The following is a 576,716-nucleotide window of genomic DNA, read 5'->3' on the forward strand; positions in this document are numbered from 1 at the left end:
ACCCTTGAGCTGCAGCCCACTACTGGGCCATGGGCTATTTGCAACTGGGCTGTACAAGCGACAGGTCAGCGCACACGCAAGCCACTCACGCAGCCTGGTTCCCCTCTCCCCTCTCCCCATTGGGCCACCAAGCCACGAAGGATGGGGACCATTGATATAATCTACAAACTACAGTGATCACAGTTTGGAAGGGGCTGGACTGAAGCTGGTTGCTGAGATCAGGACATAAATAACTAGGCTATTGAGACAGTTGACTGATGAAGGTAAGAAAGTAATAAAGAATTTACAAGGTCACAAAATATTTGAATGGCAACTCTTGTGAAAACAGCCCAAAGAAACTCCAAGACACTCAGAAGAGTTGAACATTTGATTTTAAGACTTGGCCTGCCAGATGGAGGACATGAGGATAAAAAGGAGGACACAACTTCCTTATGCTGGATATCTGGTAATCTTATTTCAGGCTCCCAATTCACTTCTGGAACTAGTGCAGTGTACTGGTATTTTCCTGTTTAGTTCTTCATGACTTGGGAAGGAACATTATCAGAAGGAACATAGTTCTTTCCATGTGTTCCTGCCTGAACCTCATCTTCAGAAGCTGCTCCTGAATGCCCTCCCATGAAGAGACAGTGTACTGTAGCTGTTCTGAAGTGCACTCCTGGTGTGGAAGGACCCCTGGGCCTGCCCTGCCTGTCATTTCAATGCCAGGCAAAAGTAGTTCCTTTTCCTTTTAATCTCTTCTGCTGCTGATTTTTCACATTTTCACATTCCCAGTCACTTAGAAACATTTTATTCAGGCTGATGCTTTGATGGCTTTAACATGGTCAGTCTGAACTATTGCGTGTGGAGTGTTTGTTTTAACTGTTTTAGAAAGCTGTGTAATTTTAAGCCACTCTGAATGCTATGGCACCCTGGGTTTGAAAGGTGGCATCTGCCTGTTAAGAAATAAGACAATTTTTTTATGTTTGCCCAGGGAAGCAAAAGAAATTGCGTTTCCTTGCAGGAAATGCTGAGTGATGTCTGGCATGGGAGAGTAACTTCTTTTTCCAGCTCCATCTTAGTGACATCCCCTCAATTCTACTTGTTGAATAATAGAACAGTTAAAAGAAAATTGCAGAGCAAATACTGAACTAGGAAAGAAGGCACCAATGAATATCCAATGTGCCTCTATTTGTGGAACAGACTAACGCACTGGGAGGTTGCCAATGTCTGAGCAATCCAAAGCAAGAGAAACGAGTTAATGTTAATTCAATGTAAATTCACTTCAATCAATTAAACACAGCTAATATGATCATTCCCTCGAGATTTAACTTGTCACATTAAAACTTACAATTCAACACAACTGTTAGATGGTATTTGGACCCTGTGCTAAGACTTCCGGTTGTCTCAAGTTGTAGACTTTGGAAAATTTCTGTCATTTTCAAACCATCTTAAAGAGTGGTTAATCCTTATGTAGTTTGGCAAGGGGCGGGAAGCACTTTTCTGAAGCAATGGCAATTTGCTGGATAACTAGTTTATACAATAAGAAAATGCCAAAGAGGCACTTTGAAAAGAGCAATGCATGATATATATCAAAGTATGCATATTGCCAACAAAAGTGGAAAAATACAAGTGCACTGAATAATAAATCAATACTTATCTAAGAAGAAAGAAATCAGACAATGGTAAAATCTTCTTTGTACGGAGTTGACTCTGGGTGACTTAATGGTGATGACCATATAGTTGGCTGGGTAATATGGATGTGAAAATGGCTCGTCTTCTCGCTGCCTGAACTGATAGATTACTGATCAATTGATTTAAATCTCTGAATTTTTCTAAAACATTTCCCAATCTAAGCTACAGCCCTGAAATTTCTGTCATTATATATACAAAAAAAATAAATGATGAGAATGTATAGCCAAAAATATAGGAGCGCTAATAAAAATCATAAAAGAGTATACAGAATAATAAATAAATGAATGATAATCGTAGAAACCGAAAAATTATCCCTAAAATGTTAGTACAGAACTAGCTTCATCTTTTAACATATCACTAAAAATGGCCACATAGATAGTCTATTGCACCATCTTCTCAGTTTGGGCAGAATATGTTATTTCAATGCAATGCTATTTATGTAATACACTTAGTTTCTTAATATTCTATTATTTTGGTGCTTTAGAATATTAATATAGATAAAAGAGAAGAAAGGAGTTGCTGGGAGTTGGGAGGCATATATAGTTAAATTTATTATTGTTATTTAAAACCTGGATATTCTATCAATATTACAGCTTCCAATGTTCAGGTGAGAAGTATTGTGTAGTCCAGCCGGTGTGTGAGTTCAGCTCTTTATTGGAAGGGGAAGTGAACTGAGGAATGAGGGCTACTGGGCCTCCTTATATACCTGGCCAGGTAAGCTAACAGCCAATGGGGTTGGCCCTAGGTTTCCCGCCGAAACTGTCCAGGCCAACGCCCCCTGAGGGCTGTTGCTATGCAGATGCCTGCATACATAACACCCCTCCCCCCTTAGAGAAGACCCACATAACAACAACAACATGCAACTACTATAACTATGAGTATATGCAGTATATGAAAAAAACAGTGGTGTCCTTGTGTGAGGATCACTTGCACACATAGTCCGACAGGTAGGCTGGTGTCCTGTGTGGACGGGTGGATCGTCTGGGTGTGCTTGGCCCCTGGGCTTGGACCGTGGGTTCCTGAGGCCTTTGTGCAGGGCTGCAAGGAGCTGGCATCAGGAAGTCCTCCTCCTCTGGTCCCTGCCCTGTGACATCCTCAGCTGGGTTGACCCCTCCTGGAGTGTGGTCCTCCTGTTGATCGTGTGCGTTGAGTTCAGGGACGTGTGTGACGCGCTCAGGGGCGTGTGTGACGTGCTCAGGGACTCTTCCTCTGAGCTGATCGATGTGTCGCCTTATGCGTCTGTCCCCCTCCACCCCTACAATGTACGAAAGGGGTCCTGTTTTCCCGACCACTGTCCCCGGAACCCAAGGATGTCCAGCCCCATAGTTCCTTGCCCAGACCAGGTCCCCCAGGTTGAGGACCCTGTGTGTGGATGATGATGGCAATGGTGATGGTAGTGATGCTGGTGGTGATGGTGATGATGGTGATGATGGTGATGTTGCCCTACCGGTTTCGGCTGCTACCCTGTCTGGGTGTAGGCGGTCCAGCTTGGTGATGAGGCGCCGTCCCCATCGCAGTTCTGCTGGGCTCTTGCCGGTAGCCACGCATGGTGTTGTGTGTTGGGCTAGTAAAAATTTGGCCAGTCTGTGCTGCCAGTCCCCGCTGATGATGCACCGGAGTGCGTCTTTGGTCGTCCTTACCATCCGTTCGGCCTGCCCGTTGGTAGATGGATGGAAAGGCGCAGAGGTGGCGTGTTGTGACTCAGGGCCAGCCTGTGGGTCCGACAGCCGGCTCTGATGTATCGGATGACTCTGAGGGGGAGGAGGGAAACGAACCGGCTGATGATGGTTTGGAGGAGGGAAACGAACCGGCTGATGATGGTTTGGAGGCTTTGCAGAGTCCTCAGCCGGGGACCTCTTCTCAGCTGCGTGAGCCCGAGAGTGCGGAGGAAGATGACCCACAGCTGGCCCTGTTCAAGGACGCCCGACGCAGGAGGCAGTCAAGCAGGAACAAACAAAGAAAGGCTGCAGGACTCCTCGGGAGGAGGCACAGGGAGACCACGCCCTGAGCTCTCTATAAAAAGAGTGTTTGGGGAGGGGCTGGTTGCTGAAAGCAACTTTTCCGCTTGAGAAGACAAGCTCTAGTGTTTTTGTTAGCTGCGTAATTAAATCTTGGCAGAAGCCTTTTAGCCTTGGACGCTTTCCAGTCTCTTCTTTTTGAATAGGGGTTGCGAGAAGAGGGCTGGTTCAGAACAGTTTGCTTTCAGCCACCCACCCCTTATTACTTCGATGGAGCAGCTTCTTGCCGAGAATGTCCAGCTTAACCAGCAACTCACCTTGCTGGCCACTCAGGTGGCACAACTGCAGGCTCAGGTACATGCTGCCCCCCCACCCAGGAGGAAATGTCAGATAGCTATGCCGGATAAATTTGCTGGTAAACCAGAACTGTTTCCTGCCTTCCTGGGACAATGCCAGCTTTATATCAGCGTGAGAGCAGCTGATTTCCCCACTGACCGAGATAAGGTGGGATTCGTGTTGAGCCTTCTGTCGGGAGATGCAGCTCGTTGGGGCACGCCTCTGTTGGCACAGCCTAGCCCTTTGTTGGATAACTTTGGGGGGTTTTGTGACCATATGCGCCTCATGTACGAGGACCCGATTAAGGCGCAGACTGCCACCCGACGCCTGAAAGCTTTGAGGCAGGGTCAGCGCCCTCTACAGGCCTATATCAGCGATTTCCGGCTGCTTAGCCAGGATTCCGCCTGGAATGAGGCTGCGCTCGTGGATGCCTTCCAGGATGGCTTGTCAGAGGAGATGTTGGATGAGCTGGCCCGCGTGGACATTCCCTCAGACCTGAATGGGCTGATCCATCTTTGTCTGCGGATCGATGCCCGGCTGCAGCAGCGTAAGAGTCGCCGTGCCACCCCACAGACCCCTGCCGCCCCTGTTGTGCGTGAGCCCCCAGTCCAGAGGGAGGAGCCAATGGAGCTGGGTGCCGCCAGGTCCCGTCTATCGGTGACGGAAATGGACAGACGACGGTCGGAGGGGTTGTGTTTTTACTGTGGGGACCCTGGACATTTGGCTGCTTCTTGCCCGAAGAAGCGTCAGCGGGCGTCAGTGACCAAGCCGGCCCTGAGAAAGTCCCCTGCTTTGCTGTCGGGAAACGGCCCGAGCCCGATCTAGACGGTGTGAAAGATCGGGCGAACCACAACGGCCACGCCGAGCGACGCCGTTCCGACGGTGCCTGTGAACCTCCACGGCATTTGATTTTGGAGGCACGACTGATCCTTCCTGGCAAGCCAGAGGGGATTCCGGTCCATGCCTTAATTGACTCTGGGGCTACCACTAACTTTATGGATTCGGCCTTTGTGGCCAAATGGGCTGTTCCCCAGTGTCCAGTGGATCCGCCCATGCTTGTGGAGACCATCGATGGTCGAGTGCTCCTGTCCGGGCCTATTACGGCCGCCACGCAACCCGTGTGTATGGCCATCAGTACCCATGTGGAGGCCATTCAGTTCTACGTCACTTCGGAACTGCACTTCCCCGTGGTCTTGGGACTGGCGTGGCTCCGGGCGCATGATCCACAGATCTATTGGTCTCAGAACTTGGTCACCTTCCCAAGTTTGCAGTGCGTGGACCACACCCGCCATATCTGTGCCGGCCAGGTGGAGGGTTCCCCAGGGGTTTCCTTGCCTCCCGAACTGTCCGACTTTGCTGACGTGTTCAGTGAGTCAGAGGCGGACCAATTACCCCCGCACAGGCCCTACGACTGCTCCATTGACCTAGTCCCTGATGCGCCTCTCCCAGTGGGGCGTTTGTACTCCATGTCGGAGCCCGAGTTGGCTGCATTGCGGGACTTCCTGACAAAGAACTTGGCTCGTGGTTTCATCCGGCCCTCGTCCTCGCCAGTGTCTGCGCCCGTGCTCTTCGTCAAAAAGAAGTCGGGTGAGTTACGACTTTGCTGTGACTACCGGAAACTCAATGCCATCACGGTGCGTAACCGCTACCCGCTGCCCCTCATCCCCGAGCTCTTGGACCGACTCCGGGAGGCTAAGATCTTCACGAAACTGGACCTGCGTGGAGCTTACAACCTCGTCAGGGTTCGGCCGGGTGATGAGTGGAAGACGGCGTTTGGTACTCGCTATGGACATTTCGAGTACACGGTGATGCCGTTTGGCCTGACCAACGCCCCCGCTGTGTTTCAGCATTTTATGAACGACATCTTTCGGGATCTGTTGGACCAGTTTGTTGTGATTTACCTGGACGACATCCTGATTTACTCCCCGTCGCGTGAAGCGCATCATCAGCATCTCCGTCAGGTCCTGCAGCGCCTCCGGAAACATCGGCTGTTTGCCAAGTTGGAGAAGTGCCAGTTCTACCAGGTGACCATTGATTTCTTGGGCCACCGCATTTCTCCTGAGGGCATCGCCATGGAACCGAGTAAAGTTGAGTCGTTGCAGAGTTGGCAACCCCCGCGTCGCGTGAAGGATGTTCAGCGACTTCTTGGATTTGCCAACTACTATCGGACATTCATCCCTGGCTTTGCTGCCTTGACAGCCCCCCTCACCCGGCTCCTGCAGAAGAAGACTCGGTTCCAGTGGAACGCCCCCGAACAACAGGCGTTCCAAGCTTTGAAGGACGCCTTCATGAAGGAGCCCATCTTGAAGCATCCTGACCCGCAACGGCCGTTTGTTGTGGAGGCGGACGCCTCCGACATTGCCATTGGGGCCGTGTTACTCCAGGCAGCGACGCCCAACGGTACCCTTTTCCCTTGCGCGTATCACTCTCGGAAATTGAACCCCTCGGAGCGCAACTATACCATCTGGGAGAAGGAGCTGCTGGCCATCAAGGCAGCGTTCGAGGCTTGGAGGCATCATCTGGAGGGGGCGCGGCATCAGATCGAGGTCCGGACGGACCACAAGAATCTGGAAAGCCTGCAGACCGCTCGGAATTTGAACCAACGCCAGATCCGGTGGTCCCTCTTCTTTGCGAGGTTTGACTTCCGGGTGCGGTACATACCAAGCGGGCACAACCAGAGAGCGGATGCTCTGTCCAGGAAGCCCGAGTACACCCGAGTGGAAGACAAGCTTCCGCCCAGGACAGTGATCCCCGTCGAGTCTTTTGCTGCGGTGCGGGAGCCGGTGGATATACGGGCTCGGATCCGGGAGGCGCAGCAGCAGGAGGCGTGGGTGGCTCAGCGGAAGGAAGAGGTGGGGCCAGATTCGCCTTGGTCGGTCACGGATGGACTCCTGTATTATCGTGACCGGCTCTATGTTCCAGGAGGGCCACTCAGGGGACTCGTCCTCAGCCAATGTCATGATAACCCGGCTGCGGGGCATTTTGGCCTGTTCAAGACTCTGAACCTGGTCTCCCGTACCTTCTGGTGGCCCCGAGTCCGACATGATGTCCAGTCTTATGTCACCTCCTGCGTCCCATGCAGGCAGGCCAAGTCAGCGACAGGGGCCCCGCCTGGTTTACTGCAGCCTTTGCCAACGCCCAAGAGACCCTGGGGGGCTGTGTCCATGGACTTTCTGACGGATCTACCCCCATCCTCCGGCTTCACGACAGTGTTTGTGGTGGTGGACATGTTGACCAAGATGGCGCACTTCATCCCCTGTCGCGGCTTACCGTCAGCTCGCGCCACTAGTCGCATGTTCATCCAACAGGTGTTCCGGCTGCACGGCCTTCCCGATAGAGTCGTCTCCGATAGGGGGGCCCAGTTTACAGCCCGCTTCTGGCAGGAGTTGATGCGGGCGTTGGACATTAAGGTTTGCCTCTCGTCCGCGCATCATCCTCAGACCGACGGGGGTACCGAGAATGTCATCGGCATCTTAGAGCAGTATCTGCGCTGCTACGTTAACCTGCAGCAGGACAATTGGGTGGACTATTTGGCCATAGCCGAGTTTGCCTTTAACAACTCGCAGCACACCTCCACGCAGATGACACCGTTCTTGGCCAACGTGGGTTATCACCCCCGGTTTTTCCCCCTTTCTCCCGTGGACTCACCGGAGCCGGCAGCGAACGAATTCATGGCGGAGTTACAGGCAATCCATCGGTTGGTGCGACGGCAGCTGGAGAAGGCCAAGGCCGACTACAAGAGGTTCGCCGATCGGTCGAGAAGGGATACGCCTCCACTATCGGTGGGGGATCGGGTCTGGCTGTCCACCAGGAACCTGCCATCCACTCGGCCGGCGAGGAAGCTGGACCACCGTTACCTTGGACCGTTCCCAGTCGAGGCCGTCATCAACCCGGTCGCCTATCGTTTAACTCTGCCACGTTCCCTGCGCGTGCACCCCGTCTTCCATCGGTCCTTGCTGGTCCCCGAACAACCGGCCTGTCCACTTCGCCAGGCGGAACCTCCACCATCAGGAACTCGTGATGGAGGCAGCACCCCCGAGTACGAGGTCGCCAGCATCAGGGATTCCCGCTGGCTGAAAGGTCGCTTCCAGTACCTGATTGAGTGGAAAGGGTACGGGCCGGAGGACTTCACATGGGAAGACGCGACCGCCGTTCATGCCCCTGCATTGGTGACTGCTTTTCACGAACAGTTTCCATCCCGACCGCATCCGGATCGGCAGACCCGGGGGAAGGGCCCTGCGGTGCGGGATAGTGTTGTGACTCAGGGCCAGCCTGTGGGTCCGACAGCCGGCTCTGATGTATCGGATGACTCTGACGGGGAGGAGGGAAACGAACCGGCTGATGATGGTTTGGAGGAGGGAAACGAACCGGCTGATGATGGTTTGGAGGCTTTGCAGAGTCCTCAGCCGGGGACCTCTTCTCAGCTGCGTGAGCCCGAGAGTGCGGAGGAAGATGACCCACAGCTGGCCCTGTTCAAGGACGCCCGACGCAAGAGGCAGTCGAGCAGGAACAAACAAAGAAAGACTGCGGGACTCCTCGGGAGGAGGCACAGGGAGACCACGCCCTGAGCTCTCTATAAAAAGAGTGTTTGGGGAGGGGCTGGTTGCTGAAAGCAACTTTTCCGCTTGAGAAGACAAGCTCTAGTGTTTTTGTTAGCTGCGTAATTAAATCTTGGCAGAAGCCTTTTAGCCTTGGACGCTTTCCAGTCTCTTCTTTTTGAATAGGGGTTGCGAGAAGAGGGCTGGTTCAGAACATGGCGTGCCTAATCCAGTTCGCCTTCAAGAACGCCTGGAAATCAGCAGCAGTAAACTGAGGCCCATTATCAGACACAATTACGTCGGGGAGGCCGTGTGTGGCAAAGAGAGCTCTGAGCACCTGGATTGTCCTCCCCGAGGTCATGTTGGGGACAGGGACTACCTCTAACCACTTGGAGTGACTGTCCACCACTACTAAAAATAGTTGACCCTGGAATGGCCCCGCATAGTCAATGTGAATGCGGGACCATGGCATGTGTGTGGCCTCCCACCGGTGTACTGGTGCATGTGGCACTTCTGGCCTGGATCTCTGGCACGTATAACAGGCCTTGACCCGATCCTCAACCTCCTTGTCCAACCCGGGCCACCAGAGGTAGCTCCTAGCCAGTGCCTTCATCCTGACTACCCCCGAGTGACCTTCGTGTAAGGAGTCCAATACCCTGGCGCGTAGTGCGGGTGGAATGATGACCCTGCTACCCCAAAGGAGGCACCCTTTGTGTGTGGAGATTTCATCGCGTCTAATGAAATAGGCCTGAAACTCTGGTCCCGGGGATTTGTCCTGCCACCCTGTGCAAACCCATGAGTGCACCCTGCCCATGATGTTGTCTGTGGCTGTGTGGCTGGCAATGTCCTTGGCAAGAACTGGGCACTCGGGTAGTTCCTGCAGGGCTAGGATCTGTGTGGCTGGTGCTGGGTCCGGGTCGTGTGTGTCTAGGGGGAGCCTACTTAGACCGTCTGCGTGGCCCATCTCCTTCCCTGGCTTGTGTACCAGCTTGCAATTGTATGCTGCAAGGAAGATGGACCACCGGAGCATCCTGGGGGACAGAATCTGGGGGGTTTGCCTGTCTGTGGTGAACAGGCCCAGGAGTGGTTTGTGGTCCGTGAAGACAGTGAACTCCCTGCCATATAAGTAATCGTGGAATTTCTTGATTCCTGCCACGATTGCCAGGGCTTCTTTGTCTATTTGGGCATAGTTTCTTTCTGCTCCAGACAGTGTCCTAGAATAGTATGCTATGGGGACTTGTGCCCCGTTGGGCTCAAGGTGGCTTAGGACAGCGCCCACACCATAAGGGGATGCATCGCAGGCGATACAAATGGGCTTGGACTCGATGAAATGGGTTACTGTGGACTTGTCCGACAGCAATGCCTTCAGGGCCTTGAAGCTCTGATCATGGGTGGCCGTCCAGGCCCATGTTGCCTGTTTGTCTAGCAGCCTGTGGAGCGGTTCAGCGATGGCTGCCTTGTGTGGGAGGAATGTATGGTAGAAATTCAGCAGACCCAGGAATGCCTGAAGCTCTGCTTTGTTCTTGGGTGTGGGTGCTAGTTTGATGGCCCTCACCTTGGATTCTGTGGGGTGGATTCCCCTGGCGTCTACTCTGAACCCCAAAAATTCTGTGGAAGGAACGCCTATGCTGCATTTTTCCTTTTTGAGTTTGAGGCCAGCTGTGCGCAGCCTTGCCAGCACTTCCCTAAGCCTCCCTGCCAGTTCCTCTGCTGATGCTCCTGCGATCAGGATGTCATCAAAATAGGGGCAGACTCCTGGAATGCCCTTGAGTGTCTTTTCCATAACCTCCTGGAAAATGCCGGGAGCAACGCTGACTCCAAACTGCAGCCTGTTCACCCGGAACGCCCCCCTATGGGTTACTATGGTTTGGATGTCAGCTGTTTCCCTAGTGACCGTGAGTTGCTGGTACAAGATCGAGCCTTGCAAAAATGGCGCCGCCTTGGAGGGAAGCGAGAACGTGGCTGACCGCGGGAACCGGGTAAGCGTGCGGGTTTAGGGCGCGGTTCACCGAGCACTTATAGTCGGCGCAGATCCTTATTTCCCCGTTGGGCCTGAGGGGGGTCACAATGGGGGTTTCCCACTCCCCTCCATCTACAGGCTCTAAGATTCCCTGGGCCACCAACTTGTCTAGTTCGCGCTCGATTTTGTGTTTGAGCGCAAACGGGACTCGCCGTGGCCGGACCCTAACGGGGGAGACGTTCGAGTTAAGCTTGAACGATATGGGGGCCCCGGTGTACTTGCCTAATGACCCGTCGAAGACGTCAGCGAACTCCCGGCAAACGGCCTCAACGGAGTCCCCCTGGATCCGATGGATCCCGGATACTGAGATTCCCAGGGCCTCAAACCAGTCCAGCCCGACCAGGCTGGCTCTGCGGCCCTCTACCACTACAACATCCAGGTGCCCTTCGCGACCCTTAAAGCCCACTGAAATGGTGGCCTCCCCCTTCACCTTGACCGGCGAATTCTGAAAATCGGTCAGGGTTAATTTAGTAGGCCGTAATTTAATCCGTTGCTTGCTCCGACTAATTATGTGGTTAAGGGTCTCGTCCGAAATAATCGAGACCGCTGATCCGGAGTCAAGCTCCATGCTGCAAGGGACACCTTGCAAACGGATTGTTAATCTAATTTTGGGTTTGAGCAGCCGGCGGCTACCCGTATGGTTAATGGCCAGCCGGCTCTCGACATAGCCAATTTTTGTTTTGGTGGGGGCCCCAGTACCTTCGAACGGCGGTTCCTCCGGCTGCAGCTCGTGGATCTCCTCTCGGGGGCGGCGGCTACGGCAGACGGCGGCTATGTGGCCTGTTTTCTTGCAGGCCCGGCACGTGGCGGACCGGAACTTGCAGAGGCTGCGCACTTGGTTCCCACCACACCCTGCGCACCTCTGGGGAACGGCGGTGTTGCTGGGAGGCCTGGTCCTGTCTGGGTGTCTGGCTCGCTGGTCGGGGGTCGACTTCCGCTGGAGGAGGTCGATGCTCAGGTCGTCCTCTTCTGTGGCCCCTTGCCGGTGGACGCTGGTTGCCGGGCCTCCTGGCAGGCTTGGACGGCCCCGCAGGCCGCTTCGTGGGCTAGGATGGCGTCCTCGGCTTCCTGGAGAGAGACCTCCTCTCTTTCGAACAGGCGCTCCTGCAACCACCTGTCGCGTAGGCCGCAAATCAGCCGGTCCCGTAGTCGCTCTTCCAAATTTGTGAACCTGCAAGCGACGGCAGCTTCCCGCAGGGCGGCGAGGAAGTCGGCACCGGTCTCGTCGGGGCGCTGGTCCCTTTTCTCGAATTGTGACCGTGCGGCCACCTTGGAGCGCCGGGGCTTGAAATGTGCGTTGAGCCTGGCCACGAGGTCTCGGTACGTGACGTTGTTGATGGCCTCCTGGGGGAACAGGTTCACGGCGACTTCCAGCAGCGCTGGTCCCCCAAGGCAGAGCAGGGCGGCCGCCTTTGCACCGTCCTCCGATATCTGATTGAACCGCATGTACAGTTCAACGTGAGCCAGGTAACGGGTCCAGGTTTCGGGGCGGCGGGTCTCGAATTCGCGGGGTTGTCCGGCTCTAGCCATGGCGGCAGTTGGTCGTGGATGTGGCGCTTGGCGTTGCCGGTTCGGCTGGCGGTCGTGGGGGGGAAAAAGGAAAAATGCCTTTCCCTTCAGCTCGCGGAGCGTTTCCCCAGTGACTTCAGCTCTTGGTCGGCAGCAATCCCACCTTCGTCGCCACTATTGTGTAGTGGGTCCGACGCAAGAGAGACGCCAGCCGGTGTTTGAGTTCAGCTCTTTATTGGAAGGGGAAGTGAACTGACGAATGAGGGCTACCTGGCCTCCTTATATACCTGGCCAGGTAATCTAACAGCCAATGGAGTTGGCCCTAGGTTTCCCGCCGAAACTGTCCAGGCCAACGCCCCCTGAGGGCTGTTGCTATGCAGATGCCTGCATACATAACAAGAAGAATTATAATTTCCTGACTTTTCTTCAAACTTAAATATAATGAATCCTACAACCTGACCGGAGGACTGCAAGGAATGTCTCCTTCCATCCTCCACCATTCAGTCAGAAGTGAAGAAGCTTCTTGAATCACAAGTGAAATGTCTTCAAGGAAAAACAAAGAAAGTCCAATTGCCTTTTGAAAAAACACCCTTGGGAAAACCATGATCTGGATGACCGAGAATCTCCGTTGACCATGAACTCTACAATTTCTTGGTTGTCTCCTATATAAACATTACCCAAGTTTGACTTGGCTTATTTTATTTATTTTGAAGGTCAGAGGAAATCACTTAAAACTGTCAATAGGAAAATCTCCTTACTTCCCACTAGCTCTCCTGGTCATTTTCAAAGAAACACCACAACCTCTAGCTAAAATGGACAGCATCTTGATTTAGCAACGGACTGGATAAAGCACAGTTTTGATGGGTTCTTATTGGAAGGTGAATATTTATTTCAATTTATTGACCACCCATCTCCAGTTGACTCTTATTTTGATGGCTACCGAGATTTTTTTTTTTGGTACTGGTTAAGATAGTCTTCTCTTGATCTGCAGCCTGGTGCTTGTTTGTGAATGATTGTTTTTGTACCCAGTTGGTTTTGCTTCTTTTTGTTTCACAGTAACTGTCATAAAATCAGAGTTGGGAGGCACCTTTCTCTCAACACAGGAGATGTACTGCAAGATGCAATTAAGTTCTCACCTTTTAAAGCTACACAACTTGAATGTATTACTGGGCCAAAATTTAATGCTGCTAACATTTTGTAGCATGGATTAAACTGGAAAAATAATGCATATAAAACATGCACTGAAAGAAAAGCAGGTGGATAACTGTGGAGGCATATCTATATATCAAGGGAAAGAAACCGTACAAATGCATGATGTTCTAGAAAATTGTCCTCCCCATCAAGTATGTACATTCTCTCTCTCTCTCTCTCTCTCTCACACACACACACACACACACACACACACACACACAGATACAGAGAGACACATACACACAAAGATATTTCAACTTGCATGAAAACACATACTGATTTCCATTTCTTTTTTTTTTGTCGAATGTGCATGCTGATATAGAAACTTGCTGAAATCAGAAACAATAAGAATCAGAAAAATAAGAAACCGAGTCAAACTACAGATGACAAACTCGCCTCACTGCCATTAATTTTTACCAAGGGGAACTTTTTCAAACTGCTGAACTGAAATTGACTTCCTGACAATTTCTACTGATTGGTTTCTGATCCACTTCTGCAGCAGTTCAGAACAAATCTGTTTCTTATTCTACATAATCTCCCTGCCTTTAATCTCAGCACAACACTCAACATAGAATACGGTTTCACTATTTCTCAGATTTGGCTTCCTGGTTACCTGCTTCTGAAAAACCCAGGTTGACGGGTGAGCTTCTTAAAATCTGATATCCAGAAGTATAGACAATATTCTAGATGTACTGCATTTTTTGGTTAGCTTGTATAAAGATCTGCTGAAAATAGGAATCTGCAAATCCTTCAAGTAAAATAAATAATGGCCGACCATCCATAGCAAACAATGTCATCCCTCTGCAGTTTTATTAGGAACAAAAGCTAATATTGATGACTTTGTCCAATATTTTATATTGGAGAAATTTTGCATTTCCAGGCAATTACTTAAAAATGGGTCCACTAGGTAATGCACCAAGCAAAACAGAAAAAACCCTAACAAGCTTAATTTCTCCCAGCAATTCTGACCTAGTCAGCTTCTTTGTTCTTGAGGTAGACTTTTTCCAGGATTTCCATCCAGAGGCATATTTTACCTCAAAAAAGCAGTGCCCATATAAAGGTAGTCCTCGAGTTATGACCGCAATTGAGCCCAAAATTTATGTAGCTAAGTGAAACATCTGTTAAGTGAGTTTTGCCCCATTTTACCACTTTTCTTGCCACAGTTGTTAAGTAAAGCATTGCATTTGTTAAGTTAGTTGTCAGCGCTGCTAACTTCGGATGTTTTTGCATTGACAACAGATGGAAAGGTAGCCATTTTTTCCCTTTCGCTTTTAGTGTTAGATGATCCTGGGGTGGGGAGGATGTGAAGGAGAGTCCAGCTAGACATAACAAAGCTGAACCTAGCGTGAGAATCAAGGTTGTTGAAATCAGATAAAGAATTGGTGGGTTGGAGAGCTGTAGAGGAAGCCCGCGCTTCAAGCTAATTGGGGAATGTGATTTATGACTGTAAATTGGAGGAGGGAATTGTGCTTTGATACTATGTGCCCAGGGGAGGGGAATTCAGTTTTTGGCTTCGATTATGTAAGTGCTGATATTATGCTACTCGAATAAAGATCCTTTAAGATAAACAATGCCTTGAAGTTCTTTGAAGAGTTTCATCTGTCGGAACCGTGACAGATGTGGTTGACAAGTGAATCTGGATTCCCCATTGATTTTACTTGTCAGAAAGTTGCAAAAGCTGATCACATGACCCTGGGACACTGCTACTGTCATAAACACGAGTCAGTTGCCAAGCATCTGAATATTGATCATATGACCGTGGGAATGCTCCAACAGTCATAAGTGCAAAAAAATGGTCATAGGTCACTTTTTTCACGGCCACTGTAACTTTGAATGGTCACTAAACGAACTGTTGTAAGTCAAGGACTACCTGTAACAGTTTTGCCCATATTTAATAACCATGTTTACTCCATGGAAATAAAGATTCCAGTTCCTAAAAGAAATGAACCTCTTACATTACATAAAGTTGTAATCTGATTGGCTAATGTGTGGTTCAGGATCTCAACTGAGCACAGTCAAATTTCTTCATCTATGGCTAGCGTCAGTGATCAAACAATGCTGTTGTCACTTTCAGGGTTTCAGAACTGTAGCTTGGATATTTTATAAAATCTAGGCATAATTCAACAGAAAATTGTGGACCTCATCTTTGGGTGTCATGAAGTCTCTCCTTTCTTTTATGAATGAAAGATTTTCACAAACAAGATAAAATTGTCCTGGGTCTTCACCTAGGTTCATGGTTCATTAGCCGGTTATCTTAGTTTTGAGTTTCTAATGCTAATGTAATCCTGCAAGATATGTAAAAGAAGATATCACACCCTGAAATAACAGGTCTAATAATCTCCTATCAGCAAAGCCAGAAAAAAAAGATAGTCCTTTGAAGATAATCTTTTCACCTTGCCCTATTCTTCACTCTTTTTATAGCAATCTTTTTTTTGTAGCATTGTCCTCTATGTCTCAGGAGACATTGGAACAGATGGGAAGATGGAAAAAAAATTACTAGAGGAATAGGAAAGAAAACAAAATGGGGGGTGAGTTCTGTCTCAAAGTGTTACAAGTTCTGAAAAAATAACATAAACTCTTATAAGAATTCAGTATTTCCATTTTACCATGGTATCTATATTAAGATCTTCGTAAGATAGAACAAAATCTACAGCCTATTCATAATCGTTCATATCTAACCATGTGATAATATACTTGTAAAAAGGAAGACATATTGATCTCCGGGACAGAAAGTATATTTCATACTGAGCTTTCGTTAGCCGCTGCTAACATTGTCAAAGAGTAAGCCAACATTAGAGAGACATTGTTTTTATAGCCCCTTTAACTGTCAATAGTTTAGCCATCGAACCTGATAGGTCTGTTGGTTTGCCGCCCGCATGGAATTGGATATGTCACCTCCAACTCAGCTGTGTTGGTTAATGTATTCATAGCCCTCATCGCCCCGCCCCCTGCTGCCTGCTTCCTAGGCTGTGTGCGCCTGTCCCGGCATGTCAAACTGTCAGGCATTATCCCACAATCGCTCTCCCTATTGTGGTCCAGTGTGCTACTGCCACTTTGTGCAGCCGGTCTGGCTGGTGGCCTCACGGTCAAGTTTGCAGCGTCAGTCGTGCTAGTTCACTTTGATCTCATAGACAGTCCGATCCGTCCCTCTGTATCACTAATTGTCATAGCCCCCAGTTGTTTGGTTATGTCAGTCAATCCATGACAAGTATCCACTGTCATCTCTGTGTGGTTTATCAGGCTGTCCTGAGTATCCACGAGGGAGCGGGGAGGGTGGTCATTGTCAATTCTCATGTTCTGGCCTCTTATGCAATTTTCCGTGGTGTTGTAGTGCCTGATATGCGGGCAGCAGATCAATGTGTTAGTTAATAGAGTTCTGATTGGATAGCCAGGCTTCCTTCCATAGGCGGCTGCTCTCAGTGGAATCCTGGGCAATAATCACGGGGTGATGAGGGCTATGCATATATTAAGCAACACAGCTGAGTCGGAGATGACATCCAATTATATGCGGGTAGTGAACCGACGGACCTATCACACGCTCGATGGCTAAACTATTGACAGTTAAAGGGCTATAAAAACAATGTTTCTCTAATGTTGGCTTACTCTTTGACAATGTTAGCAGCGGCTAACGAAAGCTCAGTACGAAATTTACGTTCTGTCCTGGAGATCAATATGTCTCCCTTTTTACAAGTGAATATACCTGGGACTCAGATTTTTAAGACGGTTATATGTATAGATGTGTGTGCGTTTTTTATATAAATGTTCTATTAAAATGTTTAAAAATATGTGAAGGAAAAAAACATGTATATTTCAAGATAGAAAATCGTTAAAGAAAACTTGGAGGACAAATTTTTATAATCTTTTTTCATAATCTTTAATTTTTTTATAATCTTTAAATTTTAGTTGAAATTTATTTCAACTTTTCATGCAGATCTCTTGTTTAAATACTAGAAGGTTAATGTGAAATTTGGATGGACTAGAAGCTACCCAAGATAAAGTTCACATGGACCGGAAACAGACTGAGATATCTGTCCTTAAAAAGAACAGAGAAGGGTGTATTTTGTGCAGAAATTCTCATCGTCATATTTCATAATTGCTAGGGGAGATAGGAGAAGAGAACCTTTTCACCTTAAATTTTACAAAAAGACTTACTCTACAGAACACAATGAAATCTAGCCTTTCTATGGACTTAATTTCCCCTGGCTTTGCATCAGAAACAGTCACTGAGTTGTTCTTCACAAAATATTTGACATTTGTGGCCAGCCAATACCTCTCATCATGCATTTATTCCTGTATGAAAATGGAGAAAATTATTGTACAGTTATGAGATTGCTTTCAGGTCTACAGTGCTAGAATTTATAGAATTCTGGATAGTGCTATTTTGACTAACTAGAACTTCAGCTAAGAGGATCACATTCTAAAAGTTTGAATTTATGTTTACGGTATAGATATATAGAGTAGATGCACCAAGTACTGCTTGCTGCAGGTAAGGGGGAAATCAAAATATGGTTTCCCCACTTTTTGGAGTCTGAAATGATGTTTTAATATAAAACAAACAAACAAGCAAAAGTCTATTGTCCCACTGACTTTTTTCCTCTGTATCCATCCCATCGCATTCATCCCATCCCATCCCATTCTTGTCCAGATATACAGCCTTTCCTGCTGTTGACTGCAAAATCAGTTTTTTAAGGCGATATTAAAATATTAGTTCTCTTCCATCAACATGAGATCCAAATCACTAAAATCTGGTTTGAAGAAGTGACCTTTTGCAAGCTAAATTTCAATTTATTTCCCTTTCTGCAGCTTGAAATTTAAAGAAATCACCAGATTTTTTTTTCAGATGAAAAGATAGGCAGCTACGGACATTAGCCTCATTGTCATTCAAATGATCTTTAAGCAGAACAAAGTGCTGGGCAAAGCATTAAAAAACAACCCTAAACATTCAGCCTTTCACACGAAGGTGGCAGAATATAATGTTTACTTTGACAGTTTTGAAAAAAAAAAAAGAATAGTTCCTGTTGCAGATAAAAGACTCAGTGCTTCATATGCACATAAACATGACATTCAAATAAAAGAAAGATTATTAAAATTATAGGTGGCCATATAAATGCAGAACAGGGAATTTTTTAAAAAAAAATGTGAAACATTGCTCAGAAAATATTATTTCCAAAGGATGTGGTTGTTATAATTTTAGTGCCATAAAAGAGTTTTCTTATGACTGAAAGCTCATGCTGATTTGCTCAGTTCGTTGTTAATAGATTAACAATGCATGCAACACCTGCAAGTAATTTTGCTGGCTGTAAGAATCTTGATTCTGATTCAAGAGAAATCTTTTGATTTTGCTTCAAATTTCACTTCATTTGAATGCCAACTAAGGAAGAATGGCATAGTCCATTTCCATCCCACGTCATTTACCAGTGGTGGAATCTCTAGTTAGAGTGGGGGAAGGAATGAAAAGATTGGAGAGATTGGAATCCGTTCAAGGAAGGAAGAGACAGAGGCCAGATGCCGTCCCCAGCCTCCCAAGAATTCCTGAAGAGTTTATCTCCATCAACAGTTAGTCAAGCAAGTTTCTTGTAAGTAGGCAGCAACAATAAAAAAGCAATTCTGATCAGCTCACTGTGTTGTTGTGATTCCTTGAGTCTGACATCATATTATATTATTTTAAAAACTGCTCTGTCCAGAGGCATCCATTGACAGGATGGAGGGTGGTGGTGGGGGAGGAAAGACCAAGGTGACAGATACATCAGTAAGTAAATATAAATAAATATACTTATACAATACACACACACAAACACACACACTATAAAACATGTTAATTATCTTTTTCTGTACTGGAGATGTGATCACTTTGAAGACCCATTAACACTCATAATTTGCTCATGCTTTTTGGTTGTTCCATTTTAAATTACACTCAATAAATGTAAATTTATCTGAGAAGTATTTTCTATCTACTGTACTTGAATTGTTTTTTAAAAAGATGGTTGTTATGTTCTTGGAAAGAGATTGCTGTGTCTGATACCACAGACTAGTTTTATATCTATCTATCTGTCTGTCTGTCTGTCGTCTATCAGCTATCAGCTATCGTCTATCAGGTTTATATGGTGATCTATCTTATGAAATGTAACTCTTGTGGCTCATCATAATTTTAGAAAAAGGAAAAAAAATAGAAAAGTAAAAACAATTTCCTCCTCCTCCTCCTCCTCCTCCTCCTCCTCCTCCTCCTCCTCCTCCTCCTCCTCCTCCTCTTCTTCTTCTTCTTCTTCTTCTTCTTCTTCTTCTTCTTCTTCTTCTTCTTCTTCTCCTTCTCCTTCTCCTTCTCCTTCTCCTTCTCCTTCTCCTTCTCCTTCTCCTTCTCCTTCTCCTTCTCCTTCTCCTTCTTCTTCTTCTTCTTCTTCTTCTTCTTCTTCTTCTTCTTCTTCTTCTTCTTCTTCTTCTTTTTCTTCTTCTTCTTCTTCTTCCCCTTCTCCTTCTCCTTCTCCTCCTCCTCCTCCTCCTCCTCCTCCTCCTCCTCCTCCTCCTCCTCCTCCTCCTCCTCCCACTATCATCAGGCTCCAACCTCATCCTATCTCAACTTGAGTGAAGAATCATGTTACATCTCTAGAGATTTACCTCTTTATCTACAGAAGGACAGAACAATATGATTCCATATCTTTCCATGATTCCATGATTAAGAATCAATTTGTTGTGTAAAAATTGAATTGAACTACACTTTTAAACATTTATCTTGATTTCTTTTTCTGTTCTATTAGAACAGTATTTTTAAATGATTTCATAAGTTATTGGTTATAATTAAACACATTCTTTGAAATGTCCTTTTGGGTATTAGTGCCTCTCCATTCCACAATTATAATTTCCACTTCAACAATTTCAAATTCTCCTTGCTCGTGCCTCTTCCACATAAATGTATATAGTTTTTACTAGATTGCATTTCATTCATTTTTTCTTTTTTATCTTGCAAAGTCATGTTTGGTAGGCACAAACAAGACCCACATGTGAAGACTTCAAATTAGCTACTTTATTGCTTGATGCCTATTTCACACCAATCTTCCCAAATCGGCAGTTTGCACTTGGGCCAGACTAGAAAAAGTTCAACAGAATTCAAGGAAGGGTATGCCTTGCCCTTTTGTGCCTATGCAATGATTCCAGACTAATTCCTTGCTTGACTCTCCCCCCCTAGCTTGGCCAGTCTCTCTCCGACAGTTTTGAGTGTTCTTGTGCTACTAAGAGACACATAAATAATTTGTAGTGGGGTACAAGTGAGCCTGACCCATAAAAATTAAACACGTTCCAGAAATGTAGTTGCTGGGGAATGAGTCAACCCTTAAAGGTTGGTATTTATTTTGTCTGTATACCCCTGATTTCTCTCCCCTTTTCCCCTTGTGCTGGCCTTCCTCAAAACACCTTAGGTATTTTGTCTGATTTTAAATCTTCAAATATCCCTTAATGAGGAATTTGACAGCAATGTAGGAATTTATAATTTTTTTCTGTAGAATGTAGCTAGTCATACTAAAGTATTACAATTATGTTCCTCAAATGTTTTGGCATTCCAGGAATCCTAAATATATAATGAATTTGCTTTGAGTGAAATATATTGCAAAATATTATTATTAAATGTATTTCAGAAAAGACTTTTCCTAATACCTCAGTCAGTTGTATTTGCATATTTTTAAAAGAATCTAATTTATTTTTTTTATGTCATTGCTCACCCAAACTAAAAAAATCATCAACACTTTTTTCTTTCTGTGAAAATATCATTCTCCTCTCAGAAAGCCAAAAACCAATTAATATTATTCAAAAGGCAATTATACAGGATTGTATATGCTTGACAATTGTTATCGAAAGTATGAAAAGGTACTGAAAAATGAAATAATGGGAATGTTAGTGTTGCTATTACAGTTGCTGTTTTATTCCATAGATTTATATCACCATCTTTCTACCTGTAGGTCACCCATGGAAGCTACAAACAATAATAATACTGACTTATAATAATGAGTTCAAACTCAGAAGCCATTAAAAAACAACAACTATGTAAAACCACGGATAAAATTATGTCAGTGAAAGAGCTAGTAGTTATATTTTCTAAAATTTATTTAAAACAAAAACTAGTTTGAAAATAAGATATCATGAGTGAAAAACAGCAATAACAATAGCACTTAGATTTATATACTGCCCCATAGTGCTTTACAGTCATCTCTAAGCAGTTTTACAGAGTCAGCATATTGCTCCCAACAATCTAGGACCTAGGTCCTCATTTTACCAACCTTGGAAGGATGGAAGGCTGAGTCAACCTTGAGCCGGTCAGAATTGAACACCAGACTATGGGCAGAGTAAGCCTGCAATACTGCTTTCTAACCACTGTGCTACCACAACTCTATAAATAGCAGTATTTTTTAAAGAAAATATGGGGAAAACATTGTTCCAAATTCCCTAAACTTTCTTTTGCATCGACTTTCCAGAAAATTAATCCAGGAATTCTTGAGAATTCCTAATTAGAGGAATGTGAAAATTAAACTCTGCCAGAAGTGTGATGCTCACAGTTTAGAAGATCATATAGGAGCTGTGACCAGGGGGGCTTTTGCCCAGGTTCGCCTGGTGCACCAGTTGCGGCCCTATTTGGACCGAGATGCCCTATGTACAGTCACTCATGTGCTCGTGACCTCTCGGATTGACTACTGCAATGCTCTCTACATGGTGCTGCCCTTGAGGACCACTCGGAGGCTCCAATTGGTGCAGAATGCGGCTGCACGAGTGGTGATGGGGGTCTCCCAATACTCCCATATAACTCCTCTGCTCCGCGAGCTGCATTGGCTTCCAGTTGCCCTCCGGGTGAGATTCAAGGTTCTGGTGATGACCTATAAAGCCCTAAATGTCATGGGTCTGGATTATTTACGGGAGCACCTTCTGCCAGCTTTCACTTCCCATCGTCCTGTGCGCTCCCACAGAGAGGGCCTCCTCAGGGTGCTGTCGGCCAGGGAATGCCGACTGGCGGCCCCCAGGGGGAGACCATTCTCTGTGGGCGCGCCTGTCCTCTGGAACCAGCTCCCTGTTGAGCTCCGGACGGCTTCCGACCTTCGCTCCTTTCACCGCGACCTGAAAACTTGGTTATTTGAGCTTGCCGGCCTGGACTGAGGGATTGGAATTTTAAATTTTTAGAATGTGATTTATTTGTTGGGGCTAATTTAATTTAATTTATTTTTAACTTGTTATATTGTGTTTTAACTGCCCTGTACACCGCCCCGAGTCCTTCGGGAGAAGGGCGGTATATAAATCCAATAAAATAAATAAATGAATGAATAAATTTCTTTTCAAGTAGTTTTTGAGCACCCTCAGTCTTGTATAGAAGACTGGCATCATAATAACTCGGTGTGTCTATTATGCTGGAAGATTCCTGTTTGGCTAGCAACAGTTATGATATAGAGAACTGTTCCATGTAACCTCTGCCCTCCCCAAGTATTGTGTACTTGCATGCTGTACACATAATGTAAACACTACATGGTGCTCTTTGTCCTTTTCCCTTCATTTTCTAGTCAATAGTATAGGCAACTGTACTTCTTGCTATTTGTTATTCTTCTGCAAACCTCTCAAGAGAGAAGAGATGAAGGGCGACGAAGGGGCAAGAAGAAGACACCTCTGGAAGTTATCTATCCATCAGTCTGCCCATCCATCCATCCTCCCTCCCTCCCTCTCCCCTAATGGTGCTACTCTCTGGAATATTACTGTTTACAGCGTCTTATCCCCTTTCCCCTCCTTTTGACTCTTTAGAGAAAACATTAGCTGAGTTTCTCTAACTTGGAAATCCTGCTCAGTTCCATAGGCTAGTGGTGCATTTGTTCTTTAATCAGCCTCAAAGGAAAACAGTGGGAGTCCCAAACTGAAGTTTGAAATGCTGCAATGTACTGAATGCAATGTACTGAATATTTATATATGTGTGCATGTTCAGTTATGACAATAGTACAAGTAAACTATTTCCTGGGAGATGTTGCAGTGAACTAGGATCTCCACCAGAAGTGGAGGAAAACTAAGGTGCTTTAATGACAAAAAATGTAAGAACATATTAAGTGGCTAAAAAAACATTCAAATACAGCGAGTCATCGACTTACAACAGTTTGTTTAGTGACCATTTGAAGTTACAAGGGCACGGAAAAAAGTGACTTCTGACTGTTTTTCACACTTAATGACCATTGAAGCACCTCTATGGTCACATGACCCAAATTCAGATGCTTGGGAACAATGGGGGGAAGCCAGATTCAATCAATAACTGTGTTACTAATTTAACAACTGCTGTGATTCACTTAACAACTGCATGGAGAAGATATTTATGCTTTTATTTCATATGAGTAGATATATCAGTGCCAAATTTACAGTGTGACATAAATGGGATTAGGTGAGCATTAAACTCACCATAGTTTAGTTCAGCAAAATGAGCCTCAGGTGATAGATTTTGACAGGAGATATGAAGTGGAGGGAAATACATGGCACTATGACAAAATTTAGGAAATAATAATAATAATTGTTCTTGTAGTTTACTTGAACATAAAAATTGTACATGCATTATCTGGGGAGTTAGCAACGAAAACGGTGTTACCATCTATCAGGAGCTGCTTGTGTCAGTCAGCTGCAGTGAAGAATCACTCTGGATACTAATGAGAAGAATCTGTCTGGATACTGGCTAGCAAGGCCTGCAGTCTGTAATCAAAAGCTGCAGCCAATCATTGGGTAGCTTAGAAAAATGCCAAATTGGGTGATGCAGGAACAGAAGTACAGTAGCAAAAAGGGGAAGACATCATCCTAGTGGCGTGCTACAGTGCAATGCTACTGGATGTTTAACAGTATATTAAAACATTTAAAAATCTTAATTCTTTTCTTAGAATCTGGATCGACAGATTTTTTTCAAAAAAAATTCAACCAATATGGAATAACCATATTCTTGTTTAAATTAAGATAGGTAATTTCTCCTAAGTACTAGTTTACAAAATGCCAGTCTACTAGGTCCTTTTTCTTATCCACTGTGTCAGGCTATGAAATCTACTGCCTTTGGGACCACTGTAATTCTTCTTGCTTGCCAACAGAATGGGGGCAGGGTTTGAGAGAGTTGGGTCTATAGGTGCCTCCTATCACCAAGAGAGCTGAGAGCCATTGAGGAACTGAAAGTTCTTCTCATAACAATTAACAGAAGATGTATTGGACAATGTGACCTGAACTATCAGAAAGGGGAGGGAGGATTTTACTCTTTTAATTATTTGCTTCCCGCCATTTCCTCAGCGCTAGCTAGAGAATTAACACTTACGCCTGTTTGATTCCTGTCCAATAAAAGTTTATATTAGAGAACGCAATGATTCTGGTGTTTTGCTTGATTGGGCTTTTTCAGCTGGGACTTGACACTCTGATCCACTGATAAGTGTCCACTTACAGTAAAACCTATCCAAGTATCGCAATGCAACTTTCTGATTGGAAAGAGATTCACTGAATGAGTTCTTACATGTAATCTTTTACAGTTTAAATGTACTTTAGAAGCCAGGAAGGCTGCAAATTACTAGAGAAATTATGGCACAATGAAAAACAAGCTATGAAACCACCAGGTAATCAAACCAAGAACCGGATTCCCTACCCATCCATTATGGATAAAGAGGAGGAATCCATGAAATCTGCTTGAACGGAGGTGTGTTGCTCAGGCTTCCCAATTTGTTTTCATTGCAGGATTTTAACTGAAGGGATCAAATTCAGGCAGGACTCTTCATGGCCTACAGGAATCTATATTCGATAAATTAGGATCATTATTCACATCAAGATGTATGCATCAAAAAAGAGGCAAAGACATTACAATCGCCGTAGTTAGGATATTCCAAGAAATCCCACAATTTGTAGGCCATGGTTCTGCCTTTTGCTATCAATCTCCGGAATGTATCACTGTTCTGGGCATAGATTTTTTTTCTTTTTCACATATTGCTCTCACAGAAGGTAAGTGGCAAAAGTCCAATCTACTATGCTGATAAAAGGGGGGGGGGAACATCAAAGTTTCATGCACAAGGGGAATGGGATAGCACCTCTGCCATGGAACAATGTTGAATGGTACAATATTGTTTTTAGTGCCAAATGGTTTCTGGCCATGTAAACGTCATCTGGCGGTCAATGCATTTTTTTGTGTGTGTTACCATGTGATGGTGTCACACAGCAGATATGAAATAACACCTTGCCTTGAAGGTTTCAATAACTAGGAGCTAGGTGGAGTAAACTAAGTAGAAATAAAAATCAAAACGGCAGTGGGTGGGAGGCAAATGCATAGCATAATTTTCCTCAAGTTTTCTTACTAGCATCAATATTCATGGTTAAGCTGAATTTCAAGGGGCAAAATGCCTCTATAAAAATCAGATTCAGCTTACCCAGGGATGGGCTTATCAAAGAGTATATATGGCAACACGTTTTAAAAGTACCCATATTCCATATATAATCCCCTCTGCAGATAAACAGGCTCTCCAAATTTCAACCAGAATACCATGAGAAATATGGGTCAGCTTATCCTTGAGTGGCACATTTTTCATGGCATTTTGGTTTTAATCGTGCCCGTGTTACTTGGTCGCTGAATAACAGAGGTTAGCAACTAAACATAGATCTACATTATGTCTTCTATTATTCGGCCTTACTACCATAATGAGTGTGTGCATGTATACCTGCACACATACACCGCGCAGCATTAATAAAAATGCTTGTATTGGGTATCCTGATATCAAAAAATATACTTTATTCTCAAGAATTTGGGGAGGGGTTTTTTCATATGTAGGAAGACCCCCCTCCCCAGATTAAAATATTTTTTTTATTCTTAATATTAAAAAGAGGCAGAATATTATATTTCCCCAAAGGAGAAATGGAGAAAAAAAAATCTTAACAAAGACAGAAAGCTGCGCCAATCTTCCTGCTACAGGAAACCTGAAGAGCTTGAAGTCTTTAAAATTGGAGAGTTTGTTTCTATTCAGAAAGATTGGGTCACTCTATTCATAAGCAAAGAGCAAACAGAGACTCCTGATAAACCACACAATTAGGCAAGTCAAAAGTTGACAAGATTAGCTCAGACAAACATTTGCATTTCCCCTTTTGCTTATAGAGCAAGCCATGACCCCTACATGACCGGATAGGAATCTGCCAACAGCCAGAATATTAAAGAATCTGTTCTTGCACAGGAACAGGCATCTCAAATACAAAGCCACAAAGAACGTAGGAAAACCCACCTACTCTCAACTCCATTTTGTCAGCTGTCCCAGAACTTACATGCTGTTGTTGGTTCTGCTCATCAATAAACAGAAACCTTTTTTTCCTAAGCCGGCTCCATTTTATTTCCAGCATCCTAGCCTCCATTTTATTTCCAGTGTCTTGCACCCGGCTTGGAACTGGATCTGATTTTTCCTTCAACACATTACAGTATTAGTTGATTTCCTGATCTACAGAATCTTCCTCTTGTCTAGATTATTATTATTTTTTGTTACTACGTTCATTCAAAAATACCTACTGGGAGCAATCTCATAGCATCCCCAGGAGCAGCAGCTGGGAAAACGAGCAGTTGGAAAAAAGAGGTGGAGCTAAGTGATCTCTGAATAATTATAATAATGTACTTACACCTCTGTATGGCTTTTCTCAAAAGAGTTTTGCCTAGATTTTAAATTACAGTGATGGAACTTTGTGGTGCCATGCAGACTAAAGGCCAGAGTTCTCTCTTCAGCACTTTGTCCTACAGACTGGCTAGAAAATGCTGGGGATATTCTGACACTACTAATTCATTTCTCAGCTCCCTTTCAAAACCATACACTATAACCCTAAATCCAATCCAGCTAGGCAAGCTAAAAAGATGCTATGATAAAAATTGATAGCACCATCAAAAGCTGAAGAATGATTGAGGACAACACAGTTATGCACACACTGTCTATTTTCCAGCTAATATCATTCATCAGGGTGATCAATGCTGTTCCTGTTCTAAAACCAGGGCTGGACCCAAAGCGGAAATAAACTCTGACTACCTAGAATTGAAAGGCAACTCCCTCCTCTAAACTTTTCCTCCAAAATAAAAGTTGAAGAATAGAAGTAAGGTTTTTACAAATGAAAGAAAAAGTGAGTGAGAGAGAGAGAGAGAAAGAGAGAGAGAGAGAGAGAGAGAAAGAGAAAGAAAGGAAGGAAGGAAGAAAGGAAGGAAGGAAGGAAGGAAGGAAGGAACGAAGGAAGAAAGGAAGGAAGGAAGGAAGGAAGCAAGAAAGAAAGAAAGAAAGAAAGAAAGAAAGAAAGAAAGAAAGAAAGAAAGAAAGGAAGGAAGGAAGGAAGGAAGGAAGAAAGAGAAAGAGAAAGAAAGAAAGAAAGAAAGAAAGAAAGAAAGAAAGAAAGAAAGAAAGAAAGAAAGAAAGAAAGAAAGAAAGAAAGAAAGAAAGAAAGAAAGAAAGAATGACAACCTGGAAAATTCTCTGTTGTGCTCAGAATTGTTCCTCAGAGTATGAGGTTTTTTAAAAAAGTTTTATTAATTTTTAGGAATTACAATCTTAGAGCTTAGTAAACAACACATTGTCTGGGTTCACATATTTAACATTAACTTCTTCAATATAAGTCTATTCAGTACTGCACAATACAGTATTTTTTCCATGATCCTCCTTTCTTCCCCATAGTTTTTCCATTTTCTCCTCATTACACAATTACAATTCTTGGTACTATTGATGTATACAGAGTTAGATATAAACATCATCATATTTTACTAATAAAAGGGACGCGGTGGCTCAGTGGGTTAGGACGCTGAGCTTGTTGATCAGATGGTCGGCAGTTTGGTGGGTCGAATCCCGAGTGCCGCGTAACAGAGTGAGAGCCTGTTACTCGTCCCAGCTTCTGCCAACCTAGCAGTTCGAAAGCACATAAAAATGCAAGTAGAAAAATAGGGACCACTACAGTGGGAAGGTAACAGCGTTCCGGGCGCCTTTGGCATCTAGTCATGCCGGCCACATGACCATGGAGACATCCTCGGCTTTGAAACGGAGATGAGCACCGGCCCCTAGAGTCAGAAACGACTAGCACGCATGTGCGGGGGAACCTTTACCTTTACCTTTATTTTACTAATATTATACAAATAACAATAATATCAATTCATTAATCAATATCCTGTTTTTCGTGTTCTTGTTATGGTTTAATTTCCCATTAATATTTAAAGTATCTTTGTCAGTTATGATTTTCTCAATGTTAATTACATTTGTATAGCTAAAATTTTTATACATACCAATCCTCTTATTTTCATATTTCCCATATCAAAAGAAAAGAAAAAAATGCTATTTTAATTCTAAATCATATATTTCATTATAAAAGTCTAAATATATCTAAGGATCATCCGTACTTAAACATATGATGCTCCTTCTAATTGGTCAAATCTTCTATTGTTTAAATCTATTTCTCGCTTTCTTTCTTTGTCAAGCTTTCCAAGCCAAGGCAATTAAATCACCCTGGAATTTTCTTTCTATTTTTATGAAGGTTGCTTGGCATGAGGAAGACAATTTAGGTAGGGTATTTTTGAGGGGGAATTCCGCCCATTTATGTTCCTTAAACAACTCTCAATTTCCTTCCCCCTCAATTTCTCCCCTCATCTTTTGCTCCCAAATTGTAACATTTCCCCTGACAGCTCTATGTTCCATCCCCCAAAATCTTCTTCCTTGTCATCAGGTGCATCTTGCAAGCTTAAAGGGTAAAGGGTCTTTTGCAATATCATTGTTATGGGTAGATCTTGCAGTATTTTATTTTTGTATGGTAGTTTATATTTCCCTTCTTTCATGTCTTCCATCTCTAAGTCCATTTCTTCTGCTTCATCTTCTGATCACTGGTTTATTTGTTCATACTTTGTAGTCATTGTCTGGGAACTTTCTTTTTCATTTTTTTATTAAAGAGTTTTACAAAAGAGTTTTACAATACATCTCAAAATCCCACCCACCCCAAACCACCCCCCTTCCCCCCACTTCCCAGAGCTAAATACAGGGTATAGTTATAATAATCATATTCTAGCTAAAGATTATCCATAATATAAAATTAACCAAATTCATAATGTGCTTTAACTCCCCTTTAACATAAATACATACAAAGTACTAACACTAAAATTAATAACAATATCCCTCTAAAATCTACTCATAAGCTAAATGGAACTTTTTAGTCCCATATTTATTCTGAATATAATCTATCCATCTCCTCCAAACTGAAATATATCTTTCTTGTGAATGATCCTTCAAATAAGCAGAAATCTTAGACATTTCTGCAAGATTCGAAACTTTAAACACCCATTCTTCTATTGTAGGCAAACTATCCTTCTTCCAATATTGTCCCACCAGTAACCGTGCTGCTGTTATTAAATTCAACATCAAATTGGTTTCTTTAACATCACAATCTAGAACAATACCCAATAGAAACAATTGTGGAGAGAACTTTATCTTTCTCTTAAAAATCTTTTGAATGTTCCACCAAATTTTAACCCAAAAAGCTTTTATATTTCTGCAAGTCCACCACATATGAAAATAGGTGGCTTCTAAACTACCACATCTCCAACATTTAGACTGTAAGTTAGGATACATGTTAGACAACTTTTTGGGATCCAGATGCCATCTATAAAACATTTTATAAAAATTTTCTCTTAAATTTTGAGCCTGAGTAAATTTAACATTTCTAACCCAAATTACCTCCCAAGTATCCAGCGAAATTGGTTCCTGAATATTTTGTGCCCACTTTATCATACAATCTTTAACTAATTCCGTTTCCGAGTCCAGTTCATTAAAACATTATATATCCTCTTTATATGTGCATGATTTAAATCTCTAATTTGTTTTACTAAATTTTCATCTGTAATTGTGTTGCCAACCTTCTGATCCAACTTCCACCTAGCTTTCAATTGAGTATATTGAAACCAAGAGTAACTTATGTTTTCTTGTCTTAACTCCTCTAATGATTTAAGTTGCCAATCATTCCCTTCCAATCTAAGTAATTCCTTATAGGAAAACATATCCAAACTCACTCCCATAGATACACCTTCTATCGCGTGTCCAGGAATTCCCCAAATCGGTATTTTATAATTTAACTTATAATAATACTTTTTCCAGACACGCAACAAGGCACTTCTAAGAATATGAGATTTAAAAGCCCTATCCACCTTCTTATCATAAAGCAAATATGTATGCCACCCATATACCAAATCCCAACCCTCAAGGTGAAGTATTCTCTTATTAGTTAAATTAAGCCAATCGCTAACCCATGTCAAGGCCACCGCATCATAATACAGTTTCAAATTCAGTGCCTTGAGTCCCCCTCTTTCCCTAGCATCTTGTAAAATCTTAAATTTAACTCTTGGTTTTTTCCCCGCCCAAATAAATTTATTAATACCCTTCTGCCATTCATCAAGGTTGGCATCCTTTTTCAATATAGGTATCATTTGAAACAAAAAGAGAAACTTTGGCAGAACATTCATTTTAACAACTGCGATTCTTCCCAATAAAGATAATTGTAATTTTTTCCAATTATTTAAATCCCTTTGTACCTTCAACCATAATGTTTCATAATTATTCTTATATAATTTTACATTTGAAGCTGCAATATACACTCCTAAATACTTAACCTTTTTTACTATTTCAAAACCTGTTAGTTTAATTAACATTTCCCTTTCACTCATAGATATATTCTTAGATAATATCTTAGTCTTATTACTATTCATCTTAAACCCAGAAACCTTACCATACTGAGTTATAATTTCCATCAAATCTATAACCGACTATATCGGTTGAGATACTGTCACAACCAAGTCATCAGCAAAAGCTCTCAATCTATAATCATTCTGTTTTATTTTAATTCCCTTTATCATAGAGGACTCTCGAATTTTAATTAATAAAATCTCTAAAGTTAGAACAAACAATAATGGTGATAGGGGGCATCCCTGTCTTGTACCTTTTTCAATTTTAAACGTCTCTGTTAGCACCCCATTAATTATAATTTGTGCAGTTTGTTGTTGGTATATAGCTTTAATAGAATGTAGAAATCCTTCTCCAAAATTCATCTCCTCAACAACTCTCAATAAGAATTGCCAATTCAATTGATCAAAAGCTTTCTCTGCATCCAAAAATATCAATGCTGCAGGGACTTGGTTGTTCTTATCCAAATATTCAAGCAAATTTACAATTTGTCTTACATTATATTTCATATACCTTCCTGATATGAATCCCGATTGATCACTATGAATCAATTGTTTCAAAACTTGCATTAATCTATTAGCCAATACTTTAGCAAAAATCTTATAATCTGTATTCAAAAGCGATATAGGTCTATAATTTTTAGGTTGAGTAAGGTCTTGATCCTCCTTTGGAATCAATGATACAAAAGCTGTCCTCCAAGATGGAGGAACTGCTCCTCCAGTCTGAATTTCATTAAACAAGATCTTTAAAGGTTCAATCATTTCAACCAACAACCTTTTATAATAAATTGCTGTTAATCCATCTGTTCCCGGGGCCTTGCCCACTTTCAACTGTTTAATAGCTAAAGAGATTTCCTCTGATGTTATTAGGCGATTCATCTCAAGTTGTTGTTCTTTTGAAAGTCTCGGAAAATGAGCTTCCTGTAAATACTTATCTATATCTAAAACTTGTATATTTTCTCTAGAATATAATTTCGAATAAAAATCTAAAAAACTCCTCTTAATCAGCTTTTGTTGATAGACTTCTCTTCCATTATATTCTATTCTATCTACAGTACGTGACTTCTGTTTTTTTCTTAATTGGTAAGCCAACCACCTACCAGGCTTATTAGCATTACAAAAAGTGTTATGTCTAGCATAACGCAAACTAGTTGCTACTTGGTCAGCCAATAGCATACTAAATTGTTCTTTCAATAAATGTATCAAAATCCTTAAATTATTATCCAATGGATTCAAAATAAAATCTTTCGCTTTAGATTTAATCTCTTCCTCAAGATCTATAAGTTTTTGCCTGGGAACTTTCTAGTTGTAGATTTAATTTGGAGATTTGCTCATTTATATTATCTAAATTATTTTTAGGATTGTTGTATTTTCTCTTTTGTCCTCTTTGTATGCAACAATTATTTGGTGAATTAGTTGTAGTGTAGAGTATATTTCCTTCTGAAAGATATTTGTTTTTTCATGAGGTATCATTCCTGGAGATCCTCTAATATCATCAATCTCAGCAAGAGTAAAACAAATTTTCCTCTAACTTTCTGGTCTTTATAAGCAGCCTTTATAATACAATAGATTTTAGAATACAGGTCCAGTCCCAAAAGCAATATTTTATAATCATTCTTTGTCTCAGGCATCCAAAAATTTTCAGTCAGGCAACGTTATAATCCACAATAATCAAAGTGTTCAAAGTGTTTAACCTCCCTGAAAACAGCTCAAAAGTTTCTCCCAGCCAGATGTAATCAAAGGTACAGTTTTTCTTTCTCTTCCACTAGCTCTTAAATTAAAAGACCAAGCTCAGTGGGTATTTATAGTCCAACAAGGTCAGGGTGATGAGTATGCCAAAATATTTTCTTTCATTGCCAGCTGTTCTCCCTTAGGCTAGGAATCACCAAGCAGGCAGGAAGCTAGCTATAGTGCTGTACTCAGATCCACCATTAGATGTCATTCAAAATCCATTTTCCATTCTTAAAACAAAGGATTCATTTCTTATGTTTCACCTCAATGTTTTTCCCCAGAGAGAAAATCTTAACAATTATCTCAGTTCTCAAATTTCAAAATTGTAGCTTTATGTTACTTCCATATCAATATTGTATATTTTTGTCCCCCATAAAAATTAAAATGCTCTTCTGTTCACATTTGGAGGTTTTTATCTTCTTGGGAGCCTTTCCCAGGAAATTCAGTTGTAAAATAGTAAAGAAAGGATCAATATTCTCACCCAGTTCCAAACATGCTATTTATGATATAATAACTTGTGCTTTTTCTTCTTTGGTTGTCAGCAGCTAATGGCTGGCCATAGGAATGTAGCCAGTCTTTCCCCTGCAGGTATGGAGGTCTTTTCTTGGATCGAACGAAAAGACTGCTGTCTCTCCGGGATCACCGAGACACCCCTCCTTCTTCATCGCCTCTTTGGGGCGACTTTAGGCACCATTTTATGCCCTCCAGCAGAGCGAAATTGGACACGGAAGGCAGAGCACTACCTTTCGGCATCCATCTCGCCATGACACAAAACCCCAGAGTATGAGTTTTCTGACCAGAACTAAAGAAGGCCTACTATAGTTATTTTCTCTATAGAACTGCCTTATTGAAAGTATATATTCACTCATTTTGTTCATAACTATCCAAATTCTATGGTGATTCACATATATTTTTATAGTAACAGACACCATTGGTAGCCAGATTTTGGAGTTTAAGTTTGCAATGTCATTGTTTTTGTGGATCACAGAGGCCCCGTCTGCCATTTTACTGATTTTTTCCCCTGCCATTTTGTTTCTCTCGCAAAGGCCATAATAAATAATTATTTTTACTGTTTTTAATATTAGAACAAATATTAGATATAAATATTAAAAGAAATAAACTTTGTTCACAATCTTGCCCAACTTAACCCCCTACCTTCAGATGCCACTGCTCTTCTTAAAACAATATTTTGTTCCAATGTCCAAACAAAGGTCTTGAAAATGTTTTGTTTTGAGCTTGGAGGAAGAAACAGAAGGAAATGAAAGTTTTGGCTAGGAATTGCAAGTTTACTCTCACCTGCAGATATCCACTGCGTGATTTTGGACCAGTTATTTTCTCTCAGCCCAGCCTACCTCACAAGGTTGCTGTGAAGGTAGAATAAAGGTAATCCCTATATAAAGCACACGGAATTTCAGATGAAAAGATGCACTATAATATCTAATTAATAAAATAAAAGATATTCAATTAGCTTTGCGGCTGGCACATTTTTGCACAGAAAGATTTTGCACGTGACTGATATATATATCAGGGTCATACTGCAACAAACCAGACCCCTATCATACCTAATAAATGCGGGCTCCGAAGGCCATCTACGACGCCATGTGGACCAACTCAGAGCACGAAGACCAGAAAACACCTCCCTGTCACCGGCTGAACACCGAGACCAAACACCGACAACCAACCCCACACCAGATAACTCAACCCCACCCGACGGGGACGGAATGCCACTACTTCAGCAAGAGGAAAGGGAGCCTGGCAATGAAACACCCCCACGATGTTCCAACCGAACCAAGAGAGCACCTGCCTACCTCCAGGATTATGAATGGGCGGGCAGCAACAGAGAACAACAGGGGGGAGGAAACAATCCAGGGTAAGGGTAAGGGGTGTATTATATGTAAACTAATCCAGGGGAAGGGTAAGGGGTGTATTATATGTAATTCGTTATCATTACAAGTTAAACTGTATATTTAGTTATGAGGTAAAGCTCCATGACAGCCGAACATGTGGGAGTTTTGACAGCTGTCAAAACTCCCCAGTGAAGGCGCAGGCGCAGCCAGTTGACAGCTCTCGGCTGTCAACACAACGTGGAGCCACCCAGCCACACGGCAAAGGAGCTGTCAAAATAGCCGACAGCGGATTGGTCCAGGAATCCCGGCGGGAGAAGATCAGCCGCTGATTGGACTAGCCGGCCGGCAGCCGGCTATAAAAGCTCGAACTCCTAACACCTTTTTGTCCAACTCCAAATAAACTTGTTAATGTTAGCCAGCTGTCTCAGAGTGACACAACGCGGAGCCGCCCAGCCACACGGCAAAGGAGCTGTCAAAATAGCCGACAGCGGATTGGTCCAGGAATCCCAGCGGGAGAAGATCAGCCGCTGATTGGACTAGCCGGCCGGCAGCCGGCTATAAAAGCTCGAACTCCTAACACCTTTTTGTCCGACTCCAAATAAACTTGTTAATGTTAGCCAGCTGTCTCAGAGTGGTCTGTCAGCCACTTCAGATCTACACACACACACACACACACACACACACACATATATACATACACATACACATACACATACACACACACACACACACACACATATATATATACATATACATACACATACACATACACACATATATATATACATTGCTCAATATATATATTGATAAGACATCCTACTATTAAATACAGTACATTGTGTTGTTTTAGTGTTCCCTTTATTTTTTTGAGCAGTATATATATACACAATATATACGGTATATATATATATATATATATATATATATATATATATATATATATATATATATATATATATATATACACAACATGAATCGGTCATCAAGACACCTTTTCCTGATTTCTCAACACCGATGCACAGAGCATAATACTGGCAAGAAGCAGTAGAAATTATTTTAGACAAAGCTACAATAAGCGTGGCATTCCTAAAATATTTTACGTTTTCAAATCTGGGGCTCAGATGGTTAACATAATAATGAGCAAGCAGACAAAGACTGTTTAGAAAGAAAGTTTGAAAAATCATATCCAATGAATTATGTGAATCATATCAAAGTGCCCTTGTTATTACTCAGAATTAATCAGGTTTTAATTAAAAGCAAAGGAAAGACAATAACTCTGCACACTACTGAATTATACTTTTCCACAACTCTAATTAACCCACACTATGAAGGATGCTGGGAGATGTAGTTTAGTCTTATCTCTATTGGCATAAATATGCCATGCCTAAATCAAAAGGAACCTGTAGTTCAGCTATGCCTGATTGCTCCCCTTCAAATATTTTGGACTACAAGTCCCACATCTCCAATGTTATTAATTACTCAAATTATTCTTAATTTAAGAGTATGCTGTCTTTCTGAATGCTGATATTAAAAACACCGTGACACACGTCAAATGAAAAACAGAAACTTGGCTTAAAGCACAGTTGTATACCACTTTCCTTCCTCACCTTTATACAAATAATAATAATAATAATAATAATAATAATAATAATAATAATAATAATAATAATAATAATAATAATAATAATAATAATAATAATAATAATAATAATAATAATAATAATTTAAAATTAAAATTAAAGCATTTCTAACCATATTAACTTTATCCATGAAAGCCATGGGGTGACCTTGGGCCAGTTTATTCTCTCTCAGCCCATACTCGCCCTCACAGGGTTATTGTGTTGTGGAGAAAATTGGAAGAGGAAGGTGTGTCGGATATGTTTACTGCCTTGTGTTATTTGTAAAAAATAAAGGAGGAATATAAATAAATAAATAAATTTAAAAACCCTAATATTTCAACCTGTACAATATTGATGAAGCCAGATTACCTCACTGGATCTGCCTTGTGCCAGCTACAGTACATTCCCAGGACTCACACTCTGGCCCAAGAAAGCCACAAACGCTCAGCACATATGTTACCATTCCAAACGTGACAGCATTAGAAAAAGTTAACTAGATGACCAGAGAACAAAAATGTCAACTCATCTCATTTTAATTCAGTTTTAGCATGAACAAAATGAAACCCAGCGTGGCCTTGTCTAGGCCCCACCTGCTAAATAGGAGAGTGCAGTTCAGACAGAGCTTTAAGGCTTAAAAGGCTTCAAGCAGTCCTCGGGCCAAGCAAAGAAATGCAGGAATAAACTTTTGTGACATATAAAGCTAAACAGATCTCTGTTCCACAAAGCCAACTGCAGGTTTCTTCTCAAGCCTCTGATAAGCATTGATTGGACAATCTTCTTCCCAGCTTCATCTCCTCTCCTAGATGCTTTCTCATTTCTTGTGGAAGGAAGGAACGATTGCAAAGTCTCCTTGTAAAACTACATGCACTCTCAACATTTGATATTGCTTAACCACAGTTCTACCTTCTATATAGGGGCCATAGGTTTGATAAGTCTTCTTGTGATGGAGCAGAATAGAGAAAGACAAAGGAAATGCTGAGTCATTTAAATACATTTTCCTCAGTTTGAAGGCCCCTGGTTCAGGCAATTAGACCTTTTGGATTGGTCTCTAATTCAAGGATCTGGAGCCAGTTCTGTCAATCTCAGCTTCCTTGAATAGTTTCTCGGGCAGAATATAAGACTCATAGAGTCACCCCTGTCCCCTTTAAGCTCTCAGGGACAGATAAATACCGTCTTCTTTGAAGCTTCAGTTTATCAAATTGCTAAATCAAATTATAACATCCAGGGCTTTTTTTCTCATAGAACGCTCAGAATGGAGTTCCGGCACCTTTTTTGGATGGAACCTTGTAGGGTAGGCAAGGAGGGTTGTATGACATGTGTGAGTTCCGGTACCTTTTTCTTTTACAAAAAAAGCACGGGTGGTTACTCATTATAACTCATTATGCTTGGTCAGCATATCAATTGCTATCTGTTCTGTAGGACAACATTGAACCCTGACGTTGTCCTTGTTCTCTTATAGAGAACAATTAGGAACAGAGCTTTTGTTGTTGTTATCAAAGGCCAGGGCTTTTTTTGTCATAGAACGCTCAGAACGGAGTTCCGGCACCTTTTTTGGATGGAACCTTGTAGGGTAGGCAAGGCGGGTTGTATGACATGTGTGAGTTCCGGCACCTATTTCTTTTACAAAAAAAGCACTGGATAAAACACTCTGGAAACATCAAAGGAAGTCAAATATTCCAGGGTAGTAGTGATTTTGATACTGATTGAATTGATTTAAGGTAAAAACAAAATGGAAAACTTATTCGCTTTGTCCAATACTTTATGTTCCACTATTGTATTACAAACCCCATCACCCCTACAAGATCTTTTGGGGTTGATGATTGACTTATGTTAGTGAGCTTCTAAAGATAGTTGTGGTTTCCTCTAGGGGAAAATCAGGGAATCAAAGACCAGTTTATATAGCAAATGGAGACCAAGTGGGGGCAGCCAATGGAACCAAGACAGAAAGCAAGAAAATGGTTCAGGGCAGGAGTGTCAAACTGCCGGGCTGCGGGCTGGATGCATCATCTGAAAGCCGCGCCCACCCAATTGCCGGCAATGGCAAAACAGTCCCAATACATCTCCCGACATTGTGAGTTTGACATGTCTGGTTTAGGGAAAACATTTTTTTTTGGAGTATATTCAGACTTGGTAGCTTACGAATTGTGAAGGAAAAATTTGGAAGGAAGGAAGGAAGGAAGGAAGGAAGGAAGGAAGGAAGGAAGGAAGGAAGGAAGGAAGGAAGGAAGGAAGGAGCGAGAGAGATCTGGAAGCAGATGATAGAGTGAATGAAATTGGATTTAACTGTTAACTGTTTAGGTTTGTAAAATCCTCGTAAGCCTTTAAATTAGCCTGGCCTTGAAATGGCTCACTTCCTTAAGCAAAAACTAAAAAGACTGTTTAAATGTCCACAGCTGAGGTTAATACTCCAGATGTACTGTTGGGGAGGGGAATATCAACTTCTACAACTAAATAACTTATCTGTTTACATGTCTTATTCTCAGCAACTTTAAGGTATGTGGACTTCAACTCCCAGAATTCACCAGCCAAGATGGGAGTTGAAGTGCATGCATGCAAAAATTGCTGAGACTGAGAAACACTGCTTTTTGAAATGTATTTCCTTATTAATTTATATAGCCCATGTTCCCCAACAGTATATCTAAAATGTACAAAACTAAAAAGAATAAATATATAAAACCACTTACTAATCATAAAAAACTAAAAAAAAGAACAAGCATGCTTTAGATTATATTTATATCTCCTATTTCGAAACAGCCCATCTCCCTCAGAGATAGATGTTATCAGTGCTTTTTTTGTGAAAGAAAAAGGTGCCGGAACTCACACATGTCATACAACCTGCCTTGCCTACCCTACAAGGTTCCATCCAAAAAAGGTGCCGGAACTCTGTTCTGAGCGTTCTATGACAAAAAAAAGCCCTGGCCTTTGATAACAACAACAAAAGCTCTGTTCCTAATTGTTCTCTATAAGAGAACAAGGACAACGTCAGGGTTCAATGTTGTCCTACAGAACAGATAGCAATTGATATGCTGACCAAGCATAATGAGTTATAATGAGTAACCACCCGTGCTTTTTTTGTAAAAGAAAAAGGTACCGGAACTCACACATGTCATACAACCCTCCTTGCCTACCCTACAAGGTTCCATCCAAAAAAGGTGCCGGAACTCCGTTCTGACCGTTCTATGAGAAAAAAAGCCCTGGTTTTATCAAAAAGGAATCTTCAGTTTAATGTCTACTGATGTTTGGTGGCAACTCAGACATCATCCAATATCTTTTTCTGTCAAAAGTTGATTCTAGCTACCTATCAAAATTTTCAACCTCAAGTCAAATTGCCGCCTCTTTTGCAGCTGGAAGTGACAGCTGTTTTTTGTGAGTTACTATGGGGGAAGAAAAAAGCTGAAAATCTGTTCTCTCAACTGCATACAACTGCTGTGAATGGAACTTGTAGATTTACAACTAAAAATCAAAACACCAGATGGCCTCATAATTGGATCTTCCAATTTCCCCTAAGAGTGTGGATGAAAAAGATGGATGTTATAAATAGATCCATACTTATTGGCAGTCACTCCTATTACCTGAGTAAAACTGCCTTATCTGTTTGGGAGAATAATCTCAAATTAGCTTGCCAACTGACCTAAATTCTCTCTGTATGTTGAAAGGAGAACACTTTAAAAAAAACACAACAACCTGTAATTGTGTTCAGTGAATACAGTGAATACTGCTAAAAAAATTTCACTATGTGCAATTGTTTCTTAAATGAAGACTCATCTCTTGCAATATCAGAAGTTACAAAGTTGTATTACTATTAGTAATAGAAGTTACTAATAGTTCATACACAAGTAAGGATACTGGAGATTTTTTTCTGTTCAAGTTTTTATATCTCATTTCCATTTCCTGAATCAGAATACTGTTGTAATCCTGTTGATACATTACAGCGTAACAGGCGGAAATAAATTCAAAAATGTGTATTTTATGGGTGATGCATATAGAATGAGTTTTTTTAAAGGGAGAAATGCATATCAAACAGGTACTTAAGGGAAATGTTTTAAATTAAGTGCAATTTTCCACATTTTCCTTTTAATTGCAGGAAATGGGACAGAATGAATTTATGACTGAATGCATGTAAAACTGACACAGAACAACAATAAAGTTATCCATATCTTTGCTTATTCAGAAGTTGCTCCATTTCTATTTCATGCTGCTTATGCATGAAAAAAATGAAAGGGGGGGGCGGTTCCTGAATATATTCTGGATGCACTGCAGGAGTTAAATAGATGGTTTAACAAGAAGCTGCATTTCTGCCCCTTTCGGAGGGAAATGTGCTCCTATTACAAAATTCCTATTTTAGACTGTCAAAAATTCCTCTGTTGTCTTTATTTCTTCTTATCACAGTTAATTGCATAGCAGGACGGGAATGTTCTGTTAACATCACTAACTGCAAAATTAACCAATAACATTTCCATCCCTCAGGGAGGTGGGATACTTGAAGAGATTCCCAAAGCAATTTGTAGCTAACATCCAATAGCCACGATTCTCCAAATGCTCTTTGCAATGATGTACAGGTAGTCCTCTACTTAGCACAGTTCATTTGAGGTTATGGTGGAAACTGAAAACAGTGAGTTATGTCAGTTTTTCACACTTACGACTATTGCAGATTAACTCTTCTGTTAAAAGAGATCAGGGGCTTACCAAGATCACCGACAATCTGGTCAAGTATCCTTTGATTCATTAAGGCCTAGAATAAATCCAACACCAAGTTGATTAGCTGCCATCTGAGAGCTTATACAGGATGGGAAAACAGATTTTCTTCAACTAATAAATACTGTGCTTAATTGGATAAACAGCCTAGATATTAATAAATAGAACACATGCTCTATTCTTATGAATCAGTGTGTTTCCAAATATAACCTATAACTTATATATAACTTCTTGAATTGCTCATACGTTACAAAATTAACTACGTATTTCCACCCTACATGCATCATAGTATTATGTACATCCTTTTATTTATATATTTTACTACTATGCCATACGTTAAATAAATAAACCACAGGTCTATAGAAGTGCTTTAGTTCCTGTACCCTGTGGTGGAGAAATTTTTGTAGATAGCTTCATTCTTGCCTGCCAAACTAAGTCATGTCTGAGAGCCTTTTGCCAAATAAGCTAATTCCTGAATAAATAATTACATTTTGGGGAATGTTAAGCTTGCAGCTGAGCCTAGTATGAAGCCTGATGCACAGTATCAATCAAAGTGGTGCCTCTGCACATGTGCATTTAGTCCCATGTTTAAAATAGTCTAGCAGCACTATTGCTCTTATAAGTTGAGTCCTAGGTATTAATTTAATTTAATTTAATTATGGGACTTATATGTCGCCCTATCTCCCGTAGGACTCAGGGCGGCTAACAACAATAAAAACAACAATAAAAACAATGAATGCAAATATTAAAAGAAATTAAATTTTACAAAGCCCCACTAAAACCTGTAAAAATTAAAACATGATTAAAACCCCAACATCAGTCTAGGTCGGCCAGTTGGAAAAGGTATGTCTTTAGGCCGCGACGAAAGGACCGGAGATCTGGGGCCATCCGAAGTTCTTGGGGGAGCTGATTCCAAAGGTCAGGCACCCCAACAGAGAAGGCCCTCCCCCTGGGGGTCGCCAGCCGACATTGTCTGGCCGACGGTACCCTGAGGAGACCCTCTCTGTGTGAGCGCACAGGGCGATGGGAAGTCGTTCCTGGCAGCAGACGGCCCTGCAAATATCCTGGACCTAAGCCATGCCAGGTAATTGCTCACCATATTTTATATTGTGTTCCTTCAGTTGTAAATATTACTGTTCCTTGTTTCATTATAAGAAATGTGACAGAAGTATGATTTCTAGCTTTATTTTTCCCAAGAAGATGTCCATCTTGTTTGTTAAATTTTTATCCTTCCTCTATTACTTTGTAAGTAATTCAAAGCAAAGAATATATCTTATATTGATTCTTCTCCTTATCTTCTTCACAACAACCTTGTGAGTTGGCTGGGCTGAGAGAGAGTGACTAGCCCAAAATCACTCAGTCAGCTTTCATATCTAAGGCAGGACTAGAACTCACAGTCTCCTGGTTTCTTCATCCGTCTTCTTTACCGGTCTACTATAGAGAGCGTCCTCTCGTACTGTATTGTGGTTTGGTATGCTGGTCTGACAGCCGCGGATAGGAAAGTATTACAGAGGGTGGTAAGCACAGCACAAGACATTGTGGGCTGTCCCCTGACACCACTGGATGACATTGCCAGGGCTCGCTGCCTTGGAAGAGTGAGGAAAATTCTCAGGGATGACTCACACCCTGGATGGAACCTCTTTACTCTCCTACCATCGGTAGGAGATACAGGATTATAGCCAGTCGTACCAACAGGCTGAAGAACAGCATTTATCCATGGGCTCTTAGACTTTTGAACGGGAAATAGTTTTATAATTTTATGTGTGACTGACTTGCGAGGCCGGTGTGTTGTGCAATTAGCTCACATGGTGTAATAAGATGGAGGGTTTGTGTCACTGTGAGTTGAGGGGGTGGGGGCACGAAGGGAGGCTCAGCCAATCTCAATGTATACATGGTTGTACTTTGACAACAAAGGTTCATTCATTCATATGCACTGACTCTTCTGAAAACTTTTGCTAATAGAACTAAGTTTTTTCTTCACTGCTAATTTTTCAAGGACTTAAGAAGTTGCTTTTCAACATCCAGGTAACTCACTTTCCTGGAATATAGCTGAATTTTATTAAAACTGTAGATGTTCTGCGGTGTTTCTTGTCGTATGACCGTGGTATCATCTTAATGGCATGGCGGTGACAATATATCAAATAGAAGGGTAAATATTGCATGGAAGCAGCTCTGGAATTGCACAGCAAATATACAGTAGCAGAGAACTAAATGAATGGACTGGTAGTACTTAAGGAGCTGTGTCTAACAGACAACTAAAAAGAGCATTAATCAAAATCTATCAGCATCAGTGCTCTTAATGAAAGATGGCCGTTATTTTACAAAGCCTCTGAGGCAACTAGGGCAACTTATCTGAATCTGTAAAGAACATTGTTAGTGTTTATTTCTGTAAGATTTGTGTACTTTCCGGAATTCATTATGATAGAAGATCTACCTGAGCTATTTAAGGACGTGAAAGAAGAGACATTTTGTCTGGGAGCATACACTTCCCCCTGCTAAACAGATATTTCTTCTTTGGCTTACTTGCTATAGGAGAGAGTTTCATATAACGTTTATTTATTAAATGCATATGCTGCCCATCTCATTATCACATGATTCTGTCTTGGGTGATGTCTTTTGTACTACAAAATTGTTTGACTATTCTAATATTTGCCAAATTTCTTTTTAAATGTATTTTTTTGTACAATATATACTGTTGCTTTTTTTTTAAAAAAAACTAATTTTTAGGATGAATTGTCAATGAAGAAGCCAGGAAAAGGAAACTCAGTGGTTAGAGTTTTGGACTCTAGAAGTTAGAGAATGAAGTTGGTCAGAATCTATCCTTCCCTCCCCCACCATCCAATCAGAACTCATGAAGCTTCTTCGATGAGAAGTGAAATGTCTTCTTCTTCTTCAAGAAGAAAAAATCTAGTTGCCTTTTCAAAAAACACCTTTGAGACCACTATGACCTGGATGTCTGAGAATTTCCATAGACATGAATTTAGAGAGCTTACTATTCTGAATCTTGGTGCAAATTTAACTCAAGAAACAACTTATCAAATAGATCAAGCAATCATGGCTGGAAGTATTGATTATCACAAATAAAAACAGTTAAATTTATTTATTCACTCATTAATTTAATTTCAGCTTTCAGGTTGCGGCCCCTATTCAAAATGAAAATATTTTTTTTTTTAAAAAAATACTTAGCTTATGTTTTTTTTGCAGTGTTATTCAATTAGCTGAGCTAAAATGCACACCTGAGTCAGGAGCAATGATTTGCAATCATCTGTGTAATATATTAAGCACTTTTTTTAATTGCTGCTTCCTAAAAAGAAAAAAAGAAGAAGAAGAAAATACAGAAAAGAAACATATTCAATATGTTTTGGCAGCTGTCAAAACTAAATGTCAAAACATCAGCCGTAAATAGGTTGGAAAATAATTCAGTCTCCATTAGAGTAAATCTAGACAGGAGATTTAATATATTATTTTCTCAAGATGTTCTGTACAGCGTAGGAAGCTTTGATTATATGAATATCCACTGAGCAAATAAAAGATGCCATGTAGACTTGGGAAAAATATCAAGGTTCTTAAATTAGACTTGCCCACCAGTGCAGAAAACTCTCTTGGTGTGTTGTTGATACAAGGCAAAGCTATAGGATTTTTTTTTTTAAATCCTGGAAGTGAATCATGTGCCACACTTAAAAAATGAAAAGGGGCATGACTGGAATAAATACTAAAGCAATTTTTTTAAAAAGGTAAATGTGATGTTTTGAAATATAGTTAGTATGGTTATTCCCCATGACTTTGATAGGTTTTTTTTCCCCTTTCTGACTCATTCAAAAAATACACATTTAGCTTTGGTTTCAGGCATTTTTTTTCCTTAATCCTACTCGAAGACACTAGGCATTGGTGTAAAGACTTTTTTTACATGCCAAGCAGATAACCTCTTGCTGAGCCTCAGTCTATGCAGATAAACATTTCATGAAGGTAAAGAAATTACTTAGTTTTAAGTGTTATAGAAAGTTTGAAAAATGAATTGAACTTCTGAGATACTGACATGCTTGTGTGAGATGTTGAAGGATTTCAGCATTTTCTAAAACGTTGCGATCTTATGTAATATGGCCAAATTTTGCCGCACTTTAAAATGGTTATTTGATTTTATTTTGAAGGAGATTTGGGTGTTTCCTGAGGGGCCTGTCAGCCATGACACTCATATATGATAAGTTGATGGCTCTTGACAGGAGAAATAAATGATTATGATGTAGCACTCTATTAGTCTAGAACAGGGGTGTCAAACTCAATTTCATTGAGGGCCACATCAGCACTGCGGTTGCCCTCGGGGGGGCGGGGGTGTGTGGCCAGGGTAGGCGTGGCCTCCTGGGTGGGCATGGCTGGAGTGCATGTGGCCTCCTGGGTGGGCATGGCCAGCTCTACATCGTTCACGTCTATAGGGGTAGGAGCAGGAGTGGGACAGATCTGAGGGTCTCTGGAAGAAGGGGGTGGACCAGGGCAAGTGCCAAGGCACGGTCCACTGGAGGAGCCTCATTGTTCCTCTCAGGCCATGCGGGGGGGGGCTGGACAGTGGTGTGGGGTGCCTGGAGCCCTGGGCAGCAGAGGTCAAACGCCCAGCCCTCAAGGACCCGTGGCACTAAGCCCAGCCCCACTTCCTCAAGGGGGTGCCCAGCTGCACTTACCTCCTCCTCAAGGCTGCTGCTGCTGTGCTTGCTCTCCTTAGCCAGGTTGCTCATGATGGGTACAAGGGCAAGTCAGAGGGAGGCCCACTTCTTCTCCATGTGAGGAGACCTGGCTTTGTATCCAAAGCTTCCTTAGCAATAGGATGGGAGACCCCCAGGATAGGCCAGGAGGAGGGGGCAAGGGGATGGTGAAAGGGCAGCAGGGCAGGACTAAGGCAGGACTTCCCTCAGACCCTCCCTCTCTTTTCTTCCTTCCTTCCTTCCTTCCTTCCTTCCTTCCTTCCTTCCTTCCTTCCTTCCTTCCTTCCTTCCTTCCTTCCTTCCTTCCTTCCTTCCTTCCATTGAGATGAAGGAGGGAGAAAAACAGGCAAGAAACGCAGCTGGGGAGGTGTCACCCTTTGTGAGGAATGAAGAAATGCACCATGGCCCTCACCTACTTCACATATCTGGCTTGGTGGGCTCTGGGGGAGGGAATGCCATGAGCAGTGTGAGAGTCGACGTTACCTGCACAATGCTGCCCAGCCTCCAGCCTGCCAAGTTTTCGCAGGCAGTGGGTCGCTCTCTGCACAGCGCCAAGAGGGTGAGCCAGGCAGTGCAAATCCAAAGAGAAGCGTGATGCCACCCAGCCTCCAGCCTGCTCAGTTTCGGCAGGCAGTCAGGCACTCTTCTCACAGTGCCAAGAGGCTGAGTCAGGTGGTGCAAAGCACAAGCCGCCCACCCCCCAGCCTGCCTGGTTTTGGCAGGCAGTGAGGCGCTCTCCTCACAGCACCGAGAGGCTGAGGCAGGCGGTGCAAATCTAAAGAGAAGCACGATGCTGCCCAGCCCCCAGCCTGCCTGGTTTTGGCAGGCAGTGAGGTGCTCTCCTCACAGTGCCAAGAGGCTGAGGCAGGCGGTGCAAATCCAAAGAGAACCGTGATGCCGCCCAGCCCCCAGCCTGCCCAGTTTTGTAAAGCAGCAGGGCACTCTCCTCACAGCGCCAAGAGGCTGAGCTGGGTGGCACGAATCTAAAGAGAAGTGCAATGCTGCCCAGCCCCTAGCCTGCCCAAAGTTGGCAGGGCCATGTGCTGGCCACTTCAAGGTGATGGTGCATCTCGTCATTCCTCACAAAGGGTGATACCTCCCCAGCGTGAGCCCAGGGGGCGGGATTGACGTGGCAGGGGTTGGTCCCTTGCTGTTTCCAGATGGTCTTGTGGAGCTAAGATTGAATGTATTTCAGCATAGATGACCACAACAAAATTGTACATTGGTTCCTGGACAGCCTGGGCTGGAGCCAAGGCAGCATGGGCCGTTCCCTCACTGTTTCCAGGATGGCTTCACAGGTCACATGAAACCACTTTGTGGGCCGGATCTGGCCCCAGGGCCTTGTGTTTGACATGTCTGCTCTAGAATGTGTGGTTTCACAGTCAATTTGCACAGATAAGATTCCTCAAAATCTCTTCACATTGTGTTTTTATGTGCACTTTCTGCACATTCCTTTCCATCAGTTGAAACTGTCTTTCTACATATTTGGAATGACATGAGATTATTAATATGAGCAGGTCAGTCCCAATGTGTCATTATCCTGCTTAGATTTATTCATGACCTGATTGGATTCCTAGATACAGGCAAGGTTCTATTTATCCAACTTTATTCCTAATCAACTTTCAGACATGAGAGCTATAGGTAATCAACACTCTTAAATTCCTTTAAGAAAGGAGGCATCCTATATTAAATTTACATGTCTTCTGTGCTTCTATACACCTATATTAAGCAGGTCTCTATCTGTCTGTCTGTCTGTCTGTCTGTCTGTCTATCTATCTATCTATCTATCTTAAGCTTCGGGCTTAAGCTTCGGGCGCTCTTTGAGGGCCCCAAAGGAATTTACTCCGGGAAGCCCTAGGTATGTGGAGGCGATTCTGGGGGTGGGGGATCTAAAAACAGCTGCTACGCGCTGTTTTTGTGGCGCTGAGCCCCCCCCTTCGAACTAGCAGCGTTTGACATCTGCCGTCTGCCGACCTGCCGGCCTCATGATGGCGCCGAGCGCAGCTATACCGTGAATCCTGGACGTCTGCCTTGCTTTCATCTGCTGCTGGCTGAGCTGATTTCATGCTGTTGCTGGCCGAGGCGACTTTGGGGATTGGGGGTTTTCAAAACAGCTGCTGGGCGCTGCTTTTCGTGGCGCTGAGCCCCCCCCCTCCGGAATAGCGGCTTGTTGATTCAACCGAGCGGCGCTGAGAACTGAGAACTGCCTGCCGACCTGCTGAGCTCTATTATGGCGCCGAGCGCTGCTTCGCTGTGAAGCTCGGGACGTCTGCCTGTTTTTATCTGCTTGCGGGCTGAGGCAACTTTGGGGATTGGGGGATCTTTGAAACGGCTCCTGGGCGCTACTTTTCGTGACGCTGAGCCTCCCCCCCCGAGCTAGCGGCCTGTTGATCTGAATGAGCAGCGCTGACAATCCCTGCTGACCTGTTGAGCTCTGTTATGGCGTCAAGCACCGCTACAGCGCCGTGAAGCCCAGGACGCTTCACCTGCCTTCTTTCCTCTGCCTGTTCGCCGTGGATACCCTCTGCTTGTCGGAGGGGCAGCGGCGACGACCCCACCGGACGGAGATCCTTTTACGACCATCTGCTGGCTGACACCGTTTTTTTTGGCGGTGAGGAGCCTCCTTCTTCTTCCGGATGGTGGTTGCAGATTGTGGGCCTGGTCATCGGCCTCGGCGGACATGTTAGTGAATTCCCGGACTCAACATAGCTGCTGGGATCACCTCTCTCCGCCGTTGAAGGATGGTTTGGACTGGTGGATGGACATTGGGGAGAGAATGTTTTGTTCTCCCCCCCCCAGACTGGCGGTGCGGGCTGGCGGTGTGAGGATCGACAGAGGCCTGGCCTGCCTGTTCCTTACTTCTTTTGTTGACAGGCAGGCACTACGGCTAGCTCCATACCTGATGGGAATTAAGATCTCCCTATGGATAATCCAGTGTGGACGGGACCGAACCGTGGTGGGAGGACGGTTTTGGACTGGTCAGCGACCACCTCACTGGTGTGGGAGACCAGTTGGGGTGGGCCTGGCTTAGGACTCCCCTTTTCTCTCTCTGCTCCAGTTAGACTCCTCAGCCGGAGTGAGAGGACGGCCGAGGTTGTCCCTTGGAATTCCATCTCAGGTGAGAGCTGAGATGGCTTTGCAGATTGAGAGTTATGCCCACTGGACCTCTTTTTTTTCCATCTTTGTACCATCAACGAACAATCCTTTGGCCATATTTACAACATCGGCCCTAAGAGACTATTCGAGCGCAATATGATCCATCGTTATTCCGAAGCGGACTTGTATGCCCTTAGGGCGGTTCCTGCCTCATGGGCGCGACCTGTCGCCTGTTTCCATACTCCCCTTAATGACGGGCCCAAGCTTTGGGACTCCGAGAGGTGGTTGGGCTTGGATAGGGGCCTCGAGTTAAGACGTGCTAAGAGGCCCCTGATCAGATTTTTAGCCGGTTATTTTAAGAGGTTAGGGAGGGGGAGGGAGGGGGGGTGGGGAGGGAACCTGTAACCGGCACTCAGTCTGGACCTGTTAGAGGTCCTGACGGGACGGGGTCGGGGGAGGTGGCTGCTGGCGCTGGGAATGTGGGGGTAGGGCATCGAATCCCCACGGCGATAGGGTATGGCAGCAGGTGTTTGCGCAGAGGGTCATATCAACATCTGGGATCGCGCCCCCGCTATCTTCGAGCGGTGGCACGCTCTGACCCTCCGGTTAGCACCCTCTTACCCGGGGATGAGGGTGATCAGGCCCCTGAGCTCAGGCTGGTCTATTTTAACGCTAGATCCGTAGTTAATAAAGCTCCCCTCATCCGTGATCTGATCGAGGAGGAATGTGCGGATCTAGCGTGCATCACGGAAACTTGGCTGGGCTCGGAGGGAGGGGTGCCTCTCACCGAGTTATGCCCGCCGGGTTTCCGGGTGCTGCACCAGCCACGGGCTCAGGGCAGGGGTGGTGGGGTGGCAGTGGTTATTCGGGAGACTTTGTGTCCCCGGGAGGCCACCATTGTCCAGATGGCCGGGAGTGAATCCCTCCTCTTGAGGTGTGGTCCTCGGGTTCAGTTGGGCTTGTTGCTTACATACCTGGCGCCCAGCTGTGTGGCAACAGCCCTGCCCGAGCTGCTCGACACCCTCTCAGGGTTGGCGGTGGAGTTCCCCAGGCTTATAGTCCTGGGTGACTTCAACCTGCCATCACTGGGAGGGTCGTCGGAGTTAGCTCGGGAGTTCATGGCTTCCATGACAGCCATGGGCCTGACCCAGGTTATTGAGGGCCCGACTCATGAGGGGGATCACACTCTCGACCTGGTGTTCCTGTCTGGACAGTGGTTGGATGATCTGGGAGGGGGTTCTCCATCTATCACCCCTCTGTCATGGTCAGATCATCACCTCCTGAGGCTGGTTTTCCGTCATGCCATCCCCCGCCGCTGGGCGGCGGAGCCGACCAGGTGGTTCCGCCCCAGGCGCCTAATGGACCCAGATCAGTTCCAGAGGGCGCTTGGGCCTATACCTATCAACCTTACCCACAGCCCAGTCGATGCCCTGGTGGAGGCCTGGGAAACGGCAGCCACCAGGGCACTCGACTGCGTTGTACCCATGCGACCTCTGACCCGTCGCAGATCCCGCTGGGCCCCATGGTTCTCTGTGGAGCTCCGGGAGATGAAGCGTCGGAGACGAGGTCTAGAGAGCGGTTGGAGATCCAGCCGATCCGAATCCGACCGATTGCAGTTAAGAACCTTTATAAGGTCTTATCTTGCGGCGATAAGGACGGCGAAGTCTAACTACTTTGCCGCCCTTATCGCGTCCGCAGATAATCGCCCGGCCGCCCTGTTTAGGGTGACTCGCTCCCTCCTTAATCAGGAGGTGAGAGAGGATCCCTTGCAGGGACGAGCCGAGGAGTTTAGTCATCATCTGGCGGACAAAATCGCTCGGATCCGGGCCGGCTTGGACTCTGACTGGGCAGAGTCTAATGTGGAGGAATCAGGCGGTCTTGAGCACGTTATCTGGAATGAGTTCGACCCTGTTTCCCCTGATGATGTGGACAGGATCATGGGGAGACTGAGCACCACCACCTGTTTGTTGGATCCGTGCCCCTCCTGGCTACCTTATGCGGCTCGGGAAGGAACACGAGGCTGGTTCCATGCAGTAATAACTGCTTCCTTGAAGGAGGGTGTCTTTCCTGCCGCCTTGAAGGAGGCGGTGGTGAGACCCCTTCTCAAGAAGCCTGCTTTGGACCCGGCTGTTTTAAACAACTACCGTCCAGTCTCCAACCTTCACTTTCTGGCGAAGGTTGTTGAGAGCGTGGTGGCGCATCAGCTCCCTCTGTTCCTGGAGGAAACTGATTATCTGGACCCGTACCAATCGGGTTTCAGACCCGGACACAGCACGGAGACGGCATTGGTCGCGCTGGTGAATGATCTCTGGAGGGCTAGGGACAGGGGTTGCTCCTCTGTCCTGGTCCTATTAGATCTCTCAGCGGCGTTCGATACCATCGACCATGGTATCCTACTGCGGCGTCTCAGGGGGCTGGGAGTGGGAGGCACCGTTCTACGGTGGTTCTCCTCCTACCTCCAGGGCCGCTCGCAGTCGGTGTTGACAGGAGGGCAGAGATCCGCCCCGAGGTCTCTCATTTGTGGAGTTCCTCAGGGGTCGGTTCTCTTGCCTCTCCTGTTCAACATCTATATGAAGCCGCTGGGCGAGATCATTCGTGGTTTTGGGGTGGGGTATCATCAGTACGCTGATGATACCCAACTTTTTCTTTCCACCCCGAACCAACCCAGTGATGCCCTCTCCGTGATGTCCCGGTGCCTGGAGGCGGTTCAGGTCTGGATGGGGAGAAACAGGCTTCGTCTCAATCCCGCCAAGACTGAGTGGCTGTGCATATCGGCATCTCGGGTTAACCAAGTTATTCCATCCTTAATGATGGGGGGTGAGGTGTTACCCCCCCGTCGATAGGGCTCGCAACTTGGGCGTCCTCCTGGATTCAATTTCGAAGACCATATAGGAGCCGTGACCAGGGGGGCTTTTGCTCAGGTTCGCCTGGTGCGCCAGTTGCGTCCCTATCTGGACCGAGACGCCCTACGCACAGTTACTCACGCGCTTGTGACCTCCCGTTTGGACTACTGTAACGCTCTCTACATGGGTCTGCCCTTGAAGACCACTCGGAGGCTTCAATTGGTGCAGAATGCGGCCGTGCGAGTTGTAATGGGGGTTTCCCGATACTCCCATGTAACACCTCTACTCCGTGAGCTGCATTGGCTTCCGGTTGCCCTCCGGGTGAAATTCAAGGTGCTGGTTATCACCTATAAAGCCCTACATGGCCTGGGTCCGGGGTATTTGAGGGAACACCTGCTGCCGGCATCAAACGCCCTTCGCCCAGTGCGCTCCCACAGGGAGGGTCTGCTCAGGGTCCCGCCGGTAAGAGATTGCCGGCGGGTGACACCCAGGGATAGGGCCTTCTCGGTGGGAGCGCCTGCCCTCTGGAACCAGCTGCCGGTGGAACTGAGAACTGCCCCCGACCTCCGATCATTCCGCCGGGGCCTGAAGACCTGGCTCTTCGAGCTCTCGGGCCCAGACTGAGGAGGAATTTTTAATTGGGATTCTTTTTAATTGAGTACATGGTCAATTTAATATTTTTTAATTTGGTTCTTAACTTTTGTATGTTGGATTTTTAATTCCCTGTAAACCGCCCTGAGTCCTCAGGGAATAGGGCGGTATATAAATGTAACTAACTAACTAACTAACTAAATAAATCTATCTATCTATCTATCTATCTATCTATCTATCTATCTATCTATCTATCTATCTATCTATCTATCTATCTATCTATCTATTATCTAGCTAGCTACAGTATCCATCAATAAATCTTTATCTATCTACCATCTACTATTTTTTTGCTGGAAAGGAAATACTCAATGTACATCCCACTTTATTTTTTTCCATTTCTAACACTGTTTTGAAAAAGTAACAAGTAAGATTTCCAGATTTGGTTCGCCATGGATCATCTCATTCTAAGTGTCCCTTGGTTGGAATGAACAAAGTTAATCTACTTAATGCCACATTTTAACTGAATAAAGAACTGAGAAGTGAATTAACCATCCCTCCTCAAATTTCTGTCTTATCGAGTCAGGAAAATAACGCTGTATGTTAGTATATAAAGTTGGTTGCAGCCTTGGAATGTTTTACACAATTTTTGTCTACTTCATCAGAAAACATAAAACACACATGAACTGAGCCACAACCTTGGCAGTTAATGACTGAAGGTGGGAAATTGCCTTCAAGTCAATGTTTATAATGTCCCCTTTTTCCTTGTAAACATAGATATTGCTAGGGTGATTTAAGAATTGCAAAATATATCTTTGGCCAAGTGAGATGATGAATGAGCTGCCATATGAAAAGAGAATACTATAAGAACTTGATTTTTTTCTTTCTTCCTTAATATTATAAAGGCCTTTAAAAAAACAACAACACCAATACGATCTCCGTAGAAATCAAGATGCCTGTTTGAAAGTTTTTCTGATCGTGGCACCAAAATTGGTTTAGCTTGCACCATGGTAATGTTTTGTTGAAATGTTGGCTTATTGTAAAACTCTTCCTATGTGAGACTTATGGCCTGGCTATAATAAGTGAAATGCAGATGTAGGGATATAACAATACAATCAAAGTCTACAAACTGGCATATGTTAATAATGAATCAGAATAACTAGACATAGCAGATGATATAACATAACATAATATAAAATATAATAATAATATAATATAATTAATATAATATAATATAATATAATATAATTAATATAATATAATATAATATAATATAATATAATATAATATAATATAATATAATATAATATAATATAATATAATATAATATAATATAATATAATATAATATAATATAATATAATATAATATAATATAATATAATATAATATAATATAATATAATATAATATAATATAATATAATATAAGGGACGTGGTGGCTCAGTGGGTTAGGACGCTGAGCTTGTCGATCAGAAGGTCGGCAGTTTGGCGGGTCGAATCCCGAGTGCCGCGTAACAGAGTGAGCGCCTGTTACTCGTCCCAGCTTCTGCCAACCTAGCAGTTCGAAAGCATGTAAAAATGCAAGTAGAAAAATAGGGACCACTCCGGTGGGAAGGTAACAGCATTCCGTGCACCTTTGGTGTCAAGTCATGCCGGCCACATGACCACGGAGTTGTCCTCGGACAAGCGCTGGCTCTTTGGCTTTGAAACGGAGATGAGCACCGGCCCCTAGAGTTGGAAACGACTAGCACGCATGTGCGGGGCAACCTTTACCTTTTAATATAATATAATATAATATAATATAATATAATATAATATAATATAATATAATATAATATAATATAATATAATATAATATAATATAATATAATATAATATAATATAATATAATATAATGTAATGTAATGTAATGTAATGTAATGTAATGTAATGTAATGTAATGTAATGTAATATAATATAATATAATGTAATGTAATGTAATGTAATATAATAATAATATAATAATATAATATAATATAATATAATATAATATAATATAATATAATATAATATAATATAATATAATATAATATAATATAATATAATATAATATAATATAATATAATATAATATAATATAATATAATATAATATAATATAATATAATATAATATAATATAATATAATATAATATAATATAATATAATATAATATAATAATATAGACATAACAGATGATACAACAGTAGTGGGCCTTATTCATGATCACAATGTGGAAGCTTATCACAAGGAGGTTGAGGGGTTGGTGAACTGGTGTAAAGAAAACAGCCTAGTTTTAAATACCAGTAAAACCAAAGAAATCATTGTCGATTTCAGAAAAGGCACTTCTCTGTTCATTAATGATTCACCTGTGAAGATGGTTACCAGCATCAAATTTCTGGGTCTGCAGCTAACGAGTAGGCTGGTTTGGTCGCTCAACAGTGAGAAACTGGTGAAGCGGGCACAGCAGCGACTGCACTTTCTGCATCACATGAGAAAAGCTCATCTTCCTTCCCCTGTCCTGACCACTTTCTACAGGGAGACGATCGAGAGCATCCCGTCATATAGCATCACAGTCTGGTTTGGAAGCATCCCTGCTTCAGACAGGAAGGCAGTGCAGAGAGTGGTGAGGCTGGCCGAAAAAAAATATTTGCAGTTCCCTCCCTCCCATCCAGGACATAATACAGAAGCGTTGCTTGAGCAGGGTCCGTAAGATTGTCTGGGACATTACACATCCTCTTCACAATCTGTTTTCCTTGTTACCTTCTGGGAGGAGGCTGTGGTATCCGTACCAGATTCAGCCATAGTTTCATTCCATACAGCATTAACCATGTGAACTCTCAGGCTTCCTCCTTCCGTTATATATTCAAGATGGACAGTATTTAACATTTTATTGTTATGTATATGTAGGGGTGTGGGTCTATACATATGTTGTATGTAGTATGTTTTAGGTGTGTGTCATGTATGTGTCTCACTTTGAGAGCGGGCAACTAAATTTCATTTTTGATGTGCGCCATTGTGCCCACAGTAAAAAATGACAATAAAGATTATCTTATCTTATCTTATCTTATCTTATCTTATCTTATCTTATCTTATCTTATCTTATCTTATCTTATCTTATCTTATCTTATCTTATCTTATCTTATCTTATCTTATCTTATCTTATCTTATCTTGATTATTGTCAGAGGGAAAGAGAGGAAGAGCCGTTCACCCTTATGCCATTCTATATGAGAAAATAAAATTTGAACAATGTACTCTTAATGTACTTCATAAGTACTGTGATGCCATTCATCACTGGGTAGCCCCAGGAATGAATGAATCATAGGAAAGATATGAAAAAGTATCTTGCTCAGCTGCTGATCCAAGTTAGTTATATGGTACATAAATTAAAGCCCTCTTGAGATTCTGCAGTAGTATATCTGGATAGGGGATACAAAGTTTGTTCTGAACTGATCCTTTTTTGATTGAAATTTTACGCAGGGGGCTTTTCCTAAATCTTGGTGCAGATAGGTGACTGGTTGTGTAATAGACTTGTTCATGAATTGTGGAATTTCACACAGAGTGGAAGATTGTTCAAATAGTTTCCCTTCCTCCTACCTATCAACTTGACTTATTACTCACCCAAGGAATTGTAAAGGTGCTGCCCTAATATAATTAGAGACTTATAGAGAGCTAAAGCAGAGTTTGGAATGGATGAATCTGACCAGGTTTATTTTTCAAAACTATTTTTTTTTTCTTCCTAGGGTTGTGAAATATATAGACAATTTGTCATATCACTGGTGGGGTGCTGAATATTCCTGTTTATCTGCTTTTTTTAAAAAAAGACAAATATTGTAGTGCTGGATATTCACATCTTGCTGTTTTCTATCAGGGAGGGTGCTTAAAGATTGTCCAATGTTGGCAATCATTATGAAATTCTGAATTCTTACTTTTGAAACCCAATTAAGCAAAACACCAGAAGGAAGTTTGAAAAAGGATTGGTAAGCTTCCCCAAAACAAAACTGAACTTTTTTTTTTAAATCCCTTGCACTTTATCGCTTAAGTTGTCATCATCTAGCACTGAAAAGAAAATTGCTTGCACGATTTCTCCAGCGCTTATGGGGAAGGACGGCACTTTCTTTCAAAAAGGGTTAGAAACATTGATATCTTCCCGAATGACATGTTCTAGCTTAGGGATAAGCAACTGGGATAGCCAGATGATTTATATTACAACTGCTGTAATCCCTGACAAATTGCCCATTGAGTGGGATGAGTATCAGCATGTGTCTTCGGTACATCTAGGCATTTGCTGAGAAATATGAGTGGTTGAGGGAAGGAATGAAAATAGCAAATAGAAAATTAAAGGCTGAGCACTTTCTGAGAATTTAAAGGCAGGTCATTTTATGGATCTCCATGAGGCAGCAAATAGCTCCTGCTAACTTTCAGCATACAGAAGGGAGCTTTGTTGGTCCTAGATCCTTACCAAACCCACACAATGCTAAACATTTTTATAAAGCCCAAATCCCTGGTGTGACAAACGCCCCCAGTGATTTGGATAGCATGGAGACTGCTGGATTGATCATGGAGAAGTATAAACAGGGACAAGTTAGTAGAAAAGGAGAGCAGGTAGACAATACTTTACCACCTTTTGTGACAAGGAAAAGCATTTCCTGAAGTTTTACTTCGAGGTTCAACTCAAAGTCTGAGTCTTACTGATTTTGACACATGGTGGTTTTGTGTAATAGAAAGGCAGAAAATGCTTTTTTCATGCTCTGTTCTGGGATACTTCAATAAATCATAAGTGTTCTGCTGAAGTATTTTATGCCGTACATTAATGAAGCAACTGTGCCTCTACAAATTCTAAATGTCCATCTATACCTGAGGTTATTTTCAGTGTCTCTGTATGATTTATTGTTCTTCCCTTCTCTCTTCAATTAGCTTCTGCTCCGTAAGAAGAATTCTGCTATGGCTGTAACTGGCATGACTGAATTCTTCAAGGCATCCATGTCACACAGAACATTGCTGCGTGATTAGCTTTCTTTAAAAAAAAAAACAGTGGGATGGTGAGAGAAATATTGGGATTTTTTTTAAAAAAAATAAATACGAAAAGAAATTAAAGAAGACTTTAGGGATATAAGGCTGATTAATGAGTGCTGTCTACACTGTTAAGAGCGGGGTAATAATAAATTTTTCAAGCTTTGTGTGTGACTGCTTATCAGAGAATGAGCAAACAATTAAGCAATGGTGGGACACCATCCCTTTCCTTGATGTAATTGCTATTTACCATAAACAATTTTAAAAAGTAATAATTCTAATAGGATTTGCCATTTTAACTTTCACTTGGATGCAAATGTTTGTCAAAGTTTATTCTTACTAGCGTAATATATACAAAAATGAAAAAAAACCAAAACATTTGTAGGTAGACCAGACTAAGAAGCCAATGTCATGCATACTAATACTACTGTCAGGTTATCTCCTACAACTATTTTTTTTTATTATAAGGCTATAGAATCAGAATCCTGCAAGTCTGAATGTGCTTCTTCTCTTCTGCCCTTTATCTTCATGTGAACTAAGGAGGAGTTGGTCTGAGGCTCTTACTTGGGTTACAGTTCTAGCCAGGACTTGGATTTCTTTTATCTGACTGTTGTCTTGGTTATGGCTTTTCCTTCTGCTCCTCAAGGTTATTCTTTCTGTCCATTACATAAAAGAGAAATATCACCTTCAGGGAAAAAAATGTCATTTGCTTCTCTGCATGAATCATTGCTCTGAGTTTTCTGCTTCTAATAAAGAGGTTGTCCCTTCAATTTATTGCTAAGCACATTGATTTGTGCTTCTTAGATTGTAAGCCGCCCTGAGTCTTCGGAGAAGGGAGGGATATAAATGGGATTAAAAAAAAATATTCACAGAACATGGACTTCTCTTCCATATAAGCTCTTCCTATTACAAAGGGTTAGCTTATTTTTTTTTTCATTTCAAAAAATCCTCTCCTAAATCATTTTACACTGCTTTTTCAAATAGCAATGTTTTGAAGCTTGCTTTGCAAAATGATATTGTTTAAAATTAAATAAAATGTTTATTCATTATAATGGTTTAACCCTGATTGTTTGTCACATATAGATGGATGTCAAATACAATTTCTATCATACTGTGATAAGCAGACAAACTAATGAGGGAAAAAGAAGTGATATGAAATTCTTCTAGTATCACTACAGTATATAAATGAAGATCATCAAGAAGTAGGTATTATATCTTTGAAAATAATTAGGACTAGGTAGAAGATCTAATGTATGAAATACTGCAACTCGCTAAAAATCCATAAAAAGAAGAATAGGAATTTGCTAGCAACCCAAACCAATAGCTCAGAGTTTTGATATACTGACTCATAACAGTCCCTAGAACTTAAAGATGGAAATTTTTCCAAATCTTCCTTTTGAAAAGGTCAAGGATTGGGCTTGGAAATAACTTCATCGCACTGAGCTGCAATTCTATCATCTGTCTGTCTATTATCTATGTATCTATGTATCTATGAATCAATGTATGTATGCATGTATCTGTCTATCTATCTATCTATCTATCTATCTATCTATCTATCTATCTATCTATCTATCTATCTATCTATCTATCTATCATTGTATATCTACTTATCATCTCTCTCTCTCTCTCTTTACACACACACACACACACACACACACACACACACACACACACACACACACAAACACAGAGCTTTAGGACTTCTAGGAACTGGGGAGAAATGGTTTACCACTGCCTTCTTCCAGATTTTAGCCTGATGTCTTAACCATTACTCCAGCTTTCTCAGTGGTGTTTCAAAAGATAATGTCCTTCAAGAAAGGACTTAAATATATAAACACAGCTATTCAGGCAGTTTTTCTATTAGGATTCTCCTTGGATTGGCCTGTGACATTTTTCATTTTTTAAAAATAGTTGGGCACCATAACATTGACCATGTTGGTAGAACAATAACATCTAAGCAGTTTTGTAAACTAGACTCAATTTTTACTATGATATCCTTCTGGCTGGTTGTTGACTTAATTAATTTTATAATTTTAAAACATTATTTACTGCTTCCTATTACAATAAACCTCCCCCCCCCTCTGCAATTCTATACTCATTTACAAGGGAATAAGCCCATTGAACTAAACATAACTTAAATCTGTTTGTAGCGATATATGTAGTTAATGTAGTTTTAAAGCTGTTAAAATGTAGTGTTAACAGCAGTGGGCATCATTTTGCTAGATTTTTAAACTGCTTTTTAAAAAAATTTGTAAGTTTGTGTTTACAATACTAGTGATAGTATCTAGCCGTCTTTAATTGTTTCTCAAACTTTTCTGTAATTTTATTTTCGAACCTCCTTTATGAATATGTACTCAGGTGGGGAGACTGGATATAGAAAAAAGACAGTAGGTTAAACTGGTAAGTTAAAATAACACTTCTGGGGAAAAGTAACATCAGGTAACTTTACATAGTTCGATTGGTAATAGAGTCACGAGAAGGAGTTGGAACCCATAAAAAACTGAAAGGCTGGAATGCTTGCATTAACTTGTATTAACATTATCCAATTTAAGGGTAACTCTAAATCTTTAGAAGGGCAAGTAAAAAGAAGAAGACATTTCCTTTTAAATAAATATTCTTGCTAGCACTTTTGGGAATCCTTGGCATGAAGTACAACTTGCGGTGAGGCATAGGACACAAGGGACGCGGTGGCTCAGTGGGTTAGGACGCTGAGCTTGTCGATCAGAAGGTCGGCAGTTTGGCGGGTCAAATCCCGAGTGCCGCGTAGCAGAGTGAGCGCCTGTTACTCGTCCCAGCTTCTGCCAACCTAGCAGTTCGAAAGCACGTAAATATGCAAGTAGAAAAATAGGGACCACTCCGGTGGGAAGGTAACAGCGTTCCGTGCGCCTTTGGCGTCTAGTCATGCCAGCCACATGACCACGGAGACGTCCTCGGACAAGCGCTGGCTCTTCGGCTTTGAAACGGAGATGAGCACCGGCCCCTAGAGTTGGAAACGACTAGCACGCATGTGCGGGGGAACCTTTACCTTTACCTTTATAGGACACATCTCCAATCAGATGTGAACATCTACTCCCCCTACCCTATTGGATTGCCTCCCAGAGGAAGAATTTATATATCTCCCTCCTGATGCTTGCAATAATTAATAATGGAAAATTCCAAATTAGCAAGCAGCACATTTTAAAATCCCCTTTTTGCCAAAGCATCCATTGTAAAGAGATCACTAGAGTATTATTTGTGTGTGTGTGTGTATGTGTGTACCACATCATTTTGTGCCAAGGAAAAGCAAGCAAATAAGGTAGACAAGAAAGCAGGATATTTAAAGGATTTTTTGTAACATGATTTATATTTTCACTTTGGACACTATTTCATTCTTTTCAGTAAATCTGGAGCATTACAGCAAACTGATTGAATGCTTTGGATTACCAAAAAGCATAGGTCTCTTCCTATCTTGGCAATCCAGGAGGATATTATAAAACAGAGATTAAGTGCTGCAGAAAAAGGTCTCATCAGAAAAAAAACCCGATTTGCACCCTTACTTTGTTTTAGGTGGTTGAGAGAAAAGGGAACAAGAAGTGCTTTTATTTTATGCATGTGTTCCTCTTTTTCTTCTATGATCATATGAAGAAAGTTGTTAATATCAATGTCTAAGAACTGGTCAATCATGGAAGGATTTTCTTTATATTCAGTTCTCAATGCAAGATGAGCAGCAGTTGAATGTGTGAAATTACTTTACTGAAAAACAATTCAGGTTCAAGATATATCAATTTTTCAGTGAATGATAGTTTATTTATACTTAATGTCCTAGTACAATCATATAGAATTTTTGTTGTACCACTTCTACATAAATATGGATGTGAGGATTTTATTTTCATCAACTATTTTTGATCATCTAGATCACAGGTCTGCAACCCGCGGCTCCGGAGCCGCATGCGGCTCTTTCAGCCATCTCCTGTGGCTCCCAGTCCTCTGCCATGTGCAGTCCAAAAAAAAAAAAAGTGGGACTAAAAAAGTTCAACCAATCAATTCAAATATGCAGGGTAGGTGCATATCTCGCCTTGGCTCCACTCTTCAGTCAAACCCTGTTCTGCGCATGCGCGCATGTACGTGCATGTGCACACATTTTTTGCGGCTCCCAGTTTTTCCTTTTGTGAGGGAACCGGTTCTGAGTGGCTCTTTCACTGTTTCAGGTTGCTGACCCCTGATCTAGATACTAATAAAACTCTCACTGTCATGACTTTTAACTGGGTGAAGAGGTAGATTGTAGGGCAACTTTTTTTTTAACCACAAGGTACCTCAAATGGGTTATTGTAAAGAACGCTCCCGAAATCCAGGATCCAAATTCACCTTTGAGGGAATGAAATTTGGGGGAAATGGGGGCTTCTGGTAACATGTGACCTTCATTTTCAACCTTAAGGTAAAGGTAAAGGTGTGCTAGTCGTTTCCGACTCTAGGGGCCGGTGCTCATCTCTGTTTCAAAGCCGAACAGCCAGCGCTTATCCAAAGACGTCTTTGTGGTCATGTGGCTGGCATGACTAGATGCCAAAGGTGCATGGAACGCTGTTACCTTCCCACCGTAGTGGTCCCTATTTTTTTACTTGCATTTTTACATGCTTTTGAACTGCTAGGTTGGCAGAAGCTGGGACGAGTAACAGGCGCTCACTCTGTCACGCAGTACTCGGGTTTCGACCCGCCAAACTGCCGACCTTCTGATCGACAAGCTCAGCGTCCCAACCCACTGAGCCACCGTGTCCCTTCTTTTCAACCTTATGTGACAGTTTTCCAGCCAGTTTTAAAACCCTTCCCTCCCTCCTTCATCGAGCAGCGTCCATTTATCTGCCTGTTGGAAAGAGAAGAGAAGGGAAGGGGAAGAAGGGAAGAAGGGATGGAGGGAGAGAGGGAAGAAGGCACCCTAGCACACATTTTCCAAGCCATGCTAGCTCCCGTGTACTCCCCATTCTCTGTTACCCTCCCACGGCTTCCGTGACTTGTACCACCCCTGCATGTCCTCCCAGACCCATGCAACACCTATTGGGCACCCCTATGCACCAGCCCCAATTTGGACCTTTCCCATGCTCCTTCCCCAACCCATGCAACACCTCACAGGGGAGCCTCCACACAATCCCTGAACTGTAAGCTGCCCCTAATCGGCACTCCCAAGCAACCCATGCTATCTGTTAGGCCTCAACAAAGACACCGTGAATCTTCCAAGCATATTTCTTTACTGTTCCACAACCATACACAAAATCTTATCTATATCAATCATCTACTCCGAGAACTATGAGGAGAAGTGTCTTCACCCTGTTTCTTTCATACGAACTATGCCTTGCCTCTTGCTTCTCTGGAATGCACCCCTTTTCTCTTGGGAATTTGGCCTACTCCGGGGGTAGGCAACCTTGGCTTTTTTATGACTCATGGACTTCAACTCCCAGAATTCCTGAGCCAGCCATGCTGGCTCAGGAATTCTGGGAGTTGAAGTCCATGAGTCATAAAAGAGCCAAGGTTGCCTACCCCTGGCCTACTCTATTCCATCACACTGTATGGGCCATGGACCATCCACAACCTCACATATCCTTGCAACCCCCATGCATGCTTCTTGACCAGTGCCTACTTCTGAGCCCCCTTCTTGACACTCACTGCTCTCTGTGTGCCCTAGCTGATCCTTGCAATACATCTTGTGCACCCTCAGGCACCCCTCTAGGCCTACATTGGCCACACGCATGTCCTTCCCAACTCACATAGCATCATACTACACTTCAGTGGGCTACGTCTAGGCACATCCACATACATTTCCCAACCCACATGATACCTCTCATAGATACCCACATACCACTCCTCATCTGCAATCCTGTTCCCTCTATGCCCAGCCTGCCGATCTTGGACTTGCAACTTCCTACTAGCTTCCCACTGACTTTCTCATTACAAACTTCCAACAAGCAAAGTAAATGGGGAATGTTTATATTAAGGTTTACAAGGCTGCCAAGCTGTACAATAATTCTCAGAGGATGTATTGCCAGGAATTCTTGTTTGTATTAAAGAGATCCATTGGTTTGGTTCACACATTGTAGTAAAATGTAATATGTTTTTTTTAAAAAAACGATTATATGAATTTTCATTTGTGGCTTTGTGATTTGGACCTTCTTGGTCAATAGTAGTTTATGTATCCAATTTTATACGTACTGGAGATCATTGTGGAGTGGGAACATTTTTCTTTTTTCTTTCTTTCTTTTTGTTCATTTAGATAAAACAAGCATTAAAAAAAATATCCCAAAAGCAAAACCAAAACCAAAACAAAGAAAGAGGAAAGGAACACACACACACACACACACACACACACACACACACACACACACACACACACAGGAAACTCCCCTAGAGTGAAGTGAAAGTACAATAATTCTTTAAAAAGGCAAAACAAATAAGAAAAAAAAAATCCATAGAAAAATGCATTATAATAGCTTCCTGCCCTTTCTTTTCTTTTTCCCAGCTGCTAATTGCTATTAAATTATTTTTATACTAACCTTTGAACATTGCAGATTACTGCTTATTTCTACTTGGATTGTTTTAATTATTTTTCGATAGTTTTTGTTTTCTTCAAAAAAAACCATTCTAAGCATCTTTCGTTGCCTTGCTGTGTAATACATTGAACCATTCCTGCTCAGCTATAGTTCGCCTTCTGCTATTTCTCCTTGCCATGAATCCTTTTAGTTGAAAGGTAATCTTTGACTGACAACCATTTGTTTTGCGACTGCTCAAATTATGACAATGCTGAATGGACACAATGTACAACCTGTACTTGAAGTTATGGCCACTGCAACACCTCCTCCAGTCCCAGGATGAAAATTTAGGCACTTGACAATCCATCCACCCACCCTTACAACTGACTGTAGGGATGCTGCCCCATCTGTCTATCTTCCCACATCCTGCCCCACTGGGTCCCAGAGGCCTTGGGCCTTCCCTCTGCACCATCATACCTTGTTCCAAAGATCTAGATCACTTTTCTAAAAGAGCTCCCAGCCAATCCCACCTTGGGCCTTCCTACAGAACCACTCCACACTATCCTGGAAGTAAGGGGAGCATTATGAAAGTTAACATCATTCTTGCGATATCTCAGAATGACACAATTTTCAAAACTGCAATGTTGCAAAGGGCCCAAAACAGAGTGGGGTCCAGGCCTGGGCCTGCACTAGGTTTCCCTGGGTCTCGCCCACCCCCTGAGGTCACTTAACGACCTGTAACCATTGCTAAACAATTGGAATGCGGAGATGTGAGATTGTGGTTGTTGAGCGAGACAGTCACATGGGTGCCTCGTTTAATGACTGCAATGACTTACAACCATAATTCAGTTGTGGTCATAAGTTGAGGACTACCCATAGTCCACCCATTTTGTATTGCTGTCAAAGTTTCTCTTTTCCAGTGTTGTGCCAGATTGATTCTTGCCACTGTCAGCATTTACCTTAATCATAGTAATGCTGAATGAAAGCATTTTTTTTCAATCAGCATTGAATGAGATACTTTCACTTGCCTTAATGTTAACAATTGTTATGGATTTCCTATCTGTTCAAATTGCAAATTTGAAACCGGCATATGGACTCGTATATAAGGAAACTACATTAGTCGTTGATCATATCAGTAGTAGATCATACATGCAAATAATTTCAAATCTAATCCCTTGCCATCTCCACATAAAGATGAAAATTCCTTTTTGGGAATTTGTTAAAAATATATGTTGACCTGATAAACAAGGCTGGGTCTCCTTGGCCCAGATTGCTCGGACTTCCTTCAAATCATAATTTTTAATGAGGCATGGCAGGAAGTGATTAAATCATTGTGAACTAATTTTGCAAAGAGCAAGAAACAAACATTTGCATTCTTTTATTTTTGGTTCAGTAAAAGTTGATCTTTTTTTTTGCAATTAAATCAAATGCACATTTTGTTCTGGGTTGCCAACATCCTTGTCCTAGCTCTATCCACTGCCACGTATAGCCCTATATGTCTTCTAAATCTGATACAAATAATATTGGACCCATGTGAAGGGCGGGTATAAGACAGCTTCTTAAAACAGGGAGCTGTGTATGTTCTCTGGATCACCTCTTGAGGTACCTGATGAAAGAGACGAGTAGCTGGATAGTCTCAAATGAAAGCTGTCACACCCTGATAAGTATCTTCATCCATGTGGTTCATCCTCCAAATAACTGTGAAAAACACATCCAAAGGATTCAGGAAATATTTGAGTTTGTCAGTCACCCAAGCAAACAAAAAGATATACAGTAATTACAGCCCAATCCTGGTCAAATTGAATAACCTTATGGCTTTACGTTTCCCGGAATTTAATTATTAGAATAATTGGACAATAATGCTTCTATTGTGATGACTAAGAGTGGCAAGCTTGGGTAGCATATGCGTGCTGTTATCTACTTCAAACTAATTTGTTGCCATAAGGATTTTAAGTGAATTTTTATTGGTAAAATGACTTCCAAAGCCTCTGGAAAAAGTCAGTCTAACACAGAATTGTTCAGAGCAAAAGCAACAATGGATAAGAATGTGCAAAGTCCTTGCTTTGAGATTTGCTTTCGCTATATACACTGAATTATTCTTCCACCATAGCAACAGTGCCTACAGCAAATAGAAAAGATGCCAAAATGACAATACACATCATCATACAAATGCTTGACATTGATCCGAGTACATTAATTGTGGCACTTGTGTGATGCTGTTGTCGCACAACATTTATCATTTGCCCCATTAGTACCCCTATGCACTCTGCCTAAACACTCCACCTACACAGACTTTGGCAAAGCAGACTCAGATTTTTAACGTTGGGACCAGAGCAAACCTAACAGCAAAACTGCAGAAGATGCCAAGGGTCAGGACTAAGGGGCAATCTAGTTTTGACAGCAAGTCAGGAGTAGCAAATAAGCAAGGAAGAACAACTTTAAAAATTACATACATATTTGTGTCATACTCAGCTGTTACATGAAATTCGTAGTCCTTCTAATTGCTGACATGGATAGCCAGTGTCAGTCTAGCTCTGGAAAGCTGCCACCAGTTTAACAGCTTTGCCACAAGGCAGTAGTTGTACTCCCTGACATTTCAATCACAGCATGCTTCACCTACGTGCTTCACCTCAGGTAGGCAGTAGTCTACAATTTCTGATGTGTACATTTTTTTAAAAATGGCAAAACAGCTCTGTGATTTTCCATTTGTTTCAGTATTTCATGAACAAGTTACAGTGTTCTACCATTTCACATTAAGGTGTCCTTCCTTCCTTCCTTCCTTCCTTCCTTCCTTCCTTCCTTCCTTCCTTCCTTCCTTCCTTCCTTCCTTCCTTCCTTCCTCCCTCCCTCCCTCCCTCCCTCCGTCCTAGGAGTTGAGTATAGGGACAGAGTTCCTCTTTCTGTTCTTTGCTGTTGCCATATCCATAAAATGGTATCCATATCCACCATGCCAAAAAAACAAAACAAAAATCAAAAACAGAAAAAGAAAAGAATAGTCAGCCAGCTAAATATATCAAATTGGGCTTTAGTCAATCCTAACAAGATCTCATACAAAACAGTCCCATTTCAAATTCTGCCTTTCTGGGACACTTGATGTATAGAGGTTTTTTTTTCTTCGGCCTTCTCTCATATATATATATATATATATATATATATATATATATATATATATATATATATATATATATATATATATATATATATATATATATATATATATATAATATATATATATATATAATGAATATATATATATAATGAATATATATATATATAATGAATATATATATATATATAATGAGTTCTGCTTCCAAGAATGTTAATACTTCTAATACATGGGATAGATTCATCCTGTCAGTTTTTTTAAAAAACAACAACAACAACAACAACCTTGTCTTTTGAATTATTGATCTTGTTTACCAAAAGCAACATATTACAAAAACAGGGAAATACCAACTCGAATGCATAATATAACAGTAAGAGAGATAAATGAAAAGCAAACATTTTGTAAGGGAAGAAATGTCTTTAAATAATCGAGTCTATATATTATTAATTTAATATGATAAAAGTGAATATTTCATCGTGAAACAGAGAACCTCTGAGGAAAGCTGTTGGAAAGAAAGGAGCCAAATCTACCTCTTTATTTGTGGGCTACCAGCTCATGCCAACCAGTAGTTAAAATTTAAAATTGGCAAGATTCTCTCTCTGTTTGTTTGTTTGTGGGTGGGTGTGTATTTGTGTGTAAACGGATCAGATGCCATTTTTATTTATAAGCCTTGAGAGCGAAGAGAGCAAGTTAACTATTCCAAGTCAAAGAGCATTTAACTAGCGACTGGATTGTTGCCATCTGGAGAAATTGACACGTTTATACAAAAGCGACCCATAACTATCTTTTCTTCACCACACAAGAAGAGTATCTAGATCTGCTGCATACTTAATTGTTCTTGACTTTAAATAAGCTGAAGCTGAAGTAGTTGCAAACCAAGCAAATGCAGTTTTAAGCTTCATCAATAGGACTCAAATTCCTGAACTGTAATTTGTTCTTATGTCAAATATTTTATCCGATTTTGGGCAGAAGAAAAGAATGAGGACACTCAAGAAATAGCAACTAAGCTCTGGGAGAAAGACTGCTTTAGCCTTGAGAAAAGATGCCATAAAGGATGCCACAATGAATATCAAGATGTTTTATTTTAGAATACAGGATAGGAAATGGAAGTTAGAAAGAAAACTTCCTAGCAATAAAAGCAGTTATAAGATGGAGCATATTCTACACATGAATGGTACGTTCCTTGGATGTCTTCAACCAGGGGATATAGATGTATGTATCTGGATCCCTGCATTGAACAGGGGGTTGGAGTCAATGATTTAAAACCCTTTTTCTGTCTCTGTCATTCCATGATTCCTGGACACAATGATTAGAATGCAGGATTGCAGGCTACCTCTGCCCACAGCCAGGAGCTCGATCCCGGTTCAAGGTTGACTCAGCCTTCCAATCTGAGGACCCCAGATTGTTGCATACAATATGCTGACATTGTAAATCACTCTGGAGTGGCATATAAGTCTAAGTGCTATTGCTGTTGTTTTCTAGATCCAATTGACTTTACTTTGTATTTACCAGATTTGTTTTTTCTTTGGTCCATTGATGGCAGGATCTTTAATCAAACATCCTAACTAAATGTGCTGGTTCATTTAGAAATGATGGGGATTAGGGACATCGCTTTCTTTCAAAGCTTTGTAAGGTAGCTCGTATTCTTTGTTTTTATATTTCCATCAAAGCTAAAAGCCTTACCCTCCTATACAAAGCAGACACTTGGGTCATAAAACTCAGTGCTTGGTGGAGACCACCTGGATACAAAATGATAGTTGTAACTGCAGATGTACTTTGAAGGAGAGCCAGTCTTTAAGGACATCTTCACACTCTTGCATGAGTATATAAGTATATGAAGAGAATAAAATTCTCTTCATCTTTCTGCCTCTCTGAAAAAGGGTGAGCTGAGCAATAGCTGGGCTTCATTTCTACTAGCGTTTTCCCCACCAGGGATCTCTTGGGAATTAAAGATAAGGTATTCTGGGTTTATTTATATCTCTGTTACAGAATGCTCCAATAGGGAGTTTTCTTGCTGCCTGGATATGTCCTAAATATCACAGAGACCTTATCCAATGGTGCGCCTTCTTATTGGAGAATGCCATCTGGGGTGGGAGGGAGGCAGTCATGCACAAATTTGGCACCAATTTTAATTTTAGCATATAAGAAGGTTTATATTTATTTTATTTATTTAATTTCTGTAGCTGCCCATCTTAGTAAACAACTCTGGCCTCCTCATAATTTAAATTTAGGTAATGCTTAGGGCTTGAGGAAGTGCCAAAATATTAATTAAATATATCATTTGCATCCAACATAAAGATTTGAAATACTTTGGGAACTTAATACAAGTCATAAAATTAAAAATAATGAGAGTAATTTATTATAATGATAATAATAAAGAGTAACTTATTATAATGATAATAATATTGAACAGTCGTTATTCTTCTGCCAGGAGTAATAGTCGCCTGTTTTGTATAAACACACAAAAGATTTAGAATATTTGTTTGACGGGGTTTTACGGAATATAGTCCTGCTCTTTCCATTGCCTGCATTGCTGCCTAAAGAGGGTTAATTATATCAAACTGATGTAATAGAATAAATCACAAAATTGGAGTCGCGGTGGCTGATATTTCCTTGGAACAGTTCTGTAGGGAAGTAATCATACTCAAATTAGTCTTGTATGTTTAGGGTTCTTTAAAATTAAGGGTGAGTTTTGCCAAGGTTAACATAGTAGACAGAGTCTTAGTAGAAAAGTAGACAAAGAGTAAATATGGCCCAGAAGAAACATGTTAACAATGTTACTCTTAGTCATACTTAGAGTAAATCGATAGAAATCAGCAACATTTTAATTCTGGCAGACATATGTTCTATTATTTTAGTAGGTCTGCTGTAAGACGAATTAATTCTGGATTCAGCATTTTTTATTTTATTTTATAATATGTATATACAATCTGTGCAGTCTGTGCAGTCAGATACGCTGAACCACAATTACAAGCTTAGCTAATTTTAGGCATGCTGGGGGTTGTAGTTCAGCTGCATTTATGGTGCCATAAATTACAGGTAGTCCTTGACTTATAACCATTCATTTAGTGACTGTTTGAAGTTACAACAGCACTGAAAAAATTGGCTTATGACCATTGCAGCATTCCAGCGGTCACGTGATCGAAATTCAGATGTTTGTAACTGGGATAGTTGTAGTGTTGTGGGGTCATGTGATCACCTGTTGCGACCTTCTGACAAGCAAAGTCATTGGGGAACCCAGTAACCCATGTTACTAAGTTAATTGCAGTGATTTAGTTAACAACTGTGACAGTTAAAAAACGGGGCAAAAGTCACTTAACAGCTGTCTTGCTTAGCAAAGGAAATTTGGGGCTTAATTGTGATGAGAAGTCAAGGACTACCTGTATGAACCACTGTTCTAGGAAGTTAAGCTTGGTTGGAACTTGTTCAGTACTCTGGATAGATAAAGAATAGCATATGATCTTGGGGGCAGAATGCAAATTACCAGCTAGGAACCAGACCGACTCTCATTTCATGATGCTAAAAAGAATACGGTGGTGGAATTCAATACATATACTGTCAGCTGAACAGGGATTTTTATAGCAGCTCTGATGCCAGGGAACAGAAACAATATCTTCACTTTTGTGAAGCAGAGAAAGACACAAGCTTTAGTATTTATCTTCAGTATGTAGTAATACTATCACAGCTGGAGAAAAAAAAAGAATTCTTAACTGGCTATAGAAAATCCATTCCCCAAAAATGATTTCCAAAAAAATAAATAAAAAAAATGGAAAGGAAATACCAAGCCAGTATTTCCATGTAAGCAGAAATAAATTATTGGGATTATTTGGAAGAGAATAAATGAATGAATGAACCTTTATTGTCAAAGTACAACCATGTATACATTGAGATTGGCTGAGCCTCCCTTCATGCCCCCACCCCCAACTTACAGTGACACAAACCCTCCATCTTATTACACCATCTGAGCTAATTGCACAACACACCGGCCTCGCAAGTCAATCATACATAAAATTATAAAATTATTTCCCATTCAAGAGCCTGACAGCCCATGGATAAAAGCTGTTCTTCAGCCTGTTGGTGCGGATGGCTATACTCCTATATCTCCTACCCAATGGTAGGAGAGTAAAGAGATACCGTCCAGGGTGTGAGTCATCCCTGAGAATTTTCCTCACTCTTCCAAGGCAGCGAGCCCTGGTGATGTCATCCAGTGGTGTCAGGGGACAGCCCACAATGTCTTGTGTGCTGCCACCACATGGCTGTGTGGAGAAATCACAATGTGGGCAGTCAGACCCTCCTACCCTATGATGTATTTCCTTTCCCCTCCCCTTTCTGGGATGGACTTCCTCCTCCTTTTTCCCTAGAAAGCCATGCTTCATTAGCAGAAAACATGGGGTCCCAATATGCAGACCCTGGGAGCATTATCATCTTCTAACCTTGGAGACACCTCGGGAATATCTTGGAAATGCTGTACAACGTCATCTGAATTGCAATAAAGGTATTTCTATATAAAAGGTGTTTCTACGAGTTCAAACTATCTGGAGAGACCTGTTAAGGTTAATTATATCTGCTTACATAGACCATAGAAGTCTTACAAGAGATTAATTATAGCACAACAGCTTCGATCCAGAATATCTTGTGCTGTGCTCACCACCCTCTGTAATACTTTCCTAACCGCGGCTGTCAGGCCAGCATTCCAAACCACAATGCCATACGAGAGGATGCTCTCTATAGTAGACTGGTAAAAGAGGGGCATAAGCCGTTGTTCTACCCTGTTCTTCCACAAGATCCTGAGGAAGTGAAGTCTCTGTTGGGCCTTTCTGGCCATCTGGGTTGTATTAACTTTCCAGGTCAGATCTTCACAGAGGTAGACTCCCAGAAATTTAAAGAAGGAAACTCTCTCCACACAGTCCTCCCCGATGTAAAGTGGGGCAGGTTCCTCCTTTCTCCTCCAGAAGTCTAGCACCATCTCTTTTGTCTTGCCGATGTTCAGGTGCAAGTTGTTGTTACAACACCATATGGATAGTTTTTGAACCTCTGCCCTGTATACTGTCTCATCCCCACCTGTAAATAAGACCCACCACAGTAGTATCGTCTGTGAACTTAATTATCGCAGTAGATGGGTCGGATGATACACAGTCATATGTGTACAAAGAGTACAGGTAGGGGCTAAGCACACAGCCCTGTGGCGAGCCGGTGCAAAGCTTCAGAGGGGTGGACAAAGCAGACCCGACCCTCACTGTTTGTAACCAATGCAGCTGTTTGTAATGAAGGAGTTGAGGACAGGATGGATTCTGTACCACCTTAATAGTGTGTAGTTATTTTCCCGTTACCTCCCTTACGCTCTTTTTAACACATAAAACCTTATGAGCATGGTATGTTCAGACACCTTATTCGAAGAACTGGCCATCTGGAAAAGGCTCCAAAGCTGGAAAAGGTGGAAGAAAAGAGAAGAAGAGGATGACCAGCAACAAGGTGGATGGACACAGGTACAATGACAATGGTGATGACTGCAACCAGTGAGGGACTTGGAAAAAAAACAACAACAGGTTAGGGATAGGTCATCATAGAGAAAATGTATCTATGTGGTTGCTGAACTGGCACATGAGCAATCAATGTCACCATGAGACAGATTTGCATTATGTTACAGATGGTGTGACGATGCTGAATGCAAACCGAGGATCTGGGTGAGGACAAGTTCCAAATTGAACCAATGAGATACCCAATTGCTGTTCAGTGCCGTATCAGAATCAGATGTTGTACCCCACGCCTTATCAGTCATTTATGAAGTTAGTCCTTTGTTACCGTCTGTGTCTAGCATTCCATTTAAAAAGCATAAAGGTGAAAACAGGCCGGCTGAAATGAAATATGACAAAGTAGAATGTAATCATAATAAAATGAGACCAACAGGCTTGTTAATTATTTATACAACCTGGAAGTTTAGTTAACAAAGGGGTTATGAAATCTAACCATGCAATGTTCACCACCATCATCATCATCAGGCCCTGTGCAGATCACATTGGGCAGGAAGTGTTTTTCAGCGGCTTCCATCATTCATCTTTGACACCGTTAGAGGGATGTATGGGGGAGAAGTGTGGATTCACAAGGGATGTGACTCACACTCATATTTACAGATTGCATTCTTTATTCCCCATCCCACTCCTTGTCCCCAATGCAACATGCTTCATATTTGCAGTTGCTGAAACAGCAGGGAAAGCTGTAGCAGAGAATCTTTTTTTCCTTCCTTCCTTCCTTCCTTCCTTCCTTCCTTCCTTCCTTCCTTCCTTCCTTCCTTCCTTCCTCCCTCCCTCCCTCCCTCCCTCCCTCCCTCTTTCTTTCTTTCTTTCTTTCTTTCTTTCTTTCTTTCTTTCTTTCTTTCTTTCTTTCTTTCTTTCTTTCTTTCTTTCTTTCTTTCTTTCTTTCTTTCTTTTTTCTTCCTTCCTTCCTTCCTTCCTTCCTTCCTTCCTCTTTCTTTCTTTCTTTCTTTCTTTCTTTCTTTCTTTCTTTCTTTCTTTCTTTCACATTTGCCTCTTTCTTTCACATTTGCCTCTTTCTAAAGAAAAAAGCTGAGAAAGCACAAACACAGCTCTATGCTTTACTGAGGAAGGAGGAAAGAGGGAAGAGGAAAGAAGGAAGGAAGAAGAAGGAAAGAAGGAAAAGTAGTAGTAGTAGTAGTAGTAGTAGTAGTAGTAGTAGTAGTAGTAGTAGTAGTAGTAGTAGAAGACTTGAAAGGAACAAAATGATAAAGGACAAAGCCTGTTTGCTAGATGTGTGTCATAGAGCTTAGAGTGTCAAATCCAAAAGTTTTATTTAAATTGACTGAAGCAGTTTCTTCAGGCAGCCAATTGTTAGTGTAATGAATAGACAATACAGTTGTTAATATGTTCAGGGTTTTTTAATTTATTTACTTATTGCTAGGGAGAAAAAAAAATATAAGTGGGATTTTCTCCCTGAGGTACAAAAATTACAGCTCTACATTTGAGTAAGGTTGCTCCTGACTTGAAACGTTGAGGGACCCTCATTTTCTCCTCTTCCCCCAACATGACATGGCGGAGTGATCCTTGAGTCCCTCAATTCTCCTTCTGTTAAACCCAACTCTCAGGAATAAGACCGTGAATGATAGCATGATGTTGTCAGTGAAAGGGCAGCAGAGAAGGGTGAATTTTGGGACAGGAGACAAGCAAATGGCCTCGCTCCCCCCCCATCTGCTTACGATCCATAGCATCCAAATCTGGCCTGGTGATTTTGTGACTGGAAACAGAAAATCCTACAACATACTCGGTTGCAAATGCCCTGAATGCACACAGTTATGGAGGAGACAAGATTATCATCAGCTCTGTTCACCTTTCTCACAAAAGTGCTATCCAGGGAGCAAGAAACAGCTTCAATTCTTCTTCCCCTTCCAAGAAATATATATATACACACACACACACACACACACACACACACACATATATATATATATATATATATATATATATATATATATATATATATATATATATATATATAGCAAAAAATAAGTTTGGCATTCTGGTTAATTAGTTTACTTTTACTCTTTATACTTGTTTTTTTTAATCAAGCACGATTCGGAAGCAAATAATTTCCACTGTCATCCAAAATGGGAATGATGCGAGGTCTGCACTTTCCCTGTGAAAACAAACTGAAACTTAGATGCATTATCATCTTTAAAAAAAAGAGAGAGAGACATCTAGTAATAGGAATCTCTTTCCCTCCTTTTACAGCCCTTCAGGGAAGGGATTATTCATTATTGTTACTTGGCACACAGCAAGCTTCACCATTCCCAATTAAGGGCTTTTCCATTTCTTTAGCAGCTTTGCAGCCACTTCTCAGAACATGTGAAATGAAATGAAGCTGTTTGTTGTCAACAGCTCCTTTACAAATTTGAGCATCAGTGCAAACTACCAAAGTCAATGTTCTTTTGTCCCCAGTGCATGAAATGGTGCTGGAAGTTTTAATTAGCTTCGGAGAGACGGTACAATCTGAGAAAATAACTACCGGTAAGTCAGGAACTAACGGTCTCAGGGCCCAATCTGCCACTCCTAACAGTAGCATTTTCTTATTTTTTAAAAAAGTAATATTTTAAAAATTACAAATAATGGTAAAAAAACCTAACATTAAGTAAGAAAGTAATATTAAGCAAGAAAAAGAAAAGGTATACATAAAGAACCAACTTCTCCCCCCCATCAGAACAAATATAAACAATTTTAGTAATTTATCACCTTCTCTTAAAACACAACAAATAAATTATCTTCAAGTAAGATGGGCAGTCTATAAACTTTAGAAATAAAATAAATAAATGAATAAATATTCTTTTATCCCATAACCCATCTCTTACCTATAAACAAATCCTTAAAAATTCCAGCATTTCAGTCCCAATCAGCAAAAATCCATTAAGGATTACCAGATATAATAGCAGATCTATTTTAACCTTGATCAAATAAACCAACTTTATAGTCCTTCCTTTTACTTTTAACAATCTTGATCTTTAGTCCCTTCAAATGATGTCCTAAAAGTTTATTTCTTTTCATTTTTTTTTCTTTGCCCTTCTAACAACATTCTTCAAAACTCTTTTGTAAATCCAATATGTGAAGATTATGCGGGTCACTCTCTTGGTATATTCCTTTTAATTATTAAGATATCAGTTGATTGCTTTTGTATGTTCAGTGTAGCGGCTTTTTCCATATCATTCTTGTAGCCTGTCATTTTTAAATCTACTTTCAGATCAGTCTCAGTCTTGACCAATAAACAGGTTCCTCTTCCATAATATATTTTAAATCCATTCTATCTATAGAGGCAGATGTTAATAAAATTAATGCCTAGGACCATTGTTCACAAATATTTGACATAATGAAGAATAGTTCTTGTCTTGGAGCAATTGTAAGGAGCATCTCCAGGCAATCTCAGATATTTTCTTTATGCGGAGAGGGACTAGGAAGACTTAGTCTATTTGCTGGCTCTTCATTCTGTCATGGCTGTCGCTGAAAACAAAGCCATCTTTAGTTTGCCATTTCTTCCTTAGAAAGCAGTAATGCATTTTCTTCATGATTATTTCAATAGCAAGCACCAATCTCAAGGGAACTGTGGATGAGCAGCATTTGTGTTGATGAGGTAAATTTGGAAAGCCTTGGCCTGAGTCTTTTGGGAAGTGTATTGGAAATGGATCGATAAAATACAGCCTCTCAATAAGTTTGTACAAAAGAGCACACATTTCTTTAATTTTCTTCTTATTCTTGTCATAATGTCAACCTTCTAGTTCTATAACTCATAGACAATATAATGCATATTGTTTGAATTCTGAAGACAGAATCTGAGTTGGAAGAATGTATGGGGATCCTCAGTTTTAATGCTGTTGTTGTCTATACTATGTTGCCCGTGTATTACATACTCAAGCTTGGCTATTATGAGACTTTTTGCCATTTCTCCTGGGCATATCACCTGAACTGGATCTTTCTTTAGTCCTTCAGCTTTCCGTTCCCCTTCAGCAATGTTCTTTGGTGCTCTTTCACAAGTACTAATGATTATGAAACTGATACCTTTTATCAGTTCGAACTTCTCCAGTTCATTAACATTCTTCATTCGGGGTGCTTCAATGAATATTAAAAAGCAATTGTATTTCCACAAATGTCTTCAATTCTCCCAAGCCATTAGATGGATAAAATGTTTGGAGGATAGAAATGATTTTCACAGTCTCTAAATATATGTGGCACAGCAACTTTTGAAAGTGATTAAACACCCTAGCTTAAAAAAAATGTATGTTCCATTACTTTCCCGGCTACTTTTCAGTTATGTTAGCGTAACTAATATTTCACCTATCCTGAGACTCTTCAGGGTAGAAAAAAAAGTATAAAAGGAGCTCAGAAATGATCAGTTTTGAATCTTTAGTTTCAGAAGGGTTTAGTTTACCAGTGTGGCTACTACTAATACATTCAGGTCGGGTTGAAAGGATTAATCAGTGACATCACCATTGCCCAGGGATGCCCCAGTTGAGAGCTGCTTTCATGTCCTGTTAAGTTGCCCACCCAAGTGGTATCCATCTACTGCAGACATGTCAAACTCACGATGTCACGTGATGTCGCGCAACGTATCGGTACGGTTTTGCCATTGCTGGCAATGGGGTGGGAGCAGCTTCTGGATGACACGTCTGGCCCACGGGCCGGCAGTTTGACATCCTTGATCTACTGTATCTCCTCATGGTTGCCTACTTTCAACCATGGGTTGGCAGGAGCTAGAGCATATGACAGCAACTCTTGGCATCAACAGGATCTCAAACACGAGCCTGCTGATCATTAGTCCCAGCATTCTAATCACATGAGTCACCATTAGCTATTTTTTCAAAAACAGATATTATTCCCATACCAGCAATCTTATGACTGGATCAACTCACTTGCACTGATAATCTCCTTTATCCCAAACTGGAATTACATCTGCTGGTCCCACCAGAACTGAGAGGGTGAGCACAAAACCAGTCAAACAAAATCACCTTGTTGTGCCCAGAAGGAATTGGGCTTTCTCTGTGAAAGCATCTTTCCTGTCGGACAGCACATCTCTGGAAATCCAAATAGTCCTGATCCTGCAAATTTTTATGCAAGGCACTGAAGATCTGGCTAGTCCCTTGTGCATTTGGGTTGCCAGGTTAAGCAAACTGGTTGGTTGATTGGATTTATTGCTGCTTTATTTCTTCGTAAATAGGGAACGATTTTTCCTCCAACCTCAGACATTTGTTATATGTATTGTTGGTTTATTTTTATTCTAAGGAGGAGGGGTTAGGTTGATTCAACTCTTTCTTTGCAGTCCACAGTCATTGCTATGAGATGGGCAGCCATATAAAATAGATACCATTTACCATTGCAGCATTTACACAAAATGAATGTCAAGAAAACTTATGGTGTGTCATGAATATTTTTATAACTTTTCCTGACCCCCTGGGATTTTTGTGTTTGTGTGTATACAGAGAAAATCCATTTCTCTTAGTATACAGGTGGATAAAATTCGGCTTGCAGGCCACACAAAAATCTCATACCCTTGTGTCGATAAGTCTTTTCAGGATTATACCATTAACATTGGGTGGAAAACTGGTAGCTTTCAGTGCTGAGTTTATTAACTTATTTGTAAAATTTATTAGCCCCCACCCCCCCACCTCCAATCTTTCCACATGGTAATTCTGGGCAGCTTACAATATTAAAAGATAAAGCTGTGAAAGACCTAATGATACAAATACAATACTATAAAAACCAACCAAGCTGAAAAGATGGTGAGGAAGGGAGCATGATGAGAAGGGGAGGGGTGAGGTTTAATGGACAGATTAAACCCAAATATATGTACATGGTCTCCTGCAAGGCTTAACATCTCCAAAAATGAAGCAGAAAAGACCATAATACTGTACTCAGAGCCCAAAAATAATATCTACAATTGGCTGGGTTATTTGAGGGAATGCATCTCTTAAATTAAATCTTCTCATCCCATCAGATCCGACAGAAGAGGCAGGCTATGGATACCTTCTATAAGGTACACTTGGGAAGACAGAGGGGATGGGTCCTCTCTGCCATAGTGCCTGCCTTTGGAACATTCTCCCACTTGGAATGAGGTCAGCTCTATCCCTCCTTATTTCCCAGAAGTCCCTCAAGACCTGGCTTCGTCATGAGGGTTTTTTTGGGAGGGTGGGGGTGGAGGCAGGGGACCAGCAAGGTCTTAAGGTGGCTCCATTGCTGATCAATTTTTTTATTTTATTTTATTTTAATTCCATTTGTATCCCGCCCTTCTCCGAAGACTCAGGGCGGCTTACAAGCTGAGCAGTAGCCTTCATTCTATGTATATGCCTGCTTGTTAGGGCTTTTGGGGCCCCCTCAGCGGCATTATTACAAAGTCAGCTTAATTGCCCCCAACAATCTGGGTCCTCATTTTACCTACCTCGGAAGGATGGAAGGCTGAGTCGACCTTGAGCCTGGTGGGACTCGAACCTGCACTAATGGCAGGCAGCTGGTGTTACTTAAGGAGGCATTAGCCCACTGCTCCACCAAGGCTCAATTCTCTTGTGTGTGTTTGTGTGTCTGTATGTTTTTAATATGGCATGTGTTTGACACATTTATCGTTTGTTTTTTTTTGCTGTATGCTGCCCAGAGAAATTTCTTGTGAGGTGGGCCATATAAATTTGATAGAATAAATAAGTACTAGAATAAATAAATTTATCTGTAGCTCCCAGATGGGAAAAAAATAGACCCATCCCTGCCTTAGGATGTTTAAATGATTGCAAAAGCCATCTTAGTTTTTCAGTCCAGAGTTACGTATTTTGTGCACATCTCTTCTTCTTTTTTTAAATACATACTTTATTCCATATTTCTCTTAAAAATCTTCAGAGTGGCTTAGATAGGCTTTTGGTAATCAGTTTCCATCTACACAGCAGTGTGACTGAAGCTCCTTAGGTCATTTAACAATATAATAATATCATCAATCTTTATTCTATTCTTTGTGGAGTTAATTCAGTTGCCATCACAAGACTAATGCTGCTGTCCTTAAAGAGATGGAGCGCCAAGTAATACAGGACTGAACTGGATATATCAACTGTATAGTGTCACACTAAAGCTTTACCATTATGCCAAAACTGGGAAACAATTACAAATGTTGAAGATCTCAGTGGGCAAAAAAAAAGACCAAGTCTCAGCACTTTTTAGAGAAGAGTGCTTCCTTGAATTGTATATTTTATTCCATTACAGTAAGAAGACATAGCCTTTTATATATAGGGAAAAAAATATTATTTTGTCCTTTCAGCATTTCAATCTTTCCATAATGGAGAGAAAATGGTTCTAATGCGGTCAAAAGTGCACTAACAATATATAAGAGGGAAGGATTTGCAACACATAAAAGAGATATAGGTTGGAAAAAAAATATTTGCCCATTCTCACTGTTAACACTTCACGAGACAAGACATTTTCTAGAAAACTGTCCCCATGTAAGTGCTGCAGAAGTAGAGTCTACGCCCTGACAAATCAAATAATTATTGATACAAATTCAGGGGATTTAAGTTGTTATAAATTTAACTGTCTTGCTTTATTTTCCTCATGGAATTTATCCATACTCCATTTAGGAAAAATATTCTGAAGTGTGAAAAAACAAACACTCTGCTTTGTTTGCAAATTCAGAAAAATAGACTGATGGAATATTTGAGAATAAGGCTAGGAAAACCTGAAAACCTGAGTTTTAGTATCATCCGATGTGACTTTTGCTGGCAATTTTGGATCTGTTGTTACTGCTCGGTGTAGTTTTCCTCACAGTTTCCAAAACTTGCTTTTCTTCCTCTGTTGAAACTAAAGAATGGAAGAGTTGTGTGATATTTTAAATAAGGATTTGATGAGAGATGAAGATTGGCTTCAGTTTCATTTCCTTGGTGATCTCACAACTGAGCTACAACCCTATGCTGACCACTAGATGGCGGGAAGAATTTTGCTGCCATCTAGTGATCACCTGGAGTTTTGCAGTCAAAATGTGATAGTTGTGGACAACTCCCCATCCCTGCTCACAAAACTCCATGTATTGTTTTCATTTAAATCAGGCATGTCAAACTTGTAACATCACGTGATGTGATACAACGTATTGCGACTTTTTCCACATTGCCGGCAATGGGGTGGGCACGGTTTTGGCGTGACGCATCCGGCCTGTGTGCCGGCAGTTTAACATGCCTGATTTCAATGGTCATTTGTGGACTGCCTTGTATCTTGAAAGCTGGAATGACATACTGCAGTTGTTATTGTTATTACTATTATTACAGGCACAATTTTGTTATGGCATAAGTGCTTTGAAAACCATAAGCTGCTATAAAAAGTTCATAAGTCCCTTGATAACGTCTAATCCATGAAAGCGTCTATTGTAATGAATGGATTGGCTTTCAATACCACAAGGCTTGTATCTCACTGAATTGTTACGAAAATTCAACGAGTCTTTGCTCAAGTAGCCAATATTGGGAACTGGTGAAAAGCTGAGAAATTATGAACTGAATGGTTGAAACAACAACTATGGAACTTCATTTCTAGAATTCAGGCCAATAAGACCCATCTATACACTGACACATAATTGATTACTTGCCAGTTTTGTTGACTTTTACACTGAATTACATAAACCTGAGCCCTCTGCAAATGAACAATGTATTCTAAGTTTGGGGGGAAGATAATGAAATGGAATAAATTTCTGAACAATATAAAAGCAATAGATTAACTTGCAGAACACATCAGTCTTTTAAAACTCAGGGGTGGAATAAGCACATGTTTCTATCAGTAGATCTAAAAGATGGCAAAAACAAGGCTAAGACATACATGCAACAGTGCACACGGTGGCAATCAACTTTTTTTTCATAACTCATTCTTCATAAATACATTATTTACAGCATTTCAGATGTGCTGGACTAAAGCTCTCCTAAATTCCAATCAGTGTCACTTTTTTCTATCTTACTTCTTCTTCCCTCTCTTCGTCCTCCTATGAATTAGAATAGTTGCATTATTTGTATGGCTCCTATAGAATGCATAGGATGTCTATATGCTACCGTAACAACAACCCACTGCAGATGCGGGCAACCCGGGCCTGTGATAGTCCTTGGTGCTACCTGAGAGTTGTTTTGCTTGAGAGGTTTCATTAGCTAACATTATCTATGTGAATTAAGTGTGGTTTGGCTCTCTGTTTATATAAAGTAGCCAGTCCTGCCCATTTTGGTGGAGCTGTAGTTTTGTCCTTGCTGGTTTCTTAATTGGGGTACTGTTTTCTGCTTGATTGCTTGCCAGGTGTTAAAACAATGAAGCCAAAAAACAAAACAATCAGTCACACTCTGAGGAGGTTTTCAGCTGAACTCAGAGAAGCAGCAAGAACTCCATAATTTAGCTCTGAGCTACATATATAACAGAATAACAGAGTTGGAAGGGATGTTGGAGATCTTCTAGGCCAGGAGTAGGCAACCTTGGCTCTTTTATGACTCCTGGACTTCAACTCCCAGAGTTCCTGAGGCAGCATGGCTCAGCATGGGAACCTCTCCCTTCCCCTCAGCATGGCTGCCTCAGGAATTCTGGGAGTTGAAGTCCACCAGTCATAAAAGAGCCAAGGTTGCCTACCCCTGTTCGAGACCAACTCCCTTCTTAAGCAAAGACCCTATGCAATTTTAGACAAGCGACTGTCCACAGTCTCTTCTTTAAAGCCTCCAGGGATGGAGTATCAACAATTTCTGAAGGCAAGCTGTTCCACTGGTTAATTGTCCTCACTGCTAAGAAATGTCTTCACGGTTCTACATTACTTCTTTCCTCAGAGAAGAGATAGCCTTTATATCTTTTCTGGTATTGGAACCCCGTGCCTGGCATGGACCTTGCTCAGAGTTTTAAAATGTTGAATGAAGGATTCTTAACAGAAATGTTTTCCAGGCCAAAAATTACACTGAGTTGCAGGCAAAGTGTTTGAAATGCAGCTGTATCTCATTGCACAGTTTTCATTCCCCCTCTCTCTCTTTAGAAAATTCCAGGTAAGTCTAAGTAGATACCATTAGAGTAGCTTTTAAACTTTTTTTTAATGGAACTTCTGTGTAGATTCAGCTATGTAACAACAGATAGCACTTAGCAAAAAATAACAGCAAGGTACTATTCTTTTGTGGCTCACATAAATACTTTTTAAGAGTGTGTGTGTGTGTGAGGGGGGGGGAAGCCATATACCTAACACTTAATTACTAGTTCAGTGGGGAAAAAGCCATTTATCCTTGTTCATGCAAACCAAAAGCATGTAGTCAATGTAAGCCTTGAAACACAGGAATAAAAGTATTAAATAAAAGGGTAATTTGTGTGGGGTAAAAGCATGGCAATAGAGGTGAAATAATATGCAACCTAGTTTTATATAGAAATATTTGTTTCCCAAAGGATCTGCTTTCCCTTTTTTCGCTGTATGTCAAGATGCATCTGGGAAGTTTTCTACATCAAGGTAAGCCTGGTGTGACAGATTTCTCTTCTGTGTCAACTTCTTAAAATATAGATGAGTAAAGATCGTCAAAAAATTCAGACAGATTTCCCCCCTCCCCATTTTTGCTCAGAGAGATTTGGATACTCTGGGAGATGTTTTGTGAAGATCTCTGTTTATATTATGGGAGTCAGTGAGGAGTAGTGGTTAAGGCACCAGCTAGAAAGCAGGAGACCATGAGTTCTAGTTCTGCCCCAGCCGTGGAAGCTCTCTCTCAGCCCAATTCAACTCACAGGTCTGGGGAATATAGGTAGAGGAAGGTGTGTTTCACCACCTTGAGTTATTTGTAAAAATAATAAAGGTGGGATATAAATTAAATAAATAAATGGTAATAAATATATGACGTATGAGTACAGTGCAATAACAACCAGTTTTTGAAAATCAAGGACACATTATTAAAAAGGCTTGTAAGGCACAAGGGAGAATGTGAGGGAGAATTTTGTTTCACTCATCATTTCTCTGCTAGAACTGTTCTGTCTAGAACTGTATACATATAAGGACATACTGTATGTACTATATACATATACATATAAGGAACGGTTGCTGGAATTGGGTATGTCTAGTCTAATGAAGAGAAAGACAAGGGGTTACATGATAGCAGTCTTCCAATATCTCAGGGCCTGCCACAAAGAAGAGGGAGTCAAGCTATTCTCCAAAGCACCTGAAAACAGGACAAGAAGCAACTGATGGAAACTAACAAAGGAGAGAAGCAACCTAGAACTAAGGAGAAACTTCCTGACAGTTAGAACAATTAACCAGTGGAACAACCTGCCTCCAGAAGTGGTGAATGCTCCAAAACTGGTAGTTTTTAAGAAGAGACAGGACAGCCATTTGTCTGAAATGGTATAGGGTTTCCTGCTTGAGCAGGAGGTTGGACTAGAAGACCTTCAAGGTCCCTTCCAACTTTTTTTTTTTTATTATTATTATTATTATTATTATTATTATTATTATTATTATTATTATTATTATTATTATTATTATTACTTTTTTCTAAAAAAAAGGTGTCGGAACTCAAAGGTGCTGTCACTGGGAGTGATGCTGGTGTCTTGCTACAGCGTCGCCACCCATCCTTTGCATCCCCGCCCCTGCGGCTAAGAGCCACATGCCGCGGGGATTCCCCTCCCCACAGCCGCTGTGGAGATTCCCCTCCCTGCAGTTGCCATGCCATGGCCCATGCTGAGCCCCCACCTGGAGCTGCTCCGAACCCCGACCTAGAGCTGTGTTCCTCATGGCAGTGGTCTCCGGTGCCAAATAGCTGATGGCCTCTGGCACCGGCACTCATTCACTTACTGCCCCATCGCTTCCAAATGCAGTAAGTGACTGAGCGAGCAAGTGGCGTTTGGAAGCGTTTGGAAGCGATGGGGCAGTAAGTGAGTGAGTGAATGAGCAAATGGCATTTGGAAGCAATGGGGCAGTAAGTGAGCGAGCGTGCAAGAGGCCTTTGAAAGAGACAGAGTGAGTGGGGGAGAGACTGAACGAGGTGCCTTTGAAAGAGACGGAGGAGTGAATGAGAGCGACTGGAGGCTGTTGTGAGCAAAGTGTGAGTGAGTGGGGGGGGCTTTTGCGAGTGAAGGGTGAGAGAAAAAGGGAAAAGTGAGGGGGAGAAGGGAAAAAGAAAAGGCACTGACTTCTGACTTCCTCTGTTACAGGAGTAGAAGGAAGCATTAACATTGAACCTCAACTTTTTGCTTTTCTATAATATTATAAACTAGCCATTTCTATAACAATAAATGAATCTAACCAATGAAACCCAAAATACTCCCCCTTTTTTAGTCATATAGTTTTTGACACCTTGTTAAACACTGGTGGTGCTTGAATATTGTCATGTCCTAAAAGTGGTACAATTTCTGAAAAGGTTGAAAAGCCCTGATGTAAATACAGCCTAAATTGTTTATTGCCATCCTATTTGCAAATAATATCTTACTTACCTAGCTGAGATGGTGTAGATGGGCAGCAGGAAGAGGTGCAAAGTTCCTGCCTTTGCTGCAGACAACTTGCCTATGCAACATTTGCCGGCCGAGTCCTTTGGCGTGCTCAGCAGCAATTCCTATTGGCTTTCAAAAGTCAATAGGCCAGGTGTAGGCAACCTTGGCTCTTTTATAACTCGTGGACTTCAACTCCCAGAAGATGTTACATAACATAACATCAACTGGAAGATGTTAAACTGTCCTTCTGTTTCTTTCCTTCCCAAAAATTGTGTTAATGAGTCCTTTCTAAGCTCTGCTGATCAGCTTGTCCTGGATTGTTTTGCCAAAAAATGGAATGGTTTGCAAGTGGCAGTTGAGACAGCCCATCTCATTTTATATATATCACATATAATTGAAAATTGTAATTAGTTGCGTGTGCATGTTCAGCAAGTGTGATGTATTTGTGCTGGCATTTCTAGGCTTCTTTCCAACCACATCCAGAAAAATTTGTAACAAACATTGGAATTCTCAAGGCCATGTTTGGTATTTCCCAGCAATCTGTTACTGGAAGGAAAAAACAATCCCTGCTACGTTACTGATCCCAGAGAAGCATTTGCATGTATGCTGGTATCCTTAGGGTGCCATAGTTATGGATGAGAAATATTGGTTGCAAAGTTGGCATTTCTAGATGTAATACAGATATTTTGGACTTATTTTTGTTTCTTTGCATGTTTGATATTTTTAAAAAGGCATATGCTACTGACTACGCTTATGCACATATGTAACATCTTTTGCTAGGATACATGACCACTGCTTGTCCAGAATGTGAAAAGTGAAAGATTGTGACGAAACAAAATTTTAATGTACAGATAATACCACCAGAAATTATTTTAGCCTTTTTAATAAATGTTGTTATTGATGTTAAGCTCACCATGGAAAACAACATATATTGTTATGTATATACTAGGTTAATTATTTAAAGACTAAAGTGCAACATAACTAGATTCTAAATAATCTATTTTTCAAAACACAACAATCCAAACAGTAAAAGTAAAGTCCAAATTAAGAATATTTCATTCTTAAGAATTGTTTAATTTAAAGTGGTTTAGTTGTAATAGATGGTTATAGATTCAAAATAGTTTTCAAGAGTATTTACAAGATACTATTTTTTTCTAGCATCAGCTAAATTAGACATATTATATTGAGAAAAATGTTTCTCATTTCTTTCCTGTTACCTTTATTGATTTCATTGCAGAGATGTTAACATAGGAAATAGATTATTTTATTATCTAATTTTACCTTCCAAAAGACAGAAGCAGATGAAAAATGTGAGGTTCTTTCCTGTTGGCTTTTTTGAATTAGCTGTTTTAGATTTTAAAAGTTTAGTTCCTAAAGAAGTAACCTTGTAAATAATTTTAATGTCCTCCTCTAGTGCAGGGTAGGCAACCTTGGCTCTTTTATGACTCAAGGACTTCAACTCCCAGAATTCCTGAGCCAGCATGGCTCAGCTTGGAAACCTCTCTCTTTCCCCTCAGTGTGGCTGGCTCAGGATTTCTGGGAGTTGAAGTCCACAAGTCATAAAAAAGAGCCAAGATTGCCTATCCTTGCAATAGGCTTTTGAAAGCCAATAGAGGGAGCTTTTTTTTGCAAAAAAAAAGGTGCCGGAATGCCGTTCTGAACGTTCTATGAGAAAAAAGCCATTATTATTATTATTATTATTATTATTATTATTATTATTATTATTATTATTATTATTATTATTATTATTATTATTATTATTATTATTATTATTATTATTATTATTATTATTATTATTTCCATATTTATCATCTATTTAGCAAGATCAGTTGTGTATATATTGTTCGTTAGAAGAAACTGCATGCACACATACATTCTAATTCGTGTACATATTTTAACAATGGTGGTTGATGCATAATATATTTGTCAAACCATAGGACTAAGACACATATCACTAAGTATAATCAATAAATACATCATTAGTATGAGGTAGGGATCAAAAGTAGCAAAGGGTTTTTGTTCTAGAGCGTCTTTCCCCAAAGCCTAAAAACTAGTAGAGCTGATACTATTATTATTACTATTTCTTTTATTCATTAAACATGAACCTCAGTCAACTGAATATTCAAATTGACTGGTGCTAATGGTTGCTGCCAGCATCCTAGGTATCAACCAGGTACCTCCTTAAAATGTAAGATGTTCCAAGTAGCACAGTTTTTTGTAGCATTGCTAGAGTTATTGCAGGAAGCTGCAGTTTCTTGATGTATTTTGCAAAGTTTTTGGACATAGTTCCCAGTGCCCCGATGACAATGGGTATCACTGTTACACATTTCATCCATAATCACACAGTTTTGATGGCCAGGTCACAATATTTTGTAATTTTTTCCCAGTTCTTTTTCTTCAACTCTGGTACAGTGATATCAATCAGCTGTACGCTTTGGTTCTCTACAACTGCGATATCTGGCATGTTGTGTTCCAAATGGCGATCTGTCTGGATTCAGAAGTCCCACAAGATCTTCACCCTCTCATTCTCGACAACTTTTCCACCCTATGTTTCCACGACTTTTCGGACACAGGCAAGTCGTATTTTTTACACAATGCCCAGTGGATTAGTTTAGCAACTTGGTCATGTCTAGCTTTGTAATCAGTTTGTGCGATTTTGCTGCACTTACATATTAAATGTGAAACAGTTACAACTTTGTTGTTGCAAAGTCGGAAATTTGGATTGTCAGTGGATTTTTGTATCTTCGCTTTCATGACATTAGTTTGTAGTGCTTGTTCTTGAGAAGCCAGTATTAAGCCTTCTGTCTCTTTCTTGATGGTTCCCATCTATATTATTATTATTATTATTATTATTATTATTATTATTATTATTATTATTATTATTATTATTATTATTATTATTATTAATCATTCAAGTCAGCATTGATCCCGGTAATTGTGGGAAAGTCCCTGCAGTTTTCTTGGCAAAGTTCAATTTGCCATTGCCTACTTCGTAGAGTAGAAGGAGAGAGACTGCCCCAAGGTCACCCGGCTGGCTTTGTGCTTAAAGCACAGCTGGATTTCACAGGTCTCTTGGTTTCTAGACTGGCACCTTAACTGTTAAGTCCGGAATGACGAGCGTAGACAGCGAGGTTGAACAAGAGAACATTTATTGAATGCACATGGGTCAACTGGCTAACAGCCGTTGAGCCCTATCTTATATACTAAGGTGCCTTTAAACATAACCAATCCCCGGCCCAGAATCTCCCGCCGAGAATGTAACAACCAATAACTGCACCCGGTTTTCCCGCCATGGGAAACCACTCCCATTAACTATGGACACAACACCCCTTCCCCCCCAGATAAATGTTAATTACTTAACATAGTCTTTTAGGTAACTTGGTGGCTTATGATTCCTGGCTGGGTATCTGCCAGCTGTGCCGACAACTGGGGTGTCTACTGTTCTGCTGTTAGACTCTGCTTCAGGCCCTGTGGTTTGTGGCACTGACTCTGGCAAGGCCGCGCTTATGGGTTGTTGGGGTACACTGGGCCGTTCAAGGGTCTCTGTTGGGCTGCCCTGGGAACGTGGTTCAGTTTCTGCCGTGCTACTAAGGGGGTTTGCTTCAGCTGCACTGATTTGTATTCCCATTCCCTCACCCCCTGATGTTGCCCTTAAATGGACATGACTGAATGCATTGTCTTGTGTAGTGATGCTCCAGTCATTGTTGGTCTGTACAATTTCAGGGGACCTTTTTCTTAACTGATCGATGTGTCTCCTGATCAGCTGATTCCCTTCCCCCTCAATTAAGTACGATAACGGTCCAGATTTGTCAATGACTACCCCTTGTGACCATTTGTCCCCCTGCCCATAGTTCCTCACCCAGACTGTGTCCCCAATATTTAACGACCGGGTCGGAATGTCTCTTTGAGGTTCCGCTGGAAGCCTGTCAGGGTGTAATCTGTCCAATTTGGTTGTTAGACGTCTGCCCCACCTCATTTCAGCTGGGCTTTTCCCTGTGGCCATGCAAGGTGTCGTGTGTTGGGCCAACAGGAACTGAGCCAGTCTCTGATGCCAATTTCCCTGGATGATTCTTCTTAAGGCGTCTTTGGTTGTCCTGACGTTCCGTTCAGCCAATCCGTTGGAGGAGGGGTGGAAGGGTGCCGATGTCGCGTGCCTAATCCAGTTGGCCTTGAGGAAGTCCTGAAATTCATTGGATGTGAATTGGGGCCCATTGTCAGAAACAATCACGTCAGGTAACCCATGGGTGGCAAAGAGTCCCCGCAAGACCTGTATGGTTTTGGCTGAAGTCATGGACTTAACAGGCACGACCTCCAACCACCGGGAGTAGCTATCCACGACAACTAGGAATGTGAGGCCTTGGAATGGGCCTGCAAAATCAATATGAATGCGAGACCAAGGGTTCCTAGCCACTTCCCACTTATGTACAGGTGTGTGTGCTTGTTCTGGCCTAGACCGTTGACACTGATAGCACCCGGCTACTCTGTCCTCGATTGCTGTGTCTAACCCAGGCCACCATAAATGACTCCTTGCCAGGGCTTTCATTCGGACAATCCCTGGATGTCCCTCATGCAATTCCCCCATCACTGTGTTCCTATGGCCCTCTGGAATGACAACCCTATTTCCCCACAGAATACATCCCAGGTGTGGAGATAATTCATCCTTCCTTCTAAAATATGGCGTGAATTTGGGGTCCGGATTCTTGTTAGGCCACCCCCCCTGTACCCACGCTGCTATTCTGCTAAGGATGTGGTCTTTTCTGGTAGCTGCTGCAATGTATTTGGCTGTCAGGGGGCATTCTGAGAGTTCCTGTAGCGACATGATTTGGCCCACAGGTGCTGGGTCAGTGCCAGTGTCTGCTAGTGGCAATCTGCTAAGGGCATCTGCGTGCCCCATCTCTTTGCCAGGCCTGTGTTTAATAGAGAATGTGTAAGCTGAAAGGAAAATTGACCATCTCAGCATCCTTGGGGACATGATTTGGGGTGTCTATTTATCTGTGGTGAATAGCCCTAGTGTTCTGTACCAGCCTGCTACCGGCCTTGCAGAAAGGCAACCCCTGTACAAACGGCAGAGGCTGGAGAGCGTCTGAGGCTGGAAGGCGTCTGCCAAGTTTAATTCACAAGCAAAACAACAGAACAAGAAACAAAACACCGGAACTGTGATCCTCAAACGGAGCGGTTGCTTTCAGCAACCAGCCCTTCCCCAAACACTCCCTTTATTAGAGTTCAGGGCGTGGCCTCCCTGTGCCTCCTTCCGAGGAGTCCCACAGCCTTTCTCTGCTTGTTCCTGCTTGACTGCCTCCTGCGTCGGGCGTCCTTGAACAGGGCCAGCTGTGGGTCATCATCATCCGCACTGTCGGGCTCGCGCAGCTGAGAAGAGGGCCCTGGCTGGGGGCTCTGCGAAGCCTCCAAGCCATCATCAGCAAGTTCGTCTTCAACACCCTCCTCCTCCCCCTCGTCTGAGTCATCCGAGACATCCGAGCCGGCTGCCGGACCCACAGGCTGGCCCTGAATCACAACACTTAGGAGGGGTTTATGGTCTGTGTAAATTGTAAAGTTCCTACCATACAGGTAATCGTGGAACTTTTTTACGCCGGCCACGATGGCCAAGGCTTCCCTGTCAATTTGTGCGTAATTCCGTTCTGCTCTAGTCAAAGTCCTGGAATAGTACGCAATAGGCCTCTGTTGACCCTGGTCGTCCATGTGGCTTATGACTGCCCCTACTCCATAAGGAGAGGCGTCGCATGCTAGGAAGATTGGTTTGTTTTCAATGAAGTGAGTGACTGTGGAGTTACTGGACAAGATGTCCTTTAATGTTTGGAAACTGATTCTGTGCTTGTCCTGCCACTGCCAAGGTGTCTGCCTATCTAACAACCTGTGTAAAGGTTCAGCAATGGCTGCTTTGTGAGGCAAAAAGGTGTGGTAGAAATTTATTTATTTATTTTATTTATTTAGTTACATTTATATACCGCCCTATTCCCTGAGGACTCAGGGCGGTTTACAGGAAATTAAAAAATCCACCATACAAAAGTTAAAAAACCAAATTAAAAAATATTAAATTGACCCTGTATACTTAAAACCCCAATTAAAAATTTCTCCTCAGCCTGGGCCTGAGAGCTCAAAGAGCCAGGTCTTCAGGCCCCGGCGGAATGATCGGAGGTCGGGGGCAGTCCTCAGCTCCACCGGCAGCTGGTTCCAGAGGGCAGGCGCTCCCACTGAGAAGGCCCTATCCCTGGGTGTCACCCGCCGGCAATCTCTCACCGGCGGCACCCTGTGGGAGCGCACTGGGCGAAGGGCGTTTGATGCCGGCAGCAGGTGTTCCCTCAAATAGCCCGGACCCAGGCCATGTAGGGCTTTATAGGTAATAACCAGCACCTTGAATTTCACCCGGAGGGCAACCGGAAGCCAATGCAGCTCGCGGAGTAGAGGTGTTACATGGGAGTATCGGGAGACCCCCATTACAACTCGCGCGGCCGCATTCTGCACCAGTTGAAGCCTCCGAGTGGTCTTCAAGGGCAGCCCCATGTAGAGAGCGTTACAGTAGTCCAAACGGGAGGTCACAAGCGCATGAGTAACTGTGCGTAGGGCGTCTCGGTCCAGATAGGGACGCAACTGGCGCACCAGGCGAACCTGTGCAAAAGCCCCCCTGGTCACGGCTCCTATGTGGTCTTCAAAATTGAGCCGTGAGTCCAGGAGGACGCCCAGGTTGCGAGCCCTATAAACGGGGGGTAACACCTCACCCCCCATCGTTAGAGGTGGAATAAGTTGGTTAACCCGAGATGCCGATATGCACAGCCACTCAGTCTTGGCGGGATTGAGACGAAGCCTGTTTCTCCCCATCCAGACCTGAACCGCCTCCAGGCACCGGGACATCACGGAGAGGGCATCGCTGGGTTGGTTCGGGGTGGAAAGAAAAAGTTGGGTATCATCAGCGTACTGGTGATACCCCACCCCGAAACCACGAATGATCTCGCCCAGCGGCTTCATATAGATGTTGAACAGGAGAGGCGAGAGGACCGACCCCTGAGGAACTCCACAAATGAGAGACCTCGGGGCGGATCTCTGCCCTCCTGTCAACACCGACTGCGAGCGGCCCTGGAGGTAGGAGGAGAACCACCGTAGAACGGTGCCTCCCACTCCCAACCCCCTGAGACGCCGCAGCAGGATACCATGGTCGATGGTATCGAAAGCCGCTGAGAGATCTAATAGGACCAGGACAGAGGAGCAACCCCTGTCCCTAGCCCTCCAGAGATCATTCACCAGCGCGACCAATGCCGTCTCCGTGCTGTGTCCGGGCCTGAAGCCCGATTGGTACGGGTCCAGATAATCAGTTTCCTCCAGGAACAGAGGGAGCTGATGCGCCACCACACTCTCAACAACCTTCGCCAGAAAGCGAAGGTTGGAGACTGGACGATAGTTGTTTAAAACAGCCGGGTCCAAAGCAGGCTTCTTGAGAAGGGGCCTCACCACCGCCTCCTTCAAGGCGGCAGGGAAGACACCCTCCTTCAAAGAAGCAGTTATTACTGCATGGAACCAGCCTCGTGTTCCCTCCCGAGCCGCATAAGCTAGCCAGGAGGGGCACGGATCCAACAAACAGGTGGTGGTGCTCAGTCTCCCCATGATCCTGTCCACATCATCAGGGGAAACAGGGTCGAACTCAGTCCAGATAACATGCTCAAGACCGCCTGATTCCTCCACGTCAGACTCTGCCCAGTCAGAGTCCAGACCGGTCCGGATCCGAGCGATTTTGTCCGCCAGATGATGACTAAACTCCTCGGCTCGTCCCTGCAAGGGATCCTCTCTCACCTCCTGGTTAAGGAGGGAGCGAGTCACCCTAAACAGGGCGGCCGGGCGATTATCTGCGGACGCGATAAGGGCAGCAAAGTAGTTAGACTTCGCCGTCCTTATCGCCGCAAGATAAGACCTTATAAAGGTTCTTAACTGCAATCGGTCGGATTCGGATCGGCTGGATCTCCAATCGCTCTCTAGACCTCGTCTCCGACGCTTCATCTCCCGGAGCTCCACAGAGAACCATGGGGCCCAACGGGATCTGCGCCGGGTCAGAGGTCGCATGGGTACAACGCAGTCAAGTGCCCTGGTGGCAGCCGTTTCCCAGGCCTCCACCAGAGCATCGACTGGGCTGTGGGTAAGGGTGATAGGTATAGGCCCAAGCGCCCTCTGGAACCGATCCGGGTCCATTAGGCGCCTGGGGCGGAACCACCTGGTCGGTTCCGCCGCCCAGCGGCGGGGGGTGGCATGACGGAAAACCAGCCTCAGGAGGTGGTGATCTGACCATGACAGAGGGGTGATGGACGGGGAACCCCCTCCCAGATCGTCCAACCACTGTCCAGACAGGAACACCAGGTCGAGAGTATGATCCCCCTCATGAGTCGGGCCCTCAATAACCTGGGTCAGGCCCATGGCTGTCATGGAAGCCATGAACTCCCGAGCCAACTCCGACGACCCTCCCAGTGACGGCAGGTTGAAGTCACCCAGGACTATAAGCCTGGGGAACTCCACCGCCAACCCTGAGAGGGCGTCGAGCAGCTCAGGCAGGGCTGTTGCCACACAGCTGGGCGCCAGGTATGTAAGCAACAAGCCCAACTGAACCCGAGGACCACATCTCAAGAGGAGGGATTCACTCCCGGCCATCTGGACAATGGTGGCCTCCCGGGGACACAAAGTCTCCCGAATAACCACTGCCACTCCACCACCCCTGCCCTGAGCCCGCGGCTGGTGCAGCACCCGGAAACCCGGCGGGCATAACTCGGTGAGAGGCACCCCTCCCTCCGAGCCCAGCCAAGTTTCCGTGATGCACGCTAGATCCGCACATTCCTCCTCGATCAGGTCACGGATAAGGGGAGCTTTGTTGACTACAGATCTAGCGTTAAAATAGACCAACCTGAGCTCAGGGGCCTGATCACCCTCATCCCCGGGTAAGAGGGTGCTAACCGGAGGGTCGGAGCGCGCCACCGCTCGGAGATAGCGGGGGCGCAATCCCAGGTGTTGATATGGCCCTCCGCGCAAACACCTGCTGCCTTTTCCTATCGCCGTGGGGATTTGAAGCCCCACCCCCACATTCCCAGAACCAGCAGCCACCTCCTCCGACCCCGTCCCGTCGGGACCTCTAACAGGTCCAGACTGAGTGCCGGTTAAAGATTCCCTCCCTCCCCTCCCCTCCCTCCCCCTCCCTAACCTTTTAAAATAACCGGCTAAAAATTTTATCAGGGGCCTCTTAGTACGTCTCCACTCGAGGCCCCTAGTTAAGCCCAGCCACCTCTCGGAGCCCCAGCAATTGGGTCCGTCATCAAGGGGAATGTTAGAAAAGAAGGCTGGTCGTATCCAAGAGGGAGAAACCCCTCTGAGGGCGCACAAGTCCGAACCAGAGTATTGTAAACGAGCCATGAGATGGAACTGTCTATATGAGCCATTGTTCACAAATGGGGTCAGAAGTTATTAAGCTGATGGGATGTTAGTTCAGATGTAAAGAACATTAAGTCCGGAACGTGTCTTCATCCAGCAGTCTGCCAATCCGGCTCTGCTCTCACCTGAGCCGGTCCAGACAAGAGCTCATGACTGTCCTCTCACCTAGCCATGAAATCCAGCCTGGGATGGATAGGGGCAGCGTTGCTGGGGAAGCAAAAGTCCACCTTGCTAGTCTCTCACACCAGCAGGGGATTCATAGCCAGTCCAGAGCCGCCCTCTCACCACGGCCTGTCCAAGACTCCTTCCGGAACATCATAGGGAGGTCACGGGAACAGGAGAAAAAAATGTCCCAAGTCCTGTTCCAGCATCCAGTCCATCTTAGAAAGTAGCAAGCAGACCATCCAGCACACAAATCCATTTCTAGGGCTGCAGGGAGCTCAGTTATAAATGTCAGATGCTCAGGTTCAAGCAGCCAAATCTCTATCATCCTCTGAAAAAAAGGAGACAGAAAAGTCTCTCCCATAGCCTCCACGCCGAAACGGGAATCCGCAGCCATTTTATAAGCGGAAAGGCCAGGAGCAACAGACAGGAGCAGAGAGATCCACACGGCTGCAGACGGCGCCCTCCAACCGAGTTCAGGCGCCTGATGATCCATCCAGAGGTCCGCAGCAGGATCCTAGGCTGCCGAGGTCATCTCAATCTGAAAAGCTTCCACAACGCCCGAGGAAGGGAGAGCGAGCAATCAGCACAGCGCCTAACAGCTGATCCTGAGCACCAGCTGATCGTCGGCAAGCTACAGGCCGCCCGGCTGCTGCCGCTGCCGCTTCTACTTCTCTGGGGGGGGGGAAAGGCTCCACACCGCGAAACGGTGCTAGCCTGTTGTTCTTGCACCCCCCCTCCGAATATGTCCTACGGCTGGGCTTTCGTGAACCTCACCAGTCCCCATTGTGTAGGCTCACCGCAGAGCTCAACGAACGCTGCCCGTGGTCGCCGCCATCTTAGGCAAAAAAAAAAAAAATTGATTAAACCTAGGAAGGCTTGTAGTTCCGCCTTATTTTTGGGTTCAGGTGCCAATTTGATTGCCTTAATTTTTCCCTCAGTAGGATGAATACCCTGGGCATCAATTCTGAATCCTAGGAATTCAGTTGATTTTACCCCTATACAACACTTGTCTTTTTTTAGTTTAAGCCCTGCATTCCTGAATTTCCCCAGTACCTGTTCCAGCCTGTCTGCTAAGATGTCTTCAGTTTTTCCAGCGATTAGGACATCATCGAAGTAAGGGCATACACCTGGTATGCCCTTTAAGGTTTTCTCCATCACCTCCTGGAAGATGCCTGGAGCTGCTGCTATTCCGAATTGAAGTCTGTGTACGCGGAACGCCCCCTTGTGGGTAACTATCGTTTGAGCCTTGGCGGCTTCCTTAGACACAGTGAGTTGCAAATACGCCTGCGCCAAGTCGAGCTTGGCGAAAATGGCACCGTCCTGGATCGTCGCGAGGACCTGCTTCACCGTCGGGACCGGGTAAGCATGTTTTTTCATTGCTAAGTTCAGGGTGGCTTTATAGTCGGCACAAATCCTCACATCCCCGTTCGGTTTAAGGGGTGTGACGATTGGTGTCTCCCAGAGGCCTCCCTCTACGGGTTCTAGGACGCCCTGGCCTACTAGCTTATCTAGTTCGGCCTCGATTTTTTGTTTAAGGGCGAAAGGCACCCAGCGGGGTCTAAATTAAATGTAATGGGGGGTCCCTTGTACCTCCCTAATGACCCATCGAACACGTCTGCGAAGTTATCGCAGACAGTCTTGAGGGTCTTGCTGGTAATTGTATTAATTCCCCCTACCCAAATCCCCAGGGCCGGGAACCAAGTGAGGCCTACTAGGCTGGTTCTCTGGCCCTCAGTGACTAAGAGGTCTAAAAATCCATCAAACCCCTTATATTTTACTTTAATCGTGGCCTCGCCCTTTAATTCAATGGGGTTTTTTTGGAAGTCGGCTAACTGTAGTTTAGTGGGTTTTAGGGGAATTCTACGGCCACTTTTCCTCTCGATGTGTTTAAGGGTGTCGCTAGAAATTATAGATACTGAGGCCCCGGAGTCCACTTCCATCTTGCAGGGAATGCCCTGCAGTTGGACTCCAATTTTTAATTTAGGCCTCAGAATGTGATTAATCCTAGGGGTTCCCACGTGGTTGACCCCCACCCCCAGCCCAGGGTTGGAAGTGCGTGCCTTAGGTCTTGGGGTCTCTCCGCCGCTCCCTTCGGGGGTTACCTCACCTGTGGCCCATGCATCGAGCTCGTGGAGGCGGTTGTCGCGCGGTCAGCTTCTGCAAATGGCCTGGATGTGGCCCGTTTTTCCGCACCCTCGGCATTTCGCGTTTCGGAACCTGCAAGTTGCTCGAAGGTCGTTTCCACCGCAGCTGCCGCACCTCGCTTCGGGGTCGCGAGGCCTGGGTTGGTTGTCCCTCTGGGGTCATTGTGGTGCTGGTGTCTGCTGTCTTCTTCCTTGGTTGGGTCCGTCGTAGCGTGGCGGTCGCGGCGCCATTTTTCCAAACCTTCGGGCGATCTCTGCAACGTAGGCTTCCCACTGGTAGTCCACCTCCCCACCGTCCACATGGCTCTCGAGGTTTATTTCAGCTGAGGCAGCCATGCTGTTGTAGGGGGGGTCGCGTCTGCCTGTAGACTCGTACATGAGTAGCTCGTCTAAGACTTCTTGTAGTGTGCCTGTGGGCTTTGCGATTATCCGGTTTTGCAAGTGTTCGTCTCGCAGTCCCAAAACTACTCAGTCCCTGATGCGAATCTCGAGGTTGTCGTATTTGCAATGCAGGGCCGCTTCTCTGACTGCTGCCACAAACTGTGTGATGGATTCGCCCGGCCGTTGGTTCCGTTTTTCAAATATCCTTCGCCAAAACAGTTCGGACCTTTTTGGAGTAAAGTGGACCTTTAGCTTGGCCAACAGGTCGGCGTACGACATGCTGGAGACCGGCAAGGGCTGGCACAGGCCAACGGCAACCCGGTAAACCGGTGTGCCGCTATTGGTGAGAAGAGCCACCGCTTTCTTTCGGTCCTCCGTTATTCCGTTGACCAGCATGAACCCCTCGACTTGTCCGACGTACTCCTCCCAGTCTTCGGGGTAGTTCGGGTCGAACTCCTTCAGGGATCCGACTTGCGCCATTCTGTGAGTTAGATGCGGCAGTAGTTCGGTTGACTGCGATTCAAATTTCCCACTTTTCGCTCAGCTGGCTTCCGCGGCTCCTTCGCTGTTCCGCCGTCGATCCCACCTTCGTCGCCACTGTTAAGTCCGGAATGACGAGCGTAGACAGCGAGGTTGAACAAGAGAACGTTTATTGAATGCACATGGGTCAACTGGCTAACAGCCGTTGAGCCCTATCTTATATACTAAGGTGCCTTTAAACATAACCAATCCCCGGCCCAGAATCTCCCGCCGAGAACGTAACAACCAATAACTGCACCCGGTTTTCCCGCCATGGGAAACCACTCCCATTAACTATGGACACAACATTAACCATTGCATCAAACTGGCTCTCAGCTGAATGTTAGGATATCTTAAATGAACCAACTCAATTCTTTATTTGAATCTAAATATCTTCCTCCCCTCCCCTGCTCTCCTCTCCTCTCCCCTCCCCTCCCCACCTCTCCTCTCCCCTCCCCTCCCCTCTTGTCCTCTCCTCTCTCCTCTCTCCTCCCCTCCCCTCCTCTCCCCTCCTCTCCCCTCCTCTCCCCTCCTCTCCTCTCCCCTCTCCTCCCCTCCCCTCCTTTTCTCTCCCCCTCCCCTCCTGTGCTCTGCTCTGCTCTCCCCTCCCCTCCCCTCCTCCCCTCCCCTCTCCTCCTCTCCTCTCCCCTCCCCTCCCCTCCTCTCCTCTCCTCTCCCCTCCCCTCCTCTCAATCCACATCTATGGCTTAATCAATCGATGGACGAATCAGTTAATTTTCTTTCTACACATATCTGTTAGACTGATCAATAAGGCAGCTAGGCAAATGTAACCCTCCAATCTGAAAACTTTTAAATCTGGAATAACCAATTCAAATATTTTCCTGCAAAATCCAGAAAAAAGATCTGGAGGTTGTTTTTCCCCCCTAAGCCTGGAATAAAATGGGGGCATTTTGATCCACTTTGTTTCTTGTGTTCTATTGAAAAAAGAAAAAAAACAACGTGTAGTCGTGGGGAATGTATAGACCAGGGGTAGGCAACCTTGGCTCTTTTATGACTTCTGGGAGTTGAAGTCCATGAGTCATAAAAGAGTCAAGGTTGCCTATCCCTGGTATAGACCTTGTTAGTCAGTAAAAAAGCATAGGTTCAATCCCTCTCATCACAAGTAGGCTTTAGCAAAGGAAAATATAGGATAGAGATGATGCAGAGTCAATTAAATATATCTCTTATTCAGAACCATTATATATGGTTTTAAAAGAGACTTGCTAAGATAAATTTACCTACCTTACCACTACTTTCACATTTTTTTTGTTATGAAAAAAATAGAATTCATGTACAGTATTCTAATATAATAGCTGGTTCTCGTTTAACTCAACAATTGCATTCCCAGAAGCTCTCGTGCCATGCAAAATAACAGAATATGAATAACAGGGGTTATGAGAAAAATAGGGTTAGGGAGAGGCAATTAAAGAATAGAAACACACTTGTAACAAAACATTACCAAACACAATAATCCTAATAAATACTGGCACAGTTAAAGGGAGTATTTGTCAGGACTTTTTTTTCCCAGAGGTCTTCATATATCGCTAAAGCTTTTGTCTCTTATTGTGAGATAGGTGCCCCTAATCATTTCTTCATCTTCAGTTCAAATACTTAACAGATGCTCCAGTCTCTTCAGTTCCAATTCTTTATGTCTTGTATTAATGGACATTCCGGCACTTTATCTTGTCCTTGCCAAAATACCTGATTTGAAAGAATAGCAGAGTTGGAAGGGACCTTAGAGGTCTTTTAGTCTGACCCCCTTCTCAGGCAGGAAATCCTATACCATTTCAGACAAACGGTTGTCTAATGTCTTCTTTCACAACTTTTGGAGGCAAATTGTTCCACTGATTAATAGTTCTGTCAGGAAATTTCTCCTTAGTTCTAGGTTGCTTCTCTCCTTGGTTAGTTTCCATCTGTTGTTTCTTGTCTTGCTTTCAGGTGCCTTCAAGAACAGATTGACCCCTTCTTCTTAAATCTTGGAACACGTCTGTCATGTCACTTACTCCTTCTTTTCTCAGCATTTCTACTGATTGTCCTTAATGTGGCCTTATTGGGACCACTGTCATGCACTAGTCATGTGTTCTTTCATTTCTTTCAAATCTTTGATAATTCCTTCTCTTCTGAAATTTGATCACCAGTACACTTCATGGGCACATTGGTTTTCTTCTTTTTTCAATTGGTTTTCTCATGGAAGAGTGACATAATAGACATTAACAACCTAGTGCACATGTTGCAAGTGACTTGGAAAGCCAGTTTAGTGTAGCTATTAAGGCATCATAGCCATAGCAATAGCACTTATATACCACTTCCCAGTGCTTTATAGCCCTCTCTAAGTGGTTCACAGAGTCAGCATATTGCCCCCAGCAATCTGGGTCCTCATTTTACCGACCTCGGAAAGATGGAAGGCTGCGTCAACCTTCAGCCAGTCAGGATTGAACTCGAAGCTGTGGGCAGAGTTAGCCTGCAATACTGCATTCTAACCACTGTGCTACCACGGCTCTGTAAATAGCAGTATTTTTTAGTGCACATGTTGCAAGTGACTTGGAAAGCCAGTTTAGTGTAGCTATTAAGGCATCATAGTCATAGCAATAGCACTTATATACCACTTCCCAGTGCTTTATAGCCCTCTCTAAGCGGTTCACAGAGTCAGCATATTGCCCCCAGCAATCTGGGTCCTCATTTTACCGACCTCAGAAGGATGGAAGGCTGCGTCAACCTTCAGCCAGCCAGGATTAAACTCCAAGCTGTGGGCAGAGTTAGCCTGCAATACTGCATTCTAACCACTGTGCTACCACGGCTCTGTAAATAGCAGTATTTTTTAAAGACAATATGAAGAGAATGTTGAACTGCCAAACTACAGGTGGCCGGCAGTCAACAGACGTAGCCTGCAGTACTGCATTCTAACCACTGTTCCACCAGGGCTCATGCTAGATCCAGGAGACCATGAGTTCCAGTCTGCCTGAGGCACAAAGCGAGCAGGCAAGTCACTTTCTTTCAGACCTCGGAAAGAAGCAATGACAAACCGCTTGTCAAGAAAACTGCAGGGATTTGTCCTTGCTGAAAATCCTTTTTTCTCCCAGATGTGTTTTCCCCCCCTCTCCAAATGTTTTCATTAAGGATTATAAATGAAAAGAATAAAAGCTAATACCAGCTGCACAAAATATAAACAGAAAAGTACAAAAGAAAAAAAAGTACAAGAAAGACAAAAGAAAAGAACAAGAAAAAGTAACTTCTCCCTTCAACCCAACAAGCAAAAACAATTTTATTAGTCTATCACAGTCTCTGAATGCAACATAATCTCTCTTCACCCCATAGTGTAATTAAAGAAAAATTAAAGTGCTACACCAATCATTCCTTCTTAGCAAATGTTCAGTAAGGGCAACCAAATATAACTATATAATTCCATTTAGCTTGGTCAAATGGATCAACCTTGCATTCTTTCCCTGAATTTTTAGAAATATTCTTTAACCCCTTTAAAAAAAGGACCCCAAAGCTAGCTTGCTGTTCATCTGTGTTTCAATGCAATATATTTTCAAAGCTTTACAGAATTTCTTTTGTAAGTATGTAAAGTTTACCCTTTGCTTATAAATTCCCATAAGGTCTTTCAAACAAGTCTTAACAGAGCTCAATAAAAATAAGTTGTACAGATTAGTTTGCTGATTTAATATCTGTATATCTCCTGTAGGGAATGAGTCATCTATTTGTTCCATTTGTGTTATATTTCATAGAATCAGAGGGTTGGAAGGGACAATGGAGGTCCTGTAGTCCAACCCCCTGGCCAGAAGTCCTTATTCTCTCCCGGACAAAGAGTTATCCACTCTTTTCTTGAAAATCTTCAGCGATGGAGCATCCATAACTCCTGGAGTTATCAATTGTTCTCACTATCAGGAAATTTCTCCTTAGTCCCAGATTACCTTCCCCTTTGATGAGCTTCTACCCATTGCTTCTTGCCTTCAGGGGCTTTGGAGAATAAATAATTCCCCTCTTTCCTGTGGCATCCTTCCAAGTTTCCAAAGATGCTTTTTCACCAGGCAACTGGTCTTTCTTGTTTTTCTTTGAAGATGTTTCGCTTCTCATCCAAGATGAGAAGCAAAACATCTTCAAAGAAAAACAAGGAAGACCAGTTGCCTCATGAAAAAGCATCTTTGGGATAACTGTCATGTCATCCTTAAGCCTTCTCTTTATTAAGCTTAACATACCAAGTTCCCTTAGCCATACATCATATGGTTTAGCCTCCAGATCACTTATCATTGTTGCTCTTCTCTGCACTCTTTCTAGAACCTCAATATCTTTTTTTGTATTGTGATCAGAACTGGATACAATATTCTGAGTATGGCCTCACTAGTGCAGTATAGAAGCAGTACTGTCACTATGTACTATGATCTTGGTGCTGCCCCTAAAGTGGTGGTCCACTAGGACAGTTATATTCCTCTCACAATTACTACTGTTGAGCCTATTCTGTAACTGCACATTTGTTTTTTTTCTGCCTTACTACAAGACCTTGCTTTTCACCTCTGAATTGTACCTTGTGGGATATTTAGGTCCCTCTTCAAAGTGGTTTCACAAAATCCAATGTAACTTGTTTTTCTGTCCGATCTGCTCTCTCCATTTGTCAATGTGTTCAACCATTTTGTCAAGCAGCTTATTGGGGGAAAAAACTTGCAATAAAGATTTCTGCTCCATTTGTTCTTATCCTTAGACTTTGGCTCCCTCTACTCTTCAAACTTCAAGGTCTCCTTATCATGAAAATACGAAGATAAACACCATTTTCCCATGAGGCAATTTCTTAATGAACACGACAGCATAATTCGAAATCCCTCTGGTACCTTAATCTGTTGTTAACTTTCTAAAATCCATATACCAAGTACACTTTTGCTTCATAGTTCAAAAAGCATATATTTTCAAAACTTTTAAAATCAAATTTACACCTTTCAGAAAAAGAGAACTCACCAATGAATATACTAAAACTTTCTTGGTGGGAAGGGTTTTCATCTTTTCCATATGCAAGAAAAAAATACAAAAAAAGTGATTAAGAAATGGGCTTTGTTGAGCTTAGTACAGGTAGTCCTCAACTTATGACCACAATTGAGCCCAACATTTCTGTTGCTTTCTGTTGAGACAGTTAAGTGAGTTTTGCCCTATTTTATGACCTTTCTTTCCACAGTTGTTAAGTGAATCACTGCGGTTGTTAAGTAAGTTACAAGGTTGTGAAGTGAATCTGTCTTCCCCATTGACTTGGCTTGTCAGAAGGTTGCAAAAGGTGATCACATGACTTCCCGGGACACTGCGACCATCATAAATATATGTCAGTTGCCAAGTGTCTGAATTTTGCTCATGCATGGGGATGCTGCAATGGTTGTAAGTGTGAAAAACAGTTATAAGTCACTTATTTCAGGGCTGTTTTCACTTCAAATGGTCACTAAACCAGGGGTCTTCAAACGTGGCCCTTTTATGACTTGTGGACTTCAACTTCCAGAATTCCTCAGCCAGGCATGCTGGCTGAGGAATTCTGGGAGTTGAAGACCACAAGTCATAAAAGGGCCAAGTTTGAAGACCCATGCACTAAACGAACTATTATAAGTCAAACACTACCTGTATCCATAAAAGGCTGCTTTGCAATTATGAGCTTGATGAAATCCTGACTCTCAGCCACTCCATTCATAAGCCAACCACAAAATGGTGGTTTCTATAAGGAGTGGCTCTCTGAAGTCAAATGAACAATCTCTATGATATTTCCTTCTTCCAGAGAGGTTTTACTGATTTGAAATCACAGTACCCAGCTGTGATTTCCTTGCAACTTCTGTCCTGCTAATGAGCAGGTCACCAGCTCACCATGGCCATTACAGGAAGTGTTTCCTCCCAGACATGTTTCAAGTGAAGATATCACAAGATCGAAGCAGGCAGAACAGCAAAATAATAGTAATAAAAATAATAATAATAGTAACAACAACAATAATAGCAATAGTAATAGCAATAATAATGATGATGATGATGATGATGATGATGATAATGATGAAGAAGAAGAAGAAGAAGAAGAAGAAGAAGAAGAAGAAGAAGAAGAAGAAGAAGAAGAAGAAGAAGAAGAAGAAGAAGAAGAAGAAGAAGAAGAAGAAGAAGGACAAGAAGAAGAAGGAGAAGGAGAAGAAGAAGAAGACAGCATGCAAATACATGGAAAAGCTAAATACACAGTAAATTATCAGGTTTGAGACACTTAAGTATAGTATCTCTGTATTTGTTTCAACATGATTGTCTTTTTATTTAGTTTTGGATTTTTTTTAAAAAAAGGTCAACACTTTTTATGCATTGCATTACATCTATTTCTTAACTGGGGTAATGGACCCACAATTACTATAATATTCTGAATATGGTTGTCAGTTCCATTTCAGCTCATCTGCAACCACTTAATGCAATATCGGATTTTCAGTAGAAGATCACATTTCCGTCCTGTTTGACAAAAGCCCTTATAAAAGAGAGATTATGCTGAGCAAAAAAGAGGGCACCTGAATAATTTAACAGTTACATATAGGCCCATGAAATATTTAAAGGCCAGTAGTGTACTATAGGGAGTTTTGTGAAGCTGCTATCTTGACATTGGTCTCCTTATGCTTTTTATGCAGTTGAGGATAAATAGCCACCGACAGGGAAATCAGAAAAAGAAATCAGAAAAAGAAATAATCAGATGTAGCTGAGAGAGAAAGAAACTCTCATAAACATTAGTGAATAATCATTCAGTAATAATGGGGACCGTTAGTTTATTAAATGCATAGATCATCTTAATCAGAAAGGATTTTAACTCTGAAAGGATGAGTTTACCATTTTCCGTCTAGTTAAATTCAAATGTTTAACTCCCAAAGATGACTCGCGCCATGTCTGCGGTGCATTAGTACGTCACTCATCAAGGATATTTTCCTTCTTTTTTTTCTCTCTCTCTCTTTTTAAAAGAAGATTGTAAAGTGGCAGTACCGTAGCAATAATTTAAAACTTTAGCACTGAAATATAAAAAAAAAATCGAGGGTTCTGCATTTATTTTCCCCTTTTTAAAAAGTATGTAACTGGATTATCCAACATTATAAAGCAGATGCTAGAGAAGAAGACAATATTTGAAACCGTTATAATTGTTTTATTTTATTCATGAGATTTCTATGCCAGCATTCAAAATGCAAATATCTTTTCCATGGAATTGCATACATGAATTACATTTGTACTCACATTTTAAAGAGACACATTCTAAAAAAAATTCACAGTGAGAATTTATCCCCCTCTATAAGTCATGTAACAACTCTGGGCCATTTAGTACATTAGAATTTAAGGACTGCCCAGCATAGTGGGGTTCATACTGCATATTGGGGTTCATCTTTAACAAGAATTTGATGTCAAGGCTCATCAATCTCACATTTTGTCTACTGCTAATACAGCTACAGTGGCCCTCTGATCTTTTTCTGAAAAATTCTAAATTCTGAAAGATAATTAAAAATATGAAAGAAACACTGGATAAATAGAGGATTAAATAAAAATAGGCACCAAAATAATGTGATCTGTCAGTAAAATATGACTGCATATTCCACACAATTCTACACTGAACTGATAATATGGAAGAAGCAACTTAATTATATCGTGGTAAGAAAGCTAAATTATTTCATAAGCTGTTATGAAAACCGTATAGTCATGTGTCATGAACAGAAGACATGTTTCATTGGCAGAGTGAATTAGCATCCAGTATTCTGCTAAAGGAGACTGGAAATTTTTTCTACTGATTTTCCCTCCAATAAATCTTGTTCTTTGGAAAGCCTCAAGGAACAAGCAGATATCAAATGATACATGGGGGCTATAGAGAACATGTTTCTACCGTCCCACTTCAAGGATTTTGACTAAATGCATGCCGTCAAGTCAGGCTGCTGATTTATTTAAAAGATTTGTATGATTGTAATTCTGGGGAATTACAATTTATTATTGTAATTCACATCAATAATAAAACTACAAAATCATAAAAGAGAAGCCCCAAACCCACGCTTCAAATCATTCACGCAGGATGCCCCAACCACTGCCTACAATTTCCATACATGCCTGGTTTTGATGGCCTTCCAGAAGGCTAAAAGGTTGGGGCCTGTGGATCACCAGGGGGATTGTATTTCACATGGTAGAAAAAATATACAAGGTAAGATTCAGAGGTCCTGCTAGATGGCAATATCTCAAGGAAGGGACGTGGGGTTTGATTTAGTGCAGAAGTCTCCAAACTTGGCAACTTTAAGATTTGTGGATTTCAACTCCCAGAATTCCCCCGCCAGCTGAGTGGGGAATTCTGGGAATTGAACTCCACAGGTTTTAAAGTTGCCAAGTTTGGAGTCTCCTGATCTAGTTGAATGATATCCTCAGAGAGAAGTAGTCTCATAGAGTCATGCTCATTGATAAAATGGCAAGTATCTTTTTAAAAAAATAATAGGAGCCATGGTGGCACAGCGGTTAGAATGGAGTATTGCAGGCTAATTCTGCTGACTGTAACTGGCTCAAGGTTAACTCAGCTTTCCATCCTTATGAGGTTGGTAAAATGAGGACCCAGATTGTTGGGGGCAATATGCTGGCTCTATAAACTGCTTAGAGAGAAGCACTGAGAAGTGGTAAATACTGTAAGTCTAAGTGCTATTGCTATTGCTAAAAAAATCTTTCAACCTCATAAATGCTATTCCTATTTCTTGAAGCTTATAATCTATACATGGAACAAGATTCATTTCTAACAGTTTTTTGCTCCCTCCCTAGATGTGTCTTTAACTCATGACAAGGTTAATACTTTAGCCATATATAATTAAATGATAGATTGCACGGTTTGCGGACTGTGGTCTAGACTTTAAAATATTCTTGTTTCCTGATAATTACAAACCAATAAAACAATAATTGAAAAGTTGCTATGAAAAGAAGCCATTTGTGTGGTATCTTGAGAAGGCTTGTCGGTTGATGCCAGATGAATGAGTTATTGAAGGCGTTTTTTCACCAAAAAAAACCCCAAAAACCTTTTTCTTTATATCAGGAAGATTTCAAAACAGGCAAATGCAGTTCTGATTTAAAGGAAATAAAACAGTAACAGTTTAAGATCTGAACCAGGAAAAATGGTTGGAAGTATTATTAACAGAATATAAGCAAACGCACAGAGAATTGAGCTTTGATGAAAAGGAGTAAGACTGCCTTCTGTCTTAAGAGCGCCTAGTCTCTCTTAACATCTAGACCAAGGGGTCAGTAACCTGAAACAGTGAAAGAGCCACTCGGAACCGGTTCCCTCACAAAAGGAAAAACTGGGAGCCGCAAAAAATATGTGCGCATGCACGTATATGCGCACATGCGCAGAACAGGGTTTGACTGAAGAGTGGAGCCAAGGCAAGATATGCACCTACCCTGCATATTTGAATTGATTGGTTGAACTTTTTTAGTTCCACTTTTTTTTTTTTTGGACAGCACATGGCAGAGGACCGGGAGCCGCAGGAGACGGCTGAAAAAGCCGCATGCGCCTCCGGAGCCGCGGGTTGCAGACCTGTGATCTAGACCTTTTTTGGGGTTGTCAGCCCACAGAAAGACAAATTTACAGCTGTCAAATTTGGGCTGCCAAAGTCTTGGCAATCATTTGATGGTAGCAAACATCAAGAGTTATTTTTCTTGAATTCCTTCACTGTCATGTAATGATCAACTGGACTTTTGTAGCCCAAATATTATATACAGTAAATATCAGTCAATCAAATCACGAGCTGTGGTGGCTGCAGTATTGCAGGCAAACTCTGCCCACAGGTAGGACTTTGATCCTGAATGGCTTAAGGTTAACTCAGCCTTCCATCTTTGCAAGCTCAGTAAAATGAAGACCCAGATTGTTGGAGGCAATATGCTGACATTCTTAAACCACTCATAGAGTGCTGTGAAGCACTGTGGCATGGTATATAAGTCTAAATGCTATTGCCTTGAGGCCAGACAGCATTACAATAAAATTACGTAAACTATAATTATTAATAAAGCTAAAAACATAGCTTACATAGAATAGAATAGAATAGAATAGAATAGAATAGAATAGAATAGAATAGAATAGAATAGAATAGAATAGAATAGAATAGAATAGAATAGAATAGAATAACATACAAATGCAACATACAAATACAGAAAAATAAATTGATATAGTAACAATAATACAGATAAGAGTGGCAGCTAATTTGTGCTAATTTTCCATTGTGGGTAGAATGGATGGAAGAGTGACACAAAATCAAGCAACCTGGAGAGCTATGACAGGTTCTGACCAAGTAGAAGTGACAGATAGGCAGTATAGTTCTTCAAAATGGAAGAGATGCATGTCTCCATAGGTGCCTTATAAAGAGAGTAACAAAGGAGCAGGTGCCTTAGAGATTCCACAGAACCATCACACATGGACATAAACACTGCTGAAGAGGAATGTTTTTTACAGGTAGTTCTCAGCTTCTGCAACTATCCTCCCCAGTCCAGGAATTCACTAATAAATCCAAAATCTACTTTCTTGTAATTGAAACCGATTGTTTCATATCTTGCCTTTTAAAACAATTCTGAACATTTTTGCTCATGGTAGACCTTCAGATACCTGAGGAGAGCTACTCTTCATGGGGGTTTTCGTTAACCTTTTGGTTGCTTTTCTCTGGACCTGCTCTAGTTTGTTGATGTCTTTCATAGAATTCAGTGCTCAGGGTTGGATGCAGGATTCTGATAGATGTTTGATGTCTTGATATGGCCCAGAATGACATTTGCTTCCTTCACTCAATGTTCCAGCTTGCCAAGATCCCCCTGAATCTTGATACTATCGTCTAAGGCATTTGCTATTTCCCCACAGCTATGTCATCGGAAGATTTGATAATTATTTTTAAGTCATTGACCCACAAAGAGCATACACTGAGCAAATGATGTAAGCCATATTCATCTATATGGCAACTTATGGGACACAGAATGCTGAACCAAATGGGCCTAACCCTGTTCCAGGAGAACCATTTTCATGTTCCTGTAAGCAGAGGGCTTTCCCCCCCCCAAAGTATATTCAGTTGAACAGAAATATGCTAAAGAGAAGAACACAAAAATATTTTCATATCTCTGTGCAAATAATTACTTAAGCTGCATCCGAGTTATACAAACAGAAATGTTTGAACCTCTTGCTTTGTTTGACTCATGGGAGCCTTCTGCAATGTTACTGTTATATGTCCTCTTTTCAACTCTTTACATAATATTCATCCCTCAAAGTTTTTAAAGCCTCAGTGGCTTATGCAATCAGTGAAAGGAAAAGGATTTTCAGCTTTGATATATTAAAGCCATAGAATCACTAAACTTACCAATGCTGAAAAATCAGGCTGGGTGCTTCAGGCCCCTGTAAAAAAAAAAAAAGGGGGGGGGTTCAGGTACAGAGTTGAGTAGAAATGGTGCCTCTTTTCAAAACAGATGAGGCTACCTGAACTTCCAGCCCAGAAGTTGGGAAGTGTGGCCCCTATATGACTTGTGGTCTTCAACTCCCAGAATTTCTGAGCTAGCCATGAATGCTGGCTCAGGAATTCTGGGAATTGAAGTCCACAAGTCATAAAGAGGCCATAGTTTCCCATCTCGATTCTAGACCTAAAGCTCAGAAGCACAACTAGACATTTTAATATTTCATTCTTCTTTCATAAAGGTAAAGGTAAAGGTTCCCCCGCACACACGGGCTAGTCGTTTCCGACTCTAGGGGCCGGTGCTCATCTCCGTTTCAAAGCTGAAGAGCCAGCGCTTGTCTGAGGACGTCTCCGTGGTCATGTGGCCGGCGTGACTAGATGCCAAAGGTGCACGGAATGCTGTTACCTTCCCATCGTAGTGGTCCCTATTTTTCTACTTGCATTTTTACGTGCTTTCGAACTGCTAGGTTGGCAGAAGCTGGGACGAGTAACAGGCGCTCACTCTGTTACGTGGCACTCGGGATTTGACCCGCCAAACTGTCAACCTTCTGATCGACAAGCTCAGCGTCCTAACCCACTGAGCCACCGCGTCTTTCATATTTATAGTCTAAACTCTAATTGATTTTAATTAGAAGTCTTTGACATGTTTTGAATGACTCATCTGTGGGAGATGACCAGGTTGAACCTGAGGATGGGGTCAAATGCATCATCAGTTTGGAATCGCTACACCCCGTAGGACAGAGTTTTTCAACCAGTGGTACGGGTACCACCTGTGGTACATTGGCACCTGGCAGGTGGTATGCAACCATCCTAGAAAAGTGGTAGTGGGGGAGGGGAATGAGCTGAACCAGTGGCAGCACCGCACAAGCCTGAGTGAGAGACGGATGGAACTGCAGGGCTGACAGGGCTCAGAGGAAGTGCCAGGATCAGCACCAGGCTCCAGCTGGAGCTCGGCACTGATCCCTGCACATCTGCTGAGACTAGAAGAAGCGCCAATCATCTGGAATGTTGCAGCATCTCCAGGGTCTTGTGATTTACATTCAGATGCTTGGCAACTGATTCATATTTATGTTGGTCACAGTGTCCCAGCATCATGTGAAGTGACCAAAACCTGCCGCAACCACCCAGCAGACGGGGGCGGGGGATAAAAACCAAGCACCTCCCGCCCCACCCCCACTGCCAATCCTCAACAGAAATGCTCACAACAATGAAAACCTCGGGCAGGAGGAAGAGCACTGCCGGCCAGGCAGGCAGGTGTCTTGCTCGGCTGTGGCTTGGGGGGCACTTTTTCAGTGCCATTGTAACTTTGAACAGTCACTAAGTGAACTGTTGTATGTCGAGGACTACCTGTACTTCATCACATTTTTCCTTTTTTTTTTTGGTCATCAAGTTTTTGACACCTTGCTAGGCGACTGGTGGTACTCGGAAATTGCCATATCCTAAATGCAAGTAGAAAAATAGGGACCACTACGGTGGGAAGGTAACAGCGTTCTGTGCGCCTTTGGCGTCTAGTCATGCTGGCCACATGACCACGGAGAGATACTCGGACAAGCGCTGGCTCTTCGGCTTTGAAACAGAGATGTGCACCGGCCCCTAGAGTTGGAAATGACTAGTACGCATGTGCGGGGGAACCTTTACCTTTACCTTTAAAAGTGGTACAATGGGTGAAAAGGTTGAAAAGCCTTGCATTAGTAGACAATATTCTGACCTCTCAGTCTACAGTTGAAAGGATAGGACCAGCCCACCTTATCCAGCTGCTTTTGTGCCTAAGGGAGGATTGTAATCAGCATCTCACTCCCAAGCTTGTACCTTTCTAACTGTGACACACTGGCTTTCAAAATACTGTAAATATGATAACGAAAGCATTTATTTTCATGATCTTAAGTATGACGTTTAATTGGTGATCTTTGGAGACACTTTGCAAGGCAGGGAGAGGGGAGAATAAAACTCAAGGGTTTCCAACAATCTGACTATAGGAGCCCTCCCATGTACCCTTGCCAGGAATCTTGACCAGATGAACAGATTCTACTTTACAAGTAGTCCTTGATCCACAACCATTTGTTTTCTGACTGTTCAAAGTTATATTGGCACTGGAAAAAAAGTGACTTACAACAAGTTTTTGCACATAACCATTGTAGCATCCCCGTGGTCACATGATCAAAATTCAAGCACTTGGCAACTGGCAAGTATCTATGCCAGTTGCACCATCCCGGGGTCATTTGATCACCATTTGCGAACTTCCCAGCCAGTTTCTAACAAGCTAAGCCAATGGGGGTGTCAACGCTGCCAACATCGGATGTTCTGGCTTTGACAACAGATGGAAATGCAACCATTTTTCCTCTATTGCTTTTAGAGTTAGTTGATGCTGGGAGGGGGAATGTGGATGAGAGTCCAGCTAGTTATAACAATAATAACTCAGCCTTGGGAACCCAAAGTCATTGGGCCCAGAGCTGATAGTGTTTTGGCAGGCTGGAGAACTGGGGAGGAAGCCCATGCTTCAAGCTAATTGGGGAATGTGATTTATGACAGTTTATTGGAGGAGGGAATTGTACTTTGTTACTTTGTATCCAGGGGAGGGTAATTTAGTTTTTGGTTTCCACTATGTAGTGCCGATACTTAGTTTCTTGAATAAAAGATTCTTTAAGGTAAACAATGCCTCGAAGTTCTTTTAAAGAGATTCATGTATCGGAACCATGATGGGGGGGAAGCCAGATTTACTTAATGACTGCATAATTCTCATAGCAACTGCAGTGATTTGCTTAACAATGGTGGCAAAAAAGTAATAAAATGGGGCCTTGCTTAGCAACAGAAACTTTGGGCTCAATTATGGCCTTAAGACGAGGGTACCTGTATTGTAAGGCTACTTTATCTTTGAAGTTCAGAAGTATAAATATCCTGCTGCATTTTGTTTAAGTGATTGATCCATTTGGGTGGATCTTCCTAAGTTTTTTTTTAAATCATTATGTCACTACTTCTTTTGTCATTTTTTCCCCTAGGAAGCATCTCTGTCCACTCCCCAATACCTCAAGATCATCCACATATTATATTATAGACCATTTCTCTAATTTAAGTGAAAATGCCAGAGGCTAAGTCCAGATGGTGTCCCTGAATACCCTGCCCTTATTTTCAAAACTCTAGACTTTTGCCTCTTTTGTCAAATTCTCTTGAGTCACATCCTCTTCCAAATGACTTAGTCCACACCTTTTTCTAGCCGTGTGTTTTATTGATCATCTACCTTCCCTATCTCAAAGACAGAAATGTTACTATATGCTTCTTTGAGTCATCAAGCTCCTTTTGAGAAATGAGGAGCAGAGATAATGACAGCTGTTCGGGAAATCATGTAGTGATCTGAGCTGTGGTGGTGCAGTGGTTAAAATGCAGTATTGCAGCCTAATTCTGCCGACTGCCTGCAGTTCGATCCTGACAGGGTTCAAGGTTGACTCAGCCTTCCATCCTTCTGAGGTCGGTAAAATGAGGACCCAGATTATTGGGGCCAATATGCTGGCATTTGTAAACCACTTAAAGAGGGCTGTAAAGCACTGTGAAGCAGTATGTAAGTCTAAGTGCGGTTACTATTTCTCTAAGGAAATACAGCCGATTCTACCTGTTAATGTGCCCCTGATCAGTGATCAGTACCACATCTCTGTATCCTAAGATACTGGGTACTTGTACAGGATTGGAAGCAGAAGCAAATTAAATCTTAGCTTATACCCTGCTCCAGAGAAAATGCTGCAAAAACATTATTTTTTTCACAGCTATAGTTCAAGAATTATGGGCTGAGCAGTTTCACCTCAGTAGATTTGGGGTTTCTGTATTCCCTCCTACAGGTAAAGCAACATGGTATTTTCTTCTCAGACTTCTGACCTTCTTAGCTGCTCCAGCCACTGTTCTTCTTCACTGTGAAAAGCAAAGCATCCTCGACTTATAACCAGAGCTGAGTCCAAAATTTCTGTTGTTAAGTGGGAAATTTGTTAACTGAGTCTTGGCCCATTTTATGACCTTTCTTTGCCACAGTTGCTAAGTGAATCGCTGCAGTTCATAAGTTAGTAACACACTTTTAAGTGAATCTGCCTTCCTCATTGACTTGGTTTGTCAGAAGGTCGCAAAAGGGGATGCCGCGAACTTGGGACACAGAAACTGCATTAATGTCATGGATGAGAGAATGGATTTTACTGAGGAATACTAGATTATTGACATTAGAGGGACATGATTTACAGTTGGGATGGCATGCATTCATATGGTATGGGAAAAATAGAATACACAGCTATTTCCAGAGACATTATATCAGGAATTCTTTATTGATGGTTTGGGAGAAAATAAAGAGGAAGCATTACTTGAGGATTCCAGATTGGCTCTCAACGATGGAAGTGTTAATACACCCCAATATGTTTAACATAGGAAACATTATAAGATATAAAGACCTACTAACAGATACGGGGAAGCTGAAAACCAAACAACAATTAGAGGAACAAGGAATAAAGATGGATTGGTACATGAGAACGCAAATAAAATCTAGATATGAAAAAGATGCTAAAATAGATGGTTTTAATTTGGGGAGAACAGAGTTAGATGAAATACTTATGGGAACTGAAGAAAAATGGTTTAAAAAAAATGTATAGCTACTTATTATATAGGGAATTAGAGGAGGAGCAGGTTAAGGAGTCAATGATAAAATGGTCAAGAAATTTTGGATATACAATTGAATTAGATAGATGGCAGCAATTGTTGGAAAGAAACTATAAACTGACAATGGTGACAGCATATAAAGAAAATATGTACAAGATGTTCTACCAATGGCATATGTCTTCAGAAAGACTAGCTAAAATGTTTAAGGACAGATCTATGAAATGTTGGAAATGCCATCAAATACCAGGCTCTTTCTATCATATGTGGTGGACGTGTGCAGAAGCTAAAACCTATTGGAACATAATCAGATCATGGATAGAAAAGATGATACAACAACGTATAGAATTAAGACCAAAAATATTCCTGTTGGGTATTTTACCAGAGAAATATAGCAAAGAGATCACATATTTGATTATTCATATAACCACTGCAGCTAGGATTGTGTTTGCACAAAACTGGAAGGCACCGAAAGCTCCTCCAGAAGAAGAGGTGATCGGGAAAATAATGGAATGTGCGGAAATGAATAGATTAACAATGATAATTAAAGATAAGACAGAGTTAGAGTATTATGAAATTTGGGGAAAATTTAATGAGTGGGTGAAAAAGAGAATATGCTTAAAAGACAGCTAACACTAATTTAGATGGAAGAAAAATGAGGAGATAAAGACATTATCATACCCAATATAGACATTGAAAATCCAAGGAGAGGAGCTGCTCGGACATCACCCCTGAATTGTATCGGAAGAGGAATGGGAGGGACGAAAGGAGAGGAGAGAGGGAAGAGAGTAGAGGACGGGGAAGGAAGTAGAAAGGTTGGAGGGAAAGAGGAGAAGTGGGGAGAAACGGGAGGGGAGTGGTGAGTGGTGAGGGAAAGAGGAAAGGAGAGGAAGAAGAGGGAAGTAGGAAAGAAAGGAGAAAGGGAGAAAGAAAGTAGAGAAGAGGGGAAAAAAGAGAGAAGGAGGGTGGATACAGTGAAAGGGGAAATGGATGAGCAGCACCCAAACTTATGTGTATGTATTTATGTATGGCGATATATAATACCTACAGCATTACTGATATAACAAATGTTAAATACTTGAAAAAATGTTTATATTTCATTGTTTGGTTTGTGGTATATTAAAGGAACTGTGAAAAAAGAAAGAAAAAAGAAATGGTCATAAATATCAACCAATTGCCAAGCATCTGAATTTTGATCACATGATCATGGGCATGCTGCAAAGGTCGTAACTGTGAAAAACGGTCATAAGTCACATTTCTTGTAACTTTGAATGGTCACTAAACAAACTGTTGTTAAGTAGAGGACTATCAGTGCCGGGAGGAAGAAATGAGGGCTGCCATCCTCTGTGTCTTTGCGCCGTCTAACTGGAAGATGATTCATTGGGACCCTCAAAGTGTTGCAGAGGGTTAGAGGAACAAGGAGAGGGGCTGGGTGAAAATGTCCTTAGTTCTTGGGTTCCTTAAATGTTGGCTTATATAATGCTAGGAAACTGATCCTTGTTTAGGTTGCTTGTTGAAACTGTCAGGTAAAGAATGAAACCTTAATGCATTCCTCTTCTGTGGGACATTAATTATTACCTAGCCAGCCCACAGTGTTTTATCCCTTTCAATAACTTTAAAATTTGCTTCTTCCCTTGCACTTTTCTATCCTCTTTTTAAAAAGCATTTACTTGTCGTGAAACCTCTTAGATGGATGATTTGTTAAAGGAAGCTATATTTTTCCACTTGAGAGCTTTGAAATGTCCTCTGTCAAAGGCACTTTCTGAGTCTTTGGCATTGACTCCATGTACCTGCCAAGATGCCATTGTGTTTTTCATTTTCTTTTTTGTGATGTTTAACGTCACAGAGTAAACGGTATGAAAAGACCCCAAGCAGACTCACGGTTTTTACGTTATCTATTTAGATCCTTGGTAATCTGTGGTGTGCTTGCTTTGGATTGAAGACAGCCAAATATTAAAAATCTGTCATTAACAAGCAATGCTCTTATTGCATGGGGCATAACCCAAACCCTGTTCTTTCCTGCACTGACTGTTTTTTATGACCTGCATGAGGACTAAAGCATTACACCAGTATAGGAAATGATACAGAAATATATATCATATGCAGTCCATACATTCATATTTGATCAGCTCTGTAAGTTGGCATTCATCTTCATTTAGCATAGTACGAACGAAATGATTCTAGTCACTTAAGAACTTGACTAATTTGGCTTAAATGAGAAGCAAAACAGGCTCAAGAGAACTGAGAGAATAGCCGAGGTTCTACTGTTGTTTTCCAAATAACATCCTAAATGGACCACATCAGGATAGCTTGAACCTAACCATGTAACTAGCAATATAGTACACAGCATGAAATGTTCCAAGAAGAAGCCCAGCAAATCTGGGTTCACCATCTAACAGCATAACACTTACAATGCAGACTGTTAATTCTCTCTTTTTGAATGGTGATATCGGTTACTGTAGGGACGCAGTGGCTCAGTGGGTTAGGATGCTGAGCTTGTTGATCAGAAGATCGGCAGTTTGGCGGGTCGAATCCCAAGTGCCGCATAGCAGAGTGAGCGCCTGTTACTCGTCCCAGCTTCTGCCAACCTAGCAGTTCAAAAGCACCTAAAAATGCAAGTAGAAAAATAGGGACCACTACGGTGGGAAGGTAACAGCGTTCCATGCGCCTTTGGCGTCTAGTCATGCCAGCCACATGACCACGGAGACGTCCTCGGACAAGCTCTGGCTCTTCGGCTTTGAAACGGAGATGAGCACCGGCCCCTAGAGTTGGAAACGACTAGCACGCATGTGCAGGGGAACCTTTACTTTACCTTTATCGGTTACTGTATTTTTGTTTGATTCTCAAAGGATTTATTAGTCCTTAGTTTGGCTCTCCTTGTTGCAATCTCCTGGTATCATTATACCAATATTTCCTATCACTTAAAACCTCTTTTCCTCACGAACACATTGGATTCTTGTTCTTTTAGATTTATATAAGGGGTCCTTGGTGCTCTCTGAGCTTCCTTGTTTTCTTGCAGACCTTTCGTTACCCAAACTAGGTAACATCACCAGTGCTAATGAGGAGTGAGGGTGAGGTTTATTCTCTGAGCTTGTGGGTTGGTTTCCAAATGTTTTGTTACCAGGCCAGGTAACATCTTCAGTGGCATTTAGGGGATGTCTGTGTCAGTGCTTTTCTATTTACAAGGGCTTCAGGTGTGGACGGGTCAAGTGAGGGTGTTGTGATGGGTCAGGTGTGACTCATCAGAGAGAGGCTTGTGATGGGTCTTGTGATGGGGAGGTTACTTCAGGTCAGGGTCATTGGGAGGTGAACTGCTGGTAGGAGGGGGAGGGGGGCTTGTGTGGGTTGATTGAGGGTCTGTGCTGCCTCTGGTTGGCTTTGGGGTTGATTTGGATTCTGAGGGGTTCATAGGCAGGTTGTAGGTCAATGTGACTATAGATGGAATTGCTTGTAGAGTGCCAGCCTTCGATGAACTCACGAGCATGGTGGGTAGTAGCATGGCCGATTATTTTAGTGTTGCTCCAATCAAACTGGTGCTGTTTGGTGTCGATATGGGATTAAGGATTTGGGATCATGGCATTTGACTGCCAGCCAGTGTTTGTGGATCTTGGTTTTTAATTGTCATGATGTTTGTCCCACATAGAACTGGTTGCAATCGTTACAGTTGATTTTGAAGATTACGTTGTTTCTTTCATCCTTCTGTATCTGGTCTTTGGTTCTGGATAATTCCTGGCGGAGTGTGGCTGTGGGTTTGTGGGCTATTGCTATTCCTAGAGGTTGGAGAATTCTGGCTGTCATTCACCACTACCGCAAACCTAGTTAGGAGTGCTGTTTGCTGTCAGTTTGTATTCTGCTGGCTTGCCTGTCAGTGTTGGTGGGGGTGGTCTTAGAGATTCTTTGGTTGGATTGTTTACTTTTGGCTCTTTGGCAGTTTCTTGACTGGGGTATTGTTTACTTGATTGTTGGTTTGAAGTTAACCTTGGAGTTAATCTATGCTGATCTGGGTGCTGATTGATGGTGGAGAAGTGCTTAGGTCTTTTTGTTCCCTTTTGGGCTGGTTGATTGTCTCTTTTCCTTGTTTATAGATGTTATTAATGTCCATGTGTCTATTGATGGCTTATTTGTCAGACTGCCAGGCTTCTAGAAATTCCCTGGCATTTTTGGACTTGGCCTGGTAGATTTATATAAAATCTAACTCTCTTCCGTATTCTCTCCCAATATGGAGCAAAAAGCCTACAACTTCTTCAACACTGAAGGATAAGCTCGAAGGCTAAAGCTTTGGTGTTGGTTGATGGATGGATAGATTCACACTGATAGATTGAACAAATAACATTGTAGTCTGTATCAACCCTATTTTTTTTTCTGTGTGACCTCCACAGCCACTGAAGAGAAAGTGACAAATCTTCAAAACTCAATAGCACAATTTTCCACCATCTTCTGATTTACAATAAAACTAAAATATCTTTCGACCAATGCAGTATCTGAAACAACCAAAACTAAAAACAAAAAGAGCAGAAACCTTCCCCAACTACCCTTATTGTTCCTGATTGCCAAAAGCAACTTTCTTAGAAAATGCACCATTGTTGACTCCAAAGAAGCAACCTTACTAAGAAGGCTTTAACCATTTGACCTCTCCATAGGAAAATATTCCTGCCACAATCTTGGCTACATAAATTATGTATCGAGTGGCAAATATTTTACAGATGCTTTGTACTCATGGGAGAATGAGATGAAGTGCTTGAACCCTTTTGTTTTGCTAGATCTATCACCATGAGTAGAATAAAGATATGCCATGAGTTTTCTATAACCATGTTCCTCCCTCCCCTACCATTTGATTGAAACCTATTCCAGATCAAACAGGACATGAAGAGACACACACCACTGTTTCTAAGTGAAACATCTCTGTTTTTGGTACATTGGCTATTCAGTACAAGTTCTCACTAGAACCAATCGTATGTCCTTTTAATAAAGAAATAGCTCCTATTGTTTCATTATTCAGGGAGTACACTGTTGTACGTCTTCGCTCCCCTGCTGCCACTTAGATTGACTTTCATCTGAGGATTGAACTTGACAGCAATTTCGAAGACCACTATGGTAGAAACAGAAGGAAGTCACCCACTGACATCTCACAAAGGCCAATTGTCACCCTCTAGTAGGTGGGGTTTTTTTGAGGAGGGGATACCTGCAAGAAAGATTTAGGTCATGTTCAGAAAGAGGAAATCACCAGCACGCTTACATTTTCCATTTCTATGTTCTTCCAGAAAATATTAAAGCTTAATGCAAAGAAAGAAAGAAAGAAAGAAAGAAAGAAAGGAAGGAAGGAAGGAAGGAAGGAAGGAAGGAAGGAAGGAAGGAAGGAAGGAAGGAAGGAAGGAAGGAAGGAAGGAATCTCTGTTATGTAGTTGGGCCAGGATGCCTACTACCCACATGGTGGATAAAGGTGAAACTGCTGATGAACATACAGTATTTTACATTTTTATTATCTTATCTGTCTCACTTAATTTGGGTGTCATGTGGGGGGAATTCACTGGAAAAAGCAATTATTCTTGGAAGAGTTAGTGGTAAAAAGAAACCAGGCCATCAAAGAACATGGTAGCTGGATTCCACCAAAGCTGACACCAGTCAAAGCATAGAAAAACTCAAAGAACTAGTATACGATTGAAAGATGTGGAGAGACCTGGCCTATAGAATCACCAAGACTGAATGGATAACACCATCGTCATTATCTTATCTTATCTTATCTTATCTTATCTTATCTTATCTTATCTTATCTTATCTTATCTTATCTTATCTATCTATCTATCTATCTATCTATCTATCTATCTATCTATCTATCTATCTATCTATCTATCTATCTATCTATCTATCTATCTATCTATCTATCTATCTATCTATTGTATTTATAGTTCATCTTTTTCCTGAGGTAAAATGCCTTAGGCCAGGGATATGCAACCTTGGCTCTTTTATGACTCATGGACTTCAACTCCTAGAATTCCTGAGCCAGCATGGCTAAGCATGGAAACTCTCCATTTTTCCTCAGCATGACTGGCTCAAGAATTCTGGGAGTTGACGTCCACGAGTCATAAAAGAGCCAAAGTTGCCTACCCCTGCCTTAGGCCTTCTCTAATTTTATCAGCAGTTGCAACACAATAATCCCATAGTTTGGGATGATAGTAACTGACCCCAAAATCTCAGAACAAGCTTTCATGGCCAAAGCTGGATTTGAAACTTCATGACTCTGATTCTTCTGTTCAGGCTTCCCAGGTACCTGTATAATTGTGATGGTCTAAAAGTGATCAAAAAGATGAGAGGATATTTTGTGTTGTGTTTACCATTTTGAGCCAGTTGGCTATGTTTGCACAATAAACTGACTGCAGTGGCTTGTTTTCTGACACCAGAAATGACCCTCTAAGGCAGGGCTTTTCAACCTTTTCACCCAATGTACCACTTTTAGGATATGGCAACATCCGAGTACCACCAAGCAAGGGGTCAAAAACTTGACGACCAAAAAAAAAGTAAAAAAAAGTGATGAAGTACATGTAGTCCTCGACTTACAACAGTTTGCTTAGTGACTGTTCGAAGTTACAGTCGAGCAAGACACCTGCCTGCCCGCCCAGCAGCACTCTTCCTCCTGTCTGAGGTTTTCATTGTTGTGAGCATTTCTGTTGAGGATTGACAGCGGGGGTGGGGTGGGAGGTGGGGGTGTTTGGTTTTTATTCCCCCCCTCGTCTGCTGGGTGGTTGCAGCAGGTTTTGGTCACTTCCCATGACCCTAGGACACTGTGACCATCATAAATATGAATCAGTTGCCAAGCATCTGAATGTAAATCACAAGACCCTGGGGATGCTGCAACATTCCAGCTGATCGGCACTTCTTCTGGGCTTAGCAGAAGCGCTGGAAGCAGCACCGAGCTCCAGCTGGAGCCTGGCACTGATTCTGGTCCTTCCACTGAGCGAGCCCTGACAGCCCTGCAGCTCCAGCCATCTCTTGCTCAGGCTTGTGCGGTGCTGCCACCGGTTCAGCTCATTCCCCTTCCCCGCTACCACTTTTCTAGGATGGTCGTGTACCACCTGCCAGGTGCCAATGTACCATAGGTGGTACCCGTACCACTGGTTGAAAAGCCCTGCTCTAAGGCCATAGTAGAATATGTTTCTATTGAAAAATTTAGAGGTGAGTTAAATCAAATGTTCATTAAATAGGTCTCTTCTAAAATGGTGGCTTTGGGTTTTATGGTACCATTGAGAATGTGTGAAAAGGCCCCAAGCACAAGAAAGGCATAGTACAAAACAAAGCAAAAAACAAAAGGATATTGTGTCAGAAGGTCCATCCAGACAGCTAAATTGGAGTATAATAATAATAATTTAATTTCTATACCGCCCTTCTCCCGAAGGACTCAGGGCGGTGTACAGGGCAATAAATACAATAAAATACAAGTACAAACGTTAAAAAAGAATTAAATAAGTAGCCCAATTACAATAAAAATTAATAAAATTAATATTAAAATACCCCAAACCCATCAGACCAGGCCGGTATGATGCACCAGGGTTAATTTCCCTCCAATTAAATGTCACCCATGCGGGGGGGGGGGAGAAAAAACACCGATCATAGTGAGGTAAGTTGCCTAACTGACAAGTGACAGACCCTTAAGGTACGTGGGAGGAGAGGTTATTGGGAAGCAGCTTGGCTTCTTTATAAAATGGCCAAAGAGACACAACTATACTTAAAACAAGGATGGGGGAGAAAGCAGTAAGATTTCCCCGCCCCCTTTCTCTGTGGGGTTGTGACACAGGAATTGTTATTACTCCAGGAACTGCTATAGCACAGGGCATAGGGCAATGATAGAATTATAATTTTGAACAAGTAAATGGAGCGTCGTTGGGCGATGGCCTTTATTGTAGTTCTCAAAGATCAATGGCCAATGCAAGCAGCTTCAAAAATGTTGATGCGCCTGAGAGTGGAAACAGTGTTGTGCTGAAGTATCTTAACTCTTTTATATGCTCCCTCTGGGCTTTTCTTCGCGGTCCCCTCTTTTTCCAGGCCTTTTTATAAATTAGTTTCATGTTTCACCACTAAAAGAAAGAAAAAAATCTTGTTTGCAGTTTGTTTGTTTGTTTTTTAATCTAGCATTGTTAGGCTCTTTTCCTGTTTATGAGAAGTCTACAGGGTCTTCCTTACGCATGCCTGCTCAGAAATAAAAGCTGGTGAGCTCTATAAAGATTTCTCCCAGGAAAGGATTGAAGCTTTAATTAGTATTAATGCAACCTTAGATCATATAATTGGATTCATCATTGATGCAGGAAACAAAGAAGCCATGACTTCTAGCTATTTTCCTTTCAGTAATTTTCTCCATTAATCTCTTAAAATTGCTATGAAAATGGGAGGATTCTATCAAGTTGCACAACAGATAGCAAAAAGGGTGAGGCTAATAGGAGAAAGAGAAGATAGTTATCTGGTCTCCATTTCACAGAAGATATACTGAGATATGGGACTGGGTTCACAGGACATGCTACTTTTAAGTTGTGGTTGGCTATTTGGACAACATAGTCTAAATGTACAAACGTAGCCAGGCGATCACTGGATGGTTCACTGAATTGTGCAATCCCAGTTTTATAGTGTGAACCCTACAGCATGGTGTGCAGTCTCCAGGCAAATAGGATAGTTTAGTAAACCATAATTATGTAGGCCATGTGCAGTGGAAACACAGCTGCAGTACTGTTTTTATTGTAATTTTTTCATTACCATGTGGATGTACTTCATGGGGGTTATTGCATTCTGTGTCAAAACGCTAATGTGAAGAAGTATTATTAAGGTATGCAGAAAATGTATTAATGCCAAATTATAATCAAACTGTCAATACTTTTGAAGGATTGCTATTTCAAAAGTACACAAGCGCACACACACACACACACTTATGGATTCTGATTCATTCAGAGAGTTATCATTCTAAAATACGTTCTTGCATTTTATAGACCGAAAATACAATTGTGCAATTTAAAGATACACAAATATGAGTAGAATGAATAGATTATGCAGGCCATTCAACAAATTGGCTGTGAATTATAGGAACTGTAGTCGATCATATTTGGGAATTGAGGAAGTGTGTGCTAGTTTGCCCTCTAAAATTATTGTACAGATGGTTTGTCCTCAGACCTTGAGTTCTCTTGCATTTCCTGGAAAAAATGTTTAGAAAGAGTCATTAACAGAACTGAACAAGAACATTGCTAAGTGAAAAATCTAAAGTACCTCTTCACATAAAAGATGATGTACTGAGATTTCTATCCACAATGGGTTTTTTTGTTTGTCATGAATAATCTGAACCAGGTATAGAACCCAACAAGCAAAATATGTTCTAAAATAATATTTTCACACCCGAAGCAAAGGTTGACAGAATGGTTGCCAAAGAGACCTCAGAGGAACTTTATGGGTCTCTGCATGCACTGGACTCCAGGGAACAGTCAGAAGAATATCATTTCCCCCCCCCCCCCCCAAAAGAAGTAGCGCATGGTAAATTCAAGTAAATTATAGTTTTCATTATATTTTGACCATTCTGGAGAATGATACAGGAAAAAAAATATATGGAATTACATGGAGTGGTGCTCCAGTTGTCCAGAAGACAAGTCCAGCATCTAATAACTCATTCATACATGCCATCATTTCTCAGTTAGGTTTAACTCAAACAAGAGGAACTCCAAAAGATTTGGGTTCATGATTAATTTTGGAATGCAGGGGAAATTACATGTTGATGAATATATGGATACAAATACAGATACAGAGCCATGGTGGAGCAGTTGTTAGAATGTAGTATTGCAACTGATTCTGCCCACAGCCTGGAGTTCGATCCTGATCGGCTCAAGGTTGACCCAAGCTTTCACCCATCTGAGGTTGGTAAAATGAGAGCCATAATTGTTGGGGACAATATGGTGACTCTGTAAACTGCTTAAAGAGTGGGCACACACACACACACAGAGAGAGAGAGAGAGAGAGAGAGAGGGAGAGAGAGAGAAAGAGAGAGAGAGAGGGAATTAAAGTATAGATTTCAGATTAAGAAGCTTTATAGGGTATAGGAGTGGGCCAGGTTCACACAATGCAATTTATCAAAACAATGTGGGTCCAGCTTTTTGAATGAACTAACACAATCTGTATTGGAATAGGAAAGAGGCAGTTTTACACCAAACAATACTAGAACAATTGTGACTCAACCAGCTTGCCTGATCAGTTGTGCTGTATGAATGTGAAAATGTCATGGAATAAGGAGATTCCTATATTGCCTAGACAATGGCAGCGTGTCTTAACTTCTATAGTAAGTGTATCTACAGACCTTAAACTTTGAGAATCTATTTAGAATTTATTGGGTTCCATTAAGCCTGCATAGAAGACAATTGTCTTGGTCTCTAGGACAACATTTTTTTGGAAAAGTAAGGATGACAACATTTCCTTAAAACACACGTTTTTACAATATCTAGCTGTACTTATTACATTTTGGGAAAACATAGCAGACTAAATGTGTCTATGCAACAAAAGCTAAATTTTCAGAGGATAATATTCTCTTGAATTACATACCTAGTGCTTGGAACTTGACAACTGGATAACGTAATGGATTCTCTGTTCCCTTACTATAGCTAAAAGACTGATACTGCAACACTGGAAAAATAAATGTACAGTATGACTCCATTTACTGAATGAATTCAAGACATGATTTCTCTTGCTACTTGAGCGGATTGTATGTAGATGTAAACTTTCTATAGAAGAATACAATGAAATATGGGACTTATTTATACAAAAAACAGTATTTATGCAAAAAAGCATGACAGTTATATGTGTATTAGAAATGAATATATATACCTGCAATTAGTGCAGGTTCGCATCCCACCAGGCTCAAGGTTGACTCAGCCTTCCATCCTTCCGAGGTAGGTAAAATGAGGACCCAGATTGTTAGGGGCAATAAGCTGACTTTGTAAAAATGTCGCTTGGGGGCCCCCGAAAGCCCTAATTAGCAGGTATATACATAGAATGAAGGCTATTGCTAAGCACATTGTGCTTTAGATTGTAAGCCGCCGAGTCTTCGGAGAAGGGCGGGATATAAATGGGATTAAAAATAAAAATAAAAAGTTTGCTTTAGATAATTATATATAGAATTGTAGCTGTTTACCATAACAACCTATTATATTTTATTTGTTTCTGTTGTATTTTTTCGCTTACTCTTTTAAGCACTTATTCTGTATTTTTAAATAGTTATGCATTTTGGGGATTTTCTATCTTTTGTTGTTGCTGTTTCTGTAATTATTTCAAAAAGCAATAAAATTTATTTAAAAAACATGAATGTAAAAATCTAGTCAGTTGTGTTATAGAATCCAAGTGTTATGAGTTTTGTATGGAAATGAAACAAGAGTTGAAATGCAAGTAGCTCCAGTTCAATTCTCAACATCAAGGCCTAGCTGACTCAGGAATTCTGGGAGTTGAAGTGCACAGGCCTAGCAGCTACAGAACATGCTGCCCATCCGCTAATTAGTTGCAGCATCCAAACTGTGCCTAGTGCTTCTTACTTGACCAGCAAACACTCCAGGCAGGATTGGGTGAAGTGGAGAAGAATCCTGATTCCCTCAAATTGGAATTTGCATGAATTGAATTGAATTGCATTGAACTGAACTGAATACTTCATTAGGCCAAGTGTGATTAGGCACACACAAGGAATTCCTTGTCGATCAGAAGGTCGGCAGTTTGGCGGGTCGAATCCCGAGTGCCGCGTAACAGAGTGAGCGCCTGTTACTCGTCCCAGCTTCTGCCAACCTAGCAGTTCGAAAGCACGTAAAAATGCAAGTAGAAAAATAGGGACCACTCCGGTGGGAAGGTAACAGCGTTCCGTGCACCTTTGGCGTCTAGTCATGCCGGCCACATGACCACGGAGACGCCCTCGGACAAGCGCTGGCTCTTCGGCTTTGAAACAGAGATGAGCACCGGCCCCTAGAGTTGGAAACTACTAGCACGCATGTGCGGGGGAACCTTTACCTTTACCTTTAGGTTAAATATGTTGTGTAAAACTGGCCCTCCAGTTTGGTGTAATCAGAAGGAAAGTGCTTATTAGGAAGAAAGAAAAAGGCAAGTCATGCTCTGTTTGATCAACTACCTTTGTAATTCAAATACTGTTGGGCTTCTTTTCAGTGAATATTTCTTAAGTGGGAGGATTGCTTGTTCTTTCAGTTGCTTGCTGAGTTTTGGTCAAAGAAATTCAAAGTGAATTGGTTGGTTAATAGCAATAGCAGTTAGACTTATATACCACTTCACAGTGCTTTACAGCCCTCTAAGTGGTTTACAGAGTCAGCATATGGCCCCCAATAATCTGGGTCCTCATTTTACTGACCTGGGAAGGATGGAAGGCTGAGTCAACCTTGAGGCAGTGGAAATGCAGGGCATTTTTTTCTCATCGAACGCTCAGAACGGAGTTCCGGCACCTTTTTTGGATGGAACCTTGTAGGGTAGGCAAGGCGGGTTGTATGACATGTGTGAGTTCCGGCACCTTTTTCTTTTACAAAAAAAGCACTGGTGGAAATCAAACTGTAATTTACATTGACCAGGTATGCAAGACATAAGCCTAAGTTTCAATCTTAGTATCTACTCAGCTCTTAGTTTACTAGCTGTGTTCACACAGAATACCCAGCCACAAATTAGTTCAAAGACAATCTCTGTCCCTGTCTTGTAATATTTGGTGTGTCTTGCTAAGGAAAAAACCTGAGTCAAATAAACTAAGGAGATCAGTTAACAAAGTGTTGTCTGAACACAACCAATTGTGCATATCATTTGCAAAAGTAGTTGGAGATACGTGCTTTTCTGACTTCCACAGATAATGGAAAGATAAATTGTACAAGAGACTAAGAAAGAATTCTTAAAAGAAAAAAAAAACACACAAATGCATCATTTCATCTATGGATTAATTGTATATTTCATGGCAACTGCTGAGAATGTCTAATTACAATGGGAAGGAATAGAGTTCAATCTTGTGGAATCTTTTTTTTTTTAAATTTGAAAAGGTTTGCTCTTGCTGATTGCAAAACAGCAAAAGACTAGAAATGTGATACCTCCATGATTCTGAGGTTTAAAAGTTGAGCAAAAGCTCTTGACCTTAATAAACTTATCAGCCACGAGAAGAAAGAAAATGAAAATGAGAAAATAGAACTGAACAGAGAATGAGCCTCTCCATGCTTGTGAAATCCAGTGCAGCCGCAGGCTAACATTAACAAAATAATAACACAGTTTTCAATGACAGGTTTGTAACAGGTGATACTGTATGTCTTCTGTCAAACCAAGAATGAACATTTATCTGGCACTTGGGAGGCGCACATCTTAATTCGTAATTAATGCAAAAACGCATCTTTGAAGTCTACCCAAGGCAGCCAGAAAGCTCTTGGTTCCCTTCATTCCTGCTGCTGGTTCTTGGTTCCCTTGGTTCCTGCTGCCAGCATCAACTTCCCTCCGCCCTGTGTGCTCCCACAGAGAGGGCCTCCTCAGGGTGCCACCGGTCAGAGAATGTCGTCCGGTGGCCCCCAGCGGGAGGTCCTTCTCTGTGGGCACGCCGGATTTGTGGAACCGTTTACCGGTTGAGCTCCGGATGGCGCCCGACCTTCGCTCCTTCCGACGCGATCTAAAGACCTACTTGTTTGAACAAGCCGGCCTGGCCTGATGGGTGATGGGTTTGGGTTTTATTGTTGTTTAATGTATTTTAACTTACTGTTGTAAGCTTTTGGGCACTCTGTTTAATCTCTTTTTAATTTTTGTATTCTTGTCTTTTAGTATGCATTGCCCTGTTCACCGCCCTGAGTCCTTCGGGAGAAGGGCGGTATACAAATAAAACTATTATTATTATTATTATTATTATTATTATTATTATTATTATTATTATTATTATTATTATTATTATTATTATTATTATTATTATTATTGTTGTTGTTGTTGTTGTTGTTGTTGTTGTTATTATTATTATTATTATTATTATTATTATTATTATTATTATTATTATTATTATTATTTTGGTCCTTTTCCCCCCCCTCTTAATTTGTATCGTCTTCCCATGAAAGGATGGCACTACATCAGCCTAACTGTGGGAGATCCCCAAAGTTCAAAGCAATCCTTCTGCTTCTTTCATCTCCCAGATTTTTCACATTTTTTTATTCCTGTCTCCCTTTATGCTTATATGGCACCTGCTTGGTCCTTTCATCCTGCAGGTAGGAAAGTTAATATTTTAGAAATTGCTTCGTATGCGGTGGATAGCTTAGGGCTAATTATCTGGTTTGTCCTCTTCTGGTTTGTTAACATCTCCCTCTTCCCCACTCAGTCTTTGCAGGGCATGTGTAAATGTAACAATATGGCTCTAGGACAACTCACCACGACCAGGGTGGCATGCTGGCTGGGTGGACCTGTCTGGGTTGGTATAGATGAGTGAGTGTGGCTGGTTGGCATGGATGACTTAGTGCGGATGTCTCGGCACAGCCAGATTGGGGTAGATGGGTAGGCATGGATGGGTGGGCATGGAGAGGTTGGCATGGATGGGTGGGGGGTGGATGGGTGAGTACAGCCAGGTTGGCATGTATCACTCGGCATGGACAGGTTGTGGCAGACAGGTGGACGGTCAGCACGCAAGAAGTTGCCCTTGCCAACTGGACATGGGGACAGCTTGGTGCCCCACCAGAAGGAACATCATCCCCTAATGTGTGCTAAAGCCGGCAGTAGTTGATCCACCCAAGAACAACTTCCCCTTTCTTCATTTGATTTCCTTCTCCTTTATTTTCTTTCTTTTCCCCTTTTTTTCCCCAGGAGACTGGCAGAGAGATCTGCAGCAGGATGGTGGGCAAGAGTGGCACCGTCCCCCAGACCTGCACACTGGAGAAGTACCCCAGGTGAGCAGTGGGTGGTCTGGTGGATTGAGCTAATGGGGCCCTCTAGACGGCTGTGGGGGCAGCCTTACTTGATGCATCCTCAGAAAGCAGGGAAGGAAAAGCGAAAGGGAAGGACCTCAGTCCTTTCTTACTGGATTTCAAATGTTAGTAGAGCAAGGTGATTGATTGTACTTTTGCAAGTTGTAGATTGGACCGGCCACTGCCGTGCTCCGGGAAGCCTTATGGATTTCTCACCTTTTGAAGCTGGGGCGATGGGGGGAGGACAGCGGGAGTGAGGTTCCCCCTTCCAAGAGCCGTTGTTTTTGCTGCTCCTTGCTACCCCACCCAAAACTGCCAGCAGCCAAGAGTGGAGCCAGGAGCCATTTGTCCCCCAGTCTTGAAAGGTGAGAAACCCACAAGGCTTCCTGGATCTCAGTGGTATCTGATCTCATCCATAACTTACATCTGGTCTTAGACTATTAGGAGCCTGGGAAGGAAACATCAGGGTGGGAACATCATTGTAATACATATACAAATCTCACTCTTTGGTTCTTTTTTCCAACCATTTATAAAGTAAATTCCAGCTTTCATAATATTCTGTTTCTTCTTTGTCTTTTAGTCTCATAGTTAGTCTGTCCATCTCTACTCATTCCAATATCTTCTTTATTAGCTCTTCTTCTGATGGTATTTGTTCATTTTTCCAGCATTGTGCATAGCTTATTCTTGCTGCGGTTGTGATATGTAGAACCAAGTACCGTATATACTTGAGTATAAGCCGAATTTTTCAGCCCACTTTTTGGGCTGAAAAATTCCACTTCGGCTTATACTCCAGTCAACAAAAAAAACTTACCGAGGACTTGTGCGCGGCCGAGGCTTTGGTGCTTCCGGGATCGCCCGCACCTCTCCCAAGCCACCGCCGTCCGAGACCTGCCGAAGTTTGGGGAGGTTTGGGGAGGTGCGCGCGCACCTCCCCAAACTCCGCGCCTTGCCTGCCTGCTTCTTTCCGCAGCGGAAAGAAGCAGGCAGGCAGGGCGCGGAGGAACGGAGACTTGCCGACGTTTGGGGAGGTTTGGGCGCCTCCCCAAACCTCGGCAGGTCTCCGTTCCTCCGCGCAGACCTGCCGACGTTTGGGGAGGTTTGGGCGCCTCCCCAAACCTCCCCAAACGTCGGCAGGTCTCCGTTCCTCCTGCCGACCTTTGGGGAGGTTTGGGCGCCTCCCCAAACCTCCCCAAACCTCGGCAGGTCTCCGTTCCTCCTGCCGACCTTTGGGGAGGTTTGGGCGCCTCCCCAAACCTCGGCAGGTCTCCGTTCCTCCTGCCGACCTTTGGGGAGGTTTGGGCGCCTCCCCAAACCTCGGCAGGTCTCCGTTCCTCCTGCCGACCTTTGGGGAGGTTTGGGCGCCTCCCCAAACCTCGGCAGGTCTCCGTTCCTCCTGCCGACCTTTGGGGAGGTTTGGGCGCCTCCCCAAACCTCCCCAGGTCTCCGTTCCTCCTGCCGACCTTTGGGGAGGTTTGGGCGCCTCCCCAAACCTCGGCAGGTCTCCGTTCCTCCTGCCGACCTTTGGGGAGGTTTGGGCGCCTCCCCAAACCTCGGCAGGTCTCCGTTCCTGTTTGGGGAGGTTTGGGCGCCTCCCCAAACCTCCCCAAACCTCGGCAGGTCTCCGTTCCTCCGCGCAGACCTGCCGACCTTTGGGGAGGTTTGGGCGCCTCCCCAAACGTCCCCAAACCTCGGCAGGTCTCCGTTCCTGTTTGGGGAGGTTTGGGCGCCTCCCCAAACCTCCCCAAACCTCGGCAGGTCTCCGTTCCTCCGCGCAGACCTGCCGACCTTTGGGGAGGTTTGGGCGCCTCCCCAAACGTCCCCAAACCTCGGCAGGTCTCCGTTCCTGTTTGGGGAGGTTTGGGCGCCTCCCCAAACCTCCCCAAACCTCGGCAGGTCTCCGTTCCTCCGCGCAGACCTGCCGACCTTTGGGGAGGTTTGGGCGCCTCCCCAAACCTCGGCAGGTCTCCGTTCCTGTTTGGGGAGGTTTGGGCGCCTCCCCAAACCTCGGCAGGTCTCCGTTCCTCCGCGCAGACCTGCCGACCTTTGGGGAGGTTTGGGCGCCTCCCCAAACGTCCCCAAACCTCGGCAGGTCTCCGTTCCTGTTTGGGGAGGTTTGGGCGCCTCCCCAAACCTCCCCAAACCTCGGCAGGTCTCCGTTCCTCCGCGCAGACCTGCCGACCTTTGGGGAGGTTTGGGCGCCTCCCCAAACCTCGGCAGGTCTCCGTTCCTGTTTGGGGAGGTTTGGGCGCCTCCCCAAACCTCGGCAGGTCTCCGTTCCTCCGCGCAGACCTGCCGACCTTTGGGGAGGTTTGGGCGCCTCCCCAAACGTCCCCAAACCTCGGCAGGTCTCCGTTCCTGTTTGGGGAGGTTTGGGCGCCTCCCCAAACCTCCCCAAACCTCGGCAGGTCTCCGTTCCTCCGCGCAGACCTGCCGACCTTTGGGGAGGTTTGGGCGCCTCCCCAAACGTCCCCAAACCTCGGCAGGTCTCCGTTCCTGTTTGGGGAGGTTTGGGCGCCTCCCCAAACCTCCCCAAACCTCGGCAGGTCTCCGTTCCTCCGCGCAGACCTGCCGACCTTTGGGGAGGTTTGGGCGCCTCCCCAAACCTCCCCAAACGTCGGCAGGTCTGCGCGGAGGAACGGAGACCTGCCGAGGTTTGGGGAGGTTTGGGGAGGCGCCCAAACCTCCCCAAACAGGAACGGAGACCTGCCGAGGTTTGGGGAGGTTTGGGGAGGCGCCCAAACCTCCCCAAAGGTCGGCAGGTCTGCGCGGAGGAACGGAGACCTGCCGAGGTTTGGGGAGGTTTGGGGAGGCGCCCAAACCTCCCCAAACAGGAACGGAGACCTGCCGAGGTTTGGGGACGTTTGGGGAGGCGCCCAAACCTCCCCAAAGGTCGGCAGGTCTGCGCGGAGGAACGGAGACCTGCCGAGGTTTGGGGAGGTTTGGGGAGGCGCCCAAACCTCCCCAAACAGGAACGGAGACCTGCCGAGGTTTGGGGACGTTTGGGGAGGCGCCCAAACCTCCCCAAAGGTCGGCAGGTCTGCGCGGAGGAACGGAGACCTGCCGAGGTTTGGGGAGGCGCCCAAACCTCCCCAAACAGGAACGGAGACCTGCCGAGGTTTGGGGACGTTTGGGGAGGCGCCCAAACCTCCCCAAAGGTCGGCAGGTCTGCGCAGAGGAACGGAGACCTGCCGAGGTTTGGGGAGGTTTGGGGAGGCGCCCAAACCTCCCCAAACAGGAACGGAGACCTGCCGAGGTTTGGGGACGTTTGGGGAGGCGCCCAAACCTCCCCAAAGGTCGGCAGGTCTGCGCGGAGGAACGGAGACCTGCCGAGGTTTGGGGAGGTTTGGGGAGGCGCCCAAACCTCCCCAAACAGGAACGGAGACCTGCCGAGGTTTGGGGAGGTTTGGGGAGGCGCCCAAACCTCCCCAAACGTCGGCAGGTCTGCGCGGAGGAACGGAGACCTGCCGAGGTTTGGGGAGGTTTGGGGAGGCGCCCAAACCTCCCCAAACAGGAACGGAGACCTGCCGAGGTTTGGGGACGTTTGGGGAGGCGCCCAAACCTCCCCAAAGGTCGGCAGGTCTGCGCGGAGGAACGGAGACCTGCCGAGGTTTGGGGAGGCGCCCAAACCTCCCCAAAGGTCGGCAGGAGGAACGGAGACTTGCCGAGGTTTGGGGAGGTTTGGGGAGGCGCCCAAACCTCCCCAAAGGTCGGCAGGAGGAACGGAGACCTGCCGAGGTTTGGGGAGGTTTGGGGAGGCGCCCAAACCTCCCCAAAGGTCGGCAGGAGGAACGGAGACCTGCCGACGAGCCGCGGCCACACAGGGTATTCCTGTGTATTCAGGCTTGCAGAACGGCGGATCGGCTTATACTCGAGTCAATAACTTTTTCCAGTTTTGGGGGGTGAAATTGGGGGTCTCGGCTTATACTCGAGTCGGCTTATACTCAAGTATATACGGTATGTATTTTGTTTATCAGTCTTTTCTGGTAATATACCTAATAAAAATAATTCGGGATTAAATGCTACATGTTCTCCTAATATATTTTCTAGCCAAACATGTATTTTTCTCCAATAGGCTTTTACTTTATCACATGTCCACCAAATATGGTAATATGTACCTATATTATGTTTACATTTCCAACATTTGCCTGATACATTTTTAAACATTTTTGCTAATCTAGCTGGAGGTAAATGCCCTCTATAAAACATTTTATACAGATTTTCTTTATATGCAGTTGACATTGTCCCTTTAATTTGTTCACTTTCCATCTCTAAAGTTAACAAAAAGTTATACAATTTTTTAATTAATTTCTCATCAGACGTTAATAATATCTTATCAAACACATTTTGTTCTTTATAAAATCCATGCATTTTCATATCTTTTTCATATCTATTTTGTATTTGTAAACGTACCCACCATGTCATCATCATCATCATCATATTCATTATACAGAGAACTACTGTATTATGGAATGTTTCGAAATGTGATAACATTTCAAGAACTTGAACTACAATCATGGCCTTTTGATCTGAGTGTGAATAGTCTACCGGCGACAATTTGTTTCAAAGTTGTATCTTCTTTACAAGTACCATATCTCTAACTCTGCAAGATGCAAGTGCAATTCAACTCTTTTTTTTTTCCTGCAGGCTCTTTCATTACCGACTTTGCCCGATTGTTATACAGTGAATTTTTTGATTGGGGCCATTCAACTGAAGCAGTTGAGTTCTGATTTGCCTGCCTGCAAACTGAGAAAATTCCTGATTTTGAAAAGATGGTCCCTTGCCACTTTTTTTGGGGTGGGGTGGGGGGGAGGGGGAAAGCAGGTGAAAGCAGAGACAATTTTATCTAGCTTTGGAGTTCTTCCTTATCAGACATGGGATATGCACTTCCTCCACAGGATACTGATCATAATTGTCGATAATGATTTACAATGGTTGCCATAAGAAATCTATATTGACCTTAGTCCATGGCGATTGTGGGAAAAATGAAATATGAAAGGCAGCTAGTGGATAAATCTACCACTTACCAAGCAAACATTTTGATTCACTATTCACAAGTGTATCTGTACTAAGAATCGAAACCATTACTCTTGGAGTGTTAGATCTTTATTACACTTTGATGGCCTTCACAGGCCAATTCAGCAGCACAATGACAGACAGCTTGAGGAATGACCAAATTAGTGTCACAAAAGAGATGTGCCTTAGTAGACCATGACCACTCTTATGACTGTTTATAAGCACAAAACCTGCTATATCACAGTCTTTTATTTGTGAAAGAGATACATCTTTTGAAAATTATTTGAAGCTAAAATAACTTTACATGCTCTCAGGTGAAGCTTAAAGAATAATGATTGTATCTGGAAAGATAATCAGGTGGATCTGGGTTTGAGAGGCAAATTGATTAATTTATTAATTTAATTTCTATACCGCCCTTCTCCCGAAGGACTCAGGGCGGTGTACAGGGCAATATAACTACAATAAAAATACAATATACAAAAGTTAAAAATAAGATTAAATAGAACTAGCCCATTACAATAAATAATTACAAATTACAAATTAAAATACCCCAAACCCATTAGACCAGGCCGGCTTGTTCAAATAGGTAAGTTTTCAGATCACGGCGGAAAGAGCGAAGGTCAGGAGCCATCCGGAGCTCAACCGGTAATTGATTCCAAAGAGCTGGCGTGCCCACAGAGAATGCTCTCCCCCTGGGGGCCACCAGCCGGCACTCTCTGACCGACGGCACCCTGAGGAGGCCCTCTCTTTGGAAGCGCACAGGACGAAGGGAAGCAGGTGCTCCCATAAGTAATCCGGACCCATGCCATTTAGGGCTTTATAGGTAATCACCAGCACCTTGAATCTCACCCGGAGGGCAACTGGAAGCCAATGCAGCTTGCGGAGTAGAGGTGTTACATGGGAGTATCAGGAGACCCCCATCACAACTCGCGCGGCTGCATTCTGCACCAGTTGAAGCCTCCGAGTGGTCCTCAAGGGCAGCCCCATGTACAGAGCATTGCAGTAGTCTATACGAGAGGTCATGAGCGCATGAGTGACTGTACGCAGGGCATCCCGGTCCAGATAGGGTCGCAACTGGTGCACCAGGCGAACCTGGGCAAAAGCCCCCCTGGTCACAGCTCCTATATGATCTTCCAGACTGAGCTGTGAATCCAGGAGGACACTTTGTAGTCATATCCTTCCAGTTTGACCATCCAACTTTTAGTGCACAAAGGATATTGATAAGAAGGTTAGTTAAAAATTGATTCAAAAGGCTTGTGATCAGTCCAATTGGGACTCTAAAGGAAGAGCCATACAGGTACGAGGGGATGCAAGAACATCCTCAAATTTGAGAGTACTTTTCTTCCAGAGGTGCAACAACTTTGGTGGCATACACCATAGTATAGACAGGGGTAGGCAACCTTGGCTCTTTTATGACTCATGGACTTCAACTCCCAGAATTCCTGAGCCAGGAAGTCCACGAGTCATCAAAGAGCCAAGGTTGCCTACCCCTGACATAGACCAAGAGTTATTCAGTTTGTTTTCCCTGTTCAAGATACAACACAGTAACATTGGTGTCAAGAGTATACTGTAGTTCTTTGTATAACTAGTAGATTTTGCCCAATTGTCATATATGACTAGGGGAATTCAACTGAAGCAGCTCAGTTCTGATTTGCCTGCCTGCAAACTGGAAAAAATCCTGATTCTGAAAAGATGGTCCATCGAGGTTGACCTTGATGGATATATGACTAAACCATTACATAGGCAAAAGGAGGAGGAATGTTGTTGTTTTTTAAAGCCTAGAATGAGACAACATTTCAGAAGTGGCTTAGACAAATGCCTCCCTCATTCTCTGTAATATAAGAAGGAGGAAATAGGGCACGATCAAACGTTCAATGTCTATGGAAATTCTCAGTCATCCAGGTCATGGTTATCTCAAGGATGTTTTCCAAAGGCAACTTCCCCCCCCCCCTCTTGAGTAAGAAGATGTTTCACTTCTCATCCAAGAAGCTTCATCAGTTCTGGATGGATGGATGGATGGAGTGGTGGTGGTGGTGGTGTGTGTGTGTGTGTGTGTGTAAAAAGAGGTGTAAAAGAGCCTATCTATATTAGAATTGAACAGTCCTCTCTCAACAGAGGGGGAGAAATATGACACCACCTATCTCTGATTCAAGGGACCAGAAGGCACAGATAAACCTGAGGTGGCCTCAAGGGCTCTTAGAGAGAGTGATAATGACCAGATGACTGCAAAGAAATATACTTCTTGCACCACCATCACCCCCAACATCCTGCCAGAACTAATTCTTCCATCCCCCCCACCCCCATCCAGGCAGAACTGATGAAGCTTCTTGGATGTGAAGCAAAATGTCTTCTTCCTCAGGGGGAAAAAAAAAACATACTCCTGTTGTCTATGGAAAAGCACTTTTGAGACAATCAAAATTTCAATATTCTACTATTTTATTTATTTTATTTTAATTTTTATTCCATTTATATCCCGCCCTTCTCCGAAGACTCAGGGCGGCTTACAAGCTTAGCAGTAGCCTTCATTCTATGTATATGCCTGCTTATTAGGGCTTTCACACACACCCCAAGCGGCATTATTACAAAGTCAGCTTAATTGCCCCCAACAATCTGGGTCCTCATTTTACCTACCTCGGAAGGATGGAAGGCTGAGTCAACCTTGAGCCTGGTGGGATGCGAACCTGCACTAATTGCAGGCAGCTGGTGTTACTTAAGGAGGCATTAGCCCACTGCTCCACCAAGGCTCTATGATAGTCATTCTATGATAGTCATTCTCCATTCAAGTAGTTTTAGTCTTCATGGAGTTGATGCCTTGGTTTTCTCTATCCAGTGGGGCTGATGTTCTTCAAAAGAAGCATAGTTGGACATCCAGCCACTTGTATAAATTATTTTAAAAAATATTTCTTTGAGAAGCTGAAATAAGGTTGTAAGTTGAGGAATGAATCAGCCACAGTTATTTCCCAATAACTGCAGAGGGTGAATTTCGGTGGAAATAGTTAACACACCGCTTTTTTAATGGCTAGTGTCTTAGAGGATGAGAAGAGCCCTCTGACCAGAATTCCTAAGCAATGATCTTTTAATGCAAGTCAAATTCCCACTTGTCCCAATTAAGCACTGTCAGGCAAGTGTTACAGATACGTAGCAAGGGAGAGTAACGATCACATAAAGTGGCACAAAATTTGAAGATGCCATCACAAACATGAAGAATTCCTTGTAATCCAGTGAATACTTCCCAAATTATGTTCTAGAATATTTGAGCAGCTGGTGAGATGCCAGAACTGAGATAATCCCAGCAGTAAAGACCCATATGCAATTATATATCAGGAATACATATCAAGGTAACTAGTGCTAAAATCAAATCTGCTAAAGAATATGGAATTGTTTATATTTAAAAAATGTGTCTTCCATTGTAGGAGTCATGTGTTTTTCATACTTGATAACTTTGCCAGGAATTGTCATACTCTCACAAATCCATTTTTTTATTTAATTATTTAGATTTCAGTGATACTCATGGAGTTTGGCCAGCCACTTGCTTAATTAGATCAAATTCCTTCAACTATCATCATCCTTCTTATTCTTCTGATTGTTGGAAATGAAATGGAATGAATATGTATTTTTTTTTTTAAAAAAACAGAACTGTTTTTAAGTCAGAAAATTGATGTCATCATATTTTTCTTTTCTTCAAATTACTAGTTTAATTCTAACTTGTAGGAAGTTTTCATTTTAGTTTAAGTACTTGTGGTTATTTTTTTCCTAATGGAAATCACCGGAAAACTGATCTGTCACAGTCAATGTAACATTTATTTTTGAAAAAAGAAAACAAAACCAAACATGGTAAGTAGACCAAAGATAAGTTGCCATAGCATTTCCAGAATCAAATATCTAGCTGAGAGAATACTGAAAGTGAATCAAAGTATAGCTTGGCAATAAGAATATTAAATTAACCTATAGTTACTACAAATTAGGGCAATTTCTCCAGAGCCAATTACCATAGCAACTAAGCAGTTCCCCAGCCAATTAGAATCTCACAGTGAGGGAATACCTTTGGGCCTGTTACAAACACCACCATGCTATAAAAATCTTAATCATTCCCCCCCACCCCATTTTCTCTGAATTATATTTATATTAGATAGGGGACTTCTATCTCGTGACACATTAATTTATGCTGTTTCTCTCCAGGCCATAAAGCCTGATTATTACTGAATCATCCAGCTGAATTACACTCATCATTTATAGGTTTATATTGTTTCAAACAGAAGATACTTGAGTCATATGAATGGAAATTCATTTTCTTTTTAATGTTAAGATTGGGCAAAATATGAGCATTCGACTGCTCTACCCCGGCTTTCCTCACTCAAACATCTGAACATTGTGGCAATGTGTTCTAAATAGAGATGGGTTAAGCAAACTGAAATCACATACAGTATATCTAATCATAGCAAGAGAATTATAGAATTGAGGCAATTGAAAATTCTCCCCCCAGGGGAGAATTCTGATAGCCCCCCTCCTCCTTCCACCCTTCAAAAACAAAAGTTAAGTTTCAGAATTTTCTCAAATTATTTCACACCAATTTTTAACAATGGATGCCTTCCCCCCCCCCCTCATTCGGGCATTTGTCAGGTTTTTTTAAAAAATGTTCTCTTATTTTAAAGCAGGGGGTCTTCAAACTTAGCCCTTTTATGACTTGTGGACTTCAACTCCCAGAATTCCTCAGCCAGCGTGCCTGGCTGAGGAATTCTGGGAGTTGAAGTCCACAAGTCATAAAAGGGCCAAGTTTGAAGACCCCTGTTTTAAAGTGACACTAATGGTTGAGGTGGGATGCTTAAATACCTCCTGAAATCACCACTTGGTTTTCTTGTTATGACATGAAGGTGTATCTATCCAAATGGAGTCTCAAAGGAATTGCAAAGCAGCTAAACATCTATTACTTGTACATTTTTTAAAAAAGTCAAAATTTGATACATACAAGAAAAAAAGAAGAGTATCTTCTCCAACTACTGACTCCATTAATATTCTGACCTGCTAACATGCTTTGCGCTTAACCATAGTTTATGATGGTTTACAATGTAGTGACAGATTTTATTTTCCTGGGCTCCAAGATCACTGCAGACGGGGACTGTAGCCAAGAAATTAAAAGACGCTTGCTCCTCAGGAGGAAAGCAATGGCAAACCTAGACAGCACACTAAAAAGCAGAGACATCACCCTTTCATCAAAAGTGTGTATAGTCAAGGCTATGGTCTTCCCAGTTGCAATGTATGGCAGTGAAAGTTGGACCATAAGAAAGGCTGAGCGCCACAGAATTGAGGCCTTTGAACTATGGTGCTGGAGAAGACTCCTGTGAGTCCCTTGGACTGCAAGGCGATCAAACCGATCAGTCCTAGAGGAGATCAACCCTGACTGCTCTTTAGAAGGCCAGATCCTGAAGTTGAAACTCAAATACTTTGGCCACCTAATGAGAAGGAAGGACTCACTGGAGAAGAGCCTAATGTTGGGAAAGTTTGAGGGCAAGAGAAGAATGGGATGACACAGAAGGAGGTGGCTGGATGGAGTCACTGAAGCAGTAGGCGTGAGCTTAAATGGACTCCAGAAGATGGTAGAGGAGAGAAAAGCCTGGAGGAACATTGTCCATGGGGTTGCGATGGGTAAGACATGACCGCAGCTAACAACAACATGGTTTATGAAATAAACTACAATGCATTATAAGAAAGTTATTTACAGTTGACTATAACTATGCTGACAGTAATTCATCATATTAACCTTCTAAGTCTTCCGAGTCTGAAACATGACAAGTCACAATGCTAGTTACACAAATCTCTCAAACTTGGTAATGCCGTCACACACACACACACACACACACACACACACACACACCAGATTAACTTTTATCATCATCTTGCTATCATAATTTTCAGCACTAACTCTAACTTACATTGTTACTTACTCTAAGTTACACTGATATGCAATGGTTTGGGAATGTAACTATCATCAGAAAAATGCAGTATTGCAGGCTGACTCACCACTCACTGTCAGGAGTTTGATTCTCACCAGCTCAAGGTTGATTCAGCTTTGCATCCTTCCAAGGTCAGTAAAATGAGGACCCAGATTGTTGGGGTCAATATGCTGATTCTGTAAACCACTTTGGTAAAGGTAAATGTTCCCCTGCACATGCGTGCTAGTCGTTTCCGACTCTAGGGGCCAGTGCTCATCTCCGTTTCAAAGCTGAAGAGCCAGCGTTTGTCTGAAGACGTCTCCGTGGTCATGTGGCCGGCATGATTAGACGCCAAAGGCACACGGAACGCTGTTACCGCTTAGAGAGGGCTGTAAAGCACTCTGAAGCGTTATATAAGTCTAAGTGCTATTGTTATAGCTGTTAAGAATTCCATTTAGACCGGGTGGCTTTTTTCCATAATAAAAGGTTAAAAAATGTGGATCTGAGAAGCTGAAGATAATAAAAGACAGCAGGATAGTATGTTTGAGTATGAATGATTAAAAAAAATGTCTTTTTCTTATTTAACTCTAATATTGCTGATCTGGCACACATATAATTGAAACAAATTTAAAGGCTTTCCTATTTAGGAGGCATCATTTCTCTGGCCATACTTCTGCTTAGAACTGACTTGACGTAACACCATTTTATGCACAGATACTTACCAAATTAAATAGTTATGCATAACAATTTGGGGAAAAAAATTCATCCATAAAGAGCAACTATGCAAATCAAATTCTATTAAAAAGGAATAAATATAAGTTAAATTCTTTGTTAGGTGCTTAAGCTCCAGCATATTGAACATATAATCAGAGCTAAACATAAACTCATATTTCTCTCACCCTGTCTGGATCGGCTGTCTGTTCAGAAATCTGGACAATGATCCTGTCAGGGCTGTGGCTTTCTCAGTGCATGCAAAACCAGATGCTTATTAAGCATTCTCTGAGTTTTCCTTCCCATTTTCCCTGGATCTGAACAGGCCAAGTGTGGGTTCACTGACTGGCTTGGCAAAAGCATTCTAGATTCATTTATTTCTTAAATTTTTATCAGCATTCTAGATTCATTTATTTCTTAATTTTTTATCAGCATTCTAGATTCAATTATTTCTTAAATTTTTATCCTGCTTTTATTGGCTTTCATAAGTAATTCAAGGCAGAAAATACAATATTCTTTCTTTCTCCTACTTTCCCTACAACAACCTTGTGAGGTGGGTTGGGCTGACTGAGAGTGACTGGCCCCAAATCATCCAGTTGGCTTTCATGCCTAAGGAAGGACTATAGAAGACCAAATCTAATATTCCTTCCTATTGTAATTCCTGGCTCCTCTTTTGTTTTCTTACATTCAATTTGATAGAGAGTACAAGCAATTAGGATTAGATGATTAGGGATTAGGATTAGGGAAGATTAGGATTAGAGGATAAAAAGGGAAGCCAATCTTGCATCTGTTGCCCAACAACAGCAACTAGGACACCTTCATTTCCTTCTCTGTGGAATTTTTCAACAGACTAGATTCCAGACTGATATACATGTCTTTTTCACATACTCTTAAGAAATGAGTAGCTACAGAGTGATGGTGGTCAAAATTAGCAAAATGAAGAGGGGACATTGAGGAGGAACAGCATGTTCTGATGGACACAGCTCCACTTCTTTTCAACATGAACACAGAAGAGGGCTATGGCTTTCACCGCAGTGCTTATTTTATTTTATTTATTATTTTTTTATGTCACCCATCTCCCCTTCAATGCTCTATCCATCATCTTGCCAATTCTGCCCCTAAGGATGCTGCAGATAATGTCTGCCAATACAATGGTCATTGACTATATAAACATATGGGTTTTGGCGTGGGTCAGTACATAGGTTTCTGTTTGCATCCATTAAAAAGGTAAAGGTAAAGGTTCCCCTGCACATGCGTGCTAGTCGTTTCCAACTCTAGGGGCCGGTGCTCATCTCCGTTTCAAAGCCGAAGAGCCAGCGCTTGTCCGAGGACGTCTTCATGGTCATGTGGCTGGCATGACTAGATGCCAAAGGTGCACAGAACGCTGTTACCTTCCCACCGTGGTGGTCCCTATTTTTCTACTTGCATTTTTATGTGCTTTCGAACTGCTAGGTTGGCAGAAGCTGGGACGAGTAACAGGCGCTCACTCTGTTACGCGGCACTCAGGATTCGACCCGATAAACTGCCGACCTTCTGATTGACAAGCTCAGCATCCTAACCCACTGAACCACCGCGTCCCTATTTTGCATCCATTACCAGCACCCAAGATGGCCTTCTGAAAGAGCCATTCAAGAATGGGACATGGCGCTTGATACTATCTGATTCTTCTTATGACTGGATTGGTTGAATGTCACATCTAAATTTAGAGGTTTTCAGGCATTTCCTACAGTCTTTTGGAAGTCTCCCAGAATCACTCTGGATATTGAGCATGTTGAGGAAGTTAATTTAGCTAGAATGGGTTGGCTTCCTCTGTTTTTGGCTGGTATGGAGGTATCATTCTTCCCATCAGGTTGGACTTCATATATGGATAGGGGCTGCTTTGCCAAGGATGCTGTTTTTGTTGTGGACACCAACATAGTACTTTACAAATATTTATTTCTGCTCTATTTCTTCTGTCTTAGGCTTAGCATGCATTAGGTAATGAGACAGGCATTCCAGTAGCATGGATTTCAGCACAGCTGCCATATAGAATTGCTTTGCCATTTTAAAAGCATAATTAAAATGTATAAAGCTACACATTTCCTACTAAATAAAAGACAGTCAGTTTTGACATCCCCCCCCCAGAGCATAGCATATATTTATTTAGCTATCCATAATGGTTTATACATTTATTCCATAAATATCCTGCAAGACAAGGGTAAATATAGATAGCCTCCTCTGAGGACACAGCATGACGTGAATATCAAGGCTTCTATATTCTTTCTTTCTGTAATAAGCCAGGAGTTGGTATGGTAACAATGATTGTTTTATTGATTTAAGATTTAACTCACTTAATGCATACAAGCAAATCATCTGTGCTTTTTTAAACAGCAAAATAAAGAACATTTATTTGGATAGAAATATACCGAGTGTACAAAAATGCACTTGTTCATGCGCACATATACTTACTTAAAATAAGTGCGTATCTGCAAGAGAAAGAGGCTCCATGTAAAAACTATTGTCAAACAAAGTGAAATTGTTTCTGAAAAGTGATTTTGTTTCTGGCAATTTCTGGTATGAAAGACAGATGGATTGAGAAGCAAAATGTACACAGTAGTAAATAATGTTTCTTGTCTGTCAACATGGATGTCCTGATTTGAGGTGTGAAACTTCAAAGGATTTGAAGGATTGGTTCGAAGGAGTTCCAACTGAATTGAACATCTGAATCAAAATCCTCAGATTTGATTCCAGGTGTTGAATCGAATTGAACTGAATCTTTCTGCCGATAATCTAAGATAATTCAGAAATCCAATGGATTTACTGACTTTCACATCCTCAAACTCTGGCAGTTTTCTTCTCTACAGCATATGGGTGGAGTGGGAATGGGTGCTGAGTGATGTAATTAGTTATCTGATATTAACATGAACATCTAGTTATTTAGTTTTATCAGCCCTGGAACCCCTGCCTGTTAAAGCAGTAGGGAAATGCCCCTCTTCTGCTTTTGTCTCTCACTCTCGACTCTCCTGCTACAATATTTTTAGGCAGGTCTGCTTGGAGACAGACACACAGAGAAAAAATATACAGTATTAATTTCATGACAGGTCTGATTGGGTTTCTATTCAGATACTGCTTCATATTCATAATAATGATTGTGTACCTTTCAGTATTTTTTTTAACTGAGCAGCATATATAAGCTACACATTTTTATTTTTATTTATTTATCCTGCCTTTATTATTTCTACAAATAACCTAAAGTGGTGAATGTATCCAACACCCCTTCCTCTTCCTATTTTCCTCACAACAATAGCCCGGTGAGGTGAGCTGAGCTGAGAGAGAATGCTCTAGCCCAATGTCACCCAGCCGGTTTTCATGGCCGAGATCGAACTAGAACTCACAGTCTCCTGGTTTCTAGTCTTGTGCCTTAACTGCTGGACTAAACTGGATCTCACATAATGAATCATTCTTAGAAGCGGCCGAAGATGCATAGCAAACATGATGCATGATTTGAAAAGGAAATAATGAAAACATGGTAGATCCTCTGATTTCTAGTATTTTAAAGCAGTTTTTAACTTTAGCCTGGAATAAGGTATTTCTTCATATTTTAGTCCAATTTCTCAATGGATTCTTTACTGGAAAAAATAACACTGCTATCCTTCTCTCACCTTTGTTATCTATGCCTTAGAACAGGGGTCCCCAACCCCTGGTTGGTGGACCAGTACCGAGCCACAGCATGCCAGCAACCGGTCTGCACAAACAAGGAAAGCCCCATCCACAGTGTGTGCAGGCAGCACACAAAACCACACACCCTCCAGTCTGCGGAAAAACCTCTCTCCACGGAACTGGTCCCTGGAGCCCAAAAGGTTGGGGACCTCTGCCTTACAAGATGTGCATCATCTTCTTTAGGGTGACTACGGCAGGGGGAGGAACTACAGGTGGTTCTTGAATTATGACCACAATTTGAGCCCCAAGTTTCTGTTGCTAAGCGAGACAGTTTTAAGAGAGTTTTGCCCCTTTTTACAACCTCTCATGCCGCAGCTGGTAACTGAGTCACTGCAGTTGTTAAGCTAGCAACATGGTTGGGCTGTAAATCTGGCTTCCCCATTGACTTTGGCTGTCAGAAGGTTGCAAAAGGTGATCCTATGTCCCCGGGACACTGCAACCGTCATAAATATGAATCAGTTGCCAGGGGTCTGAATTTCGAACATCAGGCCATGGGGATGCTACAGCGGTTGTACGTGTGAAAAACAGTCCTAAGTCGCTTTTTTTCAGTGCCGTTGTAACTTTGAACAGTCACTAAGCAAACACTACCTACAGTATAATCAGGGCTTTTTTTCTCATAGAACGCCCATAACGGAGTTCCGGCACCTTTTTTGGATGGAACCTTGTAGGGTAAGCAAGGTGGGTTGTATGACATGTGTGAGTTCCGGCACCTTTTTCTTTTACAGAAAAAGGACTGAGTATAATTTAAAAAATTATTATGAGGACATCCTTCAAAAGATCGAGCTGAAATGTGGCAGGGTAAATAGGAGGATTCCTTGCTATACTCCTCCCCAGTGCTTTTTTTGTAAAAAAAAAAAAAAGGTGCCGGAACTCACACATGTCATACAACCTGCCTTGCCTACCCTACAAGGTTCCATCCAAAAAAGGTGCCGGAACTCCGTTCTGAGCGTTCTATGAGAAAAAAAGCCCTGCTCCTCTTATTCTACAAAAGGCATTTGGTGGGGCCCCACCCTAAGGGGCTTTTTGGTGGGCTGTGAAGAAGGGGCTCTTCATCCAGGCTTTGGGCTAGGATAGAAGTGAACCCAACAACTGTTAAGAGCATGAAGAATCTATGTGACGGTGTGGCACTATGCTTGAGGTATGTGGCGGGTTTGGTTTGACTGACAGATTCTATTTTTATTTTGCATTACTGCGAGTTACCTAGGATTTATCTTGTATTAGCTAGGCAGCTACATCAGTTTCTAAATAAACAATGTCAATTTGATTTGAAAACTGTTGCTTTCAAGCCTTGAATAAAACATTTTTACAGAATTCCACTGACTGATAATTCCCAATTTTATAGGTGATCGTATTAATCCCCTTTTCTTAGGATCAAACTACACCGTAGCAATGTGCATGCTTCAAAAATGATTCAGAAGTTCTTTAGACTTCTTCCTACAAGCAAAAAGCCTCTTTGCTATTACAAGTAAGTAAGCAGGCAGGTAAATAGGTAAGTAAGTAAGTAAGTAAGAAAAGCTATCATCACTTTTCAGCTTCCTAGAAAACCATTACCGGGACTCTTAAAGCCACATTTTATTTTCAGACATGCATTAAACCTCATCAGGTGTTTTAACTTCCTGAGGGCCACATTATTTCTTTGAAATCATTGTCAACGTGCACAACCTTCCTAGATTATACTGTAATGGACTTCTCGGTATGTGGGAAAGAGGTAGTTAGCAAAATATTACAAGTCTGGAACATCTGCACATTCCTTTTTCATGAGAAGACTCTTGATTGTTATGTCCATCCTACAATAAGCAGTTAGCAAGTGAATTAAAGAACTAAATTAAATAGGGGGCCAAAATAAATGTATCAGGTTACCAAGATTTCAATCCTCATTTTTCCTTTTCAATACATTTGCTTAGCAAGATTGAGATCTGCTTTTCTTAGTTGGGAGCAATTGCTAGGCCTTGACAATTTTGTTGCCACGTAACATGCAATCAGTGGCTTTTTATTTATATCAGGGCCTAGTTCACAAACTGCAGGGTTGAAGACAGACTCCCGTCAGTTGCCTCCAAATTAAAGAAATATAAATGAGATTAAATAGAATATCTTGTCTAATTCCAAAAGGCTCCCCTTTGTAGATTTCTTTCAGGCTTAATGTAGAGCTTGGTTATGTTTCCAGCTGAATAAGTGTGTAGGGTTCACTAATATGGATGAAGGTGTTTTTTTTCTTACAAACTTCAAGATGGGGTGTGCTACTGGGGTAAGGTAAGGGTAGAAGTATCTACAGGGACATTAAAATAATACAAATTGAGCCTGTCTGGTAGATCCCCTTGGATGTAGGAGTCCAATGCAGGCAATTTGGGAAGGGCTTCTTGGTCTGTGCCTTCAAATTAATCTTGACTCATTGCAACATTTCTTTCAGTGACCATTCAAAGTTACAACACCTCTGGAAAAAGTGACTTATGACCATTTTTCACACTTGGAACCGTTGCAGCATCCCCATGGCCATGCGATCAAAATTCAGACGCTTGGCGATTGACTCATATTTACGATGGTTGGAGTGACTTTCTGACAAGCAAAGTCAATGGGGACTCCCGATTCACTTAACAACTGTGTTACTAGCTTAACAACTGCAGTGATTCACTTAAAAACTGTGGCAAGAATGGTCATAAAATGGGGCAATTTCACTTAACAAATGTCTCCCTTGGCAACAGAAATGTTGGGCTCAAGTGAGGTCCTAAGTCAAGGACTATGCTTGTTAACTATTTAGATTACCTTGCTAGGCCCCAAACATGGGACAAATCTTTGTTTCCTGTTTCAGCCTAACCGAAGGCCATCGACAGGCAGTAGTCAAAACAGTGACAGATCATATTTGTGTAAATTTTTTAGATTGCTAACAAAGAATTAAAGGGAGACTGATATGCATTTCAAACTTATTTGTTTTCATCAGTCAGCCATACCCTTCTGAGATTCGAACCTGGGCTGATTGCACATTAGGCAGTTGTTTTTACCTCTAGGCCACAAGTGAGGTAGAGCTAATGTGCACCTGTATCTATGAGGCTTAAAATAAAATTATTCAAGCTGAATTTCCTCCTCTCCTGAATAGTTGTGGTTGATTTTCCCCTATTTCAGAGGCTTTCAAACTGTAAGCAAGTTGAATTCCCAGAAGCTCCAAAATTTAGTAGAGGATCCCATACATCTTGCAGATCCTATGGCAATAAAAAGTTAATAAAATTGTGGTCTACGTAATCTATCTAATATTCTAGTGTCTTGCCTCATTATTCTGGACTGTACAAGAGAAGTAACTGATTTTCTTGAAATCCTCAAAGCCAAGATTGTTTGTACACAAGCTGGCATCCAGGCCACCTCTTCTTACTTTTTGCAGAGATGAGCAATAGCTCAGAGATAAAGAGGAATCTTCACATGCCTCGTAACATCAACCATTCTTTTGACAAGCTGAAATTCAGCAGATTAGCTGCAGGTTAGTGGGAAGAATCCTGGCTTAGACAGAGAGGGGCTAGGTAGGAGAAACAGCCTATTTACAGTAGCTCTTTTGAAAAGTCAGCTCAACTTATCTAATGCTATTATTACCTTGAAGGCTCAACGTTCAATGGATGTGTTGATGCACAGCACTATGTAGAACACTTAATATCACTTGTATACCCTAGCTATAAAACGAATATGTTTGTTCTTCTAAACTGCCTTCCAAATAGTACCATGTAAAGGATAAAACACCAGCAACAGTGCTCCTGCTGCTATATATATTTTATGTGTTGATGTACAGCCTGTAGGGGAAATCAAGTGCTGGAGTTATTGGCATTGTAGGAAATGCTGCTGAAGCTTTTTCCATGTCATCCCCAGCATGGGGGCCACGTATTTAGTCAGTCTAACCAGCAGCAGAAGAAACACAATGTCAGAGACATTGGCCTGAGACTATGATTTGTGTTTAATGTTAGGAACCTATTCGCCCTAACTGAACAGATAGATTAGGATTTCCTTGGAATGGAGTATTGCAGGCTAACTCTGCCCACAGCCAAGAGTTCGATCCTGACCAGCTCAAGGTTGACTCAGTCTTCTATCCTTCGGAGGTCAGTAAAAGGCGGACCCAGATTGTTGGGGGCAATATGCTGACTCTGTAAACCACCCAGAAAGTGCTGTAAAGGGCCATAAATAAGTCTAAGTGTTGTTGCTATTATGGCTGTTGCATTAAGCAACATCATTTTGTAGGAAAAGTTAAACAAGACTATGATTAGGGCAGAGTGAGTGAGCATCTTCTATTGTTGGAGGTTTTCTTTGTTATTATCATCTTTACCTGAAAGGAAATTGAGAAACTTTCTCTAATCAATTAGGTAGATATTGGAGCTTGATTTGAAAAAGGCCAACAGGAACTATATCCCCTTTGCCTCAAATAATGAAAAGAAATGGCTCGGGTAGAAACAGAAGATGGGAAGGAGCAGATCTCTTGGCACACAGGGATGTTTGTGGACCCCTGTAAAAACAGACAAAAATCCCAATTGCATAGCAAGTCTTCAAAAACAGATTGGCTCTGCCCTGCATTTGGGGAAAGGAAGGGACAACAAGAGTGGGATTGGCACGACCCTGGCCACTCTTCTTTGCAAGAGAGGACCTATTGCAGGTTTTATAATAGCTTTACAGCTATGAAATTTGGCTGAGCAATATCCAAGAGGACCCAGATTGTTGGTGGCAATTAAGCTGACTTTGTAATAATGCCGTTTGGGGTGTGTGTGAAAGCCCTAATAAGCAGGCATATACATAGAATGAAGGCTACTGCTAAGCTTGTAAGCCGCCCTGAGTCTTCGGAGAAGGGCGGGATATAAATGGAATTAAAATAAAAAATAAAAATCTGTACTCATGGCTGAAAAAGATTTTCTTACACCAGTGGGAGATAATTTAATTTTCCAAAGGTGAAGTTTTATTTTATAGATAATGGATTTTGATTAAATATTTGTTTGATGAAACCTCGTCTCACAATCAGGAGACTGTGAGTTTGACCCTAAGCATCAGCAGATATTTTTCTCTTTGGGAGCAAAGGGAAAATATTTGCTGTGAGCTTTGCGTAGGTGTCAGGAAGGGCATCCAGCCAGTAAACGCTCAGCTCCATTCAGGTGTCCTGACTCCACCCTGATGCAAGGCATTAAAGGGTCATTAAAAGAAAAAAAATGTTTGATGAAACTTCTGGCCAATGTTTCATGCACAGGCACGCACGCACAGACAGACAGACAGACAGACAGACAGACAGACAGACAGACAGATAGAGATAGAGATAGAGATAGAGATAGAGATAGAGATAGAGATAGAGATAGAGATAGAGATAGAGATAGAGATAGAGATAGAGATAGAGATAGAGATAGAGATAGAGATAGAGATAGAGATAGAGATAGAGATAGAGACATACATAGCTACATAGATAGAGATAGAGAGATAGATGGATAGATATAGATATACCGGTAGATAGATACATAGATATATAGATACACAGATAGATAGATATAGATATATAGATATAGGTATAGGTATAGGTATAGATATATAGATATAGATATAGATATACACATGGATCCATATATATGTAAAAGTGTGCCATGTGTAGGCATTTCTTTCTTTAATTAGAGTTTACAATTCATGGGGCAAGGTTGGTTGTGCATTAAATCTTTCTTTTCTTTTCTTTTCTTTTCTTTTTTCTTCTAAACTTCCTTTTTGGAGGGAGGAAGGATCATCCTACAATCAGGGTCACCATTCTGTCAGCTAAATACAATATTTTTTTATGTAGTCCCAGGAGTAGAAAAAGGCAGAAGTAGATTTTGTGCCTCAGGTGCCAAAATAATTTGGATTTAGGAACAAACAAACAGCTCGGTCATATGTTTGCATTTATTGCTCTGTCTTAGGCTGCAAAGTGTTGAATGGTTCTGACTTGACATGAACTACTGCAAAGCTTATTGGTTTATTTTTTTTATTTACAAAGCTCTTTTGTGAGCTTGAGAGTGGCTTTGTTATATCATGTAACTAAGGAAAGGAAGATAGCCCAGGAAGCCTACATGGCTAAAGAAATTGCACAGCTGCCTTTTGGCAAGTAACCCAGGTCATCCTTGCCAGAAAAAAAGGGGGGGGGGAGATTGAGACTAAGCGTAATAAAATCTATTGCTCCCCCCCCCCCATCTTCTTTCAGTGTGGTATGTAATCTTGGAATATCTAAAGTGGGCAGAAAGTGTTTCTTTCCCTTAGCACATTACAATAATGAGCACAAATAGCAACTTGCAATCGGTGCGGTCCCTTGACACACCTGCAAGCAAATCTTTATGGAGAATTTCTCCAGAGTTTTCTTTTCTAAAAAAAACAAAACAAACCACAGCCATGATTGCTATGGTGGCCTTGCGATCAGTAAAGGTTATGTAGGAGTGAATCTCTGTGCTGCAGAAAATTGACAGAAATATTTCCCTATGACAAGGGTCTTCAAACTTGGCCCTTTTATGGCTTGTGGACTTCAACTCCCAGAATTCCTCAGCCAGGCATGCTGGCTGAGGAATTCTGGGAGTTGAAGTCCTCAAGTCATAAAAGGGCCATGTTTGAAGACCCCTGCCCTATGGGATGATTTCTTAAGTGATCTTGAGCAGGCCTTTATCCTATTCCTCACAAGAAATGAATGCCCTCATCCTTTTCATGTGATCTTTCCTGCTTTGCATCTCATTCGTATTCTTGGTGAAATCTTCTTGCTAGAGAACAAACAGATATGTCCCTTGTTTTACTGCCTCTCATTTTATCATATCAACCAGGAAATAAGTGGGGAGGAGGGATCTTGCTAATATGTATGTATGTGTCTCTATGTGTGTGTGTGTGTATACATACATACATACACACATACAAATTAGCAAGATCCCTCCTCCCCACTTATTTCCTGGGTGATATGATATGTCTCTCTGTGTGTGTGTGTGTATTCTTATTTAATATTCTATAGCACTGGTAGGCAGAGCAATAAAATAGGCATTAATATCAATGATTCATAATTTTTACAATGAATTTAATAGAGCATGTCCTCTCTCTTTCAGCTGATGGACAAAGGCTAATTGTCAAGAGATAAACCTCTTCAGATGAGATAAGCACTAAGACATTGGAGCAGAACTAACCTGAATTTAATAATGTATTATTAAATCTGCAAAACTTTTGTGCTTTTTATACATTGCTAAGCCAATTTTTCATATGTAAAAAAATTAAAAAATGGAAATGGAACAGTTTTCTTCATTATTTAGTTTTCTTTAAAGAGTATGAATTAAAAAAAAAACATTATTGAAAGACTGGGAGAAATTAGAATAAAGATAATATAATGTCTTTGGAGGAGGATTCACTTAAGGCAACTGTTCTAAAGTGAACACATTAACGCAGACAGATGTGAAAGTTACAGGAGTGGGTCAAATTTCATCACCACGGGAGAAGGCCAGAAATTGGAAGAGGTGTGCTGTTTCTGGAAGAATGAAGCAAACCTGAGGATTTAGTTGCATAATTGCAAGAGATAATAATGTAATAAGGATGCTAGAAGGATTAAGTATGTGGGGATTCATTTTTCACCCTTATAAAATAATTATATAATATTTTGTGTTGCTTTAGTTTGAAGATGATTATGAAAATTTAACTGGGAAGATTTATAGTAGTGTTTATTGATATTCTGTAGGTTATGCTTTGTTATTTGGATGGAAAGTTTTAAGCCTGGAAGGTAGTGTATGGTATTTTAAGTTGTATAATATATTAGGAGAAGGAAAGGTTGTATTAATTTGGTTTTAGTATGTTAAAGTCTAGTTGGATAGAAGAATAGTTTTATAAAGCTGATATAAATTGTTTTATGTGTGATTGAAATTAATTTGTAATACTTTTATGGGCAATATTGGAGTAGGTAATAGAATATAAGAATATAAGAATGATGTGATTATATATATATAAAAAATTAAGTTTGGAAGTAATCTATGGTATTTTAATTTGTATAATATATTAGGATAATATGAATTTAAGGTATTATTTTGTATTTGAATAATCATTGATATGATATATATATGTATGTTTGGAATTTACCTATATGAGTTAAAGTTTGATAGTTTGAATAGCTTAGGATTGTTTGCGTAAGTTAGATCATGATTGTTTGTTTGTATTTTTATACCCTGTGTTTTGGTATTAGATTAGAAAGTATTATTTTGTATTTGTATAATTATTGATATGATATATATATATATATATATATATATATATATATATATATATATATATATATATATATATATATATATATATATATATATATATATATATATATATATATATATATATATATATATGTTTGGAGTTTTCTTATATGAGTTAAAGTTCGGTAGTTTAAATAGTTTAGGATTGTTTGCGTACGTTAGATTATGATTGTATTTTTATACCCTGTATTTTGCTCTGGGAAGGGGGGGGTGGGGGAGGGGAAAGGGAGGGAGGGGTTGGGGAGGGTGGGGGAGGGGGAAGAGGGGGGGAGGGGGTTGGGAGGGTTTTTTTCCTTTTTTTGGTTTGTTAAAGATAAAATGTATTGTAAAACTTTTTAATAAAGTGAACACATTAATAGTTGAAAATTCAAGAATTTTACATGTAGTTATTTAACCAGTTGTAAAATATTTTTTGTGGAAAGTAACAGATACAATGGTTCTATTCCAACACTTTTCTTTTCAGGTAATCTGAAAAAGTACCTTGACAAATCAGCTCACCAATTATAGGGTTTTTCAGCTCCTGCTAATGATGAATTTGAGAATTAGATGGTAAAAAATGATTAAGATATAATATGAAACTATGATGTGATATGAAAAACGTTTCTGGAAAAAAATCGATGAATCTCAAAATGTCCTTTTTTCATTAATCTGGAGAGAAAATTCAACAGACATACATACTGAGGTTCACAGTTAGGCACAACTTCACACATTTGGTTTATGCCTTGTTAAAATGCTGATTTACAAGGCATTCAGCCCCCCCTTTCACTTTTGTCAATTTTATTATGCTGCAGCCTAATTCTACAGTTGTTGAAATTCATTTTTTTCTTCTTCTCATTAATCTACACTCAGTACCCCATAATGACAAAATGAAAACAGAATTTTATAAATGTATGTAAATTTATTAAAAAGAACAAAAACTGAAACAAAACACTATAAAAATACAAATTATCGACTATAACCAAAAGATGGGGAGAGAGTAGGATGAGCAGGGTGGGGGAAGGAGGTTATATCTGTTATTCATCTATCAACCACCTCCAGTGTAACACTACCCCACTGAAGCCCCAAGCCAACTGGCAGAGCCAAGTCTTCAAGCTCTCATAGAAGGACAGGAGAGTGGAAGCCGACCTCAAACTTGGGGGAATAATAATAATAATAATAATAATAATAATAATAATAATAATAATAATAATAATAAAGTGGGAAGAGACCTTGGAGGTCATCTAGTCCAACCCCCTGCTCAGGCAGGAAACCTTATACCATTTCAGACAAATGGCTGTCCAGTCTCTTCTTAAAAACTTCCAGTGTTGGAGCATTCACAGCTTCTGGAGACAGGTTGTTCAACTGGTTAATTGTTCTGACTGTCAGAAAAATTCTCCTTAGTTCCAGGTTGCTTCTCTCCTTGACTAGTTTCCATCCATTGCTTCTTGTCCTGCTTTCAGGTGCTTTGGAGAATAGCTTGACTCGCTCTTCTTTGTGGCAGCCTCTGAGATATTGGAACACTGCTATCATGTCCCCCCTCGTCCTTCTCTTTATTAAACTAGACCTACCCAATTCCAGCAATTGTTCCTTATATGTTTTAGCCTCCAGTCCCCTAATCATCCTTATTGCTCTTCTCTGTACTCTTTCTATAGAGTCTCAACATATTTTTTACATCGTGGTGACCAAAACTGGATGCAGTATTCCAGGTGTGGCCTTACCAAGGCACTGTAAAATGGTATTAGCACTTCATGTGATCTTGATTCTATTCTTCTGTTAATGCAGCCTAGCACTGTGTTGGCTTTTTTGGCAGCTGCAGCACACTGCTGGCTCGTATGTAAGTTATTGTCCACTAGGATTCTAAGATCCCTCTATGTTCCGGAGGTCAGGAATGACAACAGAGAAGGCCTTTTTCCTGGACCCTACCAGCCAGAATTCCATGGCTGAATGACCCCGCAACATGTCTCCTGTGCTGGCAAGAGTGGGGTGGGCCAATCCCATTGGGAGGAGGTGGTTCGTCATGTGTTTCAGCTGGTCATACCATCATTCCCTCTGAATTTTCTATGAATGCTATGGTGGTGATCAAACATTGATGTGCACAGCTGCTGTAGAAATGGCCCTTTAACCATTAACTCTTTTTGGTCAACTACATTGCCAGAATAAAGTAGAAGTAAAGATATTTTTTTAATTCCATTTATATCCCGCCCTTCTCCGAAGACTCAGGGCGGCTTACAAGCTTAGCAGTAGCCTTCATTCTATGTATATGCCTGCTTATTAGGGCTTTCACACACACCCCCAAGCGGCATTATTACAAAGTCAGCTTAATTGCCCCCAACAATCTGGGTCCTCATTTTACCTACCTCGGAAGGATGGAAGGCTGAGTCAACCTTGAGCCTGGTGGGATGCGAACCTGCACTAATTGCAGGCAGCTGGTGTTACTTAAGGAGGCATTAGCCCACTGCTCCACCAAGGCTCACTAAAGCATGAACCTTCTGGATTCCCCAAAAAATGTCACAGATACCAAACAACCCCCAGCTTGTAAAAGAGCAGAGAATGACACCACCTTTAACCTTTCAAGTACAACCTTATTAAACATAACATTTACCCAGAGCTTCCCTGTCAACAAATATTAGGTGTTCTTTTGGCTTCTGCGCTGATTTATAGCTTTTAAACTAACTTGATTTCAATTAAATTATAACAGTAATGTCAGGGATGAGTGAGAACACCACGAGTAGCGTACAAGATTGAATGTTTTTTCTACTACCAAACCCCCAATGCAGATCTGTCTCTGTTTTTCTGAGCCTTTTTCCCCCACTTCACTTTTATCCTACCGATCAATTGAAATCTAGGAAACAGAGCCTTGGGGAATTGGGGCTGTTGGGTTAGCCTCTGATGGGTTTTAGAAATAATAGCGTATTTGCAGGGAAGAGGGAAGGAGGTAAACAAATAGTTCACTTAAAAATAATGCATAAAATGGCAAACAGGGGAGAGAAAATTATAGTAAGCACCAAGCAGAAACTCAGCTAAGCAACTTTTCGAGGACCGAAGGAACATGACAATGTTGTTTCATTATAATGATCAGCTTTCCAGATGAAGAAACAGTACAGGTGGCCATCAACTTATGACTGTAATTGAGCCTGGAATTATGACTGTGGTGGTCATTAAATGGTTTACCACATGACTACGTCTGAGTTTACAACCTTTTTTTTGTGGTAATTCTTAAGCAAATTCCATGGTTGTTAACTGAGCATAATAGGCATTAAACTAGCCCATTTTCTTCAATGGGCATTTTTTTTTGCTGAAAACCAGAAGTAAAAGCCAGAAACCGGCAAAAACTGCTGGTCATGGGACAGCAGAATAGTGCAAACACTCATAAATGTGAGTCAGCTGCCAAGTGCCCAAAATGTGATCATGTGACCATGAGGATATGAGCAGCTACTGAAATTCTGGAACCAGTTCATAAATGGCTCTGGGGAGGTCTGTCATAAATTTGAACTGTTACTAAGCAACCAATTGTTAAGAGAGGACAACTGTATTTGAAACTCTGTTGGACATTTCCATGTAACAGTCCTCTGAATGACACAGTGTTCTGCTTATGTAACATATTTAACTTTTTCTCTGGTCCAAAATTAAAACTAAAAATTATACTAATTGAAATATTCCACAGAAGGGGAAATCAACTCTCAGTCTGCTCTATTGAAAATTATATTTAGTTAAACTGAATTGCTGCAAAGATATAGTTGGAACAGAAGGGGCAATGTCAGTTAGGAAAAATAGGCTACAGTATCTGGTCTGCTTCTCCCCCACTCATCAAAGCAAACACTATAATCTGATATATGAAGCTTACAAAAAATTCCAGAAGTGGTATTTTGTTAATATGTATTTTTGTACACGTGGGAGGCTAGTTTCTGCAAAAAAACACCTGTACTTTAATTTTCTGGCAAGAACTTAATTTTCAAAATCCTCATATACTCATATGTTCTTCTCTCCCCCCCCCACTGTAATACATATCCTATTATTTTGATGTTTTGTAAAGAAGCCAATAAAAAACCTTTTACATTCAGGCGAAGCAAAAAGATGTTTGTGAGGTAAAAGTTGCAGAAACAAATGTATTTTGGTGACAGTAACAATTACTTTCCTCTTGAGAAACAGTTAGAAAACAAAGTGTATTCTTATACTGTCTTTTTTTTTTAAAAAAAATCTTTCTTTGAAATTCAACCCAGAATTAAAATTCAAGTTTTCCAATTTGTAGCCCGGTATCTTTAATCACTACATCAGACTGGCAGTTAAGATATAATTAATATCTCTTTAATCAATGTAGAAAATCAATATTGTACTTTGTATTGGAAGCATCTCAGTAGTATAGAAAAACAATTTCTCAATTTCACATATTCAAATGTGGAGTGTGACCTTTGCAGGATAATAGGAATGAAAGTGGATTTAAAAACTGAGTTGCCATTTAGCCATGTAAGGAAGGCCATTGAAAATAAATATTTGGATATTTCTTCTGTGACTTGAGAACATGAAAATATATTTGAACATTTCTTCTTCAATGACTTGAGAAGCTTTTCAGTTTCACAAATTTATAAGCATTGGAGGTGGCAGAAACATCCACTGAATCCAGAAATTTTGTCAGAATCATGAAACATACAATGTGAGGACATAATGCAAGCTCTATCATTTATATATGTGGGGATACAGTGTACAGTGTAAAGATTTCCTACACTGGTGTATCTAGTTCTTGGAAAGCAAAAAAACTTCTACATGCTCTTCTGAAAAATCGTTGGTTGAATTGGAGAAAGATTGCTTACCTTGGTTCAATAAGCTTGCCATACTTGCTTTCTTGCCTGTTCACCAGTGTTTACAACTATCTTGCTTTCCAGAGTAAAGGAAAGATGGCTTAGGTGTAGTTTAACAAGAGATAGGTTGCCCTTCCCACACACAACAGATCAAGAGAGATGCTAGACAGAAGTATGGCCTGTTCTGTTCTGACTCTCAAGAGTACGTGGAAGGTGACCATAATATCTGGACATCTCAAAGTAATTTTGAAATTGGTCTTCTTCTTGTCACTGCTGAAAGATGGATATAGTGGCTTGCCTTCAGTCAGAACAGCCATAGAGTAAAATGTTTAACAGTACCCAGTTAAGAGAAATAGGAAGAGAGCCTGGGTTGCTCTAGGACTAGACCAGTGTTTCTCAACCTTGGGAACTTTAAAATGGGTGGATTTCAACTCCCAGAATTCTCCAGCCAGTATGGAATTCTGGGAGTTGGAATCCATGCATCTTAAATTTGCTAAGGCTGAGGAACACGGCTCTAGGCTGTTATCAAGAGAGGAAAATGAAACTAAATTTGAAATGATGATATTAAAAACCCTGGGAGGCTTCCTGGAATCAATCAGAAGTTGTGTTTTAACACACTGAACAGACAGTATTCAGCCGCCACAACTGCTGATGCAGACATTCCTAGAAGAAAAAATCTAGCTGAAGACCTTTTGTGGTTGGGGCTGGAAATCTGCTATTATTGTCTTTACAGGAAATCTCAGAGACCTTTTTCTAGGTCATCCACAAATTGTTTTTTTCCTGAGCTCAGCTTCACCTTTTTCCTTCTTCCCTGTCTCACTTTCACACAAACACATATTAAAAATACAATTAAAGGAGGATTATATGGTTCCCCCTCTTCCCCCCCCCAAACATATTTGGATTGCACTTATTAGACATTAAACTGTACTGCTTAAATTTAAGTAGAAAGTCTGTGGTCATAAAGCAGCAATTACAACTCAAAAACATTCTCCAATAGTCAGTGTTTGTCTTCTTATCTCTATTTTTTAAAAAAATGTCCCCCAAGGCAGTTTTCCTTTTTTATGCTTCTTTACTGACCCTGTCAGGGCACAGCGATAGAAACAGCTGCTTCTCCTACAGCAGAGGTCTTCAAACTCGGCCCTTTTATGACTCATGGACTTCAACTCCCAGAATTCCTCAGCCAGTGTGCCTGGCTGAGGAATTCTGGGAGTTGAAGTCCATGAGTCATAAAAGGGCCGAGTTTGAAGACCCCTGTCCTACAGTAATTGCAATTAAAAGTGGTAGTTGTAATACTTCAGGAGTTAAATCACAGTTAACTACCATGGATAGGTACCTGGCTGATGTTTGGTTGACCTGGGCTAGAGGTGTTTGCAGTTATTTTCAGCTGCTGATTGATTAGCATCTTTGATAAGAATCCATTGGCTAGGCCTATTAATTTTTCTTCCTTCTATTGCTTTTTTCATGAACTGTTTGGTTCTGTTCTTCATTTATATTGTGTTTTTTTATTTTAAAAAAGGCTCGCTGTGCATGTTTATGTGTAGGGGTGAATATATGCCTGTTAGTCTATGAAGGGAGAACTTATTTGCTGAATTTCACAAAAATCACGCTAAAGCAAGCCAACAGCCTTGATTATAAATAGAGAGACACTGTTAGAGATTCAGTGCATTCAGAAAGTAATCAGACCCCCTTTGCTTTTGTCAATTTTGTTATGCTGAAGCCTGTTGTTGTTGTTGTTGTTGCTGAAATGCATTTTTTTCTTATTAATCTACATTCAATAACCCATAATGGCAAAGCGAATCATCAGGTTCTTGGTCACCTCTCTTACTAAGGCTCTTCTGCACCAATTGCTCAGTTTGACCGGGCAACCAGTTCTTGGAAGAATCCTGGTTGTGCCAAACTTCTTCCATTTGAGAATTATGGAGGCCACTGTGCTCTTACGAACCCTCAGTGCAGCAGAAATTTTATTGTAGCCTTCTCCAGATCTCTGTGTTGCAATAATCCTGTCTGCAGGATTAAGCTCTACAGCAGTTCCTTTGACCTCTCATGGCTTTTGCTGTGAGGCCTTCTATACAGAGGTGCATGCCTTTCCAAATCATGTCCAATCAATTTAATTTACCACAGGTGGATTCCAATCAAAGTGTAGAAACATGTTGGCAACAATCAAGAGAAATGGGAGGCACCTGAGCTAAATTTCAAGAGTTGAAATACTTATGCCAATGTGATATTTTAGTTTTTTTTCTTTTTAATAAATTTACAGATATTTCTAAAATTTTGTTTTCACATTGTCATTATGAGGTACTGAGTGTAGATTAATGAGGAAAAATGATTTTCAACAGCTGTAGATTCAGGCTGCAGCAAAAGAAAATTGACAAAAGTGAAGAAAGTCTGAATATTTCTGAATGCACTGTATATAATCTTGGTAGGGCAATGCTCTCTCTACCCTAACTGTCACAATCTCATGTTGAATAGAATAGAATAGAATAGAATAGAATAGAATAGAATAGAATAGAATAGAATAGAATAGAATAGAATAGAATAGAATAGAATAGAATAGAATAGAATAGAATAGAATAGAATAGAATCTGAAAGTGACCTTGGAGGTCTTCTAGTCCAGCCCCCTGCTCAAGCAGGAGAACCTATACCATCTCAGACAAGTGACTGTCCAGTCTTTTCTTAAAAACCTCCAGGGATGGAGTACCCATGATTTCTGTAGACAAACTGTTTCACTGGTTAATTTTCTTCATTGTTAGGAGGTTTCTCCTTAATTCCAGGTTGCTTCTCTCTTTGATCAGTTTCCAACCATTGTTTCTTGTCCTGCCTTCTGGTGCTTTGGAGAATAATTTGACCCCCTCTTCTTTTTGGCAGCCCCTCGAATACTGGAACACTGCTATCATGTCACTGTAATGTATTGGGCCTTTTACTTGAATTGTGTTCATGTGTCTTTGAATGCTGCTTGAGATTGCTTAATTATTTTATTTATTTATTTTATTGCATTTATATACCACCCTTTCCCTGAGGACTCAGGGCAGTTTACAGGGAGTTAAAAATCAACCGTACAAAAGTTAAAAACCAATTTAAAAAATATTAAATCAACCCTGTACTATTAAAAACCCCAATTAAAATAAATTTCTCCTCAGCCTGGGCTCGAGAGCTCAAAGAGCCAGGTCTTCAGGCCCCGGCGTCTGTGTAACAGTCGCTGGCTGCCCAGACATGCAGTCTCCAAGACGATCATTGGTTGGCTCTGGGGTGGGAATAGGTTCCTTTAAACCTATTGGCTGGGACTTCCGGTGGCTGCGCGGCGCCGGAGACAGCCTTCCCGGGCTGCCCGCGGCTCAGCTGAGTAATTTTCGCCCGAAACAGCGCCGATCAGCTGTTCGGGCGAATTTGAAGCCCCCTCCTCGGGAGAAGAGGAGGGGGTGAGGCCCCAGGTAGGGGTCGAGTTCTCCGGGGCCGCCTGAGCTTGGAGCTTGGGCGGCTGAAGGATTGAACTCCCCCGTAGCCTGGGTCGCTCCCAGCTGGTCAGCGTCTCTGCTCCGGATTTCTTGGAGCAGAGCCAGGCGTCTGCGACCACCCCTGCCTGAAGGAAGGACTATGGAATAAAAAGAGCAGGCAGAGCGGTACAAGAGGAAAAGGTGAAGAGGATTATTTTATTTTACTCTCGAGCTTGATGGACTTTTTAAACTTAAAGTGAAAGTGCGTCACAATTGAAAGTAAAAGATGGCGGCTAAACCTCCCCCTAAAACTCTTCGGAGTGGTGGAACTTCTCCGGTGCAACAATCATCATTGCAGGCGTTGCATCCTCCTGATGTATTGACACCGAAGGATTTACAAGATGCTCTTGAAAAACATACCCAGGTAATTTTGGAATCAATGGGTGATAAATTTGCACAGATGGAGGAGAAATTGGAGAAATTGGAGGAGAGAATGGAAGAGAGGATGGAACAGAAGTTCAGTGTGATGAAGGTAGACATTTTGTCTTCAGTGCATAAAGTGGCTGAATGTGTGGAAGATTTGGATGAAAAAGTGGAAGATTTGACTCAAAAGAATGCCACATTAGAAGCAAAAGTATTGGAGAATGAAGATTTAAGAGACAAAATGGATAGAGAATTGAGTCTTGCTCAATATTATCAGATGCAGTTTGCTGTTAGAATTAGAGGCTTAAAAGAGAATATTAAGGAAGATCTAAAGCAGCTGGTTTCTGAGGCTCTCGAAGTGGTATTGAATCAGCCAGCATCTGAAATAAAAGGAGGCATGGATAAAGTGTTCCGTGTGAATTCATGGATTGCTAGACAGAGAAAGCTGCCTAGAGATGTGGTGGTTTATTTTGCAAAAAGGGAAATTAGAGATGAAGTTATACAAGCTGCCTATGATGCTAAAGTTGTGATTGCTGATCAAGAAGTCTTGGTTCTAAAAGAAATTCCTCCAAAGATTTTAAGGAGAAGGAAGGATTTTGCATTTCTTGTGCAAGAGCTCAAGCAACGAGATATAAGGTTCAGATGGGAGATTCCAGTTGGGTTGATGGTGATGCATGAAGGTAAAAGGTACCATCTGGTTACTGTGATGAAAGCGCGTGATTTTTACAATAAAGTTTTAAAAGCAACCCCATTAACACTTCTGGAAGCTGCAAAGGGATCGGGAGAAGGAGAACATCAAGAGGCTGAAGATGGACAGACAGAGGAGAACGGTGCTGGAGGAGATCAAGCTACAACTTCTTTGGATGATCCTAGAGAGCAGAGGGTGACGCGTGCTGCTTTAAAACGATCAAAAAAAATAAAAGAACAAGATCAGCAGAAGTCTATGGTACTTCCACAACGCACTTACAGCCAAGCAGTGGGAGGAGCACGGCCTAAAAAAGATAGCCCTATCAAAGCAGTGCTCCAAGAGCTTTGGGATGATCTGCATGGCAACTAAATTTTTAACTTGGAACGTTAATGGACTAAACTCACCACAGAAGAGGAAGAAAGTTTTTCAATATTTAAAACAATTTAAGATAGATGTTATATGTTTGCAAGAAACGCATATTAGGGTTGCGGATCAAAAGTATTTATCGAACTCAAGGTTGGGCACGCAATTTGTTGCTTCTGCAATGAATAAGAAAAATGGAGTGGTTGTTTATGTTAAAAGTGCTTTAACAGCAGACTTAACTGAAGCAGATAAGCATGGAAGATATGTTATGATAGAGCTGCTGCTAGAAGGTAAAAAGACGCTTTTAGTTGGATTATATGCTCCTAATCAGCAACAAGCTGACTTTTTTAGTTTACTTCATACAAAGCTTACCCAGTTGGATTATAAATCTTTTATTTTTATGGGGGATTGGAATGGTGTTTTGGATGTACAGATGGACAAGGCTGGAGCTTTTAAACGCGTCCCAAGTCATGCTAGACTGCCTAAATCTTTTTTTGAAATGAAGGATGACTTGGAACTGCGAGATATCTGGCGCGAGAGACATTTGCAGGAAAAGGATTATACTTTTTATTCTGACAGACATCAATCTTTTTCCAGGATTGATTTTATTTTGTTGACTAATGATTTTTTTTAAGGACCAAAAAGGTGAAGATTTGTGTAAGAACTATCTCTGATCATAGTCCAGTTTGGCTAGAGATTGATAAGGACAATAGAGACAGGCGCTCATGGCACGTAAACGAGAATTTGTTTAGAAATCAGAGAAATGTGGAAGAATGCAAACAGCGGATGAAGGATTTTTTTTAAATTTAATATGAATAAGGGCACCTCTATGGACATGGTTTGGGATGCTAGCAAGGCCTATATGAGAGGGGTATTGATATATATGAATAATAAACATAGACGTGCTGTGGAAGCTAGGAGGAAAGAACTGGAGAATGAAATAAAGGAAAAAGAAAAGGCTTTGATTTTGAACTCAGAGGATGTGAAGACTAAGGAGGCTATTAAACTGTTAAGAGGACAATTTGATAAATTAATGGCTGACCAAGTGGCAACCAATTTGCGGTTTGCCAGGCATAATACTTTTTGCAACGCTAATAAACCAGGTAGATGGTTAGCTTATAGACTGAGGAAAAAACAAAGGGCTTCTAATATAGACAAAATTGAGTATAAAGGAAGGGTTGTGTTTCAACAGGATCTTATCAAGGATGCTTTTGTGGATTTTTATTCTAAATTATATGCTAAGGAGAAGATTAATGGAAAAGACATTGATATATATTTGGAGAATGCTAGCATCCCGGTTCTTACGCAAATACAAAAAGAGGAGATTAACCAATTAATTACAGAAGAAGAAATTTTTACAGCAATTAAGGAATTGAAGGTGGATAAAGCACCAGGTACGGATGGTTTGTCTGCGGCTTACTACAAAAATTTACAATTAGAGATGATCAAACCGTTAAAGGAACTGTTCCAGACAATCCAGAGGGGGGGGAAAGGTGCCACCGTCTTGGAGAACAGCTTTTATTTCTTTGATTCCGAAGGAAGACCAAGATGCTACTCAAGTTAAAAATTATAGACCGATATCGCTATTAAATACAGATTACAAGATATTTGCTAAGGTTTTGGCTAATAGACTGATGAGGGTTCTGCAACAGGTGATTCATGGGGACCAAAAGGGGTTTATTAGTGGTAGACAAATGAAAAATAATGTGAGGCATATAGTTGATGTGTTAGAGTTTTTGGAAAGGAACAACCAGATCCCTGCGGTGCTAATTTTTTTAGATGCTGAAAAAGCTTTTGATCAATTGAATTGGCAATTTTTGATAAAAGTTTTAGAGAAAATGGATTTTGGGGAAATTTTTTTACAACCGATTAGGGCATTATATCAAAAACAAACTGCCCGAATTATAGTTAATAATAGTCTGACAGAAGCATGTAATATTGAGAAGGGCACAATGCAAGGGTGTCCGTTATCGCCCTTGTTATTTGTGTTAACATTAGAGATATTATTGGTTAAAATACGGAATTCGGAAAAAATTAAGGGGATACAAATTAGAGATCAGGATTATAGATTGAGAGCATTTGCAGATGATCTGGTTGTTACAGTGACCCAGCCAGAGAACTCTGTTGTGGACCTGATGGAGATAATAACACAATATGGGAAGGTTTCTGGATTTAAAGTTAATATACAGAAAACCAAAATTTTGGCCAAAAATATGACAGTTTCGCAAAAGGCTCTCTTAGAAGGATTAACTGGATTTGAGATTGTTAAAAGGGTTAAATATTTGGGGGTGCTTTTGTCACCCTCTAATACAAAGTTATATAAAAATAATTATGAAAAATTATGGGGGAAAATTCAAAAAGAATTGGAGAGTTGGGAAAAATTGCAATTGTCTTTGTTGGGACGGATTGCAGCAGTGAAAATGAATGTCCTGCCTAAATTTTTATTTTTATTTCAAATGATACCGATTCTTAAGAAAGATTCTAATTTGGAGGAATGGCAGCGAGGTATCAATAAATTTGTCTGGGCAGGGAAAAGGCCACGAGTTAAACTTAAGATTATGCAGGATACTCGTGAGAGAGGTGGTCTTAAAATGCCTAATTTTAAACTATATTATGAAGCTGCTGCATTAGTAGGAATAAGTGATTGGATTAACTTGACACAAGAGAGATTATTAAATCTTGAGGGCCACGATTTGTTGTTTGGCTGGCATGCATATCTGTTGTATGACAAGAAGGTAGACAATGTGTTTAGAGTGCATATTTTAAGACAGGCATTGTTGAGAGTTTGGAAGAAGTATAGACATAAGTTAGATTGCAAGATACCACTGTGGGCAATTCCAAAACACGCAATAGAAAATATACATGCTGGTTTCAAACATGATGTGACTACGTACAAGGAGATCCTAAGCTTGGAAAGAAATGTTTGGTGTTTGAAATCATATAGCCTCTTGCGAGAAGAGAAGGTTGTTCAAAATTGGTTTCAATATACTCAGTTACGGGCCAGGTGGAAAGAAGACCAGAAAAATGGTTTTACAATGACTGATGAAAATTTGATAAAGCAAATCAGAAATCAGGGACCAGCACATATTAAACGGATATATCTTGCGTTGATAGAGATTGATTCAGAAACAGAACTTGTTAAGGATTGTATGATAAAATGGGCCCAAAATATCCAGGAAGTTATCACAATGGACACCTGGGAAAAGATCTGGGTGAGGAATGTAAAATTTACACAAGCTCAAAATCTAAGAGAGAATTTTTACAAAATGTTTTATAGATGGCATTTAGATCCTAAAAAGCTTGCAAGTATGTATCCGAATTATCAGCCTAAATGTTGGAGGTACGGTGATGAAGACGCAACATATTTTCATATATGGTGGACTTGTAAAAAGGTTAAGGCCTTTTGGATAAAAGTCTGGTGGAACATGCAGAAGATTTTTAAACAGAGGATAAAGTTTTGTCCGCAATTTTTTTTGTTGGGAATAATTAGAAGGTCGGCAGTTTGGCGGGTCGAATCCCGAGTGCCGCGTAACAGAGTGAGCGCCTGTTACTCGTCCCAGCTTCTGCCAACCTAGCAGTTCGAAAGCACGTAAAAATGCAAGTAGAAAAATAGGGACCACTACGGTGGGAAGGTAACAGCGTTCCGTGCGCCTTTGGCGTCCAGTCATGCCGGCCACATGACCACGGAGACGTCCTCGGACAAGCGCTGGCTCTTCGGCTTTGAAACGGAGATGAGCACCGGCCCCTAGAGTTGGAAACGACTAGCACGCGTGTGCGGGGGAACCTTTACCTTTTACCTTTTACAGTTGTGGACACTAAGTTGATGTTGAATTTAATTACGGCAGCTAGACTCTTGATAGGTCAGTACTGGAAGAAAGAGGAACTGCCGACTATAGAAGAGTGGACTTTAAAGGTTTCCGACCTGGCTGAGATGGCGAAGATTTCGGCCTATTTGAAAGATCACTCGCAAGAACGCTATATTATGGAATGGAGAAAATGGATTGAGTTTATCCAGAACAAGTATAGGGTTAAGAAGTTTCATGTAGCATTTGAATAAGTCTTCTTTCTTTTCTTCTTTTTCTATTTTTGTTTTCTTTATATATTTAATATTACTAAGGTTTGTTTTATCCTATATAAGCTAGAGAGTGATGGATTTTAGAGTTTATGGTTGTTAGTATATGGTTGTTTATGATTGTTTTTTTTATATATATACCTTGTATTTAGCTCTGGGAAGTCGGGGGGGAGGGGGGGAGGGGGGAGAGGTAGGGGGGGAGGGAGAAGGGAGGGGGAGGGGGGATTTTTTAAAGAAAAAATTGTATGTTAAAACTTTTCAATAAAAAAATAAAATAAACCTATTGGCTGCTGCCTAGTGGCCAACCGTATAAGTAGCTGCATAGAAGCCTCTGTTCTCAGTTCTGTTCTTGTTACTACAATAAAGCAATGTTCCTGTTTGAACCCTCTCATCTCACCTCCTGCTTCCCAAGGATCCACTACACAACGTCACCCCTATTTCTTCTTTTCTTTAAACTAGTGAAGTCCTGCAGCCGTTCTTCATAAGTTTTAGTCTCCAGGACTTGGATCATCTCAGTTGTCCTTCTCTGTACTTTTCCAAGGTCTCAACATCTCAAGATAGTATGGTGACCAAAATTGGTTGCAGTATTTCAGGTGTGGTCTTACTAGGGTTTTATAAAGTGGTTCTAATACTTCACATGATCTTGATTCTGTTCCTCTGTTTATACAACCCAGGATAGTATTAGCTTTTTTAGCTGCTACTGCACACTATTGGTTCCTAATCAAGTGATCGTCCACTAGAACTCAAAGGTCCTTCTCACAGTTATTGTTTTTGAGCCAGGTCTCACCTAATCTGTACTTAAACCTTTGATTTTTCCTGCCTAAATGTAAAGCATTGCTTTTCTCCCCATTAAAACTCATTTTGACAGATAGGGCCCATTGTTCAAGTTTGTCAAGATCTTTTTGGATCCTGAGCTTGTCTTCTGGGGTGTTGGCTATTCCTGCCAGTTTAGTGTCATCTGCAAATTTGACGAGTTCCCTTTCTATTCCCTCATCTAAGTCATTAATGAAGATTGAAGAGTATTGGGCCTAAGATGGAGCTGTGTGATACCTTTTATTTAATGGTTAGCTTTTGACCTTAGGGGAAAGGTCAGAAAAAGGCCAGGATGGGATTTGTAACAGCATGAGTGAAACCCATCTTCTCTTATGCATGTAGCATTTATAAAGATAAGATGAACATTTCAGCACCAGCCTTAACTGAGAAAAAAGACATGTAGCCCTTCAGTTTCACACTGTGCGAAAAAACATTCAGATAACTCCCAGAGACCCCCCCACCTCCATGAAGGCTTTGATAAAGGAGGGCATGAATTTTTGCTCACTCAGTTTGCAAGATTCTGTGCCCCAATTCTTTATTATTTATTTATTTATTTATTATTTAAATTTATATACCGCCCTATTCCCGTAGGACTCAGGGCAGTTTACAGGGAAAATTAAAATACATAGTATACAAATTAAAATCAATTAAAACTATTAATTAAATTACAGTCCCTGAAGTTAAACTAAAACCCAATTAAATTAAATTAAATTAAAACCCCTCAGTCTGGGCCAAACAGCTCAAAGAACCAGGTTTTCAAGTCCCGGCAAAATGAGCGAAGGTCGGGGGCAGTCCTGAGTTCTGTGGGAAGTTGGTTCCATAGGGCCGGCGCGCCCACAGAGAACGCCCTTCCCCTGGGAATAACCCGCCGGCATTCCTTAACCGGTGGTACCCTGAGAAGGCCCTCCCTGTGGGAGCGCACAGGACGATGGGAAGTTGATGCCGGCAGCAGGTGTTCCCTTAGATAATTTATTTCTCATCATTAAACCTAATTAACAAAACTCTATGTGAATCGGCCTGAGAGAATATGAGAAAGGAAAAAATCAGGAAATGAGGAGAAATAAAGGCAGAATATTTTGGCCGTGGACCACTGAACAGGAGAATCCCTTACAGCAGAGGTGGGGAACCTGGGCTTTTTTTCTCATAGAACACTCAGAACGGTGTTCTGGCACCTTTTTTGGAGAAAAAAAAACCCTCCTTCTATTGGCTTTAGGAGTAGGCAATCTTGGCCCTTTTTTATGACTCGTGGACTTCAACTCCCAGAAATCCTGAGCCAGCCACGCTGAGGGGAAAGAGAGAGGTTTACAAGCTAAGCCATGCTGGCTCAGGAATTCTGGGAGTTGAAGTCCTTGAGTCATAAAAGAGCCAAGATTGCCTACCCTGAATTAGAGGAGGACATTAAAATTATTTACAAGGTTACTTCTTTAGGAACTAAACTTTTAGAATCTAAAACAGCTAATTCAAAAAAGCCAACAGGAAAGAACCTCACATTTTTCATCTGCTTCTGTGTTTTGGAAGGTAAAATTAGATAACAAAATCTATTTCCTATGTTAACATCTCTGCAATGAAATCAAAACAGGAAAGAAATGAGAAACATTTTTCTCAATGTAATATGTCTAATTTAGCTGATGCTAGAAAAAATAGTATCTTTTGTACACTCTTGAAAACTATTTTGAATCCATAACTATCTATTACAACTAAACCACTTTAAATTAAACAATTCTTAAGAATGAAATATTCTTAATTTGGACTTTACTTTTACTGTTTGGATTGTTGTGTTTTGAAAAATAGATTATTTAGAATCTAGTTATGTTGCACTTCAGTCTTTAAATAATTAACCTAGTATATACATAACAATATATGATGTTTTCCATGGTGAGCTTAACATCAATAACAACATTTATTAAAAAGGCAAAAATAATTTCTGGTGGTATTATCTGTACATTTAAATTTTGTTTAGTCACAATCTTTCACTTTTCACATTCTGGACAAGCAGTGGTCATGTATCCAAGCAAAAGTTGTTACATATGTGCATAAGCATAGTCAGTAGCATATGCCTTTTTAAAAATATCAAACATGCAAAGAAACAAAAATAAGTCCAAAATATCTGTATTACATCCAGAAATGCAAACTTTGCAACCAATATTTCTCATCCATAACTATGGCACCTAAGGATACCTGCATACATGCAAATGCTTCTCTGGGATCAGTAACGTAGCAGGAATTGCTTTTTCCTTCCAGTAACAGATTGCTGGGAAATACCAAACATGGCCTTGAGAATTCCAATGTTTGTTCCAAATTTATCTGGATGTGGTTGGAAAGAGGCTGTTTGGCGCTGGAGACCATTGCCACGAGGAACACAGCTCCGGGTGGGGGTTCGGAGCAGCTCTGGGTGGGGGCTCAGTGACAGCACCTCTGAGTTCTGGCACCTTTTTTTATATAGAAAAAAAGCACTGTGGGGAACAATGGCCCCTTTATGACTTGTGGACTTCAACTCCCAGAATTCATGAGCCAGCCATGCTGAAGTTGAAATCCACAAATCATAAAAGGGCTATCGTTTCCCACCCCTGCCTTACAGCAACATTTTATTTCAGGTCTCTGTTGTAATTGGGGAAATCATCTGATAAAGAGCTGTGAAAATTAGCCTGTTTGCAAGACTATAATGGTAGGTGAAAGGAGAAAAAAAAATCATGTTTATATTTGATTCCTTCCAAAATGGAAGCCTGTACAATTCACTACTCACATAATTTGACCTTTAAAAACAATACCAACAGAAAACTCCTTTTCATGTCAAATGTCAGCTTAACTGACCATTTTTAAAATAAAAACTCAACTTGCAAGTATATGTCAGACACAAAAAAGAGAAAAATAAAGAGAATTACTACAGGCACTCTCTTTATACTCTGAGATTGTCAAAAAGCGGCATTAATTTATTGTCAAGACATGCAACCTCATGCTGATAGCATCTGTAAACATGTTCACCTTTTTCTAACATACCTATTGGGAAAATAATGAATCTTTCTTATCAAACCCTTCTAGCTGGAAGGTAGTGAACAGAGAGCATTGAAGCAGCTGCAGCAAATAGCTACAAATCTCCCAGTCCCTAAAATTCTTCTGATTTGGAAACTTAAATTAACTTTTGTACCAGATTCGACAGTTTGGAGCAAGACCTTACTAACAATTTGTAGCACCATATGCAGTGGTGGGATTCAAATATGTGGATAACCGGTTCTCTGTGTGGATGCTGCTTCCAGAAGTTCTTACTGGGCCTGGGCAACAAAAAATAGCTACTGGTTCTGCTGAACTGTTGCGAACTGGCTGAATCCCACCACTGACCATACGTGGTTACACAGATATTGTGGTGATGATATAAAGTAGTGATGGCAAACCTTTAAGAGACTGAGTACTCAAACTGCAACCCAAAACCTACTTATGTACTGCTGGGTGCTGGGTGAGCATGGCCAATTGGGTGGGTGTGGCCCATTGGGTGGGTGTGGCTACAGTGGTCATGGCAGACTGGGTGGAAGTGGCCAGGGTGGCCGTGGCCACCTCGATGTTGCTCATGGGGAGGGACACCTGTGGGGGACAGGCAGGGTTGGGGAAGATCCAGGGGATTTCTGGCGGGTGGAATGGTGGGAAAGAGGTTCGTCCTGCGGGGTGAGGTGAGGTGAGACAGGGGGCAAGGCAGAAGTGCCATTGCCACAGAGCAAGGTAAGGCAAGGCAGGGGCCGGGGCAGCTCTACCTGACATCATCGGCCCCCGCACACCACGAGCACATGGGGGCCAACTGTGTCCATCAGCAGCCACAGCCTGCTGGCCCCTCAGTTTTGGTGCGATGTAGCTGTTTGCTTCCAGCCGTAGCCATTTCCTGCCTTGCGCATGCACCCAATGCGGCTGCCATGAGGCTGCAGAACAAGCCAGGCAGAGGTGAGGAACTGATATACCGGTTTCTTACTGCTGCCTGGCTTGTTCTGCGGCCTCATGGCAGTGGCACTGGGCAGGAGGCAGCAAACGGCCAGTTTCAGCGCAACATGGCTGTTTGCATCTGGCTGGGGCCATTTGCTGCCTCGCGTGTCACACCCACCTCCATCGCAAATCTTTCCAAAAACTCACCGCAAAGGACTCCCGGATAAAGGACACAGAACAACTCCCAGGAGCCAGAGGGACGCTTCATGGCAGCAGCACTGGGCAGGAGGCGGCAAACAGTTGGTTTTGGCATGACATGGCTGTTTGCCTCTGGCCATGTCCATTTGCCACCTTGCGCGTTGCACCCAATGCCACTGCCATGAGGCCGTGGAAGAAGCCGGGCGGAAGTAAGGAACCAGTATACTAGTTTCTTACTGCAACCCAGCTTGTTCCGCAGCCTCATAGCAGCGGAATTGGGCAGGAGGTGGCAAACAGCTGTTTTCGGGGTGATGCAGCTGTTTGCCACCTCGTGTATTGCGCCCAATGCGGCTCGGCCGAAAGCGGCCATGGAACAAGTGGGGCAGGTTTCCACCTCACCTGCCCATTCAGCTACAGCTTTGGTGGCTCTGTAGGCAGCTCTGCATACAGAGCCACCAAAGCAGCAGGTGGAGCACCAGAAGCTTGGGGAGGGAGGGTGCTGAAGTGGGTGCTCGGGCCATTGGCAAGAGCAATGCATCTGAGCAGAAATTGGCCTCAGAACAAGTGGGGAAGGTAAGGAAAGAAATCCTCACTCCCCCCAGAAATTGCCTTTCTTTCCTTGCCTGACTTCCAGCCCTGTGCTGTTTCTCCTTCGCAATCCGCTGCTGCCGACCCCATGCAAGAAAACAAAGGAAGTTTTTGTAGGGGGAAAAATGGTCAATCAATCAAATCCAACTTCGCGATCTTTCATTATTTTTCAATAAAGCTAATGACAGCCCTTAGGACTTTCCTAAATGAGATACTGCTCTTCTTTTTATGCAACTCCCAGGAAACTTACAGTAGATACAAACAGACATCTCTTTAGATTAATAAATCTCTTGGAGGAATTATGGTGAAGAGACACCAAGAAGCTGATAAAATTTGGGCTTTGGTCTGTCAGCTTATTTTTAGCTGTTCAGTCAAGAAGTTAGGAAGAGATTGGAAGCAGCAAGGAAGGAACAGGGTGAGAATTGTAGGAGGGGAAAAAACGAGAGGAAAGAAGAGCAGTTCCAAAATGCTACCAGATGTTCTGAAGGAAGATCAGAACATTCTGGTCTTCTACTGATGGCTCCCTTTCATTAATGGTGTAGGCCAGGGGTCTTCAAACCTGGCCCTTTCATGACTTGTGGACTTCAACTTCCAAAATTCCTCAGCCAGGCACACTGTCTGAGGAATTCTGGGAGTTGAAGTCCCCAAGTCATAAAAAGGCCAAGTTTGAAGACCCCTGGTGTAGGCTCAGTAGGAAAAGTGTAACCCAGTTTGCTCTTACTTGCCTAAAAATAAACAACCCTTGAAAGTCCCCTTTGCAGAACCAACCCTTTACAACTGAAATTCTATTAGATCCAGTCACCCGGACAGTTAAAAAAAAAGTAGGAAGTAGTTTTTGCCTTTGCATCCATTTTTTTTTTGCTCACAATCTATTTCTGAAAAAAAAGCATGTGGGAATACAAAAGAAAAGTGGCACAGAATAACAGAATTACAGAATAACAGAGTTGGAAAGGGACTTTGGAGATCTTCTAGTCCAGTGGTGGCGAACCTATGGCACGCATGCCAGAAGCGGCACTCAGAGCTGTCTATGTTGGCACATGCACCTCTGACACCAGCAGCAGGTCCATCAGGCCACCACCGCTGCCCGGAGCAGGAGCACTGCCCAGCACAAAGGACCAAAGCAGCCAACTAGCCAGCTCGAATAGAGGTGGCAGAGCAGAGGTCACCAACGATTGTCGATTGGTGGACTGGAAGAAAATGGAGAGAGAAGCATTTTACATGCATGCATGTATGCATAGGGCCGTGAGCAGGCACACGCTGCAAATGGGGCAGGACTAGTGCCTGCGTGTTACCAGCCCTTCCCCGTTCTTGCATGGTACAGCACCTTGTATATGCACCCCACAGTGCGGCGGTTGCTGTTTTTGCACCTTGCAGCATGGTGGCCCATTTTTGCACCCCCCGGTTTTTGCGTGCCAGAGGCAGCACTCAGAGGCACCTCCCTGCCCCCCCCAAAAAGGCACCACAATGCTGATGCGGCCCTGGCACTTTGCGATAAATAAGTGGGTTTTGGGTTGCGATTTGGGCACTCAGTCTCTAAAAGGTTCGCCATCACTGTTTTAGTCCAACCCTCTACTCCAGCAAGAGACCCGATATCATTCCAGACAGTCTCTTCTTAAAAGTCTCCAGTGGTGGAGCACCCACAACATCTGAAGGCAAGCTGTTCCACTAGTTAATTGTTCTCACTTTTAAGGAAATTTCTCCTTAGTTCTAGGTTGCTTCTCTCCTTGATTGCTTCTTGTCTTGCCTTCTGCTGCTTTGGAAAATAACTTGATCCCCTCTTTTTTGGGACACAGACTGAGTCACAAACTGAGATCTTCTGTCATGAGCTACCTACAGGGAGATGAGCCAAGTGTTGCCACTCTGAGAAGCCAAGCCTGAACGGAAGATCATTTCAGAATATCAGCCTCTTTTCGATTCATTCAGATGCAAAACTCTGCAGAAAAGAAGCTGGCTGGGAGAGATTTCTATAGTCCCAAAATAAAAACTATTGTAGACTGTACATTTCTGGAGAGAATGCAGAATGATGTGGCTAAAACAAAAGCCAATTATTTTGACCGGGTCTTAAAACAAGTGCATAAAGGAAACCCTTAATAAACTTTTCAAGCGACCTTTGTTGCAATGACAGCGACAGGTTTTGAAATCGAAGATGACTATTACTATTTCGCAAGGCAATGTTACCGGTGATCCTGACCACGGAGGAGTCATGGCATGCCGATATCAGGTAATTCCATCAAGCGGCAGCTGCAAGCAAAGCTGAGCAAACAGCTCCCTCATTGTCATGCCAAGTTTAATTAAAAGATTAGGCCTGGCACAAGGCATCCAGGGTGCAGGCTGGAAAAGGGCAGCTCTGTGTGAAATTGCCTTTCCTGGCATGGAGCAGTTGCAAAACATAAAACCTGTGGCCACCTGAATGCCAACAACCAGCTGGGGTGGGACTGTTTCCTCTGCAGAACAAAAGCTGGATTCTTCCCCTGCTCCTAATAATATTGCAATGCCATTAAGGAAAAAAAAAACCCTCTTTATTGAAGGGCTGCCTGGCTAGAATTAGCAAAAGACAGATTGATGGGAGCAGGTTGGCATTATAGGCTTGTGATGGCAAAGGGAGAAGAGGAGGAAGACATGATAATAACCTTGAATAATGTATCTCAAGTGGAGCTGTAGGAAGCCTCCACATGCTTCTTTTATATTGCTCTTGAAATCCCGGGAAGTAAGTATGTAAAAACTAAGGTGGTTGTTATTTACTAAGTGGTATAATAATCACCCTCATGTTTGGGAAATTAACAGCATCCAAACTGAGCAGGTGAAGGCCTTTAAATAACAAGGCATCCTTTTTCAATTGTCTACCTCCTATCTTGAAATCTCATGCTCCACATGCAAGAAACTTTCAATGCTGCAAGCACAGACCCGGAGGAAATACGTTTCTGTCTGCAACACTCAATCATGTCAAAGCTTTTGGCAATATGGCACATAGAGTTGTCTTTTTGTGGGCTAGGAACCATCCAGTCCAATTTCTTAAGATCTTTGTGAGTATTTCACTCTCTGTGAAGTCCATTTCTTCATCTAGATCAGGGATAGGCAACCTTGGCTCTTTTATGATTCATGGACTTTAACTCCCAGAATTCCTGAGCCAGCTGTGCTGGCTCAGGAATTCTGGGAGTTGAAGTCCATGAGTTATAAAAGAGCCAAGGTTGCCTACCCCTGATCTGGAGCTTAGTTACATCTCTGGTGAGACCTGAGATTCCAATATTGGCCTAAACAAATGTACAGGGAAAAATCTAGTCCAGCTTATGCTGGTAATTTCCATAGATAGAATTAGGTAGAGTGTGTAAAATTGCCTATGGAAGAAGAAATAATATCTAACCTACTTTATTGTGGGTTAACCCACAATCTCTATGTAGGATAGGCTTTGATAAAGCCTGGAACAAGGTTAAGAAAAGGGTACTAGATCGGAATATACAAATATATAGGCTTAACACCTCACATCTCTGCTATACATGCTTATGCACCATTCCCTTTTTCTTTTTTTTACTACATACTTTTGATCTCACATAGAAGAGGGCTCACGTGGCATGTATAGATGGTCTGCTTTCAATTCAGATTCTATAATATCCCCTATCAAGAGTTTCCATATACCTGTATCATCCAAATACCAAAACTGAGGTGATTGTACATATCATATTGATAGTTCTAATCATAAACTATCTAGATCTGTCTGAACAGACTATTGTGCACTTTCAGTTAAATGATCAAAACCAGAAAGTTTCCAGAAAAATGTCCAGATTTTGTGCTATAGTAATGACAGTCAGAATTTGCTGGATTGAACATAATCTAGGCATGTTTAATATAAGATATGTGCTTCCAATCATTTTTTTTGCCTTTCCTTCATGCATACCCCCTTTGGTCTACGACTGCACAGTCTTTAATAGATTAGAAAAAAACATGTATTTTTTTGTTGGTCAGGAGGCCTGTTAAAAGAGTGGAGAAATTTATTTACAGTGTACTTTTCTTCACTCAAGAATAAGCTTTGTTACTAGGTCAGTTACTAATACAAATTGGAAGTGAGTATATTTATATTAAGGGACACAGTGGCTCAGTAGGTTAGGACGCTGAGCTTGTTGATCAGAAGGTTGGCAGTTTGGCGGGTCGAATCCAAAGTGCCACGTGACAGAGTGAGCACCTGTTACTTGTCCCAGCTTCTGTCAACCTAGCAGTTCAAAAGCACATAAAAATGCAAGTAGAAAAATAGGGACCACTATGGTGGGAAGGTAACAGTGTTCCATGCGCCTTTGGCGTCTAGTCATGTCGGCCACATGAGCATGGAAATGTCCTTGGAAAAGCACTGGCTCTTCGGCTTTGAAACGGAGATGAGCACCGGCCCCTAGAGTTGGAAACGACTAGCATGCATGTGCGGGGGAACCTTTACCTTAACTTTATATTTATATTGGTTTTGTGAATTTATCCTTTGTTTATTTTCAGATTTATAAGAGAAGATAAATTATCAAGGATTCAAAATCTGAAGCCACAAGATGAACCCTCAATTATTATTGTGCATGAGTGTGGATTTTCAACACGCTCCTGATCAAGTAAACCTCACTGATTTGCACACATCAGTTCCAACTCTTCCCTTTAGTCCTCAGATGTACTCCTCACTTATCCATTCCACTTCCCTCTCCAATGTCCAATCATTTCCATGGGTTCCCCTTTTTCTTGGAATACCACTCAACACACAGTAGGAATGGCAGCTTCAGACCTGTGCCAGAAGCCACTATTTCTTCTCTAATAACTGTTGACTTAAGATACTGTCAATGTAGAATTCTCTTGCCGGCTCCTAGGAAATCCATGAACCTTTCCTCTTTGCAAAAGTCATGGGGCAGTGATTCTGCAAAATTTTATTAAAGATCGGCAGCTTCTTATTCCTAAGCAGGTTTCAGAAGATATAAGTACTTCCACACTCTCTCAAATGAAAGAAGTTGATCATAATGGGATTTCTTTCCCCAGAGCCTTTTTCCATGACTTTTATTCTTATGAAGTTTTAGCTTTATGAAACATAAAGGATTGTGATTTTAACTAGCAAGCAAGGCCTTTGATGTTCTCATCTATATAAATGTGCCTATTTCTTTCTCCTAATTTAATCCCACTAAGCCTTCTGCCACACTGATGTCATGTGACTGTGAATTAGTTCCACATATTAATTGTTATACAAAACACAACAGATAATAGGGAATTAAACATATATGCTATTGTGTAGTGAGTTCCATTTTTTAACTAGTCATCCAAACCTGATTCCTTGCAGCAAACATTTTGTTCAAATATAGAAAAAGAGGTTCTTCTGATCACTGTATAATTGAAAGAGAATTATCTTTGCAAACTAGTAGTATAAATGTTTATGTAACCATAAAAGCATGCCATATCCGTTTCCATTGTGCTTTTGTTGATTTCCAAACCATTGGTATGTAATTTGAAAGAATTTAGTTTTCCAGAAAAAAAGCTGTATTACGTATTTTCTGTTCAGTATAGAGACAGAACATCATGAGTGACATTGAACAAAATAGTATTGTATTTTAACAATTTTACCTTCAACAAGTGAGTCCATTAATTACTTCCTAATGGCCCATAGTTGTCTAATAGACACAAGATAATATTTTGTTAACTTAATCGTGATTTTGAATTTATAGAGAAAATAAAATTACATTCTATGGATGTTTATTATTATACTTGGATTCAATATTCCATCTCTCTCTCTCTCTCTCTCTCTCTCTCTCTCTCTCTCTCTCTCTCTCTCTCTCTCTCTCTCTCTCTCTCTCTCTCTCTCTCTCTCTCTCTCTCTCTCATGTATTATATACCATGCATAAAACTGTAGCTTTATTATTTTTGTAAGTAACATATTTATAGTTTCATGGCTTGGTCACATCATTTCAGATGAAATTAACCACCATCTCCATGGGATGAATGGACTCATTAAGATGGTCCATCCAAGATCCTACATTTATCTGGATAGATCTCAGAGGGTGCTTGGGAATGTTTCCAGTGATGTGGTCGGCAGTTGGCACCCCTTTCTCTTCAGATGATTACTCCCAAATAACATCTTTCTGTTCCCTGATTCCAGTCAAATCTTTGGCTTACTGAAGAGTTCTGGGAGATTATGCACAAAAAATGTTGGTAAGAGTGCTAGCAGTGGAAGATAAAAAGTGGTCCTAAGCAGTGCTTTTTTTGTAAAAGAAAAAGGTGCCGGAACTCACACATGTCATACAACCCACCTTGCCTACCCTACAAGGTTCCATCCAAAAAAGGTGCTGGAACTCCGTTCTGAGCGTTCTATGACAAAAAAAAGCCCCGGTCCTAAGCATTGGCATGAGTGCTAGGTCAGGTCTGTAGGGATTCATAATTCCCAGTTATTGCATGGGCAGGTTGTTGGCCAGTGGCCTTTTTAGGGTCGTGAATTCCTATCTGGAGAGGAATGTATATGTAGATCTCCTGCCTGGTTGCAATAGTTAGTTGTTCTTGTTTTTGACCATGAGGCTAACATTTCCTTGACTCTTTATGGACAGAGTCCAACGGCAACATCTTCTAATGTTAGCTGAAATTTCTTTTGGCCTGAGGACTCAAGAGTTAAGGTTGTTCTCTTGACTGTGAAACAGATGCCTGTTTCATCCCATCCTGATTTTATCAGCCTTCAGTTGCTGGGGCAACTCATTCATCTTATCAGTCTTCCTGTATTCATATCTCTTGCTAGATGGACAAGTGGAAGACATGGCCAGGAGGCTTTTTGACTATGTTTCACTGGTGCACCTTAAACATGAACACCTTGCACACTTTATCACTATGTATCTGAATTGCCATACTGTGCTCTATGTGGCTCTGTCTTGGAAGACCACTCAGAAGCTATTGTTGGTTCAGAAGTGGTCTGCTTACTGGCAGGTTTGAACCACTCAGAAAATGTAACTCCTACACTGTGTACCTTGCATGATTGTGAAAGGCTTCCAAGTGGAATTTCAAAATGCTGGTTTTATTGGGAAAAGCTCTATATGGCTTGGCACCAAGATATCTTCAGGACCATTTTCTCCAATCAAATTTTACAAATTCAGTATATCCATCTCAGGAGAACCTATTGGTTATACTGCATTTTCATGGAACAAGAAGATATGAAGACATGAAACAATATTTGGAAATCAGATTGGTTCCTACAGTAATAGCCTTCCAGAAACTAGTTATTCCAGAGTGTTGTCTTACTTATAAAGATTGATACATTGATTATAATTATTGCTTATATTGCATGGTGGATTCCTCATGGACACTTTAACATTCTTGTATGGATTTGTTGTTGGAAGCTGCTGTGAGTCTGAGTGAATTCAGTGGCCTAAAAATTAGTTAACATTGATGATGTTGCTATATATTTTAGCATAACAACATAATTCTATGTTACTGAAAAGACATATCAAACTCTTGCTCCAACAAAAGTTGTACTAACCTTTACAAGTATTGGCAACTTTTCTAGATGCAGAGTATGAATTGCTACAGAAGATCAAAATAATGGTTGCTTTTAATAAACTACAACTACTAAGAGAATAATTACTCTAAAGAGCCTTATTGGATTGTTGTGTGACACAAAGACAAGGCTGGTTGCAATTTCTTGTCTTGAATCCTTGGAGGTGAGTCACTAATAAGAAGATTAGAAGCCTACATAGGCATGTGCAAGTAGGGGGTAAAATATGTCATGAACAATTTTACCCCATATGTATTTGTATGTGAAATTATGAAAAGGTGGACCTTACATTATGTTGAGTTCTATCATTTTTACATCATCGTAGTTAGAAATGGATGCGTCTGCAAGCCAAGATATGATTCTTCTTAACCACTGTAGGTAAGATACTTAAAATTTAAAAAGAACCAATGCATATAGAAAAACATCATAGCCAACCAGAATTAAATTAATTAAATTAATTCAATAGAAACCAAATACACAAACTACAACTTATTAGGTTTCCACAATCTCTTCTATCTTTATTTGTAAAGAAATTTTGGGTGACACCTCCAATGTACATATTTTACAAATCCTTAAAATATTGCAATGCCAATTTATAAACAAGAATTTTCACTTAAATTTGTTTGGGAATTAATTTCTGACATATTGTTGAAAACCTCTCAGTGATCCAGCAAAGAGCTGTTTTGTCTGTTCAAGCAGCATTGTTTAATGGCACGGGAAATGATTGTACATCCAGTCTGGCAATTCTTCTCAACCTATCCTGAAAACAGCAGAAAGCAGAACAGGAAAAACAAGCATTTTTTTTTTCTTGAAATACAGTCCTCATTCACCTGGGATCCCAATTTTTCAACCCAATCATGATGGTAAAAGTAATTTCATAAGAAAAGTGAGAGAAGACTGAGATAGTCAGCAGATAAATCTGATAAATTATAGTTGATTTCTCAATAGTGGGAAATTTTAATTGTTAAAAGCAAATATCAACTGCAGAGGTTGAAAATTAAGGATAAATTGGTCAACAGGTTGTTTGGCTTGTGGCTATGTTGTTCGTCATAAATTTCTATAATAAAAAAATATATATAGTCAGCAGCTAAATCTGATAAACTTACAGTTGATTTCTCAGTAGTGGGAAATTTTAATTGTTAAAAAGCAAATATTAACTGGAGAGGTTGAAAATTAAGGATAAATTGGTCAACAGGTTGTTTGGCTTGTGACTATGTTGTTCCTCATAAATTTCTATAATAAAAAAAATAAAATAAACAATTAACAGTTGCCTCACAATGAAATAAAATTATTTATTCATCTTGGAAAATGTCTTATTCTCTCAATACTTTAAGAACACATCTGTGCTGCAATTTTGATAACGCATAAAGTAAGTTTAAATTTAACAGAGTGCTGTGCTCAGAGTAAATATATTTAATTTGTGTACAAACTAGGCTTGTATCTTTCTCCAATCAATTCATCTTGCTCTTTTGTTATTCTATTTGTGTCATATTTTGACATCGGGGGTTTAACTCATATGATACTCTTGTTGTTATCACATGTCTACAATAGAAAATTGGCCTGGGTCTGCAGTGTTCTGCTTTCTTTTAAAAAGGTAAATGTTTAGGATTGCTTTAATTTCCTGGAAGTCAATGGAAGCTGTTCGGGATTCAGCACTTTTGAAAGTTATCTCAGTGGTTGTGGGAATTAGACCTTCCCTTATGGCTGCTGATTCCAGCAGCCCCATTGGTTTTCGGGGCACTGTATTGCCCTATTAGATCTCCAACTGAGTTCAGAGGTTTGTTCTGTCTGACAGAACACACAACACTACACATACACATATGCACACAGAGGAAGATGAGAACAGCTCCCCCCCAAAACAACAACAACAACAAACAACTATTTGCAAGGAGACTGTTCAGTTAAATGATAGATTGATTAAATTTATTTATTTATTTATTTATTTATTTATTTATTTATTTATTTTTGGGACTTATATGCCGCCCTATCTCCCAAAGGACTCAGGGTGGCTAACAACAATAAAAAACAATAATACAAATGTTAAAAAAAATTAAACTAAAGCCCCAATGATAAAATATTAAAAAAAATTAAAAATCCCTATTGTCAGTCCAGGTCAGCCTGATGGAAAAGAAATGTTTTAAGGCCACGACGAAAGGACCGGAGGTCCGGGGCCATCTGGAGCTCAAGGGGAAGTTGATTCCACAGGGCTGGCGCTCCCACAGCGAAGGCCCTCCCCCTGGGGGTTGCCAGCTGACATTGTCTAGCCAACGGCACCCAGAGGAGGCCCTCCCTGTGTGAGCGCACCGGGTGATGGGAAGTCGTTCCTGGCAGCAGATGGTCCTGCAAATATCTTGGGCCTAAGCCATGTAGGGCTTTATAAGTAAGAACCAGCACCTTAAATCTCATCTGGAGGGCAACTGGTAACCAATGCAGCTCACGCAGGAGGGGTGTAATATGGGAGTATCAGGATGCTCCCATCACAACCCGCACGGCCGCATTCTGCACCAGCTGGAGCCTCCGGGTGGTCTTCAAGGGCAGCCCCATGTAGAGAGCATTGCAGTAATCTATACGGGAGGTAACGAGTGCATGAGTGACCGTATGTAGAGCATCTCGGTCCAGATAGGGGCGCAACTGGTGCACCAGGCGAACCTGGGCAAATGCCCCCCTGGCCACAACTCCTATATGCTCTTCAAAACTGAGTCGTGTATCCAGGAGGATGCCTAAGTTGCGCACCCTATCAACAGGAGGTAACACCTCTCCTCCCATAACCAAAGATGGAAACTCTTGGACTAAACGAGATGCCGGTACGTAAAGCCACTCAGTTTTGGCCGGGTTGAGCTGGAGCCTGTTCTTCCCCATCCAGATTCATACCGCTTCCAGGCAGCGGGACATCACGTCGAGGGCATCACTGGGTTGGTTCGGGGTGGAGATGAAAAGCTGGGTATCATCAGCATATTGATGATACCTCACCCCAAAACCACGGATGATCTCGCCCAGTGGCTTCATATAGATGTTGAACAGGAGTGGATAGAGGACCGACCCCTGGGGCACCCCACAACTAAATTTAACATGAGAAATGCAAAATTATGCAATTGGGGAGAAAAGTATTCATTTTGCTGCCCATTTTGAAATCTTGGAGGATCAGGTGTAATTATTATGAACAAAGGTCATGTCAGGTTTGATTCAAAACATTTGATTCAGGTTTGATTCAAAAGAGTCCAAGTTAAATGTCTTGAGATCTCCTCCACTGCTATTTGCTTCTTCTGTGTTGCAACTTCTGCCACAGTCTCCTTTACTCCTTCTTTTATTATCACCACCTCCTTAACCGTAACAATATCCCTTTCCTTCCACTGCTGTAGTGTGTCATATGTGTTCCTTTTTGGCCAGTTTAGCTGCTATCTGACAACTTTTCCTCCTTCATTCTCACTCAATTTATTAATATGCACAGTCACTTCAGACACTCCTAGCCTTGATCATGAATAATGCTGGTATGTATTATTGCTTTTAAGTTTCAATATGTCTTTCTGTCCTTATGGTACTAGTATGTTGTTCCTTTGATTAGTAAGGACAACATTCATTATTCGCCGTTAGCTCTTTCTTAGGATGTATGATTAATGGAAGAACGGGCTGATATAATTATTCCATTCAAGGTATGAAAGAAGGAATTGGATCCATACTGGTAAATGCCTTAATAATAAGGAAATGGAAAATGTATTTTGTTTTAAATGTGGATCTAAGCTGATTGCTACCAGAACTCAGTTTGCAGAAAAATTAATCAATGGAATTATTGGTGGAGCAGTGGGCTAATGCCTCCTTAAGTAACACCAGCTGCCTGCAATTAGTGCAGGTTCGCATCCCACAAGGCTCAAGGTTGACTCAGCCTTCCATCCTTCCGAGGTAGGTAAAATGAGGACCCAGATTGTTGGGGGCAATTAAGCTGACTTTGTAATAATGCCGCTTGGGTGTGTGTGTGAAAGCCCTAACAAGCAGGCATATACATAGAATGAAGGCTACTGCTAAGCTTGTAAGCCGCCCTGAGTCTTCGGAGAAGGGCGGGATATAAATGGAATTAAAATAAAAAAATAAAAAATAAAATTATTTTTGAATTGTACACCCTTCAGAATTGAAGGGACAACTAAATAATTAATCAAACAAACAACTTCATTCCAAATCTACCCTGTTTTCCTCATCATAGAATAAAGAAAGGTGATAGTTGTTTTTTTTTCCCTTTCAGTTAGGGCATACTTAGCAGTTACAAAACTTAGGGATAGTATGCGTAAACTAAACATATTGCATGAACCGTTATTCATTCCTGCCTGAGCAGGGGGTTGGACTAGATGACCTCCAAGGTCCCTTCCAACTTTATTATTATTATTATTATTATTATTATTATTATTATTATTATTATTATTATTATTATTATTATTATTATTATTATTATATTTCAAAAAAGGGAGAAAGAGAAGAGAGATAAAAGCAGTTTGTAACATAATTGTAGCAATAGCTCTTCCATTTATAACAACATAAAAGCAACAACAACATACTGCTTGTTCAAGCTCTACAGCTGCGAAGTACAAACCTTCTTACAGGACAAAAGAGTTAATAGAGACAGAAGACCTGAGATACAAAAAAAAAATATTAAATAACAGAAATTTAGCGCAGCACAAGACAAAAAGAACAGAACTTCCTAAATGACAAACTTTTAAAAATGCATAGCCTTCAGTTTTGACATTTTAAAATGCCCTCAGAAGCTCAATTTGACAAGAGAACGCGCACAAAACAAATACTGAAGCAGCAGTGTTTGTTCATTACAACCTCAACTAGGAAAGAAAAGGATTGCCTATGCACAAATACTGTACAGAGTCAATGAGATGACCTTGAAGGAAATAGACAAGAACTGGTATATAAGCAAAGAGGGGTGAAAAATTTCTTAAGTCTTGGGAAACAAGTTAATATTCAGAAGAGACCATATCCTTTCTGATATGCTGGCATTTAAGAGAGTGGGAAGCAGAATACAGTATATCTCGATAAAATATAGCTCTAATCTTCCTGTGGAGTTGGTTTCCTTTTAAAAAAAATAATTTTATTAAAGATTACAATTACAACAGTAAAAACTAATACAAACAAATAAAATTAAAAGAATAAATTTTAAACAGAGAAGGCACAGAGAAGAGAGAGAATATAAAAAAAATTGAAAGGGGAAAAAAAGAATATAGTAAAGAAAAAGAAAACAAATATATAAAGAAGTGACTTTCCCCCTTCAACTCAAGTATAAACAATTCCAGTAATTTATCACCTTCTCTTTAAATACAACACATTATCTCTTTTTCCCATATCCTATCTCTTATCTATAAACAAATCCTTAAAAACCTCATCATTTCCTGATGATTTGGTCAATGCTGACTGTGTTCCAGATGTTTTGGGATTGCACCGAGCTCCTATTCCTATTGCTACTTCTTTTGCAACAGTTGTTCTATTTCTATTTGCAGGTGTTTGTATTTTGTGTTTTTTCCTCCCAGTTCTTTCTCTTCTGTTATATTTCCCAGGTATTTGTAGTTATTATCTTCATCCAGATTCTTGATGTCATTTCCTAGGTAGAAGGCATTTTGTTTTCCCCAATTTGCACTATTTTCCCCTAGGAATAGGGAGAGCGGAACATTTGTCGAGTCCAAACTCCATTGCAATATTTGGCTATATTAATGGACAATATTGAGCAGCAATTCTATTTCAGATAGTGCTTTTCTGTACAATCTCAGTTCATTCATGTAGAGAGGTGAGATAGCTTGGCAGATGTTTCTGACATGTTCAGAATTGTTGACAGAAGAATCAGTACAATGACAAACAATAGTGGTGGTAGTGAATCTACCTGAATAATTCCTCTCTTGATATTAACCTCTCCCAGTCTATCATGACTGACCAGCAACTGTTTGTTTCATTACGCTATTGACGTTTGCACAAAGCTTCTGATGTTTCTCCTGTTATTTCTAGGCCTTCGATTATCCAGTCATGTGGCAGGGAGTCCAATGCCTTCTTATAATCAATCCAAAATTCATTCAAATTGGTCAAGTTCCCATAATAATAGAAGTCAGATTGTCCCTGGATTTAAGTGAATTTTATTGTTCAATTTGTGGTGATTACATCCCAGCAGGCAAATTTCTTACAGCTAAGGCACTGACTGTTTGGGTGTATGGAGCGTAGCTTTATACTCATAAAAATATTTTAAAATTTAGCAGCCATTCTATCATTCCATCAGCTCCTAAGATTCTTGTTTTGTGTTCCTTCTTAAGTGCCAACTACACTCACAGAAGCAGGGAACTGGAAATTCATTTCAAGGGACACTTGCATGAAACTGCCACCTAAAATGGTGCCTCAAACCCATCTTTTGAGGAAAGCTTCTGGACTTTGCCTTCTATTGAGAAAAAGGTGTAGTTTCAGATTCAATATAATATGGCTTTTTAGTCTGTTCATTGACGTGGTTTGGACTAAAAATGAATCCTTGCAGAGAAATGCTTTTAAACATTGCAATGGAGAGCAACAGAGTAGATTGTCATCAATAGTAAAGGACCTAGCAGTCACTTGAAGTATATTTTTTTACTGCTGGTTCCTTTACTGTTGAGAGTCAAGTACAGTTGTTTTTTTATTGCAGTCTTTAAAGCCACCTGTTGTATTTGTTGGCTTTTACTTGACCTTGTTTATATTTAATCTCAAATCCCATTTTTCATTGTGCTCCTTCTCTTCCATTACTAGAGCTTGCAGATCATTTTCAATTATTAGAGTGCTGCCATCAGCACAATGCGTGCTATTGATGTTTCTTCCTCCTGTTTTAAAGAGATGCTCACCTCCTTCCAATCCAACTCCCCCAATTTATATTCCGCACGTGGGTTGAAGCGTTTTGTACACAACTTGGCCTCCCTTCTTTGCCAACTCGGATCCAGACTTTGTTTTCTCCATGTTACATCTGGACTATGGCTTTTTTGTGCTTTTGAAAAGTTTTCCATGTGGTCAATGAGATATTCCAAAATATTCTAAAGATTCCTCTTTTCCCCCCAAAGATGTTCTGCAGCTTGATGCAATGTAAGGCCTTTCCGTAATCCATGAAGCACATGCTGACTTCTTTAGGATATTCTTTGGCTTTCTCAACTATGCAGTATGCACACGGAGGAATTGCTCTTGTTCCTTCAGTTTTTGGGAAACCAGTATGATTAACTGGCATTCCTGTTTCCATGTAGAGCTGTAAATTGCATTGAGCAATCCTAAGTTGACCGGTGGGAAGAATTCAAGGCCCAGAGGCCGGACAACAGATTTGGAGCCCTCTGGTAAAGCAGGCCAGGACCAGCCATGGCAGAACACCCGATGGAGTTGGCAGTCATGGTTGGAAGCCAGGCTGGGGTGGCAAACTCTGAAATTCCAACCAATACAGAGCCCAGGAGCCAGCAGTAACTAAAGGATGAGAACAGATTCCCTGAAAAGAATATTGGCAGCAACAGGCCCCTTTGAAGCTGCAGTGTAACCACTTCTTTTATCACCTTCCCTAAAATGGGGAGCTGGTAGAAATTGTCCAGGCAGGTGGGATTCAGTGAAGGGGTTTTGTTTTTTTTAGGGAAGGGATAGACCAAGACTTCCTTAAATGGTCCCAGGAACACTTCCTCCTATAGGGGTGTATTAATTACTGCCTGGATAGGGCAAGAATCTAATAAACAAGTAGTTGCATTAATAATCCTGAGGACCCTGTTCACTTCAAATAAACTGTGCATTATTTTGCTGACATTGAAATTAGGACTACAGGTAGTGCTCGACGTACCACCACAATTGAGGCCAAAATTTCCATTGCTAAGAAAGACGAATTGAAGGCGAATATACATGTCCCAGGATGATGCTGCAGGACCCAGTCTGGGTCAGTCACCAGGACCAGAGGTTTTGGTCCCAGTGACTGACCCAGATAGAAAGCTGCTAAGAAAGACAGCTGTTAAGTGAGCTTTGCCCTATTTGTGCCACAGTGGTTAAGTGAATCACTGTGGTTTGTTAAGTGAATCTGGCTGCCCCATTGACTGCTTGTCAGGAGGTTGCAAAAGGTGTGATCACATGACCTCAGGACTCTGCAGCCGTCATAAATATGAGCCAGTTGACAAGCATCTGAATTTTGATCATGTGGCCATAGGGACGCTGCAGCAATCATATGTGTGGAAAGTCACACTGAAAAGTCATAAGTCATTTTTTTTTAGTGCCATTGTAACTTCAAATGAATGGTTGAAAGTCAAGGACTATCTGTACACTGTGCAACAGTTTACATAATCAGTTATGTTTCTTTTCTTTGATATTACTATGTAGAGAGAAATATTCCAGTCTGTTCCATAGTCAGGCCCTGGCATTACTTTCCTTGTTAAAATTTTTCCAACTTTATTTACCTATAATATACAGTAGCCATTTTGATTTCTGTATGCTTCATCTGATGATGTCCACATATATAGACTCCATTTCAGTTATCTGAAGAAAAGTAAAGAAGTAAAAAAAAAAAACATTGGATTGTGGAAACTGATAGGTCATTCTCTTATTTAGTTTCTATTCCAAACTAAGCAGCTTGTCTTAGTTGCATATTCAGTGAATTTTAAATTGGACCTGACAATAATTATTGTTGTTTTTATTGTTGTTAGCCGCCCTGAGTCCTTCGGGAGATAGGGCGGCATATAAGTTCCAAAAATAAATAAATAAATAAATAAAACTTCTTAATTCTCTCTTCTTCATGGAGGCGGTTCAGGTCTGGATGGGGAGAAAGAGGCTCCAACTCAATCCTGCCAAGACTGAGTGGCTGTGCATACCGGCATCTCGGGAAAACCAGTTTTGTCCATCGTTAACTATGGGGGGGTGAAGTGTTACCCCCCCCCGTTGATAGGGCTCGCAACTTGGGCGTCCTCCTGGATTCATGGCTCAGTTTAGAAGATCATATAGGAGCCGTGACCAGGGGGGCTTTTGCCCAGGTTCGCCTGGTGCACCAGTTGCGACCCTATCTGGACCAATATGCCCTACACACAGTCACTCATGTGCTCGTGACCTCCCGTTTAGACTACTGCAACGCTCTCTACATGGGGCTGCCCTTGAGGACCACTCGGAGGCTTCAACTGGTGCAGAATGCGGCCGCGCGAGTTGTGATGGGGGCTTCCCGATACTCCCATGTAACACCTCTACTCCGCGAGCTGCATTGGCTTCCGGTTGCCCTTCGGGTGCTGGTGATGACCTATAAAGCCCTTAATGGCTTGGGTCCAGGTTATCTGAGGGAACACCTTCTGCCAGCATCAAGCTCCCTTTGTCCCGTGCGCTCCCACAGGGAGGGCCTTCTCAGGATACTGCCAGTTAGGGAATGCCGGCGGGTTATTCCTAGGGGAAGAGCGTTCTCTGTGGGCACGCCTGCCCTCTGGAATGATTTACCTGTGGAACTTAGGACCGCCCCCGATCTGCGTTCGTTTCGCCGGGACCTGGAAACCTGGTTTTTCGATCTATCAGGCCTGGACTGAAGGGGTTTTAGCTTTTTAAATGTTTTAATTGGGCTTAATTAATTTAATGTATTTTAATTCTATATTATTTTTATATTGTATTTTATGCTGCCCAGTAAAGTGCCCTGAGTCCTTCGGGAATAGGGCGGTATAGAAATTTAAATAAATAAATAAATAAATGATTGAAGCATAAACTTGGATAACCTCTATATTAAAAGTTGGCCTGCAAAATCAAGTTGATATTATTTGGTCATTGACTATCTTGTCCCCAAGTATTGTCTTTGCTACATCCTTCTGGACAATGTAAGAGTGATATTCCTTCTATTTTATTTTTTTATCTTGCATAAAAACAGTATAACCTCCAACTCCAGTCCACTCAATTAACTGATGCCTAAGATGCCAACATGTAGTTGATTTATTTCATTTTTACTGTGTTGAGTTTTTCCATGTTCATGTTTCATATGTTCCATGTTCCCACTGTACTTCTGTCTTTGCTTCACATTTTCTTTTCCCTGCATGGCAACATCAGCAAATAGACATTCTGAAGATTTTATTTTAGCCATGTCACAAACACCATTGATATTCAGACAGATTCTCAGCAATTCCATAGTAGCACATTAAGTGCCATCCAACCGGAGGGGCTCATCATTCATAGAGACTGTGTTTTTTCTTGGTAAAATATAGAAATGATTTACCATTGCATTCTCTGTACAGTATCAGATCTTGTCTCTGATATTGCCAAATAGTGATCATCTGCCTTCAGCATATTTTTATGTTGCTGCCGTCTGATATAAGTGTCTGTTTGCTTTATCTGGGTAGTTGGGATGACCTTCACACCATGAATGACCCTGCTGAGAATATATAATCTTGGCTGTACACACTCTGGGCAATCTTCATTCAGCCTTCTCAAGAACACCCACTCTTCCTCTGACACAATGAATAGCATAGCAGAACTTGAGAAGAATTGTAAGACATGTATATACATATCTCTTTGAACTATGGGGCTGGAGAAGACTCCTGCGAGTCCCTTGGACTGCAAGGTGACCAAACCGGTCAATCCTAGAGGAGATCAACCCTGACTGCTCTTTAGAAGGCCAGATCCTGAAGTTGAAACTCAAATACTTTGGCCCCCTAATGAGAAGGAAGGACTAACTGGAGAAGAGCCTAATGCTGGGAAAGATGGAGGGCAAGAGAAGAAGGGGACGACAGAGAATGAGGTGGCTGGATGGAGTCGTTGAAGCAGTAGGTGTGAGCCTAAATGGACTCCAGAAGATGGTAGAAGACAGGAAGGCCTGGAGGAACGTTGTCCATGGGGTCGCGATGGGTCGGAAACGACTTCACAGCTAACAACAACAATATACATGTCTACATCTAATTGTAATTGTAACATACAAATAGAAGCAACCCATGTTCCATTGAGTCATCATTTCAGAGACATTTCCTTACCTAAAAACAGAAACAGAATAACCAAGAGCAAGCACAAAAGAAGTGGTAGCAGGAATGACCTCTGACTTCCTGCTGGCTTCCCCATTGAATTTCGTTGTGAGAGTCTGACAGGGAGCATTAGAAATGCCCCCTCCCCTTCCCTTTCACTGTCCCTTTACTTTCCCCTTCCCTTCCCTTCTCAGCCAGTACCACTGAAGCAGCCCCTTCCCCAAATTTCATTCACTGAGGTGTCATGGGGTCTTAATTTTGGACATGTTCGATAGGTTAGACCATTTTAGGTAACTTGGTTCAAAAGTTATTACCCTATGATGCTTCACTCCAGCCAATTAAAGGTCATGGCAATGAGAGTTTCACTAGTCTATAAATAATATAATGTTTTTAAAAAGCATCCATCTTACTAGTAGAGATGTAAAATAATCTTACCACCGATCTACCTGGAAATCAAATTGGTTTTTTCATTCTATGTGGACTGAATGCTAGCAGAATTTGGCTAATGCTCAAATTTCTGATTTTATTTTAAATCCAGTTTGCTGTAAAAATGTATGAGATACAGTCTGACTGTTCTCCAAGAGTTGATGGGTAACATCCAAGTCTCTGTTCTTCTGTTTATGACTCCCAATTATTAAATTGGATTTGAACAGCCTATCTTATAGAAGTTAGACTATACCGTCTGTCAGTAGGACATATGACTACACTATTTTGATCGGATTTCATAAAATTAAAGGTTAACTTATTAAAATGAAATTCCATGTTACTTCCAAAGGACTCAGTTTTCATCTCCCTTTTAAGTTCATAACAACTACACTGTTAAAGATGAGTAATTGTCCCAAATTTACCCCACAAACTTCCTATTTAATTATTTGAACGTGAATCTTTGCATTCTAAGTACAAAGCTGTACCTAAAATAGAATCCAAAGGGCCAAAGTTTTCTTTGTGATTCATGATTCATTTCTAAGATTTCCAATGTCATAAAAAAACTCACCAGGAACTTAAGTAGCTCAAGTAAAGTTTTAAAATGGTTATAGGAAACTCCTCATTTTTCAACACTATCCTCCCTTCCTTTAAAAACAGAAGAGGTATTCAACTTAGTCCATGATTTGCCCACCTTTAAAAGCAGGTTTGCAACGTGATTGCAAAGGCAATCTCTCCATTGCAAATGTTTGTGAAAAAACATTGGCATGAATAGAGAGATATACAGCATAAAATTGTTTTAACCTTCAGAAATGTTTGAAGATGTAAGATTTCCCTTTGGGTATGGAGGAAGAATAAAGTTTGGGGGGAAAAAAAACCCAAACCACAGTTGAAATTCATTTCACACTGTGGCATACAATGCATTTGTAAAGTCAGCTTTATAAATTTTGCACCATAATGACAGGCTACATGAAAAATGCAGTAGAAAAGTTATTCTAACACTTTGTGCAGAGAGTACAGATTGATTATCAGTAGAATAATATCTTCTGGTGAGCCAGAGTTTGAATAGGATTGCCAACTCTCATATTAATTCCTGTTCCTGTGCTTCAATGAGCAGCTTGGTCACCAATCATGAAACAATAACTGTCCATGTCCCCCAAATGTTCAGATAAAATAAAATAAAATAAAATAAAATGAAATGAAAACATATTGGATATTGAAGCTTTCATGTTTTCAAGGAACCAAGCTACAAACTCTTAGATTAAGAATGTATCAAAAAATGTAGTTGGGAGTAGTTTAATTTTTTATACTTACTGTTATAAAATATTTATGTTTTATTTATTTATATTATAAAAACTGCATTCCACCTAATTTTGCAGAACCAATTTGTTTACAAAGAATATAAGCTGTTCCAATCAAAGTCAGCTGAATGGCAAATAATTATAGGCCACTTACACATTAACCTTTCTGATAAAGTTCTCTAGAATATTTCACTTTTCACTTGTATTTTTTTTTAAAAAAAGTTAAGTTACCTTTTACAGTAGTGACCAAAATTATGGAAACCTTTTGGGTAAAGTGTACAGTAGAAATGCCACCTTTGGTTACGTTTCCACCAATTTTTCTTCTAATTTCTTTATGACTGTAGCCTTGTTCACTTCGTAATACTTTTTTACATCGCTTTCTGGACAACCAGTCAACTCTTTGCACCATTACTTTAATTTTATTACATTTTACAAGCTCACTAAATGAAAAGGGAATAAAACCCCAACCAACTTGATAGCGATCACATAACACACTGACAAATGTCCTCTCAGCTTCAATACATGGCATCAATAACTGAATCCTACTGTGATCTGATTGGCTCATTGCCAAAACAAGATGACACCTGATTGGCTCTTTAAACACTCATGCTCATTGGCTACAATCAGATGAAGGAAAGCTACCTGATATCAACCTAAGCAAGTTGTGCTTCCTTTTTCTGGTTATTTGGCTATAGCTTTTCATAGAATACAGAACAGATACCGGTAATTGAACAAACTATGTTGCATTACATTCTTGATTAAATTTTCTTTCCATTGATATATATTTTATGGTACTAGTCCCAAAAATGTGGTGTTATTACCCATCAAACCTCAAAAATACATTTTTCCCAAAAGGTTTCCACAATTTTGGCCACTACTGTAATTCAAAGCTTTTGCATATGACTAACCTAGTTACAACCTAACGCAGAAACAACCGGTTTCATGGAGCAATAGGAGCTAAATCAGGATAGATTATACTGTCATTGTTTAATAGATTAATTTTATTTTACAATGAACTCAAATTATATTACCTCTCTTAATCTTCATCCAAACTCTTCATCCAAATCCTGGCTTCTCTAACACAAACCAATATAATCTTTTATTGAAAATGTGCCACAGAATCTTTAGACTTAATATACCAGATGCAATATAACTGTAGGACCTTTTGGATTATTTTCTCTTTTACACACAAAGTGGTTTTTTAAAAAAAAAAGAAAAAAGAAAACTTCCAATAGTGTTGGGCAAAGCTGATTTACAAGGAACACATCTGGGTTAATCAGTTAAAAGAAACATTTCAGTGTTAGCTTCCAGCTTCACGCCATTCACCTGTCCAATGAATTCATTACACAGCAGACGAGAGAGCTGTAAATTGTGAATGTCCATCCAGATTGCCATAATTTCCCCAAATTTGAAATGGGGGCATGTGTGAGAGACAGATTCTGTAGCTGAGTTCCATCCTGATGCTGGGTAGGGTGAAATCAAAGCAAGTTCTTTAAGTTTGATCTTCCTGGCAAAATAGACCTTTTTTATTGACTTACGTTCCACCCACCTGAACTTTGTAATTTAGGGCTAGCTGGTCATTGATGGTGATGTACCTCACTGGATTTCCTTATGCTTACAGTCCCTAATGTCACCTGTATGGGCTTTACATTTGACAGAAGTTCATCTCTTAAAAAAAAGAAATTCCTGCAGATTTTACTTCGCTAGTCATTGTCAACTATATGGAGTAGGGCTCATCTCCATTTCAAGGCCATTGGCCAAGCGTTGTCTGAAGACATTTCCACAGTCACGTAGCCAGCAGCATGATGTCATGGAATTAGCTTTCCACCAAAGTGGTGCCTATTTATCTATTCACATTTGTGTGCTTTCAAACTGGAGCCACTTTGAATTTAATTTATTTCATTTTTCCTTTGGCAGGTTCGAATCTCAGAAGGGTATGACTGACTGATGAAGACTAAACAGTCAGAAATGCATCTTAGTCTCCCTTAATTCTTTGTTAGTAATTTACACAAATATATGAACTGTCCGGTGTGACTACAGCCTGTTTGATGGCCTTTGAGATAAGGCTGAAAACAGGAAATAAAGATTTGCCCCATGTTTGGGGCCTAGCAAGGTAATCTAAATAGTTAACATTTGACTCATATCTCCCCTTGCAGAAAGCTAACAGAGAGCGAGAGAGAATCTGTGGCTCAAGAGGTAAAAATACTGCCTAATATGCAATCAGCCCAGGTTCGAATCTCAGAAGGGTATGACTGACTGATGAAGACTAAAGAGTCAGAAATGCATCTTAGTCTCCCTTAATTCTTTGTTAGTAATTTACACACACACACACACACACACACACACACACACACACACACACACACATATATATATATGTATGTGTGTGTGTGTATGTGTATATATATATATATGTGTATATATATATGTGTGTGTATATATATATATATGTGTATATATATATATATATATATATATATATATATATATATATATATATATATATATATATATATATATATATATATATGTGTGTGTGTGTGTGTGTGTGTGTGTGTGTGTGTGTGTGTGTGTATGTTTGGTCATTTGGGTTTTTCCCCGCGTAGAACTAAAGGTGTAGGAGCAACGTTTCGACGCAATCCCATCCGTCATCATCAGGCTAGTGGCTTCAGCTTCCTTCTTCTGGGAGAAGCATGTGGCTGTTTGTTCCTCTTTTTTAAACTGCCAGAGGGGGTGTGTTCTGTGGGTGGAGGTGTGCTCTGATTGGGTGGGGATTAAGTGTGTTCTGATTGGGTGGGAGTGTGTTTTGAATGGTGGGTGTGTTCTGATTGGGTGGGGGTGTGTTTTGAGTGGATGGGCTGGTCTCAGCTGCCAGCCTTAGACCTGAGCTGGTGAGTTGTGCTGCTTTTGTTCGGCTTTGTGTTTGTGGTGGTGCCATGTTTTTATAGTGGGTGTCAGTTTGCTTATTGTGTGGTTTGGAGGGGTTTAAAGTGGCTGATGTTGCAGCTGTAGTTAGGTTTCTGTTTTGTAGTTGTGCCTCGTTATCATTGTGGGTTCGGATTTGCTTTTTGAATAGTTGTGTGGTGGTGATGTCATGTGATGTTATCATGAGTTTGGGTCTGGTATCATTCTTGGTGGTTGGGACTCGTCTGTCAATCAAGGTGGGTTTCCAAATAGCTGGTAGGCGAGAGGTATCATCTCGTTTGTTCATGCTGTGGGGGCGTTTTTCTATCTCAATGGCTTCTCTGATTATTCTGTTGTTAAAATGTTCAATTTTGGCGATAGTTTTGGTTTTTTTAAAATCAATTTCATGTCCCGTGGCTTCGAAGTGTTGTACCAGGGATGAAGTTTGTTCTCCCTTTCTGAGTGAGTTTTTGTGCTCTTCAATGCGTGCACTTATTCTTCTGTTGGTCTGTCCGATGTATGTGGTGGGGCAGGTGGTGCATGGGATTTCGTATACTCCTTGGTTTTCTAACCCAATTATGTCCTTGGGGTTTCTTAGGATGGTGGATACTTTTCTGTCTGTGTAGAATGCTGTTTTGATGTTGTGTTTTTGGAGGACCTTGCTGATTCTATCTGTGGTCCCTTTTAAGTATGGGAGGAGGGCTTTGCCATTTTCTTGTTCTCTGTCTTGGGTTTTTGTGGGTGTCTCTCTTCGGATTAAGTTGGTAATCATGTTTCTTTGGAATCCATTGGCTGTTAGTACATTAGTGAGAGTGTGTAGTTCGGTTTTTAGGTGTTTTTCGTCAGCTAGGTGTTTTGTTCTGGAGATGAGTGTCTTGGCTACGGAGTTGATCTGTGCTGGGTGGTGGTGTGAGAGTGCGTTCAGATAGCGGTTTGTGTGTGTTTTTTTATGGTAGATAGTGTGTCCTAGGGAGCCGTTGGATTTCTTGTAGACTAAGACATCAAGGAAGGGAAGTTGGTTGTTAGCTTCTGTTTCCATGGTGAATTGTATTTTGGGGTGTAGGCTATTGAGGTGTGTGAGGAAGTCATCCAGTTTTTCTTTGCCGTGTGGCCAGATTACGAAGGTGTCATCTACGTATCTGAGCCAGAGTTTGGGTTTGTGGTTGGATTTTTCTAGAGCGAGGGTTTCAAAGTGTTCCATGTAGAGGTTTGCGATGACAGGTGAAAGGGGTGATCCCATGGGTGCTCCTTCCATTTGTTTGTATCTTTGTCCATTGTAGATGAAGTATGTGTTAGATAGGCAGTGGTTGGTCAGATCTAGGATGTGTTTTGGGGGGTTGTATTTATTTCGTATAGCTGTCAAGGCTTCTTTGATTGGCACTTGGGTGACGAGGGATACGGCATCGAAGCTCACAAGTAGTGCGAGTTACATATATATATATGTATAAAATTACAAGTAGTAATTTTATACATACATATATATATATGTATGTATGTATGTATGTATGTATGTATGTATAAAATTAAGAACCACCTAGCTAATCTTCTGGTAAAAGCAGCAGCATCCCCACCTGACATTGGGTATGACTGCTGAGCAGTCCAAAATATCAGAAGAACATTAGGTTGTCTCTCCTGGAAGTTTTACAAAGATATTTTGAAATTCGAATATTTCTAGTATTAGACTCAGCTGGCTCACCCTTAACTAATTTTTTGATTTTAGCAGTCCTTCAGCTGGAAATTAAAAAGAGCTTTATTGGCGCACTTTTAGACATTTGAAGAGGAAAAGACGAGACATTCCTTCGTAAATTTCCATCAATATAAACTAAGGTATTTCTAAGTGAATAGTCACACTGCAATTATGGTATAGGTGTTTTTTTTGTTGTTGTTCATTTTAGTATACCAGTTGAATTTCATCTTTAATAATGCTAAGAACAAGTAATTGGCTCTGAAACCAGGCAGAGTGCATTAAGAGAGTATTACACCCTGTATTCTGGCAGATAGAGTTTTAAGCTTTTTGATTTCCAACAGTTTCTCAGGTGGAACAAAAAAAAAGAAAAAGAAAACGAAGATACCTTTAACAATATATTGGAAGTTTTTCCTTGCCTTCTGATGGCTGTTCTCCTGGTCAATGCTCTTACCAGTCAATCATGCCTTTGTCCAATATTCTAGACCAGGGGTCCTCCAAACTGGCCAATTTAAGACTTGCAGAGTTCAACTCCCAGAATTCCTCAGTCAGCCATACTTGGAAAAAAGCAAAAGGAAATTATTTCAGATTAGCAAGCTTGTAGACAAAGAGCAGGCAGAGTCATAAACAGAGAGGGGAAACAGAGAGGGGGGTTAGGGTTTAATGACCTTGTAATCCCTTAATTCCGGGTAGAATCAGGGCAACTGAACAGAGCTGAGCATTTACTGGCCAGATGCCCTTCCTGTTGCCCATGCAGAGTTCCCGGCAGATATTCTTTCTTTACGCCCTAGGAGAGAAGCCCTATAATCTCTATCGACTTTGTATGGTTCCTTTGTGCTCAGTAGGTTATGAAATACTGAAAAGTCAGAGTCATTGGAATCCGACCTCCAACATATAGGTCCCATGTCTCTGTACTATCAACAGTGAATCAATAACAACTGTATAACTGTTTATTTTGGTAGACAAATCCTGAGATCACTTTTGGGCACAATATACTCAAATTTTGCCCAGGCGTCAATGCAAAAAAAAAAAAAAGCAGCATAATGGAAGAGTGGGAGAGGAGGGATTGCAGCTACCTCACATCACAGGTCAAAGTTCAACAATGGGGAAATATCAGTTGTGTAAAGAACAATTTCCTTTATCAGTGTTTCCGAGGCTCCATCATTCATTTTATTCTTGCACATAAAGTTTACCTTTTTATATTAAATGCAGAGAGAAGAGGACATCTGTGGGCATTGTCTCTGACTGGAATGTTGATCTCTTGATCTTCCATACCTTCCAGGATATTGAGAGATCTATAGTCTCACGGCATTCATATATGCATAAACAAATATTTAAAAAGCAAGGTTTAAATTGCACAAAAACTCCCTATTATGTGGAAAGACTTCAGGAGGGAATGCCCCAAATCTCCCAATCTGTCCTGCCACATGTTCAGGAGAACAATTGGTGGTTCTTCATGCCCAGAGGCAAGTGCCAGGCAGAAAGAGACAGGACAGCAGGGGATTCTTCAATAGTTGCCCTGAAACTCTTCTGCAATAAAAAATAAATAAAGCTTAGCCATGGGGGACGGGGGCAAAATTTATGTCAACATGCCTTCCTGTCAATGTAAAACAGCTCTCTCAATAAGCCCAAGAAGCAACTTCTCAAAATTCTAAAGATGGCATTTGTGAATGTGGAGGTTTAGCTTACCCCTGAGGTGTCATTGTCACTGCAGGATAATTGTTTGGTGTTTATCTGGTGGATAATGCTTGGTAGAAGTAAATGAAAGTTCTTCAAAATTTAAAATTGTAAGAGGAATTAGCTGTAAGAGGAAATACCTAGCTGAAAGATAAAACTGAATTGGATAACAGGAAAACCAACTGAATGGAAAAAACAGGAAAGAACCTATTGTTCTAACAAGCCATAAAATATACCAGAATTCTAAATCAAATAGAGCATGCTTAATATCCCAACTGAATATTAATTGACACAACTTGCATGTGTTATCTGCTAACGTAAATGCACATGCAATATATGATTGAGTATATTTGAGGAGGGTCATAGGAAATATGTAGAAGGAGACTTGGTCTTGCATCATAGCGATGCGGCTGAGGGATTGTGGGGCTCTGCACCCCATGGTTGGCTTTGCCCTGCCTGGGGACCCTAAATGGGTTGAAAGTCTCCCCAGAGAGGCGACGAAAAAGGAGGTACCCTCCGATTATCACGAATGATGGCAGTCGACCCATTTGATCTGGGGGAAGCCCTCCAACCTGATAGGAGAAAGGCTAGCTACACTTTGGTGACTAGCCCAAGCTACCAGCAGCTGAAGTCCAAAAGCACTAACCAGAATGCTTGGAACTGGTTGAGAATATTGATCTTCTCTCTCCTATTTTGTAACTGATTTCCTGGAAAAGATCCGCAAGAAGCAAAAAATCCTCTGAAAGTAAGAAGGGAGAGGATTGCACCCCCACCCTTCCATAGAGGGAAGCCACAAATTAATCTTTATGGGGGAAAGAAATATATTGAAATGAAGTTAATAATATTACAGTCTGGATAAATCTGAAAATTATGAAACCTGTTAAGCTTTCACATCTGAAAGAATATTGATGAAATTATAAGAAAATAATTCTTTGTTTTAAAAGTTGGCAAGTGAATAGCTACTGACATTAGTGGAGGATTAGAGCATAGAACTATAGCTGCATTGACTCAGAAATTGGCAAGACACCTAGAAATAGAGAACAACTTGATATTGCCTTCTGAAGGACTTAACCTGGAACATCAGAGATCTGCAGGAGCAGCACTCCAAGAAAAGGCAAATACATTCCAGGAAGAAATGTATGCAATGCTGCAACATATTCAAATGACAATTGTTTCAAACCATGATGAGATTAAAAACAACTTTGATAACATAAATGAGCACATCTTTAACCTAAACTTACAATAAAAAAACTCTCAGAAAATAACGATAAAGAATGAACAAGCAAATCAGATAACAGAACACAAACAGGAGGAAAGTGACCCAAGTAGGGAAGTTACAAACAAAGAGAATCACAACTTAATACAAACAAAAGGAAATTTGCAAGATTTTGTTAGAACAATGTAAATGGAAAAGATATTTTATCTTTCAGGACTTCAAAACAACTTGAGGATAAGAAAGAATATCTAACAAAATGGATTATAGAGCTGCCAGGAGAATCATTAGAGTTTGGGAGACAAAAAACCCACATCCCACTTAATTTGTCCTTCCTATTCCCAACAACACTCACAAAAATACAGGAAAAAAATCCCCTGGTAAGCTGAACATACTGACTTGGAAAGCTACTTGCCAAAAGAAGAAGGCTAGTGTTAGATTCAAGAAATTTGATTCGACTTACCAGATGCAGTACTATATGATTAAACATTTGTTTGAATATGGTTAAAAAATAGATAAATTTTGGATATAAAGGGCCCCTACAGTAAGAGGGATAAAATATGTATTATATATGTAAACAGTTAAAACATATATCAGTTAACAGGTTGTTCCGGCTAGTTAACAAGGGAAAACATTCTGACAGGAGAACACGCGGGAACTTTGACAGCTGTCAAAGTTCCCCGCACGGCGCAGGCGCAACCACTGACAGCTCGCGGCTGTCAAAATACCGGACCATGCGGAAGCCTGAGCTGTCAAGTGCAGACGACGCGGATTGGTCCGAATAGACGCGGCGCCAAAATGAACGTTCCTGATTGGCCCTCGCTGACAGCTGCCGGCTATAAAAGCCGGGCAAGTTATTCTCTGTTTGCCTTGCTCTTAATAAACCTTTTAGTTAAGTAGCCTGTCGTCCGAGTGGTCCTTCGGCTACTTCACTGGCGACGAAGGTGGGATCGCTCCTGAGCTGAAGTCACAGCCGAGGAAGAGAGTTCCCGAGCTGAAGTCACGGCCGAGGAAGAGAGTTCCCGGCAATGAGCTGTCACTGGAAGTTTTAACTTCCAAAGGAGCGACCCAGGACCGGACGACATGGCAAACTTCGGGCGTGTGAGGGAATTCGATATCCGCCATCCCGAGAGATGGCAATCACACTTGGGCCAAGTCGAGGGATTCCTCCTCGTCAGTAAAATCACTGACGACAGAGCAAAGGCCGCCGCTCTACTATACATCAGCGGACCCCCAGTGTACGACGCTGCCGTGGGCCTGTTTAGCCCGGTGCCCATCACAGAGGTCTCCTACGCGGACCTGGTAGACCAGCTGAATAAGTACTATATGCCGGCTCGCTCAGAACTGTACTGGCGGGTCCAATTCGCCCAGAAGAAACAGCGACCAGACGAGCCCGCCAACGAGTTCATCACTGGGGTCAGACACGCCGCGCGGAACTGCTGTTTCCCCGACCTGGAGGACCGCATCAGAGACCAGGTGGTGATCGGGTTGAGGGATGAGAGGCTGCAGAAGAAGCTGACATCCAAACCCGACATGAGCCTGGCAGAATTGACCCGAGAAATCATGGCGTATGAGTACAGCCACAAGAAGAAATCGACCACCACGACCCCTGAGAGCCCAGCAACGGTATACCAAGACAGCGCCACGCTCAGCGACAGCGACGAGTCGGTGGACTTCACTGACGGGGAAGCCCTCCAGCGGAAAATGGAACGCAGACAACAGAGGAGAAGCGACACATCGGATCATCGCAGAACCAAGAACCCCCTTCCGCCACCGCCGCGTTACGAGCAACGGGCCGCCTGCGCCAGCTGTGGGGGCAATCATGCCCGAGGAAGCTGCCGGTTTAGAAACGCTAAGTGCCACAATTGTGGAAAGACCGGCCACATCAAACCGGTGTGCCGCAGCCGGGGCCGCAACAACATCAATGATCTGGAGACCAATTCCCCAGGTAGGCCAGCTACCCGGGCCAACAGAGAAAAAACGCCAGGGACCCTAGTAGAAACAATTGACAGGGTACACAGCCTAAGCTCAAAGGTGAGGATCAGGGTAAAAATTCAGGGAGTGCCCTGCCTCATGGAAGTAGATTCAGGGTCAGCAGTCTCTTTAATTTCATTTGGAACGTATCAGGAGATCTGCCGACAAAGCAAGGGAAAAATTCCTCTGATGCAAACCCAGGTCCACCTAGCAGATTTCCAGAAAACCCCCATTCCTCTGGAGGGGAGGGCTAAGGTTGTCGTGCAGTACAAAGGGTTCAAGGGTCCCTTAGAAGTTCTAGTTACGCCAGGGAACCGCACCAACCTGATAGGGTTAAACTGGTTCGGCCCTCTAGGAATCGCCATAACGGGGGTAAATACAATCCAATCACCCAGCCTAGAAGCCATTTGCAACAAGTATGCAGACGTCTTCGATGGCACGTTAGGAAAATACACCGGTCCCCCCATCTCCTTACAATTAAACCCAGCAATCCAACCCATAAAGATAAGAGCTAGGAGAGTACCCTTTGCCCTTAAAGAAAAAATAGAAAACGAACTTGATCGCCTCGTAGGTCTCGGGGTGCTCGAACCTACGGAAGGGGGAAGCTGGGAGACCCCTATAGTCACCCCTATTAAACCTAACGGGGAAGTGAGATTATGCGCGGACTATAAGGCGACCCTTAACCTAGCCCTCAGCCCCCACGCTTACCCGGTGCCAGCGGTAAGGGACGTATTTGCTTCCATCCGCTCTGGCGCCATTTTCGCCAAACTTGATCTCACGCAGGCGTATTTGCAACTGCCTGTCACAAATGACACCGTGGAAGCCCAGACAATTGTCACCCACCGTGGTGCCTTTAAAGTGAAAAGGCTCCAATTCGGCATATCGGCAGCCCCGGGTATCTTTCAGGGTATCATGGAGAAAACCCTGAAAGGAATACCCGGGGTCTGCCCCTATTTCGACGATGTTCTCATCGCCGGAGAAAATGAAGCAAACTTAGCTGACAGGCTGTCAGCTGTGCTGAGCCGGCTCAGAGAATCCGGCCTCAAACTTAAACGGGAAAAGTGCTCTATTGGAGTCACATCCACAGAATTCCTAGGGTACAAAATAGACGGCCAAGGCATCCACCCCACCACAGAAAAACTAAGGGCTATTCAAACAGCGCCAAGCCCAAGGAATAAACAAGAGCTCCAAGCCTTTTTAGGATTATTAAACTTTTATCATGCCTTCCTTCCCCATAAAGCCACTATCGCAGAGCCTCTGCATAGGCTCCTGGACAAGGGAACTGCGTGGTCCTGGACCAAAATACATGAAAATAGTTTCCATTCATTAAAAAAGATTATTTGTCACAGCTCAACGATCACCCTTTTCAGAGAAGACACCCCAATATGCATCGCTTGCGATGCCTCTCCCTATGGAATCGGGGCAGTGTTAAGTCATTTATTCAAGGATGGTACACAAAGACCCATAGCCTTTTATTCACGCACTCTGTCAAAAGCAGAAAGGAATTATGCACAAATAGACAGAGAAGCCCTAGCAATAGTCGCAGGGGTTAAAAAATTTCATGACTACCTCTATGGGAGACCCTTTACCATATTTACAGATCACAAACCCCTACTGGGCATATTCACGTGGAATAAAACTACACCACAGATTCTCTCACTGAGAATACTACGGTGGTCCACATTCTTATCGGCCTATTCCTATCAGTTAATTCATAAACCGGGGAAGGAATTAGGACACGCAGACTGCCTCAGCAGACTGCCCATTCAAAGCAAGGACTCAGACCCAGCCCCAGCTGGACTGATTCTAGCAATCTCTCAACTTCAAGACTGTCCCCTGTCTGCAAACATTATAGCTAACAATTCAGCTAAGGACAAAATACTTAGCAGAATCCTCAAATGGGCCACAACAGGGTGGCCAGCACAAAACCCACACCCCCAATTCCAGCCATATTTTAGCAGGAAAAATGAAATATCTACTCATAGGGGATGCCTGCTTTGGGGAAATCGGGTCATAATACCAGAGAAGAACATAAACCAAACATTACACATTTTACATGAAGGACATCCAGGCATTGTCAAGATGAAAGCTATGGCCAGAAGTTATGTCTGGTGGCCTGGCATAGATAAAGAGATAGAAAGATATGTGGGAGGGTGCTACACCTGTCAAGCGACCCGAAACGAGCCACCCCAAGCACCAATTCACAAATGGGAAACTACGAGGAACCCATGGTCACGTATACATTTAGATTTCGCAGGACCTATCCAGGGGCAGAGTTTCCTAATTGTAGTTGACAGCTATTCCAAATGGTTAGAAGTCACTCCCCTTAGGAAAACAACGTCAGGAGCCACTATACAAGCCTTAAGGAAAATATTCGCCACACATGGTCTTCCAGACACCATAGTTTCAGACAATGGACCTCAATTCACCTCTCGTGAATTTCAGATGTTCGCTACGAAGAATTGTATTAGGCTGGTCACGTCTGCGCCGTTCCACCCATCGACGAACGGGATGGCTGAAATTATGGTGCGTTCCACAAAAGAAGCTTTGAAAAAATTCGCAAAGGGGAACTGGCAGCGGCGACTCAGCCAGTTCCTCATGTCACAACACGCAACTCCATGCACAACAACGGGCAAATCCCCGGCAGAACTGAGATGGGGGAGGAGGCTGATAACGCGGCTCGACAGACTGCATCCTGACACATACCCGGAAGAAAAAGAGCACCCCTACCCAAACCGCACACTCAAACCAGGGCAAATGATATGGGCACGGTCATATACTGATAAAAACAAGTGGGTCCAGGGGACAGTACTAAAACAAACGGGACCCATTTCCTACCTAATATCCACACAAACTCACGGCAATCTACGCCGCCATATCGACCAACTCAGACCCAGACACCCACCACACAACTCAGAACCCCAACCAGAGGAACTCGATCTGCAACCCCCCCCAGAAATACTACCTATACCAAACCAAGAGGAAGAAGAGCAAAGAAACGAACTACCTGAACCAGACAACCCCCCACTTCCTCGCCGTTCCAACAGGAACCGAAGAGCCCCCGCCTACCTAAAGGACTACCAGTGGGCAGGTTCCGGCAACCAAGGGGGAGGGAACGCTCCAGGGGAGGGGTAAGGGGTGTATTATATATGTAAACAGTTAAAACATATATCAGTTAACAGGTTGTTCCGGCTAGTTAACAAGGGAAAACATTCTGACAGGAGAACACGCGGGAACTTTGACAGCTGTCAAAGTTCCCCGCACGGCGCAGGCGCAACCACTGACAGCTCGCGGCTGTTAAAATACCGGACCATGCGGAAGCCTGAGCTGTCAAGTGCAGACGACGCGGATTGGTCCGAATAGACGCGGTGCCAAAATGAACGTTCCTGATTGGCCCTCGCTGACAGCTGACGGCTATAAAAGCCGGGCAAGTTATTCTCTGTTTGCCTTGCTCTTAATAAACCTTTTAGTTAAGTAGCCTGTCGTCCGAGTGGTCCTTCGGCTACTTCAAAATATATAAGTAGTATAGTATTTTTATAATATATGAAATATAAACATATAGGGATGGTGTATGTGAATGAAAAGTTTGGATATTTAAAGATGATCATGACTGATAAGTATGCTGAGGGGAAATTAAGTTTAAATAAGAATCTTGAAAACAGGACATATAGTGACTTAATAAGATGACCCTTACAAATATAATTGAAATATAAGCTGATTAGAAAACATGTTATATGTTGATGTTATTGCTATTGGTACAAAAACAAGAAAAATGTTTATATTTAACTTTGTATGTATTGAAAGTATTAAGAATTATATTTGTTTAATGTTGACAAAAGGAGAATACTACCGGAATAAGAGAAGATCAAGGAAATATATAATTAATATATTGATTATGGAATTATAGATATTAATTACTATTGGTTGTTTTTAAATATATGAACTCAGAGAACACACTGTTTACTAAGCACTAAAAACTGTTATTGTAAAAAATTATATATATATATATATATATATATATATATATATATATATATATATATATATATATATATATATATATATACATAGAGAGAGAGAGAGAGAGAGAGAGAGAGAGAGAGAGAGAGAGAGAGAGAGAGAGAGAGAGAGAGAGAGAGAGAGAGAGAGAGAGAGAGAGAATGAGGATTTGAGATGATGAATTTTGGAGAGAACCAAGCTTTGATAGCTTCTCTCCCCACTTATTGCAATTAATGAAACAAGGAGGTCTTAACTGTGTCATGGCTGGTTATTGGTTTAGAGGCCATAGAAATATATTTTCATAGGAAAGCAAATAAAAATGCTCTCTGTGGGATATAAATGACTTTTGAACACACTCGGCCATGTTTGCATTAAATGTACAGTAGTGTGCTTTCTACTCAAGTGTGAAATTTCTTTATTAGTGAAGTTGCCATCATTTTGTGTCTGTGGGTCTGAGGTCATCACCTCTTAGGTGATGCAGGAAATTGCTCATCTACCCATATGCACTTCCTTGGCATAATTATTTCCTTGCTATCTATGTAACCATTTCAGCCTTCTAAAAAAGCAAAATGCACAAAAGAGAATTAAAAGTCCTGTCATTGATTCATGTGGTTCTTTGGAAACAAATTAGGAGCATCACTTTTTCTGCCATTTTTGTCAATGAATAAAATTCTTTTCTCTTTTGTTTGCAAAATGATCCCATATATTTGTCAGACAGTCTAACCTTCAAGTTTCCAATTTCAAAAGAAATGACTCAAAAGGAAACACAGATTAGGGAAAAGGGGAAACTTTTGGATGGGTTCTGATTCTCTTATAGCTCTTAACATGTGGTAGAAACAGACTGCTCCGACAAAATATTTTTTTCCTCACAGACTGGGTGTTTCTCGTAATCTTTCCATGGAAAAAGGATTAGGAATCTTAGCAGTAAACAAGAACAACAATTATTGGCTGATGTTTCTGTTTATAACTCTTATTTTCTGATCCAAGGATTACTTCCTTTTCTATATGTTGGTATTTAATTCAGTCATATTTGTATAGCATCTATATTTGATCCTATGCTAACATATTGTTTGGAATTCCATATGGTAAAAAAACTTAGGAGTGGCATAGAATTTAATCTAGAACTAGGGAAGTCAGAGTAGGAATTTGGATTGAAGTGTAAAGCTGGCAAATGAAACAAGTCATTCTGACAAATAATTATTTAAAATGTTCTACGTTGCTGACAAACATTTGAGGAAGGGTGTGTAATTAACAGGGAGAGGAAAGAAAAGGAGAGGAGAGGAGAGGAGAGGAGAGGAGAGGAGAGGAGAGGAAAGGAAAGGAAAGGAAAGGAAAGGAAAGGAAAGGAAAGGAAAGGAAAGGAAAGGAAAGGAAAGGAAAGGAAAGGAAAGGAAAGGAAAGGAAAGGAAAGGAAAGGAAAGGAAAAGGAAAGATCTAACAATCTAGGTGGAGCCACTCATTTCACATTGAGTCTGAACTAGAAATCTAGCTATGCTCTAACACAGAAGTCCAACCTTTTGGGCACTAGGGACGGGTTACGTGGAGAGAGGTTTTTCTGTGGACTGTAGGGAGTGTGGTTTTGTGTGCTGCCTGCCTCCGGATGGGGCTTTCCTTGTTTGTGTGGCCCAGTTGCTGGCATGCCGCAGCCCAGTACTAGTCCATGGACTGGGGGTGACGGACTCCTGCTCTAACAGCTGCAATATGACCAGCCAGAGTAAATTCATAATGAAGAAACAGTGGGCCAGATGGGGTAAAAGCCTCGTTCTCTGCCTTCAATTTTTTCTGTCAACCTTTCCCTCCAGCTCCTTTGCTTCAGCCTAGACTGCAGATGCTTTTATAAAACTGTAGATGGAATGGGAAACAGAAGAGGAAAATGGTGAGGAAGAGTTAATCACTTTGCTACTTCAAATTACACACAAATACACAGCACTTTCTATAGTACAGCAGTTTGCCAATGACCCAGGGGATTGCATCATTCGCTTACTTGCATGTGAAATGGCTTGAAGGGTTTCAGCGTGCATATTTACTGTTGTTTAAACATTCATATTCCCATAAGGTGTTGTTGTTTTTATTCATTTGGGTGAAAACCTTACAGCAGTGATGTGCAGTAATTGTTACAGTTTACAAAGTCAGGTGGAGTTTGGAAGCAAATTGGATTGCATGTCCTCCTCCTTGCCCGTTGGTTAAAACAGCTCCATGGGTTGAGAGATTATGGGGAAGCTTGGAAAGAGGGAATATAGGCATAAGCTACTAAGAGACAGCAAGTATCCCATAAGCACTCACTTAGCCTAGGTGGGGAAAAAAAAATCTGGGAAGAAACCTTTCAAAGCCTTAATTAAGACAAAGCTGTAATCTATTCATTGTAAATGAGGCTGGAAAAAGTCCTGTTAGAGTCTCTGCGGTTCTATATTTGCCACAGGCTAGTATTAAAAATATTTTATTAAATTCTGTTTAATTCTGGCTTTTTTGCTCCTGTGTGGAGTTGATTTCCAATACCATCCCCCCCCCCGCAAAAAAAATCAGGAAGTAAGTTGGGAATCTGCATTGATAGAGGGATGGACTTTTGCTGAACGACCTCTCAGAGAGACCAAGAATGTCTGATAATGTTAGGATATTAAATTTAGCAGCTGGAACAGGAAAGTGTACAATGGGCCAGAACGCACTGTTGTAGATGATTGGATGATTTACCGTATTTTCTGGCGTATAAGACGACTGGGCGTATAAGACGACCCCCTACATTTCCTGTTAAATTATAGGGTTTGGGCTATACTCGCCATATAAGACTACCCCTCTTCCAACACACACCAAATAAAAATTTAAAAACATCAGATTTGATTTTAATATGGTAATTTTAATTCAAATGCTTATGACATGCAGGTGCTTAGTAGGAAAACTGTCACTTATAAACATAAGGCTGTTTGTCATCAAACATGTAAACATAAAACAGTGCAAGTGGATTAAACTATAATAATAATAATAATAATAATAATAATAATAATAATAATAATAATAATAATAATAATAATAATAAGAAGAAGAAGAAGAAGAAGAAGAAGAAGAAGAAGAAGAAGAAGAAGAAGAAGAAGAAGAAGAAGAAGAAGAAGAAGAAGAAGAAGAAGAAGAAGAAGAAGAAGAAGAAGAAGAAGAAGAAGTAGTTGGAGGGGACCTTGGAGGTCATCTAGTCCAACCCCCTGCTAAGGCAGGAAACCCTATACCATTTCAGACAAATGGCTGTCCAGTCCCTTCTTAAAAACTTCCAGTGTTGGAGCATTCACCACTTCTGGAGGCAGGTTGTTCCACTGCTTAATTGTTCTAACTGTCAGGAAGTTTCTCCTTAGTTCTAGGTTGCTTCTCTCCTTGACTAGTTTCCATCCATTGCTTCTTGTCCTGCTTTCAGGTGCTTTGGAGAATAGCTTGGCTCCCTCTGCTTTGTGGCAGCCCCTGAGATATTGGATCACTGCTATCATGTCACCCCTCACCCTTCTCTTCGTTAAGCTACACATACCCAATTCCACCAACCGTTCCCTATTTTCCTAATTCACTTTTTCACTTTTCCTAATTCACTCTAAAGCTTTCCCTGCGCAGAGCCTTAAATAACACCAGCTGTCTGCAATTAGTGCAGGTTCGTGTCCCACCAGGCTCAAGGTTGACTCAGCTTTCCATCCTTCCAAGGTAGGTAAAATGAGGACCCAGATTGTTGGGGGCAATAAGCTGACTTTGTAATAATGCTGCTTGGGGGGGGGGTGAAAGCCCTAATAAACAGGCATATACACAGAATGAAGGCTATTGCTAAGCACATTGATTTGTGCTTTAAATTGTAAGCCACCCTGAGTCTTCGGAGAAGGGCAGGATATAAATGGGATTTTTTTTAAAAAAAGACCAAATGGGAGATCCGCTCCAGGTTTTCCAGCCAGCCCGCCCAGTTCCTGAGTCAAATGTGTCCTTAGAGCTAAGCCGCTGCTCTGGCTGCTGCCTTCCCCACCTGCCTTTCAAGTTGGGATATACTACAGCTGCTCTTCAACTTTAGAAGGAAAGACGCCCAGACCCCAGCCTGTAAAAAATCACAGACTGCAGCTTCTTCTCCAATTGGTCCCGCTTTCCCTGCGCAGACTAAATGGGAGATCCGCTCCAGGTTTTCCAGCCAGCCCTGTCCCTAAATTTTCAGCACCCGGCGTATAAGACGACCCCTGACTTTTGAGAAGATTTCCATGGGTTAAAAAGTAGTCTTATACGCCAGAAACTACGGTAGGTTCCTGTATGAGGCAATCCACACTACGATTGGTTGCTGTGGGTGTAAAGGAGGAGCTTCCCTTTTTCCTTGCCTTTTTCTTCTGTATACTTGGTATGCTGTTTGTGATTTACCCCATGATGTTCCTGTGTTCCTGACTATCTCGTCTACTGTAAATAAAACATAAAATATATTTATATAAAACTACAAGTTCACGTCAGTGTCTCTGACTTCATTTGGACACCCGTTGCACAATTTCCTGACAGATAGTATTCCAACACAAAATATATGAAGGATAGCCTCAGAGCCATCCTCTCGGATAATGAAGGAGAACACGTTCAGCAGCAGCAGCGGTCCTGCAATGGCAAGCACAGCCATAGTGATGGGGGTATTGGGTAACACTGAGCATGAATCAATGTGCAACACCAGAGAAGATGTCCTTTTCAGGGGAAAGGCCGATGGGGTTTGATTCAGTTTCTCTACAAATGCACCTTGGCTGGTGTCTGCTTTCCCTTTCTCGCAGGGTGTGGGAATCAAAAGGTTAGGCCTGGCACGAGTACAAACACATCCAGGTGAGAAATGGGGAGAGTGAAATGAAAAGAACCAAAGGGCAGCTCGGTGTGAGAGGAGAGACAAATTGGTTTAGCTGGAAGGAAGCAGAAAAGATGTTGGGGAAGTCCACCGTGAGATATAAAGCACAATGTTAACATCCAGTTAATTTTATCATAAAGTTAAAGACGCCGCGGTGCCAAAGCTGGCTATAGCTTTCCTTGGGGCAAACCAACCTTCTCTATTGTTAATTGCGGATCTGAAGAACAATTAATCGATAATCAAACTTGTAAGTCAGCATCAAGGTAAAAAAAAATAAAATCAGAATGGTCCGGTTAGGGATCCTTAGAAAGACTGCTCCTATAATTCAAGATTGCCTACGTCAGTATGCTCTTGACTATTCCACGACAATAATTTATACCATTGTCATCACTCAGCTGGACTGCTACAGCATGCTTCGTACGGGGCTGCCTTTAGAGACCACATTAGTTCAAAATACAGCAGTTTATGTGTGAGTAAGAATTCACTGCAGGTAGTCCTCAACATATGACCACAATTGAGCCCAAAATTTATGTTTCTAAGTGAAAAACATGTTAAGTGGCTTTTGTCCCCCTTTTACAACTTTTCTTTTCATTTGTCAAGTGAATTACTGTAGCTGCTAAATTAGTAACACAGTTGTTAAGTGAATCTGGCTTCCCCATTGATTTTGCTTGTCAGAAAGTTGCAAAAGGTGATCACATGGTCCCGGGACACTGCGATTGTCATAAATATGAATTAGTTGTCAAGCATCCAAATGTAAATCACATGACCATGGGGATGCTGCAACAATCTTAAGTGTGAAAAATGGTCATAAGTCACTTTTTTCAGTGCCGCTGTAACTTCGAGCGGTCCCTAAGCAAACTATTGTAAGTTGAGGATTAGCTGTACTGGGAGAACATTTTGCAGTGGTCCCTGTACTAGTTAACAGTAAGCTACAGGGTGCAATTTGGAATGCTAATTTTGACATTCAAAGACTTGACATTAGGTCATCTTTCATCACTAGAATTGGCCCAACCAACTTGATGTTGCTGGGAAAAGCTGGCAGTGTTTTTCCACCTTGGGAAGTGGAGAGGCAAGACTTAGAGATGGCAGATGCTGCTTCTTGGTAGTAATACTGACCTTCTGGAATGGTGGAAATTAGGCTCGCTCTCAATTTAACTCCCTTCCAGAAACACCTGAAAATTGAGCATTTCTGGGGGGTGTTTGGGATGAAATATCATCTTTGCTGAGGTTTGCACAGTGCTGGCTGCTAGAGTTGATTATGTTTTATATGTTCCTATTTTTTTAAATACAAGTTTTATTGATTTTTTTAATATTTACATATACATGTATTTGTGAAGCAATACGGTGGTTGGGTAGTCAAAATAACAAATAACAAGTTGTAAATAGTTCAGGTTGCATCAACAAGGATTCCCTCTCGGATTCCCTTAGTTATCACATAGTCAAAATAGTCAAGTTAATACACTTCTAGTTGTAACCTAATCAATTAACAAAATTTTCAATATATTTTCACTAATACATATCAATATCCTGTTTTTAAATTTTATCTAATTGCAATAGAATATTCTAGAATAGCCCTATAATATACAAAAGAAAGCTTAATTTTTGGGTAACCCACAATTCCCTATTTCAGTAAAGAATAATTCTCTTGTCTACAAAACTTACATTGTTCATTACAAAATATTCTTATGTTTTACCATTAAAGTCTAGTTTTCATCTTAACAAATCACCAATTATTAGAAAGATATTTTTTTCTTAACCATTCAACAATTATTAAAATACTATCTTTTGTATATAAAATTCTAGATTCTATAATATAGTTCAAAAGTAACAACTAATATATTCTATAAGTCATCTTAACCGTACATCAATTGTAAAACTACAATCTTTTGATATATCATTCCAAATTCTATAATATAGTTCAGAATTATTTTCTAAAAGCTTATTTTTGTTTTCCCTTAAAGATCTAAAACCTAAATGTAAAATCAGTTATATTTTTTAGAGATTCCCCTTAATCCATTGAAAGGTATTTTTATACTCTATCTTTAGGAATCCCAAAAAAGAAACAAGTTCAGTTTTTTAAATCTAACGCTTGCCTTCCTTTTGTGCCAATCAGGCTTTCCTTTTGGCGTCTTTACATTCTCAAATGTATCTCCCTTTCTTCCTATACCCCTAATTTGAATCCAGGGAGAGTATCCAAATGTCAGTTTTGCAAAGAAAGTGTCCCCTTTGTAACCATTTAAGTTTTGCTTTAATAATTCAGTTTTTGATGATTGATGTAATATAGTTGTCATTAGATCAGTCACATTTTTTTCTTCTTCCAATTCGATCCAGATTAGGTAGAAAGTAGTAGCTGGTGTTATGGTTGTCATTTGATTAGTTGAATTCTCAATATAGTATATTTGAAGGCCTTTAGTGTCTTCACTCTTAATATTGCTTTCTTCAGGTGCTATTGCTTTTTGAGTTGTAAGTTTTGTAATTGACATTGAAATTTGGACTTTAAGATTCTCTGTAGGTTGCATTTGTTGTTCTTTGAAATCTCCTATTTTAGTGTTCATTTCCACTTCTTCTATTTGCTCTTGGATTATCATTTCCTCATTTAAAGTCAGAATTTGATTTGGTGGCTTTAGGTTGTCAGATTTTTCTTGTAGTTTGGCTTTAATTTGCTCTGTCATTGCCAAAATTGTGTCCAGTATCAGTTTATAATCAAGTGGTGGGATATATTCATCCATTTCGTTGTTTGCAGCTAAATCTTCCATGGAGGCTATTTTAATAATAGTCAAAGATTATCCACCTCCAAAAGAGTTGTTTTCAGTGCCAGATGTTCCCACACTTATCTTTAAAAGTAATGTCAAGGACAGCTCTTTTATTCAGTCAGCTCTCACAACAGGAGAAAAATTTACTTGCTGTACCAGGTTTTGCCACAAGATGTCATGAAAAACATATAGAATGCAATGTAAAAATTTTCTTTTTTTTCCTAATTAATATAAAACTTTTGTAGCATTAGTCCAATTTCCCCCCCCCTTAATTCACAGCTAAGAGAGGAAATAAGGTAGTAGATCCCCACCAAAAAATAGGAGCTTTTTAGTAGATACAGATAAAATTACTTAATTTCTTTGCTGAATTACTGATTTTCTTTAAGGCTTTAAGGCTTTAAGATTTGTTCCCAGAGTAAATATTCGCCGTTTTTTCAAAAAGTGGGGAAAGAAATTTTTAGGAAAGTCCCAAAGGAAAATAGTTAAGGGAGTAAGAAAGGTAAAGTCTCACCCAGGTCCTCCAGATTGCTTCTTATTGCTAGGTAATGCTTTTGGCTTTCGGCAGGGAGCGGCTTAATGATCAGCTATCTTTGTGGCCGGTCTCTTCTTCTTCAGTCCAAAGGAGCTGTCCCGAACTGAAGCGGAAGACTGCCGCCCTTCTGCGATCACAGGGAAGGCCTCCTCACAGTAGTCGCCCCTCCAGGGTGATTTTCAACCCTTTTCAAGGTCCTTCAAAAAAGAAAGAACAGACGGCAGGAAGCGGACTGTTCCTGTGCATCCAGAAGCGCCGTGCGCGCAAACTGGAAGCCCAGAAAGATTATTTGAATGAGGAAGAAGAGCAGACAGAATAATGTATCGACTTAAGGTTATTTAAACAGTACTCAAATGATAAAGCAGAAATTGTTTTAAATGGCATTATTTTGATATTTACTTATTTATTTAAAATGCATAACCCTGGGCAGCACACACCACACATACACAACCATAAAGCACAACTGTAACACATCAAGAGCTAGTCTTCTGGAGGACAAGGTTATGATCTCCTGGATTTCAGGTGGGAGGCCCTTCTATCACTTCCAGCCACTGTTATTTTTGCATGAAGCTGATGAAAGCGCTCCATTACTTTCACCTCTCCCTTTCAAAGTCCCAAGAGCTGGGTTTTTTTTAATAGAAGTTCAAGCTTGTGCCTCTAGAGCAGAGACTCCAAACTTGTCAGTTTTGACTTCTGGACTTCAACCCCCAGATTTCCTCAGCCAGCATGGAGTTGAATGCTGGGACTTGAAGTCCACAAGTTTTGAAGTTGCCAGGTTTGGAGACCTCTGATCCATAGGTGCCATTTTCTATGTAAGCCAATACTAGGGTTCACTCTATGCACCCCAGTGGAAAGCCAGGCAAAATCCCTTTCTCTGGTGGTGAATCCCACTCTTATCTCTTGACAATACCTATGAGTTAAAGAAATGTGTTCTATATCAGCATTGGACAACTTTTTGATGATGAGGGCCATACTTGACTTTTTTGTGGGAAGGGCAAGGCCTGCGGGATAGCACTGGCAGAGGAGTGTCACAAACTCTCATAAAAATTGGTTTCTTGTTTCTTGGCCAGGTGCACATAGCTTCAAACATTAGGTTGCAGTTGGTCAAAATTTTTCTTTTCTAATAATAGAAATGAGTGTCCCACGTGATATCTAAAGTCATTCTTATAATTAAAGAGGGTCAAAGGCTCGTGGTTATATGTTAAACAGGTAGTCCTCAACTTATAACCATTCATTTTGGTGAACATTCAAAGTTACGATGGGATTGGAAAAAGTAACTTACAGCTGGTATTGTCACAGCATCCCCATGGTCATGTGATCAAAATTAGGGTGTTTGGCAACTGACTCATATTTATGACAGTTGCAGTGTGCGAGGGTCATGTGATCATGTTTTGTGACCTTCTGACAAACAAAGTCAATGGGGGAAGCCAATTCACTTAACAACTATATTATTAACTTAACAACTGCAGCGATTCACTTACCAACTGTGCAAGAGAGGTTGTAAAATGGGGCAAAACACACTTAACAACTGTCTCAGCAAGAGAAATTTTGGGCTCAGTTCATAAGTCAAGGACTACCTGTATATTGGTTTACCGTTAAGTTTAGGTAAAATTATTTTAAAAAAATTAAATCATACACAGCAGGGCCAGCTAGGGAAATATCCTCAGATACTGTGGTATCTACAGATGTCATATATATATTCCCCTTTTACTAGAACACATTCTGGTTGAATAGCATCGTTCTTTCATCCTCACTCAAAGCCACTCTAGATTCTGATGTGATCGTTTTAATATTGGAAAACATCTAATAAATATAGTGGGGGGAAATAAGAAAAAACAAAGAAACACTGTAGCTGAAAATAAATGCTGCAAATATTTCATATAATACAAATGGTGTTTTTAGGGAATGGAGATTTCAGGCTGCACATCAAGTTTTCTTCAATTAAACCCAGCAGCAGTAAAAGAAGTTCTTTAAACGACAACTTGTCAACTACTATAGATCTTTTCCTATAATATATAATCATAGGAATCGGCTGGGTGTGTACAAGAAGAAACATTCATTTCAGATGAATCCATACTAGGGAGCAGCACTCTGATTAATTTAGTTAGAATCAGAGTGTAGAAAATCTATCTACTTCAGGTTTGGCATAATTAAAACTCTGATAGTATCACGCAGGAAATTGTTTTAAAAAGGGCAAGATCACATAGACTAAAATGAGCTTTTATTAATTTAATGTAATCGGACTAGGACCAAGTTCTTATAGCAGAAAAATGCAGCAAAGCTTTGTTGTTGTTGTTGTTGTTGTTGTTGTTGTTGTTGTTGTTGTTGTTTAGTAAATTCCTTTGGATTGCAGAACCCAAATCAAGGCTAAATCAAGGCACATTAATTTCTCCACACTAAAAAATGGGATGCATACCTGTAATCCACTTTGTTACTGACTAAAGTATTCCATAAAGCTTTCCCTCAGATATATAGTTGGGGAGTTTGAGGATATTGCAGAGTTTGGCACTTTAACAAATGGGGCTCAGAGACAGCAGCATTTCCTTCTATTTCTTCAGAATCTGCATCATTGCTACGTGTCTCTAGAACTATACTACAAACTCAAGTAGTGCCATCTCAAAGGCCATATTGACAAATGGGGGCCACCTCCTGCCAACAGGAAGATTTGCATTTTTAAAATGATTTAAAAGGAAGAGGCATTAACAATGCTCCTAAGCCTGGTCCTAGGCAAGTGTCTATTCGGCCTTAGCCTAAATTTAGTGACAAGGTTACTAAGCATTGGAATAGTGACTAAAATGATGTGGAAGTGCAAGACCACAGGGTTAAATTCTGAGTTGATTTTACTTCCAGTTGAATTGGGATTTATCTGTTCTTGTTGTGACTCAGGGCCAGCCTGTGGGTCCGACAGCCGGCTCCGATGTATCGGATGACTCAGATGAGGGGGAGGAGGGAAACGAACCGGCTGATGATGGTTTGGAGGCTTTGCAGAGCCCTCAGCCGGGGACCTCTTCTCAGCTGCGTGAGCCCGAGAGTGCGGAGGAAGATGACCCACAGCTGGCCCTGTTCAAGGACGCCCGACGCAAGAGGCAGTCGAGCAGGAACAAACAAAGAAAGACTGCGGGACTCCTCGGGAGGAGGCACAGGGAGACCACGCCCTGAGCTCTCTATAAAAGGAGTGTTTGGGGAGGGGCTGGTTGCTGAAAGCAACTTTTCCGCTTGAGAAGACAAGCTCTAGTGTTTTTGTTAACTGCGTAATAAATCTTGGCAGATGCCTTTTAGCCTTGGACGCTCTCCAGTCTCTTCTTTCTGAATAGGGGTTTGCCTTATTACAAGGCCAGAAGAGGGCTGGTTCAGAACAGTTCTCATGAACGGGATATAATTTTATAAACTTTATGCATGATTGACTTGAGAGGCCGGTGTGTTGTGCAATTAGCTCACATGGCGTAAATAAGATGGAGTGTTTGTGTCACTGTAAGTTGGGGGTGGGGAGGCTCAGCCAATCTCAATGTATACTGTACATGGTTGTACTTTGACAATAAAGGTTCATTCATTCATTCATAAAAGCCAGTTTGGTGTAGTGGTTAAGGCATCAGGCTAGAAATCAAAAGATTGTTCTAGTCTCTTCTTAAGCAGAAAGCCAGCTGGATGACCTTGGGCCAGTAATTCTCTCTTAGCCCTACAAAAAAGACAATTGAAAATTCAACCCTAATTTTACCTAGAAAACTGCAGTCACTTGGAATCAACACTGGCTTGAAGCCATCTCTCTGTATATCTGTCTTTTTCCCCATCCATCCATCCATCCATCCATCCATCCATCCATCCATCCATCCATCCACCATGGACTGGCCTGCAGCTATTCTGGTTTCTTTTCCTAAACCAATTTCAGTAAAGTCTTTTATCTCGCTGAGATTGAATTAGAGACCATGTTCTTGTTTTTACTTATTTATTGGTTGGTTTCACTTTATATCACCACATTTGTCCATCCCATACCTTCAATTTCATTGGAGAGAAATAAAGCCCTAGTAAGACCCCCACCTCGAATACTACAGCCAGTTCTGGTCACCATATCACAAAAAAGATGTTGACAGTTTGGGGAAAATTCAGAGAAGAGCAACTAAGATGGTCAAAGGCCTGGAGATAAAACACATGAAGAACGGCTGCAGAACTTGGGTTTGGGTAGTCTAAAGAAAAGCAGAAATAGGGGAGACATTATAGCAGTACTCCAGTATCCGAGGGGCTGCCACAAGGCAGAAGGGGTCATTATTCACCAGAGTACCAGAGGGCAGGATGAGAAACAATGGTTGGAAACTGATCAAAGAGAGAAGCAACCTGGAATTAAGGAGAAACTTCCTAACAGTGAGGACAATCAACCAGTGGAACAGCTTACCCCCAGAAATAGTGGGTGCTCCATCACTGAAGATTTTCAAGAAGAGACTGGACAATCAACTGTCTGACATAGTATAGGTTCTTCTGCTTGAGCAGGGGGCTGGACTAGAACACCTCCAAGATCCCTTCCAGCTCCTGTTGTTGTTAGTTGCGAAGTTGTGTCCAACCCATTGCGACCCCATGCACAACGTTCCTCCAGACCTTCCTGTCTTCTACCATCTTCTGGAGCCCATTTAGGCTCATGCCTACTGCTTCAGTGACTCCATCCAGCCACCTCATTCTCTGTCGTCCCCTTCTTCTCTTGCCCTCAACCTTTCCCAGCATTAGGCTCTTCTCCAGTGAGTCCTTCCTTCTCATTAGGTGGCCAAAGTATTTGAGTTTCAAATTCAGGATCTGGCCTTCTAAAGAGCAGTCAGGGTTGATCTTCTTTAGGACTGATGGGTTTGATCACCTTGCAGTCCAAGGGCCTCACAGGAGTCTTCTCCAGCACCATAGTTCAAAGGCCTCAATTCTTTGGCTTCAATTCTTCTTCCAGCTCTATTCTATCCTAAAAAATAAGGGCCTCAGAGGATGCCCTATGGATTAACATGAGTGCAAAGGTGTCCATGGTGCCAGCCTGGGAAGTATGGCTCTATCATCTTGATACTACTGGTTTTGCTGAGGCTAGGTGTAAAAAAAAAGGCTTAGGCAGAGTCTAGTGCTGACTCTGTAGAGAAATTATAAATGGACAGGAAGCTTAAGCTTAAGGATGGGAAGCTTAAGGTTGGTCTTGCCAGTGGATGAAACCTGATCATTGTTTTTCCAGTTAAAGATGGGGGCGGGGGGCGGCTGAGAGAGAAACACATCTGAAGGTTCTTGTTGTTGTTGCTTTAAAAAAGTAATGATAATTACTTGCTCTGATTTATGTTCATAAACTGGGAGAATCAGAAGAGATCATGGTCCCCAAACTGACATGACACAGATCAGGGAAGACAACATGAACTGAATGCCAAATACATCAGGTAGTTTTTTCCACTCCTACTTTGCATGACAGTTGGAATTTATTTCACCCAGAAAACCTGGGGGGGGGGAGTATCAGCAGACTCAGAACTAAATGAATAGGAACATCCACTAAAATAAGTAAACCACAAAAAGACATTTTTTAAAAAAAAAATCCTGACCATGTAGGAAAGTATATTGGGCTGCTATCTCACTTTGTTACTTAGTTATGGTTTGCACTAACGTGATTTTTTTTTTGCTGTAATGAAAAACTGTTGCTGTCACAATGTGAGTGGAAAATTTCCTTAAGATATAAAAGAGAAGGAAAAGGGAATGCATGACCTTACGTTTTGACTATTAAACTTAAATTTCATCCTGAAAGCAAACATCAGTCTGTCTGAATGCAGTTCATGCATAATTTCTCAATTAAATATCTGGGCTACCAATAATATAAAGCAATATTATAAAATGTGCATGTTATCATATACTATATCATATCATATATGATAGTATATCATATTAATACTATCATTCCTTATCTATCCTCTCTGGCTCTATTCAAATCATAGGGAATCTACAGTATAATTGGTGGGGAAAAAACTTTTTTAAAAGAAATCAAATGTCTGTCTTCTTATAAAAAAGAACATTCAAGGCTAAACAAAGGCTTTCAGAAAAAAAAAAAAAAAACTAATGCTAATTTTAATCCACAGGTTTATAATACAAGAATCTGATGTTAGGAGCATCTCATTTTTAGAACTGCTTTTGACTCAATTACATCCAGAAAAACAGAACTGCTGCCAGCCAGGTATAGAGAAAAATATTTTTTTCTCTCTCTTTTTTGTAAATTCTGTCCCCAAGTCGGAGAAGTAATAAAATTAATTCTGTCCCCAAGTCGGAGAAGTAATAAAATTAAGGACATCTCGGGAGAATGCTGGAGCCAGAGCTTCCAGAGACAAGTAATCTGATTTCAACCTTCTTTGAGATAAAGTTGAGCAAACAATTAGAGAGGGAAGATTTCAACCTGCCTCCAGCATTGTCAGACAGTATTAGCTGAACGGAGAAGAAACATTATTGTCTGTGAAGGAAGCGCAATGAGGTTAGTCTCTCAGGTCGCTGTAGAATTGTGCTTTATTTTATGTATTGTTCCTGACTGTATCCTCTAACCACAATCCTCTGGAACAACAGAAGACAGATTTGGTCCTTTGAGAAAGGCCGGTTAATGTCACCTTTCAGATGGTAACATCTGAAACCCAGGAACAAAACGATTTGAACCAAAAGAGCTGGCATGGTGGGCCTAGGATCCCAACCTGAATAATGGCTAGAATGGCTAGAAATTATATATATATATATATATATATATATATATATATATATATATATATATATATATATATATATATATATATATATATATATATATATATATATATATATATATATATATATATATATATATGGGACGCGGTGCTTCAGTGGGTTAGGACGCTGAGCCTGTCGATCAGAAGGTCGGCAGTTTGGCGGGTTGAATCCCGAATGCCATGTAACAGAGTGAGCGCCTGTTACTCGTCCCAGCTTCTGCCAACCTAGCAGTTTGAAAGCACGTAAAATGCAAGTAGAAAAATAGGGACCACTACAGTGGGAAGGTAACAGCGTTCCGTGCGCCTTTGGCGTCTAGTCATGCCGGCCACATGACCATGGAGACGTCCTCAGACAAGCGCTGGCTCTTCGGCTTTGAAACAGAGATAAGCACCGGCCCCTAGAGTCGGAAATGACTAGCACACATGTGCAGGGGAACCTTTACCTTTACCTTTACACACACACACACACACACACACACACACACACACACACACACACACACATATATATATATATATATATATATATATATATATATACACACACACACACACACTTTTACACTTTTTTTTCTTTCTTTCACATACACACATATATACAGGTGGTCTTCAACTTACAACATTCCATTTAGTGACTGTTCAAACTTACAGTGTCATTGAAAAAAACCTACTTATGACCATTTTTCCACACTTACGACCATTTCAGCATCCTTATGGTCACATGATCAAAATCTGTATGGTTGGCAACTGGAATGTATTTATGGAGGCTGCAATGTCAACTTTTTTGACCTTCTTACAAGCAAAGTCAATGGGCAAGCCAGAATCACTTCATAGCTGTTCACTAACTTAACAACTCCAATGATTCACCTAACAACTGTGGCAAAAAAGGCTGTAAAATGGGGTAAAACATACTTAACAATTGTTTCATTTAGCAACAGAAAATTTGGGCTCAATTGTGGTTGTAAGTCAAGGACTACCTGTACTTATCTCTCACATGCAAACATGCACACAGGCAGATATACATACTTCTCTCTCACAAAGACACATGCACTCACACTTATACTCTCACACACATGTGCACACACACGTAGATGCACATATATACTCTCTCTCTCACACACACACACGTACATATATTTAAATTATCCAGAATCAAAGACAAGATAGAGAAGGATGAAAGAAACAATGTAATCTACAAAATCAACTGCAACCAATTCTACGTGGGACGAACATCACGTCAATTAAAAACCAGAATCCATGAACACTGGCTGGCAGTGAAATGCCGCGATCCCAAATCCTTAATCTCTACCCACACCGACACCAAGCAACACAAAAATCATTGGCCACACCACCACCTGCCACGCTTGCGAGTTCATCGAAGCCTGGCACATCACAAGTAATTCCAGCAACAGATATATTGACCTACAACCTGCCGATAAACCCCTCAGAATCCAAATCAACCACAAAGCCAACCAGAGACAACACTGACACTCAACCATCCCACGCAAGCCCCTGCCCCCACCAGCAGTTCACCTCCCAATGACCCTGACCTGAGATAATCTCCCCTTCACAGGACCCATCACATGACTCCCACTGATGACTCACACCTGACAAATCACAAGACCCATTACAAGACCCTCAATTGATACACACACTCACACACACACACACACACACACACCTGACTTATCACAAGACCTAATGACCACATGAAGCCCTTATAAACAGAACACTGACATCCCCTAACTCCGCTGAAGATGTTACCTAGCCTGGCAAGGAAATGTTCGGAAACCGACCCACAAGAACAAACCTTTACACACAAACACACACACACACACACACACACACACACACGTATCTCTCTCTCTCACACACACCCATATATTTCTCTCACACAAGGGCGCACAACTTTCTTTCACATATGTGCATATGCCAATCGGGTGTATACACATACTATAAATACAAAGATATCTGAAAGGAGGGGGTCAAAAAAATTAAGATGGCAACTGCAGCTGTGCAGCTGAAGCCACCTTTATGCATGTGATGGATATCGAAAAGGGATGGAGTAAATTGCGTCCTGTATTTGCCTTCTTAGGTTTTTTTTTTACACACTCCCCGACTCCCTGCAGACATGTGTGTGACATCCAATGGATGCCATAAAAGTTGTGTTAAAATAAAAATGAATTTTAGGCTTTCTTTTCAGGGTTATATAACCATTCCAAGCATAGTTTTGGTTAATGTTAGAAAAGCTCTATTTTGAAAGCAGTGAACCCCTCACGCACAAAAATGAAAGTACAGACAGTCCTCAACTTAAAACTGTCGTTTTAATGCCCGTTCAAAGTTACCATGGTACTGAACAAAGTGACTTATGGTCGGTTCTCACACTTATGACCTTTGCAGCATCCCCACAGTCATGTGATCAAACTTTGGGTGTTTGGCAACCGGCACGTATTCACAATGGTTGCGGCATCCCGGGGCCCTGGGATTGTCGCTTGCACTCTTCCTAGGGAGCCTCTGACCAGCAAAGTCAATGGGGGAAGCCATATTTGCATGAATACTGCATGATTCACTGAACAGCTTCAGCAATTCACTTAACAACCATGGCGTAAAAGGTTGCAAGCGGGTCACAACTCAGGTAAGAACTGCTTTGCTTAGTAAGAGAAATGTTGGGCTCAATTGCGGTCCTACGTCAAGGACTACTGGTGCTAGTAAATAAGGGGGTCTAGTTTTGGAGGGGAAAAGCCTGAGTAGCAAAATAAAGAGAAAACACGAGCTTTGAACTGGTGTACCATGCAGGTAGTCCTCAACCTACGACCACAATGGACCCCAAAATTTATCTTGCTTAAGTCAGACAGATGTTAAGTGAATTTTACAACCTTTCTTGCCGACAGCTGTTAGTGAATCACTGCAGTTGATAAGTTAGCAACACGGGGATTCCGTGCATCTAGCTTCCCTGTTGACTTTGCTTGTCAGAAGGGGATCAGGTCACCCAAGGGGCTCTGTGACCGTCGTAAATATGAGTCAGTTGCCAAGATTCTGAATTTTGCCCAGGTGACCCCGGGCATGGTGCAAGAGTTGTAAGTGTGTAAAAGTGTCATAAGTCACTTTTCCCAATGCCATTGTAACTTCGAACTGCCGCTAAATGAACTGTTTTAAGTCAAGGACTACCTGCATTTTCGAGTTTAAAATTGCATTAGAGACCAGGGCAAAAGGACAGGAAAATATTTCTTGGCTAAGCAGCCTGACTCTCTCTATTGCACTTTACCCTAATATTTGGCCATTCAAGCAATTGTAAAAGAATCTAAGGAAGCTCTGGGCTGAGGAAAATTACTGCACGATACCTAGAGGGGAATTGCATGCAGATGGTCTCATTTTATTTGTATGAGGATAGCTTGTAGCTGAAAGAAGAGGCTTCATTCTACTTTGTTCAAAGTCCAAGAGGAAGCTTTTATAATGCATGAGCTTCGACAAAAATACCCCTCCATCTCTTTCTATGATTTGCATTTACAAAAGTGCAAGTATCGCTTAAGAAGAAGAAATGTCTATGGTGATCTGAACTTTCTTATTTATGCAAAAGATTTAATATGCTTATACAGAAACAAACTCTTCTCCTTTTTTGGCACTGAAGGTGGAAACACCCACACCCACATACAAGCATGCACATAGAATCTAACACCGGTTACTATAGAAGTCCAAGGCTCTGTCTATCGTGACCTAGTATATTAAACTGGATCTTTTCGATTAGGATAATGATTGATATCCTCCTGCCTTATCAATCATTGCGCTAAAAAAAATCTCTTGTCTTTTCCTCTCCTCCAGCCCAGGAAATGAAAGGAAACATTATTCCTTCTTATAGTGTCATATTTTATTGATGATTTCCTAAATCCTGAAGCAAGTGTTTGCTTCTGATTGCTTTTAATTTACTCTGTTCCCCACGGAAAGTATAAAAATGGCCCTCAAACTTCCAGCAAGCCAGAGAAACACAGCATCCAACAACAGCCATTTTCTCTCTCTTTTTTTTTCTTGTTTTGGTTCTCAGAAAAGAACTTGTCCTTTCTGGACTAAAAGAGAAGTTACCGGTAAGTACATTTTTTATATATGTCCTTTTTTTTGTTGCACCCTGAGAGAATCAGGCTCAGAAATGGACTTTTCCCTACTTTTCTCTTAAATTTGCTTTATCCACTTATCTTTCCATTTTACCTACAGCCAGTCTAGGAAGCACTGACCTCTGAGTTAACCTGTAGTCTGTTAACAACTTTAAATCTCTTGTTCTACTTGCTGGGTAACAATCTTCACAATCTTTGCACTAACTCACACCGAATGGGATGTATTAAATCCACTATAGAGAATTGCTTAAAATTTTTATGTTAACCTATCGCCTGATCTCTTCAACTCCTGAATATTAAGTGATGGGTTCATGACCTTGCATCCTATTAACTTCAATTATTCTTTAATAAACTGTATCAATGGTTATTAACAATGGATTCTTTTTTTTTCTTTTTTTCTTTTTACTTCCTGGGTGCATTAGCCTGTTTAATAACCAATTCTGCCAAGTCCCTACTGAACGGGCTCTGTGTGGAAGCCCAGTTCATTGCAAAATGAAGAATGTGCAATATTCCGAAGAAGAGAATTCTAGCCAATGCAAAGGCCTTTGCTGGATTGAAGGTGTTCAGGAAAACGACAAAGCAATATCATGCCATTGTTGTTATGTACATAGGGGATGTTACACAGATATAAGCCACTGACACCACCAGGTGGCAGGGTGCCCTGTCCGGATTGGCAGGGTAGTCTTTGGTGGGAAATCCAGATAATGGGATTGGTTCCAAGTATACCTGGCTAGGTATATAAGTGAGGCAGTTGCCCCTTTGTTCGCCCAGTCTGTGCTACATCAATAAAGAGTTGGAATGCTGAACCCTGGTGTCCTGAGTCGTCCATCTTGACCATGTGGTCCGGAGCCCACTATTTAAAAATTGTGATGCAAGTCTGTTCTTTTCATGCATGTAGGCAAAAATCAGAAAAGGAAAAGAGCTCATTCATGTGTTGTGATTCAGGGTCAGCCTGTGGGTTCGGCAGTTGGGTCGGACGACTCAGAGGAGGAGGGGGCTGTTGAAGAGCTTGCTGAGGGGGTTGAAGATCTTGCTGATGAGAGCCCTCAGCCAGGCCCCTCCCACCTGGTCATGACGGAGATCCAGCTGTGTGAGCCTGACAGCGTGGATGAAGATGACCCACAGCTGGCCCTGTTCAAGGACGCCCGACGCAGGAGGCAGTCAATCAGGAGTAAACAGAGGAAGGCAATAGGGCACCTCGGAAGGAGGCAGAGAGAAGCCACGCCCTGAACTGTATAAAAGGGGAATGTGTGGGAGGGCTGGTTTGCTGAAGGCAACCGCTTTATTAGTTCCTGTTTCATAGCTCCTGTTTCATGGTTGGTGTCTTGTTTTGCTGTTTTATGTTAATAAATTTGGCAGGCTTAATTCCAGCCTCTTGCCGTTTGTAAAGGGGTTGTCCCTGCCTTTTCTGGAGGGCCAGTAGCAGGCTGGTACAGAACATCATGCCGGCACAGCATAGCTTTTGTCCTCGTCCCCTGCCCCACTCCCAATCTTTCACTGGTGCTTCCGACTAATAAAAATAAAATCTTCTCCCACTCAAACTGAGTTCCTGGTGGCTTTGAAGACATCCATGCAGTTTCCCTAGCAATAGCAATTAATAGTTTATCAGGACTCTCTGGGCGGTTTACAATGTTTACAATTCAGTAACAAAACTGAAATGATTTTCAACATATTTTGTCAACTTCCTAGTCTAACCTGATTTGTGGGATTACCTGAGAGTATCCCAGCCACATATCACAATGTCTGACCTTGCTTAGCTTCTGAGTCCAATCAAAATTGGCCGAGTGCTGCTATATACTATGACAACTAAAAAGAACTTTAAAATAAATTATGTGATGCTGCAGTAGAAATGTTTCAGTAGTCATGATGAGTTTTATAATGCCCACCTCCAAAGGGCAGGCCATCTTCATTACTGTAGACCAGGGATAGGCAACCTTGGCTCTTTTATGACTCATGCACTTCAACTTCCAGAATTTTGGGATTTGAAGTCCATGAGTCATAAAAGAGCCATGGTTGCCTACCCCTGCTTTAGACTGTTGAAATAGTGCTAATTTTGCCAAGATTGTGAGAAATCTGTAAATTTTGGTTTACCTTAAGTCATCATTTCTCTTTCTTTTTATTATTATTTTATTTGTATTATTATTATTCCGATAAATGAGACATTTAGATTATGACTGCTATTGATTTTATTTTGCTTTTAAAATTGAAAATTAATATTCAATCTTTAGATCAATATCTACTGCAGACTTGTGAAGTTAAACTAATTTCTGTACAGATTCAGCTGATACCAACTTTTGGATTTAATTATCATTGTGTGATTCAGCTCACCAGTCAAAATTAAACAAAAACTGGGTACAAAAATATATACACTTAGGGAAACTGCAGAGAACTGAGAAGAAATACGAATACAGACTTAATATGTAAGATGGCACTGAACCATAGCCAAAAACAGGGAGAACATAATAAAAAATGAAATAGAAAAACTTGTTCATCACTATTGAAAACTGATTGCTTGTTTTGTAAAATGCCACATAATTTCTTAAGAACCAGAAAATTGCACAAGAACTCACTGTGAGGAAGGGTTAGGCATATCCTGCAGGAATTCAAGGCAATTGACCAACAACAGCGGACCAGTACTCAGGAAAAGGATGCAAAACTAGTAATTATCTCTGGAACAACTTACCCACTCTCCACCCAATGTGAGGCTGGTCCCAACCTTTCTACCTTTTTGTAAGGGCCTAAAGTCCTGGTTCTGGCAGTTGACTTGGGGTCCCAGTGGGAGAACAGCACAGTGGAAATGGTTGATTAAGAAAAAACAGATCCCACCTTCCCCTACTCTGCCCCTGTCCTCCCCACATGTCCTTAATCTTTAGTTTTAATTTATTCATGTTTTAAAGTAGATATATTTTTATGTCTGTAACCAGCCCAGAGTTACCTTATGTAAGTTGGGTGGACAATCAATCAATCAATCAATCAATCAATACAGTATAGAAGACTTCTGAATATCTTCCTTTTCCTCTCCTTTATTATTTATTTATAATTTTATAATTTTCCTTTTCTTTGTGTATAAATGCTTCCTTGTTTGTTTTAAACAATGTGGTTATCACATAAGTGAGTAACAGAGTGAGCGCCTGTTACTCGTCCCAGCTTCTGCCAACCTAGCAGTTCGAAAGCACGTAAAAATGCAAGTAGAAAAATAGGGACCACTACGGTGGGAAGGTAACAGCGTTCCGTGCACCTTTGGCGTCTAGTCATGCCGGCCACATGACCACAGAGATGTCCTCGGACAAGCGCTGGCTCTTCGGCTTTGAAACGGAGATGAGCACCGGCCCCTAGAGTCGGAAACGAGTAGCACACATGTGCGGTGGAACCTTTACCTTTACCTTTATATCACATAAGAGTAAAGATAGTCCTCATTTAGTAATGGTAATTGTAATGTATTGGCCTTATAAGTTAATGCACTTGCTTTATGTCTGACTGTTTGCTTTCTGGCTGACCTACTTTTCTATGGGTGTTATGTAGTGGTTGCTGGACTGAACTTGTCTCCGGTCTGTTAGTAGGTTTGGGTGGGGAACTGCTACTTTAAACCTATTGGTCGCCGCCTAGAGGCCAACCATATAAATAGCTGTGCAGCAGCTATTAGCTTGCTTCTGTTATGTTCTGACTTAGAATAAACTTGTTGTTGTTTGAACACTTCATCTCACTTAATGCCTTTAAGAACTGAATACTTAACACTGGCAATGAAGGTGGGATGTGCTGCTTCATCGTAAGAGCCTGAAATCACTAGGGGGAGAGGACAGCACACAGCCTGGCAAGAACTATGTTCCCCCCCTCGGTCTGCCTAGCAAGCCACGCTGGAGACCACCACGCCCTAAGGATCTGTCCTAGGGCCGACGCAGAAGCCAGTAGCACAAGGAAATGCAAGAAACGCGCCACAAAGACTACTCACCATGGCGAAAGTCGGAAAGCTTGAAGAGTTCAACATGGCACACCCGGAGAGATGGGCATCCTACATTTCCCACATAGAGAACTACCTCCGTGCCATCCAAGTTGACGAAGATGAGCTGAAGGCCATGGCCCTCCTCTGTGTGTGCGGCCCAGCTACCTTCGATATCGCCAAGAACTTGGTCACTCCTGCACCGCTAGAGTCCATCAGCTTCACAGACTTGAAGAAAAAGCTCCGAGACCAGTTTGAGCCGAAGTTATACACGATAGTGTGGAGGCATGCCTTCGAGCAATGCAAACAACAACCCAGCGAGTTGGCAATGGAGTTCATCGCAGCTCTTCAGTAGGCGTCTCAACTATGCAATTTTGCCAATTTAGAAGAGAGACTAAGAGACTGCTTAGTCTGTGGACTCAGGAACAGAGAGCTCCAACAAAAACTTTTTGCTAAGGAGACTCTCTTGCTACAGGAGGCGTTGAAAGAGATTATGGCAGATGAAGCTGCCAGAGGAGCCGTTAAGCTGCTGTGGCCCTCCAATAGCGTGCCAAACAGCGAAGCCATCCACCACGAGGGCGCCGAGTGGATGGAAGACACTGACTCTGACTACGAAGTCGACAAGCTACAGAGGCACCAGGAGAAGGGACCAAGTCCATCTGACAAGGCAGTTCCACTCCCTAGGTGCATGGGCTGCGGAGGCCGCCATCAACACATGGAATGCCATTCCTGAACAGCAACATGCCGGGCTTGTGGAAAACCAGGCCACATCACCGCCATATGCTGAGGTCGTCAGTGGGACCATCAGCAGAGTCATTCAGGAGAGGTACTGGGGCCCTGGGCAACACCGAGTAGGGTTCTGCTCCAGCTGTAGGAGTGTGTTCCAACCTCTTAAGCAGAAGCTTTGACTGCAAGTGGAGCTTCAGGGAGTTCCATGCAAAATGGAACTGGACACAGGCTCAGCTGTGTCCATCATCTCCATTGGAACCTTCAGGCACAACTGCAACCACAGCCACAGATGGGTCAAACTTTAACCGTCTAACATTTTGCTAACCGATTTCCAGAACTTTGGAGTGGCAGTCAAGGGTGAAGCCACACTTGCGGTGAAGTTCAAGGGGTTTTCAGGCCCACTAAATGTTATCGTGGTGGAAGGCCAGTGCACAAGCCTCCTAGGGCTCGATTGGTTTGATGCATTGAGCATCCAAGTAACCGGCATTCACCGGACACAGATGGCAGACTTGTCTTCAGTCTGCAAAGAGTTCGTGGATGTTTTCAGTCCAGTTTTGGGAGAGTACAAGGTCCCTCCGATAGCTTTTAAGCTCAACCCTTTAGTAACGCCAATCCGTGTTAAGCCCCGTCAAGTGCCTTTTGTGTTAAAGCACAAAATCAATGCAGAGCTGGACAAGTTGGTCAGTCATGGGGTATTGCAGCCCGTAGACAGTGGGGTGTGGGAAATCCCCATCGTAATGCCACTAAAGGCCAACAGAGAAGTACGAATATGTGCTGACTATAAGTGCACCATTAACCGGGCACTCCAACAGCATGCGTACCCAGTGCCAGTTGTCAGCCATATTTTGGCATCATTGCAAGGAGGCAGCGTGTTTGCTAAATTAGATTTAGCACAGGTCTATCAACAGCTGCCAGTGGACGAGGCCACGGCAGCCACCCAAAGCATTGTTACACATAGGGGGGACTTCAAGATCAAGTGCCTACAATTCAGGGTGACTGTAGCCCCAGGGATTTTCCAGGGAGTGATGGAGTGCATGCTCAAGGGTATTCTGGGGGTCTTCCCCTACTTTGATGATATATTCATTGCCGGGGAGTCTACAGAGGTCCTAGCTGAGTGGTTTAGAGCTGTCCTTCAGCAGTTCCGCGCCTTTGAACTCAAATTGAAAAAAGAAAAATGTAAGATTGGGGTACAGTTAAGAACTGAATACTTAACAGTAATTGTGACTGGCAACTTGATTGTTAAGTGAAATGGTTGCTAAGTGAAGTTGCGACTGTGTTTACAATTTTACTTCAGCTTTCTTTACTATACAGATCGTAAATGGGAGGTTGGATCGTAAAGTTACTTTTTCATTACTGTTGTAATGAAACCAGGCATTGTTAAACAAGGACTACTTATGAGCAAGATATGAGGATTGTGAAGATTTCAAACTTAGGGATAGAGCCATGGGGGAGCAGTGGTTAGAATGCAGTATTGCGGGCTAACTCACTGCCCACTGCCAGCAGTTCGATCCTGCAGTTCGAAGGTTGACTCAGCCTTCCATCCTTGCGAGATTGGTAAAATGAAGACCCAGATTGTTGGGGGCAATAGGCTGACTCTGTAAACCGCTTTGAGTGGGCTGTGAAGCACTTATGTGAAGCCTAAGTGCTATTGCTATTGCTACTTTGGGAAAATTTGAATAACCTTATCACAAGAGTTCCAGGTCTTCTGAGTGCAGAGCGATTTTGTAAGTAATGCTCAGGATATTCTTTCATTTTCAGAATGATTCCAGTCTCTCTGGTAAGGTCTTAGGATGCAGTTTCATCCCTGCTGTTATTGACTGAGATTCAGTGAGATGATGGGGGGGATAGGACATGGCAACTATCTAGCAATATGCTTAAAGTAGAACTTCCTTGACTCCAGTTACTGAGTTTCCTAAATCATAGAAAAGGGACGTGGTGGCTCAGTGGGTTAGGATGCTGAGCTTGTCAATCAGAAGATCGGCAGTTTGGCAGGTCAAATCCCGAGTGCCGCGTAGCAGAGTGAGCTTCTGCCAACCTAGCAGTTCAAAAGCACGTAAAAATGCAAGTAGACAAATAGGGACCACTACGGTGGGAAGGTAACAGCGTTCCGTGCGCCTTTGCCGTCTAGTCATGCTGGCCACATGACCACGGAGACGTCCTCGGACAAGCGCTGGCTCTTCGGCTTTGAAACGGAGATGAGTTGGAAAAGACTAGCACACATGTGCAGGGGAACCTTTACCTTTACCTTTAAATCATAGAAGTGGCTGCATATTTATATATGATTCTTAATGGCTAGTCCCCAACAATGTCACCAGTTATGATTACTGTCAGTTGTCTGGCAGCTGGCAAGTAAATTTACTTTATAACCATTTTTTTTAAAAAAACATTCCTATTTAATGTGTATTGTGCAAGTTACCAGTGGGCTTTTGTTTGCAGGTAGATACTGGACAAAGGTAAATGCAAGTGTATGCATTCATTGCATGCATCTCCCATGGGATTACTTAAATGCTGCTAAAGCTGCTGAGGCTGTGAATTTGTAAATTTAGGAATTAATTGAATGTAATTTGTGAAATATTATTGCTAATTATTATTATTACAGGAACTTTAGTACAAACAGGCACAAATGATTAACACACTTGCTTTTTTGTTATGTCAGTTAGGCAAGCATTAGAAACAATGGACAGCTTCATTCTATCACAGGGATGTCAAATTCACAATGTCATATGATGTGTTGTGACGTATCACCGGCAACGGGGTGGGCGCGGTTTCGGCATGGCACATCTGGCCTGCGGGTCGGCAGTTTGACACCCCTGCTCTATAGTCATGTTATTTTTGCACTGAATAATGAATGTTATTTTTTTTTTTGCTAATGAATAAAAGAATGTAAAGAAAAATTTCAAATGCTTTATAGAGATCATTTTTGTTCTCTCAAAATTCAGAAAAAGCCAAGGAATATTTAGACCAAGAGGGTTGTTCTTGTTGTAAGCTTGAAATAAGGCATTTTCCATTTTGAAGATGCTCCTTGTATTACATGTTTCTTACATTTGATAGTTATTGCATCTTTGACAATGTCAATAGTTTGAGTATAATCCTATGTATTTCGGCTTAAATGTAGACAGAGTTTAAAGGGTTGCAGCCTTAATATTTCAGTGCAAAGATAACATGACTATAGAGGCATCTCATAAGTCCATCTCATAAAAGCAAGTAGGAGCCAAACACATCTTATAATTTTCCCAGGTTTTGATTACCATGGAATCTTCTTCCAAACATCTGGTCACCTTGAGTCAGCAATAGATGCAAGCAATTACTTTATTTTCATTGCAAGGAAGTAATTAGCTCCATTGGTCTAATGGCATTTCTTAACACTCAAGCCTAGGCATATGCTTGAGATGCTTTGCTGAATCAATTACTGTGTTGCTTTCATGCACATGAACAGAAATGTGTATGAGACCCAGCACTTCTGTGGCCTCTGACAGCTTCATAAGCCCTGTAGCACCATCAGGCCTCTTATTTGGCATGGCTAAGAAAATCAAGCTATATTGTTTGGCATTCTTTTATGTTCCCTTCTGAGGTGAAAGTCAAATTCAAAGAGCTCTGTCACTAAGCTCATATTTCCAATGGGACAAGTTGTTTTCCACTCAGATAATAAACATTATCTGCAAGTTTGATGAGGGGAAAGGGGAGGAGGCATACCTTCCCCTTTTTCCATCTAGAGTAGCTTTGAAATATGAGATTTTGAAAGTCTCAAGATGAAATAGTGTGGCATCGTCTCCGTCCATATCAAGTAACCCTTAGTTTCTAACTGGCTGTGTTGGTTTTTGTAACAAACCATAGTTAGAAGCAGTGCTTTTTTTGTAAAAGAAAAAGGTGCCAGAACTCACACATGTCATACAACCCGCCTTGCCTACCCTACAAGGTTCCATCCAAAAAAGGTGCCGGAACTCCGTTCTGACCGTTCTATGACAAAAAAAGCCCTGGTTAGAAGTGTTTGGCTGTGTCTCTTCTACTATTATTTGAATCCCAGGACAGATTAGTTTTCAGTTGATTAATTTAGTGATACACTAAATGCTTTTCTTATTGCTAGGGATATACTGTATATATGTCTTAGTCTGTTATATCTATGGAGATTCTCAGCCATCCAGCTCATAGTTATCCCAAAGATAATTCTTCTTTTTTCATGAAGCAACAGGACTATCTTGGGTTTTGTTTTTTGTTTTTTGAAGACGATTCACTTCTCATCCAAGAAGCTTCTTAAGCTCTGACTGGATGGTGGGGAATGGAAAGATTTATGCTCCTTGCAGACAGCTGTTCATTTCATTCTTTTAGCGAGTCATTAATGCTAGCTGGAGGCTTATCTGTGTCCTCAGGGTTACCTGAGTGGTGCAAATGTGTGTGGAGCCTTCCTGGAACTGTTGAAAGGACTGTATTGTAGACTGGAAATAGATAATATTGTAGCCCTCTCTCAACAGAAGTAACAAACACAAATATTTATTTATTTGGCAACATTTAAGAATGGGTTGATTGTGGTGCTTTGTATGAAAAAGCTTAATAGAGCCATCAGCCGCTATGCACACAATTTCATCCTGACATTCCAACAAGAATTAGGATATATAATTTGGCCTAGAATACAGGATGAATGAAAATTTCCCTTCTTATTCTTTTTTCATCTTGTCAGATGCAACAAGTTAATGCCCAAGTATATATGAGAAAATCAAGATTTAGAGGCCACACTTTGCCAAATCCAAGAGGTCTTGCATTTCCAAACTAAAATTATATTACATTTTCTTCAAAAAAAAAAGGACTAGATGTATGTTGAAAATATATGGAAGAGATGTTTGATTTACTTTATTTATTCTGTCTATTCATTGCTAAAGCAATTTTGAAACAATAGGATATTAAGACAATAGTTTCCCAGATTATATGGTATAGGCCACACTGTGACAGATTTATATGCATCTTTCAGCATTTGGTTAATGGACAGACTGTTCTTACACGGAAATGCTAGCAGCTAAAAAAGAATCCTGGCTCCTGATCTCTTTCCATTAATATATTAGTGCTACAGAGTCATTTTGCAGCACACAGTAATTCTCAAAGCTTCCATACTTGAATAGTAGCAAAAATTTATAGACTGCTAGATTTCTTGGAGAAAGGGGATCTCTTCCATGCAAATACAGTATCTTGAAACAAATATTGTCTTATTTTTGGTATTTGCAGATATTTTATATTGTAGCCAGCTTCATTTCAAGGTTGATAAGACAGGATGATTTCAATTTCTTTGTCAGTTTTAATTTTTCTTAGTGACTTACAGTTCTGAATCAGTCCATTCAATAGGCATCATCTTACCTGCTGGCACAGATCTATTTGGCTGTTTGCAAGATATGTTTAATCAATGCTTCTCTTTTTATCTTTGCTGTACATGTAAATAATTTAAGATAAAATAATAAAATAACATTTAAAATATACATGAATTTTCAACATTTGTTTGATTGGTTACACTTTTCAAAAGCTGATATTAAACACCCAAACACAGAGACAATTTTAATATATATTAAATGATTTTGTATTGTGTTTTATCCATATTTCAGTATAATCACAAATTGATTTGATAATGGGAGGAGAGTTAGGAAAAACACTGTACATCGGAATAGAAGTTGGTAATCAAGAGAAAATTTATCTGTCTTTGAAATCCACTAATTGTTTTCTTCATTTCTTTGCCATAATGTATATTGTGGCCATTATACATTATACACACAGAGACACACAAACACACACAAACTAAATAAAAACTATAAACATAAATATGTTTATATCACAATTAATTTTTACATGACTGATTTATTTTATTTATTTATTTGCATTCGAACGTAGTGGATATTTCAGGTGAAAGCAGTGAAGGTTAGGCAGCATCTTTGGCTGTTACAAAAATAAGAGATCCTGCAAATGTAGCAATACAGAAAGGCCAAGAAATCCCAATGATGATGACATGCAGACTAAATAATAATAATAATAATAATAATAATAATAATAATAATAACAACAACAACAACAACAACAACAACAACAATAATAATAATAATAATAATAATAATAATAATAATAATAATAATAATAATAATAATATACCTGGTTGATACCTAGGATGCTGGCAGCAACCTGTGTCAATCATTAGTGCCAGTCAATTTGAGTGTTCAGTTGACTGAGTTTCATGTTTTATGAATAAAAGTTTAATAATAATAATAATAATAAAGTTCGAAGGGACCTTGGAGGTCATCTAATCCAACCCCCTGCTCAGGCAGGAAACCTTATACCATTTCAGACAAATGGCTGTCCAGTCTCTTCTTAAAAACTTCCCGTGTTGGAGCATTCACTGCTTTTGGAGGCAGGTTGTTCCATTGGTTAATTGTTCTAGCTGTCAGAAAATTTCTCCTTAGTTCTAGGTTGCTTCTCTCCTTGACTAGTTTCCATCCATTGCTTCTTGTCCTGCCTTTGGGCGCTTTGGAGAATAGCTTGACTCGCTCTTCTTTGTGGTAGTCCCTGAGATATTGGAAGGCTGCTGTCATGTCCCTTCTCTTCATTAAACTAGACTGAGATGTAACTGGGAGGATAACCCCTAGTATTATTATAGAACTTTGTAAGAATTTGATAACTTTACAATTCACCTCCTGTTCTTCTGAATGTAAATGAAATTATCAATGCATTTAACATAAACACTTTAGTCCAAACCATAGCCAAGTTGTCTGGAGATACATAGAATCATGAAAGAATCATGATATGAGATGAACTTGGTAAACATAAGATGTATCTCCACTTTGGAAATTTTTGGATTAAACACTGCTTGCCTGGAATATTTTGTAGACTTCCCTCTTCCAAAATACCATTTTAGATTTCAGACAGAACATAAAGGTAAATGTAAAGGTTCCCCCGCACATGCATGCTAGTCATTTCCGACTCTAGGGGCCGGTGCTCATCTCCGTTTCAAAGCCAAAGAGCCAGCGCTTGTCCGAGGACGTCTCCATGGTCATGTGGCCAGCATGACTAGATGCCAAAGGCGCATAGAATGCTGTTACCTTCCCACCGTAGTGGTCCCTATTTTTCTACTTGCATTTTTACGTTCTTTTGAACTGCTAGGTTGGCAGAAGCTGGGACGAGTAACAGGCGCTCACTCTGTTATGCGGCACTCGGGATTCGACCCGCCAAACTGCCAACCTTCTGATTGACCAGCTCAGCGTCCTAACCCACTGAGCCACCGCGTCCCTTCTTAGACAGAACATACATTATCATAATAATTATTCCATAAGCATTTGTATTCTTTTTTGTTTTTGTTTTTTTTAAAAAATCATGTATGGACTAAATCAGGATGTTGTCCTACAGTAGCAGTGTTGCTTTTCATATTATTTTTCCCTTCACATATTCACCTTGGACATTTGTGTGTGCAGAAGAGGAGCAGGAAGGGGCAAATGACCAAACATCAATCAGAATAGAGTTGGAAGGGACCTTGGAGGTCTTCTTCTCCAACCCGCTGCTCAAAAAGAAGACCCTGTATAATTTGAGACAATAGGCTGTCGAGTCTCTTCTTAAAAATCTCCAGAGATGGAGCATCCAGAGTTTGTGAAGGCAAGCCGTTCCACTAATTAATTGCTCTGTCAGGAGGTTTTTTCTTCATTCCAGGTTACACATATATCACCACACAACTTTATATTAATCAACATCGTGTCAGAAACACTAAGTGGTGTTCTTTGTATGATGACATCATGAAGCACATCATTCTGACCTTATAACTTGTTCTGGACACTACTGTGCCTGCAAACAGCAAATGATAGCATGGTGGCAAATCAGAAGTTAGATTCAGTAATGTGCTTCTTAATCTCCTTTCCCACTTCAGTGTGGAAAGTACCATATCTCTCTATGCCCAGGAACCTGAGTCCCATTCATGTTTTCTATATCACTATTATCTTTGCCCATTTCAATGCAACCTCTGGCTTCAGATAAGGTACAGATGGATGAGAGGGAGAGTCTGTGAAATTATGGAAGCACGTGATCTATGGAATAGCAGCATAAACTAAAGGGGGAGGTCAACCAAGTAAGGAGATATTTCACCTCAGTAATTTATTATGTAAGGTCACTGGCCCTTGGCAAAACTCGAGATGTCATAAAAAAATCCAATCATGAAAACTCAAGCAGAGGCTTCTTAAAGCTACAGTACTTTATTTTTGATCGAAATAAGTCCTGGGTGGGAACACAGCCTGAACACTGGCAGCAGTTGCGTTCAGAAGTGCCATGCCTTAGAAAGCTAGTAGCGTTGCTTTATAAACTTCGTTAGCCAATGAAAATCAGACAACGGAGTTATTACAATATAAGGAAGACATCAATCATTCTTGTATACTCCCTTATTCCCTCCTTCAGTACATCACAGCCGTGTAGCGTGTTTCCCACACTTGCATGAAATTTGTCCCTGACGCAAATGCTGATTACAAAAGCGAGACAGTAATAGTCAGGCAAGGCTGCACAATTTGTTTCTTTTTCTGGTTCCAGGTACAGAACCCTACAATTATATATACTTATATATTTAAATTTACATTAAATTACTTTTACTTTTTTTCCCCCTTAAAGGCTTAGTAATTCACTCCTCTTTAGAAAAATGACCTTCCTCCTCCCAGTAACAAATAGCAAAGCTTGCTCCAGAAGTGTATTTGGATATGAGTAAGTGATCTGAATGAAACATGCACATGGTTCATTCTCTTTTAGTTGTATTTATAGGTTGCTCCAAACATCCATAACTTAAGATGAAATGTGTGGCTTCCAGAGCTTGCTTAACATAGTGAATGTTCACTTAAATATGAGCCACACTTGGAGTCCTGCATCATTTGGGTCACCACGATGTAAAAAAGATGTTGAGACCCTAGAAAGAATACAGAGAAGAGCAACAAAGATGATTGGGGGACTGGAGGCTAAAACATATAAGGAACGGTTGCTGGAATTGGGTATGTCTAGTTTAATGAAGAGAAGGAGGAGGGGTGACATGATAGCAGTGTTCCAATATCTCGGGGGCTGCCACAAAGAAGAGGGAGGCAAGCTATTCTCCAAAGCACCTGAAGGCAGGACAAGAAGCAACAGATGGAAACTAACCAAGGAGAAAAGCAACCTAGAACTAAGAAGAAATTTCCTGACAGTTAGAACAATTAATAGGTGGAACAACCTGCCTCCAGAAGTTGTGAATGCTCCAACAATGGAAGTTTTTAAGAAGAGACTGGATAACCATTTGTCTGAAATGGTATAGAGTTTCCTGCCTGAGCAGGGGGTTGGACTAGATGACCTCCAAGATCCCTTCCAACTCTAATTAGAAGAGGTTCAGTAAGTGATCAGTCACTTTCTAGAATGCCATGCACATTGCCAGATATCTAAATCAGTGCAAACTTCTTCTGATATTCTCTCTTCATGCAAGTTTATTACTATGTAGAAGGACAAACCTTGACCCATGACTGGGCCTTCTACACATTAATCATCCTATCTCTATGGAAATTCATTGTCTTGAAGCATTCTTGTGTCTCTTTGACCTTTATTCCAGATGGCATAGAGACTTGACATTTGAAGAGCTGTTCAAGGATATTTTGAAAGTTGTATCTTTGAGTGGAGTCCCCAAATTACCGTTAAAGCTGCCATATTGCTTTACTCTCCTTCACTCCAATAATTCTACCGATAACTATTCCTTAAGTGCCTCCCCCTGCTGCCTTCTGTTATCTTATGTTATTTTTTTATACTATCTTGGAATAAAACCAGGAAAAGAAGGAAAAAAATGAGGTCACATAATATTAAAAAATGCAATAAGAGCAAAATAAGCTTAGACCTGTTCCTGCCAGTCAGGAAACCTCATGATAACAACAGGAGGATCCCTTAAAAGCCAGTAAATATGCAGCCCCTATCCCCCTCAAATTTCTATACCATGGGGGCAGGGGGTGTTGATTAATTTATATAGGCTCTGAAATATTATATTATATTATATTATATTATATTATATTATATTATATTATATTATATTATATTATATTATATTATATTATATTATATTATATTATATTATATTATATTATATTATATTATATTATATTATATTATATTATATTATATTATATTATATTATATTATATTATATTATATTATATTATATTATATTATATTATATTATATTATATTATATTATTATATTATATTATTTGTTATATTATATTATATTATTATATTATATTATTATTATATTATATTATATTATATTATATTATATTATATTATATTATATTATATTATATTATATTATATTATATTATATTATATTATTATATTATATTATATTATATTATATTATATTATATTATATTATATTATATTATTATATTATTATATTATTATTTTTGAGCCTCATCTCATTAAGAGTTTGCCAAGAACAAATTCATGCTTCATCTAACCGCTGCCTAAAATGTGGTTAAGGACTAGTTTTTTATGTCAGACTATCTGAGAGTTAAGGAATATCTCTTTCCCAAGGGTTTTGAATTGTTGATGAAAATTCCACCCCCCTGAAGCTTTGCACCGGCACGCCACAGGGCTGTGTGCTTAGCCCCTACCTGTACTCTTTATACACTTATGATTGTGTATCATCTGACCCATCCACTGCGATAATCAAGTTCGCAGATGATACAACTGTGGTGGGTCTTATTACAGGTGGGGATGAGACAGCATATAGGGCGGAGGTACAAAAACTATCCATATGGTGTAGTAACAACAACTTGCACCTAAACATCAGCAAGACGAAAGAGATGGTGTTAGACTTCCGGAGAAAAAAAGAGGAACCTGCCCCACTTTACATCGGGGAGGACTGTGTAGAGAGAGTTCCCTCCTTTAAATTTCTGGGAGTCTACCTCTGTGAAGATCTGACCTGGAAAGTTAACACAACCCAGGTGGCTAGAAAGGCCCAACAGAGGCTTCACTTTCTTAGGATCTTGCGGAAGAACAGGGTAGAACAACAGCTAATGACCCTCTTTTACCGGTCTACCATAGAGAGCGTCCTCTCATATGGTATTGTGGTTTGGTATGCCGGTCTGACAGCCGCGGATAGGAAAGTATTACAGAGGGTAGTGAGCACAGCACAAGACATTGTGGGCTGTTCCCTGACACCACTGGATGACATCGCCAGGGCTCGTTGCCTTGGAAGAGTGAGGAAGATTCTCAGGGATGACTCACACCCTGGACGGTATCTCTTTACTCTCCTACCATCCGGTAGGAGATATAGGAATATAGCCAGCCGTACCAACAGGCTGAAGAACAGCTTTTATCCGTGGGCTGTTAGGCTTTTGAATGGGATATAATCTTATGCAGAGTTGACTTGGGAGGCCGGTGTGTGGTGTAGTTGGTTCACATAGTGTGGTGGGATGGAGGGTTTGTTGTCACTGTGTGTTGGGGGGAGAGAGCACAGGGGGAGGCTCAGCTAATCTCAATGTACACATGTTGTACTTTGACAATAATAAATAATAAATAATAATAATTTATTATTTATTATTTAATAATTATTTATTATTTATTATTAAAAAGATCCAATTCCTCTTCGTCAATTTTCCAGTAAAACCAGAAACACTCTAGGCAGGTGATGGATTAGCCATGGGGACAGGAAATCTCATTTTCACCTGCTGAGTCAAGCATAGATGGACCACACTTTTTCAGGGGAGAAAGACTCACAGTTTGGAAAAAAAGTATTATTCATGGCTTTCCAACACAATATGCAACTCTGGTATATGATTTGGGAGCCACTTTTTATGGTCAGAAAGGTTCAGCTGGCATCATCTTCTAACATTCAATGTAAGGTTATAAATAAGGATGCTAAGTTTACTATAGAATGCAAATATATTGGGGATGTTTGGACTCCAGATAGCAACTCTGAAATAAATCCATTCAGTCCATTTTTTCCCCTTTTCCTGATCAAATAACCACACAAATCCAAAACAAATGTTATTTGTGAAAGATAAGTTTGAAAAAAAATCTGCTTGTAAAAGTTGCATACAAAAATGGTGTAAAAGAATGAGATTACACTGGAAAAAAATCTATATTTTAAAAGTCTGCCTTGGGAAAATTTACATCAGCTGAGTGGGAGGAAAAGCTTTAGAGGCAATTGTGTTAGAAGATTTTCTTAGGGAATTTACTACCCACCATGTAATCTTGAAAGAAAGTCCTTCTTTCAGAGAAAGTTGCAATCCAAAATAGATTCTGTATGGACAGTTTGACTACATTAGGGAGAATATGGATTGGAAATATTCCTATTTTAGGGTAAATTGAGAACAGAAAGAAATGAAGACTTTTATACAACCAGCTAGATTTGCATCAATGTATATATTCTTATTAGGGTATCTTAAGGGCAATGAGTTTTAACATTTGGTACTCGTCCCAGCTTCTGCCAACCTAGCAGTTTGAAAGCACGTAAAAATGCAAGTAGAAAAATAGGGACCACTGCGGTGGGAAGGTAACAGCGTTCAGTGCGCCTTTGGCGTCTAGTCATGCGCTGGCTCTTCGGCTTTGAAACAGAGATGAGCACCGGCCCCTAGAGTCGGAAACGACTAGCACGCACGTGCGGGGGAACCTTTACCTTTACCTTTTTTATATCTTTACAAGGAACTTTATTTCCAAAAGCAAACAAGAAATCAATAGAAAATATGTGCAAATTAGCAGATGATTGACAGCCACACTCATGAATTCCTTGAGCATACTTCGTAATGAGCAATGCTGGAACAGTCACAGCTGATCAGATTTTAAGCGGAATGAGCTAGAATTAAAACTAGTCCAAGCAGGTGTGTTATTCACTGGAATTCACCTTAAATATTGTATGTATTATTTTGCTTAAATATCTGCTCCAGGGGCCAAAACCTTCTCAGATCTTAAGACTGATCCTTTCAACTCTATTTCTGTCTTTTTCTTTTTTACTTCCACACTGGAAAATGTTATCTCAGAGAAACAGGGGAAAAAAAACACATCTGAAAATGCATCCGACAGTATCAAAACAACTGAGAAAGCAATTCAGTATCTCATAAAAATAGAACACACACATATTTGTGAAAAAATACACAGCATACTGTTTTTGTTTTTTTTGGCAGATTTGATAAAAGTGCGATTGAAAAATCATTTAACTTACAACGTGTATCCATTTAATTTTCATTTTTCCCCCCTCCTCTCAAAATAAATTGTTAATGAAAAGCATGAACTCCCTGTATTTGACTTCTATTGAAGGGAATAAGTATTGCATTGTTGTAATTACAATTTACCCTGAAGGGGCATTCATGTTCCTTTATTATTCCTTCTCCTCCTATTCAGCAGCTTAATCCAAGTGTAATGAAAACCTTGTCAATAGCTATGAAATGCTAGAAAAGTCTTAAGCTTTTGAATTCTTCTCTAGACAGCAGGAAGCTGGATTTTTAAAAGTTGTTTAATTCATCATGAAAGAAAAATATGAAGTCCTCTGTTGACAATTGCTCAGAGCCCTATCTAAAGCATGGACATCCTTTACCATCCAATGTCCAGGAATGTAGCATCTGAAATGGGAGAAGGAAATTTGATGAGGGCTAAGCAGGACATCAGGGCCTGTCTTGATGTAGGAAACAAATATTTTGATGATCTTCTATGTTCTTTCCTGCAGTCTCTTCTTCTTCATTGTTATTGCCATTTATTTATGACTGCTCAGCATGCTAGATACTTGAAGGAGATCATCATATGTAGGGCAGTTGCCATAGCTATCTGTCTTGGCAACAAAGTCACTTTATATTGTTAAAATTATATCTTAGAATTATAATCGCAAGTTCTTAGACATATTGTTGTGATTCAGGGTCAGCCTGTGGGTTCGGCAGTTGGGTCGGACGATTCAGAGGAGGAGGAGGGGGGTGTTGAAGAGCTTGCTGAGAATAATATTGAGGCTCCACAGAGCCCTCAGCCAGGCCCCTCCCATCTGGTCATGACACAGACCTAGCTGTGTGAGCCTGACAGCGTGGATGAAGATGACCCACAGCTGGCCCTGTTCAAGGACGCCCAACGCAGGAGGCAGTCAATCAGGAGTAAACAGAGGAAGGCAATGGGGCACCTCGGAAGGAGGCAGAGAGAAGCCACGCCCTGAACTGTTTAAAAGGGGAATGTGTGGGAGGGCTGGTTTGCTGAAGGCAACCGTTTGAATAGCTCCTGTTTCATGGTTCATGTTTGCTCTCTTTGCTCTGTTTGCTCTGTTTATGTTTTTATGTTAATAAATTTGGCAGGCTTAGTTCCAGCCTTTTGCCTTCTTGCAAAAGGGTTTGTCCCTGCCTTTTCTGCAGGGCCGGTAGCAGGCTGGTACAGAACACATATATACGTACTTCCAGGAATATCTCATTGGTCATACTTGTTTTGTCCCTTATGATTTGTGACTCTGTTTCCTTCTTTTATCCTTTGTATACTTTGGAGGTGTTTTATTTTATATTTTGCTGTTTGACCATCATGACTTTCCAGTCTTTTTAATATTTTTGTATTTAGTATTTGTATCTTTCTCTCTCTCTTCCTGCCTATCCAAATATTTTAATTACAGTAATAAAAAATAACAGAAACTAAACTCAAAGAAAGAAAAGTAATAAGAGAATAAGAAGTGCAAAAAAAGAACCAAGAAAAGGAAAAAAGAGTGAAATAATAAAAAAAGGAAATACATGAAGTAATGTTTTTCAGTCTTTGTCACAACAAGTATAAACATGTTGGGTAGCTCTTCATCCCTTAAAAAATTATAGATATCTCTTTTTCCCCAAACCCATCGCTTATCCTTAAGCAAATCTCTAAAACATCAATTTGTCAATCCTGGTGTCAGCCAAAAATGGTAAGGGTTGTCAGAATTTCATAAAACATATTGTAATCTTGATCAAATAAACCACTTTATATTCCTTTCATTTATCTCTAAAATTCTTAATTTTTAGTTTATTCAAATATTGTGATAAAATTTAAACTCTCTTTAATTCTTCTTTATCCCATCACATAGGCTACTTCGAGGCGTTTCACAAGCCTTTGCTATTTGCATTTTCCCTTTAATTTTTAAAACTCAGCCCGCTCCGTTGTTATTTCCAATAGAGTCCTAACCCAGCTTGTTCTCTTGGCCTGCCACTTGTATTTTCATTTTAAATAGTTTTGCTATCTTGTGATCCACACGTTTAATCCAATATTTTTGATCCCACCATTTCTGCAAGATTTGTTTCACATTTGTCATTCCTTCATTAACATCATTTAAAAAAAACATTTTACTGACATTGATAATTGTGACTACTAATTTCTGGCATCATTCATCAAAGGTCTCTTTTAATATTTCAAATATTATAGTATTTTGCAATCCAAATCCAAATCCTTTTGTTGTTTTTTTTCCTTTTACCTGGAATCTGTAATCCCCTCTAGTGCCCAATTTAAACCCCAAGTCCCTAATCTTGAGTCCCCATGAAAAGTTGCTTATTTTATATAGTTAATTTCAAAATCTTACCGTTAAAGTTTCAATTTTCCAATGTGCCTGGATTCTTAATTTGCTTTTAACTTTCTTGACTCAAAATCTTATTTAGCCTTTTGATGCTTATTTTAAATTCTTTAATTTTTTTCAGTATAGGGTTAATTTTTCTTTCATTTGGAAATAAAGATGAACTGACCAGATGAACTGAAAAAGGAACATGACATAAAAAGGGAGGAATTTTAAAGGCAGTGTGTTTTAATAGTACCTCGTATAACGCTTTAGTTAGGGCAGGGAATATTAGTTTTATGAATTGATTTGCTTGTACCGACCATAACATTTTAGCTAGCTAAGTTTTGCTATCTTGTGATCCACACGTTTAATCCAATATTTTTGATCCCACCATTTCTGCAAGATTTGTTTCACATTTGTCATTCCTTCATTAACATCATTTAAAAAAAACATTTTACTGACATTGATAATTGTGACTACTAATTTCTGGCATCATTCATCAAAGGTCTCTTTTAATATTTCAAATATTATAGTATTTTGCAATCCAAATCCAAATCCTTTTGTTTGTTTTTTCCTTTTACCTGGAATCTGTAATCCCCTCTAGTGCCCAATTTAAACCCCAAGTCCCTAATCTTGAGTCCCCATGAAAAGTTGCTTATTTTATATAGTTAATTTCAAAATCTTACCGTTAAAGTTTCAATTTTCCAATGTGCCTGGATTCTTAATTTGCTTTTAACTTTCTTGACTCAAAATCTTATTTAGCCTTTTGATGCTTATTTTAAATTCTTTAATTTCTTCAGTATAGGGTTAATTTTTCTTTCATTTGGAAATGAAGATGAACTGACCAGATGAACTGAAAAAGGAACATGACATAAAAAGGGAGGAATTTTAAAGGCAGTGTGTTTTAATAGTACCTCGTATAACGCTTTAGTTAGGGCAGGGAATATTAGTTTTATGAATTGATTTGCTTGTACCGACCATAACATTTTAGCTAGCTAAGTTCCTTAGAGGACGCAGGAGCACAGCAAAAATTTCATTTCTCTGCAGTCGTCCATATAATGGGTTCCCACTTGTAAACAACTAGCTGAGGTTATTTATTCATCATCTTTATTCTCACTCTCATTAAATCTTCTGTCAGTCAATTTGTTTATTTAACTTCCCTATCCTCTCTTTCCCCACCCCTCCCCTTCGTTTCAATCTTTCATTTTGTTTAAAGACAATCGCTTTTCAATTGTGCTAGTTGTTTTAATTTAGTCCTCCTCCTTTGCTCATTTATCCCTCCAGCAAATTTTCCATTACTTATTATTAGCTTCTAGTTTTTAAACGTGGTACATAATTGTGAATAATATATCATTGTGTGTACGTCCTCTGCCTTTATCACGCCTTCAGAATTAGTAAAAGGATTCCTGCCTAAGGCAAGATGGCGAGGCAATTTGGGGACATTGATATAAAAGATATTTTAGGACTTCTAGACAAGGGAGGGTGTTGTCCCAAAGCTTAGATAGGCAAAAACAAAACTCTTAAGTTGGGACAAATGTAAAAGTGAGCTCACTAAAGAGGCACCTTGTGGAAGAATGTCCACCTGGAGGAATGATTAAGAAAAAAAACAACGAAAAGGAAAATATTAGCCTAAGAAGATATGTGACAATGTTTAAAAGAAAGCAAGAACAACTGGTCATAAAAAACCTTCCCTGCAGATAACAAGAAAGAAAAGTAATTTGGAGCTACAAAGAAATCAGCAGGATCAGTTGTAGATGTTCAGCCAATGGGAAGAGAAAGGATAGCTGGTTTTCACCAATGAGGAAACTGGCATAATGAATCAGTGATAGAAAGATGGAGGCTTCAAAATAATATAAAAAAAGGATTAAAATGAACCAGGAGAGAAGAGGAGAGATCCAATAAGATGAACATTCCCTCCCTCTTAAAAGCCAGTAAATCAGGGAGAACCCTGGCTGGATCTTTTGAAATTTATTTGTTTTCTTCCCATCCTGCCCTTTAAGGATGAATGTCTAGACACCATTCAGGTTACCTTGCCATTGCCTGCAGCCCTAGGCAGCGCAGATAGAAAGAACAAGTTTCTTGTGCCATGTCAAAGCAGCTATCAGGGGCAAACTGCAAAATGATCCAAAGGCATCAGATGGAAATCAGATGATGCCTTTGGATGGGCACCGCTTGGAAATATGCTGGTGACATCTCCATCTGGTTGCCCCAACTACCAAATCGTCTCATGCACAACCTTCCATTGGTAGGTGGTGGCCCTCTCTGTATTGCCAATGGAGGGAGAAACTGTTGGAATTCCTATAAGCAACAAGACCCCACGTTGACATTCATTTCATCTCCAACATTTGATTCAGTTAAGGTGGACTGCATGTCTTGCCACAGCCTCATCGTCATAACGAGGGGATACCGAAGACTCAGCAGCCAAGATACTGGATGAGGCTAAAACTGCAGATAAGCTAAGTTTGGTCCTGAACCACATAGTTGAGAGCTGGCGCTCCTAGAGATTTCCTTACTTCTGAATTCCTTATTCGAGAGATAGACAATAGTGTGTCTTTCTATGAAAAGTCTCTTGATCTGAGAACCACAAGTTACAGATTCCCTCGTTTCATGCTGGCATTTTTCTGTGTGCCGAAGAATTCATCAAAGTGAACTTCAGATGCAGAGAAGGGAACAACCTCAAGCAAGTAGATATATTGATTCAGGATGAAAACAAATTCTGTCCCTGCTGTTAAATTACATGTCTCCAAACTTCTCTAAATAAATGATTGATTGTTTGATTAGGTGCCCTCAGGCCTGTGTCAACTCTTAATAACCATACAGATAGATTTTCTCCATATTATTTTGTTTCCAACCTGGTCCTTCAGGACTTCCAATGGTGCATCCATCGCCACTGCAATTCAGCCCATCCCCCTTGGCGCTAGAACTTTTGACCTTTTCTCTTTTCTTCCATTGGGAGGTTTGGCCTTTTCTGGGGAAGATACTAAAGTACATCAGCTGACCCACTTTTTCCTACCTTTCCAATCATTGATTACAGGTAGTCCTCAAGTTACAACCACAATAGAGCCCAACATTTATGTTGCTAAGTGAAACATTTAAGTGAGTTTTGCTCCATTTTATGATCTTTCTTGCTACAGTTGTTAAGTGAATCACAGCAGTTGTTAAGTTAGTAACACTGTCGTTAAGGGAATCTGGCTTCTCCATTGATTTTGGTTATCTGAAGGTCGCAACAAGTGATCACAAGCCCCAGGACACTGTCACCGTCATAAATACGAACCAGTTGCCAAGCATCTGAATTTTGACCACGTGAAAATGGGGGTGCTGCCACGATCACGTAAGTGTGAAAATCAGCCGTGACTCTTTTCAGTTCAAAGTCGTAACTTTGACCGGTCACTAAATGAACTGTTGTAAGTCGAGGACTACCTGCATTAGTTTTTGGTGGTAGCCAGGCAAATTAGTACAGCTGACTTGTGACAAGCTTAGCTTTCCCTGGGAAGGACCTAGTTGATCCCTGGGATCTAGATACCCAATAATAAATGGCATCAGAGTTGCTGATAGGCTAGCAGGCCGATAGTTACTGCAGAAGATTTTCAGAGTGAAGAACCGTGCAAAGTGGGAAAAAAGGGCAGCTCACAAGGGGGGCTGAGGGAAAGAAAGGCAGGCTGGAGGTGAAAGGCAGAGATGCTAACAGACATAGTAAGAGAAAGAGCTGTCAGGGTTTAGAGAATGCCTTGGGCAGGAGAACTGAGAGGCAAGGAAACACACTGAGATGCAAGCAGGCAGGCAGGCAGATGGCCAAGCTGGCAGAGGCAGACATTCCTAGAATAGTGAGAGACTCTGATGAAGAGTAGAGAGATTGTGCCATGGGAAGCAGGTAGGCAGGCAGATGGCCAAGCCGGCAGTGGGAGGCAGACTGGCACAGTGAGAAGAGATCCATTGAGAGTTGAGAAACTGCACCAGATGTTGGAGTACAGGAGAGGAGGCAGGCAGACCAATGGGTCAAGAAAGAGCTAGAAGTGACACACCTATTCCCCTTGATCAATTGTGAGTCACAATAGGCACAGAAAGAGGAGAGAATAGAGGCCAGTCAACATGGAGAGAATGGGATGACTTCTTTCTTAAAAGCAAAAGGCATTTGTACAGATCACACACACACAGAGAGAGAGAGAGAGAGAGAGAGAGAGAGAGAGAGACAGAGAGAGACAGAGACAGAGACAGAGACAGAGACATACACACAGAGTTGTTCCCCAGTACAGGTAGTCCTCAATTTACAACAGTTGGTTTAGTGAATGTTCAAAGTTACAACAGCACTGAAAAAGGGGATTTATTACCGTTTTTCTCACGACCATTGTAGCAACTCCATGGTCACGTGATTAAAATTTGGACTCTTGGCAACTAACTCACATTTATTTATTTATTTTATTTATTTATTTTAATTCCATTTATATCCCGCCCTTCTCCGAAGACTCAGGGCGGCTTACAAGCTTAGCAGTATGATGGCTGCAGTGTTCCCAGGGTCATGTGATCACCGTTTGCAACCTTCTGACAAGCAAAGTCAATGGGGGAAGCCAGATTCACTTCACGTTACTAACTTAAGAACTGCAGTGATTCACTTAACAACTGGGGCAAGAAAGCTTGTATAATGGAGCTAAGTTCACTCAACCGTCTTGCTTAGCTACAGAAATTTTGGGCTCAATTGTAGTCATAACTCAAGCGCTACCTGTATTCTCACAAAACAAACCTCAGGTACAGATGAAGCCTAGTCCTAGGTTCCATTTTGCAATATTTAAAACTTTTGGGAGAGATTATAACCCCTCTTCTCCCCAAAACCAGATTTTGTTTTTTGTTTGTTTATTATGACAATAACTTTTAGGACCATTTAACTGAACACATGCCTTGTATGCAAATAATGCCATACTAACATCCTGGCATTTCCAACTCTTTTTAGAAGTTTAGTAAAAATGGAAGTAATATATTTAAGAGTTATTTGACCTTGTAGTACTATTAGCAGAATATAGGCAAGAGAGGCTAAACCTGGCTTAGTATTGTTTAAAAACTAAGGTAAGTTTTAATTCTTTTATCTGATGATTTGGTTCCTGCCAAGAATCCGAAATGAAGAAGAAATGCAGGATTAATTACAAATCATCTGAAACAGTAATTCAGTTATTTCTTACAAAATTGCAACTGTCACAGCAAAATGAAGTCTGGGGAATTCAGCTGAAGTAGCCATCCTCTGTCTAAGATTTGTCTTGACATCACGCTACTAACTGTAGAATAGCTAATTACTGATATCAGGCTGTTATCTTCAGATCCGTCAATCATGTTATATACAAAAGTGAGGAAATAAATGTCTCCTCTATCTATTGCTGTTTGTGTTGGCTTACTTTGGGGACTAAGTCTTCACGGCTCAGCTGTTCATAAGAGATGCTGAAAAATGCAGTAATATTAGGATTTCTCAATGTACTCTACATTGTTTTAAAAAAACAGATAGAATAAAATTTCAAATGTTCCCGCTTCTTTATTTGTCTTCCAAATCTCTCCTCTTCAATTACTTTTCACGTACAGAGTGCACATCACCTTATCACGCCCTCCACATTTCCTGGTCCTCTTAACCCTAATCTAAAGCAATATCTGACATAGGCAGTTTTCTCAAAGACCTACTAACCTTTTCTGCTGTGGTTCCCATGCTGTGGAATCTTCTCTCCCTCCCACACCCAGGTCAGGATGTCCTTATCACTTTCAAGCTTCTGAAGGTCCCTTAAGAGCTGTTATTCCAATGTGCCTGGAGACCACAGGGGACAGGTGAATTGGTCAGGTGCAGTGGTGGGATTCAGCCGGTTCGCACCACTTCGGCAGAACCGGTAGCTCATTTTTTGTCGCCCAGGCTCAGAATGGACTTCCGGAAGCGGCATCCAAACAGAGAACCGGTTGTTCACCTATTTGAATCCCACCACTGGTCAGATGGCTGAGTTATTATTCACATCCTTCACCTATTGATGTTGTTTTAGCTGTTCTTATAGTTTTTAATGTTTTAATTTTTGTTACTGGTAATGATTTTAAATACTTATTGATTTACTGTCTTTCTAAACCAGTAAAAGACCCATGGTGGTGCAGTGGTTAGAATGCAGTATTACAGGCTAATTCAGCCCACTGCCAGCAGTTTGATCCCGACTAACTGAAAGTTGACTCACCCTTCCATCCTTCTGAGGTAGTTAAAATGGGGAGCCAGATTGATGGGGGCCAATATGCTGACTCTGTAAACCACTTAGAGAGGGCTGTAAATCACTATGAAGCTGTATATAAGTCTACATTCTATTGCTATTAATGCCATTGTATGTCTCTCAGAGTCACTTGCTTGTGAGATGAGCAGCTACGTAAATTAGATAATAAATACTAGTATAACTTGATTACAATATGCCAGGTCCTCACGAAGGGACAAAAGATGTCTTCCCTTTGTCTCCAGTCTAATACAATTTCTAACTTCTACTAAAACTAAAATATTACAACTTTAGCTGACCCTAAAAATGATATCAAAAAGCTAAGCCTATTTTAGCATCAGTGCAACTGTATCCAAACCTTAGTTGAAAGTACCAGAAACAGAAAGTGCAAAGAAGAGGAACTAAGATGATTAAAGGCCTGGAGACTAAAGCATATGAAGAACGGTTGCAGGAACTGGGTATGGCCAGTCTAGAGAAAAGAAGGACCAGGGGTGACATGATAGCAAATTCCAGTAGTTGAGGGACTACCATAAAGAAGAGGAGGGGTCAACTTATTTTCCAAAGCACCAGAAGGCAAGAGAAGAAACAAGGGATGAGAACTAATCAAGAAGAGAAGCAACCTGGAATTAAGGTAGAAATTTCCTACCAGTGAGGACAATTAAAACCAGCGGAACAGAGGTTGTGGGTGCTTCATCACTTTAAGAAGAGACTGGAGACTGTCTGTATGAAATTGTATAGGGTCTCCTGCTTAAGTGGGGGGGGGAGGTCGGACTAGAAGACCTCCAAGGTCCCTCCCAGCTTTATTTTGACTTAACTCTTTATTCTGACTTATACTGCTTTCCTCCAAAGAAACCCGAGGAAATTCAGGCAGAGAAAGCGCGGGAGGAAAACGTGGAGAGAAACCGAGATAGCCCGAGCAGGAGGGAAAAGAAAGCAAACGTTGCTTTGAAAGAAAAGCTGCCCTTTCGGATTTGGGAGACGCTTTGGGTGGGCCGGAAAAGTCCTGCTTTCCGCTGCAGGCTAGCCATTTGAGCACACAAAAGAAGACCGCGTGAGTCCTCTGCGCCTCCATCTCCACCGTTACCCTGAGCATCCCAGTAATTTGATAGTGTTATGTACTGGGCTTTTGTGAAATACCACGTGGGTTGCTGGAGCACCTAATGGAGAGCCATTAGGTGCTGCAGCAACCCAGACTACAAGTCTCCTGTGCTGCAATTGGCTATCCCCAGGTGGCAATGGTTGATTCAAACCTATTGGCTGCCACCTAGGGGCTAAAGTATATATTGCGGCTAGTTGCAGCCTTTTCCCCAGTACAGTTCCAGCAAGAAATAAACAATGAGTTTAGTTCAGTGTCTTCATTCCTGCACCAAAGAACCCGCTATTTAACAGATGACTTCCAAAAAAAAAAAAGGCGAGGCATGCCTGCAGTATACACAGTGTTGATGGAGCTTAGTTTGGAGCATTGCCATCCTGTGGGACAGCAAACGGAGGGGAGAAAAGCATTGGAAACGACTGCTTGCCTCTCCTGGCTTCTGAGGCGAGGCGCGCGCCTTCGCCCTCACGCCTCTTCCTCGGGAGGTTTGGAGATGCCTCCATTATTCTTTCCGCTTTCCCCAAAAGTCTCTGGAAGCGCGGTGCTTTCTTTTTGTCATTAGCGACAGCCCACGAAGTGGAGAATACAGACGAACAAACAGACAAACAAACAAAACTCTGGCGTGTTGAAAACGCAACAACCGCGCCTTTTCTTTCTTTTTTTCTACACTTGGCACCTTCGATTCTCTCGGCATTCTTCCCCAAGCGGAAAGTGGGGAGGGGAGTTTAATGTGTTTTTTTTCTTCCCCCCCACCCCGCTTCCTTGGCCCTAAGAGTGGGAACTACCCGGCCGTGTATGTATTTTTGTTTATTAACACCTCAACTATAGATAGCCTTTTCTCTGCGTGGGGGTATTTTCCTGGATGTTTGTGTGTGTGTGTGTCTGTATTTTCTCGACAAGAATTTTGACAGTGGTTGGTTTATCGTTGACTTCTTTCCTAGGTCAGAGAGAAAATTTCTGGCACGCATGAGGTCATCTAGCTCACTCTGTGCCTAAGATGGGACTAAAACTCGGCCTCTCCCTGTTTTTAGACTGATGACCTAAGTACAGGGAGTCCTCAGCGACCACAACTGAGCCCAAAATTTCTGTTTGTTAAGTGAGACATTTGTTAAGTGAAATTTGCCCCATTTTGCGACCTTTCTTGCCACAGTTGTTAAGTGAGTCACTGCAGTTGGTAAGTTAGTAACTCGGTTGTTAAGTGAATCTGGCTCCCCCATTGACTTGGCTTGTCAGAAGGTCGCAAAAGGTGATCACGTGACACTGTAACTGTCATAAATATGAACCAGTTGTCAAGCAACTGAATTTTGATCCTATGACCACGGGGGATGCTGCAAAGGTGGTACCTGAAAAACAGGCATAAGTCAGATTTTTCAGTGCTGTTGTGTACTCTTTTCTGGATAGGTGAGGCCCTTTCTTTGCATAATTCTCAATATTGCTCCTGTGGAATGGCTTTTGTTGAGGGAACAGAACTGGCCCAAAGTTACTAAGTAAATTCTGGAATTGAGTGAAGGTTTTAATTTGGTGCTTTTACCACACGTTGCCTGTCAATGAGGCTTCAATTAAAAGAAAGAAAGAAAAACTGATTATTTGTAATACAACCCATTTCTTTATTACTTATTTGCAACGTCTTCTGGCACCACACAGCATACAGCTTATCTTTATTACTTTGGTATTAGCACAGCAATGATTGGATGACGCTATTAAAAGGCTATAATGAGTAGCTAATTTCTATTCCAGGATCAAAGCAGGGGACAAAGTAGATGATAGCAGTTCCCAGAATGCAGAGCTATCCAATTGTAAAGAGACAAGGGGAAGGGATTTGGATGACAATTGATTCCCAAAGCAAAATCTCTGGGAAACTGAGGTGAAGGGAGATTTCATTGCACTCCTCATCTGGGCAACATGCTTGCTCTGAAAATTGGACTCCTGATTTTTCAATCTCTTTCTACATATGGAAGACAGTGAAGAGCAGAGAGCGTAAAAAGACCCAGATGATGCCAGTTCTAATTGTCTGAAGGAGTTTGCTCCTTTCTCATTGCCTTTTTTTTTGGCTTAGAAAGTACAGTGCAGGTACTCCAAGAGTTATGGCTGTAATGAAGCCTGCTCATTACAGTCACAAATGATACTGGTTATGAAATGGGTCAGTCACATTGTTGCAGTAGTCATTAAGTGAACACAGTGGTCGTAAGTGCAAATGCCAGTGTTAAGCGAACACCAACAAATTCATGGTTTGCTCCCGCACGGTTTTTCCAGAAACTGGAAGTGCTAGATTTTGGCTAGATTTTGGCAAAATGTCATAAAACATGGTCATGTGACTGGGATGCTGCAAACAGCCATAAATGCGGCCATATTACCAAGTGTCCAAAGTGTGATCATGTGACCAAGGGGGTGGGGGTGTCAACCATTGGAACTTTGAATGTGGGTTGTAAGTCCCATTTTTTTCAGGTGGGTCATAACTTTGAATGGTTGCTGAGGGATTGGTCATAAGTTGAGGAATACCCGTATTTGGGAAATCATCTTCTGTGTCAAGCTACAATTGCTTTCTTCTTCATATCTCAGTATTTTTCCTATCAGGCAGCTTCCAAGAACAGGGCTTTAAGGTGCTCTAAGTGCTAGCAGCTCCAGGGAGCAGAGAAACATGGAGATAGCCTTGAAGGGGAAATTGAGAAGCTGATATATAAATAAAAGGGTAGAAGCATTCTCTAAGCCCTGGGAAAGGAACTAGTATTAGGAAGAGGTTCTGGTTTGCTTCTTCTTTTACTCAGTTAGGAGTATATAAAAGAGAGGGAAGGTAAAACACCAGTAGACTTGCAAGATTCTATTACTATAGCCCACCATTTCTTAAACTTTTTGCTCTTAGGGCCCCTTCCCACTTTTTTAAAATGATGGAGGATCCCGAAAGAGTTTTTATTTCTTTGGATTAAATTTACCTACATTTTTTTTGTTGTTGTTAGTTGCAAAGTTGTGTCCAAGCCACTGTGACCCCATGGAGAATGTTCCTCCAGGCCTTCCTGTCCTCTACCATCTTCTGGAGTACATTTAGGCTCATGCCTACCACTTCAGCCTTGGTGGAGCAGTGGGCTAATGCCTCCTTAAGTAACACCAGCTGCCTGCAATTAGTGCAGGTTCGAGTCCCACCAGGCTCAAGGTTGACTCAGCCTTCCATCCTTCCGAGCTGTCTCTCCGCTCTTTGCGGCAATGCTAGCCAGCTTTTCCGGAGTCCTTTCTTAATGCGCTTCAAGGAATCCCACCTTCGTTGCCACTGTTAAGTTGTGCGTGGTCGCGTGGACACAATAACGAGCCAGCATCGTACGTGATGTTGTTTATTGATTACAAGATGGAAAAAGACATAGCCCAACCCCCAGTGCCCCCTTTTATGCTACTGATGCCCCTGAAATCAGCCAACCCGGTTGCTCTATTTTCTTGCTGGCCAGGTAACACCCAACCCGGTGTTGTATCTTTCCCGCCGGACAGGTTGACCAATCAGGCCAGCTGACCGATGCCACCTGGTGTATGGTGTCTACACCAGCCTGGCATCACTACATATATAACACCCCTTCCCCCCCAATGAGAACAACTACTATTTTGAATTCCTATATCTACCTAGCACCCATACCCCTTTAAGGCCTCACAAAGTCCTTGAGGTATGCCGGGCTTTTGTGAGTCCTGGCCGGGTACCTTCCCGGTTGTTTCCCGGCCGCTGACTCACTTTCAGGAGTTACTCCCCCTGCCAATGGCTGATCTGTTGAAATTTCCTGCTGTGGCCGTTCCACTGGTACTGTTCTACTGGCTGCTTCTGTTGACATTGCTGGCCTTGATTGAGATGGAGTTGGGTTTGCTACTTGATGAGCTGCTGCAGGAAGTGGTGGTTGTACTCCATCCGTTAGACCCTCTTGTGGTTCTGTAGATGGCCCTTTTGGCTGCTGAGTGTAGCCCTCTTGTTGTTGCAGGTTCTCCGGAGCCCTCTTCCTGAGTTGGTCAATATGCCTTCTGACCTGCCAGCCCCCTTCCCCCTCCACAACGTATGACAAGGGCCCAATTTTGTCAACCACCACCCCTTGCAACCACTTCTCTCCCACCTCATAGCTTCTGACCCACACTAATTCCCCCACAGAGAAGTTTCTGGCTGTGTTGTGTTGTTCCACCTCTGTGGCCACTCTATCTGGGTGCAGTCTGTCCAATCTGGTTAATAGTCTTCTTCCTCAGCACAGCTCGGCTGGGCTCTTACCCGTAGCTGTACAGGGTGTTGTGTGTTGAGCCAATAAGAATTGAGCCAGTCTCTGATGCCAATCACCATCAATAATTCGTCACAGTGCGTCTTTCGTTGATCTTACCATTCTCTCTGCCAAGCCATTACTGGATGGGTGGAAGGGTGCAGCCGTTGTGTGTCTAATCGAGTTGGCCTTGATGAAATCCTGAAATTCGGTAGATGTGAATTGAGGCCCATTATCAGATACAATCACATCAGGTAACCCATGTGTGGCAAAGAGCCCCCTCAACACCTGTATGGTCTTAGCAGATGTCATACTTTTCACAGGCACCACCTCTAACCACCTAGAATAGCTATCCATGACCACTAAGAAAAGTTGCCCTTGGAAGGGTCCAGCGTAATCTATATGTACCCTAGACCACAGGTTGTGCGTGGTTTCCCACCTGTGCACAGGAGCATGTGATTGCTCAGGTCTGGATCTCTGACATTGGTAGCATCCCGCTACTTGTTCCTCAATGGCTTTGTCTAGGCCTGGCCACCACAAGTAGCTCCTTGCCAGGGCTTTCATGCGCACAATTCCGGGGTGATTCTCATGCAGGTCTTTTAAGACTCTGCTTCTGAGCTTGTCTGGCAGTATCACTCTGTTGCCCCATAACACAACCTTTGTGGGAGGACACCTCGTTCCTCCTCACAAAATAAGCCTGAAACTGGGGGCCAGGGCTTTTTTCTTGCCAGCCAGATTGAACCCACAATGCCACTCTACTGAGCACTGTGTCGTTTGTTGTGCTGGTTGCAATGTCTCTAGCCATGAAAGGGCATGCAGGGAGTTCTTGTATGGCTAAGACTTGACCTGCTGGCGCAGGATCAGGGTCAGTTTCTGGTAAGGGCAATCTGCTTAAATTGTCTGCATGCCCCATCTCCTTTCCAGGTCTGTAAACTATTTTGTACGTATATGAAGAGAGGAATATTGACCATCTTAGTATCCTTGGGGACATGATTTGAGGTGTTTGTTTGTCTGCCGTAAATAGTCCCAGCAAAGGTTTGTGGTCTGTGAAAATAGTAAACTGTCTTCCATATAAATAATCATGGAATTTTTTAACACCTGCGACTATTGCCAATGCTTCTTTATCAATTTGGGCGTAATTCCTCTCTGGCCTGGATAAGGTTCTGGAGTAGTATGCGATAGGTTTCTGTTCCCCATTAGCCTCCAGATGGCTTATTACAGTGCCCACCCCATATGGTGATGCATCACAAGCTATGCAAATGGGCTTGTTTTCAATGAAATGCGTTACTGTGGAGCTACTTGACAGTAACTGTTTGAGGTTCTCAAAACTATTGTTATGAACCTTATTCCAAACCCAAGGTGTTTTTTTTGTCTAATAACCTGTGCTAAGGTTCAGCTATAGCAGCTTATGTGGCAGGAAAGTGTGATAAAAATTAATTAACCCCAAAAAGGCTTGTAACTCTTCCTTATTTTTTGGAGCTGGAGCCAATTTAATTGCTTTAATTTTGGATTCAGTAGGATGAATGCCCTGAGCATCAATCCTATAGCCCAAGAACTCCATGGATGTCACTCCTATGGAGCATTTCTCCCTCTTAAGCTTAAGGCCAGCTGCTCTAAATCTGTCAAGTACAGCTTCTAGCCTGTTAGCCAATATTCCCTCATCCTCTCCAGCAATTAGCACATCATCAAAATAAGGACAAACCCAAGAAATACCTTTTAAAGTTTTCTCCATCACTTCTTGGAAGATCCCAGGTGCTGCAGAGATGCCAAACTGCAGTCTGTTCACCCTGAATGCCCCCTTGTGGGTTACAATGGTTTGTGCATCCGCAGTTTCCTTGGTTACAGTTAACTGCTTATACGCATGCGCCAAATCTAATTTAGCAAAGATGACGCCTGACTGGATAGCGGAGAGGACATGCTTCACCGTTGGAACCGGGTAAACATGCGGATTTAAAGCCCTGTTTAGGGTGGCTTTATAATCCGTGCAAATTCTAATTTCCCCATTGGGTTTGGGGGGGTGATGATGGGGGTTTCCCAGGGCCCTCCTTCCACTGGTTCTAACACCTCCTGGCCTACTAACTTTTCCAGTTCACTCTCAATCTTGTGTTTGAGAGTGAATGGAACTCTCCTGGCCTTAATTCTTATGGGGAGAACCTCAGAGTTTAAGTTAAATTTAATGGGGGGGCCCTTGTACTTGCCCATTGTCCCATCGAACACGTCTGCAAATTTTTTGCAGATGGATTCGAGACTCCTGGGTTGAATTGAGTTGATTCCCCCTAGCCAGATCCCTAACGCCCTGAACCAGTTAAGGCCTACCAAACTAGCTCTCCTGCCCTCAGTTACCAGTAGTTCCAACAGACCCTTAAATCCCTTAAAACGTACCTCTATAGTGGCCTTGCCTTTCAATTTAATCGGGGCCTGTTGGAAATCTGTTAACTGGATGGGGGTGGGAGTGAGGTGAATCCAGCGGCCACTCTTTTCTGAAATTGAGAGCAATGTCTCCCATGAAATTATTGAGACAGAAACCCCTGAATCAATCTCCATCTTGCAGGGAATTCCCTGCAAGAGGACTTCAGTTCTAATTTTTGGGCCTAGCATTTGATTGATTGTAGAGCGGGCCATGGATACCACCCCATTTCCCCAATTAGTGCTTAGTGCCTGGGGCCAAAGGAGCTCGGTGCTGCAATGCGGAAAATTTTTGGTACCTGGTGCCCACGCTTCTAAGTCGTGGAGGTTGTCCCGGACCTGGCTTCTGCAGATGGTCTGGATGTGGCCCAACTTGCCGCAGGTTTGCATTTTGGAATCTGCACAATGCTCTCAAGTGGTTTCCCCTGCAACTGCCACATTTTTGCTCCACGTCTCGGCGACTGTTGTTAGTGTCCTTCGGTGCTCTGGTTGTTGTTAGTTTCCTTTGTCTTCCTCCGGTGTCGTGGCAGTCGTTTCAGAGTGGAGTCCTCTCAAACCTTTGGGTTATTTCATCGATCTCTGTTTCGAACTTGAGGTCTCCCACTCTGCCGTCCACAAGGCTTTCTTGGTGAATGGAACCGCTCATGCCATTGCTATGACGGGGGGGAGTCACGTAGATCAGTGGTCTCTTGGGTCATTAAGTCATCCAGAACTTCTTGAAGGTCCCCTGTGGGCTTTGCAATCACTTTATTTTGTAACTGTTCATCCCTTATCCCTAAGACCACTCTGTCCCGGATCCTCTCATTTAGGTCCACAAACCTGCATCGGCATGCAGCTTCTCGTACTGCTGCTACAAAGTCTGTTAGGGACTCGCCCGGTAGCTGGCTCTGACACTCAAATTTTCTTCTCCAATAGAGTTCGGATCGTCTAGGCATAAAATGTTGTCTCAGTCTTTTATTTAGTTCGGTGTAAGAAACTGAGGCGACCACTGCCGGGTGGCACAGTCCCACAGCTATGGTATAAACCGCTGGTCCGCTGAGGGCTAATAATGCTGCTGCTTTCCTGCGGTCCTCATTTATGCCATTTACTAACAAGTAGCCCTCGACTTGGCCCACATGGTCTTCCCATTCTTCCGGGTGTCGGACGTCGAACTCCCTCACGATGCCGAGCTTCGACATTCTTCCCCCTTGTTGATGGATTTTTAAATTTTCCCACGGTGCGCAGCTGTCTCTCGGCTCTTTGTGGCAATGCTAGCCAGCTTTTCCGGAGTCCTTTCTTAATGGGCTTCATAGAATCCCACCTTCGTTGCCACTGTTAAGTCGTGCACGGTCACGTGGACACAATAACGAGCCAGCATCGTATGTGATGTTGTTTATTGATTACAAGATGGAAAAAGACATAGCCCAACCCCCGGTGCCCCCTTTTATGCTACTGATGCCCCTGAAATCAGCCAACCCGGTTGCTCTATTTTCCCGCCGGCCAGGTAACACCCAACTCGGTGTTGTATCTTTCCCGCCTGTCAGGTTGACCAATCAGGCCAGCTGACCGATGCCACCTGGTGTATGGTGTCTACACCAGCCTGGCATCACAACATACATAACAATAATTACTATAATTGCTCCCAAGCCAATTTCTTTTAGCTACCCTAAAGTGGACAGACACACTTGCAGCCAATTAAAGCCAAACCCACACAGGATTCTCTCTCTCACATACACAAGCACACGCACCACATAGACAAATCAGAATGTGCCTTTCTCCCACATTTCCTTTGTGTAACCCTTTCTTTAGCAAATGCAGTGGCAATTATTCTTCATAAACATGAAGAACAAATACAATCATTTCCCCAACATTTTCCCATACCGATAGATAGATAGATAGATAGATAGATAGATAGATAGATAGATAGATAGATAGATAGATAGATAGATAGATAGATAGATAGATAGATAGATGTATTCAGGACAAGCTTTTTAAAGATAAAATAAAACTTACCTTAATGCCCCAGTTCCTTTAGCACACATAACACCCTTTCGTTATAATTGAGAAAACTTTAGTATTAGGTTTAATGATATTCAGGATGGTTATCAGTTTGCATTAATTTACTGGTAACATGGAGAGAAACAGGTCAGTAGGACCATATACTATTTAAATATCAGGAATTTTCTGGATAGCTAAATAAATTAGAATTCTTTATTGGCCAGGTATGATTGGACACACAAGAAATTTGTCTCCGGTGCATAAGCTCTCAGTGTACATACAAGCAGAGGTCCCTGATTGTTAATTCTGCTAATTTGAGGAGTCTAATCAATTTTTAGCTGAGTCGATTAGAAACTAGCTACTGCGCTATTACCCAGAAAAGACCACAGGAGAAAACTTAGCTGAACCAGAAATAAAGAAAAGAGAAAAAAAGTAGGACAAAAGTGAACGATAGAACAGGTTGTGACATGATTCAAAACCTTACACCTTACGTACTTGCTTCAGGCATCTGAATGCCAGTGCACCAGGCAAGATTTGCATCATGATTCTTTGTCAACACTGTGTTCTGTACCAGCCTGCTACTGGCCCTGCAGAAAAGGCAGGGACAACCCCTTTTACAAGAAGGCAAGAGGCTGGAACTAAGCCTGCCAAATTTATTAACATAAAAACATAAACAGAGCAAACAGAGCAAAGAGAGCAAACACGAACCATGAAACAGGAGCTATTCAAACGGTTGCCTTCAGCAAACCAGCCCTCCCACACATTCCCCTTTTAAACAGTTCAGGGCGTGGCTTCTCTCTGCCTCCTTCCGAGGTGCCCCATTGCCTTCCTCTGTTTACTCCTGATTGACTGCCTCCTGCGTTGGGCGTCCTTGAACAGGGCCAGCTGTGGGTCATCTTCATCCATGGTGTCAGGCTCATACAGCTGCATCTGCGTCGTGACCAGATGGGAGGGGCCTGGCTGAGGGCTCTGTGGAGCCTCAATATTATTCTCAGCAAGCTCTCCAACAGCCCCTCCTCCTCCTCTGAATCGTCCGACCCAACTGCCGAACCCACAGGCTGACCCTGAATCACAACACACTGTAACACCCGTTGTGATGCCTGTGCTGCAATCTGATTTTTCACCACCACTACTCAGTCTAGCACCTCTTTCCGCTATACTGAAAGTGCAACTGTCAAATTCCCAGTTAGCAAATCTGATGGAAAAATCTCCAGTTCTGTTGTCACCGTCTCAAAACATCTAGAGCGGTCAGGCTGGAAAAGGTTGCTGTCTGCTTAAGAAAATGCCATGGAACTCAGAATATATTTGTGAGCCCCAAAACCTAAGATTGCATTGTAAGATGTAAAGTGTTCCCTAAAGCAATAATTTCCGTAGTTATTTCCTTGGTAGCTGAGAACAATTACTGTAAAAAAAAAAGTAAGCTGACCAATTGTGAAATAACTTGTCAGGAAGTTTTTCATAAAATAGCAAAATGAAATACTGAAATGCTATTTCTGGTTTTTTTTGTTTGTTTTTTGTTTTGTTTTTTAAATGATAATTGGAGTGTTATTAAAACAAAGGTTAATAATGGTTTAACACAAGAACCTACTTGAGTAATTCCATTTATGCCTGATAGGAAATGAACCCATCCTGATGGAAACGGGGGAAATGAGTTTCCTATTGTACAACTAGAGATGTTTCCATATGAATGAGGATTTTGACTTTTATATTTGTTTGTTTGTTTTAGCAAAGGCTGTTTATTTTGTCTTTATTTTCTCAAAAGCACATCATAACTACCATCTTAATGTGACTTTCCAGGCCTATGAAGTGAATGCTATAAAATTCACAGTAGATATATCTCTGGTGGGCTAAGTAGATTTCATTGTAAATAAGCCCATTTATCTTTATTTTCCAACAAGGAAATTAAAGGATGTAAATGGTTGTATTAGATTCTTACCCTTTGTGATATTGGTTCATGAATAATAATTAATTGATTTTTCTTTCTTTACAGTTACTTCTTGAACTAATATATTGTTCTTTTCCTCTTTTAATTCATTTAATGGGTTGCATTTTAATATTCTCTATTGGCCTAGAAGACAACTTATGCACTTGATGAGGGTTATATTTACAGAGTAAATGGTGGTGGGTGGAATAAATCTGACCCCTTATTCAAATCCTTGCAAACCATTTGCATCATTCCATCTGCATTGCAATAATGTTCAGTTGTGGTGGCCTTTAATGGCTGGCAATAATATACTGCATTTAATCATAAGTTAAAAGATAGCAATGCATATAATTTTCATTAAATTGCTCCAATCCAATGAGATGGAAACAAGCAACTCATGGTGCCTCTTCTATTTAGTTAGTTTATACTCACAGTGCTTTAAGATATATCTGTTTTTACTGACTCCTTGGAGATGCTAAAAGAGAAACATTCAGGGAGATTGCCAAACTTGTAGAAGGCTTAATGTGCTGGACCACTTTTTTTGTGTTGTTTTTTTATTAGTTTTCCAATATTACAATAGTATCTTTAAAAAGCAACGTGGTGTGTTGGCTACAATAGTTCCGTTTCAGACAAATACATATTATTACAAATCTCCAAATTGTTGTAACCAATACTTCCTCTCTCTTGTTTCCTTTAATACAAATTATCTCTTATCTAAATTGACATACTTCTCATTGCTATCCATCAGTCATTTAATAGTTTTCTTATATTTATCAATACTTTAGTATATTTTATATTTTAACATTCCATCTTTAAAACATGAAATACCTTATATATTTTTCCAGCTTTAATTTTACATTGATATTAAAATTAAACCTTTAAAATTTCTCATCTTCATATTGCTAAATAACCTCCTTTCCCTTTACACAATTTTCTCCTATACCTAGTAATGTAAATACACTTCTTATTTATCTCATTTCCATATCAATGTTAGTAGTACAGTATTAGAATGGTAGTCATTAGGATACCATTTGCAAGGAGGAGAAAGAGGAGGAGGACAATATAATATTCTTATTTCTCGTTTATAGTTTCCACATATTAAAAAATAACCAAAATTTCTTCCGTTTCAACATTTAATACATCCTTTCATGTCACTATATCCAAGTATATTAGTTACATTCTATCATTCTTAACATATATACATCTTAATCCATGTCATTTAAAGAGCTCAATATTTCAATGTTAGTATTCATCTGTGTTTTATTTTATTTTTAGTTAATCAGCATTTTTATCTACTCATCAAAACAATCTCTCGTAATCCAAGTACAATCTTGTCTATGTTGGTATTATCTATTTCAGGCCTCTTAAGAATGTCCATATTTCTTCAATCTTATTCTTGCTTTCTTCCTTTGCCATGTCATTTTCCATCTCCAAAGAGATGGAAACAAGCAACTCATGGTGCCTGTTCTATTTAGTTAGTTTATACTCATAGTGCTTTGAGATATATCTGTTTTTACTGACTCCTTGGAGATGCTAAAAGAGAAATATTCAGGGAGATTGCCAAACTTGTAGAAGGCTTAATGTGCTGGACCACTTTTACCTTGATAGGTCACAGGTATTAAATTATTTCTCATGGAGGATACACTATGAACAAGAGTAGAGAGGAACACTAAAAGAACAAGTTAACAGATCAAAAGACAATAATATTGTGTTCTCTCTCTCTCTCTCTCTCTTCCTATCAGCTAGAGCCGTGGTGGTGAACCTATGGCATGGGTGCCACAGGTGACACGCCGAGCCCTCTTTGTGGGCACGCGTGCTGTCGCCCCAGTTCTAGGCCTTCAGCTGGGCTTTATAAAACCTTTTCACTTTAGGCCTCCGCCACCATGTGCAAAAAAAAATAGGTTCAATCAATCAATTTCAACTTCTCGTGGGGAAAAAAAAGTTCTCGCAAAGTTGGAATTGATTGATTGAACTTTTTAGTCCCACCCAGTCTGCCGTTACCACTGCAGCCACGCCCACCCACTGGGGCCACACCCACCCGGCACCCACTGCAGCCACGCCCACCCAGCACCCACTGCAGCCACGCCCACCCAGCACCCACTGCAGCCACGCCCACCCACTGGGGCCACGCCCACCCGGCACCCGATGATACATAAGTGGGTTTTGGGTTGCAGTTTGGGCACTCGGTCTCTAAAAGGTTGGCCACCACTGAGCGAGAGTCTACTTGCTCCTTATTTTTCTGGTTGCATCTGCAGTGATAAATATCTGCTTTTTGCCGTATGCTTCAGGAAAACCTCTTAAACTAAATCTATATATCTATATGTCAAATGCCATCTCATAAAAGCATTTCATATATAATACAAAAACCTCAATGTGGTGATGATGGTAGTGGGGACAATAAATGAACAAAATGGGACCAGGGGTTAGTGTGTGTGCCTGGTGAATTTTCCTCCTAAGATATGTCTGCCAGGTACTCAGAAAAGTCCAGATTGGTCTGTATTTTGACATTTCCTGAGTGGTCTCTTGGGGGGATTTCAATATATATACACCAGCTTTTTTTGGCCTTGGGCAATCTAGAAAGAGCTGTTACATCCTTTTGCTTCTATGGCTACTTATTACATCACCTTCCTGCTCTACTATGGATATAGAATAGCAGAGTCAGGCTCTCTTTCTGAATTCCAGGTTGATAAGCTGTACCAGGCTGCCCCAAATTTATGTGGGAGAAGGCTGCTTAGGAAGAGCAAGTTATCTACTTGTCTGTGTACTTGTGTGTTTATTCTTTTGCAGAGTGCACGGAAAAAAGTCCCTGCTTCAATGAGATCGTGATTTAAAATAGGATACAATGATGTTTTCATACATTGATAGACCATGTTCTATTGAATGAAGCATAATTGGCTGTGTTCATAGAACATGCTAAGTCAGGGCCAAGAAAATCACATTGGATAGGGAGCTACAGAGCATGATCAACCTTTAACAAGGGCTTATAAATCAAACTACATTGACATATTATCATTATGAATGGGTGAGTGTAGAAATAAAAATAAATAAATAAATAAATGTTATGCCCAGATAAACAAATCTGGTTTGCACAATGTGGTAATGCTCCACCAAGAGCCTTGGTGGAGCAGTGGGCTAATGCCTCCTTAAGTAACACCAGCTGCCTGCAATTAGTGCAGGTTCGCATCCCACCAGGCTCAAGGTTGACTCAGCCTTCCATCCTTCCGAGGTAGGTAAAATGAGGACCCGGATTGTTGGGGGCAATTAAGCTGACTTTGTAATAATGCCGCTTGGGGGTGTGTGTGAAAGCCCTAATAAGCAGACATATACATAGAATGAAGGCTACTGCTAAGCCTGAGTCTTCGGAGAAGGGCGGGATATAAATGGAGTTAAAATAAATAAAAAAATAAAAAAAAATAAATGTGGCTGGTTTTCCACCACACACTAAATCACAACTACCCTAGCCTAGCACATTGTTTAAATCCAGTCTCTGTGACTTAGCATAATGTGTGAATCCAGCCATGAAAAACAATAGCAGAAATGGAGGCATAGAAAGTGGCAGGCGGGGTAGTGCTCAATATATATTTATATATAATTACCTTTCAGATATATTTTTATTTATTTTATTTATAAGCAGTCTCCCAAATCAAAACACTATATGACTGGGATGGGGAGGTGAGGGAGAGAAAAGAGATGTGGGCAGTTCATGAATGAAAAAGGATGGATAGTAATACAATGACTTCTATGCATATTCGCTGAAAAAAAGGACAAACTAAAAATACTAAACATGAAGGAGTTAACACTATTGGTTTTAATAGAAGAAACCAAAAAGCATGTGAAACTTTTTTTTGTTTAATTTTGTAAAATGCTTTTGGTCATTATCTCTATCATAAAAGATGGTAACAGTGTTATTGTTGGCTCTGTTTTTATTTAAGACCATTCATCCATGGTTCCTTGGTCCGAATTAATTTTCAGGTGGTCAGTTACAGATTGAGTTTGTGTTTTTGGTTGTAGCAATAGAATAAAAGGTTTTTATTTTTTTAAAAAGGAGAAATGCACACAAAAGCCCAAGTAAAGATGGACGTTGAGGCTGACCGAAGGCCAAATGATTGAACACGTTACTCAAATTAATATGCAAATCATGCAACTGTTACACAAATTATAACATGCGTATCCTTTTGTAGGAACTGGAGATACAATAGTCCATGGGTGTCAAACTCAATTTCATTGAGGGCTGCATCAGCATTGTGGTTGCCCTCAGGGGGCCGGATGGGCGTGGCCAGGGTGGGCGTGGCCTAATGGGTGGGCGTGGCTAGAATGCGTATGGCCTACTGGGTGGGCATGGCCAGCTCTACATCGTTGGCATCAAGGGTGCCTATGGGGGCCTGGGCAGGAGTTGGACAGATCTGAGGGTCTCTGGCAGAAGGAGGGTCTCTGGGCCAGGGCCAAGGCAGTGGGGGCCGTTCCCTCACTGTTTCCAGGATGGGTTCGCGGGCCACATGAAACCACTTCGCGGGCCGGATCCGGCCCCCGGGCCTTGTGTTTGACATGTCTGCAATAGTCCTACCTAAAGCTCTTGATTAAATCCTGAACCAAACAATTAGGAAAGCCCCTCCTTAAAGCAAACCTGCTTCAGAACAGTTTGTATTGAAATGGGGATATATCTGAAGCTTTGTCAATGATATGGGAATATAGAGAGATCAAATAACACAGATAGCATATCTGCAAGCAATACATTTCTGCCCCAATTTTCCACATTAGACAGTAATCAGATAGGATAAAGGGGGAGAGGAAAAGGTGCAATTTTGCAGCTCAAATATCTAACATACCATAGTTTTTTAGGATTTTTCGGTCTTTAGGAGTTGCAGGGTGATTCTGTTTTTCAGTGCCTTGGCTATTTTTTCCCTTGGAAAATCAAGAGACGTAAATGTTGTGATACAGACTATAAGAGTTCAGTGGCTGCTTGCTTAGAAACAGTGAATGTCCATTGGCTTCCAGTTGCCCTCCGGGTGAGATTCAAGGTGCTGGTGATGACCTATAAAGCCCTAAATGGCATGGGTCCGGATTATCTCAGGGAGCACCTGCTGCCAGCATCAACTTCCCATCGTCCTGTGCACGCCCACAGGGAGGGCCTCCTCAGGGTCCCGCCAGTCAGGGAGTGCCGGCGGGCGATCCCCAGGGGGAGGGCGTTCTTGGTGGGCACACCTGCTGTATGGAATCAACTGCCTGTGGAACTCCGGATCGCCCCCAACCTTCGCTCGTTTCACCAGGACCTAAAAACCTGGCTATTTGAGTTAGCCGGCCTGGACTGAGGTGTTTTATGGTTTTAAATTTTAAATTTTAAACTCTTTGGGGGCTATTAATTTTATTTTATTTTAATTTGTACATTCCACTGTTTTAATTTGCCCTGTAAACCGCCCTGAGTCCCTCAGGAAAAGGGCAGTATATAAACAGAAATAAATAAATAAATATCCTTTTGGCTTTTCTCTGTTAGTTCCACATCCACTATTCATCCTATCCTTTTGTATTTTCCTGTGACAGCTATCTATCTATCTGTCTATGCCTCTGAGTCAACAGTGATCTCTGCAACTGCATGAACAAATTGTTTCAGTTTCCTTGCCAAGATTTCAGAAGTGGTTTGCTACTGTCTCCTTTGGACTGAGAGATACTCATTGGCCCAATGCCTCCTCCGCTCCCCCGCAGGCTTTGAGCCCAAGGCAGGACTAGAACTCACAGGTGTCCAGCCTGCTGCCTTAACTATTACACCAAACTGACTCTTCATTCCTATGACATAGGTGCCAAATAAGTGGTAGACCTAAAGAGCTTCTGTAATCCAAAACAACAGGAAGCTACTACCAAGAAAGGTTGGGTTAAAATTAGGTGTATTTAAACCAGATTAAATCAGTGGATTTAGGCCTGTTTAATATTGTTCTGTGACTAATTTGTGGCCTGCAATATATGTCCTGCATACAGATTTCCATGCCCATTCTCTGAACATCAATTATTAATGACACATTATCCAGACATTATACTAAGTATGTATGCTTAGGAATGCATTGATGTCCAGACAGCAGATGTGCCTTTCCATAAATTAAAAAAAATAAGTTCTCTTGGAAGTATAGTATAACTGAAATCACATTTTATAGTGAATATTAATGTTGCATAAAATATTACATTTTCTGTGCACTGTAGGCACATTGCTAAAATTAGATATTATGTGAATCTAATTGCCATTTTTTCTTGCATTTTCCAGAAAGCCTATCCAGCCAGGCATTGCAAAAAGTTAGAGCATTAATTTGTTTCAGATAAAATCTTAATGATATAAAACTAGAGGTTTTGCGTCTTTTATTCGCCATCTGATTTCATCAAACCAGCAAACCAATCTCTATATTCAATGTGGGATATGCAAGACAAACATTTGCATAAGAATAATCTCCGTGCTTTATACCTGATTCCCACTTCTTTCACTTCCTCCCTCCCTATAATACCAGCAACTAGCACTCTCTTTATCTCAAAAAATATCTACCTCATATGGTGCCGATAGAAAATGTAGAGTAAAGAACTCGACAGAGATATGCTATAGGTTGGTAGATATCATCCTGGGAGTTAGACGATAGTTTGTCTTTTGTAAAATCGATAACAGCCATTCTGGGAACGTAGAAGCTCTTATGGCATCCATCTGGTAAAAGCACTACACAATCTATGACCTGCTGGCATTTGTTTAAGTTGTATTGTTTCAAAGATAATTAACTCAACAGATTGACAGAATTACCACTGGCAGGCAAAAAAACAAAACAAAACAATGGAGGCAGACTTCCTGCCAGCTTCCCCATTGACTTTACTTATCATAGAGAAAATCAGTGGAAAAGCCTGCAGGGAAGGCTACAAATTTCTTGGGTCATGTACCCTCACCTAGTCCCTCTGAGCCACCTGCACACCCCTGCACCTTCCCAACCAACATCCTTGTATCCGCTGCCCAACCTGTGCCTCACCCCTGTGCAACTTCCTTGATCCATATCCTTCTGCGCTCTCCCTGTCCCCCCGCCTATACCTCTTCGGGCATCCTATCATACCCCTCCTTATCGTGCACCATACCTCCAGCACAATCTTTCTCAGGCTTTCTGACCATCACCACACTTCTTGTGCAGCCTCTTGCTTCCTTCCCCACCTGGCTGCAGCCACTTATCTGCCTGCTGGCCTTGAACCTGCTGTCAGAATGCCGGTCTCTGGAAAAGCACAATTTAATTGCCGAAAGGCAAAAAAAAAAAAGGTCAATTTCCAACTATAGTATGTATTCTGGCGAAGACTGACTAATAGGATGGAGCTTAGGTTGGGAAATAACTATAAGTAAACATAATTTTTAAATGTCTTAAAAGCCATTTTTCTAAAGACACATAGCTCCTTATGCTTTATATCTAGGTGGTTATTTTATAGTAATGTGTGGTTTCTTTCTTGGCCCTTCCTTGTGCTCATTCTATTCAAGGGCATCATCATCCTTTTCTGCCTGTTCTTGCTCTTTGACACCTTCACTTCCAGAAGAGGTATATGTGCTTAGCTTATGTTGGTTGGTTATGCCTGCGATCACATAATTGCAGTCAATCAAGATATGTGCTGTATAATTTCATTAATATTTTACATTGTAAACTGCCAGGAGTGTGGCATATAATAATTAAGTAAATCAAGAAAAAAAAAGACTTTGAAGTAACTCTAAAGGTGCTCTAGGCCTCTATGATTTCACAGAATCAGCTACTGTATGTTCAATAATTTAACAGATTCATTCATTCTTCATTTATTCATAGTTCTGTAGACCTTGTTTTCCCCATTTGCAGGACTACACTGTCTCTCACCCCTTTCTAGGTTTATCAAGGGGAAACATACCTTTGATATCTTTTTGGCTCCTAATCATAGGAACCCTTTTGCAAACAATGAAAAGAGGTAAACAATGCAAAATAAAGGGATGGATACTTTTGGTTTAAATATTTATTTCTGTACATGAAGGAATATGAAATATTCTGACGATAAAAGAATTTAACCAGCATCCTGATCCACAGTACTTTGGTTGTGATCTAAAGAAATAGTTTGCAAGAAAATGCAGGGTTTTTTTTTAATCCTTGAAATTATTTCTGCAGATACCTGACAGCCAAAGAGATTGTTTTTAAAGAGAACAATGGCTTGCTTTTTTGTCAGTTCATGTAGCTTTGATGAAAGCTTGCTTTCTCCATATTTTTTCCCCAGAATTTCTCTGCTGACAAATTATTGGGATTTATATTTTGAGGAAAATATAAAAGATCTTCCTTCCTTCCTTCCTTCCTTCCTTCCTTCCTTCCTTCCTTCCTTCCTTCCTTCCTTCCTTCCTTCCTTCCTTCCTCTTTTCTTTCTTTCTTTCTTTCTTTCTTTCTTTCTTTCTTTCTTTCTTTCTTTCTTTCTTTCTTTCTTTCTTTCTTTCTTTCTTTCTCTCTCTCTCTCTCTCTCTCTCTCTCTCTCTCTCTCTCTCTCTCTCTCTCTCTCTCTCTCTCTTTCTTTCTTTCTTTCTTTCTTTCTTTCTTCTATCTACCTCCTTATCCTATATCCATGTATTTTTCTTGTTTCTTTTTTATGGCTTCAAACTTCAATTGCAAACACAGTGTAGGGGACAGTTTTTATCCTGACACAGCCCCATCAAATATCGATTCATCTACTTCCATCAGAATTTCAAACAGCAAGTTGCAAAATGTAATGAAACAAAATGCCACAATGCACAGCAATCAATTCTGGGTTTTCAAAGTTGCTGAAGAGGTTTTCCCCTCCCTCCTATAAAATACTTTGTCTTTTCTATATGAAAATACCCATCAATCTTTTTGCCTTTTATTGTTGCCACCTTTTCGAACAGTAGCACATATATCTAGGCAAATAGCTGATGTTTTTCTAATTTGCACATAAAGAGGATCATATCATTTTAAACAAAAGCTTTCAAATAGAGGCATTGAAAAAGACCTGCAACGCTGATGGATTAGATTGCTCTTATATTTAAAGAGAATGTCGTATTATTTCTTAGGCTCAGAAATTTCTTAGAAATGATGCATGTTTACTGTGAACAGGAATCACGATGCCGCCAAAAAAGAATGAATTCAACCTCAAGCTTGCTGATTTTTATTTATTTATTTACTAGCCTTCTTTACTTTCATTGTTTAATGGGTGTTAACACTCCACCCACTGAAATATGAATCCTCCTGAGTTTAGTGAAAGGTTTGGAGCTTCAGATGTTACAAGTGACACACAGGGATGAGTGTTGAAATGTTGTCAGATTAAACTGAAGTGAGCTTTGGAGATAAATGTGGAAGTCCTTTGACAAATGGACTACTGTATGAAGCAGATCAATCCTAAGAGTTAAGTGGCAAGAAATTCCTCAAGCCGGTATTAAAACATTCAAGTAAAGTTACCCTAAATGAAGTTTAAAAAGCCATTAAACTGATTGGTGGTTATTTGTGTGAATGTCAGTCTATCACATCCTTCATCACTATCATCACTGTCATTACCACATTATTCAGATATATGCAATATACTGTATTGTGCATAACAAATCCAGAAACAGTTTTTTTTAAAAAAAGTATCCACCACTGATTCCATGAAGCAGTTTGGAAGTCTATGAAGTACTGGGAAATCATGTGAATTAATTACTACCCTGAAGCAGGCCTAAGTTTCAATTTATAAATCTGCTTTGTCGGGATAATTTGATTTCATTTTCATTAAATCAACACATTCCTTCAATGTCTGGCACAGTCTACTATGATGTTTTCATTTCTGTTCCCTTGAAAAAAATGGAAGTTGGGAATTAACACAGTATCTTCTCCAGATGAGAATAATTTTGGAGTCAATCTGGTGACTCTTAAAGGGAATGATGATATTTGAGATATAACAACTCTAACTAATCTGGATTGTGTCTTTTGGATATAATATTTTGGGATCTTCTATCAGGAAAAGTAATATTGGAGACAATGTTATAGACAAAGCTGGATATTGAATAGTAGCTTTGCTTCCAACCACCACATTAGATTTCCTCTGTGCTGTTGGAGGTCTCTCAAGTACCATTAATTTGCACCACCAAAACTCTGCAAATAAAGTGTAAACAATAACATTTCTCAAAAACTTGAATAGCTGTTCAGTTAATTCCATAACAGACATTTGGGCTTTGGTTGAACAGAGGAGATTAAAGGATCCAAGGGTTTTTAAATTCCAATAGATTTTTCTTGATAGCTGAAAATGCAAACATTTTGGAAGTTGTATTAATCAAAGTTAAGAAGTACAGTAAAAATGGGACTGAGGTGAAATATAAAGATCAAACTAGGCAGGTAAAGCAGCCTTAGAACTGCCATTGGTGATCGATTATCAACAGCAAAGGACAAGGAGTCAATAAACATGTCTCAGACTAGCACTTGGTTGAGTAGCAATTAAGGCATTGAAAAAGAAATTTACATGCCATGACATATCAATACCTATGAAGATCAATTGTGTGATTTTTCCTGCCCAACACTGTATGAAAGTGAAAGTTGGATTTTGAAGAAGCAGAATAGAAAGTATTGATGTTTTTTTGACTTTGGTGTTGGAGACGTTTCCTGTGAATATCAAGGAAAGGCCAGAAAATAATTAGATCAGTGTAGTGTCTTCACTTGAGGCATAAATTGACCAAACTGACATTATCACACAAGTAGTCTTTGACTTACAACCATTTGTTTAATGACTGAAGTCATAATGGCACTGGAAAAAGTAACTTATGATCATTTTCATACATTCATCACACTCACAATGTGATATGGCTACAGTACCTATCTTATACAAAGTAATCCTAGCTGGTTCACAATAATATTAAATAAAAACAGAATCAGTCAGTCAAACCAATCCCACCACATATCCCATAGTGCTACAACATAATATAAACATCATATAAACATCAGATCTTCACAGCCCACCAAAAGGCCCTTCAAGTGGGGTTCTGCTAAATGCCTTTGGCAGAATGGGAGGAGGAGTATAGCATGGAATCCTCCTATTTAACCTGCCAAGTTTCAGCTAGATCGTTTGAAGGATGTTCTCATAATAATTTTTTGAAATATAGGTAATATTTGAGTTACAACAGCTTGATTAGTGGCTGTTCAAAATAATGGCACTGAAAAAGTGACGTATGACCATTTTTCCTACTTACGACTATTGCAGCAAAGATCTTAAAATGAGACAAAACTCATTTAATAATTGTCTTGCTTACCAATGAAAATTTTGGGCTCAGTTGTGGTTGTAAGTTGAGGACTACCTTTACTTTGGACTGATTATGTGAAGACACAGTTCCTTTGAGAAGTTCACAACTGGGCAACCACAAGGTAGATGGACGATTATAGTAGTAAGGAATGCAATGGAAGGTCCATTAGGGGGAAGAACGTCCTGAATAAGGCCTGTCTATATGATTACTGAAGGGACACAGTGGCTCAGTGGGTTAGGACGCTGAGCTTTTGATCAGAAGGTCAGCAGTTTGGCGGGTTGAATCCCGAGTGCCGCATAACAGAGTGTGAGTGCCTGTTACTCGTCCCAGCTTCTGCCAACCTAGCAGTTTGAAAGCACATAAAAATGCAAGTAGAAAAATAGGGACCACTACGGTGGGAAGGTAACAGCATTCCATGCGCCTTTGGCGTCTAGTCATGCCGGCCACATGACCATGGAGATGACCTTGGACAAGCGCTGGCTCTTCGGCTTTGAAACAGAGATGAGCATCGGCCCCTAGAGTTGGAAACGACTAGCACACATGTGCAGGGGAACCTTTACCTTTACTTTACCTTATATGATTACTAAGAGACAATATCTCCTATATCTCCAAGTGATACAGGGACTTTTAATCCTGACAGAAATGAAGCTTCTTTGTAGCCCTTATTCTCTTTCCTTGTGGAAATAAATAAATTTGTGACTTTCTCTTCAAAAGAATCAATTTCCCAGTCAGGACAGCTGGGCTCTGAATAAAACACATTTATCAAATCATTGATATGTTTCACTTCAACCCAAAGTTCCTGGATTTTCTGGATCGCTTTTTAAAATATTTTATGTATTTCAATCAGATAACCTTTGATATTAGCTGAATTACAAAGCAGAGAGTATTTTGTGCATGTAAATGCTTCCCAGTAATCATGTTTTACTCTTACTTTCTTTAGAAGAAACCCATCTAATTTACTTTAAGATTGCATAAATCTTTTCCCTTTTTCCCTGTGGCCATATTTTATAATATTAGTAGAAGTGGTGCACATATGCATAATCTCCCTCTCCTCCTTTGAATTTGAATTGAATATATATGTGGATTGAATTTGGGTTTCCATTTAAATACAGACCTCTGTCTGTGTGCAACTTTAAAGAAGGTGAATGTGTTAGGGCAGGGGTAGGCAACCTCAGCTCTTTTATGACTCATGGACTTCAATTCCCAGAATTCCTGAGTCAGCATAGCTGACTCAGGAATTCTGGGAGTTGAAGTCCATGAGTCATAAAAGAGCCGAGGTTGCCTACCCCTGTGTTAGGGTAAAGGATAGCTGCATGGATCCTGAACAACTTTGAAACTCTGTTCCTTCCCATTATATGGCTAATTGGGAAATATCTGGTTTCTGATGTTGAACTAAATGTTCCGAGTAAATGGCCTCTAAAATCATGAAAGTAAATATTCTGAGCTTTCTTTTTAAATAGGACTTCTTTTTGTCTAATCTTATTTATTTATTTCCCAACTTTATTATTTTTTATAAATAACTCAAGGTGATGCACACATACAATACTCTTTCCTCCTATTTTCCTCACAACAAAAACCCTCTGAGGTGAATTGGGCTGAGAGGTAGTGACTGGCCCAAAGTCACCCAGTCACCTTTCATGGCTAAGGTAGGATTAGAACTCTGCTCAACTTAAGCCGGGGGTCTCCAACCCCTGGTCTGTGGACTAGCATCGGGTAGCGGCATGCCAGAAACTGGGCTGCGCAAACAAGCTAAGCCTCATCTGCGGGATGCAGGCAGCGTGCAGAACCCACGCCCCCTCCTGTCTGTGGAAAAATCTCTCTCCAATGAACTGGTTCCTGGTGCCAGGAAGGTTGGGGGCCGTTGCCTTAACCATTGGACCTAACTTATATGGCTTATATCATGCGGAAGACTGTGCCTTAACTCAGGAGTCCCCAACCCCCAGTCCATGGACCAGTACTGGGCTGCGGCATGCCAGCAACCGGTCCGCACAAACAACCAAAGCCCCATCCATGGGATGCAGGCAGGACACAAAACTACGCCCCATCCGGTCCACGGAAAATCCTCTCTCCATGGAACCGGTCCATGATGCCCAAAAGGTTGGGGACCTCTGTGTTAACTTAACTTTTGTTTTCCTCAAAATCTTAGAAGTTGCAATTCTAAACAGTCTGATGAGAAAATCATTCTTCACGGTCTAAATTAGAGTTTAGATAAACAATTTTGTTTTTAGGCAGTATCAGTCTGTTAAAGGCATAAGGGAGAAACATTGCTGATGCACTGCCTTGGTTCTTTTAAAATGCAGAAATATTTTAAATTAATTTTGGAATTTCTGCCACCAAATCTTTACCACAACTGTTCTTTGAGTGCTGAACAAATAGGCAGGCCCTGTTATAGCTTGAGAGGTTTTATACACTTCTACTACACTGTTAACATTTTTTGAGGAAGACGTAGCAGGTGGTAGCCACATCTGTCATGCTTACCTCACCAGGCAATTTACATAAAAGTTTTAAGAACAGCAGTTTAAGACAATCAAATTTAGCATAGTAAATGTAATATAAAATGACTGAAAAGATAACTTACTAAAATGGGACATCGCTATAGTAGCATTTTTCAATGGAGTCGAAGGGCAGATGGTAAATATAAGAACCATAAGAAAAGTTGTGGATTTCCCATTCTTTGCTGACAAATAGAAGAGGATTCCATTTCACTAGGACAAATTGGAAGTAGTGATTTTAAAATTTTAAACACAGAGATACTGACTTAATTCAGTCAAAAAGGCAAGTGTCTTTTTTATGAAAGGTTCAAAGAGGAGTTGGAACGGATACAGTTGGATCAAATGGGAATTATACAACAAAGGCAGCAAGAATATCAGTTAGAGACAACTACATTAGAGGCGTTACAGGTCTAGACTTTGCTAAATTTGTAACATAAACATGGATTTTAAATGCCTGATGTGGAATACAAATGGGACAAACAGTTGTCTTTTTCTTTGTTTTCTTTAACTGCTTTATTGCTTTATTCACTTTTTAAAATATTTTCCTCTAACTTTTCTTTTTGTTTTTCATGTTCAACTTCTATCTATCTATCTATCTATCTATCTATCTATCTATCTATCTATCTATCTATCTATCTATCTATCTATCCATCTATCTATCATCTGTATCTATCTTTGTCTGTCCCTAAGACCTCCCCCATCCACACCGACAGGCAAGACACCAGAATATAAACTGACAGCAAACAGCACTCCTTACTAGCACTGATGATGCTACCTAGTTAGGGTAATGAAACGTCTGCAAGAAAACATGCAAGCTCAGAGAGCACCAAGGACCCCTCATTTCAACCCTGAGCTACAAATATTCTCCTTCATTCATGTCTGTCTGTCTGTCTATATGGAATAGAGCTGGAAGGATCTTGGAGGTCTTCTAATCCAGCCCCCCACTCAAGCAGGAGAATCTATGCCATCTCAGACAAGTGACTGTCCAGTCTCTTCTTAAAAACCTCCAGTGACAGAGCACAGTTTGAGGGGTAAGCTGTTCTGCTGGTTAATTGTTCTTACTGTTAGGAACTTTCTCCTTAATTCCAGGTTGCTTCTTTGTTTCATTAGTTTCCAACCATTGTTTCTTGTCTTGCCCTCTGGTGCTTTGGAGAATAATTTGACCCCCTCTCAAATACTGGAATACTGCTGGACTACTGCTATCATGTCACCCCTATTTCTTCTTTTCTTTAGATTAGCCAAATCAATCTATCTATCTATCTATCTATCTATCTATCTATCTATCTATCTATCTATCTATCTATCTATCTATCTATCTATCTATCTATCTATCTATCTGACAAACCATTATGTAAACAAAGAGGATAGAAACATTCCTTAAATCCTGGGAAGGGACTCACACTGACTTCTCCCTTGTTCACTGGAATATAGGAGGAAAGGAAGGAAAAGTACAAAGATGCTATTTCTGTTATTACAGCTATCTCTGTAAATTATCTTTTTTAGTTTTCTTGTGGAGTTGGTTTCCTGATCTGGTTTCCTGTACCTCGTAAGCCACACACTAAGTCAGGATGTTAAAGTTATGGAGAAGGGTGGATTAAGAGCTGCAGTTGGCTTTATTGGGGGAAAGGTCTCCTACTTCAAAAGGAGAAGTGGATGAACTAAGAAATGGAAGAATGAAGACAAATTCATGCTGTGTAGTTAAGAGAGTATAAGAGACGCAGTGGCTCAATGGGTTAGGACAGTGAGCTTGTCGATCAGAAAGTTGGCAGTTTGGCGGGTCGAATCCCGAGTGCCGCATAACAGAGTGAGCGCCTGTTACTCGTCCCAGCTTCTGCCAACCTAGCAGTTCGAAAGCATGTAAAAATGCAAGTAGAAGAATAGGGACCGCTACGGTGGGAAGGTAACAGCGTTCCGTGTGCCTTTGGTGTCTAGTCATGCCGGCCACATGACCACGGAGACGTCCTCGGACAAGCGCTGTCTCTTTGCCTTTGAAACGGAGATGAGCACCAGCCCCTAGAGTCGGAAATGACTAGCACGCATGTGCGAGGGAACCTTTACCTTTACCTTTAGTTAAGAGAAGAAGGGGCTGTATATTCAAGCCATTCCTGAACTTTTGGTTTAGCTTCTCCAAAGAAATCCACATACAGTAAATTTTATATCTTGATATCAGAATGTTCCTTGCCTCTGTTCCCTTAACTGGTTGCTACTGGCAGGCTTGGAATCCCAGTTACATATTGATTATGTGCCATGAAATCAGAATCAGAATCTGTGTTAATAACCATACCGATAGACCTTCCTTAGGACGGTCAGCCCCTAACCTGGCCCTTTAGGACTCCATAGAACACCCCAATCAGTACAGTAATTGAGTCCATCCACTTTGCTGCTATTGTCCTCCTCTTTTCCTCTTCCCAACATTATAGACTTCTCAAGAGAGCTTTCTCATCACATAACATGTTCAAGACATAATTTCAGCCTGTTCCATTTGTGCCTCTGGATTTATTTGTTCTAAGATTGATTGCTTTTTTTTCCTTTTTTGGCTTGGCTGTCCAGGTATTTTCAGGAATCTTCTCCATCATCAAAGTTCAAAATCATCATTACTCCTACTTTCACTTCCAACTTTCACTTCCATACAGTGTCACAGGGAAAACCATTGCTTTGTAGGTATAGATAGATCACGGCACTTGAATATCTTTTTACAAGTCTTCATTTCTACCTATCAAGTGCTAGTTTGCAGCTTATGTCCTGATCACTTTTTCTCTTATTTTTGTGAGTTGATTTAAGACCTAGAAGCTACCGAGAAGCTACATTCTGTTTCATTTCACATTCATCCTTAATAGCTTCTCTGATTTAATTCCACTGTTCTGGTTGCTTATCAACGAGGTTTAGGATTTCAAAGCAGTTCCTGATAGTTCTGAAAATGTTGCCTATGTGTCTAAGATCATATAGTGAAATCTGATGGGCTTAGTCCTGCCATTTGACTAGGAACTAGGACCTAAGTAGTTAATGATCTGTTCTACAGTCAACCCAAGATTGATCTCTGCTGTTATAACCGAGCCTTCCCATCTCCTTGTTCTAATAACATAGCCAGTTTAATTTCTGTATATTCCATATGGTGATATCCACTTATATAGGCATTGTTCTGGCTCTTTGAAAACTGCATTAGCAATGAAGAAATCATTGGATTAGCAGAAATGGATAAGTTGTTTCCTTGCTTCATTTTGGTTTCCTGGGCTGTACAGCTCAACTACATCTTTCTCCTTACATTTCCAACTTTGCCATTCCGATATCTATCACAACACAGCTTGTGTTAAACTTAACTAGAAAAAGAGTTAAATTTCTCTTTCTTTTGCAGCAGTGATTCGAGCATAAACTTGGACAATCATCATATGAAAGGGTTGTTCATGAAGTCTAATTGATGATATTTCATCATTAACTGCATTGTACTGAAGTGCTGCCCTTGATACATCCTTCCTGTCCATGAAAGCAGTGTTGTTCCTCCTCCTTTTTAAAGTCCTGTGTAGTAAGCAGTTAAAAGTGTATATTGCCAGTCCATTTCAGTTCACTGATGTCAGTGAAGTCGATTCATTTCACATTTCACTGTGTTGAGCTTTCCTATATTCACGCTTCCTACATTCCATGTTCCCTCTATAATTCTGTCTCTGATATTTCAGACATTTTCTTCCTGCATGACACTATCAGAAACTAGGTGTGCCAAAGGCTTTAATATAGGTCTGTCATAAAGATCATTAGTACTTGAAAAAATAATTCACTCTTCTTCAGTTGCATCTTGAGTGTCATCTGGCTTCAGGGGCTCATTATCTCACACCGTATCAGTCACTTTATTTTAATTACCCATGTAGTTTACTTGGTTAAAAAAAAGTAATTTACCATTGCAGTCTCTCTCACACAGTATGAAATGATGCCTTTGCCATTGTCACTGGAGCATCTAACTAACTCCAGCATTTTCCTATATTTTCCTATCTTGCTGCTGGCCAATGTAGTCACAGCTTTGCTTTAAATGGGCAGCTGGGATGATCTTCATGCCCTATGAAGATGTGAAAGATCAGGTGCACAAGTGAAGGTTCAGTTAAACTGATTTATTGCTGTAGCCTATGCACAAGAATCTTCTCAAGCACCTGCTCACGTTAGAGAAGAGATAACAGCGCTCAAAGGGAATGGACTTAGTTCGCTTGTGGCTACGCAGAAACTCTAGGCCAGGGGTAGGCAACCTTGGCTCTTTTATGACTTGTGGACTTCAACTCCCAGAATTCCTGAGCCAGGCATGTTGAGGGGAAAGGGAGAGGTTTCCATGCTGAGCCATGCTGGCTCAGGAATTCTGGGAGTTGAAGTCCACGAGTCATAAAAGAGCCAAGGTTGCCTGCCCCTGCTCTAGGCTGATCTCGCTTTTCACTCCACCACTCCAGTTCTGCCACTTCTTCTCCCACATCCTGTTGGGATTAAACACTCTTGGCATACATTCCTGAAATTCTTCAGTCATCCATCTCAGGTGAATCATATTTGGTTGGATCTTAACTTGTACAAAACCTTAACCCAATATATGGAGAACCAAAGGTAAGCTATATAGTTACCATGTTTAGCTGCAGTTGTATATTACATGTAACATTTCAACTGGTCTTAGAGTGGTTTGTTTGTTTGTTTTTTTGTATGCTTGAAAACTAACAGTGGCAGCACACACATGCACATCCAACTTTTGTATTCTGCTCCAGACCATAAAATCATACATTTGTATGCTTGTGTATATTAAAAACTTAAATTGAATTTCCATGTGACAGGTTCCGGTAACTTCTTAACAGATCTTTGAATGTACTGCAACATTTCCAAAGTTCTGGTATCTAGTTTAAATGAATTGATAAATGTACCAGAAGCTTGTAAATTTTTCATGATATAAGAAAGTTTACAATCCTCTTAGTGTCTTTCATTTATTACTCTGCATTGACATAATTATTATGAAGAAATACCTGACCCGGAGGTTATTGCCATTATAAACTGTGAAGAGGCAAAGATGTGACTATTTCTTTAATTACCTTGAGTGCATTTAATTAAAATTGCCAGGAGTGTGATATTTCATTTAGGGTGGATTTCTCCTTATTAAAAGAAGAATTCTGTCAATTCAGTCAGCACTGAATTGAAAACAGCAAAAAAAAAAAAAAGAAAGGAAAATTTAAATAGCAAAAATATTTTTAAAATGTTCAGAACACATGCATGCCTAGGGGATATAAAACGCTGTAAGGTGATGAGTGAGATAAAATGAAGATAATGAAACTAATGGAAAGATGGAAAGTTTTGAGCACTTCAAAATATTTTTTGGTTGCCAAATTGGGTAGCTGGAGTGGTGGAAAGGGCATTGGCCCAAGTGAGCGATCGTTAGTCTGATCGAGATTAAACTGTACCCCCTTTTTGATCTGATTCCACGCACCATCAGTTGCAGCCTCCCACTCAAATTTTCTGGCGAGTCCTATTGATCTTACTGATCAATGGCTCTTCATAGGAAAAATACTGTAGTTCACTGCTCCTTCATTTTTATGACTGCTTTATATGTATTTCCTACCTGATCTGTAACCTTGTAATCTTCATTTCTCCATTTCTTTCTAGACTCGCTGCCTTAATGGTTTGCATGCTTCACTGCACCTTGATATCAGAACCCAAAAGAAAAAGTAGGATAGCCAATAGAAAACTAATTATAGTGGTGATAAGTAGTGAGGCATTATCACACCGCAGAGTTTGCTTTTCAGCCTCCAAATCAAGGTTTCGACGTTGTTGCTAGCAGCAGTTGATTATAAGAACAAGACCCTAAATGGGAAATGTTCCTCTTCTATTTAAAGAAATGTTCGTAAATTAAAACAAATGGCCACAATTGGCAAAGTGGCAAAATGCTTACTGAAATGTAAAACATGCACATAAGTATGTATATATCCATAAAATAAAGTTGAATGGGGATATTAAGAGAGAGCCAGTTTTATATAGCAGTTAAGTCACCAGGCTAGAAAGCTGGGCACAAATTCAGCTGGGTGACCTTGAGCCAGTCACTCCCTCTCAGCCCTAGGAAGAAGGCAATAACAAACCACTTCTGAAATTCTTGCCAAGAAAACTGCAGGGACTAGCTCAGTCAGTTGCTGTGGTGGCGCAATGGCTAGAATGCAGTATTGCAGGCTAATTCTGCCCACTGCCAGTAGTTTGATCCTGACCGGCTCAAGGTTGACTCAGCCTTCTATCCTTCCAAGGTTGGTAAAACGAGGACCCAGGTTGTTGGGCTCAATATGCTGGCTCTGTAAACCGCTTAAGAGAGGGCTGTAAAGCAGTATGAAGTGTTATATAAGTCTAAGTGCTATTACGATAGCTATTCCAACATTGACTTGAAGGCATGCATGCGCACACCCACAGCGAGACAGAGAGACAAGAGAAATAGTAAGAGCAAGGCCAATTCTCTGACCATTTGCTTTGTAGTTAAGTCTCTGGGTAGAACAATAGTTAAAGAAAGAGACTGGAGGTGGTTTTAGACAGCCTCAGCCAGGGAGGGTGAACCAATCCTCCTCCCTCAGCCCAATCTATCTCACATGGTAGTTGTGGAGAAAAAGAGAAAAGCACTCCACATGTTACCTCAAGCTCCTCTACGAAAGATGGAATATGATTTGAAATCAGAGAGAAGTCAGAAAACTATGCTTTCATATTGCCCTCCCTTCCAATGAGGCCCAAATCAAATTAACAGTATCACAAATCTATTCTGGTGGTTTATTTCCCCCACCCCCCCAACATACACAATTAAATTCTTCCTTGAAAGTATCTGAAGTACTCGACTTTCAACAGTTCATTTAGTGACTGTTTGAAGTTAAAATGGCACTTTAGAAAGTGACTTATGACCATTTTTTATACTTACAGCCGGTGTAGCATCTCCATGGTCGTATGATCAAAATTTAAATGTTCAGCAACTGACACATTATTATTATTATTATTATTATTATTATTATTATTATTATTATTATTATTATTATTATTGTTGTTGTTGTTGTTGTTGTTGTTGTTGTTGTTATTATTATTATTGTTGTTGTTGTTGTTGTTGTTGTTATTATTATTATTATTATTATTATTATTATTATTATTATTATTATTATTATTATTTCGGTTTATATACCGCCCTACTCCCAAAGGACTCAGGACGGTTTACAAGGCAAAATTTAAAAACAATACAATAAAAAATTAAAATAAAATTATATGATGGTTGCAGTGTCCTGGGGTCATGTGATCCCCTTTTTTGACCTTCTGACAAGGGGAAGGTTAAGATTTGCTTACTGCCCGTGCAACTAAATTATCAACTGCAGTGATTCACTTAACAAATATGGCAAGAAAGATTATAAAATAAGGCAAAATTCACTTAATACATGTCTTATTTAGCAGCATAAAGTAAGTTAGTAAGAGTCAGTCCTTACTGGAACTTAAATATATGGCTGAAATATGTAAAGGCTGCATTCCTGGAGTAGCTTGCCTTTTGTGTTTAAGCTATGCATGTATAAATATAATTCTTGTTTTCTATAAAACTGAAAATCACCCTATTTCCCCCCCCCTCATTTTTCCCAACATGTGTCTTTATTGGTATTTATTCATCTCTCTTTTACAGCAGAAGCCAGAGAATCTACTTTCAAGTCACACTTTACACTTAATACCTGAGCAATTTCAGCTACATGCTTTTTCTTCCTTCTGCCTTTTCTCCAAATATCCAAGAAGGAGAGTTTCTTCTTACATATTCATTAAAAAAACAAAAAAAAATCTGCAGAGATATTTATGCTGAATCTGTAACTAAATTTCCTGTCGCCATGTTTAAGTTTGGCTAATGTGATTGTGCCTAATCAGACAGATGCCAGTCTGCTGATGTAGTCAGCAATCAAGCTGGGATGTGACTGTATGAAAAAGACATATAAAACATTTGGGCCATTGTTGAAATATTAAAAACATACTGTATGGTCGGGAGAAAAAAAAATCCCAAACTGCACAGCTGTTGTTTTGAGAAAGATTTTCAAAGGATTCTGGGGTTGGGTGGGGGAAAAAAATCAGTGTTAAAGAAGAATTTAAAATAACTAAATCACTAAACCTTGGTAGTGGCAGGCACTTTGTCCCATCATGAATGCAAATCAGATCCGTAATCCGTAAACATTTTACAAGAAAAGTTAGAAAAGAATTGTGTTAAAAATACTGTATATAGAATGTTTTAAAAAGTACGGTAGGATGCAATAATTTGGACGTGGGCAGTTTCTCCCTCAGAGAAAAGACAGGAGATAGATGCCATCAATTGACCAATAAAGGTTTGTGGACTTCTATTATTGGGATTTTCCATTAGGAATGATTCAATCAGTGACATAGAGTAAGAATGGAATTCTTTATTGGCCAAGTGTGATTGGACACACAAGGAATTTGTCTCCAGTGCATATGTAATAATAATAATAATAATAATAATAATAATAATAATAATAATAAGAAGAAGAAGAAGAAGAAGAAGAAGAAGAAGAAGAAGAAGAAGAAGAAGAAGAAGAAGAAGAAGTTGCAAAAATACTAGCATGTGAAGGTTTGATTGTAGAGATAGCCCATTTCACTTTTCCAGCTTCTCACTGTAATATATAACACCATATGGAGAAAAAATTCTTTTTAACTGGCATCACAAATTAATGTTGATGGTGGCACCAGTTCTATCTTAGGATAGTGGCTATTCAAGAGCGAGGTCAACCTGGCAAGAGATGTTCAAGGATAGTACGTTTAAAAGGGGCTCTGCAGCTCCTCTAATCATTGGCCAGATGATAATAATAGAAAGTGCTCTTTCCTTTACCATGCCCTAATTTATTTAGATTGGCTCACAGGTTTTAATCAGACTTGTTTTTTGATGCATAATTAGGCTGCCACCTCTGTTCTCCTTACCATCTCAACAACACCATGACAGTCATTGTCATTTCTATGTGTGGCTCATAGCATTTAAATTAGGTCAGGGTCGGTGCTGAATTTTTACCTTGAACATTGATTGTCTTATTCTAATGCAATCTTCTTATTTGTTTTATTTATTTATTTGTTTGTCTTGTATGCAGCCTATATTATTTTTATAAATAACTCAAGGCAGTGAACATATGAAACACAACTTCTTCCTCCTATTTTTCCAAGAACAGCCACACTTTTATGAGATGTTGTTGGCTAAGAAGGAACTTAACTCAGGATCTCCTACTTTCTAGTCTGGTGCCATAGTAAAACTTGTCCTCAAGTAAAATTTTCTTCATAAATCAAACAAATGTATTTACCTAATTCACCCAGAACTCTGGGCAACAAAAACCAACTAGATGACAGGTGTTAACAAAAGTCTCAGTCACACCAAATATGTTATCATGGAAAATCGTGTGTATTGGAAAGATTCTTTGTACCTCCTTTTGAGCAGTTGTCTAGCAGAACTGTGAGGGATTTAGGGCATCTATCACAAGAAATTGTGTTGGCAGTGGTTTTGTTTCCAAGCTTCCTGTTCAGCTCCCAAATGTTTTGCCCCCAGGCTAGGCAACATCAGATGTGGGACTTGAAGCATCTTGTCTCAGCTGTCCTCTGTTTATATTGTGTGGTGATATGGTCGGCTGGTTGTGTGATCAACTAGTAACATTGTGTGAGGACCATCTGGTGAAGAGATGGTCAATACCATTGTTGGTCACCCAATTCATCCGGTTTCTTATGGGTTTGTACACTAGTTCCAAATTAATATGTTTTTGATTGACCCATTTGTTGAATATCAGGCTTTGATGAATTTGTGTGTGTTGCAGGTGGTAGCATGGCCAATGATTTTTCTTCTGTGCCAGTCAAACTGGGTGCTCGGTGTGAATGTGGGTCGAGAGCAGGGATTTGTCATCGTGCCAACTGACTGCTAGTCAGTGTTCCTAGATTCTTGTTTTCAGTTGTCGTCCTGTTTGCCCAACGTAGAATTGGTTGCAAGAAATACTTTTTTATATCCCTTGGGTGCCTGTTGTAATAAATTTAGTAGAGCTGTGCAAAGCTTCACAACATGAGTTCACTTCAGTGAAAGTTCATGCAAAGCATCCATTCAAGACTGTTCCACTTCTAAAGCCAAGAGGCCACATGCTTTCACTTCACATTGTTCCAAGTCCCCATCCACTATTTCTAGTAGCCAGAAGAGACTTTTATACACATGCAAACATCTAATTACTGAAGTGGAAAAGTATCAGGTGGAATCTACAGTGCAGCCACTTTACATAAATATAAATTTCACAGAGGTCTTTGAGAATAACGTCACATGATTTAATTGCTGCCCTAAGAAGAGTTTCAGATCAAGTGTCCTATTTAACATCCCTGTCCAGTGTCAAGTCCAGCTTTTGTGTCTTAGAAATGTGGACCAGATGCTTGCATCTAATTTATTTGTTCCCGTCATGACTAATTGAAACAGCTTAGGGGGTGGGGTGGGGGGTGTCTGTCTCTGAAGATCCAGAAAGTAAATGAGTGAGTGATCTCAGTTGTCCTTAAAGTGATTGACAAAACCCTCTCAAACACATAAAAATGGATTGTGTTCCTTTATTGGGAAAATGATAAAAATATAATAGCAGTGCAGCGACATGAATTCTTGAAGGATGCTGATTATTTAAATCTATTATATCCTGGAATTTGCCCCAGATATGGGACTGTGTGGGTTATAAAATGAGTTATAACTGGAAGAATGAAGACAGAGCATCAGTTCTATTCTTATTGGACTTGAGCGAGCATCAATCTGGGCCAACACCGTAGGTAAAGATTTAAAAGCACATCTAATTATTTTATAGGAAGCAGTTCCAAGAGAATAGCATTGAGACAGAGTGCAAGATGGCTATCTGGAGATCTTACTGTATGGCACCTTTAGATACTCTCTTTGTCCCCCAATTCTATTTAATGTCTCTATGAAACTACCAATACGGTCATTAGATGATTAAGGGCAAGGCATCACGCAGTGGCTCAGTGAGTTAGGACGCTGAGCTTGTCGATCAGAAGATTGGCAGTTTGGCGGGTCGAATCCCAAGTGCCGCATAACAGAGTGAGTGCCTGTTATTCGTCCCAGCTTCTGCCAACCTAGCAATTCGAAAGCACCTAAAAATGCAAGTAGAAAAATAGGGACCACTACGGTGGGAAGGTAACAGCGTTCCGTGCGCCTTTGGCATCTAGTCATGACCACGGAGACGTCCTTGGACAAGCGCTGGCTCTTTGGCTTTGAAACGGAGATGAGCACCGGGCCCTAGAGTTGGAAACGACTAGCACACATGTGCGGGGGAACCTTTACCTTTTTTTATCACCTTTATGCTGATGATAGCCAGTTATATTTCTGAACCTTAATCAGAAGAGCTTGTCAAAATAACCTAAAGTGGTTAAGCAGTAGAATGTACCAGGGTCAATAAACTGAACCTGAATTCTGGTAAGACAAAAACACTGTGGGAAAATGGCTCTTGAAATTAGGAATTAGAGGAAGTGACTGCTCAAAAATGGTTTCTACTTCTGAAAAAAAATAGGTTCACCATCTTGGAACTCTTGGATCCATTTCAGCAAGTAGACCAGATCAGGAAACAGTGCAAGGATTACAGGAATTCTACTCTATTGTTGTATGGTATAATAACAAAACCATGAAAGCCTATCCGAGTTTCTGTCTGTCCCCCATCTAAGTTTCTTTCTCATCTTTTCTCCTTTCCCACGGATTTGTCTCTTATTTTCCCTGTTTCTGTATTTGGTTTTCATCAAGGCTATCCCTGTATTCTTCTCTGACCCATCACTGTCAATGGAACCCAGGTGACTTTTCTGACAAGGAAGCCAACTGTTTTTTAGTAATCTCAAGACTTTTATTATTATTTTTAATAATAAAATACAAAAAACTACAAACCAGCAAGGGGAAAAAAAAGATAAATACTGATCGTACAATGAAATTTTCTTTCAAGTCTGTGTATGTGAGAGAGCATGCAAGAGAGAAAGAACAGACTACATAATTTGAAAAAAAAGAAAAAGATCCGTGTAATATCCATGTACCTTGATAAAAAAATTAATTCAGTGGTTAAGCTTATCATGAAATCTACACCATGTAGAAACAGACTATTATTCCCCCCCATTTTTATCAGACACTTTTCAAAAAGAAGTAACAAACACAGATGTGAACCTATTCCTCAAAATCAGGAACATTTCGTAATTTCAGCATTTAAGTGAAATCATCTTCTCAACTGTGTCATTTGCTCTACATTGGGCTGTTCTTAGAATTGGTTTGGAAGCTGCATCTAATGAAGTATGCTTGGGTATCAGCTGAACTACTGTACTACATGCACTGCTAAAGGAACATATGTATTTGACTATCAGTCTGTTCACAAGTCAGAATTATAGTGGTGGTTTAATATTCAAATCATCATTGAGCAGCACCAGGTGATTCAAAACTACACCTTCAATTACATCAGATCCCTCTTGCTCAGTGATACATCAGTCTTGAAAATGGACTTAGTTAAAAGAAAACTTATATTCTTACACTGACCTCTTCCAACCATTAATTCCACCCTATTATTCTACCTTAGTGGCTGATTTTCTCCCTGTGTTGATTTTATTCTGTTTTTATCTTGTTTCACTCTGTTTTCATACATTTTAATTCTGTCATTAAGTCATTTATTTTAAAATTATGTTTACTGTTTTTATGAACTGCTTTGGAATTATTATTTTTTTTAAATCAAGAAACAGCACAGAAATCTTTCCTACAAACCAGTTAAAAACTATTGAACTCAACAACAGTGAAGACAGCTTTAATAACCATTCCTGCTTTATTAACCATGAAATTTTGTACTTATCAATGTATTGCAATGTAGGAAGAATCTGGAAGTTTATATTATAAGTGCACCATTCTTCAGCCATTTAATAATACTTTAACTTTCTGTAACAGCCATTTGGTCTCCACAGTCTTCAGCTGCCAAATATCTTTTATAACTGTATCATCCTCCTGGAGTTTCAAAATCATCTTTTCTTTTTCCGAGATGTCATATTAGCACGAGCTAAAATCTAGGCTTGTACCATGGAACAAGTGGCTGTAAAATAGAAAGGTCTCTTTGGTTGTTGAAAGGCCAACTACCTTTTTAAGTGGGAGAAGCAACCTAGAACTAAGGAGAAACTTCCTGACAGTTAGAACAATTAACCAGTGGAACAACCTGCCTCCAGAGGTGGTGAATGCTCCAACACTGGAGGTTTTTAAGAAGAGACTGGACAGCCATTTGCCTGAAATGGTATAAGGTTTCCTGCCTGAGCAGGGGGTTGGACTAGATGACCTCCAGGGTCCCTTCCAACTTTATTATTATTATTATTATTATTATTATTATTATTATTATTATTATTATTATTATTATTATTATTATTATTATTATTATTATTATTATTAGAACATTTGATAGGCAACCACTGAGAAGTTCCTTTCCTTTGCCCAGAAGGTCTTCTGGGGAGTTATTATAAATGTGTCAAAGATTGGTCACTTGCCTGACCAATTGGGCTCATCCTTCTATTCACATTGAATGGAATGGCATTTAGTGAATTTGTAGGCTGTTGCATTACAGAGGGCACTGGGCTACTTGAGAAGGTTTATCTCAGTAAATAATAATAATAATAATAATGTATTGATGGGCTGGAAAGAAATGACAAAAACTTGGTTTGCCGCAGAATCTGAGAAAAGGAATTCTGAAGAAAACCGTAAAGGAAAGTCCACCAAGGTTGCTCTGTTCACCAGGGTTTATCCTCCTTGTTACTTTGAGCAAATGGCCACACGACAGAGACGAAAACAAAACCGGAGGTTTACTAATCATTTAAAAATGTTAAAAGCAAGGAATACATAAATGACAAGAGATTCAAAGGCAGAAAGCGCCTCCACAGTTCCTTTACGCAATCAGAAAACCATACTAAAAAAAAAAGCTAGGCAGGGGAAAATAGGAGATCAATAGCGCTTTGCTTTGTGTGATTTCATGACAGTTTTAGGAGAATAAAGCCAAGTGTTTAAGAAAACATGGCAGTATGTTAAAATGAAGGAAAGCCATCCATAAAATTGCTCAGAACAGTTCTACAAACAATGGGGAAAAACAATGCAAAACATCACCAAATCCTTAGGTGTAAGCATGTGTTTTTTTTTAAAAAAAAGGTCTGTCAGATTTTTAATGAAGCACAAAAAAGAAGGGACATGCTCTATTGCTTCTGCATGTCCGTTTAAACAAAGGGAAATTTATTCTGGTTTCAGGATTTAAGGTGACCCTCATTTATGTCTTCAGGTGAGCTGTCAAATCTGGCTAATGAGAAAATTTCTCTATACTCATAAACTGTACATTCACTTAGATAGTTTTTATATTATCAGTTACTTGGCCAGTTCCTCATTCCTTTAGTTCTTAATAAGATAAATAAAAATACTTACCTTCTATAGTCCATTTCGTATATCAATTTCTGTAATTAGGAAATGTTAACCAAAGTCAGATTAAATATGTGTCAATATCCCTTCAGTTGTTATAAAATGGCTTTAACTTGATCCATATCCATGTTGTATATAAACATTTATAGACTTTCTCCTGGCATTTGCTAAAAAAAAAGATCATTAATTAAGGAGATAAGATAGTTATCAATTAAAAAATAAAACTATTCAAAAAGTCAAAATATTAAAATAAAAGTTCATGGCCAGACAATTTTATTCCCTGCTCTGGGAGAGATAAGAAATGGGCTATACTTTATTTTTTTAAAAAAATAGATTTCTAGTAATATAGGTGTTGGTTTGTGCTCTCTATCTTTCTTGAAAATTAGATTCAGTTTACAGCTTTGTGATCCAATTTAATAATGTCCATCTTTTTAGCCCCAATTCTATACAGAGACTGACCATTTGGTCAACATTTTCCTGGGTTGATTTTTTTTTTAAAAAAAAAGCCTCTTCATAGCTTCTGTGTCAAAATATAGCATGTCAAGGTAAATGATTCTCAACATTTATTCTGCTCTAGCCTGAAGCCAAGAAATATATTGACCAATTTAATGTGCCACATCTGAAAACTCCTTGTAGAGTCAGCCTTTAGACAGCTGTACAATACTGGATTAGCCTAGGCCATTTTAAATGAAGCTTAATGGAGGCAAAGCTCTAATTTAATTATTCTAAAATGGCAAGATTATCAATATAGCTTCCTACTTTGTAGAAACTTTAGACATCAATGTAAAACAAATCTTAACCAAAAGGTTAATTCTGCTCCTGCCAGATTCTCACATTACTGGGCAGGACAGTAATTTGTATTAGGAAATGAAAGAAATCTGAATTCTCAGAATCTTTAAATGTTCATCGCAGTGCCTCTGTGAGAAGATATGGACGAACCTTAGTAGGAATGATGCCCATTTAATATTGTGCTTCCCTAAAACACGAGTAGAGGGGTGGGGTGGGGTAGGGTGCCCCTGCTGTCTAAATTTTACAGTATAAGATGACAAGAAAATCATCTTTTTTCCTCATGACTCAAAAACAAATGCCTGGTATTTTACAGTCATGGTAAGCTCCCAAAAAAAAGGCATTTCCATGATACAGGGCCAGTGGAGACTACGGAAATTGGCTATTGCATGGTTATCTAGGAACGGTTTGATTCTACACCTATGATGGTGCAGTAGTTAGAATGCAGTACTGCAAACTACTTCTGCTGACTGCCGGCTGCCTACAGTTTGGCAGTTCAATTCTCACCGGTTCAAGGTTGACTCAGCCTTCCATCCTTCCAAGGTCGGTAAAATGAGGACCCAGATTGTTGAGGGCAATAGGCTGACTCCGTAAACTGCTTAGAGAGGGCTGTAAAAGCACTCTGAAGTGGTATATATGTCTAAGTGCTATTGCTGCTATTGCTATTGCTATCCTGTTGAGTCTGAGGAAGTGAAAAGAGCTCTTGTTAGCTTGTTTGGCCATTTCTGTGTTAGACCCAGACTTCTCCTGCCTGGTTGAGGTTGCCACAGATGGGTCAGGCGATTGAGTTCAGGCAGTGGTTGATTCCTCCTTGGGGGAATGGGGTGGTCCTACTGGCTCTTAAAGAGGTGGGGATGGTCCCCTTTCTCAAAGGGCGATTGCTCAACCCAACTACTCTGGACAGTTTTTGTTCAGTCTCCCTTTTTAGGGAAGATTGCAAAGAAGGTGGTCTCACTGCAGCTTCACACAATTCAGGTGAAACAGATTATCTGGACTCTTTCATTCAGGATTCAGGTCATGGTATAGGTTTGAGATAGCATTGATCTTGGTCTTGGATGACATTTAGTGGAAGTGGGATGTAGGTAGTGTGCCCATCCTTGCTCTTCTTGTCCTCAGCAGCTTTATGTACCTCCAATCACGGTATCCTTCTGGACCAGCTTGGGGAGTTAACGTTGAGTGACACAGTGTGGTGCTACTTCTCTTCATTTCTTTGAAGCCAGTTTCAGTTGATATTTATAAAATCTATCCTGAAGCTCCTATGCTCTGATAAACTGAGCCACAGGACTCAGTTTATCTCTCCTGTTTAATATTTACATGAGGCTCCTGGGTGAGGTCATCCAACAGTTTTGGGTGAGATACTGTCAGGGGAAAAAACGTGTTAAAGAGAAACAAGAAAGAACACACAACAGAATTCTCACTTTCGGATCCAGAGGTTTATTTAAATTTGACGCACAAATTCAGTACTTACATTTCAACAACTTATTGCAATAAGGGCTAGATGGACAAGCAGTCATTAAGTGCAATGGCTGCGCCAAATGGCAACACCCAAATCTTTGAGGCAGGCTTTATACCTTAGCAGTATGCCCACTCCTGCTACTTCCCTTTCTTGGGACTGACCTCTGGGTCAGCTCCCTATTCTTGGAACTGACCACTGGTTTGTTCCTTATTCTTGCTGTGTTGCCCTGGCCACCAAGCCAGTTTCCTGTTCTTCCTTGTCCTTGCTCTAACCACTACTTTCCTCACTACCTTTCTACATGTGTCATTGTACCCGTGAACAAGGCTCAGTTCCTCAATCCTCTTGTTCTTTGTTCCGCTTACATAAGGAAATGTGTGCCGACCACAGTATTTCACCATCTACTGAAAGGTGACAGTTCTTTCTTTTTACTAAGTATTTCTCAGCAGGCACCAGCCTTTATTTTAATTGACTACCAAAGAAATATGTTTGATTTATGCAGAAAGAATTATTAAGATTTTTTTTTCTTTCACAATACCACTAGTAATTTGACAATATCCATTTATATTTCTCTATCCCAGGTCACCTGTGTGATGCCACGGGTGGCCTGTCCCACTATCTGGAGGCTGTGGGGACCTGATTGTGTCAGGCTTCAGCTCAACTCAAGTAAGACTGAGTATTTGGAGCCTCAGGTGCCTTCTTTGTTCTGGATAGGGTGGCATTGCCCACTCTGCTTGATTTACCGGGTAGCAGAAAACATTTAGGTATCATTTCTATAATAAAATGATTTTTTATCACTCATTGTCAGATGGACAGGATTGTGCTTATGTCTTATAGAAGGAACAATGAAGTTTGGCACAGTTTCATGAACAACCATCTTTTTTTCTAAATTAAATTCATTTCTTTATGTATAGACTTAGATTTTTTTTTCATACATTGTTTCTTGCAGAGGTACAGTTATCTATCTGCTATCATGGTGGGAGAAGAATGAAGGGTTATTTCTCTCTAGACTAAAGATCTCAAATGGTATAAATTAGCATCATTGACCCAAACTATCTCTCAAATCATAGCTTCTTTCAGTAGACATTTTGCATTTCATCTTCATTTCAGAAGCTTAATTTTTAAGCTATTTTCCTTTCTTGAAGCATTTACCATTGCTCTGTAGTGTGACAGGCAGTTTGCCTAGAAAAAGAGATTTTGTTTATATGAAGTTGCATAAATTGCTGAAGGATTGCGGCTGCTGTATGAAAGAAGACATTAAAAAATTCTTTTATTCTTTTAAGCCTTGCACATATAATCCAGTTGCAAAAGAGGCAATTTGGAGAATGTAAACTTCTGACCCAGTAAGTTGAATAAGGCTCATCAAACAAGTGGTTTAGTAATTTTTTGGATTTTGGTGTTTCCCTATCAGCAAAAATGAAGAAGCACCTGGTAAGTTTCAAGATAAAGGACTAGGGAACTGTTTTTAAATCCCTTGATCATAGGTTTTATAGGTCTGATATAGGTGATTTGATTTTGTTGGAAAAAAATGTATAGCATTTGAGCATTCTGTAGCTCTGAATGTCCAAGCTTACATTTTAAATGTAAAGAAGTAAAAGAAAAAAAACGAAAAAAAAAACAACCACTCTGAGAATTCACACTGAAAACTATGAGGCTTTCCAAATATTGGTAAATGATGGCTTCTCTCCTCTTCATCATAGGTTACACTGACTAGGGCTGCCCGAAGTTGATTTAGTACTTTCTGGAAGTTTTCTATGCTCATTGCAGTCTGCTGTACCTTTGATGGTGAAAATGAAACATCTTGATTAGAAATCAAGGAAACTGAGATAGCTAGAAATCAGATAGGCCTGGAACAATAGAGGTAATCATAAATTGATAGATCATAGCATTTATAAATTCAAATTCAAGAAAGTAAGGAGATAGTCAAATGAAACAGTACAAGCCTATGAAATTCTAGGGAAAACTGAACACCAGCTTCTAATCCTTTGATTTTATAGCAGTTTTGAAGCTTAATAAAATCTATCCTCTGAGTTTACCCAATGTTTGGCAAGTCATGAAACACTGGTTAAAGATGGGATGAGTGTATTGTTGTTACTTCAATATAATAAATGATCAAGAGCAGAAGGAGCAGCTCAGTGTACACTTGAAGAAGTTCATTGAAGAAGAGATTTATTCCTCTCCCACACTATATTTATTAAAAGCCAACATGGGATGTTTTAAAAAGTGGGTCATGCCAGACAACCATTGTTTTGACAAAATGACTCAGTCACAAAACATGGGAATACTGTAGATGGTGTATACATAGATTTTGCTAAGCTATTTGATACAATTGATCATAGTCTATTTCTTGACAAAATGAAACAAGGCAGGATCAATGATCCCATTACCCAATGCACTCATCTTGTGAATGTACCCAGTGTATGGTGGTTAATGACTCTTTGTCTACTTGTAGGGACGTATGCAGTGGGATATCTCATATCTGTGCCCAATGCTCTTCAGCATTTTTTGTGAAAGACTTAGATGGCAGGATAGAAGGAATATTCATCCAACAGTCATACATCGCAAAGCTGGGAGAGGGGAAGACTGCTAAATCCTCAGAAGTTCAACTCAAGGTTCAAAGTGATTTTGATAGATTGAAACACTGGGCCAAGAACATGTTCAACAATGAAAAGTATAAAGTCCTGCACTTAGGTGGAAAAACCGGATGCCCAGGTAGTGTTTAACCCAGCAATGCCATCTGTGGGAAAAATCTGGATGTTCTTGTAGACCACAGATTAAGTATAATGCAACAGTGTACTGCAGTTGACAAAAGATCCGATACAGTCTGGGCCTGCATTAATAGCAATAGCACTTAGGCTTATATACTGACCCATCATGCTTTACATCACTATCTGGGCAGTTTACAATGTATTTGCATACTGCTCCCAACAACCTCTGGATCCTTATATTATTGACCTTGGAAGGATGGAAGGCTGAGTCTCATCAGGATCAAACTACAGGCTGTGGGCAGAGTTTGCTTGCAATACTGCACTTTAACCACTGCACCACAAGGGTTAAAGACATAGTGTTGAGATGATGAAAAGTTGCAATTCCATTCTATGCTGTACTGGTTTGACTATACCTGGGGGTGCAGTGTTCACTTTTGATCCCACAATACAAGAAGGATGCAGAAGAACTGGAAAGAATACAGAGAACTGCAACAAAAATTTAGCTCGGAGGCTAAATCCTATGAAGAACAGTTAAAAGAACTGGTGTGTTTATCCTAAAGAAGAGGAGGCTAAGGGGAGTTATAATAGCAGTCTTCCAGTTATTGAAAGGCTGTTAAAAGAAGGCAATGTTGATTTATTCTATATAGTGCCGAAAGGTAGGACAGGAATCAGTGGATGGAAAATTTATAGCGAGATTTTGATCTAAAACAGGGGCGTCAAACGGCTAGCCCGTGGGCTGGATGCATCATAGCAAAACTGCGCCCACCCCATTGCCGGCAAAGGCAAAAAAGTCATGACGCGTCGCGACACATCACGTAACATTGCGAGTTTGACACCCCTGATCTAAAGTCAAAATATGGAACAATTTCCTAATCAGGAGGAGAGCAGTTAAACAGTAGAAAAAGTTGCCACCTGGAATCATGGGGCCTCCATCACTGAAGGTTTTCAAGTAAAGATAGTCATTTGTTTGGGATGGTCTTCCTACTTTGCCAGGCACTCTGTCCACCTGCTCTCTTGACTACTGTGCCTGGCTCTCCCTCTGGCTGCCCACAATGAGTTGTTCATGTGGAGTTGCCCCACAGTGACTTAGCAGAGACAACTTGGCAGTGGTGAGCTGGCAGTTGTGAGCTGGCTACGCCAAGGTGGCTGTGCCGAGTTGTCCTAGACCAGGGGTAGGCAACCTCGGCTCTTTTATGACTCATGGACTTCAACTCCCAGAATTCCTGAGTCAGCTGACTCAGGAATTCTGGGAGTTGAAGTCCATGAGTCATAAAAGAGCTGAGGTTGCCTACCCCTGTCCTAGACCTTCTGTCAGGAGCTTGCATGAGAAGATATCCAAGAACTTTCTCAATCCCTGTGATTCCATGAAAAGAAATGAATCCACAAACCCATTAAATAATAAATTTATTAAAAATTATAAGTAAACCTCAGTCCAACAAATCCAAACACCCTCTTAAAGAGGACTGCCTTTGTCCTCTTCCAAAATGTCAGCATTTAATCATATACTTACTTTTAGAAAAAAAAGCATGAAGGAAAGAGTTCACAACGAGGCCAACTGTTAGATTCTCAATGTCACATTAAATAAAGATTTATTTTTTAAAAAGAAATGATATTACACTGCTTTCTTATTGTTGATTCTGAATTATTGAAATTCTTCTTTTTTTTTGGTAACTCGCTATATCACTAGAAAAGGAAGGAACAAATAAGTTCCAGATCATCTGATTGCAAGAAATGTTTGAAGTCATAGAGGGCAATGCTGAGTTTCTGTTTAACAAGGCATTTCTAATCCAGGAGTGTAACCCATTGACTTGGCACAGTTTATGTCCAGAAAAACCCATGTAGTATTGCAGCCAAAGATGAGTTATTTCATTTGGGTTCAGGGTCAATGTCTTCTAATATGGTTTCCAGAGTTCTAAAATGTATGAAATAATTTTTAACAGAATGTTGAAATCTTTTATTGTCAAATGCTCATAGCAGACAAGCTAAATTAAATATAGGACTATCTGGATTTTTATAGCATTTCATTTATATCATCCATATGTGTTGTGTAGTTTTATATTTTTAATATTGTAAACTGCCCAGTGTTACCCTATGCCAAGATGGGAAGACAATAAATTTAAAACAAACAGACAAACAAAACAAATAAAATACTGGTTTATAGGTATTCATGCAAAATGGGAATGTGTTGTCTTGGATGCATTAAAATATAATTTATCGAGATGCAATTTGCTAATAAAAACTTTAACATTCTTTGACTATACTATGAAAACTGAATTTGCTGCAAAACTGGAACTGTGATCAGGATTATATGGGAAGCTGCCAATGGCATGAGTTTTTCTCTCTCTTTTTAATTGAATTAAAAATACAGAAAGCAATACAAAATGGGGAAGCCCACGAGTGGGATAGCATCAACTAACCTATCCTTCTGGATCAAAAGGTTAGGAGTAGGGGGTGCTGTATTGCAGTGGCTTTTCTCCTTCTTCCAATGCCAGTTTAGATTTATGTTAGTAGCACAGGAGAGGCCTATCCCTAGGCTTCTTTTATATGACATGCCTCAGGGTTTGGCTGTTAATGTCTACTCCTGTTTAACATTTATATAAAACCATTGGGTGACAGGTAAGATCAAATCTACAGATGATATTGATCTGGGGGTGGGGGGAATTGCTAATGTTTTTGAAGACAGACTCAAGAGTCAGAAGGATCTTGAGAACATGAGTGTTGGGCTCCATCCAACATGGTGCAGTTCAGTGGTGAGAAAAGTAAGGCAAAAGTTAGTAAGCAAGTAAAACCTAGGCAGGAAAAACTCTATTGTGCTCATTCCTATTTGAAAGCAAAATAATTCAGGCAAGTTTTGTTTCAGAAATTCTGTTTTGATTAGCATGCCTTGTCTACTGCTATCTTCTTGACCTTGATTAAACTGCCAATCTCCATAGCAACTATGCAGGTGAGTGTATAATTGAAACCTGAAGCAGGACAGTGGTTTTGTGAACCGTATTGGCTCCCAATGTCCTAAGAGTATGTTTCATTCAAGGAAACTGATGACCAAGTCCTGGATGGCACAGGGACAGTATACTTTTGGGACCACCTTTCCCCAATAGCTTCTGCCCATCCCATATGATCTAACAGCATAGATAAGCTCCAGATCCTCTTAATCAAACAGCAACATTTGATGGAACAGGGAGACATGCCTTCTCTGCTGTGATCCTCCGCTGTGAAACCTTAACCCTAACCCTATGAGAGACCCAGCTCTTGGGCACTTGGAAGAGTTAGGTTTAGGGTTAAAACTGGAAACTAGAAGGCATGACAATGAGAGGCAATCTCACTCATATGCTTTCTTATGAGTGAGAACATCGTGACATGTGGAAAATCATTCCATAATATACATTTTATGAGTGTGCTTACATTATGTTCTTCCAAAAAAAATTGCTACCTTATTTTAGAAGAATTATTGGTTCAAAGCACTACAGCCTTAAAATTGAATTCTGGGAGTTGAAGTCCATGAGTCATAATAGAGCCAAGGTTGCCTACCCCTGGCATATGTCAACACCTTAAGGAGTAGAGATTTATTAAAACAGCCATTTGCATCCGATACAGGTCAGGGACCTCTATGTTCATATCAACAATATTAGCACTCTCTGCATATTTAAATTCATCACCGGTTCTTAGGTAGTTACGAGGCTAGTTTATGTCAAGCTACGAACCCTACGGTCTGCTACATGCTTCTAACTTGCCAACAGTGCGAGAAGGAGAGAGGGGAGAATTTTGAATCCACAGGTGTCCTTATCAGTGTGAGAGCCGGAGCTGTTGAAGAGTTGTTTTGGTGAACTAAAGTTTCTTCTCATAATAATTACTGAATGATGTATTGGACAATGTGACCCGAAACTGTCAGAGAGCAGAGGGGAAGTTCTATCCTTTTAATGAACTGCTTCCCGCCATTTCCTCAGAGCTAGTTTTCCTTTAACCCTGATGGTTTGTATATGCTCAAGAAAGTATACATTAGAGAACGCAATGGCTCTGATGTTCTGCTTTGCGTGGGCTTTTCAGCCAGAGGTTGACAGTTTATCCATGCTCTGCTGACAAACTATTTGTTTCTGGATCGGGTTTCAAGTATTTTCGTCCCATTAATTCCTCCCAAATAGCAGTGTCAGTTTGGGACAGGTTTGAGAGGTTAATACTTCTGAATCGGGGATCTAGCATCTTAAAGCAAAGGAATTATGGACCTTTAGTCAGTGAAGGCAAAATTCATCCTAATTAATCAATACTTAATAAGAAATGTTCCAGCCTCTGGCTATTGCTTTCTGCTGCTTTGTTTCTGCTTTAAGTACTTCATTGGAATAAAAATTATATTCATAACCAAATTCCTTCAAAGCTCAAAGCTTGTTTTTAAAATGGAAGCCAATCCCCCTACTCAACCCTTCCAAAAATCTGGACTGAAGACTTTGACCTAAGACAGGCTGCAATGCACTTGAAAAGCTTCTTAATTTTGGTGCTGCTAGAAATCACGAGCAGAAGCAGTAACAGAAAGAATCTCAGAGTTGTCTCTAAAAAAAGTAATAATAATAATAAGTTGGAAGGGACCTTGGAGGTCATCTAGTCCAACCCCCTGCTCAGGCAGGAAACCCTATACCATTTCAGGCAAATGGCTGTCCAGTCTCTTCTTAAAAACCTCCAGTGTTGGAGCATTCACCACCTCTGGAGGCAGGTTGTTCCACTGGTTAATTGCTCTAACTGTCAGGAAGAAGTGAAAGGGAAAATGAATTTTACAATGATGTCTTCTTTAAGGGATTATATGCTTTGGTAATTTGTTCCTTCCATATCTGATCAAAGATATGAGGGCTTCCGTGAAACTAGAATGGCTAGTTAATCTGGGAGAATCAAGTGCAGAGACACCCTGTCAACGTTCGGCTGTGATTTAAGATAGATTTCCACTTTGACCTCATCATTTAAAAGTGAAAGATTAAATTACACACAGGAAACTACAAGCCTGTTTTGTGATTACAGGATTAGAGATTTATTTAAAATGGGAACTATCTCTAGGCACAGTAATACTACAAGAAAAGTGTGAGATAATATACTTTTGCATTTACCAATCCCATCTCCTCAAACGTGAACAAGATTGCATTAATAGTAGGTCATATTTATTGTCAAATCACCATTGGGAACATATTCCATTACTTTGGGACTATCAAAAACTTGACTTTGTTTCATTCTCCAGTAGCTTGTTCTATCTTCCTCTTCCTCTCTCCATTCTGTGCTCTCATTTTGATGAAGGTTGAATTCCAGTGTCTAAATATACTTTTGCAGCCAATATGCTGTATTACTTAAATTATATTTCTTAGACCATTACTGTAATGTGCTCTACATAAGGAGGATGTAAAAGCTTCACCAGCTGTCGAATGCAGTAGCATAGGCAGTTATGTGTATTTCTAGAAGAACACATGTTATACCTCTGCTCTCCACCTGCATTGGTTATCATTCTCTTTTCATGTCTAAATCAAAGGGCAGGTTTTACTTTTTAAATGCATGGCATTGGACCAGGTTATATGAAGGACTGCCTCTCCTTAATTACATCTGCCCATTCCATCAGATCCAGCAGAAAAAGCTTACTGTGGGTCCTGTGGATTAAGAAGTTTCACCTGGTAAGTAGTAGTGGGCGTTTTCTGCTGTGCCCCATAGCTTTCTGCCCCCCAAGGGAAGTTGTAAGTTGTTCCCTTGTAAGTTTCCAAATGTCCCTCAAGGGAATTTTGTTGCCAGGCATGGTGACTTGTGAAATATTGAGATGGCTCCAGTGTAATTAACACCTACTCTTTGACTAATATTTTTTTTAGTTTTCAGTTTTTTGTCTTTTATAATTTTAAAATTGTAAATAATAATGGAAAATCACAAAATACAAAGAATAGAAATAGAATTACTTTGGAAAAAAACCCAGGTGGGTTAAATGTATGATTCAAAGTATCTCTACAGACAAGAGTCTGGTGTATACCAATAGTGATAGGTGCAATCCCAAAACATCTGGAGCACCACTTGACATGATTAGCATTGACAAAATCACCATCAGTCAATTGCAAAAGGCAAGTTGACTTGGAACAGCTTACATCCTGCAGTGATACCTTTAACACCAGCAAAAACAGCATCTGCCTATCTCAGGTCCTTGGTGAGGACTCAATGGGTAGATATGAATCCCAAATCTAATCTTAATATCTGGCTCATTGTGCAACAAACCATAACAATAGTAATGCTTGTTTGTATATATGTTTGTGTATGCTTTTAGCTTTGTTGTATGGCATCTATAGTCCCTTGTTTGTGAGATGGATGGCCATATAAATAGGATGGATGGATGGATGGATTTCAGATAGAGTTTCCTGGGCCTTTCCTGATGAAAGGTTGCAGGTGAAGCCATCTTCCTCTGGCAGGGCTCTGAGTACTGATGGGCTTGTGTATTAATTAAAGTTCAAACAGTGTAGCCATTTCAAAGTCTTGGCCATAGCAGGTAATAGGACTTAGCACTTAGACTTACATATCACTTTATGGCATTTTACAGCACTTTCCAAGCAGTTTACAGAGCCAGCAAATTGCCCCCAACAATCTGAGTCCTCATTTTACTAACCCTAGAAGGATGGAAGGCTGAGTCAACCTTGAACAGGTGAGAATCAAACTGCTGGGAGTTGGCAGAATTAGCCTGCAATACTGCATTCTAGCCACTGTGCCACCATGGCTCTAATACAGGAGTCTTCAAACTTGGCCCTTTTATGACTTGTGGACTTCAGCTCCCAGAATTCCTCAGCCAGGCACGCTGGCTGAGGAATTCTGGGAGCTGAAGTTCACAAGTCATAAAAGGGCCAAGTTTGAAGACCCCTGGTCTAATAGAACCAGCAGTGCAAATTTTAAAGACATACTGCAAAAATCTCTTTATCTACGTCTATGATGTTGGTGGTTGGCTGTTTTCTGGTTTTAGACCTGCTTTGCACAGAAAGAAAATATTTGAGACAATAACTGAAGATTATGTTTTTTGGTATTACAATAGTCATGTTTATTTGTATAATACTTCTAGGAACATGAGTCAAAATAGAATAGGATTGAAATGATAATTGGCATGGGTCTGAGATGAGAATACAATGAAAGCAAGAAATATAAATGGTACAGCACTACTTTTATACCCAAGGGCATTTGGTGGGAAGGGAAACAGATTATTTTGTAGCCTCAGTATGCTACTGGAAATGTTAGTATAGGTAATTGGAAAAGTTTATGCTCTGGCAGCCCCTACAGCCCAGGATATCTGCTGCCATCAACAGAAGCCTAGAAAAGTCAGCATATTGCAGCCATCCCTTTAATGAAATGTGGAATAATGATGTGTGATGGGGTCCCTCAAGGGCTTGTGAGACAGAGAACCAGAAATAATGAGATCCCAAAATCTGTAATAACCCCATGACATTGCCTCCATCTTGTCTCCAGCTAGATGGAAGCAGCATAGGGACTGGTGATGGGAATAGTTAATGTCGTGCTGGTATGGTTTTCTGCCAAATCAAGGATGAGTGGAAATCAGTTTAAAGGGGAACAAAATCAATGTACTGTAGGCATCTTTAGATCGTGGCATTAATCCTTCGGAGAGCCAGACTGTACTTCCCCAAACTCTTTCTTTCTGCTCAACATCCTCGTTTTGAATAGATCTTACAGATTTGATAACACTTTGCTTCCCTCGTTGTCTTCTTCCTTATTGTATTTCTTTAAAACCGGGTTTTTTTTCTTTACTCAAAAAGTTTGACATCCCTTTCTTAACAATTTTTCAGATCAAAGGAAGAATGGAAGGTCACCCCTACTCATTTCTATCTCTTTAAAAGTAAAGCTACTATAAAGCTCTTGTATGTACCTCCCATTCTTTTAAATGGAGCTTACTCTTCAGTAAATGTGGTTACAACAGTGTCTTGGTTAGACTTACCTGGATATAAATCCACTAAAGGAGATTGGAGTTCTGAGTATAAATTGTTGGATTTTCTTTCATTTTATAATAGTTCTTATCCAAGATCCTAAAAGCAGGGACACTATGTCGTATCTCCTTTTTCTTTTCTTCCAGCTCAGCTGGCCTCTTTGGTGTAAGAAAATTTTTAGTTACTTCCTTTTGAAGGCCATCACTGAAAGCTTATCGTTTCCCATAAGATGCACATATACCGTTAGAAAATATAGTTTTTGTTTATTGTTTTTATTCTGTTTTTAATTATTAGCTGCCCAGGGTCATTTATTTGAGTTAAAAAAGGTAAAAGGTAAAGGTTCCCCCGCACATGCGTGCTAGTCGTTTCCGACTCTAGGGGACGGTGCTCATCTCCGTTTCAAAGCTGAAGAGCCAGCGCTTGTCCGAGGATGTCTCCGTGGTCATGTGGCCGGCATGACTAGACGCCAAAGGCGCACGGAACGCTGTTACCTTCCCACCATAGTGGTCCCTATTTTTCTACTTACATTTTTACGTGCATTCGAACTTCTAGGTTGGCAGAAGCTGGGACGAGTAACAGGTGCTCACTCTGTTACGCGGCACTCGGGATTCGACCAGCCATAAATAAATTAATGTGGGCAAGTTGACCGTATACAGTAGATACTGTGGGTACTCATACGAAACCACTATGATCATCATATTCCATAAAACTATTTTAGTTTCCAGTTTAGTGTTTTTCTCTGTTCTTCCTTCCAATCATTCTTGGGTGATTGTTTCCCCCCTTGGGGGTGGATTGTCATTGTGCCTTACAGCTTATCTTGATATATGTGTGCTTATGTGTCTTTCTGTGTGTTTGTTATTTCTTTCTCATGCACTAAATCAATTAAGTGGCTTTCTCATTGATATAAGGACATAAATTGTATCAAGCTAATTATATATCTTTTTATCTAATATTTCTTTTGGTAACATAACCCTTGATTGTCTTTAAAAATGTATCATGGAACTTAGTCACTTTGTATCCACAGATTGTTTTTTGCCCTCTGCAATAGTCCTTGATTATCCAGAATGGAAGCTATAATTTTCTCTAGATATTTCAGATATATTAAGGAGGACTTGCCACTGAAAATTTTTGACATTGCAGCTGTTTGACTGCTCAGAAGAAAAAAAAAGAAATCTACATTTAACGCAGAAACTTGTTAAAGCTTCTTAGAACTGCATTTGGATAAATCATATGCAATCAATAATGTTATACCTTTAACCCCTTTTATTGTACTTTTTTGATTCATTACTCAAAGGTATGGCCTAAAGAACTTTTCATGAATGCTTTTCAATTTATACAGTTTTTGCAAAAGATTAGTAAGCCGAACTTACTACAGCTTATTTATTTATACTGGATAATGAGGCTTTGGTTGATCAACACTAGTATTTGATGCATGTATGCTGTGAATATAAAAATATTCCCAATTTGTAAATATATTTATCTCAGGAACTTCAAGAAGAACCCATAATGAAGTAGACAAGAAATCTAACTTGTACTGATTATTGGTTGATACAGGCAGTCTTGTTATGGCATTTTTATATCTTTTTTTCCATGTGGAATTTTTGTGGCATTTAATGAATGTTTAGCTGCCATTAAATGCTAACAGGCATGAGGATGGGGTCTTTCATATTTACAACAGTTATCCATATGTATGCCTAGTCATAAAATACCATTCATCAAAAGGTAAGATTTCTTCCTGTTACAATTCTTTTAGTCTTGCAGGATCCTATTTACAACTGTAGCTCATCATGTTGGTTTTAAAGAAAGGTCGTCACATATAGCAACTCCCATGTATGGTATATGGGTCTCAAAGGCATTCTTATAAAATGTTGATGGTGGCTGTCCCATCTAAAGTCAGATTGGATATGGGTCTTAAAAGTGGTCAAGAGAAATGTCCACGGGGAAAATATCATCTTGATAATCTAAAATGAAAGCGGCATGAATTTAAAAGGCCTAGAGATGGCAATATTTATTTATTTATTTTATTTTAATTCCATTTATATCCTGCCCTTCTCCGAAGACTCAGGGCGGCTTACAAGCTTAGCAGTAGCCTTCATTCTATGTATATGCCTGCTTATTAGGGCTTTCACACACACCCCAAGCGGCATTATTACAAAGTCAGCTTAATTGCCCCCAACAATCTGGGTCCTCATTTTACCTACCTCGGAAGGATGGAAGGCTGAGTCAACCTTGAGCCTGGTGGGACTCGAACCTGCACTAATTGCAGGCAGCTGGTGTTACTTAAGGAGGCATTAGCCCACTGCTCCACCAAGGCTCATATGAATCAGAGACGAAGTGGACTTCCTTAACAAAACTGATGGAGATTGTGGAGTAGACTTATTATATTCAATCAAAAGTCAGCTGTTAAAAGATGTTGCTGTTCAACTATCACAAAAATCTGAACAAATGCTGCAGAGATATTGACCACAGAAAATTATGACTTTGGGTAATGAGATACAATTGTTGGGAAGGATTCAAGTTATAATTTTAAGGAAAAGTTTTATTATTAAGAATCAACTGATGATACTTGATCCTGGACAGATTACAGATAATGATTGCAGTGGTCTACAGTAGATTAGAAGCTGTAGTGGACTTTCTGCATGTGAAATACAATAATAGATTGTTAACAGAGGGCTTTGAAGTTTAGTGTTGTTCTTTACTTTATTTATTAATTGATTTTTCCCCCAGAAAACAATAGGTCAAATTAGTTGGGCAAATAGAGTTGTAGAGGTTTATAAGTTGTAGACCTGTTTTGCAAGGGTGGGGAAACTATTATTGTTGAAATATATTTATCTGTATTCAGCTGGGGGGACAATATATGTGTATGGATTTTTTATGCACATTTTTTGGTCTTCAGTTATTGCTTTGTTGTTTTCATTTTTTTTCAGTTGACGTTTGTATTGTAACTTTGGAAATAAAATTTAAAAAAAAATCAAGATGATCTAAAATATCTAGCAGAATCTCTATAGGGTTTCATATAGCACTTCTACCAGCACTGCATAAACTTTCCAGTTGGTAGAATACGTGCAATGATATTTTGTATTGTTAATACAATATTTTATTGTATGCGTTTTATATTCACCATATTTGTTAATATTATTTTGTACTTGCATTTTGAGACAGAGGAGGGATGAGCCGAAAAACACCATGACTATTCCAGTAGTACAGACTTCAAGCAGATTTGCACAAGATGTGAAGGTATATCTCAGCTACTCAGCTAAAGTAAGCAGGAACCTATGTAGGGAAGATGCTGGAGGCAGATGATCACTTTAATGACAATGGCAAAGGCATCATTTTGTACGGTGTGGGAGAAAGTAATGATATTCTACCAAGAAAAAATACATAAATAGAAAATTCATTGACTGATGATATAGTATTGGATAATGGGCCCAGCAGGTCAGATGGCACTCAATGGGCAACGGAGGAAAAGCTGAATTATGATAGGTACAGAGAATGAAAGAAGCATGAATATGAGAAAGCTCAGCACTGTGAAAGATGAAATGAATTTACTACACATTAATAATAATAATAATAATAATAATAATAATAATAATAATAATAATAAATAAACCTTTATTGTCAAAGTACAACATGTGTACATTGAGATTAGCTGAGCCTCCCCCCGTGCTCTCTCCCCCCAACACACAGTGACAACAAACCCTCTATCCTACCACACCATGTGAACCAACTACACCACACACCGGCCTCCCAAGTCAATTCTGCATAAATTCACAGAGATTATGTCCCATTTAAAAGCCTAACAGCCCACAGATAAAAGCTATTTTTCAGCCTGTTGGTACGGCTGGCTATATTCCTATATCTCCTACCGGATGGTAGGAGAATAAAGAGATACCGTCCAGGGTGTGAGTCATCCCTGAGAATCTTCCTCACTCTTCCAAGGCAACGAGCCCTGGCGATGTCATCCAGTTTTGTCAGGGAACAGCCCACAATGTCTTGTGCTGTGCTCACTACCCTCTGTAATACTTTCCTGTCCACGGCTGTCAGACCAGCATACCAAACCACAATACCATACGAGAGGACACTCTCTATAGTACACCGGTAAAAGAGGGTCATTAGCCGTTGTTTTACCCTGTTCTTCCACAAGACCCTAAGAAAGTGAAGCCTCTGTTGGGCCTTTCTAGCCACCTGGGTTGTGTTAACTTTCCAGGTCAGATCTTCACAGAGGTAGACTCCCAGAAATTTAAATGAGGAAACTCTCTCTACACAGTCCTCCCCGATGTAAAGTGGGGCAGGTTCCTCCTTTTTTCTCCGGAAGTCTAACACCATCTCTTTCGTCTTGCCAATGTTTAGGTGCAAGTTGTTGTTACTACACCATATGGATAGTTTTTGTACCTCTGGCCTATATGCTTGTCCTCTTAGGTATCAGTGAACTGAAGGGAAGGCTTCAACCACCAGTGCCTTTAGGGTTGCAGAGCTCAGTACCAACCTCAGATCTTATACAAATGGACATCCATAACAATTGAAATTACAGATTAAATAAATAAATATTTATGGTCCCATCCAGTGATCCTTTAATATGACAATAAACTAAATTTAAGCTCCAATGACTGACGGAGACGAGAGAGTTGACAAGTTCTATTGTCATGATTAATCTGAAATCAACAATATCTGCTGCTTTTCACTAAAGACTGGCATGCCAAAATTGGAAATACTAAAGAGGATAATATTGTGGCCCATGTGGCCTATGAATCCAAAATGAATGCAGAATGACTTATCAAATTCTGCCAATCCAATTATTTCTTTATTGCCAACACAATCAAAGAACTAAAGCAATGCCTATGTACACAGACATCAGCTGATGTCTACATTTTTTGTACAGTTAGTGGCTAACAATAGAACAGATCTCATTCTTATTATGTACAAGTTCCAAGTTAGGCTACAGTGGAAGAAGAATGCCATTCAGTTTACACTATATGATCTTGGGCATATATATATTTATACTATATAGCCAACCATTTTCAAGGAGAACATCAGGAATCACTGTGAGGTCCTGAACCTCATTGATAGGGAACTAGAAGAACTGTAGATTGAACTTAAAGTTAATTGTGAATGAAAAAAAGACTTCCAAAGATCAAGTAACAGAAGATAACAAACTATATATCAAAACAACAGTGGAAATTGCAAAAACAAAAAAACAAAACTCAAATACCCCAAAACCCAGAAAGAAAAACAAAAGTCAAGACAGACATTAACAAGAAAGAATTTAACAAAGAATTACAAATAACTGTTAGAAGAGACAAGATTTAGTATTACAGCAATATTTGTAAAGACATAAAAGAGGGAAACAGGGAAAAAAACAAAAGAGTTTTCTAAAGTTCTCTGAACTCAGGAAAAGGTTCTCACCTCAAATTGGTGTGGTAAAGGATGCCACTGGACAGCTGATCAAAGAAGACCAAACAAAAATGGAAGGAGCATGTTGAAACTCTGTACAATAGAGTTGTCAAGAACCCAGATATCGTAGAAAATATTTCCTATTTACAGGACCTATAGTACTAGATGTTGAAGTGAGATGAACACTTCAGTCATTACAAATAGGAATTCATTAAATATCTAAATCCCCTTCATGGATTACGGCCTTGTCGTGGCGAAGGGGCTTGCGTAATTCAATGAAGCTATGAGCTATGCCGTGCAGGGCCACCCAAGACGGACAGGTCATAGCAGAGAGTTCTGACAAAACGTGATCCACTGGAGAAGGAAATGGCAACCCACTCCAGTTTCTTTGCCATGTAAACCCTATGGACAGTACCAAAAGGCAAAACGATATGACGCTGGAAGATGAGCCCCTCAGGTCGGAAGGCGTCCAATATGCTACTGGGGAAGAGCAGAGGGCTAGTACTAGTAGCGCCAGAAAGAATGAAGCGACTGGGCCAAAGCCGAAAGGACGCTCAGCTGTGGATATGTCTGGTGGTGAAAGGAAAGTCCGATGCTGTAAAGATTTTTTCTCCATAGGAACCTGGAATGTAAGATCCATGAATCAAGGAAAGCTGGACGTGGTCAAACAAGAGATGACAAGACTAAACATTGACATCTTAGGTATCAGCGAACTAAAATGGACAGGAATGGGTGAATTTAATTCAGATGACCATCAGGTATACTACTGTGGGCAAGAATCCCTCAGAAGAAATGGAGTAGCCTTCATAGTCAATAAAAAAATAGGAAAAGCAATATTGGGATACAATCCTCAAAATGACAGAATGATCTCAGTTCGAATCCAAGGCAAACCATTCAATATCACAGTAGTCCAAGTCTATGCCCCAACCACCAGTGCTGAAGAGGATGAAATTGACCGGTTCTATGAAGCCCTACAGCACCTTATAGAACTAACACCCAGAAATGATGTCCTTATCATCATGGGGGATTGGAATGCTAAAGTAGGAAGCCAAAAGATAACTGGAATAACAGGCAAGTTTGGCCTTGGAGTACAAAATGAAGCAGGGCACAGGCTGATAGAATTTTGTCAAGAGAATACGATGGTCATAGCAAACACTCTTTTCCAACAACCCAAGAGACGGCTTTACACATGGACATCACCAGACGGTCAACACAGAAATCAGATTGACTATATCCTCTGCAGCCAAAGATGGAGAAGCTCTATACAGTCAGTAAAAACAAGACCAGGAGCTGACTGTGGCTCAGACCATGAGCTTCTTGTTGCAAAGTTTAGGCTTAAATTAAAGAAAGTAGGGAAAAGCACTAGGCCACTCAGGTATGAATTAAATCATATCCCTGTTGAATATACAGTAGAGGTGACAAATAGATTTAAGGAATTAGATTTGATAGACAGAGTGCCTGAAGAACTATGGACAGAGGTTCGCAACATTGTACAACAGGTAGCAACCAAAACCATCCCAAAGAAAAAGAAATGCAAGAAAGCAAAATGGCTGTCTGAGGAAGCTTTGCAAATAGCTGAGGAAAGGAGGGAAGTGAAAGGCAAGGGAGAAAAAGAAAGATATGCCCAATTAAATGCAGAATTCCAAAGAATAGCTAGAAGAGATAAGAATGCCTTCTTAAATGAACAATGCAAAGAAATAGAAGAAAACAATAGAATAGGGAGGACCAGAGATCTTTTCAAGAAAATTGGAGAGATGAAAGGAACGTTTCATGCAAAAATGGGCATGATAAAGGACCAAAATGGCAGGGACCTAACAGAGGCTGAAGAGATTAAGAAGAGGTGGCAAAATTACACAGAAGAACTATACAAGAATGAGCTTAACGTCCCTGATAATCACAATGAGGTGGTCACTGACCTCCAGCCAGACATCCTAGAATGTGAAGTGAAGTGGGCCTTAGAAAAGCTGAGCAACAACAAAGCTAGTGGAGGTGACAGTATTCCAGCTGAGCTATTCAAAATCTTAAAAGACGATGCAGTAAAAGTGCTACACTCAATTTGCCAGCAAATTTGGAAAACTCAACAGTGGCCACAGGATTGGAAAAGATCAGTTTACATTCCAATTCCAAAGAAAGGCAGTGCCAAAGAATGTTCAAACTATCGCACCATTGCACTCATTTCTCATGCTAGTAAAGTTATGCTTAAAATTCTACAAGCTAGACTCCAGCAGTATGTGGATCGAGAACTACCAGAAGTACAGGGAGGATTTCGAAGAGGCAGAGGAACTAGAGATCAAATTGCTAACATACGCTGGATCATGGAGAAAGCTAGAGAGTTCCAGAAAAACATCTACTTCTGCTTCATTGACTATGCTAAAGCCTTTGATTGTGTGGATCATAACGAACTGTGGCAAGTCCTTAAAGAGATGGGCATACCAGACCATCTTATTTGTCTCTTGAAAAATCTATATGCGGGCCAAGAAGCAACAGTGAGAACTGGACACAGAACCACTGATTGGTTCAAAATTGGGAAAGGAGTCCGGCAAGGCTGTATACTGTTGCCTTGCCTATTTAACTTATATGCAGAGCACATCATGAGAAAGGCAGGGCTAGATGAATCAAAAGTTGGAATTAAGATTGCCGGAAGAAACATCAACAACCTAAGATATGCAGATGATACCACTCTAATGGCAGAAAGTGAAGAAGAACTAAAGAGCCTCTTGTTGCGGGTGAAGAAGGAGAGTGCAAAACTTGGGTTGAAACTTAACATTAAGAAAACCAAGATCATGGCATCTGGCCCTCTCAATTCCTGGCAAATAGATGGGGAAGAAATGGAGGTAGTGACAGATTTTATTTTCCTGGGCTCCAAGATCACTGCAGATGGGGACTGTAGCCAAGAAATTAAAAGACGCTTGCTCCTCGGGAGGAAAGCCATGACAAATCTAGACAGCACACTAAAAAGCAGAGACATCACCCTGTCAACAAAAGTGCGTATAGTCAAGGCTATGGTCTTCCCAGTTGCAATGTATGGCAGTGAAAGCTGGACCATAAGAAAGGCTGAGCGCCAAAGAATTGAAGCCTTTGAACTATGGTGCTGGAGAAGACTCCTGCGAGTTCCTTGGACTGCAAGGCGATCAAACCGGTCAGTCCTAGAGGAGATCAACCCTGACTGCTCTTTAGAAGGCCAGATCCTGAAGCGAAAACTCAAATACTTTGGCCACCTAATGAGAAGGAAGGACTCACTGGAGAAGAGCCTAATGCTGGGAAAGATTGAGGGCAATAGAAGAAGGGGACGACAGAGAATGAGGTGGCTGGATGGAGTCATTGAAGCAGTAGGCGTGAGCTTAGATGGACTCCAGAAGATGGTAGAGGACAGGAAGGCCTGGAGGAACATTGTCCATAGGGTCGCGATGGGTCGGACACGACTTCGCAACTAACAACAACAACAACAACAACAAATATCTAAATAAACATGGCAAGCCATAGAAGAAGAATCAGTAAAAAATACTATAGTAATTCATTAAATATCTAATGGCAAGCAATGGAAGAATCAGTAAAAATTCTAACCAAACTTTGCCAGCAAATATGAAGAACATCACAATAGCCAAGAGAACAGAGGAAAGCAATCTACATAACAATATCAAAGAAATGGAACTTACAACGTTTGAACAGTGTTGAACAACAGCTTTGACTTTACACACTAATTATGCTTGGGATAATCCAATGCAGATTAAAACCCCTACATAAAAAGGAAGATGCCAGGTGTTCAAGCTGACTTTAGAAAAAGCTAATAATCATGAAACATCATTGCTGATGCATGCTGTATATCGAGAAAGCCAAAAAATAGCAAAAAGAGGCCAGCGCTTTACTTGATTATAGAAAGGCCTTCAATTGTGCTGATCGTGTTCAATAAATAGAACATGGTTTTAAAAAATAGGAATCCTTAAACATCTCACTTGGCAAAGAAATGAGACAAGACTACATATTTCCCTCTTATTTATCCTGAATATATATTGAAGGATTTGAAGAAATTTAGCATGGTTTTAAAATTAGAAAGAGAAGCATCAATAATTTGCCCTATGCTGATGATATTTCTCGGATAGCTGAAAATGCAAATGATCTGCAAGCTCTAATAAAGAAAGTCAAGGAGCACAGTGAAAAAAGGGCACTAAAATTAAAGATAAAGAACAAACTAAGGACAACAGGTATTACAAACAGCTTTAGAACTGGCTATGAAGATACCAAAATGGTGGTTAGCTTCTACATTTTAGGATCATCCATCAGCAGTAAAGGAACAAGCATTCAAGTTATATGTTCTAGACCAGGGGTGTCAAACTAAATTTCATTGAGGGCCGCATCAGCATTGCGGTTGCCCTCAAGGGGCCGGGTGGGTATGGTCTGGGTGGGCATGGCCTACTGGGTGGGCATGGCTAGAGTGCGTATGGCCTACTGGGTGGGCGTGGCCAGCTCTACATCATTCGCATCAAGGGTGCCTATGGGGGCCTGGGCAGGAGTGGGACAGTTCTGAGGGTCTCTGGCAGAAGGAGGGTCTCTGGGCCAGGGCCAAGGCAGTGGGGGCCGTTCCCTCACTCTTTCCAGGATGGCTTCGTGGGCCACATGAAACCACTTCGCGGGCCGGATCCGGCCCCCGGGCCTTGTGTTTGACATGTCTGTTCTAGACTAGCACTTGGAAGAACAGCAATGAAAGTCTTGGAAAACATATTGAGATATGCTGATGTGTTTAACTTACAAAAACCAGAACTTTGCAGACAATATGGAAGTAAAAGGTGGACTTTGAAGAAACAGGATAGAAACAGCATTGGTGCTTCTGAACTTTAGTGTTGGAGAAGACACCTGAAAGCACTAAGGCTGACCAAGAAAACAAACAAATGGACCATTGAAGAAATCCACACAATGTTCTCACTCAAAGCACAAATCAACAGACTCGAATGATCCGATTTAGGACACATTATGCAAACACATAACTCTAGGGAATTATGCTGGGAAAGGCAGAAGAAACATTAAGAGGGTGACCAGCAATAAGATCCTGACTGGTATAGGGTCTCCTGCTTGAGCAGGGGATTGGACTAGAAGATCTCCAGGCTCCCTTCCCACTCTGTAATCCTGTTATTCTGTTAAGATGAATAGACTCAGATACAATAGTGATGGAGATACCATTGGAAGACCTGAAGGATCAGGTCGGAAACAGATCTTTCTGGGGAAAATCTATTTGGGTGGTTGCTAAGAGTTGACACTAGCTTAATGGCACATTATTGTCATCTTAAGTCTAATGAGGTGCTGCGGGTTGAAAAACTCCCATTCAGAAGGATAATGCTAATTGGAAATTCCTGGAATCTGTATCCAACATATCTTCAGGATACTAGCGTGGGAATGTGGTCTAAATATTTAGCCTTTAAAAGTTATACTGATGCGAGTACATATATTTTTATCATTGAGAATTTTTTTAGGCTCATAGTTATATGGATCTCCGTAATCCAGCACTTCACATACTATTACTAGTATGTATGGAAGCTGAAACTGTATGTATGGAAGCTGAAACTGGAACATTGCACCAGAATCTACAAAATTGTCCAGCATGTGCACATTCGGTTATTAAACACAGAAGTGTGACATTAGGTTCATTACTGTTCTTTGTAATTTAGCTTCAGCCCATCACTTACAGATGTCCATTATTACCTATTGTTGTTCTCGGTGCCAAGAACTGTCACTGCTTTCTTTGTATGTATTCTGAAAGTCACCTAACCAGGCAAGCACAGCATGTCATGTGTGCCCTTGTTTCTTGTTAACTATTGGTTTTCCTTTTTCTCCAGGCATTAATTAAAAAGTAGAACTACATTCCATTCCCCACATTATTACATATATGTAATTCATACATTTGTGAAAGTTGGACCATAAGAAAGGCTGAGCGCCAAAGAATTGAAGCCTTTGAACTATGGTGCTGGAGAAGACTCCTGCGAGTCCCTTGGACTACAAGGCAATCAAACTGGTCAGTCCTAGAGATCAACCCTGACTGCCTTTTAGAAGGCCAGATCCTGAAGCTGAAACTCAAATACTTTGGCCCCCTAATGAGAAGGAAGGACTCACTGGAGAAGAACCTAATGCTGGGAAAGGTTGAGGGCAAGAGAAGAAGGGGACAACAGAGAATGAGGTGGCTCCAGAAGATGGTAGAGGACAGGAAGGCCAGGAGGAACGTTGTCCATGTGGTCGTGATGGGTCAGACATGACTTCGCAATTAACAACAACAACAACAATTCATACATGGCATGCTGAATGCCAAAATGACAAACTATTTCCAAATGTCCCAGAGGTGCTTTTTCAGGAGGCAACTGGACTTTCTTGTTTTTTCTTTGAAGATGTTTTGTTTCTCATCCAAGAAGCTTCTTCAACTCTGACTGGATGGTGGGAAATGGAAGGATCTATATTCCTTGCAGACAGCTGGTCATTTGCACTCTTTTAGAGACCTGGATGACTGAGAATCTCCATAGACATTTCCAAATAAGAATCTGACTGGATATTTTGTATCAAGTTTTCTTTTGATTCTCAAGAAGAATTAACAATTTGATAAACAAGGAAGTGGGAGATGTGGGGGGGAAAGCCACATCTGACATCATAATTCTCCAATCTTCAGGTCTAACTACCCACCCAACACTCTTTACAAACCCTCTAATAATTTTTAATTTTGTAAAATGATTGACCTACGGACAGCCTATCTTGAAAAATAATTGGATCCCTTTGAAAAACTGCCTCGAAAATGAAAAAAAACTCAACTCTCCATTTTCTCATGCTGACCAGTTCTTCCAAATACTATCATAATACATATATAAATATTAACCACTCTACTGTGCTATAATATTGTAATTTATACTTTCACATTTGGCATGTTTCAGTGTTCTGCAGTAAGAGAAGTATTACAAAGAATACTTACTAATGTCTAGAAAAGCTCAAGTTCTATTGATTGGCCTGATTCAACAATGGTGAACAAATGTTTCTTTGGAAGTCCTAATCTAATGATCTTATTGGACAAATAACCCATAAATTTAGATACAGCTAGAGTAACAAAAATATTTCTGGTTCTTTTCTGTTAAAAAAAAGACAGAAATCATTTTGTTACAGCAACAGAAAATAGAAATGTAGATAGTGAAATAGGATTTATATTTTGCTGAGTTTCCCTACCAGATCATATTCTAACAAAGAGACTTAAGTTCGAATTTTCTTTAAGCTCATGCTGAACCCTCACCATTTTGCTTCCTATTGGAAAAATGGTTTTAACAATGTTATAGGAGAGAGAGAGAGAGAGAGAGAGAGAGAGAGAGAGAGAGAGAGAGAGAGAGAGAGAGAGAGAGAGAGAGAGAGAGAGAGAGAGAGAGAGAGAGAGAGAGAGAGAGAGAGAGTATTTAAAAAGTGTGGTAATGAAAACATTCAGAGATGATGAAAGCTATAATCAAAAGTTTCTAATGATCCAATCATTTCTGATTCCTGCGGTGTAATTTATGGGCTGTATTGCTGTAATGTATATCCCTGTTCTCCTCAAGCACAGAGAAACAGAGAAGAAATAAACTGTCCATTGAGGTTCTTTCCTAAGGTAAATATGTCCTAAGGGCTGTTGAAATGATTTTGAATTTATATAGAGATAAACATGTATGTGTAGTATGAGTGGTATACTGCTTTGTATGTTGCCACTCAGATCCCTAAATTGCTCTTATTTCTTATTTTATTTGATATGATTTCTATACCTACTCATCAAATAAGTGACTCTGGGCAATGTACATCATAAAACATAAAAACTATTAAAACAGTACAATATGTATGTACAGTATGTATGTATGTATGTATGTATGTATGTATGTATGTATGTATGGTTGTTAGATGGCACGAGCAACACTCACAAGTGTGGATGCATATAGCCTGCAACAATCACTCATTCAACTTTGCACTTCTAAGGGTTCCAGGTTGCTTAAAGAGGCCTGGCTATCGAATGAGTATTCAATCAACCACCACACAGATTTGTTGCTGGCTTACCAGACATTAAGGAAACATGAACAACGTAGGAATCCACAATGAGTACAAAGAGTACAAAGAGCACCGCTCACACACAAGAGGGAGGGGAATAAGAAAGACCAAGTTTGCTTACTTATGGAACAACATGAAACCATAACGAGCAAAAAGAAGGAAACATCAACACAACCCACTCGAAAATTAGGAGAGCAGTGATAGACCAACGAGGACAGAGCAGAGCGTGTGATAGGAGTAGTGCTACCAGATGTGACCACACAATGACTTATGGGAGCTGCAGGATGAGACAAACTGGGGGATGATTTGGCTACAACTCTTAAACAGCCAGATACAAATGTAACAGGCAGAGGGAGCAAAAATGAGAGGGGGAAGACAGCAAAACTCACACACAAGCGGATGCAATGCGATTAGGCAGAATACGATTGACTGGGGCGGGTAGACCGGTTACATGCTCAATGAGCAGAGCGCTGAAACAGCCAGCTTTATAAGCAGACCTTCCAACCTCTGACTTTCACTCTGATGACATCAGCAGGGGACCGACGAAAGCTTAATAATAAACAGTTGTTTTTATACCTATCCCGGAGTTTGCTGACTTTTATACTTTTGATATGAATACACCCAGGATTCGCATTTTTAAAGTAATTAGAGACATGTATGTATGTATGTATGTATGTATGTATGTATGTATGTATGTAAAATTGTTACTATGGATGTAGTAAAGTGCCAGGAAACAGGCACTTTAACTTACCTAGGTTCCCAAGTCCATGCACACAACCAAGTCTTCATGGCCTTAGGAAAAGCCAACAGGGTCGGGGTTATCTGTTAAGGGAGAATATTCCAGAGGACAGGAACTACAGCAGAGAAGGCACATCTATTCTTTGGCATCAAAAATGTGACTTCCTCTTCTTTAAATGGTTCACCAAATATGCTAAAATATGAATATTAATCAATTCCATAGTTATAGGTTAATGCCCTGGATTTACAGAGTATTTGGACAACAAAATAACACGATAGCTGATATGTTGCAATGCACGGAGGTGCAAATGAATTGAGAAATGCATTTTAACCTGATTTAATTCACATGTCAGTGGGCTTGATTTTATTTATCCTGGCTGGTGTCCCAACTCTCCTTCTGTCCCACAGGTTATTATTTGATTACTCTCCTGAAAAAAGGGATGGGAAAACTACCTGCTTGATCTGATGGTACACCAGCAAAAATCAGTAACATAATCCTTCAGGGTGCCATAAAAACAGAGCTTGGAAGCTAATGCAAGCTGCCCATTCTGAATTTTCTACCTCTGTGCTAAGAATATGTAAGCCATTACTCAATACATTTTCATCTGAAGTTTACTATTGTTTTGAAATTGAACTTCTAATGTATTGCAATTGATTGGCAAATCAGAGTAAAAAATTGAAGCCATCTTTTTTAAAAAATAAACTTTCCCCAAATTTAATACTTAGTCACAAGTACAGATTCTTATAGATGCTGTTTACAGAAATTTTCAATGTTTTCAAAATATGTAGGTCATGATGAAATGAATCTAATTGCTTTGGGCTAAAGTATAAGCCTGCAAAGCAAAACTAGAAATTGTGAATCCTGTACAAATGCTTCTCTTAAGAACAGCAGAAAAATGTTTCAATAAGTGAACACACCAGCATTTTGATTTTTATGAGCTCTCTTTCTCACAGAGATTCCTAGATAAATATTTTAATTTAGACAAACATAATATCAGTTCTGATGGAAAGAATTCTTAACATATATTTTCAGATATTGAGGGAGGGAGTTGTCTCAACACACGAAGTGAGAGGAGGAAGAAGAGGAGGAGTTAAATGTAGGTGTTTATAAGGAGGATAGATGACATTTTTCACATTAGCTATCAAGTAACGTTCCGGTAAACATATTAGAAAATAAAAGAAATTGGGAAGTTTGGTAGCAACACAATGAATGAATAAGTCTTTAACAACCATTTGAAGTGACAATGGGGCTAAAAAAAGTGACTTACAAGTAGTCTTCACACTTATGAGTATTGCAGCATCCCCTTAGTTACATGATCAGAATTTGGCTGCTTGGCAAATGGCATGTATTTACAGCAGTTGCAATATCCTGGTGTTACATGATCACCACTTGCAACCTTTCCAGCTAGCCTCTGACAAGCAAAGTCAATGGGGGAAGCCAGATTCACTTAACAACCATGATGATTTGCTTAATGACTATGGGAAAAAGGTCATAAAGTCAAGCATGGACTCCCTTCTGTCGCTCCCTTAGTGACAGAAATTCTGGTCCGATTGTGATCATAAGTTAATGTAATACATGCTATTAAATCGGACAGAGCCCATTCTTTCAATTTAGAAAATGACATTTATTCATTCAGAAATACAGTAGATATACAAATGAATGAATGAATGGATGGATGTGTGTTTGTGTATCCATATGTCCATGTCTATATCTGGGTCTCCTCCATATGTAACAAAGGCAAAAAACTACTAAGATTTGGCTAAAGCAACTTAACAAAACTAATTCAAGAAAATTCTGTTTTTAAAATAAACTACTCAACATGTCTCTGAAGAAATCTAGAATATGCGCACATTTGCTTGAAAAAAAATCAAAGATTAAGAGGAATATCCAATGTTCTTACCTAATGACAGAAATCTGATCAGTATTCAGTTTCCTGGAGAAATGGAAATAAAATGTGGGATGTCAATATGGATATCTTGGGTGTTTTTAACTCAGAATTTCCATTTTTGGAAAAGTGCCATATATCTGCAACTATAACAGATTAGCATTTGACACTAGGCATTCTGCATCAGGATCCAAAAGTGGTAAGCAGCCATCAATATTAATAACTATCAATAGCCTGATCCTCCACCAGCCCGTCCAGGCCACTTTTAAAAGGATGCAAATTGGCTGCCATTACCTCAGGTGCTGACAGCAAATTCTGCATTAACTTGGTTCTGCGTAAGAGTGTTTCTTTCTGCATTATTTTTGGGGATGAGCTAAAATTTCATACTGTGTGAAAGAAAAAAAAGCAGTTATCTGCACCCTCCATGATTTCCCATGTACGTCCCTTCACCTTCTTTCATTTTGAGCTAGGAAAACTCCAGTGATGTAGTTGCACCTTCCATCCACCTAATTATTTCGGTTGCCTTTTTCCCCCCTGGACATTTTCCAGCTGAAGTGACTAGAAGTAAAGCATGATACTCCAGGAGTGACCTCCTGATAGATTGGTACAAGAGCCTTACTACACTGGCATTTGTATTTTCAATCCCAGCCCCACCCCCTCCTAATAATTGTAAGGAAAAGATTTTCCATTTTTGAAATAGGTGCACATTGGGTTGACATTTTCATTGAGATGGAGTTCAGCCTGACTCAGGTCCCGTTAATGTATAAGTGAAAGTTTTGTAATTTTTACATCAATAGTTTTTGCTTTATACTTGTTAACACTGAATTGCCTTTGCCATTTTGAAACCCCCTTCACCCCAGTGAAGAGATCCTTTAGAGCTTTTCACAATGCCTTTTTAAAGATTTTACCCTATTGAACTATGTATGATCTGCACAGTGACTGTATGTTCTTGGAAAAAATAAAGGACGATCCTGACAAAGGGGCAAATCTGAAAAAGGTTCATAAGGATTTTTTTAATTAATTAATTGTTTATAACTTTGCTTTACAAAGGAAAATTCAAGAGCAAAATCAAGAAAACAAATAATTAAATAAATCTAAAAAAAACAACCTCTCAATTTCAAAGGGCTGTCCTTGATAATATCATCTGCAGACAGGAACTCGCTGTTGGAACCCAACTTCAGAATTATTTATCTTCAAGTTAAAAAGCACCAATTCTGATATCAGTTATAGAAAACCCCACTGTGTACATCTTTCCAGTGTGAAATTGCCAATTTATTCTTACTATTTCCTGTTTTATAACCAGCTGAGAGAGATCATGGCTAAGGTTTTTTTTTTAAAGTTTGAGAATAAAATATCCGTTGTTTTCATTTATTGACGCCTAGAATATTAGTGAGATCAGACTTACCTTGGTGGAAGTCATGTTTTAAATTTTCAGCTGGGCTCCTTCTTCAGTGCGTTTGCTTATTTTCTTTTTAATAGTACTTTCAACAATTTCTCCCAGAAGAGATGTTAAGATAACTGGCCTTATTCCATCTAGCTCCTACTACTCTTTGGAAATAACTCCCACTCAAAGTACATTAGGAAACTGATCTCTCAAGGTTTAAAAAAGGGTCTTTAATGCTACTTTTTCAGGACTTTTGTGTAATGTTGGAAGAATATTGTTACCCTGTTCCACTTTAAGTAATGGTAGAGTTGGGCTTAGCTCATGGTTATAAAATCAATAGAGTTGTATGATTTCTGTTATGGCCTGTTTTTATTACTTTTCGGCATAAATATATACCGAATAAAAATGCCACAATTACTACTGTGTTTATTACCCACCTGGAGAACAGATGCCAATGTTGAAAAGAAGTTGCATATTTTTTTTTTTTAAAAAAAGGAAAGCAAATTGAAAGCTGTTAAAGCAAGGGTATTCAAACGTGGCCCTTTCATGACTTGTGGGCTTCAACTCCAGGCTGGCTGAGGAATTCTGGGAGTTGAAGTCCACAAGTCATAAAAGGGCCACGTTTGAAGACCCCTGTGTTAAAGTTTGTTTGCGTGAATACTATCTGGATTCAGGGATTTATTATTTTTTTAGTTTGTCAGCCTGGTTTACAATTTTATTACTCATTATTTATATATCTTTCTATTCCTCCAAGATTAGAAGCACACATACAGACATTCATACTGTTCTCTGACATTTCCTTTGTCTGGTACTCCAACAGCCTCTCTGGTAGTTTCAACTTCCAAATGTATTTAAAAAAGTTTGTGGTTTCTCTAATTTTTTTGAACTCAAAATATTGCTTTTGCTTCATTTAATAACTTGATTGCACGTCTTTCTGCAGAGTAGATGCTCCTTTTTGTTCTCCTCATTTCTACGTATCAGATTTCCATATGGTCTGTGTGCCTGACTGCTCATAGCAGGTTCAGGACACATTTTTTCCAAGCCAAAATTCCTTCTGCCTGTTTCACAGTTTTGTGCTCGGAATGTGACAACTCACCACGGCCAACTTGCCTTAGCCAAATCTCCACTGACAATTTTCCATAGCCAATTCACCATGGCCAGCTCACAATGGCCAACTCGTCATGGAACAATTTGCTGCAGCCAATTTGCCACGGGAAAATGTGGCGCAGGACAATTCAAAAAACAAATTAATTTTTAACTATTTTTAATTTATGTCATTCACATTTCATTTTGTCCCTCCTTTTGCATCCTTTTTTAATGATTCTATTTCACAATTTTTTCAATATTATCAACTTTTGCCTTGTGGCATGTTGTCCTGCAGCAAGTTTGGCCGTGGCGAATTGTCCCATGGTGAGTTGGCTGTGGCGAGCTCCAAGCCTTCTCAAATCCTCCATCCTCCAATACTCCAAATGGAAGGAATAAAATAGGAAAGGCACCTGAGATGATGAACAGCAGGAGAGAAGCCAACATGCTGGCAAAGGTATGTGTGATTAGCCATCTTCTGAGGATGCTGAATATGAAACCTTCATCCTATTTAATGCCTAGTCACAGCGGCAAGATCTGTTCTACCTAAGGCTCAATCTGCGATCAGCATGCCAACTCACACTTGTTGGAAGTGGCCAGCTGGGTGAGTTTAACTCAGCTTTGTATATGAACTTTCATATTAAAGTAGCAAGTAGGCAGATGAGCAGGGGAGAGCATTGGAGTGCTGCATGGTGACTGCTCTTTTTCTATCTGAACTCATTATGCATCCTCCATAGCTGCTCCGCAAATTCTGGGGACAAGTTTAAGACAGATTTGTGGATACACATTAGGAGTAGCTATAGGAATATGTATTTTATGAGTGGAAGTTCCCCCTTCGATTTGAGGTGAATCTTAATATTATGAGATAGACAGACAAATAGATATAGATAGAGAGATGCGATTTGTTGATTATTAAAGAAAATGCTGCCTTTTGATCAAATTATCTCTGAATCACAACATCCATTTCCCCCCATACCTTAGCAGGGAAGTAAGGAAAATATTGAAAAGACTTAGACATTTTTCTATGGCTCTCCTATTTTTATAGTAAACTCTTTATGGGAATGGCAGTCTGCCTGTAGGATATTCTTCCACATACACAAATGTAAGATTTACACATTTCAAAAGACATATTGTCTGTTTTCATTTTGATTTTGAGTGTTTGACTTGAAGTTATTGTGGTTTATAAATATGGCTTAGAGTTTGGATTGCCATAATATGTAAATCCATTCAGTTGTGACTTGACTTTGCATGATGTCCTGTAATATTCTATGATTAGAGTTTCATCTTTGGCCTTTTTACTCCAAAATGTACACCTGTCTCAAAGTAGGCATCGCAAAAGCCAGGCATCTTCTTCAGATCAGGGCATCTAAAATTATCTCCAGCTTCATTAATATACAGTTGGCTTCATTTTTATATTGTCAGTGCTTTTTTCTGTAAAAGAAAAAGGTGCCGGAACTTACACATGTCATACAACCCACCTTGCGTATCCTACAAGGTTCCATCCAAAAAAGGTGCCGGAACTCCATTCTGGGCGTTCTATGAGAAAAAAAAGCCCTGTGTATTGCTGTCTGTCTGTCTGTCTGTCTGTCTGTCTGTCTGTCTGTCTGTCTGTCTGTCTGTCTATCTATCTATCTATCTATCTATCTATCTATCTATCTATATCTATCTATCTATCTATCTATCTATCTATCTATCTATCTATCTATCTATCTATCTATCTATCTATCTGTCTATCTATCTTCTATTTCTGTCAGTCCATCTGCTGTAACAATGTTATGACCTAGTGAGTTTTGGAACTGCAGTCATAGACTCATATGTAAAGTCTTGCTGCAACATATGGCAAACGTATTCTGCATGTAAGTAAACATATAGGTTAGCTTTTGTTAAGTATTGGGTTCCAACACATAGAGAAGACGTCAGGCAGATGAGTACAAACAAACTAATGTTTTATTAGCCATCATTATCTGTACTGAGGGGTTAGGGCATACAAGCAAGCTTATATACTTTCGTACAGCCAATCAGATTGAACCTAACAATCCCGCCACTAAAACTCCTGCCAGAACTCAAACATGTGAATAGCTGTTTCCCAAAACCTAATACACAACAGCTTTTATGCAGAATTCTGGAATTCACATATGTGCTTTATTATTATATTATGAGAAACAGGACTTGTTCATCTTGTCATATCTTCATATAACCTCATCCTTAGAGATAATGTAATAATTTATTTGAAAATCACTGGAGCCAAGTGAAATGTGCTATGAGTCACAATTCAGAATCATACTCTGACCTTGAATCTGGCAATATTGCTTCAGCTGAGTCTATGCTTCAGGATTGTCAGCCTCAGGAATTAGTGAGACAGGATTCAGTTAAGGCTGATGGGTGACAGGCATCTCCTGTTCAGCTGGAACACTCAGATGATTGAGGCACACTTCTGAAAACCCAGGTCTAGGTGCAAACAGAGCAATGGTCCTCAATGAGGCAATAACCAAGAGCCAAGCATGAGTAATTGCAACTAATTACAGACAGATTTAGGCTCTGGTTGCAGTTAGTTTATTTATTTAGCAAATAATAATAATAATAATAATAATAATAATAATAATAATAATAATAATAATAATAATAATAATAATAAGAAGAAGAAGAAGAAGAAGAAGAAGAAGAAGAAGAAGAAGAAGAAGAAGAAGAAGAAGAAGTAGTAGTAGTAGTAGTTGGAAGGGACCTTGGAGGTCATCTAGTCCAACCCCCTGCTAAGGCAGGAAATCCTATACCATTTCAGACAAATGGCTGTCCAGTCTCTTCTTAAAAACTTCCAGTGTTGGAGCATTCACAGCTTCTGAAGGCAGGTTGTTTCACTGGTTAATTGTTCTAACTGTCAGGAAGTTTCTCCTTAGTTCCAGGTTGCTTCTCTCCTTGACTAGTTTCCATCCGTTGCTTCTTGTCCTGCTCTCAGGTGCTCTGGAGAACAGCCTGGCTCCCTCTTCTTTGTGGCAGCCCCTGAGATATTGGAACACTGCTATATGGCAGTGGTACATTAGCCAAGAGACTACAGTGTTAATACAGAATTAATTGTTTGGCTGCCTGAGATCACCAGTCCATTTGGTTCACACTTGTGTGCTATCTAGAAGTGCACCTCAGGGCGAACTGCTCTGCACTCAGAATGACTAATGGCATTCTGCAGCATCATCCAGGGCTTTTTTCCTTCCATTGATGTTGCCTCACATTTGGGCATTGTTTCAAGCAGGTCTGGCACCTGTTAGATTCATATTTCTGCACGAAGCACATTATTGTGCTCCCCAGAGTGGTACCTACGTATTTATCTATTTGCATCTAGCATGCTTTCAAACTACTAGGTTTTCAGAAGCCAAGGCAAATGATAGGAGCTCATCCCATCACGTAGTGCTAGGATTCAAACCATCAGAGCACAGACCTTCTCAGCATCTTTAAGCCACTGGATCACTACGTCTCTTTTGATTGCAGTATTCAATGGAAACAACTGTTATTGGAATTCTAGTTTGTAACTCTTGTTCCTGCTGACTGCCTGTTTTGACTTGCTGTAATTCTTGGAACACATTTGGACTGGGCTATTGCTTTTTGGACTGTAGGCAAGCAGGCTGCTAGGCATTTGAATTACATTCCTGTCTGCTGTTATCTGCTTCAGTTTCTGAGTACTGTGTCTGCATGTGTGCGCCTGCAACCTTGAAACAGAACAAAATGCATACAGCCAGCGATGCGCTTAGTTGTGTGAGTTTTGCTCTTTAGTTCAAGAAAATAGTTCACTGTTGCACATATCATTTCCTGAGGCTGACTTAAACAAAAACAGCTTAAAGTTCTCAATACATCAAGGAAGAGTAATTCCATTTGATGCAGAATTTCAGCTTTGATACATCTTGGCTGGTGAGAGTGAGTGAAGCAGAAGGAAAGGGACAAAATTTGACTCCAATTTTTTTTGCTCTTTCCTCCCCTCAGGCAGAATGCTGAGAGCTGTCTGAAGTAGCACATATTTGTGGCCTTCCAAAAAGAAATCTGAGCCCCTACAAGACTTGTGATCCACCATGATAGTCACACCACAACCTATGTTTACTCTTCAGTTTGCGAAGTTCCCACAGTGGGACTTACTGATTAGATTGTACAGTTGAAGGGAAAAAAGGAAGGCCCAGAAGAGAAGCATTGGCCTGTGGGTAGCATTTTCATACTAAACAGCATAGCAGCTCAAATAATAATCTGTCTAGAAGATTAAGTGCCCACAGATTTTTCAAACTTTGGCCTTTAGAAATGTTTATCATCATTATATTCCTAAACACAATAAAATGGAAAATAAGCTTATCAAGAAAAGAGTTCATGCTCATATTTTAGCTTTTATCAATGTGGGTAATACAATATAGAACTGTGGTAAGAGCAGCAATTTCATAGTCTAGCGCACTCTGAAGTATCTCTCTCTCTCTCTCCAGGATATTATGGGTAAATTATTTTCTTCTCATATCAAGTTGTCTTCAATTGCATTTTTTTAATGTTAACAAGCTTTCTAAAGAAAACTAAAATCACAGTCACCTTAGCACTGTGATAAATACGTCCTCCAATTCCCTAAAAAAATTATTTGCACGTGAAAGAAAGTTCTGTTTTTCAAACTCTTTCTTAGAATCTTTTTTCTGTGTTTGACAGCCTTGTGGGAATTGACAGTATATGCAATAAACCGGCATACATTCAGGATGGGTTATCCTAAGGATAATAATATCTAAAGACTCAAAAAATTAGGAACACTCTTATTTCAGAAAGAAAATCATTTGTTTGGTTTGTTTGCAGTGGTCCACCCTTACATTTTACAAGAAGAATCTATTCTTAGTCCATCAAAAGAGATGGACATGCAGTAGGAACTTGCACAGAGATGAAGACAATTATTAGGATAAATATTTGAATTGGGTTTTCAGCTGATGCATACCGTAGGACACGTATTTAGTTTGGTCAAAATTGCAATATAGAGTGATAAAGTATTTCCATAAAGCTATATTGAAGGCTTGGAGAGGGAGTGGGGAACACCAATTTGCCTTTTGGTAAATGAGTAATTTCAACCTGACCATATTCTTCTTTACAACTGTTTGATGAAAGCTGTTACAATATATGCTCAACATTCCAACTGCCCGTAATAGTCCAAAATTGTTGCCTCCTAATTTAAAATATTTCTGTTGTGGGTCTTCATTTGAGATGTGGGAGACTTACATGCTATTTCCCCACCAGATATGGTAGCACTTTATCTGGCAATATGTCTAAACCATATGCTTGCAGAACATATGGTTGATGATCTTAGTAACAGAAAAGTAAGGATGTATTGGGACCTTGGAAGTCTTCTAGTCTAACCCCTTGCTTGAGCTGGAGACCCTATACCAGGGGTCTTCAAACCTGGCCCTTTTATGACTTGTGAACTTCAACTCCCAGAATTCCTCAGCCAGCATGTCTGGCTGAGGAATTCTGGGAGTTGAAGTCCACAAGTCATAAAAGGGCCAGGTTTGAAGACCCCTGCCCTATACCATTTCAGATAAATGGTTGTCTGGTCTCTTTTTGAAAGCCTTCAATGATGAAGCACCCACAACTTCTGGAAACAAACTATTCCATTGGATGATTGCTCTCACCATTAGGAAATTTCTTTTCAGTTCTAGGTTGATTCTTTCCTTAGTTAGTTTCCATCTGTTGCTTCTTGTCCTTCCTTTAGGTGCTTTGGAGAATAGCTTGACTTCCTCTTCTTTGTGGCAACCCCTGAGATATTGGAACACTGCTATCATGTTGTTCCTAGTCCTTCTTTTCATTAACTAGACATACACAATTCCTGTAATCATTATTCATATGTTTTAGCCTCCAGACCTGTAATCATTTTAGGGGAATGACACAGAATAATAGAAAAATACAGAAAAAAAAATCTGTAAAATACTTTGGATATGTCTACTGTCCAAACTGATTTAGTTTCACCAGAAATCCTACTTAATTTGCATTTCTCGGTTCACTTTTTGCTTGATGTCTTAAAAGATCAGCACTAAAGGAGTTCAGATAAATTTTGATTTATTTCACACATATTTCTATCTTTACAAAAGTTGAAAGAAATCATTAGAATAAAGAGTTGAGGACTTTTCTCCTCCCAAATGAAATGAGATTTTGTTTGTTGAAGCTACATCCAAACATGCAACACACTCTCCTTTTGTGAAGCGAATCCCATTAATATTCTTTATCTCATTGCTCAGAGCCTCCTAAGGACAAACATGCCATAAAACGTTCTCATAAATCAAATTTAAGTGTACTGCAGAGGTAATGGGGTAGTAAAAATGTCATGCTTTGGCAGTGGTTTAGTGGAGAATGACCCATTTTCATTTTAAAATGATAAGATCAGTATGATAAAATTCATAAAAATTGTGGCTTTTTTTTTAAAGCTGAGAAGCCAATGAAATTTAGATCAGTCTTATAAAACCCTGGATTTAATATTGGTATTTTGGCAGTGCTAAGGCAACTGAAAAAAGTGAGGGCCCTTTCATGGCCTGGCCTGCTCTTGTGAGCTTCTTCAAAATAATAATAATAATAATAGTAATAATAATAATAATAATAATAATAATAATAATAATAATAATAATAATAATAATAATAATAATAATAATAATAATAATAATAATAATAATTTTATTTGTATACCGCCCTTCTCCCGAAGGACTCAGGGCAGTGAACAGGGCAAACATATAAAAATACAAGAATACAAACATTAAAAGAGATTAAACAGGTGCCCAGAAGCTAAGAACAATGAATTAAAATACATTAAAACAATATTAAAATCTAAACCCATCACCCATCAGGCCAGGCCGCCTTGTTCGAACAAGTAGGTCTTCAGATCGCGTCGGAAGGAGCGCAGGTCGGGCGCCATCCGGAGCTCAACCGGCAAACGGTTCCACAATTCCGGCGCGCCCACAGACAAGGACCTCCCCCTGGGGGCCACCAGGTGACATTCTCTGACTGGTGGCACCCTGAGGAGGCCCTCTCTGTGGGAGCGCACAGGGCGGAGGGAAGTTGATGCCGGCAGCATCAACTACGTGTAGAAAATCAATCCAAACATTTATGGCACCCAAAACAACAACAACAACAAAAGCAAATATATATATATATATATATATATATATATATATATATATATATATATATATATATATATATATATATTGTCCTTTCAAATGGAGAAAGAATTGGAAATATGTGCAAGCTTTGGTCTAAACAATATTTGTTAAAAAAAATCAACCAAATCATTTACGTATATAGATATTCTCTAGATATTTTCTTTATTGCAACTGCATGGATGTGCTTTGTATTTGCTACATCATTTTAATATCCTTACCTTATCTTTGCTTGCAAAAAGGAAAAAAAGCCAAAAAGCCAAAAAAAAAAAAATTACAGAAGAGAATTCTGAAACTAGCCACTATGTAGAAATGGGGGAAAAATGGTCCTACCCAACATTCTTATTATTATCTTAACTCATCTATATAAAGCAGCATGAGGGTCACACGTGCAGTAAAACACACTCCACTTCAAACATTCCACTTTTTCACCAATCTACTTTATAGTCTAATTATGCATCTTTTTTCCCCCTGTCTCTCAAAATGTTGATCTTGTAAGGTTTCAGTGAGAAATTGCTATGAAATCAAATGGAGTTGCAGAAAAGCACAGTTTGCCAGGAGCAAAGTTTTGGCACATTTAATCATTACAAAAAGAAAAAAAAATAAGTTTCCTATATATCTATCTATCTAAGTAAATATACTTTGCAAATTATTAGAAATGGATAGAATAGATATCCTAGTGCATGAAAGCAATGTTATGGTCATTCACAAATATTTAAAACACGTGGCTTTGTTCAAACTGTTCTCTTCCGGAATTAAGCACTGTGACTAAAATTGAAAGATTCATTTCTTTTTGTCAGCTAGTGAGGCATTTCATTTTGTGTATGTTAAAGTGCCAGTTTCTTTTTCTTCGGTGATGTTTTGATGTAGGTGACAGGCACATGTCAGCCACCCAAGGGTTTTGTCATGACAGGATGTGTCTTACGGTCAAAAATGTCCAAAATGTTCTTCCAAACTGTTCCTTCTCTTCATATTTACTGGACTCTGGAATCCACTCTAAATTCACTTTGGGGGGAAAAAAGAAAAACCGTTCAGAAGAAATCCAACAGCAATTCTAGCTAGGTTATATCAACACCATATCACCAGATATGATGTTTAATGTGCTAGAGAAGTCTACACTGGATGAATGTGAGACAAAATCTTCCCGGAAAACATTGGATAGCAAACAATTGCAAAAGTGAGTCTTAGTTTCCTTTCTTGGATGATTTTTTTTGCTCTACCACTGATCATAAGAGAATAATCATAAATGGAAATTATAACTGAGAGCTGAATGTTCTGTTGTGATTCAGGGTCAGCCTGTGGGTTCGGCAGTTGGGTCGGACGACTCAGAGGAGGAGGGGGGTGTTGAAGACCTTGCTGATGATAGCCCTCAGGCAGGCCCCTCCCACTTGGTCACCATGGAGACCCAGCTGTGTGAGCCTGACAGTGTGGATGAAGATGACCCACAGCTGGCCCTGTTCAAGGACGCCCGACACAGGAGGCAGTCAAGTAGGAGTAAACAGAGGAAGGCAATGGGGCTTCACGGAAGGAGGGAGAGAGAAGCCACACCCTGAACTCTTTATAAAGGACTTGTGTGGGGAGGGCTGGTTTGCTGAAAGCAACCGCTCAGATAGTGTTTCAAAGCTCCGGTATCTTGGTTCGTGTCTTGTTTGTTTTTGTAATAAATTTGGCAGACATATTCCAGCCTCTTGCCGTCTGTAAAGGGGTTGCCTTTTCTGCAAGGCCGGTAGCAGGCTGGTACAGAACATGTTCAACCTAGGAAAAACAACAGTGCATTGATATGACTGGTGAGTTTGTGATTCATGATGATAACCTTCAACTACATGGGGCTGCCCTTGAGGACCACTCGGAGGCTTCAGCTGGTGCAGAATGCGGCTGCGCGAGTTGTGATGGGAGTTTCCCGATACTCCCATGTAACACCTCTACTCCGCGAGCTGCATTGGCTCCCGGTTGCCCTCCGGGTGAGATTCAAGGTGCTGGTGATGACCTATAAAGCCCTAAATGGCTTGGGTCCGGGATATCTGAGGGAACACCTGCTGCCGGCATCAAGTTCCCTTCGTCCAGTGCACTCCCACAGGGAGGGTCTTCTCAGGGTGCCACCGGTAAGAGATTGCCGGTGGACGACACCCAGGGATAGGGCCTTCTCAGTGGGTGCGCCTGCCCTTTGGAACCAGCTGCCAGTGGAGCTTAGGACCGCCCCCGACCTCCGTTCATTCCGCCGGGACCTGAAGACCTGGCTCTTCGAGCTCTCTGGCCCAGGCTGAGAATTCTAATTTTAGCTTTAATCTTAATTTTAACTGGGGTTTTATTTATGCAGGGACGAATATAATTTTTTTAATCTGTTTTTAACTTTTGTATCTTTGTTTTTTAATCACCCTGTAAACCGCCCTGAGTCCTTTGGGAAAGGGCGGTATATAAATGTAATAAAATAAATAAATAAATAAAATAAAATAAAAGCAGCCAGTTAAATGAGCATAAACTGTATTACTTAGGACACAATTAGAGTTTTGCCATTAATATGTAGGCCAGGAGGAAAAAGTAAAGCACTGCCTGAACCAGCTGAATACTACTCTGTCATTGGGCTTCTCAATATTTTTAACAGTTCAAGATGGCTGACAGGGGACAAGATCACGTGGCCTATATAGAGCTTCCAGATTACTTTGAATAGTGTTTGCCTTCGTAAACAGCTCTAGAATAAAAGGGAAACCATGGAGAGCAAAAACAGAAGGACACCAAACAAATTTTGGAAATTTTTTAATAATCTTAATTACATCTGAAGAAAGCTTTGAAGAATCGATAAGAGCAAAGAAAAAGTGATGCGTATTGTTTTTCAATAGGAAAAAACCTTTACTGCTGATGTGCTGACATGAAAAATGATTTATTGGAGTGTAATAACTTGTAAAGGATATTAATCAAAATGGCAATGCAAACAATACATTTGATTTACCAACATCAGACTTTCAATACCATGCAATTTAATCTCCTCAGCATAAACGAGCAGGCAAGCGATGTTAACAAATATACAAATCAAACAATAGCGTTTGAGATCACAGCAAGATTTAACCTGGAGGCCAACTTCAATATCTTTATTCTCCAAGTGCGTTTTGCCCCTCCTCCACCGATATCCTTGTAAGCCTTTCTAAATAAGCTAGTAGCAAAAAAGGAAGTTGCTGTTCAAAAATACTACAGAACAAAAGGGACAAACCCTTTGAAAAAAGGAATCATATTCATGAATTTCTCATAGGTGAATTTGTAAGGTGGGGGAGAGACTTTAAAAACATTAACATCTAAAGCGTCCACTTTCTTTCACTTTTTTTCCTTAACCTTAGGCAGTGAAAATGTCAAGGGAACTTAGTAAGTTCAAAAACATTCAAATTGAGCTTTTTTTAAAAAAGTGAAAAGAGGCAGAACCTTCCAGAATGTCTCTTGACAGGAACATTCCTTCCAGGAGAACAATGGGCACCCCCTGGTTATGACACCATCGTGGTAAAAAAAAGTATCTGTTTCTGAACCTGATGTAGAAATGTTGTCTTTTAAGCACAAAGTCTAATTATCTACATTGGGTAATTCCAACATTAGCAAGTCCAAATCTGTCCACACAAAATCCCATCATTGTGGACCAATTGACATTTTTAGTCTTGAGTGATGGGAAAACATAGGTCTGGCTGTGCTGAAAACATTCAGCAATCCCTATTCAATCTAAATTGCATACTGTAGTAGTTTTCATCTATACCAGTTAGTGGGAATCTGTAATCAAAAAGGAGGCACACTGTCACATTTATAATTCTCTTTCTGTATGATCTGTCTGTCTGTCTGTCTGTCTATCATCTATCTATTAAATTTATATGTTGCCCATCTCACTATCCAAAGTATTTTTACTTCTTAATACGATAAAAAAACCCACAAATAAATAAAGGATGGGAGGAACTCATATTTGCTGACCTTCATTAGCAAAATAATGTAAATGATTAGGGGAGGTTATGAGTCAAAACAGAATTCATTTTTCTTCTGGTGGTTTATATCTGTAATTACTGTATAATAAGCTTGTGTTGTATACTACACCAGACATCTGGATTTGATTAATATATCTCTATTTACCATGTTTCTTATTCCATGACACTTTAATCAGAATTATATCATATTACAAGATGCTAGGCTTGGAATTGAATTGAACTGAATTGAATTGAAAGGAAAACGAGACTCCCCGTGATAACTTTTTATGGCTTTTTAAATTGCATAGAGATGAGGGAAACATTTTGCAGCTAATGATAAATCACGATCCACTTGTAAACTTTAATGTGGGGGAATATTGCATAGTGACTTTTGCCAGCAGAATTGCTAGGTTATTTTCCATCCTATTTCTCTGCTCCTGTCAAGTAATAATGTGTCTACCCTTCTGGAAGCAACATCTGAAATTACCAGATCCAAGTAGGATTCAGAAGTAAACCACTCCATTTAGAGATCCGTGATTAGATCTCCCAGTGTTCTTAGGAGAAAATTCAGTCAGAATGTAAACTTTTCCATTCCCACAGGGAACTTTTCACACTAAAGCTGACTGCTATTTGAACCAGGGGAACTGCTTTGCAGGTTCTGAGGTTTTGCTTGATAAAAAAATGCAGGAAACCAGAAGTTGCCTTCAAGTTTTATGTTTTTATTCAGCTGGCAAAGACGGGCTCCTCGAAAAGAGAGAAGCCCCGAATGACAAGAAATCCTTGTATTTATTCTTTCTCGTTACATAAGCAATCCATCCAGCAAAGCTGACACACCAAAAAGTCTAGCACACTATAGATAAGAAGGGAGAAAGCAGAAGTAGCTAAAAATGTTCCCTTTTGGGTGTTTCCCTAAAGTCATCGTACGTTCCTGGGTGAGTTAGGACATTGGGTGTTTTCCTTGCTGTCCTTTCGTGACCCTGCATCCATGACTCTGCAAGTGCCCAAAGACAGCAGGGCCATCTGCCCATGTTCACAATTGATACTTCCTATGCTGTCTCCTAATTCCAGAACAACAGAACCATTTTGGGGTGTGTGGGGGGAATACTGAGAAGCAGTGTTATTCTAGTAACCTGGTGATCATTCTCTGGTTGGAACCTGTGTGATAAATAAATATTTTTAAAATAACTCTTATTCAATCATTTTATCTTTTTTTTTCTTATTCAGAAAATTTTAAAAAATCTTCCTCCATCTTTTCTTTATGAGGTAGCTAAGGGGAAATGTTTGAAACTTCTGCCTCACAACACTTTTGTTTCTTTTGATTGTTATCCTGCTTTACTCTCTAGCAGTTATGGGAATGGAGAAAACACTCCTTTCTCCAGTTTATTTTTTCCCCTTAAGGAGCCATTTTGTGAGGTTGGGCTGAAAAATATCAAGGACACCCTGAAATTTTTATGTCTGTTCAGAAGACACTGGACAGCCACTTGTCTGGAATGGTATAGGGCAGACATGCCAAACTCATGATGTCATGTGACGTCGCACAACGTATAGGAGCTTTTTCTCCATTGCCGGCAATGGGCTGGACGTGGTTTTGGGATGACACCCCTGGGCCATGGGCCAGCAGTTTGACACCCCTGGTATAGGGTCTCCTGCTCGAGCAGAGGGTTGGACTAGATGACCTCCAAGGTCCCTTCCAACTCTGTATTCTATTTTCTATGATTCTTATAAGTGCTGCATCCCACTGGGTAGTCCTCTTTTTGCAGCCAGCAACTCAATTGATTTCCAATACTCCCTTTAAAATTGGAAGAGAAACATCTTGAGGAAGCTTTTCCCATAGATTCTTTTCCCTTCATACTTCCAGGATGAAGAAATTAGCAGGCATTAGAGAAATGGAGAGATGTGTAAGGAAAATAGCAGTTGAGTCGTAACCCTCCTCCATCACCTTGTAACAACAAAATAAGCTTTAAACAAAGGCAGCAAAAATGAAAGTACTCAGACTGAGCTTAAAAAAATAAAAGCACCAAAAACATAGTCCTCTTTCATCAGGAAAAAAATGCTTTCAAAAAACAAAAGGATACATTGGCCCAGTATTAGCCTAGTAGAAAAAATAATCTAAAAAATTAAGTTCCAGGCAGTTCATTCATTCCCTCCTTCTAATATCTCTAATCCTTAGTCCTAGGAAGGAGCGGCATGATGGGCTAGTGGTGAAGAGGTTGAAAGTTCAATTTTAGGTAACGGCAGATGTTTCTTTCTTAGGGTGCAAAGAAAAAATATCTACTGTGACCTCTGCATAGGCATCAGGAAGGGCATCCAGCCAGTAAACGCTCAGCTCCATCCAGTTGCCCCTGACTCTATCCTGACTAAGGACTACAGGGTCATAAAAAGGGAGTTTTGTAGTCGCAGGAAGGGGGGGCATATATATATATATATATCACATGGAAAGGCTTGTGACTCCTCTCTGTTCAAGTCCTTATTTATTTACTTATTGTTTTGTCAGATCATCCTTTTTTGCTCTCCTTGTTAACCATTCTTGCAGGCTTGTCCCCTTGTAGAACATTACACTTCTGCCCACATCTTGCCCTTGGGATAGTAAAATTATCATTAATCTTATGCAAACAAATAAAACATCTGTCATCAGGTTGTTAATGTGTTTGCCAGGATGCTTGTCCTCATTTGGGCTCCAGTGCCTGAGAAAAATGATAAATGCTTGCATATATCAGCAGGTTAAACTTTTATAAGTTTCAAATGATACCTATACTTAAAAAGGATTCAAATTTGGAGGAATGGCAAAAAGGGATTCATAAATTTGTCTGGGCAGGGGAAAAGCCACGAGTTAAATTTAAGATAATGCAAGATACGCGTGAAAGAGGTGGTCTTAAAATGCCTAATTTTAAATTATATTATGAGGCTGCTGCTTTGTCATCGATAAGTGACTGGTTTAATTTAACACAAGGGAGATTATTAAATCTTGAGGGTTATGATTTGTTATTTGGTTGGCATGCATATTTATTGTATGATAAGAAGGTGGATAATGTGTTTAAGATACATATTTTAAGGTATGCTCTGTTGCGAGTTTGGAAAAAGCATAGACATAAGTTAAATTATAAGATACCAATGTGGGCAATACCTAAACATGCAATAGAAAATATAAATGTGAGATTTAAACATGATGAGACTACATATAAGGAAATCTTAAGTTTAGAAAGGAATGTATGGCAATTAAAACCATATAATATTTTAAAAGAAGAAAAGATTGTACAAACTTGGTTCCAGTATGGGCAATTACAGGCAAGATGGAAAGAGGACCAGAAAGTTGGCTTTTCGATGACTGATGAAAATTTGGTAAAACAAATTAGAGATCAAGGTCAAGCACATATAAAAAGGATATATAATGCATTGATAGAAATTGACTCAGAAATGGAACTTGTTAAAGATTGTATGATAAAGTGGGCCCAGAATTTTCAAGAAGTTATAACAATGGATATTTGGGAAAAGATTTGGGTTAGAAATGTAAAATTTACACAGGCCCAAAATTTAAGAGATAATTTTTATAAAATGTTTTATAGGTGGCACTTAGACCCAAAAAATTGGCAAGTATGTATCCGAACTGCCAGCCCAAATGTTGGAGGTGTGGCTGTGAGGATGCAATGTATTTTCATATATGGTGGACTTGTAAAAAGGTTAAAGCTTTTTGGATTAAAATTTGGTGGAATATGCAAAAGATATTTAAGAAAAGGATAAAGTTTTCTCCGCAATTGTTTTTATTGGGTATTATTACAGATACTACTGTTATAGATTCAAAGTTGATGTTGAATTTAATTACGGCAGCGAGACTTTTAGTAGCACAATATTGGAAGAAGGAAGAACTGCCGACTATAGAAGAGTGGACTTTGAAAGTTTCTAATTTGGTGGAAATGGAAAAGATTTCAGCATATTTCAAAGACCAATCGCAACAGAGATACATTGTGGAATGGAGAAGATGGATTGAATATATTCAGAATAAATATGGGACTAAAAAGTTTCATTTAGCATTTGAATAAGTAGTATTTTTATGACGCATAACTAGTTAGTAGTTATTTCATTAATATTTTGACTATTTAGAGTTAAAGTGTGATAGAATTTAATGTTTTATTTTTGTTGTTAGCATATTTTAGATTATGCTTGTTTGTATTATTATACCCTGTATTCAGCTCTGGGAAGTCGGGGAGGGGGGGTTGGGGAGAGGGGAGGGGGAGGAGGGGTTTTTTTTGTATTCAAAAATGTATTGTAAAACTTTTCAATAAAAAAAAACAACTTTTATAAATGATAAATTAACCTGTGATAGGCATAAAGAGGATAAAAAGTGGAAGCCAGATTTAATTCTTCTCATCTTCCTTCAAGGTTTTAAGGCATTATAAGTGGACCACCCTTCTCCTTGTTTTCAAGTTTCTACTCTTCTTGGCTATGGAATAATGGAATGCTCAGTGGGTTAGGACGCTAAGCTTGTCGATCAGAAGGTCAGCAGTTTGGCGGGTTGAATCCCGAGTGCCGCGTAACAGAGTGAGCGCCTGTTACTCGTTCCAGCTTCTGCCAACCTTGCAGTTCGAAAGCACGTAAAAATGCAAGTAGAAAAATAGGGACCACTCCGGTGGGAAGGTAACAGCGTTCCGTGCGCCTTTGGCGTCTAGTCATGCCGGCCACATGACCACAGAGACGTCCTCGGACAAGCGCTGTCTCTTTGCCTCTGAAACAGAGATGACCACCGGCCCCTAGAGTTGGAAACAACTAGCACACATGTGCGGGGGAACCTTTACTTTTACCTTTAAAGAGCTAAAATGATACAAGTAGTTTTTGCTTACTTTGTCCAGTAACCATTCAAAGTTGTGACTGCAGGAAAAAAAACCCTCTTTGTGAGCAATCTTCCCATTTATCTCCATCAATAGAGTCCCATGGTCACATGATCTCCATTCCAGCACTTGCAATAAATAGAATTCATGGAAAAGGTGGAAATAAAATCATACGCCGTGATCAAATGATTTTTCACTTAGCAATTGCACTGCTTTGCTTAACGATCAAAGGGGAAATAAGGTCATTAATCTGTTGTGGTGAGGTGATTTTCCATTCAGTGACCTTGGCACTTAGTCAAGTTGCTGGTCCCAATTGTGGTCACTCCATTTTTCTTCCTCCCCATTCAAAAAAAAAAAAGCTTTGAAGAAAGTTTTGTCAATTGTCAATAGCTTTATGGTCAATGTTTAGCTTTACTTGGAGGGCCACAATTTCTCCAGCCTTAGTTAACTGTGAAATGGCCATCCATGTATGACCTCGGCTGGCTATTATCCAGTTAAGAAGAGTGACTTTTGCAAATTAATTTCCTTTATTGAAAACTTAAATGTTTAATTTCTGGCTTGTTGTTTTTTTTAATGCACCAAAATCATGAGTAGAGAAGGAATGTTTTCTTCAGATCAGATTTCCTTAAACTGGCAGTGGGAAACAGAAAAAGGATCAGGATCATATGTCCTTGTGCATTTATTCCTAAGCAGGTTTTCACACATGCATAAACATTTTTGCATCGTATTAGTAAACACATTTAGTCTCTTCCTCCTCCTTCCTCCCATTGACCCAATTCAGGCAATTGATTTCCTGCTGTCAGTAACAAAAAACAAACATACAAACCCCTAGCACTTTAGCTCTCAGTCTAAGTACTGTAGCAGACTGGCTGGATGGCTGAGAGAGGAACCAAATGATATACTTTGAAATACTTTCATCACAATGATGCACTGTCGTATCATTGTGAGGCAAGTTTGTTCTTTTCATTGATGCATCCAGTTGATGCACCTACTGAAAGAAAGAGCTTGTATTATGGCAAAACTGCTTAACATTTATTCCCTGAACTTCTCAAAAAAAGCCTCTGCAGAATTCGATGGACAGATATATTAAGTTCATATGGGAAGATGTTTATAGCAATAGCAATAGCAGTAACACTTAAAATTATATACCACCCCATAGTGCTTTATATCACTCTCTCAGCAGTTTACAGAGTCAGCATATTGCCCCCAACAATCTGGGTCCTCATTTTACTGACCTCAGAAGGATGGAAGGCTGAGCTAACCATGAACCGGTCAGAATCGAACTGGCTGTGGGCAAAGTTAGCCTGCAATACTGCATTCTAACCAGTGTGCCTTTTTGAACACAAGCACACCCTTGCTAGGTATGCAATTTAGTCAAGGCTGTGGGCAGGCAAAGAAAGGAACATAAATCAGAGTCCCTGAAGAAAAGGCTTGAGTAGATTTGCTTTCTGAATGAAAAAAGTCTGGAGTTTAGAGACCCCAGAAGATTCACCAGCGAGTCAAAGGTCAAAATTTCAGATTTCTTAAACAAGAAGAAAACACAATAACAATACACCAGAAACAATCCTTTTGGCCTATTTTGGCCTTCTGAAAGGGCCTGAAGATCTGGTTCCACAACTGGCCTAAGGCCTCAATGTGGGCATGTCATTCTGAAGGTGGTTAATGGACTAAGATAAGATTCCACTTCCTTCCTCTGTGTGTGTGTGTCTTACTCCCTTCCTTCCCATCTTTGATAATTTTTAAATCTAAATTTTAAATTTAAATCTAAATGTTACCATTCATTGCTTTAATGTTTCACAGTGTTCTTATTGATTGTAAGGTGAAATGGGCAGCATGATCAATTTAACAAATAAACAAAATTTCCAACACCATAATGCAAGGGAGAAAAACAAGGTTGCCATGCAGAACAGGCATAGTAGGTAGTCCCCGGCTCAAAGCCATTCAATTAGTGATCATTCAAAGTTACAACCGCATTGAAAGTGACTTACTCTTGAGCTCAGATGAAAAACTGGTTAAGAAGCTGTATAATTTTCTATTCAAATTAAAAATGGAAGATTAACAAGTGAAAGAAACAATGATAACATGGGCAAAAAAATTTGGGGTACAATATAGAATTAGAAAAAAGGCAAAATTTTGGCGGAAAAAATATAAATTGACAATGGCAACTGCTTATAAAGAACATTTATATAAACTGTTTTATAGATGGCACTTACCACCTGCGAGATTAGCAAAAATGTTCAAAAACATGTCTAGTAACTGTTGGAAGTGCAACCAAAAACCAGGCATGTACTACCATCTTTGGTGGACATGGCCTAAAGCAAAAAAAAAATTGGACAAAAATACATATTTGGCTAGAAAAGATGTTAAGAAAACATGTAGATTTTTAAACCGGAACCATTTTTGTTAGGTATATTATCAGGAAAATACGATAAAGCTAATGTTGCATGTATTAGCAGCAGCAAGAATTGCATTTGCTCAGTACTGGAAAAATGAAGAAACACCATCTGAAGAAGAGATAATCAAGAAAATACTGGACTGTGCAGAAATGGATAGACTTACACATTATAAAGGAAAAGAAAAAAGTGACTTACAGCCATTGCAGTATCTCCCTGCTCACATGATCCAGTTTCAGGTCATTGGCAACTGTATTTACAACATTTGCAGCAACATTTGCAGTAATTGACATTTGTGACTTTCCCAAATGGCTTCTGACCAGCAAAGTCAAGAGGGGAAGCTGGATTCCCTAATGACCACATGATTCATTTAACAACTGCAGTGATCCTCTTAACAACCATGGAAAATGAAGTCATGAAGTTTGTTGCAGCTCCCCTTAACAAACTGCCTTAATTAGCAATGGAAATTCTGGTCCATAATGTGATTGTAAGTCAAGAATTACCTGTGTGTTAAGAGATTACTTCGCTCTTGCTGGGCTGTGATCATGCTAAATCAGCTGAAAAATCAAAATAAAGTGAGCAAGGTTTTTCTTGGCTCTTGCCCATAATGAACGGAAATGTTGCACAATTTATTCCTGTTTAAACTTTTTACCATAGGTGCAAAATTTGAGCAATTGTAACTCTAAGCAGCTCATTAAGCTAAGGATTGAAATTCCTGCAAGTTCTATGCAGGGCCAACAAATGCTAGCCATGAGAATGGAGAAAAGGGGCTTCTGGTTTGCCACGCAGCCGCTATGGATGGCTGGGAGACTTGCGCTCTCTCCCCCATCCAGTTTCGCATCGCTGGGGGGCCCTGAAAAGGGCTGAAAGTCACCCTAAAGAAGCGACCAGCAAGGAGTGGTACTTGCTGGATCGCAGGTGAGCTGCAACTCTCCTGTTAGACCTGGTGATCCCTCCAAACCAGCGAGTGAAAGGACCAGCCATTATGGCTCGTCCCTAGGCTGTAAACAGCCGAACTCACATTTTCCACCAAGCAACTCTTAAAGCAGCGCGAAAGGGAGTGGGTGAGATCTACCTCTTTTACACCCTAATTATTTTCTGTACCTCCTTAAGCTGCTAAGCATTCTCCCCCCTGCAGTAAGGGAAGGGTGATTTTAGCCATCCCACCAGAAAGAGCGGTGACTAAATACCCAGGGACGTTTTAAATGTTGAAAAAGTAACTGAATCCCAACTGAAACTTTACTTCTCAAAGCATGTGGACTGAAAGATCTTTTATTTTTTATTTTTCAGTATCTACTTCTGTTGGAAATCTGAGTTTTTTCTTATATAAAAAAAGAAAAACTGAAAAGATTAAAATATCTTTGGGACTCAAAGGAAAACTTTTAAAGGGGCCTGGCTGACTGCCCAGGGAAATAGATAAGATACATAACCTTGAGGATTTTGAAACAACAGATGTGAAAAGCTCTGTGTTCCCTACCTAGAAAAAAAAACTTTTTCTCTTTTTTGGGATTTTCTAAATGTAAAGCCTTTAGTCTAAAATACCAATATGGAAGAAGACCAGGAACAAAATTTCCTCATGGATGAAGATCGACAAATACTCTTTATGTTGAAAACACTAATTCAAACTCTTACCACAACCAATGAAATATTAAAGGAACAAGAAGACAGCCCAAAATGAAAGCCCAAACTTTGACTACAACTAAAGAACCATCTATACAAAATACAATAGAAAAAAATGGAACATTCAAATACTATGACAGAAGAATCTACTATTTAACAAATATTGACATCTGAAAATCCAGAAAAGACATCGACAACTTGGAAAAAGTAAAAGGTTTCTTATACAACTCAGAAGGAACTAGAGGATTTAGAAAAAGAACAGTTGGGTGAGAAGATAAAATATTCAGAACAACCACGTCGATATGGAAGAATAAAGAGACGACCCACTAAATCTACAAATCCTCTCAAAAAATAGTGACTGGATGGTTTTGCCAATATCAATTAATATGCATGATATTACAAGGAGATTGGTTCGGTGACCCAAAACAAGGACATGGAAGATGATTTGGCAAAGGAAAAAAGCCAGAATAAGACTCAAGAAGAATGGAGTTTCGACCATCTTATTGAAATCTAAAACAGAATGTACTTAGATAGATAAGATGTGCATGTTGAACACAAGACATTGTTATGAACTGAGATAAAGAAAAAAAATTGGTCATTAAAATTTAACAGTATAAATACTAGTAGCTAATTTGAATATTGATTTGTGCATAAAGGTCATGTAAAGGTGAATAATGTAGATAAGCTAAAAACTTATTGTTGAAAGTAATAAATAGGTCTATATGGAACCTTAAAAACAAAAAAAAAAATATTGGTTTAAGCAAGAGATACCAGATACAAAGAGGAAGTATTAAATACTAAAATAAAAAGTAATTTTGATTATTACTTAAAAAAAACAAAAACTGAAAACTAGCAAAATCCTTAATTTGTTGACATAGAGCAGGGCTTTTCAATTTTTTCACCCATTGTACCACTTTTAGGATATGGCAACATCTGAGTACCACCAGTCGCCTAGCAAGGTGTCAAAAATTTGATAACCAAAAAAAAAGGAAAAAAAAGTGATGAAGTACAGGTAGTCCTCGACTTACAACAGTTTGCTTAGTGACTGTTTGAAGTTACAATGGCACTGAAAAAAGTGTCCCCCAAGCCACAGCTGAGCAAGATACTGCCTGCCCACCTGGTGGCACTCTTCCTCCTGTCTGAGGTTTTCACTGTTGTGAGCATTTCTGTTGAGGATTGGCAGCAGGGGTGGGGAGGGGGGATGTTTGGTTTTTATTCCCCCCTCTGTTGGATGATTGCAGCAGGTTTTGGTCACTTCACATGACCTTGGGACATTGTGACCGTCATAAATATGAATCAGTTGCCAAGCATCTGAATGTAAATCACAAGACCCTGAAGATGCTGCAACATTCCAGCTGATTGCCACTTTTTCTGGGCTCAGCAGAAGCGCCAGGATCAGTGCCGAGCTCCACCTGGAGCCTGACACTGATCCTGGTGCTTCCGCTGAGCTCTGACAGCCCTGCAGCTTCAGCCATCTCTCACTCAGGCTTGTGCAGTGCTGCCACCGGTTCAGCTCATTCCCCTCCCCTGCTACCATTTTTCTAGGATGGTCGCATACCACCTGCCAGGTGCAAGTGTACCACAGGTGGTACCTGTACCACTGGTTGAAAAGCCCTTACATAGAGGGTGAGAAGTTAAGTAGATGGGAGGTGTATTTTGAATATTAGATTTTGTGAGGAATGGTGATAGATGAATTGGGAGTATATTAAAAATCTTGGGAATGATAAATATCAAACATTAAATCTAAATGTTACTGGAAATTAAAACTGAAAAATCTATTAGGCCATTGATTGTCTAAAAGATTGTATGTTAAAACAACTAGAATATGTGTAAACTAAAAACTGTGGATATATGTAAGAAAGTTTTTTTCTATGTGACTGATAAGATAAAACTTGTCTTTTAATTTACAGATAGACAGTATATATGAAGGGAAAAAGAGAGGAAATGTTAATGGTAGCAATCTGAAATCTGTACTAATGATATTTTTATGTAATTGAATTACTACTACTCAGCCACCATGTTGCTTTTCAAATATGTGAATGTAATTGTAATGTATTGGGCTTGAATGTAACACCAAGTGGTAAGCTGGAGCTAGCTAATGGCTCCCAGGGCCTCAGACACCCCGTCTCCAGTGCTGCTATTGGCTGCCCCTAGGTGGCAATAGGTTGCTTTAAACCTATTGGCTGCCGCCTAAGGGCCAGGCTATAAATTGCTGCAGCTGCAGCCCAGTTCTCCAGTTCAGATCCTGCAAGAAATAAACCATGCTCTTTGCTGAATTCACTCGCCTCGTCTTCATTCCTGCGCAACGAACCCAGTACACAACATTGGCGATGAGGATAGGATCCTGCTTCTCCATCAGAGCTGAAAGTCACTAGGGGAGAGGCAGCACACGCCTGGTGGGAAAAGCAATTCCCCCCCCTACGGTCGACTAGCAAGCTATGCTAGTGACCACGCGCTCAGAGGATCAGTCCCTGAGCAATGGAGAAGCAGGATTCGAAGACACAGGAGCCAGCCGCGAAGTCCAGCAGAATGCCCAAGGTTGGAAGGCTGCAAGAATTCGATATCAAGAAGCCAGAAGCATGACCCTTGTACCTGTCCCAGGTCGAAAACTACCTCCGGGCGAATCAGGTTACAGAGGATGGACTGAAGGCCGCCATCCTGCTCTATGTGTGCGGCCCAGCAACATTCGATCTGGCCGAAAACCTGTTCACGCCCACGCTGCTGGAATCTGTTTCCTACGCCAAATTGAAGAAGAAGCTTGGAGAATACTTCCAGCCGAAGATGTTGGTGATTGCTTGGTGCTACGCCTTCAAACAATGAATACAGCAGCCGGGAGAGACCGCATCCAAATACATCGTGGCCTTGAGGCAGGCCGCATGCCTCTGTCAATTTTCAGATGTCAAAGAGCAACTTCGAGACCAGCTCGTCTGCGGCCTCCACAACAGAGAGCTGCAGCAAAAACTTTTTGCCAGAGAGGTCCTGATGTTCGCAGATGCCCAGAACAAGGTAATGGCAGATGAAGCTGCTGGTGGAGCTGTCCAAACAATCCAGCCCACCAAAACAATGCTAAGCAAAGAAGCTGTCCACCACAAGGATGCCGAACTCACCAAGGAATCAGAGGAAGACTCTGAAGTTGACAAGCTGCACAGATGGCCCGACACGCAGCACTGCAGCAGCAAGTAACAAGAGATTCCTTACAAGGCAGATCTCTTACCTAGATGTCCAGGTTGTGGTGGCCGCCACCAACGTGCAGATTGCAGGTTCTGGTCAGCCACGTGCTGGGCCTGTGGCAAAACCGGCCACATTGCAGTAGTATGCAGAGGTCACCAGAGGGACCAGCCATCAAAGCGCCAGTCAGAAGATCTGACCAGCAGAGGTACCGGGTCCCCGGGGCCATTCAGCATGGGGTTTTGTGCAAACCGCAGAAGTGTCTGCCATACTGGGGCCCAACGCCCCCTCAGACCCAAATTTAGACTTCAGGTGGAGCTGCAAGGCGTCCCTTGTAAAATGGAGCTGGACACAGGTTCAGCCATTTCCATTATTTATCTGGACACATTTAATTTCATGTGCACTTGCAGTAGAAAATGGGCCAAGCTAAGGCCCTCTGACATAATTTTAACAGATTTTCAAAATGCTAAAGTCACAGTCAAGGGTGAAGCTACCTTGGCCGTTAAATTTAAAGGATTTTTTGTGCACCTGGATGTCGTAGTAGTAGGGGGGGCAGAGAATGAGTCTAATTGGACTCGATTGGTTTGATGCATTAGGTATCCAAGTAACCGGTATCAACCGGACACAAGTCGTGAGTCTAGCATCAGTTTGCGAGGACTTCACAGACATATTTGATTCAGCCCTAGGAACTTACACAGGCCTGCCTATAATGTTCAAGCTAGACCCCAATGTGGTCCCCATTAGAATTAAGCCTCAAATTGAGCCCCTTTGCCCTCAAACACAAAATTGACACGGAAATAGACAAACTTGTAGAACAGGGCGTTTTGCAACCAGTAGATGGTGGGGAGTGGGAAACTCCTATTGTAACACCACTTAAGGCCAAAGGGGAAATTAGAATATGTGCAGACTACAAATGCACAATTAACATGCATACCCTGTCCCAGTGGTGAGTCACATCTTGGTTTCTTTGCAAGGGGGCACCATTTTTGTGAAGTTAGATTTGGCACAGGCCTATCGGCAACTGCCAGTTGATGAGGCCATGGTCACAGTTCAGATGATCATGACTCACAGGGGGGCTTTCAAAGTGAAGCGATTGCAATTTGGGGTTAGTGTAGCCCCAGGCATTTTTCAGGGAATCATGGAACGCACGCTTAAAGGCATTCAGGGTGTTTGCCCTTATTTTGATGATGTGCTTATTGCCAGAGAATCCACAGAGGTGTTAGCTAGGAGGCTCAGAGACGTCCTATAGAGGCTGCGTGAAGCAGGCCTCAAACTGAAAAAGAGTAAATGTAGTATTGGGGTTCCTTCAACTAAATTTTTGGGGTTTCACATTGATGCTAACGGCATCCACCCAGCTGAGTCCAAAGTGAAGGCCATTCAAATGGCACCTAGCCCTAAATCAAAAGGAGAGCTACAAGCATTCTTGGGCCTCCTCAACTTCTACCACGCATTCCTCCCTAACAAGGCCATAGTGGCAGAACCCTTTCACAGGCTTTTAGATAAAAAAAAGCTTCATGGAAGTGGACCAGCATTCATGAGAAAAGTTTTCAAGACCTGAAGGCACTTTTGTCAGCCAGCTCTACTGTCACTCATTTCAGGGAGTCTAAACCAGTCTGTTTAGCATGTGATGCATCCCCTTATGGGGTGGGGGCAGTCTTGAGTCATTTAGAAAAAAATGAAACACAAGTTCCTATTGCATTTTATTCAAGGACACTGTCCTCTGCTGAGTGTAATTGCGCTCAAATAGACAAAGAGGCCTTAGCCATTGTAGCGGGAGTTAAAAAAAATCCATGACTACTTATATGGCAGGGACTTCATGGTCTTCACAGACCACAAACCACTACTGGAACTCTTTACCACAGACAAACAAACATCCCACATACTTTCCCCAAGAATGTTGAGGTGGTCTATTTTCCTATCAGCCTACACATTTAAGCTGGTTCACAAACTTGAGAAAGAATTGGGCCATGCTGATGGCCTGAGCAGATTTCCACTGCCAGTGATTGAACCAGATCTGGCCCCTGCGGCCAGAATCCTGTCCATTGAGGACTTGCCAGAGTTTCCTCTCCATGCAGGGGACATAGCTGCAGAAACAGCAGCCGATAAGACACTAAGTAGAGTGCTTTCATGGGTACACACTGGGTGGTTAGATAAAAGCCCAGGCTCTGAATTCCAGAGTTACTTTGCAAGAAGACATGAGCTATCAGCTCACAAGGGTTGTATCCTATGGGGGAACAGGGTGATAATTCCCACTTCACTGAGAGATACAGTTTTACAGTCACTGCATGAAGGCCATCAGGGTATTGTCCGTATGAAAGCTTTAGCTAGAAGCTATTTATGGTGGCCTGGATTAGACAAGGCCAACGAGGCACAGGTGCATGGATGTTATACATGCCAGCAATCAAGGCCTGAAATGCCACACGGTCCAGTTCACAGGTGGGAGGAAACGCACACTCCCTGGTCTAGAATTCACATAGACTTCGCTGGGCTGTTTCAGGGACAGCTCTTCCTCATAGTGGTAGACAGCCATTCTAAATGGCTTAAAGTAATCCCGGTTGCAAACATGACTACTGCTAGGACCATCCAGGTGCTTAGAAAACTCTTTGCCATGCATGGGTTGCCTGATGTCATAGTATCTGACAATAGGGCCCAATTTACTGCAGCTGAATTTCAGGCTTTCCTAAGAGCAAATCTCATCAGGCACATAACGTAGACCCCGTTTTATCCATCCAGTAATGGTCAAGCTGAATGCATGGTAAGGACCACAAAGGAGTCACTGAAGCACATAGTAACTGGGGACTGGCATCACAGATTGGCAGATTTTTTACTTTGGCAGCATTCCACGACCTGCACTGCTACTGGGAAAAGCCCAGCAGAACTACGTTGGGGGAGACGGCTGATCATGAATCTGGACAGGTTGCATCCAGATAGAGTGGCAACAGAAGCCTCTCAACCAAAACCCCTGAGGGGGCTGCAAGTGGGTGATGGGATGTGGGCCAGAAACTATGGGCATGGGAACATGTGGGTTCTGGGAAAAGTTACTAAATCGTCTGGCCCTCTCTCTTACAAAGTGGGGCTGGAGGGAGGGCGAGTTATCAGACGCCACATTGATCAGTTCAGAAAGCGGTTTCCAGAACAGCCACTAAGTGAGGACTGCATCATAAGCCCCTCCCAAGGTCCCCAAACTGACAGCCAAGCTGGCCCATGCATAGACTCTGAAGACCCTCACAGCACAAGCAATGTGGAGTTGGCCATAGAGGAGGGGAGTCTGGAAGTGCAACATGGATCCCCTGACAGAGCAAGCCAACCTGACTTTCAGAGCTGCTGTGCTAACTCTGCTGAACAAACTGACTCTGGGGTGGGCCAACCTGGAGAGGCCAGTCAGAGAGCACCAAATCTTTCTGACTCAATTGCATTAAAGGACACTGGTCTGCCCGGCCCGGCGGGTAAGCTGGTAGACCAGAAAGTGAACGGATCCCTCAGGCATTCCACAAGGACGTGCAATCCTACTGCGTATTTAGCAGGTTATGTGACAAAATAAGAGCTATAATGTTGTATGTACCTTGTATTAATTATTGACCTATGAGACTGTACCAAAGATAATGGAGCTATGATGTTGTAAGTGTGTTATTGTACTGTTAAGTGGATCCTATTCACACTATTGTTAAATCTTGTAAACTGTATTGTTGTAATCACTTTTGTTATTGCTATGATGTTGTTCATTCAAAGAGGGGAAGGGTGTAATGTATTGGGCTTGAGTGTAACACGATGTGGTAAGCTGGAGCTAGCTAACGGCTCCCAGGGCCTCAGACAGTTGCTTTAAACCTATTGGCTGCCGCCTAGGGGCCAGGCTATAAATTGCTGCAACTGCAGCCCAGTTCTCCAGTTCATATCCTGCAAGAAATAAACCATGCTCTTTGCTGAACTCACTCGCCTCGTCTTCATTGCTGCGCAACGAACCCAGTACACAACAGTAATATTAGAAAATCAATAAAACTTGTTAAAAAAAAGAGGGAGAATGGAGTAAAGGCACTCTTTGAGGGATTTTTTTCATTCACCAGTCACATAATTATGCTATCCAGTAATCACACAGGAAAAGGCAATGCAATCAGTTGAGGGAACTTGTGTTGTCTTAAAAGAGCTTCAGACTCATAATCCAGTGTATCTTGAAAACAAGCAAATAAATTGACATTTCCAAACTGAATTGTGGGTCAGAAAGTATAATGCAGGGGTCTTCAAACTTGACCCTTTTATGACTTGTGGACTTCAACTCCCAGCATGCTGGCTGAGGAATTCTGGGAGTTGAAGTCCACAAGTCATAAAAGGGCCAAGTTTGAAGACCCCTGGTATAATGCATCATATACATGCATTTTATAAAAAAAAACTCAAGTATTTATCCTTGTGAGTTAGAACTGTAGAAATAATTTATATTATTTCATAATTTTGAGGTCCTCTGAGTAGTATAAACATCATTACATGGCACTAGAAGGAGTAAAGAACTACACCTGAGCTGTTAATTTATGTTTGTGAAGTGTCAGTTGTTTAAAGAACCTGATTTTGCTTTTGCCAAAGCTTTAGCTGCTGTTTTAGAAAAGACTAACACCTGAAAGGGGAAAAAAAAGATAAATATGTATATAGAAATTGTAATTAATCTACAACTCACAGAAGTGTTATGATTTTCATGCATGTCTTATAATATTTTAGTTAACACTATTTTTTTATTAGTCAAGTTTTTATTTATTAGAAAATCAGGACAAATTTGTATTTTTCTGTTCGTGTATTTTGTAGATTCTGTATTTGCTTTCATTTCTTTTGTTTGTCATTCTTAATTTAAAAAATGAAAAAGAAAATTTATTTTCCTTCCCAGTCATCACAAATTACAGGATATATATTATTGTTAAGGGGTTAGTTCATATGTGTCTCTCCTATAAATGTCCTGATCACTCACTCATTTTATGATCAGTTAATCTCTCAATAATGCTTTAGATCTCACAGACAAATCTGTGAAGTGAACCCAGTCTATAGGGCTAATGTATCTCAGGGGCAAAACATCTGAAGAACTAATGGATGGATTTAGTGATTTCTGTCTCTTTATTCCCAACTAGAAGGGATCTGGATTCTTGTATTAATATATGTTTTCTGCACTTCACTGGAAACTACACTACTAGGAATACTCGTCTTCCTAATCTGATATCTACTCAATTTAGGCTGATTCATTTGTTTTAACCTTATAAGCCACCTAGTCGCTGGTTTGAGATGGGTGACTATATACAACATTTTTTTTAGCTTACAGTTTTGAGAAACACACAGGTAGCATGACCTAGAGACTGAAGAAGTCCGTACTATCTGGAGATGCTAGGTGAGCGAAATTTTTGACAGATGACCATTTCAGTTCTATATGTGTTGTTTGTACTGTAATAGCTCATCCACAGAAACCTCATTCTGTACTAACACTAAACATGGTTGTGTAGCGCCTCTGTCTGAGCTTCCAAGTTTCCTTCTGGGTACAATTCAAGGTGCTAGTTATCATCTTTAAAACCCAAACAGTACAGGGGGTTATCTGTGGGACTGCCTATCCCTAAAGACATCTACCTGTCGTACCAGGTTAGATAGGGTGAGCACGCTCCCTTAAACCTTGCGATTTTATAAGAGCTAGGAAGATGGCTTTTTTTTGTAGCAGCCTCTGCCCAATGGAGCTTCCCTCTGAGGTTCAGTAGGCAACTACGCACCTAGCCTTCTGGAAAACACCAAGGATCAGGGTTTTGTCTCAAGCTTTGGGATAGGGTGAGCTTGGATGTTGGAAGCTTGAGTTGGTGGCAAGTTTTTTTTGTTTTTAATGTTTATGTTTTTAATAGTGTAAATGTGATATTTATGTTGTTTTAGTTCTTGATGGCAGTTCCCCAGAGTTTGGTAGAAGATGGGAGGAAAGAAAGAAAGAGAGAGAGAGAGAAAGAGAGAAAGAGAGAAAGAGAGAAAGAGAGAAAGAGAGAAAGAAAGAAAGAAAGAAAGAAAGAAAGAAAGAAAGAAAGAAAGAAAGAGAATAGCACTTAGTAATAACACTTAGACTTATATACTGCTTCACAGCCCTCTCTAAGCGGTTTACAGAGTCAGCATGTTGCCCCCAACAATCTGAGTCCTCATTTTATCGACCTCGGAAGGATGGAAGGCTGAGGCAGCCTTGAACCGGTGAGAATTGAACTGCCAAACTGCAGGCAGCCAGTACTGTAGTCAGCAGTAGTTGCCTGCAGTACTGCATTTTAACCACTGTGCCACCATGGCTCAAATAAATAAATAAATAAATAAATAAATAAATAAATAAATAAATAAATAAATAAATAAATAAATAAATAAGTTTATTTGAAGCAGAACAGGTGGCGATTTATTGTATCAGTGACATTTTTAGTCACATGAAGTTTAATGAACTTCCTTCTCTCTTGGGCATGATAGAATCTGTTAGTTGGAGATAAATGAAATGAACTAATGGTCAATTATCTGCAGCAGACAGCCTTAAAAAATTGTTGATTACTCCAGCCTGCAAAGGACTAAATATAGCATATAACATGCACAAGAAAAGATATCTGCAAATACAATTTGAAAACCAATCTCTCTCCACTCTTCATTATTGTGGTTTGACCTGCTAGCCTGTGACAAACAGGACTAAGTTTGGGCAATATGAATCATCTTTCTGCCCACGATTAAAAGCCATCTGGTCCCAGCTGTTCTACAAGGAAATTCCTGATTCTTACACAAAACAAGTGTCTATTAAATCCTGTCTCTTTATCCACGATTGATTGTAAAACATACCTTGTTCCAGATGTCACTACATTCTCATCCCACATAGCTTGCTTGTAAAATTTGCTCTGTTGTTTGCAATGTATGGGAGAGGAAAACCTGAAAATATGTTTTGTGTTTTCTGAATGTCTTTTCTTCTAACATGAAATTTCATTCCAAATACTCTGTACGTAGGAAAACCTATTAAGTCTCAACATGGCATCAGTAGTGGTTTAATGAAGACATGTTGTTTTGCTAGCCCTTAATCACCTACCTAATCCACCTCTTTGCTAAGAGGAAACAATTCACAGTGTCTGTTTGCTAGCAGCCAACATAGAAGTCTGTATATTTTGCTGTTTAGGAAAATAAAGAAAACTTTCTCCTTTCAGATTATCTGGCTGCAGTGAAAACTGTTTTATCTAGACGGGGCTCTTAACCTGGAAGCCATGGCAGGTAAGATTCCAAAACAACAACTCCAGGGTTTGATTGCTAGCTTGTAATATAATGTCTCATGGGTGCAAAACAAATTGCAGAAACCCCCAATATCAACTTGAATTGAAGGGAAGTAGCCACTTAACTAAGATAAGAAGTGGATTGTCACTTCACTTTTGAAGCTGCACTTTGACCAAAGTTCTAACAGTGAAATGTTCCTTTGAAGAGTTGTAGAGCTCTACTGCTCAATGTTGTTGTTGTTGTTGTTAGTTGTGAAGTCGTGTCTGACCCATCGCGACCCTATGGACAATGTTCCTCCAGGCCTTCCTGTCCTCTACCATCTTCTGGAGTCCATCTAAGCTCACGCCTACTGCTCAATGCCATGGTTAAATAAGCTATAGTTTGATTCCTTTATGTGAACTTGGCCATTCCCAACTTCCAACATCTCTTGCCATTGCTTTTAGGAACTGTGATTTGGACACAAGAGTGAGACAGTGCAAACTGAGGTACCAACTCAGGTGTAACATTTTTACCCAAAGATGGGACAGAAGGCCTGAAAGTATGAAACTTTGGTTCAGGCTACAGCAGAGCTCTTAAGGCCTAAGCCTCTGACCCATGTCCTACTTCCCTCTCCTTGTCACCCAACAGCTGTGCTCAGCTGTTAGTATTTTTATCCTGACCCAGACATATGCATCCTGTTGTTTTCCTCTGGGGTAGCCATATATCACATGTAACCTCCTTTTTCTGTTGTTTATCCGCACTAAGCATATTTCACTTCTCCATATGATGTTATCTACATTACCATATATTATTCCTCCCTATGTAACGCTTATACTATGACGTATGAATACCAGATGAATGTAACTGTATAAATGTATGCTGCTTTGGACCTTTCGGGGTTCAGACATTTTTTAAAATGCTTTATTGGCAGTTTGAACCTGCACAAATAAACTCTTTCCTACATTGAAGAGCTTGGCCTGGTCTCTGTCAATTTTTCCTACTTCAAATGGCACCCCAGATGGGACTTTAGGTCAAGGCAATATTTTGCTGAGGGCCGTTCGACCCCTCGGGCCCATCGGGCAGTCACTCCTGAACATTCTCCAGGCGCCACGGGGGATTCAGCCTCCGGGAGACAGTAGTGGCAACTCTGTGGTACCGACGGTGCTCTGATTGAGTCCAAGAACTCTGCAGTGTAGGAACGGTGGTCTGAACAATTCCTGGCCAGGACGGGGAAGTGAACAACGCGTTTCAGGTGAGTATTTGTTAAACTCTGGTGTACCTGTCTCATTTGAAGACAGAAGAGGGGGACTGATCACCCTCCTGGACTCAGGACGTCGTTCCTAAAGCAGTCCGTGTTAGGTTGTGTGGGAGGTTAAGCCAAATTGAGCACAACCAAAGGTAGTGCTGCTAAGAGCAATCTTAATGTCCTTGAAAGCTCTTCTTTGTTCTCCTCCCCACTGAAAATGTTCAAAATCACCTCCCTATGTAACGCTTATACTATGACGTATGAATACCAGATGAATGTAACTGTATAAATGTATGCTGCTTTGGACCTTTCGGGGTTCAGACATTTTTTTAAATGCTTTATTGGCAGTTTGAACCTGCACAAATGAACTCTTTCCTACATTGAAGAGCTTGGCCTGGTCTCTGTCAATTTTTCCTACTTCAAGAGAGCCCACATGTTTTACAGGTACAGAAAATTGATATTATTAGAGATGTGGAGAAATTAAGATTATATCCCAAAAGGCATTTTAGCTTTGAATCATTTTTTTTCGTTTGGATGGTCTTGGTTTTTTAAATAGTTTATAATCTTTAAAAATCCTTAAAATATTTAATTAGCGAAGATGAAGATATGATAAATTTCCAAATCACAGGTTTGATTCATAGTTGTTGTTTTTTGCTCCATGCAGTTTAAAAAGCAGGATCTTTGAACTAGTAGTGACTTTGGCTACTGGGCAGCTTAAAATTAATAATAAATAAAATAAATAAAAATAGTGATAACAAGTAACTTCTAAATGATTATTCAACTAAAAGGTGTCAGTGATTTAGTAAAAATAGTCTTTTTTACTGATATCAAAACATTTAGTCCAGTCATTTTCTAAGCAGAGATAAACTGGAATAATGTGGATATATTCTGCTCCATTAAAAAATACTCTCATGTTTTATAAATATAATTGTTATAACAAGATTATGCAATTGATAAGGCAACATTATTATTAAAAACATACTGTCAAGAAAGCCCCTGTGTCTTTTCTCCATGCCTTTCTGTCTCCTAACATAAAACTAATTATAGCTTCATTTCTTTTCTTTAGTACAAAACCTCCTTAGGGTTTGGATCTCATCTCATATGCATAAGCAACACAGAATTAATATGAACTTAAACATAATACAGAAGGTTGCAGCAAAGTTGAGAAATAAGTAAAGGGATTAAAATCTGGTGGGAACTGGCAAGAGTGTGCCAGAAGGATAGGTAGTTTATTAATTGATTAGTATTATAACCAAAAATAAAATAAAGCACAAGGTTTAATTCCAGGGAAAGTAGATAAAAAAATTACAGAACTAACATCATGGTGATGATGATGATGTAATGTATTCAGTTGAGTCCCTGGTGATTCTCTGAGCCAGGTCTCTCTGCATTTTCCAATCTTGCACTGCTTCTTTGAGTTGTTCTATACTGCGGCTGACAGGGATGTGGTGGCTCAGTGGGTTAGGACGCTGAGCTTGTCGATCTGAAGGTCGGCAGTTTGGCGGGTCGAATCCCGAGTGCTGCGTAACAGAGTGAGTGCCTGTTACTCATCCCAGCTTCTGCCAACCTAGCAGTTCAAAAGCATGTAAAAATGCAAGTAGAAAAATAGGGACCACTCCGGTGGGAAGGTAACAGCGTTCCGTGCGCCTTTGGCGTCTAGTCATGCCGGCCACATGACCATGGAGACGTCCTCAGACAAACGCTGGCTCTTCAGCTTTGAAACGGAGATGAGGCCCCTAGAGTTGGAAACAACTAGCACACATGTGCAGGGGAACCTTTACCTTTACCTTTGTACTGCGGCTGGTGTCAGCTTTGATGGCGTTCCCCCATCGTGTTCTTTGATGACCTGGTTTCCTTTCACCACTAACTCTTCCAAGCATAATTGCTTTCTCCGGTGAATTTTCCTGCATGATGTAGCCAAAATAAGTGAGGCGTGGTTTTGTGCTTTTATATGTGGCAAATGAAAAGAATACCAGTTGGTTTGATATGACGGGGTCTTGGCTCAACTGCCTTGATTATAAACTTAGCTGTTCTGCTTACAATGTATACCTTAGAGCAGCGGCCCCCAACCTTTTGGATACCAGGGACTGGTTCTGTGGAGAGGTGGTTTTCTGTGGACTGGAGAGAGCATGGTTTTGTGTGCTGCCTGCATCCCATGGATGGGGCTTTGCCTGGTTTCTGGCATGCTGTGGACCGGTGCTGATCCATGGACCAGGGATTGGAGGACCCCTGCCTTAGAGCCCAGGAGGATATAGGACAATCTGCAATTCACAATCTGCTGGTCTTTTAGTTGGGGATGTTAAGTATCTAAGAGCAGGGTATTTCAACCTTATCACAGATTGTGATAAGGACATGACAATATTTGAGTACCACCAGTGCTTAGCAAGGTGTCAAAAACTTGATGACAAAAAAAGGGGGGGGGGATTTTGGGTTTTACTGATTAGATTCATTTGTTGTTATAGAAATGGCTAGTTTATAATATTATGGAAAAGTAAAAAGTTGAGGTTCAATGTTAACCCTTCCTTCTACTGCAACAGAGGAAGTCTATTCTTTTTCTCTTCTCCCCATTTCCCCCCTCCCCTTTTTCCTTTCCACTGTGTCCTACTATTTGCTTTTCTATTTTTGTATTTTATTCTATAATCTAATAAAACAATTACAAACTGTAGAAAAAAAGAAAAAAAGTACCAGTTTTAATTTCTTTGGTGGCTGTTCCTTTGCTGAATCACTTTCCCTTTGCACTGACAAATGTATGATGAATTTATCCATGTTTATTAATATGCACCACTACCAGCTAGCTCAGGGGTCTTCAAACTTGGCACTTTTAAGACTTGTGGACTTCAATTCCCAGAATTCCTTAGCCCTCATGGCTGGATAAGGATTTCTGGGAATTGAAGTCCACAGGTCTTAAAGTTGCTAAGTTTGTAGACCCCTGAGCTAACTGGTCGGCCCTTCTTAGCTCTCCTTCCACAGTCTAGTAAGAATGCACCTCCCCAATCCCTTCCCTGTACCCTTATAGAAACAGGAATCAAATGCAAAGCAAGAAAGGCTCACTAAATAAACACATAAACTCAATTTTTCCCCCTTTAAACTGCCTCAGCCATGTCACGTGTCACAATGTTGCAATATAAGACTGAAAGGCTCCAGCAATTGTGAAAAGCTTTAGCTTTAAAATTAAACCTGTTTACCTTCAAAGAAAACTTTCTAAAAGCCATAGACAGACTCAAGTTAAGGGGGTAAAACTAATTACATTTGTTTAAAAGGATTAAGCCTATGGAAGTCAACACTTTGGATTCATTGCTAGCCTAAAATATAGACTAAAATATTCCAGTAACCAAAGCACACAAAGAAGCCTCTGAATTATAAAATGCTGTAGAAACTGTACAAAAATCCTTATGGTAACCCAATCAAGCTGTCAGCTGATCCAGAACTAAAGAAACCCATCTCCTTTCCGACATGCCGGCTTTTCATTTCATCAGCACCGATTGCATTCTCCTGGCTGGAGAAAATGGACTAGGGGACCTTTTCTTCCAGCGACAGCTGCTGCTTCTTCTATGTCCCTGTTTCTTCTCTGCTAGCTGACCTCTCCTTCTCTTTCCTGTGTTGTCTTTTTTCCCCTCTTTCCTGCCCAAACCACCTCCTTTTATAGCCTCTCCTCTCCTCCCCCACCCCCATTTTTCTTCAATTTACCTCCAGCTCTGTGCTACTTCCGGAAGTGCCAATCAGCTGGAGCCAATCAGCTGGAGCCCTGGGACTTCTGCTGAGCCCAAACAGTCCTGCAGCTACAGCTGCCTCTCCCTCAGGCTTGGCTCACTTCAGCTCATTCCCCTCCCCTGCTACACTCGGCTAGCAGTCACGTATCACCTGCCAAGTGGCAAAGTACCACAGGTGGTACACATACCACCAGCTGAAAAGCCCTGCCTAAGAGGGCTTATACTTGACGGTCAAGTAAAACATGAGCAATATCTTCAATGGCTGGAACACCATATATAGACGTCCTCTCATGATACTGCAGGTGGTAGGATCTAACAACTCAAACCTTGCTCTAGAGCAGGCCTTTTTTGAGAATCTGTCAAACTTGACATGTACTTTATCAGGACAAAATACTTTTCTGCTAAATATTTTATGATATGTTGGAACAGGTTTGCATCAATAAAAACTGGGGGGGGGGAAAGAAATACGGTTGCTGTTATAATATGGCCTGTTAAGATTTTCACCTACAGTATTTCTTCAATGTATGTATGCATCTGTAGCTTAGGAACAGAGGACAGATGCAAATAAGCTGAAAACTCAAGAGTATGGTAATGACTTGAGTTTGAAATAAATGTTAGAAGCAAACTGTAAGTGTTAAACTGAAATTCTTTTTTTTTTAAATTACAGTTTTACAAGAAAAGAAAAAATGAAAAGGATAAGAGGAGGGTAGGAAAAAAGAAAAGCAAACATAGAATTTTGACGTCTACTCTCCTTTCTATTGAATAATTGCTGTCTTACTCTTTCCCCTCCCTCTTTAAGTTTTTCTAATTCATCGTTTCAGTCTTCTTTCAGCAAAAAATCCATATAAATTTCTAGTATTTTTAAAAAGTCTTTATTGTTGGTCAGCTTTGTCATTTCCACAAGCTTCATCAATTTTACAATCAAATCCTCTACTATAGATAAAGTGTAATTCACATAGATAAAATCCACTATTCAGATCAATTCTGAATAAAAACTAGAAACAAAAAAAGAAAAATATTGATGCATGGATGATGCAAAAAAATGGAGGCATCAACATGGGAGAAAATAGGAAGTTAAAACAATGATAACCTTAGCATTTGAATTAAAACAGCTTTGTAGAAGAAATAATAGATGTCTAGGTCATTTGGGAAGAAAATTAAAACATTCTGGAGAACTGATTGCAATATTAAGGTGTTTTTGTTTGCTAGAGGAATCAATAGCTATTTACACTGAAAGTGATAATACTGCATGCTGACCTGCCAACTTAACCACCTTGACTAGCAGGCTAATTTTTACATAATTTCATTTTTAATGGGCACGCTCTTGGAAAGAGGGCCTAGGCCAGGGGTAGGCAACCTCGGCTCTTTTATGACTCATGGACTTCAACTCCCAGAATTCCTGAGCCAGCCAGAGTTGAAGTCCATGAGTCATAAAAGAGCCGAGGTTGCCTACCGCTGGCCTAGGCCTACCCTTATATTAAAGGATCTGTATTTCCATTATTACCTGATTTTACGCTGTCTTCCCCGATTCCTCATGGTTAGCAATGAGTATGGATCCTTCCTTACAATGTCCTTTGTTAATAAAAGGAGCCTTGAAAACTTTTCTCAGAGCATCAGTCTTTTGGCAACTCTCCTTTTTAGGCCAGAAGGAAAGCCGTCAACTGAACTCAGTCACCTGGCCAACTTCTTCCCTGCCTCCACTTTTTTTTATCTCTTCCTGATTCCCTTTTTTTTAGTTATGACTTTTTCCTTTCTCCTCCATCTTGTTACATGTGCCTCAAGGCAGAACTCTCTTATAGAAGGAACAAGAAGCAAGAAAAGCTTAATGGAGAAAAGGACTAGGGGGGACGTGATAGCAGTGTTCCAATATTTCAGGGGCTGCCACAAAGAAGAGGGAGACCAGCTATTCTCCAAAGTGCCACCTGAAAGCAGGACAAGAAGCAACGGATGAAAACTAGTCAAGGAGAGAAGCAACCTAGAACTATAAGGAGAAACTTCCTGAAAATTAAAACAATTAATCAGTGGAATGACTTTCCTCCAGAATTTACCAGAGGCTCTTAAGAAGAGATTGGACAGCCACTTGTCTGAAATGGCATAGTTTCCTGCTTGAACAGGTGGTTGGACTAGAAGACCTCCAAGGTCCCTCCCAACTCTGTTATTCTGTTTTGTTATTCTGTTAAAAGCTCATCGGGGGGTGGGGGGGCTTTTGTTTCATTCTATCAAAAGTTACTCAAGGGAAATCTGAGCTGCTGCCCCTTGCAGGAGACCAGAAAGAAACCTCTCTTACCTACAGAAGCAGAAATAAACTACCACAACACTTCTTGACAATGAAAGCAATATTGCCTCCTGAAGAAGCCCTGATAAGTGGGATTTCACAGCTTGGAAGAACCAGCCCTTTGAGCTAGATTATCTGCAATCAGGATAAGACAATATATATATATATATATATATATATATATATATATATATATATATATATATATATATATATATATATATATATATATATATATATATATATATATATATATATATATATATATATATATATATATATATATATATATATTATAGCAATATCTACTTCTTGAACTTTTCCCAGCATCAATCATCTTTTTTTTTCAAGTGGAGGGGACCCACCTAAACCAGTGTTTCCCAACAGGGGCAATCTTGAGATGTGTGCATTTCAATTCCAAGAATCAGTGCAAGCTTACCTTTTAGAGTGATATTTAGAATTTGTGAGTTTTTATTATGCTTTTCCCCCCTTCATGGATTAATGCCTTGTCGTGACAAAGGGGCTTGCATAATTCAATGAAGCTATGAGCTATGCCATGCAGGGCCACCCAAGATGGAAAGGCCATAGCAGAGAGTTCTGACAAAACGTGATCCACTGGAGAAGGAAATGGAAACCCACTCCAGTATCTTTGCCATGAAAACCCCATGGACAGTACCAAAAGGAAAAAAAGATATGACATTGGAAGATGAGCCCCTCAGGTTGGAAGGCGTCCAGTATGCTACTGGAGAAGAGCAGAGGGCTAGTACTAGTAATGCAGAAAGAATGAAGCAACTGGGTCAAAGCCGAAAGGACGCTCAGCTGTGGATGTATCTGGTGGTGAAAGGAAAGTCCGATGCTGTAAAGATTTTTTTCTCCATAGGAACTTGGAATGTAAGATCCATGAATCAAGGAAAGCTGGACGTGGTCAAACAAGAGATGACAAGACTGAACATCGACATCTTAGGTATCAGTGAACTAAAATGGACAGGAATGGGTGAATTTAATTCAGATGACCATCAGGTATACTACTGCGGGCAAGAATCCCTCAGAAGAAATGGAGTAGCCTTCATAGTCAATAAAAGAGTAGGAAAAGCAATACTGGGATACTATTCCCAAAATGACAAAATGATCTCAGTTCGAATCCAAGGCAAACCATTCAATATCACAGTAGTCCAAGTCTATGCCCCAACCACCGGTGCTGAAGAGGATGAAATTGACCAGTTCTATGAAGCCCTATAGCACCTTATAGAACAAACACCAAAAAATGATGTCCTTATTATCATGGGGGATTGGAATGCTAAAGTAGGAAGCCAAAAGTTAACCAGAATAATAGGCAAATTTGGCCTTCGAATACAAAATGAAGCAGGGCACAGGCTGATAGAATTTTGTCAAGAGAATACGATGGTCATAGCAAACACTCTTTTCCAACAACCCAAGAGACGGCTCTACACATGGACATCACCAGACGGTCAACACAGAAATCAGATTGACTATGTGCTTTGCAGCCAAAGATGGAGAAGCTCTATACAGTCAGTAAAAACAAGACCAGGAGCTGACTGTGGCTCAGACCATGAGCTTCTCCTTGCAAAGTTTAGGCTTAAACTGAAGAGAGTAGGGAAAAGCACTAGGCCAGTCAGATATGAATTAAATCATATCCCTGTTGAATATACAGTAGAGGTGACAAATAGATTTAAGGAAGCTTTGCAAATAGCTGAGGAAAGGAGGGAAGCGAAAGGCAAGGGAGAAAAAGAAAGATACGCCCAACTGAATGCAGAATTCCAGAGAATAGCTAGAAAAGATAAGAATGCCTTCTTAAATGAACAGTGCAAAGAAATAGAAGAAAACAATAGAGTGGGGAGGACCAGAGATTGGAGGACCAGAAAATTGGAGAGATGAAGGGAACGTTTCATGCAAAAATGAGCATGATAAAGGACCAAAATGGCAGGGACCTAACAGAGTCAGAAGAGATTAAGAAGAGGTAGCAAAATTACACAGTAGAACTATACAAGAATGAACTTAACATCCCTGATAACCAGGATGAGGTGGTCACTGACCTTGAGCCAGACATCCTAGAATGTGAAGTGAAGTGGGCCTTAGAAAAACTGAGCAACAACAAAGCTAGTGGAGGTGACAGTATTCCAGCTGAGCTATTCAAAATGTTAAAAGACGATGCAGTAAAAGTGCTACACTCAATTTGCCAGCAAATTTGGAAAACTCAATAGTGGCCACAGGATTGGAAAAGATCAGTTTACATTCCAATTCCAAAGAAAGGCAATGCCAAAGAATGTTCAAACTATTGCACCATTGCACTCATTTCACATGCTAGTAAAGTTATGCTTAAAATCCTACAAGCTAGACTCCAGCAGTATGTGGACCGAGAACTACCAGAAGTACAGGCAGGATTTCAAAGAGGCAGAGGAACTAGAGTTCAAATTGCCAACATACGCTGGATCATGGAGAAAGCTAGAGAGTTCCAGAAAAACATCTACTTCTGCTTCATTGACTATTCTAAAGCCTTTGATTGCGTGGATCATAACAAACTGTGGCAAGTTCTTAAAGAGATGGGCGTACCAGACCATCTTATTTGTCTCTTGAGAAACCTATATGCAGGTCAAGAAGCAACAGTGAAAACTGCACACGGAACCACTGATTGGTTCAAAATTGGGAAAGGAGTCTGGCACGGCTGTATACTGTCACCCTGCCTATTTAACCTATATTCAGAGCACATCATGAGAAAGGCAGGGCTAGATGAATCAAAAGTTGGAATTAAGATTGCTGGGAGAAATATCAACAACCTAAGATATGCAGATGATCCCACTCTAATGGCAGAAAGTGAAGAAGAACTAAAGAGCCTCTTGTTGTGGGTGAAGAAGGAGAATGCAAAACTTGGGTTGAAACTTAACATTAAGAAAACCAAGATCATGACATCCGGTCCTCTCAATTCCTGGCAAATACATGGGGAAGAAATGGAGGTAGTGACAGATTTTATGTTCCGGGGCTCCAAGATCACTGCAAATGGGAACTGCACCCAAGAAATTAAAAGACGCTTGCTCCTGGGGAGGAAAGTAATGGCAAATTTCCCCTGGTGGACCGGTTTAGACTCTGACTGAGCAGAGTCTGACATGGAGGAATCGAGTGGTCTTGAGCATGTTATCTGGACTGAGTTCGATCCTGTGTCCCCTGATGACGTGGACAGGATCATGAGGAGACTGAGCTCCACCACTTGTTTATTGGATCCGTGCCCCTCCTGGCTGGTTTATGCGGCCCGGGAGGAGACACAAGGCTGGTTCCAGGCAGCAATAACTGCTTCCTTGAAGGAGGGTATCTTCCCTGCCTCCTTGAAGGAGGCGGTGGTGAGACCCCTCCTCAAGAAGCCTGCCCTGGACCCGGCTGTTTTAAATAACTATCGTCCAGTCTCCAACCTTTGCTTTTTGGCGATGGTTGTTGAGAGTGTGGTGGCGTATCAGCTTCCTCTGTTCCTGGAGGAAACTGATTATCTTGACCTGTACCAATCGGGCTTCAGGCCCGGGTACAGCACAGAGACGGCATTGGTCGCACTGGTGAATGATCTCTGGTGGGCTCAGGACAGGGGATGTTCCTCTGTCCTAGTCCTATTAGACCTCTCAGCGGCTTTTCATACCATCAACAATGGTATCCTACTGCGGCGTCTCAGGGGGTTGGGAGTGGGAGGCACTGTTTTACAGTGGTTCTCCTCCTATCTCCTGGGCCGCTCGCAGTTGGTGTTGACGGGAGGGCAGAGGTCCACCCTGAGGTCTCTCGTTTGTGGAGTTCCTCAGGGGTCGGTCCTCTCTCCCCTCCTGTTCAACATCTATATGAAGCCGCTGGGCAAGCTCATTCATGGTTTTGGGGTGGGGTATCATCAGTATGCTGATGATACCCAACTTTTTCTTTCCACCCTGAACCAACCCAGTGATGCCCTCGACGTGATGTCCCATTGCCTGGAGGCGTCCGGGTTTGGATGGGGAGAAACAGGCTTCGTCTCAACCCTGCCAAGACTGAGTGGCTGTGCATACCGGCATCTCGGGTTAACCAGTTTGTTCCATCATTAACAATGGGGGGTGAGGTATTACCCCCCATTGATAGGGCTCACAACTTGGGCATCCTCCTGGATTCACGGCTCAGCTTTGAAGATCATATAGGAGCTGTGACCAGGGGGGCTTTTGCCCAGGTTCTCCTGGTGTGCCAGCTGCGGCCCTATCTGGACAGAGATGCCCTATGCACATAAAAATGCAAGTAGAAAAATAGGGACCACTACGGTGGGAAGGTAACAGCGTTCTGTGCGCCTTTGGCATCTAGTCATGCCGGCCACATGACCACGGAGACGTCTTCGGACAAGCGCTGGCTCTTCGGCTTTGAAACGGAGATGAGCACCGACCCCTAGAGTCGGAAATGACTAGCACATATGTGTGGGGGAACCTTTACCTTTCTATAAACAGAACAAAATAATCACAACTTTCTTAAGATATTGATATAGGGGGATTGGGTTGTTTGTTTTTTACTCTGTTGAAGTTTAACCTTGAATATATCTAGAAGTTGGACTTTTAATCTTTTTAGCAAAAATCATTAACATCAGCCTGGCATGTAATGAAGAGAGCTGTAGCGTTAGGGGGGGAGAAAGAGATTTTTCTTATTGGTTACCTTGAAAGTACAACATGTTTGGAGAGATAATTGTAACCAGGTACAATTATTCAAGTTAAGACAAACACATTGACAGAAATATTAATATTAGAAAGACAGTGCCCTGATGCTGACAACCACATGACAGGAACGAATAGTATGGAAATATAATTCACGGTGCAACATAGATATGAAATAATTCCAAGTCCAATCAGTGGATCTTCATATTTCCTCTAAATATTCTGTTTGAAGTACATGACCCATGTCAAGGGTGCTCAGCTAGTTTCTTTTTTCTTTGTGCAATCAGAAAAAATAAAACCCAAACCCAACCAAGAAACAAGTGTAACATTTTCATGTTTCTCAGGTGAACTTTGAGGCAAGCTAAGTAATTATTAAGGGATAAAGCTTGCCTGATTTCTTAAGGCTACATTTCTTTAACATCGTAAACAAACAAAAGTGCCTGCAATTTTAAAGCCTTTTTTTAAAATAAAATCAACCAGTTGCTAACCAAGGTTATTAACTAATGCAGTTAAAAACATATTAACTTGTTCCTCAATCAAATATAATTGTTTGGAACATTAACAATGAGATAAATCTATTCTAAAGATCTCTCTCCACCTCTGTAATCTCTCTTACAACTAAGATGCACTGATTGCAGTAATCAATAATGACCTCATCTCAAGGATCACTGTGATTCAAATAAAGATCAATCAGTAAATCCCTGAAATCTATTTCTATACCTTTTCCTCTTTATCATTGTGTGTCTCAGCATTGTGTAGAAATAGATCCATGTCCAGATGTAGAATTAGAAGAAAAATGGTTTCAAGCTACTATTTGTGTTCTGGAGAATGTATAATACACTCAGCAACTTGGACCCGTTTGGTTATTCTTTCACAGTTAATAGTCAGTTGGTCTAGTAGTTAAGGCATCAGGCATCATCAAGCCAAGCTTTAGCCATGAAAGCTATCTGGGTGACCTTGGGCCAGTCACACACTCTCAGCCCAATCTACCTCATAGGGTTCCTGTAGTGTGGGAAAAAGAAAGCGGAAGGTATGTTGGATATGTTCTCTGCCTTAAATTATTTATAAAAAATGAGAAAGGCAAGATATAAATAAATAAAATATCCTTATCTAAAGAAACAGAATAACCAGGGGCAGACAAAACAGCCGGGGAAATGGGAGTGATTTTGATTTCTTACAGTTTCCTCTTTGACCTGCTTTGTAAGACAGCATAGGTGAGCATTGGAAATAATGAATTTGTGACTGCCATGTGGCAATGCTGCAGCACTGAAGCGGCCACAACTTTGCCAAAGTTCAATCCCAACTGAGTAATGGGTCTCAGATTTTTTAATTTATTTTAAGCTAACTCATTTGATGTCTGTTGATTCAAGAATTGTTGCCCTATGACACACCATTCCTCTCAACTGTACTTTACAAATAGACAGATAGGAGTGTTTGAGTTTGAGTCTAGATTTTGAATCATCTCATAATAACTTGGGATTTAGGATGCTACAAAATCAAATTCCTGTTCATCACAGCAGTGTTCCAATATCTAAGGGTCTGCCACAAAGAACGCAGAGTCAACCTATTCTCCAAAGCACCAGTAGGCAGAACAAGAAGCAATGGATGGAAATTAATCAAGGAGAAATTTCCTTAGTTAGAACAATTAGTTAGACACTGAGAACAATTAACCAGTGGAACAGCTTGCATCCAGAAGTTGTGGGTGCTCCAACACTGGAGATTTTAAAGAAGAGATTGGACAGAGATATGTCTGAAATGTTATGGGATCTCCTGCTTGAGCAGGGATTTGGACTAGAAGACCTCCAAGGTCCCTTCCAACTCTGCTATTCTGATATTACAAAACTTTTGCATTTATCCCTCTGTGTGAATTAAGTATACAATAATTTTTAGTAGATTTCAAATCATGAAAAGGGAAGGTAGGATAATGTTGGTATAATAAATAAAAATACTATACTTTCAGAAAGCAGCCATGTGGCAACATTCAATCACAACTGTGTAGCTGCAGTTTAAAGAACAGTCCTGCTTTCAGATCACTGAAATCCAACTCTTGCAGTCTCCTTTTCTCTAGCCAAAGTGTGTGTGTTGGTGACTTATCTTCCTAACAGCAAGTAATGGGAAGAAAAGAACAAACAGATTTAAAAGCTCTCCTACCTATTTGGAAAGAGAAGCCTTAAAAATGATATATTTAAATTGGATCTGTATAAAGGAAGGCCAGCCATCAAGAAAGAAATGGTTTGTGTTTACTTCTAAATAGGCTTACTTCTAAAGACATCTATTGGACAGATAAGTGATGATCATTATCTGTGGTATTGAGTAGATTTTCATCCTGTTACCTGAAGCCAAAGAAGAAAATGGGAAAAGGATGTTTTGCTCACAGCATCATGCAGATGTCCCATAAAAGTTACTTGGATAAAATATTTGAAAGTGCTTACAGTGTAAACTGCCCAAATCCTTTTAATGAATAAACATTTCAAAGAAGACCACTATGAGGGTGGGAAGCCAAAATAAAAGAAACACGGGATAGTAGACTTACATAGTTTTGGAACAATGCAGGAAACCAGTTGTGTCTCTCTCAACAATGTATCACTGTCGTGAGAGATAAAGAAGCCGAAAAGAAAGCTAAAGAATGACTATAACTGACCATTTGGGGTCCACATTATTTTCTATTATTTCTGATCATTCCATTCTGCTTCAATATTAATGTGGGACTAAAAATATTCTGCTAAAATAATTTGTTAGCGTGAATGTCATGTTACCCTGTCCTTTAACATTCTCTACCAGTCTTTCATTTTCCTGTCAACTGCTGCTCTATTTGATTTTCTCAGATGATTTCATATTGAAGGATTCGTGCTTTAGAGAGAGATTAATATTTCACCATGATTCTTGCTTTTGTCATTCTCTACTGATTATCAGTGTGTATACATACAAACACAGACGTGTATGTATGTACGTATGTATGTGTGTGTGTTTGTCTGAATATATACCATTCCTGTATCAAAACCAAATAAATTGGAAATTTTCAAGAAGAGACTGGACAATATATACCATTCCTGTATCAAAACCAAATAAATTGGAAATTTTCAAGAAGAGACTGGACAATCACCTGTCTGAGATGGTATAGGTCAGGGGTAGGCAACCTCGGGTCTTTTATGACTTATGGACTTCAAGTCCGTGAGTCATAAAAGAGCAGAGGTTGCCTACCCCTGCCTTAGATGATAGCATTTGTGTTGAGACCAGCCCATTTCTAATAAAAGTTAAAGTGTTGGCTATCTTGAAGCAGAGCACCAACTCTTCGGGCTACTCTGAGCTCCAGGCTGCCCCTCCAAAAGTGAGCAAGACTCAGATGAAAGCTAAATTTAATTTTACCATCATCAGATAAGATTGAATGGGAAGCATCCCTTCATTATGTCCTTTTTGAGAAAGCCTGATATTACATGTCTTGTTTTACCCATCATCGATGAATTACACTGTTTGTGTGCAACTTCGAGATGATTTTGAATCAGCAAAGCACAATTCAGGCTTTGTTTGATTCACCTATTAATATAGTTGTGATGTAGACTGGGAGTACAATGCATCATATCCACAGCAAAATTATTTTGCATCCAGATTCCTTGCTAATGGTGAGATTCATGCTATATTAAACAAAGTCTACGCTTTGAAGAACTCATAGAAGGTGAGCGGGGAAAAACTGCCTTTGTTATTCAGGAAGGGAATGTAGTGACAGTTAGCAATTTATCTTCAAATCAGCCTTCAGTCCCTTAAATATGAAATCCCAACACTTAATTATATACGAGATGTATATTAGCTAAAGAGGAATAGGACAAGAAACTACTGCTGCTGATGTTATCTAGTCTGGTAACAAAATATTCAGAAAAAATGTTGAATAGAAACACGTTTGGACAGCAAACCACTGCCAAAATTATTACGATATTTCTAATTATCCTGGATTTTTGTATTTTTTAAACAAGTTTCTATGCTGACTCAGGAATTCTGGGAGTTGAAGTCCATGAGTCATAAAAGAGCCAAGGTTGCCTACCCCTGATCTAAGGGTATGAACTTTTCCGTCCTGATCAGACCCTTCTTAGGAGAGGATGGGAGGCAACTCGCTTAAATTTTCTCCCCCCTCTGAATTTTCCCTTCTTTAAAAGATCAGATAAATTTGTCTCTTTTCCTGCTCCCTTCTGCTTTTTTGTCATTCTCATTTTTTAGGCTGGTTACAGGCTGTGCATATTTCTGGTTCAAATGTCTTTTGGGGGAATTGTTCATGACCACTTGGTTCAATTTGCTTACTAGTTGTCTAATGAAATATTATGCCAATATGATACCTATACTATTCCCAGACTGCACATTGATCCCGATTGATTTCTACCAGGCCAAATCCCTAGAAATCTATTTTTTTCAGTCTCTGGAGAGACAGCCCTTTTTCTCACTGAGAATATGCTTTCAGTTAAAAAGAACCATTCTTGATACTTTCTTCCAATTAAGGAGCTGTAACATTCTTTTAATTTAAGGGAAGCTTATATCTCAGAGGATTAAAATGCCTGTTAGCTATTTGACTCTTTTAGAACGCTTGTTTGTTCCGACAGCTTGGTGAAATTTCCCTGACAAAAATTATGAGTTCTATTAACATTGTTTTGCCTCCCCTCAAAAATTCCTTGCATTATGCCCAAGGAAGAACTTTCCCATCTTGTCAAAGTCCGTGACAATAGGGGGAGGGGGAGGAGGAGAGATGGAGAATCCCTTGAGAAATTCAGCTATAGTCATGGGCATAAAATAGAGAAATGTGCTGAAGTTTGTGTTTCCTCAGTTCAAAATTCAAGCCTAAGCAAACTGCAATGTTTCCCTTATATTACACGATGAATCTGAATGGAAGGTTTTGAAAGAGGTAGACTAATTGGGCTATTGGTCTGATCTCCGAGCTTGGCGATTTGGCTGCAAACATTTTGTCTCCATTCGGGGGGACATCTTCAGTGCGCTTTGAGTTGTGCTCATCTGTCAGAACACTGGCCTTTAAATTGGTGTGGGTGTTGTTTGTCCAGATGTTTCTGAGTCATGGCCTGCTTTTTGATTGGCTGGATGTTGTTGCTGGGCCATGGTCCTTGGTGTTTAAGTATCGTCTGTGTGATGCAAATGGTGTTTGTTCCTTTGATTGCCTCTGAGTCATGGTCTGGTTTCAGGTTGTTTGTTTGGCTGGCTGTTGTTGTCAGGACACGGTCTGGTTTCTTGTGGGAGGGTTGTGATTTTTGCTGTGTGGTGGGGTGCCTGTTTGTTCATTTTAAATGCTTCCCTCAGGATTGCGGTTGTTCCTTCGTTCTCCGCGGTGGGTAGATTGGATCAATGTCAATGTGTCTATTGACTTATTGGTGGAAAACCAGGCTTCGAGGAATTCTCTTTCTCCCCTTGATTTCACTTGGGTTACAACTGTGGTTCCAGTTAGATCAAACTTGTGTCCTTCTGAGTCTTTGTGGATGGACATGAGGGATAGTGGGTCGTGTCTTTTGATAGCCAGGAAGTGTTCGTGCAGTCTGGGAGAGAGTTTTCTTCCTGAGATCAAACCAACAGCTCAACTACCAACCCAAGCTACTAATATTCAGACATATCACAACGTAGACTAATATATAGCAGACTAAACTCCCTAGGCTGAATAATGTGTTACCCTGTTTTTAAACTATTTTTCAGCCTTTTCTAGAATATAGGGTGACACTGGAGAAATGTTGTTCCTCTTATTAGAGCCTTAATCTTGTTCCTGTACTTATTTTCTGCATCTGATGTATACATTAGTTTCACCACCACCTGTAATTTCCAACAGTGTTTAATTTTGCCATTCTATAAAAAACATACCGTCCAGAGCTGAAAATGCCAACAAAATCCACTTAAATTAACCTGATATCTTATTCAAAGACATTTACTTTGTAACAGAATGAAGTGACTTCTTGAAGTTTTTGAGCTGACAAAGTTAGCACAGAAATCTAATCACATGAAACCAGTATTTGTTTGGTGACAATCAAACTGCTGGCAATTGAGAATAGAGGGATTCTCTGCCCGAAACCTGGTGTTTTACATATTAATTTTAGAGCCTTACCTCCTAAAAAAGCAGGTTTCCTCTAGCTTATTTATGAACTTGTCAGCTGTATGCCCTGAAGTATGTTAAATGTTAAAAATGTTAAAAAGTCAAGATGGTAGCTGTTTGGAATTGAAGTCCTGCCCTTATAGCATGGACCATGTGGATTAATTTATTTTTCTTTCATTAACATATATTTATGTGCATGTATATGTAATCATACACAGCTATATATATACCTACACAAATATATACAGTATACATTAGGTAACAAAACAATGGAGACTTTAATATTAAATATCAGCCTAATAGAATTTTAAAGAATAAAAAGTTAATTAAGACTTTAATCTGTGAAAGCTATAAACAGATTAAGGATCAAGGTAATTTTGGAATATAGGGGGAATATATATGGGACTGGAGCAGGTTGGCTACAGCTTCCTTAGCATGGCAAGCAGCCCCAGAGATACACAGTTCTGGGTCTGCTTACCGCCCCACAAAGCAGGGAGTTAGAGGTAATCCCTTACCTTAATGAGGCTTGAGGCTGTGAGGGGACCAAGCCTGGGATGGCCTGGATCAGGAGGGTTCTCACTAAAAAACCTGGGATTCTCGGTTAATGACAATGAGAACTGTTGGGATTGCAGTCACAAAGTGATGTGTTCACACGATGTCATGCTTTACGACTAGTGAAGACAATTCTGGTCCCAATTGTGGTTGTAACTTGAGAACTACCTGTAACTGACTTTTATTATAAGATTTTGGAATAAATTATAATAAGCTAAATAACGTCTCGTGGGAAATACAGTAAGTCTTTTCTTGACTAGTCTAACCAAGTTGTTCTTTTATTAATGTTATACTCAACTTTGGATGAAAAAGCCAAATAATTTTATACTTTTAAGACTGACATCCTAAACTGCAATTAATATTGATCGAACACTTTTTTACCTTTTCTATTTTCAATACTCTAAGCTACCTAAGTAATAGAATATCAATAATCTTTGAATATATTGTATAAACACCACTGCATTGGAACAATACCACGAATCAAGGTTTATGACAACATAATAATAAAAAGGTGGGTGGGAGGTATACTATCCACTATGCATGTGGTACATGGAAAAAAAGGGACAAAGTTTCTGTTCCATCATTGCAGTCACTATCCTGACTTCACTGATACCTTTATATATTCCTGTTCAGATTTCTGGCACATTCATACAGATACCTGACTTGCATGATGGCTAACACATGTATAAACCAGACTTTTCTTCTATTAAGCTATCATGCTGAATGTGTGACACTTTGCAGCAACCTTACATTATCTGAATGACATCGATAGGGGTAGAAATTTAATGGAGTGCCCCAAAGGGCACTTCTAACTCTGACTCAGTCTCATGCTGCTTCTCTCACAGCAAATGATTATTCCTCCAACATTCCTTCTGGGTTTTCTTCCTTCACATCAGTACAGAGAAGAAAGAAGATGACCTTGATTGAAATATGCAGCAGCCCTTAGCTAGGCAACAGGAGCTGAAATTTTTTCAAAGTTTTGAATCAGAAGCTGCCCTGATTCAGTGGAGAATAAAGAAAAGAAGGTAAAACACACTCAAACTTAGAAGATTCTGTTGCTCTATTCAATTTAAATAAAGGTAGCACTACCCTTCTTGTGGAGTTAATTTCAGCTTAAGTCTACCTGTCATGGTTCCGACAGATGAAACTCTTCAAAGAGTTGACATCAGTCTTACAAATGCTCTACCATCTCCCCCTTGCACTCCGGTGTAATCGGGGGTATCTGCCTGAATTGCTTCCAAATATCTCATTTCTCAGAATTTGTCTTCTTTTGTCCAGATAACACTTCTTGCATATAATGTAATCTTTCTTATTCTCTACATCCACAGTATAATAGACTAAAGATGGTCATATGTTTTGAACGAAAACTCTTCCAAAATGGCTGCTGGGGGAGTTGCTCATTCACAAAATGGTTTTCATAGGATATGTAGCCAATTACCAGAGGGCACGTTGACATGCTCTCTACTACTCCCTTCCCACAATATATTGACTTTTTTTTGAACAGAGAGGAAGACTGAGCTTTACCTACTTCCTCTCCACTATTATCTCCTGAGAAACTTGTAAGTGGAATAAACAAAGGCTGTAAATTAATATATCCTGCTGCTGCTGAGTCAAATTGATCACAGCAATATACAAATGCAGTGAGTCAATCAGTTAAAGTTAAACAGTTAAATAATAAATAATACTGGCACAGTAAACGTACTTGCCATTTTAATAATTATTTTTTTTTAAATGATCCCATTCAGATGGAGCAGACAATGTAGTGGATTCCACATGTGATGTCCTCAGTTAGCACCCAAGGATACCATCTTGAGAATCCCAGTTACAATGCAAAATAATGCAACAATCAACAAAACAATGCAACACCTCAACCAGCCATAAAGATGAAAACAAATATGTTCTTTTTAATATGGGAGGAGCACAGAAAAATTACTTTTAGTAAAATAGCTGTCGTAAGCCCTTTGGAGACTGAATGTGTTTATTTCACTACCTTCTTTTTCAATAAGGGAAAATTGTGGTGCTATAAATTCCTGGTATTTTTGTGCTGGTCTTAGGAGGTTCAGGGGTTACCAAAAATGGGTGGGGGGATGTTTCCAGTACAATATGGGTACCATTGAGCCAAATATAGAAATGACTAAGTGGAAAAGAAAGGAAAGAGAGAAAAGAAACAGCTTTGGTTTTGCTTTCTGTCGGGGGGGGGGCAGCAAAAGCAGGAAGATGGACTAGCAAGCATCTAGTAGACAACAATATAGATGTGGAGGAAAATGGATTCCATTCTGGTGGGTGGGTAGCAATTTGCACTGTGCTGCAAGCCAGCCTTGGTTGGGGAGAAAGTGGGAAGGCCCAACTCCAATGAACCAGCAAGTGCTGGGTTCTAGGTTTATTCTCAGTTTAATTAAGGAGGCAAGACATTGCTTGATTTGCAATTAGGTATGATAACCAGGCTCTGCATGTAGACTTGAAAAGAGTCTATTTTAATATGCAAGAGGGCAGGCCCAAGAGGATGAGAACTCTGGGATCTGTGCAAAGCATTCCATTTCAGAAAATAGCTAATTAATTGCTAAAATCAGAACTCCATGAACCAATAAACAGTTTTCGTCAAGTGTATTAAAGAGGAAATGTATTTAATAGTCTGATAATGTATTATTAAAAATAGACAAAACCAAAGTCAGCTGAGAGCACTGATATCCACCAATAAACCTTTGCTAAAAGCTTAGAACATGTTTGTTTTTCAGACTCCTTTTGTACTCCTCGAAATTACTGATTTTTAGTTTTAATGGAATCTTGGATGAAGCTTTACTGGCTCATTTCTAGGCTGTGTCTATAGTCCTTTCTCCTCTGAAGATTTGGCAAAAGAGGAAAAGAAGCACAGATTAACTCATTTTTATCACATACCCAAGCAGATTCTGTCTGTCTGTCTGTCTGTCTGTCTGTCTGTCTGTCTCTCTCTCTCTCTCTCTCTCTCTCTCTCTCTCTCTCACTCACTCACACACACACACACACACACACACACACACACACACAGAGAGAGAGAGAGAGAGAGAGAGAGAGAGAGAGAGAGAAGAGGGGAAGAGTGAAATCTTTTCCTTTCTTTTTTGTCATCCAAATCCTAATATTGACGAGAGGGTCTTCATCTGGAAGAGAACCCATAAACTGAAAACTAACATTTTATTTGATAAAGAAGGGACAGAAGACTTTCGAGACTCTGCAGGTGGCATAATGGTTATTGTTGTGTACATAGTTATGGGAGTGGTTTCCTTTCGGCGGGAAAACCTAGTGCAATCATTGGCTGTTACTTCCCGGCGGGAGATTCTGAGCCGGGGATTGGTTATGTTTGATTGGAACCTAGTATTTAAGGTAGGGTTCAACGGCTGCTAGCCAGTTGACCCATGTGAGTTCTAATAAACGTTCCTTGTTTGACATCGCTGTCTCCGCTCGTCATTCCGGACTTAACAGTGGCGACGAAGGTGGGATTTGACGGCAGAACAGCGAAAGAACCGCGGAAAGCCGACAGAGCGAAAAGCGGGAAATTTGAATCACAGTCAACCGAGCAGTAAACGAACTGAGTCTACAGAATGGCGCAAGTCGGGTCCCTGAAGGAGTTTGACCCTAACTACCCTGAAGACTGGGAAGAATATGTCGGTCAAGTCGAGGGGTACATGCTGGTCAACGGGATCACGGAGGACAGGAAGAAGGCGGCGGCGCTTCTAACCATCAGCGGCACTCCGGTTTACCAGGTGGCCGTCGGCCTGTGCCAACCCCTTCCGGTCTCCAGCGTATCGTACGCCGACCTGTTGGCTAAGCTGAGGGTCCATTTCACCCCTAAAAGGTCGGAACTGTTCTGGCGGAGGATATTTGAGAAGCGGAATCAACGGCCGGGCGAATCAATACAACAATTTCTGGCGGCAGTCCGAGAAGCAGCCCTGCACTGTAAATATGACAACCTCGAGATTCGCATCAGGGACCGAGTGGTTTTGGGGCTGCGAGACGAACACTTGCAAAACCGAATCATCTCTAAGCCCACAGGCAACCTCCAAGAAGTCTTAGACGAGCTACTCACGTACGAGTCTACAGGCAGACGCAACCCCCCCTACAACAGCATGGCTGCCTCAGCCGAAATAAACCTGGAGAGCCATGTGGACAGTGGGGAGGTGGACTACCAGTGGGAAGCCGAGATTGCCGAAGTAGCCAGAAGGTTCGGGATGATGGCGCCGAGACCACCACGAGCCGAAGGCCCCGACCAGAACAGAAGACAGCAACCTCCAGCGCTACAACGACCCCAGAGGGACAACCCAACCAGACCTCGCGACCCAGAGACCCGGTGTGGAAGCTGCGGCGGAAATCACCAACGATCGACGTGCCGATTCAGAAACGCCAAATGCCGAGGGTGTGGAAAAACGGGCCACATCCAGGCCATCTGCCGAAGCCGACTGCGCAACAACCGCCTCCACGAGCTCGACGCTTGGGCCTCAGGTGAGGTAACCCCCGAACGGAGTGGCGGAGAGACCCCTAGGCCTAAGGCATGCACTTCCAACCCGGGGGCTGGGGTGGGGGTCAACCACGTGGGAATCCCTAGACAAAAACACACCCCTAGAATTAACCACATTTTGAGGCCTAAATTAAGAATTGAAGTCCAACTGCAAGGCATTCCTTGCAAGATGGAAGTGGACACCGGGGCCTCAGTATCTATAATTTCTAGGGACACCCTTAGATACATAGAAAACAGAAGCGGCCAGAGAATTCCCCTTAAACCCACCAAATTACAATTAGCCGACTTCCAGAAATCACCCATAGAACTAGTGGGAGAGGCTACCGTTAAGGTTAAATACAAAGGGTTTAACGGATTATTAACTGTTTTAGTCACTGAGGGCCAGAGAACTAGCCTTGTAGGCCTTAATTGGTTCTCGGCCCTGGGCATCTGGGTGGGGGGAATTAACACCATTCAGAATAAAACCCTAAAATCTGTCTGTGATAACTTCGCAGACGTATTCGACGGGTCGTTAGGGAGGTACAAGGGACCCCCCATTAACTTTAATTTAGACCCCGCGGTCAGGCCCATTAGGCTTAAGGCCCGGAGGGTGCCTTTCACCCTTCAACAAAAAATCGAGGCCGAACTAGATAAGCTAGTAGGCCAGGGCGTTTTAGAACCCGTAGAAGGGGGCCTGTGGGAGACACCGATCGTCACACCCCTGAAACCAAACGGGGATGTGAGGATCTGTGCCGACTATAAGGCCACCCTGAACCTCGCCATGAAAAAACATGCTTACCCGGTCCCAACGGTGAAGCAGGTCCTCGCGATGATCCAGGACGGCGCCATTTTCGCCAAGCTCGACTTGGCGCAGGCATATTTGCAACTTACTGTGTCTAAGGAAGCCGCAGAGGCTCAAATGATAGTTACCCACAAGGGGGCGTTCCGCGTTCACAGACTTCAGTTCGGGATAGCTGCAGCTCCAGGCATCTTCCAGGAGGTGATGGAGAGGACCTTGAAGGGCATTCCAGGTGTATGCCCTTACTTCGACGATGTCCTCATCGCTGGAAAAACTGAGGACATCCTAGCTGAGAGGCTAGAACAGGTACTGGGGAAGTTCAGGGAGGCAGGATTAAAATTAAAAAAGTGCTGCATAGGGGTAAAATCAACAGAATTCTTAGGGTTTAGAATTGATGCACTAGGCATCCACCCTACAGAAGGAAAAGTTAGGGCGATAAAATTAGCTCCAGAACCCAAGAATAAGGCGGAATTACAAGCTTTCCTTGGCTTAATTAATTTTTATCACACATTCCTGCCTCACAAAGCAGCTATTGCTGAACCCCTCCATAGACTTTTAGATAGGAAGACCCCCTGGCAGTGGCAACAAAAACACAGGACTAGTTTCCAAACTCTAAAGGACATACTGTCCAGCAATTCTACAGTCACTCACTTTATAGAAAACAAACCCATATTCTTAGCATGTGATGCTTCCCCTTATGGAGTGGGAGCAGTTATAAGCCACATGGATGAGCAGGGTCAACAGAGGCCTATAGCATATTATTCTAGGACTTTAACAAAGGCGGAACGGAATTATGCACAGATTGACAGGGAAGCATTGGCCATCGTGGCAGGCGTAAAAAAGTTCCACGATTACCTGTACGGTAGGGACTTTACCATTTACACTGACCACAAACCCCTGCTAGGGTTATTTACTACCGATAGTCAGACACCACAAATAATGTCACCCAGGATGCTCAGATGGTCAATTTTCCTTTCTGCATACACATTCTCAATTAAACACAGGCCGGGCAAGGAAATGGGGCACGCTGACGCCCTCAGCAGGTTACCTCTAGAGGATACTGGTACAGACCCCGCACCTGTGGGACAAATCATGTCCCTACAAGAACTCTCTGAGTGCCCCCTAACTGCCAGGGACATTGCAGCAGCTACCAGAAAAGACCCCATACTCAGCAGAATAGCAGCGTGGGTACAAGGTGGGTGGCCTAGCAAAAACCCTGACCCTAAGTTCACACCGTATGTTAGAACGAAGGACGAATTGTCATCACATGTAGGATGCCTTTTGAGGGGCAACAGGGTTGTTATACCAGAGAGGCATAGAAACACTGTGATTGGGGAATTACACGATGGGCACCCTGGAATTGTGTGGATGAAGGCCCTAGCTAGAAGCCACGTATGGTGGCCAGGGTTAGACACAGCCATAGAGGACAAAGTAGCTGGGTGCTACCAGTGTCAGCGATCTAGACCAGAACAAGCACACACAACGGTACACAAATGGGAAGAGGCCAGGAACCCGTGGTCTAGGATCCATATTGACTTTGCCGGCCCATTCCAGGGCCTCACATTCCTTGTAGTAGTGGATAGCTACTCCCGGTGGTTGGAGGTCGTGCCTGTTAAGTCCATGACGTCAGCCAAAACCATACAGGTCTTACGGGGACTCTTTGCCACTCACGGGTTACCTGACGTAATTGTTTCTGACAACGGGCCACAATTCACATCTAATGAATTTCAGGACTTCCTCAAGGCCAACTGGATTAGGCACGCGACGTCAGCACCTTTCCACCCCTCCTCCAACGGCTTGGCAGAACGGAACGTCAGAACAACCAAGGACGCCCTTTGACGAATCATCCACGGCAACTGGCATCAGAGACTGGCTCAGTTCCTGCTGGCCCAACACACCACACCGTGTGCGGCCACAGGGAAGAGTCCTGCTGAAATGAGGTGGGGCAGGCGATTGATAACGAAATTGGACAGATTACACCCTGACAGACTACCTGCAGAACACCACCCGGTTACCCCAACCAGATCTCTGAACATTGGGGACATGGTGTGGGCTAGAAATTATGGACAAGGGGACAAATGGGCACAAGGGGTCGTGATCGATAAAACCGGTCCCTTATCTTATTTAATTGAGGGGGAAGGGAATCAGCTGATTAGGAGACACATCGATCAGTTAAGGAAAAGGGCCCCTGAAGGTGTACAAGCCAACAAAGTGAGGGAAAACACTACAACGGACTCTGCACCTTCCCCAGCCAAGGTTAACAAAGCACCAGGGGGGAAAGGGAGGAGAATACAATTCAGGGCAATTGAAGCAACCCCCCAGAATTGTAACGCAAGGATAGAGATAGCGCCCCCTGACAGCCCACCAGGGTCATCCAGTCAATCCAATGTACCCCAACAACAGCAATCACAACAACAGCCCAATACGGAAACACCACCAGGGCCGTCCACACACACAACAGGGTCAGAGGAGGTAGTCAATGGCGGAACTGAAGGAACCCCAGCAGTTAGTATGGCCAGCCGATATCCAGTCAGGCAACATAAACCCCCTAGCTACCTGAAGGATTATGTCAAATAGTAAATTTCATCCAGGGGGGAAGGGGTGTTGTGTACATAGTTATGGGAGTGGTTTCCTTTCGGCGGGAAAACTTAGTGCAATCATTGGCTGTTACTTCCCAGCGGGAGATTCTGAGCCGGGGATTGGTTATGTTTGATTGGAACCTAGTATTTAAGGTAGGGTTCAATGGCTGCTAGCCAGTTGACCCATGTGAGTTCTAATAAACGTTCCTTGTTTGACATCGCTGTCTCCGCTCGTCATTCCGGACTTAACAGTTATCTTATGAAAGGATCCAAATGGTGGATTGACTTTTCTGGATCCAATTTTTCTCAGGTTTGGGTCTTTGTAGAAATATTACAGAGTGAACCTGATGCAACTATTTTGCTGATCCAAATCCCTGAAATTTGAGGGTGTGTGTGTGTCTCAAGGTATTATAGTCATCCTTTTCTCTAGGAGCTCAAGGTGAATCTTCTTTTCCACAGCAATAGTAATTTTCATCCATTGAGTTCTCATGTATCTCCCCAGTCCTAGTCCAACAGTTTAAAACCTATTGCTTGCAGTGATGAAAAATATAACACGACAATAGTGAATGAGAAGGCATTCTTGTAACGTAACTAAATATTGCAGAATGTCTCCTAAAGCTGTTTAATCTCTCCTATCCCCTACATTTAAACCAAAACAAAACAAAAATATACACCAGCAGTTGTGCCAGTATTTACCAATAAAATAATTTAACCATAAGTTGTGGATAAATATCTAAGCCCCACTAGTGAATGAAAGAACTTAGTGTTGTGTAGTGAGTTCTACGCGCAGGAAAGGAGATGAGGCAAGTGAGTTCAACAAAGCTCATGGTTTATTGTTTGCAGGATCTGAACTGAGAATTGGGCTGCAGCTTGCAGCAATTTATAGCCTGGCCCCTAGGCGGCAGCCAATAGGTTTGAAGCAACCTATTGCCGCCTAGGGGCAGCCAATAGCAGCACTGGAGACCTGGAGTCTGGGTTGCTGGAGAGCCGTTAGCTGCTCCAGCTTACCACGTGGTGTTACAAATGAGCCCAATACATAACACCCCTCTCCCCTTAGATCAGACAAACATCATAGCAATAATTGACAATTAGTACAGGTTACAATATTCAACATCATAACAACTTTTGTAAAACAGTACAAGTTACATTAGAGCATCAGTTAGCCAGAATGAATAGACTTCCATTATAGCACACAAAACAGTTAACAGCATAGCTCCAATACTGATTCAGTACAGTGACAAGTTACAGTACATACAAGTTATAGCTCTTTTAAAAATTTTTAAAATTTTTTAACTTGGAACGTTAATGGACTAAATTCACCACAGAAGAGGAAGAAAGTTTTTCAATATTTAAAACAATTTAAGATAGATGTTATATGTTTGCAAGAAACGTATATTAGGGTTGTGGATCAAAAGTATTTACTGAATTCAAGGTTGGGTACGCGATTTGTTGCTTCTGCAATGAATAAGAAAAATGGAGTGGTTGTTTATGTTAAAAGTGCTTTAACAGCAGACTTAATTGAAGCTGATAAGCAGGGAAGATACGTTATGATAGAGCTGCTGCTAGAAGGCAAAAAGACGCTTTTAGTTGGATTATATGCTCCTAATCAACAACAAGCTGTCTTTTTTAGTTTACTTTATATAAAGCTTACCTAGTTGGATTATAAATCTGTTATTTTTATGGGGGATTGGAATGGTGTTTTGGATGTACAGATGGACAAGGTTGGAGCTTTGAAGCGCGTCCCACGTCATGCTAGATTGCCTAAATCCTTTTTTTTGAAATGAAGATTTTATATTAATAGTGTTTGTAGTTATTCTATATGAGCTAGAGAGTGATAGATTTTAGAGTTTACGGTTGTTAGCATGTGGTTGTTTATGACTCTCTTTTTTTGTTTCTTATACCTTGTACTTAGCTCTGGGAAGTCGGGGGGGGAGGGGGGGAGGGGTAAGGAGGGAGGGATAGGGGAGGGGTAGGGGGGTTTGTTAAAGATAAAATGTATGATAAAACTTTTTAATAAAAAAAAGTTATAGCTCTTTTATTTTACAACATAATCAGCTAGATAAGAAGGAGGCTTGCGTGCCCTTGTAGAACGCCTTGAGGTTCCAGTCACTTTCTGATCTACCAGCTTACCCACCGGGCCAGGTAGACCAATGTCTCTTGATGTACTTGAGTCAAAGGAATTAGCTGCTCTCTGGCTGGCCTCTCCAGATTGGCCCACCCCAGAGTCATACTTATCAGCAGAGTTGGCACAGCAGTTGTTAAAGTCTGGTTGGCTTGCTCCTTCAGGGGATCCATGTTGCACTGCTGGACTCCCCTCCTCTATGCCCAATTCCTCATTACTTAAGAAGGAAGAATCTTGAGAGCCCAAGAGCCCAAGTGAAGAGGGGATTATGACTCTGTTTCCCCATAGGATGCACCCCTTGTGAGCTGATAGCTCATGTCTTCTGACAAAATAACTCTGAAACTCAGAGCCTGGGCTTTTATCTAACCACCCCGTGTGTACCCATGAAAGCACTCTATTAAGTGTTCTATCTGTAGCTGTTTCTGCAGCAATGTCCCCAGCATGGAGGGAAATTCTGGCAGGTCCTGAATGGACAGAATTCTGGCCACAGGGGCTGGGGCTGGTTCCATTAGTGGCAGTGGAAGTCTGCTTAGGCCATCAGCATGGCCATTTCTTTACCAGGCTTGTGAATCAATTTAAATGTGTATGCAGATACGAAAATAGACCATCTCAACATTCTTGGGGAGAGTATGTGGGGGGTTTGTTTGTCTGTTGCGAAAAGTCCCAACAGTGGTCTGTGGTCTGTAAAGACCATGAAGTCTCTGCCATATAAATAATCGTGGGATTTTTTTTATTCCAGCTACAATGGCTAAGGCCTCTTTGTCAATTTGAGCATAGTTACGCTCAGCAGAGGACAATGTCCTTGAATAAAATGCAATGGGGACTTGTGTTCCATTCTTTTCTAAATGACTCAAGACTGCCCCCACCCCATAAGGTGATGCATCACATGCTAAACAGTCTGGTTTAGACTCCTTAAAATGAGTTACAGTGGATTTGACTGACAACAGTGCCTTTAAGTCCTGGAAGCTTTTCTCATGAGTGCTAGTCCATTTCCATGGAGCTTTTTTATCTAAGAGCCTGTGAAGAGGCTCTGCCAATGCAGCTTTGTTAGGCAGGAAAGCATGGTAGAAATTGAGGAGGCCCAAGAATGCCTGTTTTTAGGGCTAGAAGCCAATTTAATGGCCTTCACTTTGGATTCAGCAGGGTGAATACCGTTAGCATCAATTTGAAATCCAAGGAATTCTGTTGAAGGAACCCCAATACTACATTTACTCTTCTTTAATTTGAAGCCTGCTTCTCGAAGTCTCTGTAAGACAGCCCTGAGCTGCTGGCTAACACTTCTGTGGATTCCCCAGCAATAAGTACATCATCAAAATAATGGCAAACACCCTGAATGCCTTTGAGTGTGTGTTCCATGATTCCCTGAAAAATGCCTGGGGCAATGCTAACTCCAAATTGTAAATGCTTTACTTTGAAAGCCCCCCTGTGAATCATGATCGTCTGAGCCGCAGCTGTGGCCTCATCAACTGGCAGTTGCTGATAGGCCTGTGCTAAATCTAATTTAGCGAAAATGGTTCCACCTTGCAAAGAGGCTAAAATGTGGTTCACCACTGGAACAGGGTAAGCGTGTTGCTTCAGGGCTTTGTTCTGTGTACATTTATAGTCTGCACATATCCTAATTTCTCCGTTGGCTTTAAGTGGTGTGACTATAGGAGTTTCCCACTCCCCACCATCAACTGGTTGTAAAATGCCCTGTTCTACAAGCTTGTCTAATTCTGAGTCAATTTTATGCTTTAGGGCAAAGGGAACTCTTCTAGGCTTAATCCTAATGGGAACTACGTTGGGATCTAGCTTGAATGAGATAGGCACGCCTGTGTATGTTCCAAGGGCTGAATCAAAAACGTCTGCAAGTTCCTTCTAAACTGACGAGAGGTTCGCAGCTTGTGTCTGGTTAATACCAGTTATTTGAATGCCTAAAGCATCAAACCAATCGAGTCCTATGAGACTCATTCTCTGGCCCCTACTACAATGACATCCAGGTGCCCAAAAAACCCCTTAAATTTTATGGCCAAGGTGGCTTCTCCCTTAACTTTCACTTGAGCATTTTGAAAGTCAGTTAAAATTATGTTGGAAGGCCTTAGCTTGGCCCATTGCCTACTGCGACTGCACATGAAATTGAAGGTGTCCTGGGAGGTAATGGAGACAGCAGAGCCAGAGTCCAACTCCATTTTACAAGGGACTCCTTGTAGCTCCACCTGCAGTTTGAGCTTAGGTTTGAGGGGGCATTGGGCCCCGGTGCGGCATACACTTTTACGGCTTCTACAAAACCCCACACCAAATGGACCCTGGGCCCCAGTACCTCTCCTGGTTGGATCTTCCGACTGGTGTTTGGGTGGCCGGTCCCTCTGGTGAGCTCTGCAAACCATTGCGATGTGGCCTGTTTTGCCGCAGGCCCTGCACATGGCTGACCGGAATCTGCAATCAACGTGTTGATGGTTGCCGCCACAGCCCTTACATCTAGGTAAGAGAACTGCCTTGTAAGTGTTCTCTTGCTGTTTGCTGCTGTGGTGCTGTACGTCGGGTTGCTTGTGAAGCTTGTTGACTTCAGGATCTTCTTCATCTGAAGATTCCTCTAAGCGTTTGGCATCCTCATGGTGGACTGTTTCTTTGTGTTTTGTTGTTTTGGCAGGCTGGATTGTTTGGACTGCACCCACAGTGGCTTCATCTGCCATTACTTCATCTTGAGCTTCAATGAAAGTTAAATTCGGTCTGGCAAAAAGTCTTTGCTGGAGCGTTCGATTCCATAGGCTGCAGATGAGCCGATCTCGCAGTCGCTTCTCCACGTCGGAAAATTTACAGAGGCGTGTGGCCTGCCTCAAGGCCACGATGTATTCTGACGCTGTTTTGCCAGGCTGCTGCAATCGCTATTCAAACTTGAAACACCAAGCAATTACTGACATCTTTGGCTGGAAATGCTCTGCCAGCTTCTTCTTGAGGTCAGAGTAGGAAACTGACTCTATTGGTGTTGGTGCGAAGAGTTTTTTGGCCAGGTCAAATGTGGCCAGGCTGCACATGCAGAGCAGTGTGGTGGCCTTTAGCCCATCTTCTGTGACTTGGTTTGCCCGGAGGTAGCTCTCTACCTGGGACAAGTAGGAAGGCCATCCCTCTAGATGCTTGACATCAAATTCTCGAAGTCTTCTGACCTTCGGCATGCTGTCTTCAGCTGGTTCCTGCAGTTTCTGATCCTGCTTCTCTGAGGCCCAGGGACTGAATCCGCTGAGCATGAGGTTGCTAGCATGGCTTGCTAGCCGACCAAAGGGGGGGGGGGAATGCCTTTTCCCTCCAGGCGTGAGCAGCCTCTCCCCTAGTGAACTTCAGCTCTTCTGGAGAAGCAGGACCCCACCTTTGTCACCAGTGTTGTGTAGTGAGTTCTTCACGCAGGAAAGAAGACGAGGTAAGTGAGTTCAACAAAGCTCATGGTTTATATAAATTTAATAAAATAAATAAATAAATAAATTGCTTGCAGGATCTGAACTGAGAATTGGGCTGCAGCTTGCAGCAATTTATAGCCTGGCCCCTAGGCGGCAGCCAATAGGTTTAAAGTAACTCATTGCCACCTAGGGGCAGCCAATAGCAGCACTGGAGACCTGGAGTCTGGGTTGCTGGAGAGCTGTTAGCTGCTCCAGCTTACCACTTGGTGTTACAAATGAGCCCAATACGTAACACCTAACCTAGCTTAACAGCATCATTTTAGAATTGATGAAACGTCACTGACAGTCTGCCAGCTGATGGTAACTCAGGGAACAAGGTTTACAATTGTATCCCTCTCTCATTGTAGCACTCTCTGAAATTTATTCTTGTTCACTCAGCCTAGGGACCAGACAGGCTGGCTCCAATCCTTCCTGCTAGACACACTGGAAGTATGAACCACTATTATTTGACTGCCTGTGTCAACCTGAATTCTCTGGACCTCTAAGAAATATAGCTAACGAGTCCTGAAAGGTATTGTTTTGGATGAGCACCTCCAAAAATTAAGAAGACTTAAAGGATGGGTAGCTAGTGTCATAATAGGGCAATTCTCCACAAATTTTCTCAATAGTTGAGCTAGTTCCAGATAACAGGATATAGTGGTTGCAAGTTTCACAGATATCAAATGTTCTCTATCTGATCTGATGCCTTGAACAAGGATATAATTGCATTTGGTATCATTGTGTGTGTGTGTATTCACTCTGGGGTTGAAATGTTTCCACAAACTTTATTAGTTTATCAAGGCAGCAGTTGGCTTTAGCTGAATCAGCAAGCTTTGTGAAAATCCTTCACATGTTCTCTGCAATATATGTTAGGAAAAATGGTTATTGCCCTGATAAAAAGAGGAAAAACAAGCTGGATCGGACATTATGATGGAATGATTCAAAATTGGTCCTTGATTGGGCCAACTCCAGATTTTGCTTCACAAGTAGATTGTATTAATATGGTAGAGAAATACAGTTGATTGTTTTTTTTAAAAAGATCTTCCTTCCACTTCTGCCTCCTTACACAATCATATTCACTATAGCCCCCCTGTGGAAAATAACTGGAAGTAGCGAGGAAATTTAAAAATAAATATATATATATGCTTTTAGCATTATCATGTACCGGTAATCATATTTTATATTTTATAATTATCATTTTATAATCAATTGCCTGAGTAGATGCTTTGAGTATATGGGGGAAAATACAAGCCTCAAGTGGAGGGAGGGGGAAAGCAGGAGTTACAATAGGGGCCCAGTGTGAGTCACCATCTAGGAATTGTTTTTAAGTACTTTCTGGTGCCTGGTACCCCTACTTGATCTGAGAGCTGTAGAAGATGGGAGACATCTCTCCTCTAGAATTGATAAGCATGTACATATATGGACTGAGTAAACAGGATAGTAGGGGAGGGAGACATCTTATTACCGTAGTATAATGTAAGCAAACGGGTGGAGATAATGTATTCCGTTTAGGCACTTCTGATATATTGTAACCTCCAAAGCCTAAGCCAATGGGGCCATGGGGGAGGGAATGGGGCATCGTGATAGGATATATAATAATATGTGATTTTGGAATTTGGGGTGAGGTTCAGTGCTTGGCTACATTGCATTGTTTGCCTTCCTGAATCCACCAAGCTTTGCAAACTGTTACTTTTTAGACTTTGTTGTGAAGTCTAATAAACTTCTTTTCTATTTGCAACTCAAACAGAGTGGATTTCAATTTGTGACTATTTTTGTGTCTAACACCCCCCCACCCCAAAGAAGTACAGAACGTTTATGAGGGTACACTTTTACTTCCTAAATAAAATTTATACTTTTCTAAATAAAACTTGTTAGGATGTTGAATTTGGTAGCTGGAACAATAAAATGTACAATAGGCCAGAACACACAGTTGTAGCTGATTAGTTAGAGACTGCTGACTCATGCAGGAGGCAATCTATGCTATGATTGGTTGCCGTAAGTATAAAGGGGGAGGTTCCCTTTTTGCCTGCCTTTTTCATCTGTGTATTCTGTATACTGTTTAATTTACCTCATGATGTTCCTGTGTTCCCAATTACCTTGTGTTGTTTCTTTCTGGATTATGACAAAGACTGCTGTAAATTTGAATATTAAATATAATTATATTTATATTTATATATATACACTGTATATATACAGTGCTTTGTTTGTAAAAGTAAAAGGTGCCGGAACTCACACATACTGCAGGGGTGTAAAACTGCTGACCTGCAGGCTGGATGCATCATAGCGAAACCGCGCCCACCCCATTGTCGGCAATGTAAAAAAAGTGACGATATGTCGCAACATGTCACGTGACGTTGCAAGTTTGACACCCCTGTGTTACTGCCTCCAACTTCATCAGGACAGCTGTTGCACAATTAATTCCCTGACAAAACTCATCCAAATCCAAGGTCTCTGATCTCCATGATAAACAACTTGCCCCTCAATAATGGTTTCCAGCAAATGCCACTTGAAGAAGGACCATTTTCTTTTGAGCTGCTTGTGAGCATCCAAGAAGCCTCTTCACCATTATTAGACATAGGATGAGGGCACTGGAGAACTGCATCTAGCAAAAATTCTTCCTAGGTTCAGGTGAAAGGACTCTATTGGAGATCTTGTTGATTTTTAAAGTCATTACAAGGTCTAATTCATTACAGCTGGTGTGGGCTGGAGGTTAAAATGGTGACTGAGGTGTGGAAAGATGTTGTTTCTACTTTACTTTCTGCTATGGAAGCTCATTGGGTAACTGCCCAATAACAATTAGCCACAGATACACTACACAGAGTTCTGGTAGCTCCACTCTGAGTGTCAACTTGAATTCCTAAATAAATGAGATGAGATACAAACCAAATCAATTAATTACAATCTCGCATAATGGATATTTTGCTCATAATATGCAACTTTAAAGGCAAATATCAAAAGTAGATGTAACTGGACGCAGCCCAGTTGAAAAAAACTTTCCATTCCTAATAAAGATTTAAATATTTTCAAAGAACACTGAAATGGAAGAGCCACTCGGTTCCTTTCTCACTCACTGGTTTCCACTGAAAAATGGAATATGGAAGATAGGCCAAGAAAGCAAGATTATTGGCTAAGATTATTCAAATGAAATGATATAGCACAAAAAATGCAGGTGCAGTTGTAGAATTTCTAGTAATAAAGCACAATGGGGGATTTGGTTTCTGCTGTTAGGGAATGGCCATAGGTGAAAAAAAAGTCAAACTCATGTAATATGTTTTGGTGTACCACATCTCAAAATTGAAACATCCTAATCATTGTTAATAAGCATTCAGAAACCAGAGATCAGCTGAATATCTTTTGCTGGAATTGAGGGGTGAATAGAGAAGCTGATGACTTCAAAACCTTTGAACTACCTCTGCCATATTCCCTTGCCACTGAGGCTGATGGGATTTAAGGTCATGTCACCTCTGGAGATGAGCTGCATTTGGCAATTCCTCTGTAAATTATCTGATCAATTATTGTGTGTAAGCAAAAGAAGAAAGCAGAGAGGTGGGGGCTTGAAAGTTTTCTCTACTACCCAAAATTATTGTGATCTGACACTGACTTAAGAAAAAGATACTATTCTGAACAAAAAAATGCTCCTGATTCATACAGATACTGTGTAGATAAAAAAAAAACTCTAGGAAAGAATTCTGCATGCTTTTGACTCAGTTTGACATTCTTCTTCTGTCAGTGTTTAAGTGCAACACATGTTTACTGTTTTTTAATCCCAAAACAATTTAGGGTGGCAGAGAAAAACCTTGAAGCCCCCACCACTCTGATTTTTCATTTTGCCTTTCACAATAGTTGATCAGATTATTTAGAGAGGAATTGCCAAATACACCTCACATTTCACTGCAGAAGAAATCAATTTAACAACCCTCGTTTGTAGGCTTCTTTCTCTAAGGAACATCATTGCTTGGTGGAAATAGCGGCAGATGTTCCTCAATATGAGTGTGACAAACAAATTAAACCCTGCTTCCTCCAGATGCTCAGAGAAAAGATTGTACCTCATACAGCGTGCCAGGTAGGGCCTTGAAGAAATCCTATATTTACATTTTTAACTACATGTCCCTGTGATACACTTCAGTGATTACAATTTTTCAGGAACAATTATCTTTAAAAAAATTGCCTTAATTCTTAAGCTTTTATACCATTCTTTCCAGAAAAAGTGGTTTCACATCTAAATATTAATTCTATATCCTCTTCTTTCAATCACAACATTTCTTTCTATTTCTCCATTGTTCCAGGAATAATAATTCATTATTCAATTTATGAAAAGGGACAGGGAGAGAAAAAGGAGAGAGGGAGAGGAAAAAACCCATTCATCCTTGAACTATTTCTGTTTAACAGTACAAAAGTTGTAGCACATGTGATGATGGAAAAAGAACTGCCACCAAATTGTCCAATATTGTTTTTATATAAGTATGTCGTTCCAGCATTGCATGTTGCAGGCTTCCCCAAATTATTGTTATATTTACAGAATTTGCTCCAAAACAGTCTAAGCGCAATAGGTGGCTAATACTATTTGCTTGTAGGTAATGTCCTACATGAAACAAATATTTTGGCCACCTAATGAGAAGGAAGGACTCACTGGAGAAGATCCTAATGCTGGGAAAGGTTGAGGGCAAGAGAAGAAGGGGATTGCAGAGAATGAGGTGGCTGAAGCAGTAGGTGTGAGCCTAAATGGACTCCAGAAGATGGTAGAGGACAGGAAGGCCTGGAGGAATGTTGTCCATGGGGTCGCGATGGGTCGGACACGACTTCGCAGCTAACAACAACAGCAAATGTCCTACAAGCTCACCCCAAGCTTTGGATAATTGGGCTTCAAATCTGCTAGCTAGACAATTCAGTGAGACTTAATTCCTAATCTTAATCTCCTCCTCTTATTTTATGATTATGTTATGACTTGAAAGGAAGATGAATTAATTTTCTCTCCTATACAACTTCCTGTCAGGTCAGCAAAGTAAGTCTGTTACAAAAACCTAGTTGGTCAGAAGAAAGTCACTGTAATCTTTCAATATGTGGCTCCTATTAATCTGCTTCTCTTTCTAAATTGGAAGAGCAACATCTTAATCAATCATTATCCAGCTAGTTCAACACAGTGTGACGTGTAACAGCCATAGTCAGTAGTAATTCATAGGACTATAATGGTACCCTTTAGTGAATCATGAAGAGATTGATGAAATCTGAAAAGGTTTGATATCTTGCCTATACTGAGGCTTTCTTTCATGAGATGTCCTTTACATTTCTCTTGGCTTGGGACACATGGATAAAAAATGCTCTATTGTGGCCAACACCTTTATGTGATAAGATCTGGACTTTGTAAAGTATGGTTTCCGATAATCTGAAGTGGCATCAAAACTTGGTCACCGCATTAAATAAAATACTGTAAAGAACAGAAACAGGAACAGATGGTAGTTGATTATTTATGGAAAACCTGTGATTTCAAATCCCTAGAATATGGCCAGATATCCTAATAGGCTGGCTCAGAATAAGGCAGATTCCTATGTTCTTTCTACAGTTTGAGGAAAATACAGGAAATCCTCAACTTACATCCAATGCTGCATCCCCAAATTCACATAATCAAAATTCAGATGCTTGGCAAACGGCATATATTTATAAAAGTTTGGGGTCATGTGATCTTCATTTGTAACCTTCCCACTGATTTCCAATCAGGGTGATTCACTTAACAACCTCAGGAAAAACATTGTGAAATCTGCTGCAACTCATTTAACAGCCACCTCGCTTAGCAACAGAAGTTCCCATCCCAATTGTGGTTGTGAGTTGACGACTACCTCTGTATCTATGCAAAAACTGTATTTGAAAGGATTTGGAGGCGGCGGCAGTGTGAAAAGAAGGAAGGCCTCTTTAAGGAAAAGGTGGAAGAGTCAGGATCAGAAAAAGGAAAGGAGGCGAGGTTGTCGTCCAGGAATACCAGCTAATTTGAGGGCTAATCCACATGGAGCCATCTGTCCTGTTTGCCATCGTTCACTCCCTAGAGACTAAAATGGACGGTTTGAAACTTGAGCTGCCCACGAACAAGGAGTGCTTATCGGAGGTGGTGATTCTTTGAGAGCTGTATGCAACGAAATTTCATTTTGATGTATGCCGATTGGTGTACATTCAAAGTGACAATAAAGTTATTATTATTATTATTATTATTATTATTATTATTATTATTATTATTATTATTATTATTATTATTATTATTATTATTATTATTATTATTATTATTATTATATGAAAACCAACATTTTTGTAACACAACACTTTATTTTGCATAATATTATCCAATACCTATATATGGATAATAGGGAGCTGCATTTTTAACAAAGTCATTGTATTTATCTATGTCCTTTGTAATATCTGGCCTTGATCCCACAAATCTCACAAAGGACTGACTATTTTTCCTGCATGAGCTCCAATCTTGTGTTAGGCGACAATCCAGCTGGTGACTTTGAGCCAATCACTTCCTCCCAGCTCTAGAAAGAAGGCAAGGGCAAACCACTTCTGAAAATGCTGCCAAAGAAAACTGCAGGGATTGTGTAGACAATCACCAAGAGTAAAGACTTACTCAAAACCAGCACCCCCTCTCCTCAAAAAATCATCATTATTATTTTTTTTTTACTATTTCATATCATACTTCTATACTTAAGCTCAGTACAGAGACACTTTCAGCCTTGAAGTTGATATCTGTTGGTCCTGACAAGAAGCAGGAGCAATAAAGAATAAGGACTTCTACTGTATATGAAGGCAAGTCAGATTCTGGAAAGAATCAGAGCAGAGACAGAGATTTCCCTAAAATGGGTTAATTCCTAGAACCAGCAAAAAGTTTAGTCGAAAGAGAAAAAAAAATGAGGGCATTGAATGTTCTCTGCCTGGAAGAAAAATTCATCCTTCAGGAAAGTGTTAGTAGGAAACAAGACAAAAGAATACAAAAATCTCCAGCATATGGCAAAATGGGGAGAAGAATTCACTAGCAACAGGAACTGAAATTAATCACTTTTAGGCATGCTTAAATATACTGCATTCCATCCCCAGTAATTGGAATATGACTGGGAAAGAATACTGCCAGAGAATATATGCAATATATTAAGCGGTAATGTAATCAGTGCTCAGCCATATAAACCTCATAATATATATGGCAACATTTTTACACTTTAGCATTGTTTAGTATACTGTTTAGTTGGCAGGGGCTCTTCAGAATCTCAGACACTATTTTCTAATGGTGCCTTTCTATCTGCCACAAATGAACGCTGGAAACTTTTCCATATAATGTATAGGATCTCCCTCATAAATGATGGCAGACAGTGTAATGTATTGGCCTTATCTGTTTAAATCACTTGCTTTATGTCTAACTGCTTGCTTAATGGCTGACCTATTTTAGTATGTTATATAACGGTTGCTGGGCTGAACTAGACTTGCTGTCTCCAGCCTGTTAAGTAGGTTTGAGGAGGGAAACTGCTACTTTAAATCTATTGGTCGCCGCCTAGAGGCCAACCATGTAAATAGCTGTGCAGCAGCTATTGGCTTGCTTCCGTTATGTTCTGACTGAGAATAAACTCGTTGCTGTTTGAACACTACATCTCGCTTAATGCCTTCAAGAACCGAATACTTAACAGAAACACTGTGGTTCCCTTATGGGTCTCTGCCAGGTATATCATACGGTACTTGAATAGTACCACCATCCTTGTTAAGGGATTGCCACATTTAATCAGACATTTAAAAGTGCTGGAATAATGGAAACAGTGGTTATCCTTTGATCTATGCAGTCATGTATCAGGACATTCATCACATATAATTTAGATATACAAAGAGTCCTCAATTTATGACTACAATTAGGACTGGAATTTCTGTCACTAAGGGATACTGTCTTTAAAAGAGTTATCGTGATTTTAGAAATATTTTGTCACGATTATTAAGTGAATCATGAAATCTTAAGTGAATTCAGCTTCCCTTATGGCTTTGCTCATCAGAAACAAGCTGGGAAAGTCACCAATGGTGATCACATGATCCCCAGGACACTACAACCAGTGGTGGGATTCAAATATGTGAACAACCAATTCTCTGTGAGGATGCCGCTTCCGGAAGTCCATTCTGGGCCTGGGCAACAAAAAATTAGCTATTGGTTCTGCTGAAGTGATGCAAACCGGTTGAATCCCACCACTGACTACAACCATCATCGATGCAAGTCAGTTGAAAAATAGTGAATCACTTTTGGAAAAAAAAAACTTTTTTCAGCACCACTGTAACTTTTAACTGTTACTAAATAAATGGTTGTAAGTTGCAGGCTGCCTGTACTAAATTATGTCTCATTGATGAACATCAAGTTTTTAATTCTTCAAGTCTGTTTCAAATCTTGATTCTGTGAGATATTTATTTCCATTTGCCATTTCTAAATCTTTTAAAAATCACACTTGCCATGCTCCCTGCCCCAGGCAGAATTTTCCTTCCTATGTAGTCATTTCAACAAATAGCCCATTATGACTTTTTAGGTAACTAAAGCAGTTTATAAAGACCATTACAGATGGACAACAGATCGCATGTAATAATAAGCCATCTTAAAAGAAAGGGAAGCATTTCATGACAAGCGTTTCTGCTATGCTGTTTGAAGCAAGGTAATTTGTATAAATAAATACATAAACTGACTTGAGTTACATTTCTGGTTTTGGCCAAAAGGTTAGTGCAGAAGGGATGATTGCAGAAAAGTATTTATTGTTTGGGGAAATAGATAATCAAAGGGAATATTTCTTGCGTCTTGATTGGTTTATAACCTAATGGGATTCTAGAAATTATATTGATTAAAGCAAAAAAAAAGAGTCTGATCTCTACTAAGACTTAAATATTCCTATTGAATTGGGATATTAATATCCATTAATTAATTAATTAAGCTTCATTGGATGGATTTGAAATATCTTTCTGATTAGTAGGGTGACATTGTTTAAATGTTTCCTATTTCTAGGTAGATTATTGGCCAAAGTTCTGAGGGGCAGCTAAATATATTTTGGAAAATGAATCCTCTCTCTCAAATCAACTTTTTGCCTGCCAGGGCTTCCATGATACTTGCCGATCCCTTAAAAACAGACCAAATTAGGTTTGCCTTTTAAAAACAAAGGTTCCCAACCCCTGGTCCGTGGACTGGCACCATGCTGCGGCATGCCAGAAACTGGGCCGTGCAAACAAGTGAAGGCCCATCCATGGGATGCAGGCAGCACACGAAACCACGCCTCCTCCAGTCCATGGAAAAACTGCTCCCCACAGAACCGGTCCCTGGTGCCTAAAAGGTTGGGGGGCTCTACTTTAAAGCAATGTTTTGTTGGCTGAGGAATTCTGGGAGTTGAAGTCCACACATTTTTAATCTGCCAAGGTTGAAAAATGGTGCTCTGAAAGTAAAAGAGCCATGGTGGAGCAGTGGTTAGAATGCTGCATTGCAGGCTGACTCTGCTCACTGACAGAAGTTCGATCCTGACTGGCTCAAGGTTGACTCAGCCTTCCATTATTCCGAGGTCAGTAAAATGAGGACCAGATTGTTGGGGGCCATATGCTGACTCTGTAAACCGCTTAGAGAGGACTGTAAAGCACTGTGAAGTGGTATATAAGTCTAAGTGCTATTGCTAAGTGTTATTGTTTATTTAGATGCAGATTTCTTAATTGCTCAAATTGCAAATGGTAAACTGTGGCTGTAGTACATTCTACAGCTATCTTCAACTCACTCGTGACCTCCCGTTTAGATTACTGCAACGCTCTCTACATGGGGCTGCCCTTGAGGACCACCTGGAGGCTTCAGCTGGTGCAGAATGCAGCCGCGCGAGTCATGATGGGGGTCTCCTGATACTCCCATGTAACACCTCTACTCCGCGAGCTGCATTGGCTTCCGGTTGCCCTTCGGGTGAGATTCAAGGTGCTGGTGATGACCTATAAAGCCCTAAATGGCAAGGGTCCGGGATATTTGAGGGAACACCTGCTGCCAGCATCAAGCTCCCTTCGTCCAGTGCGCTCCCACAGGGAGGGTCTTCTCAGGGTGCCGCCGGTTAAAGATTGCCGGCGGGTAACACCCAGGGGTAGGGCCTTCTCAGTGGGTGCGCCTGCCCTGTGGAACCAGCTGCCTGCGGAGCTTAGGACTGCCCCCGACCTCCGTTCATTCCGCCGGGACCTGAAGACCTGGCTCTTCGAGCTCTCTGGCCCAGGCTGAGAATTTTTTAATTTTTAATTTTAACTGGGTTTCTTATTTTTCTCAGGGTTTTATTTAATCTTTTTTAATTTGTTTTAATGTTTGTATTGATTTTCTTTTAAATGTCCTGTAAACCGCCCTGAGTCCTTCGGGAAAGGGCGGTATATAAATCTAAATAAATAAATAAATAAACTATCTATAACAGTCAGTCTCACTGAACATAGCCAGGCTTATTGCAGAATATAGAATTACACTGCTAATGTACTACTTTGTGTTATAATTTTAATAAATATTAAGATTAATTAAGATTAATTAGGGAAGCAATTTCTCTCAAAAATTAATTTTAGCCAGCATATACCTGCAGGCTGGTTTCTCTTCACAAGCAACTGAGCTATAGTCTCAAGCTTGCGTTTGAAGTACAGCGAGGGACATGAAGTATTTCTGTTAAGAGCATAGATTTAAGTACCTGTATCTGTTTACATATTTACTTCTGGGGACAAATTTGTGCAACAATCATTTTGTATCTTAATTGGTTAATCTTGAGTACCTGATGATTGTTGCAGAAGACTCTGAATTCGAAGAGTGAAATCTATTGAAATTACTGGAATTCATTTTTGAGTAAGGATTGGTAATAGTCCAGTTAAGCTTAAAAGTGGAACAAAGTTTTTATAGCTGGGATGAATGAAAATGAAGCATTCATTTTATTCAGTTGAATATAGGCAAACCATTTAAACAGACTGATTTGTTCTAGCATGGGATGTTAGCAAGCTTAAATTTCTCCACATAGCACCTACATTAGTAACAATGCATTAAGATTTGAGACTTGTTTGCATATGCATGTTTATCATCTGCTGACTGATAGGTGTGAAATGAACTAACAGTGATATAGCTGTGCATCATAGATAGCATCTTCATATCAAGCAAACTGTTTTTCTACAGCTGATTGTGACTCAATGGAAGCACGTAGAATTTGCATGCAACAAGTTCCAGATTCAATTCTTGACATCTCTCAGCAGTAAAGATTCTGCAGTGCTGTTTTCAGTCCAGAGATGATATTAGTGAACCAGATGGAACGATGGTCTGAATCATTATGGCGTTCCTTCTAGCCCTAAGTTCAATGGTTCATTACTGTAGAAAGGCTGCAGTTCTCAAATAACATATGTATGAATAAGCCTACAAAATCAAGAGTAATTTTGTATTCAGTATTTAGCTGTATTACCAACTATTAGGTAAACAATAATTCAGAAGGTAGGATCCAATATTGCAAAAAACCAAAACATTGTTCCATGCAGGACCAAGAGATCTGGACTGAGCTACAAATCAAGTGGAAATATCTTAAACTCCTATCCTCTGGAGAGGAATTGTTTGGGTGGGGGACACACCAGAAGAGGAAGTAGAGAAAAGGACACATGAAAGCCTTTTTCCTCAGGTGTTTTAAATTCAACATAAGCTATGTCTGGTAGATACATAATTAACATCTTGGGGATCAGAAGCCTCAGGAATATTTCAGAACAACAAGTGGAATTTGACTAACTCCTACTTTTCAGATCTTGAAATGGATCAAAAAATGCAAATTGCCTCCATCCCATAGAATGTTCTCCTGAAGGAAAAAAAGTGCTTAGGGTAACGCTGACTGCTGAGACTTGTTCATATGTGAGGTGGTGGGGAGCAGCTGGCCCTTTAAAGTCCATGCCAAAGGGAGTCACCTGCTTCCTTTTGAGAACGTAGACTGGATGATGAGGTGGCTTCAGCCAAATTGGGTTGGAATGTCTGTGTATTTCATTTCTTTTTTAAGTGGCTTTTAGTTGAGCTGATTTTTGTTGAAACCTGGATTTGACCCTCAGCTTGGCTGGACAACTGAATCCAAAGGTTTGGTTTGGGTCCCCTTCTGTACTTAACCAGTACAGGGTAAGGATTTCCCCTTCACTCCTCTCATATTCCCAAAGGCCTGCTGTGGAAGGGAGAAACTGGTTCATAATAGCAGCAAAGGAACCTACTTTTCCAGGGACTGCTCACCCACAGTCCCAGGTGACCTGAAAACCTAAATACTGCCTCAGTACTTAAATACCACCTCAAAGTCATCCTTAGGCATCCCAGTTGTCCCTCTGAAGCAGGAAGCAAGCTACACCACCCCGAGTCCTTCGGGAGAGGGGCGGTATACAAATCCAAATAATAAATAAATAAATAAATAAATAAATGTTTTGCCAGAGGCACAATCTGATATAGTTCACTGACCCTTGGTTGACACTGCAGCCAGAGCATCACTCAGGGGATGCTGGTTACAACCTGTAAAGTCCTACATAGCATAGGGCATGGTTACGTGAGGGACACCTATCTCCTGCACTACCAGCTTGGTGGGTTTCATCCAACAGTGTGGGTATGCTCCAGATCCCTTCACTTAGAAAATGTCATCATCTACTGCCACAGAAACTATGCCTCTCTCTGTTGTAGCACCCACCCTGAGGAATGAGTTTCCCCTGATATCCATTTGTCTTCTATCCTGGTGGCGTGTTTTTTTTAAAGCCTTGAAGACCTTGCTGGTCATGGGTTAGAATGGGGCTCCTGTTGAATTTATTTGAGGGTACAGTATATCCAGACAGTTCTGGTTCTTGATTCCTTTCTTATTTCTTTTTTATAATTATTGTACGTTTTAATTTTTTTTTATTGCACACTACCTAGATCAGGGGTGTCAAACTGCCAGCCGGCGGGCCAGGTAGGTCACCAGGAAACTGCGCTCACTCCATTGCCAGCAATGGGGAAAAGCTCTGATATGTTGCGCGACGTCACGTGACGTCACAAGTTTGACATGTCTGATCTAGAGTCAGTTCACAATTGGATGGTGCCCTAATCAAATACAGGGAATTGAACGTGCTACATTTTAACATCATGAAGACTTTCACACAGGGTTTCCCCACTGCATCCGAATAAGCAATCAGGTCTGTTTTGAAATCTCACAATTTATCCACCTTGCCACTGAAGCTTTTGATAGCTTTTCAGATGGTCTGGATGCTGCTCTCGATAGTCCTCATTTGTGGTGAGTGACAGAATGAAACTGAAGAAGCTGATTTAACTTATGATGGAAAAATCAGCCTAGCAGCTGTAGCTCTGGCAGAAAGTTGGTCTGAATTGATGTGTCATTCGTTCATTAAAAAAGTCTGGGATCAGAGTCATTCATCAAATTTGCAATTGATAGACGTATTCAGAACCAGACCCCGATATGTTAGTATAATTGGGCAAATGCTCAATAAATCAGAAGCTTGTGAAAACGTCTGTATTAGGACACTGGATTTTTACAGACAAATAAATTAGTAGCTTTCAATCAATCTGTAAAACTCATATAAAGCTGTAATAATGGGATAGCTTTGAGATACAACCTGCCAGATCCTTCAAATTCCTGTGCCAGCCTTTTTTAAGAGTTCTTAAAGTAGGTCAACTTCAACAAAATGTTGCCCATCCATTTTATGGCAGGTACATTGTGCACATTTTGGCAGTGTGGAGAAACATGCATGCAGTTGCGAAACATTTCTGTTTCTGGGATGCTGCAGAATTAGATTTGGAGGGAAATTCAAATATCAATAGACCTGATCTTCACTTCCTGAACAAGTCTACAACCTCTTAGTTAATTTGTATATTTTATTTATTTATTTAGTTCAATCCCACCTTTATTATTTTTACAAATAACTCAAGGTGGCAAACATATCCAACACACCTTCCTCCACCTACTTTCCCCCACAAAAACAACCCTCTGAGGTGGGTTAGGTTGAGAGAGAGAGTGACTGGCCCAAAGTTACTCAGGTGGCTTTCATGGCTAAAACAGGACTTGACTTCACAATTTGCCACTTAGTTTGGTGCCTCAACCATTAGACCAAACTGGGTCTCTATTACCAATTTCCAACACTTTCAAGATATTCCATGCATTCAAGATATGTTTTTCAGCTCTAAAAGGAATAAAAATGTACATTTGCACCCTCAGATTTTCTTCCTGTGAGTTTCTCATATGCTTAGAGGTTTACAAAAGCACTTAAGCAAATGCTTGTGGCAAAGAGGCAGTTGAATACAATGGCCTTCAGCATTTGTGCTTCCCTAAAGAAATGAAGCATGTAGTAACGGCGCCACAAAACATGGCCTGTCGTGCTGTATTGCCTTAATTAACTCAAATTGTGAGTCTTAAAATGAGAATCCTTGAGGGAAATAGAATATGGAGAATCAAACCCTACAATGTGCAGTTCAAGTCTTGTACATCCCTCCATGAAAATCCAAGTACATGTTCTCTTTCTGACCTCTTTCTTATGCAAACCCATCTTGGGCTCATTGAAATTCATTCAGATGGAAAAACTATATTTTTATTCATTGGGTGGCCTTCAGAGAGTACAGTTTTCCTCTGTAGCTCCTAAATGTAAGAATTAAATGTTAACGGATAAAGTTCAGGCGTCAACGGATTGCATTATACACTTTTGAAATATTTCCATCTATGGTTTCCCAAACCAAGATCATTAGCAGAAAATGATTTTTTTTTTAAAAAAAGATCATCATCCTGCCACGTGGCTGTTTACTTCCCTTCATCCTGAAATTGTTGATATCTTCTGTTCATGGATGGCAAAGGCAATCCACAAATGATTTCATGTGTGTAATATCATCATAGGGATGCGGTGGCTCAGTGGGTTAGGACACTGAGCTTGTTGATCAGAAGGTCGGCAGTTTGGCGGGTTGAATCCCGAGTGCCACATAACAGAGTGAGCACCTGTTACTTGTCCTAGCTTTTGCCAACCTAGCAGTTCAAAAGCACGTAAAAATGCAAGTAGAAAAATAGGGACCACTACGGTGGAAAGGTAACAGCGTTCTGTGCACCTTTGGTGTCTAGTCATGCCGGCCACATGACCACAGAGACGTCCTCGGACAAACGCTGGCTCTTCGGCTTTGAAACGCCGATGAGCACCAGCCCCTAGAGTCAGAAACGACTAGCACGCGTGTGCGGGGGAACCTTTACCTTTACCTTTACCTTAATATCATCATAAAAAGAATGCAAATTTCATCACACATAACATTATAAGTGCTATTGGTGCATCACACATATCACCGTTTTGATGTCATTATGTGTTAAGATAAGATAATCTTTATTGTCATTTTTTACTGTGGGCATAATGGCACACATCAAAAATGAAATGTTGTTGCCCACTCTCAAACTGAGACACATACTGTATATGACACACACCTAAAACATACTACATACAACATATGTATAGACCCACACCCCTACATATACATAACAATAAAATGTTAAATACTGTCCATCTTGAATATATAACGGAAGGAGGAAGCCTGAGAGTTCACAAGGTTAATGCTATATGGAATGAAACTATGGTTGAATCTGGATGTTCTGCTACAGATACCACAAAGTCTCCTCCCAGAAGGTAACAAGGAAAACAGTTTGTGAAGAGGATGAGTAGTGTCCCAGACAATCTTACGGACCCTGTTCAAACAACGTTTCTGTGCTATGTCCTGGATGCCAATGATCTTTTCGGCCATCCTCACCACTCTCTGCACTGCCTTCCTGTCTGAAGTAGTGATACTTCCAAACCAGACTGTGATGCTGTATGACAGGATGCTCTTGATCGTCCCTCTGTAGAAAGTGGTCAGGACACCATTACTAATATAGGTAGTCTTCAATGTATGATCAAAATTGAGCCCAGAATCTCTGTTGCTAAGTGAAAAAGTTGTTAAACAAGTTTTGCCCCATTTTACAACCTTTCTTGTCACAGTTGTTAAGTGAGTCAATGCAGTTGTTAAGTTAGTAACACAGTTGTTAAGTGAATCTGGCTTCCCCACTGACCTTGCTTGCCAGAAGGTCACAAAAGGGAATTCCATGACCCCAGGACACCGCAACTGTCATAAATATGAGTCAATTGCCAGGTGTCTGAATTTTGATCATGTGACCATGGGGATGCTGCAACGGTCATAAGTGTGAAAAACAATCCTAAGTCACTTTTCTCAGTGGTGTTGTAAGTTCAGTCAGTAAATGAATGGTTGTAAGTCGAGGACTACCATGTATTAGAGGAGAGAAGGAATTTTTGATTGGCAACTTTGAAAGAAAAAAAAGACTTTCCCCTATTTTTCCTGGTTCAAAACCTATCTGCCTCTCATTCATTCTATCGGAAACAGAGGAAAACTTTCACATTTCTAACCCCACTTATAGTTTTTCCTAGCGTGGCTTTAAAATCCATCAGAATTTAGAGGGAGTTAATTTGTTCATTGATTAGGGTAGGCAGCATACATTTCCAGAATACTTAGAGTCACAACTAAATTGTGTGCTTTAAAGCTTTTTTAGCAGTAGCAACAGCCCTTAGATTTATATACTGCTCCATAGTGCTTTATAGCCCCGTCTGAGTGGTTTACAACATCAGCATATTGCCCCCAGCAATCTGGATCTGACCTCGGAAGGATGGAAGCCTGAGTCAACCTTGGGCTGGTCAAGATCAAACTGGTGACAATAGGCAGATTAGCCTGCAATACTGCATTCTAACCTCTGCACCACCATGGCTCCTTTTTTTTACACTTAAAACTAGGAGACACACTTTTTTGAAAACTAGTTTTGTGGCACTAACGATCCAGGAATATCACTGGATGGGCCAAAGCCAAAATTATTACTAAGCCACGTATGAATCTATTTTACAGAAATTTCCCAGTGGTGCTCTTAAAAGCTTTGTTGGCACAATCATGAGATTTGTGTGTCATGTGCTTTTCCTACATTGTTATCTCCCCAGCACTCATGGGAACACACCCACACACATTCACAAATTTGCAGAAGTCCTAGCTGAAAGATATAAGATAGTTGCGGGGGGGGGGGGGGGGGGGCGGAACTGCTTTATAGCAGGCAAAGCAGCTTATTAAAAACTTTACTGTCCATGAACCTCTACATATTTCAGCTTTGCAGAACTAAAAATAACACAGGAAAAATTACCATCAAAAACTGCAGAATATTTGGGGTTGTATAACTGAAACCAGAGAAAGATTATTGCAGTATATGCAGCTAAACTTTAAAATGTATATTACCGTAATATTGCTGATTTGATGAAGAGCTAAATAATGCATTGAGAGACCATTTAGTCCATGGAATTTGGAAAGCATTAGAAAAAAAGACTCTTGAAAGAGGTACATTTAACATTTAAGAGAAAAATTAAATTGTTAATTAAAACTTAAATTATTATATTCATGGAAATTGCTATTGTATAGTTGCAGTCAGGAGTAAAAGAAAATGTGAATAAGTTAACAATAACATATAAATAGAAAAATAACAGTTCAAAATGAACTGTGCTATCATTTAAGTAGAGATTCCCATAAATCAACTCAATGCAGATTTAAAGGAGAAATCTGCAAAAAAAAGTACAATAATGTGAAATTTGATCATGAAAAAACAGTTTTCTAAAATTAAAGTCATAACTTTGAAAGGAATGCATGGAATAGATCAGATGTGTCCAACCCATGGTTTGCAGGCTTCATGTAGCCCTGGAGAGCTAGTAATGAAGCCCCACAAGACAGCAAACTTTTAACATGATTATGTGATTTATACACATTAACTATATTGTATGTTTTATATGCAGCCCAAAACAATTCCTCTTCACTCAAGGCAAGCCAAAAGTTTGGACACCCATGATATATATGAAGAAATTAATACTAAATTATAGCAAGGATAGCTGATATGGACATCTCCAAAATAAAAGATGTAATGAACTGAGAAATATTGCTCAACCCAGAAGTGAAGGACAAAATTATCATGAAGACTATTGGGTAGTAATTCTGAATCAGTTATTTCACAGTGCGAATCCGAGCAGTATTTCAGAAATTGCTTTGGTAATGTTTAGAAATGACACATTGACCAACTGAAAAGAATGATGGTATAGAAAGAAATTATATCTGATATGATTGTAGACCACTGTCATTTTTCAGTTGGTATAGCACCTACTCTGTACAACCAGTAACTGCTCCATACTCACTAGTACTGTTGGATAAACTAATTGTATCTATATGTGATGAATCAGATTATAATATAGTTAATTATCCTTAAAAGTCACCATAGTGTCTTTGTAAATAAAATAGGGTCTGTATCTTGGAGAGGAGGGTGTAAAATATTGGATTATTATTATCACTGATTGATTAAGCATACCTGTGTTGAAAGAAAAATCTTCATGAGGGTCCAGTCCAAGCCGGGAATAAAAAAAATGGAGACTGCTTTAGAAAGAAGGTTGTAGTTTATTGAAGAGCAGAACCATAAGACATGAGGCTCTGGAGCATCTGACCATACGTTGCTGAGAGTGTTGGGTTTTTATACCTTCTTGGGCTTTTGTGTTTGAGGTTGTTTCCTGTTCCTGTGACATGAACTTTGAACTGAGCTTTTGAGCTTGTCCTTTTGGTATTGTGATGGTGGTGGGTTAATCATATTATGTCCTAAAGTCACGTTTTGCTTCTCTGGTGCTTTGGCTGATGGCAGGGTAGACAATAATTGATTATTTTTTTAAAAAAATGGATTTTTTATTTAAATCAGATTGTTTTGATTATTATCAAATTTGTTTTAATAAAATGCTTTTGTAGTAAAAATCTATCTAAATATAGTTTTCGATTTAAGATACATTAATAATTTAGTTTATTCAGCATGAAATGGAGCTTAGTTATGTGAGCTTAGTTATGTAGCATGAGGCTATATATTCTGTATGAATGCATACACAGATGCCGTACTCTCTTATATTAGAACATGCACTGATAGGGTAACAACAGAAAAGTGCATTAGAGTTTATGGGAACTGTGAACCCTGGATGACTGCAGAGATACGAACACTCCTGAGAGCCCGGGATTCTGCCTTTAAGGCAGGGGACAGGGACACATACAGAGAGGCCAGGGCAAATCTTAGAAGAGGCATTAGGATGGTGAAACAGCAATATAAACACAAGGTGGAGAACCACCTAGCAGACAACAATCCAAGGCAAGTGTGGCAGGGACTGCAACACTTAACCAACTATAAGGGCAGTACGAGGAACATGGTTAACACCGATGCCTCGTTGGCTGAGGAGCTGAATATCTTCTTCGCTTGCTACAAGGTAAAAAGACCAGACCCTGTTGCCTCTGCTGGCCGTCCTTCTGATTTTCAGCAACTCACCCTACCTGAAGACCAAGTGAGAACTGTATTGAAGGCTGTGAATCCCAGCAAAGCTGCAGGCCCAGATGGGGTGCTGGGGATAGTGGTTAAGAATTGTGCCGACCAATTAGCAGGGGTCCTGACAAGGATTTTTAACATCTCCTTGCAAACGGCATGTGTACCATCGTGCTTGAAAGCAGCTACCATTGTCCCAGTCCCCAAGAAAACTGCAGTTGATGCCTGAATGACTACAGACCTGTTGCATTAATGTCTGTAGTCATGAAATGCTTCGAAAGACTGGTTCTCCAACATCTCAGGACATGCCTCCCACTGGATTTCGATAAACATCAATTTGCCTACAGGAGGAACAGGTTGACAGACAATGCCATAGCTACTGCTTTACACTCTGTAGCAAGTCATCTTGAGAGGGTGGTGAGCACAGCACAAGACATTGTGGGCTGTCCCCTGACACCACTGGATGACATCGCCAGGGCTCGTTGCCTTGGAAGAGTGAGGAAAATTCTGAGGGATGACTCACACCCTGGACGGTATCTCTTTACTCTCCTACCATCAGGTAGGAGATATAGGAGTATAGCCAGCTGTACCAACAGGCTGAAGAGCAGCTTTTATCCATGGGCTATTAGGCTTTTGAATGGGAAATAATTTTATAAACTTTATGCATGATCTTGGGCTCAGGAACAGAATTGGCTAAGACTTTGATTTCCTGAGGCCTAACAGCAAATAGTGACTCGATTTTTATACCTAAGGTAGGGGGGGAAAAACCACTTAAGCACATACAACAAATAATAGTGATAATTTAAAATTAATTAATAAGTGCTTTCATAAGAGAAAAACTAGTTGGTAGATCAAATCATGTTCTATGTCTCCAATGTTAAAGGGATTATATCTCCCAATATTATTACTGACAAGACAAGAGGGGCCCTATCATGCAAATATCCTGCTGGTGGCTTTCCTGAGATGATGCATTATGTTGGATTAGATAAACCTTTGATTTTACACAGCAATAATGTCTTTTTTATTCTCAGCACATGCAATGGTACGTGGGAAAGACCTTGAATCAGAATAAAGCTAGCAGGGACCTTGGAGGTCTTCTAGTCCAACTCCCTAACCATGCAGGAGACCCTATATCACTTCAAATATGTGGCTGTCCAGTCTTTCCTTAAAAACCTCCAGTGATGAAGCACCTACAACTTCTGAAGGCAAGCTGTTCCACTGGCTAATTCTCCTTATTGTTAGGAAGTTTCTCCTTAATTCCGGATTGCTTCCCTCCTTGATTAGTTTCCATCCGTTGTTTCTTGTCTTGCCTTCTAATTCTTCGGAAAATAAGTTGACCCCCCCTCTTCTTTGTGTTGCTGTTGTTGTTAGTTGTGAAGTCATGTCTGACCCATCGCGACCCCATGGACAACGTTCCTCCAGGCCTTCCTATCCTCTACCATCTTCTAGAGTCCATTTAAGCTCACGCCTACTGCTTCAGTGACTCCATCCAGCCACCTCATTCTCTGTTGTCCCCTTCTTCTCTTGCCCTCAACCTTTTCCAGCATGTGGCAGCCCCTCAAATACTGGAATACTGGTATCCTGTCATCCCTAGTTCTTCTTTATTAGGCAGAGTTGTAAAATAGGCACCTTCTGGAAGATTATCAGTAATGCAAAAAGAATACCATAGGAGGTGTTATATCACCTGCTTATTCAATAGCCATATTGAGTATGCTTTTAATATGAAATAGTTCTGCATAGTATGTGTGCATGTGTTTCAAAGTTGCAAAATAACTAATCCTAAATTTAGTTCGATATTGAGATTGGGTTGCACATCCAAATTTTCATTTCCTGATCTTATCTGTGCCTAGAAATGCAGTTATAAGCCAATATCTATCCCTTCCTCAAAATCCATAATGTTGTTTTCAGCTAAAATTAAAAGTTGCAGGATCCAATCTGAGTTGATCATTGGAACTGGAGGTTTAGTCTTCTAAGCTTTCAGACTCATACTGAAGCCCATCCTCAGAGAACCTATCTCTCACCAGAAAGTGTGTTTTGCCTTATCCTATGTGTAGTATATAGGGACGCAGTGGCTCAGTGGGTTAGGACGCTGAGCTTGTCGATCAGCAGTTTGGCGGGTCGAATCCCGAGTGCCGCGTAACAGAGTGAGCGCCTGTTACTTGTCCCAGCTTCTGCCAACCTAGCAGTTCGAAAGCACGTAAAAATGCAAGTAGAAAAATAGGGACCACTACGGTGGGAAGGTAACAGCATTCCATGTGCCTTTGGCATCTAGTCATGCTGGCCACATGACCATGGAGATGTCCTTGGACAAGTGCTGGCTCTTCGGCTTTGAAACGGAGATGAGCACTGCCCCCTAGAGTTGGAAACGACTAGCATGCATGTGCGGGGGAAACTTTACCTTTACCTTATGTGTAGTATTTATGTGGTGACTGATGTTTTTTGGTTGCTAATTGCGGTGTTGAAGGCCAGCTATTAAGTTGTTGGCTGCTGTTTCCTTGTGCTGCCAAGTCCTCAGCTCCTGAATACCTGATAAGCTAATGGTAAATAGCACTCCTGACAAGGGGGGGCGTTTCCCAGGCTTCAATCATTTCACTGGGTATTTTTGTACCTGCTTGGCCAACAATCTTAATAGCTGCAAAACTGAATGTATATCCTTTTTCATTGCAATGTGAAGCCACCAATGAGTTTGGGTCTCCTTATCTAACTGCTTTACATTAAAAATGTGTATTCTTAAAAGGTATACATCAAATGCATATGCAGTATAAACGATGTTTATATTCAAAGAAAAGTGCATGCAGGATAAGTTTGTTAAGAAAAATTGTAATGTACTAATCATATGGAGTGAACTTAAAAAATGAGAAAAATGAGAAACTGAGCAAGCCAGTTTTGTCAGATTCATCCTTCTGTAGCATTTTTCAGGAGGACACAGGTAAAATTATAAAACACATGTCAAGACATTGCCATGAAAAATTCTATCCCTTAATTACTTGGCTCTGGTGTCAAATCACAAAACAAAAAAAAAATCTATCAAATAATATTTTTAAAAAGTTGGCTGTTTTCCTGTTTCCTGGAATAACATGAATATAAATTTGAACTTACATTAATGCCCATTTTTGGACATACCCTCTTGTAACATTTTTGATATTATTATTAGTGACTCACTAATTAATAACTCATGTTTCTTGAAAGGAAGTTAAGGGAGAACTATATCAATGTTTTGTTATAGTATATCTCAAAATTCTGGAATCTCTGTATAAACTATTTTGGATATCTCAGACTCTTTTGCAAAAGGTTATTATGTATTTTTATGAAAACATTTGTGTAGAAGTTTCCTTTGAATTGGCTTTGGATGAAAGGCACTGCAAGGTTGAATAGTATGAATCTGTATGGCGAAGGATTGATTCCTTGTTTAGGATTTGGTAAAAATGAGTTTTAGAAACACAGTATAATTCTGAAATTTGATTCGACTAGTCTTTTTATTAAAGATGCTTTTCTCCATTTTGTTTTTGCTTTGTTTTGCTTTGCTTTGCTTTGCTTTGCTTTGCAAAGATGGCAACATAACTGTGATAAAGAACTGGAGATCTAACAAAGCTGACAAAAAAAATGTTTTCAAGTGAAGGTTGTCTCCAAGTAAGTATGTGAATATACCTGTGCAGTTCTCTTGAAAAGCTATGGAAGTGACTTTTCATGGTCTTCTTCTGGGATGTTTTATCAGTTTCCCAGAATATTCTTCATCTTTATCTTCATGAATGTCAGTTATTTTTGTAAGTTATTACCCAAATAAATCTATCAGGTTGAGCTTCCAAGTTATAAATTCAGTTCAAGAGCATCAAAGTATGCTCAATGAAAAATCACATTTGAAGAAGTAAATGAATAGGGATGTCCGGGAATGAGATGAATGAAGATACTGGGAATTTCTTGAGGGCTTCTGATCTGGATCAAACAGGTCAGGAAAAGTGAGATCTGTTGCTAACTTGACATGGTTACAGGTAGTAACAATTCTTTTATTGACCATTGAAAGTTACAATGGCACTGAAAAAAGTGACTCTAGGACTGTTTTTTCACACTTATGACTGTTGCAGCATCCCTACGGTCACATAATCAAAATTCAGACGCTCAGAAACTGACTCGTATTTATGACGGTTGCAATGTCCTGGGATCATGTGATCACCTTTTGCAAACCTCTGACAAGCAAAGTCAATGGGGAAGCCAGTTCTGCTTAACCACCATGTTATTAATTTAGCAACTGCACTTAACAACTGTGGCAAGAAATGTTTTAAAATGGGGCAAAATTCACTTAGCAACTGTCTAAGTTAGCAACAGAAATTTTAGTCTCAACAACTACCTATTCTGTGCCCAGAAAAATATATTCCTCTGGCTATCTTTTTTTAAAAAAAGATTTTATTTTATTTTTAAAAAAAAAACATTAAGACACAAAACACTAAAAAAAGAATGACAAAACATATCCAGTATATGTTAGAATAAATGTATATATAATGGAGCTCAAGTCTTAAATGTTGAATTAAAACTTGACCACAGAGAACCAGACTTTTCATGACGTCAATAGAAAGTTCAGCCATAGGTATACAGTAATAGTCTCTGCATGTCTTCAGTCCCGATTATTAGACAGATACAGATAGTCCTCAATGTACAACCCAATTGGGTCTGGAATTCTGGTCAAAGGTCGCTATGGTCTTAAGCAAATGATCACAAGACGAGATTATTTTGTATGACTTTTTTTTCACCCCAGCCATGAAATATATATATATATCTCAATATTGGGGTTTGCAGTTTTCTTTGGTCATTGCATTAACCACACCATTGTTAAGGGAATCAAGAAGTACTTTACAGTATTGGGGCGGGGAATGTGATATATTTTCTAGCAAAACCTGACTACGGAAGTGTTCCTGTGTCTATAGTAGTATTATCTTCCGTTACTGTAATATGAATAATTGATTGTTAAAAAGTCTTCATTGGAATCTTTGATTTAGAGCAGGGGTCCCCAACCCCTGCTCCGTGGACTAGTACTGGGCCGCGGCATGCCAGCAACTGGTCCGCAAAAACAAGGAAAGCCCCATCCACAAGATGCAGGAAGCACACAAAACTACGCACTCTCTGGTCCATGGAAAAACCTTTCTCCTTGGACCTCTGATTTAGAGTATTATACAGGTTTAAAGATCCAATATTGCACAGCGACAGTATTAACTTCTTTCACCTGCTGTACAGTAGTAAATTCTAAGCTTGTGTTGCTGTACTATATATAATTTTTAAAAAAAAAATACAATGTAGCTTGGTTTTTTTAAAGGAGAATATTAAAATTGTACTATACCACAGGTCTGCAAACCGTGGCTCCAGAGCCTCATGCGGCTCTTTCAGCCATCTCCTGCGGCTCCCAGTCCTCTGCCATGTGTAGTCCCCCCCCAAAAGAAGTGGGACTAAAAAAGTTCAACCAATCAATTCAAATATGCAGGGTAGGTGCATATCTCGCCTTGTCTCCACTCTTCAGTCAAACCCTGTTCTGCACATGTGCGCATGTACGCACATGCACACACATTTTTTGCGGCTCCCAGTTTTTCCTTTTGTGAGGGAACCAGTTCCGAGTGGCTCTTTCACTGTTTCAGGTTGCTGACCACTGTACTATACTGTACAGTATAATATAGGTAGTCCTCAACCTACGACCACAACTGAGCCCAAAATTTATGTTGCTAAGTGAAACCTTTGTTAAGTGAGTTTGCCCCATTTTACCACCTTTCTTGCCACAGTTGTTAAGGGAATCACTGCAGGTGTTAACTTAGTTAAACTGTTGTTAAATGAATCTGGCTTTGCCATTGACTTTGCTTGCCAGAAGTCATAAAAGAGGATCACGTGACCCCGGGATACTGCAGTTGTCACAAATATGAATCAATTGCTAAGCGTCTGAATCTTGATCACATGAGCATTGGGATGTTACAAAGGTGTAAGTGTGAAAAGTGGTCATAAGTCACTTTTTCAGTGCTGTCATAACATAGAGCAGTCACTAAACAAATTGTTGTAAGTCGAGAACAACCTGTATTGTAATGAGATATGGAGGAAAACTCAGAAAGACATGAGAGATTATAGTACGGTATAGTTGAAAACGTAAGATAACAAATCATTTTGAAATTATCTGCTGTACAATACGCATTTTGTAAGAAGATGAAACAGGGTTTCATTAAATTGCTGGCCTATACATTATTTTATTTCACTGTGTTTACAATATACAGAACAGTGCTGTATTTACAGTAATTATTTTTACTGCACAGTATGTGCACTACCATATTTTAGTTTAGATTGGTAGTGCCAGAGGAATTTGCAAAAGTCTGTAAGTCCAAAACCAACAAATAGATTTGGTGAATTCAAAAGCTAAATTTGATTCAACACAGCATGTTATGAATGTTAAATTTAATTGCTTTCTGTACATTTAATTTTACGATTTTGACACAAGCACATCAGCAGCCAATTGTGGAGGGGAGACTGCATGTTGTTTAAGGGCCTCAGGCTGTGAACTTTTGCTATACGGTACAGCCACACAGGCCCAGGAAAATTATTTGCACTTACAGCACAGGTTCAGATTTCAGTGGCCATGCTGTTGATGATTCAGCATGAAAGCATTTAATTTAAAATAGTGTATTGGCTTGCTTTTCGTTTCATGTACAGTACTGTACTACACCCCTACCATATACAGTATATATAGCTTACAGTACAATACTGTATTTTTACAGCATATATAATAGTTCCATTTTTCCTAGACTATTGCTGTATATTTTCACAAAAGATTAATAAAACATTCTGTTATATCCAGAATCCTTCTGAGGAGCATGTTCCCTCCCTTTGGTATGAGAAAACAGTCAGGAATACTTTGTCCCATAAGCAATCTTTAGTTCCCCCTTAAACTTTTTCCTTCCCCTTAAAACCATTTTTATTTCAAGCAATTTTGATTATCTCTCAATGAACTAAACATTTTTTAACATTATAAAACATATTCATAACAGGAAGAACAATAACTCAGTGACATAATGTACATACGTAATAACAATTTTAATGTAAGTATTTATTATTGTACCATAGACAATAATACTGCATGTAAAGTAGAAAATAAGAATTTATGGTAAAAATGGGTCTAGTAATACTGTATAAACAAATAACACTGTAAGGTTAGTCTTTTCCTACCAAATCTTTTTTTTTGGGGGGGGGGGGGAATCGGCTACTGCATTTGGGGGAAAAATAAATGCAAACAAATAAATGCAATATATGAAAAATATAGACTTGGTCCCATGCTGCTGTGGAAAATATAGAAAAAGCAGATAAGACTCTAGCACACGGGTGTCAAACTCATGACGTATTGTGACATTTCCCCCATTGCTGGCAATGGGGTGGGTGTGGTTTTGGCGTGACGTATCTGGCCCGCAGGCTGGCTGTTGGACACCCCTGCTCTCGCAGTTCAAGACATAAAGCAAAGAAGGCAGCTGAAGACTCTTAACATTATTCTGCATGTAGTGTACAAGAACTATTACAGTATTTCCAAACTATTGGAAAAGAAATAAAAATAAAATAAAATAAAAAGTACAGTAAAAATAACAGAAATCTGTTAGATTAACAACAGCACTAAGATTAAGACCCTACAGTAAACAAAATGCTTACCTTATACAGTAGCAGAACTGTAATAAGTGTACAGCAGTTTGTAGTAAGGCTGGATACTTTCTTCTTCTAAATGCTATATATTACAGAAACGGAAGGAAAATCATAGAATAAAAAAGATTTTTTTAAAAAAACACACAAAAAAAACAAAAACATTATTCAATATTGTTAAATATAATTAAACATTAGACAGGCAGAAGGATGAACCATGCTTGCAACCATGTGAATCTCTAGAGGAAAACAAATCTAGATTGTTCTTTCACAATATAGTTACTGTAAAGTAATGCTTATAGGTCATAGCATGGATTCTAGCCTTGAAGCAATTGATCTTCTGCCAAAGAGCCATGGCAACAGCTTTATCTCAGATGTTCAAGTTTTGGTCAATGAATTTCATTGGCTGCTTACTGTATATAAAGTTTCCTGCATCCAGTTTAACCACATTCACTTCATTCAGTTTTGTTATTCTGAGATTGAACATTGATTTTGTTTTAGATATCAGAAGAGATGGGAATGATAATCCATGTATAATTCTCCTTTGCTGATGAGTGATCTGAGTGGGACTTCTTAAGCAAAATGTGTTTTTATTAGCTTAGACCTTGCTCTAAAAGAATAATGTCCTGTACAAGTCGAATCTACAATAAAATGTAGCATGTATAAAAGGGAAAGGGAAAGGTTCCCCCGCACATGCGTGCTAGTCATTTCCAACTCTAGGGGCCAGTGCTCATCTCCGTTTCAAAGCCAAAGAGCCAGCGCTTGTCCCGAGGACATCCCCGTGGTCATGTGGCCAGCATGACTAGATGCCAAAGGCGCACGGAACGCTGTTACCTTCCCACTGTAGTGGTCCATATTTTTCTACTTGCATTTTTATGTGCTTTCGAACTGCCAGGTTGGCAGAAGCTGGGACGAGTAACAGGCGCTCACTCTGCTATGCTGCACTTGGGATTCGACCTGCCAAACTGCTGACCTTCTGATTGACAAGCTCAGCGTCCTAACCCACTGAGCCACCGCGTCCCTTGTAGCATGTACTGTATACTTCCTCCTTATTCAAAGCTTCTATGGAAGGTTCTAGTTCTAATTACTGAAGACCATTTCACCAAACCCTTCGTATTTTCTTCACTTTTCAAGAGAAATGTCCAGCCCTTGGAACCAACTTGCCACGCATTCTGTAGTAGAAGAAAAGATGTACGTACTTTTTCCCACTGTTACTCTTGTTTGTGTTCTCTTTGATCATCACCATCTTGAAGCAAAACTTTATTTACATACTTATTTGTTCCTGTAGAAAGGGCTATGACTACAGATGACAGACTAATAGTCTAGAATAGAATTTTCTATTATGTTTCACTTCTTCAGGTGGAGGACAAGTTCTCTGAAAGGGTTACAATTTGTGGATTACAGTCTCTGTAAATTGATTTTTAAAAATCACATTTCGTCTCTATTCTCCTAAAAATATTAAAAGATGCAACCTTACTGTACCCAGGATGACAGATTCTTTATAAGACCAGAAAGCCTGTTCCTGTGGATTTATTCAGAAATAAATTATTTATTTATTTATTTATTTATTTATTTATTTATTTATTTATTTATTTGTTTGTTTGTTTGTTTGTTTGTTTGTTTGTTTGTTTTTATATACCGCCCTTCTCCCGAGGGACTCGGGGCGGTGTACAGAGCAAGGTAAGTATACAGTTAACAATAGTAAAAACAAATGAAACCCCAAGATCTATCAGGCCAGGCCGGCCTGTTGGAACAGGTAGGTTTTTAAGTCATGCCGGAAGGTGCGAAGGTCGGGGGCCATCCGGATTTCGGTAGGCAAGCAGTTCCAGAGGGTTGGCGCACCCACTGAGAATGCTCTCCCCCTGGGGGCCACCAGCCGGCATTCTCTGACCGGTGGCACCCTGAGGAGGCCTTCTCTGTGGGAGCGCACAGGACGGAGGGGTGTTGACGCTGGCAGTAGGTGCTCCCATAGGTAATCCGGACCCATGCCATGTAGGGCTTTGTATGTCATCACTAGCACCTTGAATTTCACTCGGAAGGTAACTGGAAGCCAATGCAGCTCACGGAGGAGAGGTGTGATATGGGAGTATCGGGAAGCCCCCAAAAGTGTTCGTGCAGCTGCACTCTGCACCAGCTGAAGCTTCCGAGTGGCTCTCAAGGGCAGCCCCATGTAGAGAGCGTTGCAGTAGTCAAGGCGAGAGGTCACAAGTGCATGGGTGACTGTACGTAAGGCATCCAGGTCCAGATAGGGTCATAGTTGGCGCACCAGGCGAACCCGAGTGAAGGCCCCCCTGGTCACAGCTCCTATGTGATCTTCCAAGGATAGCTGTGAATGTAGGAGGACACCGATGTCCTTAGTTATTTAGATCCCACAAAAGATCCTTTCTCATTTATTTTCATCAAAGGTCAATTTGCTTCTCCTAATCAATCAACAATTGGATTGTTGGATTAATCTCCTATTTTAGAATTAAATCCTCAAGGATTGTTAGGGGTGATGCTCCAATTAATATTGCTGTGTGGTTTTAATGTACTGAGGTTGACTTACTTTGACTTTACAAGGATGTGAACAGAATTGATTTAATTCCCTTCATCATGGAGCATGCCTAACTTCAACTTGAAACAACAACGTTCTTAACCATTACTCTAAAGAGGGATCCAAAGTAGAGGTCATTGTTGGCAATGGCTAAGACTACATTTTTTAAGGGATCACAAAGTTCTCATATTCTTTGCAAGTATCAAATAATTTAGTTCAAATGGCATTGAATCTTTTAATATGCCATTGCTTAATGTCCTTCTTGGTTTGGGACAGGGAATGTTCTCGACTACAATTTCCATACTGGCAACTTGTTCATGATATTTATAATCTAAAATGTTTGGAAGGCACCAAGTAGCTTGCCAGTTCTAGACACAGATTTATCAAGGAATTCAGGAAGACATAAAAAGTGGGCAAATCTGTATTTAAAAACAAAACAACTCAGAGCTATCGTTTCTTATTTTATACACAGAGAAACAAATTACTCATGCTTGAAGCAAGTGAAGGGTTTTTTTCCCCCTCATATTAATTATGTCAGGGTCTGTGTAAAGCTATTGCCGTAAAAGTTCCCAGAGCATACACCAAATATTTCTAAGCCTGAGAAGCACAATGATCAAGTTCAGTGAAGCATCTACAATTGCTAACCTGCCCTCCTTCTCCTTTAATAGTTGTATTTTATCTCACAATCCACCTCCACCTGTCAGGTATCCAAAATGGGTAGATGGCATGTTTCCAACAGTGTCCATCTCATTGATTTGCCAGCAGAGAATTGACAACAGGGTCTTGATTCCTAAAAGAACAAAACCTTTGCTAAAATCTGGACATGCCTTACTCACAGATTCAGTGAAAATTGTCATTATCTGCAGTATCTGACTTTCTTCCAGTGTTATTTTTGGGTATGATATGAAATTAAAGATGTGTTCAGACTAACTGCTTTGGTATTTCAAATTGATATGAATAAATGAACCTTCAACAAGGAGAGATTTACTATACTTAGAGTTGGAATGCAAATGCTAATAAGTGATCAGCTATAGCAGAATACTAACATGCTGGTTTGGTGTTTTTTTCTTTTGCCCTGCACATTGCTGGATAATTGGATGATTAACAGCCAATTGAAGAGTTTCAGGAAATTTGGCTTTGACTGGCCACTATATCAATAAAGGCTTTTCCTCCCAACTGTGGGGATGGAGAGATAGCTTTTGTGTTCATTAGTAACACAAAGAGTATAAACAACTTATAATAAATCATCTCAAGAAACTGAAACACGGAGAAGAAAATTATGCTCTCTTCAAATTGGAACAATGCCTAAGGAATAATACATTTAAACTAAACAAAATATTCAAACTTTTATGTGTTACATTTGGTTGATTGAGCAAACAGAATAGGTTATTTGAATAACCAGTCAACCATCCATCTGAACTTTATCAAGGAAAACAAAAGCAAAAACCTCAAAGTGGCTAAATTACTATAAAATCTACATTCACAGCTGTTACGGTGGAGCATTTCATTAGATCCATTTATATAAGGAAATCAGCAAATTCATAGAACCTAACATGAGGATCAGAATGCATTTATTGTTCAGAAGATGAACTTTTCAAACCTACAGTGCATTCATCAACCAAGAAACCACAAATAAAATTATGTACATAAACTGATCAAAGTGTACAGATGAATGTATTTTAGAAGCATTCCACTGGCCAAAGTCACTAAAAATGATAACCTAAGATTTATACATTTCTCTATTGCTATTGAGTAATGAAAAATAGCCAGAAGGCGATTAAACTCATACAGATTAGAACAAGATCTAGTTACTAAAATTCTAATCATCATCATCATCATCATCATCATCATTATCATCAAACTTTTGTGTGAAAAGCAGCACATACTTCTTCTTTAGGATAAGAAAGGACAAATGTGCCTTGAGTCAGGCTCACTTCCTGGAGATCTTATGTACCCGACTATTAAGTTTTCCTGGTATACTTCAGGTGTGAATGTCTGCCACCAAGTCTGCCTATCTGCTTACCTACCTGCTTTGTTTATACAGTACTATATGACATGCTTTAGATTGATTTTCTCAAAGTTATATCCACCTAATACTTAAACCAGGGGTCTTCAAACTCAGCCCTTTTGTGACTTGTGACTTCAACTCTCAGAATTCTTCAGCCAGACATGCTGGCCGAGGAATTCTGGGAGTTGAAGTCCACAAGTCACAAAAGGGCCAAGTTTGAAGACCCTTGACTTATGCAGTCATTGCCTCAGTTCTTTCCAAGTTCCCTGCTGTTCCTTCCTTTGATCATTTTTTTAATATATTTTAAACTTTTCAAATGTTTTAAAAAACCTCTGCACTTGGTGCTTTGTAAAAGGAAATATGGGCAACCAGAACCGTCTTTATTTCAAAGAATGTTTTAGCCCTTTAAGCAAAGAGGCACTACGTTTTTTGGGCACCTTGGTTGACTGAGCCTCGTTTTGCATTTTGTTAAATAGATCTTGCCAGGAGATAATGGATTTGCGTTTTGACATTCTACCCGTCTTACACAGAATGTATTGGTCAAGCTCCATTTGCAGTTATATCCGATCTTGGAATAGGTGGGGAGACATATCTGAAGAGGGCAATAGCTGTGACCTCTGGCACTCCACTTGGAACTACAGATAGTCCTCGATTTATGGCCACAATTTGAGCCCAACATTTCTTTCGTTAAGTGAGACATTTGTTAAGTGTGTTTTGCCTCATTTTACGAACTTTCTTGCCACAATTGCTAATTGAATCACTGCAGTTGTTAAGTTAGTAACCTGGTTGTTAAGTGAATCTGGCTTCCCCACTGACATTGCTTGTCAGAAGGTCGCAACAGCGGATCAAATGACCTTGGGACATAGCAACGGTCATAAGTATGAATGGGTTGCCAAGCATCTGAAATTTTACGACATGATCATGAGGACGCTGCAAAGGTTGTAACACTGAAAAATGGTCATAAGTCATTTTTTTCCATTGCCATTGTAACTTTGAATGGTCACTAAACGAACTATTGTACATTGAGGACTCACTATAGGCAGAAAGAAGAACAGGATACAGCACCCATCATACAACCTCTCAAAGATCCAGAGGAGCCCATGCTACTGCTAGCTTTATAATTATAATAAATTATTATAAATAAAATACAACAGTACATGAAAATAAAACAAGCCTTTTTTATTATCATTTGTATATTTGTATTCTTTTTTTAGATAAGATAACCTTTATTGTCATTTTTTTACTGTGGGCACAACGGCGCACATCAAAAATGAAATTTAGTTGCCCGCTCTCAAAGTGAGACACATACATGACACCCACCTAAAACATACTACATACAACATATGTATAAACCCACACCCCTACATATACATAACAATAAAATGTTAAATACTGTCCATCTTGAATATATAATGGAAGGAGGAAGCCTGAGAGTTCACAAGGTTAATGCTGTATGGAATGAAACTATGGCTGAATCTGGATGTTCTGCTATGGCTACCATGGAGCCTCCTTCCAGAAGGTAACAAGGAAAACGGGTTGTGAAGAGGCTGTGTAGTGTCCCAGACAATCTTACGGACCCTACAGTAGCAACACTTCTGTGCTATGTCCTGGATGGGAGGGAGGGAAGTACCAATGATCTTTTCGGCCAACCTCACCACTCTCTGCACCGCCTTCCTATCTGAAGCAGTGATGCTTCCAAACCAGACTGTGATGCTGTATGACGGGATGCTCTCGATCGTCCCTCTGTAGAAAGTGGACAGGACACCCTTGCTAATACAGGTAATCTTCAATGTATGATCAAAATTGAGCCCAGAATCTCTGTTGCTAAGTGAAACAGTTGTTAAACAAGTTTTGCCCCATTTTATGGCCTTTCTTGCCACAGTTGTTAAGTGAGTCAATGCAGTTGTTAAGTTAGTAACACAGTTGTTAAGTGAATCTGGCTTCCCCACTGACCTTGCTTGCCAGAAGTTTACAAAAGGGGATCCCATGACCCCAGGACACTGAAACCGTCATAAATATGAGTCAATTGCCAGGTGTCCAAATTTTGATCATGTGACCATGGGGATGGTGCAACGGTCATAAGTGTGAAAAACAATCCTAAGTTACTTTTCTCAGTGGTGTTGTAAGTTCAGTCAGTAAATGAATGGTTGTAAGTCGAGGACTACCATGTATTGGATGAGAGAAGGAATTTTTGATTGGCAACTTTGAAAGAAAAAAAAAAAGACTTTCCCCTATTTTTCCTGGTTCAAAACCTATCTGCCTCTCATTCACCCTATCGGAAACAGAGGAAAACTTTCACATTTCTAACTCCACTTATAGTTCTTCCTAGCGTGGCTGAAAAATCCATCAGAATTTAGACTGTGATGCTGTATGACAGGATGCTCTCGATTGTCCACCTGTAGAAAGTGGTCAGGACAGGGGAAGGAAGATGAGCTTTTCTCATGCGACGCAGAAAGTGCAGGCACTGCTGTGCCTGCTTCACCAGTTTCTCACTGTTAAGCAACCAAGCCAGCCTACGTGTTAGCTGCACACCCAGCAATTTGACGCTGGTAACCATCTCCACAGGTGAATCATTAATGCACAGAGAAGTGTGGCTGTGCATGCCTTTTCTGAAATCAACAATGATTTCTTTGGTTTTACTGGTATTTAAAACTAGACGGTTTTCTTTACACCAGTTCAGCAAACCCTCAACCTCCTTGTGTTAAGCTTCCACATTGTCATCATGAATAAGGCCCACTACTGTTGTATCATCTGCGAACTTTACAATATGGTTGGTGGCAAACCTAGCACAACAGTCATGGGTCAACAGGGTGAACAGCAGCGGACTTAGGACGCAGCTCTGAGGAGAACCTGTGCTCAAGGAAATGGTATTAGAGGTATTTGTTCCAGCTCGCACATATTGGGGCCTGTTGGTAAGAAAATCCAGAATCCAGTTGCACAAAGGGGTGTTTAAGCCTAAAAGGACCAGTTTGTCTACTAGATGCTGGGGAATGATTGTGTTAAATGCCGAACTGAAGTTGACAAACAACAAACGCACATGAGCATTTCTTTCCTCTAAATGCTTCAAGCTCAGATGGAGAACAGAAGAGATAGCATCCTCTGTAGAGCGATTTGGTCGGTAGGCAAACTGAAGCGGGTCAAATGCTGGCGGAAGGCTAGATACAAGAAAGTCCTTTATCGGCTTCTCAAAGCATTTCATAATGGTGGGTGTCAGTGCAACCGGACGGTAATCGTTGAGGCCTGTAATTGTGGACTTTTTTGGCACTGGCAATATGATGGCCGTCTTAAAACACGATGGGACCACTGCCTGCTGCAATGAGAGATTGAAAATGTCTGTGAGAACACAAGCCAGCTCATCTGCACAATCTCTAAGGACACGTCCAGGGAAGTTATCTGGGCCTGTTGCTTTCCGAATGTTAACTTTCCTCAGTGTTTTCCGGACAGAGGTGACATCAAAGCTTAGCACTTGCTCATCAAGATGGGGCACAGCTTTCCTAGCAGGAGTGCTATTTGATGTCTCAAATCTACCAAAAAATACATTCAGTTTGTTTAGGAAGTCCGTGTCGTCCTTGCATCTCGGTGGATTCACCTTGTTTGGATCATGGTCTGGATTCCTTTCCATATTCACCTGGTGTTTTGTAGGGTCTTGAAAAAGGTTCTGAATTTTCCGGCAATGGGCTTGCTTTGCATCTTTTATGGCACTTTTCAGATTTGCTCTGGCTGTTCTAAGTGCCAGCATGTCACCAGATTTAAAAGCTACGTTCCGTGCTTTCAGCATCTTGCAGATCTCATAAGTCATCCACGGTTTATCATTCGCCCTCACAACAATGGTTTTCAGGACACAGACATCATCTATGCACTTTTGGATATATGCAGACACCGTGGTGGTATACTCCTCAACATTTGTATGTTGGTTCATCAGTAGCTGCTTCCTTAAACATGCCCCAATCTGTGCACTCAAAGCAGTCTTGCAATGCTTCTATAGCTCCCTCTGTCCAAACACTCACCTGCTTTACTGTACGTTTCACTCTGACTAATAAAGGTTTATATGCTGGAATAAGCAGCACTAAGAGATGGTCAGAGGAGCCCAAGTGAGGGCGGGGGATAGCTTTGAAAGCATTCTTGATGTTGGAATAAGCAAGATCCAGTGTATTTTCCCCTCTGGTTGCAAAGTCCACATATTGATGGAAATGTGGCAGGGTAGCTTTCAAATCCACTTGGTTAAAGTCTCCCACTGCAATAAATGCACCCTCTGGGTGAGTAGTTTGTAAGTCACTGATGGTATGACAGAGAGCCTTCAGGGCCTCTTCTCTGTTTGCATCAGGGGGCATATACACAGCTGTGATAATGGTAACAGAGAATTCTCTAGGCAGATAGAAGGGTCTGCATTTGATGGTCAGAGGTTCCACATCTGGGGAGCTCAGACTTGAAACCACCTTGGCATTATTACACCTGTTAAATAGCAGGTTCTTTGACGCAGGAATGAAGACACAGAGTACAGGTAACTCATACTTTATTTTGTGCTGTGACTGTACTGAGGGAAATGGCTGCAACCAGCCGCAATATATAGTCTAGCCCCTAGCTGGCAGCCAATAGGTTTGAATCAACCATTGCCGCCTGGGGATAGCCAATTGCAGCACAGGAGACTGGTAGTCTGGGTTGCTGGAGAGCCGTTAGCTGCTCCAGCAACCCACATGGTATTCCCTCAAAAAGCCCAGTACATAACAACACCATCTGTCATTTATATAAAGGCAGACAACCCCTCCCCGGGATTTGCCACTTTCGCTGCTCAAAACACTGACCACGCTGCTTTTTCCACATCCAGCACTTCCTTTCTTCCTCTCCACTCCTCCCGACATAGCAGCTGATCTCTCACCCTCTGTGTCAGCAGCCGGCATCTCCGTCGTTGATTTACACTTCCGAAGCAATCCAAGGCCCTGCAGGCTCTTCTGAACAGTTTTCACCAGCGTTCCTTTCACACTGAATTTCTTCCAACTCCAGTATGGATTGACGTTCGTATGAAAGTTTAGCTGCCCAACTCTGCTTAGTTGTCCCTATTTCTGAAAAGTGGCTCAGTCCAGATTGTTCTTTTCCCTCCCTAGCCCCCCCCCCACTTTTGAGAGCTGAAGCAGCTGCAGCCAAGCAAGGTGCCGCCATCTTAAAATGTTTTTTTAATATATATTTTTTAAAAAATATTTGTATTCTCATTTGTATATTTGAGTTAAAAATAAGCAAATGTTCAAAGGGAAGGGGCCCAATTAGTACTAGGCCATATCACCTTTTGAACTTCTGGTGTGGGTTTGTTCTGATGTCCTCAAAGATCAGAACCATCATGGTTGCCCTTCACAGAGGAAAGCAACAGCCAGTTAGGTCTCCATTGTGAAGAGAGTAAGTTGTGACGTATTTAGGAAATGCATAGGCAACCTACAGTATCTCATATATCTCACACAGGGAGTGCCTCCTCAGGGTGCCATCGACCAGACAATGTTGACTGGTGACCCCCAGGGGGAGGGCCTTCTCTGTGGGGGCACCTGCCCTTTGGAATCAACTCCCCTTGGAGCTCCGGATGGCCCCAGATCTCCGTTCCTTTCGTTGCGATCTTAAAACATGGCTTTTTTAACAGGCCGACCTGGACTGATGGAAGGGAGGTTTTCTTAATTTTGTTTTATTGTGTTTTTAATTGGACTATTTATGGGATAATTTGATTTAATACCTTTTAATGTTTGTATTTTGTGTTTTTATCATTGTTAGCCACCCTGAGTCCTTTGGGAGATAGGGCGGCATACAAATCCCATAAATAAATAAATAAATAAATAAATAAATAAATAAATAAATAAATAAATAAATAAATAAATAAATAAATAAATAAATAAATAAATAAATAAATAAATTCATACATACATACATACATACATACATACATAAATACATACAAGTTTAGGTGGCTTACAGTTAAAGCAGAATAAAAACAAGGAAAAGCAGCCAGAATTAAAACATAAAAATCAGAAAACTCACAAACACTCAAACAAGCCATGATATGAGCTCAGCAAGCCGATACTATCAGCTCTAGGATTGGTGGAAAAGCCAGGTTTTCAATGCCTCCCAAAAGGGCAGCAGGGCAAGCTTAATTTCTGGGGGAAGGATGCCCCCAGGCTGGGCACCATGGCAGAAAATGCCCCAACATTGTCTCTCATACGAGACCCAGAGCATGCTTCTCTTCCCAGATCTCATAGTATGGGTAGACACCATTGAGAAAGGACACTTCTGTTAAGTAAAGAACTCCAAACCAGTATGAGAGACATTTTTGAAATACTGTTTATTTGGTCAACGATCAGGAAAATTTTGAAAAAAAATATACAATACCAAAGTAAAATCAAAAGCTATTTGATTTTACTTCAGTGTTGGATATATTTTTTTTCAATTTTTTTTCTGGTCATTGACTGAACATTATTTCAATTTTGATAGACATTTTAGGAAAGCCCTGCCCCAAGACCCAAACTCTAACTTTTCTAAACATGCACAACAATTCTTACGTAAGGGGGGAAATGCCAATATTCCCATGAACATTCAGGTTTCAAGTTTCAGGATGCTGGTACATGGAGAAATTACATCCTGAATACTTCATAGATAAAGGTAAAGGTTCCCCTGTATATGTGTGCTAGTCGTTTCCGACTCTAGGGGCCGGTGCTCATCTCCGTTTCAAAGCCGAAGAGCCAGCGCTTGTCTGAGGACGTCTCCGTGGTCATGTGGCCAGCATGACTAGATGCCAAAGGCGCACGGAATGCTGTTCCCTTCCCAGTGTAATGATCCCTATTTTTCTACTTGCATTTTTACATGCTTTCGAACTGCTAGGTTGGCAGAAGCTGGGACGAGTAACAGGCGCTCACTCTGTTACGCGGCACTCAGAATTCGACCCGCCAAACTGCTGACCTTCTGAACGACAAGCTCAGTGTCCTAACCCACTGAGCCACCGCGTCCCTGAATACTTCATGGTGATAAGCATTATTTATCATGATATTAAATGGAGGGGGTTAAGAAGATATGGACATTCTCTAATTTAGAGGGTTGATGAATACTATAGCCTCCTTACTGTTAATCTTTATGTATGGCTGTGCTTAGTGCTGCTATTTTTATAGTGTTGCCGCCACCACCACCAGCTTGGACACAGATGCAAGGGGATTCACCCCACGATGCCTCCCCACTCAGTTGAAGGCTTTGTTCCTGCCCTCAAACCAAAGATGACACATGTGAGCAAGCACTGAACCCGGACCACGGACAGCATTGGTTCCTGCGCCTGGCTGACTCCAATTCCACGCTTCGCCCCATAGGCATGCAAACAAAGCAAACCCTTCCACCCTCTCAGAATGGAAGCTTCCAGGGGCCATGATCTCTTTTGCAGAGAATTTGTGTTTGAACTTGTGCGATATTACAGCACCCAGGAGCTTCCATTGTCAATGCAAAAAACATTTCCAAGCTGACTTTCCTCTCCCTCAAAGGGAAAGAAACTGTGGCAGACAGATTTTGCAAGGCTAGTCCAACGTGGCAGGAAGGGAGGGTGAAGCATAAGGTACCTTAGTGCAGGGCTTTTCAACCGGTGGTACGTGCACCACTTGTGATACTTTGCCACGTGGCATGTGGTACGTGCTTGCTTGCCAGGTGTAGCAAGGGAGGGGAATGAGCCGAAGCTAGTCAAGCCTGAGGGAGAGGGAGACGGAGAGGGAGAGGCAGCTGCAGGAGTGTCTGGGCTCGGCAGAAGCCCTGATTGGCTCCAGATGATTGGTGCCTCCAGAAGCAGCTATGAGCTGTAGGTGAACTGAAGACAAAAGGGGGAGGGGGGAGAGAGGAGAGGCTATAAAAGAACGTGGTTTGGGTGGGGAAGGGGAAAAAAAGACAACAGGAAAGGTTTAATCCCTTTAAACAAATGTAATTAGTTTTACCCCTTCTAATTGAGTCTGTCTGTGGCTTTTAGAAAGTTTTCTTTGAAGGTAAACTGGCTTAATTTAAACCTAAAGCTTTTTGCAATTGCCGGAGCCTTTCTGTCTTGAATGGCAACATTGTGACATGTGACACCCCTGAGGCAGCTTAAAGAGAGAAAAAAAACCAGAGTTTGTGTTTCTTTATTTTCGTGCTTTGCACTTGATTGCTGTGTCTTTAAGGGTACAGGGAAGGGATTGTGGGGGGTGCATTCTTACTACATTGTGGAAGAGCTCAGAAGGGCCAACCAGCTAGCTCAGGAGTCTACAAACTTAGAAACTTTAAGACCTGTGGACTTCAACTCCCAGAATTCCTCAGCCAGCCATGAGGGCTGAGGAATTCTGGGAGTTGAAGTCCACAACTCTTAAAAGTGCCAAGTTTGAAGACCCCTGAACTAGCTGGTACTGGTGCATATTAAGAAACATGGATAAATTCATCATACATTTATCAGTGCAAAGGGAAAGTGATTCAGCAAAGGAACAGCCACCAAAGAAATTAAAACTGGTACTTTTTAAACTTTTTTTCTACAGTTTGTAATAGTTTATTGGATTATAGAATACAAAAATACAAAAGCAAATAGTAGGACACTGGGGAAGAAAAAAAGGGGGGGAAGTGAGGAGGAAAAGGGAAAAAGAACAGACTTCCTCTGTTGCAGTAGAAGGAAGCATTAACATTGAACCTCAACTTTTTACTTTTCCATAATATTATAAACTAGCCATTTCTATAACAACAAATGAATCTAATCAGTAAAACCCAAAATCTCCTCTCCCCCCCTCTTTTTAGTCATCAAGGTTTTGACACCTTGCTAAGCACTGGTGGTACTCAAATATTGTCATGTCCTAAAAGTGATACAATCTGTGAAAAGGTTGAAAAGCCCTGCCTTAGTGGGTCGGGGAGGCCTTGGGGGCCTGTTCCATCACTATCCCCCCTCGCAGCTTTCCCTCATGTGCACTTAATGTGCCGCATGCATTTTAACGAACAGGGAGTGATCTCGTTTGCGGTACCAGATTCACTCCCACGAGTTTTTGAGTTACAAGTGGAATGTGCAGACTCCATTACACTCGTAACTTGAGGACTACCTGTATTGTGTGACTTTTGCCCCTGACCAATTTTTCGAAACACTTTAGTTGCAGCATCCCAATTATGGGGAGGCTGAGCTCCACCACCTGTTTATTGGACCCGTGCCCCTCCTGGCTGGTTTATTCAGCTCGGGAGGGGACACGAGGCTGGCTCCAGGCAGTGATAACTGCTTCTTTGAATGAGGGTAGTTTTCCCGCCACCTTGAAGGAGGTGGTGGTGAGACCCCTCCTCAAGAAGCCTGCCCTGGACCCAGCTGTTTTAAACAACTTTCGACCAGTCTCCAACCTTCGCTTTCTTGCGAAGGTTGTTGAGAGTGTGGTGGCGCAGCAGCTCCCTCTGTTCCTGGAGGAAGCTGATTATCTAGACCCGTATCAATCGGGCTTCAGGCCCGGGTACAGCACGGAGACGGCATTGGTCGCGCTGGTGAATGATCTCTGGCGGGCTCGGGACAGGGGTTGCTCCTCTGTCCTAGTCCTATTAGACCTCTCAGCGGCTTTTGATACCATCAACAATGGTATCCTACTGCGGCGTCTTCGGGGGTTGGGAGTGGGAGGCACCGTTTTATGGTGGTTCTCCTCCTACCTCCTGGGACGTTCGCAGTCGGTGTTGGCAGGAGGGCAGAGGTCGGCCTCGAGGCCTCTTGTTTGTGGAGTGCCTCAGGGGTCGGTCCTCTCGCCTCTCCTGTTCAACATCTATATGAAGCCGCTGGGTGAGATCATTCGTGGTTTTGGGGTTGGGTATCATCAATATGCTGATGATACCCAGCTTTTTATCTCCACCCCAAACCACCCCAGTGATGCCCTCTCCGTGATGTCCCGTTGCCTGGAGGCGGTCCGGGTCTGGATGGGGAGGAACAGGCTTCGGCTCAACCCTGACAAGACTGAGTGGCTGTGTGTGCCGGCGTCTCGGGAAATTCAGAATATTCCACTGTTAATTATGGGGGGTGAGATATTACCCCCCGTAGATAGGGCTCGTAACTTGGGTGTCCTCCTAGATTCATAGCTCTCCTTGGATGATCATATAGGAGCTGTGACTAGGGGGGCCTTCGCTCAGGTTCGCCTGTTGCATCAGTTGCGGCCCTATCTAGACCGGGATGCCTTGCGCACAGTCACTCATGCACTCGTGACCTCCTGTTTGGACTACTGCAATGCTCTCTACATGGGGCTGCCCTTGAGGACTACTCGGAGGCTCCAGCTGGTGCAGAATGCAGCCGTGCGAGTGGTGGTGGGAGTTTCCCGATACTCCCATGTAACACCTCTACTCCGTGAGCTGCATTGGCTTCCAGTTGTCCTCCGGGTAAGATTCAAGGTGCTGGTTATGACCTATAAAGCCCTAAATGGCATGGGTCCGGGTTACTTACGGGAACATCTGCTGCCGGCATTAACTTCCCTTCGTCCAGTGCGCTCCCACAGAGAGGGCCTCCTTAGGGTGCCGTCGGTGAAAGAGTGTCGACTGGCGGCCCCCAGGGGGAGGGCATTCTTTGTGGGCGCGCCAGACCTGTGGAACCGTTTACCGGTGGAGCTCCGGACGGCTCCCAACCTTCGCTCCTTCTGACGTGACCTAAAAACATATTTATTTGAACAAGCCGGCCCGGTCTGATGGGTTTAGGGGTATTTTAACATTTTGTAATTTATTAAATTGGGCTATTGTATTTAATATTTTTTTTAATTTTTATATATTGTATTTTATTGTATTGCCCTGTACACCGCCCTGAGTCCTTCGGGAGAAGGGCGGTATAAAAATTAAATTAATTAAATAAATAAATAAAATAAAAGCCTTACTCAAACATTCTCACCCATGTGAGTCCTGCCCTCTTGCCCTTCTTGAGACATGTATGATGTTATATTTATAACAGATTTTTCCTAAAAAAACCCACTCCAGAAGAATTGTAGAGGCTGTTGTCATTTGGATGACTTCAGTGGCTATGGTGAAGGAGTCTTACTTTTTGAACGTACTATACCTGAAATGTGGAGCCCGTTTGCCCTCAGGTAGGAATGTTAACAGAAGTTATGAATATTTTGAAACTGAGATACTTGGCCAAATGTATTTTATATTGGCAGTCACCAAATGAGATTGTCACAATTCAGTGGAGTATTATTATATCTGAAAAGAAAAGAATAAAAGAAAAGAAATAAATGTGTGAAACATCTCTGCCTCTTGAATTGCCAGTTAAATTCTACAAGTTGGATCTCTGCTCTTTCAGTGCTTTCATTGAACTGAATTGCTTGCTTTAAAACCTCCTCCAGCTGCTGCTCAACCCATTTGCTGAAAGTGGGCCTCACTTTTTTCCCCCCCATAATCTCACAGAACCTATTCTACCATTTTAGAGAGCCATTCACATTAATTCTGGCTTATCAAGTCTCGGCTGTTTTAATTTGAATATTTCTAACTGGATTTCCTCTAAATTCTGTCCAAACGTGGCCTTGGAGCTGGCGTCAGTATTTCCAATTGGCTTTGAAATGCCAAGCGTATGTGTCTATTCAGAAGACTATATAATAAATTAAGGTGAGAAAGAAAGAGAGAGAGAGAGATGAGAAAGGTCTATGATTTGTGAAAGCTATATTTAAAGAGAAAAAGGCCAGCCAATAGAAGAGTTCCACTGATGGCTTTAGAAAAGCAATTTCACAGTGTAACACTTTGGTATTCCCAGGACTGATTTAGATTTTATCATTCATTTCCCAGGACCTTCAAATCTCAGTCAAGCCAGTGTTCCCTATTGCGATAGCCAGGTTTTTGCCTGCCAAGTTTAGCAATTCATCATAAATATGAGCCTTGTTGCTACAGATCTGACCTTACTTTGATCCATAGAGCCACTGCTCCCAACGGTACTGTTTGTTTTCCTTTCTCTTCTATCTGTTCATTATTGAACTGACTGCGGTTATCTATTTGATTCTACAGGTAGTCCTTGACTTCAGCAATTCGTTTAGTGACCATTCGAAGTTACAATGCCACTGAAAAAAGTCACTTAGGAACATTGTTCACACTTACCATTGCGGCATCCCGATGGTCACGTTTGGCAACTGCTCCTTATTTATGATGGCTGCAGGGTCCTATGATCGCCTTTTGTGACCTTTTGACAGGCAAAGAGTTAATGGGAAAGCCAGGTTAACTTAGCAACTGTGATACTAACTTAACAAGTGCAGTGATTCATTTAACAACTGTGGCAAGGAAGGTCATAAAATGGGGCAAAACTCATGTAAAAACTGTCTCAACTTAAAAAACAGAATTTGGGGGCTCAATTGTGGTCGTACGTTGAGAACGACCTGTACAGTCATCTGGCAAATGAATACTCTCACTACGATGGTGCTATTCATGCTGAAGATGGGATTCTATCCAATCAACAGATCAGAAGCAACTAATCTAGTACCTACAATATCCCTAGAATCATCTCTAAATTTCTTTCCCCTTTCTAGATTCCCTAATTATAAATACAACAGCAGCAGTAGTGGTAGAGTGGTAGTAGAGTAATGGGAAGCGGTCATGCTGCAACAGCAAGTGTATGTAGGCCTTACAGCTATTCTTAGAAAATAAAACCAGTGAACAGCTGCACTTGAGTGGCTGGTCCCCATGTGCATTCCCTTTTCCAGAAAAACCAAGAAAAACTCAGAGAATAGGGCAAGATTTCTTTTCCAGTTTGATTTTTGAGAAAATATATTTGTGACTGGCCAGACTTTATTAATAGGGAGCCATTTTCTGAAAGCTCCCACAAATATGCTCTGAATGTATCCCTTTATCTAATCAAAACAGCTTATTAACAAACATGATACATTCTAAAATATGTAAATAAGAGTTGGGCAGTCTCATAAATTTCTAAAAATGGATCAATAAACGAACGAGGCTCTGCAAGCCTTCCTGGACTGAGAGATCATTCATGTTTTAAAAGGATTCAATTATAATAGCCTAAATAAGAATCCAGAGAGTCAAAGACTCGTGTCTGAGATGAAGCATTTGCAAACAAAGGTTATCTTTTCTGTCTTGGTTCAGCTCATTTAGCTACACATTAGTGATATCCATAGCGAGTTATTCCTTGCTTTTACTAGTACCACAAAGAATTCTAGAATCTAAATCTTAAATTTGGGGTAGTTGTAAAGTATCGCCCAATATATATCTTGGTTTGATAAAATTCATAGAGATAGTGAATGTTTAGCTAGAATACCTGTCTTGATACTGAAGACTTTTAGTTTTCATTTACAGGGTTACAGGGTTGACAGAACATGGGATACTAAAATTTGGATGACACTATAAAGAGATTTTTCTGAATTTCCTTGCTGCTGCGTAACTGAAGGCTAGATTTGTGCAGGCCAGATGGTGCTATCTTTTCATCAATATCTTCCTTAGAAACAGGAGGAGACTAGAATGTTTTTAGACGCTTTCAAGAACTTTATTTGACTGAGGCAGAGAAGTTCCTCTCACTTCTTCTGCCTCTTTTGACTAAGCTAAACCTTGTGGCTTATTAATTGCTCTTCATACAGAAATTAGTTCCAGCCTCAGAGAAGGGTGTAAAAAGTCTAATTTTCTCCTCTGCCTTGATCTCAACAAAAAGAGCATAATTGCCTGAAATTACTAATTGTTTGGAAGGGATGTTACTACTGAGATTATAACAAACATTTATAGAGTTTTTCTCTATCTTTAAAGTATTAGAAGACATCTTAATAGGAAACTTCCAGCCCACTTCTCCTATGTCTCAGATCTTTTAAAGTCTGCACTTCTAAAAGGAAAAAAAAAGTACAAATGGACCAGAAAGTTGTGGATTTAATATAAAATTGAATTTGGTTGTAAACCTGTGTAAAATCCCTCCACGGATTTTCTTTTGCTTTTGCAGCTTTTCCTTATTCAATGTCTTTATTGTCTCATAAATGTTCCTGAAGTTTGGCTTAACTGGGATGATTGCTAACTTTAATTCCAGAATTAGCACTTTATGGGGTTGGGTTGAATTTAGTTATTTAATTGTATGATTAAATATGATTACCCTACCTGCGTCTGTTGTTACTATCATGGTGATCATCTACTAACGTTTTACTTGGAAAGCTATTTTATTGAGCTTTTCTTTCACTGTAATAAGATTTCTTTTTAATATTGACTGCTGGAGAGGCGGCTTGTCCTTTCATATCAATGTTTTTTACTAATTTGGGTTCTAGTGATGCTAGTTTTTTATGACATTTAATGCTGTTTTAGCTCTATAACAGGGGTGTCAAACTCAATTTCATTGAGGGCCACATCAGCATTGCGGTTGCCCTCAGGGGGCCAGGTGGGTGTGGCCTGGGTGGGCGTGGCCTACTGGGTGGGCGTGGCCAAAGTCTGTATGGCCACCTGGGTGGGCGTGGCCAGCTCTACATCGTTCGCATCAAGGGTGCCTATGGGGGCCTGGGCAGGAGTGGGACAGATCTGAGGGTCTCTGGCAGGAGGAGGGTCTCTGGGCCAGGGCCAAGGCAGTGGGGGCCGTTCCCTCACTGTTTCCAGGATGGCTTCACGGGCCACATGAAACCTCTTTGCGGGCCGGATCTGGCCCCCGGGCCTTGTGTTTGACATGTCTGCTCTATAACATGATGCTTAGGCTTAAGCTTGCTACAGCATTGGGACAGCTGTTGCATATTATTTGGAATTTTGCATTCCGTGCCTTGCACCTTTTTATAGCACTTTATAGTTTGCTTTGTTTCTGGTACATTTTTATTTTGCACCAGTAGGTTTTTTTGTTTTTCATAACATTGTTTCCCTTGTAAGGATGCTGCTCCGATAATACATCATCTGTTTCCAAGGACACGGTTCTAATCATTTGAATAGGAACAGGAGTCTTAACGAACCATATCGTTCTCCCCATCTCTTTCATAGCGATTGTATTTTATTCTGTTCAACAGTTGCCTGGGCCAAAAGCTTTGGAGCAAGATAATGAAAAACACAAAGGAAGTTGAATGGAAATATCTGTTTTTTTACAGAGTATTCAGCAATGCCCTTTAACAAAGTTTAGACTACAGTAAGCAACCTCTTCAACAGCAACTTGAAAAATTTGACACTCAGAAGCCAAGATATTTTCTTGATTGGAATCCCAAAAAACAATTGAAAGTAGGGATGGCAGAGAATTCTTGACTTGCTTTAAGCCTAAGGCTCTACAAATAAGCAATCCATGTTTGATTGGTCCCCCCCAAAATCATCTTTTCTGATTCATTTCCAGTTTTTTCATTTCCAGGATTTTCCCAATGGTGTTTCCCATTTACCCATTGTTTTCCTGTGTTCCTTAATTGAGAAAGAAGTAGAGACAAAGATAGTTCCTCTAATCTCTCTGGAGCAATGTTTCTCAACCTTATCAACTTTCAGATGTATGGACTTCAGCTCCCAGAATTCCTCAGCCAGCACGCTCTGGAAGAACTTTGGAAGAGCAAGGCTTGATCTTAAGATGGCTACCATAGCCTGAATGAGGTCATGGGTGCCACAGGAAGCTTGGCTAATTAGGAGCATGAAGGCAGAGTCCTCTTGCATTCCTTCTTTACCCCTGGTCAGCTGGGCAACTTAACAGGTAGCAAAACATATCTTCCTAAACATCCATCTGAACGCCTTCCACATCTTAAGAAGATCCTACTGGCTGGTGACATTTAGTAGAAGGGGAAATAAAACCATGAGCATCCACCGATCCTTTTCTTAACTCGGGTTTCAGTAAGTAAGTAAGGGTAGCACCATTTACCAGCCTCAGTACTGTGGCAGGATAGAGATGGCAATAAGACCAGTACAATTTATGGCATTATAGCAGCGTGCCTGGCTGAGGAATTCTGGCAGTTGAAGTCCACAAGTCATAAAAGGGCCAAGTTTGAAGACTCCTGCATTATAGCTTTCCTCTGAACAAAAGATGGGCTGGCTAGCTCTGACTGAGCTGCCTGGAAGAGCACAATGAATAGCTTTACTGGGTTTGGTTTTGCACATTTCAGCTATAAATGTTTTCCCACCAACACAATAGCCCAGTAAAAGGCAAGCTCAGTATTTTGCATGCAAGATCTTGATTCAGGTCACCTGTCCTTAACCGGGCAATTTGTAAAAAAAAAAACAAAACAAGTGGAGAAGCATAATAGTTATACCCAAGGACAGACATTCTGAATTTAAATCACCTATAATCTGGCCCTTTTGCTTCTTTTTAGTTCCATTTCTTTTGCCAATGGCCATATTTGTCAGCCCCACCCCATTGCCAAGAAAGCAATTGGAGCAGCAATTTTGTTGGGACCATTTAGGAAATAGTCCCAGTGTTTAGCAAGGTGAGATAAGTCCTTGTTCCAAAGTTTATATCTGTGTGATAGAAGCGTGGTCGCCGGGACCAGAGGTTTAGTCTTCCGAGCTTTTGGACTTGTGCTGGAGCCCATCTTCAAGGAACATCTCTCTAGCTAGATGGGCTCTGAAAGCTCGGAAGACAAAACTCTCTGGTCCTGGTGACCGACCCAGATTGGATTCTGCAACACTATCCTGGGACACATATATGTGCCTTCATTCAACAACTTTGTAAAAAACAAAAAAAAGTTAAGGAAATGATTGGTCCATTAGTGGGTGAAAGTGGCAAGAAGGTGACAAGCAACAGGGAGAAAGCAGAACTATTTAACTCATTTTTTTGCATCTGCCTTTACATAAAGGGAAAAAGCAGAGCAACCTATCAAAAATAGTGCCATAAAAAACAGAATAGAAACACAAGTTAAGACAGGCAAGAAAATGGTAACTGAGCACCTGTCCAGCCTAGACGAGTTCAAATCACCAGGATCAGATGGATTACACCCCAAGGTTCTCAAGGAACTGGCAGATGTGATCTCAGAACCACTGAACTACATTTTTCAAAGATCCTGGAGCACTGGGGAACTACCAGAGGACTGGAAAAGAGCTGATGTATTTCCCATCTTCAAAAAAGGAAAAAATGGATCCAGGAAATTACAGACCTATCAGTCTGACCTCAATACCTGGGAAGATTCTGGAAAAGATAATCAAACAATGAATCAGCGAGCACCTAGAGGCAAACAAAATCATTACTAAAAGCCAACATGGATTTGTCAAAAACAGATCATGCCAGACAAATCTTATTGCATTCTTTAACCAAGTGACATAATTAGTGGATCAGAGGAATGCTGTGGATGTAATTTACTTGGACTTCAATAAGGCCTTTGATAAAGTAGATCACAAACTACTACTTGATAAGATAGAAAAATGTGGGTTAGACAGCTCCACCACCAGATGGATTCATAGCTGAATGGCCGGCTGTACTCAGCATGTGGTCCTCAATGGAACCTCATCTACATGTAGGGAAGTGTGTAGTGGGGTGCCCCAGGGCTCTGTTCTGAGCCCAGTGCTCTTCAACATCTTCATCAATGATTTGGATAAAGGGATAGATGGGGAACTCATCAAATTTGCAGACGACACCAAGCTGGCAGGAATAGCCAACACTCCAGAAGACAGGCTTAAGATACAGGACGAAATGGACAGACTCGAACACTGGGCGCTATCTAACAAAATGAAATTCAATGGTGAAAAAAGTAAGGTTCTACATTTAGGCAAGAAAAACCAAATGTACAGGTATAGTATAGGGGGTACCTTGCTCAATAGTAGTAACTGTGAGAGGGATCTCGGAGTCCTAGTGGACAATCACTTCAATATGAGCCAGCAGTGTGCTGCAGCTGCCAAAAAAGCCAACACAGTGCTAGGCAGCATTAACAGAGGGATAGAATCAAGATCACGTGAAGTACTAATACCACTTTACAATGCCTTGGTAAGGCCACACCTGGAATACTGCATCCAGTTTTGGTCACCACGATGTAAAAAAGATGTTGAGACTCTAGAAAGAGTACAGAGAAGAGCAACAAAAATGATTAGGGGACTGGAGGCTAAAACATATAAGGAACGGCTGCTGGCATTGGGTATGTCTAGTTTAATGAAGAGAAGGACGAGGGGGGACATGATAGCAGTGTTCCAATATCTCAGGGACTGCCACAAAGAGGAGGGAGTCAAGCTATTCTCCAAAGCGCCCAAGGACAAGAAGCAGTGGATGGAAACTAATCAAGGAGAGAAGCAACCTAGAACTAAGGAGAAACTTTCTGACAGTTAGAACAATTAATCAGTGGAACAGCCTGCCTCCAGAAGCTCCAACACTGGAAGTTTTTAAGAAGAGACTGGACAGCCATTTGTCCGAAATGGTATAGGGTTTCCTGCCTGAGCAGGGGGTTGGACTAGATGACCTCCAAGGTCCCTTCCAACTTTATTATTATTATGTGTCGCGAAGTAACATGACTCTTTTTGCTTTGCCAGCAATGGGGTGAGCGCGGATTCGGCATGATGAAACCGGCCCAGAGGCCGGCAGTTTGACACCCCTGTTCTACACCCTATCTACTCTTAACATTTTCTTTGGTAAGCTGTCTGGGTGGGGTGAGGCTGCCTTGAAAATGCTAGGGTGTGGCTCACTGATTACTAGCAGCTGGAAAACTAGCTTGATTACTTGTGGGTAAAGTTGTGAGTGAATAAATCAGGGGTCATCAAACTTGGCCCTTTTAGGACTTGTGGACTTCAACTCCCAGAATTCCTTAGCCACTGTGGGGGAAATGGGGTGGGAAGTGTTTTGCCTGGTGCGAATAGCAATCACTTCTCTCACAACACTTTATGCACCACACAGTTTATGATAAGACTGCAACTTAATCAGTGGAACAACCTGCCTCCAGAAGCTGTGAATGCTCCAAAACAACAATTTTTAAGAAGAGACTGGACAGCCATTTGTCTGAAATGGTATAGGGTTTCCTGCCTGAGCAGGGGGTTGGACTAGATGACCTCCAAGGCCCCTTCCAACTTTACTATTATGATTATGACTTTAAAATATATGGACTTCAGCTTCCAGAACTCCTCAGCCAGCCATGCAGGTAGGGGGATTCTGGGTGTTGAAGTCCACATATCTTAAAATTGCTGAGGTTGAGAAACTGCTCTACCAGATAGGGCTGGTAACCCACCAGCAAACCCCACTCATTCGCTGAGAAATCTTAGGAAAACCTACACTTTGTCCACTTTAGCTGGCTTTATTTATCTGATGGACAGGTTATTTCCACAGTGTTTCTGGTAGCTGGCAGTACCAAATGAGGTAGGGATGCACTTATCAAATTAAACAATTTTCACCGTCGCCAGTTCCTGCTTTTTAAAGCACAGGGAAAAGAAAGAAGCATTTTCAAGGCATTTGTTGAAGAAATTCAGTGGGAAGAAGAAATTCACTGAAACATGCAAACAGCAGTTAAAGTTTTCATAAATCTTAATAAGAGTTGCAAGTCAGATTTTATACATTGTAGAGGGTGGCTGGTTCACACATTGTTGTTGTTAGTTGCGAAGTCGTGTCTGACCCATCGCGACCCTATGGACAATGTTCCTCCAGGCCTTCCTGTCCTCTACTCTCTTCTGGAGTTCATTTAGGCTCACGCCTACTGCTTCAATGACTCCATCCAGCCACCTCATTCTCTGTCGTCCCCTTCTTCTATTGCCCTCAATCTTTCCCAGCATTAGGCTCTTCTCCAGTGAGTCCTTCCTTCTCATTAGGTGGCCAAAGTATTTGAGTTTCAACTTCAGGATCTGGCCTTCTAAAGAGCAGTCAGGGTTGATCTCCTCTAGGACTGACCGCACATTAGACAGCAGCTATTCCAGATTACAAATAATACATATTCACTAGGAAGATATATTGCTACTGCTAAGCTTGTAAGCCGCCCTGAGTCTTCGGAGAAGGGCGGGATATAAATGGAATTAAAATAAAATAAATAAATAAATAAAAATATTATTTTAAAATATGCATAATACAGTGGCTTCCACATTTATAATTTATTTTTCAAAGTCCATAATTAATAACAAATAAAGATACCTAATAATTTAAATTAGTAGTATGTATGAACTATCTAGTTGTCCTCTGGAATATAACAGGATAGATACCTCGTGAATATAATTTTAGATTTTTTAAAAAAATAATCCAATTTTTGCATATTATTAGGCAAAATATTAGAGTAGCCCACGTTAATGCAGATCTAAGCAATTTAATATTTACATCATTAACTATGTCTGTTCAGATGTTTTCAGCAGGATTGTTATAAACTGGATCAAGGCAATAACAGCTTTTTCTTGTGTTTTTTTGTAAAAAAAACCTCACATAGTAAATTCTCTAAGAATGAACTAAGAATGGTTGTACTAATTTAATTAAACAATAGTTTGTTTTAATTATGACTTCTCAGACAAATTAGTTTTACACTGATATTTAGGAAGCTGGCTTTTGTTTTTAGTAAACTGCTTCAGATTAGCCACATTTTTAATTTGCAGGTAGTAACACTAAATTGCAGGCCACTGAAAATCAGAAGTGTAAACCAAACCACAGGAAACAGAAAAAAAATAATGACTTATATTTAATAATAATAATAATAATAATAATAATAATAATAATAATAATAATAATAATAATAATAATAATAAAGTTGGAAGGGACCTTGGAGGTCATCTAGTCCAACCCCCTGCTAAGGCAGGAAACCCTATACCATTTCAGGCAAATGGCTGTCCAGTCTCTTCTTGAAAACCTCCAGTGTTGGAGCATTCACCACTTCTGGAGGCAGGTTGTTCCACTGGTTAATTGTTCTAACTGTCAGGAAGTTTCTCCTTAGTTCTAGGTTGCTTCTCTCCTTGACTAGTTTCCATCCGTTGCTTCTTGTCCTGCTTTCAGGTGCTTTGGAGAATAGCTTGACTCCCTCTTCTTTGTGGTAGCCCCTGAGATATTGGAACACTGCTATCATGTCACCCCTCACCCTTCTCTTCATTAAACTACACATACCCAATTCCAGCAACCGTTCCCTATATGTTTTAGCCTCCAGCCCCCTAATCATCTTTGTTGCTCTTCTCTGTACCCTTTCTAGAGTCTCGACATCTTTTTTACATCGTGGTGACCAAAACTGGATGCAGTATTCCAGGTGTGGCCTTACCAAAGCATTGTAAAGTGGTATTAGTACTTCACTTGATCTTGATTCTATCCCTCTGTTAATGCAGCCTAGCACTGTGTTGGCTTTTTTGGCAGCTGCAGCACACTGCTGGCTCATATTGAAGAGATTGTCTACCAAGACTCCGAGATCCCTCTCACAGTTACTACTATTGAGCAAGGTACCACCTATACTATACCTATGCATTTGATTTTTCCTGCCTAAATGTAGAACCTTACTTTTTTCACCATTGAATTTCATTTTGTTAGATAGTGCCCAGTGTTCGAGTCTGTCCAGATCCTTCTGTATCTTAAGCCTATCTTCTGGAGTATTGGCTATTCCTGCCAGCTTGGTGTCGTCTGCAAATTTGATGAGTTCCTCATCTATCCCCTCATCCAAATCATTAATGAAGATATTGAAGAACACTGGGCCCAGAACAGAGCCCTGGGGCACCCCACTACACACTTCCTTCCATGTAGATGCGGTTCCATTGAGGACCACACGCTGAGTACGGCCAGTCAGCCAGCTACGAATCCATCTGGTGGTAATGCTATCTAACCCACATTTTTCTATCTTATCAAGTAGTAGGTTGTGATCTACTTTATCAAATGCTTTACTGAAGTCCAAGTAAATTATATCTACAGCATTCCTCTGATCCACTAATTTTGTCACTTGATCAAAGAATGTAATAAGATTTGTCTGGCATGATCTGTTTTTGACAAACCCATGTTGACTTTTAGTGATGACTTTGTTTGCATCAAGGTGTTCGCTGATTTGTTGTTTGATTATCTTTTCCAGAATCTTCCCAGGTATTGAGGTCAGGCTGATAGGTCTGTAGTTTCCTGGATCTATTTTTCCCCCTTTTTTGAAGATGGGAACTACATCAGCTCTCTTCCAGTCCTCTGGTAGTTCCCCAGTGCTCCAGGATCTTTGAAAAATATAGTTCAGTGGTTCTGAGATCACGTCTGCCAGTTCCTTGGGAACCTTGGGGTGTAATCCATCCGTCCATTTATTTCTATATCAAATTTATAAACCACCAATTGCACTCACAGAGTGCTCGTTACCTCTTTGATGAAATTATTGCTTGTTACTCTGAGGCAGGGGTAAGCAATCTTGGCTCTTTTATGACTCATGGACTTCAATTCCCAGAATTCCTGAGCCAGCCATGCTCGGATTTAAAAAACAAATACTGATCAAACTTTAAAAAGAGCACAAAAAACAGGATATTGATTAATGAATTGACATTATTGATTTATGAATTGATATTACTCTTATTTGTATGATATTAGAAAAATATGATGAAGATGCTTATACTTAACTCGGTATACATTGTAATGGTATAATGAGGGGAAAAATGGAAAAAAACACGCAGAAGAAAGGAGGATCAAGGAAAAAATACTGGATTGTGTAGTATTGAGCAGATTTATAGTGAAGAAGTTAATGTTAAATATTTGAACCCAGACAACATGTTGTTTACTAAGAACTAATGGCTGTAATTTTTAAAATTAATAAAGCTTTCATTTTTTTAAAAAAGAGATTCTCCTGAGTTGGTATATACTGTACTGTCCCTCTCTGTGTGTCATCATCACCACCATTATTGCAATCATTTTCAACTTAGCCCTAAAACTAAAGTCATTTTACCATTGTACATTATAATTTCTGATATAGAAATCCTTCTTTATCTCAATACATAACAGACTTCTGTTTCCCCACCTTGAGGGACTTTGCCATCCCCTGAATGCTTGTGGATGGTCTTTAGTTAAATAGAGAATGAAAGAGAGAGAGAGAGAGAGAGAGAGAGAGAGAGAGAGAGAGAGAGAGAGAGAGAGAGAGAGAGAGAGAGAGAGAGAGAGAGAGAGAGAGAGAGAGAGAGAGAGAGAGTAGCATCATTCAGATACTGTACATTGATTTTTTTTTTTTTGGTTATTTCTTCAAATGAGCAATGTCTATTACGCCTTGAGAGAGACTATGACCTTTTCGTTTATTAAGTTGAACCCCTGTCTCTATTATACACAATCCTTCTGGTGAGTTTCTGAGAAAAAGCCTTATCAGACATCAAAGAGTATGAATTGTTTAATCAGTCTTGCACTGGAGCTAGCTGCAATGCAGAAAGCCAGGCCTACTCTTAGGCTATCATGGCTCCACTCCATTATCTGTTTGTTCAGGCTGACAATGAATATGATTGACAGCAGAGGAAGCTCTTAGTTCTCTCAATATCACCCAAGGGTTAATCACCTGCAGACTCACAGATTAATATGAACTATATTTAATAAAGATTATTTTAAATCTACATCTAATTAAATCACTTTAGGATTGTCTTGCCTACAACCGTTTTTTAGATGTCCCATCTTCAGCAAAAATTAAATACATCCTCGCCTACAAAACACTGGCTAACATCTGCTTCCTTCCACTTAATAATATACCTGTACTTTTTTTCCTGTATTCTAAGCATTTATGTAAAACTCTTAGAAGCGAAGGGTGTTAGGTTCACTTTTAAATAAGCTATGAAACCATTCATCACATCGCTAATCTTACTGCAACTTAAAAATAATTGCTCAGAAGTTTGCCAATCAGCCCAGTTTGCTGTTCATTCGGTATATCCAGGGAACACATAATTTCTTTAAAAAGAAAGGTAATCTAATGTATTTTGGACTATAGATGCCACAGTGCCTTGCCACTAACCATATTGATGTGCATGATAAAAGCTGAACTCCAAATATAGAGAGATTTCTTGTTGCAAGATATCTTCAGAGCCTCATGAATGCACAGACTGCTAAGTAATCTCTCTGTAGAGTCTCCAAAAGTCAGACTCCCCACCAACACACCTTTTTAATTTAATCTTTATTTAAATAATATTCAAATCAATGTAAATTTAAGGGGTGACATCCTTGATTAATTGGCTACAAAGTAACTGCATCAGGAAAAAGAAATCCTCATACTGCAATTTAATAATGGAACTCAATTATCAAGGGAGATGGTGAGCTGGCCTTCACCGGATGCCTTCAAGCAGGACCTGGAGAGGCATTTTTATGGATGAGACCTGCCTTAAGCAGTGGTGTGTTTTTTTTAAATTCCATTTATATCCCGCCCTTCTCCGAAGACTCAGGGCGGCTTACAAGCTTAGCAGTAGCCTTCATTCTATGTATATGCCTGCTTATTAGGGCTTTCACACACACCCCAAGCGGCATTATTACAAAGTCAGCTTAATTGCCCCCAACAATCTGGGTCCTCATTTTACCTACCTCGGAAGGATGGAAGGCTGAGTCAACCTTGAGCCTGGTGGGATGCGAACCTGCACTAATTGCAGGCAGCTGGTGTTACTTAAGGAGGCATTAGCCCACTGCTCCACTAAGGCTTGGTTGGACTTGATAACCTAGATCAGTGTTTCTCAATCTCAGCAATTTTAAGATGTGAGGACTTCAATTCCCAGAATACCCCACAGTTGATGAGATTGAGAAACACTGGACTAGCTAGGCTTTTCCTACTCTATTATTCTCTGATACAAAATCAATTTTTTTCCCCGCCCTCTCTCGTTAGCTCTTAGGAATCAGCAGATGATGCTGAATCAAGGAGTTAGTTTTGCTATAGGTTGGGGTTACATGTGATTAAAAAGAAGAGCTTTTAAGCAACATTTTCTTCACTTACATTTCTATGAGGGGAGTCAAAGCTTTTATTTTTCTTTGCAAAAAAAAACACCCATGTAGCTTGTGATTGAATTCTGAAGGAACATGGACCACATGTTAACATGTTGGTGTATGAACCAACCATAAACATCTTGTAATCGAGTGCCAGCATTTTCTGTATTAGTATTAAAGCATATATTTTAAAGATTTTTTTTACCACTCTCATATTTCTACCATAGCAATAAAAATCCCTTTCTCGTCAGCCCATAAACAATTTTTGGGCATTGTCCAGTTAAAAATGCTGCCTTTGGATCTAATATGGTTACAAGATAAGGAACTGGCATTTTCTTGAGATTTTGTTTGCTCCTGGTCTTGGGTGTATATTGGATCAGAAAAATCACATAAATCATGGTTTTCAATTATTCATACTAAAACTGAGACAATGAGAATTTAATGTGCTGCAGGTGCTTTGCAATGATTGATCAGTGAATCAATGAAAGATCGTGCAAGGATATGATCCATAGCAAGTGACAGCTTCCAGCCAAATTGGACTGATCTTGAAGTACCTAAGCAGAATTGAGTATGTTAGTACTTTCACATGAGACTATCCAAACATCTCAGGGTTATGGACTAGATGAGATTTAAAAAAACAACAACAACCTGAATGATATAGTTCCAAAAAAAACCCTGAATGATATAGTTCCAAAAAACTGCAAGGATATGCCCTTCTTAAATTATTTGACTGCCACAATAGACAACATTCCTAATGCACCACATTCTCTTGTGGTATAGCTATTAATGGCAGTTAATAGTTAAATCAGAAGATGATTGGAGAAGCTTTTTCAGGATCATTGATTGGCAATCATCCAATCAATGATCCTGAAAAGGCTTCTCCAAAAGATGCTGGTCATCAACTGTATATGACTTATAGCTCCCTTTTCCTAGTGTTCACATCAAGAGGGTAGGAATAAATATGAACGGTGTTTTGTTAATGTTAGGGAGAATCAGGCCTTTTTTAAAAAAAAGTGTAAATATGGAAGAAAAATAAATCAATCCTTATATGTCTATAGGCAACTTCTGAATTTAACAATGCAGAAAAGGTGTGGAGCTAATGAACCATAAGGGAAATCTCAAACCATGATAGGAAAATTGGCCTATTCACTTTTTACTACAAGACTGATCAACAGGACAGAGTTTCATGAGAGACCTGGGGCTGGGTAAATCTTGGGAGGGCCCTTTGCTTCACTGAAAGTTCAACTAAAGCACCCCTTTAGAGAATCAGCCTACTTCTCTTCATCCAAGGGAAGTGACACATTGTTAATTCCCTGGGAAATGGTGCACCATGTTAAAATAGACTATAGACTTACAGGGCATCATTAAGGCTTAACAATGGCTTGTTGAGGAACGTATGGGCCTATTTCTCTCACCAAATGACTCTTTGTGGTAGCTTGGCTTGAGTGACAGTGTCCAGCCCAAAGTCATCTAGTGGCTTCTTAGGCCAAGCTTGGGTTTGAATCTGGGTCTTCCTGATTCCAGTTCAATCCTTAACTAATGGATTTTGCCAGTTTGTATCATTTTAATCAGTGAAGTATTATCAATGTATGCATTATTATTATTATTGTTGTTGTTGTTGTCGTTGTTGTTGTTGATGTTGTGTTGTTATTTTACAATTGTAGCACACATCAGTTTTCAAATGCATTATGTGGTCTTTGATCTTGTAATTGAGTGCTGTGGATGGCCCCTGACCTTCGATCCTTCTGCCGCGACCTGAAGACATGGTTGTTCCAACAAGCGGGCCTGGACTGATCATGGATTTTTAAATTTGTTTTTTATCGGCTTAAATTGTCCTTTATTTCTTTATTTATTGTTTAATTCTTTTTTAATCTTTGTATTCTATGTTTTTTAAATTTTTTATTGTTGTGAGCTGCCCTGAGTCCTTAGGGAGAAAGGCGGCATATAAATTTAATAAATAATAATAATAATAATCTTGAGAAGGTCTAAATAGAGCAATAAGGAGCAGGAACACTAAAATCTAAAGTAAACCCTTTGAATAAAAGTCAGTTAGCATCAATTAGCATCAATTAGCATCACACATACAATAATGTAGTAGTAATCTACTTTTCATGTATCGCTTTTCTTAAAGTTTTACATTGTCTTAATATATTATAAGTAAAAAGGTTATTAAAAAGTAGTAATATGTCAGTGTTAACTAAATTCATCAAAGTGACTAAACTAAATGCAGAGGTGGGGAATTGAATTAATGAAAAAAAACCAGGATCCATGTGGTATTAGTATAAAATTACTAATTAAATTAATACAAACAAAGAATGAATTCAGGTTATGTGCTCCCCGCCCCCATTTTTAAAGTATTTATATTCTATAAATGAGGCAATGGGGAAATATCTTTGTTTAAGGTGTAAATCAGTTTTTTTTCAAGCAGCATTGCTGAGGAATTCTGGGAGTTGAAATCCAAACATCTTAAAGTTGTCAAGTTTGAAAATCCTGGTCTAGATTGGAAAAGTAGAAATGGATCCGGGGTTTTTAAATTATTAAATGGATCCTTTTCTGCTGAGGTTCTTTTGTTTTTGTTTTGAGTTTAGTTCATTTTTAATGACAGGATTTTTTTAAAAAAATAGCTAAATCAAATAGTTTTGTTAAACAACAACACTCCCCTCACTTCTTCTTTCAGAGCTCTAGATCAGGGGTCTTCAACCTTAGCCCTTTTATGACTTTTGGACTTCAACTCCCAGAATTCCTCAGCCAGGCATTCCAACCCCTTTAAGTTTCCTGCTTCTGAGAGTGAATCTTTAATTGCTTTCACATTAAGGGAACACTTCCCCCCCCCACTATGGACACACAGCCTGCTTGGGGGTTTCAGCTCAGCTTTAAGACTGTCTTGATGTTCGTTCAAGTTCCGAGACCATACTGTGGGAGGCTTAAGTTACAATATGTGGCCTTTATTCTAAATATAGTGGATCCAATCACCTTTTTTCTTGAACTTCTCATTTGCCTAGAAAAATTATTTGCCTTGCATAACTAGAGAGAAAGCCAAGTGCCCCTAGGAAAATTGGCTTTTTCAGCTCTTCTTGATTCAAGCAAGTTTAGCCTGGCAGAAAAGTCACAACTTAGACCCGAGTGCCATGGGTCCTAGAACATTTGATAGATGGAGGAAGTTAAATCATGCTCTGTTGAGCAATTGGTATATTTTCCGAAATCATTTTCCTAATACCCTTGACTAGAGGCGTGCAATGGCTCAGCGGTTAAGATGCTGGGCTTGCTGATTGGAAAGTTGATACCTCAGGTTCAAGACTGGAGCACCAAGCAATGGGGTAAACTCTGGTTACCTGCCTTAGCTCCTGCCCAGGTGTTTGAAAGCGTGCAAATGCAAGTAGATTAATAGACACCACTTTGGTGGGAAAATAATGTGGGCCTCGGCTTTTAGTCATGCTGGCTAGGTGACCATGGAAAATGCCTTCAGACAATGCTGGCTCCCTCAGCTAAGAAACAGAGATGAGCACTGCCCCCTAGAGTCGAATATGACTGGACAGGGGAAACCTTGACTTTTACCTTTCGTCCTCGACTTATGATGACAACTGACCCCAAAATTTCCGTTTCTAAGTGAGACAGCTGTCAACTGAATTTTGTCTCATTGTATGGCCTTTCTTGACACAGTTGTTAAGTTAGTAGCACCTCTGTAAAGTGAATGTGGCTTTCTCTTTGACTTTGCTAGTCAGACGGTCACAAAAGGTGATCACATGACCCCAGGACTCTGCAACTGTCATAAATATGAGCCAGTTGCTAAACGTCCAAATATTGATCACACAAACACAGGGATGCAGTCTTAAGTGTGAAAAACAGTCATAAGTCATTTTTTCCAGTGCCATTGTAACTTCGAACAGTCAGTAAACAAAATGTTGTAAGTCGAGGGCTACCTGTATATTAACTTCTATAAGACTGGGAACACAGGGCTGCTATTTCAAGAAGAGTTGAAATTTAGAAGCTTGATATTGATTCAGGGTAGCCAGGAATAGACTTTTTCTAGGATGCATCAGTTTTTAAAAATCCCCATTGGGCCACTTTTTAAAAAAAAATGCTTCAAGAGATGTTAACAAGGCTGTTAACTGGTAAGATAAGAAAAGGCTGAACTGGGAAGAGAAAAAAAAATTCCAGAAGGTGGCAATGACAAATCTCTTTCATTTTCTTTCCAATAAAAACAATAGGAACTGACATACCAAGGTTGACTTGGCAGTTTTCCTTTCATTACCTATCTTAGTAGTTCAAACTTATTCAAGGATTTTGGTTATATGTGCTGGCACAAATGATTTATGAGATGTAAACCCTGTTCCCCAGTTACTTTCCCACCTGCAGAGTGAAATGCCTTCAGAAATTCTGTTCTACACCTTTGGGACAATTTCTCTGTAACCCTTGATTTTATTTCTACAAATGGACGAAAGGGAAATCTTTCTTGGCTTCTTCTGTTAAATTCGTTAATAGGAATTGTTTTTTAAGCAAACCAATGTGTTCTTCTGGGAAATAGGGTAGAGATGTTCTTCCAAAGTGAACGCTAATGGTTAAATTATCAAAAATCGTTAAGATGGACTATTGTAACCCGCTCTGCATGGGGCTACCCTTGTTGGGGCCCGAAGGATGGCCCATGTAACACCAAGGCTCCCCAAGCTACATTGCAGGTGCAATTCAAGATCTTGGTAATCTCCTTTAAAGCCCTTCAAGGCATGGGTCCAGGCTACTTGTGGAACTGTTTCATCCCACAGGCATTGCCCCATCCCACCTGTGCTGGCAGAGGCTAAATATTCCATGACCATGCTAAAAGGGAAAAAAAGACGTATTTTCCTGCATGTGTTCTAGGCTCAGCTTTTTTATTTGTGAGGTTCTTTTATGCTTAATGCAGATATTTTAGGTAAGTTGTATTTTTTGTGTGTGTGGAATATAGGTAGTCCTTGACTCGCAACAGTTCGTTTAGTGTCTGTTCGAAGTTACAACGGCACTGGAAAATGCGGCTTATGATCATTTTTCATAGTTACGGCCTTTGCAGCATCCTCACGACCATGTGATCAAAATTCAGAGGCTTGGCAACTGGTTCATATTTATGACCATTGCTGTGTGCCAGAGTCACGTAATCACCAGTGGAACAACTTGCCTCCAGAAGCAGTGAATGCTCCAACACAGCCAGATGTTCAGAGTGGATTTGGCATTTTTGTCTACCTAACGAGTCCTTACCACGGACCTGGGATAGGCAGATGTGGATGTTTGATGGTATTATAGATATCGTCGCAGGATGGAAGCAGTTCCTAGTAAGGCTGCCTTTTGCAATTGACTAATGATGAATTTGTCAATGCCAATAGTTGTTTCTTTTATTATTATTATTATTATTATTATTATTATTATTATTATTATTATTATTATTATTATTATTATTATTATTATTATTATTATTATTATTATTATTATTATCTCTACTCCTGGGCAGGAGTTCTCATTGTTGCATGTTTAACTCATTAGATTTCCAGTTGCATGAACTTTACAAACAGATCTCTAATTTCATCAATCAGTGATGCCATTTTTAATTCCAAATCAGTTGCCATGTTTCTAATTTCTCCCTCTGAGAATTGTTGGGTCCTCTGCTTTGGTGTTTACATTTTAGTGGTATCTGCTTCACAACAAAACAGAACAAAACTGAAGTCTTATCACAAGATAGATCTTATTAAAAAACAAAACCACATTTGTTTAAAAAGCTAGTCTATACAGGACAAGTTGTTATAAGGGCAAATGAACATAACACTGCTGAAGAATATTTAAGAAGAATCTTATCCAACAGTTTTATATACTAATTAATTTATTATATTAAACAATATTACCCTATAATTAAAAATAGCAGAATTATTCCACTGAAATGTGTATTTAACACTACTCCCTTTCTTCCTCCCTCCCTCCCTCCCCTGCCTTCCTTCATTCCTTAACGTCTTTGCATATAGTAGTAGTCCCTCTACTGTATTAATAGAACAATAGAATCATCGCAGTCACAAGATGCCCGAATGTTTATGACACCAAACCTCACATTTTATCACCTTTTTTTATTTACAGTAATCTGGTTTTTACACATAGGTTAGTACAATATACTCACTATATGCCTGAATGTCAGAAGCTTCCAATTCATTATTTCTCTCAATATATGCCTTGTTCAGGATCTTGCAATGATTCATCAGAAATGTATAGCTGCAATTTGAAGACCTGAGAAATTGCAGAAACTTTTCCTTTTTCCCTGAACTTTAAACTCTGTTAAAATCCTCCTGCGTGGCTTTAAAAAAAATCTTTATTAATTAAACAGAACAACAACGAACTAAACAGAATTAACAAGAAAAAAATGAGACAGCAAAACAGCAACAATGTTGTACATATACACCAGCTTCTCATATATATAAAGTTTTTTCACAACAGTTTTTACTAAAGGCTGATCATATTTCATTGCAACTGCTGTGTATTATCTACATTATAAATAATCCATTTGTAAGCAACAAATATTTATGAACTTGGGTAATTTGGATTTAAGTAACATTTATTAAGCTTATATCCTATTTTTTCTATCCTATCTTTCAAGAACATGACAAATGTATAGCATTCCATCTCTTTGTTTTTCTGCTCATAACAATAAGCGTATGACAGGTAGGTTGAGATTCAAAACCTTAATATTTACATTACGTTGATTGATGAATGTAGGCAACTTACAAACTCCTGATCACCCTTTAGTAAAACAGTTGTGTCTAAATTGCACCACCTCAGAGGAAAAAATGGTATTGCCAGATGCTTCCTGCAATATTTTAACCTGTCTTAGGAAGAAAAGCACAGCTGGGTTATAAGCCATAGTAAATGTCTGAGGAACAATTGTGAGGGAGATATCATTACAATTCTGAATTGCATTCAGGAAGGTTGAAAGAAAAACAAAATGGGCGTCCATTGTCCTTTCTAGTAAATATTGGACAAATGTGAGCCTTGTACTGAACTGATAATGAACGAGGAATAAAAAGAAAAGGTTATAATTGTTTCTACGCACATGTTGCAACACTAAAATCAGCAAAAGCTGTTCATTTGCAGGATGGTTTTGAAAAGCTGACCTTGCACATGAAAGGATTACTTAGCTCGGCAACATTAAAAAATAACCGTACGAAAACACTGAGCAACAATGATATTTCAGCTTCCTTTCCAAACTGCACCTCCCAGTCATGTTACTTATCTCTGTTAATCATGAACTGCTGTGATACTTGTGGCTATCAGACTGCCAGGTTGTTGCACCAGTAGAGCTTCCAATTAATCATTTAAATGGCCAAACATCTTTTCTTCTTCCATCTAACCCAGTTTTGCCATCTCTTAGGCCAGATTTCTACCCTGCTACCATCCAGAGTGGTCATATTGCCAACCAATATTCTTCTGAATATTACAAAATATTCTGCTTGCAAATGAAGGCAAATATACAGTACATGTTCCAGGATAATGTTGCTGGATCCAGTCAGTCACTGTGACCAAAGGTTTATTCTTCCAAGCTTTTATTTGTTAATTAGGGTGTTGAAGGCCAGCTGTTAAGTCATTAGTTGTTGTTTCCTTGTGCCTCCTCACTCTTGGCTCTTAGGTACCTGGTAAACTGGTGGCAAATCAACACTGCTATTGATGGACCAAGGGCCTGTTTCCCAGGCTTCAATCAAGTGACGCACAACCAGGCACCATCTAAATACAATGCATAGAACAGTCGAGTGCACACATTCTGGAGAGAGAGAAGTTATGAGACTGGGCTCCAACACGAGCCCCAAAGTTTGGAAGAATAAAATTTTGATCACAGTGACTGACTCAAATTGGAGCCTGCAAAATATTTTGCTTGCCCAGCTACAAGTGACAGAAATAAAGAGTCCCAGGATGCTATGTCCCACTTCTTCAACCCAGTAGCATCAAGCATAGCAAAATAAATGCTCAAAAGACCTTGAGCTCCAAGAGACATCCCTGCAGCCACAATCATCTCAGATCGACCGCACGTCAGGTAGCTGAGGAATCAGAACATCATATTGTCTGTTTTCAGATGGCGCTCCCTTCTGTTCAGAAGGCTGAACCAAAACTCTTCCTTGATTTTGATGGAGGAGACATGGGATGAAACCCTTGAGCCCAGACTGAGTTCTGTGTGGGATGTTTTTATGAGCAGGAAAAATAAAATACAACCATTAGGTTGTCCAGTTAGGCATATAGCCACCTTCATGTATGGCCTAAGTCTATGGCCTAAGCTATGCTGAGTCAGGAATTCTGGGAGTTGAAGTCCATGAGTCATAAAAGAGCCGAGGTTCCCTACCCCTGGCCTAAGTTGAAAGATCTTTGCTGGCTATGGAGATGTTACCAGGACAAGTTTATGCTTTCCAATGTATGAATCTGATCTTTCAGATTCTAAAAATATTTGGGATTGGAATGACCTGTCCCATAAAATAAACTTCCTGATCATCAGGGAAAGTCTTCATGGTTTTAGCATCACAGCCTCCCATTGGAGCAGAGGTGCCAATCTCTGATCCCATGGATCCCCGGAAAATGTTGGATTCATCATAACCTCACCAAACCCGGACACCCAATTACAGTCTTCCATGGAATCCTTGAGATAACTTATTAATAAAGAGGACATATTAAAAAAAACCTATCTACAATTAATTCCTACATTTTCACTTTAATGCCATCAGTTCCATTTCAGTGTAAATTAAATTTCCTCGCCTCTCCAGCCACTTCCTTATCTTAATTCTACCATTTTGGAAGGAGTAAACCCTGGTATGTTACCTAGATTGCTGAAAATAATCATGGGCCCAAAATCCTTCCCACTTCTGCTTAAGTACTGTGTTTTCCCTGAAAATAAGACCCAAATGGAAAATAAGCTTTACCATGATTTTTCAGGATGCTCATAATATAAGCCCCAACCCAAAAATAAGCCCCAGTTAAGATTGTCAGCCAGACGAATCCATTTAGTTACGTATTTCCCCCCCAAAAAAAAGACTTAACTAGAAAATAAGCCCTAATGCGTCTTTTGGAGCAAAAAATTAATACAGGTAGTCCTTCCCTTACAACAGTTCATTTAGTGACTCTTCAAAGTTACAATGGCACAGAAAAAAGTGACTTATGACCATTTTTCACAGTTACAGCCTTTGCGGCATCCCCATGATCAATGGATCAAGATTCTGATGCTTGGCAACTGGCTCATACTTATGACCATTACTGTGTCCTAAGGTCATGTGATCACCTTTTGTGACCTTTTGGCAAGCAAAGTCAATGGGGGAAGCCAGATTCACTTAACGGCCAGGTTACTAACGTATCAACTGGAGCGATTCACTTAACAACTGTGGCAAGAAAGATCATAAAATGGGGCAAAACTCACTTAATGAATGTCTCACTTAACAATAGAAATTATGGGCTTCATTGTCATCCTAAACTGAGGATTACCCACATAAGACCTGGTCTTATTTTCGGGGAAACACGGGTACATAAATAAGTACCCATTGTGCTATTTCCTTTGAGAGAAAAAAATTAGAAATAAAGAAATAAAAGCATGGGAGAAGAATAAGAAAAAGAGATATGTTATCATTGGTCACATCTCTCCATAGACTCCCATACTTTCTGCATTTGTCTCCACCAGGCCGACTGCCACATGCTGCTCTTAAACTTTTCCATCTTCTCATTTTCAAAATCTCATCAACTCCAACTCCTAATTCTAGCGAGGCAAGTGCCTTGGTACTGCTGAGCTGAAGTGTTCTCCATTAATCCTCGACTAGCAAAAAAAATATATATGCATAATATTTGTTGTCCTCGTTGGGGCTCTCCATCCTGTTCGCCCTATTCATCACCAATCATTTCACTTCATTCTAAGGTAATGGATGACATAGATGAAGAGATTTTACACATCTCGATGCTGCCCTTGGATAATGTTAGGATAAGGGGTTAATATATTACTTTTTTGCTGATATTTAAAGCTGTCTTATTTATGGGCTGGGGAAAGGGAACAGAACGGAGGCAGAAGAAGGATGCACTTTCTGGCTTAATCCTATTTCTTAAATTCTAAAGATTTCAAATGTAGCAAGCTGAAAATAAAGTGAGATCTTTAGGTCATGTTCTGAGTACAGCATATTTCCATTACTTATAATTATTTGTGAAATTTGTATGTCTTCAAGATTTATATTCCTTGTACAATAAAAATTATACAATGCATTGAAAATCATCATCATCATCATCATCATCATCATCATCATCATCATCATCATCGTCCTAATAGCAAAAGCTATTTTCAAACTACCCCGTAATCAAAGCTCCCTGGGTACCCTTACAATAAAACAAAACTACAAAATATAATTCAAATAAAAACATATAGAATAAAATGGGAAATAAAAACATAGAGAAGGCAGCTCCGATGAGGTTATTCAAAACCCGAAATAATATGAATTAAAATGCAGTTCTGTTACTTATTAATGAACAATACACAACTTAACTGGGTTAAGTTAACGAGTGAAATTCAAGGTGCTAACAATGACATACAAAGCCCTACATGGCATGGGTCCGGACTACCTACGGGAGCACCTTCTGCCAACGTCAACACCCCTCCGTCCTGTGCGCTCCCACAGAGAGGGCCTCCTCAGGGTGCCACCGCTCAAGGAATGTCGGCTGGTGGCCCCCAGGGGGAGGGCATTCTCAGTGGGTGCGCCAGCCCTCTGGAACTGCTTGCCTACCAAAATCCGGATGGCCCCCGACCTCCGCACTTTCCGGCGTGATTTAAAAACTTACCTGTTCCAGCAGTCCGGCCTGGCCTGATAGCTCTTGGGGTCTCAGTTGTTTTACTATTGTTTTCACTATTGTTCAATCTGTATACCTACCTTACTCTGTACACCGCCCCGAGTCCCTCGGGAGAAGGGCGGTATATAAAAACAAATAAATAAATAAATAAATAAATAAATAAATAAATGTTAACAGTCACAACTCAGTATTTTTTCAAGTATTCAGAATGGGATGATAAATCTATGATGAATCTCTAGGGCAGGGGTGTCAAACTCGCAATGTCACGTGACGTGACACGATGTATTGTGACTATTTTTTCCATTGCTGGCAATGGAGTAGGCGCACTTTCACCATGACACATCCGGCCCGCGGGCCAGCAGTTTGACACCCCTGCTCTAGGGAGTCAAAAAGATCAGTCTAAAAAAGCAGCTTTGTGAGTTTACCTTATACATTGTAGTGCAAATCCTCCTTCCCCCACCTTTCCCACCTGTTGATGTTCCACAACTGTTCCAAAGAAGCAAAGTGCTGCAGCACAGCACTACTTTGGACCATGTTAATAAATCGACCAGGAGCTTGCAGAAGTGGTAAAGACCCTGGTGGGCTTCTTAGAGATGAAGAAGGCAAATAGGCACTTTTCAGCATATCACAAAAGGGAACTGAAGCCTAATTTAACCAATTCCTGCAAAAAATAATAATAAAATAATAAAATTTACAATAATATAATAAAATAATAAAAGTTACAATATACTACCCTAACTCTACTCTTAATTTCCTGTCTGCTCCATAAACACGAGTGGAAAGAAATTCTGATTCTCAATTTTAAAGAATTGTATCACGATGAAGCATGTGGTCAACGTTTGTTTCTTGCTGCACTTGTTGCACCAATATTGACCCTTGCTTTGTATCAAAGTCAAGTTAGTTTTCAAAGAAAGTCAAGGCAGGACATTCTTGAGTTTATTTCTCACGGTTTCTCCTTCCCTATTTAGCTGAACCGACTTTCTGCATCTATGAATGGAGGCCCTCAACCTTTCCTCCTACATATTTCTTCAGAATAATAGCAATCCAATTATTTCCAAAGCTCTGGTAACACAAAGGCTAGGAATGAAACAAGCAATCCTCACAAAGATACTAGTGTTTGTTGTATCACAAAAGGGGTGGGAGAGGAACTATTTCTCTCCTGAAAGCATTCCAGTGTAGCTACTAATGGGAGAACAGTTCATTGTATTCTGGCACTATTGCTCATAGTCCAGTTCCTATCTTAATCAGTTGCACAATTTTATTTATCCTAGAAAAGAAACATAGGGTGAACAAGAGAACGTTTGAAGTTTCTGTATCTTACAGCAGAAAGATAGTGCTGCAAGGATAGCATGTGTGTGTGTGGGGGGGGGCGGGGTGGAGAGAGAGAGAGAGAGAGAGGGAGAGAGAAAAAGAGAGAGAGAATGTCTCAAAGGAGAATATAATTCATTATGAACCATGAGAGGTCGCTAGAGAAATAGAGCTGAAAAGTGTATCATATTCTATTTACTTCTGCCACATCTAATGTTCTATTTTGTGCACAGTACAACAGGGTTCTCCTCCTACAGAATGTCATGGCTGATGCTCAGGAAACTGATACAACTACACTATAACAAATTTGGGCTATTGTAGCTTTCAGCAGGGACTTGGCGTGAGGCTTGATAAGAGCAGTATTGCATTTCAACCATACCTGTCTATGTGTGTGTGTATACGTAGGTGGTATATGCATATAAAATTAAACATGTTTAATTGAAAAGGTATCTTTTACGTTTGCTGCATTTTTCACAGATTTCTTGAGTGTTACTTCATTTCAAATAGGAAGGAGTCTGTGAACCAGGGTGATCTAATTGTCACTGATTGTCATAATCATCTTCCAATAATTGTTTCACTGTTTCTTCTTTTTTTCCCCTCCCTTTCTTTCTTTCTTTCTTTCTTTCTTTCTTTCTTTCTTTCTTTCTTTCTTTCTTTCTTTCTTTCTTTCTTTCTTTCTTTCTTTCTTTCTTTCTTTCTTTTTTTCTTTCTTTCTCTTTCTTTCTCTCTCTCTCTCCCTTCCTTCCTTCCTTCCTTCCTTCCTTCCTTCCTTCCTTCCTTCCTTCCTTCCTTCCTTCCTTCTCTTTTCCCCCTCTCCCTCCCTCTTTCTCTCTCTTTTTCCTCCCTCCCTCCTTAGCTCATGATTTGTTAGAAAAAAGCCATTCTCTGAATCTTTTTATATTGTTGCTTTCCAACTTATTACATCCTCAAACATCATTGGTTGTATTGCATGATCAGCTACTTACAGCCAAACCAGAATGAGGAAATGAAGTTTCAGTGAAATTCAAGTTGTCAATGTTGTATTTCATGCCCTGATTCCTCTACCCTCTCTGCTGCTTCTCGTTTGTTTTTTCATCTGATTAAAAACATAAAATGCCTGTGGCTTTCTTTTGTTTGTATATGAAGGAAAGACTGAAGAAAGACCAATATTGGAATAAAAAGTGGGTTGGGGATATATGACTGTGGATTGCCACTGCAGTGATACAAATAAAGAATTTAAAAAATAATGTAGAAAAGTGAATTAAATGTGAAATTCTACACCTCACTAAACTGTCTTCCCATTAAAAGAAATCAGAAACATATTTGTTTGGGAGAAGATGTACATAATCAAATGCCTATGAACTTCACCATGGCAAGAATCCTTGTGCTGAATCTGTCTCTTTAGCATCTCTCTTTCCACATCAAACATCACATTCTAGAAAGAAAAAAAATGCATATTTCCAAAAGTTACATGCCCATAGCAGTGGCTATATTTAAAAGGGGAGAGGGAGCTTATGCGGTGGAAAATCCACATTAAAAATCCTACACCAGGGAAATTTATGTAGCAAAGAACAACGTTAGTGAAATTTACAATAAGAAAAGGTTCCCTTGAAATACATGTTACTAATTACATAAATCAGGGAAAAGACAGATAGAAGGGAACTGTAAATTAGGGTAAGCTACAAATAAAAAAAGAATCTACATTAAAAAATAATTAATTCAAAATACTGCCATAGGGGTGGCGCAGTGGTTAGAATGCAGTATTGCAGGCAAACTCACTGCAATACTGCAATAGTCAGGAGTTGGCTCAAGGTTAACTCAGCCTTCTATCCTTCTGAGGTTGGTAAAATGAGGACCCAGATTTTTTTTTGGGGGGGGGGGTCAAAAGGTAGATTTTATTCATGCCAAGATTTAATTAATATAAAATGGATTTTTAATATTACAAATGCCCTCTTGGATGCATGTGTGCACAAATAAACTCTCTCTCTCTCTCTCTCTCTCTCTCTCTCTCTCTCTCTCACACACACACACACACACACACACACACACACATTTTATACAGGCACAAATGAAAATCATGTTTCATTTGGCTAGTAGCACTTAAGCATCTGATACAATCATGGAACTATGTAACAATCCTATAGAAACAAAATATAAGAAAGACTCTGGGTTTTCAATCCATTATAAAAAAAATCTAATCATCCCTGTTGCTTCTGCATTTTCCTTACATTAAAGCATTACACCCTGAAAAAAACAAAAATGACCTTTTCCCCTTGATAGCACTTCATATACTGCATTAAGAGCGATGTCTGCTTCACACCTTAAATTAAATGATGATTATTCTGGCTTACTATTTATATGCTTGGTCAATAGACCATAATTATATCAATCTTGGGTTAGAGTTCCATGTCAAATACCTTAAAAGGTCTATGAGCTTTGTTTAAAAAGTTATATTTTAGGAGAAATAGGAAGGCGCGCAACATCTGAACTTCAGACCCTGATAGACATTAAGAAGCATTTGTTCCAGTTTTCACAGTGCTCTAAATGTTCAGTTCAATTTGGGAGGAAGAATTTTCAGACATAAAGCATATGAGACTACTTTGGACCAGTTGCAAAATTCATGCCAAAGTTCCAAAATTGTCTTAGCTTACTTTCACCACAAATTGCATTCTTGGATTACAGCTCAGCCAAATTACACTTGGTGATCTCTCATCAGTGGCAATAAAGCCAGAAGGCCACACAACATAGTGGCTCCATGCCAGGCTTGGCTGATCTAAAGAAGCTAAAGAAGCATTGGGCCAGGATAGTATTTGGATGGGAGACCACCAGAAACATTCAGGGCTGTAAATTAGACTGAAATGTTGAAAAAAAAATCCTGGAACAAGGTAAAAGCAAACTGTTTATAAACTCTAATGGGGAAACTGCATGGAAATGTCCCATGAAGTCATCAGGAGCAGAATGCAACTCCAAAATAATAAAATAGAGCAGAGCAGAGCAGAGCAGAGCAGAGCAGAGCAGAGCAGAGCAGAGCAGAGCAGAGCAGAGCAGAGCAGAATAGAATAGAATAGAATAGAATAGAATAGAATAGAATAGAATAGAATAGAATAGAATAGAATAGAATAGAATAGAATAGAATAGAATAGAATAGAATAGAATTCTTTTTGCCTAGTGTGATTGGACACACAAGAAATTTGTCTCTGTCTCTGGTGCATAAGTATATATACAGGCAACAAAGTGATAAATCATAAATCATAAAATACAATCATAAATCTTAAGATACAACCAACAAAGTGATAGTCATAAGGACTATCAATAGAAGTAGGTAATAAGCAAGATGAGAAGGATAATAGTAATACAGCCCTACTGCATGATTCTACATTAATAAAGAAAGATAATACAGCTTTCCATGCTCCATCCCATCCTCTCTTCAGTTCATAACTACAGGTACTTTCAACTTATGACCATTCATTTAATGATGGTTTAAATTTAGAATGAGCTCAGAAAAAAATGACTTACAATCCATCCCTGGAGTTATGACCATTGCAACATCCCCGTGGTCATGTGAACACAATTTGGGTGTTTGGCAATCAGTTTGTGTTTACAATGGTCATAACATCTTATGGTTTTGGGATCACAATTTGCAACCTTCCCAGCTGGCTTCCAACAAGCAAACGGTTCAGGTCTGGATGGGGAGGAACAGACTTCAACTCAACCCTGACAAGACTGAGTGGCTGTGCATACCGGCATCCCGGGATATTCAGAATATTCCACCTCTTTCCATGGGGGGTGAGTTTTTACCCCCCGTAGATAGGGCTCACAACTTGGGAGTCCTCCTAGATTCGCGGCTTACTTTGGAAGATCATATAGTGGCTGTGACTAGGGGGGCTTTCGCCCAGGTTCGCCTGGTGCGCCAGTTGCGGCCCTATCTAGACTGGGATGCCCTGTGCACGGTCACTCACACACTCGTGACCTCTCGTCTGGACTACTGCAACGCTCTCTACATGGGGCTTCCCTTGAAGACCACTCGGAGGCTCCAGCTGGTACAGAATGCAGCCACGAGAGTTGTCTTGGGAGTTTCCCGGTACTCCCATGTTACACCTTTGCTCCGTGAGCTGCATTGGCTACCAGTTGTCTTCCGGGTGAGGTTCAAGGTTTTGGTAATGGTTTTCAAGGCCCTACATGGCACGGGTCCGGAGTACCTTGGGGATCACCTGCTGCCGGCGTCAACTTCCCTCCGCCCTGTGCGTTCCCACAGAGAGGGCCTCCTCAGGGTGCCTCCGGTCAGAGAATGTCGACTGGTGGCCCCCAGGGGGAGGTCCTTCTCTGTGGGCGCCCCGGCTTTATGGAATCAGCTGCTAGTTGAGCTCTGGATGGCACCTGACCTTCGCTCCTTCCGACGCGGCCTGAAGACCTACCTATTTGAGCAAGCCGGCCTGGCCTGATGGGGGATGTGCTGGGGTTTTTATTGGGGATTTTTATTACTCTACTGTTTTTAGCTCGGGCTCTTATTTAATTCTTTTTTAATTTTTGTATTCAGTATTTTTTATGTGCCCTGTTCACCGCCCTGAGTCCTTCGGGAGAAGGGCGGTATACAAATATAATAAATGAAAATGAAAATGAAATGAATTGAGGAAGCTGGATTAGCTTGGTGACCATGTTACTCACTTAAACTATGTGATTTACTTAACAACCATGGTAAAAGAGTTGAACAATCAGGTCCAGTCACATGACAACTTGCATCACCGAGTAACCAAAATTCTGGTCCCAACTGTTGTGAGTCGAAGATTTCCTGTACAGTCACTAGACCAGGAGTAGGCAACCTTGGCTCTTTTATGACTCGTGGACTTCAACCCCCAGAATTCCTGAGCTGGCTGGCCCAGAAATTCTGGCAGTTGAAGTCCACGAGTCATAAAAGAGCCAAGGTTGCCTACCCCTGCACTAGACCATATCATGGTTAGATAACTGGGCAATGTGATGTATTTCGACTGAGCAATGAACTGGGTACTAGTGGAAAAAGGTGATTTGGGCCATGGCAGAGTGTTTATACAGCATCAGTTGGCAGAAGTTTAAAGGAAATGCATTTTTTTTTTCTCCAGCTTGCCTAGTGGCAAGAAAATATGCATTTGATTTAATGGAGAGCAGATGGTGTTACATTTACTCTAAATCACATTTCCACCTAGAATATGGAAAGTTGCATTTTTGTGATCAGAAATGCAGCTTAAAAACAACAAGAATTTAAAAATGACCTCCTACTCTCCCCCCCACACACACAACTCCAGTTCTTTATGGCTTTTTTAAAAAATCTGAGAATAAGGCAGAGAAAAATTCTGATTTTAAAGAAAAGAGACTTTGGTGATCTTGGGTCTCCAAACCGGCCAGCCATTAATAACAATTTAGAAGTCCCAGTGCTCATGTTTTGTGCGGTGGACTTTCAAAAATAATGAGTTCAGAATTGAAAGAGTAAGTAACAGCTCCTTTTAGCCCATTTAGTAAAGCAACGGTTTGGTGAATACTGGCAATTGCAAATGCTACACGACAGACATGGTTTTTACCATGTCTATCCTTGTATTCATTGATTAAGTTCAAATAAATTAACTCAGGGATTCATTTAATCGCCAGGCCCATGTATACTGACTCTAAGATACTGTTCAGAATCTAATTAAAGGTGATTCTTTATGGAATGTTGCAACTAATTGTAGAATATATTTTATTTACTCAATTGGAAAATGAGTCCCCTCCTTTGAAACAAACACCAGTCTAATTACATTTTGCACAAATGAAAGTTTAAGATGAAAGCATTATTATCTTATGGTCCAGACCCAACACTTTCCTGGAATTGCCTTTGGGTTTTTGTTTTCTGTTTTTGTTAAAATGTGGGCTTTAAAAATCATTTAAGGACATCTGATTGTACAGAGAAGATCCTGCCCATTTATTCCAACCACAAAAGGAAAAAAAAATAATAATCTAAAAGCGGTATGGAATAGAAGACCAGCTATTGCACAAGCCATTCAGTGTAAAGATAAAGGTTTCACAAATCAGAATTTCAGCTGAGAATCAATGGAATATATTCATTTTTCAGAGCTTCCTATAAGCAGCACAAACAAGGCTTCCCAATAGGAGTCAAAAAAGTCAAGATGGAGACCATTATTAAGCAATCCAAGACTGACTCCTTTTTAAAAATATATATTTAAAAGAGGTGTTGCTTCCTTTGGGGATTCTTATGAATACCACCTTGACTGTCTCTGACCCTCCCTTCAGAAATCCTCCTGTACTTGAATTTTAATCCCCCAAACTAAAACTTGATTCAGCTAATGAACTCCTGACTAAATCAGTTTACAGCCATTGGATATCAGCTTACTGTTATGTTAAAGTAGCTTTCGATTTGAAATCAGATTCGTATTCCAGTCAAACGATTCCTTTGTTTTTCTTAAAATTAAGCTCCTGCCTTTCCTTTCCTTTCCTTTCCTTTCCTTTCCTTTCCTTTCCTTTCCTTTCCTTTCCTTTCCTTTCCTTTCCTTTCCTTTCCTTCCTTTCCTTTCCTTTCCTTTCCTTTCCTTTCCTTTCCTTTCCTTTCCTTTCCTTTCCTTTCCTTTCCTTTCCTTTCCTTTCCTTTCCTTTCCTTTCCTTTCCTTTCCTTTCCTTTCCTTTCCTTTCCTTTCCTTTCCTTTCCTTCCTGTGCTATTATACTTAGATTTCCTGTAGCATCTAATAAGACCAGAGGGAAAGCAATTCTTTTAGGGAAATTCTTTTGGGGAATTCTGGGAGTTGACATCGACAAATCTTCAAGTTAGCAAGGTTGAGAAACACCAGGTATCACATTCCACTTTTCCTTAAGTTTGTAATTAAAATGTATCTCATTTAGCTTTAAAGTGATCGGATATATCTACCTGAAATCTCATTGGTATGGCACTTTGTGAATGTCCCTTCATTGCACAATAATTGGTGGATGGTTCCCACACTATTTTCCTTCTTATATCCAGAAAGAAAGAAAGAAAGAAAGAAAGAAAGAAAGAAAGAAAGAAAGAAAGAAAGAAAGAAAGAAAGAAAGAAAGAAAGAAAGAAAGAAAGAAAGAAAGAAAGAAAGAAAGAAAGAAAGAAAGAAATGCAAATTATCACACAGGGTTTTGAAAAGGAACAAATGTTCTTTTGGGGGGAGCATACAATTGTGTCTCAATTTGCATATAAGGATGAGAGTTGGATAACTTTCCATTAAAATGCACATTAATTTTTCTCCTGATTCCAACTCTGCCCCCCACCCCCCCAGTGATCTGCCAAAACTTCAGAGACAGTACTGACCTCTGGAGGAAACGTACAGTTACCTGTCTGAGTGAATTGCTTGTTTTCTGAAGTCATAGCAGTAATGTATTTATTGAGAACATTCACATGGCTGTTACTTTAGAAGCCAAAATAGTTTGGCTGCAATAAGGTTAAAGAATCATCTTCGCATTTACCAATTATAAAAGAGGCAGGCTTGACAATGACAGCACTTATCTAGGCTCAAAAACTAATCAGCAGCAGACCTGGTGTGTACTTAGATGGGATTATACCACATCCACAGGCTAGACTGGCAATTCGAAAACTTTCCAGAGAAATGTAGTGGCAAACCACTTCTGCATTGTTCCCTAGAAAATTGCAGGGATATGTCCTTGAAGTAACCGGGAGTCAGATCTGCCATGAAAAAGGCTTAAGTTGAGCAGCTTCCAAGACTGCACGTCCCCTGAATAGCTTAGTGCTATCCATAATGCTCAGTATTGACCTGCATGCATTGCTGGGACTATCCAAGGCTGATAGTATTGCTGTTATTATGGCTGGCTGCACAGTCAGCCAGATATTTAGACCAGGTTTGACATTTTTATCCACCTATTGAGTTCTTCCTAAGAACCTGGAAGAGGCAGATGTTGTTTGACAGTGTTCAAGGTGTGGTCACAAGATGTAAGCTGTTCAGAGTAAAGCTGCCTTTTGCAAGTGACTGATGGTGATTTTGTCAGTACCAATGCTATTCAAGTGATGCTACAGACATTTTGGGATTGCATTCCAAACTCATTTGGAATTAGGAGCTGATCTTTTCTTCTTTGGATAATTTCTTTTCTGCTCAGGTGGAAAGAGCTAGTTTTCAACTAGGTGTTGTTGAACTGTGTCACACCACTTAGCAGTTTGGGAGTTCTTTAGGTAAGCAGGGAATTGACCTGTAGTTGCCTGCTACTGTCCTTCTCTTGGATCTTTCATTATCATAGGAGATAATCATGCAGGCATAAAAGAGGTAGCGCTTCTATGACAATAATGCTACATCTGCCATCTTATTCATTTTTATATATGCATGTATGTATATACAAAAGGGACGCGGTGGCTCAGTGGGTTAGGATGCTGATCTTGTCGATCAGAAGGTCAGCAGTTTGGCGGGTCGAATCCTGAGTGCCGCGTAACAGAGTGAGCGCCTGTTACTCGTCCCAGCTTCTGCCAACCTAGCAGTTCGAAAGCACGTAAAAATGCAAGTAGAAGAATAGGGAAGGTAACAGCGTTCTGTGCGCCTTTGGCATCTAGTCATGCTGGTCACATGACCACGGAGAAGTCCTCAGACAAGCACTGGCTCTTCGGCTTTGAAACGGAGATGAGCACCGGCCCCTAGAGTCTGAAACGACTAGCACGCATGTGCGGGGGAACCTTTACCTTTACCTTATGTATACACACACACACATATGTGCATATGTCTGTATATGAATACACACACACATACACACACACATGCACATATGTGTGTATACATCCATCCATCCATCCATAATAATAAATAAGATGGCAGATGTAGCATTATTGTCATAGAAGCTTTGCCCTCTATATAAAATCAGGAGACCATATACAATATCAGATAAGTGTCTGTCCAGTCTCTTCTTAAAAACTGGCATGAACCACCCACAACTTCTGAATGCAAACTGCTTAACTGTTAATTAATTGTTAATTGTTCTAACTGTCAAGAAGTTTCTCCTTAGTTCTAGGTTGCTTCTCTCCTGGATTAGTTTCCATCCGTTGCTTCTTGTCCTGCTTTCAGGTGCTTTGGAGAATAGCTTGACTCTCTCTTCTTTGTGGCAGCCCCTGAGATATTGGAACACTGCTATCATGTCACCCCTAGTCCTTCTCTTCACTAAACTAGACATACCCAGTTTCTATAACCGTTCTTCATATGTTTTACTCTCCAGGCCTTTAATCATCTTAGTTAGTCTTCTAAGAATAACTTGGGAGATAGGACAAACCAAGGGAACTGTCAGATAAAAAACATTGGCACCCACAACACAAAAGGGGCAGGGCCAGAAGACTCAGAAGACACCTACTCTAGCTTCTTTATTGTAAAAGGAAGAAAAAAAACATTCAGATTTGCCAGATTCTGTTAATGTAGCTATACAATAAAGGAGAATTAGTTCATTGTCTTTGGTGATAAGGCTGACAATTCCAGAGAAAGGATTATTCCAGAGGCTTGCGGGCAACATCTAACAACAGTGTTGACAAGCCATGCATGAGCTTTTGCTTGAAAAATGAAAGAAACCTTGCATTGCAGGGATGGTCTTTCTTTGCGTCTGATTTATATTGTCAATTAAACTGAGTTGGTTTTAATGGAAAATTGGACATCGTGCCCTGTGATTTTGTTACATTTCTAACTGATTATCAGTTCTACAGTAATTGATGGAACTTGACCTTTGCAATGTATGTTTGTTCAGTAGGCAGCTGCACAGATCTTAATTGGAAACTCCCTTCTCATCATTGGCCAAAAAGGGTTTAGAGCTGTGTATGGTTGTTCAAGAAGAATTATAAACCAAAAGCTTTTGCTTGTGGCATGAAAAGTTGACGTTGCCATAAAATTTCATATGGCTTAGAATGTATTAATTTACAATGTTCCATGTGGACTGAAGCTTATGAAGCTCATAGGCATTGCTTATCCAATGAGGTCAAGCCAGTCCCATTACTCGGAAGCAATTCAAAATAGAAATTGTATTTACATGTATTTGGAAACATTTAATCATCAGTGAACACCTTCCAAGATCGAAGACCTATAGTAAATTCTGCTGTGGGTCACATTAAAGGCTAATTTTCATGGAGGGTAGAATATCAAGACTAGACACTTATAGCGCAAATGTTGGGGAAAAGCATGCTTTATGTATGGAGTAGCTTTTTGCATCTAGAGAATATATTAGAAGTGCAAGATTAGGAATTCACAGCTGGAATGGCTCAACCAATTACAAATATTTTAGGAAAATATCTGGCTAGGAAACTCTGCTACTCATTGTGGTGAAATGGTGACGATGTTGGTCTGAGACCAAGAGTTCTGGGGTCAAAGATCCAAAAAAACCCGAGGCAGTTACTGTGGGACTTTTGTCTCATCTCTCAATCCAGCCTACTGCACAGAATTATCAGTGTCAAGATAAAATAATAGGAAATCCTCATATCTACCACACTCATCGGTATCATTCTACTTTATGCCAAGGACAAGATAGTTCCTCGGAAAGACTGAATTAATATTTATATAAGCAGAATTTACTGAAGATTACAGAGAATCAGAAACAACCTTTGAATGGGCCTGAACGAATGGTCGTAAGTCAAGGATTGCCTTTACTCCTTACTCAAATGATCCACCAGCTTTCAGAATTCCCGAAGATGCGAGTCTTTCCTCAACCATGGAAGCTTACTAGGTGAGTTTGAGTGAGTCAGAATAACAGAGTTGGAAGGGACTTCTGGTTGGAGGCCTTCTGGTTGACCACCCCCCCCCCTGCTCAGGTAGAAAACCCTATACTTTTTCAGGCAAATGGTTGTCCAATTGCTTCTTAAAAGCTTTCAGTGTTGGAGCATCCAAAACTTCTGGAGGCAAGCTGTTCCACTGATCAATTGTTCTGTCAGGAAATTTCTCCTTAGTTCTAGACTACTTCTCTTCTTGATTAGTTTCCACCCACTGCTTCATGTCCTGCCTTCAGGCGCTTTGGAGAATAGGTTGGCTTACTCTTCTTTGTGGCAGCCCCTGAGATATTGGAACACTGCTATCATGTCACCCCAGTCACTCTTTCTCAACTCAACCCATCATTGGATGGTTGTTTGTGTGTGTGTGTGTGTGTGTGTGTGTGTGTGTGTGTGTGTGTGTGTGTGAATGGAGGCAGAAATATAAACAAGCTGCCTTGAGCTCCTACAGGAAGAAGTGATATAAATCCAAGAAATAAAAATGTATGGCAATACACCTCTCCTAATCAGATAGGTAGACGTAACTATAGCATTTTCCCATTGCTTCAATATCTCCCATGAAGAAGCAGGAACATGAGGACAAAAGACGTCAAGAAATTGGTCTGAAAATTGTACTTATTTATTTTTATCCCATCTTTTTTTTTGTCCGATGAACCAGAATGCATGTCTCAGAAACTCTGAAGCTTTCTTTTTATCCTCATTCTCACACTCTTACCTCTTTGTAAAACAAAAATATATACCGCTATATAAAGGCCTGTTCTTTGCAGTTCATATTCAGTTTACCATTGGCAAGGTGGTTTTTCTGTATCCGTTCCTTAGCGCAGAAAGTGAGTGGCTGATAAAAACAGATTCCATTTACTCTCTCTTACACACACCATCAGTCAGGATCCTTTCAATCAAGCTGCCAAAAAGAAGTCAAAGACAGATACTATAATCTAATGGCATAGGTTGTTGAAAAGATCTGATTTAGCCTGGACTTCATTTTGAGATTACGCCCCTACAGCAAAAAAGAGAAAACTGGTAAAAATAGGATTGCAATCTTTTTGAGAACTATATCACAAGCTTGCAAATGTATTCTAAAATGTATTCATTGTTCCATAGAAACGCTCTCAGGAAAACATACCAGCGAAATAGATAAAATATAGGATTTAACAATGTGAAAATAAATTAAATTATATATTAAAAAGTGAAGGGAATAAAACAAAAAACAAGATGAATAAAACTTAGTGAAAGTTAAAGATGCATCAGCTTCAGATTAAAAATCATCAGCATCAGATTAACCAAAACCCAGATTATCCAAAACCCAGGTCATGAGGTAGAGTGGGGTAGTTTGGTATGGATTCAATTCATTTGCTTGGAATGAAACACATGAGATTGACGATGCTCCATTCCAACTGTGATCCAGTTCCATGAAAATCTGGTGCTGATTGATTAGTCCAGAATTTGGAACACTGTTTGTACAAAATGTTCTCAAGTGCAGGAAATCAGGAGTCCAGGCAGTTCAAATGAGTATAGATGTATGGTATGCTACAGCTCTCTACAACAATCTGAACAACTAACAGTCAAAGCAAATTGGTGGGAGATAAGGGTCCATGGAATTCAAGGTGGGCTGGATTTAGATCTTGGCATGAAGGGACTTGAGACTGATGGTGCGTTTGACTCCTCCCTCAGGCTCAGCCTGATCATCTCCTACAAATGCCATGATATGGTGAAAGGAAAGCTTGATATCTGGATATAGGTGGAGGAGGATACTCAAATCAAAGTCATCTATTGGAGGAACAGGAGGAAGTTTTTGAAGACTGAAATTGATAGTTTAATCATTGATTTTACTATTACTGGCCTCTGAGTAGCTACAGATAGATATTATATGAGACGACCTGCCCTTATTATTGCATTATGTTATAGAAAAGTCTAAGGAACACTTCCCTTATATTTCTGCCTCTGTCCCCAACTCTACCCCCCAAAATAACTGTCATTTAGAATGGCTGTTGACTTAACATGCCTGAATTTAGTGTAAGGCTTTCCAGCTATAGGGACTACTGTTACTGAACATCTCAACAAATTCACTGTAAAAACAAACATATTACAGGCACATTTAAAAACCCTACTTCAGTTGCACCACAGAACTCACCACATCTCTTTAGCTTCTTGCAACTGAGGCATAAGTGTGTATCAATATAACTCGTGACCCTTTGTAATGTTCATCAGATATCTTTTCCTCAGTCAACACACTCTATCTTTAAGTTTAGAAACCCAATGCATATATATATATATATATATATATATATATATATATATATATATATATATATATATATATATATATATATATATATATATTGCGATAGATGGCATTTCTTAGCCTCTCTTCCTTCCCTAGTCACACTGTGTGGTTTTCTCACATTTACTGTAATGATATGCATCAGAGAACAAATGGGAAAGTATATGGACCATAGATTCTATGCAGAAAAACCCCCAGGAAAGATTATAATATGTCTTGTATTACATTGGAAAATATAGCAGTCTATGACCAAATCCATGATAGCTGCCATACCAGCTTTAGACTTGCCCAGGAAAACAAAGATCATATATTCGTTGTAGCTATACCAGAGGTAGGCAACCTTGGCTCTTTAATGACTTGTGGACTTCAATACCCAGAATTCCTGAACCAGCCATGCTGACTCAGGAATTCTGGGAGTTGAAGTCCACAAGTCATAAAAGAGCCAAGGTTGCGTACCCCTGAGCTATACAAAAACAGAAGAGTTGAACTATTTTTAAAAGTGAGCAAAGCACTTATATCCTCTTACTTCACTAGTCTAGAATAGAAAAGAGCTGGAAGGGACCTTGGAGGTGTTCTAGTCCAGCCCCTTGCTGAAGCAGGAGAACCTATACCATTTCAGACAAGTGACTGTCCAGTCTCTTCTTAAAAACTTCCAATGATGGAGTGCCCATGATTTCTAGGGGCAAGCTGTTCCACTGGTTAATTGTCCTCACTGTCAGGAAGTTTCTCCTTAATTTCAGGTTGCTTCTCTGTTTGATTAGTTTCCAACCATTTGTCCTGCCCTCTGGTGCTTTGGAGAATAATGTAACCCCCTCTTCTTTGTGGCAGGCCCTCAGATACTGGAATACTGCTATCATGTCACCCCTGTTTCTTCTTTTCTTTAGACTAGACCACAGGTCTGCAACCTGCGGCTTCGGAGCCACATGCGGCTCTTTCAGCCGTCTCCCACGGCTCCCAGTCCTCTGCCATGTGCAGTCCAAAAAAAAAAAAGTGGGACTAAAAAAGTTCAACCAATCAATTCAAATATGCAGGGTAGGTGCATATCTCACCTTGGCTCCACTCTTCAGTCAAACCCTGTTTGGCACATGTGTGCATGTATGCACATGCGCACACATTTTGCGGCTCCCAGTTTTTCCTTTTGTGAGGGAACCGGTTCCGAGTGGCTCTTTCACTGTTTCAGGTTGCTGACCTCTGGACTAGACAAACCCAAGTCCTGCAGCTATTTTTCATACGTTTTAGTCTCCAAGCCTTTGATTATCTTAGTTGCTCTTCTCTGTACTTTTTCCAAAGTCTCAACATCTTTTTTGCAGTATGGTGGCCAAAATTGGTTGCAGTATTGGTGTCTACTTGCAGCGTTGGTGTTTCACTCTACTAGTGTTAAAATAATATTTTTGTGACAGAACTCATACATACCTGCAAGTATCTCGCCTTCAGAAAGCATTTCAAACAGACATTTAATAGTGACTAGAAATCTCTTATGGACATTTTGCATAAAGCAAAAAAAAAAGAACTTATGATTTATAAGTTCAGGCTCACTGCCTTGGAAGAGTGAGGAAAATTCTCAGGGATGACTCACACCCTGGACAGTATCTCTTTACTCTCCTACCATTGGGTAGGAGATACAGGAGTATAGCCAGCCATACCAACAGGCTGAAGAACAGCTTTTATCCATGGGCTGTTATGGAAATAATTTTATAGATTTTAAGTATGATTGACTTGTGAGGCCAGTGTGTTGTGCAGTTAGATCACATGGTGTAATAAGATGGAGGGTTTGTTGTCTCTGTGAGTTGTTGTGGGGGGAGGCATGAAGGGAGGCCCAGCCAATCTCAGTGTATACATGGTTGTACTTTGACAATAGTATAGTTTTAATGATTAGACAGGACAGATTGTCGGAAGAAGGTTGTAATCATAGAGCCGGAGGTAAATTTATAATTTATTAATTTGTATAATTTATATCTGCTATAAAGAAGTTTGGAAGTTACTTCTTTGTATCTTTTTTTCTTTTTCTATTTTTCTTTTACATTTCCCCCTCTCTCTTGCACTTTTAGCTTTCTCTTTAATTTCTTTTTTCCTTTTCCTTTTTCTATATTAGTGTTTACCTTCCTATTTAATATTCTTATATATACAGTATTTAATATGCTATTCCTTTAATAAAATTAAATATATTACTCCTTTAATAAAAATTATTTGTATAGGTGTATGTGTATATATATAAGGGACGCGGTGGCTCAGTGGGTTAGGACGCTGAACTTGTCGATCAGATGGTCAGCAGTTTGGCAGGTCGAATCCCGAGTGCCGCGTAACAGAGTGAGCGCCTGTTACTCGTCCCAGCTTCTGCCAACCTAGCAGTTCGAAAGCACGTAAAAATGCAAGTAGAAGAATAGGGACCACTACGGTGGGAAGGTAACAGCGTTCCGTGCGCCTTTGGCGTCTAGTCATGCCGGCCACATGACCACGGAGACGTCCTCGGACAAGCGCTGGCTCTTCGGCTTTGAAACGGAGATGAGCACTGGCCCCTAGAGTTGGAAATGACTAGCACGCGTGTGCGGGGGAACCTTTACCTTTACCTATGTGTATATATACATGTATCTATGTGTGTGTGTGTGTGTGTGTGTACATATATGTATGTACATATATGTATGTATGTAAAGAGACAAACAGAGACAGAGACAGAGAAGACAGACAGACAGACACTGAGACACAGAGGGAGACAGAGACAGTGGCCAAGCTAAAGGATTATAAGGGCCACTACATGAAAACGGCTCAGAAGGACGTTGGGAACAATACTAGAGGCTCAGAACACCAGTTGCTCATATATACGTAGATCAGTCACCCAAAACTCAATGTAATCTGAGCACAGCCTGGATTAACTACACAAAGCTTATGACTCAATGGCGCACACATGGATCGGTGAATGCCTCGTGCTATACAAAGCCAACAGGACACTAAGGACCTTTCTCAAGAACTCGGTGGGTCAGTGTGGAAGACAAGAGTGGAAGTCAACTCAAGACAGCTCATAGAAATGCCTATCAACTTTGACATATACCGAGGCGATACACTGTCCTGGTTGCCCATCTGCATAGCTCTTAATCTCTTCAGCCAGATAATCACAAGCACTGGATATGGATACAATTTCACGAATGGCAGTACCATCAACCAATACGTGTGATGCTCCATCTCATGTAAAGAAATGTCCATTTTTATTTTTTATTTTACAAAAATGAAATATATAATATACATTAAACAAACTTATTTTAGAGTGTCCAGGCCACATAAGAGCATGACACACACCCACTTCAAGTGACCTTTGGAGGGACTGGAGGGTATACGAGAACACGACCCGTTTTTACGTAGCCTCTGCAGCTTCTGAAAATCGTGCAAGAACAGGGTGTGCTTTGAGAATAGTTGTTGTCTGGTGCTGGTGAATGCTGCTGTGTCACGCAAAACATTGTCGCATGTTATCAGTTCATCGTCACTTGTTCAAGCTCAGAAACAAAATAAATTTATTGGAAGCTACTGCCTCAGTGCACTTTCTGTAAGAGTAAGGAAGATGAGTTTGATGGAGATATATAGAAGCCATTAACTAGGCATAAGGAGCGGAATCATTTTAAAAGTCCAGAACAAGATAATATTCAGAAGCAGTTCAAACAGATACCTCCCCAATTCACTAAACTAGGAGGAGGAGGAGGAGGAGGAGGAGGAGGAGGAGGAGGAGGAGGAGGAGGAGGAGAAGGAGGAACAGTACGATGAGACTTGCAAGATTCTGTAACTATACCCTATCTCAATTAAAGTAATTTTAGCCAACATTAATAAAATTAATTTTAGCCTACCTGTGGAATTGATTACCTGGTCTGCTGTATTTAGTGGAGCTAATACATCAATCAGAATAGAGCTGGAAGGGACCTTGGAGGTCTTCTAGTCCAACCTCCTGCTTACATTCTTATATATAAATGGGAAATGTAATAATAGTGCCACAAAGGAAAACAACATATTTAGGCACAAGGACAAGAACAAATTAAAAAAGGCATCACAGGAGGAGCTGCAGTTTTCCAAGGACCATCAAATCTCCAAATTACTCCAAGAGACAAGCTGCCAGCACACATAGAGGCAACACATCATCTGGGTTTTTTTTGTTTTTTTTACATTGAAATAATGAATTTTTGGGATGGGAAAACAAACAACATTTAGAGGACAGAGGAAGAGGAAGAGGAGGAGGAAAGTTTCCCACACTTAGATTCTGAAAGGACCTTAGTAGCTAGAAACTGCCAGTTAAATGCCCAAACAGTAATTTCACTTGATGGATAGTTAAAGGTAAAGGTAAAGGTTCCCCCACACATGTGTGCTAGTCGTTTCCGACTCTAGGGGCCGGTGCTCATCTCCGTTTCAAAGCCGAAGAGCCAGCGCTTGTCCGAGGGCGTCTCCGTGGTCATGTGGCCAGCATGACTAGACGCCAAAGGCGCACGGAACGCTGTTACCTTCCCACCGTAGTGGTCCCTATTTTTCTACTTGCATTTTTACTTGCTTTCGAACTGCTAGGTTGGCAGAAGCTGGGATGAGTAACAGGCGCTCACTCTGTTACATGGCACTCGGGATTTGACCCGCCAAACTGCCGACCTTCTGATCGACAAGCTCAGCGTCCTAACCCACTGAGCCACTGCATCCCATGATGGATAGTTAGGTATATGCTAACCACAAAACTCACAATCTGAAAACCCTTGAGGGCAAAGTATGTAATAAAATTACATCAGAATTGCAAGAAAATAAGCAAGATCTGGAAAAAAAATCATCTCTTGAGTGATGCCAGCTCTTCACAACAGACCCATCCAAAAATAGTCATGGTAGAGATTCCAGGTTGGCCCTTGATTCTATATTTAATCTATAGAATAACAGAAACCTGAAAGCCTGTACAGGTTTCTCTCTGTCCCATCTTATATGAAACAAAATCAGGGTGGGGCAATTTTGAGTTTCCTTCTCAGGCATCTCTCTTTCTTCGGATATTGTATCTTTTCTGCAAATCTGCCCTTAAACACCTTCTCCATTCCTTTATTTTGTTATGGAAGGGCTTGGGACAGGAAAAGATCAGGTCAGTTGCAGTGTACTCCAAGGATTTTAAGAATCAGTTTAAGCCTCTGGTGCCATCTAGAGGCATCCAGAACAAGCCAGGAGGAAGTACCTGATATTACTTGCTCCCTTATCCATTATTCAAAACTTAATTGAAGAAGTTTAATATAACGTGAATCCATCTGCAATAATGAAAGCAATGTCCTTGGTTTCCAATAGGGAAACAGTTTCGACCTCTCCCTCTCCCCTCTTCGCCACCTCCACCCCAATATGGAGGTTCAGCAAACGTTTCTGAAAAGTTTTATTCGGCAAGGGGAAAAAAAAAGATCTGCCAAACAACTTGTATATATCTACGAATAAGTATCAAATTCAAATGCTTGTCCCAACATTGGTTAAATGGAGGAACTGGAGGTGTTTCTTTTACACAGGTAGTAGCTTAATAGAACATAGTAAAGGTAAAGGTTCCCCCATACATGCGTGCTAGTCATTTCCGACTCTAGGGGTCGGTGCTTATCTCCGTTTCAAAGCCGAAGAGCCAGTGTTTGTCCGAGGATGTCTCTGTAGTTATGTGGCCGGCATGACTAGATGCCAAAGGCGCACGGAACGCTGTTACCTTCCCACCGTAGTGGCCCCTATTTTTCTACTTGCATTTTTACACGCTTTCAAACTGCTAGGTTGGCAGAAGCTGGGACGAGTAACAGGCACTCACTCTGTTATGCGGCACTCGGGATTCGACCCGCCAAACTGCCGACCTTTTGATTGACAAGCTCAGCATCCTAACCCACTGAGCCACCGCGTCCCTTTTAATAGAACATAGAATAATGATAATAGAGTTGGAAAGAACCTTGGAGGTCATCTAGTCCAACCCTCTATTCAAGCAGGAGACCCTACACTATATCTGACAAGTGGCTGTCCAGTCTCTTTTTGAAAGCTTCCGGTGATGGAGCACCCACAACTTCTGAAGGCAAGCTGTTCCATTAGTTGATTGTTCTCACCATTAGGAAATTTCTCCTTAGTTCTAGGTTGCTTTTCTCCTTGATTAGTTTCCATCCATTGTTTCTTATCTTGCCTTTTGGTGCTTTAGAAAATAATTTGTGGGCTTCTGGTAGCGCTGCCACGCCGAATGGCGGCGTTCTGAAGCCGCCCGATCCTGGGAAGCATCAAAACGCCTGGAGGCAGCGAAAATCAGCTGTTCCACGGCGCTGGAGCTTCTCCCTCAGGAGAAGAGGGAGAGGCGAGCTTGCCTGGGTAGAGGTAGAGCTCCCCTGCGATTCTCCCAAGTAGTTTGGGGGATAACAGGGTGAGCCCCCTCGGAGCCCAGGCTTTCTCCGCTCTCAGGACGTCTTCGCTCCAAAAGGAGTGGAACAAGACGCGACAACTGCACCTGCTGCTTAGAGGGGATTGTGAGTATTTTGTTCCTTTGGAAAGCAGGCAGAGCAAAGCAGGAAGATCTGAATTTTCAAATTGGATTTTAACTTTAACTCAGTTTCATTATCTTCTTCAAGTTTCAAGTTTGAAATGGAGTAAAAATGGCGCTGGAATGTTTCTCTCCTGTGTGAAGTGACTGTGTTTGAAAATTGTTATATTTCGCTACAAAGCAAGAGATACAATTTGCAACTGATTTTATCCAGTATCGGATTTTGCTTATTTGAAAGCCTGTTCCCTTTTCTTCTTATTGAAGGTTAAGAACTTTGGGAGAATTGTTATTTTTTCTTCCTTTTCTTCCTTTTTTTTCTTGAACTTTGATTCTGCTGGGTGAAAGAGGAAATCGAAACCTAAGAGATGGCTGCGAGACATGGGGGAGGGCCCCCGCTTTCTAAGAATGTTATTTCCTCACCTATACCACAAGCTGCAGGGCAGACTTCGATGAAACCTACAGTACAACCACCCTCTCTCCCACCTCCTGCATTTACACTGACAGACATTCAGCAAGTTGTGATGCAGTCAACGCAAGTTTTGCAACAAGAAATAAAGAATCAAAACAACCAGATGAGGGAAGATATAGTGGTTGCACTCCAGGGTTTGGCTGCACATATAGAACGCCTGGATGTTCGTGTGGACTCAGTTATGGAGTATGTGGAGAATTTGGAAAATATGCTGAACAGAAGATTGATAGAGCAGAGGCCAAGATTGACAGAACAGAAGACGAGGTTACTATATCAGAATATAAGAACATGGAGTTTGCTTTGCATATCAGAGGCCTCAAAGAGAATCCTAAAGAAGATTTGGAATGGGAAATAGCACAAGCAGTGGCTCCTGTTTTGAAATGGGAACCTGAAGAACTACTTAAGGAAATGGATAAGACATTTAGGGTTAACTCCTGGATTGCTAGGCAAAAAAGTCTACCTAGAGATGTAGTGATTTATTTTTCCAGGAGATCAACCAGAAATTCTATTATCCAGGCTTTTTATCAGGAAAAATTTCAGATTGCAGGCCAAGATATTATGATTTTAAAGGAGATACCTTCAAAAATTCTTAGGAAGAGGAAAGACTTTGCCTTTTTGTCTGATGAGCTTAAGAAGCGACAAATCCAGTTCAGATGGGAAATACCTATTGGAATTGTGGTAAATTATGCAGGGACCAGATACAGATTGGATACAATCTTAAAAGCAAAAGATTTCTACACTAAGGTCCTGAAAGCAGGTTTACCACCATCTCCCCGAATTAAAAGAACAGAAGCAAGACAAGATGATAAACAATTGAGTGAAGGAGCAATGTCACTGCCCCTTGAGGAGATGCAGAAGGCGGAGGCCATGGAGCAGAGTTTGGCATTAAAGGAAGACACAAAAGAACAGAGGATGACAAGAGCTGCATATAAGCGTATGGAAAAAGAGCAAAAACAAAAGCCTGTAACTGGTCCAGCTACGCAAGATGCGGCCGTTTCAGAGCCTGTGGGAGGAGCACGTCCTAAGAGAGCAACAGCTGATCTTCAGGCCATGTTCCAAAGGCTTATGGTCACCAGAGATGGTGAAGTTCCTGACATGGAATTTTAATGGGTTAAATTCACCACAGAAAAGAAAGGAAGTATTTTTTTATCTGAAACAACATAAAAATGACATTGTTTGCTTACAAGAGACACATATTGCATTAAAAGATCAAAAATATTTGATTAATTCCCGATTGGGAACACATTTTGCATCTTTTGCTTCGGACAAGAAGGCTGGAGTGGTTATTTACTTAAGAAAAGACTTTTCGGCAAGATTGATTGAATCGGATAAACAAGGGAGATATGTTAGTATTGAATTAACATTACAAGGAAAAAAAGTTCTTCTTATTGGATTATTCGGAAACAGAACTGGTTAAAGACTGCATGATAAAGTGGGCACAAAATATTCAGGAACCAATTTCGTTGGACACCTGGGAGATAATTTGGGTCAGAAATGTTAAATTTACTCAGGCTCAAAATTTAAGAGAAAATTTTTATAAAATGTTTTATAGATGGCATCTGGATCCCAAGAAGTTGTCCAACATGTATCCTAATTTACAGTCTAAATGTTGGTGGTGTGGTAGTTTACAAGCTACCTATTTTCACATGTGGTGGACTTGTAGAAATATAAAAGCTTTTTGGATTAAAATTTGGTGGAACATTCAAAAGATTTTTAAGAGAAAGATAAAGTTTTCTCCGCAATTGTTTTTATTGGGTATTGTTGTAGATTGTGATGTTAAAGAAACTAACTTGATGTTGAACATGATAACAGCAGCACGGTTACTGGTGGGACAATATTGGAAGAAGGATAGTTTGCCCACTATAGAAGAATGGGTGTTTAAAGTTTCGAATCTTGCAGAAATGTCTAAGATTTCTGCTTATTTGAAAGATCATTCACAGGAAAGATATATTTCAGTTTGGAGGAGATGGATAAATTATATTCAGAACAAATATGGGACTAAAAAGTTCCATTTAGCTTATGAGTAGATTTTAGTGGGATATTGTTATTGGTACGTTGTTTGTAGTTATGTTAAAGGGGAGTTAAAGCACATTATGAATTTGGTTAATTGTATATTATGCATAAATTTTTATTTAGAATATGATTATTGTAACTATAATCCTGTATTTAGCTCTGGGAAGTGGGGGGGGGAAGTGGGTAGGTTTGGGGTGGGAGGGATTTGGGGATATATTGTAAAATTTTGTTTTTGTAAAACTCTTTAATAAAAAAAAGAAAATAATTTGACACCACCCCCCCAAGGTCTTTGTAGATACATTTGCTGGAAATTGAGTAGTCACCAAGGAAAATTTCATTTGCACTTACGACTTTTTATTTCATCTGAATCTTCAGATGGGAGATGTTTGATATACTAACCTTACTTGAAATACCTCGCTATATCCATTTTTCTAATAAAAAAGATGTAACTCTGTAACGTTATTGTGTTGTGTTTTGTTTTTTAAGTTGAGAAAATCTTCAGTCAGCACAACTGTGTCTGAATGCGATTATCGAAAGGTGAAAACTATTAAAATAATTGCTTTTTAAATAATGTTGGCGTTAAGTCATTCATACCCAGTAGTGTTTTCATTAATGCAATTTGCATCTTATTCCCAGAATTCTCTTCTCTGTGTGATCTACTCCAGAAAAAAAATATGTTATGAGCTATTGCTGAAATTGCAGGTGAAGAAACAAGGTCCGGATGCCAACTCATCTGCAGATGCAGGAGTAACCGCCTTCATAGGTTTCAAAATTCTAGAAACACCTGCTTTAGCACAGGGAAAGAAAAGAATGAAAATAATAATAATAATAAAAAGACATGGCACATATTCTGGAGGAGATATATAGGCAATTTATCAACATACTGAATGAATTATCTCCCGTAGAGTTTAGGGATAACCTGACCTCCCACATCCATCTGTATTTAACCAAAAGGGCAGGCTGCCAATTTTCACTGTGATGCTCTTCAGACCTTTAAAGCCTTCATGGCACGAGGCTCAGCTATCTGACGCACATCCTCTCCCCAGTCACATCTAGCTGTCCCATCAGATCTGGCAGAAGAGGCATGCTGTAAAGGAATTTACATCACCACGATGTAAAAAAAAGATGTTGAGACTCTAGAAAGAGTACGGAGAAGAGCAACAAAGATGATTAGGGGACTGGAGGCTAAAACATATAAGGAACGGCTGCTGGAATTGGGTATGTCTAGTTTAACAAAGAGAAAGACGAGGGGGGACATGATAGCAGTGTTCCAATATCTCAGGGGCTGCCACAAAGAAGAGGGAGTCAAGCTATTCTCCAAAGCGCCTGAAGGCAGGACAAGGAGCAACGGATGGAAACTAGTCAAGGAGAGAAGCAACCTAGAACTAAGGAGAAACTTCCTGACAGTTAGAACAATTAACCAGTGGAAAAACCTCCCGCCAGAAGCGGTGAATGCTCCAACACTGGAAGTTTTTAAGAAGAGACTGGACAGCCATTTGCCTGAAATGGTATAGGGTTTCCTGCCTGAGCAGGGGGTTGGACTAGTTGACCTCCAAGGTCCCTTCCAATTTTATTATTATTATTATTAAAAGGAAAAGATACAGTAAAGGAGTCCATGTGGTTTTTACTCTGCTAGTTCTAGCTGACTTGAGGCAGAGGTGCTCATCTTGGTTTTCTTTAAGCCACTGAGTGAGCGCTGTCTGAAGACATTTCTCCAGTCATGTGGCTAGTGTGACATCACACCGGAGCACAAAGCATATGGCAAAACATGGAGTGCTGTTGCCTTCCAGCATGCTCATATGTGGTCCCTATTCATCTACTTGCATTTGCGTGCTTTCAAAATGCTAGATTTGAAGGGCAGTCTGGTGAGTGGCTCAGGGGTTAAGTCACTGGGCTTGTTGGCTAGAAAGCCAGCAACCCAAGTTCGATGCTCAGAAGCCTACAAATGTGAGTAGATAAATAGGTACCACTTTGTTGAGAAGGTAACAGTGCTCCGTGACATCATGCTGGCCTCGTGACCGCGGAAATGTCTTGAAACAGAGATGACCGCTGCCCTCTATAGTAGGCAATGACTAGTGGAGTAAAATCTGCAGGAACTCCTTTACCTTTTTATAAAAACAAAAACAAAAAAACCCCTGCTAGTTTGGCAGAAACTCACTCCGTCACATGGTGGTAGGACTCAAACTGCCAGAGTATAGACCTTCTCCGGTGTCTTTTAAGCTACTGAGCAACTGTGCCTCTCAAAGCACACTATGGGTCTCCTTTGATAGGGAACGACATTTGGTGGGCCCTGGAGGGGAGCCTTCTCTGTCATGTCCACCTTATGAAACATCCTCCCCACTAATGAAGTGAAGCGGGCTCCATCCCTGTTGGTTTTCCAGAAGTGCCTCAAAATCTGGTTATGTCATCAGGCCTCAGGGTCCCAGGAGACTAGTCAGATTCACCTGCCACCCATAATTTGGCCCTAATCTCATTATGAAGGGGGCTCTATGTAATTCCAACCAGTAAAATTCCCAGCCAAGTCCTTGCTTCTTCATATGCTTATAGACCCTGGCCAATCAATCAGGAGGCAAATTCTGCTGAGGCATATTACCCTATGCGTTCTTTGCTACAGGTAATCCTCCAATTACAACTGACCCTGGAATCTTGGTCAATGAGTGAATCAGTTGCTAAGGAGATGCCATGTGATTGCTTCGCTCAATGACCACAATCAATAACAACAATAACAATAACAGCAATAACAACAACATCAACATCAACAACAACAACAACAACAAAAACAACAACAACAACAACAACAACAACAATAATAATAATAATAATAATAATAATAATAATAATAATAATAATAATAATAATAGTTGGAAGGGACCTTGGAGGTCATCTAGTCCAACCCCCCCCCCCCCCCGCTCAGGCAGGAAACCTTACACCATTTCAGACAAATGGCTGTCCAGTCTCTTCTTAAAAACTTCCAGTATTGGATATTCACAGCTTCTGGAGGCAAGTTGTTCCACTTGTTGTAACTGTCAGGAAATTTCTCCTTAGTTCTAGGTTGCTTCTCTCTTTCATTAGTTTCCATCCATTGCTTCTTGTCCTGCCTTTGGGTGCTTTGGAGAATAGCTTGACTCCCTCTACTTTGTGGCAGCCCCTGAGATATTGGAACACTGCTATCATGTCACCCCTAGTCCTTCTCTTCATCAAACTAGGTAAAGGTAAAGGTTCCCCTACACATGCGTGCTAGTTGTTTCCAACTCTAAGGGCCGGTGCTCATCTCCGTTTCAAAGCCGAAGTGCCAGCGCTTGTCCGAGGACGTCTCCGTGGTCATGTGACCAGCATGACTAGATGCCAAAGGCGCACAGAACGCTGTTACCTTCCCACCGTAGTGGTCCCTATTTTTCTACTTGCATTTTTACATGCTTTCAAACTGCTAGGTTGGCAGAAGCTGGGACGAGTAACAGGCGCTCACTCTGTTATGCGGCACTCGGGATTCGACCCGCCAAACTGCTGACCTTCTGATCGACAGGCTCAGTGTACACATACCCAATTCCATCAACCGTTCCTTATATGTTTTAGCCTCCAGTCCCCTGATCATCTTTGTTGCTCTTCTCTGTACTCTTTCTAGAGTCTCAGCATCTTTTTTATATCATGGATGCAGCATTCCAAGTGTGGCCTTACCAAGGCATTGTAAAGTGGTATTAACACTTCACGTGTCCCAGTTACAGTTATTAAGTGGACCACCAAAGAAAAGGTGTAGACCCTAGACCTCCAGAAATGAACCCCAATCTAGTGAAAATGCTAGCTAACCCCCCCCCCCAACAATTGAAAAGTTGACATTTGTTAGCATTTTACCTTCCTCTCAAGAGCCTTCCTGGAGGGGAGGGGAAAATGCTGACCTCACCAGATTTGATGTTCATTCCTCCAACTTGCGGGAGGATTTCCCCTCCCTGAGTGGACAGGAGAAATTCCACAGCATGCTGGGGGAACAGACCTCAAATCCAATGTCCCCTTCGCTTGCCATCTTCTTTGCCGACTTCCCTATTGACTTTTTGGAAAAGTCGGTAGAGAAAATTGCCAGTGATGATCACATGATCATGGTTCATTTGGCAACCAAGTGCTTTATGGGCTGTAAGACGCCCATCCTGAGTCTTTCGTGACTGCAAATGGTTGCTAAATGATCGGTCACAGTTTGAGGATTGTTATATATTCTATTGACTTAATGTACCGGAACCTGTGACTGAAGGCTGTGTAAGAAAGATTAAGCCAATCATGGCTTCATAGTGTGTGTGAACTGAATCAAAGCCTGAATTGTATCTGCTGGGAGAAGATGAAAATTTTAGTTTCAAACTACAAGAACTCATCATGGAAAGTCCTTCCATATTCTCTGCGCTTTATTATGATCTGTGACTTTTAAAGTACTTGGGTATTTTAGGGGGCTAAGAAGATCGGAGTCACATCTTCACTTAGCCAATGAATCTCATATAAGGAATGGCTGCTGGAATTGGGTGTGTCTAGTTTAATGAAGAGAAAGATGAGGGGGGACATGATAGCAGTGTTCCAATATCTCAGGGGCTGCCACAAAGAAGAGGGAGTTAAGCTATTCTCCAAAGTGCCCGAAGGCAGGACAAGACGCAACGGATGGAAACTAGTCAAGGAGAGAAGCAACCTAGAACTAAGGAGAAACTCCCTGACAGTTAGAACAATTAACCAGTGGAACAACCTGCCTCCAGAAGCTGTGAATGCTCCAACCCTGGAAGTTTTTAAGAAGAGACTGGACAGCCATTTGTCAGAAATGGTATAGGGCAGTGATGGCGAACCTTTTAGAGACCAAGTGCCCAAACTGCAATCCCAAACCCACTTATGTATCATCGGGTGCTGGGTGGGCGTGGCCCTTTGAGTGGGTGTGGCCAATTTTGTGGGCATGGCCCATTGACTGGGCATGGCTGCAGTGGTAATGGCAGACCGGGTGGGACTAAAAAGTTCAATCAATCAATTCCAACTTTGTGAGAACTTTTTTTTCCCCGCGAGGAGTTGAAATTGATTGAACCTTTTTTTTTGCACACAGTGGCAGAGGCCTAAAGCGAAAAGGTTTTATAAAACCCAGCTGAAGGCCTAGGACTGGGGCAATGACACACATGCCCACAGAGAGGGCTCTGAGTGCCACCTGTGACACACGTGCCATAGGTTCACCACCGCGGGTATAGGGTTTCCTGCCTGAGCAGGGGGTTGGACTAGATAACCCCCAAGGTCCCTTCTAACTTTACTATTATGATTATGATTATGATTACGTTTAACTCTTAGGGTTGTTATAAGAACAAAATGGAAAAGCACTGAACTCCAGGGAGGAAAGATAGATTATTTGTGGATTACATGAATAGTAATCAAGCAAGGCACTGTGCTATTTCTGGATTTTTAAATCTCTCTTTCTTTCACTCCAGCATATGCATTAATACATATCAATATCCATGACAGGAAATGTGAAGTCGATTCTAATCTAACAAAGCAATATAAAAAGCCATTTTGAAAAACTCCCTCGCAGATATCATAGTTTTGATGATTATGGCCATATTGTTATTCCTGGAATATTCTGAGTCTCAAGTTGTCTGTGTGTGACTAGCCTGCATGTACAATACTGCCGCCCAGCAGGAAATCTCTGGTGTAATGTAATTCCTAAGCTATGCCAAGAGATACCTTTTAAATAATGCAGAAGTTACAATTAAGGAGAAAGCCATACGACAGATGCGACAGAATGTGGCACAGAGAGAAAGATGGAGGGACAATTCTGAATTTTGGCTAAACTGGAGAAGAGACAATAGAGGGGGGAAAAACAGTTTGCAGTCCAGCAGCTTTGGCATTTAGAAAAAATAGCCTTGGCCTACCTTGAAGCAGAGACGGCTTGTGATACTGTACAGCTAACGTCTCACTTTTGCAAGATAATTTTATATTTTCTCGTGGTGTGATATAAGTTGGCAGAGGGCTGTGGAAAGGCGGGCGGGGGTGGGGGGAAGACTCCAGAGACTAGGGAACAAATGAAAATCATTTGATACCTCTGTGGGAGTTTGTGTACTGTGGTGTGATGGTTCTTGACAAACACAAAAACTTTTGTGTTTTTGTGTTTTGTGTTTTGTTTTGTTTTTTGCGGTGAGAAGCTGGAAGAAAAGGGGAATGCAAAGGTCAACGGTATCAAAAGTATAGACCAAGACTGTGCACATTTTAAAAATGATTCAGAAGTGCTTCAGATCTTAGGCAAGTCCAGCACATCTCTATTATTCATGATTAAAGGTCAGGCTTCCACACACATTAAAGAGTCAAATTCTTTGTAAGCAGAACAAGGTCAGACTGCTTCAAGGAATAGCAGAGGGAGACCAACCTTGCCTACCCATCCAAATCACTTCTGAATTTGTTTCAAGAATGCACATATCAGCATACTAGTGTGTCCATCAGAGGAACATAAAAAAAAAAGGTCAAGATTGTGGATGACTTCCGGTCCTGCGTGGTAGCAACTGGTCGGAGGCTTGCGGACCACCGCACCCCTGCGGCCAATTTTCGTCCTGCCTGGAGACCCTAATGGGTCCAAGCCGCCCCAGAGAGGAAGTAAAGAAAGAAGGGTGCTCTGGCGATTCTGGAAGGGCGGCAGTCATTCTGTTCATCTTGGGGAAAGCCTTCTAACCCGACAGGAGAAAGACTGTATTTCATCGATCAGCCCAAGCTACTTGCAACCAGAGTCCAAAAGAACTAACCAGCACTACAGTAAACAGTGTGCTTGAAACTGGGGGAGGAATCTGATTTTCCCTTTTTCTATTCTACACTTAATTTCCTGGAAAAGATCCCCAAGAAGCAAAATACCTACAAAAGTGAAGGAGGGGGACTTCTGCCCCATCCCTATACTAATGGAAGTGGCAAATTAAAATTTCTATGGAGGATCAATATATATGGTAGCGAAATAAATTTATAAGCTTGAAAGCTAAAATTTAACTTTGGACAAGTTTAAGATTGTTGAATGGTTAAGACTCTCATTTTAAAGACCATTGCTCATATTGAAAACTAAATAGATGCTGACCTCTAGTGGTGGATGAAAATTATGACAGCTATGATTTCCATAGAGAACTTGCCAAAATCTGGGAAAAGCTAATCTTTTCTAATGTTTGTGACTTTCAAAGCATTAATAATAAAGAACAGCTGTGATGAAAAAAAAGCTGGGCTGCAGACAGAGAATTATAAACTTTAGGGGAAAAATCTTTTTTGAACTCTTTTGATTTCAAATATCTATTTAACTGGGACTCTAAAGCTATTTGCAGATAAGAAGGAAAACTCCAACTTTTGGCCATCATGGATCAGAGACATGTAGACAGAACACACCAAGAAAACATAAATACCTCTCAGGAGGAGATATATAAGGTAAAGGTAAAGGTAAAAGTTCCCCCACACATGCGTGCTAGTCGTTTACAACTCTAGGGACCGGTGCTCATCTCCATTTCAAAGCCAAAGAGCCAGAGCTTGTCTGAGGACGTCTCCGTGGTCATGTGGCCGGCATGACTAGATGCCAAAGGCGCACAGAACGCTGTTACCTTCCCACCATAGTGGTCCCTATTGTTCTACTTGCATTTTTACGTGCTTTCAAACTGCTAGGTTGGCAGAAGCTGGGATGAGTAACAGGTGCTCACTCTGTTACACGGCACTTGGGATTCGACCTGCCAAACTGCCGACCTTCTGATCGACAAGCTCAGCGTCCTAACCCACTGAGCCACCGCGTCACTTAGGAGATATATAATATACCGCAATTAATTCAAATAACACTGAGTTCAAATCACAAAGAAGTCCAAAATAATTTTGAAAATACAAATCAATCTATCTCTAAGTTAACTTTACAACAACAAAAAACTTCCTGGAAATAACAACAGAGAAGGAGCAGACAAAACAAATAAGTGGACATAAAACTAAAAATAGAGACTTAAAGACGGAACTTAACAAAGCAAGAAAACATGATTTAAGCCTAGTGGGGAAATAATTACAAGAAATGGGAAAAAGCAACTCATCCCTTTAAACTACAAAAATAAATTTAAGGACAAAAAAACAGATTGGATAAAATGGAATGTAGAGATGTGGAAAACTTCAGAGAGAAAGCAAGTGATAACAGAAGCAAAGAAGGAGAAAGAGAAAAACATTTTCAAGAAACATGGAAAGGCAAAAGCCTCACATAAAGACACTTTATTTGATTTACTTCTTATATTTACAGCAACAGTCATGAATATATGGAAAAACTTTTTGATTCAGCAAAACACATTGATCAAAAAAAAAATACTGCTCAAAGGAAAAAGATCAAAGTGAAAATTAAGAAAATAGATGATGGGATCTACCAGAGAGAATATTTTTTTAAAAAAAGAAACATTTGTTTGAATATGGTTAAAAAATAGAAAAGATTCTGAATACATATGTCATTCTAAGAGAGATAAATTCCTTAAATAATATTGTATGCTTTCCCCCCCCTTTTTATTTTATTTCTTGATATAAGTAATATAATACTGCTGAAATGGCCTAGATGAAGGAAATTTTTTAAATAATTAAATGTGTCTGAGTTTAGGGAAATTATAATGTATAAAAAAGAAAAAAAAAGTTTTGAATAAGAGTTAAAAGGATTAGATGACTAGGCATATTAAATGGAATGTGTAAAGATTAAATATATTTTAATCATGGTTAAAAAGAATAAGAAATTTTTGGGAATGAACATATATTAGCTTAGGAGGAATATATATTTTAAGTACTATTTTACTTTTTATGTTTTTTTACTCTTGCTCTCTTTTCCTTTTCTTTACTGTTTTACCTATTCTTTAAGAAATGTAGAAGTGTTGAGATGGTTTATATGGGAAAAATGGATTTAAATCTTTAAATGTAATTATCTGTTGAGAAAATCTTAACCAGCAAGAATACTTTGAACTTTATGGGAGAAACAAATCTAAATAAGGACTGTAACAGGATATAAGATGAGGCAACCAGAATGATTAGATAGAAAAGAAATATTATATTGATGTGATCATCATTTCTAGGAATATTGGGGGGGGGAATCATATATGTTATTTATCAAAATAATAAGAACTGTATTAATTCAAGGTTTGCAAAGAAGACATTTTGGGGAAAAGGGGAAATCAATTAAATGTACTATGTGGATTATGGATTATAGAAACCAATTGTTAATGATTTCTTTACAACTGGTAAACACACTGTTTACCAACTATTAAGTGATTTATGTTTTTAAAAAAATCAATAAAATATATGGAAAAACAAAAAAAGGTCAAGATTGTAGCTATGACACAATTAAAGCCCTGCCCCCCCATGTTGTCTGTACAAAACAGGTTAAAGAAGAGGTGGGGCTTCAACTGTATGATTGCCATCTTGACTTTTTGATCCAACCCCTGTGAACATTCTTGTTAGAATGTTTTGTTCAGGCAGAGCAGGAAGAGCGCTTAATTTTGAACTAATTGGAATTTTCAAGAAGAATTCCTCAGCAAGCTGAAGGAAACTCAGAATTTCAAACAGGGTCATTGTCAGCAGCAAACAGCATGCCTGATTAGTTTAATTAATAGTTTAATTCACACTCTGTGGGGGAAAAATGATCCAGCTGAAATTCTAGATGTATAAATTTCATCCTGGACTATGGGAATAAAAGCTTGCAGTTAATTTTATATCGTGGCCTATTAGTTCTTTACCAGGAGTGGTGGGTTGTTGTTTTTTTTGTTTGTGTGTTTGTTTGTTTTTTTATGATTTCCAGGTAAACATGAGGTTGGGTAGAAATGGAATTTTCATGTCAGTTTGATTTGTACCTCTTGAAGTTATAGAATTCAAAGGCATAGCAAAATTTGCCTGCCCCGCCCCTGCAAAACAGTCCCCTTACACTTTGGGCCCAGTGTGTAAAAGTGCTTTATGTATAAGGGGAAACTGCTTGCAAAACATACATGCAATAGGACAAAAAAAAGTCCCACAAAATCCTATTCATTAAAAGTGTGCATTACTTTTTTAAAAAATATATATATATCCTGCTATATTCAGAAAGGAGTGCAAATATGAGTCTGTATCCAACCTGCAGATGATAAGGAACTGAGGACTAAACAAGGCAATGTGCAAACAGCGCCCTCTGCTGACTTACTTCCACTCTTATTTTCCTTAGAATAAGCCAGGATGGGACAAATTTGCCACAGCCAATTCGCTGCGGGCATCTTGCCATGGCCAATGCACTATGGGACAACTCGCTGCGGACAATTCCACATGGGATAACTGACTTGCCACTATTTCTTTGACATTATTTCCATTTTCACCAATAACACATTGTGTTGAGTTATATCCCATGTGGAATTGTCCCTGGTGAGCTGTCCTGTGGCAGGTTTGGCTGTGGAAAGTTGTCCCACCATAAGTTGGCTGTGGCAAGGTGGCCAGGGCAGTCTGGCCGAGGCAAAATGGCTGTAGTGAGTTGGCCATGGCAAGTTGACCGCAGCAAGCTGGCTGTGGCAAGATGACCTGCACAAGTACTAGTGACCTGATTCAAATATCCAGAAAAGGATGATTCTAAATCTTCCCCCAATTTTTCTAAAAATGCAAAGCAGGGCAGGGCAGGGCAAGTCAAGGTAATACAGTATTTCACTTCCCATAGACAGGGATAGACTCCATATAAAAAGACCCACTAACGATTTCAAAAGGGCCTCTTTTGCTTTATTTTTGCTTCTGACCCCAAAATGCCTACATAGTTTTATTTCTCGGTGTTTCTCAGCCTTAGCAATTTTAGGATGCATGGACTTAACTCCCAGAATTCCTTCTCTGGCTGCAAATATTAATCCTTCTGTTTTCTTCTCAGTGGATCCAATCTGATTTGAAGCCATTGCCCAGTTTTGTTAGTTTTGCCTTTAATTTATTTCAGGGATTGACCATATAGAGATTTATCTTTCCAATTTGATAACTGTTCAGCTTAGCATGTCACCTTTGAGCCTATTTCATTCAAAATGTTTTCCTTGCAGACATTTATTAGTTTCTTCTCTGTGCTTGTTTCTGTGTAATCATTTAAACTTTGATTTCATCCTCCACTCTCTGCTTCAACTTGCAACAAACCATGACCAACAATTTTGCTTGGTAAATACAAACAATAAATGTAACTTTTTTCCTAATGTAATGCATGATATATATTGCCACACGTTTTGGGCCTTGTAATCCAAAGCTTCTAGTTAAGCTTGTGTCCAGTCAATATTAGCTATTATGAAGTGAATTAAAGAGAAAGTCCAAGTATTAAGGGCTTTGATTGTACTACCATTGTTTGGCTTTGATTTCCAAACTTTTCTAATTTGTTGTATAAATTCAGAGTTCTTTTTCCTTTTCACTTGGGCCTAGGAAAACAATGAGTTCAGATCTATTCCCTCTCCCCTCATTACTAAATCCAGGGCTTTTTTTCTCATAGAACACTCAGAATGGCGTTCCGGCACCTTTTTTTTGCACAAAAAAGCTCCCTCTATTGGCTTTAGGAGTAGGCAATCTTGGCTCTTTTTTATGACTCGTGGACTTCAACTCCCAGAAATCCTGAGCCAGTCACGCTGAGGGGAAAGAGAGAGGTTTCCAAGCTGAGCCATGCTGGCTCAGGAATTCTGGGAGTTGAAGTCCTTGAGGCATAAAAGAGCCAAGGTTGCCTACCCTGCACTAGAGGAGAACATTAAAATTATTTACAAGGTTACTTCTTTAGGAACTAAACTTTTAGAATCTAAAACAGCTAATTGAAAAAAGCCAACAGAAAAGAACCTCACATTTTTCATCTGCTTTTGTCATTTGGAAGGTAAAATTAGATAACAAAATAATCTATTTCCTACGTTAACACCTCTGCAATGAAATCAATAAAGGCAACAGGAAAGAAATGAGAAACATTTTTCTCAATGTAATATGTCTAATTTAGCTGATGCTAGGAAAAAAATAGTATCTTTTGTACACTCTTGAAAACTATTTTGAATCTATAACCATCTATTACAACTAAACCACTTTAAATTAAACAATTCTTAAGAATGAAATATTCTTAATTTGGACTTTACTTTTACTGTTTGGACTGTTGGGTGTTTTGAAAAATAGATTATTTAGAATCTAGTTATGTTAATAATTTAATTTAATTTAATTTAATTTAATAATTTAATTTGTATACCGCCCTTCTCCCGAAGGACTCAGGGCGGTGAACAGGGCAATACATAATAAAAAACAGGATACAAAAATTAAAAAGTGATTAAACAACTATGCCCGTAGTAATTGATACATATTAAAAATTAAAACTAATTATAAAAAACCCAACCCCATCCCGTCAGACCAGGCCAGCTTGTTAAAAAAAAAAGGTTTTGAGATCGCGCCGGAAGGAGCGAAGGTCGGGGGCCATCCGGAGCTCGACCGGTAAGCAGTTCCATAGGTTTGGCGCGCCCACAGAGAACGCTCTCCCCCTGGGGGCCACCAATCGGCATTCTTTGATCGGAGGCACCCTGAGGAGGCCCTCTCTGTGGGAGCGCACTGGACAGAGGGAAGCTGATGTCGGCCGCAGGTGTTGCCGTAGGTAATCCGGACCCATGCCATGAAGGGCTTTGTAAGTCATCACTAACACCTTGAACCTCACCCGGAGAGCAACCGGTAGCCAATGCAGCTCGCGGAGCAAAGGTGTAACATGGGAGTATCGGGAAACCCCCAAGACAACTCGCGCGGCTGCATTCTGCACCAGTTGAAGTCTCCGGGTGGACCTCAAGGGCAGCCCCATGTAGAGAGCATTACAGTAGTCTAGACGAGAAGTCACGAGCGCATGACTGACTGTACACAAGGCACTTCAGTCTTTAAATAATTAACCTAGTATATACATAACAATATATGATGTTTTCCATGGTGAGCTTAACATCAATAACAACATTTATTAAAAAGGCTAAAATAATTTCTGGTGGTATTGTCTGTACATTAAAATTTTGTTTAGGGTTAGGGTTAGGGTTAGGGTTCCGGCACTTTTTTTTTTAGGAAAAAAAAACACTGACTAAATCTTTATTTTCATAAGAAGGAAAGCACAAAGAAATTTGTTCAGTGGAGAGAGAATACATCACATAGGCTGCAAGATTTGATTATGAGTACATCAAAGATAAAATCCTTTGAGACTTCTTCAGAATGGCCAGAAGCACCTGACTGGTTTCAAAATCTTCAGATAAGTGGAGTGGAAACGGGCAAAGCCAAGGGGGAATATTTAGAGACTTGATTGAATTTGCAAAACAAATGACGATATTCAGAGCACTTACTGGGTGGGGTTTAGAAATTGTTGGTGAAATACAACTGATAAACTGAACAAGTGAAAGACTGTATGATTAAATAGCTATAGAATCTAAAGGAAATGAATGATATGGAGCAATGGGAATTCCAGTGGAAGAAAAGCATTAAATCTACACCAAACATTATACTTACAAATGACACAAGATTACTAATATCAGAATTCTAGTTCTGATTTCTAAAATGGAGAGTTCATTCTCTGAAAACTGATGAAAATGTAACCACCACCACCCCCAACTCAACAGTTTTGGAAAATGATTTATACCAGAATGCAATGAATTCTAAAAGGTGAATTTCCTTTTGAGCTTTCTATTTTTAACGAAATATTATTAAATCTCATATTCTAAAAAAAAACCTTACCAAACTATTGTGTTACATGAGAGATGCTGCAAAGTTACAGGTGTTTTTTTTTTTAAATTGAAAGTACAAAGAATACCTTCCATGGAAGAATAGCTTGTCAAGTTATGGAAGTGCTTTTCAATTGGAAACAATTCCGGGGATTATAATTCTAGATATGGACTTGTAGCACATCTGAAATTTGGGTTCTCTTAATGTGAAGTCATGATAATTTCATTTTAAACATCTATTAAGTCAGAATATATATTCAGAATTTGGATAGAATTGACTGAACGTTTAATCTTATCTATCTGTTTGTCACCTGACCCCCAACAATTGGAGGTTTTGAAGAAGACTTGTCAGAAATGGTGTAGGGGGCAGGGGGTTGGACTAAAGCAGGGGTCCCCAACCTATGGGCCAGGGCCCTGGACCAGGCCACGGGCTCTTGAAATGGCTGGCCAGTGTGCGCATGCATGGGCACACATTCCCTCCCACTTGCATTAGCGCCCACAGCCTCATTTGCGCATGGGCAGGAATAGGGATGCTAGCGTGGGGCAAGTGTCCGTGGCCCATTTGCACATGCTACCCACCTACCAGATGCTGCATGAGCAAATGGGGCTGCTAGTGCCACACCACTGTGCGTGACCCCGTGAGCATGCACGTGTGCACACACACCAATTTTGAAGCTGCTCTCTTTGCCTCTGGTCCGTAAGTCCGGAAATGTTGGAGACCTCTGGACTAAGGACTTGCAAGGTCCTTTCCAACTCTGTTATTCTGTTATATTCTGATATACAATGCACTGGCAACATCAAGGGGTGGGGCAGTGGCAGACAGTGGAGGGAGTGGCAGTCCTCCACCACATGCTCATGTGGGCCCTTGGGAAAATTATTTTTTTTTATTTTTATTTTTATTACATTTATATCCCGCCCTTCTCCGAAGACTCAGGGCGGCTTACAAGCTTAGCAGTAGCCTTCATTCTATGTATATGCCTGCTTGTTAGGGCTTTCACACACACCCCAAGCGGCATTATTACAAAGTCAGCTTAATTGCCCCCAACAATCTGGGTCCTCATTTTACCTACCTCGGAAGGATGGAAGGCTGAGTCAACCTTGAGCCTGGTGGGATGTGAACCTGCACTAATTGCAGGCAGCTGGTGTTACTTAAGGAGGCATTAGCCCACTGCTCCACCAAGGCAGTTGCCCTTCCCTGCATTAGACTAGCAGGTGGTCCTTATGACCATAGATGCGCTTGGAATTATAGTTCTAAGTCATGCCAATCTTTAAAAAAGGTCATGGCATTGTGTGCCTGATCCGATTTTACAACTTTCTATGCCAGTCATTAAGTGAGGGCTGTGTTCATAAAGTCAACGATGCCATTCTTAAGTGAACCTGCGGTAGTTAGGCGAACCTATTGTTCACAATGGGGATTTCCCCCCCCAAAAAAAAAACTGGAAGTAAATGCCAGTTTCTCATAATAAACATTGTAAATTGTGGATATGTGACTGTGGGGTGCTGCAAACAGCCATAAATGTAGACTGATTTTTTTTTTTTTATTGAAAAGTTTTAAAATACAATTTTCCCTTGAAAAACCCCCCTTCCCCCTCCCTCCTCCCCCCCTACTTCCCCTCCTCCCCCCTCCCTCCTCCCCCCCCTACCTCCCCCCCTCCCCCCCCCCTACTTCCCAGAGCTAAATACAAGGTATATATATATAAAAAAAAGCAAACCTAAGCAGCCATATACTAACAACTATAAATTCTAAAATCCATCACTCTCTAGCTTATATAGGATAAAACAAACCTTAACAATATTAAATATATATATATAAAAAAACTAGAATAAGAAAAGGACACTCTCTAGCTTATATAGAATGGAACAAACCTTAATAGTATTAAACATATATTAAAAACAAAAAAAGGGAAAAAGAGGAAAAAAAAACCCTTCTCAACCCTATACTTATCCTAAATAAACTCCATCCATTTTATCCATTCCATGATATAACATTCTTACAAATAATTTTCCAAATTAACCAAGGATCCCAAATCAAAAAACTTTAAAGTCAACTCTTCTGTAATCGACCGTTCCTCTTCCAGTACCACATCTATAATTATTCCAAACACAACAAAAAAGAGAAAAAAAAAAAAATTGCAAACAAAACTTGAACTTTAATCCAAAAAAGCTCACCCTTTCCACAAAACCACCAAATATAGAAATATATTGCGTCTACACCCAAATCTTTTCCCCCCTCCCCTACTTGACTACTTGACTATATCGTAAAAGTTCCAAAGACTTCTGCGATTCCTGCTATTTTCTCTTCTTAGATCGTTTTGCAGCAGCACGCGTCACCCTCTGTTTTATAGATTCATCCAACGAGGTTGTATCTTGATCTCCTCCAACACCGTTGTCTTCTATCTGACCATCTTCGGCCTCTTGATGCACTCCTTCTCCAGATCCCTTTCCAGCTTCCAAAAGTGTTAATGGCGTTGCATTTAAAACATTATTGTAGAAATCACGCGCTTGCATCACAGTAACCAAACGGTACTTTTTAGACTGATTTTTGAGTGAGTGCCCAAAATGTGATCATGCGATCATGGGGTGGGGGCAGGCCCAAACACTGAAACTTCAAATCCAGGTCATAAGTAGCTTTTGGGGGTCTGTTGTAAACTTAAAAAGGTCACTAAGCGATCAGTCATTAAGCAAGGACTGTTTGTATGCGAAGAATCGCTGTTCATTAAGCAACCAGCATATAACAATAACTTCTGATATGTAACTTCCCACACCATTGGTGCATTCTGGTAAAGTTATTCCACAATTATTAGCTGTCTTGTCATGGAAAGCAGAAGTAAGCAAAGCAAGCGTCCTATGGTTCCACAACATAATTTGTACAGTGGTGTGAATGCATTCAGTCTCCCGAAAGCCTCCAGATGTGGCTGAACCATTCACCACCAGCAGAAAGTAGAAAATAGAAGGTAGAAAGTAGAAAGTAGAGAGTAGAGAGTAAAAGGTAGGAAGTAGAAGGTAGGAAGTAGGAAGTAGAAAGTAGAAGGTAGAAGGTAGGAAGTAGAAGGTAGAAGGTAGGAAGTAAAGAGTAGAGAGTAAAAGGTAGAAAGTAGAAGATAGAAGGTAGGAAGTAGAAAGTAAAAAGTAGAAGGTAGGAAGTAGAAAATAGAAGGTAGCAGGTAGGAAGTAGGAAGTAGAAGGTAGGAAGTAGAAGGTAGAAGGTAGGAAGTAGAAAGTAAAAAGTAGAAGGTAGGAAGTAGAAAATAGAAGGTAGCAGGTAGGAAGTAGGAAGTAGAAGGTAGGAAGTAGAAGGTAGAAGGTAGGAAGTAGAAGGTAGAAGGTAGGAAGTAGAAAGTAAAAAGTAGAAGGTAGGAAGTAGAAAATAGAAGGTAGCAGGTAGGAAGTAGGAAGTAGAAGGTAGGAAGTAGAAGGTAGAAGGTAGGAAGTAGAAAGTAAAAAGTAGAAGGTAGGAAGTAGAAAATAGAAGGTAGCAGGTAGGAAGTAGGAAGTAGAAGGTAGGAAGTAAAAGGTAGGAAGTAGAAGGTAGAAGGTAGGAAGTAGAAAGTAAAGGGGACTTCCGGTGGCGACGCGACGCTGAAAGACAGCCATTTTTGGGCTGCCCGCTCCGCAGCTGTGTTTTTCCATCGTAAACAGCGTCGATCAGCTGTTTAGATGGATTTGAAGCCCCCTCCTCGGGAGAAGAGGAGGGGGTGAGGCCCCAGGTAGGGGTTGAGCTCTCCGGGCCGCCTGAGCTGAGAGCTTGGGCGGCTGAAGGATGAGCCCCCCCGAAGCCTGGGTTGCTCCGAGCTGCGCAGTGCCTCTGCTCTGGGATTTTTGGAGCAGAGCCAGGCGTTAGCAACCACCCCTGCCAAAAGGAAATACTTTTGATTATCAAGATGCAGGCAGAGCGGTACAGGAGGTCAAGGTGAAGTGGACTCTTTATTTTTACTCTCTAGCTCAATGGATTTTATAGCTTTAAAGTGAAAGTGCGTAATAAGTGAAAGTGGGGGAAGATGGCGGCTAAAACTTCTAAAGCTCTTCGGAATGCGGGGTCTTCCCTGGTGCAAGAGACCTCATTGCAAGCTTTGCTTCCTCCTGCATTGACGCTTAAGGATTTACAAGACGCTCTTGGAAAGCATGCACAATTGATGTCTGATATGATGGATGAAAAGTTGAAAAAGCTGGAGGAGAAAATGGAGGAGAAAATGGAGAAATTGGAGAAGAAGATGGAAGAGAAGCTGAGAGCAATGAGGGTGGACATCTTGTCTATGGTTGAATCCGTAGCTGAATGTGTGCTACAGCTGGATATAAAAGTGGAGGACCTCAGTCAAAAGAACTCTATATTAGAAGCAAAGGTATTAGAAAATGAAAATATAAGGGATAAAATGGACGAAGAATTGAGCCTTGTTCAGTATAATCAGATGCAGTATGCTATTAGAATTAGGGGTTTAAAGGAGAATGGTAAAGAAGATTTAAAGCAGCTGATTTCTGAGGCTCTGGAAGGGGTACTGGGCCAGTCAACATCTGAAATTGAGGGAAATATGGACAAAGTTTTTCGTGTAAATTCATGGATTGCAAGACAGAGGAAGTTACCCAGAGATGTGGTGGTCTATTTTACAAAGAGAGTAATTAGAGATGAAGTCACTCAAGCTGCTTATGATACTAATTTGGTAGTGGCTGAGCAAGAAGTTTTGGTTTTAAAAGAGATCCCTCCGAAGATCCTAAGGAGAAGGAAAGATTTTGCATTTCTAGTACAGGAACTTAAGAAGCGTGATATTAAGTTTAGATGGGAGATTCCAGTTGGATTGGTGGCGACGCACGAAGGTAAAAGACATCGTTTGGTTACTGTGGCTCAGGCACGTGATTTTTATAGTAATGTGTTAAAAGCAACCCCCCTATCATTTTTGGAAGCTGCAAAAGGATACGGTGTGGGAAAGCTTCAAGATGTTGCAGATAGACAGACAGAGGACAATGGTGTTGGAGGGGATCAAGTCACAGTCTCATCGGTTGCTGCAGGAGGCCAGAAGATGACCCGTGCCGCCCTAAGAAGAGCGAGACGAGAGCAAGAGCAAGACCAGCAGAAAGTTATGGAATCTTCAAAGTGTGCTTACAGTGAAGATATGGGAGGAGAGCGGTCTAAAGAAGTTTTGGGGGTCATGACAGAGGTGCTCCAAAAGTTTTGGGGCGTTAAGATTGCTGATTAAATTTTTAGATTAGAATGTCAATGGAGTAAAATTATTATAGAGGAGAAAGAAAGTTTTTTTTTTAATATTTTACACAAAAAGATTGATGTTATTTGCTTGCTAGAAAAGTATATTAGGGTTATGGACTTAAAGTATGTGTTGAACTAAGAATGGGTATGTAAGCTCCTAATTAACAACAAGTTGTCTTAGAGATTGCCTAAATCTTTTTTTTATATACTCTTTTTATTTGAACTTTTATTTGAACTTAAGGATGATTTGGAACTGCGAGACATTTGGCGTGATACATGCAAGAACTATTTTTGATCATCGTTTAGTTTGGTCGGAGATTATTAAGATTAACAGAGATAGGCGCTTTTGGCGCGTAACTGAGAATTTGTTTGGAAATTAGAGAAAGGTGGGAGAATGCAAATAGCAGGTGAAAGTTTTTTTTTCTTTTCTTTTTTTTTTTGAAATTAATATGAATAAGGACTGGGATTAAGAAAATTTATTTTGAGTAAAGCTCCTTTTCTGTTTTCCTCTTTTTCTTTTCTACTTTATTTGTAATATTAATATTGTTTGTACTCATTTTATATGAGCTAGAGAGAGATAGAATTTATAGTTTATTGTTGATAACATAGGGGTGTTTATGTTTGTTTTTCGATTTTATGCCCTGTATTTAGCTCTGGGAAGTCGGGGGGGGGAGGAGGGAGTGGGGGAGAGGGATAGGGAGGGTTGGATAGGGGTGGGGGAGGGGGGATTAAAGTCAAAATGTATTGTAAAACTTTTTAAATTAAAAAAAAGAAAGTAAAAAGTAGAAGGTAGGAAGTAGAAAATAGAAGATAGCAGGTAGGAAGTAGGAAGTAGAAGGTAGGAAGTAGAAGGTAGAAGGTAGGAAGTAGAAAGTAAAAAGTAGAAGGTAGGAAGTAGAAAATAGAAGGTAGCAGGTAGGAAGTAGAAGGTAGGAAGTAAAAGGTAGAAGGTAGGAAGTAGAAAGTAAAAAGTAGAAGGTAGGAAGTAGAAAATAGAAGGTAGCAGGTAGGAAGTAGGAAGTAGAAGGTAGGAAGTAAAAGGTAGGAAGTAGAAGGTAGAAGGTAGGAAGTAGAAAGTAAAAAGTAGAAGGTAGGAAGTAGAAAATAGAAGATAGCAGGTAGGAAGTAGGAAGTAGAAGGTAGGAAGTAGAAGGTAGAAGGTAGGAAGTAGAAAGTAAAAAGTAGAAGGTAGGAAGTAGAAAATAGAAGGTAGCAGGTAGGAAGTAGGAAGTAGAAAGTAAAAAGTAGAAGGTAGGAAGTAGAAAATAGAAGGTAGCAGGTAGGAAGTAGGAAGTAGAAGGTAGGAAGTAGAAGGTAGAAGGTAGGAAGTAGAAGGTAGAAGGTAGGAAGTAGAAGGTAGAACGTAGGAAGCAGAAGGTAGGAAGTAGAAAATAGAAGGTAGGAAGTAGAAGGTAGGAAGTCCCCTCAAAACTCTCCATACTCTTAACTGACTACTGCAAAATTATATTAATTTGGGATACAGGTAAAACCTAACCTGATTCAAGCATATAGGAAGAGTCCAGGAAGTGCTACTTTGCTTAAAAGATGGTCTAGCTAAAGTGGTCTGTTTCAGTTTAGTACAGGAAATCCTTGACTTATGACCACAATTGAACCCAACATTTCTGTTGTTAAGTGAGACAGTTATTACGTGTATTTTGTCCCATTTTATGACCTCTCTTCCCACTGTTGTTAAGTGAATTTGGCTTCTGTGTTAACTTTGCAATATGATCACATGATCCTGGGACACCATGGGGTGCTCCAATGGTTGTAAGTGTGAAAAATGATCATAAGTCACTTTTTTCAGTGCCATTGTAACTTTGGCCATTAAACAAATGGTTGTAAGGGGAGGACCACCTGGGTCTGGTTCCATATGAAGCAGAGTTGTGCCTCTAATGGATATCATTGGCAACTATTCTAATTGCCTCTTAAAGTTAAATTGCTTGACTCTACCTTTGTCCTTCATTTAAATTTTCAATCTATAGCCATGGATTGATTTTAATCATCTTAATCAAATGCTTTCCAACAGTAATTGCTCATTATATTGCTGGCACACTCCTTAGTCCATTAGATTTTTTTTAATGTATATGATTTTCAACTTTGTGTTAATTGCCAGAGTTAATTAAATTAAACACGGATTGAGTTGCCGCCACTAAAATGACAATGACATATGGTTTCTCTGCTCTTTCAATGAGACAATCATTTACATTCATTAGATAAGCCTCAGGACTGTTTTGCTTGGGTGACTTTGATGGATGACTGCACATCATCTTGTGTCTGAATGTGAACAAAATGAAACATATAATAGAGGCCAATACAATCAGGCAAGGCAGGACAATTTTCCAGCAACCAATCCGGTGGTCTTATTCAATCCAATAATATTGACAAGCTACTTTGAAGCTTTTCCTTATATTAAAGGAGATAAATAATCTGATCATTCTCCCTGTTTCTTTGAAGGTCTAGTTAAATTACATGCAGGACATTCTTCTAAAATTGTGCTTTCATATTCCTTGACCAGAGAACAGTGACACACAACTGGGACAAAACAAGCAAATGACAATATCCTTAAACATGTCAAGTAGCTGATTAGAGAATAAGCTCCTACTTTATTTTTCACATATAAAAGAGCCCAATTCTAAGGCAGATAAAAGAGCCAAGAATCTGGGAAGACAACTGGAGAATAAGGAGAAAACTGTTGCAATCCATACCACTACACAACTTAGTGCTTCAATAAAATGATGAAGGGGTGCAGACTAGGAACCTCATTAAACCTGTTTGAGTAAATTCCCATGATGTCCGAGTTACAAAGAGCCTAAATACTTATTTAAATAAATGCTCATATAATATCCTATAACTGTGACTTTTGAGAAAGAAGTTATTATATCATTATGAGACAAGTTATAATAGTTACAGATGTTCGTAGTAATTTTAATTACATTCCTACTGCATAGACATCAGACAAAGAAAAGGATTCTATGGGTCCTAAAGGTAAAGGTAAAGGTTCCCCCGCACATGCGTGCTAGTCGTTTCCGACTCTAGGGGCCGGTGCTCATCTCCGTTTCAAAGCTGAAGAGCCAGCGCTTGTCCAAGGACGTCTCCGTGGTCATGTGGCTGGCATGACTAGACGCCAAAGGCCCACGGAATGCTGTTACCTTCCCACCGTAGTGGTCCCTATTTTTCTACTTGCATTTTTTACGTGCTTTCGAACTGCTAGGTTGGCAGAAGCTGGGACGAGTAACAGGCACTCACTCTGTTAAGCGGCACTCGGGATTCGACCCACCAAACTGCTGACCTTCTGATCGACAAGCTCAGCATCCTTACCCACTGAGCCACCGCGTCCCTCTATGGGTCCTACTCATAGCTAAAAAGCTTTGTGGTGGAATATCTCGTTTAAGAACATGCCAACAACTGGAGAGGATCCAATAACCCAAGTTTGTGAGTTATGGTAAGTTGCCAGCGACTTGTTATCAAGACCAAGGAGTGACATGATTTGGGAAACAGAATTCTTACATATAATTAAGGCATTAAAGAACAACATATGGTTATATGGATATTTTATTAGCCACCCATAGTTACCACAGGGTAACTCTGGCTGACTTACGATCTTAAAAAGATAAAAGCTATACAGAAGCTAAAACTCCTAAATAAAATACTGTAGATCTTAAAAAGATAAAAGCTATACAGAAGCTAAAACTCCTAAATAAAATACTGTAAAGATCCAAACACTGTTACCAAATTAAAAAAAAATAGGGGGGGGGAGGTGGGAGCAGGATGGGGTGGGGGAGAGGAGGTGGGATCTGTTGTTAATCTATCAACTACTTCCATTCATCCATTATCAGCATCTTTGCGAATGTTGCAGTTTATAGAAACACATAGTTTCCATAAATCAAAGGTCATTCATGAATCAACGATTAGAACTCTGGAAGGATATATGTCACTGAGGGAGTAGTTGTGTGTATACAATGAAGATAGCTAATAATGAAAGACTATTGTGGCTTGAGACATTGGCCTTTATGTTAAGCAGGCAAGCAAGGAGTATGCAGGCACCACCAGTGATATAAGCATGAGCAATATATCCAGTGTGAAGGCATATAGAAAAATAAAAAAATTGCATTAATTTTATGCGTTAACCATAGCTCCCGTCTTGTTTTATTTCTATCTGCATGCTCAAAACCATGCAGATTGCATGGCATCTTATTCGGCTCTTGTATGAAGGAAATGCCAACATCCTTCCAACTTCACAGATGATTTATTGCTGAATCTCATACCTAGAATTGCAACTTAATGTTATCAAAGAGCACTAGAAACTTGTAAGAGTTGGAACATTAAGTTCATATGCAAATCTGTAATTGTAATGAATTAGAGATTGGGAGCTCCAGTTCATTACAATTGGGAATGAATCTCTAACTCATTGCAACAGATTGGGAGCAACAAAGTTGATTAGGGGCCTGAAGACTGAAACAAATGAAGAATGGCTGCAGGAATTGGGTATGTCTAGTTCATTGGTAGGCAACCTTGGCTCTTTTATGACTCGTGGACTTCAACTCCCAGAATTCCTGAGCCAGCCATGCTGGCTCAGGAATTCTGGGAGTTGAAATCCACGAGTCATAAAAGAGCCAAGGTTGCCTGTCCCTGGTCTACTTTAATGAAAAGAGGGCCTAGGGGTGATAAGATAGCAGCATTCCAATATTAGGAATGAGCTGCCACTTTGGCTAGTGGTTTGATATTATTTCTGTTAAACAGAAGATGGTATGTGGATTTTTCCTTTTATACAGTTATCCACTATTCTACAGTCTTCCCAGCTGCTCTTGTTTCCCAGGCTAAAAAAAAAGTCCTTCCTAATATATTCTTGGAGATAATCAAGGCATAATTATCTCAACACTAATTCATGAAAGACCTGTACATTACATATTGGGAATTGTTTTTTCTCCTTAGCAAACAAAAGTAATTGCCTTTAAGTTGAGTTGAATGAGAAAGAAGATTTTTTTTTAAAAAATGAAGAAGATGTGTTATGGAACAATACAATTTGGGATCAATCAATAATTTGTGTGTTATAATAATAGAATAAAACATTTTTTAAAAAAAAATAATAAGGAGGAAATGTGTTCATTTCCAATTAAGGTCTATCATTTAAGAAGCTAATTACAGCAATATCCACCAAAACTTCAGGGTTATAGTACTTTTAATCCCAAAGTGCTATATTTTTGCATTTATTTTACCTTGTTTTCTTTTAAAAAAGTAAAGTTTATGAAATCATGACTGTAAAGGAAAGAAAATAATCTGTAATGATTACTCAGATGAAGATTTAGTCTATTTTGGACTTCTCCATCAAGTTTAAATTTTTGGGATTTCGTAATTGTCTCCCAATGGACGATAACAATTTTGCTTCCTGAACACTTTGGGGTGTATTTTATAGATTTTTTTTTGGTTGCTAATCACAAAAATAACCTGTAATTTAACTGATCGTGTACATGCTTTATAGGCACCTTCTGTTTTTACACAATGGCAATGTACAGTTTTTAGTACCTATGCTGCAGACATGCAAGAAAGATACAAAAACATGGAACTGCATTGAAGCACATTCCATACACAAAGTACAAGTGGAATATCTGAGGAGATCTAATGACTCTAATCTATTGGTTCTGCTGCTTGGAATGCAGTTCAGATTTACCAAGAACTGTTGTTACATATGCAAATATGACAGCAATGCAAAAGAGTCACATTAATTAAAAAGAAATAGCTATGTTAAAAGAATTTGGTTCCAGGACAGAAAAACGTGGCACATGAACATTGATCCAACAAAGTTATCTTTTTGTCTTTGCTTCACCTAAAACTCGGACTGTTGGGGGGAAAAATGGTTAAAGCAATGAACAAGGAAGATGAAGGTTTTTGTTATTTGAGGCAGATGTTTTTCCAAGTATAACTGATGCCATGACTAAGGATGGCATTTTTGTTTATCTACAGATCAGATACATCAACAATGACAAGCAGTTTGAAGATCTGTTAGTGGGGCCAGGGAAAATTGCCCAGAAAGCATTCAAGGATGTTTTTGAGAAACTACATTCAGCTGGTTGACAAACTTCTTACAGCATACAAGACCATGAAATGCAACGTGTCGCTGAGGATTTGTTTTCTGAATTCACCCTTGGACTTCTTTCTTGAAAATCTAGGTGCAGTCAGTGATGGACATGTTGAAAGGTTTCACTAGGACATTGCTACAATGGAAAAACAGTATCAGGGCAATTGGAATCAACAATTTTGACTTGCAAGAAAGATGCAATAGACACTGAATACAGTAGCAAATCACTTTTAGCCCTGTTGAATTCATGTAGTATGTTGGAAACATCATGCAATTAAGTACATTATAGTCATTGAAAGTTAATTTCATATTTCTCAAGATTCCTACATGATACAGTCATTCTGAGATTATATTTGTGTTCAGTTTGAAGGGTTCTATCATTATCACCAAAAGATTTTAAGGAAGCAAATCTTTTGAAAAAATGTGCTATCCAATAATGCATTAGAAAAACTAACTGGATTTGAAATAGTTAAAAAGACTAAATATTTGGGGGTATATCTTTCAGCTTCAAATGTGAAATTATATAAAAATAATTATGAATTGTTATGGTTAAAAATACAAAAAGAGTTAGATAGTTGAAAAAAATTACAATTATCTTTATTGGGAAGAATTGCAGTAGTGAAAATGAATGTTTTGCCAAAGTTTTTATTTTTGTTTCAAATGATACCTATACTTAAAAAGGATTCAAACTTGGAGGAATGGCAGAAAGGTATTAATAAATTTGTTTGGGCAGGGAAAAGACCAAGAGTAAAATTTAAGATAATACAAGATGTACGTGAAAGAGGTGGTCTTAAAATGCCCAATTTTAAATTATATTATGAGGCTGCTGCTTTATCATCAATTAGTGACTGGTTTAATTCAACACAAGGGAGATTATTGAATATTGAGGGTTGTGATTTGTTATTTGGTTGGCATGCATATTTATTGTATGACAAGAAGGTGGATAATGTTTTTAAGACACATATATTAAGGTATGCTCTGTTGCGAGTATGGAAAAAATATAGACATAAGTTAAATTATAAAATACCAATTTGGGCAATACCTAAACATGCAATAGAAAATATAAATGTGGGATTTAAACATGATGTGACTACATATAAAGAAATTCTTAGGATGGAAAGGAATGTATGGTAATTGAAGCCATATAATATTTTAAAAGAAGGGAAAATAGTACAAACTTGGTTCCAGTATGGGCAGTTACAAGCTAGTTGGAAGGAAGATCAGAAAGTTGGTATTTCGATAATTGATGGAAATTTGGTAAAACAAATTAGAGATCAAGGTCAAGCACATATAAGAAGGATATACAATGCATTGACAGAAATAGACTCAGAAACAGAACTTGTTAAAGACTGTATGATAAAATGGGCCCAGAATTTTCAGGAGGTCATAACAATGGATATCTGGGAAAAGATATGGTTTAGAAATGTAAAATTTACACAGGCTCAAAATTTAAGAGAGAATTTTTATTAAATGTTTTATAGATGGCATTTAGATCCTAAAAAATTAGCAAATACGTATCCGAACTGTCAGCCTAAATGTTGGAGGTGTGGTTGTGATGATGCAACATATTATCATATATGGTGGACTTGTAAAAAAGTCAAAGCTTTTTGGATTAAAATTTGGTGGAACGTGCAGAAGATATTTAAGAAAAAGATAAGGTTTTCTCCACAGTTATTTCTGTTGGGTATTATTACAGATTGTACTGTTATAGATACTAAATTGATGTTGAATTTAATTACGGCAGCAAGACTTTTAATAGCACAATATTGGAAGAAGGAGGAACTGCCTACTATAGAAGAGTGGACTTTGAAAGTTTCAAACCTGGCGGAAATGGCAAAGATTTCCGCATATTTGAAAGAACAATCACAACAGAGATATATTGTGGAATGGAGAAGATGGATCGAGTATATTCAGAATAAATATGGGACTAAAAAGTTTCATTTAGCATATGAATTAGTATTAGTTTTATATGATGTATTATTAGGTATTCATTATTAGTTAGTTATTTAGTTATGTTTAAGGGGAGTTAAAGTGTGATAGAATTTAATGTGTTTTTTTTAGTTAGTTAGCATATTTTAGCTTAAGTTTGTAAAAGTTAATACCCTGTATTCAGCTCTGGGAAGTCGGGGGGGGGGGCGAGGGAGGGTAAGTTGGGGGAGGGGGAGGGAGGGAGTTTATGTTTTTAAAATGTATTTTAAAACTTTTCAATAAAAAAATAATAATGCATTAATCACCTCTTACTGCACTTAAATTTCCTGGGATCAGTCAACATTGCTTAGATGAGCCACCAATGAACAAATATGAAAAATGAAGTATTTCATTGAAGTGGAAAAGAGTTGTGTGTGTTTTCTGAAATACCTAATCTTTAATTGCAACAATGTTTTCCAATCCTCTATAAATGTTCACCACTCATGTGTGCAGTAGCTACATCAGCATTGATTATTGTTATTGACTCTCTCCCGTTGATTCTACTGAAGTTGCTTCAAGACATGGGCAAACATATTAGGCTACTAAATAAACAAAACACACTCCCTGCATTTTCTGCTTCCACTAATCTGTCCTTATTCTCAAGGCAAATTGATCTATTGGCAAACAAATTATATAACAAAAGTGATATTTATGCATTCGGTAGCCACTACTGCTGCTACCATTCTAGCCTTAAAATGGTCTCAAATTATAATGATGCACTGTACATTGACATGGAAATAATAAAGACAGAGTAAATATGGCAGTCATAGGTTTTGCATATGATAGTGAAAAATGCAACTGCTGGCCCAGAAGACATACTTGTGGTCCAGAATAATAGCGGAGAGAGAGAGAGAGAGAGAGAGAGAGAGAGAGAGAGAGAGAGAGAGAGAGAGAGAGAGAGAGAGAGAGAGAGAGAGAGAGAGAGAGAGAGAGAGAGAGAGAGAGAGAGAGAGAGAGAGAGAGAGAGAGAGAGAGAGAGAGAGAGAGAGAGAGAGTAGCATCATTCAGATACTGTACATTGATGATTTTTTTTTGGTTATTTCTTCAAATGAGCAATGTCTATTACGCCTTGAGAGAGACTATGACCTTTTCGTTGTGTTGGAGATCAATCTAGGCTCTAAGCAGCTTCTCATCAGGATGTGAAATGAAGGGCTATCTAGACAAGCTATTGAGCTTCAATGCCTTATCAACCAAAACAAATCAGATAATATCCTCTGAAGAGTTTCAGTTAATGCAAGATTCCCTAAAGGATTCTCACCATCTGTGCAAATGAGGCCATGAGAACTTTTCCATGACATTTGTACAAACAGTTGGGAGTCGTCCCATCTTAATTAATAAACTATTACTCACATACTGGCTTCACGCTTGCATTCCAAACCTTCCACATACAAAGAACACTAAAACAAAGCCATATGCTGATAGTTAATGGAATATAATCTATGCTAATTAATAGATGCACAGTTTAACTAGGGCTGATATATGCTGAGGCACATGGGGTAGGTCCATTTTGTAGCTCTTGTATGGTTTGCACAGATATTCTGCGCAGTCATGCTGATCCATGGGAAATGAAAATGGGGCACTCTGTATGCATTAGAGCTTCCAGCAGTTCCATCACACACTAATCATTGTGATGGTTTAAAAGAAAAATAATGGCAATCTTTGGTTAATTGGTAAAGGTAAAGGTAAAGGTAAAGGTAAAGGTAAAGGTAAAGGTTCCCCCGCACATGCGTGCTAGTCGTTTCCAACTCTAGGGGCCGGTGCTCATCTCTGTTTCAAAGCCGAAGAGCCAGCGCTTGTCCGAGGACGTCTCTGTGGTCATGTGGCCGGCATGACTGATACACCTTAAATGGCAGCCATAGAAATTCTGGGCCTATTTTAATTAGATAAACTAATGACATCATTAGTCCATCAGCATCTCTCATGCAACTTGCCCTCCCTTAAGCGTCTTTAGATGTGATAATAAGAATACAAATGTCGGTAACTGGAAGGGTACCAAGATGGGAAGAGGATTTGCTCATGGGATCCTCCCAGCTAGACGAGGATCTTTTGCTAAGATGTTTTGCTTGTTTATTTTGTTTTTAATAGTTGGGAGTTTGTCTGCAAAAAAGAAGCAGAATAACTGATTGCTTTACCTTAAATCAGAGACACTTTTTCCTGAGGCAGAATGACCAAATGTTGACTTATTACTCAGCAGTAGAATAAGTCCATAGGATTTCCCATTTTCATTAACTATCATTAGTTCACACCAATGGGCAAAAACACAATTATATAATTCCCAGCTCTCCCAAACCCCAGAGTCTGTCTTTCATATGTATATTTGTTGTTGTTGTTAGTCGCGAAGTCATGTCTGACCCCTCATGACCCCATGGACAACGTTCCTCTAGGCCAGGGATAGGCAACCTTGGTTCTTTTATGACTTGTGGACTTCAACTATTTTCCAGCGTATAAGACGACGCATGAAAATCTTCTCAAAAGTCAGGGGTCATCTTATATGCCCAGTTGCCTTATACGCTGGAAAATAGTAAATCCTTGGGAGCAGAGACGTTAGTGGAAATGGACAAATCCAGTGCTTGAGAATGGCGAAAGACGACCTCCTCCTAAATAAACCGACCAGCCCAACCGAGGCTGAGGCTCCAGCTTACCGGCGTCCTACGGCAGCAGCCCTTTTATTTTTTTGGAAGGGAGCGGGAGTTAAGCGTGTGCCGAGCTACTGGCGCTCCGCGAGCATGAGAGCTCAAGGGAGCACAGGAAGCCAGGCGGAGGCCGACCTGACATGTTCGTGCAGAGCTAAGCTTCACCTGACCCTGGGAGTTTGACTTCAGGGTGTGGTGCCACGGCAAACCTACAGCAACACCCGCCCGGGAAGGCGCAGCTCGGGAATTGCAACAGGCAGACCGCAGCGGAAAGCTGGAGCTGGGGCTTCAGCAGCCCGGGGTCGCCCCTCCGCCCTGAAGTAGAAGGCGGCCTTGGGGAGGGTGTGTGTGTGAATCTTAAACTTACGGCGCAGGGCTGAGCCCATTTCTTCCCCCCCCACTCTTCCGCCGCCCTGTTCATTAAGTAACCTATGGAAAGAACCGCCTTCTTTCAGACCTGGTGCCTCCCCGAAGTGTTGGGCCACAATGCTCGTCGCTCCTGGCCGAAACAGCCAGCCCGTGTGGCTGAAGTAGAAGGGGGCGTCAACGCGAGAGGAGACGAGGTTTAGCTGTGGCAGAGCAAAGCTGATCTTGAGGCCAAAAGCTCTTGATAAACCTTCACCTAATTGAGAAGCAGCCCTGACTTCCTACTTACCCATATTTTCCGGCGTATAAGACTTTAACCCATGAAATTTAACCCATGAAAATCATCTCAAAAGTTGGGGGTCATCTTATACGCCCAGTCGTCTTATACGCTGGAAAATATATATATATATATATATATATATATATATATATATATATATACTGGCTCTTTCTCGCTTTGTTAGCTGAGAAAGCTAACAAAGTGGCCTAAAGGTTAGAACAATTGCCTAAGGTGCAATCAGCCCAGGTTCGAATCTCAGAAGGGTATGGCTGACTGATGAGAACAAATACGTTTGAAATGCATATCAGTCTCCCTTTAATTCTTTGTTAGCAATCCAAAAAATTTACACAAATATGAGCTGTCACTGCTGTGACTACTGCCTGTGGATGGCCTTGGGTTAGGCCGAAACAGGAAATAAGATTTGTCCCATGTTTGGGGCCTAGCAATATATATATACGTACAATGGATACCTATGGATTTGTATGTGCCTTCTTTCTCCCAGTTGTAACATCAAAGCTTGAAATGCAAATGGATAAAATATCTATGGACCTCTGAGAGGGGGAAAAATATTTCAGGGGAGGAACTCCTTGCAGACTTGTAATAACAATTGCAGAAATGTGGAAGTTCTCTACAGAAAGGCAAAATTAAAACCTGAGGAATTTTGAGGGAACAGAAACATTTTGATTAAATTAGATTAATGCAGCATTGCTGTTCTCTGTACTATTATCTACGTAAAAAAAGTTTGTAATTCTGCTTTCATTATGGGATATTTTAATCATTGTTCATTTACATTTTACTGGCTTTCCTTTAGCATTTAGTATTTCAGTAATCAAAGTGGACATCGGGGTCACTTATCAATGTCCAGATAATAGAAACATGGGTCATAAGGAGAACCTGATTGTGGAGAACAACTATTTTCTTTCTTATCTGAGTAACATTTTGAGGAAAGCATAAACCTCACCACCTTGGTTTATATGTTGGGATTTTGTGTGCAGGTTGAAAGGGGTGGAGGTTGCAGTGTGTTGCCCATATGACAACACAAGAATGTACAGGTCTGTAAGGGGTTCCTCCGCTCCCTGATGCTGCAACAGTCATTAAGTGTGAAAAATGGCCATAAGTCACTTTTTTAAAAGTGCCATTGTAACTTTGAATAGTCACTAAATGAATTGCTTTAAGCTGATGACGACTTGTACCATTTTAGGAATGAGGATCCCTTCCTCCTCTTCCTCCCACCCTCCCCATCTCTTCTTATTGGGTTCATTTTGTTTTGCAATCTCAGCCTTTCCAAGATAGCATCCGCCTCTGTATCATGGCCTTCCTTCTTTTTTTTTTATTAAAGAGTTTTACAATATTTTACAATATATCCCCAAATCCCTCCCACCCCAACCCCCCCACTTCCCCCCCCCCACTTCCCAGAGCTAAATACAGGATTATAGTTACAACAATCATATTCTAAATAAAAATTTACACAATATACAATCAACCAAATTCGTACTGCGCTTTAACTCTCTCTTAGCATAACTACTAACAATAACAATATCCCACTAAATTCTACTCAAAAGCTAAATGGAACTTTTTGGTCCCATATTTGTTTTCAATATAATTTATCCATCTCCTCCAAACTGAAATATATCTCTCCTGTGAGTGATCCTTTAAATAAGCAGAAATCTTGGACATTTCTGCAAGATTAGAAACTTTAAACACCCATTCTTCTACCGTGGGCAGATTGTCCTTCTTCCAATATTGTCCCACCAGTAACCGTGCTGCCGTTATCATATTCAACATCAGATTAGTCTCTTTGACATCACAATTTACAACAATACCTAGTAAGAACAATTGCGGGGAAAACTTTATCTTCCTCTTAAAAATCTTTTGAATGTTCCACCAAATTTTAATCCAAAAGGCTTTTATGTTTCTACAAGTCCACCACATGTGGAAATAGGTAGCTTCTAAGCTACCACACCTCCAACACTTAGACTGCAGATTAGGATACATGTTGGACAACTTCTTGGGATCCAGATGCCATCTATAAAACATTTTGTAAAAATTTTCTCTTAAATTTTGAGCCTGGGTAAATTTAACATTTCTAACCCAAATTATCTCCCAGGTGTCCAACGAGATTGGTTCCTGAATATTTTGTGCCCATTTTACCATGCAATCTTTAACCAATTCCGTTTCCGAATCCAATTCAATTAAAGCATTATATATCCTCTTTATATGTGCACATTTTGAATCTCTAATTTGCTTTACTAAATTTTGATCTGTAATTGTGATACCAACCTTTTGATCTGACTTCCACCTAGCTTTCAATTGGGTATATTGAAACCAAGAGTAATTTATGTTTTCTTGTCTTAACTCCTCTGCTGATTTAAGTTGCCAATCATTCCCTTGCAATTTGAGTAGTTCCTTATAAGAAACCATATCCATACTCACTCCCATAGATACACCCTCTATCGCGTGTCCAGGAATTCCCCAAATCGGTATTTTATAATTTAACTTATTATAGTACTTTTTCCAGACACGCAGTAAAGCACTTCTAAGAATATGGGATTTAAAAGCCCTGTCTACCTTCTTATCATAAAGCAAGTATGCATGCCATCCATATACCAAATCCCATCCCTCAAGATGAAGTATTCTCTTGTTAGTTAAATTAAGCCAATCACTAACCCAGGTCAAAGCAGCCGCATCATAGTACAATTTCAAATTCGGCGCCTTGAGTCCCCCTCTTTCCCTGGCATCCTGTAAAATCTTGAATTTAACTCTTGGTTTTTTCCCCGCCCAGATAAATTTGTTAATACCCTTCTGCCATTGATCAAGGTTGGCATCCTTTTTCAGTATAGGTATCATCTGAAACAGAAAGAGGAACTTTGGTAGAACATTCATTTTAACAACTGCAATTCTCATGGCCTTCCTTCTTGATGATTCATAAGTGCTTAGGTTCCCATCAGCAACATCCACAAGAGGAAGTGAAAATGTTAAGCCGATGGTCAAAGCAGCACGACCAAAGCCCTGCTCCTTGTGTACATATCTGTAAAACTGACATATGTGGAAAAGGGCCACAGATTTCTTTGTACTACTGAAATTACAATCTTGACTTCTTTTTTTTCCCCAGCCCATCCTGTTGGATGCCTCTAGTTCAGAGGTCCCCAACCTTTTGGGCACCAGGGACCAGTTCCGTGGAGAAAGTTTTTTTTCCGTGGACCGTAGGGGGCGTGGTTTTGTGTGCTGCCTGAATCCCGTGGATGGGACTTTCCTTGTTTGTGGGGACCGGTTGCTGGCATGCTGCAGCCCAGTACTGGTCCAGGGACCGGGGGTTGGGGGACCCTGCCCTAGTTCAACCTCTTAGAGTGACTGTGCTCAAACGGGTGAAGTAATTTGTGGTTCCTGCAAGCTGTTATATTTGTTATTGACCAGTAGGAGGCAATATACAGCTGGTTTTGTCCTTGTATTGAGCTATATAGATTATTTCTATATAGATATAGAAATTAATATGGAGGCAGAATAGATGTGTGTATATAAGAATCAGTTTGGTATGGTTGTTAAACATCAGGCTAGGAACCAAAGACCCATGAGTTCTAACCCCATTTTAATCACTAAGCCAGCCTTGTGATCTTGGGCCAATCACTTTCCCTAAGCCCTAGGTAGCAAGCAATGGTGCTTCTGAAATCTTTCCCAAAATATTAATCCAGGAGTCAACACTGACACATACATTCATACATACATACAAAATATACATACATACATACATACATACATACATACATACATACATACATACATACACAAAGGCCTCGGGAAAGATAATATAGTAAAGTTCTTCATATCACTATTATTATTATTGTGTGTGTGTGTGTGGGGGGGGTGATCTTCAATTAAAGATGCACAGTCTGAAACTGCTGGAAACTTAATAGTTCCAGTCCTAATCAAGGCCTTAAAAATTATTAAGATAGAATCGAAGAATATAGTCCAAGCAGGATTTTTTGTGTGTGTAAAATTAGGGTACTCAGTTATTATTATTATTATTACCTAATAAATATTTATAGGTTGTCTGACTCCCACTTATGCAGGCAACCTACAAGGAAAACAAAGTACAATACAACAAACACAAAAGCAACACAAAACATAAGAAAAATGATGGCAAAGAAAACAAACCTAGAGGGGAACAATAAAGAGGAAAAAAGAGTATGTGTGTATTTATTTCCCTCGCCAAAGGCCTGGGGAAAAGGCCAGGTCTTTAGAGCCCTTTGAAATACCAGGAGGGTAAGAATTGTTCAAAAAAAAATTTGTGTGTGTGGGGGCGGGGCGGGTGGAACCTAATTCCCAAAGACAATCACTGCTACAGAGAAAGCACACTTCCTGGAGACAGACGGATGGCATTGTTTAATGGATGGAACTCATGAATGCATCAACCCTGCTGGGCAGATACTATGGGAGGCAGTGGTCCCTCAAGTACCAGACCTTATGCTTCGTGGGGCTTTGTAGGTAGCTACAAGCACCTTGAATCACACCCAGAAGCAAACTGGCAGACTTTGCAGTTTGCAAAGCCAAGGCATGTCCACTAACGTCTGTGCTGTGGCATTGTGGACCAGCTGAAGCTTCCGGTGGTTTTCAAGGGCAGAGGGAGGCTGTTTGAGTAAAGAAGACCTGCTTTGCTACTGCATTGCTCACAGTGCCTCTTTTCTTTTTAACGATCCCTTGTTTCGGGGTGGAGTTGGGGCGACCGAGTGGCTGGATGCGTTTACTGGCTGGATGCCCTTCCTGACGCCTATATGGAGTTCACAGCAGATATTTTCTCACAATGAAACTCAACACATATTTTTATGTGTTGTAATAGTAATGGCCAAGTAATGTGGCCATCTTGCCCAGAGTACCTTCTTTTCATACTAATCCTGCATTAACCAATGTCAAACAGTAAGAATAGCCTTACTAAGCATATCCATGTGGAAATTCCAATAATAAAGTAATAAAAGGGATGTAAAAATGGGTGCCATGGCCACAAGTAATCTTGCAGGTTTGAAATGTGTATTCTACTACTGGAGCTGTGTGTTTCCTCCTGTCTATAGGAAAGACAGCCCTGATTTTCTAAGTTTCTGAATTGAGCTGCTTAAAATTCATTTTACATACAGTGCTTTTCATAGTAAAGATTCATAATCTAATTGGAAGTTCTGGGCAAAAGGATCTTTTAAAATTTGACAACAGTTTAGGATGATTTGAGATTTTCTCTTTAACCTTTAAAACATTGATAGGATTTATGCCTTACAGCATCACACAAAAGGTTAAAAAAAAAAGCAAAATCATAGCAATCAGGGAATGGTCTATAGTATATCCTCACCTTACTCTTCATTAAATAGTTTTGCTGCAATTGCTTCTCTACATGTCCAAAATTCTACCCTCCAGCACTATGCTCCCATATTTCACAAAAACCTTACTTAAACACAATAAATAACAATTCACTGTCTTTTGTACAACAATGGATTCTATAACAGAATAATAACAGAAGAACAAAAGAAGAAATAACAGAGTTGGAAGGGACCTTGGAGGTTTTTTCGTCCAGCCCCCCGCTCGAGCAGGAGAACCTATACCATCTTAGACAAGTGACTGTCTTGCCTCTTTTTAAAAATCTCCAGTGATGGAGCACCCACAACCTCTGGAGGCAAGTCATTCCACTGATTAATTGTTCTGTCAGGAAAATCTTCCTTAGTTCTAGATTGTTTCTCTAACTGATTGGTTGTTTCCATCTATTGCTTCTTGTTCTATCTTCAGGTGCTTTGGAGAATAAGTTGACACACACACCCTTTTTTTTGTGGCAGCCCCTTAGTGTTGCCTTTCCTGTTCAAGACTAAGGCCTATACACATCCGAGTTTCTGAATTTCACCTTTTCAGCCTTGTTGCATTTTTTCCAGGAATGAGTAGATTTCAGGAAATTCTTTCAAGAGTGGCAATGTTGTAAAGTTCAACATGGGTGAAAAAGGATTCATAGTATAATGAAGCAAATTAGTCCAGTTCTGGCAATATGCTTCAATATCCAAAATAGCTTCATTTGTTAAAAGTGATACAGAATTCCATTTAAACTGGAAACCATTTATGGACTACATTTCAATGTTTGGATATGTGCCTTATCTAAAATTTGGGTATTTCAGTGTATAATGTCTGTATTTCAGTTCTATGAGATATTTCAATCATTTTGACTCAATCTATTACAGTTTGCAACTTCCTTTTATAAATAATGCAGTGTTGTCCATAGTTTTGATATTTATCCTTGCTTAAAAGTTTGATTTCTAGTTTCTTATGTGTGTGTTTGTGTGTATGAGAATTATAATCCATACATGTTTAGATCCTTTATTTATTGCTTATTTCCTTTACCTGTTTTTAAAATGTTCATTGTCTATGTACTTTCGTTAAAAAGTTTACTGAATGACACACAACGACCCAGAAAATTATTTTAAAAAATATTGAGAGTATTGATATATGAAGGGGTAAATCAAGATTAAGTTTTCTGACCATGCCTCCCCCTCAAATATTCCACATATGGTGGACATGTAGTATCAGTGCACCATTCATATATCATCAGACAATGTCTCACGTTGAGGAGTTGCTCTGCACTCTCACTGTTTTTTCCATTTTATTACATAAACACAGCTTTTGCACCAGGGTTGCAGGAATATATATGCCTACATGATGTTTTGTACATAGAAGATACAGGTAGTCCTTGACTTACAACCATTTGTTGATTGACTGTTCAAAGTTACAACAGCACTGCAAAGAGTGACTTATGACTGTTTTTCACACTTAAACCATTGCAGCATCCCCATTATCACATGATCAAAATTCAGACACTTGGCCACTGGAATGTATTTATGCTGGTTGCAGGGTCACGTGATCACCCTTTTGCAACTTTCTCACCAGCAATGTTAATGGGGAAAAAAGATTCACTTAACAACAGTGTTGCAGAGTGAGGCTATTTCCTTGTGGTAGCCTGCTGGCATTCCCTTCATAATCTTGCGAGGAAAAATAAAAGACAGAGAATGAGAGAGAGAGAAACTTAGGTTGAAGGAAATGTTAAATGAAGAAGGAGAAGGACAAGGAATAGAATAGAATAGAGCTGGAAGGGACCTTGGAGGTCTTCTAGTCCAGCCCCCCCTCCCGTTCAAGCAGGAGAACTTATACCATTTCAGACAAATGACTGTCCAGTCTCTTCTTAAAAATCTCCAGTGATGGAGCACCCACAATTTCTGGAGGCAAGCTGTTCCACTGGTTGATTGTCCTCACTGTCAGGAAGTTTCTCCTTAATTCTAGGTTGCTTCTCTCTTTGATCAGTTTCCAACCATTGTTTCTCGTCCTTCCCTCTGGTACTTTGGTGAATAACATGGAGAGTCACTGAACAAAGGATTTTGTAAATTGAGAACTTCCCGGTTTCCCCACCTCGGATCAAACGAATTCAGTCTGGAATCTGAGCAGGACTGAAGTTGGGTATTTAGTTGCTAGCATTTTGGACAAGTCAGATGGTAGCCAGGAAAAAAACTAAAAAAATAAATAAAAATTTTGTATTTATTTAAATTCTTCCAGAAAATAATTGGTGGGGCAGAGCAGGAATCTGCCCAGACTATCTAAACCTTTTCAGATTGCCAGAAAGCCATATCTATACCTCTTTAGGGAAAGAAAATAATAAAGTCAGAAGAGGAATATGTGAGCTTCACCATTTATATTTAGTCATCTTGCCCAAAGCTATTACTTCCTGCTGTTTAGTGATCTTACTGAACAATTGCACTAATCTAGAAGATGAAGAAATTCAGTTATAATAGGTACTTGCATTAGGAGAGTGGCTTAAGTACCCCAGGGCAACAATCATACTTACTACATTCTTTAGGGCCCATAATTGTAAGAATTGCAAATTCAAAAAGCAATCTGGAAACTTTTTAGAAGAGCCATTATAGAAAAGTTATTTCAGTTCTTGAAACTTGACATTGTTTGCAGAGGGCTTACCTACCTTGCCTCGAATACTCCAAGTTTAAGCTTTGCCCTCATAAATTGGGAGTTCTGTAATAGCTGAGCTCAATTTTTTTTTATTGTTAATGTCAATAGTGGAAATGAAGAAACACAGGGCTCCATTCTGTCAGTGGACCAGTCCCCTCTCTGAACAATTCCATCTCTTTCATGGGGAACTAACATTGTGCTATAAATTATTCTGGAGGTGAACAAATAAGTTCACTGCTGTTTAAAAATTGGTGAGGATCTTGCCTGTTGATTTTTTTACGGGAAAAGCCAGTGAGACACGTCAGATTTGATTTAGATCTGCTTGATTGAAAGGGGAAAAGAGTAAGACATGCGGCTTTGTAGATGTTGTGTCTTGTTCGAAGAGCTTTCATTCTCAGTAAGGATTCCACAATCGTTCCCAAAGATGGATACTGCTTATAATTTCAAATGATGTTGTGGGACAAAAAGAACAAAAAGTAGAAAAATGTCCAAAATCTTGTGAGTTGCTATGGGAAAACAAAACTATGCTATGGGAAAACAACAACAAAAAAAAGTGAAATGTGGCTAATTCATAAGATTACAGCTTATTATTACTATTGGTCATACAGTTATCCATGTGTTTCCATTGGATCTGGCATTTTTATTCACTTGATGAGTTTATCCACTCAGTTGTGTCTGACTCTTGGCGATTCTATGGGCTAGGTTTCTCCACATCTTCCAGTCTTAATTTTATTTTTTTTAATTTTAATTCCATTTATATCCCGCCCTTCTCCGAAGACTCAGGGCGGCTTACAAGCTTAGCAGAAGCCTTCATTCTATGTATATGCCTGCTTATTAGGGCTTTCACACACACCCCAAGCGGCATTATTACAAAGTCAGCTTAATTGCCCCCAACAATCTGGGTCCTCAGTTTACCTACCTCGGAAGGATGGAAGGCTGAGTTAACCTTGAGCCTGGTGGGATGTGAACCTGCACTAATTTCAGGCAGCTGGTGTTACTTAAGGAGGCATTAGCCCACTGCTCCACCAAGGCTCTTTGTCTTGCACTACTTCTTTGAGTTGTTTTAATGCTCTGGCTCATATCAACCTGCTTTCCTTTTCCCGCCACTCTTCCTAATATAATTGTTTTTTTCCAGTGAATTCCCCTGCAGGACATGACCAAAAAAAAATGAGACGCAGTTTTGTGATTTTTTAAAATTCACTTATTGAATCTTTCCAGGGACCTGAGATGGGCAGAATTTGTTTTTTGATGGTGTTATAGGTAATGTCGCAAGATGTAAAGCTGCCTTTTGCAATTGACTGGTAATGATTTTGTCAATGCCGACACTATTCAAATGGTTTTCCAAAGGTTTTTGGGATTGCGCCCTTTGCTTTCTTTTGCCACAGACATTCTACTGCTATATTATTGTTGTTGTTGTTGTTGTTGTTGTTGTTGTCGTCATTGTCATTGTAGTTGTTATTAATCATAATAATCTCACAGTCAGCCAGATGTTCAGATTGGGTTTGGCATTTTTGTCTACCTATTGAGTCCTTACCAAGGACCTAGGATAGGCAGATGTGGATGTTGGATGGTGTTACAGATATTTTCACAGGATGGAAGCTATAACCGGTAAAACTGCCTTTTGCAATTGACTGATGGTGAATTTGTCAATTCCAATGGTATTCAAATGATGCTCCAGTTGTTTTGGGATTGCACCCAAAGTAATTATTACTATTGGTACTACCCTTGCTTGCCTTTGCCACAAATAGAAATAGAACAATTGTGCCAAAGGCAAGCAAGGGTAGTACCAATAGTAGTACCAAAACTACTTCTTCTTCTTCTTCTTCTTCTTCTTCTTCTTCTTCTTCTTCTTCTTCTTCTTCTTCTTCTTCTTCTTCTTCTTCTTCTTCTTCTTCTTCTTCTTCTTCTCCTCCTCCTCCTCCTCCTCCTCCTCCTCCTCCTCCTCCTCCTTCTCCTCCTCCTCCTCCTCCTCCTCCTCCTTCTCCTCCTCCTCCTCCTCCTCCTCCTCCTCCTCCTCCTCCTCCTCCTCCTCCTCCTCCTTCTTAAATTTATATTTAAGATTTCTATGCCTGCTGCAGCCTCTAAGGAAATATAAAATTGGTCAGAAAAGTAATGTAATTTATATGAATTTATTTCGTATAGTGAATTAACATGTCTGGAAACAAGCCATTTAAACAAGATGTTGGACTAGGATTAGAGAGACTTCAGCCAAGGAAGTTCACAAGTGATTTTGAACCAGGCTTTCAGTCCACTCTATCCTACAGAACTCTAGGGGGGGGGGGAAATTGGGAGTGCAAACTGGCATGTAAACCTAATTAAAGAATAAAATAAATAAATGAATATTTATCTTTTAACTTGCTGAGAGATTTAGTCAGAGGAGAAGTGTTATTCCTGAACATGAGTGATATTCTTGTCAATTATCATTTTTTACTTGTATATTTTTAGCTTCTTTTCTACAAAAGCAATCTAAAGTCCTCCCTCCCTCCCTTCCTGCTACATCTCTACCATTATTCTTTGTGGAAGGAGCACTAGAGGGGTTATTGTCCTATGAAAAATGGTACATTCACCCCAATGCTCAACGTCCTTGTAGTTTGAAAAAGAAGTGAAACCTCCCCATCCCCACTCTCAAAATACTTAAGGAGAATTGCTGGAGAAAATGGAGGTTTTTGGCAAAATCTCTAAAACTCTCTTTCTCACATACACACGGAGAGAGGGAGTGTGTGTGTGAGAGAGAGAGAGAGACAGAGAGAACAAGAGAATGAGACAGAGACTTTTCAGAAGTGAAGAACAACCATTGACTCCTTTGGGAAAAAAAGCTTCGTTTGAAGCCAACCTTGTTTCTATCTTCCACAGCTCAGAATTGCCTTTGAAAGAGACGAACCACTAGCCTCCCCGTGGAACATGACGAGGGAACAAAAGTGACATATTTTATACAGCTCCCAGTAGACAAACAGGAGCCAAAGGGAGGAGAATGCAATTATGATCTGAAAGAGAAAAGTAGAATTTGATTAGCTTGGGTTATAAATAGCAATTTAAAACCACAGGGTAAAAATCAATTCTGTTAAATAGCAATTCCTCTGTATTATGTTTACTTTCCACTTAGTCTGTCATCCAATATTTTCCACTCTTAGAAGATAAGATGTCATTATATTGTTCTTTGATTTCCAAAAGAGCTTATTGCCTTCTAGCTGCAGAAGGTATAATCTATGTGCAGAGGTTTTAATGAAAAAAAGGAGGAAAATTGTATAAGTACCAAAGGTATCTATCTTATGTTCCAATTGACCAACCGAACTATAAAAGTGGATTCGGGATAAGCCCTACTGTACAGACTTCATTTTCATCAAAACAGATACTGTATGCTATTGGACCAGTACACTACTGTAGTAAAGATGCACCAAAGCTGGTGCAGAATTACTCTGGATTGTGGACCCCAGGTATTCCTTCCTACCTACAATGATGCTGAAATGATGAATGATCACAACTTCTAGTGTAAGTTCACTAGAAGCTTTACTCTTTTCTATTTCCATCCAGTGAACACGGGCACATGTAGCTAGTCTTCGACTCACGACCACAATTGAGCCCAAAATTTCTGTTGCTAATTGAGTTGTTAAATTAGTAGCAAGGTTCTTACATGAATCTGGCTTCCCCATTGACTTTGCTTATCAGAATGTTGCAAAAGGGAATCACATGACCTCAGGACACTGCAACCATTCATAAATATGAGCCAGTTCCTAAGGGTCTGAATTTTGCTCACATGACCTTGGGGGATCCTGTGAGGAGGGTGAAAAATGGTCAAAACCCACTTTTTTTTAAGGTGCCGCTGTAATTTCAAATGGTCATTAAATGAACTGTTGTAAATTAGGGAGTAACTGTGTACAATGGGTGGAAATTATGTTGTGATGAGACATGTTTTGTCACTTGCCCAACTCTGCAGATGCCTATGCTATGGGTAGTAAATATAATAAACCTAGTTTTTCTCCTTCACAACTCAAGGAATGCTCTTCGCTGTAGGTAGAATATTACATCAGCACACATAGAATTTGATGGAAGAGGAGAAATAAGAAATAATCATCTTGACCTCAATTACTGCTTCACCCATATCATCACAACAGAGCATAGGATTTGACTAGAATAGTTTCTGTGAACAGCAAACCATGAGCAGTCTTCACAGACTCGGAAATTACTACCTGCACTTTTCATCTAATTCTAAATGTAAAGTTATAAATGTTTATTAGTGTTCATCACTTCATTCTCCACTTTAAGCTAATGGAGAGACATTCAAACACCAGGATTTCAGAAATGGGGTTATGCTTCAGATCTAAGCTGACTTGTCTTCTGCAGAACTGAAATGGGAACTAAAGCATACTTAATCTCTGCAATTTCCAGGGTGAAAAAGTATTTGTTCTAGGTAAATTTGATTCAATTTTACTAACATTTAAGACATCACATGCATTTATTTACAAGAGGCAGCAGTAACTAATAAAGGCACGATAAAAAAAAGATAAGAATAATAGAGATTAGAAAAACTACCTCAAATGAGCTAGAGAAGCAGAGTTAATACATTTTTGTAACTTTTGCTAGAGAAGGAGTAAAAATCTCTCAAAACGACTGGAACATCCCAAGACCCAAGTGATGCTTTGTGAACTACAACTAAGTGAAGTGCCCAACAATTATATTTAACTCTCTTACATCATTCAACTATTTAAAAAAAAATCCCTCACCTATCCTAGTAAAATGGAGGGGAAGAAATTGAGGATTGAACAAATGATGTTTAGCACCTAGAAGGTGTCAAAATCCATTCTAATCAGGATTGCACTAATCAATAACAAGGCACTTTCTTATTTCTGAGGCTTGGAGAAATCAGTGTGTGTGTCTTCTATGGAAGTGAATCTCATTGAGTTCAATAGAGTAATCCTTTTGTGAAGCATAAATGGGATTGATTAGATTAGATGCTCCTACCACTGGTTGTTTTCTGTTTGTCAGGGATCCTTCCCACTCAATCCCTTGGAAAGAAAAAAAAACCCTTGATTCCATAGATTTTACCTTGATTCCATTCCTTTTACTAGGAGTGAACCGAATACAGAAAAGTCAGGCAAGATCTGAAGAAAAATTGTGCGAAGAAACAAGCTGAAGCAAACTTCAAAGCCCACCCACCCCTGTAGCCAGGCAACCAATCAACAACCAGAAAGATGTTTTGGGAAAGTCTCTGGTCCAGGTGCACCGTTCTTCCTCCGTGCACTCCGAAGCCTGGACAGGTAGCCTTGAACATTTTAAACAACCCAAGCTCGTCTCCCTGTGACCAGACCTCTTCACCCCTTCTCAGAAATTTCATTTCCACCTCCTGCACGCTTCCCCCTCTCCAAATACCCAGTGCTTCCCCCTCCTACCGTTTTCATGGCAGTTGGCAGCAAGCTTGAAAGAAAACCATGATGCAGGCTGACACTTATTATCTTTTCAGAGTGAGATGGACATATACACGTACATATACCTATACAAGATCCGCGACTAAGATTCTGAATACTGATTCACACCACCGGTGGTATTTTATAATCTCATGCCAGTTTCCATCCCCGCCATCTGAAAATCAGGCCCAATTAAAATGGAAAATGACTGTAGCATGACTGTGGCTGCTTGGAATGAATGATGATGGTTCCAATTACATTACAGAATTTGCAAGCCCTGCAGAGCTTGACTGCCTAACTGATGTCCTGATAATGTTCCCATAATTACTTTGATAGGTTTAATTTTGCTTAAACATGCACAATGTTAGCCTCTGGTGCTAAAGATAAGCTCTGGTAAAGGTTGGTTATCTAACCCTACACAGCAATTGTACTGTCTGGGGGCAGTGGATTCTTACACGGAAGTTTCTGAAGCACCCACGGACTCGAGGGAAAAGCAGAGAGTGGGGGGCGGGTTTGTTTTGTTTTTATTCTAGTCGTCCTTGGCCTTTTATTTTTATTTTTCCCCAGAAAGAAAATGTAGCAAAGAGCGCTCTGATTATTTTATGTTTTCCTCTTTTTCTTTTCAAGGGGCAGATAACAAGGAAGGTGAGGATGTAGATATGATGAGCCCAGAGAGTTGTCCATCATGAAGAAGACGATCTGCCCGTCTCCCCCCAGGCAACACCAGTAAGACCTCTTTGAGATTTTTGCAAGGACCGAGAAAGGCAACTGTGGTATGATGTCTCTTTTCATTCCAAAGATAGGGTGTACTCTTCTAGAATGTGTGGGAGCAAGGCCATTGGATTAAAATCCTAGAAGGTAAATATCTATCAAACATTGTCCAGGTTTCAGCTGCTAACTATAGTCTATACTAAACTATAGATTAAGAGTCCTGGTGGCGCAGTGGTTAGAATGCAATACTGCTGGCTACTTCTGCTGATTGCCGCCTGCCAGCAGTTCGGCAGTTTGATTCTCAAGGTTGACACAGCCTCCCATCCTCCCAAGGTTGGTAAACTGAGGACCCAGATTGTTGGGGGCAATAGGCTGACTCTGTAAACTGCTTAGAGAGAGCTGTAAAGCATTGTGAAGTGGTATATAAGCCTAAGTGCTATTGCTAATGCTTACAGCTCTGGGATGACTATAGCTTACCCAAGAACAGAAATTAGGGCATAAATATTTAGTAAAATATGAAACAAACATACAATATGTTCAAAAAACCTTTGATTACATGGCAAAGAAAGTACAAAAGAATCTTGATCTCACTCATGCAAAAAAGGGATGGATTTTTGATTGCAGTTTTAGACTGCCATCTTGATTTTTTTTTAGCCCCCTCCACCCTTTGTGGATACACCTGATCTCATTGAATCAAAAGGCTTTAAATCAGGATGGGCAACCTTTTGATGGATGGAGGGTTAGGGCTGCCTTGGTGAGGCCATGATGCGAAATGAGAGGTTGGTGTCAAACATTTGGGGTGGGCTTTTGTTATTTATTTATTTATTTATTTATTTATTTATTTATTTATTTATTTATTTATTTATTTATTTATTTATTTATTTATTTATTTATTTATTTTTTATTTATTTTCTGTTTCTTTGTGTGAATAAACCTTTTTGATGATGTTTTGTATTAAAACCTGTATGGGACTTTTCCAAACGTTTTCTTGGAATAGGAGTGTGTGCTTTGATATTCAAGAACTGTGTTGATGAATTTTTGGTTTGAGTACTTTTCCTACAACTGACTTAATTAAGCAATATTTAAAAAATGCTGCCTTCATCTTTTTTTTTTAGTAAGGAGATCTTTGTGGCACTTTTCCCTTTTTATATTATTCCTTATTTAATTGCCCGACATGCTATTTGCAGTTTGAACTTGTAATAGCTTTAATTTGTTATTACTGATATTGTTAATTGCCTTGGAATTCATTACAGGACAGAAAGGTGGAAAAGAAATCTCCTAATTGATGCAAGGATGGGAGAATAATGATTTGCCTAAGGCCACATATGAATTCACGGCTCAGATGAGATTTAAATTACTATGCTACACAATCCTCTTGTTCCATTTACAAGAACTGCATTATGGAACAGCTACAATCATCATGCCCAGATCAGAAGTGACTGATCACCTTAAATCATCCATCAAAGTTTACATAAGAGTTAGAAGAGCTGTCCTTCAAAGCCTGTGAAAGACTGCCCTGATTTTTCTTTCTCTCCCAAAATAAAAATAGTAATAATTGCAAGACTTAAGCCATATTTTAGCTGATATCATGAGCTTCAAAATTCCAGCTTAATGTTTTTCAGCTGAGCACTTAATTCTGCACTATGCAGCACAGTCAATGTTAAAACAACAACAAAAACACATTTTCCTCAGGTAAAACGGCGATTTCCTGAGAATCTGTTTTTTTCCTTAGTGTTCAAAATTGCAGCATGGCTGATAAGTGGCCAAGATAGAGCTATTGATCAAGTCAGTACATGTTCTCATTACAAAACAGATTGATTCTTTCCTTTTATAGATCCTATCATAGAAAGTTGCTGCCTAATCTTTTTGTAAGTTTCAAAAGAGCTACCATAGCTTTGACTAAAACATATAAAGAACAGTTGCAGGAATTGGTATGGCTAGTCTAGTTGAAAAGAAGGACTAGGGGTGACATGATAGCAGTGTTCCTATATTTGAGGGGCTGCCACAGAGAAGAGGGAATCAACCTCTCCTCCAGAGCACCAGAAGGCAAGACAAGAGCCAATGGATGGATACTAACCAAGGAGAGAAGCAACCTAGAACTAAGGAGGAATTTCCTAGCAGTGAGAACAATTAACCAGTGGAACAGCTTGCCTTCAGAAGTTGTGGGTTCTTCATCACTGGAGACTTTTAAGAAGAGACTGGACAGCCACTTGTCTGAAATGGTATAGACTCTCCTGCTAATGCAGGAAGTTGGACTCAGTGACCTCCACGGTCCCTTCCAACTGTGTTATTCTATGAATTTTAGGAACTCTTTCTTCCATCCTAGGCTTACTGAACAGAAATGAAAGCCATAAAACTTTAATGTAATGTTGTTCAGCTATGGGAACTGTCTCTTTTTCTTTTGAGTAGCATGCTAGGGTTTGTATTTGGGAAAAAAAACTGTGGGATCAGACAAATTAGGGAGCAGGAGCAGGACAAACTCGAACGCTGTGCAAAGCTTCAGAACGATACTTGAATTTGGAAAAAAAAACATTAGTCAAAACATCCCATCGAAGCATTTTGGTGTATTTCAAAGCCACAATTTGAAGCAGGTTATGATAAAGCTCTTTGCAGCCTTGTGAAGCACTTGATAGATTCAATGTGTGTGTGTGTGTGTGTGTGTGTGTGTGTGTGTGTGTGTGTGTGTGTGTGTGTGTTTTCCTGCTGCTCTTAGGACTGTTATAGATACTGTGTTGTATTGCAATTTCACTCTCATACAGGGAATGCTGAGAGGGGTAGAGTAGTATGACCAGTTCTCAGTCATTGACAAGAGTAGTCAGCCAATGAGATTTATCACCTTATTAAACACTCTGTCTACTGAGCACTTTTGAAGTAACCAAGCTAACATTACTTTAGGTCTGTTCACTTTTTCAGCTCTCAACTTCCAATAGAACAGAATATATGTAATGCAGGGTTTACTGTGGAGTCCTTGGTGTTCTCTCAGTTTCTTTGTTTTCTTGCAGATGTTTCAGTATCCAACTAGGTAACATCATGATGATGATGATGATGACTTGCATTGATGATATTCCTTAGTTGGGCAATGAAACATCTTCAAGTAAACAACCAAGATCAGAGATCACCAAGGCCACCAGAGTTTTCATTTTCTTTAACGTGGCTAACCAGAGGCCTCAATTTTGCTCTCTCTTATACTGATTGATTGGTCTTATCAAAGAATCTGGGTGTCAAGACTGACTCTCACTTTCACCTACATTTTTCCTTCGCTGGCAGCTTGACAATAACAGGGAGGGGGTGGTGGAATGCAGGGGTGGGAGAATGGTACTCAAGCATCCGTTGGCTTCTGTGAGACATTGCTGTCATCTTAAGGATACACCGAGCAGATGAGATTGGTGGACATTTTGGACTGTAGGTGGGCCCAGAGGGAAAAGGGGGAATTAAATACACTTGCTTTTGCACAGGAAACCCAGAGCTGGTTTTGCTTCTTCTGTAGTTTATTCAGTAAGGTTTTATGTTGTTGTTAGCTGCGAAGTCTTGTCCGACCCATCGTGACCATATGGACAATGTTCCTCCAGGCCTTCCTGTCCTCTACCATCTTCTGGAGTCCATTTAAGCTCACACCTACTGCTTTAGTGACTCCATCCAGCCACCTCATTCTCTGTCGTCCCTGTTCTGTACCAGCCTGCTACCGGCCTTGCAGAAAGGCAACCCCTGTACAAACGGCAGAGGCTGGAAAACGTCTGCCAAATTTATTACACAAACAAACAAAACATGAAACAAGATACCGGAGCTTTGATCCTCTATCGGAGCGGTTGCTTTCAGCAAACCAGCCCTCCCCCAGACACTCCCTTTATAAGAGTTCAGGGCGTGGCCTCTCTTTGCCTCCTTCCGAGAAGTCCCACAGCCTTTCTCTGCTTGCTCCTACTTGACTGCCTCCTGCGTCGGGCGTCCTTGAACAGGGCCAGCTGTGGGTCATCTTCATCCACACTGTCGAGCTCACGCAGCTGGGTCTCCACCAAGTAAGAGGGGCCTGGCTGAGGGCTCTGCGGAGCCTCCAAGCCATCATCAGCAAGTTCTTCTTCAACACCCCCCTCCTCCCCCTCATCTGAGTCATCCGAGTCATCCGACCCAACTGCCGAACCCACAGGCTGACCCTGAATCACAACAGTCCCCTTCTTCTCTTGCCCTCCACCTTTCCCAGCATGAGGCTCTTCTCCAGTGAGTCCTTCTTTCTCATTAGGTGGCCAAAGTATTTGAGTTTCAACTCTGGATCTGACCTTCTAATGAGCAGTCAGGGTTGATCTCCTCTAAGACTGACTGGTTTGATCACCTTGCAGTCCAAGGGACTCGCAGGAGTCTTCTCCAGCACCATAGCTCAAAGGCCTCAATTCTTTCGTGCTTGGCCTTTCTTATGGTCCAACTTTCACTGCCATACATTGCAACTGGGAAGACCATAGCCTTGACTATACACACTTTTGTTGACAGGGTGATGTCTCTGCTTTTTAGTGTGCTGTCTAGATTTGCCATGGCTTTTCTCCCGAGGAGCAAGCGTCTTTTAATTTCTTGGCTACAGTCTCCATCTGCAGTGATCTTGGAGCCCAGGAAAATAAAATCTGTCACTACCTCCATTTCTTCCCCATCTATTTACCAGGAATAAGGTTTTATACTCTTGGTAAAATAATGTCCCATGAGTTCCTTTTCCTGGATTCACCAACTGGACAGTTGAATAGGAATTCAATAGGTCTCAGCATTCTGAAATGGGATCAAGGCTGTTCAGTTTATTTTTTTTTATTTTTTTTAAAATTCCATTTATATCCTGCCCTTCTCCAAAGACTCAGGGCGGCTTACAAACTTAGCACTAGCCTTCATTCTATGTATATGCCTGCTTATTAGGGCTTTCACACACACCCCAAGCAGCATTATTACAAAGTCAGCTTAATTGCCCCCAACAATCTGGGTCCTCATTTTACCTACCTGGGAAGGATGGAAGGCTGAGTCAACCTTGAGCCTGGTGGGATGCGAACCTGCACTAATTGCAGGCAGCTGGTGTTACTTAAGGAGGCATTAGCCCACTGCTCCACCAAGGCTCTTTTAGTATGTACTCTTAGTTCAACTCTTGATAGGGACAGATTTAAAACATTCAGTGAATGGGTGTAGGCTAATGCTTTCCAGGCATTGATCTAAATATATGCTGCTCCTAAGAATATAGGATAGCAAGAACATAAATGCCAGTTCTCCTGTGCCAGTCTCATATTCTGAGGCCTGCTTATCTTCGTTGCACATCATCTCACGAAGTAAATTAATTAACAGAGTCTTTCCAGCATGCCACAAACCTGACACAACCAAGGCCTGCCAAGGTTGACGGGCTCTGTGGAAGACAACAATCTTGCCAACTACTGATACCAAAAACCCAAAAATCAAAGGTAGGAAAGCTACATTCCATGGAGGCAAGCCTATAATAATTCTTCCAGGTTTTGCCCAGAAGACCTGAAAGACTGCCAATGTAATTTGGCCAGCGTGGAATTCAATGAAGCTAGAGATGAGGGGCCGTTCCAGGACGTCTCCCACATTTGACAGTCTGTTATAGCAATCACAACATGTCAGAAGCACAGTGATCAGAGGCAGCAAACCATTGCACATCATGGGACCATATCAATGGTTATTCTATCTCATGCCAAGCCTGGCATTTCAGGAAACAAACAAACAAACAAACAAAGAGTAAGACCTTATTTTTACAAAGGTTTTGGACCATTCTCTTTAAGGTAGATTAGAAACTGTTATGCAGGGCAGTTTACTGAACTACAATTATAAAAAGGTAAAGGTTCCCCCGCACATGTGTGCTAGTCGTTTCCGACTCTAGGGGCCGGTGCTCATCTCCGTTTCAAAGCCGAAGAGCCAGCGCTTGTCCGAGGACATCTCCGTGGTCATGTGGCCGGCATGACTAGACGCCAAAGGCGCACGGAACGCTGTTACCTTCCCACCGTAGTGGTCCCTATTTTTCTACTTGCATTTTTTACGTGCTTTCGAACTGCTAGGTTGGCAGAAGCTGGGACGAGTAACAGGCGCTCACTCTGCTACGCGGCACTCGGGATTCGACCCGCCAAACTGCCGACCTTCTGATCGACAAGCTCAGCGTCCTAACCCACTGAGCCACCGCGTCCCTTGAACTACAATAGATCCATTCAAAATAAATTCAAAATTAAAACATAGATTTCCCCATAGTGAGTAGTGTGAAATGAACAATATTGTACAAACCTTTGAAACCTATATAGGGCAGCTAATTTATATGCTATGGCAAATGCTACAGGGAATAAAACAATGTTTAGCAAAGGATTCTTGAGACAGAATGGGATTGCTCAGACAGTAATATATTTAGATAAAAATGAATGTGAGCAACCGGGATATTTGTCTTACAGTGGAGCACTTTCTGCCTTGATTCAGGTAACGTAGGGCATCTCAACACTTACTATTAAAGCTGTTCCTAGCCTAAGCTCAGCCTGGTTAAATTAAATGTATCTATCCAAAATAAAACATCAACATGCATTAAAATAAAATATTTTAACAATTCCTTTAAAAAAAACAAACCTGTCTTACTATCCTCTTGCTCGCAAATGTCTTTCAGAGGTAACATCACAATGAAAACTGTAATAGTATATTTGTAAATATATACTTGCTGATTTGAAAACTGAGAGATACCTTTCTTTTTTCCTTTCCCTGAGGTTTGTATCTTTACCTTCCTTTCGTTTAATAGATCCAAAGCAATAAATCCTATCAATCATTCTTCCAGTCACTAACCAATGGAGTGTTTGGGAACTGGAGAGGAAATCCTTTGGTCTCAAATTACTAGAAAAAAATGGTAAAACAATACATTGCTGGTCTACTTATTGAGGGGGGGGGGAAATCTGAAGTGTCCATTAAACATAAAAAAAATTTCAACAGTATTTGTAAAGACATGAAAGATAGAAATGAACAAAGAAAAAGAAAGACAATCTATTAAAATGTCTCCAAACCAAAGAGAAGATCAAGGTCAAATAAAGATGGAAAGAGTATAGTGAAATTATGCGCAATTGGGTTGTGAAGTTAAGGTTGGAAAATATTTCCTACGTACAAGAATCTATAATACTGGAAAATGAGGTTAGTTGAGCTCTCCAGTCAATACCAAGTTGGGAGCTTACAGGAACCAATGGAATATCTATAAGAATATGACAAAAAGAAATAAAAGTTCATACCAGCAAACCTGGAAAATGACACAATCTTCCACCAATTGAAAGAGGCCAATCTATATATCAATGCCAAAGAAAGAAAACCAAACAGAATGTGCAAATTATTGTACAATATCTTTACATTCACATGCTAACAAAATATTTAGGATCATTCAATATAGATTAGAGCCCTCCATGAAAAGGGAATCATGAGATGTTTGATTTTAGAAAAGGCTTAAGAATTAGAGACATTGTTGATGCATACTGGATAATTGACCAATCTGAAGAATATCAAAAAAAAAGTCAGTATGTGCTTTGTTGATTATAGAACATCCATTGATTGTGTATCACCAGACTGTAGAATGAGCTTAGAAAAATGAGAACTCTTGAATATCTTATGTGAAACCTACATACAGGACAAGGAAGCCACAGTATGGATTGACTGATTATATATCAAGTCATTTTTTATTCCTAGCAACCTTATAAATTTTCTCCAAGATAATCTATCCTTTCATGTCTTTTTTTTTATTAAAGAGTTTTACATAAACAAGATTTTACAATATATCCCCAAATCCCCCCCAGCCCAAACCACCCCACTTTCCCCCCCCACTTCCCAGAGCTAAATACAGGATTATAGTTATAATAATCATATTCTAAATAAGAATTATCCATAATATGCAATTAACCAAATTCATAATGTGCTTTAACTCCCCTTTAACATAGATACATACAAAGTACTAACACTAAGATAACAATATCCCTCTAAAATCTTTCATGTCTTCTATGATAATCCATCCACATTGTATCTGGTCATTCTTTTCATCTCTTTCCTTCCATTTTTCCCAGCATTAGAGCCTTTTTCAGAGAGTTGAGTCTTCACATAATAGATCTAATTTGAGCTGGTAATTTGTGCCTTGAGTGAGAACTCTGGTTTGTTCAGTGATCCATCCGTTTGTTTTCTTGGCTGTCCATAATATTCTCCGGAGTCTTCTCCAGGTTCAAAAGCACAATACTTTTCCTATTCTGCTTCTTTAATGTCCAGCTTTTGCTTCCATAGAGTGTCACAAGAAATACCACGGCTTGCATGATTCTGTTCTTTGTAGGTATAGACATATCACAGTATTTGAATACATTTTCCAAGGACTTCGTGGCTGGTCTGGTCTGTGGTATATTTCTTGACTGCTTGTTCCTTTACTGTTGATGCTTGATCCTAAAAGGCAGAAGTTATCCATCACTGTGATATCTTCATTGTCAATTCTAAGACCGTTTGATCAAATATTAGTCCGTTTTTTCCACTACGGTCTTTGATATTTAATACAATGGCTTGCAGATCTTTTTAATTTTTGACTATCAAGATTTATATTAAAATACCTGGATGGCTTTCAACAATGGAAGCATTTGCTTACCCAAACTTGATTAATTACAAGAAAGTTGTGACCTATAAAGATATTCTGGACAATGAAGGGAAATTGAAATATACAGGTGAAACTCGAAAAATTAGAATATCGTGCGAAAGTTCATTTATTTCAGTAATGCAACTTAAAAAGGGGAAACTAATATATGAGATAAACTCATTACATGCAAAGCAAGATAGTTCAAGCCGTGATTTGTCATAATTGTGATGATTATGGTGTACAGCTCATGAAAACCCCAAATCCACAATCTCAGAAAATTAGAATATTACATGCAATCAATAAAACAAGGAGTGTACATAGAACAATATCGGACCTCTGAAAAGTATAAGCATGCATATGTACTCAGTACTTGGTTTGGGCCCCTTTTGCAGCAATTACTGCCTCAATGCGGCGTGGCATGGAAGCTATCAGCCTGTGGCACTGCTGAGGTGTTATGGAAGACCAGGATGCTTCAATAGCGGCCTTCAGCTCTTCTGCATTGTTCGGTCTCATGTCTCTCATCTTTCTCTTGGCAATGCCCCATAGATTCTCTATGGGGTTCAGATCAGGCAAGTTTGCTGGCCAATCAAGCACAGTAATCCCACGTTCATTGAACCAGGTTTTGGTGCTTTTGGCAGTGTGAGCAGGTGCCAAGTGTGTATCTCTCCATTCTTCCTCCAGACTCTGGGTCCTTGTTTTCCAAATGAGATGCAAAAGTTGCTCTCATCAGAAAAGAGGACTTTGGACCACTGAGCAACAGACCAGGTCTGTTTTTCTTTAGCCCAGGTAAGACGCTTCTGACGTTTGTTTTTCAGGAGCAGCTTGACAAAAGGAATACGACATTTGAAGCCCATGTCCAGGATCCGTCTGTGTGTGGTGGCTCTTGATGCACTGACTCCAGCCTCAGTCCACTCCTTGTGAAAGTCCCCAACACTTTTGAATGGCCTTTTCCTGACAATCCTCTCCAGGCTGCGGTCATCCCTGCTGCTTGTGCACCTTTTTCTTCCACACTTTTTCCTTCCACATAACTTTCTATCAATGTGCTTTGATACAGCACTTTGGGAACATCCAACTTGGGAACATCCAACAGCACTTTGGGAACATCCAACTATTGCTAAGCACATTAGTTTGTGCTCAAATTGTAAGCCGCCCTGAGTCTTCGGAGAAGGGCGGGATGTAAATGGGATTTTTTTAAAAAAACTTATTTTGCAATTACCTTTTGAGGCTTTCCCTCCTTATGGAGGGTGTCAATGATGGTTTTCTGCACAACTGTCAGGTCAGCAGTCTTCCCCATGATTGTGATTCCTACTGAACCAGACTGAGAGACCATTTAAAGGCTCAGGAACTCTTTGCAGGTGTTATGGCTTAATTAGCTGATTAGAGTGGGACACTTTGAGCCTAGAATATTGCACCTTTTCACAATATTCTAATTTATTGAGATTGTGGATTTGGGGTTTTCATGAGCTGTACGCCATAATCATCACAATTATGCTTTGCATGTAATGAGTCTATCTCATATATTAGTTTCCCCTTTTAAGTTGCATTACTGAAATAAATGAACTTTTGCATGATATTCTAATTTTTTGAGTTTCACCTGTAGACAAGATTTAGAAGAGCAGGCTATTGACTTATCATGGTGGCCATACTTGCAAGTTCAAATGAGATATGAAAAAGATGTTAAAACATTGGGATTTTACAAGGAACAGTCAAAATTTGACCAGATATTGCTGACAACAGATGAAAAACTGATTTTAAAACTTTACAAACATTTGTTAAGCTTAAAGAAACAATGATAATATAGGCAAAGAACTTTGGATATAATATAGAATTAGAAAAGTGGCAAAGCTTATGGGAAAGAAACTCTAAAATAACAAAAATGGTAACCTATAAAGAAATTTTATACAAAACATATAGACTTTAAACCAGAATTGTTTTTGTTAGGCATAATAGTAGGAAACTATGAGAAAGAATGTATATACTTAATTTTACATGTATTAACTGCAGCAAGAATAGTATTTGCTAAATATTGGAAAAATGAAAACTTACCAATGGAGGAAGAATTAGTTAAGAAAATCTTAGATTGTGCAGAAATGGACAGATTGACATTGAAGATAAAAGAGAAAGAAGATTCAGTATACGTTAGAATATGGGACAATTTTTATAAATGGCTAGAAAAACGAGTTAGAGAGAAAGGAATGTAATATGTACTATGTAACATTAATATGTATTAGTAAGAAGACTATAAAGTGAAGTGAGGATGTAAGAAACATATTATTAACTAACATATTGATTATGAAAATACAGAAACTAATTATTACTGATTGTTTTTTAAACACATGAATCCAGACCACATGCTGTTTGCTAAATATTAAAGACTGTTATCTTATAAAATTAATAAAATATATATATTTAAAAAGATACATTCATTCATTTAGCATATGGCATGTCATACATATCAAGGTATAGTACTGTTGATCAGCATTAACAACACAGCATATGAGGTTATTTATGTTTTTCCCCTCCAATTTTAAATCCATGCTTAGCATCTTCCAATCCAGCTTCCCTTTATATATATATATATATATATATATATATATATATGTGTATATATATATATATATATATATATATATATATATATATATATATATATATATATATATATATATATATATATATATATATATATATATATATATATATATATATAACAGTCTTATCTTTTGCTAAACTGGAATTTTCACCATGTTCTGTCTGAACTGTAGCTTCCTGACCTATACACAGGTTTCTCCTGAGGAGAATGAGATGATGGGGGGTTTCCATTTTCTTTGAGCACTTACAGTTTGCCTTGATTGATACAAAGGCTTTTCTATAATCAATGAAGCCCATACTGCCTTTGTTTTGGCATTCTCTGGCTTTTTAGTACAGTCTGGATCCACCATAACAAGTCAGATTGGTTCCACCTATATTTTGCATACATATTGATAGAGATTAGTTTAGAACATGCCCATGGTTTTAAAACTGAAAGGATAAACATCAATCATCTGGGTCATGCTGGTGACACCACTTTAATAGATTAAAATACAAATAATATGAAAGCTTTAGTAATGAAAGTCAAAATGTTCAGGGAAAATGTCATTAAATATAAAGAAGACCAAACTAATGACAACACCAGCAACCAGCCTTGGAATTTATAATGAAGATATTGAAGTTGTGAATAGCAACTGCCTTTTGGAATCAATTATCAACAGGAAAAGAGCCAGCAATCAAGAGATATGCCAGAAACCACAAAAGAGATAGCAGTTGAAAGCCTTGGAAAAGTTATTCAAACGTTGTGACGTATCTGTACTTAACAAAGATCGAAACTGTGGGGAAAGTTGGCCATTGAAGAAGCAGTAGGAAAAGAGTGTTGATGCATTTGAACTCTGCTGTTGGATGAGGCACCTAGCATTACCAAGGATAGCCAAATGGAACATAGAACAAATCAATCCAGAATTCTCACTTGAGGCACAAATGACCAAGCTGAAATGATTGTATTTTGGACACCTCAAATGGAGACTTAGCTCTCTTGAAGTTCATAATGCCAAGAAAGTTGGAAGGAAAAAGAAGACTACTACTGTGTTTCCTCGAAAGTAAGGCCTACTCTAAAAATAAGCTCTAGCTTGATTTTGAGGGGTGGGCATAATATAAGCTCTATCCTAAAAATAAGTGCTAGTTTTGGGGTGAGCCACACACTTAAAAATCAAGCTACAGTGGAGGTAGGGGTATGGATCTGACCCACGCACCCCACACCCAGTTGCCTGGCAGCCAGGCTCTCCTTACTGGCCCACTTCTTCTGCGATGTCTTCTGTAGCAGGCCTGCATTTCTCAATCACAGTCCTTTCTGGAAGGCCACTGCAGCCGAGGACCAAGCTATGGATTGAATCCATAGCTTGGTACTCGGCTGCATAGGCCTTCTGGAAAGGCATGACTGCAAAATGCAGACTGGAATGCAGCTGCAGAATGAAGAAGTGGGCCTTCTGGGCAGAGCTGTTGGTGCCAGAGGTGAGTAAGACACCCCCCAAAATAAGACCTGGTGCCTCTTTTGGAGGCAAAAAAATAAGACCATGTCTTATTTTGGGGGAAACACAGTAACAGCATGCCAGATAGATCTGATCGCACTGGCAATAGATACACTGTTGGAAGACCTGAAGGGCCAGGTTGGGGGCAGATCCACATTGGAAAGTCTACCTATGTGTTGCTAACAGGTGACTCCAACTTGGTGGCACATAATCAGTAAAAAAATTCATACCAGTAAGATTTAACTATTGATTGGTTAATACAGGTGATCCTTGACTTACAACCATTCATTTAGTGACTGCTCAAAGTTACAATGGTACTGACAAAAGTATCTTAGGACCAGTTTTCACACTTACAACCATTGCAGCATCCCCATGGTCACATGATCAAAACTCGGGTGCTTGGCAACTGGCATGTATTTATGCCAGTTGCACTGTTCCAGGGTCATGTGATCACCATTTGTGACCTTCCCAACTGGCTTCCGACAAGCAAGTCAATGGAGGAAGCCAGATTCACTTAACAGCCACCCGATTAACTTAACATCTGCAGGGATTCACTTTAACAACTGTGGCCAAAAAAGGTCATAAAACTCACTTAACAATTGCCTTGCTTAGCAGCAGAAATTTTGTGCTCAATTGTGGCTGTAAGCTGAAGCCTACCTGTATGGACTATTGAAATTGTATATCATAAAGTTTGTGCCATATTCTTTACATTCCATTCCAATAATCCCATTTGCTAAGTTAAATGCAAGATATGATCCTGTATCCTACATCCTGAAAGCATCATTGCAATAAGACTGAATTTCTTTACTGAATGGGAACATTCTAAAAGACTAAATCACAAGAGCAAGCCACTGCAAGTCACTACTCTGCAGTTTCTCTCTTTTGGGTCAGGAATAATTTCAGCTTTTATTATTCTTCAGCTTCACTGTTCCAATATCTAAGAGGCTGCCACAAAGAAGAGAGGGGTGAACCTATTTTCCAAATTACCTGAAGGCAGGACAAGAAGCAATGGATGAAAACTAATCAAGGAGAGAACCAACCTAGAACTAAGGAGAATTTTCCTGACAGTTAGAACAATTAACCAGTGGGATGACTTGCCTCCAGAACTTGTGGTGCTCCAGCACTGGAGGGTTTTAAGAAGAGATTGGACAACCGACTTCCGGTTTGCCATTGTGGTGCCTGTGGACGCAGGAAGGCAAGCTGGGGGACCCTGGAAAGGGTCAAAAGTCTCCCTATAGGGGCGACGAGCAAGGAGGGGACCCCCTGCTTGATTGCGGGAGGGTGGTAGCCCTTCTGCTTTATCTGGGGCAGCCCTCCAAACCAGCGGGAGAAAGACCAGCCATAGCAATATGGCTCATCATTAAGCTGCTGACAGCCGAAGTCAAAATTACCATCAAGCACCTTTAAAGCAACGCAGATGAAACTGGGTGAGATCTGATCTTCTCTTTAAGACTTTAAGTATTTTTTTCCTGTAAAATCTGCCCAAAGTATTTTTCCCCCTGTGAGGAGAGAGGGAAGGGAATTTCTTCCCCACCCGTCAAGAAAAGCAGTGACTATCCAGGGGAATCAAAGCAACTATAAGAACAATTTTAATCTAATTGGATCTCTATGCTTTTGAAACTTGGGGACTAAAAGTTTTCCTATTCTTATTGGAGATGTTTGTTTTTATCTAAAAAAAGAAATAAAACTTGAAAAACTATCATAAAAACTTTGGACTTAAACATATTTAAATGGCATCGGTGATATCTTGTGGCAAAGTATGGTATTGCAACTTGTTATTGCCTAAAAGAGACTTGGCTTGAAGCCCAGACTCCAGAAAAAAACTTGTCTGACCTTGACAGATACCACCTGTGAAAAACTTATCTGTAAAGAGAACTTCTGGGTGACATATTTGACCTGCTTGAAGAACCATCTGTTATTACATGAGATGATGGAATACCTTGGCTTATAAATTCTTACTTGACAAACAACTTCCACTATAAAGACCACCTATAATACGTGAATTAGATGTTTCATACCTAGTTATAAAAAACTATTTTTAACGTCTGATTCTAAAGTCTTCAACTCAATACACTATTAAGAGAATATGGATGAAGATCAGGAAAAAATCCTTTCCATGTTGAAATTAATACACAAAACCATTCTGTCAGCCTGTGATAAAATAAGATGCAACATAAAGGAACAAGATGCCAGCTTAGATATAGAAACCCAGATCTTGACTACAACCAAAGAACTAACAATGCAAAAAACAACAGGAGAAGTGGAACAACCAAACATTAAGACAGAGGATTTAATTGACCAACAAATCCAGCCAATGGAAAATTCAGAAAAGGGAGTGACAACACTGAAAATGGAAAAGACTTTCTATATAAATGAGAAGAAATTTGAGGAGAAGGAAGAAGAACAGATTGAATGGAAGATAAACCTATCAGGACAATCGTGGGAAATTGGAGTAATAGGGAGGCAATCTAATGAATACAAATGGACTAGTTCTTCCAAAAAAACTGCATCTAAATGGTCTTTCTTATTTCAAATAATATATATAATAATAGAGGGAGAACTATTTGAAGATTTAAAAGCATTGACATGGAAGGCTAGTTGGCAAAGGAAAAAAGCCAGAGTAAGGCTGAAGAAAATTAGGGTTTTGATTTATTAAATTAGATGGTTTAATATGATGGAAAATAGATAACTTTTAGAAAACAGATAAGATGTGTATTTAGAATATTAGATTTTGTTATGAAAAGGGAAAAAAGAAGAAGTTGAGATAAGTGAAACTTTGGTTACCTAAAGCTTGGAAATTATAAATATCAAATGTTAATTTGAATATTGATGGGAAATTAAAGCTTGGGGGAAAAGCAATAATAGGACATTGAATGTAAACACAATTAAGATATATATAAGGTAAAATTATTGATAAATGTAATAATGATTTTAGTTAGTTGATAATAATAAGAACTGTATTAGCTTAATATGAGATAGTAGATATTAAGGGAAAAAGAGAGGAAATATCTGAGGTTGCAACTTGAGATTTGTACTAAAGATTTATGTATATTATTGAACTATTGATTAACCCAGCCACCACACTGCTTTTTAAATACTTAATTGTAAAGTTAGAAAACTAATAAAATATTATATATAAAAAAAGAGATTGGTCAACCATTTGCATGAAATCGTATAGGGTCTCCTGAGCAGGAGGTTGGGCTAGAAGACTTCCAAGGTCACTTCCAACTCTGTTATTTTATTCTGTTCTGTTCTGTTCAATCTGTTTCTCTTATGATGGTATGTCTTAAACTGTGGTCTGAGGACTGCTGTGGAGTGACCCAAGAGCCCCTCAGAGGTTGACAAAATCAAAATTATTTGCAAAAGCTTAAAACAACGTCATTCTTCTCATTATTTTTATTTGTTAAAATATTTTAATGAAAATATTTTGTGTCCATCTCTAATGGGTTTAATATTGTTATTTTTACATGATTCAATAGGTAAATATTCCACGAACGAGTCAATTTTATTTTAATATGGTAAGTATCAATGAATATAACCCAAAAAGACAAAAGCTCCTTTGGAGTCCTCCGTAATTTTTAAAAGCGGAAAGTCATCCTGAGAGCAAAAGGTTTAAGAAACACTGCTCTACAGTAGAGGAGAGTGTGATTCCTGTTTTCTCTAAATTCTGGACTTTGGACATGTACTTACTGTATCTCTGCAGAGAAATAGAAAGAGACAGAAACAGGGATAGAAAGACAGAGATACCCATATACAGTCATTTCTTGACACTCGACTGCTTCAAAACTCATCAAATTTGGTATTTGACGTGTTTTGCAGCAGAAATCTTGTCCCAGCGCTCATCTTTCTCTCAGTAGTAGACATGCAAGGAAGAACTTGCTGATGTCAAGCTGTCTCGTGGCTCGTTATTTCTTCTGGCCAAAATAGTGAAACACACGGTAAGTCATGTGGTTTTCTTGCTGCCCATCGGTTTCAGTACTCAGCGCATCTTCTGAAACGAATTACTGATGAGGACCGAGGTACCACTGTATTCCTATAAGATGAACCTTTATCTGGACCAAGATCCAAGCATGGTGTTATGCTTCAGGGCTTGTCTGCTCTTATCTGTCATCTCCTGACACCTGAAGGAATGCAAGGTGGACCTTCATTCTATCTGTCTGCCTTTAATAATACACATATCTCTTATATTTACAATATCTGGGTTTATCTGAGTTTATTCATTATAGCTGATCCTTAGTGGTGGGATTCAAATATGTGAACAACTGGTTCTTTGTGTGGATGCCACTTCCAGAAGTCCATTCTGGGCCTGGGCAACAAAAAATTAGGTACCAGTTCTATTGAAGTGGTGCAAACTGGCTGAATCCCACCACTGCTGATCCTCCTGCCTACTGCCAAAGGACAAAAGAAAAATATGTCTCAGCCTATAGAGAATGTCTCTTCTCCTTGAGCAATGACAAACTCTTCCTTCACATTTAGCATTACAAATCTTAAGATGAATATGCAGTTTCTCTCATATTTAGGACCTGATGTTTATTTGAATTAGTGACTAAATAAATAGATAAATAGGCATTTGCCCTGAACCAGCCAGTCTTTGGTTTGTGATATACAGGTAATCTTCAACTCACATCCATTCATTTAGCAACTGTCAAAAGTCATAACAGCACTGAGAACTTACAATGGCTCCTTGCACTTATGACTGTTGCATCATCCCCAACAGTCACCTGATCCATAGTCCGATTGTTGGCAACTGGCATGTATTTAGGAAGTTTACAGTGTTGTGAAATCATGTGATTGCCATTTGCAAATTTCCCAGATGGCTTTTGATGAGCAATGTCAGTGGGGGAATCCAGATTAGCTTAGTGACCAGAAGATTCACTTAAGAACTGCAGTGATTGAGTTAACAATTGTGGCAAAACAACAACAACCCCAAATTGGGGGCCTCTCAGTGAACAACCATTTTGCTTAACAACAAAAATTCTGTTCCAATAGTACTTTTAGGGTGAGGGCCATCTGTACAAATCTGATAATTTTCTTCCAAGTGAAATAGAGAAACTTTCCAACGTGCTGTTTTCCATTAATTAATTAATTAATTAATTAGAATTTATGCACTGCCCATCTCGTCTAAGTGACTCTGGACAGTTGCATTTGGCGAAATTGCAGGAGACAGCACGCCCAGAGAGCAATGGATGAGTTTGTTCCTGAAAACCACCTTAATGGTCATGATAAGTAAGTACAGTATATCACAAGAATTTCTCCATTGTGGGTTGCTGCTTATATGTAAGCAGACAGTTGATTGCAACATTTGTAATCAGTTACAAGAAAATGATTACAGGTCAAAAAACTGGAAGGACTTTTATGACTTAAGAATAAAAACAAAAGTCAAAATAATGACATTTACATCTAATTCTTCCAATTCAGTCTCTTTTCAGCTGTCACTTTGAGGTTTTACTCCGTTGCCTATTGTTTTTATTAAAATATTTCTCCACTCTAAATCACATAAATAAAATGGGCATATTATTGTCTTTCCAGAATGACAGGAAGTAAATGATGTTTTTACCCCCGGACAATTCTCAAAAGAGCTAAACAATGTCTCAATTGTTTAGAATTGACACTGTATTATACACTTCGGTAGATTAAAGATAAATACTTCCGGGGTTTTGTTTAAGAAAGAGAAACAAGTCAAGTCAATGTACAAGTCAAGAAGAGTAGCTTTTTGCTACCGTACTTTTCCTCAACACATCAGGTTGTACGCTTTGCAAAGAAAATGTAGGCAATTGCATTTGCAGATGAACTAGATTGGGTCAATACATCACCCCCTGCAAGGTTACACCGTAGCTGTCTATGAAATAAGAAAGAAAGGGGAGAGAGAGGGGGGGAATGGAAATGATCTGGAAAAATGAGTGAGACAAACAATCAAGAAAACGAAAGAATAGATTGAGAATAGAGGAAAAGACATATCAGGGTCTATTTAAGGGAGATGGATCATCCATGGGTAGACTAAAGCATGAGACGTAATAATAACAGATTAATAGAGTTGAAGGGACCTTGGAGGTCTTCTAGTCCAGCCGCCTGCTCAAGCAGGAGACCCTGTACCATTCCAGACAAGTGGCTGTCCAGCCTCTTCTTAAAAGCCTCCCGTGATGAAACACTCACAACTTCTGAAGGCAAGCCAACATTGTTATGGAGGAAAGAAATGGGAGACTGGTGTCTCGGAAAGTCATGGAGAAAAAAAAAGAAGAAAAAAAATAGGGCGCTTCACTAGAAAGATATGAGTGGATTCATAAAAGCAAACTCCTGAGGGACTTTTGTCAAAATTTCAAACTGCAAATTAAAAGTACAAATAATTCGACTTCACTTCATCTGCCAAAACTCAGACCCCAGCCTTAATTAGAGAAATTTGGAGCAGATTTTCATTTCTCTGGGGTGAAACACATGGCTCTGAACACTCTTTTTTCTAAACTTCTACTAAGCTCCAGTCCCAATAAGTTTGTTTAATTATTTATTAATTATATTGATTTATCTAGTTCTCAGTTATGACACATTTTGAGAGGTTAGAGAGGGCAGCAATGCAAACGGAGCAAACCAACCAACCAACCAACCGAACCTTATAAAAGTTGGTAGTTTACAGTTTTCCATTCAAACCAGAGTAACCTTTTAAATAAGACCAGCATGTTAGGAAATTAAAGGAGACAACTAGCTAAACTGGCTAATATCTAGGGCTGTGCAAGACGTCTGGGCAGCTGGGTCCTCTGGATGGCTGCATGCTATTTGCACATAGCAATAGCACTTAGACTTACTGTATACACAGTGCTTTTTTTGTAAAAGAAAAAGGTGCCGGAACTCACACATGTCATACAAACCGCCTTGCCTATCCTACAAGGTTCCATCCAAAAAAGGTGCCGGAACTCCCTTCTGAGCATTCTATGAGAAAAAAAGCCCTGCTTATACACTATTTCATAGTACTTTTACAGCCCTCTCTAAGCAGTTTGCAGAGTCAGCATATTTTCCTCAACAGTCTGGGTCTTGATTTTACATACCTCGGAAGGATGGAAGGCTGAGTCAACCCTGAGCCTGTCAGGATCGAACTTCAGGCTGTGGGCAGAGTTCACCTGCAATACTGCATTCTAACCACTGCATCATCATGACTCTTGAATGTGTATGCACAGTGAGCACTTCCGGTGGGTTGGAGTGGAAAAATGGGACTGTGTACAGACCCCTTTTTGAACTGGGAAAATCCCTGTCCTCCACATTTGGCTTTTGTTCCTGCTAACGTTCTTTGTGAAAGATGGTAGTATTTTCAACAAACCCTTGTAATAGTAAGCTATCACTGAAAATGGTACCTTGTGAGGCTGCAAACCAAAGCTGTATGGATGTGTGTGTTGTTGTTTAAAAAAATCATATATCTCTGAAATGTATTTATAAAAGTGAAGCATACTGCATACTGTTCATTCCATAATGAACAATTTTAGCTGATTTTTCCCCCCAATTGAGGTATGAAGTTGGGTTGACTCATTTCAAGCCAACTTGAGCTATTTGACTGGTTGCATAATCTTATGGATTTTCTGATCAGGCAGAAATTTGGAAAGAGTATTAGCTCTTGCAGTCACAATGTTGGACTTGCATAGGGAAAACTTAGGTTGAAGTCCACTGTTTTCCATGGAAGTTAACTAGATGACTCTGGGCCATTCACTTTTTCTCAGCCTAGAGAAACAAATAGAGAAATAAATACTATATATGCTGCTTTGAGCTCATGAAAGAAGTGTGGAATATCAATTTAGTTAATAAATGATAAACTATAGGAAAATAATATTATGGTCCAGTATGAAATCCTACAAGTAATACTGAAGATGCATCTTGAAAAGTCTGCTGGACTTTAAGCTGGTCACCCTCTGTTTATTGACTTGACATCTATCCAATTGAGAATCACAGCTATTGTCAGATGTAATTTACCAGGAGCATTTACTGAGTTCAAAGCACAGAAGAGTTTATCACTGCCACTTATACATAAGAATCTAATCAACTAATGGTAAAAATTAATATGGCACTAGATAAGGGTCAACAGAAATCAAGGGGAGGACTATACTTGTGGCAATACTATGAGTTTAAACTAATGACATGTTTAACCCCACCCTCTAGCTCAGCTTGATCTTTTCCTACAAGTATTTGCCAATTAGCTTCAGTTGTATTTCCAGAATATAACACATACCTGACTCACACACTGAAAGTATGTCCTCGTAAGAACAAAAAAGAATGTATATGACCAATAGCTTTAATTTTTTGCAGACCATTTCAAAATGAGAAAGTATAGCATCATAAAGTCAGGATGTCTATCCATAACTTTCCTTTACACTCATGAATGGAAATGGATTTTGTCTCTATCCCTTTTTGTAGGCATCCTTGAAACCTTTGACTTGTTGCTTCTGTCGGAAAACAGAATGACGAAGTAGATGGAATAATTTCTTTAGGCCCTTGTGGTTCTGCTGCTCTTGGCTCCCCAAATCCTGTGCCTGCAATAAAAACAAAATGAAATGCAGATTTACCTGGATTATGAAAAGGAAAGTTATCTTCTGCATAACAAGAATAAGACAAGGGCACTATTATCACTACTGATTAGCCTAATAGTCTTAACACAGAATATTATCCCTTCTGGAAAGAATTTTATTTTATTTTAGGTTTGCCCCCCTAGTTCACAATGCAAATTGTCTGTCTCTTCGCTTAATCTTATTTCCCCTCAGCTATCCAATTCAGCTTCTAGCCCCATGGTGGCGAACCTATGGCATGGGTGCCACAGATGGCACACAGACCCCTCTCTGTGGGCACGCGCGCCATCACCCCAGTCCTAGGCCTTAAGCTGGGTTTTATAAAACCTTTTCGCTTTAGGCCTCTGCCGCCATGTACAAAAAAAAGGTTCAATCAATCAATCAATTTCAACTTCTCACGGGGAAAAAAAGTTCTCACAAAGTTGGAATTGATTGATTGAACTTTTTAGTCCCACCCGGTCTGCCCTTACCACTGCAGCCATGCCCACCCAAAGGGCCACACCCACCCAGCACCCGATGATACATAAGTGGGTTTTGGGTTGCAGTTTGGGCACTTGGTCTCTAAAAGGTTTGCCATCACTGTTCTAGCCTATGAATGATGCTGCCCTCCCCTTCTGGCCCTTGAACATGTGAGTAACTCTTTCACCGCTGATTTAAAATCACCATTATTACCAACTCATTATTATAGTCCATTGGACTGAGATGAGCTCCTATTGAAATTGAATAAAAAAATAAAATCATGGTCCTCTAATTCATTGCCTTAATCATTGATCCAGACTAAAGCCTGAAGACTAAAACAGGAACTGGGTATGGCTAGTTTAGAGAAAAGAAGAACTAGGGGTGACATGGTAGCAGTATTCCAGTATTTGAGGGGCTGCTACAAAGAAGACTAGTCAACACTCCAGAACATAGGCTTAGGATACAGAAGGATCTTGACAAACTTGAACATTGGGTGCTATCTAACAAAATGAAATTCAATGGTGAAAAAAGTAAGTTCCACATTTAGGCAAGTAAAACCAAATGCACAGGTATAGTATAGGTGGTACCTTGCTCAATAGTAGTAACTGTGAGAGGGATCTTGGAGTTCTAGTGGACAATAACTTAAATACCATTGGGGGAATGTGGGTAATTATATAGTGCCAGGGTGGGAAGTTCAACTTTGTAACATAGCACTTTGGAGGGAACTCCAGACTTGGTTTCATGTTTGACTGTGCCGATACTTTGTAGCCAATAAACATGTTCTTTAAGGAAACCTCTTGCCTTGGAGTTCTGCTTTTACTGGTCTCATCTATCAGAACCATGACACACAGGGATAGAATCAAGATCACGTGAAGTGTTAATACCATTTTACAATGCCTTGGTAAACCCACACTTGGCATACTGCATCCAGTTTTGGTCACCACGATGTAAAAAAAGATGTTGAGACTCTAGAAAGAATACAGAGAAGAACAACAAAGATGACCAGGGGACTGAAGGCTAAAACATATAAAGAACAATTATTGGAATTGGGTATGTCTAGTTTAATGAAGAGAAGGACTAGGGGTGACATGGTAGCAGTGTTCCCATATCTCAGGGATTGCCACAAAGAAGAGGGAGTCAGGCTATTCTCCAAAGCACCTGAAGGCAGGACAAGAAGCAATGGATGGAAACTAATAAGGAGAGAAGCAACCTAGAACTAAGGAGAAATTTCCTGACAGTTACAACAATTAATCAGTGGGACAACCTGCCTCCAGAAGTTGTGAATGCGCCAACATGGGAAGTTTTTAAGAAGAGACTGGACAATCATTTATCTGAAATGGTATAGGGCAGGGATAGGGAACCTTTTGCTCTTTTATGACTTGTGGACTTCAATATACAGAATTCCTGAACCAGCCATGCTGACTCAGGAATTCTGGGAGTTAAAGTCTACAAGTCATAAAAGTGCCAAGGTTCCCTACCCCTGGTAGAGGGTCTCTTGCTTGAATAGGGGGTTGGACTAGAAGACCTCCAAGATCCCTTCCAGCTCTACTTTGATTGAATGTTTGAGAGACTGGGGGCTACAGTTTAGCTTCCTGATCTGTCAGAAGAGCATAGAAATAGTTTGCTGGATTCACAGGAAGGTGCACCAGTTCTTCTTAAAACTTCCAAGGTCTCCCCCAAACAATCTAAATCAAAATCTTAGGATTCATCGGGGACATGGTGAGGTTGGGGAGGTTAAAGATCAGGATGGGAAAATATTGTAAGAACTGGATAACTTTCTTAGAAGCCTTCTATTCCCCTTCTTATTCTTAAATGATGAAAAAGATGGAGGACAAGGATGTCTAAGCAACCATTTCTGGCTTGGAAAGCTGTTTTAATGGTGAGAAATGGAAGCCTCCCAGGATGTCCAACTTTCATTGCCTCTCTAAATTTGGAACAAGAAGGATCTGTGTGGTGTGCGGTGGGATTGATTTTCATCAGTGTGATCTTGAAATTTTAGGAGGTCTCCTTAGGCTTCATGGACAAATGATGTGGCTTCATATTACCTGGCTGAGGAATCTTTAGTTCTGCAAGTATTACGAGATTTCATAGCAGCAAAAGCCAGCATGATCAAAGTTTTCCAAAACCTGTAGGGCAAACCCTGGTTTCTACATTCATTGATCTGATCTCATCATTTCAAGAAGCTCAGGATATTATTGTTCCACTGAAACAAATTAAGACATTTCTATATCATACCTTTCACCCAAAGGAGACAGAATGGTTTTCACTGTCCCCATTCCTAACAATCAGGGGGAAAAAATGTTTAGCATACTTGATGGAGTGATAGCAGTTGGCCCAAGATCTTAAAGGAAAGGTCAAGAGACCCCTTCCCCTAAAACCTTAGTCTCTGTAGCGATTTTTTATTTGCAGACATTTTTCAGTCAGTTGCTAGTGCATATGGAGTAAACAGCTTAGTCAGTAAAAACCCTCAGTAATGCTTGTTCTAGTGAAAAACCCCAAATGTAGTCATGGATAAGGTGACAAATGAAAATGAAACTCTCTCTCTCTCTCTCTCTCTCTCTCTCTCTCTCTCTCTCTCTCTCTCTCTCTCTCTCTCTCTCTCTCTCTCTCTCTCTCTCTCTCTGTGTGTGTGTGTGTGTGTGTGTGTGTGTGTGAAGGTTTCCCTCTAGCATTTCTAGGGCATGGTGCTCATCTCCGTTTCTTGGCCGAGACAGCATTGTTTGAATACAATTTTCCATGGTCATGTGGCCAGCACGGCTGTACACCAAAGGCACACGGAATGCTGTTACTTTCCCACTGAAAATGGCACCTATTAATCTATTCACATTTCCCTGCTTTCGAACTGCTAGGTAGGCAGGAGCTGGGGCAAGTAACGGGAGCTCACCCTACTGGATGGTGCTTGGGTCTCGAACCCTGGCTGCCAGCTCTCCAGCTGACAAACTCAGCATCTTTAACCACTGAGCCTTCGTGCCCCCTTTTAATATATATTATGATTATTCTGGTCAGCAAATCGTGTGTCTGTCTGTCTGTCTATCTGTCTGTCTGTGTGTGTCTATGTGTCTGTGTCTATGTGCCTGTGCATATATGTATATGTGTATGACATGTATGGGCTTCTGGTGTTTCACTTGAGCAAATATTCTTGATAATTCTGGTCAGCAAAAAATTGTACAGTTGGAAGGGGCCAAAGCTTGTTGGAATGCAACGTTAGTAGAAAAAACATAATCACTTTTTAAATGATGACAGAGGCAGAAACAGCAGGAGAATAATTGTCAAGAAAGACTAAAGAAAAAATCCTATATGTTAGAAGATATCCCAGTGGATAAAACAAAAAAAGGTTCAACATAAAAACTGAATGAAAAAAAACAACTTTCATATCAGAAAATAATAGTTACAGAGATTACAGGAGAAATGCTACTATCAAAGAGATAAGACCAAATACTTGAGGCTACAGATATACAAAATTTAATAGCTGAAAAGTGTTGAAAAATCAACTTTAATTATGTAGTAAGCAAATCAAGGTATTAATTGTGGGCCTTTTTCTCTAAACAGTGGAGAACAAAACCATCAGGACCAGAGTCAGCAGTCCATCTGCATTTAAAAGACAAAGTCCCCTCTTTCTAAGACAGCAAAGCCCACATTTTGGACAGAGAGGACCACTGGTTTGAAAGAGGGGTCAAAGAAGCCATCTATGTCAAAACTGAACAGCCCTCTCTCAACAGAGGGGGAGGGGTATGACATCATCTATCTCCAGTCTACAACACAGTCCTTTCATTAGTTCCAAGAAGCCTCCACACCCATTTGCACTACTCAAGTGACCCTGAGAACACAGATAAGCCTCCAGGTTATCAATGACTCTCTAAAAGAATGCAAATGATCAGCTTTCTGCAAGGGGTATAAATCCTTCCATTCCCCACCATCCAGTCAGAGGATCCAAGAAGCTTCTTCAGCTCTGACTGGATGGTGGGGAAATAATAATAATAATAATAATAATAATAATAATAATAATAATAATAATAATAATAATAATAATAATAATAATAATAATAATAATAAGAAGAAGAAGAAGAAGAAGAAGAAGAAGAAGAAGAAGAAGAAGAAGAAGAAGAAGAAGAAGAAGAAGAAGAAGAAGAAGAAGAAGAAGTTGGAAGGGACCTTGGAGGTCATCTAGTCCAACCCCTTGCTCAGGCAGGAAATCCTATACCATTTCAGACAAATGGCTGGCCAGTCTCTTCTTAAAAACTTCCAGTGTTGGAGCATTCACCACTTCTGGAGGCAGGTTGTTCCACTGGTTAGTTGTTCTAACTGTCAGGAAATTTTGTTGGTAATCTGCACAGTCCTAATCTTATAGATGGTGGTTGTAGCCAATTTCAGGTGATTCAGATTCTAAATATGTGCCACATCTGTAAATTATAAAATGCTAGGAATTAATCTTATGAGCAAGATCTATTTGGCAAAGGCTAGAACATCCCATGGCTGATGTTCCTTCAGATTGCTGGAAGTATAAAAAACTGACTTCCAAAATGAGAGAAGGTTTCTAAGAAAAATGACAGAATTTGACACACATAGTGCCACATCTGTAAATTATAAAATGCTAGGAATTAATCTTATAAGAACAATGATTTAAAGGCCAGATGAGTAGATTTTGCTTAAACTGGTGAACACTCTAAACCCTGTTTTTGCTGTGACATAACATTCCAAATGAAAAAAAAAATGTATTTATGAAGAATATTAAAAAGTAATGTTAAGAAAAGCTTTGGGAAATGGTTCCTGAGTGATAATTATTAAGCATTTTGTTTATAAAAGAGAACTTACTGTTCTTTCCAGTCAGAATTCAGAAATTAAAAAGCCTAGGGGGAAAAAAAACGAGAATGGGTTTTCTCGTCAATGTAGAATAGGCTCTGTTGTTTAATTATAGGGTTCATGTTTACAGCAACCAGCTGATTCCCTTCCAATAACCGCTGTTTTGTGCTTCTCACCTGAAATTGCAATTTCAAGCACCAATGAATGAAATTTGGTTTTATAGTAATAAAAAAGAAGACCTAGTAACTTGAAATTTCCTTAACGCTGCTTTTAACAAAACTGTCAAGCTAAGAAATAAATAATGAAAGGGAGCAAGAAGGCTTATTGCCTTTGATGAGTCTTACTCCTAAGTAAATAAGCATAAGATTATCACTCAAATTTTCCCTCTTGAGTGATACAATCAACAGTACATCTCTCAACATCTGTAAGCATTATTGTGTTTTAAAACCAGTGGAGACCAATGGCATAATCATTTGCAAATAAAATAACTTCTAGGCAGTCAAACCATTTTTTTCTACCACCAGAGAGAATTCCTAGCGTCTGTTAAATAATAATAATTGAAAGAAAAGTTTATTTTAAGCACACAGAGAGAAGAATAGAGAACGAGAAAAAGAAATGCAAAATTACTCTGTGATTTAGCTTCCTGCTTTTTTTCCCAGTGTCTGTAATTGGTTGCATGATACAGGATCTTCTCAGATGGTTATATGTAACGTATTGGGTATTAGATTTCAATAGGAGTGCAGTTGATGGTTTTGATTCTGTATAAGCATGTCAAATTCTGTCATTTTTCTTAGAAACCTCTCATTTTGGAAGTCAGTTTTTTATACTTCTAGCAGTCTGAAGGAACATCAGCCATGGGATGTTCTAGACTTTGCCAAATAGATCTTGGCATGTCTTTGGTCTCTTCATGCGGTCCAAATGGCTCACATCTGCATATGTCATTTCCCTTTTCTTACTTAGTTATCTCTGACATGAAAAGCATTTAAAGGTAAGGCTAGCAATGGTATTAGGGTCCGTAATGGCTCAGTGGTTAAAGATGCTGAGCTTTGTCAGCTGGAAAGCAGTTAGCCCAGGTTTGAGACCTGAGCCCCGTGCAATGGGTGAGTTCCCGTTACTTGCCCCAGCTGCTGCCCACCTAACAGTTCAGAAGCAATTCCGAGTAAATAAATAGTTACCACTTCGGTGGGAGGGTAACAGCACTCCATGCACCTCGGTGTATAGTCAAACTGGCCATATGACCACGGAAATATCTTTGGACAATGCTGACTCCCTCAGCTAAGACATGGAGATGAGCACTGTCCCCTAGAGTTGGACAGTGGGGAAATCTCCCCTCCCTTTTTTTTAGCAATGACATCGTAAGGACCTGCCTCAGGAAAATAAAACTCTTGACTCCATTGAGGTTTAATCAAAAGAACTTTTACTGGGAGGTAGTGGTTGCAGAGAAGTCAGGCAGAATCTGAAGGTCCTGCACAAAATACAAAGCAATTATTTCATTTCCCCCAGACTCAACTCCCCCTAACCAGTCTACTGGCAGGCAATGCGATGCCATAGCGATGTTATGAGAATACCGAGGTGCTAGGTAGATAACAGGTCATTCTCAGGGCACAACAGCCTTCGAACCAGTTTGGATTGTCTCTGAAGACAATCCCTCTCCCTATTTTCCAAGCAGTTTACAGCAAAAGTGAAAGCATGCAAAGAATGCCAGAAGCATTCCTCCCCCCTCCCCTCAACAGAATGGCAGGAAACCAGCATGGTGTACCTGACAGACATTGTTGGATTTATTCCAAATATGCTTTTTTTCACAAGGGAACTGGACTTTCTTGTTTTCCTTTGAAGATGTTTCACTTCTCATCCAAGAAGCTTCTTCAGCTCTTCGGATTTATACAAATCTTTCCATTCTTGATAAGACAGAAAAATGTGGGTTAGATAGCATCACCACCAGATGGATTCGTAGCTGGCTGACAGGCCGTACTCAATGTGTGGTCCTCAATGGAACTGCATCTACATGGAAGGAAGTGTGTAGTGGGGTGCCCCAGGGCTCTGTTCTGGGCCCAGTGCTCTTCAACATCTTCATCAACGATTTGGATGAGGGGATAGATGGGGAACTCATCAAATTTGCAGATGACACCAAGCTGGCAGGAATAGCCAATACTCCAGAAGATAGGCTTAAGATACAGGAGGATCTGGACAGACTCAAACACTGGGCGCTATCTAACAAAATGAAATTCAGTGGTGAAAAAAGTAAGGTTCTACATTTAGGCAGGAAAAATCAAATACACAGGTATAGTATAGGTGGTACCTTGCTCAATAGTAGTAACTGTGAGAGAGATCTCGGAGTCCTAGTGGACAATCACTTAAATATGAGCCAGCAGTGTGTTGCAGCTGCCAAAAAAGCCAACACAGTGCTAGGCTGCATTAACAGAGGGATAGAATCAAGATCACGTGAAGTACTAATACCACTTTACAGTGCCTTGGTAAGGCCACACCTGGAATGCTGCATCCAGTTTTGGTCACCATGATGTAAAAAAGATGTTGAGACTCTAGAAAGAGTACAGAGAAGAGCAACAAAGATGATTGGGGGACTGGAGGCTAAAACATATAGGGAACGGTTGCTGGAATTGGGTATGTGTAGTTTAATGAAGAGAAGGGTGAGGGGTGACATGATAGCAGTGTTCCAATATCTCAGGGGCTGCCACAAAGAAGAGGGAGTCAAGCTATTCTCCAAAGCACCTGAAAGCAGGACAAGAAGCAACGGATGGAAACTAGTCAAGGAGAGAAGCAACCTAGAACTAAGCTTCCCAGTGAGGAGGCAGCACATTCCAAAGAAAGGCTCCAGACAAGAGATTATGCAGTCCTGAACTGCATGGTGGGAGATGAAAAAGTTCAAGATAGGCATGCCCTAAAATCTTCCAGGATATATTTGTAGGTTAGAAGGTTAGAACTTTAGTCTGGCAAGATTCTGTCTATTAGACATAAGCAAACAAAAAAACTGGACTCAAGTGTATCTCATTGTGTCCACTCTGGGGCTTACATCTGACACTTGAGATTCTTATTTATAGCCTACCCTACAAAACTAGATTCGTAGATTTAGAAACAAAGGGATAAAACTCAATACAACCAATAAAATATGTAGCTGCATCATTGTGTGTTATGACATGGCATAAGGGTGACAGGGCATTTGCAAGTCATTTGATTGATTAGACCAGAATAAATGTTCTCTACGCAAAAATGGTCAAGACCTTTTCTTCCACAAGTTCATTCTTCTACAGGATTTTAATGAAAGTGTATTTGTTTATTTATTAATTTATTCCTTTAGTAGACCTCACAATACCATCGAAATCATCTTGGTTGATTATTTTTCTTCTTCATTTTAATGGGAAGGAAGTTCACAGTCACTCAATGACCATCAAAAGGAAAAATAAAAACAGAACGCCACAAGAAGGATCTAAACAAATTTTCTTAGAGGACCGTTTATTTTCCTTTTAAACTTTTATTATCTTTAATGGGGCACAATAAATCAAATACTTTTCGCTTTCTTAGCGGTAAAAATAAAAAAGAACAGGCAGCTTGACAGGTGTAGCGCCAAGGTTTTAAATTACTCCATATTCCTTTCCCTCCTCATTCCACAGAAGAGAAAACCAGGCCTCGAGGAACCATTTTCAAAAGTGCATTTCAGTCCAATCTTCTTAAGAGCAATCCTCTCTTTATTCATCCAAAGACAAAAATGCCCATCTCTGTGACTCTGTCTGGTGATGCAGTGGAGGGAAGGGCTTTCAATGTCCAGCATCAGGCAGAATATTGGGTGCCTGGCCATTATTACTATTATGGCTACAGGAACAGAACGGTTGCTAAGCAACAAGGCATAATTAGGTCCAACTTGTGCAACTGAGGAAAACTGAGGCAAAGAAAAGTTTGGGAACCTAATCAGGAAAAAAAAAGCTTCAGTGCGGAACAATCAATAGTGCACCTGACCAGAAAATAAACCCTTAATGGCCATTCAGAAAGCAAAGCTACTTAGGAAAAAGCACAGGTAAATTTAATAGCACCAGATGAGTTTAATTGCTTGCACATTAACTTACCTCTGGGGTTGGTATTCCAGGGGCACCAATCTTACCTTTACATGGGCAATAAGCAGTTCCAAAGGGGTTGTGCTCAGTGATTTCAACAGGTGCAGCACAAAAGGACACAAAAAATGTGTCCAATCCTGCATTAAGCAGAAAGAAAAGAATGTAGATGATAGATAGATAGATAGATAGATAGATAGATAGATAGATAGATAGATAGATGAAGGAAGGAAGGAAGGAAGGAAGGAAGGAAGGAAGGAAGGAAGGAAGGAAGGAAGGAAGGAAGGAAGGAAGGAAGGAAAGTATCTTGTTTTTATGTATCTTGTTTTTGTATTGCCCTGCTTGTATCTTGTTTTTATGTATTGCCCTGCTCACCGCCCTGAGTCCTTCGGGAGAAGGGCGGTATACAAATTAAATTAATAATAATAATAATAATAATAATAATAATAATAATAATAATAATAATAATAATAATAATAATAATAATAATAATAATAATAATAATAATAATAATAATAATAATAATAATAAAGAAGGAAGGAAGGAGAATGTGTGTCGGGAAGCCGCTGATAATAAAAGAACTCCAGAGACTAATTCAGACTGATTATTTTTTTAGCCTTGAATGAAATGTCTGAATGAACTTAAGCAATTTTTGGGTTAAGCCATTTGCCTGATCTCTACAGGTAACTGCCTCTATTGCTTTGCTGCAAAACAATTACACCAGGGCTCCTTCAACAAGTACCCCACAAATTTAAGAGCAAGATTATAAAATATAAAAAAGCTTCTTTGCCAAATGGTGGAGGATTTGGGGAATTTTTTACAAATAATTTTCTTTAGAAGAAGCAACATCATGGGCAACTAGATTTTATTTTATTTTATTTTTGACCTGAATGATTTGGTGTATGTATGTGATGGCATACATTATTCCTGGCTAGTATCTAAATTAGAATGCTATCTTTAGGAACTGGGCCATGATTTGGGGAAAGCAATCCTTCGGCTAAATTGATTTAAACTATTAGAAAAGGAAAAGTGAAAATCACCACTTGAAATGCACAGGCTGAGGACTGTTCATCCCAAACAAGGTAAGAAATCCAACATCATCCTTTGGTTTTTAATTTGGTTTTAATCTGAGCAGCAGAAAGAGGCAATTCAGCCTCTTATTCATCCATTCCTCACACATCTACAATCTTCAAGACCACCTCTCTTTCTCATCCATCACTGGAAATTGTATTAAGCCAGAAGATGAACCAATGAAGGCTTCCCTTAATTTCCAGCTATTCTGCCCAGGATACATAGAGTTGGGAAAATCTGTTCTCTTGAGCTATTTGGTCACTCCAAGACTTTGGAAAGCTGTATCTTTCTCTATTCTTTAGGCTAATCAGATTGTCAAGCTTCCCAAACTTTAGGTTTGACAGAGCAAAGTTTAAGTATATGAGAGAGAAAAAAGAAATAAGTGACTGGGGTGGGGGGGAGAGACCAGATATCAGAAACACAGAAGATTGTACATCTATATAAAAATAGACATGAAGACCAAATTAATGGATAATGAAAATAAGGGATACAGGTAAAGAGAGTGGTAGCTAGTTTTTATCCCTCATCAGGAATAACCACAGGTTGTGGTTGAAAAAGTCAATTTGACATTATGTGTAGTGCACATAAAAACAGACACAGCTTTGGTCACACAATTGTGGCTGCCATCTTGACTTTTGCCACCCCTGTCCCAGGACTCTAATTCCTATATAGGTGGGAGAAATGAAGAAACATGGACTTTGATAGAAAGCTTTGTAGAGGGATGAACATGGTGAGGTTAAAATAAACCATTAAAAATGCTTTAAAAAGTAGGAGGAGAAACAATGGAATTGATAGCATTCACAATGAGCAATCAACTACCTAACCATGGTTTCATCTGTTCAGAAACGTGTTTTTCTTTGTAACACTTCACTGCATATTGCTTGCAATTTGATCCCTTATCCAAGTCTCTTTTTTTATTCTTCAGTGAAGTTATTAAGAGACAGAGGCATAATGAATTTAGAAGTGAGTCTGTAGGAATTAGAATTAGAACTCACAATATACAGTAATCCTTTAATGGCATTCCCGCTAAATTTGAGCCAGAATATGTACTTTCTGTCTCTCTGTGTGTATGAATTTGTTCAGCGCTAGCTTATCCATTAGGCCCAATACAGTGGTGGGATTCAAATATGTGAACAACAAGTTCTCTGTGTGGGATGCTGTTTCCGGAAGTCCATTCTGGGCCTGGGCAACAAAAAATTAGCTACCGGTTCGGCCGAAGTGATGCAAACTGGCTGAATCCCACCACTGGTCCAACAGACATATTTCCCAGAGTCCATGGAAAAAAAAAATATTTTTTTAAAATGAAAAAGAATAAAGATATTTTTTTTATTTTGATACCTTGTCTTTTAACCTTTAAAATAGGCATAGCAAATAGAATATTAATACATAAAATGGAAACAGTACATACAATTTAAATTAAAAGCCTGGTCATCTATTAAATGCGATAAAGATAATATAATAATTATCTGAATTACTGTAATCCTGTAATAACCGATTACTACAAAATTATGTCTGCCATACACTCTTTATATTCACTCTATCTTTGTAACAATTTAAACAAACTGTTGGAAATCATATTAAATATAATATGTAATATTATTTTTATGGAGGCCAAGGTGCATTAGGCCCCCGAAAAGTCATCATGCAGCCCCACATTTGTGTGAGGAATATATAAGAGGTCCTTGACTTAGAACCGATTGCTTAGTAAAGTTACAATGGACTTATGACCTGAATTCCAAGTTCCAATCCTGGCCTCATGGTCACTTCACTGAATTCCGGGCACTTGGCAACCAACACACATTCATGGCTGTTTGCAGTATCCTTTACTTCCAGTTTTTGGCAAAACCAGCCAACAGCAAAGCTTTGGTTTGCTTAACAAGCGCTACATAACACTGGGTCGGTCATGTGGGTGACCCAATTTAACATCATCCCAGCATACGACAATAATGGGCAGCTCAGTAAGTTGTATTTCTTGAATATACTCCAAAGACATTTGTTACAGTGATATAACTGTACATAACTAAGGCACATAACTAAGGCAGAATATCAGCAAATAGCCCGTGCCTGCAAAGATGAAGTGAGGGAAGCTAAGGCTCAAAATGAACTAAGGCTTGCGACCAAAGTCAAAAATAACAAAAAAAGCTTCTTTCAACATATAAGAAACAAGAAAAAAGTTAAGGAAGTGATTGGTCCATTAGTGGGGGAAAGTGGCAAGAAGGTGACAAGCAACAGGGAGAAAGCAGAACTATTTAACTCCTTTTTTGCATCTGTCTTTACACAAAGGGAAAAAACAGTCCAACCTACCAAAACCAGTGCCACAAAAAACAGAATAGAAACACAAGTTAAGATAGGCAAAAAAATGGTAAGTGAATACCTGTCCAGCCTAGATGAGTTCAAATCACCAGGACCAGATGGATTACACCCCAAGGTTCTCAAGGAACTGGCAGACGTGATCTCAGAACCACTGAACTATATTTTTCAAAGATCCTGGAGCACTGGGGAACTACCAGAGGACTGGAAGAGAGCTGATGTAGTACCCATCTTCAAAAAAGGGAAAAAAAATAGATCCAGGAAATTATAGACCTATCAGCCTGACCTCAATACCTGGGAAGATTCTGGAAAAGATAATCAAACAACAAATCAGCAAACACCTTGATGCGAACAAAGTTATCACTAAAAGCCAACATGGGTTTGTCAAAAACAGATCATGCCAGACAAATCTTATTGCATTCTTTGACCAAGTGACAAAACTAGTGGAACAGAGGAATGCTGTAGATATAATTTACTTGGACTTCAGTAAGGCATTTGATAAAGTAGATCACAACCTACTACTTGATAAGATAGAAAAATGTGGGTTAGACAGCATCACCACCAGATGGATTCGTAGCTGGCTGACAGGCCATACTCAGCATGTGGTCCTCAATGGAACTGCATTTACATGGAAGGAAGTGTGTAGTGGGGTGCCCCAGGGCTCTGTTCTGGGCCCAGTGCTCTTCAACATCTTCATCAATGATTTGGATGAGGGGATAGATGGGGAACTCATCAAATTTGCAGACGACACCAAGGTGGCAGGAATAGCCAATACTCCAGAAGATAGGCTTGAGATACAGGAGGATCTGGACAGACTTGAACACTGGGCACTATCTAACAAAATGAAAATCAATTGTGAAAAAAGTAAGGTTCTACATTTAGGCAGGAAAAATCAAATGCACAGGTATAGTATAGGTGGTACCTTGCTCAATAGTAGTAACTGTGAGAGAGATCTCGGAGTCCTAGTGGACAATCACTTAAATATGAGCCAGCAGTGTGTTGAAGCTGCCAAAAAAGCCAACACAGTGCTAGGCTGCATTAACAGAGGGATAGAATCAAGATCACGTGAAGTACTAATACCACTTTACAATGCCTTGGTAAGGCCACACCTGGAATACTGCATCCAGTTTTGGTCACCACGATATAAAAAAGATGTTGAGACTCTAGAAAAAGTACAGAGAAGAGCAACAAAGATGATTAGAGGTCTGGAGACTAAAACATATAAGGAACGGCTGCTGGAATTGGGTATGTGTAGTTTAATGAAGAGAATGGGTGAGGGGTGACATGATAGCAGTGTTCCAATATCTCAGGGGCTCCCACAAAGAAGAGTGAGCCAAGCTATTCTCCAAAGCACCTGAAACCAGGACAAGAAGCAACGGATGGAAACTAGTTAAGGAGAGAAGCAACCTAGAACTAAGGAGAAACTTCCTGACAGTTAGAACAACTAACCAGTGGAACAACCTGCCTCCAGAAGTGGTGAATGCTCCAACACTGGAAGTTTTTAAGAAGAGACTGGCCTGCCATTTGTCTGAAATGGTATAGGGTTTCCTGCCTGAGCAGGGGGTTGGACTAGATGACCTCCAAGGTCCCTTCCAACTTCTTCTTCTTCTTCTTCTTCTTCTTCTTCTTCTTCTTCTTCTTCTTCTTCTTCTTCTTCTTCTTCTTCTTCTTCTTCTTCTTCTTCTTCTTATTATTATTATTATTATTATTATTATTATTATTATTATTATTATTATTATTATTATTATTATTATTATTATTTTGCTGATCAATAGGTATCTTAATGATTACCGGACATGGAAATAGCAGCGCCTCTTTATTCCTTCTGAGCCAAGTGAGAAAGTAAAATGTGCCCCAGACATGTTTTTTCCCCTGGCCAAGAGATACAAGAAGGTGGCAAAGAATGCACCTTTGTGTTACTAATCCCAGACCCAAACACCATATATCATAATGTTGTCCTCCAGTGACAAACGGCTTTTTATTGAATAGCCCTAAGGTAATGTAGCCTTATTAGGGACGCGGTGGCTCAGTGGGTTAGGACACTTAGCTTGTTGATCAGATGGTTGGCAGTTTGGTGGATCGAATCCCGAGTGCCGCGTAACAAAGTGAGTGCCTGTTACTCGTCCCAGCTTCTGCCAACCTAGCAGTTCGAAAGTATGTAAAAAATGCAAGTAGAAAAATAGGGACTACTACGGTGGGAAGGTAACAGCGTTCTGTGCGCCTTTGGCATCTAGTCATGCCGACCACATGACCACAGAGACGTCCTCGGACAAGCGCTGGCTCTTTGGCTTTGAAACGGAGATGAGCACCAGCCCCTAGACTTGGAAACGACTAGCACGCATGTGCGGGGGAACCTTTACCTTTACCTTTTAATGTAGCCTTTAACAAAAATAACTTCCTTTATGGTTTGAAGGAACGCTTGAAAGGTGATGTTCAAATTGACTGGATGCTTTGCACAGAAAAGCCCATAAACACGTTTGGAAGGCTGAAAAAGAATCCACGTTTGGAATGGTAAGATATAGACCAAAAGTAATTAATACTCATCAGCTATGCGTCAACTTTCAGATCAAAGGAATTCCTGACCTTCAGCATGTTCACTCTGAACCTGAACAGAAACTAATTTCATTAGCTGTTTCCCATGGGTTCAGCATTTTCTTGCATCGGCTCCAGATGGAAGAAAAACCGAAATGGCTCCTAAAAAAGCAGCAAAAGAAAAAAAAAGTTGCATGTTTTTAATGCCTTCAAGATATTTTGGATTCCTGTCAACTGCCTGGTAGATCCGTTCAATTTTCTTAATGAAAGGTTTGCCATTGTCTTCTTTCTATAGTTGAGAGAGAGTGACTGGCCCAAGGTCACCCAGCTAGCATCATGTCCAAGGCAGGATTAGAACTCAGAGTTTCCCGGTTTCTGGTCTCAAAACTGGAAAGCAGAACCATCTTAGTTTACCCTTTCTTCCCCAGGGGTCTGTTTGTATTGTAACATATGCATCACAACCTTTTACAGTATGCTAAGCACAATCCAGTAGAGATTGCCCTTGATTTACAACCACAGTTAAGCCCAAATTTTCTGTTGCTAAGGGAGACGTTTGTTAAATGAGTTTTGTTCCATTTTACAACCTGTCTTGCCACAGTTGTTAAGTGAATTGCTGCAGTTGTTAAGTGAATAACATGGTTGTTAAGTCAGTCTGGCTTCCCCATTGACTTTTCTTGTCAGAAGGTCACAAAAGGGGATCACAGGACACCCAAGTATTGCAACTGTCATAAGTATGAGTCTGTTGCCAGTTTTGATCGTGTGACCGTGGAGTTGCTGCAGCTATCGTAAGTGTGAAAAATGGTCACTTTTTCGGTGCCGTTGCAACTTCAGTCACTAAATAACCAGTTGTAAGTCGAGGACTACCCGTGCAGTTCCTTGACTGACAACCGCTCATTTTGTGACCATTCAAAGTTGCAATGGCACTGAAATAGCGACTGACAGCCAGTCTTCACACAATCGTGGCAGCAACCCCATGGTCACATGTTCAACCTTCATGGGGTAAGCAACCAGCATGCTTTTATGACAGTTGCAGCATTCCAGGGTCATGTGATTTTCACCGGCAACTTTCCCATCCAGCTTCCAAACAAAGAAAGTCAATAGGACCAGTTGGATTTGCTTAACCACCTCATGACTGACGTAACGGCAGTAATGATTTGCTTAAAAGCCATTTAAAAAGGTTGTAAGAATCGTGCATGACTCACTTAACAGCCATTCTGGTCCCAATTTGGTTGTTAGTCAAGGATTACCTGAACTAGTTTAGCAGTTTTACTGGCTGTGTTTAGAAGGGACCTGAGATCTTGGCAAAAGCGGTACAGGCAACGTACTGTTGATTCAGAATAGGGAATATCCAGAAGACAAGTGAGTGGGTGTCTATGGAGCTTCCCAGTCATCCAAGTCATGGTTGTCCCAAAGGTGATTTTTTTTTAGGAGGCAACTGGACTTTCTTATTTATTTATTTATTTTTTGAAGATGTTTCCCTTCTCATCCTCTCTAAAAGGATGCAAATGGCCGGCTGTCTGCAAGGAGTATAAATCCTTTCATTATCCCACCATCTGGTTAGAGCTGAAGAAGCTTCTGGGCTGAGAAGTAAAACGTGTTGAAAGGGAAACAAGAAAGTCCAGTTGCCTACTGAAAAAAATCACCTTTGGCACAACGGTGAGCAGTGCTTCAGAGGTGCATGGGATCCCCTTTTTCTGAAGCTTTTTAAAGCTGCTGCAGCTTTCCTCAGAATCACATGGCTGCTCTTTGCAGCTCCAGTGTGATCCTAGGAAAAGGCTCATCTGGATTAAGAAGTTGCAGGCAGCCTGTTCTGAAGTACCTTTTTGCTTTTGTACCCCAAGCACAACTGGTAGCACAGACTGACTTGAAGTCTGCCTTCTCATCTGCTATAGATTCAGCATAGGGATGTTTAATCTCTACCATATATAAGTGATTTTGGAAGGCAAGGCTTTCTTTTGAAAAATGAGGGCGATGGAGGCAATGAAGATATGTGTATCCGCAAGGGTGGGTGGTGGTTAATATCAGTTTGCAAATTTTACCTCCCCCTAGAATTTTTTCATTATGAATATTCACACTTCCCATTCTCTTGAAAGCAAAGTGCATTCCACTCTGTAAATTACTTTTCAATCAAAAAATCCGCTCTCCCTGTGAGCTGTAAATAAAACACAGAATCTCAGAGAAACTGCCATCTAGAAAATGAGTTGGTGTTTAATCCAAATTAAGTAACATCATCAGTGCTGGTCACTATGATGTTACCTAGTCTGGGTAATGAAACGTCTACAAGAAAACAACCAAGCTCAGAGAACACCGAGGAACCTCGATATCACAAAAATTGCATTGTATAAATCATGGTGATATTGCAGAGCAGCCCAACTGGGATATCATTATACCAATGTTTTATTATATAACCAATAACTGTGGGGATATTTGAGGCTTGTTTGTTTTATCGAGTGAGCATTTGCTACCCCACATTTTATCTGTTTATCCTGTTTATCCGTTTAGCCATTTTTTTCAGAAGGCTTTTTAGTAATTCTGGCATTACCAGCTATGCCAGTACATGACTAGAGTACCAATTACTCCAATAATTCTTCTTTTACAAGAGGAGAGCAAACCTCTGCATTAAAAGGATTTTTCTGTCAATCCAAATTAAATAGAGTGATGAGAGAAACAATCTGAAAAAGATTTGTCAGAGTAATGTCGTGTGCTGGAGTTTACCATTTCGTTTCTTGTTGGCCATGGGTTTTATTTCACAGGCTATCAGAGATTTTTCCTGCATCGATTAACTTAAAAACCACAATACAGGGAATAAAAAGTAGTCATCATGAAGCACCTTGGTAGGTACTCGTAGTATAGATAGTCCTCGACTTACGATCACAATTGAGCCCAAAATTTATGTTGCTAAATGAAACTTTTGTTAAGTGAGTTTCGCCCCATTTTACGACCTTTCTTGCCACAGTCGTTAAGAGGATCTGGCTTCCCCATTGACTGAAGCTCGCAAAAGGTGATCACATGACCTCCAGGACACTTCAACCGTCATAAACATGAGTCAGTTGCCAAGCATCCAAATTTTGATCATGTGACCTTGGGGTTACTGCAATGGTTGTCAATGTGAAAAATGGTCATAAGTCACATTTTTTAGATCCGTTGCAACTTCGAACAGTCACTGAAGAGTTGTAAGTTGAGGACTACCTGTGATTATAATGTATTTTGATCATGATAAGACTATTAAACTAAGAGACCTAACTAAGACATAAATTTACTCGCATCCACCCTAATGTTTTTCTCTCCTACCCAAAAAAGAGTTCTTTCAGGCACTCTAAGTGGTGCAAGTGTACCAAGACAGAATAGAACAACTCACCAGGGCCAACACACCACAGGACAACTTGCTACAGGATACTCCACATGGGATAACCCAACATGATAAATATTATCCACCACTGCTTCTTCAACCTTATTTCCATGGGCAAAAATGGAAATAATGTTGAAGAAACAGTGGCAGATAACATTTATTGCAGTGAGTTATCCCACATGGATCGTCCTGTGGCAGGTTGGCCACACCGAGTTATCCTGCAGCAAGTTGGTCATAACAAAATGCCAGGTGCTGGGTTGGCCACAGTGAGATGGCCATAGCGAGATGGCAGTCGTGAGTTGGCCGTGGCGAGTTGTCTGAAACCCCTACCAACTTACAATTACCGTGTTTCCCTGAAAATAAGACCAGGTCTTAATTTTTTTTGCCTCCAAAAGAGGCACCAGGTCTTATTTTTAAAGGGTGTCTTTTATACTGGCACTGACAGTTGGTCCACTTTTTCTGCGGCGGAAGGAGCAGCTGCATTCTGCAGCTGCATTCCAGCCTGCATTTTGTAGTCAGGCCTTTCCAGAAGGCCTCTGCAGCTGAGTACCGAGCTATGGATTCAATCCATAACTTGGTTCTTGACTGCATAGGTCTTGCAGAACCGAGCTATGGATTAAATCCATAGCTCGGTTCTTGGCTGAAGTGGCCTTCTGGAAAGGCCTGTGACTGAGAGCTGAAGGCCTGGCTGCTGAAGACGTTGCAGAAGAAGAAATGGGCCTGCGAGGAGAGGCCTGGCAGGCAGAAAAGTGGGTGTGGGGTGCATGGGGCAGCTCCCCACCCCCCTACCCCTGCCCTAGCTTGATTTGTAGGTGTGTGCCTCACCCCAAAACTAGGGCTTATTTTGGGGGTAGGGCTTATATTAGGCCCACTCTCCAAAAATCAACCTAGGGCTTATTTTCGGGGTAGGCCTTACTTTCAGAAAAAAGGTATTTTGCAACCCTAGGCTTAGGCAATCAACTGCCTATAGTAAAAATTACGTGGTTCATGTATTCAATTACTTTTATAACCTGTATATCAACCAATCTGCCATATGTCATATGTCATGTCTCTTTCAGACAATATAACCATATCATTTACCGTTATAGGCTAATATCTTCAAACTAATTTATTACCCTTCACAACTATCGACAGTATTGTAGCCCGATCGCAGCTAGACACACTGGACTTTTAAAGTCTGCTGAATCTGACACAGAGAGCATCAATTTGGGGTGAAGGTCTACTGCCATTATCATACATCTGTCCTCAATCATTTAATTCATGGATTTACTTTATTCAATTTAACTGACTCCAGTGAACTCTGGGCAACTCATAGTATAGCAAACAACAAAATGAAATACGAATAATTTTTAAAAAAATAAGAACAGGGAAAATAAGAACAAGAAGGCAATCCAGCCAATAATCCTCCCCAAAATCCCACAAGAGGTTCCATGTACCCTAGCCTCAGATTTGGCAGAATAGTCAAGTGACCTTCCTGAGTGATGTAAGGCTGGGAGCCATCCAGATTTCAGAAGGAAACCTCGTTCCAAAGTGCCAGGGCTGTGATAAAGAAGCCCTGATTCTTGAATCCCAATAGATGACACTGTCTAATTGAAGTGGCCCAAAGCACGCCAACTCAGTCAGCTTGACACCATGGGAGATATGCAGTCTCTCATATAGGTGCAAGAAGCAATATACTTAACAAAATAATTCACATTTATTTTTTTGTGGCTAAATCATAGCCAGTAGTTTAGGAATACTCTCAACAAAGATATACTAAACTACCTTGGCTACAGATTGTCTTTGTCTAATCCTTAGCGACTGAATTGAATATAAGCATTGAAAATTAGTGGCTCTAATTACATTAACATTAGTACAGTAAACTGATGCTGTGAAAGGCTTCTTACACAATTCCACTAACACACCTCATTATTTTCCATTCTAGGCATATGGCATGCCTAATATTCTAATTCTAGATTCCTGCTGACCCTTCATTGCCTTTCCATTAATTTCTAACAATTATGATAAAGTTACTTGGCGATTTTATGGCATACAGCAATTAAGTGGAAATTTAACATACTCCTACGTGTAGGCTATACAACTTCAATGTGCATTCATTGATATGAGTAAGAACAAAAATTCTTACATAGGGTTCAGAGACAGGTAAGCAATTCTTACAATACATACTACCCACTGAAACAATGAAATATTGATTTCATGAAATTACTGCCATTAGATTTTCATCCTGTTTATAGGGCATTAACTTTGATGTCTGCAATTAATATTACCAACATTCTTTTAGCTTCCATTATCTGATATTGTTTTACTTCTCCTTCTGTTGAAAAATAACACCTTTATGCCAATTGTCCTTATAATATTCAATGGAGAACTGACTAGGAAACCAGGCAACTTTCTCAGCCATTCTAGGAGCTTGAGTCACACATACACACACTTACATGGACAAACAGTGGTGTGTAATATATTCCTGACTGATATGACATCATTCAGTATATGCCAACAAATTAGCAAGAATTTGGACAACTGGCTTAATTGGCTTGATTAAGACTCATCCCTTGATACTTTCCCCACTAATAGTTCCAGAAGAAACACAGCTTTCACCGTCATACCACAGGCATTCAGCATAAACTACAATAAAAATAATATACTTCATAACGTTTGATTAATTGAGCATTGCGGTGGCCTAGAGGTGGAGCTTTCACCTCACAATCAGGAGGCTATCCTAGGTAGTGGCATATATTTCTCTCTCTGAGAGCAATGCATAATTGGCTGCTGTGAACTCTGCATAGGTGTCAGGAAGGGTATTCGGCTAGTAAATTCTCAGCTGCATTCAGTTGCCCTGACTCCACCCCAATGTAAGGGTTAAAAGAACAAAAAGTGTTTGATGAATTAATGATGCAAACTCTGGCATTGCAACACCAGATGCAAGCAAGTCACACACATACTATAACCAAGTATCCCACATTCTATACCGGCAAGATCAGAATTTCATCATTTACAGTAAAGGAAGCAAACTGTCAAACTGAATCCTTAGCTCTAGGAAAACAACAGAACTCACTGACATTTGCTGATGTAGGCATTTGTAAGATCCCTCTGACAAATGCTTCCAGTGTTGACAAGCTTTTATTTCTTCTTCAAAATTTCTTTCCTTGACATTTGCCTTTTAATGTTATTTCAGACCAAAGTCAGTGGTAACAGTAGCAAACATTCTGTTACCTTTGGTTATTTTCTGGAAGCTTCTGATCAATTCCAAACACCCAGTGTTAATTAGAAGGAGATGACATATAAAGAAACAGTTTGACTAATTATGTGCATTCATCTTCCTAGGAGTTTTCAAGGAGAGGGTAGAAATGTTGTTAATGTCAATGCTCCCATGTGATCCTCTTTATATTTTCATAAGTTTCACTTGAGCAGCAACTTCTAAGTTTTGCCTCGGTATTTTACATCAGGCAAAATTCAATCCCAAACTAAAAATGTAAACTTGTATATTATTCATTCTTTAACCATCTTTCCCAAAAGGTTCCACCTTCCTCAAAATACCTACGTTTGGACTGATTAATCAACTTCTGATCTGATCAGTTTTGTATTATTTGCTTTTAATCCTACCACAATGACATGCAAATAAATATTATGAAAGTACATAGAATTTAATTCTGAGTATAAAACTGTACTGCTAATATTTCAGGGTTGTATTTCTATACTGCATTTTACAAAGAATGAGGCTCTTTTAAAAACTATTTGATATACAAGATATTTTTTTTTAAAAAAAACATAGGTAGAGGGCGAGGGTTCGTTCTCTGAGCTTGTGGGCTGGATTCCAAATGTTTCATTACCAGGTTAGGTAACATCTTTAGCGGAGTTTAGGGGATATCAGGGTCTGTGTTCCTCTGTTTATAAGGGCTTCGTGTGGTCAGTAGGTCTTGTGATGGTGAGGTCACGTCAGGTCAGGGTCTGGCCTGATGGGACCCTCACCCGATGTGACACTGAAAACCCCCGACACTGATATCCTCTAAACCAGACATGTCAAACACAAGGCCCGGGGGCCAGATCCGGCCTGCAAACTGGTTTCATGTAGCCCGCGAAGCCATCCTGGAAACAGTGAGGGAACAGCCCCCACTGCCTTGGCCCTGGCCCAGAGACCCTCCTTCTGCCAGAGACCCTCCGATCTGTCCCACTCCTGCCCCGAACCCCAGAGGCACCCTTGATGCGAACGATGTAGAGCTGGCCATGCCCACCCAGTAGGCCATACACACTCTAGCCACGCCCACCCAGTAGGCCATGCCCACCCAGGCCACACCCACCCGGCCCCTTGAGGGCAACTGCAATGCTGATGCGGCCCTCAATGAAATTGAGTTTAACACCCCTGCTCTAAAATCTGCTGAATATGTTACCCATCCTGGTAATGAAACGTTCAGAAACTGACCCACAAGCTTGGAGAACAAACCTTCACCCTCATCCTACACCCGAGCTATAGATATTTGCCACTGTTGCAGACATAGGTAGGTATTTTGTTAAATATAAGGAAAGTAGTTACATTAAATCTACTGAATACAAGTACTTTTACTTCAACCAATAATTATCTGACTGAAGGTGTGCTTTCTTTCTCCCAAAGTAACTCAAGGGACACTTAGCTTTTCTTGGTGTATTTTTTTAAATAAATCTTTTTGTTCTGTTGAAAGAAAAATCTTCATCAGGGTCCAGTCCAAGCCAGGAATAAACAAAATGGAGACTGCTTTAGAAAGAAGGTTGTAGTTCATTGAAGAGGAGAGCCAGACAGAAAGATGGCTCGGGGAAAGCTGACCACATGTTGCTGGGAGAAATACCGTAGATTCCGGCGTATAAGACTACTTTTTAACCCATGAAAATCTTCTCAAAAGTCAGGGGTCATCTTATACGCCGGGTGCTGAAACTTTAGGGACAGGGCTGGCTGGAAAACCTGGAGCGGATCTTCCATTTAGTCTGCGCAGGGAAAGCGGGACCAATTGGAGTAGAAGCTGCAGTCTGTGATTTTTTACAGGCTGGGGTCTGGGCTTTTTTCCTTCTAAAGTTGAAGAGCAGCTGTAGGCAGGTGGGGAATGCAAGAGCAATTTGAAAGGCAGGTGGGGAATGCGTAGCAGAGCAGCAGCTTAGCTCTAAGGACACATTTGACTCAGGAACTGGGCGGGCTGGCTGGAAAACCTGGAGCGGATCTCCCATTTGGTCTTTTTTTTAAATCCCATTTATATCCCACCCTTCTCCGAAGACTCAGGGTGGCTTACAATTTAAAGCACAAATCAATGTGCTTAGCAATAGCCTTCATTCTATGTATATGCCTGCCTATTAGAGCTTTCACACACCCCCCACAAGCAGCATTATTACAAAGTCAGCTTATTGCTCCCAACAATCTGAGTCCTCATTTTACCTACCTCGGAATGATGGAAGGCTGACTCAACCTTGAGCCTGATGGGATGTGAACCTACACTAATTGCAGGCAGCTGGGGTTACTTAAGGCTCTGCGCAGGGAAAGCTTTAGAGTGAATTAGGAAAATAGGAAAAGGGTTGCTGGAATTGGGTATGTGTAGTTTAACGAAGAGAAGGGTGAGGGGTGACACGATAGCAGTGATCCAATATCTCAGGGGCTGCCACAAAGAAGAGGGAGCCAAGCTATTCTCCAAAGCACCTGAAAGCAGGACAAGAAGCAATGGATGGAAACTAGTCAAGGAGAGAAGCAACCTAGAACTAAGGAGAAACTTCCTGACAGTTAGAACAATTAACCAGTGGAACAACCTGCCTCCAGAAGTGGTGAATGCTCCAACACTGGAAGTTTTTAAGAAGAGACTGGACAGCCATTTGTCTGAAATGGTATAGGGTTTCCTGCCTTAGCAGGGGGTTGGACTAGATGACCTCCAAGGTCCCTTCCAACTTCTTCTTCTTCTTCTTCTTCTTCTTCTTCTTCTTCTTCTTCTTCTTCTTCTTCTTCTTCTTCTTCTTCTTCTTCTTCTTCTTCTTCTTCTTCTTCTTCTTCTTCTTCTTCTTCTTCTTCTTATTATTATTATTATTATTATTATTATTATTATTATTATTATTATTATTATTATTATTAAGTTTAATCCACTTGCACTGTTTTATGTTTACATGTTTGATGACAAACAGCCTTATGTTTATAAGTGACAGTTTTCCTACTGAGTACCTGCATGTCATAAGCATTTGAATTAAAATTACCATATTAAAATCAAATCTGATGTTTTTTAATTTTTATTTGGTGTGCGTTGGAAGAGGGGTAGTCTTATACGGCGAGTATAGCCCAAACCCTATAATTTAACAGGAAATGTAGGGGGTCGTCTTATACGCCCAGTCGTCTTATACGCCGGAAATTACGGTAAATATTTTGGGGAATGTTAGAAAGGCAGAACAGATTTTATTTTCCTGGGCTCCAAGATCACTGCAAATGGGGACTGCAGCCAAAAAATTAAAAGACGCTTGCTCCTAGGGAGGAAAGCCATGGGAAACCTAAACAGCATACTAAAAACCAGACATCACCCTGCCAACAAAAGTGCTATGGTCTTCCCAGTTGCAATGTATGGCAGTGAAAGTTGGACCATAAGAAAGGCTGAGCGCCAAAGAATTGAGGCCTTTGAACTATGGTGCTGGAGAAGACTCCTGCAAGTCCCTTGGACTGCAAGGCGATCAAACCGATCAACCCTGGCTGCTCTTTAGAAGGCCAGATCCTGAAGTTGAAACTCAAATACTTTGGCCACCTAATGAGAAGGAAGGACTCACTGGAGAAGAGCCTAATGCTGGGAAAGATTGAGGGCAAGAGAAGAAGGGGACGACAGAGAATGAGGTGGCTGGATGGAATCACTGAAGCAGTAGGCATGAGCCTAAATGGACTCCAGAAGATGGTAGAGGACAGGAAGGCCTGGAGGAACGTTGTCCATGAGGTCGCGATGGGTCGGACATGACCTTGCAACTAACAACTACAAGAAAGGCAGAATATATTTCCCCAAAAGAATAATGGAGAAGATCTTAAAAAACAAACAAACCAGAAACCAACCCCCAGAAACCACTCCCAGTTTTGATCATCATCAGCATGGGTCACTGCTTGAAGGCAATTCACACTTTCATGTGGGAAGTTTCTAGATGCTGCCCTTTTCTCTTTAAGGGTGGTGGAAGATGGAGGAGGGGGTGAAGGGTTGGTATTGAAATGCTGATGTGGCAAGGAAGAATTGGTACAGAGGATTTTCATCTGCATCCTGCTGCAGTGTCAAAGAGGATGTTGGTAAGCATGGCTAATTCTAAATGCAATTCTAGGTATTTTCAGCAAAGTTGATGAAGAAACAAGTGCCAGGAAAAGCCATTATCTGTCTTAAGATATGAAGAGATGGTACTGCCTCTTTCAGTAGATAACTAGATTAAAATAACATGTAATCTGATGATTCTCAGCTCTTTATGAATAACTGTTGACTTTTATTTTCACCATGTAATTGCATTTTGAATGTGAGACACATTCGTTTTGAATATAGCAGCAAGCTGGCATTCAGTCTAAACCTTAATAAGTAAATAATCTGCTCATTCCTACATGACAGGTTTTCTGAAGATATCTTTTTAAAAAATAAAAAGAAGTATAATAAAATTTTTAAAAAACTGAAAACAAGCAGAGTACATAAACAGAGTACTGTTTATGTACTTCATAATAAGTAAATGAAAACCTATCTGTCTGTTCATCTATCTATCTGTTCATATTTGTATCTCTGTATAGGGTGCATTATTATTGAATAACATTTTAATTGTTTAAAAAAATGACGTGTTCAAGAAAAAAGAGGCACTGGGTGGATGAAGCTGTATTTAGGTCAATTTAAATGGATGTGGTTTCTTCTTTTGCTTTTATGTTAATTTGTTTCCTATTGGAATTGTTATCAATGAAATAAGAACTGATTCCATTGGACAACCATTTTTTTTCTAAAGTTTTGTTTCCTGAAAAACATTTGGTGATTATGATAGAGTTCTTCAAACTGAACACACATATAATTTCAGAATGACCGTGTTGTGCAGAAATCTTGAACAATGTGAAATTAACTTTTAATGACTATAGTGTATTTAATCGCAGGGTGGTTTCCAACACACTGCATGACTTCAGCAGGGCTAAAAGTGTTTGCGGCTGATTTTCATTTGTGCTCAGTGTGTCCAATGCATTTTACTGTAGTGTCCAACAATAATCAGTCAACATTAATGGATTTCAGTTGCCCTAATACGTTATTGACTGCACCTAGATTTTCTAGGAAAGAACTCCAAGTGTGACTGCGGGAAATGAATCTTCAGTGACATGTTGCACCTAATGGTCTTGTATGCTGTAAGACTTTGTCAACTAGTTTGAACCTTGGTAGCTGCCAAGAAAATTCTCAATGATATCCTTGAATGCTTTCCAGGTGATTTTCTCTCACCCTAATAAGAGATCTTTGAACAGATTGTCACTGATGACAGATCTTATCTGTAGACCAACAAAAATGCTTTCCTGAATATTAGCATCGGTTTCCTTTGAAACATCTGTCTCAAATAACAAAAAAAAACATCGCCTTCCTTGTTCATTGCTTTAACAATTTGTTTTCCATCAGTCAGAGGTTTATGTGAAACAGAGGGAAAATATGTTCAAGCTTAAGATCTGCTTAAGAGCTGCATCTGTGCAGTTTTCTTGGCAGGATTGCCACTGCCTTCTTCAGGGAGGGTTGTTTTTTTTTGTCACTTCCTAGTCTATCAACAGGCCTGGTTTCCAGACTTTCCCCCATCCTTCGGGTCAACCCTGGCTAGAATCAGAGATCAGTGAAGATGTGCTAAGAATGATCCACAGCTATCTGTCTTTAAATCAGTTCTCAACCCAAAGTTATTTTAGTTGTTCAGGACTGTGTGATCTTTCAACAACCAGGTCACTGTAAAGATGGGAAAATAGTCCAATCTCCATCCTGAATCAGTTGTAGATAGGATTTCTGCATTTCGACAAAAGAGAATATATGTAGGTCAAGCTCTTCGTGCTCTCTGACCTTGGTTGTTTGCTTGCTGACATTTCATTGCCAGACTGTAGAACATCATCAACAGGAAAGATACATATACACAGTACACACATATATGCATGTTTACTCTATATAAGGACTCTGTTAGTCTTGGTGGCTTCCTTCTTGAATGAAATTTTGCACTTTCACTTTTTCTGATCCAGCTGGATGAAGAAAAAAAATCCCCTTGTTTTTCAATGTTATCAAAAAAGAACATGTTGGTAAAATTCCGAAGGGTGAGGTGTGGAATTCTTGTCCTTACTTCATGTGTGAGGTTGCAAATGAACATGTATGAGTTCTGTCTTTTGTTGTATAAAGGTCTCTCCACTAATCTGCAGCTTCCCTGGTGTGTTTCCATTCTGATAATCCCAAAGAAATGCATAACAAAGGAACTTCTCCTATACTTATTTCAGATCAGGAAATATTAGCTGCTGGCAAGACTGCAGAGAGATGAACAAAAAATCTGATCTAATCTAATCTAATCTAATCTAATCTAATCTATTAGCAAAGAACAATACCTTCTATCAATACTTGTTCATTCGCCTATTTGGAGAGTTTTCATTACTTACATTTGTGCATCAGTATAAATTATATCCATGTTAATACTGCAGTTCTCCATCAGTTCTACTGATTTTTAAACATTTTCATACAGTCTCATTTAAAAGCCTCATACAATTACTGATTGTGACTCTTCTTACTCTTATTCTTCCACAATTTGTTTTAGAAAACATTTCTAATTTACCACATTGATTTCCCCAATAACCTTAAATTAAACCTTTTAAACCTCCCCAATGTCTGTATTTTAAACAAATGGGACTAGTCCCAAAATATACTCAAAAAACAGAAGCAGTCTTAAGATAGTATCCTTTTTGAAGATATATTTCACTATTTATTTTGGTTGGTTTACATTTTGGGGGAGATCAGATAATAGTGTGCTCTAGTAGACTGTTTTTAATGCTTCCAACCAGATTTCTATAGACTCTGTTTCGGCAGAACTTTTTCTTTTACATCACCTACAGAATCAATTAACTTATTTTGAGGTATTCCAGTTTTTCTTCTACACTGGTAAAAACTCAATTACTTAGATTCACAGTTAAGAGAAAATCAGTGGGCCCTGCAACAAAATGAAGAAAAAAAAGGCTTACTCTTAAAAAGTATATTTTTATTCACAGTGCTTTTTTTGTAAGAAAAAGGGTGCTGGAACTCATATCTTGTTAATTTTTTATTTTAAAAATTATATATTCAGTTCTTAGCGGGACTGGTGGTTGAGAAGTAATTAGTATTTTTTTTTTTATTTTTAAATTTGGGGTCACACTTGTACACTAAAAATTTAAAAAAGATTTTCAATTCACCAACAATTTTTTTAAAATAAAGAAATTATTTACCTTTCGCACATATCAATCACTGTACACACACCCACACATGTCAATTGCATAACAAAACATAACAGTCGCCACCACAGCAAGTACTCAGCGCGCGACCACATGACCAATCACAAGCCGAGCAGTGCCACAAGCCCAGCAGCAGCATCACAACCAGTGCGGACAAAGTACACATGCATTGGACTCACACACAAGCAGCCTGCATGCACTGTTTTAATGATTTTGTTGCTGACCTGCTACGGTCGACAGGGCAATTCAGGTCCACGTGGACTAAACATCAAATTTTCAAAAGTGACTTTTAAAACTTGGAAAATCTGTCAAAAAAAGTTGCCGGAATTCCGTTCCGGTGCATTCTATGAGAGAAAAAAAAAAGCACTGCTTATTCACATTTCCATCCAGCATACCTTGCTAGTCATTTCTTTCCAAAGAGATAAACTACATTTTATGGTTGCTCAGCATTCTCAAGCCTAATTTTTAAAGGCTTTGTTGTTCTTCTGCAAAGCTCGGCTTTCCTTTATCCCTATTACTGCTTTATTCTTGTTTTCCGATGGTCCACATCAGCACAGCCTTGTCAGCATTTCCCACTTAAATCAAATGTTAGACAGCACAGTGATTATGTTTACCTGCAAATATGTTTACCTGCAAGTGTTGATACTAGGAAAATTCTTGTAGAAAGTTATTGCAGAGAAAACTGAAATGAGAGCCACAGAAATATCATGAAATTACTGGTCTACCTGCAGTCCTTTGTATTTTAATAACAGCTCCATAAGTGTGTTTAGTATTGCTGTGAGATTTCCTAGAAGAGCACTATCCGGCACTTATGTCTTCAACATAATTAAATGTTTCTTACATCAATGTTACACCGATCAATAATTACACATCTTAGAATCTGAAAATGAAGAATGATTGATTACCAGAAGATAAACGCAACAGCCCTGGTACTCATTGTAAGCCTGCATGTCAAGTCTGTAGCTCAACAGCTGTATTAGTACATTTATTTTGCTTTAATGGAGTTAGGATTATGCTGTAAAAAAAGCAAAACAGAACATTAATTTAAATATACAGGGATATGAGCATATGCATTGCAGATACCATATTACTTAAATGGCAATTTGTCCAAGGAACAACCCTACTCAATTCTTAATATATATTTAACACAGTGATATTTTATTATTTCAGTCATTTTCCAAATAGTACCGAATACGGACAAGTGGGATTGTTAAAATCAAGAAGTGTCCACAGAATTCAGTTAAATTAAAGGCTCATTTTGAAATAATCTTTACAATGCTCTGTTTGTGTTTGTGGTTGCTGTATTATCCCTAGTTAGGATAGAAATTATTGTTAGTGCTGTGTCGGACTAATTTACCGTATATACTTGAGTATAAGCCGAATTTTTCAGCCCACTTTTTGGGCTGAAAAATTCCACTTCGACTTATACTCCAGTCAACAAAAAAACTTACCGAGGACTTGTGCGCGGCCGAGGCTTTGGTGCTTCCGGGATCGCGCGCACCTCTCCCAAGCCACCGCCGTCCGAGACCTGCCGAAGTTTGGGGAGGTTTGGGGAGGTGCGCGCGCACCTCCCCAAACCTCCCCAAACGTCGGCAGGTCTCCGTTCCTCCGCGCCCTGCCTGCCTGCTTCTTTCCGCAGCGGAAAGAAGCAGGCAGGCAGGGCGCGGAGGAACGGAGACCTGCCGACGTTTGGGGAGGTTTGGGCGCCTCCCCAACCCTCCCCAAACGTCGGCAGGTCTCCGTTCCTCCTGCCGACGTTTGGGGAGGTTTGGGCACCTCCCCAAACCTCCCCAGGTCTCCGTTCCTCCGCGCAGACCTGCCGACGTTTGGGGAGGTTTGGGTGCCTCCCCAAACCTCGGCAGGTCTCCGTTCCTCCGCGCAGACCTGCTGACGTTTGGGGAGGCCATTTAGCTGCCATTCAAAACAACCAACACCCCAAAACTACAAATAACCTCTTTCAAATTTATGACAAATGCAGCACTCCAGTGGTCATTCACACTTACCACAGACCCTGGGGATGTTGCGCTGTCCTCCCCTGCCCGTCTTCCCCTGCAGCACTTAGGCCTGCTCCCCAGGACTCCTGGAAGCAGCTGCGAACAATTCCTTGCTAAAATGGCGGCTACTTTCAGAGCCTTCTCCGCTAATCAGCTGTCTGCCCATCAGCTGTCCATAGGGATGCTGCAAAGCTCTCCTTCTCTAGGCCTTGGACTCCCTCCTGGCTGAAGAGTAGATGAACCAAGCCAGCAAGGAGACAAAATGTTTCTGCAGCTGTTTTTCCTCTGAAGTTTTTTTTGGTGTTTTTTTTAAAGTAATCTCCGAAGGTTATGCCAGAAAATGGAGGACGCTGGGTCTTTGCAAGCTTTAGCTGTCCGCCTGGCTGCCTGAAGGCCGCCCTTTTCAGGCAGTCTGACAGACAGCTAAAACTTGCAAAGACCCAGCGTCCTCCATTTTCTGGCACAACTTTTAGGGATTTATTATTACTACTACTACTACTACTATTACTACTACTACTACTTCAGGAGTAAAAAGTTGCAGAAAAAAATTCTCTCCTTACTAGCTTAGTTCCTCTACTCTTCCATCTGGAGCCAAGGTAAGATTTTAAAAAGGGATATTGGTTGGAAGGCAGAGGGAGAGTTTAGTTTTAGCATCTAAAAAAAGGGGGGGGGGGAAATCAGCGAGTACATCCCAACCAGCTTTTTATGTTTTTGTTATTGAAGAAATATGGGGGAGGGGGAGGGGTTCTGGGGTGGGTTGGGGAGGGGATAATATTGTAACTTCAATAAAAAATTTCAATTAAAAAAAAAGAAATATGGCTTTCTGGGGGAAGGTGGGGAGGGCGTTAAGGAAGGAAAGGGTTTTTGGAAGCTCGTCCTGAAGCTGCCTTTTGTGCAAGGGGCCTTTTCTCAAAGCCTAGAGAGGCAGCTTTGTTGCCTCCCCGTAGACAGCTGATGGGCGAACACCAAAAGCTCCAAAAGGCTAGGGAACTAGTCCCAGAACACCTTGGTAGGAGGAAGGGCAGAGGCAGAATTGGGAAAGAGGTAAGACAGGGTTTTCCTTCCCAGATGTTTCTCTTTGGCAAGACAGCCAGCTGTGCTGAAGCCCAGTATCTGGGGGTGGGGGAGACCTGAGGCAGGCGGGCTGGTGCTTGCATTAGGCCTCCCAGGATCTCCCCCACCCTCAATTAATGACCAGTGCACTCTTTAATGAATGCACTGAGGAGAATACGTATGGCTGGTCATTACTTGAGGCAGTTCATTTAACATTATTTAATGGCAGTCTCCATTAGGGTCACAACCTGAAGACTATCTGTGCAATACTTATCAACAGAATGTGTGGCTGGTACAGTCTATGACATATCTGTTTTTTCCCCCTCCTAAGCTTATACAAAAGCTAACAGATGTAGCAGAAGAATGCCAAAGCAATCAACTAAAGAAGTTGAAAGAGATTTGTGAAAGGTAAAAACTACTTAACAATTCTTTTGACTACCATTCTAGATGTACTTGGAGGGGAATAATCCCCTGTCAGGACAGAGGGAGTCACTTCTGGGTGAATGTGTATAGTGAGACCTGGGGAGGTTTGGGGAGGCGCCCAAACCTCCCCAAACTTCGGCAGGAGGAACGGAGACCTGGGGAGGTTTGGGGAGGTTTGGGGAGGCGCCCAAACCTCCCCAAACGTCGGCAGGTCTGCGCGGAGGAACGGAGACCTGGGGAGGTTTGGGGAGGCGCCCAAACCTCCCCAAACGTCGGCAGGTCTGCGCGGAGGAACGGAGACCTGCCGACGTTTGGGGAGGTTTGGGGAGGTGCGCGCGTACCTCCCCAAACCTCCCCAAACTTCGGCAGGTCTCCGGACGGTGGCGGCTTGGGAGAGGTGCGCGCGATCCTGGAAGTACCGAAGCCTCGGCCGCGCGCAAGTCCTCGGTAAGCTCCGGGCGGTCACTTGCTTCGCGTCTCCTGAGGGAAGGGGGGGCGACTGGAACGGGCGTGTTTCCTCGCCTGCTGGGCGCCGCGATTTGCCCGGGGAACGCGCGGGCCCCGAATGGCAGCGTGGAGTGAGGAAGCGGACAGCCAGGGCTTCCCCGAGAGCCGCGGCCACACAGGGTATTCCTGTGTATTCAGGCTTGCAAAATGGCGGATCGAGCCTCTGCTGGCGGCAGAGGCTTGCAGAGCGCGGATCCAGCCTCCGAGGCATGCAGAACGGCGGATCGGCTTATACTCGAGTCAACAACTTTTCCCAGTTTTTGGGGGTGAAATTGGGGGTCTCGGCTTATACTCGAGTCGGCTTATACTCAAGTATATACGGTATATAGGAGATTCCATGAATCTCAGAGGTAATCCAAGTACTGGAGATTTGTTATTTTGGCAGTTCTCTGTAGAACTGCAAGGTAGAGCCTGTAAAAACTTGTTGTTGTTTTCTTCAGCAGAAGCCTTGTGGACAGTGGTGGGATTCAGCCGGTTTGCACCATTTCGGCACATCTGGTAGCTAACGTTTTGTTGCCTAGGCCCAGAATGGACTTCCGGAAGCAGCATCTACACAGAGAACCGGTTGTTCACCTATTTGAATCCCACCACTGCTTGTGGAGGTATTTTTTGTTTTGTTTTGTTTTCTATTGAGAGAACAATTAATTTTCCCTTCTGAGTTGCGCTTCAGCTTTCCAGGTCAAAATAAGTCAAAATTTTAACAATGAAATTTAAAAAAAGAAAAAAAAAAAGCCAAATCTCAGGTAATTTTCTTTGGAAATCCTATGTAATGCAGAATTATATGCCACTCTGGTTGAGTGGAAGGCACTTAGTAACAGTCTTTTCTCCTTGAAAGAACTCATAAGAGAAAGACAGATTGCACAAAGACAGCCTGTCCGCTTTTTAGCCTGTTTTCATTGCTTTTCTTCTAGCATGTGGAACGGAGTCTTTAGATCAAAAGTCTCTTTGATCCACGGATATTCTCTACAAGATGTAGAACTTCAGGAAACAAAAAAAAAAAAGGTTTGACATCATCCCATCGTTTCTGTGGATGGAAGTGTCGCCTGCTTATCAAAAGGAACCTGAATATAAGGAACAGTTCTAAACAGCACCTGTGTTTCCTCTTATTTCCTCTTCTCTTCTATTGCTTTGAATCTCATCCAGAAAGTGGTTTCTCCCCATTGGGGAAGCACTATTGGGTCGGTTACCTCGAACTTCCTTTTACGTACTACGCCAAAAACCTGACAAAATTGGCAATTCCTTGTTAACAATTGAAAGAAATCTATTCTAAGGTAAGGAGAGTTCTAAAAAGATCTGTGTTTGGGATATCCACGGCATTGCTGACCGTCTGTCAGAATCACTCAAATATTTCAGAATAGTCTGAACATTATTTAAAAACATCAGAACATGAGACCGTAGCACATTTATGCTTTTCAAAGGATGTGGCATATATCCCCTTAGCAAAAGTATTTCCCAGCCACCCAGAAGCTGTATGTCACATTTAAAAGGAAGTGTGTCCTTAAAATGTTGACTGTAACTCTCTCTTATAGTTGTGAAGGCAGAAGCCAAAGATTGTGCCGAGGGTTAACTCAACAGTAGCTGTGTGTTAAAAGGAAGTTTACTATATATGCACTTTTTGATAGGCTACTATTTCAAAACACAGGAGTCTGTGACTCCCCTACCCCACCCCAATGCTAAGCATACTGGGAACAAGGACTTCAGAGAGCTTCTGAAGTTAAGATTATTTTTAATGAGCAATATGGGGGGGGGGGGAAGAACCACCCGTATGATTGCTTCTTTTGTACTTGTAATTTAAAATTGCTTAAATAGTGAGATGTCGCTCAACCTCTAAATCTCTGGCTTCTCCTTCTGATATCTGTTTTCCCCATGTGAGTGAGAAGGAGCAATTACTGTTATGTCCGGCATTCGGGCCGACAGAGACTCAGAGAGGGTGGGGGGTTAATCCTCTTTATTCAGACCACATGGCCGAAGTGGCTCCTGCCTCCCAGGTGACCCTTATATCCCTGGGTCCGGCCCGCATGCTGGCCAACCTGCTGGCTCAATTCTCCCGCCGTGCAGGTGTCACCCAACCCGGAATCCGCAATTTCCCGCTGGACAGGTGGACCAATCAGTGGCATGGCTGGTGCCCCCCGGTGGACAGGTGCCAACAGAACACCCCTTCCCCCCCAATGTGAGTTTACCCCATGACCTTGTTATCCTATATTGCCCTCCTGATTCTTTATTTTACATAATCTCTTAGGTATGCTGGAGCTCTGTGTGCCCTGGTTGGGTATCTTCCTGGTGGGGTGTCTGTCCTGGTTGTCCCTCCTTGGATCACCCCTGTTGGTGCAGGTTGATCTCCACTCTGCAGCTGGCCCGCTGGCTTCGAGATTGAGGTGAGTTCTCTTGGCATTTCCCTGTTGTCTGATTCTGTTGACCCGGGTTCCACTGCTGGTGACCTCGGTGACCCAGCCTCTGTCTGTTGTTCGGCTGAGCTGGTGGTGTTGGGCCGGGGTGTTTGTACTGGCTGTGTTAGGACTTGAAATGGTTTGATGTGTGCGTTACTTTGCTGCTGCAGAGTCTCCTTGGGTGCTTGTGTGGTATTCTCTGGGCCCTTTTTCTCAGTTGGTCGATATGTCTCCTGACCTGACGGTCCCCTTCCTTCTCAATGATGTAAGATAACGGCCCCAGCTTGTCCACAACCACCCCCTGTGTCCACTTGTCCCCTTGGCCATAGTTTCTGGCCCACACTAAATCACCCACATTCAGTGATCTGGCGGTGGAGTCCTGTTCCGTTTCAGCTGCCACCCTATCTGGGTGGAGTCTGTCTAATTTGGTGGTGAGTCTCCTACCCCACATCATCTCAGCTGGGCTTTTGCCCATTGCTGTGCATGGTGTTGTGTGTTGTGCAAGCAAGAATTGGGCCAGTCTCTGGTGCCAGTCACCTACAATTATTCTGTGCAGTGCCTCCTTGGTGGATCTCATGTTTCTCTCTGCCAAGCTGTTGCTGGAGGGGTGGAAGGGTGCCACTGTTGCGTGCCTAATCAAGTTGGCCCTGAGGAAGTCCTGAAATTCAGTAGAGGTGAATTGAGGGCCATTATCAGAGACAATCACGTCAGGTAACCCATGTGTGGCAAAGAGTCCCCTCAGCATGTGTATGTTTTTTTCAGAAGTCGTGCTCTTGACAGGCACCACTAACCATCTAGAGTAGCTGTCAACCACAACTAAGAATGTTTGTCCTTGGAATGGTCCTGCGTAATCTATATGTACCCTGGACCATGGGTTATGTGTCGCCTCCCACCTGTGTACCGGTGCGTGGGGTTGTTCGTGCCTGGCCCTCTGGCATTGGTAGCAGCCTGCTACGAGCTCCTCTATGGCTTTGTCTAGTCCCGGCCACCACATGTAACTCCTTGCTAGGGCTTTCATGCGTACTATCCCTTGATGCCCTTTGTGCAGTTCCCTTATGACCCTATCTCTTAGTTTCTCAGGCACTATTACTCTATTTCCCCAAAAGAGGCATCCCAGGTGAGATGACATCTCGTCCCTTCTCACGAAATATGCCTGGAATTGTGGTCCTGGATTTTTTCCATGCCACCCTCCTTGGACCCACGTTGCCACTCTGCTTAGTATGGGGTCCTTGCCAGTGGCATAGGCAATGTCTTTGGCTGTTAGGGGGCATTCAGGGAGTTCATGTAGTGCCGGGATATGTCCTGCTGGTGCTGGGTCTGGGTCAGTTTCTGGTAGGGGTAGCCTGCTTAATGCATCTGCATGGCCCATCTCCTTGCCTGGTCTATATTTGATGGTGAAAGTGTATGCTGAGAGGAATATTGACCATCTCAGCATTCTTGGGGTCATTATTTGAGGGGTCTGTCTATCTGTCGTGAACAGCCCCCGCAGTAGTTTGTGGTCGGTGAAAATGGTGAACCTCCTCCCATATAAGTAATCGTGGAATTTTTTTACTCCTGCCACGATTGCTAATGCCTCTTTGTCAATTTGGGCATAGTTCCTTTCTGCCTTGGACAAGGTTCAGGAATAGTAAGCTATGGGTTTTTGTACCTCGTTGTTTTCTAGGTGGCTGATTACATCCCCCACCCCGTATGGTGATGCATCACAAGCTAAGCTTATGGGCTTGTCTTCGATAAAATGAGTGACTGTGGAATTGCTAGAGAGAATTTCTTTCAGCGTTTAAAACTTCTCTTGTGCTGCTCCTGCCAGTTCCATGTGGCTTTTTTTGTCAAGCAGCCTGTGCAGTGGTTCTGCGATGGCCGCTTTGTGTGGCAGGAACGAATGATAGAAGTTTATTAGTCCCAAAAATGCTTGTAGTTCTGCTTTATTTTTGGGTGCTGGGGCTGATTTTATTGCTTTTATTTTTTTCCTCTGTGGGGTGGATGCCTTGGACATCTATCCTATACCCTAAGAACTCAGTGGATGCTACTCCTATGGAGCAATTCTCTTTTTTTAATTTGAGTCCTGCAGTTCTGAACCTCTCTAGCACCCTTTCTAACCTATCAGCTAGTACCTCCTCATTTTCCCCCTCAATTAGCACATCATCAAAATATGGGCACACCCCAGGTATGCCCTTTAGGGTTCTCTCCATCACCTCTTGAAATATACCTGGGGCTGCTGCTATGCCAAATTGTAATCTGTTGACTCAGAACGCCCCCTTGTGGGTGACTATCGTTTGTGCATCTGCCGCTTCTTTGGTAACTGTTAATTGCAAGTACGCTTGCGCCAAATCGAGCTTCGCAAAGATGGCGCCCTTCTGGATGGCCGCAAGGACCTGTTTCACCATTGGGACGGGGTAAGCATGCTGATTTAAAGCTCGGTTCAGGGTGGCTTTATAGTCGGTGCATATTCTTATGTCGCCATTGGGCTTGAGGGGGTTGACAATAGGTGTTTCCCAGGGTCCCCCTTCTACTGGCTCCAGTACTCCCTGGCCTACTAGCCTGTCCAATTCGT

This window comes from Vipera berus (assembly GCF_964194415.1).
Source record: "Vipera berus genome assembly, chromosome: 2".
In the NCBI taxonomy this organism is placed as follows: Eukaryota; Metazoa; Chordata; class Lepidosauria; order Squamata; family Viperidae; genus Vipera; species Vipera berus.